This window comes from Notamacropus eugenii, chromosome 1 (genome assembly GCF_028372415.1).
Source record: "Notamacropus eugenii isolate mMacEug1 chromosome 1, mMacEug1.pri_v2, whole genome shotgun sequence".
In the NCBI taxonomy this organism is placed as follows: Eukaryota; Metazoa; Chordata; class Mammalia; order Diprotodontia; family Macropodidae; genus Notamacropus; species Notamacropus eugenii.
Genome location: NC_092872.1, coordinates 101,020,435 through 101,513,160, shown reverse-complemented (window position 1 = coordinate 101,513,160; position 492,726 = coordinate 101,020,435). Strand labels below are relative to the sequence as shown.

The 492,726-nt window shown below is 38.6% G+C and overlaps 3 protein-coding genes, 1 long non-coding RNA gene and 1 pseudogene across 6 annotated transcripts; 2 read left to right on the top strand and 3 right to left on the bottom strand.

Moving 5' to 3' along the window:
* Positions 1-39,971: 39,971 nt before the first annotated feature.
* LOC140505216 (forkhead box protein D4-like 1) lies at positions 39,972-41,383 on the bottom strand. The gene has a single exon (XM_072610991.1). The coding sequence runs from the start codon at positions 41,209-41,211 to the stop codon at positions 40,042-40,044; it is 1,170 nt and encodes a 389-aa protein (XP_072467092.1). The 5' UTR covers positions 41,212-41,383; the 3' UTR covers positions 39,972-40,041.
* A 5,173-nt stretch (positions 41,384-46,556) lies between these two features.
* LOC140505213 (putative COBW domain-containing protein 7) lies at positions 46,557-97,559 on the bottom strand. Its single transcript, XM_072610976.1, is given in 16 exon segments — positions 46,557-46,768; positions 46,771-46,823; positions 47,200-47,329; positions 48,538-48,603; positions 48,700-48,768; positions 54,367-54,418; positions 59,424-59,480; positions 63,637-63,681; positions 67,133-67,219; positions 68,617-68,663; positions 74,114-74,151; positions 82,266-82,325; positions 87,467-87,558; positions 88,680-88,776; positions 90,361-90,447; positions 97,279-97,559. Coding segments are annotated over 16 exon segments (1,212 nt in total). The 5' UTR covers positions 97,457-97,559; the 3' UTR covers positions 46,557-46,714.
* Positions 97,560-132,344: 34,785 nt separating this feature from the next.
* On the top strand, positions 132,345-447,845 carry DOCK8 (dedicator of cytokinesis 8). 3 transcript variants are annotated; one of them, XM_072610925.1, is made up of 48 exons: positions 132,345-132,663; positions 214,028-214,130; positions 236,292-236,467; positions 242,708-242,779; positions 272,758-272,881; positions 275,972-276,184; positions 278,661-278,746; positions 285,253-285,319; positions 286,285-286,434; positions 288,679-288,759; positions 290,368-290,527; positions 291,968-292,104; positions 293,560-293,653; positions 295,579-295,744; positions 337,031-337,148; positions 338,761-338,831; positions 340,128-340,266; positions 340,899-341,000; positions 342,808-342,903; positions 344,993-345,227; positions 348,293-348,457; positions 349,400-349,569; positions 354,018-354,113; positions 359,106-359,201; positions 367,203-367,352; positions 370,413-370,526; positions 374,682-374,837; positions 377,574-377,713; positions 380,309-380,478; positions 386,292-386,440; positions 391,442-391,624; positions 391,997-392,132; positions 393,757-393,844; positions 397,286-397,382; positions 400,505-400,639; positions 403,112-403,264; positions 404,738-404,896; positions 408,242-408,342; positions 411,546-411,738; positions 416,240-416,383; positions 418,310-418,441; positions 419,426-419,560; positions 422,527-422,616; positions 425,303-425,539; positions 427,795-427,938; positions 429,158-429,264; positions 445,487-445,657; positions 446,697-447,845. In XM_072610925.1, the coding sequence occupies exons 1-48, from the start codon at positions 132,611-132,613 to the stop codon at positions 446,755-446,757; spliced, it is 6,315 nt and encodes a 2,104-aa protein (XP_072467026.1). In that variant the 5' UTR covers positions 132,345-132,610; the 3' UTR covers positions 446,758-447,845. The 3 variants fall into 3 exon arrangements, with proteins under 3 accessions (XP_072467026.1, XP_072467035.1, XP_072467045.1); XM_072610934.1 differs by having other exon boundaries at positions 132,518-132,663; positions 214,028-214,097; XM_072610944.1 differs by lacking the exons at positions 132,345-132,663; positions 214,028-214,130 and adding an exon at positions 218,949-219,037.
* On the bottom strand, positions 321,259-327,224 carry LOC140505208 (uncharacterized). Its single transcript, XR_011967412.1, has 3 exons — positions 327,099-327,224; positions 326,276-326,369; positions 321,259-321,693 (listed from the first exon to the last, which is right to left on the bottom strand). It is a non-coding gene; the product is annotated as an uncharacterized lncRNA (long non-coding RNA).
* On the top strand, positions 328,321-329,677 carry LOC140505201 (ribonuclease P protein subunit p30 pseudogene; annotated as a pseudogene).
* Positions 447,846-492,726: the final 44,881 nt, after the last annotated feature.

The window sequence follows — 492,726 nt, the reverse complement described above, 5'->3', positions numbered from 1 at the left end:
ATAGGCGGAGTAAATTGCAAGAGGTGGCACTATACAGCCTAAGCCGTGTCCTCTGAATCCGCCTGTACTGTAATCCTTTTTTTTGGCAGCTACACCAAGGCAATTTTAAGTGTCTTCCCTTTCCACCTAATCATCTCGCTCTTCCTTATCTTCCATTTCCCTCTATCAGGGCCCACATCTAGGAAAGCAGTTTGTCAGCTGTCTTGTTTATGTGTTTAAAGCGTTAGGATCTCTAGCTGGACTTCGAACATTCTGGTTCAAAAGGGATGAATCTGACCTCGGTCTGCGGATTCTGGGGAGCTCCTGATTCCTCTGTTTCATCAAATCCTAAAAACAAAAATTACCTTTTTTTCCCCTAGAAAGTGAGCCCAGGAGTGGACAGACAGAAAAAAAATGGACAGATGAAAAAGATTAAACAATAAAATATGAAAGAAGGGAAGAGCAGAAAAAAATGCACAATTCATTTAACTTTATCTCTACTGTTTTTCTCCACTCCCATATTCTTTTTGCTTACTTAGGAAGTTCTTTATTGTTCACTTAGGATCATAACTCCAGAGCTGAGAAGGACTTCGTAGTCCACGCCTAGTCCTCATTTTATGAATGATGAAACCAAGACCCAAGAAGGTTAAGGGACTTGCCCAAATTCACATTAGATAAAAAGCATTATTGGTGAGATTTTAACCTAGGTATTCTTACTTCAGAGTCAGTCTTCTCTCCACCATAGCAGGCTATATCCTCACCTTTTACTTTCCCCTTTCTACAAACAGACACTTTCTCTCCTATCCCAAATGTTGTTCTCTACCTGAGAATTGGGCATTTACTTACTGAAGATTAAATATTAGGACTTTGCAAAGTGACATTTTCCTAAATACTCATCAGAGACCTACAAGCAAACAGCTTCAATTCTACAAAATATATAAAGTGCTTTCTTTGCCCAAAGCTAGGTCCTCTTGCCTGAGATAGAATTTAAAAATGGTCTAGAATTAAGTCCTTTGTACAGACCTTCTGCCTACTCACCTTTACTCATTTCATTTTCTTTGCTTGATATGTCTTCCCCACTATCCACAAATCTTCAGCCTTGATCAAAATGATGTGCTTATAAAATATTCTGAATGAGTGAACAACATCAGAGACCTGTGGGTGAGCAGTCAAGATAGGAAATCCAGTAGAAAAAGGAATTCTGATGTTCAGGAGGCCTCTTTCTCAGCAAAGTGAATTCAAAACTAACCTTTCCCAAGACCATGCCTGAACTAAGTTTATTCTCTACCAATAACCCCAAGGGCTCTGCAATAGTTGTGGTCTAGAGAGATAGCCACAAATTGTTAGAAATATTGCCATAGTCTTGTGTTCTAGATATTTCTACCAAAGATCTTTCACAGCATCAGACCTCTGGCCTCAAAGGGGCCATTGAGTGATAAAGGAAAGACAATAGTCACTAAAGGAAAGATGCTCCTGAGGAAAAGAAAGTGCAGTCGTGGGCCAAATCTGAGAGAGACTAAGTCTAGATTAATCTAGAACCAAGTCTAGATTAAGCATAGCCAAAAGTGACCAGAGAACTAAATCCAGAGCTGTGATTCAGGAAACTGGGTTTGTGGCAGTGGGTCTAAAGCCAGAGAAGTGAGTCCAGAGTGCACTGGAGTGAAAGAACCACCAAAGGAAGCTGTCTCCTAGTGGGGTAGGCTGATCATGGCTCCCACCTTACTCTGCTACACATGCCATTGGAACAGAGCAGTCACCTCTGGTAAAGGCTTTGATATTTTTTTTTGACTCTTCCTTTCCAGTTACCCATTACATTCACTCAGCTATCAAGTCCTGTCTACTCATCCTCTATGACTTTCTCAGGTATCTTATCTTCCTTCCATTTCCACAAATACCATAGTGGTTCAAGTCCTTTTTGTTTCATGAAAGGAAAATCATTGGATTTGGCATCAGGAAGATGCAAACTAAAATTCCACCTCAGACACTTCCTGTGTGAGTTTGAAAATGTTACTTGATTTCTTCCTCTATAAAATGAGGGTAATATTAGCACCTGTTGCACAGGGTTGTCATGGGAATCAAGTAGAGTAATATATGTAAAGCATTTTTCAAACTTTAAAGTGAAATACAAATATTGGCTTTATAATTATAATTTTGCTTGGTCGTGCCTGATTCTTCTTGATACCATTTGGGGTTTTCTTGACAGAGATACTGGAGTGGTTTGCCATTTCCTTCTCCAGCTCATTTGACAGATGAGGAAATTGAGGCAAACAGAGTGAAGTGACTTGCCCAAGGTCACACAACTAGCAAGAGACAAAATTTGAACTCAGGAAAATGAGTCTTCCTGAGTTCAAGTTGCATGTTCTATCCATTGTTCCACCTATCTGTCCCTATAATTATGATACTTTGACCATTAAAATAGCTTCCTAACTGGTTTCTCCTTCCCTCTGTTTTCACATACCTTTTTCTCTGTCTGTCTGTCTGTCTCTCTCACTCTCTCTCTTTCTCTCTCTCTCTCTCTCTCTCTCTCTCTCTCTCTCTCTCTGTCACACACACACACACACACACACACACACACACACACACACACCAATCTCTCCTGCCTCCAATCTATCCTATACCACCAGATCAATCTTTCTAGAATCCAATTCTGATTACATCACTCACCAACTCAGAAACTTTCAGTATTTTCCCATTACACAAGCCAAACTCCCTAGTCTAGCATTCAAGGCCCTTTACGCTACCTGTTCAGTCTTACTATTATTAACACATATATTCCAATTTCCAATCGGATTGGTCAACAAATAAGTTCTTATACAGGCCTTCTGCCTACTTGCCTTTACTCATTTCTTTCTCTTTGCTGATGCATCTACCCCAGTACCTATAAATCTTAAATGCCATGTCTTCTAGAAAGTCTTTGCAAATCGGCCCAAGGTGAAAACAATGTGTCCCCTGAATACCATTATCCCTAATGAATGAAGGTAGCTTTGAGTCATTTCAGTCATGCCTGACTCTTCGTGATCCCATTTGGGGTTTTCTTAGCAAAGATCCTGGAGTAGTTTGCTATTTCCTCCTCCACATCATTAGACAGATAAAGAAACTGAGACAAACAGTGTTAAGTGACTTGCCCAAGGTCACACAGTTAGTAAGTGTCTGAGACCAGGTTTGAACTAAGGTCTTCCTGACTTCAAGTCTGGCGCTCTAGCTGTGCCATCTAGCTGCCCATTTGTGTGTTATTATGGACAAAATAGATGTAAGGTGATTTATGAATAAAACACTAAAATCTGGAAAGATAAGGAAAAACTTCATGTAAGATGTAACTTTAAACTAAGCTTTGAAGGAAATTAGTGATTCCAAAAGTCAAACATAAAGCAAAGTACATTTCCAGGCAAGGAGAATATTCAATCCATAGAATAGAGATAGGAGATGGAATTCTAGTAAGAAGACCAGTTTGACTGGACTGTAATATCCATGAAAGAGGGCAATGTACGATAAAGTCAGTAAGGAATATTGTGGCCAGGTTGTGAAGGGCTTTAAACATCAATCAATCAGTCCACAAGCACATTTATGCATTACTGTTAAGTGCTGGCCATACTATGAAGGAGCAAAAATAGACCCTATCCTTAAGGAGTCAACATATATAAACCATAAAATGCAAAATAAATACAGAATAAATGGAAGAGACAATTTTGGAGGTGATAGCCAAAGCAACTCAGTTAAGAGTACCAGGAAAGAGCTCTTGGAGAAGGTGACTTTTGAGTTGAATCTTAACCAAAGTCAAAGACTATAAGAGCAGGAGGTTGGGAAGGAGATCATTTGAGCCATGGGGAACAACCAGTACAAAGGCCCAAGGATGGAAGATAGAGTCTCATGTGGGTGGAACAGGTAGACCATTATGGAGAGAACATAGTATGTGCCAAGCGGGTTTAGAATATAAGAAGATTGGACAGGAAAGAAGCTCCCAGGCAGTGAAAACTTTTTAAAGTCATAGAAATTGAAATTGGAACTTAAAAGTAACAATTACCTGTTGGATTGGGGGTAGACATGGGTAAGGTGTAGGGAGATGACATGGTCAGACCTATGGTTTATTAAAATTATTTTGGCAACTGAGTAGAAGATGGACTGGAACTGGACAGACATTTAAGACAAGCTATTGTAACAAGCCAGAGTATATCATCTCCTTCTGGTCCTCCCCTCATCATGCTTTCTCTTCTCAGATCATCATTTCCATCATCCTCCCCATTGGAAACTTAGACTCCTCCCTCTGAGTCACCTGGCTGTGACAGGTGAGCTTTCCACTTGTGCATCTTTCTGGGGTCCAGGACTTCAGGCCACTTCCAGAAAATTTCCTCACCATGCTCCTGAGCAGCAGCTACCCTCCTCCCTTCCCCTCCTGCTCTTCTGGCAATTTTTTATACTTTTCTGGAATTAGAATTTCAGCTCTCTCAGGGTAGGAACTATCTTGTTTGTTTGTATCTGTGTCTTCCAGAGTTTAGTACAGGGCCAAACACATAAGTGCATAATAATAAGTATTGTATCTTTCTATCAGATGAAAGATGATAAGGGACTTGAGTAGGATGAAGGAAGAGATAAGTGTAGCAAAAGAAATTAATAAATATAGCAAATAATGGGATTTGGTTCGAACTTAGAGACGTGTGATGCAGCTGAGATCAAGGTGACAATGCTAAGAGTATGCATACAGAGTTAAAGACAACATCAAAGTTTTATCAAAGGTAACTAGAAGGATGGTAGTGCCCTCAACAGAAATACCACAATTCAGAAGTGTGAGAGAAGTGTGTTCAATGTGTATCAAAGACAAAATTTGAACCCCAATTTTCCTGACTCAAAGCCCAGAGTACTCTTTATTATTCCATAAACTTTTCTATATATCTTTTTTGAGATCCTTGGGTCAGAGACTTTTATGATAGAATGGGCTTTTTTTTAAAACAAATGTTTGCTATCTTCTCTGTCCCACTGCCCCTTTAAATTTTTTTTAACTTTCACAAGAAATGTCAATAGTACAGCAAAACAAATTCCCTTTGGCCATGGACAAATATGCATGTTTCACTCTGGATTTTAAGTCTATCATCTCCTAGTGGGAGGTGGGTAGCATGATTCATCTTCAGTCCTCTGGACTTGTGGTTTAATATTGCATTTATAGATTTTCTAAGTTACTTTTCTCTGTTCTATTATCATCATGTAAATCATTTTCCATGCTGCTCATTTGACTGTTTCAAACCATAGAGATCTTCCCTGGGTGCAATTTGGAAAATTTTCTCAGAAAAAGTTGTTATAATTTGGGGTATTTTCTCACATGTCTTGACCCAATGTGGCCCACCCAGGAAACCTAGGAAATTTTTCTGTACCCAGCATGTTGAGACAGACTCCTTATCTACAATTACTGTCATAATGTTAAAAAAAAAAAAAATCTTTTGAAAGAAAAAAAAGCAGAAAATATTTTTTAATTTCAACATTTTTTTTGTTTTGAGTTCCAAATTCTCTCCCTCCCAACAACTCCTCCCCCTCCCATTGAGATGACAATATAATACCCATTATACATGTGAAATCATGCAGAACATATTTCCTTTTTAACCATGTTGCAAAAAAATAAATAAAGTGGAAAAAAATATGATTCCATCTGCACTCAGAGTTCATCAGTTCTCTCTCTGGAGGTGAATAGGAATTTTTATGATAAGTCTCAGAAATGTCTTGGATCATTATGTTGATCAGAATAGCTAAGTCATTCACAGTTGATCATTGCTACAATGTTGCTATCACTGTGTACACTGTTCTGGCTTTTCTTCCTTCACTTTGCATCAGTTCATATTTCTTCCCAGATTTTTTGAAACCATTCCCTTGCTTATTTTTAGAGCATAAGAGTATTCCAACACGATCATGTACCACATCTCGTTCAACCATTCCCCAAGTAATGGGCATCACCTCCATTTCTAACTCTTCGCCACCACAAAAAAGCTGCTATAAATATTTTTGTATATATAGGTCCTTTTTACATTTTCTTTTATTTCTTTGGGATGTAAATCTAGTAGCAGTGTTTCTAGGTCAAAGAGTATGCCCAGTTTTGTAGATCTTTGGGCATAATTCCAAATTTTCTCCAATGTGGTTGCATCAGTTCACAATTCCACCAACTGTGTATTAACATGACTATTTTCCACACCCCTTTCAGTATTTGTCATTTTTCTTTTCTATCATGTTAGCCAATCTAATAGGTAATAGGTGGTACCACAGAGTAGTTTTCATTTGCATTTCCCTAATGATTAAGAATTTAGAGAACTTTTCATATGACCATTGGTAGCTTCTGTTTCTTTTTCTGAAAATTGCCTGTTCATACTCTCTGACCATTTATCAATTGGAAAATAATTCTTATTTTTAAAAACTTGGCTCAAATCCCTACATAATTGAAAAATGAAAAAGAAGCTTGCTGTAAAATGTTTTCCCCCAGTTTCCTGGTTTCCTCATAATTTTGGCTGCATTGGTTTTGCTTGTGCAAATTTTTTTAATGTAATATAATCAAAACTATACATTTTACTTTCTATGATCCTATTTCTCATGTGGTCATTAAAAAAAAAACAACTCTTAAATGAATCTCTCCCCCTCCCTACCCCCACATACATCCCAATTGCAAACCCTCAGAGTCTAAAACATGAAAGCTCTTCTGACTAAATCTTTCTATGAGTTCCGCAAAGAGCTTTCATTAATGAGAAAGACTACAAGTATATTCATGTAATATATAATATATACTTGCATGTATGTACAGAATAAAAATAAGAAAATAGAAAGAGAAAAATCAAAAATTTAAAAAGAATAAAGAAGAGAAATATAAATAAATACAAAGTAGTTAAATACAAGGTAATTTGGGGGAAGGGCACTGGGAGGTGAAGGAATCAGGAAAGCCTTCATGTAGATAACAGCTCTCGAGAATCATTTTGAAGTAAGAGAAAGGACTGTGAGTAGGAGGAGGTAGCTCATTCCAGGCATAGGAAATAGTCAAAACAAAGACAAGAAGATAGAGTGAGGGAGAGTGACAGGTCATGTTCTAGAAACAAAAAGAATAGCGATTTGACTGTATCCTAGAATATGGGAAAAGAAGTAATTGTTGTGTTCGTCCTTTGTTGCTGAAGAAGACTATGCCATCAGAGAAATAATGACATGACTTTGCACTTGACTTTGTTTTGAGTGAGGGAGGGCTGTACAGGTCACCAGCCTTACTTCTCCTCCAGAGCCTTTTGAATTCAGTGACCAGATATTCATCAGGATGATTGGAGATGACCCAGGATGAGGCAGTTGGGGTTAAGTGACTTGCCCAAGGTCACACAGCTAGTGAGTGTCAAGTGTCTGAGGTGAGATTTGAACTCAGGTCCTCCTGACTCCTGCCCTGGTGCTCTATCCACTGCACCACCTACCTGCCCAGGAAGGGGAGTAATAAAGACAGGAAAGATAGGCTTTGATTAAGTTGTAAAAGGCTAAAAAACTAAACAGAGGAATTTGTTATCCTAAAAACAATAGGGAGCTACAGGAGTTTGTCAAGCAGGGGAGTGAAATGGTCAAATATGCCCTTAAGAACCTTCATTTTGGCTGCTCAGTGGAGCGTAGACTGGAATGAGAAGACACTTGAGTTGTTATCTGGTTCCCAGATCTACTGAGCTTTCACATGACCCTCTCATTTAGCAGCATAGTCAGCTTTCGTTAAAACAAAGTATGTATATGGGGGAACAGGGAGTAGTTGTTTAATTAATGAGAGAAAGGTTATAATTTTAATAATAAGAAATATCTAAGCGCACTTGTTTTATTGCTCAGTGCTGTCCAACTCTTTATGACTCCATCTCTGGGGTTTTCTTAACAAAGATATTAGAATGTTTTGCCATTTCCTTCTCCAGCTCATTATACAGGTGAGAAAACTGAGGCAAACAAGATCAAGTGACTTGTCCAGGGTCACATAGCTAGCAAATACCTGAGAGGAGATTTGAACTCAGGACTTCTGACTCCCACCTGGTGTGACAGCCACTGCACCATCTAGCTGCTTAAGCACAGCCTTCTACTACACTAAAACTCAGAAATGATGAAAATGAATATGGTAAGGAGGCTGGATTTGAATTCAAATCTTCACAACTCTAAATCCAGCACTCCTTCTTTAACCTGGTTCCCTCACCCATCTTTGAACTTCTCTACAAATCCCCCTTTTCAGCTTAGTTGAATTTAAGTACTTATTTTTTCACTTCATAATTTTCAAAGTTGATTGGGGGAGGAGGGCAGGAAGAGGAGTCCAGCCTATTGTGGCTCTGCCCCACTGTTCCCCCAGTTTCCTGGTTAAACACCTGGGTGGGATTATTCAAATTTCCCTAGGCTGTCAACAGTCTCTGCTGGTTACTAACACTGTGCCAAGCGGGAACTCTGGTTTTTAGTAGTTCTTTAGTCATGCATGACCTTAGACCGAAGTTTTCCCCTAAATCAGTTCAAGGGGAGAGGGGAATGAAGGGAAAATACCAACAATGACTAGATTTGGAATTCTGTTGTTTTGTACATAGTAAATATTCAATAAATATTTGTTTTATGAATTCCTCATGTGTGTCTATACTATTTCTAGGATTGTATTTTTTTTATATTAAATTACCCATCTATGAACTCCAGTTAAAACCTTAATCTATCCACCTATCCATCCATCCATCCATCCATCCATCCATCCATCCATCCATCATTCCTTCTATGTGGGATTTTCATCTTTAGGGGGGTTTTTCCTATTTATAATCTATACAATTCAGTGGAAAGAGTGCTGCATCTGAATCACAAGTCCAGGGTTTGAATCTTGGTTTTTCCACTTTCTATTTATATAGCCATGACATAGTGACTGTACCTGGATTCAGGAAGATCTGAATTCAAATCTCAACTCAGACACTAGCTGTATAACCCTGGACAAATCATTTAACCTCTCTGTGCCTCAGTTTCCTTATTTATAAAATGAAGGAGGTGTGCTTGATGACCTGTTAGAGGCTTTCTAGCTCTAAATCTATGATCCTATAAGTGACTTAATATCTTAGGTCTCAATTAAAATGAAGGGGTTGCTTGAGATCAGTTTCTTAAACTTTTCCACTCTCTACCCCTTCAGAGCTTCTTAAACTGTTTAGATGACTGTTTAAGTTAATTTCTCACTCTAAATGTATTGTTCACTTTCTTTTTGCCAGCAAATTTTGCTTTCCAGTACAAATTTTTTTAATATTTACTGCCTACCTTTAGAACCTTAGTTCAGTCACTTCCAAAATGGAAGTAATCCAAATATGACCACATACCTTCCTAGAAACTCATAGTAGTGAAAGAAGAAAACCAGAAAAATGGATTTTGGATAGTTCTGGATCTCTCATTGACTATGTGTGTAAACCTTAGGTAACTCTTTTCTCTCAGTGTCTAAAATTGGGTTTCTATGAAATGAAAAGGTTGGATAGATGACCCACCTCCCCAAATCCCTCCTAGAAATTCATCAATGCATCAAAGTCCCCTGGAGGCAGGATTGGAATTCAGAAGGTGTGACTTGGAATCTTAGTGCTGTTAGTTAATGTGTGTGACTTCAGGTCAATCACTCCTTATCTCTGGTCCTCAGTTTCCTCTTCTGTAAAATGAGAGGTTTAAACCACATGGTCTCTCCCAGTTTTGCCTTCAAGGTCCAGTACTTAGCAAGTATTTAGGCCGATGCTAAGCAAGCATCTAGGGTTTGTTTAAGTGTTTTCCAGGGTAGTATCACACAGTTTACATCCATGGGCTTCTGCCTATAAACTTTTCCTTCATTGAATTGAGGGCTTAAGGAGGAGGGGAGGCAAGGGCAGAAGAGTGAAACTTAAACCTTTCAGCAATGCATTCTTGAAACATTGGTCTCTGCCTGGCTGACTGTTAATCAGCATCAAGCCAGTTGGCATGATACAACCAACCAATTAAAGCCATCATTAGCTGGCCTAAAGCTAATAACTGGTTAGTGCTGGGTTAGTAATCAATGGAAAGCAGAGCGTATGCCTTCTACCTTCCTATTTTTTGCAGCCCATAGCTGTTTCTGTAGTTCCACGAGTACAAAATCCTGCAGACAGCCCTGAGGAGCTCTGAGGACTCTTCCAGCTCTAAAATTACATTTATTTTTCTATAAGGCACAAAGAGAAGTTAGTTCTGCCACGTTTCTTCCATCTAAGAACACATAATCATCATAGTAATTATCTATATTTCCATAATGTTTTAAGGCTTACTTTGTCCAAAAGGATAAAGAGGGATATGCCAAATTATCTTAACTAAGAAACAGTTTCAATGACCTGGAGATTGGAAGGAAAGTTTCTCCTAGGTGTCCCCACACTTTTAATAGGGTCCTAGCCAGTAAGCCCAATCTTTATAAGAACATATCCAGAATACCTCTTATACCATTTCCACATGGACTCAAATTTTTTTAATTTAATTAATTTATTTGTTTTCAGTTTTCAACAATCACTTCCATAAGTTTTAAATTTTCTCCTCCTCCCTCCCCGAGACAGCAAGCAATCTTATATGGGTTCTACACATACATTCTTATTAAACACATTTTCACATTAGTCATGTTGCACAAAAGAATTAAAACGAATGAGAGAAACCATGAGAAAAACCAAACCAAACCACAACACAACACAAGAGAAAACAGTTTGCTTCATTCTGTGTTCTGATTCCATAATACTTTCTCTAGATATGGATAGTATTTTGCCTCAAGAGATGGACTGAGATTTATCACCCTTTCTTTTTTAAAAAATTAAATTTATTTTTGTAAGTTCCAAACTATCTCTGCACTAGAGAAGGACACCATTTGACAACATGTTGCCCTTCTATGTGCTTGAGTTACATTAGGCAAGTTCATTAATCCCTTTGGGTCTCAGTATTCTCATCTGTAAAATGAAGGATTATATAGCCTCCGAGATCCTTTCTAAATCTAAGTCTACAAACTTATGATTCTTCTGCCTGGAACCCACAAGACTTTATTTGCTTCCATTAGACTCAAAATCCCTCCCACCCCATAATGATTTTTCTAAATCTCTGCAAACAGTAGTTTTTAACTAAATATGCTACTAAGATTATAAATTGAGAGCTAGAAGCAACTTTGGAAATAATCTATTCTGCTATTATCACTTCTCATTGTACAGAAGAGAAAACTGAGTCCCAGAGAAGTAAAGGAAGTCTTCTATAGTTACTTAAGAATGTGACAGATCTGGGATTCTAATCTGGAGCCAACCCCACCCCACCCATCAAATCCAGTCCTCTTTCCATTGTACCAACAATAGTTGCTGACTGACTGAAACAATGGGAAGGAATACCAGAAGTATAGGATGAGGGATACAGAAGCACATGACAAGATGTCAGAGGAGAGCCTTCTGGTTCTTTTTTGGAAAAAGTTCAAAGCCCTGCTGTTGGTAAAAGGTTATTTATACTCCTCAGCCTTCTCTTAGAATGCCACCTCCTCCATGAAGTCTTCATGAAATGAATGAAACAACAGGTTTCCAACAATATGTAACATCCCTTCCCTCTTCCCTCTAAATGTCTAATTGAACCTTGCTTTCACTAAAGGCAAAAACTCAATGAACTGAGTTATTTGTCTAGTTTGTGAATTTGTTTATCATTTGTTCACAAATCTAAAATCATAGAATGTTCAAGTTGGAAGGGAATTTGGATTATCTGGTCCCTCATGCTAAGTAGAACCAAGAGATACTATAATGGTTAGGGTACTGGAGTTGGATGATATCAATGCTCTATTATATTGAGGCTTCTAAATGTTCACTACAAGAGGTTCACCCAACACAATAGGCTTGTATTCTAGAAAACCTAGGTGCCAGTTCTGACTCTAGCCCAAATCAGTTATCAAATGTTGTCCATGGTACTTCCACATCTTCTCTTTCACCATCATACAACCACCACTTTAGACTTTCAGCGTCCCTCACTTAAAATTATCACAATGCTCTTCTAGTCTCTCTTTACAAGTCTCTCTCCATTCCAATTCATCCTCCTCAAATCTTCCAAAATAACTATCTAGCCTAAAACAAAGGCATGACCATGGTATGACTCTGCTCAAAGGCATTCAATGCCTCTAGGAGAAAAGAACAAACTCTTCAGCCTGACATTTAAAGCCGATCACAATCTGATTCCAATTCACTTTTCCAGATATTTCATATTACTCCTGTTCATGAGTGCTACACTCCAGCCAAACTGTCCTATTGAGCTTCTCAGACTCAAAATTCCATCTTCAGATTCCATGTATTCCCTCCTTAGACTAAGAACCCTCCACTTCCCTAAAAACTCAACTGATGTGTAATTTTTATAGGAAGTCTTTCCTGATTTTCCCAGTTGTTCATGCTCCATTCAATTACTGCATATTTACTTATCTGCATACATATAATATCCCCCAGTAAACTCCTTGAGAAGTTGGAATATTTCATTTTTGTTTTATGTAATCTCCAGATCCTACTATAGTTTCTTGCACATATGAAATATTGAATAAATGTTCCATGAATTTAACTAACAGTTCACTAGTTGTGATTTTGTTCCAGTTACTTAATGGCTATAAGAGGTTTCCTCATCTAAAAAGATCTAAAAAGAAAGTAATATCTATTCTACCTCATCAGGCTCTTAAGACTAAATAAGATGATGTATGTGAACTTATATACTAAAATGAACCTGTGATATCACCAAATCATTTCAATGAGACAGGTCACACTCCATCCATGTACAACTGTTCTCCATATTTTTCAAGAGTTGACTACAGGGAGTGTCCCTGACATACTGGTGGCTCTCCTGTCTTTCTCTTGACACCATGACATATTTTCATGACAATCTATAAAATAGATATGAGCCTATTTTATAAATTTTAAGGTGCCATAGAAATGTAAAGCATTGCTTATTTTACTAACAATGGTACATGTTATTCTTCAATTATTTTTCCACAAAATCCTACTCCAACATTTCATCATAGCATGGGAATGGCCATGTATGCTCCAAGTTATTCCGACAAATCACAGACCCTAGTTCCACCATGCTGGAAAAACTTTAAGTAAGTCAGCCAATTAATGAATAAATGTTTATCGAGTGCCTTCTAAGTGTCTGGTGTGGCAGACTGAATCTGCTTTCCAGGGACCAGCTTAGCTAACTGTGGAGAGCCATGCCTTCAGTAAACTGGCCATTGAACGATGTAACCCATGAAACAAAAAAATAAAAAATGGCCCCATTTTCCAGATGAGAACAAGGAAGTTGAGACAGATGGAATGACTTATACATTGTAAACTGGAAATTACACATTGTAGATAGTGGTAGAACTGGAAATTAATCTGAAAAGTCCAAGGTAATCTTCAGTAGCTCCCTGGTCCCTAGGGGATAAAATTCAAACTTCTTTGACAAGCAAACTTATTCCCTTTACGGAATCTGGTACCATTCCACCTTGCCAATCTTATGTCAGATAGTCAATATTCCATCCAAATTATATCCTCTGGATTACATCCTGCACTCTCCTACCTTTACCTTTTTCCATGCTGTTCCATAAGGCTGAAAACTCCTCCCTCCTCTTCTGTGGATGTGGAATTTCTCTCCATCCTCCTTTCAAGCTCACTCAAATAAAAGTCTCTAGGAAGAACTCTGTAGTCCTCAGAAATAATAATGACCTTTCTTCATTTGACTTTATCTACTATTTTTACTTTCTCTAATACTCTTACTGTGTATTACTTTTTTATTGCACTCTTTTGGGAATGTCAGGAGTGCAAAGATTGTCCCATGCATACATCTTTGCATAATGTACAAATACTTAGCACAGTGTTCTGCACACAGTAGGTACTACTTAACACAACAATAACTATTATACCATAGCAATAAATGTTTGTTTAATTAAATGAAATGCAATGAAAGGAATTGGGGTTCTGGAAGTAATGTACATATAAGTGGCTTTTACAAATATTCCTGATATCATCCCCTTTATATAAGGTTAGTCCAGGTATAAAGGTAATGCCTGCATTCCACTTAAAAATGAAACTAGCAAGTATAGCTCTATTTGTGTTTGGATTTAATTACCCATTTTGACTAGCACCTCTTTAGGTGCTAAAAAATTTCATTTATTTCCTGAGCAAGGTGATCACTTTCCATTTGTCTCCTTGAATTGATTTTTTTTCCAAGTTTCTAAAATCAACCTGGAGGCTCTTTTTCAACAGCTTTACTCACCAAATAGTCTGTTAATCCAAATTAACTTGATTTAGTTACCTCATCAATAGATAAGCCCTTCAGAGTGCTTGCATAACAACAATCACTAATCCTGTTCTCTTAATGCTTTGTGTCCCTCTGCAGAAGTAGGTTGTGCGCTGTGATTGTTGTGATTCTTTCCTTTTCCCTCTCTACTTTTCCCTGGCCCACTGACTCTGTACGGTTTTTCTGGAAAAGGAGTAATTTGTTGTTGTTTATAAATTTGTACTAGTTTGCATCTTCCTGCCAGAGTGTCTCTTTTTAACTAAAAAACAGAGAGAGGCAGTGGGGATGAAGATGAACATCAAGCTGTCCTCTGTATGTCTCAATTTTCTCATCTGTGAAATGGAATGATTAAAGTTTTGCTACCTACGTCCCTTGGTTATTGCATGGGTGGTATTCCATAAACAAAAAAATATTTTTATCTTTATTTATGACTGCATTTCTTGGACATGGCATTGAACTCAGAGCCTCAGTTTCCCCATCTATGAAATGGAATAATAGTTATAAGCATCTTACCTACTTCAGGAAGATCACAGATTTAGAACTGGAAGGGGAGTCAGAGGCCACCTAGCCCCATCCCCTCATTTTACAGATGAGGAAACTGAAGTCCAGGGAGGTTAAGTAACTTATCCAAGGTACCCACACAGGTTCCACATGGCAGATGTGGGATTTTAATCCAGATTCTTTGATTTTGTGGCTAATATAGTTCCCACTGCCGATTGCTTCAAGAATCAAATAATTATTTATATTATTAAATATCATTTATATCATCTTACAGTTAGGAAAAGCATTCTCCTCATAAACACCTTTGGCGTAAGTAATGCAAATGTCATTATCCCCATTTTACAGATAAGAAATCTGAAAACTAAAGTGAGTTGTCCAATATTATATGGCTATTAAATGTCACAACTGAGATTCAAACCCATCCATAACTTTCTAACTCAAATCCAATACTCTTTCTACCATACAGAGCTTATAATGCATTTAAAATGCTATGAAAAAACATATTCAGATATATGATATTACTATTCTCTTGCAAGAAAGTGGTTAAAAGTCACAATACTACTTCCTGGTGCAGAATTGCAAATGACGTACTTGGTGACTTGTTATAATTTACAAAAAACATTATCATGCATTTCTCCATTTTCTAACATTCCTTATCCTTTTTTTGTTATTAAAAATTAAAAGTGCTTTTGAATGTAGTTCTCTTTGAACCATGCTCTTGGAGGTGTCTTCATCATCATCATCATCATCATCATCATCATCATCATCATCATCATCATCATCATCATCATCATTAAGGCTATATGTCTCTGTCTCACTCCGGGAGATCCCAATCCCAATACTGATACACACAAAAGCTTTAACCTGCTCTGTTTTTCTCACTTGAGTGATTTAATTCCACCATCAGTTGTCTGGTGGCCCTCCACATTCAGGGGCTTACTATATATAACCTTGGACAAGCTATTTTACCCATCTAGGACACAGTTCCCTTCTCTATAAAATGAAAGAACTGGATCTCCAAGTTGGTGATCTCCTAGGTCCCATCTAGCTCTTAATCTATGATCCTATGACCTTTCACAAGCTCAGATGACTCATAAAGAGCAAAGATTTTTAAGATGGAGAGGCCCTTAGAAGCCATAGACTCCAACTCATCCATTTTATAGATTAAAAAAAAAAAAAAACCTGAAGTACACTTAAGTCACTTGCCCAGCTAGTAAGTATCTGAGGTAGGATTTGAATCCAGATTTTCCTGAGTTCTGGTCCAGCTCCCTAACTACCACTCCATGTTACCTCTAAAATGGGGGAAATGTTACTGGGTTTATAGGTCACAGGGTTTAAATTACTATGACTGCAAAGAAACATTTTGGTTCCAAGCATTAACATGTACAAATATTTTGGCTTCCTTGCTTTTTAATAAATAGGCTTTTAATGTAGAGAGTAAGCCAAGATATAATGCACCTTCCCTGCCCTCCCTCTGGGTTTCTTTGGAGAGAGGAAGAAGCCCACCAGTTAACAGCTCCTTCTGTGGAAACCCAACTCTCTGAGGGAGGGTGAACCAAAAGACACAGAGCCCTTATGCTCTTCCTCCTGGAACTGGTGCTCCACTTTTACTCTCCAAAAGTCCACACCCACTTTCTAATGACAAACATCCGAACCACCAAGAATTCTCCTTTGTAACATCACATTTGCTTCTCACTTGTTCTGTGCTATACACAATGTGCATTCACCATGAGAAGGTAGCAGCCCTGCCAAGAGAGCAAAATTCCGCCAAACTCTGAATTAGGGAGAGATTTCCCCATCATCCATCCCCCTGTGCCATCTGGAAGTCTTCCACTTCCTATTTACAAGTCCAATCCATCTCACTGAATTTTGAGATTCCAGAGTCTAATTCATTTCAGTAAAAAAAAAAAAAAAAAACCAAGACCAGAATAAATCAAGTGTGGTAACTCTAATCCACCAAAGGACCACAGAGCAAATCTGTTAGGCTTTCATCCTGTAAGAGATCACAAAATAGGCTTTGCAAGTAAGACCAGCCCAATAGCCGCCTTCAGCTGGTATTACATCAACTTAGCTGCCATTTTATCAACCATGTCATATGGGGCAGGCATAAGTATTTATTAAGCATTTGCTATGTGCCAGGCACTATCCTAAAAGCTAGAGATACAAAGCAAAAAGAAAAAAAAAAGGTGAGGGAGTGCGGGGGGGAGACATGACCAGAGTAAAACAGGTATGGTGACTAATCCACCAAAGGAACATGGCTAAAGTTGGGGGAGGGAAGGAGAGAGGGATCAGATACCCAAGCAGAAACATGGTGGCAAAAAACAGTCCAGAGGGGAATCAAATATGGCTAATCCATCCCCAAAATGGAGATCAGACAAGAAACTTACTAATAGAAAAAGGGATTTGACGTGCTAGAGGAATATTCCAGGATGAGAAAGCCTCAATCACTGAGGGAAGTTCCAGAGGGAAAAGGCAGCTGAATCGTTAGACAAAGCCGTCAGGGAAAGTCAGAAGCACAAATCATCCCTCCAGCAAATAAATTTACTTTTCAAATGCTAATATTTTTATTCTTTTTTTTTCCTTCAAGACCAAAACTGGGATTTCATTGGTAAAGGGAATTCCCAGTGAGGAAACCCCAGCTAACAATGTAGATCAGTACCTGTTCTGCAATTTATAGTGTGAGAGAAACACCAAGAGTTTAAATGCTCTGCTCTGCCTCACACAACCTATATTCATCAGAGGCAACACTCACTTGTCTTTCTTCTTTAGGTCTAGGCTGGCTCTCTAACAGTCATACCACAGTGCTTCTGATTTGCTCTTATGAGATAAAATTCTACAAAATAAATTCCTAGAAAGAAAAAGTTAGGGTAGGTGATCTCTATGTTCTATCATCCCATGAAAACACCTTATTGCACTTGGAAGGCCTGACACATTACGTGGCTCACTTGCCTACATTGCACTAATACCTAGCGGTATTGACTGGAGCCAGAGATGACCTGAGGGTGACATGGCAATCGCTCTGGTCCAGCACTTAGAGGGGCCCAGCTGCTGATGGATGAGCAGTGACTCAAGAAGGCAGCTGGTGGGAGAAGAGTTAGCTAGGCCAGCTGTCGATAAAAAAAGACCTGAAGTTCACATATGTACAATCAACACTCAGACCTACCCTTAGTTATTACAAAGGCAAAGCAGATAGGACTCCAACTCCTCCCCACTCAATCTTTCTGGGCCTTATTATCTATTAGATGAGCAGGTTGGACTATATTCCTTCAAGGTCCGTTTTTAGCTCATACAAATCTATGATCCTTCATATAAGCATATATATATGTATATGTATATAAATTAACATATAAGCATATAAGTTTACTTTGGCAACATATGTTCTTTTGCATCTTCTTTTCCATTCCAAGGTAGTTTTCATTTTTATAAAGTGATTTCACTTGTAAGGGGTCATCAGCCTTATAATCCTTGTCAGATATCTCTGAGTAGATAGGATTAATAGTTGCTCAGTCATCTCAGTCATGTCCGACTCTTTGTGACCCCATTTGAGCCCTTCTTGGCAGAGACACTAGAGTGATTTACCATTTCCATCTCCAGCTCATTTTACAAATGAGGTAACTGAGGCAAATAGGGTTAAGTCACTTGACCAGGTTCATGCAGCTAGTGCCTTGAGGCTAGATTTGAACTCACCAAAGTGAATGTCTTCCTGATGTCAGGCTTAGTTCTCTATCTTAGTTCTCTATCTCACTACCTAGCTGCCCTTCAAGATTAATAAGAGTTAAAATTCATATAGCATCAGAAGGCTTACAAAGTACTTTAGTCCTTCCAAAAGCCTATTAGGTGCTATTATTATCACAATTTTATAGGTCAATAAACTGAAGGTCAAAGCTGAGTGACTTGCCTAGGGTCTCATACCACATAAGTATCTAAGGCAGAGTTCCAACCCATATCTGTCCTGATCCAACATCCAACATCCTCTGTTACAACATATCACTCCTGCACACTAATGTACTGTTGGTGGAGCTGTGAACTGATAACCATTATGTAGAATAATATGGAATGTTCTTTCACATATATAATTATTTATTTATTTATAGCAGTTCTTTTCTGGTGGCAAAGAATTAAAAATTGAACAGATGCAAATCATTTGGAGAATGGCTGAATAACTTGTAATAAACTACTGTTGTGCTATAAGAAATGATGAGCTAGATGCTCTCAGAAAAACCTGGAGAGACTTACATAAACCGATGCAAAGTGAAATGAGTAGAACCAGCTATGCGTTGTACAGTGAGAGCAGTATTCTAAGATGATCAACTGTGAATGACTTAGCCATTCTCAGAAATACAATGATCCAAGACAGCTCTGAAGGACTCACAATGAAAAATGCTTTCCATCCCCAGAGAAAGAACTAATGGAGTTTGAATACAGATTGAAGCAGACTTTTTTCTACTCTATTTTTCTTGGGTTTTGGCCTATGTTTTCTTTTACAACCTGATTGACAAGGAATATGTTTTGTGTTACTGTACATATATAACTATATCAAATTGCTTATCTTCTGAATGAAGAGAATGGGGAGAGGTGGGAGAGAATTTGGAACTTCATTTTTAAAATGAATATTGAAAATTATTTTTACATGTAATGGGGGAAATAAAATAATAATTTTAAAAATGTTATTTCTCTCTGATAAAGAGCTAGTCTCAGCTCTGCATCCACTACTTTGAATAATTAGAAAATCATTTGATTTGCTGATGAGGGAAACTGAGTTCCCAGAGGAATTCATTGATTTATTCAAACTAGACTCCTTTCTCCTGATTCCTATCTATGCACTGTTTGTCCACCAGACCACATAATAGATTTAAAAATACTAGGGGAAAGGGCTGAGACAAGGCTATTTCTAAGTATCATTTTCATATTATAAGAAAAAGGGAGAATTTTGAAAGCTCATGTATTTTTGTCATATATAGCAGGATAATTTACAGGGCCAAGAACTGCAGAAAGGAGAGGGAAACATTTTCTAATTCTGTATAAATGATAAAGCCACATTTGTTACTTTGTAAGGTTTGAAACGCCTACAGATGTATAATATTACTCTTACTTTCCCACACACACTTTCCTTTGGTAACTTCATCTCTCTCCAAATTAACATTAGAAACCCCCAGTTGGAATAGTCTGCAGAAGCACAGCTGCTAATCATTCCTCAATCTATTGGCTTCTCGATTTGATTTCAGCAGACAGACATGACCTAATAGACACCATTGCTTAATCCATATTGCTTTATTTATTTATTAGAAATTTAACTGAAAATCTGAGCAAGGCAAGGTAGGTTGACATAGACCTTTGTACCACTTACAGTAAGAGAAGAGTAGGACATAAAAAAATGAAAGTAGTTATTTTTCTAATTAAAAGGCTTGGTTTCAAATAACACTAACTTAATCTTCCAAATGCCTCTTTATCTTTTTTAATTAATTATATTGGAAGTTAAATGAGTTGAAAATGTTCAAATAGTACCACCTAGTGTCAGAATGCAGAACTGCAAACTTAGTCTAGCTTGTCAGTTCTGAAAAGGGCCATGGTTACTTAAGGAGGGAATCTCAGAAATCTCAAATTTGACAGGGTCTCAGAGCTCAGCAGCTGCACTCTGTACCTGAACAAGAATCTCTTTTCTAACACTATCAACAAGTAGTCAGTCGTGGGTTTTGTTTGTTTTCTTGAAGACTTCCATTAAGGGAGAAACCATTACCTCCCAAGGTACTCCTTTCCATCTCTGGTTAGGTCTAATTATTAAACAGCTTTTGTATCAATCTACAGTCCCCTTCTCTACTCCTTGTTTGGCCCTCTGGGGTCAAGCAGAACATATATCTAATATTAAGAAACCACTGATGGACCAAGAGTCTGAGGTACCATATTCTGGGACTCGGCACAACAGCCCTGAGGGAGCTTACCTCTAATGAGACAGCACAGGCTCCCTATTTTTGCATTTGATGGTTAATTAATAATAATGAAGACAATAAATAACATGTATATAGTGCTTACGATATGTTAGCTACTGTACCAAGTGTTTTCTAATTATCTCATTTCAAAAAATATCTCACCTTCAAAATAATCCTGGGAAGTAGGTATTTTTATTATACTAACTTTACAGATGAGGGCTCAGAGGTAAATACAGATTAAATGACTTGCCAAGGGTCATACAGCTAGGAGGTGTCAGGTTTGATTTGAACACAGGTCTTCCTGACTTCAGATCCAGCACTCTATCCACTATGACATCTAGGCGTTCAAATAGGTCTCTCACTACAGTACACAGGGGGGTGATTTTTATTTATGACTCACATTAAGGGCCTCCCAAAAAAATAGGGAATAAAAATACTTAATGTATAATATGAATTCTGATATGAAACAAGTAATTTATTCCTATACATGAGCACACACATGCGTGCATACAGACACACACACACAAATTCTAAACATAGGACACAGTAGCTTACAACCGAACAGGAATCAGAAACATAATTTATGGTTCCTATTGATACTTGTGCCTTCCCTCTGCTAATTATCTTCAATTTACTCTCTAAATATTTTGTTTGTACAAAGTTGTTTCCATGTTGCCTCCCCCATTAGATTGTGAGTTCCTTACTGTGGCTGAAGGGCAACCAAACTATGTATATCTAGCAATACCAGTCTAGGTCTGTATTCCAAAGCGGTCATTAAAAAAGGGAAAGGGACCTACTGTATGCAAAAACATTTGTAGCAGCTCTTTTTATGGTGGCAAAGAATTGGAAATTGAGGGGATGCCCATCAATTGTGGAGGAGTTGAACAAGTTGTGGTGTATGAATGTCAAGGAATACCATTGCTCTATAAGAAATGATGAGCAGGCAGATTTCAGAAAAACCTGGAAAGACTTACATGAGCTGATGCTGAGTGAAGTGAGCAGAACCAGGAGAACATTATACACAACAACACCACCTTTTGTGATGATTACCTATAATAGACTTAGCTCTTCTCAGCAATACAATGAATGATCCAACACAATTCCAAAAGACTAGTGATAGAAAATGCTAATTACACACAAAGAAAGTACTTTGTAGTGTGAATACAGATCAAAACATACTATTTTCACTTTTTTTTGTTTCTTGTTTTGTCTTTCTCATGGTTTTTCCCTTTTGTTTTGATTCTTCTTTCACAACATGACTGATGTGGGCATGCACACCTAGGGGCAGCTAGGTGGTGCAGTGGATAGAGAGAGCACCAGTGCAGGAGTCAGGAGGACCTCAGACACTTGACACTCACTAGCTGTGTGACCTTGGGTAAGTCACTTAACCCCAATTGCCTCATCCTGGGTCATCTCCAGTCATCCTGATGAATATCTGGTCACTGGATTCAGATGGCTCTGGAGGAGAAGTGAGGCTGCTGACCTGCACAGCCCTCCCTCACTCAAAACAAAGTCAAGTGCGAGTCATGTCATCATTTCTCTGATGGCATGGTCTTCTTGGGCAATGAAGGACGAACACACAATGTGGAAATACGTTTAACGTAATTGTACATGTATAATCTATATCAGATTGCTTGCTGTCTTGGGGAGAAGGTAGAAAAAATTTGGGAAATGAATGCTGAAAACTATCTTTACATATAATTGAAAAAAATAAAATACTATCAGGAGAAAAATATTCTGAACTGAAAAAAAAAAAGATTGTGAGTTCTTTGACAGCAGGGACTGTCTTTTGCCTTTCTTTGTACTCCTATTGTTAAGTACAGGGCCTGGCACATAATAGGCAAGTAGAAAATACTTGTTTGCTAACACTTGATAGGAGGCTGCTTTTAAATTTCATTAGGGTATGAAATAAAAGTGCTATTTTTATGTCACCTCAGTGCTCATCAATGATGCCAGGGTTGGGGAATGGACAAGACCACCCCTTCCTCACCTGCCTCTTGGTATGCTACTTGAAATAACCTTGCATGATTGGATGCAAGGAAAATTGGAAAAAAGTAAGAATGAGGGGACAGACTGGTCTCTAATTGTACAGACACCAACTCATCAGCTTTTTGGGCTCTGGTGCCAATAAGGGGGCTCTTTATCATCTTAGCAATGAGTCACATGTGGCTAGAAGCAGACCCTATAAGCTTCCATGTGGCCACCTAGAACTAGAAATGGTGACTCTGAGCATGCTGTGGGACAGAAGGGAGGGATGGTATCCACTTTATCCAGTATATTATCTCTAATTTCCATCTTCTACATAGAAGTCCTTCAGAGACTTAATGAAAGCTAATATGTCTTCCCCACATCTTTTCTTCCCTAAGCTAAACATCAGTCCTCACATGTCAAGGTCTCTAGTCCTCTCACCACCCTGATGGCCATCCTCTGGATGCTCACTAGTTTATCAGTATCATTCCTAAAATTAAATCATTAATGTGTCATCTCATAAACTGATAACAAAAAAAATTATAAAATAAAGCCCAAATAAAGTCTAGGGAAGAACATTTACAACTGTTTTCTGCTGATTTTTTTAAATCATGATTAACATGAGTTATTTTCATCAAAGATCAATAGGGCCTGAAAAGCTGGCATAAACAAATTTGCCATATTTATCCATCTGTACATAAATCAAATATTTTCTCCTTTGCATCCAACTAAGATATTAGTCACTTAATACAGTCCAAACAAATCCGAACTCTCTCATGGAAGATAAGCTCTCTCAGGATCCAGCCATCTGGCTTTCAGGGTCCATGGCCACTGGATCACAAAGAGAAACAATTCCAAAGAAATTTCTCCTTAGAAACAACACTGGAAATCACCTGGATCCTTCTCTTCTTTAAAACAGTGAACTAAGTCTCCATGGACTTCCAGTCCTCCCTTCAAATTTGGCTCCTACTTGGCTTAAGCAACACAAGTCTCAGTTGTTCATTGCCAAATGACTGGACTCACTCATAGACTAGGGTAGAACGCCAAAGAAATTACTCCCAATGGCTCTATCTACAAAGACTGTCAAGTGGAGAGTTAAAGCAGTCATCTGCATAATTCCGGTACAATTAAAGAAAGAGTACTTTTGGGTTAAGGTTTTTGTTGGTGGTCGGTTTATTGGTTGGTTAGTTGTTGGAGATTTTTTTGTTTGCTGCAAGGAGAAGCTAAATTTTCCTGTTTGGTTGCCTATGCTGATCAAATTCACTAGGCAATAAGGTAAATTCTCCAGTTTACTTTTCCTGTATAGGTCCCAAGTGAAATGTTTGCAAAGGAATTTGAAACTCTAGAGGAATGAGGAGATGCAGAGACATAGAATGTTATAGGTGAAAGAGACATCAAAGGAACAAGGTGGTATGGTAGAAGGAGCACTAGTCTTTTAATCATATAATTTGAATTCAAATTCTGCCTCTGAGCTTACTTGTATGACCTTGGGTAGTTCATTTAATTTTCCTAGGCCTGTTTGCTCAGTTGTAAAATACTCTCTATACACTATTACTATGACTATTTGGAACATATGGGTAGGTTTAGGGGACATTATGCCTGAAAAAAAGGTTAAAGTGCTTATTTAAGACATAATTATTATCATAAATAACTATAAATAAATTATTATTATAAATAAAGATGCTTTTTTAAAGCAACTTTTAATGCAGTTTTCCTATGTTGGAATTGAGGGGGAGGGTAAGGGAGTGAAAGAATATAGATCTATAATTTGACAATCAACCATTTGACCATTTTTTTCTCCATTTTTAAATTCCTCTGATAAGTTTTTCTTTGTACTCAACTTTAACATTCACTGTGTACCTACTGTATGCAAAGTGCTGAGAATACAAAGATTAAAAAATTGTCCCTGCCCTCAAAAAACTTACATTTTTTGAGGAGATATTACAGGTACACAGCTAAGTAAATATGGGTCTTGTTCAAAATAAATACAAAGTGATTTGGGGCCAGAATACTAAAAAGGGAGTTACCTAGGAAAAAAGAAGAGGTAGCATTTTAACTTAAAGGAAAAAGCAATTTTAAGTAATGAACTCAAGGATCTCATCCATCAAGTCTACATGATTTCTTGCATCTTTGTACCTTTCTCACCTTTCATGGAACCTCCAACCTAGTTGAGGTCCTACTCACCTCTAATCTAATCTGGACTATTACATCAGCCTCTTGTTGGTGTATTTCTGGTCTCTCCAACTTTCATTCCATTTTCCCCACAGTTGAGAAATTGAGATTCCTAAAACATAGGTGTAACTGTTTTCCTCTCTTCCTCAAAAATGTTCAATGACTCCCTACTGTCTCTAGGATAAAATACAGAATTCTCAGCCTGATATGTAAGACTCTCCATAGACTGGCTTCTTGCTATCTATTTAGTTTTATTTGTGGAAATGGAATGGTTAATGACTTACTAACCACCTTGATTTGCTTGCTACCTTATCATCCAGAGGAGGCCAAGCTAACCTGGGAATCAGAATCAGCAATCAGGAGGCAGACTGAGCATCCCTTGAGCTTGACTTGCCAGAGACCCTTTGCAGTGTTCTCTTGCTGAACCTAGAACTCCCTCTGCTGTACCAGAGACCATAGAACTGACTTAAGCCAGTTCATACCACCTCTAACAGACACAAGTATCCTAGTTCTGAGACCTTAGGGACTTTTCACCCTGACCCTCTTCCTTGTTCCATGTACCCTGGGGTGCCTTGTGACTTCTGTGAAACAACCACTTCTCAAGGAAAATCAAACTCCAAATGGCAGCACCTGATTGGGTCACAACACATCCATTCCCACCCAGCTTTGAGGTCTTTATAGCCTAACAGCAAAGCAAGTTCAGTTCTGACTGCAGCTCCACATGCCTGCCACCAGCCTGAGAGAAATTAAACGTGCATACAACCAAATTCTGCTCATGTTTCTTAGACCAAACTCAGGAGTTGACATTTCATGCTACTCTACAGACAAAATATTTCAGTGAAACTGACCTTTCCCTGTACAGGCATACTATGGAGATATTGTAGATTCAGTTCCAGACCACTGAATATCTCAGTAAAACAAGTCATGTGAATTTTTTGGTTTACTAGTGCATATAAAAGTTATGTTTACTATACCGCAGTCTCTTAAGAGTGCAATCATGTTATGTCTAAAAAAAATGTACACACCTTAATTAAAAAATACTTTATTGCTAAAACTGATAACTATCATCTGAGTCTTCTGTGAGTCATAAATCAATATTGATGGCTGCTGACTGATCAGAACAGTGGCTGATGAAGGTTGCGGTGGCTGTAGCAACTTCTTAAATAAGATAATAATGAAGTTTGCCTCATTGATTGACTCTTCCTTTCACTTGAACACTTAGAGGCTACTGTGGGGTTATTAATTGATCTAATTTCAATATTGTTGCATCTCAAGGAACAGGGAGGCCCAAGGAGAGGGTGAGAGATCAGTGAAGCAGTCAGAACACAAAATACTTATCTATTAAGTTCACTGTCTTATATGGGCATCTTTCATGTTATCCTAAAAACAATCATGGCAGTAATATCAAAGATCACTGACCACAGATCACCATAACAGATATAATAATAATGAAAAAATTGAAATATTGCAAGAATTACCAAAATGTGACCAAGAGACACAATATGAGCACATGATGATGGAGAAATGGCACTAATAGACTTGCTCAATGCAGGGTTACCATAAATCTTTGATTTGTAAAAAATACAATTTCTGTGAATAAAATGAGGTATACCAATACAGGAGATTCCCCAATGCCTCCTACCATGTATTTATAAAGGTTGTTCCCCCTGTCTGCAATATGCTCCTACTCTTAGAATCTCTGGTTGCTTTTGACAGAAATATTGTTAATTTAAGGACAGAAATTAATAATACCAAATGCCACTCCAGTAAATGATCCTAGTAATGTCAGAATAATCTACTTGCATTCCTACTCTTAAGCTACTTACTCTTGATTAGGTTGAGCTGAGCCACAACCTAAGCTGTCTCTTACCGCCCCCCCCCCCAATTTTACCTTGTAAAGGAATCTAGCTTGAGCTAGATCTCAACTCCTGATGTCCTTGCCCCTTCCATTGGGATTCATGGCATGAAGGGCAAAACAGCCAGAATGAAGTAGTTTTCTTGCCCAGATTGCCAACGCCAGTGACGTCTCATGACCATGCCTTGCTAACTCATCTGTCTCCTCCCCCTCTCCCCCTAAAACTATAAAAATTTTTTAGTTGGAAAATTCACTGGATATCCCCCAGGGTGGCAGTTTTGCCACTCTTTTACCTCAATTAAAGACATTTTATTCCTCCACTCATGGCCTTGATTTATTTCAGGACTTGATATCTTGAAGACAACACAGCTTCTATCTTCTACACTCCAAAAAGGACCCTGTCTAATTCCCCTACTTGTTAGCACTTTCCTCCTCCTGAAATTGTGGTGTGTATACTTTATATTCAGCAGCTTCACTTTTTTGTTTTTTTCATGTTCTTTGGTTTTTTACAGTTTTGTTCTTAACTCAATAAAGTTTTGCCCAAATGAATTTAATTACTAGCCACATTTTAAAAGTATCTTCTAAAAGAACAGGGGGAAATTGAGAGTGGATTCAGAGAAATGAGTGTTAGTTCATCATTTGTGCTGGTCACTCTCTGGTGTTCACTGGAGCTGGAGATATCAGGAACCATTCTGGCTGTCTAAAATAGTAATTAACTCTACAGAATTAAAGTTTCATTTTCAAACTTCAAAGTCATTTTTGCATTTTCCAAGGAATGTTTTCCCATGGAATTCTGAAAGTAAAGCAGTTTCAAGAGACAATATGGTCCTGCAGAAAAAAGCATTAGTTTTGAGAATCAGAAGGACTGGGTTCTAGATTTGCCAATTATACTGGATGGAGGTACCATGAATTATCACTATTCTTATGAACTAGCACAATTACCTTACCCCTTAGGGTCATTTCATTTCTCAGCATGCCATTCTTCTCCTTGAAGGAGCTGGGTGGCACAATGGATAGTGCTAAGCCTGGAGTCTAGAAGTTGTTCAGTTGTGTCTGCTCAGACAATGATACTAGAGTGGTTTGCAATTTCCTTCTCATTTTACAGATGAGAAAACTGAAGCAAACTGGGTAAAATGACTTCCCCAAGGTTACATAGCTAGTAAGTGTCGGAGTTCAGATCTGAGGTCTTTGGGACACTGCACAACCTTGCTGTCCTAATTTCTCATAATTTCCTCATGCTTTTGGCCATCTGCTTTAACATCACAGTGTGTTAGTCCTAGAGTACAGTCTGGCTCATAATCATAATTTTATTACTTAGCTCCTAGTTCTCATATGTACTTTGTCAAAGAAAAGGACAGAGAGAGAAGGGAGGAGAGGGAAGGGGGAAGAAAGAGACAGAGGGAAAGGGAGAGATTCCACAGAGATAGACTGCAAGAGAAATCATTTTTTTTTTTAAATTAGGAGAATCCAGGTGGGGATGGAAGTTGAAAAACTGAAAAAGAAAAAAAAATACATCTCTTAATCTTGGTTTCCATAAAGTTTATGAAGCAAAAGCAAAGTACTCATCAAAATGATAAAATTATCTTTCATCAAGCAGTTTCCTGAGCATACCTTCTAAGTCACTTTGCAGATGTGTATAGCACTAATAAATTCTAAATCAGATTTTCTCCCAAAGGGAAAACTCCCACGAAACCTTAAGGAGAGAATTTGGCTCACATGATAATACTTCGTTAAAAACCTATAATTTCCATACATACAAGAAAAATAAACAGATTCCTCCTTTGGGCTTGCATCCATCAACATAAATTCAAAGATGTGGAACAAGATTTCCTAAATTCATCCCAATGAGGGATATAAGGGACCTGCAGAACATCAGAAAATTTAAAACCTCTGTGACAGTTTTCTTAGGTCTTGTGGTCTATGGGCTCAGCATTTCATATTTAGTTTTTCAAGAGTAAAAAAGGGAATGACACCTAGTTTTTGGAAGATTGAGTAAGTGAAGGTTCCAGAACACCCCTAGGTGTTCTAGGTACAAGGGCCAACCCAGAAAATTAAACCTCCATGGCCAAAGAAAGTTGGGTTAAATGTAGACTAAACATTGTTGACCATAAAAAAAACAACATAACAATAAATTGTAAATGCATTTTTTAAAAATCCCCAAAACTTTCTCAGAATCATACTAGTCAATCTAAGCAGGTCAGCTTGTCTCCCCCTTGTCACCAAGAGAATCCCACTCTGAACCTCAAAGACCACTAAAGGAAGAATCTGTCCCACTCACTACACAACACATTTCTGATTCACGGGGACGAGCATCCCAACCACAGGGAGATAGGGTAAGTTTTTACTTACATTCTAATTTGTAAACCATCATTCCTTAGGGATCTAGGGTTCAGTCTGTTCATGATGTAATTAATCATCTTTTCTTTTTCTTGCAATACATGAAAGAAATGAGCATTATTGTTTACTGGAAGGACAGGCAACCTGGTTCCTAGTTCCAACTCTTCCCTTAAATTGCTGTGTGAACTTGGGCAAATCACATGAACTTTTTAGACTTCAGTTTTCTCATCTGAAAAAATAGAAAGGACTGAACTAGACTAAATAAATGGTCTCTAAAGACCTTTATAATTTTCAAATAATATGATTATAGCTAATTGAGACACAAGTAGTTAGGTAGCACAGTAGAATCAGAAAGACCTCAGTTCTAATTCTGCCTCAGATGATTACTAACTGTGTGACCCTGGGCAAGTCACAACCTCTTTTTGCTTCATTTTTCTCAAACATAAAATGGGCAGTTGTGAGGGTCAAATGGGATAATATTTGTAAAATGCTGAGCTCAGGGCCTGGCGTATAGAAAGCATTATATAAATGTTAGTGACGATGATAATGTAGGAGTAGGAGGAGTGAGTCTGATAAAGGAAAGTGGGGCAGAGTTGAGATGAGAAGCTATGTAAGTGAAACAGTATCTGAAAGTGCAGACAGGCAACGAGCAATTATTATGCACCTACTATGTGCCGAGTACTGTGCAAAGAATTGAGAATACAAAGAAAGCAAAAAACATTTCTTAGTCTCAAGGAGTTACATTCGAATGGAGGAGAAAACGTAAAAAACCAGATGCAGCCACCATTTTGAAGCAGCTAGGTGATGCAGCAAATACAGTTGTTAGATCTAAAGTCAGAAAGACCTGAGTTCAAATCTAGCCTCAGACACTTAGTACCTGTGTGACTCTGGGCAAATCACTTAATACTGTTTGCCTCAGTTTCCTCATCTGTCAAATGAGCTGGAGAATAAAATGGCAAACCACTCCAGTATCTCTGCAAAGAAAACCCCAAATGGGGTCACAAAAGTTTCCAAATTTCCCTATTACCATCAAGGACACCACCATCCTCTTAATTACCCAGGATCACAAACCTTGGTGTTATCCTTATTTCCTTAAAAAAAAAAGCACTAGAAAACAGAGAATAGAATAAACAGATGTTCCTTTAATATAATAAATAAATAGTTATCTACATAAAAATAAAATCTCATTATATGTAATGAGGATAAACTGGAGACTTTTCCTATAAGATTAGGGGCAAAGCAAGGATGTCCATTTATTACCAATGCTATTTTATATAGTGCTAGAAATTCTAACCATAGCAACGAGAGGGGAAAGGGGGTTGAGGGAATATGTACAGGCAAAAAGGAAACAAAAGTATTGCTTTTTGCAGACAATATGGTGGAGAATCAATAGAGTTAACAATAAGTAACTGAAACAATAACTTCAGCAGAGCTGCTAGATATAAAATAAATCATCAGGACTTTGGTATATTACCAATAAAACTCATCAGGAAGTGATAAAAAGAAAATTCCATTTAAAATACCTATAGAATGTATAAAATATTTAGGAGTCTGCCTGCCATGACATATACATAACTGTATGAATACAAATCCAAAACACTTTATGGGAATAAAGACAAACCTAAATAACTGGAGAAATATTAATTATTCATGAGTTGGCCAAGTGAGTATAATAAAAATGACAAAACTACCTAACATATTTTATTTACTCAGTCAATACCAAACTAACAAAGAATCATCTTATAAAGCTAGGAAAAATAACTAAATTCTCCTTCAAGAACAAAGATTCAAGGATCTCAAGATAAGTGATGAAAAAAGTGGGAAGGAAGGTGACGTAGCAATAGCAGATTTCAAACTGTGCTACAAAGCAATAGTCACCAAAAAGATTTGGTATTGCTTAAGAATTAATATGAAGTATGACATCATAAACAAATTAGAAAAGCAAGAAAAAAATTGCCTTTAATATCTATGGACAAAGGAGCAGTTTATGACCAAAAAAGGGAGAGAGAGAATCACAGAAGGTAAAAGGGACTATTTTGGTTGTTTAAAATTTTAAAAGTTTTGCACAAATAAAAACAATGCAGCTAAAATTAGAAGGTAAAACAGGTAACTTGGAAAAATATTTGCAGCCAAGTTTGTCTGATAAGAATCTCATTTCCAAGATAAATAAGGAACTGATTCAAATGTATAAGACAAAGAGTCAATCCCCAATTGATAAATGGTCAAAGAATATAAACAAACAGTTCTCTATTTTTAATGTTTATCTATTAATTTTTGCAAGCATTTAGTATCTGTCTCTGTTGTGGCCTCTCCTAATTTAACTAGTAAAAGAAACATGCATACCCCCACAAAGCAAACTTTCGTAATGGCTATGTCTAAAAATGCATTAACATTCTATTGGACACAGCGGACCACACTAGAGCTTTCTTTATTGCATTCATTTTCATTTTCTTTTTTTCAAATTGAGTTATATAGTAGCTTTTAACTTTAATAATTTTATTTTAAATGCCACTTAGAAATGTTTGCTGTTATAACCCAAATATTACAGTTTAAAGGTTCACAATGACATTTTTATTATTAAATTCTATTTTTAATTTATGGAGTAAAACAAGCATTTCTGTAACAGTACAATAAAAAGATGATTGTACGTAAAGCTGCATCTACTATGCATAATTTGCTAATCCTTTCAAATGTACAAAATTATCATGTAAATTTCTTTTTTTTCTCCTTCCCTCTGCCCCCATCCTGGAGATGGTTACCATTAGACACAAATAGGTGTATATATGTAAAATTATTTTATACATACTTCTCCTTATCAGTTCTTTCCCTGGATACAGATAGTACCTTTCTTCATATGTCCTTTATGGTTAAATTATGGCTAATAATTATGGTTAATTATAAATATGGTATTTATAATAGTAAAAATAATTTATTCAAAGTTGTTCTTAAAACAATATTGTTGTTATTATATACAATCTTACCTTGGTTCTTCTCATTTCACTCTTCATTATTTCATTCAAGCCTTTACATGTTTTTCTAAAATCACTGAGCTCATCATTTCTCACAATCATACACAAGAACTTGTTCACTTATTCCTGGGGATCCCTGCAATTTCCAGTTCTTTGCCATTATAAAGAAATTTGCTATAAACATTTTAGAATATATAGGTTCTTTTCTATTTTCCCTAATTATCTTTAGAAATAGACTAAGAAGTGGTACTGCTGGATAAAAAGGTATAGGTACTTTGGGCATAATTACAAATTATTCTCCAAAACGGCTATGGCTGTTCACAATTTCATCAGCAATGAGTTTCACAGTTTTTCTACAACCCCTCCAACATTTGTGACTTTCTCCTTCTATCATTTTAGCCAGTCTGGTAGTTGTAAAATGATATCTCAAGGTTGTTTTAATTTGCATTTCTCTAATCACTAATGATTTAGAGCATTTTTATATGACTATAAATTGTTTTGATTTCTTCATCAGAAAACTGCCTGTTCACATCCTTTGACCATTTATCAATTGGGGAATGACTCATATTCTTATAGATTTGACAAAGTTATTTATATATTTTAGATATAAGACTTTTATTTGATAAAATACCTATAAAATTTTCCCTAATTTTCTGCTTTCCCTCTGATCTTGGTTACATTTAATTTGTATAAAAACTTTTTAATTGAACATATTCAAAATTATCCATTTTACATGTAACTTTGCTCTCTATCACTTTTATTCATAAATTGTTCACCTATCCATAAGTTTGATAAATATGTACATTCCATATTCTTCTGATTTTCTTGTAAAATCTCTCTTTATATCTAGATCATGAATCCATTTTGACCTTATTTTAGTAAACTTTTCCAATTCAGAAAAAAAATGGCAATTTAATTGGGATGGCATAGAATATATAAATTAGTTGGAAACCAATTCATAAACCCCTTGAAAAGTAGAATTAGGCAAATGGAAATGAATGATGTTATAAGACACCAAGGATATAATAAAACTAGAAAAAATAGAAGAATCTGAAACATCTCATTAGAAAAACAACTTACTTGGAGAACAGATCAAAAAGAGACAATATAAGAACTGTAAGACTACCTGAAAGTTATGATTTAAAAAAAAGAATCTGGATACAATACTACAAGAAATTATTAAGGAAAATTGCCCTGAAATTCTAGAACAAGAAGGTAAAATGGAAAGAGAAAGAATCCACCAATCACCATCTGAAAAAGATCCTAGGAAGAAAACTTACAGGAATGTCATAGCCAAGTTTCAAATTCCCAGGTTAAAGAGAAAATATGGTAAGCAATAAGGAAAAAAAAGCAATTTAAATACTGTGGAAAAACAATCAGGATTTCATAAGACCTACCAGCTTCTACATTAAAAGATCATAGGCCTTGAAACATTACATTTCAAAGAGCAAATGAGCTGGAGGTGCACCCAAGAATAACTTATCCAGCAAATGAGTATAATCCTGAATTTAAAAAAATGGATACTTGATGAACTAAAAGACTTTCAGATATTTATAACACTCGTTTTCAAATATATATCTTTTCCATACTTCTTCAGATAATTATCCCCTGAAATGAAGAATGAAAAAGAAATAGAAAAAAAGCACTTTATCAAAACTAATCAATGCATCACATATGTGTAATGTGCCACAACTATAGTCTCCCAATCCCCCAACTTCTACAAAGAAAGGAAGGAGAGGTTTTCATTTCTTCTTTGGGGCTGTCATTATAATCACATAAGCATTCAGTTTCTTTCTTTTAGTCTTATCTAGAATGTTGTAGCTACTGTATATATCCCCTATCCATAGTCAACTTTCTTCACCTTATATCAGTTCATATGCTAACAATAATAATGGCTAACATTTATATGGAACTTACTATGCGCCGGGCACTTTGCAATGATTATCTCATTTCATCTTCACAACGACCCTGGAAGACAGATGCTATTATTATCCCTATTTTACAGATGAGGAAACTGAGGCAAACAGACATGTAAGTGATTTGTCCCTGGATACGGCTATTAAGTGTCTGAGGCTAGATTTAAACTCAGGTCTTCCTGATTCCAGGTCTAACATTCCATCCACTGAACTACCTAGCTGCCCCTAGATATCATATAAGTTCATATAATACTATGTTTTTTTAGGCAACTTTATAACTATGTTAAAAAAATCCACATGCAAAGATAGCTGTTATACAAAATGGGCTAATATCCTTAGGTAGGAAAGAGCAGTTAGCAAATTCTTTACTTCAATATTTCAATGCATTTATGTTTTTATTTATGTGCATATCACAACTCAGCCATATCATATCCTTTAAAATGTTTGCCATTGTTCTTTCATCGATCCTCCATGGGAAACCTATTCAAGAGTCTGCAGAACTCCCTCTAGGACTCTGCACATCCTGTGGGTAAGAGTGGAGCACTCAGGATGTGCCTTATAAAAATAGCTGATATTGCTTAAGCATTTGGAGGCTTACAAATCATCTCCTTCACAAAAATCCTTTCATAGATGGTGCATGAATTTTTGTCTCTATTTTAAGATAAAACTGAGGATCAGAAATGTGGTTACCAGGATTCTAAGTGAGGTGCTCAAACCACTATACCATTCTCTGAGTTTACATACATATTTTATATATATTTATATTACATATATATAATATGTATGTATGTGTATGTATGTGTGTGTATATATAATATAATTTAATTGATGTCTTTTTTTACATCACTTTCATTTCTGAATGTATCTCTCTATTATCCCCTACCCTGGAAACTATCCCTTTGCCTGTGTGAATGGACTGAAGTGAGGTAAGGGGAAAGGGAAACATTTTAACAAAAATAGCAAAATATCAATAGGGTGAGACAGTATATGCAGTATTCTACACCCATAGACCTCCATCTCTACAAAGAAGTAAGAGAGGACAATTTTCTCACTTCCTTTTTAGAGACAAGCTTAGTCATTATAAATACAATTATAATTTTGTTTGTTCTTTTCATTTATATTTTTATAGTGAATATGGATAGTGTTTTCCTGATTATGCTTACTCTGTTCTGCATTAGTTCATATCTCTCTCTCTCTCTCTCCCAAATCCCAGACATTTCTCCTTTCTAATATTGCTCTCTGTCTCATCTGATTCCCTGATATCTCTCCCCCAATCTCTCCCCTCTCCCTCTCTCCCTGATTCCTTGATCATTCTCTCCTCCTCCCTCATAATCTCTTTCCCTGCTGTATCCATGCACATACTACACAGCAACTACTACTACTACTACTACCACTACTACTACTACTACTACTACTACTACTACTACTACTACTACACTAGGAACCAGTTAATGAATATAAATGTATATAAAGTAGTTGGTGAGTCACACTAGCTTTTATAAGAGGGGTCAGGAAAAACTTTATGCAAAAGATAATGTTTGAGTAGCATCTTCCTACCTTCAACCTACCTATCCACTCATCTATAGTGCTTTCTGCCCACTTAATTCTAAGTCTGTGATGTACTTGTGCTAGGTGTCTTTATTAGTTGGTCCATCAATATGCATTAAGAGTGGTTTTATGCCAACACAGAAGAAGGTTTGATAGGGAATAAATCCTCTAGTTCTGGAGAGTTTAGGGGCAATATAGTGTCCACCTACCTGAGTATAGTCTTTTCTGATGCCTTGTCCCAGATTCTAATGCCTTTCCTTCAAAATTACCCTCTATTTATAGAATCTTAGGACCATAACTCTAGATTTGGAAGTGAATTCAGAAGCCATCTAGTCTACTTGCTTCATTTCACAGGTGAGGAAACTGAGAACCAGTTTCTACTCTTAGTTCTGTCACTGACTAGCTAGTTGTATTGCCCTGAGGAACATTATGAACATCCTTTACAAAATCCTTAGCTACCTGGGACCAATCTGAGCTCTCTGATGGCAGAGGGGGAAAAATGTGCGTGTGTGTGTGTGTGTGTGTGTGTAGTGTGTATACATGTGTGCAATGTGTATACATGTGTGCAGTGTGTATACATGTGCATATATGTATATACACCTATATAAAGAGATTTATGATCAGAAAAGGAGATGGAGATCTTTCAAACAAAGGCTGGATGACCACTTGACCAGTATACTGTAGAGAGAATTCTTGTCTGAGAATGGGTTAGTACAAATTGGACTAGATGGACGCTGAAGGTGACTCTGACTCCGATTCTCTGGTAATCTTTTCCTCATATAGACCTCCCAGAGCTGGAAAGCTGAGGGGATAAGATAGCTTAATTTTACTTTGCTATCTACAGTAAGCTCCTTTCTCTTCTTGCCTTTCTCCTCTCCTCCCCTCTCCCCTCACCTCCCTTCACCTTCTCTCTTCACCTCCTGTCTCCTCTAGAAATGGGAGAGAACATTTGTCCAGAGGGAAAGGGAGTTCCCACACCTGAGCTGTGAGCTTCAGATAGGCATAAAGAATCTTTGAGGTACCAATACGGTAGAATACGGGGAGGGAAAGAAAGAGAAGAAAGGAATAGTCTAGAACTTCCTATAAGCTGGGTATCATAAACTTGACCCTTTCCTTCACACACCAGAGGTTCTGATTCTGTGCAGGAGGAGGAAAGATATGAAGGAGGGTCACAAAGAGATGCTTTTCTCTTGCCTGGGACTGATTTCTAGCTTCTTTCAGTAGCATCAAATCCCCATCTGGACACTTTGGTGACTGTTGGTAAACTATTATTAAATGTCCATCATAGACTTTAAAAACATGGAAGAGGACCAGGTCCCTGCTCTCTAAGTAGACTCTACCTTAACAGATAAACTCCAGTGACTCCCTTTTACCTGTGGGATAAAATGTAAACTGTCTTTCTAACTACATTATATATTACTGTACACCCAGCCCTCCATCCTGCAGTCCATGATTCAGCCAAACCAACCCATTTCCCCTCTCACTAGGGCTTTGTGCACTGGCTGGCCCTCACCTCTACAAGGTACTCACGACCTCCTTATCTCTTGCTCGTATCCTTCATGACTCAGTTCAAGCACCATCATCATCTACATGAACGAGCCCCTCAACTATGTATTTATTCTCTTTATGTTTATTCTGTATGTATTTATATAAGAACTTCTCTCTCCCATAAAATGCCAGCTCATTGAGAATAGGCTTTGTTTTATTATTTGCATTTGCATTCTCAGCATTTAGCAGAGTACCTGGTGCCTGGTATTCAATAAATGATTGTTGATGGACTGATTGGATTCTACATGCACATTCAAATTTTCAAGAAATTTTTGCCTAGGAAAAGACTGATTACAAAATGCTAAGAACAAAATTACAACTTGAAGTGAAGAAGAAAATCTTCAAAAACCACACTAGCTAAATATTTACAGAGGATTGTAACACTTTTCCTTCCCAACAACATTCACATTTCCCAGAGGACAATCTACAAAAGTAGGCCAAAGGTGGTGGTGGTTTGGGGGATGGGTGCATTATAAGTTCCTCAGCTAGGGTAATCACAAGTTTGGAATTTCTAGTTAAAGGCAGTAAAAGTCTTTGCATTTCAAAGGCCATTTGTTAGAGATTGGAAAATAGGTGAGGAAAGATCCGGGAGTAATACTTAATGAAAAGATCTGATATGTAGGGTGTGGGAAGAGGAGAAATCTTCTTTCTTAAGTCTTTCATTTGTCTAGAATAGGTCTATGAAATAAGAGGATCTTGAAGAGGAGTATTGGGTTCCCTTATGAAGTCCAAGATATTTTGAAAGCCTCAGATATAGTAATCCCTTTGCTGAACTCATTTGTGCATGTCATAAGAGGGAGAGATACAACTTTTAAGAAAAAAAATAAGATGAGGAGATGGAGTTTGAACAGAGTAGAGAAACTTTTGTAGGGTCAAACAAAGGAGTCATATTTTAAAGTCATATTTAGGCAAGGGAAAAGGTATGCGTGCAGAAAGGGGAGTTGGCTCTCTCCAGTCTATGCAGTTCCTGATAATTTGGGCTAGGGAAGACTGCAGAAAATTAGCAATTCTTATGCAAACTGAGGGAAGGGGAGGAAGAATAGAGAAGAGACAATCCTACCCCAGGAAAGTGAAATGATACTGAAACTTACCTAAAGATGGAAGTAGATTGATTTCACTGGTGCTTTTAGAAAGAGCTTTTCACAGCAGTATCATCTAGTGATAATTGTCCATTTAATTTTGAGATTCTAAGAAAGACTGGTTTTCTTTTGCAAAGTAGTATTTTTTCTTCTCCTGGAGAGCAAAATTCTTTGAGGAAGCGAGGCTACAGAATAATTTTATCACATTAGAATGACTTCTTGAAAAGCGGATGAATTGCTGTTATGCCAACATCTACTTGGAGAAGGGGACAGACAGACCTTGTCTCCAGGACAAACCTCTTCTAGAAAACTTTTCTCCTTGCCCTATAAACTGATACTCCATTCCTTTAAACGAAGTCCTTTTACATAGCAACCCATATAAAAAGGCACCGTATAGGAAAATCTCTCAAATCCTCTGCAACTTTCCATTCACCAAAAGAGGAACCAAAGATTTGCTTTTTTCCTACAAGGGAAACTGGGGTATTAGAAACCTATTGTGATGATAGAGATAATAGACATAATGCAGAAACTCTGTACTAAAGGGGCAGCACAAATTTTAAGGGGAACACAAAGAAACTGGTGATTGGCATGGAACTTATGATCTGAGCCTGGGTGTCTTCAGATGAGAATAGGCTTCCAAACATTCTAGGATTAAAAAAATGCTAAACTACAGAAAAATTCCAGTTACCGGAGTAAGCCTGTTGGGTTTTTTTTCATTTTAAATTAATCTCTTTTTCAGAAAGAAGGGAAACCGGGACTGGGAAAGATAGCCTGAAAGGTACTGATCTTAAAAAAAAAATTACAAATGTCTGCAGGGCGAGAGCAATTTGAATGATGTAGTCACTGTCCCCAGACTTTTTCTTAGAAAGTGGTCAGCGTTTGGGAGCTGATTTTTGAAAAGGATAAATTCATCCACCCCCTTCACTTTAAAATTTTAAAAAATGGATCTTGTAGACCAATAAAAGCCAGCTTCCAAAATCCAAATTAAGCCCAAATTGTAGCTTGCAAAAACAGAAACGAAAAAAGACCAAGGTCTTTGGAAAGAAATATTTTCAAATTTCCTTTAAACAGGCGTTAATAGCCTCATAAATAACATAAACTTCAAATGGTTATTTAAATAGACACCCTTTTAAATAGTAATGTTTGAATAGATACTTCAGATCGCAACCTGAATTGTCTGGAATCTCCAAACTATTTGCTAGAATGCATAAATACCTTAAATTCTCTTTTTTTAAATTTTCCAACCTGGAGTAGAATACTTAAGGGAAAGAACAGGGTTTTTATAAGGCAAGAAGCAATGAAAGACAGAAAAGAATAGAGCTGACACTTTATTAGATAATTTTATTAACTTAGCTTGTATGTATGATGTCGAAAACATTTTCACAAGAAATAAATACTCCTAAAATTCAAAAATTCTAGTTATATTACAGATGGGTGACAAATAGTCTCGTGATTCAAAGAGGGTTTGAAAGAAAAAAAACTCTTGTACTTGGAAAGTTTTGTTTTTTGAAGTTTTTCTTTCAATTCCAGGAAAAAAAACCATTAAGCAGCTTAGAAAAATGCAAAATAGATACCCCACATTTGGTCTTTGAGACCGAACCCGAAGGAGGAAAGCCGACCTAGCCAAGTCGCATTCCGTGCAACTGGCTCTTTACTGCAAGGTAGCCTAGAAAAACAACATTAGGTCATTTCGTTTGTAAACATTTGGCGGAAAGATTCGTGTATATATACATATACATACATATCTACCTATAAATAAAGAGGCGCTTTACTGCGAGGCTTAAAGGCTCACTAGGGAGCCGGGAAAGGAATCTTTACTAGGCAAGTAGGATTCTTGAAGCTGGCAGGACGCTGACCTCAGTAGGGGACCGGACTAAGTGACTCTAAGGGCGTTTTCCAGATTTCCTTCCACGATCCTGGAACAGGATGGAGGTGAACGGAGAAAGAGGCAAACTTCAAGCACCCTGTGAAGCTCTCGCCGTCGCGGGGCGGGAGGCGCGGGCGATAGGTGGCTCAGAAAGCCGGGGCGCCCGCCTGCCCGCCCGTGGGAGCCGCCAGCGAGGGCAGCCCGGTGCCCGCTCCGGGTGGGCACCCGAGTGGCGCAGTGACCAAGGGCCGGCCGAGGAGCGAGCTCTTGCCGGGGAAGCAGGCGATGGCGGTGTCCGACTGCTGCTGCAATAGCGTCCGGGCGGCCGCGGACGCTCGTAACCACGGGGAGGCGGCCACGGCCGGGGAGTGCCACAGGTGGCAGTGACCCCACGGGGCGGCTGGGGGCCCCGCCTCGCCTCCTCCCCGGGCTCCCTGCATGAGGCTGTCGATGCTGAACGAGGCGCCCTTGGCCCCGCCGCTGGGTTCCCGGGCCGCCGCGCCGGGCAGGGGGTGCGCGGTGCCCCCTTTCCTCGGCGGAGACGCGGGGGCCGGCAGCACGATGTAGCGCAGCGGGTGTGGCTGCAGAAGGGGGCCCGGGCGGAGCCTGGCAGGGACGGGCGCGACGGCCGGGCAGAGCAGGAGCCCCGCGGACCCCGGGGGGTGCAGGGCGGAGCACAGCGGGGCGCCGGGGCCCGGGCGCTTGAAGCGCTTTCTCCGGCGCAGGAAGCTGCCGTTGTCGAACATGTCCTGGGAGGCCGGGTCGAGGCTCCAGTAGTTGCCCTTGCCCGGGTGGCCCGGCTCCCGGGGGATCTTGACGAAGCAGTCGTTGAGCGAGAGGTTGTGGCGGATGCTGTTCTGCCAGGCGGGGAACTTGCGGCGGTAGTAGGGGAAGCGGCCGCTGATGAAGGCGCAGATGCCGCTCAGCGTGAGCCGCTTGTGCGGGCTCTGCAGGATGGCCATGGTGATTAGTGCGATGTACGAGTAGGGCGGCTTCGCCGGGGCCGGCGCCAGCGGCACAGCCCCTTCCCCGAGCTCGGCCGGGACGTCCTGGGCTGGGACGCAGCGCCCGCCGTCCGCGCTGTCCCTAGTCCCCGACGGGGCGCTGCTGCTACTGGGGCTGCTCTGCGGCGCCCCCCGCCGACAGGGCTGGGGATGCCTCAGATACCGCTCTCCCTCTTCCTCATCCTCCTCTCCCTCCTCGTCTTCCTCCTCTTCCTCGGGCAGGACATCCAGCGGCTCGACTTCTCCGTCTGAGCCCCGGGGGCTGCGTGGCGGCAGCTGGGAGAGGGGACACTCAGCCCTTTGCAGGTTCATGGAGGACTTGGCTCCGGGGTCTCCGCAGACGCAGGAACCGGCCCGGGGCTGATCTGCCACTGTGCTGGACCAGGGGTTTCGCCAAGCCTGTCTACTTGTCAAGCACTCCCTTTCTATCTTCCTCGACTGTCTGGGAAAGATGTAGATCTGTCTTTATTATAGCTGCCGGGGTTTGGACTGAGTCCCTTCCTCTCTCTTTGGTTCCCTCCCCTCCTTCTTTACCCCTCCCCCCTCCCCTCCCCCACCCCACCCTTCTTTTCTCTGATCTGTCCCATTCTGTCCTGCTGCAGTGCTGTAATCAACTCTAGGTGCAGGGGGGGAAAAAACAGTTCTTATTTCTATTACGTGGGGGGAGGGGAGGGGACCGAAAGGAGAAGCGTGGGCTTTGAGTTTGAGCTATAACTTATCTTTTTTAAAAGAGCAACCCAGTTCATGACAGACAAATTGTGTAGGCCTAGCGGTCTTTGCATATATTGGCTCTCTTGAGGGGTAGGGCAAATCCTGAGCCTGAAGCTGAAGCTTAAAGACTTTGGCCATGTAATGAGAAGACGGGACTCAATGGAAAACACCCTGATGTGGGGAAGACTGAAGGCAAAAGGAGAAGAGGAGGGCATAGGATGGAATAGACAGATAGTGTCATGGAAGCAATGACCATGAGCTCAAATAGACTTTAGGAGATGGAGGATAGAAGGGCCTGGCCTGTTATGGTCAAGAAGAAGTCAGGGATTCAGTTTAGTCAAGTTCTAATGGCGCTGGGATTTCCAGGAAGCATTAGAAGACCCAAGGTAAAACTGAATGTTATCTATTTTTTTTTTCACTTTACAGAATAACTGGAAGATGCGTAACCATAACTTGATGACAGTAAGAAGTAGCCCCAGGCTCTGATACAGTTTCCCTGGATGAAAACGTCCTGCCCCATGAAATTTACTAGCTATGTGAACTTGGGCTGTTCTGATCCTGCTTCTTCATCTGTAAAAATGGAAACAGTAATACACTCTCTACCCCACACAGGACTGATATGGGAGGGCTCACATTAGAGCTTACAGCATGATAGAAAGATGACTACACTGTATCAAAGAAAGAGATCCGGAATGACTGGAGGAAAGCAAACCACAGTCATTGGCTTTGGTTTCCTTCACACAGATTACCAAAGTGGGCTACATTGTCCCCTGGGGTGCTGGAATGATTGGGGAGGGGGTGTGCTCCTAGCTTTTGGTGCAACCTGGGGGGAGAGGGCCTTTGGAAACATAAGAAGAAAATTTCGTAAAACCGGTTCCTACAAATGTTTCATCTATTGTGTAACAGAGTTAAAGTTGTAAGTGATTACATGATTTTCCAAATAAACCCACAAAATGCAAGTTATTACTCATCAGTGATCAAGTCTACACACAGGTCTTAACAAGCAATTGTTGGTAGACAATATGTGCATGTGATGACTTACTTACAATATGATACTATAGGACCAAGTGACACAATATTTCATCATCAAAATTTCAATGCAGGGGGAAAACTCACAAATTTATAGTAAATTATTAAATTTAAGATGCATCATTTAAAAATATTTTATATTTCTTTGCAATGATAAAAATTGCAAAAAAAAAAATCATTGAAGGTTTAAAGAAAGTAGATTTCCAGGAGGGTGCTAATTTTTTTTAAAGGGGGCAGTAAGTCAAATAAGTTTAGGAACCTCTGGCTTAGAGGCAGAAAGGAGTCTAGTGGTTATTTTACCTGTAGCCAACACACTGAATTGCCCAAGAACGCAGAGCCCAGGTTTTCTGATGCCAAATCCAATACTCTTCTCACTAAATCAGAAATGTTTCATGTTAATCTCTCCCTGAAGTACTCCTTACCAAATATTCATCTTCAAAGTTGTCAAGACTCCGGTGCCAGAGATGGGGGAGGGGAGGGTGGAAAGGAGGCAGGACTCCCCTAAGAAAGCCAGGAAGAGTAGTCTGATAACTTGGGGGAAAGCAGAGATGGAGTCACCAAAGATAATTAAAGCTGGAGAAAAACAGGCTGCCTGGTAGATGTAGCATCCCTCACTCGTCAGCCTTGGAGACAGTAGCCAAGGATTTTCAAACTATCATTCCACCTGTTCGTCTCTGCCTAACCATGTGCAGCACCAGATCATTGGGTTGTCCTGTTAAAAATAAATATTCCTTCCCTCTCCCTGCATTGACTGCAGCTAAGTAGCTACAGAGCAGCCAAACTGGAGTCAAGATAGATAGGAATTGAAAATCTTGTCTCTTTTAGTTGTAGTTTTTGCTTTTTAAGCTTCAGTGACCTTTACCTTCTCCATGTTCCACCTGCCAATTTGTCCCTTAGTCTGGAAGAGGCTAAACGCTATTTTTCCAACCAGAAAAATCCAAAGTCAAACATATATTCCCCCTTTTCCTTCCTAAATATTCAACACACGATCACTGGAAAGAGCATTGGTTCAGTGAGTGAGAGGACCTGGCTACTACCCTAGCAAGTCACAACTCCTAGGACATGGTTTCCTTATCTGTAAAGTGAAAGTACTGGACAAGATGGTCTTTGAGGTCCCTGACAATTCTAGATGGATTTGCATCCCTGACCACTAGCAATTGATCAAGTGGGGAAGGCTACTGAGACTCTACACCATCTACCTGCACAGAAACCAATCTCAGGAGATCCCCACTCTTACTGCCTAGTTATTTTAACTACTTCCTTCATGATGGAGAAGGAAAGATATTCCTGACACCCAGACTTTAATGCTGAAAAGAAATTTCTGCATATAAAGTATGGCCAAAGGCGAGATTTTTTTTTCTCTTGCCTACAATAACTTACTTCAAAAACTAAATTATAAGAATGATTTCAGAAAAACTTGGAAAGACTTAAATGAATTGATGCAGAATAAAGTGAACGGAACCAGGCCATAACCATATACAGTAATAGCAATATTGTAATAATGATCCACTATGAAAGACTTAGCTACTCTGATCAATACAACAATCCAAGACAAATCCAAAAGACTATGGTGAAAAATGCTGTCCAATTCCCGAGAACTGATGAACTGAGTGCAAAGTGAAGTATAATTTTTTTACTTTATTTTTCTAGCTTTTAAAATTTTGCAATGTGGCTAATCTGGAAATATTATATGCATGATTTCATATGTATAATTGATATCATATTGTCCATCCTTCATTCTTGAAGAGGACCAATGCCATCACAAGGGTGATGTCTTGACTTTCTCACTTTTCTCCCGAGTCATCAAAGTCCAGTGGCAACAGGTGGAAGAAGAGAATTTGGAATTCGAAAAAATGTTTAAAATAATAAAATTTTAAAAGTTATATTTAAAAATGTATCCATGTGGCTAGATTTTTTTTCCAGGAAACCTAGGTATTCTAGTTAGCCTTTTGGGGTGTGGGGAGAAGGGAAAGGAGTTTTGTGACTTCTGTGACCTACTTCACAATTTGAGGTACTAAATGATGGACCAAGCGAGAAAGGATCCATTTATTGCTGTATGCTAAAACTGCCAACACAACTCATTTTGTGAGATTCCATAAAAAAATTTTGTATTATGTAGACTATTATAACCCCTTTCTGATTGCATATTGAGCAATAGTTTACTTTGAAATAGGTCATAACCCTTCGCAGTCTCTTAGCTGGCCTATTAAAAGTTCAGCTGTTATTTTTTCCTTTCCTTTGTCTTCTTTCAAGAAGTACTATACTTGATATAACAGTAACTTCATCCAAGATTACTCCTAACACTTCGTCTGGGCAAGCTATGACAAGATAGCTGCCTCCCACCTATTACAGAGTTCAGTCATTCTTGGGTTAAATTTGAAAACCTGAACAATACAAGCCTCTTTTGAAGAAAATAGCTCCCCTGTATTTGGAGCCACTGTGGGTGATCAATATGTAAAAATTCTGTGCTGCCAAGACTGTTCCTGATATCAGAAAGACATCACAATTCTAGCCATATGCACCCTGGACATTTAGCATCCCACAAAATTACAAAGACCAGAAAAGTAAAAATAAGATTTTATTGACAAGTAACATCAGAAGCTTAGGCTTTCTCTCCCTATAAGCAACAATCATCCAGCCTCAAATCACACCCTGAAGAAAAGTTCTGCCGAGGATCCACTGGTGCCTGTTCTCCATGGACATGGGAGATAATAATATATGAAAACATTACAGGCTTAAGAGGAAATTGAAAGGCAGTCATGATTCAGCACCCTTCTACATTATCTTGGGATCCAACTGGTTTACTTGAATAAATGACTGTGCTTTAGTGTGTTTTCACTTTTTAGTGGTAACATCACCTTCCCTTCCATTTAGAAAGGAATGTCATTGAACCTGTGATGACCAAATGCAGGAAATACTGCTATATTTTCAATTGGAATTCTTAAGTGATTTATAACATCAACACACCCTTAATTACTTTCACACTCTTCTTGTGGTCCTGGTCTTGATTTCTAATGTTTTTAGATATTTTTTGTGCTTCTGCAAACTTTTTTTTTCACTGTAAGAAGATGCCAGCTTTACTGAATTTCCAATTCATACTAGGCACACCATATTTAGTGCTCTGTTTGATTGAAGTATTTATTTTAAGTTTTTAAAAATTATTTTGAACTTAGAAACAAAATGAGAAAAAAAACTGCCATGTACACAGCAGAACATGAGAGGATTCAATATAAAACAATAAATTTCCATTTCAAGAAAACCTGTATAAAAACCTGTATAAACAAATACAGCAACTTGTTTTCAAAGCTGCCCACCTTTTCTTTGCTTTTGTTTTCTTTTGTTTGCTCCTGTGCACTTTTTACTTCACTTTCCTCCCTTCCCAATGAAATTTAATGCGAGGAATATATTTGAGTTACTTCCAAAATTTTATAACTTTGCAAGAAAGTGATCTTCATCTTTCCAACCTTTGACATTGCCTAGAACCCTGGATACTAGGAAATTGTAAAAAGTAACATCCATCAATGTCACCACTGCTATTTTAAAATAACATTATGGGAAGAACTTTGAATTTGGAATCAAAAAGCTTTAAACCGAATAATGACCAACACTAGGTAACCACGGGTAAGTCACATTAACTAAGCCTCAGTTAACTCATCTGCAAAATGCACCTAATGTACTACCTACTCTTACAGGGTTGTAGTTAGCCAATTTAATCTTCAAAGTCAATTCTGAAAGCCAGTTTTAGTGACACCTATCTGAAATAAACTTTGTTCCCAGCAGACTATAAGCTACAAGGAAGGGTCAGTTTTTTGTTTTTATATCCCAAGTGTCTTTTATATCAGTGTCTTTCACAAAGTAGGTACTGAAGAAATGCATGTTAAATTCAATGCATTTTCCAAGAAATACATAATACATGCTGAAAATTTTACAATATTTATTTAATGTATTACATAGAAGAAAAAAACTTAAAAGAAGATCTTAGAATTCATAACAGTGGCTATGAAATTGATTCACAAACAGAAAAAACTGATTCCCCTATTATATCATCCAGTCTTGATTACAAATGTTTTTAGTGCTAAGGTTGGGCTTGGTCTTCTTTGAAATGTAATGTCAACTGCTTTCTTGTTTCTCAGTCACTGTATCTATAAATAGGCGTTTAAGGATTTCCTTATCTAAATTTCTGCCTGTAAAGAAAACAAGATACAATATGATTACTTTCCCTTGTATTTATTTAAAAATATTTAGTCATATTAATTACAGACCACTTTAATACCTCGCGGTGGGCATACATATAAAAATAGAGGGTTTGGGTTAAGAGTCCTTTATATATCAGAAAGGAATCACTTTTCACCTTAATGAGGAGTTTGGATTTTTCAAGTCTAAAGATTCTATGAAGTTTTAAAAAACCCTGTCTCACATTTATGTTGAAAAAGATTTTCGCTCATAATCAAAACAAAATCACCAGCTAATTTCAGTTAAAAGCACTAGGTGCAAACTCTTACTTAAGGTATTCAGCTGAAAAATGATTCCCTTCTGCTGTACAGGCCACCAGTTACTTACCTATCAGCACCAGTCTATTGGTTCGCTCACTGTCATCCTTCCACCTCACCGGAGTCTCCTCCAGATCATACAGCTCATGGACTCCTTGGACGATCACTTGGTGTGGTTTGTCTTTGACAGACACCAGCCCCTGCTCATAAGGACAATTACAATCCCAAAAGCAAGCAAGCACATAAATACCAATGCCAGTGGCACAGTAATTCCCATTCTATTTCACGGTGACACTTCTTTGGATAGGAAATGCCACTACAGACAGTATAATCTATGAATGGTGATTCCCAGACTCAGAGTAATGAGGAGAATCAAATAAAGCTTCCGAAAACCTCCACTTTTCAGGTGGGTTCTGTTGTCTCCCGACCTCTGAAATCTCTTATTGATGCCGTATGTCACAAAACAGGGTCTCTGTTAGACTTTCACCTGCTTCTACTGATTATTCTTCCACTGCTAAGTTCCTTCTCTAGTTCACAGCTTCTATGGAGAAGTCTGAGCAATTATAGGATTTGGGTTTCAGGCAGTAAAAGTGATCCTGTTTTCACACAAAGACCCCGGACAAATTAATAACTTAAAGGATAATCACAAAATACAGATCAAGAATGCTACTATCTGTACAAAAATTCATCTTTGCATTGGTTTTTGAGAAAAGACTAGGACTATATCATCTGATATACAACTTGTAACAATTTGTTCAATATTATAAGCTTATGAGAATGAAATAAATTAAAAATTAATACTGGGAAAATCAACTTTTTTCCTGTACTATTTACCCAGCTAGTACCTGACTGATCTGTAAAGGATAATACCACTGTACCAAAACCCTCAAGCAGAGAAGCTTAATACCCACTCAACAAATATTTGTTGACTGAATAAACACAATTTTCCTCCTTTTCTCTAGGCCTCAGTAACCATACCTGCCAGATGTATCAAAAAGTTCAATAGAAGATAACTGCAACATAGTTCTTAATACTGACATTTTTGGTCATAAAAATATCTTGAAAAAATAAAACCCAAGGAAAACTTCAGAATCTTCCTCCTTCACTGACCTAAAGCAAGTACAAAGGGAAGGAACCTCACCACAGAAAAAGCTTATTAGCAAGACAAGAGTCTTAACATCTGCAAGTCTAGAGCATGGAATGATATTTGTTTGAGCTGTAGCACCAAAAAAGGAACTGTGCCAAGAAATCCTTTATACAGTGGTTGGAAAAGTCCCCCTTCCAGACCCAGAAGGAATAAGGCAAAAAGAAAAACAAGGTATGTGCCTTCCAACCATAAAGCTTTAAAAATAACTAAGAATGTGGCCACATATCAAAGTATAAAAGAGCATAATTTTGAATACTGAACCTTTAGTCGGATGACTTCCATTGTGCTATTTGCCTTATTTTTCACAGTCTTTTCCCACAGCAGATTCTGCACACAAAAACGTTTTTTAAGGAGAATGCTGGCAATAATAATAATGTAATTTATAGGAATTTTAAAAATAAGTATAAGAGAAACAGCTCTCACTTGAATAAATATATTTAGATTTTCTTCAGTTGTATTTCCTCGTACTTCAAATGTGACCGTAACAATACTCTGTAAACAGAGAGACATTTAATCATCATTTTTGATAAGAGTATCTTAAAAAAGCCACAATTACTAGGACAGAAGTAGGGTCCAGGGTAATTATGAGAAATGTAACCTTTTCCTCCATCCTTCCTACTATTATGCTTCTCCATCTATTTGTAGATTTCTTTCTCATCTTTGTCTCTACTTTTTCTTTTCTCTTCCATTGTCTCCCAACAGGTCTTTGGGGAGGTGGGCAACCACAGACTGTTATTATTAAAAGAGGTTGTTAATTCACTGTAATACTCAAGAATGAGCCAAAGCTGCCAACTTGATTGAGATTACACACACTTCTAAAGCAGGATGACTTGGTGATTGGTCTTCTGGCCATTAAATTTATTCTAATTCTGAAATTTTGTGATATAATCTACATATCTTGATGGTAGCTAGCCAACTGATAGTGGTTTGGAAGAAGACTGAAAGCAGACAGGTTGCTAATTAAGTGAACTTGCTTCATCTTTGTAAATGAAAGGCCATCTGTACATAGTAATGAACTGAATTTTCTTTTTTTGCGCCCTACAGTGAAAATTTAGAGATAAGTTTCTGTTAAAAGTTTCCTGAGATAACGATACTGATGACTAAGTTATTTTCCAGAGACCCACACGCTGACATGCTTCTTTAAGGAACTAAATGTTCCACCTTTTCTATGAAGTGCATTCAAGGTAAAAATTCAGGTGCTCATTTGCTACTATAATCAATATTTTCAAGATAAGTAACAGGTATGAATCAGGGCTGGGTACTAATAAATATGTTTGTTTTCTTCTAAGAAAAAAAGAAGAATGCTGAGCTGAAAATACCCCCAAACGTAGAAACCTTTAACGGGTATTGTAAGGTAAATCTTCTGAACCATCCTTTGGGAAACAGTGATGCACAAAAGAATAGGGAATGAAGAAAGTAAGTGACTCATTAAGAGCAATGAAATGCTTTTTAAACACTTCCATTTAGGAGGGTCGAAAACGAAAACTTTTCCATCTGGGAAAAAACCACTCTCTGAATAAAAATCATTTGCTTGATCTTAGGAAGCTAGGTTGCACAGCGGATAGACCACCAGGCCTGGAGTCAGGAAGACCTGAGTTCAAATCATAAGATGTTTACTGGCTGGCTGTGTGACCCTAGGCAATTAACTTAACCCAGTCTGCCTTAGTATTTCTCACCTGGAAATGGAAATGGCAAATCACTCCAGAAGGAAGTGACTGAACAAAAAAATTACAGCTGTTTCTTTCTGCTGAAAGTGTATTTTAATTGCAAAGTGTGAACAAAATTCCGTTGCTCGAACCCTGACCAGAACTTTGAATTTGGAATCAAAAAGCCTTAAACTGAATATTGACCAACACTAGGTAACCATAGGCAAGTCACATAAACTAAGCCTCATTTAACTCATCTACAAGAGTTGTCTTCAAAGTCAATTCTGAAAGCCAGCTTCAGTGACACCTATCTGAAATAAACTTTCTATAAGCTTCAAGGTAGGGTCAATTTTTTGTTGTTTTTATATCCCCAAGATTTATCAGTGTCTTTCACAAAGTAGGTAAATGCATGTTGAATTGAATGCATTTTCCAGGAAATACATAATACATGCTGAAAATTTTACAATATTTAATGTATTACATAGAAGAAAAAAACTTAAAAGAAGATCTCAGAATCCATAACAGTGGCTATGAAATTGATTCACGAACAGCAAAAAACTGATTCCCCCAGTATATCCTTCAGTCTTGATTACAAATGCTTCTAGTGCTAAGGTTAGGCTTGGTCTTCTTTGAAATGTAGTGCTTTCCTGTTTCTCAGTCACTGTACCTATAAATAGGCATTTAAATCTGATTTGAACAGATGTCTATGAGAACCCAATTCTAAATGGTCAAGACATAAGATAATATAAGACAAGCTCAGGCAAAACAGCAGGGCTGGAGATATATATATACATATATACGTGTATATATATATGTATATATATATACATATCCATAGAGAGAGAGAGAGAGAGATACACAACGGTCCACATAATACAAATGTTTCTTTTATGGAATCTCACAAAATGAGTTCTAGTGGCAATTTGAGTATACAGTGATAAATGGATCCTTTCTTACACAAAGACCTATTTCTTTGTAATCCATTTGTGATGCTGTCCTTCCTTTAACACAGGTATTTCGTTTTATTCAATCAGTCAATAAACATTTATTAAGTACTTCACATGTGCCAGGTACCCTTCGAAGTGCTAGACACACAAAGGCAAAAAAACAGTCCCTGCTCCAGCAAAGCACACTCCCATGGGAAGATAGCATGCAAATAACTATGTACAAACAAGCTATATACAGAATAAACTGAAAATAGCTGATAATGGGTGTCCTTTGAACGAGGCATGGCTAAACAAACTGTGGTACATGAATGTAATGGAATTATTGTTCTACAAGAGATGACAAGTAGCAGGAATTCAAGAGAAGCATGGGATGATTTACTGTGAAGTAAGAGGAAGCAAGAAAACAAGCTACACTATCGCTACACAACCAAGTAAATGGAAAGAACAAAACCCAAAAGTGAGCCAGGGAAGAGATGAGGAAATGCACTCTGGGTGAGGCCTGCGGGTGTGCATCAAGGCGCACATGCTAGTTCTCAGCTGACTGAAGCTGGACAGCTTTTTTTCAACTTTTCTTTTTTATTCTTTCTAACAATGAATGGTTCTTTGGAGGAGACAAGGGAAAGGCAAACAATCGGAAATGGCAATAAATATCAATAATTTTTTTTAAATTAGGGGACTCATGAAAGGTTTCCCTCAGGACATAGCACTAGAAGCTGAGAAGGAAGCTAAGTATATATAGTACAACTGAAATCACGCTTCCATTAATTTCCAATGGCTAATTAAGCAGGTCTCTTCTGAGTGATAGAAATCCAGCACACAGAACTCAGACAAAACAGCAACATTAAGGGTTAACGTTGCATTCACATGCTAAGGTTTTTCTCCCCCAAAGATTTCAGTCTGTATTTACATTTTGTTTGGGTGGGTAACAAAGTGCTTAAGCAGATAAGAAAGAAGCATTTTTTCCCTTAAAAAAGCAAAAGCTGGTGGGCCATAGAAATGAAGAGAAAAGCTTACTTAAGAGGGTGTGTGTATATTCACATTCTACACAACTATCCACCCTCCAGCAATTCTATTAACTATTAGGAAAACAAAAAAAAAGACTTAAATACAAAGCTAAATACCTAGAGGCAAAAATTATTTGACAGTTAATCACAAGTTAAAATGCAATTTAAGAATAAAATCCTAACCAGTTGTGAAGGCAATAAAAGTGCTTTTTAAAACAAATATTTTACCTTAAAAACATTCTAATTCATCTTTTGTTTGTATGTGCCTCCATTTCTAAATATATATAGATTTAAACAAGGGAGGTAATAATACATGAAAACATCACAGGCTTCAGAGGAAATTGAAAGGCCATCAAGATTCAGCACCCTTCCACGTTATCTTGGGATCCAACTGGTTTACTTGAATAAATGATTGTGGATAAAGTAATCAGGTTCAGCCCTTTGGTGTCATCCCGGCCTTTCCTAAGGCAGAAATCCTCGCCAGAGATCAACTGAGCCTCCACTTTGAAGTGACCTGACCCTGGTACAGTGATTCTTTCTTCAATGCTGCAGTAACATTCCATTACATTTGTGTACCACAATGTTTAACCATTACCCAAATAATCTACTTTGTTTCTAGTTCTTTACCACTAAAACACTAAAAAAAAAGTGCTGACTATGCTGTTCCCAGTGATTTCCTACTAGGTTTATGAAGAATTAAGCTAAAGGCAGTCTTCTGAATAAGTTACTTCTTAGCACAATGGCTGAGATCACAGAACAGTATTTCTTTTCCAGTCAGCTACTGACTGATATTTAAATGTCATCACCTTTTACCCACACAACTTCTTTCTACAATATATGTTTTCAAAGCATTAGGGCTATTTAGTCTACTTGAACGTGTCATTTGTTTCTTTGTCATTGAAAAGAGCACCAAAGAGTTTACAATTCTATAAAACATAGCAAAAGCTTGGTCACTACGAGATGCTATCGTTTCAACAATTTCTGCCTTCAAAGATGCTAAAACTTAGCCTGAAACTCATCAATAATAGGTGGAAAAAGTCTGACATAGACCTTTCAATAAGGAATGCCTTAAAACATAATAATGCTGTTGTTTTCTTTAAACTAGAGTACAGATGTAAATCTTGATGGCAGGAGTGAATCCATTTGTAGCAGCTTAAGACTGGACTTACTGGCACCGTGAAGAGTCACTAATATAACAACATTATTCTTTCAACTGAAAGAAATTTAAGAGCAAAAACTTAAGGCCGCTGACCAGGGGAGAGTCCTATTTCAGAATAAACCTTTCAAGCTACCCAGTACTCCACTATTCCAACCACACTGGCAGAAGAAACTATACATTCTGACGTCCACAGCGCAGGAAACGAGGAGCAGGGCTCCCCGAATCAGCTCTCCATTCTAGACGACCATGTGGAATGCTACCTTGTCCTCACAGTTCTTCCCCATCCAGCCTAGCTACGACTCTATCCTAAACTTACAGCTGATTTTCCCATAGTGGGGCTCCAAGAACAACTGAAGGCATTATCCAGATAAAAAAGCTAAAAACATCTTTCCCTGATACAAATATATTTCATGAGGTAACATTTGGGGATTCTATTTATCAAGATAATTGCCCCAATTTTCCAGTTTACTTTGCAGGCAATAGTACTCCCCTAAAAATTTCTATGTCTTTGATTTGATCTTTTCTTCCCCCTGAAGCCTATTTATTCACTTTATTGATGGGCAGTCATTCTGGAAAAAAACAAATGTAAAACCTGAGTTCCTCAAAAAAAGTTCCATATGACATAAAAGCAAGATAGTCTTACCACAGGGAGGCGATGTGGTATAAAGTGTGGTGGATTTGGAGTGAAGGACTCTGGGATTGCAATCTCACCCCTACCATTTTACTACTTCTATGACCCTGGACAACTTATATTCCCTCTCTGGGCCTCAGTTTCCTGAGACGGACTCTAAGATCACTTCCAGCTTTCTCTCTTACAAGTTCCCTAAAAGGGAGCAAATCAGAAAATTAGTTGCTATTATGTTCCCAGAACACAAAGGCAGAATGGGGGATCAAAAACTCAGCCATCCTCTTATCCATTCCAGACCCATCAGAGGGTGTTCTGTGCACCCAGAATATCCCAGAGCTCTCAGAAGTTTGTTTAGAAGAACCTGGAAGAAACCAGTGAATGCACACAGCTTCGTATCTGCTTTTTTCCCACCAGCTTCAGGTACTCGCTACAGGGGGCATTAGAATTTTACAAAAATTGACTCAAGGAAATAAAAATCTACTTCTCTACATGAAGAATGGAAGAGTTCAAGACAATTTTTATTTAAATGAATCACTATTAGAATAGAACTTTTTAAGTGGTTAGTCTGAGATGGTTTAAAAATTAACCTGTTGCGCACCAACTTGTAGCACAGCTCTCAAACATATTCTTACGTAGATTTTTTTTTTTTAGTGAAGTGAAACTACACTAGAACATATGTAATTTAAAATACATTTTTTCTTTTTACCTTATCAAGGTGAGGTTGTGTTGTCTGCACATGTTGTAGTTTTTTCTGAAAACTGAAAATATTTACACATTCAGAGACTAATAAATACTCTTACTCTTCTTAATTAACTATGTTTTTGAAGGAAAAAGCTAAATATAAAAGATTATCCAAATTCCAATTCAATTCAATATTCTATGTAAATACAACTCCTATCTGCAAAATGTTGCAAAATCCTTTCTCCACAAAAACCTCATAAGGTCAAGAGAAGTAATGAGACTTGTCTAGGGTCACACAGCAGGTAAATTACATCACAAAGATTTGCAGCCAGACCTTGTACCTCTAAGAGCCAGTATTCTTACTTTAAGCTGCCTCTCATACATATGAACAAAAATTGGCAACAAAAGTGGGAAAAAAGTTGGCATAAGAGGCATTTTGTGCCTCACTCAGAAATAACCTAAATACTAATTTATTTTTGTAAGATAGCTTCTGTTAGATATTTTATTCCTTCACTCTAAAATAAAATTTAATTTTAAAGGGATAAAAATCATATTTGAAATCGTTATGATCATAGAGGAAAATCAGGCACACAAACATTTGTTGCTGAAATTATGAATTTGAAGGGTTCACAAATATGTTGATAGCCACTGCTCAAATGTAGTGTTTAGTATTAACTGTAATTACTTTAATTCAGGCTTGCAAAAATATCTATCAATTCAGAAACACTTTCTACCCTGAAAAATTTAATTGACTTTCTCTGTATTTTCTAGATTTGAAGCATAATTACATGTAAATGGGGCATCAGAAACATGAAGTTTCTTCATCAGTTATTTCCTTACTTTTCAAAAATTTTAAGTTTAGCCAAATGTTCATAAAATTTTTCATTCATCAGGGCAAACGAGAGGCTTACATTGCTAACAATACATTATTCTGAACAATGAAAAATGATGTACATAACAACTACGGTACATATTCAGACACTAATGGGGGAGGGTAAATGTGACTTCAAAACAAAACATCTGCAAGGTTTTAAGAAGAACAGTAAGGGGTAAATGAGTAACAGTGGGTTTAGCAGAGAGGAAGGGGGCATATATGCATACATACGCTGAGAAACTTTGAGGTGAATGAGTCTCTATAGGGGTCATGTTAAGGAGGGTGTCCAATTAAATCCTTTTCAGCTGGCTAATTTATGAAAGGATTTCTTTTGTTTAGTAGCTACACACAAAGCAAATTTAATCAAGTCTCTCATCTACTCTATACAGTGGAACTACACTTGTTCAATAGGTAATTCTTTAAATAGTTGTCACCAGTGTGTTATATAAGACTAGATATACTGAAAACACCTTTGACAAATAAAAAGCCTTGTGTAAATGATGCACTTCTCTTGGATCTTCCAAGCTGAAAGGGCCTCTGGAATTCACTTTTTAGTCCAGCCTCTACCTGGTCAGATATCCCTGCTAAGTGGTCACCTAGCCTTCTGCTTCTCCTGAAGCAGTTCATCCTTCTTTATCTATCACAGCCCAGGAAAACTTCTTCCACCATGACTTTGTCTTCTAGGCCCTTAAATTACTAAGAAAGGAGAAGGGGACATACTCCTTGGTCCTTGAGACCCTACAAAACCACTAACCTGTTCTCATCATTCGATAATCTTTCCTCTTTAAAGTTTTCCACCAAGAGAAGACATCTTTCTCTTTCCAGTACAGAGGTCACTGTTCTAGCCGATTTTGTTATAAAGGAGAGGCTCATGATTGTTATGGGTAGGTATATTCAAATGATTATAGCAGAAAAACAAAAGGCATCAATGAAACTTATTTTTAAAAAACATGCTACTGAATCAAACCACTTCTGATCCAGGATATTCTAAGATATCCTCTGACCCTTCTAAATGGTACTGGTACCACACTCGTAGTTTTCTTCTCTACACTTTGTCATGATCCTCAATAACTTCTCTATTTACACTGACAATCCGTTTCATAAACTGGACTAATGATACCCCAAACTTTTAGCTCTGAAATTCCCCCCCAGACTGACCTTTCCTTACTCTGATTCCACACCATTACTTACTGATACTGCCCTTTATTTTATCGTGAAGTCCAGTTCCATGACTCCTTTCTGTTACTCATAATTCTACTCTCACTTGCCTTCTACCCAATCAGTCATTTAAGTGATGCACTTGTCTCCACACCTGAAAGCCTTTATATAGAAACTTTCCCCAACAAGCTAATTCACAATTCCAAGCAACCCCCAACATACGCAGCCTGAAGATATCCTGCACTGCTGGAGAAAGTCACAGAACTGTAATGTCTATTACAAATTTATTCTAACCTCACCTAGACCATTATTAATGTACAATATTCTTTTATTCATATCAAAAGACAATGTTCCCAATCTTTTCCCTTTTCACGCTCCTTCTCAGGTGACTGTGTTTTTATTTCCTATCCTGTAAAAAAACAAGGCCTACAAGAGCCCCCTATTATGTTAATGATTACATGATGGAATTAAAAGTTAGAGTGATGAAAAATAAAATTTCAGTAATAAGAAACTGAGAAAGAAAAAAAGACAAAGAAATTGGACCTATTTGGGGTAAACATTTTATTCTACAAAGAAATTTCCAGAATGAACATTTTATGATAGACATAACGTCAAATACAAATCACTTCTAAGTTCTAAACATAGATTAAGCTCATTTAACATCATAGACATGAGTTCAAATTCCTTTAAAAGCCTTTTTTAAAAAATTAAATCAATTTTTAAAAGTACCAATTCAAGGCTAGCCATGGGATCAGGAACTACCTTACATGCCTACACACTAAATATGGTAATATACAAATGAAGATTACCCATTCCCATGGTAATTTGTGTCAGAAATATCAAGGCCTGAGGTGGAAATAACATAGGAGGCCATAGGGAGGCATCAGTGGGTATGAGACAAGCTCAGAAAGCACACATGCTAACAGTGATAGCTAGCATTCATAGAGCACTCTAAGTTTTGCAAAGGGATCAGTCCCTGCAGGACACAAACCTGAAGCATCTGCATAAGAGAATGGTCATGCCCCACGAGGGGTAAAACTGCCCTAGCCCCCAGCTCCCCTGCTCAGAGCTTAGATAAGCTACACTTGTCATTCCTTCTCCAATCAGGCAGTCAGTAAACAGGTATTAAGTGTCTCCTAAGTGCCAGGATGTATTAAAAGAAGAACACTGTCCGTGGAGGAAGTGGTACTACATGGAATTCTGTGTTCAGTCCCAAATAACACTCTTTAGTGAGAACACAGACAAGCAGGAGTGGGTCCAAATGTGGATGAGGAAACTGAGAGCCAGGCCATACGAGTAACAGCTAAAGGGATGAAAGGGACACGGTGGAGAGGACAGAAGACTCGGGAGGGCTGCTGCTTTCAAGTGGATGAAGGACAGTAACATGGAAAGACCCCCAAGTAAAGAACAAAGAAGAGGTACAAACTATAGAGGAGCAACACTGTCCGCAGCAGGAATGGGCCCATCACTGGCTGTGTCAAGCAGAATGTCCATGACCACTTGTAAGGGACGCTGGAGGGAGGACTCCAATCAAGAACAGGCCCAGAGACTTTTACTTTTGAGGCCTCCTTCAACTCTTACATTCTGTGAATATCATGGATCTGAAATGGGCAGCAGTGGGAAAGGACAAAAAGGATGGAGGCAGAAGATTTCAAAAAACTTTCAAGTTTGTCCAGGACTGCTCTGTTCGCCTTCGATTACACCTGCTCTCCAGATCTAAGTCATGCCCTATGGTACTTTCTGGTATAACTGCAATGACTGGTAGCTGGGTGGTCACACAGCTAGCAGCTCTTTGAGGCAGGATTGGGTTGGGCCAGAACTGAGAAGACCCCAGTTCAAATCCTGCCTCAGAGAGCTACCAGCTGTGTGACCATGAGCAAGTCACTTAACCTCTGTTTGCCTCAGTTTCCTCACTTGTAAAAAGGGGCTAATGATAGCACCTACTTTCCAGGGTTGGGAGGATGAAACGAGGTAACAACTGTAAAGCACTTAATACAGTGCCTGGCACATAGTAAGTACTACATAAACGTTAGCTGTTATTATATTATTACTTTCTACTACATGGAAAGCAAACTAGCTTGTCTTCACAACTTCTCTGCATTAATTTAATTCATAACAGTTAAGGCTGCTGGGCCTCTCAAGCAAATAAAACTTTCCATTTTTCAGAAGGTGGAAAGGAAGGGGATAGTTCAAGAAACTCGGAAAATAAACTATGAACTGGTCAGCAGGTAAGGACAACATGGTTGAAAAAGGAAAATAATTTTTTAAAGTAAAAGTAAGAGGACAGAAGTGAGTGACACTCTCTAAATCTTTAGGTTCCACTTTAGGAAAATGACAAAAATGCCTTATAGGCAACCCCTAATTTAGGAACAATGGATTTATAACCCATTTCCTTATACAAAGCTGGTGAGTGAATCTGGAGTCCCTGAAACAAAACTGTCTTTTGTGCCCCAATTCAGAACACCTGGGAAGTGACTATCCTAGGGAGATAACTTCTCTTATGCAGGTGTAAAGAGAGCTACTGGTTAACAAATCGTTGATTCCCAGGAGTCTCTGTACCTGAATGGCAATGCTTGGAAATGATTTTATCTGGTATTAAGAGGAAAGAAATATACTTCAAGCATCCAAAGATGAAACTCAAAAGGTCTTTTCCCATGTACCTAATGTCATTAAATGGCATGTAAGTAGAAATGAAAATACTAACTAGTACTAGACCTCCTCATGAATTAATATAGGCTTCTGTAGACTGTCTTGGAAACCTAAACACCATTAAAAATACTGTTTCTATCCAGAAATGAATTCTGAGTTCCTAATGACAACTTCAAATAAACTTCTGAAACATCACCCATTCGCAAACTGTAGGCTATCTAGAATTGTTAGTGTGACAGAAACGATGGCAGCTTAAGGTGTAATAAGCTCCATTAAATACAGAATCAGAATCGGAAAAAGGACACTGCAGAAATAAAGAAAACGATTACTGAAATTAGCCCTTCAAAATCAGAATCCTGAATAAAAGCTAATTAAAAAACCCAGAGATAACCAGAAATTACCTGATTCCAGAGAGACCATCAAAAGAGTGTAAATCCAGTACATTAGAAAGATCAACTCTAAAAGAAATAAAAAGGAAAAAAATCAGAAACAGTACAACATACACCAGCATATCCTACCTCTAGACCATACCAATCAATTAATAAGCATTTATTAAGCACCTTCTATGGACTAGGCAGGCACTGAACTAGGTTCTGGGGCTGCAAAAACCAAAATCAAATTGTCCCTGGCTTCAAAGAGCTTACATTCTCTCAAGGGAGACAACATGTGTAGACCCAAATATATACCAAATAAATACAAGGCAACTGGTGGAAGGGGAAACAATGGCAGCTGGAAGAATCAGAAAAGGCTCCACATAAGAGGAGGTGTTTGAGCTAAGCTCTGAACAAAACCAGACATTCTAAATATCAGACACAAGGACTCCCATTCTGGACATGAAAGGTAGCCTTCACAAGGGCAAAGAGACGAAAGAAGAGTAAGCTGTGTGTGAGAAATAGCAAGGAGACTTTGGCTGAACCACCAAGTGAAGGAAGGGGAGTGACATATACTAAAAGTGGAGAGATAGGTAGGAGAGCAGACAAGGTGTGAAGGGTTTTAAATGCCTAATCCTAGAGGTAACAGAGAGCCACTGGTATTTACTGAGCAAGAGAGTGACACTATCAGGCACGAGCTTTAGCAGCTGTACAGAGGATGGTCTGGAGGAGTGGGAGGAGAGACTAGCAGGATGACCAATCAGGAAACTGCTGCTTGCTGCAACAGTCCAGAGGATGTGAACTAGGGGTAGCGGCCATGTGAGCCTCGAGAAGTGGGGCAGATATAAGAGATGAATCAACAAGGCTTGGCAAAGAAGCTCCACCAGCTATCTACTTGTAAGCTGTGGGCACAATCAAGATACTGTGGTGCATATTTTAAAAATGAAACAATGTCATAAAAATGTGGACAGTATGAGTTGAAAATGGAACAATTGTATTAATACATTATAATATCACTGGTAAGGAACAATGCATAAGCCACACATTTTAAAAGTGTTATAAAGAGCATAGTTTGGTTATTAAGGGTAAGTTGTAGGTCTTCATCAATTTCAATTTTTTATTATTCACAAGGCAATTTAAGAACTATTTTAACACTGTGAACAGGTGAAAATCAATTTCAAGACTTACAATGCCTGTGAAGAAGCTAACTCCTTGGAGTGCAAAATAAGATGGAATACACAGAATTTTGGGTGGCTGAGAGGGATGGAAAAGAGGATTTACAGGAAAAATTCTTTTGGAATTCTTCCTCACTCAACTCCAAATTATTTTCCCCTCCTAGTAAATGAGTGGTTAATATAAAAACCTGATACCAAGACGTGATATTAAATAATGTCACAGTTGTGACATTAACTTGTATTGTGACATTGTTTAGTGTGGCTGAAATACAAAAATTATCCATCTTTTAGGCTTAGTAGTTTTCTGGTCTTCCGGTTTTTTAAAATTACATGCTCTACAATCCTCTCTTTTTTTAAAATATAAGTGTTCAGGAATAGAAATTTTTCTTTAAGGGTTGCTCTGGTTGCATCCCATATATTCTGGCACACTGTTTCACTTGTTCAGTCATTTCAGTTGTGCCCAACTCTTCGTGACCCCATTTGGCATTTTCTTGGCAGAGAGACGACAGTAATGTGGTAAGGGTAATGAGAATGCAGGCTAGAATCAAACCAATATAATACACAGTGCCATTTATGTTTCTCCAGCTCACTCTACAGATGAGAGAACTGAGGCAAACAGGGTTAAGCAACTTGCCCAAGGTTACACAGCTAGTAAGTGTCTGAGGCCAGATTTGAACTCACAAAGATGAATCTCATTTACCATGAGTCTTCAATTTTAATGTCTCTAGGATTTAGTTCTGATCCATTCATTATTTAGACTATTCTGGTCTCTTTTAGAGGCTGCATCTTTCATTCATTATTTCAAAATTTTAATGATTATAATTTTTATTTCATCATGATCTCTAAAGGATATGCTTAGGATAATCTCAGTTTGAAGGGACCCCAGAGGTACTCCATTACAGGCCCTACTTGACCACAAGGCTCAAGGAAAGAACACTGGATTTGGAATCAAAGGAACTGGGGTCAAATTCCACCTCTGTCATACACTACTTTGTGACTGGGGAAATTAAGTATTTTGGGCCTCAGGACCTCATCTACAATCCCCTCTCCACTTTTCAGCTCCCATTTTTCTGTGTTGTTTCCCCCACTAGAATGTAAGCTTCTCTCTAGTGCTAGGGATTTAGAGTTTGAAAGGATCTTAGATATTATTGAGTCATCTACTCAGTGCCTGGAACAGAGTGCTTAATAAACTATTGGCTGATAAATGCCCAGATAACTGAGGTCCTTTCAGACTCTGAATCTCTTGTCTCAGGATTACCTAGTCCTCATCTGACAATCTCCAGTAAGAGGGAATACAAATACAAACAAAAAGAAAGACACTGCGATTCCCAAAGAGCTGAACCACACTTGGGCATGGGAGGTGTCGTGCTTTGATGACAGTTTTCATACTGATGAAATGAGATTATTGTAAATAATGCAAATGTAATTAAAATTCTAAATCAGGCTCTTGGGAGCCTAGAAAATGATAAGGAAGTTTCTCCCAAACAGACAAAACATCAAAACTTGTCTCTCAGATTAAATTTTTTTTAAAAACGTGAACTTAAAAGATTAAAAGCCTGCGTTGGCTTATTGCCAGCTGTTAGCTTTGTTTATTCTCAGGACTCTCATTTTGCTCATTCTCAGAAAACTTTAACAAAAGATTATGTTCACTTTAAAATACATTTTGCTCTCTGGTCGACTGTATTTACTGAAAGTGTAGAAGACTCAAAGCAATGCAGACACTCTATTTTGTTGAACACTAAACACTAGTTTAAAAGATACCTGCTTATCAAAGGATCATGGGATTTTAAGTTGGCTCCAGAAAGGATCACTGAGGCCACCGAGTTCTACCCCCAATGGACAAATGAGAAAACTTAGACCCATGGGAGTACAACAACTTGCCCGGGGGGTGGGGGGGTTGGGGGGGCGGGGAAGATGGGAATCTAGGTCTTTGGACTCCAGAATGAGGACTCTTTCCACTATCCCACAGTGCTGCTCCTCACAAAGGGATGGATTTGTGGTTCTTTTGGGGGCTTTTTTGTTTTTTTAAATGAACACTAAAAGTGATAAGGCAAGGAAATGTTAAAAACATCTCAAATGTTTAGGTCACTAGGATTTGTAGAATTGTCAGTATGCTGGAAGAAAAAAGAAAAATGTTCCTCACAAAAATGGGGAAGTTCACTATTAAAACTAAACAGACTCATGCAAAATGCCACAACACAAAGACTGGTGATCACTTCTGAATTCTTAAAATACCTACAGACTAACGAAAAGTTGCTATTTGATTTTATTTTGATTAACTGTCAATTTCCTGATACTTTTCACTATGTAAATTAAAAGACTACCTGAGATTAGGGCATCAAACTTTAATAGTATTGATTACTATACTTCAAGCTAACAGATTCAGAATTGCAAAATATATATTTTTAACCCAAGAACTTTCTTTTTTTTTTTTTAAGCAACTAAGAAACGTTAGGATTAAAGTAATTCATTCTATTACACATTAGAATTTAAATAAATTTGAAATTTAAAATGTACTTTTAGTACCTGGATTATGATAACCCATTAAAATTTCACACTTCTAGGATACAGAACTAATTTAACTCTGACTAAGACTTTTGATCTCACTCTTCATTAAAGAAAAATTTAATCTTACGTAACCAATCATAGCTTATAACTTTAGCTATAACACTGAAACAATGTGTGGCAATTCATTTTCCAAATGGATAATTTGCTTAAAAAGAGCCCCTAAAGAAGTATTTTTTTTTAGAAGAAAGTCATGGTTTCTACAAAATTTATAGAGCTAAAAAGAACCATCATTTTTGTCCAGATTATAGGAGACTCTCAAATATAAGTTGTACCCCCAAAATGAGATTTCTTTTAAAGGAAAATAGAAATATACAGGCATACACTGAAAAATAACTAATCATAGGCCACTCTATAGTTTGATATAAGCTAGGACTGGGGTAAGGATAATGTTGGCTAGAATCAGACCAATACAATAAATTACTTGCAGATGCTTCAATCATACTAAGAAATGATAATCAGTTTATTAGAATGCAATACAGGACTGGTAATAAAATAAATACCTTGATCTTTGGGTCTCTAAGATTTTTCCTAGTCCATTTATTGATCTGAAATAAACAAATAAAGAAATAAACAAAAAAACCAGAATGTCACACTTTCAAAATACAACGTAAAACCAAAAAGCAATGAATATTACTGCCGAAACAAAGACTAAATAAGCATAAATATGTACTCAGGATTGAAAAATAACAGCCGGAAACTTTACACACCCAATACTGAAATTATTTTTTTCCTGAAAAATGAAATATACTTATGCCCAGCTGATAAGAGTGATAAAACTTACCCTTCTTGGAAACATTTTTGGTCCACTGACAAAAGGATTCCCTAGAGTTTCTTCTCTGAACAGTCAGCAGCCTCATCATTTTCAAGCTATGCAAGGGCTTCCTGGAGAGCACAGCTCTACAGGTTTTCCTTTACAAAATCAACACCTGTAGAACATGGCTCTCTGAAAGGGTACAGAAGCTATGTTATCCACCATCTCTCAGAAAGCAACTTAAACTTCAGCATAGCCAGAAGTTATCCTGGGATAATGGCTACATGCCAATGTGACTTCTGTATGAGGATCTGTCCACTTAGGCATTACATGAGATGCTATTCTCTGCCTTTTCTTCAAATTTCCTCCCGTAGGCTTCACCTAATAACCTTCAATGACCCACATTTCTTCACTAAGATGATTCTTCTTTCTGTGATTATCTTAAGTTTCTTGTCCCTGACCCCTCCCCTATAAATCCTGACTGCAGCTCTCTGTGTCTGACCAATGAATGCTGTCTCTAACCCACCTCCTCAGACTTTATTCCCAAGCCCTTCAGTTTGGCCTGAAAACAGAGACTCAATCCTCAGTTCTACCATCCACATCCATTAAAAACTGGCTGTAATTTCTAACCTATGTGTCACTTTTACTACTGGGAGCCAAAAGGTTTTTGTTGAATTCACTGCATCCATGTTACATGTCACCTATCTCCTCACCATGCATTTTTGATGAAGATGATGAAGTCAGTCCTCCATTTTTCTTAGAACCACAGCCTTAGAGGTGAAAGGGACCTTGGAGATCATCTAATTCAAACCCCTCATTTTGTGGACGACACTGAGGCCCAACACGGTTGTGTTTTGTTTTCATATTTTAGTCTTTTGTAATCATCTCCGATTGTAAGATTACATGTCCTAGACAATGTCCATATAGTCCAATCTCTGCCTACAAATTAAGTATCCCACCTACAAAACTGTTTCTAACCACTTATAAAAATGTTTCTGTTTTTGCTTTCTTTGCCAGGCTACCTGAAGGCAACATTTCCCTGTAGCCTTTCAATTGTCTTTTAAGTTTTATTCAGCAGGATATTAATGTAAAGGGTTAATGAAAAGGAAAAATGGAAAGGATAAGAGACCCAAGTGATTTCTGAAATCCTTCCTCCCAAACTCCTATCTAGTATCCTTTAAGAGAAAGAAAAGAGAGAAGCAGAAAGCTGAATGATTAACAATGACATTACTACTCGGTGCTTGACAAACAAATCACAGGTTTCTTAGACAGTATGAATGGAGTACGGAGTATGTATGGAGAAGGTAGGTGTGAGTGGAAGCATTATTGGGCACCTCTCTCTTTTATGTTTTCTCAAAAACCTTACTGTTGGCCACTACTTTAAAATAAGACACTGAGAATGGGTTACTCAGATGTTCAGAGTTATAAGGGACATAATCAATTGTCTAAATGCACCACAGCATCTGCCAGACTCCTAGTCTCTGAGCCTAAGGCTCAGCAGCCACGGTAGCACAAGGAAAGTCTCTACACTAACAAACATTCTCTAGACTTCTTAGGACAGATAAGCACAATTTTTCAAAATGTAAATGACAAAAATATGGCTTCTAGTAAAAACAGCATCAAATGTGCAGAAAAAATTAAGTCCCTGTTCTCCACGAACATACATGTCAAAGAATCACTCATGTTTTAAAAGAGATCAGACACTGAGTTACTGAGTCTCCCTTGTTTAAACTGTTCCACTGATATTCCTCTCTATTTTTTAAACCAATACTAAATGGTTTGGATGTCTACTGCTTCATAACATAATCTGAGATCTAGAAATACTCTTCTCCCTTTATCCCTCTCTTTTTATTATTTCCCTTGATAATCTAGATTTGTTTCTCCAAATAAATTTAGACTCTATCGAGTTGTCTAAAGTATTTCCTTTATAGATTGATTGGCATAGCATTAAAACTGAAAATTAACTCTTTTATGTTGTCATTTTTATTATATCAGCATAGCCGAGCCATGAGCAGTGAATATTCCACCAGCTATTTAAGTTGTTTTTATTTCTTTAAGCAGCATTTTGTAATTCAGTCTAACTAACTGTGCGCCCTTTGTCCACTGCTCTGACTTTTACATCTTTCATGGAGTCTAAAATATAAAGCCTATGCATCTAGTAGGGCCAAACGTTATTTTTCTTGAGTAAAGTAGCCAAGTTTTAAGACCTCCAAAGGACAGAAGAGGCACAACTAAGATCATATAAAGACAGAAGGAAATACAGTCCCTCCTCTTGAGCAACTTAAATCTAACTAAGGAGAAAAGACAAACATGGTAAGTTAAACAACAACACAAAGCAGCACGAGAGGCCCTGGACAATGACACACAGCTTCTCCAGGCTATCGAGGACTGCAAGGACTCTGAAGGAGAGTGGTCAGGAAGAGATTCACAAAAAGAGTCTGGATTGGAGCTGGGGCCTCAAAAAATGAGGAGAGTGGAAAAAAGAGATAAGCAAGGGAAATGACAAAAGCTAAGGAGGAAAGTAAATCAGCCTGAGTGGAACAGAAGATTAGTGCTAGTTAGTGCTAAGGGAAGGGAAGACTAGGAAGGCGAGTCGAGGTTAGGCTGCCAGATGCCTTGAGTCCCAGGCAAAAGAGGGTCTTGATGATGCAGGGATAGTGAGGAGCCAGTGAAGTTTTATAATCTTACTCTTTATCTTAAGAATTAATCAATGACACTAGGAAAACTAAAAATATTTTTGTGTTTTCCCAAGACATGCATATTTAGATACAACACATAATACACAATACTCAATAATTCATGCCAACTTTGAAAATACAGTCTCACAGGTCATGACTTATGAATGTTTTGCTTAACTTTGACTCAACCAACAACGTTTTTTGATCAACATCAACTCATCCTAAGTAAACTCTGTAACAACATAAAATTCTTCTATAATATCTTACTTCCAATAATCCACTTGCTGACATAATTCCCAGGGAGCTAAAATTCGGGCTCAAAGGACCAGAGGTTGAATCCTGGCTCCATCACCTGTGCAACCTTGGCCAATCACTCAGCTCATTTGTATGGGAATTGGACTAGATGGTCTCCGTGGTTTCTTCTACTCCTCAATCTATGATTCTATGGATTGATCATTCTGCCTAAAGCTATGTTTGGAGGATGCAACCAATCCAGTTAACAACGTTAAGGGGCTTATATGTGTAACACATCTCAAACAGTGGGTGGTCAGCATGTAAGTCTTGTACCTGATCATCGTTCTTATTTTAATTAACTCCTCTTCTTCCACTAGGTCAGTTTTATTGATTATAACAATGTCTGCCAAAGCAACCTGCCTAAATTAAGAAAAAAGAGAAAACAAGAACTTCAAAACATGAAACACTTAAGTATGAGCAGTTTCTTCAAATCATCATCTGCAGTAAAAAAAAAAAATGTTATTACTCTACTAGACAATCTACCACTATTATCATTCTTTAGTCAAGGTGAGTCATATTCGTTAGTATAAACTCAAAATTTGATCACAACAAATATTTACTAAGTCCTTCATGTAGTCCGCTGACTGCAAGGCTTTGAAGGGAATACAAAGGTGAATAAGGCCATTTCTACCCTCAAGGAGCTCATGGTTCAGAAAAATAGTACATAAACACAATCTTCTTTATAGAGACGAACAGCATATTCTCAACTCATTCTCATCACTGTTGGCATATTATCAGTTAAAAATAATTTTAACAGTTCTGGACCAAGAAAAGGGAAAATCTGTCCAAAAAAACCAAACAGTGGACCAACGTATTAGTGATCCAATATACTGATCGAGAAGGAACTATGGAGTCTGAATGCAGAGCAAATCATACTCTTTTCACTTTTTTGTTTTTTCTTTCTTGTGGTTTTTCCTTTTTGCTCTGATTCTTCTTTCACAACATGACTAACGTGGAAATATGTTTAACATAAATGTACATATATAGCCTATATGAGATTACTTGCTTTCTTGGGGAGGGAGGAGAGGAAAGGGAGGAAAAAATTGGAACTCAAAATCTTATCAAAGTGAAAGCTGAAAACTATCTTCACGTGGAATCAGAAAAAATAAAAAACTAGCTAAGGGGGGGGGGAACCTTTGTTGGCTCCCTATGACCATTAGGATAAAATAAACTTCTGTCTTTTAAGCCTGCAGCCTTCTTTTTCACCTTAATTTCACACTATTCACCTTTATGTACTCTACATCTAAGTCCAAGTGGACCATTAGCTGTTGCCTGAACTCTTTCCAACAAGCATTCAAACAAGACTTCCTCATCCCTCAAATACCAGCTTCTTCATTTCCACCTTCCAGGTTCCTTTTCTTCAAGTCAAAGCTCGGGTATCATCTCCTCCACGAAACTTTCCCTGATTCTCTTCCCCCTGAACCCCCACTAATGTGTTCTCCAATTTCAATTAATCCTAGAGCACTTTGCTCCTTTACCCTTCACATTCCCTAATTTGTATTTTACTTGTCCCAGAAGCACGGCAAGCTCCTATAGAGTAGGAAATGTTTCATTTTGTTTGTCTCCCTAAGGCCTAGTATAATGCCTTTACCTAAAAAATGTATTAGTTTGAACAGAAAATAATTAGAACTGATGCTTTTGTTGACACTTGCTATTCCAGTGTGATTCTGTTCTCTTTTAAGGAATTCTTTTAAATTTAACTACCAACCAATCTTAGCATCTTTTTAAGTTATGGATATAGCTACTTCAGTGAGTACCTCATTGCTTCATTGATCAGGCCATCTCCTTTTTCTTCGGTTAAATGCTAAGAAAAAAAGGGACAACATTTAAGATTGTCAGTCACAACATGAAAAAAATTATATTTAAATGTCAATATAAGACATTTTATTTTCGATTCCTTTATTATCCTGAAAATGTCTGTTAAGAAACACATTTTTACACTATCAAACCTTCTTTCCTCCAAGTTCATTAACTTTTCTTGCTAATTTTCCCAGTCCAAAGTATTTTTGTTTCCCATATAACCTAAAATTTCTTATCCAGTATTAATAATGTTCCATATGTATAAAAGTAATAGACTTGACTTTGGGGTTAGTCTTTTTTTTTTTTTAATGTAGAACTTAGTCTCATTTTTTAAAGAGAGGAGAGTTATCCTTGAATTAAAAAATAAACTATAAAACATTTGATATGTCAGTCACACTAGATCTTGTAAAATTATTTATACCTTAAATATCCCTAAAATGTTTGATCTGTCTTAGGGGATTCCAGTACATTTCATAGCCCAAGGCCTATGTGGACAGCTAGGTGGTGAAATGGATAGGCTGCCTGGTCTGGAGTCAGAAAGACTCATCTGAGTTCAGATCTGGCCTCAGACACTTTACCAGCTGTGGGACCCTGAGCAAGACAACTTAACCTTGTTTGCCTCAGTTTCCTCATCTGTAAAATGAGCTGGAAAAGGAAATGGTAAACCACTCCAGTATCGTTGCCAAGAAAATTCCAAATGAGGACATAAAGAATAAGACATGACTGAAACAACTGAATAACAAAAACAAAATATCTAACTCATCTCATGTTTTATGAGAGGGAGAAACAGGTGTTAGGAAAGGGTACACTCAGGAGTGTGCAGACAAACGTTTAACAACCTGCTCTTCAGTTTAATCTGCATTATTAATATTTTCTTAAGTCCAGATAATCAATAAAACAATAAATCATCTTAATTTTTAGCTTCTGCTTCAGCACACCACTGAACATATACTTTCGTTGATCCAAATTCACATGTTAAAATCATGCAACCTGTATTAGAGCCTAAAAACTATCTGGAACTTGTAAGAAACATTATCTCTTACTGAAGTATCTCTTATTGCAATACACAAGGACTGGATCAAGGATATAATTCCAGTAAAGAGGTTTCAGCAGGAGGTACTCATTAAAACCTGTTTCCTCATCTGTAAGAGTGGAACTAGATGACTTCAGTGTTCCTCCCAATGCTATGATGGTATACCCCTCTTGGGAGGACTATTTTGACAATATGATGACTCCCTTTTGCCCCTGTGGGCCATCATGTCTTCAGAAGGCATGTAGGCATTTGCCCAGGAGATTATGCAATAACATTCGTTTCTCCAGGAAGAAGACTGAGTTTTACCTCTCACCTGTCTTCTTATGACTAAAGTCACAAATGCCACGAACCTTGTTAAAAATTCAGTTTTCACTCTCCTTCCCTTCTCTTGAAAGCACCCAGATATGAACTGATATTACAGGAATCTGATTGACCAGACTGAATTTTAGGGATACTTTAATTGTGCTTTTTTTTACTCAGTGGTATAATAAGAGTGAATGAATAAATTAAAATGAAAGAACTCTTACTTCCACAGAACTGAAGATCTGAGATTCATGGGGAAATATATTTTAGGTTAGTTTGACACATTTTTGTATAGTAATAAAATTAATATTCTAGCTTACTGACTTGGGATAAGTAAGGAATTGTTTTCCCCAAAGCCTGTCAAATTTTCTGCTGACTTCAGGGTATCTTTCTGTGGGGAACAAACACCACAAGTGCCATTCTATTGGAGTGGTTTTGAGTAATTCCTGTTGCCTCTCTAGGCCTCTGTTTCCTCACCTATAAGATGAGGGGGTTGGAGTAGATGACCTAGAAGGTCTTTTCCAGCCGGGAGTCTATGTTACTATCAAAAGTAAAGATAAACTGATCTCTGTACTGGAAGCCAAATGAACATAGTTTTAATATAATCGAATGTGCTATTAGGTGAACGTAAGAAACTTTTTAATATACCAAAAAAAAAATCCATGTTTTTAAAATGGTATTTTCTTGTAATTACTGACAACTTGAGCTATTCCAAACGGCAATCCCATTTTATCAAATATTAAAATGCCCAGTTTTTTCTTTCTTGTGGTTTTTCCTTTTTGCTCTGATTCTTCTTTCACAACATGACTAACGTGGAAATATGTTTAACATAAATGTACATATATAGCCTATATGAGATTACTTGCTTTCTTGGGGAGGGAGGACAGGAAAGGGATGTACATGTACAGCTAAACCAACACATCATGCAGGAATGTGTGAAAAATTTTATATGATAAACATATTCACATATACCTATTGATATAACAGAAAAATATACTTTAATTTTTTATTCTGCCGCATCTTTATGTAAAATACCTGCAAAATGCTGTTTTCCTTGAAGTTTTATGCTTTTCAAAATTTGATACTGCTGACTTGTCTGTATATTTATGGCAGAATTTTTCTTAGTTTGTGAATCAATAAGAGCGATTATTTCAGTACAAAACAAATTATAAAGTGGTATCTTTTGCTTTGTGAATTATTATATAGAAACTGAGTTAACAAGATGGCACATAGTTCTGCCACAAAGTTATGAGAGCAATAGTATTCTGAAAACACTAACTGATCAAGAGTAAAGAAACAAGGCCAGCTTAGAAAATAATACATTCTATTTGTGGTATAGGCAGAGGGAAAAGCAAAATGGTGAGATTCACAGCTATACAGGTAATCCCTTTTTTTCTACTCTGCTTTACATGTGGAAATGCTCAGCTCTGAATAAAAATAAATTTTTAAAAAAAGAATGTAACTGGAGACTTCAGTTGGTGACCATCAACCAAGGAATAAGTGAACAAGCGATGGCATATAAATGTGATAGAATACTATTGTGCTGTAAAAATGATGACAAGGATAGTTTTAGAGAAACCTGGGAAGACTTGTATGAATTGATGCAGAATCAGAACAATTTCTTAATAACAATACTGTAAAAAAAAACCAAACTGAAAAATTTAGGAATTTTGATCAAGGAAATGACTCATGATGAAGCATGCCACCTGCTTCCCAATCAGAAGGGAGGCCTCTGGGTGCAGACTGAGACATGCTTTGGGATATGGTCAGTGTGGAAATTTGTTTTGCTTGACTATACCTGTCTACAAGAGTTTTATTTTTCTTTGTTCCTCAATAAGGAGGTAGAAGAGAAGGTGGAAGAGAGAGGGAAGACAGATTTTTGTTTATTCAAAAAAATTAATTTTAAAAAAAGAATGCAAACTCCTGAAGATAGGGGCAACTAGTTTCACATCTGTCTTTGTAAACCCTGATCTTAGTGTAGTGCTTTGCACACAGTAAGCGATTGACAATTTTTTCATTTAAAAAAAAGATTGCTTAACAAATGCTTTTTCATTATAGAAATATTAACTATCCTATAAGAGCCTGAAATCATCCTCTAAGTTCTCTTGTCCCTAACATTTTACAGAAGAGAAGAAACCAGAAGAGTCTTGTCTTAAGTCTTAAAAGTATAAATCAAGAGCTCTAAAAAATACCTTCAAGCAAGTAAAATTTATTAAGGATGCTTCGTACGGCAAAAGCAGTGAACGTAGGCAGAACTGCAGTTACCAAGGAAATAGCGTAAAATAACCTTTTTTTCCCACAACCCTCACCCAAATTTCTCTGAAAATATGGGACATACTTATGTCCACTTTACGTAAAACAAAACCAAAATTGGAAACTGTGCCCAATTTGAATTGCACAGCAACAGGACTCCATTTCTAAATGGACACAACAGAACAATGTTGGCATTCTTTAAGTTGATAAAAAGAAAATTCTACTTACACTGACAATATTAAAGAACATCTTTTGCGAACTACTAGAAGATTTATTTTCAAAAGATTTCTCACCAATATGTAGAAGATCTGATGTTTGCCAAGGGTTAAAAAAAAGGAGAGAAAGCTATTTCTTATACAAAGTGATCCATTATTCCATATGGAGAAGGTACCACATTCAATTCAGTCTATCATCTCATTTTAACAAAAGGCAAAAAAAAAAACACTGTGGCCACTAAAATAGGAAAGACTACAATGGTGCCTTCAACACTGTCAGGAAGGCTACGAGGTCAACGGTAAAAATCTACCCCAGCCTAAAATTGATAGGTTAATAGCAGAGCTATGGAAACAAATCAACTCTCAAACATGTCAGCATAAAAAAAAGAAACTTTTTCTAATAGGTTGGCTATTTATCTAATACTACTTGGGGTTTTTTTAAATCCCTATTGTATAAAATTCGTTTATTTTCCTGCCTTTTTCTAATCCAAACTGTTTTCTGAGACTGAACTGTTTCAACAGCTTGTGCAATAACAGGAGAACTAAAAAGAAACCTGTCCCTTGACCTTTTCTCTAGAACTCTCCCCTTACTGATTCCATTGCATTAAACCTTGTCAGATTTGTAGAAGTGAAAAGAACAACGTCAGTGGCCTGGGTGGCAGGTCCTGAGAGTGGAGAGCTGTCATTTTAAGTTGTCCATGCCTTTGCCCATGATTAAAAAATGAATATTTCAGATCACCGGGTGACAATCCCATTAGAGTGATAGCCCATGATATCAATTACGACTTCAGTTTCAATTTGGCTGCCTGGCCACACGGTACCATTTCTCTGCTATCCTGGTGATGGGCCAGATCTGTGAAGCGTGACACCCTTAAATTGCTGCCTATTATCCTGGTGTCATTACTGGTAGAGCCTCAGAATTCTTTGAATTACAAGTAGGTGCTGAGGTCAAGCTCTGCAACTAGAGGAATTGGACAAGTTAGCAAATTCTTTCTACAAAGCAAAAGTTATTTACCTGGCATGCAACTTAGGAAATCCAAAGTTTCTATTATCCTGACAGTATGTTAGTTTTGCACAGCTATATTAATTTAATAATTTAAGAGTTTTCATTGAGGTGGCAAAGATGTTAAATATTTACTGTATTTACATGATTCAAAACTTGACCCTGAAAGTTGGCCTACCAATATAACCCATTTGCTCCTTTTCCTTGCCAAGATGCAGATCCAAATCAGAACAGTTTTGAGGCATATTTACACACTAAACAATTTTGAAGCATACATAGTTAATGGTAATACGGCACATTTCTACTAAATACAAAAGATGAATAATAAATATCCTTATAACACAATCTTACAGGGAAATGATGTTTTCCCTAGAAGTTTCCAAATCAATACACTCCAACCTTATGATAAAAGTAAGTATGCTTATAGCATACACTGCACCTGCACATTTCACTGCTTTTGCATATCCCATAAAGTTTTCATTATGGTATATTCTTCAATAGATGGAATTTTTCTGAACATTATCATAGAAATTCAGATCTGTTCTCTGTTCTTAAGTCACCTGGAAGCAAAATGAATGATTTAGAAATCAAGTCCACTTCAGGTTATTCAACAAATTATGGTATTCTGGTCTGCTTTTTCATCTCACCTTTAATCCATATTTTGAATCCACAACAGATACAATTCCTACAAAAAAGGAAAAATACATTTCAAGTTACTACCTTAAAAAAATGTTATGTAAAATGACTTAACTGGCTAGCTCAATTTGAAGTTGAAAACAAAAGCCAACCCCCATTTCTCAGGTTAGAATTTCCCACAAATGCTAAGATCTGTGATTTCATTCATGCGGGGAGCTCCTCCTTCACCAGTTTGCACTGCCGATCAGCAACTAGCAAAACAACTCAAGTCTGCGTCAGCTTTGAGCGAGGGGACAAGTAACATCAGAGGCCAGACCTGCATCCACATCTCAGCTCTTCTAACATCTAAGACTGGCCCCATTTCTACTCCATGCAGATACTCAACAGTACAACTGAACAGAAGTGTTTTCACTCTCTGGCTAATTTCACCACATAATTTATTTCCATTTATTATTTCACATGAGTAAAGGTGATAGTATTAAGCTATAACATTCTAAAGAATTAAACCTTTCAATAAAAAATTCACTTTTCTCAAAATGAAAAGCAAAGCCCTTAGTGCCTACTATAATCTCTTGCTTAGTAGATATGAGCCATACTTTCTCCCAAGACATATTTTTGAAAATTCTAATTTTTCTGGATTACCAAAATCTTTAGGCTATATGATGAAAACATCTATGTCTCAAACCAAACATTTCACTTCAATATGTATGTTTAACAAACATTAAGTAATACATTAATAACAAATGGAATTAAAACATTCCAAGTAAAAAGCAGCAGAAAGAAGCTAAACTGCACCATGTCACATGCGTCTTGACAAATAGAGTGAGTGGTGAAAGACTTCAAGGACTTGACTATTTTTTCCTCCACAAGACATTTTAAAACAGAGGTTCTTAAATTTTTGTATCACGGACAACTTGGACAGCCTAGTGATGCCTAGATAGCCCTTCTCAGTGTTTTTAAGTGCATAAAAAAATACAAAGGCTTGCCAAAGAAACCAACCATACTACTATATGTTTACCAAAAGATTTTCAAAAATAAATCCACAGACCCTAGGTTAAGACGCTCTAGTTTAAAGCAGGAATAAATTACAACCAACTCCTAATTTAGCCAGGCTAATGGAGAAAAACAGCGCTGTTGACAATATCCAAATCCACTGATTTTACCCTGGAATGTACAAGACTTTCCTATGGCAGACCACCCTTGACTGTGTTTGGTTTAGGCATAGTAGCAAGGACTACACATGTGATTTTTTTTGGTGTAGGTAACTCCCCCAGAGGACAACTTTCTATGCAGCTCAGAACCTTCTCCATAACTTAGAGCTTGAAACAACTGCCTAGAACACAGGTGATCTGTGTGTGCCCTGCACCCTGGGTCACACAGCCAGGAAGACGCAGAGATAGGCTACAAACGTAGGTCTTCCTGACCATGGTTGGGTCTCTCTCTAATGTATGAGCATAGGAAAACCAGTATAAAAAGCCAACAGACTATCATCAATGACATGCAAGTAAGAAGTATTTTTAAATGATATTACTGAAGAGTGAATAAATAAATACATCAGAAAAAAAAACATGATCTAATATATTACATGTTCTTGAGCCCAACATAATTTCCCTTAAAAAAATCATAGGACTCAGAAATGGAAGGGTCAGTTTACAAGTTATTAATCTACACCCTTTACTATGCAGACCAGGAAACTGAAGCTTAGGCAGGCAAGTAACCTGGTCAATGCCAGACAGGAACAAAGCTAAGTTTCAAATAAAGGTCTCCAATGACTCCAAATTCAGTGATCTTTTCATTATGTCACATTATTTTTCTACCAGGAGGAGTTAACAGGCTGCAAAAAAAGATAGTCTCTTCCAAAAAAAAGTATACCAAAAAAAAATATATATATATATATATATACATGCAGAGTAATGAAAATTTACCCAAAAATGAAATGAAAAAATAAGACATCTAAAATTTTTTACAAGTATCACAGAAAATCTGAAACTGTTTGACATTGATAAACAACATTAGACATCCAGAAAGATATTCTAGAATAGTTAAGTGACACATTTAAATTACTCAAGTAAAAATAATAGTGGCAAAAAAAAAATCACAAAAGGAAATTTTCAAAAAGTTGTGGAAATTCTTAAAAAAATGACAGGAAGAACTGAAGCTACAGTTTGAAGATATTTAACATTAAGAGAAAATAAGGAAAATGGACCAAAATGGAAAATAATTCAGAAAATTTATTTCAATCTAACAAACATTTATTAAGTGCCTATTATTTTACAGGCACTGTACTATGTGCTGGGACAGATAAAAAGACAAAAATTAAGTAGTCCATGACGTTGGGAGGCTTACACATGTAAACAGATATAAAATAGTCTGGAAGGCAGAAAGCACCAACAATTACAGGGATGTATTTGTTTGATCCCACGAACAAACCTGTGAGGTAGGTGCCATTAATGCTCTCATTCTACAGATAAGAAAGATGAGGAAAAGATGTAAAATGGATAATTTTAATTACATTAAATTGAAAAGGTTTTGTACAAATAAAATCAAGGTAGCCAAGATTAGAAGGAAAGCAGAAAACTGGGGAAAAAAAGTTTTACAGTTTCTTGACTAAAGGTCTTATATTTCAAATATATAGAGAACTTTGTCAAATTTATAAGAATGCAAGTCATTCCCCAATTGATAAATGATCAAAAGATATGAGCTTGGCAGTTTTTTGATGAAGATATCAAAATTATATATAGTCATATGAAAAAAATACTCCAAATCATTATTGATTAGAGAAATGCAAATTAAAACAACTTTGAGATATCATTTCACACCTATCAAACGACAAATATTGGAGGGGATGTGGAAAAATTCAGACACTAATACACTGCTGGTAGAACTGTAAACTGATCTAACCATTTTGGAGAGTAATCTTGAAATATGCCTAAAAAGTTATAAAACTGTGACCCAGCAATACCCACTATTAGATGTTTCCCAAGGTGATAAGGGAAAAGGAAAACAACCTAAATGTTCTAAAATATTTACAGCAGCTCTCTTTATGGTGGCAAAGAACTGGAAATGGAAGGGATGCCCATGAATTGGGGAATGGCTAAACAAATTGTGGTATATGATTGTGATGGAATACTGCTGTGCTATAAGAAATGGTGAGCAGGCTGGTTTTAGAAAAACATGGAAAAACTTGCATGAATATATGAAAAGTGAAATAAGTAGAATCAAGACCACACTGTATTCAGTAATAGAAATACTGATCAAATAATAAATGGATGACTAAGCTACTCTTAGTATTACAAATACTCAAGTCAACTACAAAGGATCTATGAAGAAAGATGGTATCCACCTCCAGAGAAAACAGTGATAAAGAGAAAGATGCATACTATGATCTTATATACATACATACATACGTGTGTGTATGTGTGTGTATGGGGGTGTGTGTGTGTGAGAAATGGTGGCCTTCTCTAGTGCAGAGTGGAGAAGAAAGAAAGGTGACAGTTCAGAACTTAAATGTAACTCAAAAAGAAAAAAAATTAAAGTATGTACTATATGTAGTAGTCCTGAGACCAAAATGTTTGAGAACCACTGTCACAGAATATGCATGAAAATTAATCACATGCCACCTAGAGCACAAAGAAGATACAGGCAAGTTTAGAAATGCAGAAATATTATACACTAGGCATTTCTGGGTCATAATACAATAAAGTTAATAGCAAAATAACCATACTAAAAAGTGTAAGTCCCTAAAGAAATGATAATAACTGGTATTTATGTATCACTTTTAATGTCTGAATAGTGTTAAATACATTATCTGATAGGAAACTCAGAGTGATTCAACAATGTCCAGGCTAAAGAAGAAATTATAAAAGCAAGAGTTTATGTCTAGAATAATGAGAACAAAGTTACACAGAATGGCACAGTAGATAATGCTGACCTTAGGCTGCAGAAGATCTGGGTTCTAGTCCTGCCTCTGACACCTACCAGCTGTGTGGTCCCAGGAAAATCACTTCACATCTCAATGTACCAGGCAAGTGTCTAATTTTTAACTGTCTACATTTTAAATGTAGACCAAATGAAGATTTGCACTGGTAAAGAGAGTTTTCTGCACCAATGAAATTTCAGGTTCAGGAAAAAATATTAAGGTCTATGGAATGCAACCAAAGTAGTACCAAGACATACATTGATAAAGCTGACTTTCTATTGAATGAGAAATGGAAACTTATCAAAGCAAGTTTTTAAAAAACCTAGAAAAGAACAAAAGAGATTCACTAAACTAAAAACGAGAAAACAATCTAACTGATCAATAAAAACAAGTCATTTCGAAGGATGAAAGAAACTGATAAATTAGTAAATCTAATTAAAAGAAAATTAAATAACCAAAATGAGAAAAGGTTACTTATTGCTAATATATTTGAGAATATTTTTAAAATGACGTTATTTACAAAAATGTAATGTGCCAAAATTAACAAACCAATAGGGAAAAAACCCAAATAAGCCAATTTCAGAAAGAATCAGGGAAAACATTAAAGACTTGTTCTACAAAAAAAAAAAAATCAGTATCAGTTAAATTTCTTTAGAACCAAAAATTCCTATGCTATTTCTAAGTAAAGAACGTCACTATCCTATTTCCCTGTCTAATGAAACAAAGGTTTAGTCTCTAATCCAAACAAAAATTAGATCCAAAAAGGCTTTAATGAACTGACGCGAAAATATTAAATAAAATGCTTGGAAAAAAGTGGGCAATTATAGGTATGGAATATTGCCATAAGATGTCAGACTTTTTTTGAGGTTTTGGCTAATTCTGTTCAACCTTTTCCCCTCTCTTTTGTTATAAGAGAGGGCTTTCTGGGAGAGTGAGAGGAATATACTGGGAAATGGAAGCGATATGAAAACAGAATATTTCAATAACAATTTCTTTTCAAAATAAACCTCTGCAAACAAAACATAGCACATAGCAATCTGTCAAGGAAATTAGCTATCTGGATTTTCAAAATCCAAATTAGAATTGGCATAAAAAGGTTTAATGGCAATCAATATAATAAACCACACCAGCAGAAAATAAAAACAAGATTATATCACTAAATGCAGAAAAAGATTTCAATACAATAACCTTTGTTTGTGTAAAAACAAGAGCACATTTCCTTTACATGATAGAAATTACACATTTAAAACCCAAGCTAATATCATCTACAAGGGGAAAAGAACTAGAGGAGGTTCCTCTTATAAACAGGTATAATCATAATGCAGGACTGTTCCCTCTTGCCATTACAAGAAATGTCACCCCATATCAATAACGGATGAAAAAGATATTAAGGGAATAAGCAATGTCAATGAAGGAGTTAAATTATCTCTGCACGCCTATATATGGTAATTAGGAAATTCACAACAATGAACAACATGCTGATATTATAAAAGATTTTGGGCAATGTAGTTTTATCTCTTGATAAGACCACAAAAATCATCTTTATTTCTGTATACAAGTCAACAAAAACAAAGAGAAAACTGACAGAAGGATTTCATATTAATTCAATTTACAATAAAGGTAAAATATACTAAATATTAGGGTGTTACTCCATCAAGAATACAGATCTGTATATATATAACCAATTTCAAAATTATTTTGACAGAAATTGGAGAAGGATGTGGTAAAACTGTCAATAGCCCCTAATTCATAAAAATGATGCAAAATTAATTAAAATGCCAATAAAAGCTACTTCCAAGATTTTTGACAAAAATCATAAAATTCACATACCGAAAATGACAGAAGAAAATCAATAAGTACTATGAATTAAAGGGGAAGAAGAATTTGTCCTACCATATTTCAAAATTTAATATATACTATGAAGTATATTATGAGGTACTGTGTAGTAACTGTTTAACTGATTTTCCTTTCTAAGAGTGATCTATATAGGATATTTTCTCTTTGTTTTGTTAATTTTTGTACCTTTCAATTTTTGTCAATCATTCATTTTAAAATCTGAAAAAAATTCTCAAATTTGTTAACAGAGTTGGACATAACTTTTTTTAGTTGTGTTCATCTTTTCTCATTTTTAATTTTAGTTATGTCAACTCTCTATCTTCTTTTGATTAATTTTCAGAACTACTCTCTTTTTGAGGTACCTTATTACCAATTTTGTCAGTTTTTAAAGAAAGATTTTGGTTTTATCCATTCAATTCTGCTCATCTCTAATCTCACTTTGTGTGTGTGTGTACAGATGTACGTATGCACGCATGTATGTAATTTTATATAAGCCAGGGTGGTTTCTCCCTTTAAGAGAGCACGTAAGTAACAATTCCTTAGAACTTGATTAATCAAGCCCAGCCTACACGGAGTCAGGTTCTGGAAGCTTTAGGGAGACTCCACTGCTCTGTAGGACGTGATGACATCTTTATGACCAAACATCCCCAGTTGCTAAGGAGAATACAGAAAAAGAAGGGAATAGCATTTTATTTAAATTTAAACAGATACTGGGTCCTTTTTAGTCTTCTTAGCAGTAAAGGTATTTCCACTGCATTTTAGGGTTCTTAAAGACTCTGCATTATAATCCTGAATGGCTTTTTGCTCCAGTTGTGGGGAGGAGAGAAATGTTTATCAAATGTAAGAGATTATTCAATATAGAACAGATAGATCTGAAAAAATAAAAGGATTGTGCAGAACAAGCTCTCTCTTTAAAAAAAAAATGAAAGAAATAGATTGGGAAAAATTATTTGTAGTAAATGTTATTTGGTACCAAAAATGTTTAAGATCCTCAAGGCAGGTAATATGAGCTTCTAAAAATAAATGATTATAGAGGATCCTTTCTTTGAAGAAGAGGAGGCCAAGACACTGCATGATGGGGAGAGAATCTGGGCCAAAGGTAAGACAAGACTGATGGATGGCAGGTGGAAAGCAAGCACAGGTGGATCCCTGTGGCAAAATGAAGGGCAGATATGGACAAGAGTTGCCCAGGATGAGGTGGTAGAGAGAAGCTGAGATCTACAACACTGGAGGAGCTCCTAAACTGATGGGATCACAGATTCATTTGAAAATTTAGGTATAGAAAAGTGTCAAGCTGGTGAAATGACATGAACAAGCACAGAAATAAAAATTATAGAAATAAAAATTGCTAATAAACACGGGAAATGTTGATCAGATTCCCTAATAATCAGAAAAAATTCAAATAAAATAACGTAAGATACTACGCAACACACACCCAACTGGAAATATATACTTATAAGTACATATATATAAAATATATGCATAAATATACGTATAAATTTAATGTTGGTCAGACAATTTTTAGTAGTTGATTAACATTTATTGCATTGTTGATGGGACTGTTAACTTACTGGTACAATTTCTTAGGAAGGTAATTTGACACTATAAAGTAGGTTATAAAATTAACCGTATTCCTTTAACCCAAAGATTTCAGTGCTGAGACTAGAGCCTAAACAAATAAAAATGTGAAAAAGGATCTATCTGTACAAAGTTTTCTTAACTCCTTTAGGTTTTATAGCAAAAAAACCCCAAACAAACACAAACCAAAACCAATAATGTATCCTATGACTAAGGAAGGGCTGGATAAATTGTGGCATGTTCACATAATGGAATAGTAAGGTGCCACAAGAGCTGACAGGTCAACAAGCATTTACCAAGTTTGTACTATGTGCCAGCAACAACGCTAAGCACCAGGGATAACAAGAAAGGCAAAAAACAATTCTTGCTCTCGAGGGAATAAACATGAAAGGGACGCAAATGCAATCAGTAGAAGAGAAAGAATGATCTTCAACTACATCAAAAACAAAAGCAGCAACCTTAACTGGACAGATGTATTTGGAAAAGAGTAACTGTCTTTTGGCAAAGGATTGTAGGCTATACTTGCTATTTTTTCCTATTTCATTAAAATTAAAAATAATTTAGATTTTTGGGATTTTAGTTGGAGATTCACTCTCCAGTTCTACTCAATTAATATTTGTTTTGAATATTAAGCAGATAATTTTAAAAATATATCATAGGTTTTTTGAGGGCAGTGACCCTTATTCAATTTTATATCTCAGACAAGCACACAATAAGAACTCAACTAATGCTTACAAAATTGAATTGGAAAAGCAAATAAAATTTTACTTTGGAAAAAAAAGTACCAAAAGATTGTAGTTCTAACAAGAGGGCATATTTTGTGTACTTACCATCAAGGTAAATGTCACTCCCTAACTCAGCATCAACCCAAAACATGGAAGCAACAGCACCTATAATTGACACAATACAATAATATTAATGAAAACAATGAAAAATCTTTGCAAACCCTAAGTACACAAGATTATAATATAATTTCCTTCAAAGGTTACTCAAATAAGATCTCTTACATTGGGCCTGTCCTCATCCCTTCAGTTGCTAACACGTTCCATCCCTTCCTGTTGAAATCACTTTGTATTTACAACATACTTATACAAGTAGATGCTATGCTTCTCTATATAACACAAACTCCTTAAGAGAATGGATTATCACTTTTGTCTCTGGAGACAAAAAGTCTAGCAGAGTGCCCAGTACATATAAATGTGTTTGGCAAACCTTTTTTTAACTCAGAGACAATGTTTCTCATTGTCCTTCAATAGAAAAGAAAAAAGACAACAAGAAGTCACCTTTGGTTTTCCCAGCTCCTTATAAGAACTAAACTGATCAAAATAACTGTATTTTCATTAATATGACTACATTTCCTTTCCATTCCTTCCTATTCCACCCTCTAAAAAAAGATCCACAAAAACAAAATTTCCATACAAAATTCGCCCACGGATATTATTAAGCAACTTCAATAATAGTTACATGTATATGTCTTATTCTCTATCCTATAGAAAGGCAAGGGGCTTGTACTTCTCATGATGATCCCTTCGCAGCCTGGGAAATAAAGTCCTCAAATCTGCTTGCTATTTTTAAAAAGGAAAAAGAACAAGAAAACAAACCAGAAGATGGACATCTAATAGTTATTTATAATATGCAGTAGAGGTATAAAATGTGGGTCTAGGGATAATTGCTTATATATTTCTGAGTAAGAAATAATAACTCGCTTTGACAAGATTCGATGATTCAGTGTGTATCAACGCCATGATAAAAAGAGAGAAAACACTGACAGAAAGCAAGGTATTTTATTTTTCAGAGCATCACAGCCCCAGTCAGTGACAGCGCTGTCTAAAAGAATGAAGCACAGGGAAGAGAACAACGCTAACTGAGCTCATTCCAAAGTCTGAAGCTGTCCACCTGCACTGACAAGCTGCGGGCCCCCAAGCATCACTCTGTGTCAACACGGAGATACCTGTCAGCTGTTTACAGTGATTACTCATGCAAGATATAGCAAGGGCTACAAGAGCTAATGGCTTCCTGATATCTATTGATTTTTTCCCAAAAAGCTTAATAGTTTTCCAATTTGTTTGAAATAGGATTTGTGAGTAACAGGGGCCGAATCAATGTCGTTTCTTTTCAAGAAAATTACTTCACCATGACAATTATTTAGCTTTTAACAGGAGAGTGTCAATCCCTAAATGGGAAACAACAGAATTGCCAATAAGAATTTTACTCACTTTCTTGATCAAAAGTGTGTTTTTAATTAACAAGAGGAAAAAATATATTTACTTTAGAATGGTATCACTCTTAATTTAATTTCCTTCTACTACTGTTGATTTTTTCCTCCACAAAGTAAAATATATCAAATCACATGTGAATCATGACATACAATTTGTATTAGGATGAATAAGAAATCATTGATTGTTCCTAGACACAGTTACTTGACGGTACAGTATAGGGAAATGATTGTTCAACCTAGAAGTTAGGAACCATAGTCTTGAATCACCCTTGCTAGCTGCGGGACCACTGGAAAGTCACTTTAACATGTCTATGCCCCCCATTTTCTTAATGTAAAACACAGATAATAATCTTTTATTATTTACTTCAAATGTTTTTTGTGAGAATAAAAGGCTTGATTAAGCCTCAAGCTGTGAAGACAGTGCAACAAATGGTTACCACACCAGACTTTGGATTCAAAAGGATCTGGGTTTGAGATCTACCTCAGACGCCAGCTGGAAAAACCTCTTTCAGCTTCACTTTATGTGTGAAATGGGGATAACTGTAGCATTTGCTTCATAGGGTTGTTGTGAGGATGAAATGAGATTGTATTTGAAGCCCTCTCCCTGCAAAACTTAAAGTGCTATATGTCAGTGACAATTATCAGTATTATGACATCAGCCTAGCGATGACTAAAGATGTAAGCATCATTGTTAGAAGTGTGTATTTAATCCTGACATGTTATTAGCACCTTCATTAAATGGTATAAAAAAAGTTACCTTGGAAAAATGTAGACAGATCTATGAACTATAATGGGGGACTGGACATGTGAAGTTTGACAGTTCACAGAGCTCTTTAACAGGGACTGTTAAAGCCTGAGCCTCACAACCCTGTAAACACTGTCAGTGAAGGCAAACTTTAGGTTTGGTTCTTTTAATAGATGAAGAAACAGTGGCTCAGAGAAATTAAGAGACTTGCTCAAGGTCCCTTGCCTCGGCAGAGCCAAGACGATGCAGATGATCAGATTCTATGTCTATGTGAAAACATTTTTGTACTCATAACTTCTACATCTTGACTGCAGTCCTACTCTGATCATGGGATGAGGAGACTGGGTCTTCAACGGGTTCTCAGTAGAATGTGGGTCTTGGTCAATGTTATCAATCTGTTAAGGCCCAGGTACAGCACCCATGAAAAATCCCACCTGATTCCTCCAAAGCTCAATCTAGCTAAGCTTGTTGGAGAGGCATAAGACTGGCCACAGCAACAAGTATACTGCCTAATAAGGTACAGAGAGGTTGCAATAGGCTTCCAAGGAGGAATCTACACCATGGAAAGCACGGTTCTTTTAAAAAGTACTAAAGTAACTTATAAGAAATGAATAGTATTAAATAAGTTAGCATTCAAAATAGTATTTGAAGGCTTGCAAAGCGTTTTACAAATATTCCCCATTATTCTCACAACAATCCTGGAAGGCAATCCCCATTATTCTCACAACAATCCTGGAAGGCGGGTGCTATTATTATCCCCATTTTACAGATGAAGAAAATGAGGCAGGCATAAGTTAAGTGACTTGTTCAGTGCCACAGAGTTAAGTATCTGAGGCTGGATTTGAACTCAGGTCTTCCTGACTCCTGGTCCAGACCTCCTATCCACTGTACCACCTACCTACATGTTTGAAATCTCCATTTTATATAACCTTTGAGAGCAGAAGAAAGTAATCATTATATAGCTAGTAAGTGCTATATCAATGTTATTATTCTTAAGATTTTAAAAATGAATTTACACTACAAAACATGCTGTCCTTTTAATTAGGTATAATTATGATATATAATTATATTATTTATATATAGTTATAATTAGTTATAATCAATGTCAGCATACTTTTCTCCATTCAGTTCTGATTTTTTTGGCATCAAAAACTAATTTAAATAGGTCAAGCTCAGTTTGTTTTACTTACATGCTATATATTTTTCTAAGTTTTACTCTTTATTGTATCTGTCCTAATTTTGATCTGAGCCAGGAAGTCGGTAGTCTAACTATACCGAGTTGATTTTGAAAATGACTCTCACTTCAGTGACAAATCACTTCCTGCAATTAAAAAATAATCAAATTCATTTTTTGTGAAGTTATTTGGTGCTTATTGTGTCCAATACTTCCCAAAACTCTTCTTGAAGGTACTTATGGATCTTGGGCTAAAGACTTCTACATGGTTTTCAACCCATTGGCCTCTCTCCTTCCTGCCTCCAGAACATATTTCTGCTGTCCTCCCCTCTGCCCACTTTTATAATGAAATCAATGAACACCAAAATATAGGCTGCCTGAATTTGGACATTCTAAGGCCTTCTCTATCTTTCTATCTGTTGCAATAGAGGGTGACCACAATCATCACCTTGGCAGCCTTTGCGAGTACTTCTAAGCATTCCAAGATGAGATGAACAAATATTCCATGAAATATTTCTTGCTCCCTTTGGATTCATGAGAGAACCAATCCTGCCATCTCTAGTATTTGTATTTCCAAAGATAACCTGGGAGGCACCCTTACATTTAATTTAAACTTCCTTTTTGTCCTCCAGCTTCATTTATAAGAATATCAAAATTGATAGTACTGAAGGAACTGAATTTAACATCCACTCACTGGTCATTTGGCAGACGTTTGGAGTACCAACCATGAAACTCTTGACATAATGCGATGTTTTTCAGTTATCAATAAATCAATTCCATTTGAGCTCTCTTTCAAAAACATCCTCTTTTTTCATTAGTGTGATCCATTATACAAATGATCTTTTGAATAAATGGTACTCTATGTTGATCATGCAAATCAGTCTATAGGCCTATGAGCCTAAGTGAAATTAGGCTAGACTTAAAAAGAAATAATGTTAGTACTAACACTAACAAATTTTGGAAACTATGCACAAGCACACTCCAATGAAGAAAAAAAAGTTAGCCCTAATTAAACGTTACTTCACTTAACATTCTACTTACAAGTTGATACAAGCCTGAATTGTTTAAACCTAAATAGTTACTTAAAAATCTATTTTAGAAGCTAAAATTACATGTTTATTTGTGATATCCATTAGGAAATTAGGCCACAATTTATCATTTTCTTGTTGTTCTTTGTGGAATTCTCACGACAATATTCTTATTCTCATTCCCTCTTCCTCTCTCTCTTTCCTTCTTCCTGCTGCTTTTGGTTCATTAAAGCATTCAGGTTTTATTATACCACAATCACTTCCCAGTAATGCCCCCTTAAGAACAAAAAAGTTAAACAAAACCAACCAACTACGAATGAAAGAATAACACTGTATACCCCAAATTTACCACCTTTTAACCAAAAGGTGCAAAATATGTCCCAACATGAACAATCCAGACCACTATAGATCATTAGCACAATAATTTCACAGATTATTTTTATGTCCCTAAGGCAGATGAAGAACAGGAGCTGCTGGAACTACAACCCGAAATATCTGAGTTATCTTTTAAAGACCATCAAAAAAAAAGTTGGGAAAAAACCAGACTAAGCAGACATGAGATCTACACATTTGAAAAGCAAACAGATCCCACCATCCACACTGCAATACTGCCCATCTCAAAGATCTCAACAAAAATTTACATTCTAAAGATAATTAACAACTATTAAAGAATTTTTTAATTAACATACACCTGTCAAAGGAGATTATGAGATGAGATGATGTGTTGCTATTTTTACATCAAATCCAAGTAAGAAAATCAAGAGCAGCCTTCAAATCTCTTTAAGTTAATCCTCGGCTCCACACCTGTTTTCACACAGTGTGAACGCACACTGTTCAAACCGATGATTGAGGACAACATTTCTTACCAGGATCTGCCAAGCCAGTTGTTTCTAACAGTATGTAGTCAAATTTTCCTTTCTTCTGCATCAAATTCTCAATAGCCTTCAGGCCATTGTCCCTGTACAAAACCAAAACATAACAAATGGGTCAGTAGTAGCTTGCAATTTTAAAACTTACCATTCTAAATGTGCTTTACATTTTTAGAAATTAAAAATCAAACTTTCCATAGGCCCAAAGAATTAATTTACCCACAAAACTCCTGTGAAAATGTCATGTATTTGACAATATCAATAAAATGATACATTAAAGAAATGTTCTCAGGAGTCTAAAGAAATTAAGAACCCAATGTCAAGTTTTTTCTTAAAATAGTAAATAGAACTCATTTGCTTGGCTAATATATATTTTTGGTACTATGATACCATAATATATCAGAGTATTCATGGAATTAAGTACTAACAGGTATATAGCGTTTTCTACTATACTAAATTTACAATTTTGTAACTTGCCAAGAGACTTTCAGTAAATATCAAGCTATTTTATTCAGAATAATGGTCACGAACTTTAACATCAACTCCTTTATCCTCATAAATATACTAAGAATAAAAAAATGCATACCTAAAAAAAAGAGAATTGGTTAATCAGAGAAAGTTTAACAACACTACCAATAAAAGGTTACATCATACATGAGAACTCTGACTTAAAAAGCAACACTGAGTAAATCTCTCATTACGCCACAGAAGTTTACCATCGGTGTTGTACTTATCTCCTGACACCACTGTCAGTGTTACAACTGGTACAAAATAGTGTTTCCACTTTTTCTTTTTTTTAATCTATTACTATAATTTCTCATAGTTTCAAAATGACAAGTTCTATTTCTCATTCTGAGAAGATTAAAAAAATAATAACAAGCCTGGAGTAAAAGACAACTGATGTTTTACTATTTGACTTTTATTACACCTGCAACCATTATGGTTAGTTACCCGAAAAGATTATAAATTTAATCAAATGTTAATTTAAAGTATCATAAATCTATCATATACTCAAAAAACCCAAGCACTAAACTACTAGCAAAAACAAATAAGCATAAAAACAAGTAATAAGTGAGTACTTAAAATGACTTCTTAGAAAACTACTTTAGCCAGTATTATAAGACAATGTACTAAAGCTAAAATGAAATAGAAATTAACTCAAACAACCCAAAGCTGACAACGGAAGTAAAGTAACACAAATGTTCCTCACTTTACTGAGCAGCAGAGGCAGCCATTTCGAAGCTCCAACCATTCTTCAAACAGCTCCCCACCTTGGCTGACAGCTAAAGATTTCTCCAATGCACTTCCTGTGACACAAAGCAACAATGCATTCTTTAAACTGATATCAGCCAAATAAAAATGGAAGATTAAAAATCGACTCCCCCAAAAATCAGATTTCTAAGTGTTTTATTGTTGATCTAGTTGTGCCCAGTTGCTATTAATACTGATTATATTGCAAAATAAATTAAGTTTTTACTTCATTAAAACTGAAGCACACATCAAATAAAACGAATTTTTCCAAAATATTAGGAAATATCATTGGAACCACAATTAGTTTGATGGCTCAGATTTCTTGATAACTCCTAAATTTTTCTTGATTTAATTATTTTTTAAAACAAGGAAATAAAAACTAAAACACTTCAGACTACTACATACAAATGAAAAATCTTTAATAAAATACTTAAACTTTTGGTCAAAGTTTTTAGAAAGGGGGATATCTAAACCTATGCTCATCCCAAAGGTCAGAATATTTAATATAGCAGTACGCATTAAAAAAACATTGTTCACATCTTCCTCTTTAAGTTAAGGACCCACTTTCTTCCCATTCTTTGAGTTTAAAGTAACTATCTTAAAGCTATTACCTGTTGTCTGTGATGAAAATGTGTTTCCTCTTTCTGGAATAGAAAATTTGGGCTTGATATCTATTCTCGCCAAAGCTCCTAAGGAACATGCCTATCTGGTTTTATACTTCCCATTCTGCCCATGTACCCAGCATGGCGTAGTATACAGAAAGTTAGCTTTAGAATTACAAGACCCAGATTCAGGTCCTTCTGAACTTCTCAATGCCACCAGCAACTGTCTATGACTAAGTGAGCAGAGTAGGCATGGATCTCACTTGGTTTGGTCCATCTCCCCAAAATCCTTTCTTCAAATCATTGTTTCTAAAACTAGGTACCCAAGAAGGCCCAAGCTTGCAAAAAAAAAAAATCAAGTTAATTGGCTAGGGCATAGCCCTCCAACCTTCAAATGAAACCTCACTTTAAAAATCCCATTCCTACAACTGCCAAGCAATAAGCCCCCACCAAACAACACATTGGGTTCCTCTGTGATCCTTAAGTGACAGTCAATGTAAAATCACTTTTCATTTCATTTTTCCCCTAATAAAAATACAAAAATAGAACTAGAAATAGGTTTCATATTTGGTACAGCATCTAGTTTACTATTAATGACCAACACTTGAAACTTTAGATTGCTGATAAAAAGGTCTTAGAAAAGGATTTTTAGGGTTCCTAGTGTGGGCCAGAGGTAAACATTCAGCCACTCTCTATATGTAACAGTAAGGGTTATGCTCAGAGTACAATGGCTACAAAACTTAAGATAAGTATATTTCTAGTCCTTTAAAACTGTAGAATAGCCAAAAATGCATTTCTGGTATTTAATGTGAAAATCAAATTTCAGTGTTTGGCTTCAACCTTTACTGTGTCACAAAATCACCCACACGTGTACTGCACAGTCATTTATTTAAACTTTTCAAATTTACCCTCATCTGAAGTTACATTATTTCTTATGCCTTTAATTTTATATATGAGTTATTAATTTTTTTAAACCACTGGGACAAACTCATCTCTGTCCTGGATTCCTCTGCTATCAGTTTTGATAGCTTTACTTACCTTCCCCAAACTCATTTAAAATAACTGCTATTCTTTTGTTATGCTGTTCCGTTAGAATGTAGTTGAGGAGAGTTGTCTTTCCAGCACCTGGAAAAGTTTCAGTATCACAAACTCCATTTTTCATTTTTTTTCCATCCTCACTTCCAACCCCCACTAATAAAAAAGAAAAAAAAATCCAAATACCCCAAACTGAAAATCAATATCCTCAGAATGTTTCATATCATTTTAGCACCCTCAGTGCTCTTAAGAACTTCATTCATACCAATCAAAACAACTCTGAGGTACCACATCAGATTGGCAAACATGACAGAACAGGAAGATGATAAATGTTGGAGAGGATGTGGGAGAGTTGGAATATTCATTGTTGGTGGGGCTGTGAGCTGATCCAACCACTCTGGAGAGAAATTTGGAACTATGCCCAAAGAAAATGTGAATACCCTTTGACCCAGCAATACCACTTCTAGCACCGTATCCCAAAGAGATCATAAAAATGGAAAGGGTCTCACATGTACAAATATATTTATAGCAGCTCTCTTTGTGGTAGCCAAGAATTGGAAATTGAGGGAATGCCTGATAATTGGGGAATGGCTGAATAAATTGTGGTATATAAATGTAATGGAATACTATTGTGCCATAAGAAATGAAGAACAGGAAGACTTCAGACAGACCTGGAAAGACTTATATGAACTAGTGCTGAGTGAAAGGAGCAGAACCAGGAGAACTTTGTACATAGCAACAACCAGTGTGAGAGGAATTTTTCTGGTAGCCTTAGTCCTTCACAGCAATGCAAGGACCTAAAACATTTCCAAAGGACTCTTGAGGTAAAATGCCATCCACATCTAGAGAAAGAATTGGAATTGGAATGCAGAATGAAGCAGAATATTTTCTCTTGAGTTATGTTTTGTTTTGTTTGGGTTTTTCATGGTTTCTCCTATTCATTTTAATTCTTCTATGCAGCATGACTAATGTGAAAAAATATTTACTAAGAATGTATGTGTAGAACCTATATAAGATTACATGCCGTCTCAGGGAGGGAAAGGGGAGAGAGAGAAAATCTAAGACTGATGGAAGTGAATGTAGAAAACTGAAAACAAATAATTAAAAAAAAAAAAGAGCTTCATTCATTTGGCTCAAATACTATGCCTTGAATTTTTAAAGTGTCTCACTTCATAGGAAAAACTGGAGGAAAGTGGTCAAAATGCTTTTGGTCTGCCAAAAAAGCTAATGAATTCTACCAACGGGATGGACTTCTGTGCTCCACTGAAACTCTATCTCAAAAGTGAGACAGAATACAATGAAAATAAGAGACCAATACAGGAATATATAAACAAACCTATGGAACTGAGCATTCGATGTAAGAGTGAAAACTATTTGAAAAAGTATTTCTCTCTTGGGATCCTGAATGCAAATAGTACTAAAGCATCTCCTGTTGTGCTGGCTTATAAAATGTAATACTCTGACAGTATTATATAACTTCTCAAGACTGAAAATTGCTTATCTCCACTCTATAATTTGAAGCTAAAGATTCACTATTTCACATCTAACATTTGGTTTCACTTTAAAATGCAAAACATGTAGTAACAAACTGATACAGGACGGCAGGAGTGCTATTTCTGCTACTCTAAAGCTATGTTTTTACTAAATGCCTAGAAATTCTGTCGGGACTACAGAAAGTATTAATACCGTCTAAGTTAGGAAAACACTACTCATGAAAAATAAAGTCTTGCTGTATGATCTTTATCCAGCAGGTGGCAGATACACCTCATTTGTTACTAGGTAGAAGAAGCCGGGTAAATACAAAGTTGTGATCCATGAGGCTTCCAAATAACTCCCAACGTAACTGTGCTTGTCAAAAAAAGTTGTCAAGTTCCACATGATTGCTCATGTACAGCCTATCTCAAATAGCATGCCATCTTGGGCAGGGGGGGGATGGGACAGCAGGGGAAAAATTTTAGAACTCAATTCTATAAAAGTAAATATTGAAAACTAAAAATAAATAAAAGCTTTATATAAGTTTTCAAATTTTTAAATATTCACATAGGTGGTGGTGCTTAGAATAACAATTACTCTAGAAATAACACCTTAAAACCATTCCTGTAAAAATGCCTTAAAAAGTTTTATGGACCTAAGGAAAAGAAAAAGGCCTCAATTTTCACCTAGATATACTTTGACATCTTATTTTCCAGGCAGATCACTGAGAGTGCAACTGTATGTGCACAGGTTACAGACAGCTACCCTATTAATAAAATATTTAGTTTGAAACTTAAAAACTCTGCTTCGTGGGTCAGATAAGAACTTGATTAAGAATAGTTTCAACAGGAGCTTAGTGACACAATGGAAAGCTGGAGTCAGGAAGACCTGGGTCCAAATCAGGGTTTGTCACCCTGGGCAAGTCGCTTACTCGATTTGCCTCAGTTTCCTCAACTGTAAAATGAGGATAAAACACCTACTCTCACAGGGCCTAGTACATAATAAGCACCTTATAAATACATTTTTCATAAATTTGTAACATTATTCCTTATACGTTCATTCTCTTCCTCTTTTGCAGTTTTATGCAACAAGTCAAGAAACACCAACATTTTGAAACAGTTAAAACTCAGGTAACCCAAGGGCAGTGCAAAGACACACAGTAGGTAAAAGGAGTCTACAGGTATAGCTGCGACCAGCTATGTCTCATAGAGGACACGGGACGTGGGCCAGAGAGGAGGATAGCAAGTGCTACAACAGTCCCCTTGAAATATTAAAGTAGTCTGTGTAGCCTCTATGTAGGAAAGATACAGGACAGCACAGGATGAGAAGGGAAAAGGAGTTTTCATCTGCACCTGGGTTCAAATTCTGGCTCTGCCCTTGCGTATCTTTATGACCTTGGGCAAGTCATTTAACTTCTCTGGGACTCTGAGCAGACACAGATCATACTAAAACAAATGAGGCCATGAATTTCAAAGAAAAATAGTAGAGGACAAAACAGAGAATGAAACATTAACGAACAGAAAGGCAGAGTTGCACATAGAGTGCTGGACTTAGAGTCAGGGAAAACTGAGTTTGAAAGCACTCATAGATTCTGTGTGACCCTGGCTAAGTCACTAAACCTGTCTGCCTCAGGTTCTTCCTCTGTAAAATGGGATTACAGCATCTACCTTCCAGGGAACTGTGAGAACAAAATCAGATGTCTGTAAAGAGCGTTACAAACCTTAAAGCATTATATAGAAGCTAGCTTATTTTTTTTTTTTTAAATCAGCTTCACCTCAATTCTTCCCTAGTTCATCCTCTGATACACTATGGCCCTTCCTACAAATAAGTAATTTTTACCAACAAACAAGTACTCATTTGTGTGAAATGAACTTGATTGCTTTTAATTTTCACACATTACTAGTTCGACAAAGGACAAAATGTTAAATTTCCAAAGTACCAATACCACCTTACATCCAAGAACAGTCCACTGACAAACCTCAACTAAACAAGTTTGGGGCCTATTTTAAGTGAGGCCCCCTGAAATTCTGCTTCTTCATGTTATAATAAAATGGATCATTAACTTTTCACCCAATAAACATTCTTTACTTTTAGACTGTCTTCCACAGAAAACTGGAAGACCTTCTTTAAAATTAAAGTTCACCTCAATATTTTTGTCATAATCTTCATTTTTGCAGTCAATCCCTCACCAAGCATTAATCAAGCACTTATTATGTACCAGGGATTGTGCTACGTGCTGGCGATACAAATATGAGAAAAAAGACATTTCCTTGGCTCCAAGGAGGTTACATCCTAACGGTTCAAAACAACATAAAAAGGGGAGCTGGGAGCGGTGTAAAGTCTGAAGAAAGAGGGATGACTGCTCAGCACCCCTCCTCAGCCTGGAGATTGGGGTCACCTCCTGAGAAAGGTATCACCAAAGGGACAAAAAGGGCCCCGAACCTGAGGAGAGGGGTCATGGAAGTGAAGAGAATGAGAGATGCCTGCTCAGTCGGTCCTCAAAACAGAGATTCCCCAAAGAACAGGACGCTGGGTGAGTCACTTATTGAGTGCCTACTATGTCCTAAGGGCAGTCCCTGTTCTGGAGCGTTCACTGTCTAACTGGGGGACAACTGCCAAACCACTACATTATATACAGGATAAACTGGAGATAACCACCAGAGGGTAGGCACTAGCCCTAAAGGGGACCAGGAGAGGCTTTTTGTAGAAGGTAGGATTCTTGCTGGAACTTGAAAGAAGCCAGGAGACAGAGATAAGTAGGGAGAACGTTGCAGGCATCGAGGATAGACTGAAAATGCCCCAAGTTGGAAGGTGGAGGGTCTTCTTCAAGGAACAGTAGTAAGGAGGCCAGTGTCACTGGATCAAAGAGTACATGAAGAGGGAGGGTGTAGGGTCTAAGATGATTGGAAAGGTTTCAGGAGGGACTTAGCGGGGTAACAAGGGCAGGTCATGAAGAATTCAGAATGCCAAACAGGATTTTACATTTGATCTTGGAGGTAACTGGGAATCACTGGGACTTATCAAGGGGGTGACACAGTCAGATTTGTACTTTTAGAAAGATCTTTATGACAACTGAACGGAGAATGGCCTAGAGTAGGGAGAGACAAGGGAGGCAGACCCATCATAGGCTACTAGAACAATGCAGGCGTTAGGCAACAAAGTCCTGCACCAGGGTGGTGGCCACATCAGAGGAAAGAGGGCCCCTGCACACTAGAGATGTTACAAGGGTAAACAACAAGTTGGGTATAAGGGGGCAGGGGCGTGAGAGAACGAGGAGACAGGGATTACATTTAGGTTGCCAACCTAGACAACTGCAAGGACAGTAGTACCAGATACAGTAATAAGGAAGCTAAGAAGGGAGGGTTTGGCAGGAAAGATGCTAAGTCCAGTTGTGTTTGAGATGTCTGTAGGACAACCAGTTCAAGACGCCTAACTGGCATTTGGAGCTGGGAGACTGGAGGTCAGCAGAGCGAGGGTGAATAAGTAGATTTGAGAATCACCAGACTAGAGATAACTGAATCCTTGGGAGCTAATGAAATAACCAAGCACAACAGTGTAAAACAGAGGTCAGCAAACTGCCAATTTTTGTCGGCCTCCAACTTAAGAATAGTTCTTCATGTTTTACTGTATTTAAAAATGTAAAAAAAAAAAAAAGCATTCTTTGGATTTGGTCCTCAGCCACAGTTTGCAGATCCCAGATACGTTAGAAGACGGTCCAAGACAGAGCCCTGAGGGGCGCTTCTGGTTATCAGGTATGACCTGGATAAAGATCCAGCCAAGAACCAAGGAGAAGTCTTAGAAAATCACAGTCACAAAACTCTAGAGATGAGTATCAAAGGGAAGCGGCTGACTGAGAGTGCCAAAGGTCATAAAGAAGTTTAGATGGAGGAGAACTGAGGAAAGGCCATTAGATTTGGAAATAAAGAGACCATTAGTAAATTGGGAGACAGGAGTTTCAGTTCAATAAGGTGGGAAGCCAGAGTTAAGAGAGGGTGGAAAGGTAGCGGAGGTGACTGCTGTAGATGGCCTTCTCAAACCTAGTCACAGAAGGGATAAGGTCCTGGAGGATGATAATAATAGTAGCTAACATTCAGTTAGCGCTTTATGGTTTGCAAAAGCCCTTTGCAATTAACTCATTTGTTCTCACAACAATCCTATGAGGCAGGTGTCTATTATTCTCATTTTACAAAGGAAGCAGAGAGCAGTTAAGTCACTTGCCCAAGTTCACAAATCTAGGGAGAGCGGGGATGTTTGGATCCAATGAGGGTTTTTTGAGAACGAGGGAAACATGGACATGTTTGCACGCATTAGATAGGGAGAGACTGAAGATAAATGAGCAGGGGTGACAGAGAGGACAATCTGCTGTAGAAAAGGGGATGGAATCGGATCATTTGTGCACATAAAGGGACTCGCCTTGGCAGGGAGAAGGGCCACCTCACTACATGAAACAGGAGATATCAGCCAGAAGGTATCTGAATGACATGAGATGAGGAGAGACTCTCTGAGGGTCAGACGTACAAGACACTTTTAAAGGCCATCCAGCCAAAACCCCTTATTTTACAGAGAAAGAGTACCTAGACTCAAACCCTGGTCGTGATACAAAATCTAGCCACCTTTACACAAACCCAGCACAGAGGACGGATTGTTGGACATGGTGGCTGACAAACTGAAGCTCCAGCCCAGCCTTTGATACAAGTTAAGTGAGCTCCAACAAGTCACCTCGAAATGCGGATAAGAACAGCTTGAGTATACTTCACTGGGTTCCTGTTGAGACTGCGTGAGAATTCTGGCAAGGCATTTTGCCCCTATTTTAAAGGTAATTATTATCTTTTGAGATTTAATAAGAATGTCTGAAAGGCATTTTACATAATGCCACTATATAAACGTGAGTTATCTTTTTAAAGATATCTGTAACACAGATGCTACAATTTAACAGCTGGAAGAGATTTTAGAGGTCAAGCTCTTTGGGTCCGTACATATGTATGTGTGCGTATGTGCATATATGTATGTACATGTGTGTTGTGTACACATGCACATATGTATGCACGTGTTGTGTGTACATGCGTGTGTGTGTACATGTATATGTGTATATACATATGGGGGAAGCCAGTCTTTGAACTTGGATAAGGGAGAAAAATGCCGTCTTTATTTCCCACCAATCTCGGAGATTCGGCATCCTCCCAAGCGCAGCCTTCCACACGCACCCACGGTGCACCACTCCGACCACCTGAGGCGCAGGGCGGCCAGGCTCCCCGACTTCCGGCCTAACGCGCGCCCCCCTCCTCCGTTTCTCCCCCTCCCTGCCCCCTCCCCCCACACCTGGGGAGGCGGCGGAGGGCCCTTCCAGGGAGGGCCAAGGCCCGAGCTCCTCGCGGTCCTGGTTAGCACTAACATGATTATGCTCGTCCTTATGTAACGTGCGCCTGCGCGGGAGTTCCGCTTCATTACCTAGATACCCGGTGATAATCGTGACCGGGATCTTAGCATGGGGGTCAGGCTTCCCCTCCTCCTCCTCCGGCGGCGGCGGCCGCCCCGCGATGGGGACCAGCTGCGGGCAGTGCTCCTCCTCCTCCTCCTCCTCCTCCTCGTCTTCCTCCCCCCCCAGGGGGTCACTCGCTCGCAGCATCACTGCACGGCAGGGGGGCGGACGGTGCCAGCCACCGTCCAGAGCGAGGAGCTGGACTTCACGCGCAGGCCCCGCCCCTGACGCCTCTACGTGGGGACGACATGAAGTCACGCAGTCACGTCGTTCCTACTCCCAGACCCAAGCGGAAGTGCGCTACTGCTCCCAGCGGCCCCTCCTCTCCTGGCCCTCTGATGGCCACGCCCTCAAAGGGAACGCGAGGCTCCAAGAGTGGCCACGCCCTCAAAGGGAACGCCAGTCTCCAAGCGTGGCCACGCCCTCAAAGGAACACGAGGCTCCCAGCGTGGCCACGCCCCTTCCTCCTCTAATCCTATATAAGACCCTGGCGGAAGCGGGAGGCCGGTAGTGAGTTGGTGGAGGGGCCGAGAGTGCCTAGGTTTTACCTTGCGGGGGCGGTACCGCTGGTAACTGTAACAGCTGCGAGGGGGAGGCCGGGCCAGGCTGGGCGCAGGGCCAAGGGAGCTGGAGCTGGAGCTGGGGCGGTGCGTGGGTGGACTGACCTAATTATTACTGCCAAACATTTTGAAGCCAGAACAGGCGCTTTTTTAAAACAGAAAAGTGAGTGACCTATTTTAAAATCCTTCAAACGTTGCAAACCCCAGGAGGCAGATCTGGATGTCTCAGGACAGTGTGTTGGAAAGAAAACTGGACTAGAAAGGAAAGGAAACAAGCGTTTATTACATTTCTAATCATGTCAAGCTAAACCCTTTACAAATAGTTTGATCTAAACAACCCTGAAAATTGTTATTAGAGTATATAGTATATAATACGTATGTAGATTATATATATTCTACATTATTATTCGCGATTTATAATTGGGGAAACTGAGGCAATCAATGACTTGCTCAGAGTCACGTAGCCAGCTGGGGGCTGAGGCTGCGTTTGTTTTCAGGTCTTCCTAATGCCAGCTGTGCCACCGGTTGTTCAGAAGCATGGACTCTTCCTGACTCCAGCTGCCCCCAAAGTGATGCCAAGCTGTCCAGTCTCGCATTATTCTTTTCAGTCATGGCTGATTCTGTGACTCCTTTGGGGATTTTTTTGGGTAGAGATGCTGGAGTGGTTTACCATTTCAGTCTCCAGCTCATTTTACAGAGGAGGAAATTGAGACAAACAGGTTAAGTGACTTGCAGAGGGTCACTAGTAAGTGTTGGTGGCCACATTTGAACTCAAGAAGACATGTCTGCCATAAGTTCCACCAGCTGGTCCAGAAATCAGGAGACTGAGTTCTATTTTTAATAAACTCCAGTAGCTCTCTTCTCCCTCTAGGATCATACTATAAAATCTGTTTGGATTTCAAAGCTCTTAATTTACCTCTTCCTACCGTTTCCAAGCTTGTTCCACCTTACTTCCCTCTTCTGTAGTATCCAATGACACCCTCTCCCTACTCCAACTCTGTCAGTCTCTTGGCTTCTTTCAGTTCTCAGCTAAAATTCCATCTTCTACAAGAAGTCTTTCCTGATCTTCCTTATTGCTAGTAACTTCCCTCTGGATCATCTCGAATTTATTCGTTTTATATACATTGTTTGTATACAGTTGCATATTGTCTCCCCATTAGACTCTAAATTTCTTGAAAGCAGAAACTGTTTTTGTATTCTGTGTATCTCTATTGATTTGCACAGTGCCTGGCACATAGTAGGCACTTAATAAAGGTTTATTAATTTGACTTCTAGGCAGTATGATGTAGTGGTTTAAAAAAAAACCAAACATTGCAAACCTTCTGAAGCATGTCATTTTGTCTCCTAAGACCATTTCTTGGCCAGTGTACTGGAGAGAGATATTAGACAAAGAATCAGGAGAGGGAGGCAGCATAGTGGTGGTTTGATTAGAGTGCTAAATTCATAATCAGGAAAACCTGGGTTCTGAATGGGACTGAACCCATTCCAGTTCAGCCACTTTATTACCCATATGAGAGTTAACCTATCATTGGCTTCTCCAAAACATTTTGTTGTTGTTCAGTCATGTCTGACTCTGTGATCCTGTGGACCATATTGCCCATGGGATTTTCTTGGCAACGAGACTAGAGTGGTTTACTATTTTCTTCTCCAGTGGATTCAGGCAAACAGAGGTTAAGTGACTTAACCAGGGTCACACAACTAGTAAGTGTCACATTTGAACTCAGGGATTCCTGACTCCAGACACAGTCCTCTATCCACTAAGCCACCTAGCTGCCTCCTGAGACATTCTGAGATAACATTCATAGGACTCGAATGGTGAAAATTTCTCAATACACCATAATTTAGGGTTAACATTCTTCTTTATCTAATGTAACAATAGTCACTTAATCTTTTCTGGAAAACCCTTGGAGAATCGTTCTAAAATCACTCAAAAACCTCATTTACCACTCCCTTCAAGAGTTGGAATTTCTCTCTGTCCCTGTCTGTCTGTCTCTCTTTCATCCCTCCCCACACCCACCCCACCCCTCTTCCTTTAAATCACTTCTGGGACTAGCAAAAGAAGGCACCATTAGATAAATCGTTATTCTAATTCCTTCAGTTGGAATCAAGTAAAATCAATCATTTGCCTTACTTAGTCCTTGTCTGGTTACCGCCATGTTCTTCACTGGCCAAACATCTAGGGCAGGGCAACCATACTAGAAAGTAGGCTGCAGGAGTCATGGAAAAGAATAGCCCTTAGAAATGAGCATTCCGTTGACCTGACACAGGATATATGAGAAAGCAGTAGGGTTGAACAAACTTTATACTACAATTCATAAATTCACACTCCATTTCATACGTACAGCCTGGTCCTCCCTATAACTACAGGCTATACTGGACTAGCTAAGCAAGGAAGAAGTCACTTATATAGTTAGCCTAGCTCCTACTATTCTAATGGACAAGAAATCATTATCAGAATCTAGCTAAAAATGAGATTTCCCAGAAGAAAATCACCAGCCCAAAAGTTTGATCTCTAGTAAAAACAAGCCCTGTATTGAGTAAGTAAATTAAATGTATCAGTCAACACTTCCCTCCTACATTTTATTGCTGCAGTATTTGTAATATTCAAACATTCAATTTGACTAATGGGGGAATTCTACCCATGATTTTATCTCTCCCCATCCCCCACTCACCCATTTGATTTTGTAGGATTTGTTTTTGAAAGGATCTATTGGGTTTTTCTTTGACTCCAGGAGAATGATAAAAGCTCTGTTTCACTACCCAACTGTTCTGTAAAGCAATTTGGAATTATGCTAAGAAACTGACAAAAATGTCTTTGCCCTTTGACCTAGATATACTGCTACTATGCATATACTCCAGCAAGGTAGAAGACGGAAGGACCCCATGTACACACATACATGCACAAATTAACAGCAGAATATTTTTATGGTAGTAATGACTCAGGAAATGGCTAAACAAATTATACCTGAATGTAATTAAGTAATGTTGTGTCCTAAGAAATGATGAATATCCCCATGAGTTTATCTATGGTTTTTTCCTGTATATATATATATCTTGTTTGTATAGATGTTTTCATGTCACCTTTCATAGTTGACTGTGATCTCCTTAAGGGCAGGGACTAGTTTTTTTTTTTAATTATTATTACTTTTTACCTGTTTTTGCATTCCCTATACTTAGTACAGTGCCTAAGAGCTTCATCAGAGCTTGTTGACTTAATGAGAAAAATTCAGAGAAGCATGAGAAGACTTATATGAATTACTGTAAAGTAAAATAATTCATACACATATAAACATCTACAGCTAAATGGACAGAACAAGATGACAAAACGGACACCGGATAATCAAAATAACCCAACATGTCCTTGAGGAAGAGCTGAAGAGATGCTCCCTTCCCTTCTGTGAAGATGTAGGATGTCATGATGTTATGGAATACTGCATATACTATGAGACTTAACTGATATTGTAGCTAGTTTTTCTGAACTTCTTTATCTTTTCTTTCTTTTTTTAAATTCTTTTTACAAGGGACAGCTTATTGCATAGGGAAGGGGAGGAAGGATATTTCTGGAAATGAAGGTTTAGTGAAATAAAAGAGATAAGTAAAAATGAAAAACATCTTCACTGTGGCCTGGTTAAGCTGTTCAGCAAGTGACCACTGATAGGATTCCTGTCCTTGACACTCAATCTATCTGAAGCCCACTACATTTCCTGAGAATGGCAAGCCGTAATCCAGGAGAGCTAAACTGGAATTTTTCAGCTAAGGATGCCTACTGAGAGAAACATGAGAGTCTTAACCTGAAAGCACATCCTTTTCCTACATGAGCAGGAGTTAGACCTCCAAATACTTGGAGGGTAGTTCATGTCTTATTTTCCTGTCAGTTCATTTTTGTAGTATTGATGAGTTAGTACTATGGGAGTAATATGAGCTCATTATACCTGACACTTTTTATTCCAATTTTTTGTATGGTGATAATTGCTTTGGGAATTTGAAGGTGAATCCAATCATCAGTTTCAGTTTTTCAAGCCCTTTCAAGCCCTTTCAAGCCCCAGTTCCCCCATCATTGCTTCACTTTTTTCCCTATACTAGTCAAGATAGTCTTCACTACAAAAAATGTAAGTACTTAAAACACAAAAAAAGTACAATTTTAAGTATTGCACAAATCATTATACAGCTAAAAAAAAAGTAATTTAATTGTTTTCTCCCTCCTCAATTTGTGAAATATCCTGTAAAGGACAGAGTCAGTGGACAACAGTAAGACTACAATAGGGGAAGGAAACCTCTGGGTTTCACAATGAGCTCAGTTCCTCTTATCTAGTTATGGTGAAAAACAAAATGAGTGATATAGTTGTACATTTATTTGGCAATTTCCATCAAGTGCATTTAATAGATGAAGCTATGGTAGGCAGCAACCACCCACTGGTTGCTAGCCTACACACTTTTATAGAGCTATAGTATCAGTGTTCAAACATAAAATGTGATCTTCTCTTAATTTATACTGCAATAAGGAAGTGAAGAAATAGCCTTGCCCCAGAAAACAGTAGGTGGCTGGAATAAATCTTCCCAGTTTCTTTGGAGATAGTTTAACTCCTTTGACCCGGATTCAGGATCCTTCACCCAGAAAAGTAGAGATTGCTGGACAGAAACAGCTACCTGAACCATGATATCATGGAGGAGTACAGCCTTTGATGTCAAACGCTTATCTGACTTACTCATGATTGAAGTATTCAAAGGCAGCTGGAGTTTGCTCTCCTTGGATTTGGAGTTTCTGGCTTCCTTTGTCTAATAGTATAAAGCCACTTGGTTCCTAGAATCTGTGGGCCATGAGGGTCAGGTTCTCATTGTCTAGATGAAGTTATTCTGCAACGAGCAGTGACCAGTACAGTTTAACGTCCTTGAGCTAAAGATTGGAGTCCCATAGATGACTGTGAAGTGGGTGTGCACATCTGATTATATCCTCTATGAGTATGTCCACATCATCCATATGTTATTCAATAAAGCATGTAGTTAGCTTAAGGGGGAATGGGGCTTTGTTCCTTGATATTCCAAACTTATCAAGGACTACTTAGGTCTTACTTGGTTGTACTATAGCACAACCTCCTATGTTCCTTGACTGGACACAATTTTCTAATTTTTCTTTTGTACACAGGGAACATCAAAATTTCTCCCCAGTGTTCCTTGTACCATAGTTTGCTCCTTCTGCCAAATATCCTCTAAGTCCTTGTTCCAAAGGGCACCCTAAATTTCCCCCAAAGGATCTTTTTCATTTCGAGGGATCATGTTGTAGAAATAGCACTGGACTAATTTTTAGAAGACTTGAAATCTCTTCTCAGCCCCTCTGCTAACTAGCTATGTGACACTGAAGTTATGAACCACTCTGCTCTTCAATGTTATCATCTATTAAGCAAGGGTTTTGAATTAGTCTCTGTGATCCTTTCCAGCATCACCAATCTATGACTAAGTTATTGAATTTCAGAGAGTTAGAGCTGGAATTAAGAATTTTTGTGATTGGGATAAGTGGTGGTGAGGGGAGGATTTCCCTGGATAGGTAGAGAAGAACTGGACACAGGAATGCTGTTGACAGCTTCTTTTAAATATTGGTGTCCTACCCTACTTACCACTCTGCATGGGCAAAAAAGAACAAAGTCCACAGACTTAGTGGTGTTGCTACTTCTTTAAAATGTGATATCAGCCACATAGGGAATCGAGCAAGACTGTGGCTCAACAGAAACCCACTTGAACCTCTTAAAAAAAATTTCCAACAGACAATGGACCACATACAAAAGACAGTACATTTTATTTAAGTAGATAAAAGTGAAATGTATAATTTATGTGTGTACACTAAACAATATTGAGATGAAACTTAGAAATCATTTTCCTTTTCACCCCCATTGTTAAAGGAAGCTTAAATTTTTCTACTACAAATTTTGTTTGATATTTTGATCTTACTATAACTTTAATTATCATTTAAATATAATTTTAAATCTGTTGTTCTGTTGGAAACCTATTCATAAATGTTAATTATTAAAATGTACCATCCAAGTAAAACCCAGCATGTCCATTCTATTTTCCCTTTCCCTGCTGTCCCTGATAATTTCCCAAAAGGGTGTGTCCAGATTAAATTGAAATACTCTAGTAATCAAAGACATGACAGTAGTCACAAAGTCTACTAGTAGGTAGCATCTAGACTTGTCTTTCACATAGTTACTTTTTACTTACCAACCTGACCAGACTGAGCAACAATTTAAGCCAGTTCAGAAATAAAATGTTTGAGACAGAAGGTTATAAAAATTTTAAATCATGGAAAATTAATTTTTTCATATTCATCATGTGTTTCAATGCCTCTTATAGGTTCAGGCAACAGAACTGAGTTTAAAGGTCAATATTTCAGAATTCTCTCATATTTCAATTCATCCTTAGTTCAACTTTAGTTCAATTGTCTGCCTCCATAACATTCAGTATTCCTTTTCCTGCCCAGGACCTTTAAGCTAGGTCCCTACACACACACATACCACCTTCCTCTTTTTCAATCAGGAAGCTTTCCCAGTGTATGCTCTTCAGCTCACTTGTCACCTCAAGACATTTTAATAATTATTGCCTTTTAAAAAAAATTGTTCTCATGAATCTAATCACCAACAAAATTTTAAGGTATAAAGAAAAGGATAGAGGACTGTTTAATACACTGAACTTCTGTTATATAGTGGAGTATTTTAAAGAAATAGAGAAAAAAATATATATATATAGTAATAACAAAATTGCTCCATTTGTGTCTCCTTTTATATTTTTTGTCTGCACATTTAAGAAATGTTTTATAGATTTCTTTTTTTATATCTCTCACTATCCATTAATCTACCTCTTCCCAACACCCAGAGTAGAAGTCCTTCCTTGTAACAAATATATAAATATATGCACATGTATGTATGTATGTATATGTGTAAATACAGATAGATCTACTTCTATATGTATTTATTTTGCTTGACTATATAGTCAAGCAAAACAAATGAGTTCATTGGGCCATGTCTCAGAATGCATATATGATTCTCTACCTGTAATCTGTCAGCTCTATGCTAAGGAGTATGTTTCATCATCTGTCTTTTGAAACCTTGGTTGCTTGCTGCTTTTGTCAAGAGTTCCAAAGTCTTTAAAAGTTATTTCCTCTTATGTTACTGTGGTCGTTCCATAAGTTGTTCTAGCTATGCTCACTTAACTCTGCAAAAGTTCATATAACTATGCATTTTTCTGAATTAGTCATATTCATAATTCCTTATAGCATGATAAAATTCCACTACACTTCTAAAGCATAATTTACTCAGCCATCCTCCAGTTGAAGTGGATGCCTATTTTGTTTCCAGTTTCATGCTGCAATAAAGATTCATGTGTATGTGTGTATACATACATACATATGTGCATAGGTGTCTGTGTGTCCTTTCCCTTTGTTCTTGACCTCCTTGGAATGTATGTCTAGTAGTAATACCAATAGGTCCAAGGGTATATGGAATTCAGTGACCTTTTGGTTAGTTCCAAATTGTTTTCTGGAATAGTTGTACAGCAATGCCCTAGAGTGCCTTTTCTCCCACTATCTCTCCAACGATTTCTGTTTTCCTCCTTTGTCATCTTTGCCAACATAATGGGTGTGAAGTGGAACCTCAGAGTTGGTTTAATTTGTATTTTTCTTATTATTAATGATTTGACAAATTACTGCAAAAGGTTGTTGATAGCTTGTATTTTATTCATTTAAGAACTGACTGTTCATAACTTTTGACCACCAATCCGTTGGGAATGGCTCTTATGCCTATATATTTGTATCAATTCATTATATATTTTGGATACTATGTCTATAGACAATTGTAGCAAAGAAAGCTGTGTTTGGTGAACGTATGCGGCTGTCTTGGGGAAATCCCAAACTTTCAACTATATTGCTCCTTTGTTGTCATATAATTTTCACCCCTTCTGACTATAGCTATGGAGTTTTGTGTCCTAAATAGATTCTCTGCTAAATTTCTAGCTGACCACAATAGCACTGGTGATACTGTGTCTGCGGACTGTTGTCAGTCCATACTTTGCTCAGTATGCATAGTTGTTGAATTTCTCAGGGATTATCCACTTCAAAGCCAGGAACTCCAGTATATGAATGTAACAGGTCTCACTGTCAGTTACCCAGTCCCCTCTGCCAGCATATGCAGCATCACTCTCTTGGCATAAGATTGCTTCCAAGCCTTCCAAGCTGGCATCTGTGTGGAGTACAAAAGGCTGATTTGGATCTGTGTAGTCTAGCGCAAGAGCATGTGTGAGGCAGCTGACCAAGTCTTTGAATGTTCGTTCACAGCTGCCTGTCCACTAGTCTCAAGATAATCTGTTTCTTGTCCTTTTGATAGCAAGCCTCTTCAGTCTCAAACTGATGTCATTGGTAATAACTACATAGTTCTTTAAAAAAAAATTATGAAGATAACCACCAAATCCTAGGAAAATCCTGAGATCTCAAAGGTTCTTTAGCGTTGGCCAAGTCAGGAGCACTTACTTCTTTATGGTCTAAGTAGGTACTCACGCCTTATTGCACTATATTCTTTGCAGTGTTACCCGATATTATTGAAAGATGCTACACAAAACCTTCCCTTGTCAATCAAAAACCTTGAACCATATTCCCTGCCAACACTTTCATCAATCTTCTCTAAAGTTCTTCCAAAGTCTTCCCAAGAAGTGATGTCATCAAGAGACATCAGCACTTTAAGGTAGTTCATTTTTCCTACTACTTTCTTTGCAGGTCTTTGAAAAGTAGCAGGTCGCTCAAATATCTTACTTATGGCATGTGCTTAAACTGGTAAAATCTGTGTGGGCATATGAAAGCAGTCTTCTCATCTTCCTCTGCCACAGAATTCTAACATAACAGCCACTGCTCAAGTCCAATACAGCAAACTGCTGGTAGCCTACCAGACAAGCCAGAACTTCTTTACCTCTTGGTTGTATTGGTCCACTTTGATTCTTTTGTTAAAAGTCTTATAGACTACCCACTAAAGTACCTTTACACTCTTCTTTGTTACCACAGCTATTGGTGAGTGATACATGGGAGTTATTGGCCTCTGATGAAACCAGTAACCAACAGGCTGTTGGGATGGCCTCTGTGACTAAACATCACAAACAAAAGAGAAGAAGATAAGGCTTTGCAAAATAGTGAATGACTAAGGGGAAGTATTATTTCCCTCCAGTCTCATGGACAAAAATGAAAGACCAAGGCCAGCTATTATCTATAGAAAAAAGAATCTCTTCCCTTCACCAATGATCAATGAGTACAAGCAGAGTCACCTAAGTAAGGAATCAATGCCTAAGCTAGTCTTCTTAGTGGCACCCTACAGCATCTTGGAGAAAGAGACAAGAGACCACAGTGCCCTGTGTTCCTGAGTCCTCCCTAATGACAGAACATTTGCCCTTTGGAAGATTTTGTTACAAATAGAACACCTAGTTCTCCATGGGAGTGACAAGGAGGAGCAGCTCATTTTAGGGGTTTGGGGGTGGCTGTTTTGTGGGTTTGAAGGAAACACCTATGTGCATTGATGTATTTGTTTTTATTCCTTTATAATATTATTATTAAAGAACTATACAAAGTTATGCCTTGGTAAGTGACCTATGTTGAAATCATCTGGGAAAGAACAAGAAATAGACACAATATACAGGATGGGCATTATAAGCTGTGATATGATTGGACTCTCATGAGATGAGTTGTTGGTTTGTTTGTTTTTTTAACCAGACCTGATATTTCATCAGTGCAGGAAGCTCCCAGTGAGAAACTTCTCTCAGCCAGTATGTGTCCGAGACAGTCAGTCAGTAAGCATACTTATTTAGCTTGTAGCCTTTTCAAATTGAAGAACTTAGCATCAGTATGGTAGCTGAGCTTAATGCCATGTTCATTCACATTGAAAGCATTTGACAACATGGCTGAAAACATCATGCTAAAAAGCATGGGAGCAAGCACACAACCTTGTTTCACTCCATTCGTGACTGGGAAGGAATGAGAGCATTGCCCACTATCCAGAACCTGGGTAAACATGACATCATTAAATTGACGTTCAATACTGATGAATTTCTCTGGCCAACCAAATTTTGACATAATTTTCCATAAGCCCTCACAACTAACAGTGTAAAAGACCTTAGTCAGATCTACAAATGCTGTGTACAATTTCTGTTCTGCTCCTGGCATTTCTCCTGGAGTTGTCAGGCAGCAAACACCATATTGACTATTCTTCAGCCCTTTCTGAAGTCACACTGGCTCTCAGGTAAATGACCATTTTCCAGGTGAAGGATTGTCCTATTAAGGAGGCTTCTAGCAATAATCTTGCCAGCAATGACTAAGAGAGAGACCTCCCCTGTGATTGTCGCAGGGCAGTCTATTTCCATTACCTTTATAGAGATGGACAGAGGAAGCATTCATGATTTTCTGTTCGCAGATAATTGTGCACTCAATGTAGCATCTGAAGCTGAGATGCAACAAAATATGGATCAATTCTCTGCTGCCTGTGTTAATTTGGGCCTAATAATTAACTGCCTGTGCTAACTTGGACCTAATAATTAACACCAAGAAAACACAGGAGCTCCATCAGCCACCACCACACCATCCTTATATGGAACCATTGGTTACAACAAATGGAGAAGTTTTGAAGGCTGTGGATAAGTTCACTCACCTTGGTAGTGTACTTTCCAAGGATGTACACATTGACAATGAAGTTGATGCGCACATTGCCAGAGTTAGCTCAGTGTTTGTAAGGCTCCGAAGAAAAGTATGGGAGGGAAGAGGTTCTGACTGCCAAACTGAAGGTCTCCAGAGCCATTGTGCTGACCTCATTGTTGTATGCCTGTGAAGCATGAACAGTCTACCAGTGCCATGCCAGGAAACTGAATCATTTCCATTTGAACTGTCTTAGGAAGATTCTGAAGATTGCTCGGCAGGATAAGGTATGAGACACTGAGGTCCTTGTTTGAGCTGAACTGCCAAGCATTCAAACTATGCTTCAGAGAGTGCAATTCCAATGGGCTGGCCACGTTGTTCAAATGCAAAATGTATGCTTGCCAAAACAAGCTATTTTATGGAGAACTTGCTTGGGGCAAGTGATCAGAAGAAGCAATACAGGGACACTCTCCAGGTCTCTCTCAAGAACTTTGGATTTGACTGTGCAACATGGGAGACACTGGCACAGGACCTCTCAGCATGGTGTGCCCACATCAGAAAGGGTACTGTGCTCTATGAGCAAAGCAGAATTAAAACAGCACAAAGGAAAGGTAGGATGTGCAAATTTGGAGTATCCACCCCAAATGTTCACATGGACTATCTGTGCTCAATTTGTGGTAGAGCATTCTGAGCTTATATTGGTCTGATCCGTCACAGTTAGATTCACTGAAACTTGGCTTTATCATGATGATGTCATTTTGGTCCTCTTCAAAAACGAAGGACAACAACCAACCAATTAAATATTTACTATGTGGCAGGCACTATGCTAAGTGCTGAAGATACAAAGAAAGGCACAATCTCTTTTATCAAGGAGCTCACATTCTAATGGAACAGACAAAGCGAACTATGTACAAATAAAATATATGTGTGTGTATGTATATATACATATATATGTGTATATGTATGTATGTGTGTATATATATGATAAATTGGAGGTAAGCTCAGATGGAAGGCACCACATGAAAGGGGGCCAGGAAAGGTTTCTTTCAAAAAAGAAAAGGAGGAATTTCAGCAGACACTTAGAGGAAGCCAAGAAAGGAGAGATAAGGGGGGGGGGGGGCAGCATTCTGATCACAGGGGACAGTCAGTAAAAATATTTGGATTGAAGAATGGAGTGTCTTCTGCTAAGAACAGAAAGGAGACCTGTGTCACTGGGCCATAGAATACTAGAAGGAATGTAAGTTGTAAGACCAGAACAGTAGGAAGGGATCAGGTCTTCCTGATTCCAAAGTCAGTTTCTTTCTCCGATGCCCTGCTAACTATAAAGATGAGTGTCCCCTTAAAAGGACACAGGTATGGGAAGAGAGTTAGAGACATTGGTGATTATCCTTGCACTTGTAGTGTGTTGAACAGCTGGAGATGAGTATTTAGACCACAGCCTGATAATTGAATTGGTCCAGGCTTTACTCCACAACATCCTCTAGCTGTGTACCATGCACTGATTTTCCAAAGTGCTTTTTTGAGAAGTAGGTAGAGAATTCTGATCATCACAGAATTTCAAAATTAAAAGGCCATTTAGTCTAACTCATACCCGAGCAGAAATACTCTTTGTAACAGCCTTAACAAGAAGCCATAAAGCTTTCACTTGAAAACCTCCAGGGAGGTCAAATAAACTACCTCTCAAGGCTCTCTGTATTTACTTTTGGGTAGCTCCAATTGTTAGGAAGGTTCTCCTTCAATCAAACAGGAATCTTTGCCGCTGCCACCCGGTACTGCCCCAAATTCTGTCCTGTGAGGCTAAGCAGAACAAACCCTACCTTTCTTCCGCAGGACAGCACTTCATACGCTTGCAAACAGCTCTCATATCCTGACTAGTACTTCTACAGGCTAACCATACCGAGTTCCTTTGGCTCCATATGAGATCTTCTCACCATCTCTGTAATATCTTGGTTGGCTTGCTTTACGTGTTGCCTGAAAATCCATAGTGAGATCTTCCTCCCTTTAGTTTAAGACACTATTTATACATTCATTCATCCAATATATATTTATTAAAATACAAATATTCATGGGAAAACTCTTCAAGCCATTATCTATTCTTTATAACATAACAGTAGTAATAATACCCACTGATACTTATAACCCTTTTTATACATAATCTCATTTGAGCTTGAGGACAACCCTTTGAGGTAGGCAGTATGGGCGTTATTTTCTCTATTTTGACTAACCCATTGTCGCAAGATTAGTAAGTGACAGATGTAGGATTGAGTTGACTTCAACTCCAGGACTCTAACCACTTACAGCACCTTTGTACGTTTACAGAACTTGAGAGTGGGAACTGAGAGTAAATTAGCGTCATGACAAAGGGTGACTGACGGTACTGGGGACTGCATGTTGTTCTCTTTGCAATTTTACTTAGGAATAGCCTTGTCCTGAGTTAATTCCTCCAGGCCTGCCTAATTTTCCAGATGTCTTCTTTTCCTCCTGAATGTATCTGAGCAACCAGAAGCTCATTTGCTTTGATTGTTAGATTATCAACCTCCCAGCACACTGTAAATTTTTACAGATTTGCCTAGTGGGGAAAAAATTAGTAAATTCTTCTTTGTTTTCCTGGATTCAGAAACTCTGAATTAGTCTCAGGTTCACTACTGAAATGTAATTGGGTTATTGTTGGGTTTTTTCCTTTTTCCTCTGTTTGGTTTTAGTCTTCTATGAGAGCTTTCTACTGTTCTATTTTTTCCCCTGTATTTGCAAACCAGAAAGGATTTAAGGCTATTACATGTCAAGAGCAGAATTTTAAAGATTTGAGAGGTATGGGAGCATGTGGAGAAGGGGCACAGATTTACAAAGCTACTCTTTGCTTCAGCTAAAATGACCCTGCCAGTGAGTTTTGTGTTGTTTCACCTCCATTGTGCCCTCTCCTTGAAATGTGTTCCTTCCTCCTCTCTGTTGAGATACTATCCATCCTTTAAGAGCTCAATTCAAATGGCATGGAACTTCCTCTTTCCACCCACATTCCCCAAACATAATGACCTTTCTCTTCTTAATCCTTCCCCTTTCCTGGCTTCACATAGAACTTTGTATTATAATTCTCTAAAGAATTATTATAAATGCTTATGTCTTATCCCCTACTGGGACTATAAACTCCATAAAGGCACTGACATTGTCCTTCAGCACTTACCACAATTGAATGATTGGATGAAAGAATACCAACTAATAATAAATATGAACAAGTTTCTAAAATAGATACTGGACTTAATTATGGAATATACTCCCCCAAAAGAATTCTCCTATATGCATTATATCCTCAGATAAAAATGTTATATTTTGAACCTGTATGTACATTTTTGTGATTTCATCATTGTAGAGGACTATCAGTATGGAAGCTCCTTCCTGTAAGCAGAGCAGCTGCTCCTCTGTAATTTATAGTTTTAGTGTTTCTAAGAATTACGGAGAGGATGAGTTACTTGTCAATGGTCATACCAGCTAGTATGTGCTAAAGGCAGGAAATGGTCTTCCTGTTGCTTCCTGTTCCCCTTGCCCACTAGCCAGTATACCAAAGCACATCTTGTTAAATAAAGTCTATATGTTTCCGTTTAAAATAGTTGGAAATTCCATTTTTTAAAACCTAGGTTACACATACTTGTTAAACTGAATCAGAGAATGTGGTGCAATAAATATCCAGAGCAAACATTTTATGCCAAAAGGATTAGAGAAAAATAAGGCTGTAAAGACAGGTTGGAATGAGATTGTGAAAACCCTTAAGGTTTGTATCTTATTCCATGCATAATAAAGAGCCAAAGAAAGTTTTTGAGGAGGGGAAGTGACATGAGATACAGCAGCACCAGTACCCTGGGAATAAGGTTATATGGTGAGAATTCTTAAGTCTTTTCCTCTAAGAATCAGGAAAGTCTCTTTACCTTTGTTTAAAACTTCCATTTTGTGTTTATAAATCATTTTAACCAGAGGCATTTACTAATAGTTGAGTGGAGGTAACTGAGGGGAAGACATCCCAGGAAAAGAGAAAAGACAGAGAGAGGAAGAGAGAATGTAAGAGACAGAAAGATATAAAGAGACAGATAGAGGGAGAGAAAGGGGAAGGAGGGAGACAGGGAGAGACAGGGAGAAGAGACAGAGATTTAAACAGGTGTCTTCCAGAGCAGTGTCTCTAGGCAGGACCTCCAAGCTAGAATGATAGATCCCTTTTATTACAGTTTCCCAGAGTAGAGAATGAGTGCTTGTACCAAGAAACCCATTTAATCACTGAGTCGGTAGTAAGTTGGAGGAGAAATAGGAGTAACTTTACAATTCTGCTCACCATTGCTACAGAAACTTGTGAATGTGTGTACATTGTCTGTTATCAAAATTATACATATACAAAATGTTTCCACAAAGTTTCTCTGGAGATGTGGTTCCTCCCCTGTACTAAAATCCTCCTCTGATGACTCATTGTACCATAGAGGCGACTGAGTTATCAAAGTCTCTGCTATGAGAGTTCAAACTCTGACTGGAAAGCTTTTATAGGATTCAGTCCTAGAAGAGACCTCAGAGATCAACTTATGCAAACCTATCACATTGAAAGTGAAGAAAATGAAACTGAAAGAGACTAAGTGATTTATACATACACACTGGTAACAGATAGTAGTCAGAATTTGAACTTTGGTCTTCTGACCCTCGATCCAATGGTCTTTCATTTACGACATTGCCTTCCCTAAGAACAAGATTTTTACCCTAAATATTTCTTGCAATCAAATCAACAAATTTATCAACATAATATTAGATTGTATAAATGTTTTGAGAAATAGACTACATATAGATATCTCACTATATAGACCAAGATGTGTGTGTGTGTGTGTGTGTATGTGTGTGTGTATACACCTATCAATCTATATACATACATTGTATCTGTCATCAGGAGACTAGGCAAGCTAAGCTTAGGAGACTTATCAAGAAAGAGTTACTCACTAGGTAATTTTTTTTTTGGCCTTAGCAACTCATGAATGAAGTTGTAATCTGCACTGGAAAAGAATCCACATGGATGAAATCATGGCTCTTTTGAAATACTTAAGTGTAAGACATATCTCTTGTAGTTAAAAAAAAAAATCCGTAATTCTGTTGGGAGATATTTAAAGAAGAGGTTTTTAAGATAGAATGTAAAATGGGCAGAGGAAGATCACAGATTATCCCATAGAGACCCTAACCACTCACCATGTTTGTAATGTGGTCTAGATAATGACTGGTCATTTACACCCATTTACATGGGATCTGAACTCCCATCATGTGTGTTAAGATTAGCAGTTATACCTATCAATGGCACCGGGAGCAATTAATTGGAGGGAGGAGGAAGTGATACCTTGAAATACCAACCTCTTCAGGGATATAGAGATCCTAGCCCACCCAAGGCCACTGTGGAAGACTTTGGGCACTAAGGAAGAGAAAGACAGAGCAGAGAAGGCTTCAGTGGAATTTACTTAAGGTGCAGCCAAAGGAGGAGATGAATTGTTCTTTCTTGTATCTTCCTGTTTTAACTTATTGCTCTCCAAGCTCTAAACTCTGTTGCTTCTATATTAATGATGCATTTCAAGTGCTGCTGATGCCTTCTAATGTTGATACCCTGGTTTAGTGAGAGACCTACTTATAACCTGTAGATTAGAATCAGATTGGCAGGACTGTGAAAGTTATATCCTTTCTAGTTTCCTTCTGAACCTCTGACACTAAGTCCAGAATATCTCTGATCTGCTGCTTACCTAGTGATGGCTTAGGGTTTGACATCTGAAATACTTTAGCATTTAAAGGAACTGTGATTTTGTCTATGGCTATTCTATGGAGAATGAAGATCACATCTCTTCAGTTCAGTAGGTTGTCTTCAAGAGCTACTATGACCAAAAAAGGAACCATTCTGAGGATAACCTTGTAATGAACTTCTCTGCATTTAGCTAGGCTGGTCTTTGGTGACAGACATTTCATCACCATGCATATATGCAAAACCTTTCCAGGTTGGGTAGGACCTGTTAGAGCTTATAGGCCTACTGGCATAGCCTGTGAAAACCAGGATAACTCCTCCCCTCACCCCCATGAGCTGGAGAAGGAAATGGCAAACCACACCAGTATCTTTACCAAGAAATGGGGTAAGGAAGAGTCAGACATAACTGAAACAATTGAAAAACAACTACAAATACTGAAAATTTTCTAGCCATAAGAAAAGAAGCTATTTAAGGATCCTAAACTTATCATGTGTTTCCCTTTACAAAAGGTCCCCAGACCCTGCTATCTTTGGTATTCTCCTTCCTTTCCTTCCCCCTCTCCCATTTTTCCTTCACACATCCAACCCCCACATCCTTAAGGTTCGTATCTTATCGAGCATTTTTTCAAGGTCTTTTTTTTTTTTTTTTAATCAGCCACAAGGTCAGAAAGATGCTTCGAGTCCTTTGAAGTGGACAGGAAATCTTGCCAGGGTGTGAGCTGATAAGAGCTTAAGGTGTTAGTGGTTTGGTTATGTTTTTCTTCCATTTTTGTGATTAACTGTTAAAGACTCAGAAGAATGTATTCCTATGGGTAGAATTTAAGGGGTAAGTAAATAGCTGGGAGGAGGGAAGGAGAGATAGGCACCAGTGCTCAGTCTTCTCTTAAGGCTAGTCCTACTTCCTACCCCACATATTTAAAAGATCATAGAAATTTACAAATTACAGAAATCACCATTTTTAACTGAGAGAATTCAATATATCTATTACTTTCTTTAATCAAGAAAAATTTACTAATCACTACTATGTACTAGGCATATACAAAATATGACAATCCCTACTCTCAAAGTTTTTTTAAATTTATTTACTTATTTTTAGTTTTCAACATTCGTTTCCACAAGATTTTAAGTTGCAAATTTTCTCCCCATCTCTCCCCTTCCCCACCCCAAGACACCATGCATTCTGATTCCCCCTTACCCCAATCTGCCCTCCCTTCTATCACACCCCTCCTTTCCCTTATTCCCATCTTCTCTCTTTTCCTATAGGGCAAGATAGATTTCTATACCCTATTACCTTATATTTCTTATTTCTCAGTTGCATGCAAAAACAATTCTCAACATTTGTTCCTAAAACTTTGAATTCCAACTTCTTTCTCTTCCTCCCACCCCACCCATCCCCACTGAGAAGGCAAACAATTCAACATAGGCTATATATGTGTAGTTATGCAAAAGACTTCCCTAATAGTCATGTTATCAAAGACTAACTTTATTTCCCTCCATCCTATCCTGCACCCCATTTTTTCTATTGTCTCTTTTGACCTTGTCCCTCCCCAAAAGTGTTTACTTCTAATTACTCCCTCCTCCCATTTGCTCTCCCTTCTATCATCTTCCCCACACCCTACTTATCCCCTTCTCCCCTACTTTCCTGTAGTGTAAGATAGATTTTCATACCAAATTGAGTGTGCATATTTTTCTCTCCTTAAGCCAAATGTGATGTGAGTAAGCTTCACTTTTTCCTTTTCACCTCTCCCCTTTTCCTTTTCATTGAAAAAGTTTTTTCTTGCCTCTTTTATGAGACATAATTTACCCCATTTCATTTCTCCCTTTCTCTTCCCAATATATTCCTCTCTCACGCCTTAATTTTTTTTTAGATATCATCCCTTCCTATTTAACTCACCCTGTGCCCTCTGTCTATACATATATAATCTCTCCAACTACCCAAATACTGAGAAAAATCTCAAGAGTTACAAATATTATCTTTCCATGTAGGAATATAAACAGTTCAACTAAACTAACAGTTTAATATAAGTCCCTTATGATTTCTCTTTCCTGTTCACCTTTTCATGCTTCTCTTGATTCTTGTGTTTGAAAGTCAAACTTTCTATTCAGCTCTGATCTTTTCATCAAAAAAGCTTGAAAGTCCTCTATTTCATTGAATGGCAATTTTTTTCCCCTGAAATATTATACTCAGTTTTTCTGGGTAGATGATTCTTGGTTTTAATCCTTTGGCTTCTGAAATACCATATTCCAAGCCCTTTGATCCTTTAATGTGGAAGCTGCTAGATCTTGTATTATCCGGATTGTATTTCCACAATTGTTTCTTTCTGGCTGTTTGCAATATTGTCTTCTTGATCTGAGAACTCTGGAATCTGACTACAATATTCCTAGGAGTTTCACTTTTTGGATCTCTTTCAGGAGGTGATTGGTGGATCCTTTCAATATTTATTTTACCCTCTGGTTCTAGAATATCAGGGCAGTTTTCCTTGATAATTTCATGAAAGATGATGTCTAGGCTCTTTTTTTCATCATGGCTTTCAGGTAGTCCCATAATTTTTAAATTGTCTCTCCTGGATCTATTTTCCAGATCAGTTGTTTTTCCAATGAGATATTCCATATTGTCTTCAATTTTTTTGTTCTTTTGGTTTTGTTTTGTAATTTCTTGGTTTCTCATAAAGTCATTAGCTTCTATCTGCTCCATTCTAATTTTTAAAGAATTATTTTCTTAAGTGAACCTTTGAACCTCCTTTTCCATTTGACTAATTCTCCTTTTTAAAGCATTTTTCTCCTCATTGGCTTTTTGGATCTCTTTTGTCATTTGGATTAGTCTATTTTAAAAGGTATTATTTTCTTCAGCATTTTTTTGGGTTTCCTTTAGCAAGCTGTTGACTTGTTTTGCATGATTTTCTTGCATTATTCTCATTTCTCTTCCCAATTTTTCCTCCACCTCTCTTATTTGATTTTCAAAATCTTTTTTGAGCTCTTCCATGGCCTGAGAATATTGCATATTTATTTTAGAGGTTTTGGATGCAAAGCCTTGACTTTGGTGTCTTTCTCTGATGGTATCCTTTGTTCTTCCTCATCAGAAAGGGGGGGAGGAAAATACCTGTTCACCAAGAAACTAACCTTCTACAGTTTTATTTTTTCCCCTTTTTTGGGCATTTTCCCAGCCTGTTACTCAACTTTTGAGTCCTTTGTCATGTGGAGGATATACTCTAGGGACCTGTAAGTTCTCAGTTCCTCCAAGGTGGCACAATCAAGGGAGAGGAGTTTATTCCTCTCCTGGCCTGCACACTAGTCTGGGAGCAACCACAAGCTTTTCTGCCCAGGATCTGTGAGTAGAATTCCCTTTCCACAACTGCCTCCAGCTCTACTATGCCAGTGCTCCTCCTCACCCCAGGGCTGTCAATCAGGACTGAGATCCAGATTGGCTGCTGGATTCCCCCAGGGGCTTTAGGTTGAGGGCTCCTAAAATGGATACTGCTGCCTCAGGAACCACTGCCACCCTGGGGCCAGGGCCAGACCACGTTCCCATCTCACCCAGGTGAAAGAGCTTTCTTACTGACTTTTGAAGCTGTCTTTGGCATTTGTGGGTTGAGAAATCTGGGAACTGCAGCTGCTGCCCTTGATTCTGTGCCCTGAAGCCTGCTCCAGTCCTATCCCTTCCATGCCATGTGACCAAGGCTAGGCTGCACTGTCCTCTGAGCCTGGTGTGATAGACTTTTCCTGTCGGCCTTCCAGGCTGTCTTGGGCTAGAAATCTCTTACACTCTGTTGTTTTGTGGCTTCTGCTGCTCTAGAATTTGTTTAGAGTCCTTTTTTACAGGTATTTTATGGGCTTTGGGAGGAGAGCTGGAGTAGGTCTGTCTTTCTACTCTGCCATCTTGACTCTGCCTCCCAAGTTTTTAAAAAACATTTCTCTTGTTTTATTAACTAGGTGTGAGGGACTTTACCAGTACCTCCTCTAGAAGGTAAGGGCATGCCCATTAATATCAAATTGAGATGTCTGAGAACATCTCTGATGGGTCTCTGGGTCTCCAGATTCATAGACAAATTCAGCACATCTCTGAGGATGGGTGAGTTAGTCTTAGCTTTGGCGAAAATTTGATTGATGCAGGCTATTGTGGACTGGAGCCAATCCTTTGTACTTAATGTAAAATAGGGGACAGTCAGATCTAGAGTCAGGAAGAGGGGGATTGAGCAACTTCCTATTTAGTCTATCAGTAGGGCTATAAGACTAAATCACTCCACGAGTATGTTTTAATCCAGGGAAAACAGAATTCTTCACATTTATTCATAGTCCCAAACAGTGACCATCTAGCATTTTTGATTTGATCAGTCTCTGCTAATCATTCTCTACATGAATTGAAAAAAATTCTAATTTGTTATATGGTTTTTATTGTTTAGTTGTTTCAGTTTGTCCAAGTCTTTGTGACCCCTTTTGGGGTTTTCTTGGCAAACATACTAGCTTGGTTTGCCATTTCCTTCTCCACTCATTTTACTGATGAGGAACAGCAAACAGGGATAAGTGACTTGCCCACCTAGTAAACATCTGAGGCCAGATTTGAACTTAGGAAGATGACTTCAGACACTGCATTCTGTCCACTGCACCACTTAGCTGCTACTGATCATGTGGTAGCCCTGCTTATTAGAATGACCTTAAAGCGCTGACAAAGATTTCCTTTTCAAAACATCCTACCCCAGTGCCTTATAACCTGAAAAATGATCCTGGCTTCCCAAAGGCTATGTCAGTAGAGATTAAACTCTCATTTATTATATTAGCAAAAACCTATATTTGTTCTTTGAAGACAAGTCTGACTGATATATATAGAGTTCTATCAATTCCATTTAAGTCAATTCAGCAAACATTAAATTAATGTTTAAATTAAATTAAAGCATCTTCTATGTGCAAAGTCTTTTCTTTCCTAGTGAAAAGGTTGGCCATGATGAATCACAGGGTTAGAGATTGGACTCATAACTTCATGAGGTAGGGAACTTCCAAATGAGGCCAATTCTTCTACCTTCTGGAGCCCTTCTATCACTTGAAGGTCAGACTAGATATATTGGTCTAGGAGTCATTTGCATAGAGATGGTAGTTAAAAACATGGAAACTGATAATATCACCAAGGGAGAAAATATCCAAATAGAACAGGAATTCCCTGTCAAGGTCTGTAAATGTCTCTGTTTATAGATGAAATTGTACTAATGGTATAAAGCTGTGAAACACTATGGAGACAATTCACGACCACACAAAAGAGATTAGCTTAGCTATCCATCCATACTGGAAAAACAAACTGGATGAATATGTATGGTTAAGATTATGAAATATTTATGCATTGCCCATTGAGTTTGCCCATCTGTGTCTATATTTTGTGTAGTTTTGACAGATAAACAATAAGTTTAAGCAAGTGTACAACAAAAGGAGATTGGGATGGATCACACTTGGAAAATTCCACCATACTTTCAGTGACCCCAAACTGCTTACTGGTGTAAAAGCCCATCTTTTTAACACCAATATTCTCCTGATGATAGCTGCAAATTATGGAACAGAAGAAAAGTTATAAGTGACCCAAAGGGCAGTGGAAAGACTCATGGTAAGTCACTGCATCTGCTGCTCTGTCTGGTTTCAACTCTGTGGGTCATGATGCCCTTCCCAGAATAAGCTCATCACTTCCAAACTCACCACCATAATCCTAACTCAAGGCTTGATTGACACTGCCTCCCTCAGTTCCCTCTACACTCTGGAGGGCTGGAGGGCAGAGTAGCAAACTTCTCCCAACACCTTCCTGTACAGAGGGAAGAAACTGGACTTTTAGCTCCTTCTACATTACACCTGCTGCTCTGCCTAGTTTCAATTCTACAGAACAAGTTGCCCCTGCCCTGAGTATGTGGCACATAGTAGGCACTTAATAGATGTTTACTGGCTTGGATTGGTATAAATATACTGCAGAATATTGATAATTAATACTTGCTTATAAGAATTAGCATAAAACATCATTAAAGATGAATATGATTGGAAAAAAACATGGGCCAGTCATGTAGGGAGTAACTTTATCAATCTTCATTCTCTTCATCTTTATAGACTTCAAGCAAAACATGCAATACTGCAGAGTAAGAATTTTAAAATAAGACTGCCTGCTCTGGGAATGACTTATTATGTTATCAAGGATAAAGTACTTTACCTTTTCTTTCTGTCCTCACTTGTGAAGCAAGAATGATGATACCTACAGTTATTGGTTGTAGAACTGTGTCTTCTGGATTTTGCACTTTATGAATGATGTAACACCCAGAAAATGTCCAAAGAAATACAACTAAAATGGCCAAGAAGATAAGAAAGCATCTGAGAGAGGATAAATAATAAAATTAGAACTCTTCAACATGTTATCATAAAGGCTGATACATGTATATTCATAGTGGCTTTATTTGTAATAGTGAAAAAACTGGAAACAGCCTTTATGTCCAGTGAATGGCCTAATGCATTGTGGTATACTGAAACTATAAAATATTGCTATAAAATGAAAATAATAAAGATAAGGAAAACAAAGAAACATGGAAAGGCTTAAAGTGATGCAGTTGGAGAGAGAGCAAAATCTTCATGATATGCACATTGGCCATGACTACAAAATTTTTAAAAATTTAATTTAATTTTTTGAGTACCATTTTAAGTTCCAAGCTATCTCCCTCCTTCCCTCCCTACTAGGGAAGGCCACTATTTGAGATACACATGCACACGCACACACACACACACACACACACACACACACACACACATTAAAACCATACTCTGCGTACTTCTATTTATCAGTTCTTTCTCTAGAGATGGATATCTTCCTTCATATATGTGTATGTACATGTATCATATATAACATACATATATATAATATAATCATACTATGCATATTTCACTGTATCAGATCTTTCTCTGGAGATGGATAGCATTTCCTTTTTTGGTCCTTTGTAGCTGATTTCACTATAATACTCAGAATAGCTTCATCCTTCACAATTATTATTTGAATAATATCGCTGCTAGTCTATCCAATGTTCTCTTGGTTCTATGACTATAAAAATAAAGAGCACTGAAATCTGATAACATCCTCAGGATAAAAAGATTGGAAGGGGATATAGAAGCAAATAAGCTAGTTTCTTTATTGTTTTGCTAAAAACTTATATAGATAACTTTTTAAAATAGTTTGTAGTTCCTAAGTTTGTACATGATTTAATTTTTAATTGCATTTGTTCCTTTGAAGTTTTAATAGTTTTAAAGTTTTTTAAGTTTTAAAAATAGCTATTTTTTGAAGAAAAAAGGAAATATGAAGCCTGATAGGAAATTATATGATAAATGGCAAGGGCAGCAAATTTCAAGGGTCAAGGTGATTTTTGGAGGTGGAAAAGGGACTGACAAAAATACTGAAGTTTCTAAAATAATAAACTTACTAAACTTTGAATAAAACTTGTTGAACTTGTGCCAAATGAATTCCATTCAATAAGCTCTTATTAAGCAACTACCTCATGCAAAGAGGTAAGCAGAAGATGGGTTAGTAACAAAGAATTTTGACAGTCATATGATTATGGATTTAAAGTTGGAAGTGATCTTTGACATCCTCTCATCCAATGATGTCAAACTCAAATGGAAATGGGGGCCATTAAACCATAAACATAAGGATCCCTATGGGTCACATATTGACTTAGAAAACCACGTTAACATTATATTCTTTTGCATCTTTATTTATTTTGTTAAATATTTCCCAATTACATTTTAATTTGATTGGGGGCAACACTGCAATTGCTATCCATATGTCTGACACCTCTAGTCTAGTCCAACTTCTTCATTTTACTGTTGTGGAAACTGAGGTCCAGAGAAGTTAAATGGTGAACACAGATAGTAAAAAGCAGAGCTTAAATTTGAACCTGGAATTTCTGACTCCACCTTCTCTCCATTTTCAAGAAGCTTTCCATCTAGCTGAGGACATAAAACATGTTTGATGATGCAGATGTTGCTGATAATAATAATAACTTATATGAATGTAGTGTTTTAAAGATTATAAAACACTTTCCCCATAACCAGACTATAAGTTATATAGTACAAGTATTAATGCATTTTAAAGATGTGGGAAATGAGTCTCAGGGAAGTTGAGATTTGCTCTTGGTCACACAGTAGGTCACCAAGCTGTACTAAAACTCAGATCACCAGTTCCTAACATCATAGCAGGCTGGAAAGACAGTGTCATAAGAGAGCGTGCTGAACTTACAATCAGGAGACCTGGGTTAGAATACTCACATTTCTTTCTCTAAGCCTCATTTTTTTTCACCTATAAAATGAATATAATAATCATTGCATAAAGTACCATATGAACAAAACACTATAAATATGAATTATTGGATCATTCCAAGTCATTAAACCTATGTGAATAGGAGACTAGTTTGTGCAGTTGACATAAATAAGGAAGTTGCCTAGGGGTAGCTTGTTTTGGGGAAGATGATGAATGAGCTTTTTGTTTTGAATATTTCAAATTTGAAGTGACAGCAGAACATTCAAGTGGAAATATCCTGTAGACATTAGAGTTTTTTCTTTTTCTTTTTTTTAATGAATAAGTATTCATTTCCCCTCCATACTTCCTAGTTCTTCCCCTCCCCAACTGAAAAAGAAGAAAAAAACAAAGCCCTGGTAGCAAATCAACATGCAATATTCACACTGACCGTATCCAAAACATGTATGTTCTGATTCTTCATCTTGAGTCCATCAACTCTCTGTCTGTAAGTGAGGAGCAGCATCAGTCCTCTGGAACTGTGGTGTTCATTTCATTGATCAGGGCTCTTAAGTCTTTCAAAATTGGGCTAGAAAATCAGACCATTGGAGAGTAAGGACTGGAGATCAGGACTGCTGGCAGTATGGATTTGAAGATGATTCAGTTTAGGTTTCAGGTCTTTGAGAGGTTGTTTTTTTAAGAGAGAAGAGCTACTGTTGAAGATTGAGCCTTAGGGAATATTTGTAGTTAGTGAGAGGCAAGAAGAGGGACCTTGAAGTAAAGAGAGAAGGAGAGATGGGACAATCAAAATACTACATTTAGTGTCTCAGAAGCCAAGGATCTTGACTTGGAAGTTCAAGGGGAAACAGGTAATAAGTAGCAGACCTGGGATTCAGATCCACAAGGTCTGACTTCAAATCTATCATGCTTACTACTGTACCACACACTCTCTTCCTTTCCTTAAGGAATTTTCAACCTATTTGGAGAGGTGAGATATGTTTTTTCTAGGAGGAAAAGCTCATTAATGTCAGATGCTGAAGGGAGATCAAGGAGAATGGTTATTGGAAAAAAGCCATTGGATCTGACAGAGGGGAGACCCTTGGTAATCTTCTAGAGTAGTGCTTCTTGAACTTTTTCTACTCAGGGCCCCTTTTCACAAGAGAAATTTTTACGCAACCTTGGGTACATAGCTACATAAAATCGGTATACAAATCAATCGTTTACTTATAATAAATCACAAAGAAATTTATTTTAAAACAATTCTTTAGTATACCTATGTTTCTATCATTTATTAAAGATGAAAGAAAATTTGCATATTAATGAAATGATGTGCTTATTTATTTTTACATAAGGAATTAAATATTGGCAGAATATTTGATAGTGTAGGACGCGGAGCACCTTCAATGGTTTTCAGAGTTGATTGATATTTTGATTTTATAATCATCAATGCTGAGAATACTGCTTTGCATAAATACAAAAGTACAAAATGACAAGAATTGTGTTTAGGGCCTTTGCAAAAATTGATGGAAATTCTGTACTAATCCCAAGCCAAAATTCTTTTAATGATTTTTTAGGAAACTCAAGTTTTAAACCTGTGTCTCTTGATAACTTGGCAAATTCTTCTTGAACTTTTAATGGTAGATGACTGACTTTTTTATTTCAGTTGAGTATGGTTTATGAACCCAACTTAGTTTTTTAGAATCAAAATTTGAAGTGAAGTAACTGTTTCTCTAGCCACTTCAGATGATCAATTATAACTCATAATTAAATCTTTGGGAAGGTTATTTCAGTTATAAAATCATCTGTAGCTGTAAACATTTCTGAAGAACCATTTTCCACCCTATTCTTTCATATGTTAACTTTTTAAGTAAAACTTTCAATTTTATCTTTTAACATAAATATATTACAATTTTTCTTTGAGGTGACATGTTTAAATCGTTGAATTTTTCAACAATATTTGACAGATAATACAGTTTTGGAAGCTGTAAGTCATTGTGAAGAAAATTAACAAAATCAGATTTCTGCTCAGGCAAAAATATAACATCTTCATCTTTCAGTTTCAAGGATTTGTTTAAACTTTGCCCTCTTGAGAGCCACATGATTCAACATATTTTCTTTTTCTTGTCAATTTAGGTATACTACAATCTGGTAGCAAAAACTCTGCCTTGTTATCATCAGTTTTTTTTTACTCTTCTGTCTAAATTTAGTCATTTATCCATAACAAAAAAACAAATTTTTGTCCTAAAATACAAGTAGACATTGCTAATAATTTCTCAAATAAATACTAGCTTTAATTTAATGAAATTATATTTATTTGTACTTAATTAAAAAATGTATGTTTATACTTATATACACATACAGTAGTGATGATGGAGAAATATTATTAAAGGGCTTTTGTCTTGCTGCAATTAAACACTGAAGTTTCTGTATAACAGTAATTTTTAAAATCAAACATTCTAACACAATACAATCCAAAGATATACTAATTTAATGCATGCTGAGGAATGACAGTAGGAAAAATTATTTTTATTTTCAGTAATTAAACTATTACGTTTCTGTAAGAACTGGAAACTTTGTATGTACAGTAAAAACACTGCACTTCATAGCATACAATAGTCTTGAATCTGAGCAAAGTTGTTTCTGGCAGCGTTTGTTGCCATTGTGTACATGATGGCATGTGCAGTGCAAAGTGCGCATGTTGTGTGTTCAGAAACAAGGCTATGATAAAGTCACACGATGCAACATGGGCAAGTGCTGCTAGAAATACCTTGGATTCATACACATTTGATTTTGAATTAATTTTTGATCATTGCACATTCAGAAACTTTTCATATTGCTAAATTTTTCATGACCCCCACATTCAGTTAAACAACCCCATATGGGATTTCAACCCACACTTTAAGAAGCATTATTAGAATGTGATTCCTGTGAAGACAAACTAAAATGCAGAAAGATAAGGGTTTCCAGCACTCTTCTGAGAAGTTTGTTAGTGAAAGAAAGGATAGAAATAGGATGGTAGATAGGATAATAATGAAATGAAGCAAAGATTTTTTGGATTGTTTTCCCAAGATAGGAAGATGTAAACATTTAACTATAAGAGATAGTATAGGATGAAAATAGGTCAAGATTAATTATATAAATTAATGGATTAACTTAATTAAAATAAATGACTTACTTAAGTGAATGGATTAAATGTATTCATTAATATTTTTAATCTATGATTAGTTATTAAACAAAGTTAGGGATGTTTGACTCAGCACAGTGCCTGGCACATAGTAAATACTTTTTCATTCATTTGAAAGTGGACATAATGGAATATAATAATGTCCTCCCTGATGTGGTACTACCGGAAACAAAATATTTTATTGGATAGGCGGTCAAACCTACAGTCTCTTCCTTATTTTCCTACCAAAATGCAAACAAACTCAACTACTGCCTTGATTGTAAAGCACTTTAAAATATAAATCACATTAGTAAATGACCACAGTAATCTAGTATTTGATTAATGCAAAGACTCAAGCTTTTAGGACAAGAACTATTTCACAAATCTTGCTGGGAAAACTGCAAAACAGATTGGAAAAAATTAGGTATAGGTCAGCATGTCACACTGGATGTCAAGACAAGGTCAAAATGAATAAATGATTTAGACATAAAAGGTGATACCATAAACAAATACCTGTCAGATCTATGGATAAGGGAAGAATTTACGACCAAAAAAAGAGACAGAGAGCATTATGGTATATAAAGTATATATAATTTTGGTTATAGTAAATTTAAAAGATTTTACATAAACAAAAATCAATGCAACCAAAATTAGAAGGAAAGCAGAAAACTGGGGGGGGGGGGGGTGGCGAGGTTGCAACAAATTTCTCTGAGAAAGTCCTTATTTCTCAAATACATAGAAAACAGTCAAGTCCATAAGAATACAAGTCATTCCCCAATTGATAAATGGTCAAAGGATATGAATAGACAGTTTTCAAAAGAATAAATCAAAGCTATCTATAGTCATATGAAAAAATGCTCTAAATCACTATTGATTAGAGAAATAAAAATTAAAACAACTCTGAACTATGACCCCACACCTGTCAGACTAGTTCATATGACAGAAAAGGAAAATGACAAATGCTGGAGGGGATGTGGGAAAATTGGGACATTAATGCACTACTGGTGCATCCAACCATTCTGGAGAGTAATTCGGAACTATGCCCAAATGACTATAAAACTGTGCATATCTTTTGACACAGCAATGCCACTACTAGGTCTGTATCCTGAAGAGATTAAAGTAAAAGATCAATTTGTACAGAAAGATTTATAGCTCTTTTTTCTTGTGGTAGCAAAGAATTTGAAACTGAGGGAATGACTATCAATTGGGGAATGACTGAACAAGTTGTGGTATATGATTATGCTAGAATACTATTGTGCTATAAGAAATGATGTGCAGAATGCTTTTAGAAAAACCTGGAAAGAGTTGTATGAACTGATGCAAAGTGAAGTGAGCAGAACCAGGAGAACATTGTACACAGTAACAGCAATATCATAAGGATGATCAGTTGTGAATGACATCTATTCTCAGGATTAGAATGATCCAAGATAATTCTAAAGGACTTAATGAAAAATGCTCTCCACTTCCAGGGAAAGAACTGATGGAGTATGAATACAGATCAAAGCACACTTTTAAAAACGTAATTATTCTTATTTTTTTTATCTATGTTTTCCTTTGCAATATGGCTAATTTGGAATTATGTTTTACACATGTACAATCAACATGTAATTATTTGCTGCCTTAGGGAAGCAGGGGGAGGAAGAAAGGTGAGAATTTGGAAGTCAAACTTTTTTTTAAAATGAAAGTTAAAAATTGTTTTTACATGTAATTTGAAAAAAAAATAGACTGTCAGAAAATATAATATAAAATCAATCAATAGGCATTTATGAAGCCCCTATTATGTGCTAGGCTGTGTTCTAGGTGCTGGGGATACAAGTATCAAAAAATAAAACAATCCCTACCCTCAAGGAGCTTACATTCTAGTGGGAAAATAGCAAGTAAATATATAAGTATATGCAACATAAATATAAAGTGAACAATACAGATACAAAGAAGTTAAACACAAGGTAATTTGGAAGAAAGGGCAGTAGCAGCTAGGAAGATAGAGAAAGGCCTCAGAGAATGTGGGGAGTGAGGGCATTCCAGGCATGCTATCAATATACAAGTTATTTTCAAATTTGTGTGTGGAAAAGAGAGAAGTAGAAGGGATTAAGAAGACTTGGCAAGAATACAGAAAAGCAAGGAAGGTTCAGAAAAAGAAAACAAAACATCTATTTCTGCTCCACTGAACTACACTGAAAGCTTTAGACTGTGAAACACAACAAAATGTGTCAAGTCCTCAAAGAGATGGTAGTACCAGATCATTTTACTTGTCTCCTGAGGAAGGTGTTTGTAAGCTAAGAAGCAACAGGTAGAACCAAACAAGAAAAGATTGTAGCATAAAAGATGTCATCAAAAATCTTTAAAATGTTTGATCAATGATGATCAATTTTAGATCAAAGAAATATATTGTTGAATAAAATGGGCTGGTCATGTAAGAACAAGAGATAACACAGTCCATTGTGTTACTCTGGTATCCTCAAAATGTCAAGGGAATTTTGAAAAGGTTCCATATTGTTGGGTGGATTGCAAAATTGAAGGGTTATCTGTGACATTGCAAGTACATTGGAGTATTGAAATGTCAAAAGAAATCTCAAAAGTTCACTTGTAGAATTCTCTGATATGATTTATAGATTTTTGAGTTTTTAATTAAAAGAATTTTTACTATGAACTTAGCAAACTTCAACTCTGAACTTATATATAGTGTTTTAAAAAATTGTGTATTAAATTTAACATTATGGTGAAGGGTGATAGATTGAGATGTACAATGAGACATATATTTTCAGACGTCATCAGTGTATAGATTTGTGTTGCATGAGCATAGTTATTTGTTACAATCAAGGACTTTTATTGGGTAGCAAAATTGGAGGGAGTGAGAGGGTAATGATAGTAATACTAAATAAAAAAGGAAGAAACTAAAGGAAAGAGTATCAATAAATCATTTTTAAAAAACACAGAAGAGAGTAGAATAAACTTTAGAAAGGACATAGACAAGTGGGACAATGTTGGAACACCAAAAAAAAAAACAAAAAAAACCCAAAAAACCCCAAACTGTAAGCTATAAGTGAAGTCACAGTTTTGTGATACCTTTTTTTTTCTGTTCTTTGTATAAGGAAATGTTCATGTATGCTTGTTGATTTGTATGATCTGTCAAGTTCATAATAGCAAAAAGGAAATATTTTTTAAATGTTGCACGATATTTTTAAGAAAACTTCTCAGCTTATAGTGATCCCTTTATAAACTTCCTTTTGCTCTCCTCTGTATGTTTTTTTAAAAAGTTGTTGCTTTTCTTTTGACTCACAATGATTATCTAAAAGTTTTTCCACATGTATACAACTGTCCCCACCCATTCCCAACCCTCATCTACTAGACATTCTCCCTTATAACAAATAAGTATAGTTTAAACAAAATTAATGCAAGGCATCTCGGTGATGCAGTAAATAGAGTGCCAGGCCTGGAGTTAGGAAGATTCATCTTCCCGAGTTCAAGTCTGGCCTCACACATGTAGTAGCTGTGTGACTTTGGACAAGTCACTTAACATTATTTGCCTCAGTTCTTAATCTGTAAAATGAGCCAGAGAAGGAAATGACAAACCACACCAGTATCTTTGTCAAAATAATCCCAACTGGGGTCATGAAGAGTCAGGTATGACTGAACAACAAACAGAACAGTTCTGCAATTGGCCATGGCTGAAATGTACGTTTCTTTCAAGAAGTGAACATGTATCATCTTCAGTCATATGAAGTAATTGTTGGATATTTCATTTATCAATGTTCTTAAGTCATTCAGTCATTTTCCTTAGCATTATTTTAGCCATTAAGAGCAGCTAGATGGTGCAGTAGATAGAGCACCAGTACAAGAGTCAGGAGGATCTGAGTTCCAATCTCACCTCAGACACTTGACACTCACTACCTGTGTGACCTTGGGCAAGTCACTTAACCCCAATTGCCTCATCCAGGATCATCTCCACTCATCCTGATGAATATCTGGTCACTGGATTCAGATGACTCTGGAGGAGAAGGGAGGCTGGTGACCTGCACAGCCCTCCCTCACTCAGAACAAAGTCAAGTGCAAGTCATGTCATTATTTCTCTGATGGCATGGTCTTCTTCGGCAACAAAGGACGAACGCACACATTTTAGCTACTGAATAAATCGTTCTCCTGTTTCTGCTTACTTCATTTTGCAACAGGTCAAACAAGTCTTCCCAGTTTTCTCTGAATCTATTCTTTTCATCACTCTGTATGAAATGATATTCCATATTCCATTTTCCCCAGTTGTTTCCCAATTGACTGGCACTTCCTTACTTTCTAGTTCCTTATTAAATCAAACAGTATTGCTGTAAATATTTGTTAGACTTGGCTCCTTTCCTTTTGTCCTTCATCTGTTTAGGGTAAATGCCTAGTAGTACGTAGTAAAATCACTCTGTTAAAGGATAGGTACAGTAGAGTGACATTTGAGGAATAGTTTCAAATTGCTTTCCTTAATGGATGAACCAATTCATAGTTCCTCCAGTAGTACGTTAGGGTGCCTGCATTCCCACAACTCTTCCAACAACTACTATTTTTATTTTCTGTTATTCTGATCACTCTGAGGTAGAACCACAGAGTTGTTTTAATGTACAATTATCTGATTATTAATTATTTGGAGTTTTTATCTACAACCATTGAGAGCCTATGGTTCTTCTTTTGAAACTGCCTGCTTAAACCCTTTGACCATTTATCTATTGGAGGATATATATTTTAAATATATAAGCATACTGACAAATATTTATCATTATGATGAAAATATATTACATAATATTTATCATTATATTTTATGTTATTAGAGAAATAGTTTATATTCCTTATATATTTTGTATTGTATATTATATTATAATTGTTTATATTTTATATTGTACATTTATATTTTGTTATACAATATCTTATCATTAGAATAATATACACAAATATGTATCTGCACATATTTATATAGAGATAAAAATATATGTGTAAATACGTATATTTCTATACATACATCATATGTGTATGTATATGTTTTAGATTATTTCCTAGTCCAAAAAACTTACAGGCAGCCCTTCATTTAACCATGATCTGAAGAAGAGCCCATGAATGAATCATAATCTTTAATATCTTGCTAACTTTGCTCTCCAGAAAGTGTAAGGAGACTTCTCTGAGTAAATTGTCCCAAATTTTGATGTGTTTTCCCCTTTTATCTCTTTTTGCCATCTATGTAATTTTATACCTGTGGACTTTGTTATAATGAATGCTTGAGTGCCTTTGATCTTTAAAAAAAAAAAAAAGTCATCCAACCAGCTCTGAAGAATTACTTTGAGCTACAGAAAACAGGCAAAAATTATGAAAGAGATTGGTAAGAGGCAGAAGACCCTCAAGTATTTTATTCTTGTGATGCAAATTATGCAAAATACTTTAGGCAAAACTTTGCTCTGTTTAAGCAGCAAGAAAATTATAAACTGGGAGAGAAGGCTGCCATACTGTTTTTAAAAATTTGAAGTATATAGTATTCATAGTTGAGATTTTCATTTACTTTCATGCTTTGCAAAACACTTTGCCTATATTATCTCATTTGACCCCTCTGACAATTCTATGAGGTAGGTACTACTGGTACTCCCATCTTACAGGCAAGGAACTTGAGGCACAGAGAAGCTAAATCACTTCTCCAGTCTCATAGCTGAGGTGGAATCCAAACTTGGGTCTTCCAGACTCCAGGGCCAGCTGTCTCTCTAGTGGACTTTGTCAAGTAAGAAGGAAAAGAGTAATAATCTGAATCTGAGTTTTAACTAGTTACAGCTAAAGCAGAAAATGGACAATAAAATACAATGTATTCCCAAACCACACCTTCTTGATTATGGTGTGTGATATTTACTTAAAGAAAAGCATTTACCTTAAGGCTGATTGCCCCAGTTTCCTCATTTCTAGGATAGATTTAACTTTACATCCATGTTTAATCTACTTTAAGTAGTCTAGTATCTTCTCTACAAAAGATGTTGAAGGGAAACAAAGATACAGACAGAGAAGGGATAGAGATAAGATTAGATGAGGAGTGGAGAGGAGAAAGGGATGAAAGAAAGGATGAGACTGGGAAAGAAATGAGAGAGAGAGAGAGAGAGAGAGAGAGAGAGAGAGAGAGAGAGAGAGAGAGAGAGAGAGAGAGACAGAGAGAGACAGAGAGACAGAGAGACAGAGAGAGACAGAGAGAGACAGAGACAGAGACAGAGACAGAGAGAGACAGAGAGAAGAGAGGCAGGCAGGCAGAGAGGCTTATGCGCTCTGTCCTGGCTTACACAATAGGCTAGTCACAGATCTGACGGCAAAGGCGTAAAGGCTCGGTACATTGGCCAAGGTTCGCGACATAGTTTTGCCTGAGGAACCATAGAGTGCAAAGTTTTCCAAACAGCACCAAGTAGTCACCCCATCAGTGACAATGGGAGAGACTGACTCTCTAGGTTGGGTTCTGGCTGCCGTCTATTTAAAGGGAGGAAATGGGAAGGAAGAGAGACCATTAGAAAAGAGCTACATTTACAGCTAATAATCCCGATGCTGTTACTAGTGCACCCACGGAGGAGAGTTACTGTTTCTGTTACTGGTCTGGGAAGTCCCAGGGAGAGAGAGGGAAGGAGCGTGTGTGTGTGTGCATACGTGTGTGTATGAGGGTGTGCATGTGTGTGCGTTCTCCTCAAGCCCTGCAGAAGTGAAAACTCCAAGGGTTTTCTGGGCTCAGGTTTCCGTGCAAGAGGAAGGTGACAGACAGACCGGGGTGAGCTGGCAGCCAGCCGCAGCTGGAGGGCTGGGCCCTCCCCCTGGGTGATTTCAGTGAAGGTGAAAATGCGGAAGTTTCCACCCAGAATTGACAGATGAGGCTCACTTCTCCCTCAGCATGCCCGGCTGCCGCTGCTCCCTTGCTCTGCCCAGCCCAGGACCCTAGAAACCACGCAGGAGAGAGCACCCGGCATGGCCACGCTGCCCACCGCCGAGCGCAGGGCGTTCGCCCTCAAGATCAACAGGTAAGGCGATCCCGGCGGACTCGCAGACAAAGTTTGTGCGGGGCAGTTGGAGGGGGAGCGTCAGTGCTGAAGCTGGGGTGACGAGATAGACCCAAGCACCAGGCAGCCCACTGAGTCCGGAGCGAGGGGCGACCCTTTGGAGAGCCTGGATGACTGATCGCCCGTCCTGCGTGCGTGCGTGTGCAAGTGTGTGTGTGTGCGTGCGTGCGTGTGCAAGTGTGTGTGTGCGTGTGTCTGTGTGTGTGCGTGTGTCTGTGTGGTGTGTGTGTGTGTGAGTGTGTGTGTGGTGTGTGTGGTGTGTGTGGTGTGTGTGTGGTGTGTGTGTGTTTGTGTGTGTGTGTGGTGTGTGTGCGTGCGTGTGTGTGTGTGTGTGGTGTGTGTGTGTTTGTGTGTGTGTGTGGTGTGTGTGCGTGCGTGTGTGTGTGTGTGTGTGCGTGTGTCTGTGTGTGTGCGTGTGTGGTGTGTGTGTGTGAGTGTGTGTGTGGTGTGTGTGCGTGCGTGTGTGTGGTGTGTGTGGTGTCTGTGTGTGCGTGTGTGTGTGTGGTGTGTGTGTGTGTGGTGTATTCATTAAAAGAATCCCCTGCTGGGATTCATTTTAAAGCGGTGCTTTCAGCGTCTTCTCCCGGAGCTGCGCACCGCTGGCTTCTGTTGCTGTGAGACATTTCCCTCCGCGGCGGCTCCGAGCCTAAAAGTCTCCCTCTCCCATCCCCATTCCTGCCCTCCTGGTGTCATTCAGTTCCGAGCTTTTCCTTCTCCCGCGCTGTCGGGCTGTTCTCTTAAAGTCCGTCTCCACTCGTCCCGCACCAACCTCTGTCCTGCCCCCTCTTGGCAGAACCCAGCCCGGTTTAACAGAGAAGACACATCTTTCACCTAGCAGTTTGAGTCCGGTTGGTGTTTGGGCAGTGACAGACGGGCCCTGGGACTTGTGAAAGAAAAGTCATATCTGGTTCGGGGAGGGGTGAGGGTGGGGTCCTTCAGAAACTACAGTTTCAGAGGTTGGCTGTAAGGAAAAGGTACAGACAGACAGAGACAGAGAGACAGACAGACAGAGAGAGAGAGAGAGAGAGACAGAGAGAGACAGAGAGAGACAGAGAGAGACAGAGAAACATTTCAAGAAGTGGGAGGATTGGAGGCGACTGCCCATCCCTTCTGATTTTGCCATTTCAAAAAATAGCCTGACTCCTGCTGCCACTGCTATTTTTATACCCTTTTCAAGAGAAGCTATGAAGTGGAAAAAGTGATTTTAAAAAAATTCTACATTTAAATAAACAAAAAGGGTTGGCAAGTATCTAAGGGCATTTTAAAAACCGTTTATGTAGCCTGAGCAGTGCAGCAAAGTCCACTTGGGACGTGGTTCCTATCCCTAGGGTTTATAATCTTTTTTTTCCTGACCCGTGACTTCATAGGTGCAGGGAACTTCTGGGCTGGAAACTGCTCCCAGCTACATAGCATGGCAACTAGTCTGTAACATATATTTTTTTAAATAATATTTTCTAAAAATTTATATTCTTAAAGAGCTGTATACGACATTGGACCGTGATGTAACTTTTCTTGTTACTCAGGTGGCAGAGGTAGGGTCTGGACCCAGGTCTTCCTGACTCTAAAGCCAACGTGCTTCCTATCCATTAGACCAGTACTACCTTTGATACAGTACAAATAAAGAGAGACCAAACATAAGCACATTTTTACCTTTGGCACTTGGCCTGCAGTTCCTCCACTGAAAATTGTTGCCTGTTGGGAGGTTGAGGGGTTGGAACCTTCTGTCTTATCTTGCCACTGATGAATCAAAACACTGACTTTTTTTTTCAGATGCCCAATCTTATCAAAATCCAAAACTATTCTTGAAAAATCAATTTATTATCTAATTCCTTTTTCCAAGGGCCAAATATGTCCTCTAAATGCTCTTCAGCTTTGAAACTATGATCCTTTGAATTTTTTGAAGTTTCTTTTCAGCTGAGTGTATAAAAGAGTAATTAGACAGATAAAATAAATCCCCCCTCCAGGACCCCCCACCCCTATCCCAGCTTGTACTAAGGAAAGTACCATTTGGCCAGAAGGGCAACATTTGTTACTACTGCTCAGGACAAGCAATTAGAAGTCCTAGGCTGATCTTGCAGAGTTTATATTCAGCTTTGTTACTAGCATAGTTACTGGCTATCAAAGTTTGAACAAGCCATTTCACACATGTAGCATTATTTTCCCATCTACAAAAGGAATCTGATGATTAATACAGACTAAAATGCTTCTTGAGACTATAATTAGTGTCAAATAGGTGCTCAAAGCATGAAGTCTTTCAATTATATTTTCAATTATCTGTCTCCTGAGTGTGTGGAATCTTTTCCTGAGTAACGTCCTTGCCCAGGGCAAAGAATCGCAGTAGATTAGATGAATTGCCATGGGCAATGGAAGCCACTGCCTTTCATTCTTGTGAATATTTAAAGGCACCAAAAGATGGTGGCATCAGAGGTTTAAAGGGAATTCGAAGCTTGTATGGGAAGCCAGAGAACTAATCTAGTCTTGAGGCCCCAGACTGACCATGGGGGTGAGGTCAAAGCTGAGAGTAGGATTACTTACAAGGCCGAGTTTTCAGGCAGAGACTGAAGGCCACCGGGGATATCTTGGAGCTCTACAAACATAGAGTGGATGGAGGACACATCCTTGGACTGTGGTTGTACTGACAGATTTCATTCCAATCATGGCCTTCCAAACATTTATTAAAATAGAATTCTCAACATTGACTAAATAGCTTCTCCCTCAATTTAAAATATAAAGGCTAATCTGCTATTCAGATACTGATGATCCTATATTATGTATTTAATACTGTTATACTAATGTATTATTCTAATTCTATTATACCAATATCATATTAGTATAATAATATAGAATATTACATAACATTTTATATTAATTTTCCCTTTTCAATCTATTTATGAATGGGACAAAAGAGGTTTGATAGTGATTGTTACTTAAGGAAATAGAATGATGAGATCAGTTGGCTGATGTTGGTTCAAGCTTTGTACACGTTTAACATAGGAAGAAAATGTCACAGTCATTCATAGCCATAGATTTAGAGCTGAAAGGGACTTAGAATCCATGGAGTCTAATCCCTTCATTTGACAATATGAGGAAACTGAGGCATAGCAAGGTTAAGGGCCATACAAATAATAAGTGTCATAGACATCTGAACCCAGGATTTCCTGCATTCAATCCACTGCCGATTTATTCTTGTTTATTTATTACATCACAGTAGTTACATATCTGTCCTCTGAACCAGGAAGACCTGCATATAGTCCCAGGCTGCCTGACACAGAAATCTCTCACTAGCCAATTCTTTAAGATTAAATTGGGGGGAAAGTGCTGATCTGCCTTAGTAAAAGGAATTTCTTCTTCACTCAGAGCTCTCCACACTGATAAAATCACAAGTCTGTTGAAAAAAAGTGTAGAATGTAGTCCTGCCTGGTTTTTTTGTGTGTATTGAAATTAGTCTCCTGTTTAAACAAATTAAGGAGATGGTGAGAAGCAGTACAGTGCAGTGGATAAAGTGGATAAATTAGATCAAGAAGACATAGGTTTGAGTCCTGCCTACCTTTGACATATCCTAGCTGTGTTACCATAGGCAAGTCACATAACCCCTCAATGCCCCCAGACAGTTCTCTGATGCTATATGTCACAGTTTTTCATGGGTGGATGGTATCTCCACACCAGGAATTTCATGAATCTGCTCCAAACCCCGCACTCCACACCCCGAGAAAAGATAGCCACTTAAGTGCTATACTCAGTGAGAATGTTTTTCTTACATGTATACAGCAATTTCTTGGCTTAAATTTAAGTTAGAAAGGATGGATACTGCTGAAGCAAGTTCTTCAATACTTTGACAGATATTTTTTCTTGTTTCTTCATCCACCTGTCAGAAATTAAAGATTGCTACAAAATGTAATACTGGAGGCAGCTAGGTGGCTTAGTGGGTAGAGCCCTGGGCCTAGAGACAGGAAGACCTGAGTTCAAATCTGGCCTCAGACACTTACTGTCTGTGTGACCCTGGCCAAGTCACTTAACCCAATTTACCTCAGTTTCTTCATCTGTAAAATGAGCTGGAAAAGGAAATGGCAAACTACTCCAGTATCATTGCCAAGAAAACCCCAAGGACAGTATTGGCATGCTATGATCCATGGGGTCATGAAGAGTTAGACATGACTGAATGACTCAATAACAAAATGTTCATCCCATTCAACAATTTCACAGATATTTCAAGAGCATACTGAGTTTATACTATTGTGCTATGCCTTAGATAGTAATAATAATGATAGCTAACATTTATCTGGGCAGCTAGGTGGTACAGTGCTGGACCTGGAGTCAGAAAGACTCATCTTCCTGAGTTCAAATCTGGTCTGACACTTATTAGCTGTGGGACCCTGGGCAAGTCACTTAAGCATGTTGGCCTCAGTTTCTTCATCTGTAGAATGAGCCAGAGAAGGAAATGAAAAACCACTCCAGTATCTTTGCCAAAGGATCAGGAAGAGTTGGACATGACTGAAAAGCAACTCAACAACAGTTATACTGTGCTTACTATGAACCAGGGACTGTTTTAAGTACTTTACACTTATTATCTCATTTGATTCTTACAACAATCCCAAGAGGTAGGTACTATTATTATCACCATTTTATAAATGAGGAATCAGAGGCACACAGAGGTTAAGTGACTTGCCCAGGGTCACACAGCTAAATAAGTGTGGGAGGTTAAATTTGAGCTCAGGTCTTCCTGATTTCAGACTCAGGGCTCTTTCCACTATGCCATCTAGCTGCCTAGATGAGACACAGTCCTTGCTCTCATGGTGTCTTAGAAAAAACATATTGGATGAGGATTTCCAAAATGCTTCATTTGATAAAGAGAAATGCAGGAATACACAAGAGATCTGAGACTTTATCAGTTTGAGGAACTAATGTATATCATAATCTGTCTGTGCCTGAGTAGATAACTGTTTAGGAAGTTGTTTGAGACACATAAGAGTTAAGAGCCTAGTCCAGAATCAAGCCCCATTCTTGATTCCATGCCAAGTATTCTATCCTCTACCTCAGACAGAATAATAGGATCTTAGCTCTGGAGCAAGATTCCATCTAATACCTCTTCCTTATTGTAATATAAGGAAATCAAGTCTCACCTAAGCAAGGTTAAATGACTTGCCCAAGATCACACAGCGAGTAAGTCAGAGGTAGATTTTGATCCCACAGCCTTTAACTCCAGAGCCTGTGTTCTTTATATTTCACCTCACTATCTATGTTTTCTCCTGATAACAAAAAATAATGATAGAAGGGAGTACAGACTGGAGGGAAGGGGTGGATGGGATGCATGCTCTCCTGGAATGGGAGAGTGAAGAGAGATAGGGAGAAAATTTTGAATTCAAATTCCTGTAGAAGTGAATGTTGAGAACTGAAAAATAAATAAATTATATATTTAAAAAAATAGTGAACTCATAGTATCTTAGATTTACTGCTATAAAAGAATTTAGAGGTCATCTAAGGACTACTCTTTAATTTTACAGATAAGGAAATTGAGGTCCAGAAAGACTGAGTGAATTGTCCAAACTCTAGATGCCAGAGGCAGGATTTGAACCCGGGTTCTCCAAATCCAACTTCAACATACTTTCTACTGTACACCTTGAGATGAAAAATACAGTAAAGCTAGAGAAATACATTGTCCATGATGCATACTCTTCCTCCCATCCACTCCTGGAGGAAAAAGCAGATTTTCCAAAACTGGAAGAATTTTTCACTTTGCTGATCATTCATAGAGTGGTTCCTCACAAACATATTCTTAGGCTTGGCCAGCCTGTTGTGGTGATGAGGCTTATCAGGAACTAGGAAGAGGGGAGACAGGCGATGCATACCTATGGTAGTATTTTCATACCAAATCTAAACTTATGTTAGACAACAGCAAGCATGCGTCAAGTAAGTACTATATAACAAGACATTGTGTCAGATGCTGGGGATGTAGAATATATGTGTGTGTGTGTGTGTGTGTGTGTGTGTGTGTGTGTGTGTGTACATACACATATACATCTATAATGTATGTATATATACACATATATAATCTATTCAATGACCTGATACAGAAATGAAAAATTATCTGTCCTCAAAGAGTTTATCATTTAATGAGCCAGCAAATATATAAATAAACATGATAGAAGGTAGAGTATGAAATACAAAGGGAAGGTCCAGAGAAAATTATAGTTATTAGAAAATTGAAGAAAGGGGACATTACTTTCAGCTTGGGGGGTGGAAGTGGGATTAGATAAGTTTTTATGGAGGAAGTGACTCCTAAACTGTGCCTCAGAAGAGAAGGATTTCAATAGATAGAGAGAGGGGAAAGAATATTTTACAATTGTGAGTGATGGACTGCACAAGTGCACACAGACACTAGAAGATACAGGACAAAATCAGAAAATAATTACTAGCCTAATTGGGTTGGAACATGAAATAAGTGGGTGCATGAAGAGAAGTAATATAAAATAAAATTGGAGCCAAATGATGGATAAATAATAGACTAAGAAGCTCGTGTCTTAGAAAATAGGGAGCCACTGAATGTTTTTGAACAGGGGAATGACATGATGAGACCTGTATGTTAAGAAGATTACATTGGCAATGGTGTGAAGGGTGGATTCGAGATGGGGTAAGATTGGAAGTGAAGAGACCAATTAGACTTTTTCCAATAATCTAGATAGGAGTTAATGAGGTGTCTTAACTAGGTGGTGGAGATGTCAGTGTGAAGAATGGAAGTGAAGGTAAGGATACAGCCAGAGTAGAATTCAATAGGATTTTGTACCTAACTGGATGTGAGACATGATGAGGAGAGATTAAAAAATAACTAAGACTTTTAGCTTTGGGGAATAGGAACAGGACATAAATAAGGAAGTTGGGAAGAAAGGTAAGTTTTGGTAAAAAGGTGATGAGATCACTTTTGGACATGTTGAGTCTGAGTTGTAAACTGAAGATCCCAGTAAGGATCTGAAGACATGTCTCAAGTCAGGTAGGCCAAAATGTACCAGGCATTAGGGCAAGCTTGGAATACAGGAGTGGGTTATCTCCTTTTTGGGTTTAGAGGGAAGAATCCAAATTGAAATACAAGCAAACATAAACGGGAAGTCCAAACTGAGTTAGTATCAGTTTTTTTTTTAAGAGGTGGTCAATCAGTCAACAAGCATGTAAGTGCTTAATATGTGCAAGCCCTATGTAAAGTGCTAGGAATTCAACTAATGAGAAAAAAGTACCTGCTCTTAAGGAGGATACGTTCTAATGGTCAATAGTGTCAAATGCTGCAGAAAGATCAAGACCGAACATGACTGAGAAAAATCCTTTGACAATGAATCGGTCAATGGTAATCATGGAGAGGAGCAATTTGAGGATAGTGATGAAGACCAAAGATATGTCAGGGTGTTGAGGGTTAGTGAAGAAATGGAGTCAGCAAGTAGAAGCCACTCATCCAAGAAGTTTACCAAGAAAGAAATATGGGATGATTGTATAAGAAAGTAGGAGGAATTATAAAGTCACAGTTCTAGACCTGGAGTGGACTGCAAACATCAACCAACTAGCTCAAGTCTTTATTTAACAAATGAGGAATCTGAAACCAAGGTTATATATGTATATATATATGTGTGTGTGTGTGTGTGTGTGTATGTATATATATATATATATATATATATATATATATATATATATATATATATATATATATATATATATATATATATATATACATACACACACATATCAGAGGTGGCATTTATATTGAAGTCCTATGACTATAGTTAGTGCTCATTCTACTATGCCATGATCTGAGAATGTTTGTAGACAAATGGGAAATATCTATTAGAAATGGAACCACTGAAGGAGAGAAAGAAAGAAAGGAAGTGATCGATGGATCAAGGGCCCACAAGACAGGAGGGCATGGAATCAAGGACACAAATAGAGGAGAAAGCTTGGACGAGAAGAACTATGTCATTCTTATTGACTTAAGTAAAGAAGATTGAATTTCAGTGACCTGCTGAGACGCAGGTGGAGCTGGGAGCCTGAGACAGGAGAAGGTTTGGAACAGGTACTAGGAAGATTATGTGAAGTTAATAAGAGATTAATTTTTAAAAGTATGATCCAGTGGTAGGGACCCTGTTGAGTGTAGATGGTGTGAATTTTATGTGCTAGAACCCACCATATTGTAAGGATTTGTTTTTCTCTCTATCACTACATGAGTTTTTCCCAGTCCTCCTTAAGCTTGATGCCTTCTCTCTCCAGTTACCCCAAATTCAGGTGATGGCTGTTGTTCAGTTGTTTCAGTCTTGTATAACCCTTCATGACCCCATTTAGGGTTTCCTTGACAAAGATACTGGAGTAGTTTGCCATTTCCTTCTCCAGCTCATTTGACAGATAAGGAAACTGAGGCAAACAAGGTGAAATGACTTGCCCAGGATCACACAGCTAGTAGGTGTCTGAGGCCAGATTTTAATTCAGGAAAATGAATCTTTCTGACTTCAGACCTGGAGCTCTATCCTATGCTGCTAGCTAGAGAGGGAGAAAGAGATACATGCAACATGTATCTGTATAGAAATGCAACATTTAAAGGGGGGTGGGGATGGGGAATTAATCTTGTAAAAGTGATACCATTGCTAGAACTTTAGAGTCGGAAGGGACCTTAGAGATTATTTGGTCCAACCCTCTCCCTTTATAGATTTGGAAACTACAGTCCGGAGAGGGGAAAGAACTTTCCCAAGGTCACATAATTAGTTCTTTTGTTAACCCACATCCCCCTGTGCTCAAAAAGAGAGAACAGAGCTAAATTAATCTGTATCTATTAGTAACTGAGGGGCAGTTATTTTATTTTATTTTTGTCTACACTTGAGATTTCATTGGCATAGGCAGGGAGTTCTCACTGAAGGAAACTTCTTGCAATGCCCATCTGCAGCTCTTCTGTAATTTACAGTCTTGGAGTGCTGACAAGGTCACTGAGCAGTCAAGTGATTGGCCAGGATCGCACAGTGATAAGGGTATATCAGAGATGGGAACCCCAGTCTTCCTCACTGTAAGGCTAACTTTCTATCCACATGCTGTATGCTATCTGTCAGAGGGTTTCATAACCTGGGACCATATTATACACATATATATATAAACTATGTATATAGATATATATGTGTGTGTGTACATATATATATGTGTGTGTGTACATATATCTATCTATCTATCTATCTATCTATCTATCTATCTATATATATATATATATATATATATATATATATATATATATATATATATATATATCCAACCATAGTTTATTCTGAGCTAAATGTCATCCTTGACATTTTTTCCTATTTTTGTATGGGTTTAGTTTTTGTTCTGGGGAGGCAATAAGGGGTTGGGTGACTTGCCCAGGGTCACATAGCTAGTAAGTGTCTGAAACTGGATTTGAACTGAGGTACTTCTGACTCCAGAGCTAGGTTGCTCTATCCACTGCACCACCCATCCCCATTCTTCTTAGGGCCCTATCTCTGATTTTTTATTCCTATTCCATTATCTGCCCTTGTAATAGAAGCCGATCATCAAGTTCTCTGTGTATCCATGTCAGTCTCTTTAGACATCACCCCCTTTTGGTGATGTCTATATCCTTGTGAAAATAATTTCTGTTTGTATCATTAAAATTTCATTTTTGAAAACTTCTCATCTCTCTTGGATGGTAGAATTTCAGGAGGTGAAATTCTACCTATTTGTTCACTGAACTATTTGAAATCTGTAATCCCAAAATCTAGGGTATGAATCAGACTATCCCTTTCTCCATCAATATTTTTTTATCATTATTTTAAGAAGTAGTTGTCACTTCCTTTTAAAGTTTCCATCACTTCTACTTCACCAACCAGTTCTTCCTTTTTGCTCAGAATCATGTCCAGAATAGCAGTTCCCCTTATTTTGCTTCCTCCCCCTTTGGAAGAATGACATTAACATGGAGCAGAGTGAAGAAGTGAATGGTTAAAGCAGATAGCCATAGAGTTGTAGTCTTCTACCATTACTATATCATGCCTCCGTGATAGGTCTGTAGTCTATTTCCAAAATTCTTCATGTAATTCCTCCTTTTGTCTAATTGTTTTGTATCATGCTCCCATCACACGTACCCACACTGATGAAACCACTGATCTTTCAAAATATCAAGACATGTACTTTTAGGGAAAAAATTTAAAAGATGGCTATGTTGGGTCAGTATATTTAGTCAGAGGAGCTAGAATATTTAAAACCTAGTGATCAAATTGTGAGTGACAGATAACCCACCAGGAGAACTCCAAAGAGCAAAGAAGAAAGAGAAAATGGGCTGGCTGAGTGGAGAGAGGGAGGGGGTAACAAACAGATAGAGAATTCTACTGGGAACCTCCTGATGTCAGGAGAAAGTGAGAAAAACCTTCAGCATGCTAGGTGGACTTCCTGTGGCAAATTTTTGTGAAGTCACACACCAGGCTCCCTTAGGAGGGGCAGGCATGGACGGGTTTTGATTGGCACCTTTGTAGAGAACTCCTAAATTGATGAGTCCATAGATCTATTTGAAAACTTGAGTTAATTGACCAGAAATTTGTGGAGTTTTATTTTGTTTTCTTTTTTTGCCTTTCTTTGTATACTCCCACTTGCCACAGTGCCTGGCATACAGTGCACACTTAATAAATGCTGGTTGACTGACTGAATGGTATTTTGCTTTGCTTGACGTATCTAAAGTAACATAATATAAGGGCACTTTGGAAATAGTACTAGGTTTGGGGTCAGAGATACTGGGTTTGAGCCCAAAACCTCACTCTGTCACTTACTATCTATGTGTCTGTAGGCAATTGTCTTAATCTCTTCAAGTTTTTACTTTCATCATCTGTAAAATGAGGAGGTAGAATGATGAGATGAGCTCTTTGACCCTTCTGGCTCCAATTCCTACGATAGTAGATCTTTTAGATAAAGTGCTTTGTAGAAAGGCGATTAAAATTCCTTATTAATCACAAAATGAAATTACCTGTTATGCAACTAGTTATGCTCATTTTTATCCAGATAAAAGATTTGAGTATCTACTTTTTTTTCTTTTTCCCTTTGTGATCACCCTTTATGACATAGCCAAAACATTAATACCACCTTTTCCAAGGAGCTCAGAATGCCCCATTAGCCCTTCCAGTATTCTTAAGATACAAAGAACAGATATCATTGTTTTCTCTTCTATAGGGAGATCAGAAAATGAAATGATTTATTCAGTAAGTTCCAAGTTAGTGACAAAGCTATAATCTGAATCTGAGATGATAGAGCCTGCTGTGCTATAATAACCTTCACCTCACTCTTTCTCTTTGTAATAACTCACATTTCTGTAGCCCTTTACAACTTATGAAGCACTTTCTTTACAACAACCCTTTAAGGCAGTTAGTACAAGCATCATTAGTATTGTCGTGTTACAGATGAAGAAACTGAGCATCTGAGTTTTATTGATCACAGATTATAGATTTAGAGCTTAGAAGCCACAGAATCCAATCCTTTCATTTTACAGGTTGGGAAACTAAAGGATAGATAGGTTAAGTGATCTGCCCAGAATTAAATAGCTGCTAAGTATCTGAGGTAGGATCTGAACCCATCTGTCTTCCTGATTCTAAGTCCAGCGCCACATCTATTAGGCCATGCTGTCTCTCTCTCAAGTTAACCTGCACATGATCACAAAGCTAGCAAGGGTATCAGGCAGAATTCAAACTCCAGGTCTCCTAATTCCAAGTCCAACACACTATCCACTATATCATGTTGCCTCTTAAGATGAAAATTTGGTCCTTTCAGTGTTTAAACAAAAGTTCAATAAATCAGAAGAGGATACTTCCTTAGTATTATGCAGTGTTTGAAGACAGGAAAATAATGTCTTTCCCCTGTCTCCCACACTAAATTGGAACCGTCCCCAAATGTAGTTGCCCACTCCCATGTTTCACCAGGTGCTTGGCGAGTCATGCCTTGGTATTCCCCCTAAAGCACAGAAGTAGCTCAAAAAATCTTAACAAAGTAGCGCTGCTACCTTTTGGCTTCTCTCTCAGAACAGCACTGAAAAGTATTCTGAAGACAAAACATTCCATAGATGTTAGTGCCAAAAAGGGAGAGAGAAAAGTATCCTCTAGGCTACCAGCCACAAAGCCTCCATTCTCTCCTAAAGCTGTGATTCAGGAGATTATGGAGTTGAAAGAGTCTTTTATTTCCATATCCCCTTCCCAGTGCATGATAAGGAAACATGTAAGAGGTGTAACTATTGTTAGCCATGGCTCAGTGCCCCCAAGTCCTGAGCTCACAAGGATCAGGTCTAATCTTGGAGGCCAACCCACAAATATCACTCACTTTTTGATAAAGAGACTACTATTTTCTTTATATTTCCTCATCTAGAGTTTACTCTACAAAATGTCCAACATAGCTTATGTCTAGGTCTTCATAGTTATAAACATCAGAGTCCCCAAATCCTGTACAAGCACTCGAGATATACCTATATATAGATATATACATATATCTTCCCACCTCCCCAAAGCATTCATACTGTTTGAATATCTCACTGCAATAGGGGAATGAAAAAGATCCAGGTTGCTTGTTCCTCTACTTTGTGTTTTCATCCCTGGAGGGTGATCATTTTGGTATTTAGGGGGTCATATATGCAATCCCTTTCTGTCTCCAAGAATCACCCTTCTCTGAAGAGTCCCTTGTTCTCCACAGGTTATATACCTAAGTCCTTAAACTTGGGGTTATCCACAAGGCTAGTGCTATCCATGAAATCCCCTGCTTCCTCTTTTGAGGAGGCTGGGGTTCAGGAATGACATTGCCTAATAGTTTCTTCTTCAGATGTCATGAGCCATCACGTATGTACCTCAGCTATGAGGTAGCTATTAATGTTTTAAGTAAGGTGCATAGGGAAGGATCTCCCATAGTCTATTGCCCCTAGGATATTTCTGGAAAAAAGACAGAAGGGGAAAGGTCCCAAAAAGTGAAAAGTCTAGAAAACAGTCTATTTTCTCCCTTTTGTCATCCAATACAAAAGAATAATGCCTCTCATAAGAGTCCATACTCCCAAGAGGTGAACCAACTAATTCATTTCAGGCACTGAGATTAAAACTTTCTCGACAAAGTGCCAGTGGGCATATCTGTATTCTTCAGAGAGAGATGCTTTGCACTTAACAAAGTTTTGCCCCATGTAAGCTCATCAAATTGATAAGGAAATTCCCTTGATAACCCCCTACACTGTAATCTGTACACCATTTAACCTATGTACCAGAGCTCATACATCTAAATGAGTTTGTCCATTTAAATAAATTATCCCAATGCTGCCTCCTCTGTTCAAAAATATTTCTGGCACTTGCTTTCAGAACTTACAGCACACCTTCATTAGTAGCATATCATAGTTTGTTGCAATTGGATTTGATTTTGTGACTGTGAGGGTAAGAAATAGCTTTATTGGTTAGACATTGTATGTGTGTATACATGTTTTAGGTCATGGAAATGTAACTCAAAACCAAGTTAAGTGAGCAAGATGTATGACTGAGGTGAATAATACTATTTTTGGTCAAAACGAAAAATGACTATAAAGTAATGGAACTTTTTCCTGGTCTCTTTTGTTGACTTCTAATTCTCCTCTCATCCCTTAAGCACAGGTATCAGCAAAGATTCATCCTTGGTCCTCTTCCCTTTTTATACTCCCTTATCTGCATTGACTTCAATTTTTCATTACCATGCCAATGACTGCCTGACACATATTTTTACCCTTCTACTTCATCCCAAGACTCTTTCTATATTTCTAGCTGCTTGCTAAGTATGTACATTTATGTCCCGTTAACACCTAAAACCCAATATGTCCAAATCTGAATTCATCTCCTTGTCTCTCTCAAAACTAACCCTATCTCTGACTTCTATTGATAGTATAAGATATGGCAAGGAAATTTTATACATACACATACACACACATATACATATATGCATAATATGCATGTGTGTATGTATGTTTACATATATATTTAAAATGTATTTATTTTAAAAAATATTACCTTCATTTTGCTAATTATTTCTCCTCTTCCTCCTCCCAGAGAGTCATTTCTTATCATGAAAAATAAAGAGAAAAAAGGGAGGAAACCCACATTCATCATATAGCCCTATGTTAGAATGTATTTGTCCTTCATTGCCGAAGAAGACCATGCCATCAGAGAAATAATGATATGACTTGCACTTGACTTTGTTTTTGAGTGAAGGAGGGCTGTGCCTCAATTCTCCTCCAGAGCCATCTGAATCCAGTGACCAGATATTCATCAGGATGACTGGAGATGAGCCAGGATGAGGCACTTGGGGTTAAGTGACTTGCCCAAGGTCACACAGCTAGTGAATGTCAAGTGTCTGAGGTGAGATCTGAACTCAGGTCCTCCTGACTCCTGCCCTGGTGCTCTATCCACTGCACCACCTCGCTGCCCCCAATGTTAGAATCTCATGCTATATTAACCATAGATACTTGTCACTTTCCTTGAATTTGAGTGGTCACTGAGCTCATGCTCTGTGTAGGTTTTCAGGTTTGTTCAAAGAGAATTCTAGGAGATAAATTCTTGGAGGAGAAGGAGAAAGTCATTCCTGTGTGAGAGCATGTCCTCCCTCTTAAGAACATATGGGGAAAGGCTTGCACTTAGATTTGTTCTCTCGTAGCTTTTTCCTTCAGAGAGATGGTGCCAACTAGTGTGGTATGGCTGGTGCCAATGGTGAGGGTGGTGAAGTGCTGTAGGGTCAAACAGACCTGGTTTGGGGAAGCTGCTTCCTCAGAAGTATTTTTCATGACCCTGAAATCCTATGCCAGTCTAAGTGGCTGTAGTAATTGTACACCAGGGACATATGTACACATGTACACACACATGGCATCACCATCATCACCATATCACCACCAACGTCTCAAAAGGAAAGTTGTTGTAGTTAGAAGTTTATCCTTGGCTGCAAAATTTCTAATGAACTATGATGGCCAATATTCCCTACTCTTCTTCCCTATGTGTTTTCTGGTTATCCCTTCTTTGACACTGGATAGTCTCTTCTAGATAAAAGAATTCAGCATGCTTACCCTTTTGGACTGATAGAAGTGGGAAGTAAAGGAATCTAGAACCAAGGCAGAGGATGTATTTAGTTCCTGTTCCCTCAGTGGAAAGTGTGGGAACATTGTGCTCTCTCCTGGAACTTTTGAACCTGTGGAGCTAACTGCCACTGGTTTCTAAGACATCGCAGGATGACAAATAAGAAAAATAAATAATAAAGCCAAAAGTGATCCAAAAAGAGAATCTTTATTCTCTAAACATCATAAATTTAAGCTAGTCCAAAAGCCAAGGATTAAAAGGGAATAGACTAGAGGAATTGCCTCAGGGTGGGTTCTCTGGGTTATTCAACCAATTTACATATTAAAAAAGAGCTATATGATTGTTGTTTCTCAATGGTACCAACTTGTTTTAGGGTCAATGAGTAAACAAAGAGAGAAAACCTTGGGTTTGTGTGATCAAAAAGAAATATCCTAAAGAAAAAGAAAATAGGATCCTATTGTTCTAAGCAAAACACTTTTGGGGCACTAAGTCCTTGATATCTTCTGTCCCTCCCTTCCTTCTTTCCTTCCTTGTTACTTTTCTTTAAAATAGAATGGGGGTGGGGGGAAAAGTTCACATTTATAGCCCTGAATGTTAATGGTATAAACTTATCCATAAAACAGAAGAGGAAGGCAGAATGCATTAGAACTGAAAACAATTCACTATATAAGCATATGCCTGAATGAACACACACACACACACACACACACATTTAAGATCAAGGATTCAAATATTGTTAAAATGATGGGTGGAGCAGAATTTATTATTCTTCAGCTGAATTCTGAAATGTGGAAGTAGTAGTCATGATTTAAGACAAGGTAACAATAAAAATAGATACTCTTACGAAGATCAGTAGGGAAACTGTTATATTGAAAGTCAACAAAAATGATGGAATAATATTAATGCTATACAAATATATACTGAATACCATAGCGTCTAAGTTATTAAAGGAAAAGTTAATTGAATGCAAAAGACCAAGCTAATAAAACAATAATTGTAAATACCTTCAATGTTCCTCTCTCAAAACCTCAAAGAATTTAAGGGAAATGGCCATCGAAAAGATCAAGGTAAAGATTCTTTAAAATTGGGTCTGAACAAGTCACAGATATAAACAGGTTCAAGGAAGGTTCCCATTGAAAATGGTAGGAGCTTAAAATTCCTACTGGCATTGAGGTGGGGGCTTAGGAAGAGGGGGTCATCATCTTACCATCTACTCTATGCATAACATTGAACTTAGCATTATACAAGTGAAGGAGGATACAGAAGGGGTATGCAATGAAGCCTCCACCCCCAAAAAGTCGACTTTCTTGTTAGGGAGACTAAATTTAAAAAAACTAGAAACACAAGCAAAAACTGTTACATATATAAGGACTGTGAAGACTCAGGAGAAGTATGACCTTTGAATTTCTAGAAGGTGAGATGAGCTGGGTCTTTAAGGATGGGTCACTTCTTGAACAGAAGTTGTATTGGGAGAAGTATGCACAACAACGTGAAGAAAGTCATGAGCCTGGGGTTTGGGGTAAGCCATGAGAAAACCAGCTGAGTTAAAGCAGAGGTTTCACATAGGGTAGTTGTGGAAGGCTGAAATAAAAAGAGAGATGGAAGGAAGACTGCAAAGAAAACTAAACACCAAGTTGAGGAGACTAGACTTTGTTTTATATGAAAATTTCTTAATAGTAGAATAGTAAATATAATTGATAAACAACAATGATGCATTAAGTGACGGGAGAGATTGGATTAGGATGATGGTTACAGGCATATAAACTCAAGAATGGATTCTAGAGACAATGTCTCTTGGTGACTAATTTGTCATAGACCATAGATCTAGACTGTTAGATCTAGATAAATACCATAGGTCTAGACCATAGATCATAGACAGTTACCTAGTCCAACTTTCTCATTTTACAGGTAAAGAAATTAAGGTTCAGCATAGATATCTTTAAAAAGGCAAAGATGACTATGAAATTTCAAATCAGGAGTAAACTGGAAGAATAATAGTGCCACAGACACAAATAGGAAAGTTGCTTTTGGGGGGAAATGATGAATCTGGTTCTAGGCATATTGAATCTGAATATGTCCAAATGAAAATGTCCGAGATTTGAAAGCATGGACGTAGAACTATACTGAAAGGTAAAGACTACAGATACAAGTTATGGAATTATCTAAATGCAGGTGATAACTGAAGTTATTAAATGGATGGCTCTTTTTTTAAACAGAAAGAAATGTGGAAATAAGAGCAGGCGAATGAGTCACAGGGAATGCCTGGAGTTAGGGAGTACAGAAGAAAACATCAAAGGAAATAGTAAAAGATGATGTAGAGAGATGAGTGAAAGTCATATAAATGTCAGAAGCAAATGGAAGATGTATTTTCAAGGACAAGGTGCTTCAGTACCAAAGAGAATGACGTTGGAGAAAAGATCAGTTGATTTGGTAAGAAGGACATCCTTTGAGAAACCAAGTTCTGTAGAGTGAGGGAGTGAAGAAGGAAGGTAGATTGCTGGGAGTTATGAGGAAAGTGAATGGTTCCGCACTCTGGCAATGACAGGAGAAGAAAAAAATAGTAAAATGACTAGGAAGGAAATGAAATTCCTGTTGTTTTTATACAGACACAGGACTTGGTACAAAGAATGATAGAACACCAGTAAGAAAGTCCTTGGGGCATCCAAACTGTCATTAAATACAAGAGCTCAAGTATATCTTGATAAAGTTATCCAGATTTTAGATAACAAAAGTACAAACTTTCAGGCATTTGGATTTAAAGTTTTAAATTTTTTCTTTGCATTATTCCTAATAGTTATCTGAAAATTCCATTTATTTTATTCCCAAGAAATCTCAAATTCATTGTCATGTCTGATTTCTTTTAAAAGTTTATGAGTCTTTGTATGATAGTTCATCTAAGTCCACCTTCATCTTTCTGAAGCATATAATAAGTATGATGGAAAATATATGAGAAATGAAATACATTAATTTCATATTTCTGAATGTTGAAGTGAACATTCTCAGAAAGCTTTATCATCATTTTTTGTGTTTTCATAGCACCTTCACAGTGCCTTTCTCAGAGTTGGAGCTCAATAAGTATTTCTTGAATGAATAAATTAATATGAATGGGAAGATTTAATATAATATGATAATTCCTAAGAGCATAACATTGCAGGCATACTTTATAAGACTATTATCCTCCCATCAGAAAAGTCCATATAAATAAAATACTGTTATAAAATCTTTTTCTAATCATTCCTTTTTCAAATTAAGTTTGTTTTGGATCATAACATCATAAATTTAGTGCCATAAAAGACCTTAGAACCTATTGACATCTTGTTTTTACATTAACTCTATTTCCCAATGTATTTCTCTCTCTTCTCTTCCCGAAGAATTATTCTTTGTAATAAAGAACAAAAAAGGGGGAGGGGTAATTTAGCAAAACTAATCAATATGTCAAAAGAAGTTTGACATGTGCAATATTCCACATCCACAGTCCCCTACCTCTTCAGAGAGAAGTCACAGCACATGAAATGTGTCCTCTCCTATCTCCTTTTTGGTATCAAGCTTGGTCATTATAATTTCACAGTATTCACTTTTAATCAATCTTTTCTTTTAGCTTTTTCCTCCCTCTGTAATCACTGCTTGAAGTTGACCCTTTAATTTACTTTTTTTTATTAGATCAGATCTGTGATTTCATTAGTGTGGGGCAACTCTCAATGTAGAAATTGCCTCCAGTGGTGCAGATCAGCAGATCATTTCATGAGGAACACTCAGAAATTAAAGGACTTGCTTATAATCATACTAGTATGTGTCACGGTCAGGAACAGAACTAGGAGGCTCTAAGAAACCAAGCTCTTTATTCACTACCTCCTATGTGTTAGTAATTAAGAAAAGGAGATATATTAATTATTAATTAAGCACCAGTTGTCTGGCACTTGACTTTGTCATGAATCTCTGTTTTGCTTTTGGAATAGATATGTCGTTGTGAAACCCATTTTACAGAAAGAAAAATGGAGGACAAATTTAGTTATAGAAGTGAGTCATCACTAGCTATTTTTCATACTATAAAAGACAACCATTAGTTTGGAATGGTTATATACTATATCACCTAACAGTGAGGGATTATTCTTAACAGCCGTCATGGTGTAGATTGGCATGGTGTATCAGCAAGAGCAATGGATTTGGAGTCAAAAGACCTCAGTTCAAATTCCAACTATGGTACTTCCCACCTTTGTGATGTCAGGCATGTCGACTACTTTGGATCTCAGTTTCTTCATTTATAACATATGGCCATTATACCAGATGTTCTGCATGGTCCCAGTTTTAATTTCTGTGATGCTTTTATAGTCCCAAGGTTATATTTCTAGAGATAAGATGTCACTATGGTACTCTACAGATGGAACTATTTTTTGAGAGAGTCAAAGAAAATGGCAGCTAAGTGCCTTATTCAAAGGAGCAGGCTTGGGGTTCTGAAAAGAAAATCCAGTCAGTGCCTGCAGGCTCTTTATCATGCATTGCCATTATATCAGCTTAGATACACTCAAAGCTTCCCTTGTCAAATGCAAGGTTTAGACATAAGAGGAGAAAAAAAAGCCTAAAGGAATGAGTGAGTCTAAGAAAATGGCAAGAAGAAAGAGGGAAAGAGAGAAATAAAGTGGGTTATAAGCTGAGGAATAGGAAAGTACCATCAATCACTGTTCACTCAAGGGACATAAGTACCATGGGATGTCTCCCTCTCGGGATCATATGTAGGAATTTAGCAGTTAGGAAGCACCAGAAACAGTTATGAGGCACATACACATGTCAGTAATGAGTTAATAGGAGAGAAATGAGGGAGGAGGGATTTCTACCTGAGTGTTCCCAAATGATGGCAGATCTGCTAGAAGTAACTGCTAGCCACTCTAGACAAGTCAGAGAATGTTGTGACCTAAGAAGCTTGCAGGTCTTGACATGAAAGATGAGCTGTGGCAAAGTAAAGTGACCTTTTTTTATAGACCTGGTGGTGTTTGTTGCTAGCATAGAAATACAGCCTTTGGGATGTCAAGCTTCCAGGAAAGGAATCTGTAAGAATGGAGATTCCATGCTGCAGTATGTCACTGTAAGAGAAATAACTTTGAAACTGAAGTGTGGCAAAATAGAGATGAAACACCTGGACTTCTTGGAAAATTCCTACTGTCATGACAGGTGGGGTTGGTTAATGATATCAAAGACTGACTTTGAAAATTAATGCAGATTTTGTAATAGGAGAGTATTGGGGGAGGTTGTGAAACTGATCGCTTACCAAATTGGTAAGGTGCCAAATTGCAACTACTTTTCTCCTGTGAGAATAACCATTTTATAAGAAGTAACTTCATGAGAAGATTTTAGAAGAAACCCAAGTGTTAAGTGATGCAAAAAGAATTCTGGAAAATTAATTTAGGATCAACACTATTTTTGACCAAGAGCAAGTTATATCTGATCTTTGAGAAAGAAAAATTCTAATATTTCCTGTCTTGCATGAAGAATATTGGAACAGTTAGCTAATTTCTAATAGAGGATTATGCTGATAAGAAACTCAGCATACTTATTTATGTAGTTTATTTTTGGTATGTTAGCTATCATATTTGGCAAGTAGAATTTGACCATTTAATCGTTTAAATAATCTGCAAAGTTTGATCCTTGAGAATTCATGATAAGGGTAATAGGTAGTGTCTGAAGGAATAAAAGACTCCCCAAAGCCAAATTTTCCCCCAAGAGTTTTCAATTAAAGCCAGTCCTAGACTAAATCGTGAAGTCAGCATCATTTGTTTTGTGCGATGCTTCATCACATTTCCACCCCAACTCCTACTCTCTCTGGATGATCCCCCACATTATGTTAATTCACTGAGACCTCAGATGGTCTTCCCCCAGGTAATATCAAATGTTCTGGAACATTCCATGGACCTTTCCCCTTGCCCAAACCCAATCGAATTTACCTGTTCCATATGCTTTTTTCATTCTCTGTGGCTTCTGTCTTTACCAGCTAACCTGATACTCTACTTCAGAGTTGGCAAACTCCAAGGGAAACTCCTGTGGTCAGAACCAGATTGTAATTGGGAAATGTTTTACAAAATAAATAAAAATGTAACACAACAAAGATGATGTTAATTTGTGGGTTTCTAAGTCAGTATGTGGCCTACAAAGATCAGTTTCCATTTGAATTCGATACCACTACATTAATTGCACCAAGATTTTTATGAATCATCCAAGGTAGCATGTTAACATTTTTAAAAGTCTCATTTTTGTTATTATCTTTTGTTTTCTAAGCACTTTATTTCCAAATGTATCCCTTTCCTCTTCCCTCCCCAGCAAACTATGGTTTGTAAAAAATAATAATAAAAAAAGAAAGAAAAACCCAATCAGCACTACAATCATCACTGACATATTTATGTGTGTTCATCCTTTGTTGCCAAAGAGGACCATGCCATTGGAGAAATAATGACATAACTTACACTTGACTTTGTTTTGAGTGAGGGAGGGCTGTGCAGGTCACAAGCCTCACTTCTTCTCCAGAGCCATCTGAATCCAGTGACCAGATATTCATCAGGATGACTGGGGCAATTGGGGTTAAGTGACTTGCCCAAGGTCACACAGCTAGTGAATGTCAAGCGTCTGAGGTGAGATTTGAACTCAAGTTCTTCCGACTCCTGCAATAGTGCTCTATCCACTGCACCACCTTTCTGCCCCTCTCATATATTTACTCAGTCAGTCAATAATCATTTATTTAGAACTTATTATATGTCAGGTTCTGTGCATAACACTGTCATAGATATTATCTTAGTTGATCTTCACAACAACCCTGTGAGGTAGGTATTGCTAGGATGTCCATTTTATAGTTAAAGAAGCTGAGGAGAAGAGTTAAGTAACTTGACCAGGGTCACACAGCTAACAAGTGTCTAAGGCTGGATTTGATTTCAGGTCTTAGTAACTTCTAGTCCAAGGTTCTATCCACTGTGCCATGTTAGCTTGCTTACCATGTTCAAAGCATTGTGCTATGCGCTGACATTTTCCTAATTGGCATTTTAACAGAGGTCTTCTATAGGAGTAGTGCTTCAACCCAAGGAAGGGATCTCAATGTTGGAATTTCCATATGCGTTACTGGATGAGTAATAGAGATAGTTACAGGTAGAACTTTTAGTGTTTCTGAAATCATAATAGACGTGATTATAGAGACATACTCCCACCAGTCAGAGAGCTGCAATTAGATGGTTCAAATATAGTAACTTCTGAAGAGCAACCTAATCTAGTGGAGAGTTAAATCTGCAGCCAAAGGATTTAGATTCAATCTCAGCCCTTTTTTAAAATCAATTTTTTTGGATATGTTTGATTCTTATATCACTTAAATTTTCCCTTGTATTGCTTGCCTTCTTCCCTCCCAAGGAACCATCCCATATGACAAAGATTTTTTTTTTAAAGAAACAAAGGAAAATGGGAAAAAAAATCAGTCAACAAAACTGATCAACATATTGAAAAAAATCTGCAAATCTAGGACTTCCCACCTCTGCAAAAGGGATCCACATCTTCTTTGGGGCCCATGCTTGTCTTTGTAGTTTTGCAATATCCATTTTTGATTGTTTTATGGTGATTTTTCTTTCCATTTGCATTATTATAGTCATGTATATTTGCTGTCTGGTCACTTAATCTCTTTAACTTCCTAGAATTTCTTCTTTCACAAAATGAGGGAGTTGAGCTAGATGATCACTAGGTTCCTTCTGACTCTAAATTTATGATCCTATGAAAAGAGTTTAGACAATATCACCATTTAAGCCCAAAACAACAGGTAGAAGAGTTCTGTGATGACTGAGATCAAAGTCAGCTACACCAGCCCAGCAAGGCTGGAAGACAAACAAGGGGTCACACAGGCAAAAGGAATCAGAGTTCAGGATCAAAAAGCAGCGTTTTCTGAGTACTGGTGGGCATTATTTTTCACTCAGATTAAAGTACTACTTTAGTAGATGCCACAGCCTTTTAGATTTGGTTGGTACCATATTGCTTTCCTTGGCAGTTGGGTGATGCAGTGGCTAGAGCACCTGGCCTGGAATCAGGAAAACTCACCTTCATGAGTTCAAATCTAGCCTTGGACACTTCTGAGCTGTATGACCTTGGACAAATCACTTAACCCTGTTTACTTCAGTTTCCACATTTATAAAATGAGTTGGGGAAGGAAATGGCAAATCACTCAAGTATCTTTGCCAAGAAAAACCCAAATGGGGTCACAAAAAGTCTGAAATGACTAAACAACAAAATATCTCTTTCCATGAGCCACAGTGGTACTATACTAGCTCCCTCATGGAGATAAAAGACTTAATTCCTGAAAGGGAGTTATTAGGAATGTAGTAGAGGAGAAACAAGGGTCCAAATTAAGGCTCAGAGTCTCCCCAATTGCAGATTGACTGACTATATGCCTCATTTATCAGGATATCATTTATATATCAGTTTTAAGGACCCAGAGCACAATTAGAAAAATAAGGAAAAGATCTCTGAGCAGTCAAAATACATTTCACAATAGTCATGTTCTAAAGCTTATCTATTTCCTTATGAGTCTTAATCTCATTTGTTGACTGCTCTTAATTTATACAGTTGTAACAAGCATGGCTATCTGGCTTCGTAGTCCACAGTAGATTACTCTAGCCAATCAGAGGTTCGATTCAGTTAAAGAAATTTTATTAAGCACCTTCATGTGCCAGGTCTGAGAATGCAGATAAGAAAAAGAGACCATTCCTTCCCTCAAGGAGCTTATAACCTTATGAGGAAAGAAAACGCTAGAAAGGAAGCTGAAAGGAGGGGGAAGGCCACCAGGATATACCTAAGGCATGATGGTTCATAGAGTCAAAACCAAGCAGAGATGCTGACTTGGAGGATTACCTGAAAGATTCAGATCCCAGCCCTTTATAAAGGAAGGCTTTGAGATCATCGTGTTAATGAGACTTCAGATGATCTGCTCATCCTAGGTAAGGCATGATGTTCACTACTCATGAAAAATAGGGAGTTTGGTGAAGAGGACCTGGTAGGGCAGGTACATTAAACACAACCGAATCAACAAGAATCTGTTGAGTGTTTATTATGTGTTAGGCATTGTGCTAAACTCTGGAGATACAGAGAAAGGCAAAAGACAGTTCCTGTTCTCAAGGAACTTACAGTCTAATGGGGAGTCAATGTGCAAAGGATATACAAGATCAATGTATCTAGACAGGACTGTGCACAAATAAGCAATAGACAGGATAAATTGGTGATGATCAAAAGATGGAAAACACTAGCATGAACGTGGATCAGCAGAAAGAAATGGCGTTTGAAAATTGGACAATGAAGAGACTGAAAAAATAATAAAAAGTATGCACAAAAACTCAAAATACATTACCTTCTAGAGCCACTTAGTGTCAGAATAAAATCGTTTCATAAATTTTAGAACACCCCAATATTTGTGTTCCTTGTAGAATAACAGTTGATGCTCATGAGGAACCTGAGTCATCAAAAGAAGTCTAAGTTATGTTCATTTTGTGCTGTTTAAAAAGGCAGGGGGAGGAGAGATTTCATTTTCAAAAGATTTCTCTTCCAAATCATTAAAATAAAAAATGGTTTACTGCTTCAAGGGATGTTTCAATTACCTGGAAAATTATACAGACTATTTTATCCGCAAGTAATGTTGGATAAATGAGGCATCACTATGGCTTTTATTAAAAAGTTGATGAAATAATACAACTTTGCATTATGTCATTCTATAGCTGACAGAGCATGGGTGAGTGGCTAGAAAGCTAGCCTCAAGGTCAGAAAGTCCTGAGTTGAAGTCTTACCTCTGACACGTACAGGCTCTGGGACCATGGACAAGCCCTTTGATCTTTGCAATTCTTTAAGGCTATAGAGTTCACGATCTGTATTGGTATAGTAGGGGATTTCTTCAAGGGAGAGTTCCCTGTAGTTTTTATTTAGTCATTTCAATTGTGTCTCACTCTTTGCCACCTCTTTTGGAGTTTTCTTGGCAAAGATACTGGAGTGGTTTGACATTTCCTTCTCTAGCTCATTTTACAGATGAGGAAACTGAGGCCAACAGAGTTAAGTCACTTGCCCAAGAACACATAGCTAGGAAGTGTTTGAAGGTAGATTGGAACTCAGGTTTTATTGATTCCAGGTCTGGCACTCTATCCACTGTGACATCTGGCAGCCCAATGGAATCAGAGGTCCAGATAAAAAACTATATAAGTAAGGCATGACTAAATACAAGTAAGTAATCTGTGGCCCAGATGCCCTTTTCTCAGTTTGCATAGCATGGATTAAATCTTGGGAGTGTATCTCGAAAATCTCTCTTTTTGGCTTATGTCCCTATCCAGAGTTTCCACAGGGAACATCAAAATTTGGCTAGTGTCCACATCCCTACAAAAAAGAAACTGGTCCCAGATGAGCTCTCAGGCTAACAATATATGCCAAGTACATGACAGGTCTTCATTAGTCAAGAAATGCAACATATAAAAGATAAATCCAAGTCAAGTCAAAACAACTCTCCTCTCTAAAATGAACCCCATCCTCCCAGTCACTGAGGCTCACAATCTAGGTGTCATCTTCACCCTCTCCTCTCTTTCTCACATCTCCCCTATACAATTGGCTGCAAATCGATGTTTTTTCTAGCTACATTTCTCATATGAGGCCCCTTCTCTCTTCTGACACTGCCACCACCTTGGTGCAGGCCCTCATTGCCTCACCAATAGATGAGTGCGATAGTCTACTGGCGGGTCTCCTTGCCTCAGGTTTCTTCCTATTCCAGTCCATCCCCTACTCAGCGATCAAGTCAATCATCTTAAAGCATAGGTGTGACCATATCATTCCTCCTCCCCCTTCACTGCAATAAACTTCAGGGGCTCCCTACTGCCTGCAGAATCAAACATAAAATCATCTATTTGGCTTTTAGAGCTCTTCATAACCTGCCCCCTCCTTACCTTTCCAGTTTTCTTCCACCTCACTCCCCTCTAGGGACTCTATTATCCAGTGACATTGGCTTCTTTGCTGCTTATCCCATGACACACCATCTCCTACCAGCATTTTCCACTGGCTGTCCCCCAAGCCAAGAACTCACTCTTGGATGTCCTCACCTCCACCTTCTGGCTTCCCTGGCTTCCTTCAAGTCTCATCTTCTGCAAGGAATCTTTCCCAATCTTCCTTTAACTTTAGTCCCCTCCCTCTGGGACCACTCCCAATTTTCCTTTATGTATACCTTGTTTCTACATAGAGTTTTCATGTTGTTAGACGGAGATCCTTGAAAACAGGGGCTGGTGCATTTAGCACAGCATATAGTTGGTGCTTAATAAATGCTAGCCAACTGACTGAATTAAGTAATAATGTGATCCTCTAGGTTTACAGAAGTCTCCTGTCACTGAGGCTTCTCTGGAAGAGGAAAGAACTGGACTGGCCGGAGAGTCAGACCCCCTCTTCTGGATCTACACAGCCCAAAAAACTCACAATAGTAATGGAGATCCCCTCTACATTATGTTTCTGTTCCTTGATCAATTAATTAGCATTATTAAATACCACTATGCTAAGTGCTGGGGATAAAAAGAAAAAAAAACCAAAAATAGCCTTCCAGGAACTCACATCCTAAATCTGGGGATGGAAAGAAGAGAAGAAAGACAGTATGAAGCAGCTAATGACGTGGTGGATAGAGAGCACTGGGTCTAGACTCAGGAAGACCCGAGTTCAAATCCATCCTAAGACATTTGTCAGCTGTATGACCCTGAGCAAGTCACTTAACCTCTCTGTCTCAGTTCCCTCATCTATGAATTGAAAATAATAATAATACCTATCCCTCAGAGTAGCTTTGAGGATCAAATGAGGTATTTGTAAAAGTTTCAAAGTCTGGATTAAAGTAGGCTTTATTATATTATTATTATTATATATGTTATATTAATATATAATACATATGATATTATATTATATAATTGCTTATTCCCTTTTTAGTTATGGTTTCTGCTCACTCTAGGGAATTAGTACTATCCAATGTCTGACACCTTGTTTATCAATTCCTTCCCCTTCCTCCAGAAGGTTTGGTCCAGGAGTTTTTCCTATTCTGTTGCTGCCTTCAAGTGCTGCCATTTCTGCCTTCCAAAGATTCCCTGGGAAGGGCTATTTGAATATTCAGGTTTATCTCTTCATCAGGGTCCAAAATCTATGCATCTGTCTCTGAGTACTGGTTTTTGTTCACCCTTCAAATCTGTATCTGCTGCTTTTTAAAGGCTAAGTCCAGTGGTACATCAGGCATGGCTCAATTATCCCCAACTGGTATGACTCAATCAATCATGTCCAAAAGCCTTGATTCCATCAGTCATCCTCAGTGTAGTATCAATGGACCATCACACACTCAATGCAAAAGTTCTCTTCAGGATGTAACGAAAATTCAGAATATGGTATCAGCATTATTCATACCTTGGGTAACTAGATATCTTTAAAGTCAGAACAAAAGCCTCATTCTTTCCTCTTTTTAAGTTGACTACCTCCTTATGATCATACCCTCTATAAGTAAATTTGGATGAAGTGGAAAAGATCATAGAATAATAGGTTTAGAACTAGAATAGACCTTAAAAGCGGTTTAATCCAATCTCTCCATTTTACACATGAAGAAACTAAGGCAAAGAGAAGTTTAATACTTGTTCAAGGTTATGCAGGTAGTAAGTTGGATAGCCAGGAATCAATCAAGATCTCATTCCAAACCCAGTGTTTTTTCCATCACTTTATGCCACCACTAGATATTAATTATAGCAATGAAAAATCAGTAGCTGATTTCCACTTATTTAAAAGTACAAAGCATAGCATCAAATGGCAAATTTGAAAGGAAAACAATTTGAGGAAGGAAGAAGTTATGTTTTAGATTTTTCCTCTCAATTTATTTTTTATCTTAAAAATAATTGAAATGCAGAATTGCGTACCAAAATATGGAAGAAGGTAATTATAGTATTATTGAAAATTTGCAGGTTTCCAGTGTGGTTTGCTTGGGAAAACTGTGAAATATTAGAGCTGTTGATGAGGGGAAATGTATATTCACATGAATAGTAACCGTTGTGATAGTTTAGGAGATTGTCAAGTAATGCCTATCTTTTAAAAGGAAATCTAAAGATGTGTGAATTGCAAACCAACCCTCTGCCCTTTAGGGGGATGTAACTGAAAATCTAATTAAAGAAAAACTGAAGCAACGCTCAACTCAGCTTTCATAGTTGTCTTGAAAGGAAAATATGCCTCAGAAAATGTTATAAAGTTATAGTAATAGTTCACATTTATTTGGGAATTTAAGGCTCATAAACCAACTTTGATCACATGACCTTGTGGAGGTATACAAGTGACTGTTTTCCCCATTTTACAGATGAGAAAACCAAGACTCAGAGGAATGTAGGGAATATCCCAGGGTCACACACAGTTAGAAAATGTCAGAGCTCAGATCTTATCCTACGCTATTTGACTTGAAGTCTACCACCTCTCTTACACTACTACAAAGACAAATTTAATTTGGAAAAATGCAATTTATTTTATTTCCTTTTGTATGTCTAAGACAATTTTTTTAAATGAACCTATATTAAAATACTGTAGTCATATTTAGAATCTGCACATGTCTTCACCTATGAGTTAACAATAGCATTCTCAGGTATTCCTAGTTGTCTGAATGTCCATAATAAAAGAATAACAAAAGTAGATTTTAATGAAAAAGAGTTTACAATTATGTCAGATCAAAAAGAAAGAAACATTAATGTATTGTCATGTATAATTTCTTTAGATACTTATGTCTAATATTTAATTTATCTCTATTTTTTCTCTGTTTGGAATTAGTCATTGGCTATGAATAATGGAAGACAGGATTTTTCTCAAGTAAGAAGTCAGTCTTTAGAAATTATAATGTTAGATGACTAAGGTGAAAATATATTTAATAGAAATGTATGTGTAGAACCCATATAAAACTGTATGCTGTATCAGGGAGGGAGTGGGGAGGAAGGGAGGAAGGAGGGGAGGGAGGGGAAAAAATCTAAGCTATACGGAAGTGATTGTAAAACACTGAAAACAAATATAATAATAATAATAAAGAAATTTTAATGTTAGGTATCAGTATATAGTGTTTTATTGCTGAAAAATCACTCTGCGTTTACATCATTTTAGAAGTTACTGTAGCATACATCTATGAGAACTCAAAAGAGCAAAATACTAATAAAAGTCTCAAAGAAAAAAGACAATGACATTGTGCCGTATCAACCCTGACATCTAATACCCCATCTACCCTTAGTTAAGATCATTGTTTAACTGGTAAAGGAATATCCTTTTTTTTTTTTTGCTTTCAGTTGTTCCTGTTTTATTTCATGTACTTATCAGTTTCACCAATCAGATTTCAGTTACTTGATAGCAGAAGCTGTCTTCAACTTCTCCCCTTCTGTCATGGTCTCTACCACATTTCAGGACATACAGTAGAAGTTTAGTAAAGCCTTACTGAATGAACAAATAAATGAAAGGCTAGATGCAATCACCAACTGCAAAGACTGAACCTTCCCTTCAGTATCTCCATCTGTAAATTGAGAAGTTGGATTATAGAGATCTTTAAGTGCCTTGCAGCCCTCCCTCACTCAAAAAAAAAAAAAAAAAGCCAAGTGCAAGTCAAGTCATTAGTTCTCTGATTTCATGGTCTTCTTCAGTAAACGAAGGACGGACACACTGCTACCTATCATTCTGTGGCCTAAGGTCTACTTGGCATGGTATGAGTGGATAAAGTGAAAAAAAAAAAAGATGTCTCTCAAGCCCCTCATTAACTTAGTAGATAACCTTAACACATGCCTTTCTTTCTTTTTAAAGGTTTATTATTTATTTATTTGGTTACATTCTGAGTTCCAAACTATCTCTCTCTCTCTCTCTCTCCCAACACTGCATTAGAGGAGAACATTTGATATAGGTATATATGTGGGACCATACAATACATCCTTCCATACATCAGTTCTTTCTCTGAAGGTAGATAGCATCTTCCTTCATAGGTCCTTTGTAGTTGACAGGAACGATCATATTACTCAGAATAGCTTAGTCATTCACTCTTTGAACAATATTGCTGTTACAGTATAGAACATTTTCTTCATTCTGCTCATTTTGCTCATTATTTCATGCAAGTCTTTCTATGTTTTTTCTTACAGCACTGTAGTATCCATCACAATCATATATCACAACTTGTTTAGCCATTCTTCAACTCATGGGCATCCCCTCAAGTTCTAGTTCTTTGCCACCACAAAGAGAGCTGCTAGAAATATTTTAGAACATCTAGATTCTTTTCCTTTTTCCCCTAATCATCTTAGGAAACAGATCAAATAGTGGAATTCTTGGTTCTAATAGTATATACAGTTTTATAACTCTATGGGCACAATTCCAGATTACTCTCTATAATGGTCGGGTTGGTTTACAATTCCACTGATATTTTATTATTGTTCCAATTTTTTCCACATCCCCTCCAACATTTATGATTTTCCTCTTCTATTATTTTAGCTATTCTGATTGCTGTAAGATGATAACTCAGAGTTATTTAAATCTCCATTTCTCAATCAATTATGATTTAGAAAATTTTTCATATGACTCCATGTAGGTTTGATTTCTTTTTCCAAAAAACTGCCTGTTCATATCCTTTGACCATTTATCAGTTGGGGAATGATTTATATTCTTATAAATTTGACTCAGTTATCTATATATTTGAGATATAAGACTTTTGTCCACGAAATTAGCTCTAAAATTTTTCCCCAATTTTTTTGCTTTCCTTCTTATCTTGGCTACATTGGTTTTATTTGTACAAAACATTTTTAATTTAATGTATTCAAAATTATCCATTTTACATCCCACAATACTCTCATTTATTCATAAATTCTTCTCTTTTTCATAAATCTGATAGGTCATATATTCCATGCTTCCCTAATTTACTTAAAATATTTCCCTTTATGTTGAGGTCATGTATCCATTTTGACCTTATCTTGGTAAATGATGTCAGATATTGGTTTATACCTAGTTTCTAGTTTTCCCTACAATTTTTTTTTTTTTTACAAAATAGTGAGTTCTTATCCCCAAAGCTTAGATCTTTGTGTTTATCAGGCACAAGGTTACTGTAGTTATTTACTACTGTGTATCGTATATCTACACTATTCCACTGATCCACCATTCTGTTCCTTAGTCAGCAACAGATAGTTTTGTTAATAATTGCTTTATAATACAGTTTAAGATCTGAAATTGCTATAACTACTTTTACTTTTTTATTAATTCTTTTCATATTCTTGAATTTTTTTCTTCCAAATGAATTCTGTTATTTTTTCAAGTGCAATAAAATAACTTTTTGATGGCACTGAATGTAAATTCATTCAAGTAGAATTGTCATTTTTATTGTATTGACTCAGCCCACCCATGAACAATGAATATTTCTCCAGTTATTTAAATCTGATTTTATTTGTATTAAGTGTCTTATAATTATGTTCATATAGTTCTTGGCTTTGTCTTGGCAGCCATTCTTCCAAGTATTTTATATTGTCTATGGTTATTTTAAATGAAATATCTCTTACTATCTCTTCTTGCAGAGTTTTGTTGGTGATATATAGAAATGATGATGATTTATATGGGTTTATTTTATATCTTGCTGTTTTGCTGAAATTATTGTTTCAACTAATTTTTTACTTTACTTTTTTAGGATTTTCCAAGTATACTATAATATAGTCTCCAAAAAGAGATAGTTTTATTTCCTTATTACCTATTCTGATTCCTTCAATTTTTTTCTTCTCTTATTGTTATTGCTAGCATTTCTAGTATAATAATGAATATTGTACTAGATAATGGGCATCCCTGCTTTATGCCTGATCTTTGGGAAGCCTTCTAGCTTATGCCCATTACTGATAATTCTTTCTGATGGTTTTAGGTAGGTACTTCTTACCATTTTAAGGAAAAATTCATTTATACCTGTGCTTTTAAGTGCTTTTAATAGAAATCAGGGTGGTATTTTGTCAAAAGTTTTTTTTGCACTTATGAATATTAATCATGTGATTTTTTGTTGGTTTTGTTATTGATACAACCAACTGTGTCCATAGTTTTCCTGAATACCTGGCATAAATTCCACTTGATTAAATACATAATTTTTGTAATATTTTGCTGTCGTCTTCTAACTAGTATTTTATTTGGAATTTTTGCATCCATATTCACTAGTAAAATTGGTCTATAATTTTCTTTCTCTGTTGTTACTTTTCCCGGCATAGGTATCAGAATTATATTTGTTTCATAAAAGGGGTTTGATAGGACTTCTTATTTGCCTATTATTCCAAATAATTTATTTAATATTGGAAGCTAGAAGCTGGAACTGAGACCCTGCTCCACTCCTCATTCTAGGCTACACAACTGTAGCTTGCTTCTAAATTTGCTCCTCTAGGTAGGAAGCCTAGGGCCTGTAATCACACCTCACTCTGGAATGCAACCTCTAAGCACAGGTTCCTTCCTGAATCTATGACCCAGAACTCAATAGTGAGCAACAGATCTAGCAGGTGGCGCCTGTTCCTGCACCTACGAAAGTTTAGACTCCCTCTGGGCTGTACTCTGGTATCTCTTTTTGCTCTGGTGCATAGACTCTCTCTGTGCTGGAATGCTTTGTACAGCACACTTCTGGCCACCTCCCATCCTCAATGTCTACATACATCTCTCTGTAGATCGAGACTGGAAAAATGAGTTATTGTGATAGAGGAAGAATGCTTATTGTACTTCCTGTTACTCACCCATCTTCTTTCTACCACATGCTTTGTTTAGAACCCTCAGTTTTGTGTGCTTCAGGATATATCTTATTATTCCCTTTATGAACCCAAGAAAGTCTATTTGACCTTATGCACTAGCACCAAAGCAGTCATGGTGAGCACAGCCCGTAGTACATTCATTTACCTATCGTTATTGAGTATGGATTTATATAGGACAGTTAAGAATGAATATTCATTTAATTGATTCATGGTACTTCAGTATCTATTTACTTGAGGGGTGGAATTTTTTCTAGTTTTATCAAGATCCCATGGTACATAAATATCTTGGCTCAATAAAATGCCTATTGAGTGAAGGACATTGTGTCCAATATCAACAGGCTCTTATACTTTCCTTTATAATGAACTCAAAATGTTAAAAAAAATTTAAAACATACCACAGAACATCCTGTCATATTTATGGAACTATTATTTCATTAGTGTGTAAAGTATTATGTGCAAAAATCTGACTATTCCTTTCTCACATCAGTTGGTAGGTATTAAAATTTTCATGACTGCTGTTTAAAATAATAATAAGGCGCACATCTGCCCCCTGCCCTCCACATTTTTGGTATTGTGTTCTCTTTCAACTATCTTGGGAATCAGTTCCTCAGCACCCTCAAAACCACAGCATTTCCAGTGCAGACTTTCTGGATGTATACTTGGTCCAGACAAGCTACTCTTCCATTTATGCCATTTTTACTTCTACATGTAGCGAATCTGGGACTATATCCCAGATGTTAGATGAATCTATGATGTTAGATGACAAATGTAGTAACACTGCTCTTAGTGGTGTCATGATCTGAGAAGGATTTCAATGGGTATGCCATCATAGGAGTATGAGTTGCCTTCACTATGCACATTCCCTGGACATGTTTGTTCATTGTATAGATGCATCATCATGATGTTCCCCTGCTGTTCCTAGAATAAACCTCTCCTACTGGTAGCGTGGTAAACTGTGGATATTATAGTCCTTTATGTGAGTGGAAGGAATTACCTGTCCATATATTTTGCTATGATATTTTGTTAAATTTTTTTTTAGTAAACAAATATGTCCTTTTGTTGACTGGTATAAGTAACTCCTCCCTGGGGGCTTGCGAGCTATGATTTTGAGTGGATGCTCACTGGTACCACTCCTCAAACCTGGAAGAACTTTCTAGGGACCTATATATCAGGGGAGGAGAGACTCGGTGGCCACATGATATCAGTTTTTGCTTGCCACATCCAGCACTTTCTGACTATCTTCTCAAAGTAAATGTTTGTGAAATACTGGTAGATAGGCGCTGGGCTGCAAGAAGACTCAAGATCAAATCTAGTCTCAGGTACTTCCTAGCTCTATTACTTTGGGAATGTCACCTTCTATTTGACTCAGTTTTCTCATCTGTAAATTGGGGATAATAACAACAACCTATCTATTCATAGATAATAATTATAAAGTGCTTAACACAATGCTGGGCACATAGTAAGTACATAAATATTAGTTATTATTGCTATAAGACTTCTGAGTAGTCTACAAGTTTTTTATTTCTTTTGTTTCCTGTTCCTGAGGAATGTTTTCCATTATATTTTTTGCTATATTTGCATCAAAATCACTAAGCATATATTGATTTTATTGGTGGGGGGAGGAAAGGTCATATCAAATTACCATAGAATTTTTCCTACCTCTTCATCAGCAACAGATGTTGGCACCTCACTGGCAATATTTTCACGGTAGACTTTTGCAAATGACTGTCAAGACTATAGGTTGACCAATTCTCCAGGGAAGCAGAATTTCTCATTGCATTTGGATCCATGATAAAACTAAGATTTACAACCTTTTCAAGGATAACTCAGGTCAGAGGCGATAGTTATTGTGCAGCACCAGCTGTTCAAACTCTCTTAAAGGAATGCTTTCTCCAATTAGAGTTATCCTTTCAAAAATCCTTACACTTGTGGTCAAGATTTACTGGAGCTGTTTACTTGTGTTTTGTTTCTTATTATTCTTAAGCAGAGACTTGAGACCCCTCCCTATAATAGAACCGGAAATATCTTCCCCTTTCTTTAATGAGAACACTTAAAAGGAAAATGAGGCAAAGCCTTCATATTGACACTTTGTGTATACTACTGGGAGAATCTACTGTAAAAAAGCACTAAACATTTAGAAATGCAGGCTAAGGTTTTTAGGTATCTGCTTCATTTTAGAATGAAATGAAGAGTGGGGCCACTGACCCCCAAAAGGACTTTCTTGTTTAAATCACTTTTCATCATGGTCTCATCATAGAATCTGCTGAAATAGTTGGGTTTTTTTCCATTTCTGTACTACTTTTAGATGTGCCACAGACAGGGTCAGAAAGATTAACTTTCAAGTGAGGGGTGGACCATATCCACTGTAAATATAGCTAGAGGAAGTTATATAGGCATCTAAAAATCTTATGGTGGTATCTTTTCATCAGTGCCTATAATATGAAAGTTTTTTAATATCTTTCCATCAAGTAGGCTGACTATATTTTCATGGTGTTAGCTGTTAGATAGAAAATATACTAGTGATTCTAGTCTGATTTCCATGGTATCAAAACTAAACATCATTTTACATCACAAAATTAGTGAATTTGGACAAGACATTCACCTACACCCTCTCATTAATGCCTAGCTTACAGTCAACCAAAGAGAATTCTTCCCAGACATGTAACATGATTTTCAATTGACAACAGTTGTGTTTAGGAGAGCAGATAAGTGAAGTTTCATTTTAAAAATTTCACTCTAATTTGATTCAGTCCAGTCAAGTGGAAAGAACACTGTGTTTTGAACTAGAAGTTCTAGGCTCACTCTGTCTGTATTGCTCATCACTGGGGAGAAGGGGCTTAATTTTAAAGCATTTGCTACAAAGCATGTGCCTCTCCCACTTCACTTCTGAATCTGACGTAAGAAATGGACAGAATCATGTGCTTGTTATTAGGATCTGACATCTTGGCTGCAGGGTCAGTCCACTGCTGGGGTGGGCGGGTTGCTTCTTGGGGCTGTGCTTGAAGACCAGGCTTGGCTGTCTGTAAATTTTTGGCATGAACTCTCATCACTACAAATCACAGGGCCTGAAACAACAGGGCTATGTGCTTATGCTTTTACGTTGACCCAAGTAAAAGGAGTAGGCCACTGCTACTACCTTCAGTAACAGTAGGGTCATGCTGGCTTCAGGAGAGCGGACCGCTGCAGCTCAATCGCTTTGCTGCGGACAAGGGAAGGAAAATAATGAGTCAAGTAGTCACTTTAGGAGTCTTATGAAGCTAAACAGATCCTTAAGTATTGAAGTCAATAATCCTTCTAATAAGCCCACCATCCTTTATTATTTTACCTTGCTATGGATGGGATTTTCTATTCCCATGTTCCAGGGCCTTAGTGATGGACATAATTTTAAGCACGTTGAAACAATTTTAAAAAGAAGGAAAGTGTGTCATATAAAAGGATGCTTTAATAAACCATATACCTGAAGTAAAATGCACTCTCCTCCTCCTCTCCTTAATTATTTTCTGATGGTTTGCATTAGAGAGTCAATAAAGAGGTGTGAGTTTCATTCCATGCTCTATCACAGCAATAGTTTAGGACTAGTCACTTGTAAGTCAGCATTTTATCTTCTGGTAATTGTGGGGTGATGCAGTGGATAGAAAGTGGGGACAGCCTAGATTCAAGTCATGCCTCTGACCCATGCTGGCTGTGTGACCCTGAATGAGTCACTTAATCTCTCAGTGTCTCAGACAATCCTCCATATTATTTAACATAAATTATTAAATTAATTCCATATTATTTAAATGAACTCTCTGTAGTATTTAATATGAATTATTTAATAATAGACACATTATTTATGTGTGATAGGACAATTCTATATCTGTATTAGTAGAGGAAGTATCTGAACTGAGAGTTTGTTACACCAGCGAAATCATGAATCTGGACCAAAATAATAGGATGAAATGTTTTATTTTAGACCTGGCAAACGATCTAAGAAATAAGACTTTGTCTGTACAGTATTTTATCCTTCCTGCATTTTCACACATACAACAAGTATTTGTTCAGCCTCTACTTTGTATACAGCCATGCTCTTGCTTCCCAATCAGTAGGTTAGACCACATAACCAAATAACAACTGAAGAATAAGGAAACTTGTGAAAAGTACTTCGAAAGGCTCTAAGTTTGGAGTGGAGTCAATTTTTTTGGAGACAGCTGGAGTTAAGTGACTTGCCCAGGTAGTAATTTTCTGAGGTCAGATTTGAACTCAGGATCCTCCTGAATCTAGGGCCAGTGCTCTCTCCACTGCAGCATCTCACTGCCCCTTAGGATCTTTAAGAATGGCACAGCCAGAACTTCAACATGAATGTTCTGAGCCTAGGTCTATGCTCAGACCATCCGTGGAATACTGTACAAATCAAGTCACCATTCTGGGCCTTCATTTGCTCATCTTTCAAATGAGTGAGTCCAGGGGAGGCTTTTGTATAGCCAGCAAGCTAAGAATTCTTTTTACATTTTGAAATAAATCTTTATGATATTTTAAAATGTAAAATCTATTTTTAACTGGCAGGGCCATACAGAAACAAGCAACAGTCTACAAAGAAAAACAAACAAAGAATTGTATGTAGTATTTCTGCCATGTACTGTTTTAAATAAATAATTCACAAATCACTTAATAGTTTTAATATCTCAGTGGTTGTCTATATTTTTCTGAACTTTTTTCTTCTCTCTTCTGCTTATTTTAAATGATTCATTGATGCTTTTTTCCTCCCCCACCTTTTTAATATCATTACCACAACCTCCTCATCCCCACTACATCATCCCACCAAAAAAAAAAAAAAAAGCTTTTCCTTTTAACAAATTTATTTATGCAAAACAAATCCCCACGCTGACTGTGTCTGAAAATGTCTGCCTCATTCTGTATTCTTATGCACTTGACCTCTGGAGTAAATATCTATCATTGTATTTATTCCATGTTGAGTTGCCTTTTTTGTTTTTCCTGGGTTAGACTAGAATCTAGACTTGATCTCTAAGCTCCATCTTATTAACTTTGAAAACATACACCATCATTTATGAAACTGGGCAGCCCTCACCTATTATACATCTTTCCTACCTATATTTTTCCATAGAACCACAAATGGGCTTTGGGCTCCAGCTTAGGGTATGAGAAATTATTTTGATAACTTGTTTTATTGATAATTGGTGTGTTTTTCTTTACGTTATTGTATTCATTGCTTGTCCTGTTTCTCCTTACTTTGCTCTGCAACAATCCGTACAAGTCTTCTGCTGCTTCTCTGCACCTGTCCTTTCCACCATTTCTCATGATACAAAATATTTCATTATATTCACTTAACATGATTATTCAACCACTCCCCAAAGAGGAGCACTTACTTTGTTTCCACTTTTTTGCTTCCATAAAAAAGTGCTGAATTGATGTGCTGGTATAAATAAGACTTTTCCTTTGGTTTTTGATTTCCTTGGGACCTTATGCTCAGAATGATTTTGTAATGATATAATGTGAGATATCCTGACTGGTCCTTACAGAGATATTTGTGGCAAGGGGAATTTCTTGGGAACATAGTTAAAACACACACCCAGAGGAAGTATCTTCCCCTATGACCATAAAGGAATCCAGGAGATCTTAAAATTCCAAGCTCTGTAAATATTTAGACCAAATAAAGTGGAAAACTGGGATAATTACTCAAATATTCCAGGCAAACCAAAACCCAAGACGGGCATCATCGGTATTTTCAGTGCTGATCACTCCATGTTTGACAAAGGCCAGAGAACCAGAAGAACCAGAAACACAGGAGGCCATAAAAGGGTTGTTTGGACTCCCTTGTAGAGGGCAAGCCAAAAGAATATTAGAATGTTTAAATGATACCAATAAAATTTTTTTCTGAGTGACTGAACAGTTGAATTCAAATGCTGTGGGCATCTTGTTTACAGGTGTTTCAATTTGTTCGCAGGTATTTAGATAAGCTCTTCACCAGTTTTGTAAAAATTGGAATTTAACAAAATTGAATTTTGAAACATATAGGACAGATTTTCTTCTTAAAGGAAAAGTGTATAGAATCACTGAAATGACCCTAAGGATGTTATATGACATCCTGAATATTTAAAAGTATTAATGCCCCTGTGTCTTTTCCTTCTGTAGTATGATGAAATATACCAGTCACAATATTTGTATTATTTACTTCACAGGATTATCATGAGGATCAAATATGATAATAAACATAAGTCACTGTATAAAATAGTCGGTAAATGTCAGAGGAAGACTCAAACCCAGGTTTCTAAGACCTAGTATTCACTATTCCATTTTACTGTCCCATAACCTCAAATGTCTCCAGCTTAAATAGAATGATATTTTTAATGGATAAATAAAACTGTATTCATAACTAATATGGAAGAGAGATGTACATTCTCTTATTCTTCACGTTTGTTTTCTTTAATCTCACTTTTATCCAGGTGGGTAAAACAGATTATAAGTGGTTCTTTCACTTCTCTGCACTGCTTTCACATTTCATGAATTAATCAAATATGACAAGTTAATTGAGCGCTTAGAATTTACTAGGGCTCACCATTCTTTTAACCGGTAGGGTGTTTTTCGCTAAGGAAAAAAAAAATCCCTGCTGTCAAATTCATTTGTCATTTAAAATCTATTCAAAACTAGATGTATGCCAGAGAGGTTTTGGTTTTAAAAGTACTATGATTTCTGGAGAAACAAGAGTCTCCACTGTGTTTTGTTGTCGGTATTGTAGTTGACAAATGAGACTAAAATTTTCCCATTACACTCTATTTTCTCAATGAATGACATATTTAAAAAGAACTTTATTGGTCATAGATCACCCCTCTCAGGACCATTGCAAAAACTCTGTCCCCTTTCTCCTCCGCCTCTTAGAATTCCTAACTTAAAAAAAAATGTTTAATTAATTTATTTGTTTTCAGTTTTCAACAATCACTTCCATAAATTTCAAATATTTTCCCCTCCCTTCCCACCCTCTTTCTCCCTGAAATGGCATGCAATTTAATATGGGTTTTACACATACATTTTCACATTAGTCATGTTACATAGACAAAATTCCTAACTTTTTTCAAGGATCATCTGAAGTGTTACCTCCCACATGAGGCCTATCCATATTTCCAGTTCCACCCTCCCAGTCCCAACCCTACCAACAATTATTTTATATTTACTTTGTATTAATTTGCCTGTGTTCATGTTGTTCTTCCCACGCCCATTTCCAATAGAAGGTAAGGTCCTTGAGGGCATGGATTGTTTCAGATTTGGTCTTACTAATCCACTGTGCCCATCTAGCACAATCTCCACCACACAGTAGGTGCTTATACAATAAATATATGAATGAATAGATCTTAGACTCAAAAGGATCTTGAGAAATTATTTGGTTCAGTCCTCTCAGGAAGGCAAAGTATTATACCTATTTTATAGATGAAGGAGCTGGAGTTGACATTTGCCCAATAACACAATATGTGAGGGTGCTGAGGAAGTACTAGAATCCAGGTATCCCCTTTCCCAATGTGGCTTATTCCACTGCTTCTCTAATGCCACCTGTTGCCATAGTTAGGGTACAAATGCCTTCTAAAAGCTCTTACCTGTCTGGAATGTTCTCCTTCACAGCCATTGTCTAAGACCTTCTTTTCCCATGCATACATCCTTGGATTCAAGTCACTCCTTGGATGACCCAATCAGGAATACCTTTCTTCCTTTCATAATTTCACAGGCACCTACCTAGAAGTTTTGTTACTGTTCAGTCATTCCAGTTGTGCCTGATTCTCCATGACTCCTTTTGGGGTTTTCTTGGTAAAGATATTGGAGTGGTTTGTCATTTCCTTCTCCAGCTCATTTTACAGATGAGGAAACTGAGGCAGACAGGGTTACACAGCTAGTAAGTGTCTGAGGCTGGATTTGACCTCACCAAGAAGAGTCTTCCTGGTGTTCCATCCACTGCACCACCTAGAAGTCTTTAGAGAAACCATTGTTACCTTCTGTTTTACACAACGGAAATCATATTCTTTCTCATAGTCCTGTCTCCCCAGGGATGGGCTGTCAGGGAACAAAATTTTTAATGGTGATGGAAACCTTAGAGACCATCCAGTCCAGTGATCACCAGCCTGTTGTCTGTCTTTAAAGTTGGCTGATGATGGGCCAGCAAAGTCCTCCTGTGACTTGACATGGCTTGATTTGATGGTGTTTTCTTGGAACAAGGCGGAAAGAACTGACTCTAAGGCAGAGAGGAAATTCTCACAACTGTAGTACAACCATATCCAATTAGGGGTTTTCTTTCTTTCCTCTGTAAACTTTCAGAAACATTCTTTAGTGGCCAGAACTGTTGGGAGTGAGAGTGGGGCAAACCTTTCTCTCTGAAGCTAGGGTGGTGATTGACCCCAGCTTGGAAACTGAGGCAGCATGTACTGTTCTGGTTGTTATTGTTCAGTCTTTTATTAGGCATGTCAGACTCTTCATGATCCCATTTGGAATTTTCTGGGCAGAGATACTAGAGTGGTTTGCCATTTCCTTCTTCAACTCATTTTACAGATGAGGAAATTGAGGCAAAGAGGGTTAAGTGACTTGCCCAGGATCACACAGCTAGTAAGTGTCTGAAGACAGGTCTGAACTCAGGTCTTCCTGACTCCAGGCCCTGGTGCTTTATCCACTGTGCCACCTAGCTGCCCCATGAATTGCTTAACTTGACCCAATGGGACTCAGTCTGGTTTAGCCCTGCAAATGAGAAGAGATTAGAAGGGGACAGAAGTTAAATGACTTGCCCAAGGTCACACAGATAGTAAGTATCAGAGAGATAGATGGAAATATTATGTTTGACCACCACTTAATTTAAAATACAGAGTTGGAAAAGAAAGTACCGTACAAACTTTCTACTTAACTGTATTATGTACAACAACAAAAGCTTATTATGACCAAAATAGATAATTTAGCATGTGGTACCTGTAGTGAATGCTGCAACCTGTAATGCTCTTATATCCTGGGGGAGACCTTCTGGAGGGGGGCGGTATCTAAAGATCATAATTCAAATCCTGTCCCTGCAGCTTCTGATGTTTTTCACCTAGGACAAGTCACTCAGTCTCTCTAGATTTCAGTCTTTTCATCTATAAAGTGAAGGGGAAGGAGAAGGGTGTACTGAATGAGCTCTGAGGTCCGTTCCAGTTTTAAACCTATGACCTTATTTTATATCTTTCTAAGGACACGATACTACTACTTTTCATCCTAGCATTGACTTTTTTTTTTTGCTTTGAGGCTAATATATGAAACTTGTCTCACCAATACTATGAATGGAACCTTTTTGAATAGGGGAGCCTACCTTTAAATGTTCTCTTCTTATTTACAGTCCAAGACTCTTGCTGACGAGTCTTCACTGGATTCTGCACACAAGCGTGTGTCTTTAGAAAGATCTGGGATTCAAGATTTAAGGGCAGAGAAAAAGACTGTTGGTTTATGACACAACTGAGAGGAAACTGCCTGTGCTGCTGTATTTAGCTGACTGAGAGGGTTAATTGACTTCTTTATGAAATTCCTTTGACATTCCTCAGGGAAAATCCTTCGCTATGAACCAAACACCCAAGAAAGACGGTTTTAGCCTTTGCAATTCTGACATTAGCAACACACAATTGTAATACTTACAATTACGAGAAAGAATTCAAAATGATTTAGTTATAGTAGAGATAATCTATTATAACATTTTTTTTCTTCTTTGTGATGCTTTGGGCATTTCTTAGGTTTCTGTATTTGCTTAATAGGACCAGCAAGTCTTGTTTCTTGTGCCACTGTGCTCTCTCCCTCAATCATTCATAATTTTGGACTAGGAAGAGTAACTTAGAGTCATCTATCCCAATCTCCCCATTTTACAGATGAGGAAAACTGAGGCCAGGAGAAGTTGAGGCCTATCCAAGGTCACGCAAGCAGTAAGTGATAAAGCATGTTTTAAGGCCTCCTTGGTCTCTTAACCCCTAAGCCAGCATATGCCACAATGCCCTGAATGTAGGGCTCTGCTGTAAGTAGCTCCTACCGTGCAATAAACCCAAGAAAAATGACAGAAGCAAGAGCAGGTCCCTGCCCTTAGACTTCTTGGCTTCGAGTCATTTCCTCTGGGTTGTTTCTGTATCTGAACTTGTCTTGCTGTGTGGATCCACTTTCTGACTCCCCGGTTTCCTCCATTTCTGATCCTTCTGGGACTTGTCAGCTGCCCTTTTCTTCTGTGTCTGGAAGTTGGCACTCTGCAGTATTGCTACCAGCTCCCATGCTCTGTTTAACACAGTTTGATTGTTGTTGGCGTTTTTTTTTAACCTGGGAACTTCCTTGCATTTACCTCTATTCAATATCATTGTTTTAAATTTCCCAGATTTGTTTTCATGTTTTCCACTCAGCTAAGACATGTACTTCATTTGTAAGGAATCACCTAGGGGGAAAATTTCTGTGCCTAAACAGACACGTGATTGCCAAACCCAGCCTTTTGTGTTTGGGAGTTGTTCCATGGTGGTATGTTAACACTGAACTTTAAGATGCAAGACAATTTTTTCCTTTTTTTTGGCCAGATTTGCATTTCATTGGAATGTGGAAACTTCTCCAATGCTCTAGGCAGATCCCATTCTTCTATGAGATCTAGGTAGGTCCTAGATCTCCCAATCCTAGAGAGTTGTCTGAGGGGCAGGGAAATGTTAAATGAATTACCGGTGATCACATAGCTTGTGTCAGTCCGGACTTGAACCAAGGTTCTTTGTACTCCACGGCTGTCCCTCTTTTTATGGCTCCAAGCACCTTGTCTTATCAAGAGAAAATCATGATTACCTTTCCAAAAAATCCACTGCGGTTGCCCTGGTGTTTCTTAAATTGCAAGTGTGAGTTCTGAATTGCTTTTGTAAGACATTACAGGATTACAAACTATTTAGTGCATTTTAAGGATTAATGGTATTGGAGCTTGGTTCAAAGTCTCAGGAACAGGCCAAAACCCGTTCTTTTCTGTAATCAGAGTTAAAGTTTAATTTCTGTACCTTTTTTTCTTTTAACAAAAATCTTGGCAGTGCTGAGCGTGAAAGAAATATAAGAGATTTAACTCATTCAGCTACCTATAGTTAGCTTCTCTTGTAAAAAGGTTCCTGCCTCCCTGCACCCAAGCTCCTCGGCATGTGTTCCTTTTTTTTTTTATACAATGGTATCAACCACCCTCTCTAGTAACGGTGTAGAAACGATCCATGAAAATAGTTGAGACCAAGAGTTCTTTGTGTCATGAATCCCATTAGCAGTCTGGTAAAGAAATGACACTGATGTTGGGAAAGACTGAAGGCAAAAGGAAGGGGGGTGGCAGAGGAGGAGATGGGCAGATAGTGTCATGGAAACAAGGAACATGAACTTGGACAGACTTCAAGAGATGGTGAAGGATGGAAGGGTCTGGTGGGCTATGGTCCATGGGGTCACAAAGAGTCGGACACAGCTGAATGACTACACAGCAACAAAAAGTCAATGGACCCTAAGAGATGCAGTGGAGAATTGGGAAGACCCAAGCAATCTGACCTCAGACAGGTACTAACAGCATGACCTTGAACAAGTCACTTAACTTCTGTTTGCCTCAGTTTTCTCCTATATAAAATGAAGATAATAGCACCTACCTTCCAAGGTTGTTGTAAGGATTCAACAACAACTCTGTAAAGTGCTTAGCATAGTGTCTGGCATACAGTAGGCATTTTATAAATGTTCATTTCCTTTTTAAATGCATAAAATAAAATACATAGGATTATAAAGGCAATATCTACCTATCTTTTTTCTTTCTATCTCTCTTTATCTGTCTATCTGTCTATCTATCTGTCCATTCGTCCATCCATCCATCCATCCATCCATCCATCCATCCATCCATCCATCCATCCATCCATCTATCTATCTATCTATCTATCTATCTATCTATCTGTCTATCTACCTATTTATCTATAAATTTATGGATCCCAGTTTAAGGACCCATGGTATAGACTCTGATGTAGTTAGATGGACAACTTATAGAATTTGTAAATCTGTAAATCAGTAGATAGATAGTTGGATAGAGCATTTACTAAGTGTATGCCAGTACTGTGGTGTTAAGTGCAGGAAATACAACAAGGAAACAAGATGGTTTCTACACATAGGGAGCTTATATTTTAATAGGGAAGACAAACATAAAAGGTATCTGGAAAGGGCAGGGAGGAGAGAAAGGAGAAGGGTACTGAGGGTAGGGAAAGAGAGAGGTTATAGTGGTGGGACAGAAAAGAGAATGAGATGGAAATGAAATGAGCAGCCTGACTAGGGAGCCTCAAGGTATTGTGATCCCAGCTGGGACTCACAAATCAGCAAGCCCCCATGGATGGACAATGAGTTGGATCAAGAAGTTCTTGATGTCATATTTCCCCCTACCTAAGACATATCCTCCATTTGAATCACCTGAGGGCAATATGGATATGCCTAAACAGGCACATGCCAGTTAAATAGGAGTAGAAGAGCAGGTTGGATTGCTTTTCAGTTATCCAAAACTTCTACCTGAAACAAAGGTCCCTCTTTTTAATGCCGACATTTTTTCCCGGGGTTGTTATGGGGTGGTGTCATGGAACACTACTGATCATAGAACAGTTATGTTCTCTAAAGTACTGATAATGAGTTTCACTTGGAGGGCAATGGAGAGATGTATGGTGAGGATGAGTAGGCAGCAACACGTTAAGAACAAGGATGATGTCATCAAAGAAATGTATGACAGAAAAAGCACATGAGTTGGTCAGGAGGGTAGAGGGATAGATGAGCAATGGGTAGCCCATGTGATCTGCTGTTATCCTCTTCATGGCTAAAGCAAGAAAAAAAAAGCCAACCACACGTTGAGCAGCCCCCAGTGTCAAATGCATGGTAAGAGTCATATAGGATGTGCAAGTATAGATGGGCCATGATCTACCTTGGAGAAAATACACCTATGAGGCTGCAGATCCATCTGAATACCTGTGTGTTTGGAGATATCATGCCTCTTTTAATGCAATTTTTTTTCATTCTTTTAACCTTTTCTGAGTTACTAATGTGAATATTTGTTTTAACACTGATAACAGTATGGTAGCCCCAGTATAGTAAACTGGAGTTAGTATTAGCTTAGAACATGGCATAGAATTAAGGTACCTTACAATGGCAGAAATTTAGAAAAATTTCTTTTTTCTTCATCTGCAAAAGCTCACTCAAAGGACATGCAAGAATTAGCTCTTTTTCCTTTAAAAATCCCATACATACGTCAGCTGGCAAGGGTGGAATTCTGTAATCCAGGGAATATTTTACTACAAATTTCACAATGTCTTAAAATTCACTTAAAGATTTCTCAAATGACCTAGTGGAGCCGCTTAACTGACTGACACATTATCTCCAAATAGAAAATGTTTCTTTTCAATTTAGTGTTCACATTTAAGCCAAGTATGAGAATGCGTTCACAGTGCTTCTCAGATAATAAGAGTAATGGCTAACATTTAGATGGCACTCTCAGACTTGCATAAGGCTGTACAGATATGATTTCATTTTATATTCACAATAACCCTGTGAGGTAGGTGCTGTCATTATCCCTATTTTACAGATGAGGAAACTGAAGCTACATGATTTGTCTGGGGTCAAACTTCTTGTAAGCATCTGAGACAGAATTTAAACTGAAGTCTTTCTGACCCCGACTCTACCACTCTGTTCACTACGCTACCTAAAAATTGACTTCTTTATATGATACATCTGATAGAATCCTTTAATTTGGAACCATCAAAATTCCCCAAACTTTAAATTAATAATAACTTATATTTGGCACTGTGGATAGCGTGCCAGGCCTAGAGTCAGGAAGACTCATTTTCCTGAATTCAAATTTAGACTCAGCTACTTATTAGCTGTGTGACCCTTGACAAGTCACTTAACCCTGTTTGCCTCATTTTCCTCATCTGTAAAATGAGCTAGAGAAAGAAATAGCAAACCACTTCAGGATCTTTGCCAAGAAAATCCCAAATAAGGTCACAAAGAGTCATGACAGACATGACAAAAATGACTGAACAGCAATCAGAATATAGTGCTTACTATGGGCTAGGCACTACTCTAAGTGCTTTATGTACATTATCCCATTTGATCCTCACCATAACCCTGAGAAGTTGGTGCTACTTATATCTCCATTTTACAAATGAGGAAAATGAGGCAACCAAAATTTAAGTGATTTGCCCAAGGTCATAGCAAACAGACACACAATTTAGGCTAGCATTTGTATCTGGGCTTTAAGTTCAAATCCCACTCTATTAGAATTAGATGAAACAAAGGAAAGATGACTGGATTTAGAATCAGAAGATATAAATCTAAGCTTTGCAAACAGCTGTTCAGCACAAAGGATAGAGCCCTCAGAGTGGAGTCAGGAAGACGAGTTCAAATCCAACCTCAGATTCCTCCTAGCTCTATGACCCTGGAAGCTATATAAACGATAGCTATTACTATTATTTCAGAGTTTGGGAAATGGTTGATGATTCAAAATGATGTCATGGTGGCTCACAAAACAAAGTTGAGCTCAAGTGTTTGCTTTAAATTCCTTTCATTGAAGACAATAATTTAATGTTCTATTTTGAGAAGAACTAGAAATACAGATACCCTAGGCAAAGGTAGCATATTGACTTAAATTCATTTCATTAAGGAATAAATAACTGATAGAACATCTTTGGCAGAAAGCAACAGCATTGTAGTGATAGGCACAAAAAGGAGAAAGGGAGGCTGGAGGAGAGTAACAGCTCACTTCAGAGCTTTGCTTAACATATATATATGTACGTATGTGTATGTATATATACATCTATGTAGTGTATATGTATGTATATATACATAGGTGTATATATACATATATATACATAGGCGCATATATATATATGTATGTATGTATAAAATGTGACAGGTACTCTAGGACCAAGCAAGCCATTCCCATTGGAATTGGCAGGACTATGTGATTATAGAAGAGTTCTGCTAATGTGTATCCATATGGTATCCTATAAAGATATCAAAAGAAGGAAAGATACATAGAGTGTCAAATTTTTCTTAACAGATTTTTATTGATATCTTTTGTTTTTACATCTCCCAGATTTCTCCCTGGGTCCTTCCTTCCTCCTTCCTTCTCCCAAAGAGTTATCTCTTATAAAACATTTTTTTTAAAAGGAAGAAGTGGGAATTTTTTTTTTTTAACAAAGTCAATCAACTCATCAAAAAACAAAATCTAATGTTAGATACAGTGTCCCTACACCCTGGATCCCTTACATCTGCAAAGAAATGGAAGAGGTGTGTTCTCCTATCTCTTCTTTGGAACTAAGCTTGTTCTTCAAACTTTTGCAAGCTCCTGTTGTTTTATGGATGTTGTCCTTTCCATTTGTGATGCTGCAGACCTTTTCATCAGTTCAGAGGAGCATCAGATGAATAAATGTTGGTTGAATTAAATTGAATCAAAAGAGAGATGGAAAAAGAGAAATACTGAAGGAGAGAGGTGGTAGAAGAGATGTAGGGGGATGTGGGTCTGTGGGTCATGCACATGCACAGTCACTTTGTAAGGGTATGTTGCATCCTACAAACCACAAGCATTCATGCTTTGGGTTTTTGTGATACTGCTCTCTTCTAGACCTTCTACCTCTCTGGCTTATCCTTTTCAATTTTCTGAGATGATCTGGTGGATGTGTTGCTCGAATGCAAAACGTACGCTTGCCAAAGACTGTTTTATGGAGAACTCACACAGAGCAAGTGTTCTCATGGTGGTCAGAAGAAGTGATACAAGGACACTCTCAAGATCTCTCTTAAGAATTTTGGAATTGATCGTGTGACATGGCCCAAGACACTGGCACAGGACCGCTCAGCTTGTCATGCCCACATTAGAGAAGGTGCTGTGTTCTATGAGCAAAGCAGAATTGAAACAGCTCAAAAGAAACTCAGGATGCGCAGATTTAGAGTGTGCACCCACATGTTCACACATACTATTTTTACCCCACCTGTGGTAGAGCATCCTGAGTTTGTATTGGTCTGATCAGCCATAGTCATACACCTTGAAGCTTGACTCTAGCACAGTGATGTTATTTTGGTCCTTTCTGAGAACAGAGGATGACAACCAACCAAGTGTGGGGATTCCTTTAAGCTATGAAGTGGATTAGAAAGCCACTGATGTCCCTTCCAGTTATCCAGTTCTGTGATTCTGGTATCCCTTTCCTGGATTATCACTCATGTCTGAGTGTATCTCTAACAATGAGAGTAACCTAGGTCTCTGACCTGACTTCTCTTCTTTTCTCCTCAGTCTTTACATTTGTACTTTACCATCTCATCATTCCTGTGGGATCAGTTTTCAGGTCTTTACAGATCAATCTCAGATCTGTATATGTAGCCCTCATCTTTCTCCTGGGCTCCAGTCTCACATCCCTAACCACTTGCAAGATGTCTCTACTTGGACATATATATCACAGGCAATTCATACTCAATATGCCCAAAAAATGTAATGGAAACCCATCTTTCTTTCTAATTTTTCTATTTCTTTTGGGGTCTTTATTATCCTATTATCCTATCAGTCCCCTAGATTCACTATCAGTGATGCCGCACATTCCCATAATACTGATGGGCAGTCACCCCACATCCCTCATTTGGGTGTAGTAGTGCTGATATGACTAAAGGGAGGTGAATGTAGGTAACAGGATATTTAAGGGGTGAGGCAAGAGGTAGCAATAATATTGTTGGTGCTTCACTGCAAGGAAGAAACACACTCATATAAGGACACAGTCAAAACTTTAGTGTCCCTTTTCTTATTTCGACTCAGAAAACTGGGGCTACCACCTGCAAGTTCACATTTTCCCAACTCTTGGAGCTTACTAGACCAACCAATTGAGTAGGTTGTTTGCAAAAATAGTTCCAATAGTTCCAAACTCCCTTGAGTCATTTTGTTGTGGATCACTTGTTTTAGTTGTATCAGAGTCTTCATGACCCCTTTTGGGGTTTTTTTTGGCAGAGATCCTGGAGTGGTTCGCCATTTCCTCATTTTATAGATGAGGAACTGAGGGCAAACAGGGCTAAGTGAATCTCCCAGGGTCACACAGCTAGTAAGTGTCTGAGGCCAGAGTAGAATTTATAAAGATCAGTCTTCCTTACTTCCGGTCTGGAACGCTATCCAGTGTGCAGCTTGGTGGCTGCCCCCTCCTTGAGTATAATTTCATGTAAATGATCTCATTTGATCATTACAGATATTCTAAGATGTAATCAGAGTAAATGATGACACTGCTCATTTGCATACAAGGAGACTTGTATGAGAAAGAATGGTGAAGTCACATGGTTAATAGTCGGCGCTGACCCTGAGATTAGATCTCAGGTGTCCTTGCTTTTCTAATAATATTCTTTCCCCTATAATAGCAGCTGCCATATTCAACATGAAGCCATAAATTGTGTTTAGGCCTTTGACTTGTAATTCTTTGCAAAGTTCCCTATAGACGGACAGACTCCTTTGTTCTATGTCATTCCTTCTTTGCCTGGCTAAGGTATTTTAAACAATTGACTTAAATATATTTGGCAACATACTCACTTTGAGGAACATTATTTTCACTTGAACATAAATTGTCCATTGTATTTCGTGGTGTTTTTTTTTCCTCCCATTTATTTTGGAATGCACTTCATAAACTATAGCTTAGTGGATGTTTCTAAATGAAAGGGAAGTATTAATGCAGTAGATTACACAATCAGGACCCCCCAGAACAGGCTTTAACAACCTAATAAAATGATGCTTGGAAAAGAGAAATGTAAAGGCCAAAAAGCAGCTGTATAGATTAAAAATTAAAAATATTAACTGGACAGATATAGAATGGAAAGGATGGCTAAAGAATAGTTATTGGGGAGAAGATCTAACTGTTTTAGTGGACCATGAGATCAACTTAAGTCAATGACATGCTGCAGTCATAAAAGCAAACATAGTCTTGGGCCACAAGTCAGAGCAGTAAAATGTCCAGAACAAGGAAGGTGATGACCTTCTTTTGTCTGGGTGTTCTCTTCAGTTCTGGGTCCATATTTTGGGCAGGATGTTAAGAAGATGAAAAACTCCTGGAGGAAGGCAATCTGGAAGGTGAGAGGACTAGAGACCAAGCCAGATGAAGATTGACTGAAGGAAATGGATATGGTTAGTTTAAAAAAGGAAAATGGTAGATTGATAGATGGGGAACATGGCAGATTAATGGATCGGGAATATGGTGGCTATCTTTAAGTATTTGGAGGGTTGTGAAAGAGAGATTAGACTTGTTTTGTTGAAGATACAGAACTAGAAACCACAGGAGAAAGTTGCAGAGAGGGAGATTTCAGGATAGAAATGTGGAAAACCTTCCTAACAATTTTGTGGTTGTTCAATCATTTCAGTCATGTTTGACTCTTCATGACCCCATTTGGGGTTTTCTTGGCAAAGATACTGGAATGGTTTGCTGTATCCTCTCTAGCTCATTTTACAGATGAGGAAACTGAGGTAAATAGAGTTAAGTGACTTGCCTAGTGACTATTAGCCACAATGTCTGAGATCAGATTTGAACTCACCAAGGTGAGTCTTCTGGGCTCCAGGTCCAGCACTCTATGTACTGTACCACTTAATTGACCCTCCTAACAATTAAAACTATCTAAAAGTGACATGGGTGACCTTAGTAGAGAGTAGAGAGCAGCTTCTGCCTTCCCTGTCAGAATTTAGAAGCCTTCAAGCAGAAGCTCTTTGACCACTTTGGGGGGATGTTAGGTGATGCAGTGGATTTAGAGCACCATTCCGGAAATCAGAACAGACCTCAGTTCAAATCCAGCCTCAGCCACTTACTAGCTGTCTGACCTAGAGCAAATCAGTTAATCTGTTTGCCTCAATATTCCCATATGTAGAATGGGGATAATAATAACACCTACCTCCCAGGAATATTGTGAGTGAGATAATTACAAAGGACTTCGCACAGTGCCTGGCACAGAGTAAGTGCTATATAAATGTTAAAACTATTTTTATTTTCTCTAACTATTGTTTGGGCTGGATGGTCTCTGAGCTCCCTCCCAACTCTGAGATTCTTTTATTTCATGAGGTAGGCTTTATTCTTGCACTCTCAGAATCTGATGACGTGTGAACTTTTATCATGGATCTTTCTAGTATCGTACTTTACACTACTCTGTCCTATCCATCAGGAGTCCGGTGAAACCCTTCCCCCATCTTCCCTGCCTGTTTCCAGGCAAACAACCTTTCCTATTTCCTGAGTTTCCTTCCTTCAGGGGCCCTGACTACCAGAGTATGAGTGGTAACTAATAGAGGTTGTTCATTGGGCTAAGTAGCTGGAAGAAATGACGCTTTCCTCATTTAATATTTTTCCTTTAGCTTATTGGAATTAAGAAAAATTCTCTTTAAAGGAAAACAGGGTAATTTTTCTTTTTTCTTAACACAAATCTAAAACATTCACATTGACATTTTAAGATTTCAATTATAAAAATAAACTATTAATTTTATTTTAGAACCCAACAAGAATCACATTAACTGCTAAAATAAAGCCAGATTTAGAAAATACAAATGAGTCCTATTTGGATAGATAGCCACAAAGTATAAAAGAAAAAATAAGGGATTTAAGAGAACCTGACTATCATTAGATGAAATAAATATCCACTGATATCAAGATTAGAATGTAAAATAACTTTCTCTAGGTGACCATCCGGATTTTATGGAAGAGCATTTTGAGGTAATTTTCAAGGATTCTTTAAAGAATTCAATCTATACCCAGCTCCAAGTTGTTTGTCTCCTCTTCATGCTTTAAATAAAATCATATTTGAATCTAAGCCTCTCTGGCATTTTCCTTCTATTTCTGGACCTTGGAAGTGCTTGAGGAGGGTTGTTTTCTCCTACCTTCAACCCTACCCTTTTGACCATAAGTAGTTATTTACCCCTCTCCTGTTCTTGTGGTAAGTAGACTTAAGCTCCTGGGACAGGGCCAGGGGAGGGGAGGGAACTGCTTATTCGGTTCCCAAAAGCCTAGTTATGTAAGAGAAAAAAACGTCTTTACCCAGGAGGGAAAGTACTCAGGCTAACTGCTAAAAGTGTGGTTTAATGGGTAGGACTCCTGGACTTGGAGTCAGGAAAACCTTTGGTCAAACCCTGCCCTTGATATTTACTAACTGTGTGACCCTCTGGGCAAATCACTTAACCTTTCTGAGCCTCGGTTTCCTCATTTGTAAAATGAGGGTGTTGGACTAGATGGCATTAGGCTGATTTTCAGCTCTAAATCTATGATCGGAGGTGTGTATGTGAACAATTCAAGTTATGGTTGCCTCCTCCTCCACCTCCTTCTGTTCCCCTTTTTCCTCTTTCTTCTTTATTTTGGCACTGTAGCAGGCCTTTGGGGGAAAAGTATATTTGGTGAATGTATTCTGGCAATGGCTAAAATCGTAGCATATGATGGTTAGGATGGGGAGGACTGCTGTCCTGTTGATTGAGAGTAGAATTTCTTTTTTTCCAATAAATCTTTGTTGATAACTTTTTTTTTTGTTGTTTTTAACATCACCTAAATTTCCCCCATATCTCCCTACTGCCATCCCTTATAGCTTTTTTTTTCTTTTTTCTTTTTTACTTTAATGTTGAAGTCTGATATTCACCGGCCCTACCTAGCATCTTTTATGCTCTGGACAAAAAAAAAAAGTTATAACCTTTTCTAGCTGAAACAGAACATAGAGGAAGCAGTACATTGACACTGTTTTTTCTTCCTGGCTCTCTAATTTAGGATTTCACTTCTATACTTGGCACCACCAGAAATATCTATTTAACTTCTAAAAGTGCTCTTTAATTTCTTCCTTAAATCACAGAAGTTCTATTTACCCACCCCACACTCACATCCATCAAGTGTTCAATCAACAGTCAGTCAGCCAACAGGTATTTACCAGCCATCTACACAGTGGGGAGTTAACACTTAAGTTGGACAGAGGTTAGAAGTTTTGGAGTCATTTACTATTTTGTTTTTTTCTAAGCTGTTCAAATAAAGGCACCTTTAGGTTTAGGTAGAAGTGAAATGCTGTATGCTGATAGAAAAATGAGTCTCGTTTAAGAAAAAATATATATTTTACCTATACGTTAAATATTCAGACAATAAAGTAACTTTTTTTTTTAAAGAAAGGATTGCTTCTAAAGTAAAATGTGCTTTTGAATTAACCAGTTTCTAAATCCAGGGCACTGTCTATAAATCTGTTGGTAAGAGTCTCAAAGATCAAGAATTTGGCCCCAAACTCCCTGTGTGACTTTGCATGAGTCTTTTGATCTGAACTTCAGTTTCCTCATCTGTAAAGTGAGAGAATTGGACTAAATGACCTCTAAGGCCTCTTCCAGCTCTTCATCTGTGATTCTATGGAAACCCACAGGAAAAAATACTGTTCTACTCATGCCTCAAGGTAGACTTGAAAGCAGCCTGGAAAGTGTCCTGGATTTGGGTCAAAAAATCTGGATTCAAATCTGGCTCCATCATTCAGTAGGAGGTGATTCCTCCTCTCTGGGCCTGCGTTTTCTCATCCATAAAACCTTAACTAAATGATCTCTAAGGTCTCTCTTTTAAAAGGCCCTCCTTGACACGATATCATTCAGCAGGAGTCAGGAAAAGTCTCTGATCTCAGTCTCTCAAGTTATGTTCTTGGTGGAGAATGTGGATCCAGAGAATGAATAATAATTTCCTCAATCCCTATGACAAATTTTTTGGCTGCCGTGTACCTTCATGAGCTGTCTATACTTAGGTGCTTCTGAAACAGGATTCGTAATCATTACAACTATTAAAATCTAGCCAATCCATTAATATAAGCAATGCTGTCAGTTTTGAGCAAAAGCATATTTTCCTTTTCTGGTCTGTCTCCTTTTATATTCTCAATTATACTTCTTTCTCCTTTCTCCTGTCTTAAGGAAAGTATCTGACATTTATTTCCATTAGATTGTAAGTTCCTTTTGCCTTTTTTAAAAATATATTTTTTATTTCTTCCCCAGTTACTCGTAAAAATAATTTTAACATTCATTTTTTAAAAAAATTTTACTTCTGAATTTTCTCTCTCCCTCCTTCACCTCCCCTCTCCCTGGGACAGTAAGCAATTTGTTCAATTAATATTAGTCATGTTGTGAAAGAAGACACAGACCCTCCTTGTGCCTCTTTTTGTATCCCCAGAGCTTAACGCATTGCCTAGCACATAGTGGGCACTTAATAAAAGCTACTGGGTAAGAGCAGAAAGGTGTAAGGTGAAAGATACCTGGAAAGGGTGGGGATAGATTATATAAAGTGCTTTGAATGCCAAATCAAGGATTTTATATTTGATCATAGAGGTGTTGAGTTGGGGGTAGTGGTGATGTGGTCAGACTTACACCTTAGGAAGATCACTTTGGCAGCTGAACAGACCGAGTAGCTAGAGACTTGAGGCAGGGAGACCAGTCTAAAAGCTATTTCAATAGTGGAGGCCTGAGGAATTAAGGCCCTCCAGGGTAGAGCCAGTATCAGAAAGGGTCTTTTAGGAAAAATGTTATGAAGGCAAAGTTGACAGACCTTGGCAATAGATTGGATACTGAGGATGGGGACAGTAAGAAAAAATGAGAAGTAGAGGATGACACCTAGGTTGTAAACCTGGGTGACTAAGAATCCCTTCAACAGTTATAGGGTAGTTAGGAAAAAGAGATGGTTTGGAGGGAAAGATAATGAATTTGGCTTTTAACATGTTGAATTTAAGGTATCTATGGGACACCCAGTTAGAGACGTCTTGCTGTTCTGTTTGTCCTTTGTTTTCGAAGAAGACTATGACATCAGAGGAATGAAGATGTGACTTGCACTTGACTTTGTTTTGAGTGAGAGAGGGCTGTGCAGGTCACCAGCCTCACTTTCTCCTCCTCCTGAGATGTCTAATAAGCAGTTGGAGATGTGTAACTAGAAATCAACAGAGAGATTAGAGCTGAATAAGTCAATTTGAGAATTATAAACATAAAGATGGTAATTAAATTCTTGGGAGCTGATGAGATCACGGAGTGAAATAGTATAGAGAAGAGAAGAGGGTCCAGGATAGAACCTTGTGGGACACCCATAGTTAGCAAGAGTGACCTGGATGAAGGATTGGTCAGATAGGTAGGAAGAGGACCAGGAGAGAAGAGTATCACAAAACCTAGGGAGAAAAAAAAATGCCTAGGAGAAGAGGGGGACCGACAGCGTCAACAATGGCAGAGAGATCAACAAGAATGTGAGAAAAGACCAATTCGGCAATTAAGTGACTTTAGTAACACTGGAGTAGGAGAAATGTTGAAGAGCTGGGAGACAGATTTCTCAGGTTTGTTTTTTGTTGTTGTTGGGTTTTTTGGGGGGCGGGGGAGGAGAAGATAAAGAGACAGAGATAGAGAAACAGACTATATTCTATATTGTAAAATAATTCTTTCCCAGTCAGGGTGACTGGGAAACAGAACAATCCACCTTTCCTCTCCATTCATTTCAATGGTGTTTTTAAGAGACTATAGTCATGAAGCAATTCTTTGAAAATCAGTTTATCTGGTCAGCCCCTTGTCTTCAGCACCATATTTTCTCCATTATGCTAGCCCTTTACGTACACTCCCTTCTGCAAGTGATCAGGAAATGGACCACCCACCCCCACCCAGATCTCTTAAGAAAACTTAATTTTTAACATGAATACATACATACATACATACATACAATAACATTTATACATATATGTATAAAGTAGAAGGAGATTTGGGAGAATTTTGTCTCTTAGCAACTCAGCAGTTCTCAGAAATGGCTAGATTTTGTTGGTTTTCAGTGTTCCTCAGAAATGTTAGCAGTTTTTACTTAAGGCAGCATGCTACAGTACAAGGAGAAGTATCCTTGGGCCAGGAACGGCTGCATTCAAGTCTTACCTCTGACATATACTTGGCTTCTTACATGAGCCTGGTTCAAGTCACCTTATCTCTCGGTTCTCTAGTTAATCTCCAAGATTGTAAACTGCAAAGAAGATGCCCACCCACATTGGTACAGAGAGTTTTCCTGCCTGAGAGTTCTCTCTCTCTCCCAATGAAATCACAGGTCCAGACCATGTGCTATACTTCTGTTCAGTTAATGTGAGTTATATTCCATAGAGAGAAATCGAGTCAAAGTCCTCCAATAACTCTCCCCTTCCTGACTCAAAGAGCTGGTGTTTGAGACAAGATTTTTGCCTCAATGCATTTTCTCCATTTTAAGTAAAGCCCTTGCCATAACTCAATCCTCACAATTTCCTAGGAACAAATATTCTAATAACTCTGTCGTCTTGAGTAACTGTTTAGTGTGCAGAAAGTATGTTCTCCTTTTATTAGGAAGTGATTTAAGAGTGTGGTGGTGCATATAGTGCACTGAACTGACCAATGCTTTAATAAGGAAAGAGCTAAAAGGACTTATTTTTAAATCTAGTTGAAATTTTAATGAGAATACGCTATTATGATCTTATGGAAGTAAGTGTGCAGAAATTAGACAGAGACTTTTCTACAAAAGCATAGAAGAACACATTATCTGTAGAAGTCCTAAAGAATCTGTGCTTGTTTTATTTCTTAAGTTCAGAATTTAAAAAAAAAAGAATATGGTGCCTTCTATGAAGGTCTGGCAAATATTTTTAAAGAAAATTAATTATGTTCTTTCTTCTGTGAGAAAGAAAAAAAGACTATCTTCCCAGCTCTATCTTAGTGACAGATCTATGATCTTATCACAATTCATCCATTCCTTCTTATGCTAGTAGATTGCTTCCAAAGTCTTCCCTTCAATTTTCCACCTAGAAGTGTGTGCTTGAGCCAGCTCAGACTGGCTTATGAAAAACAATTGTTAAATTTTCAGCCTGAGCATTTATACCTAGGAAACTGGCAAACTCTGCTTTGGCGGCCCTTTTGTTTTATTTTTAAATGGATGCTTTAAACAAATGTCAATTTTTAACAAATGTTTAACAAATTTAACAAATGTTTAACAAATTTTTAACAAATGTTAAATGTTAATGTTAAATAGCCAAAATGGCAAAAGTCATTTGGGGAATGGTGATTGGGGAGATTAGGAAGCCTTGTTACACTGATGAATCTCAAGTGGAATATGGATAAAAGCAAGAGAGGAGCAGGCAGTAGGGTTGGAAGGGAGAAAGCAAGACATCTCAACTTGGATGTTACCATAGAACCTCACTTTTGAGCTGCCCAACATTCCCATGTGAATTTATCTTTCCTGTAAAACTTGTCCTCCTCTCTATTTTCCTGCTCCTGAGAATGATGCCCCAATCCTTCCAGTCAACCTCACTTGAAACCTCAAAATAATCCTTGACTTTTCTTTCTCCATCATCCTCTAACTTCAATCAGTGTCTGCACCCTTCCATTTCTATCTGAGCAATACCTCTCATCAATCTCCCTCTTTTCCACTCATACTTCCATCATTATGGTTCATCCCTTTATCCCCTCTTCCCTGGAATATTAGCCTTCTCAACAGCCATCATGCCTCCTATATCTCCCTTCTCCAATCTTGTACATCTGCCAAATGCACAGTGCTGACTATCTCATTCCCCTTGTCAAAAACCTTCTTTGTCTCTTTTTGCCTCTAGCATCAATCAATCCATCAACAAACATTTATTAAGGAACTACTCTGTGCCAGGTACTATGCTAAGTGCTGGAGAAACAAAGACAAAAATGAAAATTGTTTTTATCCTCAAGGAACTTACCAGCTAATTAAAAGGAAAGAACACCTTAATCTGGCATGTCAGAGCTTCCTCGATCTGGTTTCCATTTACCTTTGTAGTTCTATTTCACTTTACTCCTTTTATTGTAATAGAAGAGTTCTGGCCTATGCTCCAGCAACATCAGTTGGGTACAAAGGCATGCATTTTTACCAGAAATGTCCATTTCCCATATACGAAGTATTCCAGGCAAAGTAGACTGATTACTCACTGTTTTGGATCTCAGCCTGCTATCTCTTGTCTCTGTCCATTTGAGCAGGTCATCCCTCCTGTGACTGGAATATGCTTCCTCTTCATCTCTACCTGCTTCAATCCTTTCCTTCCTTCAAGGTCTAATGGAAGTGCTGCTTCTTCCATAAAGCCTTTTTGATTTCCTTCTTCTCTCCCATCACACCCTCAGCCAAGTTCAAAATGATCTTTCCTATCACGAATTCCTAGGATATTTTGTCTGAACTTTTCTCCTTTGCCCCTATCGTATTCTGCCTTGCATCATAATTAACATACCCCATTTCTTTCCCTGTTGATTGTAAGTTCCATGAAGGCAAGAAACATGTCGTTTATCACCTTTGTGCCCCAGCTGCCAAGTGTACAGTAAGATTGTCAGAAATAAATGCTTATAGAATTGAGTTGGACTGACATGAGAAGATGCCCAGATGGCAGGAAGATAACTGTGATTGACGACAACACCTCAGTGTCATTGTCAGGCACAAGTGATTACCCCTAAGAGTGTTCAAGGGCAAACAAAAACTTTCTCATTTAGCTGCCTTAGTAAACACCACAATTTAGCAAAGCTAAGCCCTCGAACAGGAGGGAGCCCAAAGAGCCCCATTTCATCTTACAGTAAAAGGCATTTATGCTTCATGGTTCAATTCACCTTGGGCACCAGAGGCCAATAGCCTCACCTGGCTCTCAGGGGAACAACACGGCACTAACTCACACAAACATGGAGTTTATTTACTGCCCTCCTCTGAAGATTTGAAAACTAATAACCCCATTATATAGCATTCTAGGAAAACATAATGTGAGGCCTCAAAATTGTTCAACTAAAAAAGCGAGCTGTGCTTTCAGCTACCAAACCCTCTGGATTTTCTAGGTCAGTCTAATTTCAAGAAAAAAGAAAAGTACTTTTAGCAAGGCCTTGCAAAAGGACTAGTCTTTGTCAGACCATATGTCTCAATTTTTGGTCTGAAAAAAATGAGTGGCATAACTTTATAAGTGACCAGGTAACTTGCAAAATTCCAGTATTGTAATTGGAAGCTTCTGGATCTGGCAACCTCAGAAAATGAGAGCATGGGTTAGATGGACCGTTTAAAAAATTGTTATTTTCAATGAACAACCATTTATTTTTCTCTTTCTCCCATTTCTCTCCTGAACACAAAAAAAGAAAAGAAAAGCAAAACCATTGTAACAAGTATGCATATTCAAGAAAAACAAATTCCCATATTAGCCATGTGCTTCATTCCATGTATTTTGTCCATCACCTCTCTTTAAGAGATGGGTAACATTCTTTATCATTAATCTTCTGGAACTATGATTGATTAAGTGTTTCCTAGTTATCTCAGACTGTCATTTTAAGACTCTGTGTGACGTCAGGAGTCCCCCAGCAGTTTGGGTAGACTAAATATAGTGACTTCATGGAACACAGACAAGAGTCAAAAAGCATGAGCAGGCATGGATGGGTTGTTCTCTGCATCCTCAGAGAGAACACCTCCATTGATGAGATGACAAATAAATTGGCATTTTAGAGTACTGGAATAAATTAAGAAATAGAACAACAGGCAATGAAAATGGTTGTTAAATGGTGTTTTTATCTTTCCCTCTCTTTCTCGACAGGATTCTAATTCACTAAGAAAGTTATTTAGATTCAGGCTCCATTCACTGTTACATAGTACTCCCACAGCCCTTCCTAATAGTTGGGAAGTTCTTACTTAAGTCTATACTAAATCCAGCCTGCTATTAATTAATTTCATGAATTTCAAAGGTTTATATGCTTTTCCCCATTTTCTATAAAATCTAGAGTGGTCTTTTATCCCACCACCAGCTTGAAAAATATGCAAACAAGATGACTGGATATACATTGGAGATATAACTTGTGGTCGCAGGCAAAAAACAAACAAACTAGCTAACACATCAATTAAACTAACCACTAAACCCAAATTATACTTGTCCTGAAAGAGGGACTGGCTGAGAAAATGTGGGTAAATTCAGCCATCATTCTACTAGAAAAATAACTCCAAGGAACTTTGTTATTATTATCAGACAGCATATTGCATTTATTTAAAATAAATGGATTTTTAGAAGTTCTCATTTAAAAAAATACTCACCTACTCTAAAGGAACATAGCCCGGCAAAAACAAAATTCACTTGTCACAATGCCTGTTAATGCTGCATAGAGCTCTTTAAAAGCATTGTCATGGTTTGTTGTGTGTTTGAGATAATGTACAGAAAGTTTTCTACTTTCCTGATTTCGTTCAGGATTCAGCTGAAGAGTTGCTTTCTCTAACAGATCTTTCCTTGTCTCATCACAGCTGTTAATGACTTTCTCTAAGGCCACTTTGTGGTCTGCTTTGTGTGTATCCTATATATACCCATATGTGTGTGTGTTCATCCTTCATTGCCGAAGAAGACCATGCCATCAGAGAAACAATGACATGACTTGCACTTGACTTTGTTTTGAGTGAGGGAGGGCTGTGCAGGTCACCAGCCTCACTTCTCCTCCAGAGCCATCTGAATCCAGTGACCAGATATTCATCAGGATGACTGGAGATGACCCAGGATGAGGCAATTGGGGTTAAGTGACTTGCCCAAGGTCACACAGCTAGTGAGTGTCAAGTGTCTGAGGTGAGATTTGAACTCAGGTCCTCCTGACTCCTGCACTGGTGCTCTATCCACTGCACCACCTAGCTGCCCCATATACCTATATATGTACATGTTGTCTCCCCCTTGGAGTGTGACTTGAGGGTAGGAACTATTTTACTTTTAAGTGCTTGTTAATTGACTGACTAAGCGATCACAAATTATAAAACATTAGATAAATATCCACCATCATTATAATAAAGAAAGAAACAGGAAGATAATGTAGTTTTGTAGATGAGACTTAAGTCTGAATTCCTGACAAATATAAGGACATTTATGTTCCAGTTCTTTCATCATTACTTTGAAAATTCACTTTAGTACCTGAATTACTTGGCCTGATTTGGCTATACTTCTAAAATTCACCAGACAGTGGCTCAGATCTTACTGGAAGAGATGCTACTATAGACTTACATGAGACAATTTGTCCAATAGGATTGGGGGTTAGCTAGTTAGCTGCCTCCTGCTTAAGGAAAGGGAAAACCACTCTCAGGATAACAACCCTTAGAGGTTGATATCTGGTCTCCACTTGAAGATTTCCAATGATAAAAATCCACTACCTGCCAAGCCAACCTATTAAGTTTTTCTGGATAGCTCTGATAGTTAGAAGTTTTTCTTTATGTTGAGCTGAAATCTTCCCCTGTAATGTCCACCATTTGCTCCTAGTTCTAGCAAAATACATTAAAGGACCATTATATGGAAGAATGATTTTGACTTCTTGAAAAGTCTTGAAGACAGTTATCCCGTCGCCATTAAGTCTTTTCGCCCATCTAACTACAGCCTCACCCTGTCAAGGGAGGCACCATGACGTAGCTGATGGAGGTTGGCCTTAGAGTCAAGAAAGAGCAAGGTTCTTCCCAGCCTTGTCTCTGACACATACTAGCCTGCTGATTGTGAACAAAAGTTGCTTTAACCTGTCTGTGCTCAAGCATCTCTCTCTTATTTTTAATGAATATTTTATTTTCTCCCAGTTACATGTAAAATCAGTTTTAACATTCTTTTAAAAAAATTTTGAGTTCCAAATTCTGTCTCTTCCTCCTCTTCTCCTCATTGAGAAGGCAAGAAATTTGACATAAAGTATATGTGTGCAGTCACACAAAACACTTCCATGTAAATCCAGGCATCTAAGATTATAAATTATAGAAAAATTGTCAATCTGCACTGCTGGGGGGGAACATTTCCACAATAGGAAAGCCCTCACTCCAATGCAGTTGGAGGACTAGACCAAGCCAAACTACAACAAAATACTTTCCTCTTTCCTACATCCAATTCTTGTACACACAACATCCCATCATCCTGATTGCCCTATACTTTAAATCTGAAGACCAGTTATCAACCATGAAATAGACAAGAATGAGCATGACATGATCAGGATTGTCAGTAACCAGCAAGACTGAAAAGGAAGTTGTAGTTGGACAATCGTGGGGATTAAGGTGGGGCCATATTGTAAGGGACCTGAAAGCCAAACAGAAAAATTCAGACTTTAAGCTATCAGAAATGGAGAACTACTGAAAGGTTTTTATCTGTTTATCTGTCTGTCTGTCTGTCCGTCTGTCTATTTATTTTTTAATCAGGTGAGTAGTGTTTAATCCTGGACAGGTAGGTGGTACAGTGAATACAGTGCTAGGCCTGAAATCAGGAAGACTCTTCTTCCTGAGTTCAAATCTAGCTTCAAACACTTCCTAGCTAGGTGACCTTGGCCAAGTTATTTAACCCTATTGGCCTCAGTTTCCTTATCTGTAAAATGAACTGGAGAAGGAAATGACAAACCACTGTAGATTTTTGCCAAGAAAACCCCAGATGGGGCCACAGAGAGTCAGACATGACTGAAAAACCTGAACAACAACTACAGCAAAAGGTTTAATCTTTATTAACTTTCTAAATCTTTGTTTCTTTTAATGATATTCTTTTTGCAAAATTTCATTTTTTATTATTAAAATATAAATAAAATATAAAAATAAAAATTTTTCATTATTAAAATAAGTGAAGATTCTTTATCACTCCAATGTCAGCTCTGTATCCATGCCATAATCGTCTCTCTTATAAAAATATTGTATATACATATAGGAAGATCAACTCACTGTCCCTAAACCAAAGCCCTACTTCATTATCTCATCCTGAAATGGAGGTAAACCCTGAGTGCAGGTAAAGCCCAAGTTCTCACTGGTCAGACTCAGTTGAAAAGACATGAGTGATGGGATGGCCATCCAGGGACTAGCCTGACTATGGTTAGAGGTTCATTAGCACAATGAATCTACCAGATGATTAATTTTGGGGCCGTCGCAACACATGAAGAAGTCATGGACAAATTGCTATCTGCCCTTTTGGGAGGGATTTCCATACTAATGAAATCATTCTTCTTTTAAATATTAAAAAAGGGGCAGCTAGGTGGTGCAATGGATAGAGCACCAGTGCAGGAGTCAGGAGGACCTGAGTTCAAATCTCACCTTAGACACTTGACACTCACTAGCTGTGTGACCTTGGGCAAGCCACTTAACCCCAATTGTCTCATCCTGGGTCATCTCCAGTCATCCTGATGGATATCTGGTCACTGGATTCAGATGGCTCTGGAGGAGAAGTGAGGCTGATGACCTACACAGTCCTCCCTCACTCAAAACAAAGTCAAGTGCAAGTCATGTCATCATTTCTCTGATGGCATGGTCTTCTTTGGCAACAAAGGATGAACACACACACAAATATTAAAAAGCTGAGTTCATGCTGTTGGTAGGGAGAAACCAGGCAAATAGAATCTTAGGGTCCTTTAAGTTGGTCTAATCCTACCTGATTTCTGTCTGTAATATTCCGTCCATGATTGGAGTTACAATATTTTACCTACTTTCAAAATCATTCCAGACAATTTTCTATTATAATACTCCCAATCAAATGCTTGAGTCCTTGAAGAATGAGCAAGTTTTTTCTTCCAATATAATTCAATAAAAATATTGTGAATTTCATCAACAAACATATTTCCACATACAAAGTAGAACAAGGGAGACAATTACATTAGAAATTGCTTACTTCTGTTATGTAGAGCTTTTAAAATATAATGTATTTCAAATTTAATACTGGAGTACCAAGACTGTCAGCTTGTCTGTTTTCTTCTGAATGTTTGCTCTTTTCTATTTATTTCTGAATGATCCATTGAGGCTTTTTTCTTTCTTTTTCAAAATCACTATCATTACTTCTCTGATACCTCTTTATAAATCCCACCCATAATGAAAGCCCTGTCTTATAAATAATATATATTATCAGTCAAAACAAATTCACCAGTTGGCTGAGTCTGAAAATGAGGGTCTTATTCTGTACCCCTAGGCTACTACCTTTCTGTCAAGACTGGTCATTGCCTTGATCAGATTCTTAAGTATTTAAAAGTTGTATTCATTTATGGTGTAGTCATTGCAGAAATTGTTCCAGTTCTGCTCACTTCACTCTGCATCAGTTCATACAATTCCTTCAAGGTTTCTCAGAATCTGAATAGATAAATTCTTTAGAAAAACAGATTTCATAGGGTCAATACTGTAGCCTGCTCAGTCACTCCTAAAACAATGCACAAACATATGCAGGGTTATTTGTTCCATCTTTGCAAGAAGGAGCATTAGCTTCTATATATGAAGCTTTCTTAGGAAATGTGCTGAAATAAAAGTCATGGACTCAAAGCTGAATGGGACCTAGTCCAATTTCATTTCACAGATGAAGAAAGGGAAAGTAGCTAAAGTTGTGAATGGGAGTGAATCATGGGGAAGATGAATCTAGAGAGTCCTAAAGAGGTGAATAGGACAGTGGACCTGGTGTCAGGAAGACCAGCATCCAGCCTCAGGTAGTTATTTAGTTGGGTGACTTTGGGTAAGTCATTTAACCCCTCTGCGCCTTAGTTTCCTCATTTGTAAAATAAGGATTATAAAAGCACCGACCTTCCAGAGTTATTTTGAAGATCAAAAGATATAATACTTGTAAAATACTTTACAAACTTTAACATGCTACATAAATGCTATTGTTATTTTTATTATGTTTCAGAGATATTTTTAATACATGTCATCTGACTCCAAATCCAGTACTCTTTCAAATGTACCATGCTGCCTCCCATCACATGCTTCATTCAAAAGGTCTAGAAACATGAGAGCAATCTGGAATTATGCCCAAAAGAGTTATGGAACTGTATATACTCTTTGACGCAGCAATACTGCTATTAGGTCTATTTCCCAAAGAGATCAGGAAAAAATAAAAATAACTTATATGTTCTAATTTATAGCAGCTCTCTTTGTGGTAGCAAAAAACTAGAAATGGAGGTGGTAGCCATCAATTTGGGAATGGATAAACAAGTTGTGGTATGTGATCGTGATGGAATACTACTTTGCTGTAAGAAATGATGAGCTGGTTGATTTTAGAAAAACATGGAAAGACTTGCAAGAAATAATGAAGAATGAAATGAACAGAACCAGGAGAATATTGTATACAGTAACTAACATTTTCTGAAGAACAACTGAATCACTAAGTTATTCTGAGCATTATAAATACTCAAATCAACCACAAAGGACATATGAAGAAAAACTGCATCCCCAGAAAGAACTGATAAATAGAAGTATGCATGGTATAGCTTGTGTGTGTGTGTGTATATAGCGTGTATATGTGTATATATAGTATATGTACTATATATAGTGTATATCGTATATGTATATGTGTGTATTTCTATAGGCATATATTGTGTTCATCCTTTGTTTTTGAAGAAGACCATGACATCAGATATATGATGACATGACTTGCAATTGACTTTGATTTGAGAGAGGAAGGGCTGTGCAGGGTCACCAACCTCACTTTCTCCTCCTGAGCCATCTGGGTCCAGTGACCAGATATTCATCAGGATGACTGGAGATGGCCCAGGATGCACTGGGAGACCTTGGCCTTTTTAGCCTAACGCCTTTTCAGGTGCTCACGTAGAGGGAGGTAACGCCCATTGAGTGAATAGGTCTCTTTAAGAAGTAGTCGGGGAATGGCCCTTTTAATGAACAAAAGAAAAAAAATAACTTGATCAACCTAGGAGGGAACAGAAACTGTTACTATTGATAATCACATGAATGTATATACATATACATACATATATGTGTGTGTATATACGTTATATACACACACATATATACATATATACATACACACACACATATATAAAATCTGTGTCAAATAGTGACCTTCTCTAGTTCAGGATGGGGAGGAAGGAAGGGTGACAGCTCAGAATTTAAGAGGCAACAAAAAAATAAATTTAATTTAAAAGTTCTAGAAACTAATTCCTAGTTATTAGAAATGTTCAATGGAATGAAATGTCCAAATGAAAATGATTGAAATTGTGCATTAAATATTATTCTGTAGTCCAACCCATAAGGCTACCTTAGTGAATTTGAAAATTATCACTGTATCAGAGTCGCCTGTGAAAGACATCATACCATGTCAATGACACTGAACTGCACTGTGCATTAATCTTTCCTCATACTTCATTGTAGCTAATTGAAAAGGGTTCCCAGTGACAAAACAAACAACTTCCCTTGGGTGGGGTTATAGAGCAGATGTTGTGCCATCTCTTCACAGATTCACAGTCCCTTGGGTATTAACTTCACCATTGCTTAGAAATATTGCAAAGGCATCCCTATGTGATCACTAAAGAGCATTGAAAGTTCAATAAAAAAGCAAAAGAAAGTACCGTCTGGAGAAGAACTACTGAATGTAGGAGTTTCTGCATTTTACATCAGACCTTGTGACTGTGGGCAAGTCACTTAACTCAGTTTCTTTATCTCTAAAATGGACGGAGTCATAGCATGTATCATCCAAGTTGCTGTGAAGATTAAATGAGCTGCTGAATGCAAGTCCTCTTGAAACCCTTAAAGACTATATACATGTTAGCTATTATTCTCATTGTAAAATTTACCTTATAATTGTCTGTCTTTACCCATAGATTCATGAGCAAATAGCAATTCAGGATATATAAGAGCTCTCAAGCCCAGTTATATCACAGCACATTCTTTTCCTCTCTTTCCCCTTCTCCTTCTTCTCCTTATTGTCATTATTATTATATCCACCATATACTAATCTAATTTCACCAAATGATTCAGGAGCAAGGAGCAAGTCCTAATATACGAGAGCCCTAATTCCCAGTTACATCATCACTGTTATTACTAAATTCACCATATAATTATCCAACTTTATCCACAGATTTATGAGCAAATAGCAAGTCATGATATAGAAGAGCCCTGAGCCCTAGTTACATCATGGTATTGCTTTATACAGTGTCTAGCAATAGGGGTGGAAGTTCTCAGCTTGTTGCAATATCCTGAGTTTCCTCACTTCCCTTTGCCTATTTTTGCCCTGGGACTGAAGGGGTCTTTTAACTGTAGTATAAAAAGGAGAGCTCATGCTTTTGAGTATAAGATTAGGATTAGGAGACATACCTTCTACTTGCCCTCCAACATATGATTTATCAAATTCATAAAAATGTCATAAGCCAAAAACCATTGGGGTTTCAATTCAACAAATATTTATAAAATGCCTGCTATGTGTAAAGCAAGAAGTAGGGTGGTTTAGGAGATGGCAGGCTGGCCTTGGAGCCAGGAAGGGCTGTGTTAAGTGCTACCTCTGAAACATGGTAGCCAGAGAACCTTGAACAAGTCACTTTCCTGTTCAGTGCCTTAGGCAACTGCTTAAGACTGTAAATTACGTTTGAATGCCAATCTGCACCCTTGAGGGGAGTTTTCAAAATAGAAGTTCCTCCCCTTCCCCATGAAACCACAGCATCCATGATCCCCTGGGGGGGAAAAAGGTAGAAGGTATTATTTTATAAAGTGCCAGGATTAAAAAACAAAACAAAACTGCAATCTTTGCCCTCGAGGAGTTTATAATCCACATTTCTATAAAATTTTACAGTTGGAAGGCTGAAACATTTGAATAGCCTAAAACGTATTCTTCATAATTCTGAGAAAGTAAAGTAAAATTTTAGGATCAAAGTCAAGTAAAAAATAAAAGGCCTTCTGGATTCTTCTCTAACGAAGAAGCGTATGAGCACCATTATTTTTTTTTTAATAAAGTGCTAATTGCTCTCTGTAGTCCTTTTTGCACATGTTGAATCAAAGATTTCTAAAAAGTCATACATTTATGATCCTTCTGTGGATGAGTGGAGTAGGAAAACATTCTTGAAAAGTTATAAAATCCTTAAAAATGGTGACAAGGCAGCATCATTGGGCAATGTACAATATAGTTTTACAAAGGCATACATACTGGTTTTCATTTTATAAACAGAACTTGCTACAGAAATGTGATTTGTAGTTCATGGAATTTTTAGAGTATACTGTTAAAACGTTTGCCAAGATTTCTGGCTATCCAAAAGTCCAAGTGATATTTTTTAAGAAAGGGCCAAGTCACCTTTATACTATCAACTTGGATAATGGCTTCTTCTTCAAACAAGTACTTGGCGATTTTGTGCTTACCTTGCTTGTTTTTATTCATTTTGTGATAAACTCACATTTTTTCAGAGATCCTGGTTTTCTACATTTAATAAATAAAAACTCTAATTACTTTTTTTTCTTAGAGGCAATCTGGGGTAAATGACTTGCCCCAGGGTTACACAGCTAATAAGTGTCTGAAGTCCTAATGACTTTTTAAAATAATCTGACCCCACCCTTATATCCCACAAGGTATTCAGTTAATAATGAAACCTTACCATTCTTCTGATAGAAATTATTATTTGTAATAGATGGAGTGTTGGGTCAGGAAGACCATGGTTTAATTTCTGCCTCTAATGTTTACTGTGTCTATTACCCTGGGTATATCATTCATCTTATCTCTACGACAGAGGTTCCTCATCATTTTTTTGTGTCCAGGATCCCTTTGGCAGTCTGGTGAAGCCCACAGACCTCTCCCCAGAACAATATTTTTAAATCATTGAAGAGAATGCTAAATTTCAATTAGAAATTAATAAAAATTAAAATTTAATTTTCTCCTTTATCCAAATTCATGCGTCTTTTGAAATCTATGTCTTTGGACCCCAGGTTAATAATCCCTACTTTGGAACATATTAAGTCACAGATGGGTTTCAATTTGCCTAGTGGAGGGACTTTCCCATGTTTGTTTATACACATTATGTGTTCCAACTATTACTCTTAGGAATCATATACTTTATGCTATATTTGCAAACTGCTTTATTACAAATTAAAGTAATGCTTATAACTCTCCTCTTCTTCCTCATTTTGTTATTTCAAATACACCAGACAAGAAAATCTAAAAACTCCCCCAAATCTTTGAGATACTTCTAGACAAGTTTGTTCCCTGGAACTCTCCTTCCTCTATCTCCCTTCAAGATCATTTTAGAAAGGATCCCTCCTTCATAATTATGGAGGAAACTCCAAGGTAACTTCTCAATGTTGTTGTGTTCTAAATGTAGCATTCACAAAGTCAGCCCCTGTATGTTGTCACTGTCGTCTCTTCTGCATTCGGGAAATCTTGATTTCAGTATCAGAGAATTTTAGAGGTGTAGAAGACTGCAGAAGTCCAATCCCAACTCTGCTATTTACTGGCTGTGTCCTTGGGCAAGTCACTTAGCAACTGCTCTGGGTCTTGGAAGGGCTTGGACTCTGAGGTCCTTTCTGACTTTAAATCCAATATGATCCTAAAATCTTTTGACCTATTTCCCTTATTTTATAGTTTAAGAAAATGAGGTCCTGAGAAGATACTTGATTTCCAAGGTCACATAGCTAGCTAATTAGTAACAGAGCTGGGTCTAGAAGTCAAAGTTTCTAATTATCATTTCAGTGACTTTTATACCTCGTTTTGTTACACCTGTGCGGTAGAGAAACATTGTTTTTTAAATTCTTTATTTGTAGTCTTTTTTTGGTTTTTCCACTTAATAGTATTTTATTTTTTCCAAATACATGTAAAAATATTTTTCATCATTCACTTTTATAAGATTTTGTGTTCCATATTTTTTTCTCCCTTCCCCTTTCCTCCTCCCCAAGATGGCAAGCCATCTGATATAGGTTATACATGTACAATCATATCAAACATATTTCCACATTAGTCATGTTGTGAAAGAAGAATCAGATCAAAAGGGAAAAACCATGAGAAAGAAAAAAAATAAACAGTAAAAGTAATATGCTTCAATCTGCATTCAGTCTCATATTTCTTTCTCTGGATAGGGATATCATTTTCTATCATGAGTCTTTTGGAATTGTCTAAGATCCTTGTATTGCTGAGAAAAGCTAAGTCTATCAAAGTTGACCATCACACAATGTTGCTGTTACTGTGTACAGTGTTCTCTGGGTTCTGCTCATTTCACTCAGCATCAGTTCATATACATCTTTCCAGGTTTTTCTGAAGTCTACCTGCTCAACATTTCTTATAGCACAGTAGTTAGTATTCTATTACATTCATATACCACAACTTGTTCAACCATTCCCCAGCTGGTGGGCATCCCCCCTCAATTTCCAATTCTTGACTACCACAAAAAGAGTTGCTTTAAATATTTTGTACATGCAGGTCCTTTTCCCTTTTTTAGATGGAGAAACATTATTGTCCAGGCATTAGAGTGGTGGAACTAGGATCTAGAAAACCTCTTGTCAGAGTTTTATAGAGTCCTGACTTACAGGTAGCTTTAGAGATTTAGTGGCTCTCTAGTACACTCCCCCTTCATTTTTCATATGAGGAAACTGAGACCAAAAGATGTACCCAAAGTCACACAGAGAAAAAGTGGCACACTGAGATTTGAATCCCTACCTTGACTCTACAACCAATGCTACCATACCATGGTTCTCACAATTATTCTATATAAAATGGAAATAATAGATATAGCTTCATAACTCTCTTAAAGTAATATTTTTTTGGAAAATAAAGAAGATGATGTTTACAAAGTACTTTGAGCTCCTTCCTAGACTCTATTAAAGATCAAAGAAAATTATTAGGATCCAAATCTAGCATCATGAAAAATATCTCATGAGACATGTGTAATCTGGGCTTGAAGCCAAATGCTTGGTACAAAGCAAATCCATACTATGCGTGGGACTTGACAGCAGGCCAAATAACCATTTTGGAATTGCTATGCTTTTGTATTTGTGTAGGCAGTTTTCCCATTTCAAGGTAGACAGGGCAGAGATGAAGAGGGCAGATGCAGACAGTCCGTCTCTCTGTTCGCTTTGGGTCTGAAGTCTCATTGCCAATGATAATAGCTGGTGTTTACACAAGTTCTTTCCCCCACTTACTAGGTTTGCTCCACTTTTCATTGAACTGTTTCATTTGTACACACCTTTCTGAAGAAACAACAATAATGGAAAAGGTCCCATTGAACAGGACAACAGTCTGGACTGCTCTCTTTGGCTTCTTGTCATTCAAAAGGGTAGCGAGCAACATGTATTTAGTGGCTGAACCCAAGCAGCAGAAAGATTGCCAAAGTTGAAGCAGGTGGTATAAAAACAGGTCAGACTGGTAGTTTGAATGACTTTCAGTGTTGTCCCCAGCTCTGGAAATCTATGTTTTAATCGATTGCGGTTTGGATGCCTGATTTATTTTTCTTTGTGTTAGGCTATTTTGCCAAACGTTGTTAGAAAAGAAGGTAAATTAAGCAGTTTTTAACTTCAGAAATCCGTGGCTTTTCTTAATGTTTGTCCTTCCTCAACTGTTGCAGGTTATGATTCCCTTCTACTCCAGAGTAGATGATTTCAGGGATTGTTGTAGCAAATTCCACTCCCCTGACTCATTGCGCTGGTGGTCCTACCTCTGATGATCTGCACTCAGAGTGGTCCTTAGATTGACAGTACAGGATTGATTACATTACAACCTTCCCAATAAACTTCAGCTTGGTCATAGACAGCAGGAGTTAATCGGGTCCCTTAATCTCTATAGGATTCCCAATAGGATCACAAATTCTGTTTGGTATTTAAAGTCTTTCACAACCCCACTCAATCCTGCCTTTCCTCCTAATTACCCCTTAGTCCCTTTCTTATACACTATAATCTAGTCAAATAGACCATTTTACTGTTCCTCATACAAAACACCCCATCTCCTTTGTCCATGCCTTTGTATTGTCCGGTCCTTATGCCTAAAATTACTTCCTTCCTCATCTTTGCCTCTCTGAATCCCTGTTTTTCTTAAAGTCTCTGATCCAACACCAAATTCTTTTTTTTTTTTTTTTGGCAAGGAAATTGGGATTAAGTGACTTGCCCAGGGTCACACAACTAGTCAGTGTCAAGTGTCTGAGGCCAGTTTGACTCTAGATCCTCCTGACTCCAGGGCTGGTGCTCTGTCCATTGCCTCACCTAGCTGCCCTATCAACAACAAATTTTAAATGAAAACTTTCTACCTGCTGGTGCCTTTCCCCAAATGTGTCAATTTTGTACATATACTTATGCACATTTACATTTTGTATTAAATGTACATATACATTTAATAAGTTAAACATAAGCCATAGTAACTTATAAACTGCACTAAGACTTTGGGGACAGTCAATATATGCCCATGGTTTCTCCCGACTAAATTGTAAACTTTTTAAGGACCTCTCATAGCCCCTGGCACTTGATTAACACTTGTTGGTTAATTGATTTGCCAGACATATAAGCCAATGACAAGTTTTTATGGCTTAAGTAGAACCTCCCACAGGGCTTGGCTCAAGGTCTCCCCCACTGGTCAGTGAGGCACTGGATGAGAACTTTAGTGAAGTCTTTTTTACCACCTTATAAATACATAAAGTAAATACTAATTGATGGTTAGGGAGAACCAAAAGGTAGGAAGGTTCTGATTTCTTGTTGAAAGGACATTTCTCTGTGGCCTTGGCCCTGGACAATAGATTTTTTTCCAAAAATGAACCCAACAGCTCATCCTTCAGCCTATTCTTTGACTCCATTATAACACCACATCCTTTCCAGGAAGGTCTCATATGTCCTCTCAAAAAACCTCAATCCGGCAAGGAGATTTTTTTTCCAAAAGATTGTATAAAACACAAAATGTAAGTGTTGCTCAAGAGCTCTTGGAGCCTAGACAAGTCAGTCCCACCAGGGGAAAATGTTAGCTTGATCATAGACAACAGGAGTCAGTCAGGTCTTTTGTCCTCTACTGAGTCCCTTAAGCTCTATAGGTTATAACCACCCATAAAAGCAAGTGATATTCAATTTCATTTTTGGTTTGGGGTTTTTGCAGCATTTTAGACAAACCATAATATTGATCAGGGAGAATTGGGCTTTGCCCTTTCAATCAGTGGTCTCATTTGGTTGATTTTCTTGTTGTTAGTGGCCACTTCCTAGAAAAAACATAGTCTACAGGGAACTGGCAAAGAAGTCAGGAGAGGTCAGTCATTTTTGGAATTAGCTATATTTAGAATTTATAACCCAGATTGGGAGAATAATAATCTTTGGCATCTGCTTTAGCATTTGATTTTTTCTCTGTTTATTAATATATATTTTTATATCACTCTCATTCCCCAATATACCCTTCTGCTACCTCCATGAGGGAGTCATCCATTATAACAAAGGATAAAAACAAAAGAGGTAAAAAAAAAAAAAAAAAAAAAAAAGGCAGTTCAGCAAAACTAACCCACACATCAGCTGAGTCTGTCAGTTTACATTCCTAGTTCTCCACCTCTACAAAGAAAGGGAGGCTAAGATTCATTCTCCTATGTTGTCTTCTGGATCAGACTTGGTCATTATATTAATACAACTCTCAGTTTTTGTTTTTATTTGTTCTTTCCATTTACATTACTATAACCATTATGTGTGTTCTTTTCTTCGTTCTATTTAGTTGGTATGTGCATACATATTTCTCTGTATTCTTTGTATGTATCATTTCTTCTTTTAAAATAAAATTTTATTGATTCTTTTGTTTTTTCACATTGTTTTAATTTCCCCCTGTATTATGTATCTATTTTGAGCTTATTGTGGAATATAGTGTAAAATGTTGGTCTAAACCTAATTTCTGCCAGATTACTTTCCAATTTTCCCAGCAGTTCTTATCAAATCAAGAATTCTTCATCAAGTTATTGATGCACTATTCACTTATTAAAAATTTATTTATTTAATTTTTTTTATGGACTAAAACAAATATTTCCATAGTAGTATAATTAAAAAGATGATTGCACGCAAAACTGCAAATCTATTATGTACAACTTGTTATTCCTTTTAAATATATAATAAAGTTACCATGTAAATTACTTTTTTCTTTTTTTCCTTTTTTTCTTCCTCCCCTCTCCTCCTAGAGATGGGCACCATTAGATACAAATATATATATATATAATATATATACATATATATGTAAAATTATTCTGTACATACTTCTAACTATCAGTTCTTTCTCTGGATCCAAATAGCATCTTCCTTCATATGTTCTTTGCAGCTAATTTAGGTATTTATAACAAGTCAAAATGACATTCACTCAAAGTTGTTCTTAAAACAATATTGCTGTTACTGTATACAATATTCTCTTGATTCTGCTTATTTCGTTCTTCATACACTTTTAAAATTACTTTCATATATCATATCTTCTTGGATCCTCACAAAAACTCTGTAAGGTTAGGAAAGACAAACATTATTAAAATCATCGCATAGAAACAAGAAAGGTTGTGAGAACTGTTTAAGGCCACAAAGCTTGTTAATGGAGGAATCTATACTTGAACCATTTTAAAATGGAAATGAATAGGAAAAAATAGGTTTTATATATAAGATTTCACTTTTCACACAGAATATAGAAATGATTATTTTTCCAGGTTTTATTTTTCCTTATAAGAAAGTCAGTTGAATTCCACAACACTTTTATTAAGAGCCTTGTATATAGTAAAAGTAGACTATGTTAGATACAAGGTATGCAAAGATGAAAACAATTCTTACTCTTGAGAAACTTAGATTCTGCTGGCTGGGTGGTTAGCCAGTGGCCACATAACTGGTTAGTTACTATTGTCTTTTGGTCAGATACTTGTTTAGGTATGTATATGATATATATGTATTATGTATGTATACATGTATTGTGTATATACACATATAAATGCATGATGAGTATATATGTAGCTAGGTGGTACAGTAGATAGAGCACTGGACCTGGAATGAAAAAGACTTGAGCTAAAATCTGGCCTCAGACTCTTACTAGCTGTGTGACCTTGGCAAGTCACTTAAGCCTGTTTGCCTCAGTTTCCTCATCTGTAAAAAATGAGCTAGAGAAGAAAATGGCAAACCACTCCAGTATCTTGCCCAGAAAACCCAAATGGGCTCACAGACATGACTGAACAACGATTGTGTGTATATATGTGTGTGTATGTCCGTAGACAGATAGATAGATGATAGATAGATAGATAAACAGATGGTTAGATAGATAGCTAATAGGCAAATTGAATAGATAGTTGATAGATAGATAGATAGATAGATAGATAGATAGATAGATAGATAGATAGATAGATCGCAGAATGCTGACCACATGATAATGGCAGAGGAGGAGGGTTGGCCATAGAAATACATGATGACCATTTTCTAAGGTATGGTAGTGGTGTTGTGATTTATCTAGATGGAGGTAGACAGATAGTCTCTCACTTTTAGTGCTAAAATCTTAGAAATCGGGAAGGACTTGACTAATTACTTATATAATTCAACCCCCTCCTTGTGACATGACTTCCTCTACAATATCCCAATGTGTGCCCATCAAGTTTCTGTCCTTTAAACTATGAGTAGGGATGGGGAACCTGCAGCCTTGAGGTCACAGGTGGGCCTCTAAGTCCTCAAGTATGGTCCTTTGATTGATTCAGAGGGCCACACTTAAGGGCCTAGAGACCCACCTATAGCCTCAAGGCTGCAGGTTCCTCACCCCTGAACTATGAGTGTCTACTTTGGATAAGCAGCTTGGAACTTCCCTCCTTTTATTCCATACATGAAAAATTCTTCCTTCCCTTCTTTCCTACTTTCCTAGAAGAAATTCTCTCCTCTCCTTTGGATCTAGCAACTACAAAGCCTGAGCTGGTCTCTCTGTCTTTCTGTCCTTCTCATCTTGGCCCAGGAGAGGGGAGGGGGATTGTTGTAAATGAGAGATCTCAAAGTTTATGTCACCAAACTCTCTCCTTTCACAGGCACAAGATAGGCATTGGCATGGAGAATGGGGAGGGAGGAGGGAGGAGATACCTATCTGGCTATTTTTCTCACCAGCCCATACCCCTTTGCTCTACTTTTTTTCTCTCTACTCCTGTTGGTCTTACAGGTGGAGGTGACAGGAAAGCGGGGAGGCTGAAGAATGAAAATGTCCTTTCCTCTGTCCTTTCCTCAGACCTCATCTGACTCTTCAATGGATAGGGCTCCACTTGGCTTGGCCTGTAGCTGAGGCAGCCACAGGGAGATTAGGAGAGTGGTAGTTGGAGGAGGGTGTCAAGGAGAGAAAAGAGGAGCAGAGAAAAAGAGGATGGTCAAGGGATAATCCATTCTGTCACCTCCCTGGAAACCTCAAGAAGGCTTCTCTAGGACCAGTCACCAGTGCTGGTCGTGAGGACAGGGGAGAGGGGAGAGAAGAGGAGAATCAAGATGGGCCAGGAGAAGAGCATCAACCTTGTGCCTTGGAAATATATCATGATGTAGAACTCACTGATTCTTACCCCTTACTTATCCCTTCCCCCACCACATAAATCTGCTCCCTTTCCCCCTTCATTAAAACTCTTATTCACCCTTGGCCTTTACTCTCTTTCTTATCTGTAAGCCCTGTTAAAAATATGGAGTAGGAACAGAGGGATGAGGAAAGAGATACATTCCTGCTACATTCCACGTTGGAATTCTAAATACCTGAACATGCCTTTCCTGTATTAACTGTCATAGCTTGGGCTATGTCAGTACCAGAATGCATCAGGCAGGGGATGGTGAGGACCTAGAGGTCAAACAGACTTGATGAGTTGGAGCAGGTGATCAGAGACAGATCTGTAGATCAGCAAATAGTTCCAGGTAGGTAGGCAGTAGGTGACTGGTGGCAATCTTGACAGGGGGAGGCGGGGTGGGGCCAGAGAGAGTGGAGGCCTCAAGAGAATCTTGCAGCATCAAGCAGGAGTCAGGGAAGTCTGGAAGTAGTAACCCGGCCCCAAAAACTGACAGGAAGAACTTCATTCCCTAGGCCAGGGACTGGGGTAGGAGCTAAGGTAGAGATTGAACACATGCCAGACAGAAAACCAAGGCAAGGACTCAGGTACCTGGGAAAAGGGAGTGAGAACAAATTTTTATTTAAGTCAGATTTGGTAAGCCAGATTAAAAAACAAAAGTTGAATTGCTAATCTGATTTGATAGTGAACTGTAGGTCAGGGCCGAGACTCCTTGTCTTACTCCTGTCTAGTAGGATTGGAATTGTCTCAGTGTCTGAGGTAGGTGGAAATCCCACCTTCTACAGAAGGAAGAGGCTTTTCCCAGTTGGCCCAACTGCTGGTAGCTTCTCTGGTTTTTCTTTTATTCACTGTTTGCATCTCATGTGTTTTCCCTATTAAAATATATGCTCCCTGAAGTCAGGGACTTTTTAGCTATACTGTGTATCCCTAGTGCTTAGTGCTGCCTTGTACACAGTAAGCACTTAATAAATGATTGTGAATAACTGATGGACTCTGGAAACATGGTAAGAGGATGATTAGTCTCCATAGGAATCCTCGTAGTCTCTTTTAGGTACTTTGCCTGACAGTGACAGATTAATCTCTGACTAGTCTCCCTAAGAGTGAATATCCTACAGTCTTATCTTTCCAGGTTTTTCTGAAATCTGTCTGTTCAGCATTTTTTATGGAACCATTGTATTCCATTACATTCATACCCCACAACTTGTTTAGTCATTCCCCAATGGATGGGCATCCCCTCAATTTCCAATTTTTTTGCCACTACAAAAAGAGCTGCTCTAAATAATTTTATACATGTGAGTCCTTTTCCCTTTTTTATGATTTTTTTTGGGGATACAAAACTAATAGTGGCATTACTAGATCAAAGAGTATGCACAGTTTTATAACACTTTGGGCATAGTCTCAAATTGCTCTCCAGAATGGTTGGATCAGTTCACCACTCCACTAACAATACGTTAGTGTTCCAATTTCTTTTTTCCAATATCTTTTCTCGCATTTATCATTTTCCTGTTTTGTCGTGTTAGGCAATCTGATAGGTGTGATGTGGTACCTCAGAGTTGTTTTGATTTGCATTTTTCTAATTAATGATTTAGAGCATTTTTTCATATGACTATAGATAGCTCTAATTTCTTCCTCTGAAAACAGCTTGTTCATCTCCTTTGACCATTTATCAGTTGAGGAATGACTTGTATTCTTATAAATTTGATTCAGTTCTCTATATATTTTAGAAATGAGGCCCTTATCAGAAATCCTGGCAGGAAAAATTGTTTCCCAGGTTTCTGCTTTCCTTCTTGGTTGCATTAGCTTTATTTGTGTAAAACCTTTTTAATTTAATGTAATCAGAATTATCCATTTTGCCTTTCATAATGTTCTCTATCTCTTATTTGGTCATAAATTCTTCATTCTCCATAGATCTGACAGGTAAACTATTCCTTATTCTCCTAATGTGCTTATAGTATCGCCCTTTATGTCTAAATTGTGTACCCATTTTGACCTAATTTTGGTGTATGGTGTAAGATGTTGGTCTTTTCCTAGTTTCTGGCATTCTATTTTCTAGTTTTCTCAGAAGTTTTTATCAAATAGTGAATTCTTTTCCCAGAAGCTAGAGTCTTTGAGTTTCTCAAATGGTAGATTATTATGGTCATTGACAACTTAGTCTTATGTAATGAACCTATTCCCCCGATTCACCTCTCTATGATTGCTGCTTTATAATACAGTGTTAGATCTGGTGTGGGTAGGCCACCTTCCCTTGCATTTCTTTTCATTAATTCCTTTGATATTCTGGACCTTTTGTTCTTCCAGATGAATTTTGTTATTATTTTTTTCTAACTCTGAGTAGTTTGATTTGTATAGCACTGAGTAAGTAAATTAATTTAGGCAGAATTGTCATTTTTATTATATTAGCTTGGCCTACTCATGAGTAACTGATATTTTCCAATTATTTAGATCTAACAGTCTTCTCTAGAAGGCTCAGAGAAATAGAGAAGGATCTGAAGACCCCAGTGGCTTGGATCCTGGGCCCCTTCCACTTAGCACTGTTGACCTTTATTTAGGGTAGGGTAGGAAGGTTGATTAAAGGGACCCTGACTTGACTTAATCTAGCATCTGTTTCCAGGCTTAGAGCCCACCAGTTAGGTGGGGCAGTGGATAGAGCCCTGCACATGGAGTTCAAATGCAGCCTCAAAATTTAAGCTGCTAGGTGACCCTAGACAAGTCACTTCACTTTACTTCACAGCTATAAAATGGGGATAGTAATAGAACCTACACTGAAGGGCAGTTGTAAGAGTCAAATAAAATAATAATTATAAAACACTAAGCACAGCACCTAGCACATAGTAGGTATAATAGAAATGCTAGCTATGATGATAGTGGTGTTAGAATTAAATGACCCAATGGAAAGATGACTGGATTTAGAGTCGGAAGACCTGTGTGTTCACACAGTCCCAGCTGTGTGACCCTGGGTGAGTCATTTTCCTTCTTTTTGCCTCAGTTTGCTCAAATGAGGATAAGTATAGTTCCTATCTACCAAGGCTACTGTGAGGATCAAATGAGATATTTGTAAAGTGCTTAGCATACTGCCTGGGACATAGTAGGCACTATATAAATGCTCACTCCCTTCACTTTTCTCTCCCCCCCTACCTTACTCTATCCATCACCCTAGGCAAGTCATTTAAATTCCCTAGGCCTCAGTTTCTCCATCAGAAAAATGAAGTCCTGGAACTCAATGGCTTCTGAAGTCTCTTCTGGGCAATAGTGTACTGGTAAATGTTTAGTAACTAGCTCTCCAAAAAAAAGAAAAAGAAAAAAGAGGGCTGTATACACTGCATTATTAACATTTTCTCCATCACTTTCTTAAATCTAGACAATCAACAAAACAATAAATCCAGCTGTGATTTGTTGATTTTGATGGTTTGTGAGGTATAAATGCTCACCCTGAAAATCGAACAGTTAATCTTCTTGAGGCAGTTTGAGCTGGATCCAGTACACCCCTGCTTCCAGATCTAGAGCTAGGATCTTCCTGGGAAATGAATATTGCTGTTATAACTTTTAAAATCTATTCACCTAGGCAGCTAGGTGGGACAGTGCACAGGGTGCTGGACTTGTGTGTTTGTCCTTCATTCTCAAAGAGGACCATAACATCAGGGAGATGATGACATGACTTGGAATTTGATTTGAATGAGAGAGGGTTGTGCAAGGTCACCAGTCTCACTTTCACCTCCTGAGCCATCTGGGACTGGTGGCCAGATATTCAGCAGGATGACTGGAGGTGGCCCAGCTAGACTGGGATCCAAATTCTACATTAGACACTAATTGTGTGACCCTGAGCAAATTACTTAACAGCTTTCTGCCTGTTTCCTTATCTGTACAATGGGCATCATAAGAGCACCTACCTTCTGGGGCTGTTATGAGGATCAAAAGAGATAGTGTTATGTGTGTGAAGCTGTTTGCAAACATTAAAGTGCCATATAAATACTAGCTGTTGTTATTTATTATTAGTATTATTAATGATCATCCCACAGCTAAGGTACAGATTCTTTTTTTAATATATAATTTATTTATTTTCAGTTCTCAACATTCACTTCCCCAAGAATTTGAATTCAAAATTTTAAGGTACAGATTCTTTAAAGCATTTGAAACAATGTGCAGGAAGACTTAGAATCAAACCTAAGTTTGAACCCCAAATTCGACATTTACTAATGATAGGACCATGTGTAAGACTATTTCCTCATCTATGAAATGGGTATTAGAGTTTCCATAGGACTTACCTCTCAAAGCTCTTGTGAGGCTCAGATGAAATCACTGTAAAGAGTTACGTGAATGTCAGCTGCTGTTACGATGATGATTGTGATTGCCCATCCATGGGCTTATTTTTGAAAACAATGGTTTGATTAATATTCTCTTATTTTTCATCAAAGGTACTCATCAGCTGAAATAAGAAAGCAATTTACTCTCCCGCCAAACCTTGGGCAGTCCTATCACCGAAGTGTAAGCATTTCTGGCTTCCCCTCTCTTCAACTAGTAAGTAGAAATTCTGTTTCTTTAGAAAATGATCAACTGCTTAGTTTCAGGCAGTTCCTGATTTATGACCAGCCCACACCTTCGAATGACTGCTTGCAACCTCACCTGGCTGCTACTGCTGGAGCCTTCCTGCTGGGGCCAACCTGTTCTTTCTTCTAAGGGACTTCAGTATACATATTCATATGCCCTCAAACACGCTAGGGCAACTAGGTGGTGCAGTGGATAGAGTGCCAGGTCTGGAGTCAGAAAGACTTCTTCATGAGTTTATATCTGGTCTCAGATTCTTGCTAGCTATATGATTCCAGGCAAGTCACTTAACCCTGTTTGTCTCAGTTTCCACATCTGTAAAACCAACTAGAAAAAGAAATGGCAAACTGCTCCAATATCTTTGCCAAGAAAACCCCAAATGAGGTCAAGAAAAGTCAGAAATGAGTGAACAACAACAAACACGTTGACCTCACATTTCTTCAATTTGCTCATTTCCCATAACTTGCTCCTCCACCCCATCTCAGTCCCACACAAAGAGGGTCATATCCTTAAAATTGCCCCAAATGCACCACTTCCATGTTCATGAACTCTGAAATTCCGTTATCTGATCACAATCTATTGTCATTTCCCCTTTCCCTCTGCTTTGTGATCCCAACCCTTCTTCATCCTCACTGATATGTACAATCCTTTGACCTTTCAGTTCTTTTCCAGGCTATTACCTCTGCCCTGGCTCTTCCCTTTTCTATTTTGACCCCTTGGTGAATTAGTTCACCATTGGGGCATTTAACTCAAGAGAAGAGGACAGTGTAGACACTGTTCCCTGGCCCTTCAGTCTTGGATCACTCCCACCATTCATTGCCTTGCTCCTATGCCATTTTGTCTCCTGTTTTACCCATCTCTAACTTTGTATCTTTCCAAGGTATGTTTTATTGGAGTGATTTGTCACATTTTCAGTAAGTTGATTTAATTTTACAATTTTCTTTTTAATGAAATGGGTGGTACTGAAAAGTGTATGCAGGCAGAACTAACGTTTCTCCCAGAAAACTGATCACTTTTTCAGCATGCTTGCCTACATTTTCTTTTGTATTTTCCCTCTCTGTTTCTGAACTATAAGTTTTAATGGGAGCATCAGAAAGGAGCGAAAGTCTTTTCTCATAAACCAAAGCATCTTTAAACCCTATGCTGCTTAATGAAGCTGAAGAATCACAATACTGTTGATTGGTCCGCTACAAATTTATGTTACACAACCTCAACTGGGCCCTCTCTGTTGCAAAGCAATCCTTTTCCACCTCACTAATTGACTCACTATCCTACTCACCATAGCAGCTCTTTCAAATCATTTCCTCCCTTCCCAGATCTCCCAAAGCTCTCCATCTTCTACCCTCTCAGCTGATAACTTTGCCTCATATATTATTGATAAAAATTGAAGCTATTTGCCAATAGCTCCCTTTTCTCTCCTCATTTCACATCCCTTCAAATGCCTCCCACCACTCTCTCCTCCCCGACCTCTATCTCACATGAAGAGGTGACTTTTTTCCCTACCAAGGCAAACTCCTCTACATGTACAAGTGATCCCATTCCATCCTGTCTCCTCTACCACCCTCTCACTTATCTTCAATCTTTTTGTCTACTGGCTGCCTCTCTACTGCCTACAAGCATGCTCTTGTGTTCCCTATCCTCCAAAAAACTCTCACTTGATCCATCCATCCCTGTTAACTATTGTCCCATATCTCTTCTCCTTTTTGTGGCTAAGATTCTTGAAAATACCTTCTATAATCAATGACTGTTTCCTTCCCTCCTGCTCTTAATTTTCTACAGTCTAGTTTCCAACTTCATTATTCAACTGAAATGCAATGATTTCTTAAATGCTAAATGTAATGTCCTTTTCTTCAGTCCTCATCTGTCTTTACCTTCCTGCACCCAAACATGTCAATCATTCTCTTCTCCTTGATACCCTCTTTTCTCTTTTTTGTGACCCTTATCTATCCTGATTCTCCTCCAATCTGCTTCCCTTCTTAGTCTCATTTACTAGATATTCATCTAGGACTAGGTCATAAAGATAGATAACCTCCAGGATTCTGTTCTGGAATCTCTTTTCCTCTTCCTCTATGCTATTTTGCTTCTTTTTTGAGGCATTTGGGGTTAAGTGATTTGACCAGATTCACATAGTCAATGAGTGTCTGAAGCTGGATTTGAACTAAGGTCCTCTTTATTCTAGGGCTGGTGCTCTATCCACTACACCACCTAACTGCCCTTATACTATTCTACTTAATAATTTCATCAACTCCCATAAATTCAGCTATCATCTCTATCTATTTATTCAGCCCTAACTTCTCTTTTAACTTTCAGATTTCTTGTTAAATATCTCAAACCACAATTTAAACTCATGTACAAAACTGAACTCATTATATTTCCCCTAAACCCTCCCCCACCTTCTGAACTTCTCTTTTGCTGATGTTTCTCAGATCTATCTCTCCTGCCACAATCTCTTTACCGACCTCCAGTCTTGCTTCTGCAGCTGCCTCTCAGACATCTCTAACTGGATCTCCAGTAGACATCTTGAGCTCAGTATATTGAAAATAGAACCCATTTTATTTCCCCTCAAATCCTCTCCCTCTCTTCCCATCCCTTTTCCTGTAGAGTACAAAACCATGCTCCCAGTCACTCAGACCCACAACCTAGGAGTCATCCTGGATTCCTCACTCTCTCTCACCACTCCCTACAACATCCCCCATATCCAAGCTGTTGCCAAGACCTGCTTGTGAATTGCGCCTTTATAACATCTCTTAAATACACTTGCATTTCTCTGGTACTGCCCTCATCACCTTATGACTGGACTATTATAGTGGCCTGTTGGTGAGTCTGCCTACCTCAAGTCTCTTCCCACTCCAAACCATCCTCCATTCAGCCACTAAAGTGTCTTCCTAAAGTATAGCTCCAACCATGGCACCCCCTTCCCCACACCCCCTACTCAATAAATGCCAGTATTGCAAATTGTAAATGCTCTATTGCCTCCAGGACCAAATACAAAATACTGTTTCCTAACTTAGCTCCCTCCTGTCTTTCCAGTCTTCTTACACCTTATTCTCCCCACATACTCTTTAATCCAGGGACACCAACTTCCTGGCTGCTTCACAAACAAAACACTCCATCTCTCCACTCTAACTGCCCCTCATGCCTCAAATGTTCCCCCTCCTCAACTCTGATCACTGATCTCAGTCCCAGTTATGTTCCCACCTCCTACAAGAAACCTTTCCTAACCCCTCTTCATTCCAGTGCTTTCCCTTTTTAAATTAGTTCCTATTTATCTTGTGTACAGCTTGCTTTGTATCTATTTATTTGCATGCTGTCTCCTTCATTCAGCTATAAACTGCTGGAGAACAGGGACTGTCATTTGCCTTTCTTTGTGTCCCAGGGCTTAACACAGTGGCTCGCACAGAGTAGGTGCATAATAAATGCTTATTGAGTGACCATCTTCATCTCCACTGCCCAAGTGTCTGATACTGGAGGGCCCTGACCCTTCCCAACCCCAGTCTCATGCAACCGTCATACTAATTCAAAGGATCTTCACAGAATGTTAGTATCACAGAACTTGAGGGCTGGAATGGACCTCAGTTATTTAATCCCCTATACAAAAGGAATCCTCACTCTAACACAGGAGAGAAGTAGTTATCCAACCTCTCTATGAAGACCTCCAAAGAAGGGGAACCCCCCACCTCTAGCAGAAGACTATTTGTACTTTTGGACAGCTCTTTATGTTAAGTTTGTCCTTATACTAAAGCTCTGGAGAGAAACAAAACAAGTCTCTTTCAGAAGCAAAATCTTGGGTTGTACCAGCTAGGTGCCTTAAACCCAAATCACTCTGGCTCTCATTGACTGGTCAACAATAGGTCCTAGTCCAAGTCCCATTTGGTCGTTGTTTGGACCCTGATGGTTCAAAGTGAATGTAAATAACAAGTGTTTATGTTTTGACCAGAAACCCTGAAGGGTCTTCTCCTCCCAGATTGATTTTTTTTTTTTTAACTAGGTATTAGAGGCCATTCTCTGCCTCATTTCTTACCTAGTCTTAATCACTGAATGGGCATTGCCTCAGTCAGGCTGAGACCTGGGAAAGACCTTAGCTTAAAAAGGTCAAGGTCTCCCACTACATCCAGGGCTATCTCCAATTGTCCTGATCTATATCTGGCCACTGGACCCAGATAGCTCTGGAGGAGAAAGTGAGGCTGGTGACTTTGCACAGCCCTCCCTCACTTAAATCCAATTCTCTTGCAAGTCATGGCATCACCTTCCTGATGTCATGGGTCTCTTCAAGAATGAAGAACAAACAACAACAAACTGGGCAGCTAGGTGGTCCAGTGGATAGAGTGCTGAGCCTGGAATCAGGAAGATCTAAGTTCAGATGTAGCCTCAAACGTTTATCAGCTAGGTGACCCTGGACAAGTCACTTAACCTCTTTCTGCCCTCAGTTTGCTCAATTATAAAACAAAGATAATAATAGCACCTGCCTTTCAGGGTTGTTGTAAGGATCAAATAACAAAAAAAAAGTCAATTATTAATCAAATCAATAAACTGTATAAATGTAATTAACAAGTGTCAAGGACATACAGAATGTGTAAGTCTTCTAGAGATGAGGTAAAGACCCTGTACTAGTATTTAGCATTAGAAGCGAGCGCTCATTCGCTTCCTTTGTGACTGAGCCATCAGTTTAGTCACTTCCTCATCTGAAGTGCTGTGGCACTTGTTTGTCCCCTGTGGTTATCCTCAGAAGGTTAGGTTCTTTCCTTTTTTTTTCTCCACTTGTTACGTTGAACCGGCTTCTGCTCTTAGTTTTGTAACCTTAAGTTAAATTCTATTTCCTGTGGACGCCATCTTACCTCCTGTCACAATTTACCCGTCCCTTAACTGTGTATCTTTACAAGGTATGTTTTATTGGAGTGATTTGTTGCTATTTCAGTAAGGTGATTTAATTTTACCGTTGTCTCTTTAATGAAAAGGGTGGAACTGAAAAATGTGTATAGGCAGGAGGACTGACTGCTCTCTTAAAAAATCGATCACTTGGGCAGCATGCTAGCCTGTATTGGTTACTAACCCCACACCCCACAGTCCCATTTCCAAATTATAGATTGTAACGAGAGCAGAGAAATTACTAAGGGTCTTTTCTCCTAAACCAAAGCATCTTTTAGCCAAGGTAAAACATCCATGCTTTTAGATCAAATTTGGGAGTGAGTTGTATTCAATTTGGATCTATTCAGATTAATTAATTTTTGATATGTGATGCAATTTGAATGCAAAACATATTCTGTAAAGATAAAGAATTAGTTTTATATATGTATCTATATATAGATATGTATGTTAAATGTTGATTAGGCTCATTCTTCCTGCAGATTTAAGCCTGCAGCTGTATGTTCTGTGGTGGCAGTTAAGGTTCTAATACCATATGACCAACACTAGAGGCCAAAGGACTCTAAAAACATTTTGCCCACATCCTTGTAGTATAAGCGGAGCCAAGTTTTACTAAGATGAAGAGTACATTACATCTCCCTTTTTACAGACTAATTTACTTTTGTACAAAGGTACTTTCTGTTGCATTTTAAGATGCAGATTCCTTAAAGGCAAGGGATGCTTCATTTTGGTCTGAATGAAAAGAAAAAGATGATTAAATGTTTACTGTGTACCAAACACTATGCTAAGTGATGGGGATAAGAAGATTTTAAAAAGACAATCTATGCTCTCAAGGAACTTGTATCATAACAAAAGAAGATAACACAAATAGGGGAGAGGTGACCAAGGAAGGGACTTTTGTTTTTGAAAGAAGAAGGGGTACCGTGACTGGTGGTGAGGAAGGTAGTGAGCTGGCCTAGGAAGAGGGATGGATGGAATGTGAAGCATCAATCAATCAATAAACATTTTTGAAGCACCTACCATATGCTAGGCACAGTGCTAAGAGCCAGAGATACATGAGGAGACAAAAAAAACAGTCCATACCCTCAAGGAACTGACAATTTCAGGGAATCCCATGGAAACTTGGCTCTGTATCCCCACATAATAGGCACTACTTGTTTCATTGAATTTTGTTCATATCAGGAGAGATATATATGTTTATTTAATTTGCTAAATATAAAAAGCATAGTTTTTTTTAGGGACTCCTAAATCATCATTCTGACATTTATGTTTGGAAGAGAACACACCTTTTCCCACCCAAGCAAATTGAGATAGTGCTTAATTTTCTTACAAAAAATGTATTAGCAGCTGCAAAAAGACTGAAGAAAATTTGAGATCTCCAGAGGGTCTTAATTTCCTTATGTATTTTTTTTTTTTTTTGCAGTGGAACGGTGCTTGCGTTATTGCCTCCACTCTCTCTGTTTATTCAAGATTAGAGCAGGGCATATTTCTCCATCCTTGACTTTTATTAGAGCACTTTTGCACAATGACCACCATGATGACTTTTCCCCTCATCCTAGCTGCAGCTTTGAGAGTATGATGTTCTTACTCCATTACCTAGCTAAGGAACAGCAAAATGGATAGCTGTCCAGAGGCCAGATCTTTGCTCTCCTCTCTCTTTTTTTTTTTTTTTTTATTTAGCTTTTAACATTCATTTTCACAAAATTTTGGGTTACAAATTTTTCCCCTTTTCTCCCCTCCCCCCCCAAACGCCAAGCATTCTAATTGCCCCTATGACCAATCTGCTCTCTCTTCTATCATCCCTCTCTGCCCTTGTCTCTGTCTTCTCTTTTGTCCTGTAGGGCCAGATAGCTTTCTATACCCCTTTACCTGTATTTCTTATTTCCTAGTGGTAAGAACATTACAGTTGATCCTAACACTTTGAGTTCCAACTTCTTTAGCTCCCTCCCTCTCCACCCCTTCCCTTTGGAAGGCAAGCAATTCAATATAGGCCAAATCTGTGTAGTTTTGCAAATGACTTCCATAATAGTTGTGTTGTATAGGACTAACTATATTTCCCTCCATCCTATCCTGTCCCCCATTACTTCTATTCTCTTTTGATCCTATCCCTCCCCATGAGTGTTGACCTCAAATTGCACTCTCCTCCCCATGCCCTCCCTTCTATCATCCCCCCCCACTCTGCTTATCCCCTTATCCTCCACTTTCCTGTATTGTAAGATAGGTTTTCATACCAAAATGAGTAGGCATTTTATTCTTTCCTTTAGTGGAATGTGATGAGAGTAGACTTCATGTTTTTCTCTCACCTCCCCTCTTTATCCCTCCACTAATGAGTCTTTTGCTTGCCTCTTTTATGAGAGATAATTTGCCCCATTCAATTCTCCCTTTCTCCTCCCAATATCTTTCTCTCTCACTGCTTGATTTCATTTTTTTTTTAAGATATGATCCCATCCTCTTCAATTCACTCTGTGCACTCTGTCTCTATGTGTGTGTGCGTGTGTGCATGTGTGTGTGTGTAATCCCACCCAGTACCCAGATACTGAAATGTTTCAAGAGTTACAAATATTGTCTTTCCATGTAGGAATGTAAACAGTTCAGCTTTAGTAAGTCCCTTATGACTTCTCTTTGCTGTTCACCTTTTCATGGTTCTCTTCATTCTTGTGTTTGGAAGTCAAATTTTCTTTTCAGCTCTGGTCTTTTCATCAAGAATGCTTGAAAATCCTCTATTTCATTGAAAGACCAATTTTTCCCCTGAAGTATTATACTCAGTTTTGCTGGGTAGGTGATTCTTGGTTTTAGTCCTAGTTCCTTTGACTTCTGGAATATCCTATTCCATGCCCTTCGATCCCTTAATGTAGAAGCTGCTAGATCTTGTGTTATCCTGATTGTATTTCCACAATACTTGAATTGTTTCTTTCTAGCTGCTTGCAATATTTTCTCTTTCACCTGGGAGTTCTGGAATTTGGCCACAATGTTCCTAGGAGTTTCTCTTTTTGGATCTCTTTCAGGCGGTGTTCTGTGGATTCCTTGAATATTTATTTTGCCCTCTGGTTCTAGAATCTCAGGGCAGTTTTCCTTGATAATTTCATGAAAGATGATGTCTAGGCTCTTTTTCTGATCATGGCTTTCAGGTAGGCCCATAATTTTTAAATTGTCTCTCCTGGCTCTATTTTCCAGGTCAGTTGTTTTTCCAATGAGATATTTCACATTATCTTCCATTTTTTCATTCTTTTGGTTTTGTTTTGTGATTTCTTGGTTTCTCATAAAGTCCTTAGCCTCCATCTGTTCCATTCTAATTTTGAAAGAACTATTTTCTTCAGTGAGCTTTTGAATCTCCTTTTCCATTTGGCTAATTCTGCTTTTGAAAGCATTCTTCTCCTCATTGGCTTTTTGAACCTCTTTTGCCAATTGAGTTAGGCTAGTTTTCAAGGTGTTATTTTCTTCAACATTTTTTTGGGTCTCCTGTAGCAGGGAGCTGATCTGCTGTTCATGCTTTGACTTCATGTCTCTCATTTCTCTTCCCAGCTTTTCCTCCACCTCTCTAACTTGATTTTCAAAATTCTTTTTGAGCTCTTCCATGGCCTGTGCCCATTGAGTGGGCTGGGACACAGAAGCCTTGATTTCTGTGTCTTTGCCTGATGGTAAGCATTGTTCTTCCTCATCAGAAAGGAAGGGAGGAAATGCCTGTTCACCAAGAAAGTAACCTTCTATAGTCTTATTTCTTTTCCCTTTTCTGGGCATTTTCCCAGCCAGTGACTTGACCTCTGAATATTTTCCTCACACCCACCTCACCTCCTGATCCTCCCAGCCAGTGTTTGGGGTCTGAGATTCAAATGCTGCTTCCAGCCTCAGGGCTTTGGGCGGGGGCAGGGCTGCTATTCAGTGTGAGATTAAATTCAGATGCTCAGGTGAGGGCAGGGCTGCCTCTCAGGCTCAGTTCCCTCAGGGAGTTTATGCACAGACCTTCAACAATGGATCCAGGCTCCTGCCTGCTTGGGGAGCCCTGGTCTGCCGCTGCCCCTCAGCTTCTGTCTCCCGAGGGGGCCCGAGCCATGGGGGCACCCCACTCCCCCCTCGACCCGCCAAAGGGACTCTCTCACAGACCCCCGTCACCTGTGGGTGGAGGTACTTGTGCGGCCGCTGGAGATCCCGTCCCTGAAGCCCGCTCGGATCTGTTCCTCTCGGTGCCGCGGCCACGGCAGGGCTGTACTCAGCTCCCAGTCCCGGCGCCCAGTCCGCAGCACGAAGGACCTTTTACGAGAGGTTTGCAGGTCTCTCCGGAACAGAAATCTCCCTCGCTCCAATGTTCTGTGGCCTCTGGGTGCAGAATTCGCCGTGAGTTACTTCTTTGTAGTTGTTCTATGGGTTGTGGGTTCGGAGCTATGTGTATGTGCGTCTTTCTACTACGCCATCTTGGCTCCGCCCCTCTCCTCTCTTTTTTTAAACTAGTATAGTTTTCTTGTCAGTCAAGTCACTACAAAGATAACTTCTTTCTGTGTGGGGAATCTTCTAGAATTCAGGTCCTTCCAGCACAAAGGGTCAATCAAACTGGTTATCTCATTTTTTTTTACAAGTGCTTCTAACCTATATAAAAGAAACAAGGGAACAGACAATTCTTAATTGTTCTTTGCAACCTTGGAACCATTGGGAAATAGAACCAAGGGGATCTTGACTTTAATTCAACGACCTCCCATGTACTTTCTATTTTGAAAAAGACATGAGTATCCAAATTCTTTGATGATGAGTCCTTTGCTTGGGACTGAATTAATGAGGATCTTGGGATTTAGATTTGGGTTTGGAAGATAACTCAGGGACCATCTGGTCTAGTGGCTCCCAGTCTTCTTGAATATGAGGTCTCCTTTTTAACATTAAAAAAATCTCACAGACCACTTCTCCATTTTTACTCTTCATTGATTGAGAAAATACATAATGGCAGAAATTTACAGTGTATGATGATTTTAGATGAATTTGTGTTTTATTCATGTCACCAGCATATACATGCATTGAAAAATACCAATAAATCTATGCCTGTGACATTTTTTATTCTATTTACAGGTGGCATGTTTAATTATTTACATTACTGAGTCAACTAATGAGATTAGTGCCTTGGCAATAATCCCTCAATTGAAAGGGCTCTGTAGTCTATACATGGAGAATGCCTGAGTTCATTGATTCAATCCCCTCCATTTACAGGTGAGGAAACTGAGACCCAGAGAGGTTAAGTAATTATTTTCAAGGTCAAAGTAGCAGAGGTTAGAAATCAGGTCCTCTGAGTAGTAATCTAGTGTTCTTTAAAAAATAAAAGTTGTATTGATGATTCTTTTCCATCACTGTCACTTTCCAGTGACACACCTCGCCTTCTCTGCTCCTCAACACCACCCTCCTTTGTAACAAACAAGTATGGCTTAGTCAAACATGCTTATACATCAGCCACATCTTGTAGTGTATTCCTTGTTTCCCTATCATAAGCCACCGTTTCTGTACAAGAGTAGGGAGTTAGGTTTCACCATGAGGTCTCTGGAACCAAGCTTCATTATTCTATCATTCAGAGTTCCCATGTCTTTTGGTATTGTTTTCTTTTTATTATTGTGGTCACCGTATAAACTTTTCTCTTGGTTCTGCTTACTTCCCTTTTCATGATTATACGGGTCTTCCTGGGTTTCTCTGAGTTCTTCAGATTCATCAAAATTCCTTGTTTTGGCTCTTATGATGACCTCTGTCCCTAGTTTGTTTAAGAATTCTTCCTCCAGGGGCATCTAAGGTTGCACAGTGGATAGCACCAGATCTGGAGTGAGGAAAACTCATCTTCCTGAGTTCAAATGTGGCCTGAGACACTTCCTAATTGTGTGACCCAAATATGGTCTCAGATACTTCCTAGCTGTGTGACCCTGGGCAAATCACTTAACCCAGTTTGCTTCAGTTTCATCATCTGTAAAATGAGTGTGGAAAGAAAATGGCAAACCACTCAAGTACCTTTGCCAAGAAAACCCCACAAGGGGTCACAAAGAGTGGGACGCAACAGAAAAGGACTGAATAACATGCTTTAGGAGTATCTATTTGGCAGCTGTGTGGAGAATGGATTGAAGACAGGAAAGACTTGAATATTTCTTTAATTATTTGTCTTCTATTTCTGTAAAGAGTATTTGGCAGTTGTTTTTGTATGAGGCCTTAGTTAATTCCTAGATAGTTTAGACATTTTATAAAAATTATATTTCTCTTTCCTAGGTAGAAAAAAAAGCTTTTGTTAGTAGTATATAGAAAGGCTGGTAATATGTGTGGGCATGTAAATTCTATTTGCTAGCAAAATGAGGAGTAAAGGATGTTCTGTAATCAGTTTGACAAGATTTCATTTAAAATTTTTGAATTGATACCCATTAATGATATTGGTTTATAGTTCTTCTGTGTTTTATTCCTTTGGTATTAGGACTATATCTCATTAAAGAGCCTGGTGTGGTACTTTCTTTTTCAGTATTTCAGAAAAGTTTACATAATATTGGTATAATTATTGTTTAAAAGTTTGATAGAATTCTGGGGTGTCATTTCATCAGGACCAGAGTTTTTTCATTTGGCAGCTCTTTTATGAGTAGTTCTATTTCTTTTTCTGAGATTGGATTATTTAAGATCTCTATCTGATATTCTGTTAGTTTGGGTATTTTATATGTTTTTTTAAGGTTTTCCTTTGTTTCCTTTGTATTCTTACTACTGGTTAAGTCCTTAATAGAATTTTTGTACTTTCTCATCCCCTGCAACAGATGTTAACGTAAAGCTACAATATCTCCACCATTGTCACTTATAGTTATATTAATCCTAAGGCAACATGAACAAATCTCACAGAATAACTTCTAAAAAAATTACCTTTAGGTACATGATAAAACTAACACCTTCTCTCCAAGAAGGTTTTCTGACTCATCTTTCCATTTGCTATAACTTCCTCATGTCTTCTCATCTCATTTATAGTGACCATGTCAATATTGACATAGTTCAGTTTCCCTAGCAACTGGCCTAGGTGGTTTCCAGATTTTTAGCCTCCTTGTGGCTTCATATCAGTTAAATTTCTCTATGACATTTTAGTCTGTGATACTGTCTTTGAGCTCTTTGGGAATTGAGTAAGGAGTACAAAGAATTAAAGAACGTTTATAATTGGTCTCCAAACTGTGTGGTGCTTAGTATCATCTGGCCCCTGTTGTTACCATTTTTCTACCTTCACTGCAGAAATAGAAGATGACTGCTTAAAATTGAGTGTGTTTGTATTTTTCTTTATTGGATGGACTCTTATATAACCCCAAATTACTTCACTTGGTGACCCACCTACTGGTGATGAGCCTCTATCAACTTGGCTAGGCTGGTCCTCAGGCATTAAGCACCATCCTTTATGAGACCCCTACTTGAAATCTTTCCAAATGGGTAGAAACTACCATAATTTGCACTCCGTTAGTATAGCATTTGGAAATCCATAGTTCTTTCCACCTCATGAAGAGGCATCAGAATAGGACTTTTGTGTATTCTTAAGGAGCTCCTGAGCTTGTCTTTTTGAGTTACCTTATTTCCCAAAAATACTGAACCTAGCGTATACAAGAGGTACCAATACATGTCAAGGACAAAGTTCCCCTCACCCCAGCTGACATAATGTGTTGTTTGTACCCTCAGTGGCTAGACTCCCTGTGTGTCCTTGGAAGTCAAACAGGCACCAGTCAATCTTCACTAGACTGAGAAATGGCTTGTGCATCTAGATGACCAGATGCTCCTATCTTCATGGTCTAGCAGTTCCCAAGGGAAAAAGAAAATGGCTTCTATTATTACCTTGCTCCTCCTCCTGGGAAGGATTTGGTCCTTCTTCTCCTCCCATGTCATTCCCATTTAGGAGGAGATATCTGTTTCCTCCTCCTCCCTTTGTTGTACTGTCATAAATGTACAAGCTTCTGTTTCAATGGCGAATTCTTGGCACTTACATAGGGTTCCACATGCATGCCCATTTCTCTTAGAATAAATCCAGTTCCAATGCATGTCTCATGGACCTGAGATATCATTTTTGGTTAACCATATATACGTAATATTTTTGTAATTTCATAATTTTAATGACATTTTGTTTTTCTCTTAAATTGTTTCTCTTACAGTAATGATAGGATATACTAATTCATCCATATTCTTTCATCTGAGACCTTTTGTGATAACATGGTGCATTATGAGTTGAGGGCAGGAAATAATATTGTATAATGAGTTTGAGCAACTAGGTGGCATAGTGGATAGAGGACCAGACCTGAAGTCAGAAAGACCCATCTTCCTGAATTCAAATCCAGCCTCAGGCACTTACTAGCAGTGTGACCCTGGGGAAACCATTTAACCCTGTTTGCCTCAGTTTCCTCATCTGCAAAATGAGTTGGAAAAGGAAATAGGAAACCACTCCAGTGTCTTTGCCAAGAATACCTTAAATGGGCCATAAAGAGTCAGACAATACTGAAACAACTGAACGAGAACAAAATGACCACAGTACTTACAAAGCAAGAGCCCTGAATTCTACTCGTGTTCCTCTCAGACCTTTGCTATAACTAGCTGTGTGACCTTGGGCAAGTCCCTTAACCTCTTCTAGGCTTTATTTAGTTGCTTATCTCTAAATCAGGGCTAATACTTTCCCTACCTAAAATCAGATTATTTATTGAAGCATTTTCCAGCTCTAAGATTTGTAACTAATAAGAAAAACTTAAATTAATATAGTGTTTTAAAGTTTAAAGAAGTGCATTTTTTTCATTTAATTTTATCCTCGAACAACACCATGAAATAAGTGTAACACATAGTATTATTCCCATTTCACTAATGAGAAATTTGAAGAGGAGAGAGATGATGGAACTTGCTGGTCATGTAGCTGAGCACATGGCAGAATCAGGACTTGAACCTCAAATTATAGATTCACAGAGTGTGGAGGGATCTCCAAAAAGCCTTTGCCTGAAGACTAATAGGAGGAACCCACTGCCTGTTGAGGTCACCCATTCTACTGTTGAACAGTTCTCATCATTAGGAAGAGTTATCTCACATCTAGTCTGAATCGGCCTCTTGGCGGCTTGTACCCATCACATTCTACTTCTGTGCTTTTGGACCAGAGAACAAGGCTGATCATTTAATCACATGGCAGTCCTTTGAATGCTGAAAGACTATTTGCTTTCTAAGTCTTCTTGTGCCCAGGCTAAAACCTTCCCTGATCCCCATCAACTGATCCATTGGTGGAATGATCTCAAGACCGTTTACCATCCTGGTGCTCCCTCTTAGATGCTCGCCAGTTTGTCATTGTCCTCCCTAAAATGTTTTACCCAAAACTAACCATGATATTCCAGCTGAAGTCTGACCAAGGTAGAGTGCAATGATACTTGCTTTCCTTCTCTTGGAAGCTATGACTTTTCAGTGAAACTAACTGGACCACATAGGCAAGAAATCTCATGTCTTTGGTCCAGCAGCACAGTACTCTAGCCAAGGGAACTAATAGGCCCCTAGACTATGGAGTAATGCTAGTTATTTATCTTCATAGGTGCTCTCCTAGTCAAAATGACATTATCAACTACTAAAAACATTCTGAAATAATTAAAGGTGAAAAAGGGCAAACGCAATACTATAGGACAGCAGAGGTTAGAATCTATGCCCTGAAGTAGTAAGATGGATTGGATATATACTGATATGGAATAACCATTATATATTTTACATACAGCAAAATGTGTAATAATTATAATCTACATTTCCTAGAGCAGAGGTCCTTAGCCTTTTTTGTGCCTTGGATCCCCTTGACAGTCTAGTGAAGCCTGTTTTCAGACTTTGCTTCAGAATGCTGAAACAAGTGCGTAAAATAAAGTACATAAGATTATAAAGAAAAATCATTTATCTTAAATACAGTCACCAAGATATTAAAAATACAACTTCACAAATTCCCTATCCACCCATAAAACTCCTTGGTAGGGAGAAAGTCCATGCACCCCTAGTGAAGAAAGCCTGTGTGTTCGTCTTTTGTTTCTGAAGAAGACCATGCCCTCAGAGACTTGATGACATGACTTGCACTTGACTTTGTTTTTGAGTGAGGGAGGGCTGTGCAGGTCACCAGCCTCACTTCTCCTCCAGAGTCATCTGAATCCAGTCACCAGATATTCATTAGGATGACCGGAGATGACCCAGGATGAGGCAATTGGGGTTAAGTGACTTGCCCAAGGTCACACAGCTAGTGGGTGTCAAGTGTCTGAGGTGGGATTTGAACTCAGGTCCTCCTGACTGCTGCACTGGTGCTCTATCTACTGCACCAACTAGCTGCCCACAGTGAAGAAAGCCTATTCTAGAGATGAAAGGGTCTAAAGTTTGTGATCATTGAAGGTCTTTGAAACAAAATGGAAGGAATGGCTCCTGGAATAAAACTAACTGATCATGATGAAAGTATATCAAATGACATATACTAGAATTTCACTAAAAACTGCAGCCATAAGACGTATAGTTTTCGTGTAATACTTATCACAAATATTTTGTCTTTCACTTTGAAAAGCTTCCTTTAGTGCTGTTTATTTGGGTTCCTTGAGCAATAAAAAGTGTGTCCTTTGCCATACAGGACAATTTAAGTGATGAATGAGTTGATAAATGTGATCTGGCTCTGAATCAGTTGCTCTTTGAATATTTACCTTTCAAAGAAGAGTGGATTTTTATTGACCCAACAGGCAGTGACAGGCTAGAAAATGAAGGTCTAAATCAATACATGGGTTTCCTACCAATTTGTTAATGGGGAAAAGGAGCAAGGAGACGCGGATCTCATGAGTACACAACAGCCCTTTCCTTGTTGTTACTATTTGCTGGTGTTGCTATAGGGGCAGCTAGGTGGTACAATGGATGGAGTGCCAGGCCTGGAGTCAGGAAGACTCATTTTCTTGAGTTCACATTCAGTCTCAGACACTTGCTATCTGTGTGAAGTTGGCAAGTCACTTAATCCTGATTACCTCTAAAAAAAAAAATCTAATCCTCTTTCCTAACCTCCTCTCAATTCTAGTACCTTCTTCTGTTAATTATTTTCTGCTTATACTGTATGTAATTCCTCTGTACATATGTGTTTGCTCCCCCTCATTAGATTGTGAGTTCCTTGAGAACAGGAATTTCTTGTACTTTTTTGTATCCTCTTAGTACAAAATCTGGTACACAGTAGGCACTTAATAAATGTTCACTGAATGAGTGAAAAAAAATGTCTCTTCTCCCAAGCTCTTGTGCCCATGCCCATGCCCCACCCCCTTCCCACGCGTTGGTGAATCATCATTTTCTTAAGCAAATGCTCTAGGTTTAAATCCTGAGGGCTTCAAGGGTTATAGAGGTTTGCATCAAGACTTACCCAAATCCTACCAATACCTCTATGAACTTAATTATACCGTGGGGAAGATCAAGAACCCTGATATCTGGCCCCTCTTCTGTTCATGTGTATGGGGATCAACTCTATGACCTTGAACAAAAGGCACCTACAACAGAACAGAAAAGGATATCGGCAGGTGAAGAGCTAGAGAGTTGACAGGTGTTGCTTGGTTGCTTTTTTACGGTGGAGGAAATGAGTGACTCCACCCTTCCTCTGCTAAACTGGCAACAAGCAGCTGGCTGTACGTGTCTCAGTTTCTTCCTTAGTAAAAGGAGAGGTTTGTACTGGGGATGTCAAATCAGGGCAGATATAGAACCAGAAAGGTCCTCACAGGTCAAATCCATGCCCATCCCATTTTAGGGATGCGGAAACAGATCCAGAAAGATTGTGACTTGCTGAAGGTCATATAGGTAGGAAGAAATGGAACCAGAATTTTAATCCATAGCACTTTCTACCACCTCTATCCTCCATCCTTTTGTCCAAAGGAATATGAACTCTAGGCTCTGAGAGGTAAGATTTTACTTTATCTTGCCTCAAACTAGGTCTTCATGTCATTTCCTGGACAATACTGAACCATGCCACCCATACCCTGGTCATCCTACCCATTTCCTCAAGTATTAGATCCTAGACTCTGCCCCTGGGACTCAGATGGGTGAACTTTTACCATATCTTTCCTGGAACCAGTTGCCATATCATTTCCTCCCTGTTTCCAAACCCTGCCCCATCTCTTTTCTAGTTCCTCTTTATATATATTTTGTCTTCCCCCTCCTTAAGGGCAAAGAGTGTCTTTTTTGCTTGTACTTGTGTCTCCAGCAGTACCTGGCACACAGTAAGCACTTAATAAATCTTTTTGTCATTCATTCATATGTAATCTGATTATTGAGTCTTTATAAAAAGAAACAAAGATCCTAACGCAATGAATCATTATGTTATGGAATCACTTTAGGTTTTCAAATAGTAAAGACTATTATCAGTGGAGCTCAACCCTTGACAGGTCCTACGCTACCAGAAAGGCCTCCATTATGTGCCAGATAGTCTGTTTCCCTAAGATCAATGTAGGTAGTCAACCAACCAATCAACCAACATTTATTAAGCTCTTACTCTATGCTCAGCACTGTTCTAAGCACTAGGCAAACAAGCATTTAAGGAGTTTCCATTCTAAGTAGGGACACGCACACACACACACACACACACACACACACACACACACACTCTCTCTCACATGGTAGTGTTGAGTGGAAGCGGAGAGAGGAACAGGGTAGTAGCAGCTGCTGAGGAAAAAACTTGAGGATCAGACCAAGAGACTGAGTCTTTTTCATACTACAGCAAGCTGCTTTGTAGTTGGCCCTACACATGTGGGCCCTTCATCACAGGAAACATTTTCTCATAGTTTTCCAAATGTTTTACGTATAGGTTTTTGTGAAGTGACTTGAAAACAATCTCACCATTTTTCTTCGATACTTCCACAGTATTGGATATAGAGTAAGCTTTAATTAAAACATATTGAATTGAATTTTATTATCAACATCAAAAAGGTCCTAACTGAATATCATGCTATTATACTGTAGGAATTGATTCAGACAGCCAGACTTTCTGCCCTGTAAAAGTTTATTATCCAAAACTAACTGGACTGTACCTGGTTCTGATAGGAGAACTTGTGTATAATAAATTATAAGACAGAAAAGAGCTCAAGATTTGCTCAGGTTATTTTTTCTGTACTCAACAAACATTCATTAAAGGCCTGTTACGTGCAGAGCTCTGTGTTAGGTACTTGGGGAGATAAAAAGAACAATGTTGGGCTACAGGGAATTTGATTGTCAAGATAATAACAGTCATTTTACTTCTGTCCTCTCACAAATGAGGTTACCACCACAAAAACAAAAAATAGCTCAAAGGTAATTGAAAATGGGCAGTTTTCAGCCTCCTTTCAGTGCTGACGCATTCTATCATTCCTAAAAAAAATTTTAGCTAAATGCATCTGTGTGGTGATTAATACATGCATGGTACAGGAATAATATATACTTCAGATGAGAAAATAATTCATAAATATTTTATTTCTGTGCTTATCTTCATAATAACCTCATTTCTGGTAGGATTTTTTTTCTAGTTTAGCTGAGATTTTAAAGACTTAGGCTATCAAAGAAACTTTGTCACTTATTTTATGGATTACCATTTGTTTAAAGGGCATTGTGTGTGTGTGTGTGTGTGTGTGTGCGCGCGCGTGCACAACTGCCTCACGGTAAAATTTTTTATTAAAATTAGGGCCCTGTATTATTGAGGGGGCTGATATTTCCCTTCCTTGTTATCAGTTGTTGGAATTTAAATTATGCTCATAATGATAAGAATTTGGTGGCCTGACTTAATGTCTGGTTCTCTAACAATGTGCTGATGAACACACGTTTACATTTGGAATTAAACATATCCTTCATTATTAGTTTCATTCAAGGATGATTCAGTTATTAAGGAATTGTTTGGGGAAATTGTTATTGTTATAGACCTTCACTCGATAGCTACATAGTATTGTTTATTAGTATAAATTTTGTGTCAGAGTTCCCTCCTAACATGGATAAAAATCCTGGGTGCATTTTGCATCACTTGGCTAGCTCATTGTCCCCCCCCAAGGGGAACATAGGAACTTCAGTATCTGCAGTCTCTGAAAGGTACCTACCAGCTACCCTTAAAAGGTCCTTAAGCTAGCAAGACATCGAAACATAGAACCATTTTATTTACACAGTAAAGAACACAGAAGACACATGGAATCCAGCTGAGAGAGAGACAGAGTGAGAGTGACAGAGACAGAGACAGAAACAGAGAAAGCCAAGGTTTTCTCCTCCACCTCATTCTGCATCTCACTGCCCTTTCACCATCACCCCTCCTCTTATTGGTGTTGGACGGTTTTTCTTCTCTGTTCCTTTACTGACGTTGCTGCCGTCAGTGCTTCGTCACTGCTATTCAGATTTCTCCCAGCAACGTTGTTTATTGCCTTCTCTCCTCCTCCCAGATTTTGGGTGTCTGGATCGTGAAGCTGTTACAGTCCATGCTCCGCTGACATGGTAGCATTATAGTTCTTTACCAACTCTTAGACATTAAGTGCCTTTGGACATTTTGGGGTATTTTACATGCAGGTTCTGCTGTCCCCCCCTCCTGACACAGGGTGACAAGTGCCTGTCAGAATACCTTCTCAAATAGACCTAATTTCCATATAGACTCAATTTATGCAGCCTCTTACCCCAGGCAACCCTCCCCACTGATTCTGAGGAATTTGGAGAGGCATTCCCTCTTTCTGTCCATTTGTCTTTTCCTTCTCTTGTCTCCCTCTAGGACAGCTGGTCCAGGTAATGTGAATTACCCTAGGCTCTTTAATATAGATAGATCTTTAAAATGAAGAAGGAAAGAGCAGAGCTGGCCCAACATAGGCTCCCTTGACTTAAAGAGAGAGGGACAATCTTCTTGCTACATCTTGCGTGTAGTATTAGTGCATAAAATAACATCCAAATTTCAGGAGATCATGATTCACTAGGTATTTAATGATAGAATCATGGTCAATTAGGTGTTCAGTGGACATCCTTTGGAGATGATAACAGTAATACCTTATGTTTTATAAAATATTTGACCATACAGGCATTACATTTTCCTTTTTTGGTTCAAGAATGACTGTTTATGGGGGCACATGTGGCCAAATAAACCATCATATGACCAGCTGGCCCTTTCTCTCTAGTTAAAAGTATAATCTGGCCTTTCAGTTACTGCTTACATTGGATGGGTCTCTCCCTGTCTGTGGCTTTCACTCTGTCCTTGTCAGCCTGATACTTTTGCTTAAACCAAAGGAATTACACATGCCCCTTTAGTTTAAACCAGTGCCTGATCTCCACTGTTGTCATTTACCCAATGCTATCTTATTTCAAGTTACACATAGGTATAATCTAGAAAGGTTTCACCTGTCCTCTGCTCACTTTTGATTGACACACTTTATATGATCTTTAGTGTCTTGGGCTCATCCAGTCTCAGCCAAGACAGCTGAGATCCAAGGAGCAGAATTTTGATTTTCTGCTTTTGACTGGCCTCCAGACCATTATGGTTAGTGACTTTGGCTAGCATCCTTACTGTTTTAGGATGGTTAGGTACGTTTTAAGGATAGCAAGAGACCATATGACCAATGGCCATCAAAGGCTTAAGATTCATCATATAAGTGAATCTTTTATTTTTCTAAAGAGTTACCACAGCACTGGCCCTGGAGTCAGAAGGACAAGAGTTCAAATCCAGCCTTAGACATTTGACACTTACTAGTTATGTGACCCTAGACAAGTCACTTGACCCTGATTGCCTCAAATAATTAATGAGAGAGAGAAAGAGAGAGAGAGAGAGAGAGAGAGAGAGAGAGAGAGAGAGAGAGAGAGAGAGAGAGAGGAAGGAAGGAAGGAAGGAAGGAAGGAAGGAAGGAAGGAAGGAAGAGTTCCTCCACATTTCCCTGCCTCATGGTATCTGGAAAAAAGCTGTTACATAAGTGGAGAAAGTCCTGGATTTAGAGCCAAAGACCAAGCGTTTGAATCCTGATTTTTCCACACACAACCCAGGTTACCTTGGCCAAGTAATCTGATTTCTCTAGGCCTCATTTTCCTCACCTTTGAGAAGGATGGCATTAGGTCATAGATTTAGAACTGAAAGGTACTTTACAGGCCATCTAATGCAGCCTCCTCATATGATTACTGAGCTAGGGTTCAGAAGGCTAATGTGATTTGTCCAGCTACTAAAGGTCAGGGATGGGATTTGAGTCTAGGTCCAACTCACTGTCCACAAATCCATGCTGCCTCTAAGCTGATCTCTAAATTCAGATTTGTGAGCCTATGATCCTAGTGTGAAACCTAACTATGTTTTTACATAGTCAATGTGAAATGGAGAACAGAAGTCAAAAGGAAACATTTTTGCCTAAAACATACAGGCTGAATAGGCTTGCATTTGCCCCAGTTTCCTTTGTGTGAGTAAACATGACTTTAGTTAGAACTTGGTAGGAGATGTTTGGGGTTGGAGGTTTAGCTGTGCATTGGTCTGTGTAGGGAGCTCCCAGTGTGGAATCCCTCCTTAAAGCACTTTGGCAACTTCTCTGCATCTCAAGATCTTAGGGAGCTGCCCAGGGCACAGTTACCTGGTTAGTATGCGGCAGTGGCTATGCTTGAACCACCCAGGTCTTCCTGATTCCAAGGCTAGCCCCCTGTCCACTATTCCATGGTACCTCTTGCTGGAGGAATTATAAAAATCATTTTTAAAATCATAAAAATTCCAGAGTCTCGTGATCTTCTCATTCTTAGCCTCATGTTTTCTCATTGGGATGCAACTAAGTTCAGAAAAATTCTACCTTGGGGTATTTTTAATGAGTCATCCTGCTATGACTTGACTCCAGATCATTTTTCTTTTCTATTTCCATATCACTGCTTTTGGTTTTGATGACCTCTTTGTTATGTAATTTTTTAAAGGGCAGCATAAAGGGAAATTGAAGCACTTTTTTGAGTAGCAGTAATAGCTGCACATTTGTATCACATTTACTGTGTACCAGATACTGTGCAAAATGTTTTACAAATATTATCTCATCTGATTCTTATGACAACACTGGAAAGTTGTCACCTCCATTTTGCAAACAAGGAAACTGAGGCAAACACTGGTTAAGTGACTTGCCCAGAGTCACTTCATACACAGAGTGTATGAAGCTGAATTTAAACTTAGGTCTTCCTGACTCCAGGTCCAGTGCACTATCCACTGCACCACCTGGCTGCCCCTTTAAGGAATATTACATGAAAATTCAGTATCCTATTAAAGGATACTTTGGCATCTTTACCTTAAAAATCACCATTGCAGGAATTTCCAAATACTTAATAAGGCGTGTTTTGTTTTTTTTTTCCTTTTTCTTCTTCCTACCACTCCAGCCTCAGTTTTATGACCCAGTGGAGCCGGCAGATTTTGAAGGACTTCTAATGACACAGTTGAACAGCCTTGATGCAGAACTCATCCAAGAGCTTGGCGACTTCACAGAGGATGACCTGGAGGTCGTCTTTACGCCAAAAGAATGCCGGACTGTGCAGGCTTCTCTGCCAGAGGAAGGGTAAGTCCTTTCCTTGCCCCTCGTTACTGCGTATAGAGGTTCCTTGAGGCGCTGTAGGAGCTAAGTCTGACGTGCTTCTCTTTTTAAGTTCATGAAATGACCCAGGGCCAATAAGACATAGATGACATATGTCAAGATGTAGCTTGATCATATGGGTTTAGAATTGTAAAAGTGATCATTTAAAGATAATATGTGAAGAAAAGGACCCAATACAGAGATAAGGGATATGAAGGAAATTATCATTTATACAACACCTACTATGGGCCAAGCACAGCGCTAAGCACTTTTTACAAATGCTATCTCCTTTGATCCTCACAACAACCCTGTGAGGTGAGGGCTTTTATTATTACCCATTTAACAGCTGAAGAAACTGAGGCAGGCAGAGGTTAAGTGATCTGTCCAGGGTCATGCAACTAGTAAGTGTCTAAGGCTGGATTTGAACTCAGGCTTTCCTCTATCTACTCTACCACCTAGCTGCCTGTAGGAAGGAAGGAAGGAAGGAAGGAAGGAAGGAAGGAAGGAAGGAAGGAAGGAAGGAAGGAAGGAAAGAAGGAAGGAAGGAAGGAAGGAAGGAAAGAAGTAAGGAAGGAAGGAAGAAGGAAAGAAATAAAGAGAAGGGGAAGAAAAGAAGAAGGATACATGGAAGGAAAGACAAAATCACCTACTAAATGTGTCACTTTAGAAATAGAATCTTTGTTTGGCTTTCATCTTTTAATAAAAAAATTTTTTTAGAAGAAAGGAAGAGAGAAAAAGAGAGAGAAAGAAGAAAAAAGAGCGAATAAGTATTAAATTGTGCCCTCTGGGGCCCAGCCAGGCAAGTCTGATCCCTCATCTATTCTGATCAATGATAAAGCTAACGAACTATAAACAAAAGCACCTGAAAATGGTGCAGTTACAATAATAGTAATAATTCCCTGTATTTTTTCTAACTCTTATTTTTATAAAGCTGTAAAACTTTTTACATATTTACATATTTTGTCTAACAATCTCAAGTGAGGTAGATTATTTCCATTTTATAGTCGAGAAACAAAAATAGAAACCTGAGAAACGAGTTAAGTGATCAAGCCACACGGCACTTTAGGGCAGAGAGCCAGGACTAGAACACGGGTCCTTGGACTCCAGGTCATCACAGAGCGTCTCCTGAGCTCTGTTTGCATGTTACCCACTGCCTTTCAGACATCTCAGAGTAGCTGTAAGTGCCTGAAACTCGACATGTCCAGAACAGAAACTCAGGATCTTTTCTCCCAGCCTCTTCTCCTCCCAACTCTCCCCTTACTACGGAGGACATCACCATGCTCACAGTTTTCCAGATCTGCCACATTGGTCATCCTTGGCTCCTCGCACTCAATCACCCCACACGACCTGTCTGTTGCCAAGTTTTGTTTCCACCTTTCCAGTGTCTCTCCTCTATGTCTCCTCTCCACTTAAACAGCCATCACCCCTATTCAGGTCTTCATCACATTATGCTTAGACTGTTGTAATATTCTTCTAATGACTTCAAGATTCTCCTCATTTCAGTACTTCTACTCAGCGGCCAAAGTGACTTTTCTGAAGTGTAGGTCTGTTCACACCCACTCCCCTACTCAAAACCTCCAGTGGCTCCCCAGGATCAAATATAAAATTCTCTATTTTAACCTGGACCCTTCCTACCTTTATAATTTTACAATTTACCCCCTTATTCAGGGTAGCTAGGTGGTGCAGCGGATAGAGCTGAGACTTGGAGTTGGAAAGACCCAAGTTCAAATTCAAACTCAGAAACTCATTAGCTGTGTGATCCTGGGCAAATCACTAAACCTTGTTTGCCTCAGTTTCCTCATTTGTAAAATGAGCTAGAGAAGGAAATGGCAAATCGCTTCATTATCTTTGCTAAGAGAACTCCAAAAAGAGGTCACAAAGAGTTGGACATGACTGAAAAATGATTAAACAGCAGTTTTATTCAGTATCCTGTCGCTTGCATAGAATACTGTCCCTTGTTTTCCTGACTTCTTTTACGACTTTCAGATGGAAGTTCCACCTTCTTCAGAAAACCTTTCCCAATCCCTTCCGGTTGCTAGTACTTTCCTTTCTGGGCTATTTTCCACTTAATGTAGTTTGTTATATACCTAATTATTTACATCTAGTAACTGTCTGATAATATATGCAGTATTCTTCATCCATAGCCCCTCACCTCTATTCCGAAAGGAAGAAACAGTGTTTGATGATCTGTCCCCTGAGCCTAAGATAGTTGTTACAATTAATCAGAGTTCAACTGCCTTTGAGGGTTGTTTTTCATCACATTATTAAAGTCATTGTGCATATTTTTCACTTGGCTTTGCTTAGTTCATAATTCTTGTAGGTCTTCTCCTTCTCTGAATTCCTCATGCTGGTCATTCCCTTTGGCACAGTAATATTGCATTATATTCCCATACCACAATTTGTTCAGTAGCTCCTCAATTAGACTTCCCATTTGGTTTCCAATTTTTTGATCCCGCAAGAAGTTCTGCTATGAATATTTTGGTATACATGGGCCTTTTCTTCCTGTCAAATAATGGAATTGGTGGGTGAAATGGTATGAACATTTGAGTGACTTTTCTCACAAAATTCCAAATTATTTTATGGGATGGTTGGACTCATTCATAGCTCCACCAACAGTATATTACTTGGTCTGCCTTTCTGCAGCCCCTCCCACATCAACTCTCCCATCTTTTATCATCTGTGCTGATTTGGAGTGTTTGAGATGAACTCTCAAGAGTTCTTTTAATTTTCATTTCTTTGATTGTTAGTGATTTATGATTAGTGACTTATTTATATGGTTATTGATTGTTTGCAAGTCTTTTAAAATTTATTTAAATCAATTTTAAATTTAAATAATTTATTAAAATTATAAATGTTATTTATAAAATAAATTTTAAATTTAGATAATTTATTAAAATTATAAATTTTATTCATAAAATAAATTTTAAATTTAGATAATTTATTAAAATTATGAATTTTATTTATAAAATAAATCTTAAATTTAAGTAATTTATTAAAATTATAAATTTTACTTATAAAATAATTTTTAAATTTAAATTAAATTATTTAAAATTATTAAATTTATTTCAATGTAAATAAATATTAAATTTATTCATTTCCTTTCTGTTGTGATTTAGTCATTTCCATTGTGTCCTACTCTTTGTGACCCCTTGTGGGATTTTCTTGGCAAAGATACTGGAATGGTTTGCCATCCTCCTCCAGCTCTCTCTACAGGGTTAAGTGACTTGCCCAGAGTCACACAGCTAAGAAGTTTTGAATTCAAGAAGATGAGTCAGTCTCCCTGACTACAAGCGCAGCACTCTAACCACTGTTCCACCTAACTGCCCCTTTAATCACATGGAAATGGATCTTAAATATTGTATATCCTGAAGGTTTTAGAGCAGTTTTAAGTATCAAAAACTTCAAAAATGCAAATGCCACAAACTTACAAAAACAGTTTGAAAGCTTAATTATTTTAATTTTTCATATTCATTTCATTCTCTGAATTTGAATAATAAATTTAAATTTTTAATTCTCATGAAATGGGTTTCCCCCAACCCCCACCCTGTCATCGATGCATCGTTGCTGTTTAGTCATTTTTCAGTCATATTCAACTCTTCATGACTCCATTTGGGGTTTTCTTGGTAGAGACATTGGAGTGGTTTGCCATTTTCTTCTCCAGCTTATTTTACTGATGAGGAAACAGGCAAAGAGGGTTAGGTGACTTGTCCAGGGTCATACAGCTAGTAAGTGTGAGACTGGATTTCAACTCAGGAAGGATGCTTCCTGACCCCAGACCCAACACTCTATCACTGTGCCACCTACTGCATGAATGGTGCATGCACCAGTTTCTGAATGACACTTCGTCAGAGTTGCTTGACCACTTCAGTCACTTAATGTATCTCCATTATATATTTTTTTTTTGGTGGGGTTACATCAAAACTGTCCTGTATGTATTAAAACCTTATTCTTTAGATAATCTTAAGGCCAGGATTACATGTGAAATCCTTTCAGTTCCTGAGCAGCAACTGATGAAAGTTTTTACAAAGTTCAAAAATGAACTAGAATAATGGAGAACCCAAGATGGTGGTTATGTTGAATTTTAATAAGAAATCTATCAATAATAATTAACTTTTCAAACGTTGTTTTTGAAAGTTGATAGCACTTACATCTCTGAAGTTATTAAAACTTAAAGCTGAACTAAAACTTTTGGAACACCCAGTTCTCACGTTGCTTCTTTATGTATCATGTTATCCTACTTTGATTTGGTGCAGCCTACATTTTACCAGTGAAATAAAGGCTCTTATCTTCTTCATATCAGAGGAAGGTGTATTTCAACTTTCCCACTCCTCTCACCTCCCACCAAAAACACTCAGATTTGAGATTGAGAAACACAACTTCTTACCTAATATTGATAGAATCCGAATACTTGCCCCGGATTTTACTCAATTACGTCTTGATAGGGTTGGCAGATACTTAGTATCGTTATTTGTTCCGTCATCTTTTTCTCTCCGTTATCAAAATTGTCATTCACACTAATGGGTTTAATTTGTAGTAAACTTGATCTAATTTTGTGTTTTAAGTATCTTATTAGAGACAACATTGAGTAGCACCCTAGGCAACTAAACTTGTTCAGTAACTATGTTTAAATTAGCTTCAATGTATAAAATATGGTGACAGTTAAATCCCTCCCTCCCAGTCCCCATTAGGGTTCTTTGTCCATTCATACTCCTTTACTTTTTCGTCATATGATAGTGATTAGTGTGCATCTATTCTTATAGTTTTGTTTTTAAAAAAGGTTCCTTTATTTCCTAAAGGTCTTGCCAAAGTACTTTCACTCCTCATATTTGCTGGTCTTAATCTTTCGTCAAAGAATTCCGTTACCTTATTGTCCCATAATTTACGTAGCTTTTGCTCCATTGTTGGACACTTAGGTTGTTTCCAGCATTTCGGTTTGGGTTTGTTTTTCTGATTATACACGATGCTGCCTTGAAAATCTTTGAACCCAGAGTTCCCTTTTCAGTTGTTTCAGAAAACCCTCCCAGACTGTATTCTAAACAATGGAATTTTGGGGTCAAAGAGTTTGATTTAAAAAAAAAAAAAGATCTTATACTGCCAGATTGCTTGACATACTTTTTTTTTTTTGACATATTTCTTTAGATATTCTCTGTTCTATTTTGGAAATTTCCTGAGGAGCAGCCAGATTGTGGTCCACAGCATCTGCTTTACCCCATTGTCAATCCGTTTATTGAGCTATGAATTTAATGTGGGTGGTTGCTATTATTTTCACCCATGGTAGGGAATCATTTACTTTTTTATTTCTTTTGGATAAAGGTTTATAGTTAATTTTCCTCAAAAGGAATTAATGGGATGAAAAGCATGCTTGAAAATGTCTTCAAATTAATTCAGATGCTGTTTATATAGCACAGGATATTTTATGAAATTTTAGAGAGGCAATTCATTTTTTTTAGTATCAGTGTTTGGAACATCATATTAGCTATCCCCCTGAATTTATAACTATCACCCTTTCTGATAATTTTTTTAAAAGTGCCCTACTTTTCAGTCCCTGCCAAACAATCTGCTGTGTGAAAATGCCCCACTGCACCTTGTGTTTAGGGCTATTTTTTCTCCAATCACGCTCCTATTATTAGATATTTTGTTACAAGGAAAATTAATGACTTTAATTACCAAAGGTGTCAGAACCCTGAAGTATTTGGAGTATGTTTCTCATGATAAGTCCTTAAGCAGTTCTGTCATGACCAACCAAATTTAATAGTCTCCAAACAAATGAAATGCTTGCCAGCTCCTTAAAGAATGAGATGATTATATTTCTTCGCAACTTTTTAAAGAAAGCAAAACTTGTATATCCTAACAAGTGTTGGTACAGTTTAAAAGGTTTCCAACTCAGTCATTACCAAAAAAAAAAGGGGGGGGTTATTATGGCTTAATTTTTTTCATAATTGGTCACAGTTTCTTTCCTCTGTCTTGCACCAGAATGTCTACAGGAATGAGTATAGTTAGTATAGGCATTACCATTAATGGCATTCCCCAAAGAATGTAGTAAGTTTGTTATCTCATTAAGTTTCCTTCTGCATTCCCTCCAAAATGGTCCACATCTGGTGAAATGAATTTGGGGGAAAACTCTGAGTTGGGTGACATTGTGTTTGTGGAATCATCTTATCCTCAGGCCTTGCAACATTTCTTCCAAGTAATGACATGCTTTAATTTCATTTTCCATTTCCTCAGGGTTGAACTGGATCCTCATGTCAGGGACTGTGTTCAGACATATATTCGGGAGTGGCTAATCGTGAACAGAAAGTAAGTTGCATCTTTATGTACGAAGGGTAGAGTCTGTGTTTTGTTTTATTTTGAAGAATTTCGACGGGCTCTTCCAAGCTACCACAGTAAAAGCATGAATGGAAAATGAAATTAACCTTTTTTGGCAAATGTGGCTCTTGGTTTCCTTCATATGCTTTTGTTGTTTAAGATGCCTGTTGTCCCAAATTAATAGATAGATACCATTTAAACAACAGTAATGCTTAAATGTTACATTTGGTTTGCAATCTTACAGTCCAGAGATCTTTGTCATCGTAGCAATTCTATTCAATAAGTTAAATATGTACTTTATCCAGAAGACAGTGGGGGAGAGGGGTGGAAAAAACAAATCTTCCTAAACCCATATAAGCTAAAGCACTGGATTTGTATTATAGCTTTTGGTGTAGTGTAAGCAGCGGCACTGTTTTTAGTAAGTGAGAGATGTGTGACTTTTAAGAATGCCAAAAAAAAAAAAAAAGGACCAAGCCTCAGATATCTGCCCATCTTCGATGATACTGTTTCTGGAAAACTAGACCCAAGTTCAAATCCAGCCTTAGACACTTACTAGCTATGTGACTCTAGGCAAGTCACTTCACCCTGTTTGCCTCAGTTTTCTCGTCTGTAAAATGAACTGGAGAAGGAAATGGCAAACCACTCCAGTATCTTTGCCGAGAAAATCCTAAATGGGCTCACAAAGAGTTAACTGAACTTACTGTGGAAAACTTGCATGGTACCCATTAAAATTACTGTTTGAAGCTGGAAATTTAAGATGAATTTAAGGAAATCTAAGTTCAGTGTCAGAAGTTCTTTATTTGCTCCTTCTCAAGGGATATTTTACAAAATTGTAGAAAGGCAATTTATTTTTTTTTAGTATCAGTGTTTGGAACATCATATTATCTATTCCCCTGAATTTATAACTATCATCTTTCTGATAATTAAAAAAAACCAAAGTGCTCTGCTTTTCAGTCACTGCGAAACAATATGTCATGTGAAAATGTCCCATTGTGCCTTGTGTTTTGTCACGCTCCCAATATTAGACCTTTTGTTACAAAGAAAATTAATGACTTTAATTATCAAATGTGTCAGAATCCTGAAGCATTTGAAGGGTATTTCTCATGATAAGGCCTTAAACAGCTTTGACATGACCAGTCAGTAGTCTCCAAAGCTTGCCAACTTTTCAAAGAATGAGATGACTATATTTCTTCACAACTTTGACCCTGATCCTATGACCCTGACTGCTTAAAGAGGAAAAGTAAAAAGGCAAGGTTTTTCTGTTGTCCATCAATTATCATAATCTTTCTTCCTGTTGAGCTCCAAGAATTGGTAGCTTGTCCTTCTCCATAGCCACTCAGAACGTTTTTAAAGACTCTTCCTCTTTCTGGATACCACTGGAGGTCGGGGGAGTCATTGCTTTCCATCACTGATTTTCCCTACCATAGCCACTCTAGAATTTAAATTCTAAAATTAAGAAAAACAGGAAATCATTTATAACCTTGTCACCAGTGACTGGAGCCCTGGTCTGATAGGGCAGAGAGAAGAATCGTGTAGTTGGAAAGAGCACTGACTTTGGGGTTGGAGAATTTGGTTTCATAGCCTGCTTCTGATACTATGTATGTGACTCTGGGCACATCACTTATCTCTCTGGGCCTCAGTTTCCTCAACTATAAAATATAAAATGAAAGAATTGAACTAGATCAATGCTTCTTAAAGTTTTTCCATTAGCAACCCCTTTTCACCCAAGAAATTTTTACACGATCCCAGGTATATAAGTGGATAAAATAGGTATACAAATCAAACATTTACTTATCATTAAATCATAAAGAAATTTATTTTAAAACAATTCTTTAGTATGCATGTAATTTTACCATTTATCAAAGACCTTAAATTTTAGCCAAGGTGTTTCTGAGAGCATTTGTTGGCGTTGCGTGGCATGATAGCATGAGCAGAGCAAAGTGCGCATGTTGTGTGTTCAGAACCAAGGCTACAGGGAAGTTGTGCAATGCAACATGGGAAAACCCTACCAGAAGTGCCTTGGATTTATTATGCATTTGATTTTCAATTAATTTCTGGTTGTTGCTTGTTCAGAAACCTTTTACTGTGGCCAAATTTTTGGCAGCCCCCACATTTAGTTACATATCGTGACCCAAGGCTGAAGAAGTGCTGAACTAGATAGTATCAGAGGTCTGTTCTCATACTAGATCTGGGATCCTATGACCTTGGAGTTCTCAAGCATAATTTTTTGCCTTCCATTGCTTATTTTGTAGTTAGCCCCAATTCCCATTAAGATAGTCATATCTGGGAACCTAACAATCCAGCTCCTCCCTAAGAGAATAAAATTGCTTTCCTATAAATATTCAAGCAGCGATTAGTCTGGAGTATATGTTAATCTGGGGTGAGGGTAAGTGCCATGTTGAAGGCAACCTTTCTAGGATTTGGTAGCTCTACCACTGACTTATTACATTCTCATGGAATGTAAACTCTTTAAAGCTAGAGATGTCTAATTTTTATCTTTGTATGGCTCTTGATAAATAATTACTGTTTGATTACATGAAGTCATTTAAGTTCCCTTAAGTTTTCTCATCTATTAAATTGCCTAGTGACTTACACACTAACAAAATTGTTCTGACAATCATATGAGACCATGTATGTGAAATTGTCTTGAAAAGCATAAAATGCTAGACAAATAGAAGAGAGGATTATTAATAAAGTGTTATAAAATGACCCACTTAGATTCTCTCCCTTCCTGTTGACCAAGTCTATAATGAAGAGTTAAATGGTTAGAGAGCCTTTTCTGGGCAACTAGGTAGCATAGTAAGTAGAGTGCTGGCTAAAGTCAGGAAGATTCATCTTCCTGAGTTCAAATGCAGCCTCAGACTTTTTCTAGCCATGTGATCCAAGGCAAGCCATTTACTCCTGTTTCCCTCAGTTTCCTCATTTGTAAAATGAGCTGGAGAAGCAAATGGCAAGCCATTCCAGGATCTTTGCCAAGAAAACCTCACAAGGGGTCACAAAGAGTTGGACGTAAGCCTCATGGACCCCAATAAGACTACTCATAGACATGAGTAGTCCTTAAGTAAGTCTTAGTCGTAATACCTACGTCTGGTCTAAGATTTGTCTGTCTTTTCTGTCACTGCATATTTTTCAGTAGGTTTATGGCCTGGCAAAGAGGAAAGAGTCCTAGACTTGGACTCTGTAGACTCCTGTTCATTCAATCGAATTGACAAGTTAGTTATTCTCTTAATATTAGATTTCTAGAGGGTGTCAAATCATTCTTGCCATCTCTATGTCCTGGAAATAAAACCCACTAAAGTGTGCACAAATAAAACACAAAAAAGCACATAAATTTACCTGAAATAAATCTCAACAGAGATTTATGGAGTTAGGTACTATTTGTCCCTAACTTGCAGATGAGCCCATAGAGGTATATCTGCAGGGGTTTGAACAAGATATGTAAAATTAGAACAGAGGATATAAAAAGAGCTCCTTTTCTGCTTGATGACACAAATTGACTTCCTGGATGAATTCAACTGATTGAAACCATTGAGTTATGATCTGTTTCCCCCTCATTCTCCACCTGTCCCTTTGTGTCCGTGACATAACTTGAAATCCACCACTCCTCCCTTCCCCACTCCCCCATTCTAATCATTATCTTGACTTTCCCGTTTTCTAGTTTGTTAAGAGGTAGGAAGGTCAAAAAATAATATTTAAATCCCAGTTGGCTGACTGAATGGGTGAACTTTACTCTAAATAGATGTTCTGCAAACACTGGCTATAAGTATTATAAGTATTAACTTATAAGTTATTAGTGGTACTTATATGTCTTAACAATTTAGGCTTTATGGTACAGTATTCCTAAACATTTTAGGTGAGGGAAGATGTAAAAAGACCTCCAGTGGTAGATTAAAATCAACTGCTCCTCATATTCCTCTCCTCTTTAATTAGGGGAGTGTCTTCCATTTTCCTCATCCATATAGGATCACAGGATTTTAGAGTAGAAAGGATTTTAGTGGCCATTTAGCCCTCCCTCTTAAACCGAGAAGCTGAGGTCCTTGGCAGAGATTTGCTTAAAGTGACTTAGTTGATAAATGACTAAGTTGAAATTTAAACACAGGTCTTCTTTTGATCCCAAATCCAAGGCTCTGTTCAATGATTTAAACCAGTGGGTTACCAGGTATTGTCAATGAACTTTAGTACTCCAATTTCAGTAGGGTTAGAGAATACCTTAGCAGACCAAGTAGAACATTTTCTTGCTACCCTCTTTTCTCAGCAATCCAATAACTAACTAGGTGATGCAGTGGATAGAGCCCTGGCCTTGGAATCAGAAAGATTCATTTTTCTGGATTCAAATCTGGTGTCAGAGACTTAGCTCTGTGACCCTAGACAAGTAATTTAACCCTGTTTGCCTCCATTCCTCATCTGTAAAAATGAACTGGAAAAGAAAGTGGCGAACTACTCTAGTATCTTTGCCAAGAAAACCCCCAGTGGAGTTGCAAAGATCAGACGTGACTGAAAAGACTTAATAATGCTCTCAAACTTTAATTAAATTGGTAAAAATAAATAAATGAAAATTGCATGCAGACATTTCTCTTATTTAAAAATATGAAATAATTCTGGGTCACTTGAGTTGTTTCTGTGTATATCATTAGATATACATGTAACATATCAGAACAGCTTTCAATGGGCTTTTTAAATTCTGCACCAAAGGGTCCATAAATGTCATTGTTAATGTTCATCATGCTGCAAATGTGTTGACAAATAAATACAATTAAATAACTTTTTATGTCTGTTGCATGGAGTGATGTGCCTTACACTGAGAGGGACTTGTCTCTTTTTCATCACACTTCCCTTGAAAACCATGCATGCTAATCAGTAACAATCACAGAGACTTTTATTTATCTGTGTAACATGGAGTGTCATGTGTGAATGTTTCCCAGGGAGGTCAGAATAGGTAGCATCTCATGGAGACTTTGGTTCCTGCCAGGAGGGGAGCCTAGACACCCTGCTCTCATCAGAGAGAAGGGGTACCAGGCTAGAATTATATCTATCTACTCCCTTAAATATTACTAGTAGTCTAGGGAAAGCAATTTTAAAGTTGAAGCAAAACTCTTGATTTCTACTTCTTAGTGGAGAAAGGGGACCCCAGTCATGCTTTATATTGAAGGCTTTATATATCGAATGCTGGCTGGCTCCACAATAAACACACATAGCAAGAAGTAAAGAAGCCCCTTTATCCAAGTTGCTAGAAAAACAGAAATCAGAAAAAGTATGCATAGAAGAACATATACTAGAAAAAAAATATTGAATGAGTGATCCCCTTAGGAGTGAAATCACTTAGCTCAACCAAGAGAAAGAGTCCCAGATCTCATTCAAAAAGGAAATTCCCTGAAGTCTCTAATGTAACAAGCTGTGGATAGAGACAGGATAGAAGTTCTCTGTGTCAGTTTAACTCCCTTTAGTGACCTGAGGAAAGGTTGGAACTGTGCATCTTCCCTCCCATAATTGGAAGCCAGAAGAACCTGAAAAGACTAGATTTCTCTTCTCTCCCACTTTCTCCAGCTCCACCCTGCCCCTCATGTAGGTGCGGAGCTTTGATACCCACTAGTAAGGGGAAAAAAAATATATATATATATAGAGAGAGAGAGAGAGAGCTTTGATATCCACCAGTGAGGAAAATATATATAGCAATCCCTACTGTATTTATGAATGAAGATTTTGGAAACCATTTCTATCCGAATTTACTCATCCTCAAGAGTCCATTACTGAAGACTGCAAATGAAAGCTAAGGCCTATTAGCTACCCTTTAAGGCAGGGGTGGGGAACCTGCTGCTGTAAGGTCACATGTGGTCTTCTAGATCCTTAAGTGTGGCCTTTTGACTGAATCCAAATTTTGTTCTGTAAAAAATTTAGATTCAGTCAAAAGGCCACACTTACAGATCTAGAAGGCCACACGTGGCCTCAAGGCCACAGGTTCCTCACCCCTGCTATAAGGTGATTCTGCAAATCTATGAATTTTTGATTTGCACAAATAATAGGATTGTATTCCCTCTTAGGAGAGAGTAGGTTTTGGGGTGGAAGGAAGAGGTCTGTATGTCTGTCCTTTTGCCTACTTTTGCTTCTACTAGCACCAGCTCTGCTCCTTGGTCTCCTCCCTGGGATCTGTACTTTGACATTCTCTTGGAAAGGATACATACTAACAGAATACAAGTACACACATGCCTTAATGCTCTTGTGCCAAAGGAGTGTGCTCTCTAGCTTGAAGGAGGGATTTATCTATGATATAATACTTCCTTCAAAATAAAGCTCAAGTCCCAATTCTTTTAGGAAGCATCTGCTCCTCATCTTACCCTCCTCTCTGGCATCCGCCACACCTTGAACTCCCATAGCCTGTACTAGTACTTAGCATATGCCTCCTTGTCATTTCTGTATGTACATACCTTACCTTGTAAGTTAGAGTATGAATTTCTGTAGCTGTACCACTCTTAGATTGAAGAAAGCAGGGCCCCTGCCCCAGGTCTACCTCAGGGTCCCACCTCCTCCCACACATACTTTGGAGGACCCTGCTCATTATAGGCACAAAAATTATTAAGATAAAAATGAAATGTTCAGAATAAAACAAGATAGTTATGAATAACCCCCACATAACCAAGATAATTTTACCTTTTTGATAAAAGGTATAATATTACATGGCATAGAGGAATTTTGAATGTACCTAAATTAAATTAGCCAATTGTTTTGGACTATATGGTAAGAAAGTGGTGAAAGTATGGCTGCTGGGAAACTGCTTGCGTTAAAGTGGCTGATCCAGGAACAGATATCCTCTCCTGGCTCCTTTAGGAGACGGGATCAGCTGGTTGGGTGAGTCGATGCACTTTGAACAGGTGTTCTGTAATGCTTGTAAGCATTCGCAGTTTTGGCTTCATGGCATTCTTTTAATTTATAGTTGAGGGAAGGTCATAAAAACACTTCTAGTGATAGATTAAAATCAAATGTCCCTCATCTTCTTCCTTGATTAGGAGAGAATCCTCCATCTTCCTAATCCATCCAGGATCCCATTTCATTTTTAACTTGCTGTAATAGCCTTTCACAGGATTGTTGTGTCAGAGCTATCGGGACTTTGGGTATGATATTATCTCATATATAACAATGATGGTAGATGCTAGAATTGGTTAGCTACAGTGCTGACAGTGAGTCCATGGCAAACTAAGCTCCAATTTGGGACAGACAAAGCAGCCCGCAGTTGCTCTGCCAAACTGTGGGCCTGGAACAAAGCCCTCAGTTCTGTTCTAGCTAGTAACATTCATACACCAAACTGAGCCAGGTCTGTAGGATAACAGTATTAATTCTATTAATTCTGTGATTCTATTCGTTTATTTGGTTCCCAGGTGAGGGAATTCCCACCATCGCTTTCTCTGCAACTTATAGTCTTAGAGTTGACTAGAGAGCACTGTGAGGCCAGATGGTTTGCCAGAGTCACACAGCCCATATGCGTCAGAAGTGATGCCACAGTGTCTCTGTTGATGTCCAATCTCACATCTCCACATGCCTTCCAGACCTCTTATACTGGATGTGTTGTAGACACAGTAAATTCACTATGTCCTAAACAGAACTCATTATTTTTCCCACTGAATCCTCCCCCTCTTACTCCTTTACCTATCACTGTAGAGTTCCTCAGGCTGGCGACTTAGGGGTCATCCTGGATTCCCCACTATCTCTCTCACACATACACACACCACCACCCCCATATTCAAGCTGTTGCCAAGGCCTATTGATTTCACCTTTGCAACATCTCTCAAATACACCACCTTCTGTTACTTGGCCACTACTCTAGGGCAAGCCCTCATTACCTCACCACATCTGGATTATTGCAATAACCTGGTGGTGGGTCTGCCTTTCTCAAGTTTCTTCCCACTCCAATCTATCCTCCATTTTGCCCTAAAACACAGGTCTGATCATGTCACACACACACCCTCCACCCCCTCACTCAAACTTCAGTGTCTCCTGTTGCCTCCAGGATCAAATACAAAATGCTCTGTTTAGTTTTCAAAGCTTTTCATAACCTCACTGTCTCCTACCTTTCCAGTCTTCTTACTTCTTACTCCCCACCAGAACTCTATGAACCAATGACACTGGCCTTCTGGCAGTTCCACAAACAAGGTACTTCCCTCTTTCTGCTCTGGGCATGTTCTGTGGCTGAAACACTTTGCCTCTTCCTCTCAGACAACTGACCTCCCAGGCTTCCTTTAAATCCCAGCTGAAACCCTACCTTCTGCAGGAAGCCTTCTGCAGCCCCTCCGTTCCTGGGCTTTCCTTCTTTTAATTATTTCCTCCTTATCCTGAATATAGCTTGCTTTGTATGCATTTCTTTGCACATTGACTCATCCATTAAATTATAAATTCCCTATCTTTGCTTCTTTTTGTATTCCCAACACTTAGCATTGTGCCTGGCACGTAGAAAGCAAGTAGAAGCTTTACAAATGTTAGCTACTAGGTCAGACTTGATCCTGTGTCCTCCTGTTTTGAGGCTGGCTCTCTGTCCACTATGCCATGCAGCCTCTCATCATTTTTTTTAAAAAAAAGTAATATAAGGAATAGATAAAAACTACAGCACTTTACTACAGACTATGACAATTTACTACCTAGCAAGACACAACTTGGTGATGAGAATTATACATCAGAAACTTGATATCTTTCATGGACTGAAAGAAAACATACACAGAGCTCAAAAGATCCTGGAGAAGAGTCCTACCAAATGTTGTTTACAGGAAATATATCTGAAGCAGAGAGATGCATATGGAGTAAAGGTAAAGGGCTAGAGCAGAATTTATTATGCTTCACCTAAAGCAAAGAAAGCCAGGATAGCAATCATGATCTCAGACAAAGGAAAAGCAAAAATAGATCTAACCAAAAAATAAGGAAGGAAACTATATCTTGCTGAAAGTATCATAGACAATGAAGTGTACCAAATGGTGGTCATTGCCTCACTCAGAGTGAGAACCTGAAAAGACCTTAGCTTGAAAGGGCCAAGGTCTCCCACTGCATCCTGAGTCATCTCCAGTTGTTCTGATCAATATCTGTCTACTGGACCCATATGGCTCTGGAAGAGAGAGGCTGGTGACTTTGCCCAGCCCTCCCTCATTCAAATCAAAGTCAATTGCCAGTCATGTCATCATCTCCCTGATGTCATGGTCCTCTTTGAGAACAAAGGACAAACCACACAAACAACAATCACACAAATGGTCAGCATCTAAATTTTTGAAAGACAAGTTAAATGAGTTACAGGAGGAAATAAATAGATAATAAAACTATACTAGTGGGGGACCTCAATTTTCCCCTCTCAGAACTAGATAAATCTAACCAAAAAATAAGTAAGAAAGTTAAGGAAGTAAATAAAATTCTGGAAAAGTTACATATGATATATCTCAGGAGAAAATTAAATGGGAATAGAAAGGAACATAGCTTTTCTCAGCAGTACATAGCATCCACACAAAAACTGACCATGTATTAGGACATAAAAACCTTACAACCAAATGCAAAAAGGCAGAAATAGTGAATGAATCCTTTTTTAGATAATAATGCAATAAAAACAACATTCAGTAATGGAAAGAGATTAAAATTTCATTGGAAATTAAATAATCTAATCCTAAAAAATTAATTGGGTCAAAGAATCAATCATGGAAACATTAATTCCATTAAAGAAAATGACAACAATGAGACAACATACCAAAATTTATGGGATGCAGCCAAAGTGAGACTTAGGGGAAAATTTGTATCTCTAATTGCTTATGTCAGTAAAATAGAGAAAAAAACAGATCAATGAATTAGGCATGCAACTAAAAAAATAGAAAAAGAAAAATTAAAAATCCCCAATTAAACACCAAATTGGAAATCTTGAAAATCAAAGGAGAGATGGATAAAATTGAAAGTAAGAAAACCACTGAACTAATAAATAAAACTAGAAGCTGGTTTTATGAAAAGACAAATAAAATAAACCATTGGTTAATTTGACTTTAGAAAAGAAAGAAGAAGCTCAAATTACTAGTATCAAAAAGGGGTGAATTCACCACTAATTAAGAAGAAATTAAGACAATTGTTAACAGCTATTTTGCCCATTCATATGCCAATAAATTTGATAATCTAAATGAAATGGATGAATAGCTACAAAAAATATAAATTAGTCAGATTAGCAGAAGAAAAAATAAAATACATAAATAACCCAATCTTAGAAAAAGAAATTGAACAAACTATTAAAGAACTTCCTAAGAAAAAATCTCCAGAACCAGATGAATTCACAAGTGAATTCTACCAAACATTTAAAAAACAATTAATCCCCATACTATATAAACTATTTGAAAAAAATAAGTGAAGAATAGTCCTACTAAATTTCTTTTACAACACAAATATGGTGCTGATACCCAAACCAGGAAGAGCCAAAACAGAAGAAAATTATAGACCAATTTCCCTAATGAATATTGATAGAAAATTTTAAATAAAATGCTACAAAGAGATTACAGCCATATCTCACAAAGATCATACACTATGACTAGGTGGAATTTGTACCAGGATTGATTCAATATTAGGAAAGCTAAAATTTTCCTCAATATAATTGACCATTTCAATAACAAAACCAACAGATATCATATGATTATCTCAATAGATGCAGAAAAAGCCTTTAACAAAATACAGTACCCATTCCATTGACAAAAAAAAAACAAAACCAAAACACTAGAGAGCATAGGAATAAATAGGGTTTACCTTAAGATAATAAATAATATTTATTAAAACCATCAGCAAGCATTTTCTCTAATGGGGAGTAGCCAGAAACCTTCCCAATACAATTAGGAGTGAAGCAAGAATGCTTATTATCACTTCTATTATTTAATATCATACTGGAAATGTTAGCTTTAGGAATAAGAGAAGAAAAATAAATTAAAGGAAGTAGAATAGGCACTGAGGAGCCAAAACTATCACTCTTTGCAGATTATATAATGTTATGCTTAGAAAATCCTAGAGAATCAACTAAAAAAACTATTTAAAATTACTAATAATTTTATCAAAGTTCCAGGATACAAAATGAACTCACATAAATCATCAGCATTTCTATATATTATGAACAAAGTCCTGAGGCAAGAGATAGAAAAAGAAATTCCAATTAAAATTACTGTAGACAATATAAAATACTTGTGAGTCTACCTGACAAGACAAACCCAGAAACTATATGAACACAACTATAAAACACTTTCACACAAAGTCAAATCTAAACAACAGGAAAATATTAATTGCTCATGGGTAGGCTGAGCCAATATAGTAAAAATGATAGTTCTAAATTAATCTATTTATTCAATGACATGCCAATTAAACTATCAAAAATTATTTTATATAGCTAGAAAAATATTAACAAAACAAAATCTCAAAGATATCAAGGGACCCAATGGAAAAAATGTGAAAGTAGGTGGTCTAAGCATACCAGATCTCAAACCATATTACAAAGTAGTAATTATCAAAATAATTTGGTGCTAGCTAAGAAACAGAGGGGTAGATCAGTGGAACAGATTAGGTATAAATTACATTATAGTAAACAACTGTAGTAATTTAGCATATGATAAATCCAAAAATCCAAGTTTTTGGAACAAAAACTCATTTGACAAAAACTGGAAAACAGAATGGCAGAAACTAGGTGTAGACCAATATCTCACATCATATACCAAGGTAAGGTCAAGATGGGTACATGATTTACTCATAAAGGATGATACCATAAGCAAAGGAAAAGAACATGGAGTAGTTTGTCTGTCAGATTTATGGATAAAGGAAGAATTTAGGACCAAAGAAGATATAGAGAGCATTACAAAATGTAAAATAGATCATTTTGATTACAGAAAATTAAAAAGGTTTTGCACAACCAAAACCAATGCAACCAAAGTTATAAAGAAACAGGAAATATTTGCAATAAGTATCTCTGATAAAGGCCCCTTTTCTCAAATATGCAGAGAACTAAGTGAAATTTATAAAAATGCAAGTCATTTCCCAATTGATAAAATGGTCAAAGGACGTGAACGGGCAGTTTTTAGACAAAGAAGCCAACGCTGTCTTTAGTCATATGAAAAAATAGTCTAAATTACTATTGATTAGAGAAATGCAAATTAAAACAACACCTATCAGATTGGAAAATATAACAAAATAGTAAAATCCTCCATGTTGGAGAGGATGTGGGAAAATTGGGATACTAATGTTGGTGGAGTTGTGACCTGTTCCAACCATTTTGGAGAGCAATTTGGCACTATGCCCCAAGAACTATAAAACTTCATACCCTTTGATCCAGCAATACCACTGGTAGGTCTATATCCTAAATATGTTCCCAAAAGGGGGAAAGGACCTATTTATACAAAAATATTTTCAGCAGCTCATTTCATGGTGGCTAAGAATCAGAAATTGAAGGGATGTCCATCAATTGGAGAATGGCTAAACTAACTGTGATATATGATTGTAATGGAATATTATTGTGCTATGAGAAATGATAAACAGGATGATTTCAGAAAAACCTGGAAAGACTGACATGAGTTGAAGTGAACACTCTACACATTAATACCTATATTGTTCAATGACAAATTGTAAATAACTTAGCTATTCTCAACAATGCAATGATCAAAGACAATCCCAAAGGACTAAAGATGAAGCATACTATCTGCCTCCAGAGAAAAAACTGATAATGTTTGAATACAGACAGAAGCATGCAATTTTTCACTTCCTTTCATTTTTTTCTTTTGAGCCTTCTTGTACAAAATGTACTTGTACAATTATGTAAAGCATGTATCTGACTGCTTACCATCTCGGGGAGTGAGGGAGGATTTGGAACTCGAAACTTTGAATAAAAATGTTAAAAAAAAAAAAAACGATCCTGGAGAGCTCAACCAATAAACTGCACTGGGTAAGAGTATCATCACAGAATAAATTGCTGCTCAAAAGTGCCTAGAAATAAAATTAATCCATAAAAACTTAAGAACAACATTTTTCTCATAGAAGTCACCTTGTCAAATACTCCTAACCCCCAAGCCAATGGCAGCTAGATGGTGTAGTGGATAAAGAGTTGCACCTGGAGTCAGGAAGACCTGAGTTCAAATTTAGCCTCAGACACTAGCTGGGCAAGTCACATGGTTCAGTTTCCTCATTTGTCAAATGAACTGGATTAGGAAGTGGCAAACCACTCCAGTATCTTAGCCAAGAAAATCCTAAATAGAGTTGCAAAGAGTCAGACACAACTGAACCAACTGAACGACATCAGTGAAGCTCCATGGAATGAATCTTTATTTAAATATAGAGACTTAGTAGAGGAGATCAAATTCATACAGAAACGGGATGATAAGCACTTTGTCCTTCCCGTTTTGTCTGCTCCTGGAGTTGTAGCAAAGGTGCTTTCCGTGAGTCCACAAGGGATGAGCTGAAATGTTGGTACTGTTATTTAGTTATGAAAAGGAGCTATTTTACCTACCGCTTCAATAGCAGATTAGAAATCAGTCAACACAAATTTATTAAATGTTTACTATGCTCCAGTCACTGTTCTAATCACTCAGACAAAAAGCGTTTATTAAATGCCTGCTATGTGCCAAATCCTGTTTTAAGCAGAAGGCAAAGAAAGACATAAATAGGCTCCTGCCCTCAAGGAGCAGGGGGCTTCCTAACACGAAGACTGTGTGCAGGTAACTAGAGACATAAAAGATATATTCAGAAGAGACAGCTATTTTTTGTAGATGTTGGAACTTGAACTGAATTTTAAAGAAAACCAGGGAAACAAAGACAGAGGGAGGAGAGAGAACATTCCTAGGCATAGAGGACAGTCAAGTGCCAGGGCAGAGAGATGGGATTTGGGGTGCTGTTTGAGGAACAGCAAAGAGCCCTGTACAGCTGTGTCATAAAGTATCTGGAGGGGAGTAACATGAAAAAAAACCTGGAAGGGTAGGAAGGGGCCAGATTTTAAAAAGCTTTAGGCAGAAGAATTTTTTTTTTGATCCAGTAGGTAAAGGAGAGCTTTTTGGGTTTGAGTGACATTGGCAGTTAAGTAGAGAGTGGAAAAGGAGAGACTCAAGAAACCAAACAGATGTTTGTCACAATGGTCCAGATGAAAAGTGATGAAGAGCTGAACCATGGCTGTGATTATGCAAATGAAAAGGAGATATACAAAATGATGTTGTAAAGGTAGAAATAACACAACTTGCCAATGGATTATATACATGATAAGCAGGAGGGAGTGTGTGAAGAGTTAAGGATGATAAGAAGGTTGTGAGCCTGGGAGGATTTTGGTGTCCTTGACAACATGGAAGAGAGAAGGGGTTTGGGGAAAAGATAAGAAATTCTATTTCGGACATGTTGAACATGAGTCACCTCTGGGGAGCATCCATTTCAAGTTGTCCAAGAGGCACTGGGGGATAGTGACTATAGTTCATGAAAGAGACTAGGACTAAATCTAAAAATCAAGAATCATCAGCATAGAGAGATCATTGAACCTATGGGAGCTATTGTTCAAACGCCTACAAGACTATTTTACAGAGAACTCGTAAGGCAAGCACTCACATGGAGGAAAGAAGAAGGGATACAAAGATGCTCCCAAGGTCTCCATGAAGAACTTTGGAATTGATCGCATGATATGGGATACATTGACAAAGGACTGCCCAGCATGGTGTATTTGCATCAAAGAAGGCATTGTGCTCTATGAGTGAAGAAAAGTTGCAGTAGGTCAAAAAAAAAATAATATGACGTGAAAATTTAGAGACATCTTCATTCCAAATGTTAATATGGATTATTCGTGCCTCACCTGTGGAAGAGCATTCCAAGTTTATGTTGGTCTGATGAACCACAGTTGGACACACTATACCTTGACTCCAATGTAGTGATGTCATCTTGGTCCTCTTTGAGAACAAAGGACCACAATCAACCACCAACCAATGGGAGCTGATGAGATCACCAATTGAAATAGTATTGAGGCCAGCAATTGGGGAATGGCTGAACAAGTTGTGGTATATGAATGTAATGAATGTAATTGTGCCATAAGAAATGATGAACAGGCAGACTTTCGAAAATCCTGGAAAGACTTATATGAACTGAGGCTGAGTGAAGTGAGCAGAGCCAGGAAGCATTGTTCATAGGAACAGCCACAGTGCAAGATGACTGATTTTGATAGACTTAGCCCTTCTCAGAAATGCAAGGACCTAAAACAATTCCAAAGCACTCATAATGGAAAATGCCATCCACATCCAGAGAAAGAACTATGGAGTGGAAATGCAGAGGGAAGCAGACTGTTTTCTTTTTTGTTTTGTTTGTTTCTCATGGGTTCTCCCATTCATTACACCTCTTCTATGCAACATGACCAATGTGAAAATGTATTTAATAGGAATGTATATGTAGAGCCCATATTGGATTGCATGCTGTCGTGGGAAAAGAGGGAGAGGGAGGGAGAGAAAATTTTAAATTTATGGAAATGAATGTTGAAAATTTATTAATAATTATTAATAAATTGGGGGGAGGGGAGAAATAGTATTGAGGGAGAAATGAGTTCAACACAAAACCTTTGGAACAACCTCTGGCTAGCGAGCATGACCTAGGTAAAAAACCAGAAAAGAATGAGAAAAATAGCAGCCAGATAGAAGAAGGACCAGGAAATAGCAGTGTCACAAAATCCTGGAGAGGAGAAAGCATCCAAGAGGAAGTGATCTGCAGTGAGAGGTCAGAAAGAATATGGAATGAGAAAGAGTCATCAGATTTGGACATTTAAAAGGTGCCTGTTAACTGTGGAGAGAACAAGCTGAATGGTGAGGTCAGAAGATTGATATTTATGGGTTTAGAAGAGTGAGAGGAGAGGAAAAGGAGGGAGCTGGGTGGCACAACGATCCATTTGGGGTTTTCTTGTCAAAGATATTGGAGTGCTTTGCCATTTCCTTCTCCAGCTCATTTTACAGATGAAGAAACTGGATTAAATGACTTGCCCAGGATCACACAGACAATAAATGTCTGAGGCCAGATTTGAACTCAGGTCTTCCTGACTCCAGGTCCAATGCTCTACCCACTACACCACCGAGCTGCCCCGTGCCTAATGGAAAGCCTGGTATGGACTCAGTAAGGTTTAAATTCAGACCTTGCCTTAGACATTAACTAGCCATTTAGTCCTAGGAAAGAAACATCCCTTCCCTCACTCACTTTTTTCATCTGTAAAATTGGGAATTATAACGTTATCATCTTTATTCGGGCTGTTGTGAGCCTCAAATCAACTAATACGTATAAAAGCTTTCAGCAAACTTTAAAGTGCTATGTAAAGGTTAGCCACAATAGTTTTTCTTAGGATTGTTTCTAAACGGACTCTTTAAGAGATTGGAACAATAATTTTTCTTTAATAACACCAACAATGGTAAACAATGTTTATTTTTTTTTTTTCAGTTTCCAAAATCTGTTATTTCACACATATGCACACACACACACACAAATACACACACACAAAGACACACACACAAAGACACACACACAATAGTCTACAGAATTTCATCAATAGAAGCCCCAGGACGAAGGCCACTAAGATGAGAATGAGATAAAAATAATCATTGACCTTCATATGGTGCTTCAAGGTTTGCAAAAAGAATACTATACTTTATCCCACTTGAGCCAAGTAATAAAACCTTCCTGTGAGGTAGGTTTTATTATTATTTCCATTTTACAAATGAAGAAACTAAGTCAGAGAGGTTAAGTGACTTGCCTGTGATCCCATAGCTAAGCATTGAAAGCAGAATTAAGTCTTTAAGCCCATCATTCTATCCATTGCAAAAGGAAGCTGATGCACACCACAGCATGGTGACCTGGGTGACCTGGCACCTTAGCATAGACTCCACTGGTCCTCCAGTATGGAAAGTGGTTAGATGGCCCTTCCCTAATGAACCATTTAAATTTAAATTAGATCCACAACCTCAAGAAAAGATGAACACCATGTTCGATAGGGCAGAGGATTTCTTCTCATCAGATGCTCTAGGGAAAGTTTGATTGCACAGACATGTGAACGGAACGTTCATGGAATAAAGCCAAAGCAAAAAATATTCTGAAGACTTCAAAAGAATTCAGAAGAGAATTGATGGTACCCTTAGGTGTATCCAGGGATGCTAGCCCAAGAATATATTTACTTCCACAGGGAATTTGGCACACTTAAGGAAGAGGACAGGTCATAAATTGTGCGACCCTGATAGTTCATACTCTTGGAATCCATTTTGTCCTCAGAGCATGTTATTACCCAACATCAGAGAGCCACAAACTGATTGATGACTTACCATACTTAACAGCTTATTAATATAATTCCTTGATATTATTAAGGAGCAGTCCTTTATTTTTTGCCTTTGCTATCTGAAAAAATGAGTTCAGATCACGCTTAGAAGGAGAGAGGTATATTAGCCTAAGGCTCCTGTGATTTTTATAATAAATTTGCCCTTCAATTCCACAAACATTTATTAAGCACCTACTATGTGCCCATGCTAAGCCCTATAGATCAAATGATGATGATCATACTATTACATTTTTGGAAGGCACCTTAGAGTCAACCCCCAAATTTTACAGGTGAGGAAACTGAGGCCCAGAGATATTAAGTGATGTACAAGGTCACACATGTAGTAAATGGTGGAGGTGGAATTTGTCCTCTGGTACCTTTTCATCACACCACACTATACTCCCTCTCTACTATAAGGAGATGGAAAGGAGTGACCAAAGGTATGAAAGTGGAAACCCACATTATGCGCTTGAAGGATTCAAAGACAAAGACAAAGCCATGGCTAAACTCAAGGAGCTGACGTTCTATTGGGGGGAAACAACATGGTCACAGAAAATTATATTATACATATATATATATATATATATATATATATATATATATATATATATACACATATGTGTGTGTATATACATACACATATATAAGGCAATTTCTAGGGAAGAGAGGGCTCATGTCCAACATGAAGGGCAGTTCCACTACTTTTTAAATCCAATGAGTAATGTAGGGGTAAAGGGAGGTTTATTAGAATCATAGGACTGGGCAGGAGGTGACTTTATAGACCATCTAGTCCAACCCTCTAATTTTATAGATGAGGGAACTGAGGCTGTCCAGAGAGGTAGTGACTTACCCAAGGTCACACAGGTAGCCCTGGTGAGAGGCAGGATTTGAACCCACTTTCTCTGAATCCAAAGTCAGGACTCTTTCCCTCTATATCACGAGAAGGAGGGAAAGAAGGGATCTTAATATGCAAAGACAGAACTGCACAGAAACACAAAATGTCTGGTATCTTTTTTGGATGGTATATTTTTATGCTTGAAATGTTTATTTAACTTAGATTGAAAATCCCCTGGGCAAAGACTACACTTTTTTTAATGTCTTGTACAGCCTTAAGTTTGCTATCCATGCTACATAAATAATAGTAATCACTTCAGCATGAATTTTGAAAATGAGGACAGGAACCATTGTTCTAATGACCTGTACTATGGAGTAATTGCCAGCTTACCCCTTCATCCCCTTTACTTCATTTTTAATTGTTTTATTACAGATGAATTTTAGATGACATCTTTTAGGTGACATAAAAATATTTTAAATATAGTTATTTCCTTTGCTGTTTTCCACAAATGGATCAAAAAGTGATTAACTTCACGATGCACTTGGTGACTTAGTAGAAGGTTGAGTTCTTAAGTAATTATATGTGTTCACATACTACTTATTCTTGGTGTATTATCTCCAGTGACTATGAAACATTTCATTATGGGCACCATCATAAAATCCCCTCAACTTTCTGTCTTTCATCCTGGGTGATTAAGGCAATTCTAAAACAAGGTCATACTCAAGGAGAGCTGCGATGCCAAGGAATGTGGTATCATCTGTTTTATTACTCCATATTTTACTCCCAGTGAACTGGTAAACAATTAAAATTCAAACACATCACTGCATATAATTCAGTTACTCCCAAAATGTCATAAAAAATGTGTCTCCCTGATCAATAATTGCTTATTATGATATATGGTTGTTGTGCTGGCTGTCGAGGTGCTTGGCTATTTGCTTCCTAAAAGTTGGGGAAAATAAACTGAGAAAATCAATCAGTGGCACCAGAAAGAAATCTTACAGCCTCAGAATTCCAGGGGTCTCAGCAACAGTTATTTAGTGTACTAAAGGAATCCTTGCTACAACATACCCAACGAGTGGAGATCCAGATTCTGCCCGAAGGAACTTCCAGGCAGCCCATCATACCTTGAGCAGCTCTAATTGTTAGGTTTTTCCTAATATTAAGTCTATAATTATCTTTTTTGCAACTTCCACCCATTGCTTCTGGTTCTACCATTTGGGGCCAAATAGAATACATCCAATCCTTCTTCTGCCTGGCTTCAAATACTTGAAGTTAGTTATCATGTCTCCTCTGCATCTTCTCTTATTTAGGTTAAACATCCCCAGTTTTTTCAAACAGTCCTTATAGGACATGGACCCAAGCCTCTTCAACATACTGGTTGTCCTTCCCTTGTCACTTTAGCTTATTAATGTCCTTCTTAAACCTTGACACCCAAAACTGATTACTATTATTTATGTAGCATGGATAGCATACTTAATGCTGCTTGTTGCTTTTGTGTTTGTCTTTTGTTCTCGGAGGACCATGACATTAAGATGATGACATGACTTGCAATTGACTTTGACTTGAGGGAGGGAAGGCTGTGCAAGGTCACCAGCCTCACTTTCTCCTCCTGAGCCATCTGGGTCCAGTGGCCACATATTTATCAGGATGACTGGAAATGGCCCAGAATGCTGCATAAGGCATTAAAAGAAAGTATAGTCTTTGCCCAGGGGACTTAGCCTGTTGGATGCGGTCATAAAGTTGGCATTTCAAAGTAGGATATCTAACCTAAACTCTGATTTTTTTTTTAATTTTTTTATTTTTTGCAGAGGACCCAAGTCAAATGGCCATAGTGGAAGGGGAGGGAGTTCTTGATTGGTTAAAAGGAAATGATGAAATGAGACAAGCTGAGGTGGGGCAGGGGTAGGTGGGAGGAACTCACTGAAACTGTCATACTATTAAAAAGAATAACATACCCTCAAGGGGAATGCTGGGGTGGAAAAGTCAGAAGGTTTAAGTAAGAGTCACTTCCCTTTCCTCATAAGTTAACTAAGTTCCTCTTCCAAAAACAATGTGGTTTAGATAAAATCAGGATGTTGGGGGACTTCTATATCTGTGCCATAAGAGGTCTTCATCCCAAAGGATATGTATTTTTTAAAAATTGAGTAAGTTTGATAAGCATTTATTATCTGTTACCCCCCCAATTTAACAATGAAAAATTAAGTCCTCATAACGAATATGCAAAGTCCAGCAAAATAAATCCCCACCTCAGCTGTGATCTAAATTGCATGTTTCATTCTGCATTTTTTGCCCATTGCCTCTCTACCAGTGTTATATTTATGTGTTATATATGTTGTATTTCATCCTCAGTCATCTTGATTTATCTTTGTATTGATCCAAATTCTCAAATCTTTCCTCTATAATGTTGTCATTATATAAATTGTTCTGGTTTTGCTCACTTCACTATCAGTTCATAGAATTTGGTCTAATTTCCTCTGAAACTATTTTGTCATTTCTTCCGGCATAGTTTTTAGCTAATCCCCAGTAGGAAATCATCCCCTCAGTTTCCAATTTGGGGATACTATGAAAAGAACTACTATGAATATTTTTGTATATACAGGACCTTTTCCTCTTTCTTCAGTCTGTTTGGGATATAAAAGCCAAGTAGTATATATTGCTCAAAAAACATACACAGTATATTAATATTTTGGACATAGGCCAGAATGGCTAGACCCATTCACAGCTCCACCAATAATATATTATTGTGCTCACTTTCCTGCAGACTCTCCAACACTGTTCATTTTCCTCTTTTAGCTGATGGATTTGAAGAATTGTCACCCAATGTAGAAAAGTGTGTAGTTCAAAAGAAGGGAGAATATAGTTGACTTTGTGGAAACCAAGAAGTCATGCTCATTTTATGAGAATTGTGGTTTTTTTTCATTACATAATTTACTTACTTCCTCTTCATTTTCTCTGCTAGACTGGTAATAAATAGAACCTTGACACTGTGGTTTCAGTTGGCATGAGTGCTAGGCAAGAATAGTGGGTCTCACCCTTTGATTGCCAATGGAGCTAGGCTACGGTAACTAATCTTCTGAGCTGGTGCTTTGAGATAACTGTATTTGGGATCTTCCTGAGTGACTCATTTTCTTCATACTAACAATCCCGTGTCCTTCAACCTTTATTCACTTGTGGGAGGGAGTTTTGTTAATTGTTAGAATTATTCTACCCAAGGATCCAGGAACCAAATACAAAACCAAAAAATACCAGAAATGAAACAATGTCAAGCTTGGTTTCAGACCATTAGTCATAAAGTGTTTATTCAACAAACATTTCTTAAAGTTTACTATGGGTAAGATCATGTGGTAGGCCCCAGACAGTTATACAGCAGAGGCCCTGCTCCAAAGGAGCTTACAATTAAATAGGAGAAAAGACAAATGAGATGTGTCCCCCAAATCTCTAATGATTAGAATCTTGGATCAGATGTAATGAGGTGAAATATTATAGGGGTATGTGTAAGTGTAGATGCAGAGCAGCAGTTACACAAGTAGAGGATAGGGAAGGCGTGATTAGATAATAGTTCATGGTGTTAGTGACCTATCAGGTCAACAAGAGTCCATCAACAATGTGTCATGGCGGCCAGAATGAAGAGAAGGAAGGCGATAACTCTGCCGTACTCTGTTCTGATCAGACCACCTCTAGGTGATGGTGTTGGGTTCTGGCCACCACCCTTTGGGAGGGATATTGATGGACTAGAAACAGTATGGAAGAGAGGACTGGACATCATGGTATACAAGGGTTAGTTGAAGGAACTGAGAATATTTAACTTGGAAAAGAAGAGATTTTAAGGGGACTTGATAGCTCTCTTAGTGTTTTCAATGGGCTGCAGTGATTATCCTGAGGATGTTCTGTTGTCATGTCCTGCTCCAGCTCATTTTAGAGATGAGGAAACTGAGGCAAACAGGAGTAAGTGACTTGTCCAGGGTCACATAACTAGTAAATGTCTGAGGCTCGATTTGAGCTAGCTTCTTGCTGATTCCGGGTCCAGCACTCTACCCACTGCACCACGTAGTAGTTACTCTGCTGACCCCAGATGATGGAAGAACTGAGAGCAATGTGTTCTTAACTAAGAGGCAGAGAGATGGAGATTTCAGCTCAAAGTGAAGGGAAAAAAGCTTCCTGGCAGCAGTGATAATAATAGCCAACATGTACTTAGTTATTGTGAGGTTGCAAGGCAATATATGTATATGTGTGTGTATGTGTGTTCACATATACACACGTATTTGGTTTTTGTTGTTTGCCAGTTTTTTTGGAGGTGATTGAGGTTTAATGATTTGCCTAAGGTCACACAGCTGGTAAATTCTGAGGTTGGATTTGAACTCAGGTCCTCCTGACTCCAGGACTGATGCTTATGTACTGCACTGCCTGGCTGCCCTCAACTTTTTTAGTTGTGTCTGACTCTTCATGACCCCATTTGGGGTTTCTTGGCAAAGAGCCTGGAGTGGTGGGCCATTTCCTTCTCCAGCTCATTTTACAGATGAGGAAACTGCGGTAAACAGGGTTAAGTGACTTGCCCAGGGTCATACAGCCAGTAAGTATCTGAGACTGGATTTGAATTCATGAAGATGATTTTTTTTCTAATTCCAAACCCAGTGCTCTATCCACTGTTCCACCTAGCTGATGTGTGAGTATACACACATATAGATGTGTGTGTATATGCCTATGTATATATGTGTGTATATGCCTATGTATATAGATAGATAGATAGATAAATATAGATATATACACATACTCTCACACATACAAATACATATAAAATCTCATTTGATTTCACAACTATCCCATAAGGTAGGTGAACCTGACAGAGGTTAAGTGACTTTCTGAGGGTCACTAAGAGCCTACGGGCAAGCCTCTCCTTATTCTAAATCCAGTGCTCTACCAACTAAGCTGCCTCATGTGGCCTTAAGTGGGTTCCTCATCAAGTAGAAGCTGACTGGCTGTTTGCAGAGAATGTGGTAGGAGAAATTTCTGTTCAGCTAACCCTCTGAGGGCATTCCTCCATCTCTGTGATGCTGCTCAGCAGCAGCCAAAGCATCTTCAGGGGGTCAAGAGCTATATGGGAGGACCCTTGACGATAGTTCCTCAGAATAGTGTCTCAACATGCCCTAAGAGGAGTCAACTTTCTGAAACATGTTCTTAATGCTTTTTTATGCCTGTAGACATTCTGAATTAAGCACACTTTATGAGAGAAAAAAAAGACACAGCTCTAAACTCTAAGCTTCACACAGAGTCCTTAACTAGGCTATTTCCTGATTTTTATTTTTATTCAAGATGACTCCCTTTTGAAAAGGCATGTGATACCACAAGTTACTCAATTGTCATCTCAGGGTATGGGGCTCTGAGACAAACAATGAGTGAATTCTAAGCTGGAGAAGAGGCTTCTTATTCATTATTTACTATGGAGTGCTAGGTCCAAGTGGGTTGAGTGCTGAACCCAGAGTCAGGAGACCCTGAAATCAAATCCTACTTGCTCGCTGGGTAATGCAAAGCAAGTCCCTTTCCTTGATCAACCTCATGGGGATAAACATGGGGATAATAATAGCTCCTATCCCCAAAGGGCTATTATGATGGTCAAATAAAATAACACCTAAAGTGCTTAATTGACCTTAATTTGTTTTTCAGTTGTGTCTGACTCTTTGTGACCCCTTTTGCGATTTTCACGGCAAAGATACTGGAGTGGTTTGCCATTTCTTTCTCCAGTTTCATTTTACAGATAAGGAAACTGAGGTAAACAGAGCTAAGTGACTTGCCCAGGGTCACACAGCTAGTGACCCTGTCAGAGGTCAGATTTGAACTCAGGAAGATTCATCTCTATCGACTGAGGTACCCCGCTGTCCCTGTAAACCTTAAAATTCTCTATTAATGCTGGATATCATCATTAATATGTCTTAGACATTACATGGTAATTCTTTACTTGCTGTATTTTCTCTCAAAGAAGAGTGTTTTCTTTCCAGTCAGATAACTGCAAATTAACTTTGTGATTTGGGGTCTGTATAATGTCTAAAGCACAGGTCCAGATGCACATTTCTCACAGCTTGATTTCTGTTGCAGCCTTGCTTTCTTTTTTTCTCAAGTTGTTAGATTATATCTGGGGTTTTCTGGGGGGTTTTTCTCTTCAACTTTTATACTCTTCCTTCAGCCTCAAGGACAACCTAACAACACAGAAAAACAAAACTCCGTGTTGTCTAAACAATATTGACCAAAGGTAACTTTTAGGAAGCTAGCTAGAGTTTGAGGAAATTGTATATTGAGGTCATACCCTGAAAACCTACCTTTAGGTTTTTGTCCCTCCACCAGCACCATGCCTCGACCCCAGACCCCTCACACGAATAAGTGAAAATCACATTCTGCTCAACTTGAGTAAGTGGCACTAAGGAAGTGAAGCCAGAAATTCTCTTATCACAGTATATCCATGTTATAGAACTTAGGAACCTAGATGTGGGGCTGAAAGAGACCTTAAAGACCATCTACTCCAGACATTCTCCCCCCCTACTCCCCCCCCCCCCCATCTTACAGATGAGGAAACAGAGGCCCAGAGAGAGGTTAAATGATTCTCCCATTGCCACGCAGGTAGTATCAGAAGTGGTCTTTCACACTAGATCGTATGACTTCCGAATCTGCTATCTTAGGGGTGAAAGGGAGGTATGAAGGGGGAAGGGCTTGCTAGAAGTAAGTGTCAAAACAAGAATTTGAATTCAGGTTATTTCCTGACACACTTCACTTTCCAGCATACCACACTATTCTTTTAAGTGCTATTATTGTGCTTAGCACAATGTCTTGTACTCCATAGGACCTCAATAAATGTCGATTGTTTTATTTGAATTAGTATGGTACTGTACATTTTAGATACATTACTGATTAAGTGGTGACTGGCTTTGTTCTGTTTTGTTGGTGGGAAAAACTAGAAACCTAATTGCCATTTATAAAGTGTTGCAAGTGCCCCAATGACAAGCCATTAACTTCCATAAATTGGAATATCCATCATATCACATAAATAAGGGAGTACATTTGGTATTGACACGCCTGTTGTCATTGAGGATAGTTTCAAGCCAATAGCTTTTCAAGTGAATCTAAAGGGCACAGAAGCGATCTACAGACAATCCCCAGCTTATGAATGATTTGGATTTCAAAAATTGATAAGTCAACTGCCTGGAAGCTGGAAAGTATTTGCCCTATAGAAAGAATTATTTGTTATTTTATAATGTATTAGTAATTATAATATAATAATATTATTATATATTAATACATTATTATTCTAATTTTAAATATAATATTATAAGATTCTCTGGTCAGCTCATAAATGCCTATTTAACCCACAATGTGGCTGAACTAGTACTAGTGAATATGAACTTGAGTCTGGGAAGCAAAGGGCAACTTGGTTCAGGAAGGGGACCGAAGAGGGTGAGAGTTTCCTTCTCCTTTCTAGGACACAGGTCCAGCCTGAGGCAAAATTTTGAAATTGGCAAAATTTCTCCTTGGCCCCCTGCCACCTCCCTTTCTGCATTCTTCACCAGTTCCTTTAGTGTTCTTCCCAAGCCCCAGGCGGTCAATGACACCATGCTACCCTAATCCTGTTCCCTTGGCGCACCTCAAACTGGCTCGCCCAACTCTTCAACAAAGGGCTACTAGAAGAAAATTATCACCCTTCCTTTTGCCCCTATCTCCTTTTCCTTCAGGGCAACTGATCTCATCCTGACTAGAAGGAAAGCAACCCACAGAACTAATTCACATTAAAATATTAATGACTTAGGGCTTCAATAAATGTTTGTTTTAAAAGCCCCAAAACACTCGGGAAATATTTGCATTGTTAAAAGAGGATCCTTCTTGGTCCAAACTGGAATTCCTGGCTAGCTAGGAAAGTGAAAAGATTCAAACAGTAAGGGAAAAGTTATTTTTGGGCCTTGGGCTCACCTACCAATGGGCACACTAGCCTTGCCCTGCATGGGAGATTGCCTCAGGGTTCAATTTTCCTAGATTGTTCCTGCCTTTTTTCCCCCCTCTTTCATTCTTCTATAAAGCTACACATTCTCTAAAGGGGTAGGTTATCTCCTTCTCCCTGGACTTTGACCCCTAAGAGTTTCTGTGACAGCTAAGACTTTGAGGAGAGGTGGGGAGAGGTAGTCTTAAAAACTGAGAAGCACTTTAGACTGAGGGAGTCTACAAAGCATTACAAAAGAAGAATTAGGTGGAAAAACAGCACAAGTTATGTCATCAGAGAGATTTATGACCGAGTTTAGTCACAAAGTGAGATGAATGGGTGAACAATGGACCCCATTGGTATGTCCCATGGGTATCTATGCAACATCAGGAGAACCAGGGGCTGGATGGATGCCCTGCAGAGCATTAAAGGAAGTTGAAAATGACTATCTGTATTGAGGTTGAACTGAATCATGAAATTTCTTTAATTAAATGCTCAGATATTTGGAGATTTATAGAAGTGTATCTAAGATTAGATGGACTCTGAAGTCCCAACTCAGAAAATCTGTATTTGTGACATGCAGTGTTTGCCTTAAACCAAAAAAAAAAAAAAAGAATAGTTAATCAGTATGTCTTTTGTTGAGGTATTCAAAATATCTAAACCAACCTGGCCCTTGTTTTTATAAAAATATATCAGAACTCATACTTCCAGATGAATGCAGTATTTAAAATCTTTACCTTCGGAGATTATACATTTATTCTAACGATATTCCAAATAGTTGGACTACTCTTCTTTTGGTACCACCTTCAAAGTCTTGCATACTGTTTTTTCAAGAAGTCCTTTCTAGTGGCAAACATTCATCCTTAAGGATAAAATTGACCTTTAGAAATGGTCAAAAGGGCAAGTCTGGTGAATAAGATGAAAGATGATGGCTAAAGGTGAGGTGATGAAACTCAAGGAGAGTGATTTTGCTTTAGGTTTAGGTGCCAGCCCCCAAATTTAATAGCAGGGATTTGAATACTTAGATACTTCAGTGGGTCTGTGATATCATCTCTAGGGGCACTCATTCCACCAGTGCAGATCGGAACTTGTCCATCCCTAGTAACTGTAAGCCATATTCCTAATCCTCTACAGGGTGTCCACTCACTATTCTCAAAGGCCTAGTTCTCTTGACATTGCATGGATTCCAAGACAGAACACCAGTGGAGTCCTTTGGTTTACTTTCACCTTATAACTGGTTCTTTTTTTTTTATCTTGGTCATAAATCTCTCTGATACTGCTGCTTTTGCCTTATAATTCTTCATTTGTACTGTGTTACAGCCTGCTTATGCCTACCCGTGTGTGTCTCCATTGTCCTTTAAGTGAGCCATAACTTTGATTTTCAGTTTTTAAGGAAAGGGGGAAGGAGGAGAAGGAGGTATAGAATGGAGAATGATTATGTTACCATGGGATATTAATTCTCCATTCAAGGTTGGGAACCAAATTAGAGTCTAGAGAAGAGTTCTGAAGGATCCTTCTGGCAAGATCCCAAGAAACCAAACACTTTTGGCCAATGTATATCAATCAATCAGCAAACAAACATTTATTAGGTGTAATGAAGTGGAGAGAAAGCTGACCCGGAAGCTGGGAAAACTTGGGTCCAGGTCCTAGGTCTGATACACACTGAATACATGACCCTGGGCAAATCACTTATCTCTCCAAGCTCTAGACAACTCTTGAAGACTCCTTTAGAGAAGGTGCCAACCTGCTTTGACAGAGGAAGCTTTCTCACCAGGGACTCATGCTTTGCCAAATGACTGGTTTTCCTATGTAGTTAATAACCTAACTTAGTCCTTTCAAAAGAGAGATTCAAACAATGCCCTAAAGAATTTTTAAATGCTGCTTTATTTTGTTTTTTTAACGTCATATCGTATGCCACCCCTCCAATATAATTTTCTTCGTAACAAAGAAATAGAGCTTAAATAAAACAAACCAGCATAATAATAGCATGTGAGACCTTCCAGGGTTGTGTGAGAATTCAGTGAGATGATTTTGCAAAGTCCTTAGCTCAGTTCCTGGCACATAGTAGGTGCTATTAGCTATTATTATTATATCTAATATATAAATATAATCTATCCAATAATATTTTAAGGAATGGCAAAATCATGGGACTAAGTATGTAACTTTTCGTCATTATTTCTTTAGCAGTACTCCTTTGGATGAGCACTATCCCACTATAAGTTTTTTTTTAAATTTCAATACTGTACAGTCATTTCAGAATGTGCCTCCTTCTGAGAATGTCCTGCCCTGTTCCATATCCTTCTGAATGGAAGAATGATACAGCATGAAATGCTTCCTACATGATAGACACCACACTAAGCACTGGATGATACAACTACAAGAAAGCAAGATAGTCTCTGCCTTTAGGCAGCTGATAAGGGAGGACAGCACATAGGAAAAAAGCAGAAAAAAAGGAAAGTAGAGGGTTTTGAACTATGGCATGGTTTGGAAATGGCAAAGAAGTGATGTGGAGGCCTGGTTTGGGGCGAGATGAGGCAGAAGCTCACCTATCAGAGACCAGAGCCGTTCCACACTTCATCCAAGTTTCCCTTGGGGTAAAGTATTACTCCTAATGATGATGTAAGTCATTAATACTGATTATTGGCAGTTAATAAAGACTAGTAGTACAGTGCAATGGAAAGAATGCTAGATTTGGAGTGAGCAGTGAGCCTGAGTTCTAATTCTGCATCTTATAACTCATGTGACTTTCCCCTTCTCTTTGTTTTCCCATCTGTAAAATAAAGAGATTGGGCTGGATGTGCTCTAATTTCCCTTGCAGTTCTAAATCTGGGATCATGTTTCATTGCATCACATTTGCTGCCTCATAAGCCCCCCCTACTTCACATCTTACCACTATTATACTCCAATGATTTCTAATCATGAAGTCAAACATGGAAGAGAAAACACTCACCCAGGCGCTCATCTTTAGTTATTGTTCAGTCATGTCTAACTCTTTGTGACCTCATTTGGGGTTTTCTTGACAAAGATGGTGTGCCATTTCCTTCTCCAGCTCATTTTACAGATGAAGAAACTGGCAAGAAGGGTTAAGTGACTTGCCCAGGGTCACACAGTTAGGAAGTGTCTGAGGTTGGATTTGAAGTCAGGTCTTCCTGGCTGGAAGCCTAATGCTCTATCTACTGAGCCACCCAGCTGCCTGGCTCATCCTTAGGCTGCTCATCAAAACAGTTTCTGAGAACCCCTTGCAGCCTCACAGAAAGGACCACTGATATTCCGTAACTTCCATACAAGCTTATTTTTATTGCCCTTAGCTGTTCACAACTTAATTTCTATGTTTTTCTCTCGCCAGATACAGTATAAGATATCTTATTTTCAATGCTTTCTCTGGTTAAATATATTTTAAAATAGAACATTACTCAACTTAGTGGAATGTGGATGTAGGAAATTAATGAAGGTCATTTTAGTAGATTAAAAACCATTCATTCCTATTTTTTAACCAAAGCACCCTTTTCTCCTCCTCTTGAGTGCAATGAATTTTTATAGAGATAAGATGTTTGTCTCTATTTTTATCTTCAAAAAGTTTTTATTTACAGCTTTTACACATTGTTAGATATATTCTGGCCATTTATACAAGGGTCATCATTGAACTATGACTTAGAGTCAAATGCTCCATAGCTGAGATCACAGTACCTCTGAAGCAGCTTTTTCCCAGTCAGTTCCTGGTTTAATAATAAGCCAGCCAGGAGGCAAATGTGTTCCTAATTACAGCAGGGCCTTGTACTAGGTCTAGTGCATAACTGCTTGTGATGAATTACAGTAGGCTTCTATTCTAGCTTATTTTTAGTTTTTTTCAAATGATTTTATTTATTCATCCATCTCTCTGTATCTCTCTTTGTCTCTTTCAGGAATCAAGGAAGTTCAGATACGTGTGGCTTCAAAAAAACTGGATCCCGCAGGGATTTCCACAAGACACTTCAGAAACAGACTTTCGAATCAGAAACTTTGGATTGTAATGAGTCAAGTTCTCAGGTATTTCCTACCATCAGAGATGTTCAATCTGAGGCATGCCATCTATATTTTATTCTGCTTGGAAATAGTTTCATCTACATTACATTCATTGCTGGAAATAAGATAACAATCAGATCTTCTGTATGACAGTTATTTCCATGTCCTGTCAAAGGGCCCCGAATAATAGTGATTTACAGCAAATTCCCTATAATGAATAACTCTGTGTTGGACTCTGACTTTCACTCCTTCACATTTTACCCTTTTACTCTTGACCCTGGGAGTTCTAAGGTCAATGGAATTATTTTGAATTTCTGTGTTTGCTCTGAGAAAATTTGTTGAGGGAAATAGAAGGTATCAGCTCAAACTTCCTTGGACTGCTTTTTAGAGAATCCATTTATATTCTTCTCCAAGCCCTTCTAATGTTCAATAAAGCTAACAAAACTCTTGTTGATTGAACTTTTAGTGTTTGTTACAGCAGTATGTTGATTTTAGATCAAATTTATGATGCAATTAAATTTTATTTTTATATACAACATATAGACTTCATAGAAAATATGTAGCATATAGCACATTAAAAAAGTATGTCTCTAGTATATAGTACAGTCTGGGTCCCAGGCCAGCACTTCCTTATGGTCCTGACTCTCTAACAGCAAATGGGATAGCAGTGATCCCAAAGAACCTGGCTCTGGGTTTCACATAATATCATGAACTTCACATTAAAAGGCAGTCTATGAAAGTCCTCTGTTGACACAATTCACCTACCTGGGACGGTTCACTGTGAATACAGTGAATACAGCTATGAATACAGATCTTATCCGAACCCCAACCTTGCTGTCTTTTCAGACTTCAATCTGGCTTGTCAACATGGCACTTTGACAACCTATATTGCTCCCTTCCTGTGTTCTCCCTTAGATTTCTAATTTTAGTGAGGAGTCTTGATTCCTTTCTCAACCAGCATGTCTTCCTGGCCCTGACTGATCTTTATCCCAACCTTGACTTGGATATCCCAGCATCCACTCAACTCAGCTGACCAAGTGGCTGCCCAGCCCTACTCTCAGCTCAAGCCCCAGACTTCCTGGTGGAGTCTCCCCTACCCATTACTAACACCTCTCCACACTCACCAGAAACATTTATTAGGGGCCAGCACTATATTGAGTGCTGGAAATACTTTTACAAAGATAAAGAAAATCCCTACCTTCAAGATTATATTCTTGTGAAAGAAAGATAACACATAAAAGGAAGCTGAAAAATTGGGGGTTTGAAGGGGAGAAGAGGATGGTGGACAAATAGTCCAGGAAGTTTTGGACTGGGCTGGTTTTGGAGTCAAATTCAACAATTTAGGACAAGAACTCACACTGGGCCCCCTTGTATAATTCATATACGCAAGGTCTTTATGACCATGTTATGGTATTTGGAACATAATTTTTAAAAATGTGAAGTCACATCAGTGGTAAATAATTGTTGTACCTTTATTTTTATCACATTGTTGGTCACCTGTATGATTTACTTGCCATTAAATCAAATTTGAAAGTTAACATTGTTCCTATGGGAGACACAGCCGATTTGTAGTGTTCTGTTTTATCATATAATTTCCAAGACTTCATTGCAGTGCAAAGTGAAAACTGTCTGTATAGCAAGTATTTGGGGTTGTTTTTTCTTTCTCTGTTACCTCTCTATGATACAGCCATTTATTGTAACAAAAATATCTTTGGAGATTGTTCCCTTTTGGTTTTTAGCTTTGAATATTTGGCCTAAGGCTCTAAACATTAAGGCCTGCGTTTGATGGAGCATGAAAGAGAAATGTGGCACAACATAGACTTAACCATTTAATAAGTATTTATTAAGAGATATTGAGCATGCAGAAGCAGAAAACAAGCCATCCCTAACTTCAAGGACTTCACATTCTATTTGGGAAAAACAAAATCTATGCAGAATAAAGTAAATGCAAAATAGAGTGTGTGGGGGGAGTTGTCCATAGATCGCTCTTTAAGAATCATGGACCCAGAGATAACAAGAGAATCTGTGGAACTTCTTTAGTGGGCAAATAATATGGTCACATCAGTGTTTGAGGAATATCAGTTTGGTAGCGGGGCAGTGGATGGATTAGAAAGGGGAGAGACTTGAAGCAGGTGACCAACTGGAAAATTATTGCAAAAAATAGTCCAGGTAAGAAATGATGAGGGCCTGGAGTAGAACCATGGTCACGTGTATAGAGAGAAGGAAATGAATATGAAAGAAATTCAGTCTAGACACAGACTCAACAAGACTGGACAACAGATTGGATATGAGGACTAAGGGAGAATGGGGAGTTGAGGTCAGTTCCATGCTTGTGAACCTGCTAGGATTATTTCATGCTCACCAATTAAAGTTAATTGAAAAAAGGAATCAGTTACATGGGCCTATTAACTCCTTGAAAGCTTTTCCTGCAAATCCCAACCAATATAGATCTATCCTTGTCTTGTGAGTCACCAGGGATTTCCTTTTAGGAAGAAGCTGAAATGATGAGATGAACAAGCCTGGGAAAATAATGCCAGTCCAGATTCCTGGACTGCCCTAACACTGTTCATTTGACCACAGCTGCTTCCCCATGTCACTTCCTTCCTTGCTCAAAAAAACTTCAAGGGCTCCACACAGCTTAACAAATAAAATATAAAATGCTTACTCTGGCATTCAAGGCTGTCTGACCAGTCTGGTTCTGGCCAACTTTTTGAGCCTTATCAAACACTACTGTTTTAACTAACGTAGGGTTCAGGGAGAGTGGAGCAACCAGTTTGTCTGGAAAGTTCTGGCCCAAATTTCATTAGCACCAAGATGTTTTAGTCCCAAATTGGAGCAGTTTTAGGGTAAGAGGTAGAATCATAGATTTAAAACCAGAAAGGACTTTTAGAGGTCTTAGATCTAGAGTTGGAAGGGATCTGGAAAGTCATCTTGTCCCTTCCCTTCATTTTATAAATGAGGAAACTGAGGGCCAAGTGACCTTCACTTGCTCAAAGTCACTGACTTTCAAGCTCAGTACTATGTGGTCTTCTGGAGGCATAAGGATAAACAGGGTGAGGCCATTTACCTCCAGCTACCTCTTTGCACTGACAAGTATATTTTTTTCTCTTTCAGGCAGGCCCTCAAACCTTAAAAGTGCTTTGTGATGTGACTGGAAGAAGTACTCTGACTTCCTGTGACTTTGACCTTCGGAGTCTGCAGCCTGACCAGAGGCTAGACGGTCTCCTGCAGCAAGTCAGTGCAGAGGACTTTGAGAGACAAAATGAGGAAGCTCGAAGGACCAACAGGCAGGCCGAGCTCTTTGCCTTGTACCCGTCTGTGGATGAGGTGGGTAGGATGACACCTCCTAAGACCTCCCAAGTGCCTAACAAGCTATTTTCTATTTATTTTTTCCCTATGAAAAGTCCCATGCAATAAGTCCACCCCATCTGGTCAGGCCCACAAAGTCCCGCTGAATAGAAACCCTTGTAAGTCCTAAGCAGCACCCTGGGTCCGTCACAAGGTCTAACTCTCACCTTCACACCCTTCCTCTGCCCATGATGGTGGAAGTGTCAGAGGCATGAAATGTGGAGGAGAGAGACAACGCAGGAAGGAGGAGAAGGACCAGGGAACTAGTTAATGCTTAAATGAACTGGATCATCAGCCCCTGAATAATTAAGAATTGGCTATATAGGAAAACCGCATTAATTTAAATTTAAGAGCAAACACTGGGATGGATTCACAAAAAGCAAACTTAATAGTTGCTTTTTAATGGAATTATCAAGAAAGCTCAAAATCTGTTGTCTTTTACTCTTCCATCTTCATCAATTCAGACAGTTATAAATTTCTGTTGATTCTACCTACCTGCCAAACTCTTACATCTATCTACCCCTGTCTTTCTGCTCTAATGGCAATCCCCTGACTTTGACCTCTTATTATCTCTCCATTAGACTTTTATAAAAGCCTCCTTTTTTGGTGCCCTGCCTCCCCTCCCTCATCTCTCTCTCCAATACATCCTCTGATGGCTCTCAAAGCTATCTGAGACTCAGAAATCTCAAACAATTGAAGAGTTAGGAGTCAACTTAGATAGACATCAGCTCCTTCCATCTTCTCATTTTTACAAATGAGGAAACAGATCCAGACAGGTGATCATTCGCCCAAAGTAACAATTAATCACAGAACTGAGACTAGAGTGCCAGGCTCCTGACTCTCTGCCTAGTACTTGGTTCATTTTACCCCAGCTGCTTTCCCATGTTTTTTCCTTGTTCAAAAGACCCCAAACAAATCATCAACAACAAACCCCAAACCTCCACATAGGAGCCCCACATACTTAACAAGTAAAATGTAAAATATTGCCCTAGCATTCAAGGCTCTCTACAGTCTGTCTCCAACCAACTTTTTCATCCTTATCAGGTACTTCTCAGCTTTAAGGAATGTATGTTCTAGTCAGATAGATTTTTTTTCCTATCCTCTCCCACTGTAGTAATATTTTCACATTTATGTATATACATTTATAATAATACACATTTGTGTAGTAACATTAAACCAAGTCCTTTCTATGTATTATATCACTTGAGCCTGATAATAACCCTGTGAGTTAGATACTACACGTATTATGATCCCATTTTATTGATAAAGAAACTGAGGCTCTAATTTCAACACTGTCCAATATGCCAGGCTTCCTCAAAGCTTATATACCCCACACTTAGAATGGTTTCCTCACAATTCAGTTCAATAATTGTCTAGTTATTCGTAAAGCATCCATAAAGATTGTTTTCACCTTTATATCCCTGGCCTAGAGCTTCACTTGCTGATATTTCTCTGAGGTCTAACTTGCATATTATTTTATGTGATAACAAAGATTATATGTAATAATAGGCACCTGATAAATATTTGTCAAATTGAATTGTGTAATACTCAATTCTACAAGACTTCGTTAAGCACCTTCTATGGACAGGACCTACTATGTGCTGGACTTTGAAAGATGAAAACATAAGAGTCCTGCCCTCAAGCAGCATATATTCTACTGGGGAGGGGGGGAGGAGGCAGTATATGCAGAGATAAGATATGCAAAAGATATGCAAATTAAATATAAAGTCCTTTCAAGATGGGAGAAACTAACAACTGGGAGAACTGGGACCTGAGCTAAGCTTTGAAGGGAACTAGGGATTCTAAGAGGCAGAGTTGAGGAAGGGATAGCATGCCAGTTGATTATTTAATTATCTTATCCCAGAATATGAAAGGAATCTATGTGTTCATTTCTTTACAGACCTTGTACTTTCAATTCTCTGTTGTCCATTTTAATAGACCACTTTTATATCCCCCAAATGCAACCTCCAAAGCAGACTCAGTTTCAAGGGTAAGACTGTGAAGCCTTAAACAAGCTATGCCTGTGTAGTCCTGCCATGTCTGTAGTCAGCGTGTTTATCAATGGAGCAGTCAATGGGAGAAACAGACTGAATGAACTATTATAACCCAAACAGGCAAACAATGGGTATGAGATTTTGCAATGCCATCTGGTGGGGATGTTACCAAGATATCTTCATGGTCTCATTTCCTTCCTTCCTCCTTCTGTCTCTTTCTTCAAAGTGTGGATTACTGGAGTGAGAAATGGTTTGCCTTAACTGTTGATTTTGCTCTGTGGGAGGGAAAGATGCGCTCTTTTTTTTTCTTTTGTAAATAAGAGAATTCTGTTCTGACTCCAAGGGCAATTAATTCCAGCGATGGTTGGCAGTCACCTCCAGTGTGCTCAGTTTGGTGGCATGGAGGATAGCAGAAGCACGAGTGTTTGCTAATGTTTTCATTGTGTTGTGGTTCATAATAGGAGGATGCTGTGGAAATTCGGCCACGGCCCGAATGTCCAAAGGAACACCTGGGCAACAGGATTTTGGTCAAGCTGCAGACTCTGAAGTAAGTGGGGGGTTCTATCCTGGACACAGAGATGAGGTTTATTTAGCCGTTAAATAGGAATCTTTGCTCTTTATCACAGAGATGAAATTAGGCACTGGCCTTCTGATGGTATAGAGGAGGAAGGAGAAGTGATTAAGAAATGTTATTTCCTGGAATGAGGGGAGGCAGGAAATAATACTTTCTGTCCTTGGAATGTTATTCAGCTTTTCAAAAGTTATTCCCTTGATACAGCTGATCTACACCATCCAATCGTTAGTAGCTCTCTGGTGTGGGCAGGATTAGTTATTCTTTTTATAGAGATGAGGAATCAGCCTTGAGAGGTTAAAGGACATGCCCTAGGTCACCCAGCTACTAAGTGGAAAAAGTTGGGCTGCAGAGCCCTGAACTGGGAGCTCGTCTTGTCCCTAGCTAACTGAATCTCAGATTCCTCCTCTGCAGTGATTGAACTACTATAAGATGGTCTTTCCAGCTTTAAAAAATTTGATAGTCTTATGAATTCTTGATCACTTTTTGTTGTATTTTTAATCATAAAACCTATATTTATTGTAGGCCAAAATTCTCCTTTGGTTAGAAATGTTGGTGTATTGGATAGAGCATTAAGCTTATACTCAGGAAGATCTGAGTTCAAATCCTGCCTCAGATACTTACTATCTGTGTAACCCTGGGTAAAGTCACTTAACCTCTGTCAACCTCTGTCTAGGTCGGTAGTGGGGAACCTACAGCCTTGAGGCTTCCTGTGGTCTGAGTCCAAATTTTACAGAATAAATCCTTTCATTAAGGGGACTTGTTCTGTGAAGTTTGGATTAAGTCAAAGGGCCGCAGCTGAGGACCTAGAGGGCCACGTGTGAACTCAAGGCCTCAGGTTCCCCACCCCTGCTCTAGATGGTGCAGTGAAAAAGAATGTCTGTCTTGGAGTAAGGAGGACCTGAGTTCAAATGCAGCCTCAAATACTTACTAGCTGTGTGACCCTGCGTTGCCTCAGTTTCCTCAACTGTAAAAGGAGCTGGAGAAGGACATGGTGAACCACTCCAGTATCTTTGCCAAAAAAAAAAACACACAAAAAACCGATCGAGTCACAAAAAGTCAGACACAACTAATCTACTGAACAACAAAAAATGAAGATAACAACGACACCTACTTCACTGCGTTGCTGTGATGATCAAATGAGATGACGTAGAAAGAGCTCTGCAAACCTTCAAATGCTACACAAACATCGGTTATTATTATGACACCAGTGAAACCTAATTGGATGTGGTGAATGGTGAACGGAAGACCCGGATCCAGACCTTGCCTCTAATCCAGACCCGTTGTGTGACTCTGGGCAAGTCCCTTAACCTATCAATCCTCCAAGCAATTCTCTAAGGCTATAAGCTACAGATGAGTTCCCAACCTGTGTCTTTGGAGAGAGTTTCCATGTGGGGAATTTCTTCTGTCAGTGAAATCACAGGTCAGAATCCTGCGCACTCCCCCCAGCACACACACACACACACACACACACACACACACACACACACACACACACACACACACACACACTTAGACAGCACTTTAATATTGGCAAAACATTCTATATAAAGTGTGTAATCTGATTCTTTTAAGAAGAGGTAAATGTTCCAGGCATTATAATCATCAGTTTATAGATGAAGAAACTGAGATTGTAAAGGATTAAGTGATCTGCCCCGGTCCATAAGCAGCTAAGCTAGGATACAAACCCAAGTCTTTATCTGTGAACCACAGGGCCTCAAGCTTCAGGCTTCACTTACAGATTTATGCACACATTCTTAAAAGGTGCTGTGAGCTCCAAGTTTGGGTTTGGGTTTGGGTTTTTTTTTTACATACTGCAATGAATGGCTGCATAAAATGCAAAATCCTGTGTGCAGTAAAGGAAAGATTCCTCAGATAGCAATTCCCATGTGGTAAGGACTCAGGACATAGCCACTTTCATACTCTGACAGTACATGGTCTAAGACTCTTGGAGAGCTCTTGAGTTTGGTGCTAGCCCTTTGGAGGGATAAGTGATATTGTGTGTGGTGTGTATATGTGCGTGTGCGTGCATATATGTGTATGCATACATATGTGTATATATGTGGTATATATGTATGTATATGTGTATATTGTGTGTATAGGGGTGTCTGTGTGTGTGTATGACATGCAAAGAGTACTTTTAAGTCAGATTCTCATTTCAATTCACAACCCTGCCCTTATCTAATTGGGTAAGTGTAGACAAGTAATTTAATCAGTTTCTGTTTCAGATCTTTAATCTCTGATAAAAGGAGATCACTTCACCTGTACTGCTTACCTTACAGGGTTATAGTGAGGACCAAATGAGATAATGTATGTAAATGCACTTTGTGAACTAGAAAGCACCATACCAAGATAAGGTATTATTATTGTGAAACCCCTCAACACCCTGCTCCCCATCCATTCCACAGACAGTAGACCCTATCTATAAAATTATGGGCTTTGGGGGATACACACACACACACACACACACACACACAGGAATGCTCATCACATCCCATAGCAGTGAGGAGTCTACCATCTGTTTTTATAATGGCTGACATTTACAGAAGATAAATGAAAAAGGAACCCTGTGGTCTTCAGAGAGCTGGCCCCAAACTGAGTGTTGGAGGATCCTTGCAGCAGGAAGGGCTTACGTGCTGTGTTTTTAAGGGGTCTCCTCTACTGCCAAACACATCCCACGGGGTCACTTTGCTCAACATTCTCCAACTCTCCAGTCGCTTCAATCAGGCCTTCCTTGTGAGCCCCATCCAAATGGACAGATGGTCAACTGTGCTCACAGATGGGAAAACACAAGGCTTGTCAAGAGGGACAGGGCCATAACTAAGGTGAGGTCTCTGTGGCTTTTCCCCAAGACAAATGTAGAGGGTGCTGACAGCACTTAGATTTCCTTCAGTGTAGAAACAACTGAGCCTAGAACCTCCTTTTTGCAGTTAGTCATGACCCTGTTTGGGGTTTTCTTGGTAAAGAGACTGGAGTGGTTTGCCATTTCCTTCTCCAGCTCATTTTATAGATAAGAAAACTGAGGCAAACAGGGTTAGGAGACTTGCCTAGGGTCATATAGCTCATAAGAATCTGAGGCCAGATTTGAACTCAGGAAAATTATCTTCCTGATTCCAAGCCCAGCGTCCTATCCATTGTGCCACCTCACTAACCCAATAATGCCTGTTATATGCCAGACCCTGTGTTTTAGCGCCAAGGAAACAGAAAAAGTAAAAGCAGTCCCAGCTCTCAAGGAGCTTATGTTCTAATGGAGGAACCCACCATGGACCCAAATGGATACATACAAGATTCATGCCCAGCAGAAGGAAAATAACCTTATAGGGAAAGGCAGTATGGGAGATGGGAGAGCTGGGGCTGGCCTACATAAGAGCAAGTTTGAGCACTGAAGGAAACCTGTGAATCTAAGATGTAGAGGTGACAGCAATTTATAAGTGTGATTTATAGGGACTTTCTTATAGTACTTAAGAAAGAAAACTTCAGTGACAGCTGGATTATGTTTGCCAAATATACTTGATCTGTGGAGGTATTTTAAAAGGGTGAGTTTACCAGTCCACAGAAGAAGAAACTGTGTCAACCAGGACATAATTTATATCAAACAATTTTTAAAGACTAAAATATTTAGACAAAGTGCAAAAACTTTTTTAACTTCAGTGTTTCTCTATTGCATGTCCTCATCAAAATGCAAACTTTCCTACTGGCATTGCCTGTGTATCAGTCTACAGATTATAACTCCTTGCGTGTTAGGAAATATTAAAAAGCTGGGCAAAAAGGACAGTGAGGCTGCTGGTGTTTTTACTTAAATAATTTTTTTCCCTTTGCTTCCTATAAGCCTACTCAACATCTGCTCATGATGTGGTAAGACACTAGGTAACCTTATGTTAAAAAAAATAATTAAGGCAACAAGGAAAGGTTTGGATCTAGATATAAATTAATACATTTTCTGTAAAGTAGAAGGTATCTTTTAGTCTAGATTCAAGGGAGAAAAGTTCTGTAATTTAAAAGGTGGTAATACCAAATACAAAGAAAGTTCCAGGTATGCATTTTCTCTACTTTATAGAGTTTCTTGAAACATGAGTACTGCTGAGAAGTAATGTGAAAAGCTAAATATAATGTAATAAGATTTAGACTCACAGGCCAACAAGAATGAATAAAAACTGAGGTCAGATTTAAACTCAAGAAGATGAGTCTTCTTGATTCTAAGGCCAAGCTCTCAAGAATACGTTCTAGTGGAGGAACACCTGCTCACCCCACACACTTCCCCACCCCCTCAACCTCCCCTCTAAGCCATCATGTGCACAAATACTTTACAAGGGACTACAAGAAATAGCTGGAAGGTCTGTCCCTGGAGGAAACTTACATTAATGTTCTCTTACCATTTGATGTTACCTTGTACATGGAGCTCCATGAACCACTAGAAAACTTCCTTCAGATTCAAGGCATTCTGTAAATCACAACCAGAGATCTGGAGACCCCACTGATGTGTTCTCTTATTAAGTGCCTATTTTGTGCCAGGAGAGAACTGGAAAGACCTCAGGTGTTATCAAAGATGTACCCATCACTTACCTAGTGACATTATCACTATTCCAAACGCTAGAGTTTTTTGTACGGAGACCTTAGGGTGTCCCAGCCCAGCCCTGTGCACTAGTCAGTCTTTCCAGGGACATGTACCCCACAGGGAAAGGCACAGACACATAGTGGGTAGGAAGCACCCAGAAATAATGACCTCAAGGCTCTTCTCAGACAGTGAGTTTCTTATGGGTGCACCAAAATCATACATGCATAAATGTTTGCTCTTATGATTAATCCTAGGAGTCAGCTAGATGGCTCAATGGATAGAGCATTGGACCTGGAGTCAGGCAGATGTGAGTTCAAATTTGGCCTCAGACACTAGCTGTGTAACCCTGGACAAGTCACTTAACCCTGTTTGCCTCAGTTTCCTCACCTGTAAAATAAGCTGGAAAAGGACATGGCAAACCACTCCAGTATTGTTGCCAAAAAACAGGACCAAACCCAAATGGGGTCACAAAGAGTCAAAAACAACTGAAAAACAACAAAATGACTAACCCAGGTCCTCTGATCCCAAATGCAGCATTCCTTGCCCTGTGCTAGCCCTCACCATCTCTCTTGTCTTTGTATCATGGTATTTGGTGGGCTCTGTAAGGGCCAGGATTATGTATTATCTCTTCCCTTGCCTAACAGAGTGCTTAATAATTTTTAAAAATTAGATTGTACTGAAAGGCTGATATAAAATGACAGCATTTTTTCATACATTTCTCTGTTAAACAAGACTGGTCGCACAGAAAAGATGAAGAAGTACCTTCCACCAATTTTTCAGTAAAGAGGTGAGGGACTATGGGTGTAGAACACTATATATGCTGAATTACAACCATGGTGTCAATTAGTTTTACATAGTTGCTTTTCTGTCTTACACAGAAAGGCTCATTTGTAATTGAAAGGAATGTCTAGAAATGATGGTAAAGTACTAAGAAAAGGCATCAGTATCTAATTTTTGGAAAAGAAAAGGTAACCAGTAAGAATTCTGTGAATTGATACAGCACCCATGAAATTACGGCTGTGCTGATGGAGAGCAATTTGAAACCTTGATCAAAGAGCTATAAAAATGTGCATTCCTTTTGACCCAGCAATATCGCTTCTAGGGCTGTATCCCCAAGAGATCATAAAAGTGGGAAAGGACCCACATGTACAAAAATATTTATAGCAGCTCTCTTTGAGGTGGCCAAGAACTGGAAATTGAGGAAATGCCCATCAACTGAGGAATGGCTGAGCAAGTTGTGGTGTATGCATGTAACGGAATACTGTTGTGCTATAAGAAATGATGAGCAAGAGGACTTCAGAAAAACCTGGATAGACTTAAATAAACTGATGCTGAGTGAAAGGAGCAGAACCAGGAGAACATTATACTCAGTAACAGCCACAGTGTGCGAGGACTGTTTTATAGACTTAGCCCTTCACAGCAATGCAAGGACCTAAAACATTTCCAAAGGTCTCATGATGCAAAATGCCGTCTACATCCAGAGAAAGAGCTATGGAATCAGAAGGCAGAATGAAGCAGACTGTTTTCTCTTTTGTTATGTTTGGTTTTGTTTAGTTTTTCTCATGCTTTCTCCCATTCGTTTGAATTCTTCTATGCAATATGACTCATGTGAAAATGTGTTTAATAAGAATGTATGTGTAGAGCCCATATGATTTGCATGCTGTCTTGGGGAGGGAAAGGGGAGAAAATTTAAAACTTATGGAAGTGATTGTTGAAAATTGAAAATAAATAAATTTGGAGGAGAAAAGAAAAAGAAAAAATTAGGGCTAAGCCCCAGACCTCCCTCAACAATCCATAGTAAGATTCCTACTTATAAGGTTAAAACTACCTTTGTATATTTCCAACCTCTTTTTGTATTTTGATACTGCTGCATCTCAAGATTACCTAAGAGACTAACATTTTGAGCCTCCCTGTCTTTTTCTAACAGGTTTGAGATAGAAATAGAGCCCTTATTTGCCAGCATTGCCCTCTATGATGTGAAAGAAAGGAAAAAGGTGAGTTTGACAAGATGAAAGGACAGAATGCTCTTCATCCATAGAACAAGTATATCTTTTATTTAATCTTTGAGCCTGGTTTTCCAATCATCCTATTCTGTTCATTAAAACTCCATGTAGATTCATACGGTAAGAAGTTCTGGAGAGACCTACCCCTTGTGAAGGGGCAAATTGGGAACGCTCTTCAATTTGTTTGCTTTACACAACCTCTAAGGACATAGCCTTCCATGAGAGGTGGGGCTCTCCATGCCTGCCAGCTCTCGGGCCATGCAAATAGACAAAAGCTGTTTGAATTCCTTTGTGACCACCGAGAATATGGAAGCAATTTGTATCTCCATTTGCACCGTGTTGTGGGATGGACTCATTATGTGGTGGCAGACATCTTACCTAGCAAAGGTCTAGGCTGACCACAGGGTAAATGAAATACCATGTCCAAAGCTCCATTAAAAGAACTTTCTGTCCAAAGATTTCTCCATGAGTATTTTAGCTTGTAGTTCTTTAACTTTTAAGGGGTAAATTGGGGCTGGGGAGGAGGCATGCGCAAAAATGCCAGTGTAGTAAACACCAGCCAAGTTTTTTGTTTTTTCTTGTCCATGAACACCCTTCAGTTCAAGAACTGGGCAACTCTTAGATGAAGATAGATAATTATACTTGATAAGACCATGGAGGTTTTGGTATGTGAAGTTCTAGAAGCAACTTTCTTCCAGAAATCAAACCACATCTTGTTTTAAACTAGAGTTCCAAGGAACATGCTGCAAAGGCTCCCCAGTGTTTCTGGGGTGTGATGCAAAGCATGAGTCAAATTTTCCCCAGCAGTCACTCCTCATAAAACACTACCTGGGCTCTCTTTGGGGTTTTGAGTTGTCATGTATATTCTGAGGTGTTTGTGACTCATCGGTTCCATGAAATAAGAGCAGATAATCACTTTGGATGGTTTATCTTTCTTCTTTACTGCTGGTACATAGATTTCAGAAAATTTCCACTGTGACCTGAATTCTGACCAATTCAAAGGATTCTTACGGGCTCACACACCCTCTGTTGACTCCTCTAGTCAAGCCAGAGCTGCAATATTCTCAGTCACCTACCCATCTTCAGATATCTACCTTGTCATTAAGGTATGTGGAACCAGAAGGACTTTCATTTTTTGTCCTGATAGTTTGCCTATATTGTTTGGGGAAGGGGTTGAGAATATGCCTACCTGTCTTTGGGGAGAACCACTTATATGCTTCATTTTCGTAATTTCCAAATCAAGCTGCGTACTCATCTGAAAATTTTCATCTTTTCCTTCCTGAAGTAACTGACTCTTTCTAGATCCGTCATCTTTGGGTTTCTCCAAAATAGGTAACCATGCCTTGGAAAGCTCACTAGATTTTGCAGGTAGTTTTAGATTTTTATAAATACTTGCAACAGAATAAGTCCATGTTATAATTTCTAGGTCTTCTCACTTCTAGGAGTAGCCTTTGATCTATAAAATCCTACCTGAACCCCTTTCACTCTCAAAAGAAACCCTTGAAACCTTTGAGTTCTGAAACCCTCCCTGAAAAATCCAGTCCTCTTCTATCCCTAAATGTTCTTTTACTCACATCTTAGAGGCTGTGACCATCTGCAGTCAGGGCTGAAATGTGAATATAAAGTAGTTAGAAAAGAACCTAGCGATGAATGGGGTCCGGAAACCAAATCAAAACCAAACAAAAACAAAGAATCCCAAGCAGAACAATATTTAGAAGTCAGAAAATATCATCTGTGAACACTGTTTTTTTCTACACAAGACCCTATTAATTTGCCTAATTTTTCTCCTCTTTGGCAGTTAGGTGGCAGAGTGGATAGAACACTGAGCCTGGAGTCTGGAAGACTTGAGTTCAGATGTGGCTCAAACACTTTCTTCCTAGCTATGTGACCCTGGGCAGCTTACTTAACTTTTGTTTGCCTCACTTTTCTCCAAATGTAAAGTGGAGATCATAATAATAGCACCTACCTCCCAGAATCATTGCAAGAATCGAATGAGATCGTATCTGTAATGCACTTATCACAGTGCTTGGCACATAGTAGGAACTTAATAAATGCTGATTCCCGTTCTTCATGGAATCAGCAGAATTGAAATAAATGATCCAGAAACTTTGCTGCTGTAGAGATGTAGCCCAAGTGTTGACCTTTGAATAATTTTTCTGAGATTATAAGGTGATGACTTGCTTAAAGGGAGTTCTTTTAAGGTTGTAGAAAGTGTAAAATCCCTTTAGAGTGATCTCCATGTCCTCCACGGGCATCTCTTCATCTCTCCTAACCGCAGTTTCTTCATCTATAAAAGGGGATAATAACACTTACCTTGCCTGTTTTGCTTTTATAAATTGCAAGGTGTTATAGAATCGTGAACTATTTTTGTTCTTGCCAGGGATTCACAGACCCATAGGTTTGGAGGCAAAAGGGATCTTCACTATATTTAGTCCAACCCCTTCATCTTATAGATGAGGACTCAGAAGCTCAGAGAGGGTGTGACCTGCTAACAGTCACCCAGCTAGTGGAGTGATAGAGCTGGGAGAAGACCACAAGTCTTCTGACTCTGAGTCTGGAGGGCTCTCCACTACGTGACTGAATCTGCCAAATATTAGAAGTCACACATCATCTACTGTTTGTTGATCATTAAATAAGTACTTTCCCAGTGGTCAACAAAGGTCATGTTAGAAATGGGTACTTAGAGAACTTTCAACAAATTAAAGAATGAAGTGGAATTGTTTAATTTTGTCTCATTTTGATAGAATCATCAATTCGTATTTTTAAATCCCTACAAATAGTCATACCTTTTGAATTTAACTGTCTGCCCTAGCACATTATTTTTCAAGGAATTTGTAATCTAAGCAAACAAAAGCCAAAGAGATTAAATAGCTTTCTCTCTCTTTTATTAGATTTCAGATTTTTTTCAACATATTTATTTCAGGGGGATTTAAAATTTTTTTGAAGTTGTCTTCAAGTGAGTTTGTCAAATCCAGCTTGACAAATCCTTTTGTCCTCTTCAGCCTTGAACTAGATCAAAATGATGCCAGATTCCCTAGGATAACACAGCTGACTTTCTAGCATTCACCTAATTATTTCAGATTAGAAGCTATGCTAGCCCCTTGCTTGCAAATTTCCTTCCCAAGGCCCATTTAAATCAATAATAGTCACCCTAATAGGGGCTATAAGAGAGACAATTACAGATAATTTATTATCTTCATTTAGTCATCTTGCACATGGTTTAGTCTCTGAGCTTACTTTAAGAGAGAGCACATCTCCTTTTTTTTTAATTGTAGGGATCATAAAGCAAATTAGTTTGGAGCTTCCTATATGTCTCATGTGCTTTGTTTTAATATTACGTTTGTTGGTAGATTGAAAAAGTTCTCCAGCAGGGAGAGATTGGCGACTGTGCAGAGCCCTACATGGTTATCAAAGAAAGTGATGGCGGAAAGGTATGCTATTTTGAGTACCATTAAATGCAGATTTCTTAGAATGGATGGATATTTTGAGATTAATTCTGTAAAGCAGCTAATGGAGAATAGTTTTAATGTGTCCTGAGATAAAGCTTAAACAGTAGCAGTTAAATAAAGGGAGAAGCTCAATTTCTTTATATAAATGTAAAGGAGGGAAAATGCAATTCACACTTGATTTTCCAAAAATGGAAAGGACTCATCTAGATCAACTAAATTGTTTGAAGATATTGGCTATTTTTCATTGTTTGCTTGTTTTATTCCTATTGCCCAGCAGTGTATGTTTTACCTACAGTTGGCTCTTAATGAATGCCTTGGTGGATCCATTTTGGATAATAAAACTATATGAATGGTCTAGCTGGGTCAGGACCACTGCCTTGCTCTTAGCAAAATTTCCTTACTGCTCATTGACTGCTGCATGTCTAGTGTGGTGGCCACAAAAGTGACAAGAGACCCCACCACAATGAACAGAACCCCAGTTCCACAGCCCTTCTCTTGACAGCATGTGTGTGGGCTGAATGCATTAGCACATCAAACCTAAAATTGCTCTAAAGGACAGACTCATGCCACAAATATTAGGACTCCTTTTGTATCATTATTTAAACACCAAGTGCACATTTTCTTAAGTAAACATGAAAATAGCTAACTTTTTTTAACAAGATTTATGTATTTAGCATGTTGCAACAGACTCGTTATTGAATGATAATTATTAAGTACATTAAATCAACATCCAATGTTCATTAAATCAGTTATGCATTTATTTAAAATTCCTGTTTTTCATCCTATGTATGGAAGGACCCCCTTAGAAACTGTTGTGCTTTAAATGGGATGACTGTATTAGGTATCTATTAGGTGATGCCTAGAGGAAAGTTTGGGGAAACTAGCTGACTGTGAGGGCTTTGTGGTTAACTGTGTGAATTGTTTAAGGTATTGCCATTACTGACTACCAAAGTGACTGCCACTGTGGGTAGTTATAAGATCACAGATTTAGAGATAAAAGAAGAGGAAACTAAAACAGAGACCTGCTCGATGACCTGCTCAAGGTTACCTGTTAATAAATATCTGAGGTAGGATCTGAACCCAAGTCTATCTGACTGGTGTAGCCAGATGGTGAAGTGCATAGAGCACCGACCCTGGAGTTCATATCTGGCCTCAGATGCTTATTAGTTGCGTGACCCTGAGCAAGTTACTTAACTCTGTTGGCCTCAGTTTCCTCATCTGTAAAATGACCTGGAGAAGGAAATGGAAAACCACTCCAGTATCTTTGTCAAGGAAACTCCAAATGGAGTCACAGAGTCAAACATGACTGAAATGACCCAATGAAAACAACTATTGGAGCTTGTAAATCCAATGCCTTATCCACTACAGGATGCTGCTTCTCACCTACCTTTCTAAAAGCCGTCTCCAGTTTTGTTTCCTCATCTTCCCTACATTCCCATACTCCCCTGGGGTATCAATTTTGCTTGTTTTCTAGCCTCACATAGTAGTCTAGTTTGGAGTTTGCAGATATCATTATCTCTGTGATACATGAGATAATGCCATGGCGTTCACACTGCCTTGTTTCTGTGCACATGGTCTTCTCTTCTTTAGAGTAAAGAAAAGATTGAAAAGTTGAAAATTCAAGCTGAGTCCTTCTGCCAGCGCTTGGGAAAATACCGGATGCCTTTTGCCTGGGCTCCCATAAGTTTATCAAGTTTCTTCAGTGTTTCTACCCTTGATAGAGAAATAGCTGATATGGAAACCATGGTTGGTAAGGATTTCAAGTATGATGAGAGAGCTCATATTTCCCTTATGTATGCCACCTGTAAGGTAAACTTGAGTTGCTTGGGTAGGGGCACTGAAAGGAAGGGGACTTGGAGGAAGGGAACCAGAATGGACAAAAGTAATTGCTGCATTACATGCCCTTCCCAGAGTCAAATCCAAGAAATAACTTAGAAGACTATTTGCCATTATATTTGTGGGATTGAAATAAATGTATTGAATTTTTATAGTGACCTTTTCATTTAGGTTATATTCTTCCTAAAGGTTTATTAACTTTAAAACTACACACTTACTGTTTGACCCTGGGTGAATCATTTAACCCTGAATGCCTCCAAAAAAAAAACCTTTAAAACCACAGCTTTTAATCACCCTCAAAGAAAAGTCCTGAAAAATAAGAGTATGAAATAGACCCCTATGCTCTATGAAATAATAGAAATGTCATTAGACATTCCTATGACTGAAAAGACATAGGTTAAAGAAAGTCTACCCATCAGAGAAAGCAGTAAAATGTCAAACTCTATTACCATATCCCAATTAAGAGAAATAAATTTATCTTTTGTTCAGATGCCATGGAAAAAGTGGATTGGTGGTAAGAATATTCAACAGTAGTAGGGTGTAGCTTGTCCCCTCTCTCCCCTCCTTGTCCTATTACCTCATCATCAGTCTCTAGATTATTAACTTCTTGAGCAGGACGAGTAACGAATTCTTCAGGAGAGCTATTAAACTTCCAAGAATCATATCTCTGTGACTTATAATGATTCTCCCGAGATTCTCATAGTTTCCGTGAAAAGTTCCTGTCTTTCTTTTTCATGTACCCATCAACCCAAACTTCACATTCTTTTTTTTCTTTTTTCTCTCATTTTGTTTGCCTTTGTCTTATTCCTTCTTTTTGTTTCATTTTATTGATGTCTTTTGGAGCTTTTTATTTGTACCACAGTCACATCCCAGTATAATCCTCATTAAATCCTCCCTTGTAACAAAGAAATGTACAATCAGCAAGCCAACCAAGAAATCGGCCACATCTGAGGGTTCATGCAACATTCTCTTCCCATCATCCTCTTGTCTCTTTCATCTATCTTTCATTCATTCTTTGTCTTCCTTCTTTTCCCTTTTCTTGTCTTTCTTTCAGTATAGTTATCATCTTGTTCTTCTGAAATATGTTTAATTGGTTAATATGGTTCACTTTTTTGGACCCCAATATACATTCCACCATATTTAAAAGTCAATTTTAATTCAATCAATGTAGTTTGATTTTTAATTGCAAATAGAATTGAGAGAAGAATTCATATAAGAAATAAAATCCTTCCTTGGATGAAAATCCACCTTCAATGCCAATTCCAGAATATAGACAACTAGATTAATAGGTCTTTTTAAAACAGTTTACTGAAATGAAAAAAAGAAAATTAAAATGATAGGATTTTTGTTCTAGGGAAAAGTTCTGTGGGGGAGAGGAGAACACTGTCCCAATCTAGAAGACTTTCTGAGAAAAGCTTAAGCTTAGAAGACAGCTATATTGGCTCCAGCTTCAAAGCAACCACCATGACTGTAAACAGTTTTTTCAAACAGGTACTTTGTACATTTCTTTTACTTTGGGATTTCTAAAGCATTAAGACAGCCGCCACCATGCTGGTGTCTGCTAAAAGCAAAGCGAAACAAAAACTAAGAAAGAAGGATATTACCTTTCACATACATGGGGAAACAAGTATGTTCTTATAATACTCACAGATTAGAGATAGACAAGACCTTAGAAGATTCCCTAGTCCCATTGAACTGAATTCCATTAACTGAGTGGATTAATATTGGCAGTGATCTAGGTCCTTTACAAGGCACTGCTCTTATTCATTTTGTCATCTAGGTAATATTAATTTTAAGGGTTTACTAGGAACAGTAAAGTCACAAAGAAGACAAATATGATTTAGTTTTGTTTACAAGAGAACTGCTATATTCCAGATAGTATTTATGAAGTGCAGGGGTGGCGAGGTGATGTAGTAGGCAGAGTGCCAGATCTGGAGTCAGGATAACTCATCTTTCTGAATTAAAATTAGACCTCAGACACTTACTAGCTGTGTGGTCCTGGGAAAGTCACTTGACACTCTTTGCTTCAGTTTCCTCATCTATAAAATGAGCTGGAGAAGGAAATGGCAAACTACTCCAATATCCTTGCCAAGGAAACCTCAAAAAATGTGGCCATGAGGATTCAGGTATAACTGAAGCAACCAACAATGTTTAAGAAGAACATAGACATACTAGAAAGCTTCTAATGGAAGTCAATTAGGATGCTGAAATTTGGAAGCTGTAGTAAATGCATCAGGAACTAGAGGAGACAGCATAGCATGCATGGTCCAATGGGCACTGGATCTAGAATCAAGAAATCTGGATTCAAATCCAAAATTTTCCTCTTATTACTTGTGTGATCTTGGGCAAGTCACTTTCTGGACCACAATTCTTCATCTATAAGATAAGAAGATTGGACAAAATGACCTGTAGGGCCAATTCTAGTTCTCCTGGGATGATGGGAGAATGTTTAGTCTGGAGAAGAAAAGATCGAGGTAAGGCAGGATAGTTGATGGCCATCTTCAAATATTTGAAGGACTCTTAGGTAGAAGAGAAAACAGATTTATTCTAGGATGACCTAGAGGCAGAACTAGCAGCGATGGGTAAAAATGATAGGAAAACAGTTTGTGGCTTGATGCAAAAGCAAGTCTTCTAATAGAATTGCCTAACAATGGGAGGGACTGTATCAAGATGTAATTAGTCCTTTGCCAATGACGTTATTCAAGGAGAATCTGGTGACCACTTATCAAGGATGGAAAGAAGGGAGCTTGGGTACAAGCCTAGACTAAATGACCCTTAAGGTTCTTTCTAACTCTAAATACTATGAGTTTGTGGCTTCTAAAAGACATTTTGAACAATACTCAAGGATTAAAAAGATGTTCAGATTTTGACCCAACCCAAAGAATTGAATGTTAACATATGACTTCTGTTACACTAATACACTAATAATGACTTTCCTCCTATTAGGAAGGTGACCGTCTAAGTGATGAAGACTTACTCAAATTTTTAGCTGATTACAAAAGATCTTCATCATTACAGAGAAGAGTGAAGTCAATACCAGGTAGGGGTCACATGCCTTTGCTCTTTGCAGCATCACCAAACCCACTGAGTCCTGAATATAATCATTTGAATCGTATATGGATTCATATTATTAACAATGTCTTTTGAATGAATGAAATAATCATATTGATATATTTTTATTAAGCAAGTTATGAATCTTGGACTTGTGGAAAGAAGATAATTAAACTAAAAATAATTAAACTAAAAATCCATTGCTGTTCTTCTTCTTTAGAATGGTCCTTTTGCACGATTAAATGATTGTAATGCTTCCAATAAATAGCATGAAAAAAGCTAGTAAAGGAACTGATTACCACCAACTCTAAAGTACTGGACACGACATTTAACCACCTTGAAGCTGAGTTTCCTTATCAATAAAATGGGTGCTGTATTTGGCCTCAGGGCTCAGGTTAGAGCAAGGATCCAGGTTTGAGGATTTGCAGAAAATTGGTACTCGGGAAGCTGTTATATAAGTGTGAGTTTTATTACTGTGTGACACAAGAAGCAGTCAAAAACAAAAGTCACAAACACACACACACACACACACACATACACCCTATATAACAACATGGACAGAAAGAGAGTCATCCATACAAGGCCAGGTTCCCTCATGTGAGGGAAATATGTTCAGTGACAAGGTTTCAATGGGAGCACATGCTCAGAGTGGAATCCGATAAAGTAAGTCTTAGTAAACCTTAAAGACTGGTTTGGTTGGGAGAGGCAATCAGCACCAGACAGAGGAATGTCATTCTTGATCAGATCCAGATGTCATGGAGAAATTCCCCAGGGTAACCTATCAGTACCAGATTCAGGTATAGGAGTTTCCTGAGTAGAAACCAAAATTGGGTGAGTTGATTCCATGAGTTGGCACAGTGCTGCTGCATTCAGCTGGGCACCTCATGCAATCACATACTGACATTGTTACACGTTCGTACAGGGAAGCTGGGTGACTCAGTGGATATAGTGCTGGGTCTAGTTCAAATCCAGCCTCAGACACTTACAAGCTATATAACCCTGGGCAAGTCATTTAACCTTGTTTGCTTCATTTTCCTCACCTATAAAATGAGCTGGAGAAGGAAATGGCAAATCACTCCAGTATCTTTGCCAAGAAAACCCCAAATGGGCTCATGAAGAGTGAGACACAACTGAAAACAACTGAACAACAACGCATTTGCACAAGATCAGAATAAGTCTGGGCAGTGGAATAGTATAGGCTGTCTGTTATTGCTTACATGTTTATGGTCATTAGGCTCATTTAGTTTAAGTGACTCCATGTTGGAGTCCTAGCACTTATAACTACATCAAATACCATATTTAAAAATCACAGGTATCACAATAGGGAGCATGACCTGCCCAGCCTACTTCACAGAACTGTTGTGAAGAGTTTAGTGAATTATGTATCCCTATACCAAAAAGGTTGTCATTATTGTTGTTAATTATAGTAATAATATTGTGATCAAAAAAGGCTTTATTGCTTCCTATAGCAGTTTCTGAATCCCAAAGATAGAGATTACATAGTAATAAAGACAAATTGCTGAGAGACCGTAGAGTCACCATTTGGATTTCTGCTTTCTAAATGACTTATTAATTTCCCACATTAATTTACCGCCTTGGGCAGGATCAAAATTTCTGGAAAGGTAAATGAACTCTGCTTAGTGGAAAGAATACTGGATTTGGAGACAAAGGATCAGAGTTCAAATAATAGCTCTTCTACTTAACTATGTGACATTGGTCAAATTCTCTAAGCCTGGATTTCTTCCTTATAAAATGAAGGGGTTGGAATAGTTGATCACTAAGACCCTTCCCAACTCTAAATCTAAGTCCTAAAATGCTAATTGGCAAACAACAACAAAAATTTGACCGATACCATTTGTTTCCACTTACCCATGCATTTTATTTCAAAAAATTGTTTTTCTTTTTTTGCTGAAGGTTTACTTAGGCTAGAAATTTCACCAGTGCCAGAGGTACTAAACTGCTGCTGTCTGACTCCTGAGCTTTTACCTGTGAAACCGTTTCCTGAAAATCGGACCCGCCCACATAAAGAGATTCTGGAATTCCCAATTAAAGAAGTGTACGTCCCTCATACTGTCTACAGGTAAGAAAAATAAGAGTTCTTTTTAAGACCAACAAAGTTCTTATGCAGACAACTGGAGATGGTGCTTTGGATTTTTCACATAGACACTGTAAATTTTTAGTGGAGACCTCCTTGGTCCTCCAACCTTCACTCTGCTTGAACAAATATATCCATCTTTAGTATCTTTGCTTAGACAAATTTTAGATACTCTAAGAGGGAGGAATAAAAACTTCTGTTGGGTTTTTTTGGAGGGGAAGGAATGGGGGTAAGGGGAGGGTGGAAGTTTTCTTCACAGTCCAAGGCACTGGAAGTTTTTCCTTTGATACTTGTTTGAAATTATGCATGTATCCATCAGTGTAGGTCCTCCTTCTACTAACACAGATCTTAAACCTTCCATGCCTTAGTAGACAGTCTTTGTGAGTTGTTGCAAGAGGCTGAGGCTGAAAAAAATCTATCACCTGGTGGCCAACCTTTGGATTTTGTGTGTGAAGTTAGAGGACCTGAGTCCACACTTTGACTCAGACACTGCCCATGTGACCCTGAAACAATTCATTCCACTCTCTCTTGGCCTCAATTTCCTCATCTATAAAACTGGAAGTAATACTTTGATGGAAACTGTGATGTAATTCTGATAATATGACAAATTTAGGCATGGGGACAGACTGAGCAGAAGCAGAAATGAGGGAATGTACAAGGAGGGTTTAAGGGACAACAGGTAGTCTATTTTGGGTAGAATGTAGGTGTGTAGAGGGAAGTGAGATAAAGCTGGAATTGTAGGATAATGTCTGATTCAGGAAGCTCTTGAATGCCAGGCAATGAGTAAGTCAATCAATAAGCATTTATGAAACCCTTACTATGTGCTAGACTCTGTGCTGAACATCAGGGATTGAAAGAAATGTAAATAATCCCTGCCCTCAAGCAGTTTACATTCCAATAATTTGTGTGTGTGTGTGTGTGTGCATGTGTGTGTGTGTACTGAAAAGATAAAAGTGACCTTAGAAGGGGAATGCACAAGCACTTAGGGGAACTGGGATAGTCCTCTTGCAAAAGACATTTGAACTTTATGTATGTCATAAAGTTGTTGTGAAGAAAGTCATTTTTTAAAGTTTTTATTTGTTTTTACTTAGCCAACATTTGTCTTCTTACCCTCTCTTCCTTCTACCCCCAATTTGAGAAAACAAGAAAAATACAATCCATTACAAAAATATACAGTCAATCAAAACAAATTTCCACATTGGCCATATCCAAAAAAAATTGTCGCATTTTGCATTCTGTGTCCTCCATCTCTATTAGGAGAGGAGTAGCATGCTTCGTCATTAATGCTCTGGGATCTTGCTTGGTCATTATGCTGATAAGAGTTCAACACGATAATATTCTGTCACGCTTACATGACTTAACTTGTTCATCCATTCCCCAGTTTAAAGGCACCCCCTCAGATTCCCAACCTTTGCCATTTCAAACAGTTTTTTTACATCCTTAGAATTTGTTTTGCTTCTATAGCACTTCCCTTTATTCCCCCTCCCCTTTCTCTCCTATTTCCCTGCTGAGTGAAATGTGTTCTGTACTCAACTCTATGTGTGTATATGTGTCTTCCTTCATTTGACCAGTTCAGATGAGTGAGTAGCAGCCATTACATTCCACCCTTCCCCACTCTTTGTTTGTATGGATTTCAACTTGTCCACCCTCACTATGTGAGATAATTTTCCACTGCTCCCCACCCCAACCCTTGGGCTTTATGCTTAAGCTGTATTGATGGTTAACATTTTGGAGTCATCCTCTTCTTTTGAACTTATATCCCCAGTCTACCATAACAGCTCATTACAGTGAGGTTGGTGTTTTGTTTGCCTGAACTTCCAGACTACTTGACTCTGGCCTTGATGTTATAGTTGGGCTCTTTGGTACTTCTGAAGGAAAGGTTTGGGCCCATCCTGTTTTCTTGGGATACTGAGTGTTGTGTTACTCTAAGATTTGGAGGACAGGTTAGGGACCTGCAAGCTTTCAGTGCTCCCAAAGGAATCTGATCTGGTGCAAAGTCTGATCACTACCTTGTCCTGGCGGCCTGATCTCTGCCAAGTCTGGCCTGGGTTTGAATGTGACAAAAAGTAGTTTGCTGCAGGGGAGGGAGGGAGGAAGTGGGGGGAGAAGCTCTGTTGATTCAGAGAGGCAGAACTGCAGACTTCCTGAAGAAAGTACCGTGTAAATTGGTGACACTGTAATATTAATGTAAGTAGCAATTCTACTGATAACGATTAACCAGGCTGGTCATACTCAAAGCTTCTTCATCTTGGTATGACTGGATACAGCTTGTATTCTACTGACAGAGCTCTTGAGAACTCAGAATCATTGCCACCTCCTAATGGGGGGGGGGGGAGGAAGCTGATGGAGGCAGAGCATTCTGGAGAAAATAGAGAACAGTAACATGGTGTAGTAGCAAAAGTGCAGCAGCAGCTAGCATTTATACATGCCTTTAAGGTTTGCAAAGTACTTCACACATACTATCTCATTTTATACCCACAACAACCTTAGGAGGCAGGTGCTATTATTGTCCTCATTTAACAAATAAGGAAACTGAGGCAGGCAGAAGTTAAGTGATTTGCCCAGGATCACGAAGCCAAGTAAGTGTTTAAGGGCAGATTTGAACTCAGCTATTCCTAACTCCAGGTCCAGAACACTATCTCGTGAAAGACATAACTGTCTGCTAGGAAGATCACTGTTTTTAGAGGCAGAAGACCCTAAGTTCAAATCCTCATTCTCTAACTCATTCTGTAACAGTAGGACCTAAGAGTGTGTATGTTATATGCATTTTGCATGTGTGTATATGTATACATATATGTATATGTGCATATACACTATACTCTCTTACATACATACACACATATGTGTTGGACTGGTGAACTGAATCCAACCTCCTCACTTTACTGCTAAAAAAAAAACAAATACCCTGAGAAATTAAAGAACTTCATGGGCTCATTCTTGTTATTGTTGTTCAGTTGTCATTGCATGACCCCATTTAGGGATTTCTTGGCAAAGATATTGGAGTGGTTTGCCATTTCTTTTTCCAGCTCACTTTACAGATGAGGAAACTGAGGCAAACAGGGCTAAATGATTTGCCCAGGGTCACGCAGCTAGTAAGAATCATGAATTTATAGAGTTAGAAGGGACTTTGGAGTCTCTCATCTAACTTCTCCAACATCTTGAAAGTTAAGAGAAATATAGCCTGTCTTTCACAAAAAAAGGACTATTTTCTCTTGGGGACTGGTTCTTAGCAGCATCACTGTTCCCTCTTTTCTTCACTTAAGACGTTGTTCCCTCTCTGAATCCACTGGACAAGGGAGCTCTCTGGCCAGGATCTCTATCCCTTAGGTAACATTTAAATAAATTCTGAAGGAACAGAATACTGACACCCTCCACCTCCTACAGTGGCTTGAAGGAAAGTAGTTATTTCCTCTAGAAGTCATCTTGTCCCACCGCTTATTTTACAGATGGGGAAACTGAGGCTGAGAGGTTTAGTGATTTGCCAATCCATAGTCAAGCAGATATTATCTCAGAGGTAGGATTTGAGCTCAGGTCCTGTTACTACAAATTCAATGATCTTTCTACCCTGGCATGTACTTTTGCTCAAGGTTGCATAGGTAGTAAGTAGTACAGCTAAGATTTGAAATCAGGTCCTGTAGATTCCAAGTCCATCGATTTTTCCCCTGGCTCCACACTGGTGACTGAAGCTAACTTTGTTTCTGTTTGCAAAATATCACCCTGTACTTGAACCCATACTTGTGGCATTGGAGTAGATTTGCACAAAATGAATTTTGTGGCTCTCCCATTTGCTTCAGCATTTCATTACCCACATAAGGCGTTTATTGCTCCGTCTACTCCTTTGCAATGAACATTATCCCTTAATTATATCACAGCTATTCTCAGAGTACATTAGTGAGAACCGAATGATCCCCAAATGTAGGAGTGCCAAGGAGGACAAGTCTGAACAGAGCACTTTTTGCTCACTTGGTAATGTAAGGTCAAGAGCTGCAGATATCAGGTGGATGCACTGTGTTCTCCAGGACTCTACCAGCCCCCAGATTTGTATATTTGGGAAAAGTGGCAAAGCAAGTAGAAACTTGAGATTTTGATATCTGTCACAAATTGAATGGGAATGTGAGGTTAGGGTGGTCTCCTTGGTAGAGCAAATAGCCTATCCCCTAGAATGTTTGGCTTGAGCCCCCAAACCCATGCATCCTGGGGAAGAAGGGGACCACAGAGAGGGTACATGGTGGTCCTAGCAGATGGACACCACAGTGTAAAACTATTGAAGATGCTGAGAGAGTGGATGGGAAGTATAACTTTTAGATGGAAGCTACCTTGGTGCTCAAGGGCAAATCCCTGGTCACCCTGCCCTAGTAGGGTGGCTCTGAGAACAATCTTCTCTTTGGTTTGACTGTATTGCCTTCTCCCCCAGCTCTAAGTCTCTGATATTATATAGAGGAAAGAAAGCTATAGTGGACTAGGTTCTTTTGTTAAGTTTTTAGTCATATTAACTTATATTTTATGTACTTTAAGGTTATAAAAATGCATTACATACACCATTTCATTTGGTTCTCCCAGCTATTTCATGGGGTAGATACAATAGATATTCTCATACTGATTTTACAGATTTGGAAGCTAAGGCTGAGGAGCTAGTGACTAGTAGGCACGCACAGTAGGTGTCAGATTGGATTTGAACCCAGTCTCCTTACTCCAAGTTCAGCCTTCTTTCCACTACACTATATTGTCACTAAGTGTTCTGAAGCTACTTGACTAAATATTCTTCCCAGTAGATGACATAAACAGGGACACATATATGACAAAAAAAAAAAAAGGATATAAGTTGGAAGCAGACTGAGAAATAACACCTTCCAAATGCTTCACCAACCCATAGGAAATATCCAAAGGGCCAGAGGAAGGTCTATAATGGTAGACCTTCTACGGAAGATCTGGGAAAAGATATGGAAGAGAATCCCACAAAAAAGGAGAAGTTGAGGAAAAATTATCACCCACATTGATGTCGGTCAACTAGCATTTATTAAGCTCTTACTGTATGCCAGGTAGAGACTAAGGGTACAAAGAAAGAAAGGCAAAAGACCATCCCTACTCTCAAACAACTCACAGTCTAATGAGGGAGGCCATATGCAAACAACTATATACAAGCAAGATACAGACAGGATAAACTGAGAGTAGTCTCAGAAAGACCCATCTTCAGAATTCAAATCTGACCTCCAACACTTACTAGCTATGTGACCTTGGGCAAGTCACTTAACACTGTTTGCCTCAGTTTCTTTGTCTATAGACTGAGCTGGAGAAGGAAATAGCAAACCACTCAAGTATCTTTGCCAAGAAAACCTCAGATGGGGTCACGAAGAGTCAGACACGACTGAAACAATTCAATAAGAACAAAAGTCTCAGAGGGAAGGCACTATGATTAAGGACTGGGGAAGACTTCTTGCACTGAAACTTGAAAAAGCCAGGGAAAGCAGGAGAAGATGAGGAGGGAGAGTAGAATATTCAGGATATGAGGGGACAGCCAGTGAAAATGCTCCAAGTCAGAAAATAGAGTGTCTTGTTTAAGGAGCAACAAGGAAGCCAGCTTTATTAGGTCAAGGAGGATGTGGAGGAGAATAAGGTATAAAAAGACTAGGACAGTGGGAAAGAACAAGATTATGAAGGAATTTAAAAGCCAGATGGAGGCTTTTCTATTTGATAATGAAGCAAAATGGAGCCACTGGAGTTGAACGAAAAGAGAGTGACATGGTCAGGACTACACTTTAGGAAGATTGACTTGATAGTTGAGTCAAGGATGAACTGGAGTGGGAAGAGACTTGAGTCAAGGAGAACAATCAGCAGACCACTGCAATAGTGCAGATATGAGGCTGAGAGGGTCTACACCAGGTCTTGGCAGTATCAGAGGAGGGAAGGAGGCACATATAAGAGATGTTCAAGATAAAAATGACAAGACTTGGCAACTGATCAGATATTGGTTTGGGGTCTAAGAGAGTGAAGGTTGAGGATGACATCTAAATTGTGAGCCTGGGTGACTAGGATGATGTTGGTGGCATTAATAGGAGTGGGGAAGAGAGGAAGGTTTTGGGGAGAACATAATTAGTTCAGTTTTAGACTTGTTGAACTTAAGATGTCTAGTAGACTTTCAGTTCAAGATGTTAAATAGGCAGTGGGAAATGGAAGATCTAGAGATCAGAGAGAAGTTAGGACTGTACGAAAATCTGAGAATCATTAGCATAGAGATGATAGTTGAATCCCTGGAAGCTGATGAGATCACAAAGTGAAAAAGTTTGCAGGAAGAAAATGACCCAGGACAGAGCTCTGAGGACATCGATGGGCTGGTAAATGTTGAACAACTGCAATGGAGGTTGGGGAGGAGCGTGCCCAAGACACACTGAAGTTCAATCACCATTACTAACATTTTCTCCATTCATTTAAGTCTAAACAATCAACAAAACAATAAACCAAGCTCTGATTTGTAGCATTTCCAAAATATAAATGCTCATACTGAAAATTTAATAATTGACTCCAACTGGTTCAGACTGGCTTCAGCATACCCTATTGTGGTAAATCTGCTATTACAAAAAACTGAGGCACAGAAGTCTGAGCATAATCTATCTATTGATAAGGCTAGCAATTACCAATAACAGAGGTCAATGATCCCTCAGTGATCAAATATTCTCCCAGAGTGGTCTTTTATACTGTCTGGTTACATAAGTTCATTACATTTTAGTTGTGTCTGACTCTTCATGACCCCAATTTGGGTTTTTTTGGTAATGATACTGGAATGCTTTGCCATTTCCTTCTCCAGCTCATTTGACAGATGAGGAAACTGAGGCAAACAAGGTTAAATGATTTACCCAGAGTCACAGAGCTGATAAGTGTCTGAGACCAGATTTGAACTCAGGAAAATGAATCTTTCTGACTCCATACCCAATGTTCTGTCTGCTACCCAACCTAACCACCCAAGTTCAAAGTGCTACTTCTCCCTATTTGCTTTTATACAGAGGTCAAAGACCCTGTTTGATTTAATCCAAAGGAATTGAATTCTGATTGTGGAATTTCCATCATCATCACAAATATAGCCCCTGCCCTGCGTTAGTCCCACCATCTGTCTACTCCATAAATTCAATTCTGAATACCGGTGTATCCTCCTTTGAGCAAACCTAACACATGAAAACCAAGATGAACAAGCCACTTACATTGTTTTAGAAAATAATTATTTATTTTATAGAGTTCACCATAGAATTCCTTAAAAGGGTTGACCCTTCTGTATTTAACTAAGTTTACAAAAATATGAATGACATTTGTTACACAAAGATACATGCATATGTATACATGTACTGACAAAGTCAAATGGGCTTTTAAATCCTTTGTGTTTCTGGTGTAACAGCCCCTTCATTAGTCTTTAATAAACTGCAGAGCTCCCCTGTTGAAGGACTGCTAGTGAGTCATCTTGACCATAGCTAATGCATCTGGTTCCTGAGCTTAGATAATCTTCATTAGTTACCCTTCTGGGATTCTATAACCAGAGGTACTTGGAATCTAACTCTTCTGGAATTTGAGAGAATTGGGGCATCAGTGACAGATGCAGTCTTTTGGCTGGGTAGTTATCCTTGAGAGGACTGGATCTAGGTAAAATTGCCAAGTAGTCAAAGTCTGTTCCCATCACTTTTCCACCTCTATCTTCCACCCCAACGAGACTGTTTTTGTTCCTTATCTCTCTGTCCCATTCTCTCTCCTACCCTAATCCATTCCCAACCCATTCTGGTACCCTGACCTCTATCTAAACCTGCTCTCACCAATAGGAAAGGATCTGCTATCAAAATCATTTAGGCTTCCCTCTGACTTTTAAGTCAATATGTTCCTTTTCCCAGGGTTATTTGAATTTTTTAAGTCTTAACCAGGATTCTAGAATGACAGACTTTGTTTCCTCTGGTTCCAGTGGCTCCTGTCCCTCCCCCATTAAATACATTCCTAGCCCTCCTGAAGATATTTGAGTAGTCCCGGGGAACTTTTCAAAACACTGACAGTCACACCATCAGCCTGAAGAGTAATATTTATTCCAAAGGAAACAACTAGGTCCCAGAGTGAGAGGGAAAGAAAAGGGGGGCACCAGGAACTCTAACTACAAATGTTGCCATCCTCTTCCTCCTTCCCTCCCTCCCACTTGCTGGTTATAGGGTGAGATAACAGGCCGAAAGGCAGCGCTCAAGGCTTCAACCCTTTTTTAGATTGGAGGAGGGAACTGAGGAGAGCACAGACACCTCACTCTAAAGAATAATTTGTAAACAAAATAAGCATTTAGTAAGCACCAATGATACAAAGGCAAAAGCACAACCCTTTCTGCCTTCAAGAAGAGTACCTTCATTGCATTTAGTTTGCTATATACAAAGAAATTGTGAGAGGAAAGCTATAGGGGAGAAGGGATCAGTTAAGGGGGAATCACTGTATAGAAGGTGATCCTTGAACTGAGCACTGAAGGAATCAGGTCTAAGAGATGAAGACGAGAAAGGAGGGCATTCCAAGCATTAGAGACAGTCAGTGCAAGACTGGTAATGGAATGTCAAGTGTGAGGAATTGTAAAAATGCTCATTTGGCTGAACCATAGTGTGCATAAAATCTTGGGGGCCTAGGGGGTAGAATAAAGGAATCCCTAAAGCAAAGGCTTTTTTAAAGAAAGAAGTAGGAAAGAGAAGAGCACTCCAGACTCAAAGAGGAAATTCATTTAGACCCAGAAGAACATGAAAATCTGAGGATGGTGTGTCTTTGCTCCATGACACAGGCTGAGTCAATCTGGTTGTTTCTTTCCATAGGTTTAAGTAACTTGTATTTACTCTCTCAAGAACCCCATTGTTCAAAGCATGCTTTGGCTCATTTCCCATGTGGTAGTTTCATTTTATATGCAGCGCACTAAAAGTGGTAATGAAGATTCCAGCTGCTTTACTGTTGAGGGAGAACAAGAGCCTCATCGTTTGTAGGCAGTCTCAATGCAACCTTCAAAGACAATTTTATCCTTCTGTTGATGGGAGCATGCATGGAGATCACAGGAGCTAATATTATAATGAGGTTGTAAAGCAGGTTGCCATCCCTTAAACTGGTTATTACATTAAGGAAAGCCACATAAAATGCATTTTCATCTCTCATCCAAAGCCCATGGAGCCTCTGAGGTCTTGTTTATCTAATTATCAAACTCACTTGCAGAGGACCAGGCTTGCTGGGAATAGGCATAACAGCTGAAACATGACTTCTTTGATGGATAATTAGCTACTTCCAGGCCTCCTACTCCGTCAATGCTCTTGGACTCTCAGTCGTCTTCAAGCTGGCCTAGTATCTGGCCTGGTAGTAAGTGACCTCCCCAGGCTGTGGCTATATCCCAGCAACCACTGTTTAACCCATGCCCTACAGAGGCATGCAGGATATGAACATTAGACTGGATTGCTCTGGGAATCATTCTGTGTGAGTAATGACAGCTCAGTAAGCGTGTGAATTGACAAATGAAAATAAACCAGAAGACCCTGTGGTGGACCCAAACTGTTGGAGAAGAATCCAATGGGAAAATTCAAAGTAATTTTTTTAATGAAAATTTATTCTGTACAAGGCTTCTCCAGAATTAACCAGCCTAGAGATTTGGGTAATTGCATTAAGTCTCAGTTTTGGTTTTGTTTACAGAGTGAATTATCCCAAGATGTAGAGCAGGAGTTACCAACTTAGGGAGAGTGAACTTGGTTTGTGGTGGGGTTTTTTAATATTTTGATAATTGAATTTCTTTTTTTCAAAACTTTCATATCTATTTTTGACAATACTTGATCTCTAGGATTGACTCAAGTCAGTCAGCAAGCATTCATTAAGCACCTACTACGTGCTACTCACTGTGCTAAGCACTGGGGATACAAAGAAAGGCCAAAACAACTCCTTCCCTGAAGACCAGGACCTCACATTCCCATAAGGAAGACAACATGTAGATAACTAGATAAATATAAGATTTATACATAGTAGAAGGAAAGTAATTTTAGAGGAGAAGGTACTTGTAGCTTGGAAAGACTGGAAAAGGTCTGCTGAAGAAGGCAGGTTTTGAGCTGAGGTTTGAATGAAGTCTAAGAAAACCAATGCAACAAATATTCTGGAGCTGTTTTCCCAATCCTGATTTGCCCTAGCATTCTAGGTCCCCAACTGCTATATCTCCCTTCAAAGTATAGAACAGGGGTGGGGAACTTGTGACCTAGAGGTCGCATGCAGCCCTTTGACTGAATCCAAACGTCACACAACAAATCCTTTTATAGAGTCTGAGGACTTGGGGATAGTTTTCTAATTCTATAACTCATGAGCCCCCACAAGTATGCTTCCCCTATCATTATCAATTGTTCTAGTCAGCCAAACTTAAATTAGCTGTTAAGTAGAGATATTTGCTAGAGCACTGTAGTAAGAAAAGTTGGTACAAACCTTGAAAAGTTTGAATCATGCTCTCCCACTAGTACCTATCAACTCCAGAGGAAAATAATAAAAATAACCTGTAAATATATAGTACTTTAAGGTTTACAGAGCACTTTACAAATATTGTCTCAATTTATCCTCACAATACCTTTTGGAGATAGGTCTTATTATTATTCTCCCCATTTTATATTTGAGGAAATTGAGACAAATGGAGGTTCAGTAATTTGTGCAGTGTCACATAGCTAATATGTGTCTGAGGCTGAGTTTGAACTTAAGTCATTCTGACTTGAAGTTTAGCACTCTATCTACTGAGCTACCTAGGATGATGATGATGATGATGGTGATGGTGGTGGTGATGGTAGTGATGATGATGATGGTAGTGGTGGTGATGGTGGTGATGGTGGTGGTGGTGGTGGTGGTGGTGGTGGTGATGGTGGTGGTGGGGGGGGGTGATGATGATGATGATGAAGAAGAATGAAGAACAGGGGATTATAATGATGTTTTAAACTTAGAGAGCATATGCACAGAAGGGTAACTCCCAACTCCAGGAAGTCCATTTGCTAGAGTCTTCAAGATATTCCCAGTAGGTATGGTGTAGCTTTTTTTCTGCTGAGCTCTTTATAAGTCCTTGAATTTCTCTTTGCTTATTGTGTTCAGTTTTTCCTCAGCTACTAATGCAGACACTGCCACCATCCTCTGATGTCCTACATATGCTGTTAGTATGTCAGTGAAAACTTTAAATACTCTGATCCTCTGAAAGTCACTAGATCTTTCTCTAGTCAGGATTGGTGGAGGATGGGACTGAGGTGCTTGCCTCCCCACTAAACCCCCAAGCAATTCCTTCTCAGGAACTTGAGTGTAAGCTTCTATGACCAGGCTACTAGACACTCAGATTTTTTATTTTAAATGAGCTCACCAGTTGTATACAAACCCCACTAGGAATGACCAAATCTCTCAATCTGAATAGATTTCCTGTCCCACCTAGTTGAAATTTCATTGATTGGTTGAATCAACCAAAGTACCCAGGCCTTATTCACATTTAATGCATACAGAAGGGGATGTGTATAAGAGATGTTGCAAAGATAGAAATGAAAAAATTTGGCATGATATGGGGGGAGTGAGAATGAATAGTTGAGATGACACCAACATTGGGAACCTCGGTGAGTGGAAAGATTGTGGTGCCCTCAACAGCAATAAGGAATATTTGATGAGGGGGAATATTTTGGGGAAAGATAATGAATTCTGTTTTGAACATATTGAGATGCCTATGGGACATCCCATTCAAGATGTCCAAAAGGCAGTTTGTCATGTGGGATTATAGTTCAGGAGAAAGGCCAAGGTTGAATATATAGATCTAGGAAATCTGTATCTTCTGCCTCAGGTATTCCTCATGCCAAGACCAGTGCTCTATGTACTGCTCTACCTAGCAGCTAGGTGGTGCAGTGAATAGAGCACCAGTGCAGGCGTCAGGAGGAACTGAGTTCAAATCTCACCTCAGACACTTGACACTCACTAGCTGTGTGACCTTGGGCAGGTCATTTAACCCCAACTGCCTCATCCTGGGTCATCTCCAGTCATCCTGATGAATATCTGGTCACTGGATTCAGATGGCTCTGGAGGAGAAGTGAGGCTGGTGACCTGCACAGCCCTCCATTACTCAAAACAAAGTCAAGTCCAAGTCATGTCATCATTTCTCTGATGGCATGGTCTTCTTCAGCAACAGGACAAACACACATACACATCTTCTGCCGAGAGATGACAATTAAATTGGTGGGAACTAATCAGATCACCAAGTTAGATAGCACACAGCAAGTGTTCTTGGCCTTTTTTGTGTTATGGATCCCTTTGGCAGTCTGATGAAGCCTATGAAGCCCATCTCTGAATGATACTTTTAAAGGCATAAAATATATTGAATTACAAAGGAAATCAGTTGGTTTTAAATATAATTATAAAACTATTTTAAGACAACTTCACTGACCCCAAGTTAAGAACCTCTGGTATATGGAGAGTGAAAAAAAGAAGGCCCAGGACAGAGCCACAAGGCACTCCTCTGGTTAGAGATGCCTGAGGTCACAACTATTAAGTGACTCACTCTGGCATATGAACCCAGGTCTTCCTAATTCCAAATGTGATACTCTCTCCACTTCACCCTTCTGCTTCTGGGCAAGTGAAAACATCTTTTTGAAGCTCCATTTCCTTGAGATTTAGATGAGTTAATGCATATAAAGTGCTGTAAAACTTTAAAGCACTTCATAAAATGTCAGCTATTTGTTCCTATAGATTACAATTGCTTCCTGTGTACAAAGTGCACAGGATTTTATGACTTAAAATCAGAAAATTACGTCATGGTAGTGTGCCAATATAATACTTAAGTTTGTTTCTTACAGAAGTGTAAGTAATTCTCACCATATGTTATACTGGACACTGTTATACCGTGTATAACACTATGTATAAATGGTAATGTTTAAATGTGTAAAGTGGTGAATATTAGCCTTCATTTCGCTTAATCCTTCTACTTTGCATTTCTGTGCTATGGGTGATTACTTTGAAATAGCAGAGTTAAAGAACCAGCAGAGGAGACTGAGAAGCAGTCAGTCAGACAGAAGAACTAAGAGAAATTAGTGCCATAAAAACCTAGGGAAGGGAGAGTATCTGCATCAACATTTTGAAATGATATAGACAGGTCAAGAAGGATGAGGGCTGAGAAAAGAGATCATCGGTAACTTTGACGAGAGCAATTTCTGTGGAATGATTAGTTGTGAAATTAACGATGTCATAAGTTTTTAACTGGTATTTTTGCTTAATTATTTTTCTTTGTTACAAGGAAGGGTTTGGTCCAGAGAGAGAGAGGGAAGTCGAGAAATATCTAATGTAAAGACAAAAGGAAATCAATAATTTTTTTTGAAGATGATAAAAATATTATTTGAACTACACGTAAACATTTTTTTAAATTTTTACAAAGTCCACCACTGTCTTTTCTGATTTCATAAGAAGTTTATTCAATGTAAGTCAATTGAGACAGCAAAATCGTACAAGTCTAAAAAAGTGCTTTCGTGGGCAAATGCTTGATTAATTTGCCAGGTGGCAAAATGTGGCAGTCAAAAAGAACACTGGCTTAGACAGTAAATTCACTTGTAAAATCTTATGGAGAGGAATGGTAGAAGAGCAACATCGTCTTGTAAAACAATTGGAAATAGAGGAGGGAAAAATCAGTTTAAAGAATCCTTGGGGGGACCCGGAAAGGAACGTTTTGGGAGAGACCCAACTGAACAAAGTAATCCCAAGGGCATCTGGGGATGAAACTGGAAGGCAACAAACCGGTGAAAGATGAAGCAGATCTGCAAAGATTTTGTAACAAATTCTTTTTAGTATCAAGGATGGTGGAGCCACTATATTTGGATTCTCATATCGCAGTTCTAAATATGCATATACATGGTGTGGAAATGGTAGTGAAGGAAACAAAGATAGGGAAATCAGCTAGAACAGACTCTTTATATACAGAGGAGGGCTGTGCTGGAGGCAACATGATTTTGAGATCAGTAAGAAATCAATTCTCAAGGTATCTAAAGGAGGGGAGGATATTACAGGAACAAGCCTTATTTCCAACAAAAAAAATGACGAAGAAAATATGAATAGCTACCGACTCCATGCCTAATTTCCATCCACAGAAAAATTTTATGAGGATTATCTACTCATGCAATAAAGGCATCCTTAATAAGCATTTAAGAAGAGAATGATTTGTAAGGAATATTATATAATAGACCACATTTTTACTGTCATATATGATTGAAAGATGCAAAAAATGCAACGTTGCACTATACTGATCAGGTTTTTTAAGCTATGAAAAAGCACGTGATTTAGGGTTAGGGTTATATAAAAGAAAAACACTGCCTTGAAGCCTTTCCTCCAGCAAAATTATCCCTTCACAGACTCAGTTTCCTCATATATAAAATTAGGATAATAATGCCTGTGGTACCTATCTGATAGGGTGCTTATGAGGTTCAAATAAAAGAATGTACATAGAGCCATTCACATATTTTAAAGTGCTGTATTATCGAGGTTGTTGAGTCATTTCAGCATGGTATAGAGAGCTGACCTTAGAGTCTAGAGGATCTGACCCTGACCAAATCATTTAACTTCTCAGCATCTCCAGGCAACTCTCTAAGACTAATAGTTTGCCAAGCAGAGGACAGTTTACGCTGGTAGGGGGAAAGTCTTCAGGAGTTCCTTATACCAATGAAATCTCTTGCTATGAAAACCCCAAATGGGATCACAAAGAGTCAGATATGACTGAAAAATAACTAAACCACAAATATGTATATATAATATCTGTCTGGGCTAGAAGATAAGCTGAACACTACACAGTACAGTAAAATTGACAAGGAATGTTAAAGATTGATTAACTTCCCAAGAACACTTAAGGCCTCCAATGGGAAAGCAAAGTGGAAAATTTGGACTAGTTCAGGTTCTAAATTTACTTTTATTTTTAACTAACCAAGAGGATACAATCTATTTGGTGGAGGAGTCACATACCCTGAATTCAGAGATTTTAAATTCTTTGCATCATTTTGCCAATGGATGCATTGTGTTTTATCCTTGGTTCTCTAAGACCATGAAGTCAAGATGATGACATGACTTGCAGTTGACTTTGATTTGAGTGAGGGAGGGCTGTGCAGGTCACCAACCTCACTTTCTTCTCTTGAGCCATCTGATATTCATCAGGATGACTGGAGATGGGCCAGGATGCATTGGGAGACCCTGGCCCTTTCAGGCCAAGGTATTATCACAATCTTACTTTGACTGAGATACATCCATTCAATGAAGAGTCTTCTTTAAAAGAAAACTCAAAGGATGGCCCCTTTAATAAAAAAAAAAATCAAACTGGGAGGGGAAGACCCTCAGGGTTCCTGGGTAAAGAGAAAAAATTACTATTTAGTTATTACATCCACTCTGTGCTAGGTGGGGACTTGTGGAAAGAGTGTTGGATTTGGGGTTCAGGGGACCCAAGTTCAAATCCTAGTTCTGGCACATGCTATCTATTTGACCTAGGGCAAAGTCACCTTGGATATAGTGGAAAGTCTCCTAGCTTCAAATTACCCATCTATAAAAGGAGGAAACTGGATGAGGTGGTCTCCGATTTCTTTTCCAGCTCTAAATCCACACCCTGGTGAATGATGAATTATTATGAAGAATAATAAAGCTAGGAATATAATCCAACTTTTCTAATGTTTGGCACAAATGAGCAGAGTACTTGGCTAGCATTCTACCCCTCAGATTTCCTGAGGTTAGACCCAAAAATAGAGAAATTCAGGAGTTAACAAAGCTCCTAGAGCAGTGGCAGTAGCAGCTTATTCTGCAGTTATATGAATATATGGTTTAGCCACTTGAGGGCAGAATTTGTTCAATTTTTGGATTTACATAGGCCCACACCCAGAGTGTTCCTGGTTGCTAAAAGACTTCTAGTACTGTCATCTGTCCTCAGAAAAGAAAGGACTAAGGAAAATTGGAGAGGGGGGAGAAGTTTTCTGTAACATTTAGAGAACTTTATGACTTTGCCAAAACCCCCCTGCCCCCAACATTTAATAATGAATGAGATTTATTAGAGGTGGTCCCCAAGAAAAAGAACTGAGAAATATGCTGTGATGGCAAGGTGAAAAAATTTCATTCATAATTTTCTTTTATCTTTATTTTCTAAAAATAATCGATTACTGTCACAGTGATATGGGGGGAAGAGAACTGAATTTGTAGTCGAGATCAAGGTTTAAACCCTTACTATTACATATTAGCTATGTAACACTGGGCAAGTCATTTTGGGTAAAATAGAAAGAGAGTAGCTCTGAAATTGGGAGTGCCCTGAGTTCTAATTCTGCCTCTAATACTCACTCCCTTTGTGATCTTGAGCAGGTTACCTAAGTGACTAAAGTTGTATGAGCAGTAAACTGATGTCCTAAAAATGCTGTCCTTTAGAAAAATGTCTATGGTAGCTGTATATAGGATGTGTAGTGGGGAAAAAGAACAGCATTGCCCCCCACCCCCACCCCACAAGCACATCCCATGGTGTGCTGACCTGTGCCCTGACCACTTCTGGACAAACATGTGCTCAGGGCAGAGTCATTCCTTTGAGAGACTACTAGAGCATACCCCTTCCTGTTTCCAGAGCTAATCAATCCTTCCTGACATAGCCTCTCCCTCCCCCCAGCAGTGGGAGGAATGAGGAAGACCAGGGGTTTGCTTGACATTGCAAAGTGACAAGTCCTACAGGTGGATTAAAGCAGGGATTCTTATCCTAGAGTCTGTGAACTGATGTTTTAACATTTTGATAACAATTTTTGATCAGTGTTTTCCTTTGTGTTTTATGCACTTAAGAACATTATTCTGAGAAAGGCTCCTTAGACTTCACTGTGACCTAAAAAAGGTTAAGAACCTCTGAGTTAGAGAGATTAATTAGAAGCAGGAAAATCTGTTCTGGTATTACAAGTGAGAATAAATGAAGACCTGAGCTAGAGTGGACAGGAATTAGAAGGAAAAAGAGGGAAATCAACACAGTATTGATGGATCAGATGTTGGAAGAGGAAGATGTTAAAAAGCAATCTGGGATTTTGAGCCTAGGTAATGCAATCAAATGGGCAGTTAGGTGGCACAGTGAACAGAGCCTAGTCCTAGTGTTAGGAGGACCCAAGTTCTAATCTGACCTCGGACATACTTAGTAGCTGTGTGACCCTGGGAAAGTCATTTAACCCAGTTTGCCTTAGTTCTTCTTCTGTAAAATGAGCTGAACAAGGAAATGGCAAACAACTTGAGTTGGCAAGAAAACCCCAAATGGCGTCATGAAGAGCCAGACACCACTGAAAAACAATTTAACAACAATGCATTCAAATAAGTATAAGGAAATCAGGAAGAGTAGGTTTAGAAGGTGAAGATAATGAGTTTGCTTTTGGACATATTAAACTTTTGGTGTTGTATTTGAGGAAGCGGACAAGATGTCTCAGAAGTCATTTGGATTGGAGATAATGGGAATGGCTCTCATAGACTTTCTATAGCTAATTGGAGCCATGAGAGTGGATAACATTCAAAAAGAGGGACTCGAGAGCAGGAGTTCTTAAGTTTGGTTTTGGTTGGTTTCTTTAATGTCATTGACCCCTTTGGCAGCCTGGTGAAGCCCATAGACCCCTTGTGAGAATAATGTTTTTGAATGCATAAAATAAAAAGTATGGAATTATGAAGGAAACTGATTCTATTGAAGCATAGTTACCAAAACATTTTTTAAAACAAATTCAGAGATTCCAAGTTAAGAACCCCTTCAGTTTAGAGAAAGAATAAGGAAGTCCTAGTCTTGGGAGAACTCAGCTCAGGAGCCCATCTACTAATGACATGTTAAGGCATTTTAGGTTCTATCTTTAGCCAATAGGAAATTTCAAAACATTTATTTTTCAATAGAAATACAGTTTTTATATCAAAATATGCTGAAAACCCCTGAGCATTAACAATAATGGTTGACATATGTATACACACATACTTATGTACATGGATACATACATACATAATCCCCATTTGACAGATGAGAAAATTAAAGATGAGATGACAGTAAAGTACCTGACCAAAGTCACACATCTAACAAATAGCAGAATCAGAATTCAAAGCCAGGTCTCCTGACTCCCAAATCCACTACATCCCACAGATAAAGTTTCATTAGTGCCTTGTTTGAGTCAGAGAGGGGGTGAGAATATTTTTCCTTTCCAAGTTCAGAGAATAGTCTAGAAGCTTTTCCAAAATACTCTCAATCCTTTCTCATTTAGGAAGCAGATATTTTTCTTAATCCTATTAAGAGATTTCCATTTCATTTGCCTTCCTGTGGAGATTAACACTCTTAAGCATCACATGGACAAACTTGCCCTATATTCCATGTCTGATTTTTTATAAAGGAAGGAGAACTTAACAAACTCCGTAGCCTTAGGCTGTATTTTTCACCCTCATCTCTGACTCCTCCATTAGCACAGACTTTAATTAATTTGCCTTTGCAGACCAAGGATCTTGGAATCATTTTTTTTAATTGTTTGAAGTTTTTCTTTTTTTTCTTCTTTTTTTCTCTCACATCTCTCTTTCTACAGTGACCCTGCCTCATTTTCATGGCAAGATCTTGACTTTCTCTTGACCCTGCCTTTCCAGAAATCTTTTGTATTCTTGCAACATGTCTCATTGTGATGTTTAACCTTCCCATATCCTGACCCCTTTGCTGTCATTAGTTTCATTTAACATTTTGTGGAGCCAGATTTTCCCAGGATGTAAACTCACCAAGAATCAGTGTTGCAACTTCTGATCACTTGGTTTTTTCCTAGGAATGAACTAGCTACTCTGTACTAAAGAAAGTTTGAAAATGAGGAAGAAGATACAAGCTGTCTTTGAGCAGCCTCTCACTTGTGTCTCTAATGAATAACTAGCACTTTACTAAAGAAATTCATCCTTTCTAGATTCTCCTGTAGCTTTATCATTAGTGCTATGCAGAACTGTAATTAATGCAAGGTGAGCAAGATTTTATCATGAGTCAGCATCCCTGACTCCTGAATCTCCACTGGCTCATACCCTGCAATCAACCCCTCAACTTTACCCCACCTTCCAAAATACTGTTGTTTTCCTGTCTTTCTAGTAGGGCTACAACCACTTGGGTGCAAGGGTCAGACTGTGTCCTCTTGGTGACTTCACCTCCAGTCTAACTGCCCTGGTCTCTGCTACCTCCAACTACCTCCTCTTCCAGCCAAATTGTTTTTGCTGTAGGTGAGTTCTGAGGCTGTGTTGTCACCAGGCATCCCTTGAACAGGCAAAAAAATCCCACAAATTACCAGAAGCTGTGAAGTCCTAGCTCAAATCACACTCTAGACCCCCACCTTCATCTGGATTGGGTTTTTAAGATTCCTTAAGTCAATAATTTAGGTGCCCATAGTTAAGTAATTTTATAATCTCTGAATGGCTTTTTATATCATTCTTTCATTATCCTCTTTCAGGTTAAGCTAAATCAGTAATCTTTCATTAAGTACCTGCTATCTGCCAGACATTGGGGCTAAGTATGTGACATACAAGGAAAGGCAAAACCAGTCCCTAACCTGAAGGAGTTTACAATCAAATAGTGTAAAATTATATTCTGATGCTTAGGAGCCTAACGCTCTGTTAGCTCACAGGTATAACAATATTTAATTAATTTAATTGAGATGAATTGGAAATGGAACTCCTGAAAAGCAAGAAGCAGGAAGCTTATTTTTAAAGCCACCTAATCAAAGGTTCATCTTGCACATGAGGTCATGGGGATGCAGATACTCTACTACAGGTGACAGGTGACAATGGGTGCCTTTTCATAAAGAAGTGACTTGTTGTGACCAGTTCTGTGAACCTCCCATATTATATCTAATGATGTCGGTTGCCTATTTCACATGTGCAGAATTTCCTCAGTCTTTGAGAGCCCCAGAAGACTTGGCTCTACCCTTTTTCTACCTCTTTTTAAGCTTTTACCTAATTGAAGACATCATAGGTGGGTCAGCACAGCCAAGCGGTTCCCAAGCACTTTTTTTACGGTTGATGGTTTGATGAAGGAGGATGAGGAGAAGGTGTGGCAAAATGAGAAAGGGTGATGGAGAGAGAAAGGAGCAAGGCTCAAGATAAATTGCTATCTGTAACAAGTCATTGATACATTACAAGTCTCAGTGTTCTGCAGCTGCAGGCTCTCTAAATAGATACATCCATAAGTAGTAAGAGAACTGGGGAGAGGGGAGATATAGAACTTAGGGCAGACCATGCCTTGAAGGTCATAGGATCGTAGATATAGAGCTGGGCGAAATAGTAGAGAACATCAAGTCCAAACCCCTCCTCATTTTACAATCAGGAAGCTGAGGCACAGAGAGGTTAGGCAACTTACCCAAGATCACGTAACTAGTATCAGAGGCAGGATCTGAACGCTGGTCTTTCTGATCTCAATTTCAACACTCTCTCCCCCATGCCACCTAATTACCCTCATAGGATCATAGACAAAGCTATATGGAAATGTGGGGATTGCCTCATCCAACCCCACAATTTTATAAACGAGGAAACTGAGGAACAGAGAGGCTAAATGACTTTGCCCCAGCTCACACACGTAAGTGACAGGACAGGGATCTGAAATCCAGTTCTTTTTCCATTGTACCGTGCTGGCTCCTAGAGCACATAGTTTGGGAACAATTAATGTGTTATTATTAATGCTGAGCTCAATAGGGGCAGCTAGTGTGTGTGTGTGTGTGTGTGTGTGTGTGTGTGTGTGTGTGTGTGTGTGTGTGTGTGTGTAGTGGAAAATAATTAAAAAGAAGAAACACCTTCTAGCTCCCTCCCTTCAATTCTCCTGTTGGATTAAGGAGAGGGAGGACAAAAAGGAGTGAGGGACAATGACAATTCACCCAACCCTCCCCTCTGGCCACCGTGTGATCATGATCACATGGCATCTAAAGCTCATGCCCTCCTAAGATGGATTGTAGGGTGGAGAAACCACTGTTCTGTGTGTCTGAGACTTCATTTCCCAGAAATTCATACAACTTGGCTCAGAAAACTTCTCTGTGGCCACAGAAATCTAGAGCCAAAAACCTGTTTTTATATTTTTGTTATTTTATGACAAAATTGAGGTGGGAATTATTTGTTTTGAAATATAATGCCTTGTGATTTTTTTAAAATAATAAAGCAAATGAGATATTCATAAACCTTCCTTGAAAATAGCCAGAGGGATAGGCTGAGCAGTTATATGCCCCTCAGAAGAGACTGGTAATAGTAAGAGAGACTATCCTTTCTTGTGGAGAATTTTTCTGTTCTGTTCTATTGTCCTCCAGATAGACAGGGACTTGTGTTATTTCTCTTGGGGGGGAGGGAGGAGAATGTCAGATGCTAGATGAAACCAACAATAAGACTAGGCAATTTCAGGCAAGGAATGCTCAAAACCACCAGAGACCAGAAGGAAAGGCTGCTTTCCAATGTAGTTTCCTGCTCAACCTCCCACTTGGTTGGCATGGTTACTAGGCAGCAACAAGTTTCTTTGCTATGTACAGACAAAATCAGCTCAACCCTCGGTTGACCTTCAAGATATTTAAGTCTGCAGGGATTTTTTTAAGCCTACCTCAGCAAAGAAAAAAACATAGGATTTAAAATGTTTGTGGTTGGATGTTGGCATGGCTTCCTCCTGTACTGCCCGACTTGAGCATCATGTGCCAATTTCTTAATAGGTTTATGAAAAGATCTGGCACACATACCCCATGTGGCCTAAACAGTGAATAGTTTGAGAAAATATGGGGGAGACAACCCTTCAGGTTCTTTCAAGGTAGGATCATAGATTTAGAGCTGGAAAAGACCCTTCAAAACCAACACCCTTATTTTAAAGATGAGGAAACTGAGACACCGAGAATTTTTAGTAACTTTTCCAGGGCCACACAGCTCTGAACCCAGGTCTTCACAACTCCAAGTGCGCTATACTATGCTGCCTAATCTTTAAAGGCTTCTGGGAAACAATGCTAGGCTGTTTGATATCACTAGCATGCAGGGCAAACCTTTTGGCATAGCTTGGGGCCTTCTAAGACCCTCTAGCAAAATAAGGGGCTCTCATTTAAACTAGAGCAAGGATGAAGGAGATTGAATGGCCTTGGGTATCTGTTTTAAATGGTGAACAGTTTCAAAAACGTTGTGGGCTCAGCACAGTTTGAGGAAACTCCCAGGGATTCTGATGCATTCTAGGTATATCTCAAGGATTTTATAGAATATTTGGCTTAGAAAGAAACTAAGTAGCCATTTAGTGTTATATATGTGTGTGTGTGTGTGTATAAGAGTGTGTGTATGTGTGTGTGTGTGTATGAGTGTGTGTATCTATATATATTCTCTACAACATCTTCAAGAAGAGTTTGCCCAGCCTGTCCTTCAAGACCTCTAATGATTTGGGGGTTGGAGGAGAGAAGGGGAGGGGAAGCCCTATAGTTCCCAAGGCAAACTATTCTTCTTTGGGACAACTCTAATTATAAGGAAGCTATTTTTTAGGAAATACTTTTAATTTCTAGGATTAGTTCTGACTCAGAAACACCCACCTCTAGGCATTTTCCAGTCCAAACTAGGTTCATTCATCCAGACTCATACCTCCTGGGAGTTACTTTCATATAACCACTTTATTTCCAATTCTTAGTTATTATAAAGTAACTTGCCATAAATACTTTGGAGTATGTGGGGACTATTTTCTTATCAATGACTTCCTGGGATATACACTCAGTAATGGAGTCTCAAAGGGTGTGAATATTTTAGTCACTTTATTTGCACAGTTTCAAGTTGATTTACAAAATGGCTGTACTATTTCATGGTTTCATCCACAATGCATTAGTGTTCCTATCTTTTCATAGACTCTCCAACGTTGAAGGTTGCCATTTTGTGTCATTTTTCCCATTTGCAGTTTGTAAGGTGAAATCTGTTGTTCTGATTTACTCTTGTTTTATTATTAATGATTTGGAGCATTTTTTCATGTGGTTGTGAACACTTTGCAGTTCTTTTCTGAGAACTTTTGGTTTTTAACCTTTGACTATTTATCTATTAGGGAATGGCTATTGATTTTGTAAATATTTACTAATTACTTGTATATCTAGGATCCCAAACCCTTATCAGAGAAATTTGATACAAAGATATTTTTCCCATTCAACCACTTCCCTTCTTATCTTAGATGCAATAATGTTGGTCTGTGAAGAAGCTTTTCAGTTTCAAGTAACCAAAGTTATCTATTTTATCCTTCGTAATTGCCTCTATCTCTTGTTTGGTTAAGAATAGATCTCCTCCCCATAGCTATGAGAAAGAGATGATCTGTTTCACGTCTAATTTTTTAAAAACAATATAATTTTAATATTAAGGTCAAATATCCATTTAAAATGTCTTGTGTGGTGTGTGGTATAGAATGCTAGTCTAATTTCTGCCAGACTAGTTTCCAGTTTTCCCAACCCAATTTTTATCAGAGAGTTTTTCCCTAAGTAATTTATGTTTTCCCCTTTATCAAACATTGGGTTATTGAGTTCTGTTTTTTTTTCTGAATCTCCTTTGTCCAATCTATTCCATTATCTACTTCTATTTTTACCAGTACCGGATAGCTTTGATGGCTGCTACTTTATAATACAGTTGAAGGACTGGAAGTGCTATTCTGTCTTCATCTTTGCTTCTTTTTCTCACTCCCCTTGATATTCTAGTTCTGTTGTTTTTCCAAATTAATTTTGTTATTATTTTGTCAAGTTCCATAAAGTATCTCCTTGGTAATTGGATGGTTATAGCATTAAAAGTGTGATTTCTATTTGGAGAGATTTGAAAGGTTGTGGGGATCAGAGAAATGATTAGTCCTCTGTCTTGTTGCTAATATGACCTGGAATAATTTAATACTTGTTTTTTTAAAGAAATATTTACATGCAATTTTTATTTAATTTTTTTACCAATTTAATAAAAGTTTGAGGGATGTCTTCTATAGCTATTGGATTGCTGAGAAAAGAGGGTAGCATGGAAATGTTCAACTTGGCCTGATGAGGCATTCTCTAAATTTATTAAAATTAGAATACTAAAGTTCTTTAACAGTGTCTCCTGATCCATTGATTTTTAATAATTGAACAAATATGCCTTTTAAAAAATTTCTAGACTTTACAAAAAGGAAAAATACCGTACTTAGAATGGACTCTTGACTGTTTGTTTGTTGTATCAAATACAGGAATCCTTATGGGCAAGACCATCCCTAATAAAAATTAGAAAGTAGAAGTTTGTCTCCACCTGCCCTTCATCATCTTCTCTCTCTCACCTGCTGGTTCTCCTCTTCCCCAACCACCCAGAGCTTTGCTGTTTAAAGGAAACTTCCCCTGGGACATCCAACCCAACCCAGGGCTACGTTCTTATATGTAGTGTCCTCTGCTTCATAATTCGCCCATTCTCCTCTATTCTCTCATCAAACTTTTTGGAAATCTGTCTTTCAACAGTGCCCATGAATCTCAGCTAATTGCTAGGAAGAAAGAAGCTTTAAAAAAAATTCACACTGAACTGTGAGTGACTAGTAGTCTCCTTACTGTCTTCTGGAGGTATTCATATTTTAAGTCAGGATATTTGTCAATTTCTTTAAAATGAGTGAATCTTTTCATTAATGGAATTGCTCACAGTACCTCATTTTGGATCTGATCTGATTTAATTGTTTCAGAGAATACCCAGTGGAAAAAGTCCTACAAAAGCAAAGTTATACCTGCTCTGCAATTGATAGTTGCCTGAAAATATAGGAGAGATGTCTAGAGATGTCTTTAAATTACACTAGGCAACAAAAATACTAGTCTTCTAATATCCTAGCCCTTCCCACAGGAATCCACTGAATGGGAAACGGATAAAACTATTCCCCTCTCCCCACTAATGATGTCTTTAAACTTAAAATAAATTGACTTTTCTTCAAACAGCTAAGTGGATTTTAAAGAAATCTCCTTCCTAAAACCGAGCAATTTTTGCCCCTCTCTTGAGGTTCAGCAACATTCAGTGGGCAGAAAGATTTTTTTCTGAGATCAGACTTTCAGCAAAACCTACACCTACCTCATAGCAAGGTCATCAGGATTGAGGTGGTTAATGAGCTCAGCATTGGAGTGTCTACGATGAAAGATACTCAATAAATGTTACGTAGGGGATTGTTATTTAATGAGCGCATGTTTAGAAAGTGCAGATGAGGGATTCAAAAGATAGAAATTATTATCACTGATAGTAGTATTATATAAAGTCACACAAGATGACATTTAAATTGTAGTTCATCATCTGAGAAGTCAAACAAATAGAGATTTTTGTCCTCGCCCTCAAAAACATGATTTTTGAAAGTTGCTGTTTTTGTTCTAAATAATTTCAGTTTCAGGAAGTTTTTTGTTTTGCTTTGTTTTTGAGCAGTATTTGGGGAAAATATTGGGTTGTTAAAGTGCCATTAAAATGTATTCTCATAGTATTTAGTCTTTAAATGCTCTGGAATTTTGTAAATAGTAGGTTTCATCACTGTCCAGAACACAAGGAGTACATTTTTGCAAAAATATTTCAGTGCATTGAGCAGACAGTTTTTTCTTTTTTTTATTAATTTATTTGTTTTCAGTTTTCTTCAATCACTTCCTTAAATCTTAGATTTTATCCCCCTTCTTCCTCCCTCCCCAAGATGACATGCAATCTTATATGGGTTCTACACATACAGTCTTACTAAATACATTTTCACCTTAGTCATGTTGCATGGAAGAATTAAAATGAATGGGAGAAACCATGAGAAAATACAAAACACAAGAGAAAATAGTGTGCTTCACTCAGAGCAAATGTTTTTTGAAAGACAGAAATTGCTGCTTCCATCAGGCACCATTGCTTCATTAAAATCTTCTCAAACTACGTAGAGTAGGACAATGCACAAAGATCTCTATCTTTCCTCTCTCTCCCCAAATTTCAGACATGTTCTTCTCATCTTTACTGTTCCTTGGGTGTGTAGAGAGTCTGCTTTTTGGTTTTGCCTAGAGTGTAGAAGACAATGTAAAAAAAATTATTACACAATGAAATGGCATATGATACTGGAATCAGAAACAACACTAGAAAGCGGTTGAACACAAATTAAATGCAGGACCGACTTTGGTCCAGGAGAAGAGATGAAGAAGCACATTGATTCCTCACAGTAGAGAGCTGGGTGGCTACAGGCGCAGGATGTTTTATACAGTGTCAGAGGATATCAGCTTTCTCTCAGTTTGCCTTAACTATTTTCCTTTGTTAAAATGGGTGCTGACTCTTTGTGGTGGCCAAAACCTGGAAATCAAGGGGATGCCCATCAATTAGGGAATGGCTGGATAAATTATGGTACATGAATGTAATGGAGTACTATTGTGCCATAAGAAAGGATGAACAGGAGGACTTCAGAGAGGCCTGGAAGGACTTATATGAACTGATGCTGAGCAAAAAGAGCAGAACCAGGAGAGCTTTGTGCACAGCAACGACCACAGTGTGAGAGAGTTTTATCTGATAGACTTGGAACTTCATTGCAATGTAAGGACTTAAAAAAAAATTCCCAGTGGTCTTCTAAGGCAAAATGCTTTCCACATCCAGAGAAAGATCTATGGAATTCAATCCTAGAATGTAGCAGATCATTTTTTTGTGTGTGTTATGTTTTGGTTTGTTAGATGATTTCTCCCACTCATTTTAATTCTTCAACACAGCATGACTATAGTGAAAATGTATTTAATAGGAATGTATGTGTAGAACCTATACAAACTTGTATGCTGTCTTGGGGGAGAGCCAGGGGAGGGAGGGAAAATAATAATCTGTTATATGGTAGTGATTGTAGAATACTGAAAATAAATAAAATTAATTTTAAAAAATAAAAATAAAAAAATAAAACGGATGCTGAGCCATATATTGAAAAATTTCTATGGAGTAAAAAGACCCAATATTTGAATTTCATTTTATTTTTTAAAAAAATTTAATTTATAGGAAAAAGCATTTCCATAACACAGTATAATAAAAAAAATTGCACATGAAATTGTAAATCTACTATGCACAACCTGCTATTTCTTTCAAATATACAACAAAATTATCATGTAGATTTCCTTTTTTTTCCTCCATCTCCCTCCCAGAAATGGCTACCATTAGGCACAAATATAGATATGTAAAATTATTTTATACATACTTCTACTCAGGTCTTTCTCTGAATATTTTTTTTAAAAAATAAATATTTATATGTGTCTCCCAAGCATGTTTTCACTTTAAACTGAAACAGGGTTCCCAAGTACTAGGGGAAGGGAAAGGATGGAAATAAGCTCTGATATAGTCCCTGCTACACAGCAGGAACTGTGCTATGTGCTTTCACAAATAAAATCATTTGATCCTCATAACAGCTCTGGGAATAGGTGCTAATATGACGCACCTTTTACAATTGAGGACTATGAGGCAAACAGAGGTTAAGTGACTTGCTGAGGGTCACCCTGCTAGTAAGTGTCTAAGGCTGGATTCAAACTCAGGGCTTCCTGACTCCAAGCCCTCCTGGGTAAAATCATAGGATTCCCAAGTCCATTTCACCTTGGTTTTGACTTCTTAGTGGACTGGAAGTGAATTATCAGCCAATGCTCATCTATGTTACGTAAAATTTTGGAAGTGGACGGTATATTGTAATAAGGCAGAAAATCATCCTATGGAACAGTGCTGTTCCAGTTTTGCCCCTACCTTGCCATGTGACTTTGAACTCTTCAGTTCAATTTAATTCAACAAAAATATATTAACATCCTACTACAGGCTTTAAGTGTTAGAGCAGCACTTAGATTGTTTTTCTAAACAAAAGGAAAACAATCTCTGCCCTTAATGAGCTTACTTTCTACTAGAAGGGATATATTATGTACAAAAATAAGTATCATATTAAAAAACGCATTACCAGCTGAGGTTTGGGGGCATGGAGAAGGTGGTCGCAGAGGTGTACAGCCTCAACAGCAATATATCCTTGAGGTCTTCAAATAAAACAAGACTTACAGCTCAAAATGTTAAAATTATAATATAGGAGAAAGTCTATTTTTATCCTCTTGAAAAGTGTGCCAAGTAGAAAAAAAATCCTATCTGTTGGGCTAGACTTCTGTATCTTTGCTCCTGTTGTGCCCTTATCCATCTCTCTATCCAAAATCCTTCAAGGAATGAGTTGAGACCCACTTCTTTGTATCACTTGACCTGCCCAGAGAGATATTTACCTATATTGATTAAACTGAATTGAAGGAAGACAAGAAGTCTGGAAGGTGGATGTGCGAAGGCAGTGCATTCTAGGCAGGGAGGTGGGATACGGACTACGAAGTTTGGGCAATGACTCATGGTCCCATTTGTTTGAAATACAGAATTTGTAAAGGAAATTATATGAAACAGGACTAGATTGGTAACTATTAAATAGGAGCCAGATTGGGGAGGGCCTTAAATACCAGGTGAAGGAGTTAGTATTTCATGGACAAAGTCCAACAAGTGTCTAAGTCCCCTTGCAGCCCTAGTGTGTTTTGTTATTATCTATGAAGCAGTGCATTCAGGTTTGCTTTAACTTGGAGTTAAAGATGTCATATCATAAATGATCAATTTTCCTTCACTTGTTGTTGGTTTTGGTAGCATAAAAACCAATGACCAAAGATTACAAGATGGATTGGATGCCCCTGAAGTCCCTTAGCTACCCTAAAAGCCTAAGATTTAAAAAAAAATATGATTAAGCTCCACCAACCCTTTTCAGTAATTTTTAAATTAGAGCATCTCATTGACTTAGTTGATCTTGCTGAATTTTCACATCTGCAAAACTCTTGTTTATCCTCCCACTTTGTGTTTGTAAGAGGGACTGAAGAGAAAAGTAAACGGTGGCTTTGAAACAGCCAAAATAGTTAGAGTTAGCCTATGATTATGTGAAAAAAACTGATAGATTTCCATAAATAGGATTCCTCTAATTTCAAGATTACTGGCGCCATGAAGGAGTTCCATTGTATTTAATCAATAACACAATTATTTTAGTCTAAGGCCAAACAGAAACATATCCCCAAAGTCTATAAATAAAGCATTCATAGTTCAAGATATAAGAATTACAGTATAAGGGAAAGCCCATTTTCATGCTCTTGAAAGTTGTGCTAAGTAAAGAAATTCCTTTCTAGCAGATCTCTTTATCTCTACTCCTGTTATGTCCCTTTCCTCATCTCCCCATCTGTCCATCCAAAATCTAACTATCCTTTAAGACATGGGTCAGGATGTATCTCTTTCTCATTTGTTCTACTCAGAGAGTTATTTGTCTACCATTTTATTAAATTTTCCAGAAGAAGAGATTCCATCATCACCTACTTGTGTAATATCTTCCAGTGTCTCACAACTCCACAGTAAGGTCTCAAGAGAAAGAAAATTCAGTTAAAAACCTGGAGCACAAGCGGATTATCCTCAAGGATAAATCCTCAAGGAAAATAATAAAATTAAAAGGGAAGATGAGTACCAAGACATCCAAGAGATTACAGACCTCTCTAAATAAATATTGCAAGAGAAAGAAAATGGAACCAATACCTGATGAAACGCAGAACCCTGTGGATTCCCAAGAGAACATGGAAGCAGGGCAGCAGGATATTCCAAAATGGTTCAAAAGAGAAACCAGAACATTGAAAGGATTTAAGGGGTAGCAAATGACAGAACTGGCTTAGTCAAAAGAAATAATTAGCAGAATAGGAAATCTTGAATCCACAATGGCAAATCTCCCAAATAAGCAAAAGAGAGAACAACAGATTTGAAATATAAATATATTGAAGTGAAAAATAGTCTACAAGAAAAGCGTAGGGCAACAAGTTAAAAGAACACATGATGTCTATATATACAATTCACATTGATCTCAAAGACATGAAATAGAGACAACTTAAGGATCCTAGTCTTCCAAAAGAATATGGCAAGACAAAAAACCTAAAGGCCATAATACAAGAAATAATTCAAGAAAATTACCCAGAACTTCTGACTACAGAAAACAAGACATCAATAGAATCTGTGGCATCTCCAGAAAAAAAAAATAGTTGTAGGGGAGGATCAGCCTATGCTTCAAATTCAAGATACATAGTACTTAAATTTAGCAAGTCTGAACCACAACTTCATTACTTGTAACAATCTTGACTGATGTGAAAGTATGGAGGGTTCACTCATACCTCTCCAATTCCACCAGTGTACTGTCTCAAAACAACAAACAACAAATTCTACAAATAGCCAAGAAAAAGACTTTCAAATATAAAGGAAAAATTCAAATAACATAAGACTATACTGCACCTACAACACAGGAATAGAACACTGCACTCCAAAAAGCCAAGGCAATCAAGATATAGTCCAAAATCACATGCCCTGCAAATCTGAACCTGATGATCAATGGAAAAAAAAAGATGGATATTCAGTGAAAGAGAAGCATTAGAAGCATTCGTGAAAAAATGAATATCATAAAGGTGACTTAGATGGCTTTGTGATGGGATAATATCTGTTTAAAGAAGCAATATTCTGTAATGGATAGAGAGTCAAGAAGACCTACATTCAAATCTTGCCTTTCTGGTTTACTGATTGTGCAGCCATGAGCAAATTACTTACCTTCTCAGGGTTCGTTTCAACTCTCCCAAGACTCTCAAGTTGTAGGACAGGTACAGACCTGCTTTAGTTAGGTAGAGTTACTGCATCATGTTTTCTAAAATGAAAGCACAGGTTCTTGTTAAAACAACAACAACAAATCTCTCACTCAAATAGATACTTAACGGATACTCCATATAATTTAACCATTATATGAAGTACTGAAAATTAATTTACTCTCTACCTATAATTCTTTTCTGAACAGAATCATTCTAGAAGTATCTGTATGGGGTCTTTTTCACAACCTGTTAAGATTATGTTGATTATAGCTTTTGAAATATTAGCATGCTTACCATACTGAGAGGAAGCACAGGCTTGGAGACAAAAAGACCTGAGTTCCTACCTTTGAAACATACTGGTTGAATGACACTGGGCAGATTACAACGATAAGATGCAGGACAGTTGTTGATCTACATCGATAGACAATGTTTGCATCTTAGGAGCTTCCCATACTGATGAAATCACAAAACCCCCAAAATTTCTTACCATAATGTTAGTCACATTCATCAATGTACTGCCTTATAGAACAAGGCTCTTCAATCTTTTGCTCTAGCAATGCTAGGTTCTTGTCAAAGCTTTTTCTATATTTCATTCCTTGGACATTCTTGAGCTTAGCAAGTAACTGATAAAGATCTCTATCTCCCCTTTCAAGTTGCCTGGCTCTCTGCTTTAGGCAAATCCTCAGCCTCTCCTGTCGGCTGACTTGTTTCAACAGCTCAGCCAAAGAGTGGTCAAAAGCATCCAGCTGTTGAAACATGTGGCAGATTTGCTGTTTGCTTTGCCTTACCTGCTTCCTAAACACAGTGCCAAACTGCAGCAACCTTTGTGGCAGTCCATCCATTTCCTCTTAGGGATAAGAGAATTGGGAGTGTTTTTTCTCTTGCATGCTTGTGATTCAGCAGTTTTCTGTTGTGCTGCATAAAGAACAGGTCAAACACCAAATCAGTTGTTTTTGCATTGTCACTTTCAAAGGCAACTCAATCCCCATTTGGTTGTTTCCAACTTTCTTTTTAAGGAAGCTTCCCATTGGACCACTAAGTCTATGAGGAAGTCATGGAATAGGAAAGAGGAAGGTGGGTTTCATTACTACTTTGGATTTAGCGTTTGTAAATGCCACAGGTTAACCCCTGGCTTCCTGGAGCTGCTCTAGTGGTGCTATTAAATTAAAAAACCAAAAAGTTGGGAGAGTTGTTGCTTAATCAGTGGAAGGAATTTGGTATTCCTCCAAAATTTGTAATCTAGTAAAATCATCTAAAGTGGCTCTGGAAGGGGGAAAAAAGAGTATTTGATGAAGGGCAGATGTTATATATTGTGATGTGCATGGCTAAAGATTTTAGCACATTTAGCACATTTTCACTAATATTTGTTGTTGTTGAGTCATTTCAGTCATATCTGATTCTTTATGACCCCATTTGAGGTTTTCTTGGCAAAGATACTACAGTGAGTTTCCATTTCCTTTTCTAGCTCATTTTATAGATGAGGAAACTGAGGCAAACAAAGTTAAGTGATATGCCTAGGGTCATACAGCTAGTAACTGTCTGAGGAAAGATTTGAACTCAGGTCCTCCCAACTCCAGGACTGGTACTCTATCCACTGTGCCACATAACTGCCCATCATCAATATTTAGGGAAGGATACCTAATGACATAAACTCCTACACTTAACTGGTATGTATTCAAGAAGAATTCGTAATAACAACTTCCCCATAATAAATGAACATTTTGGTAGAATCATAGCCTCTACAAGAAGCCCCTTGATCTCTTCACTGGGTCATGATCTCCACCTTATCCTGTCCCAACCCTCCAACCACATACCTCATAGAACTTTATTTATATCAACCATACCCACTCAGCATATTCTATTTTACATTATAGGAATCTATAATACTTTGAGGTATGGTGGAAAGAGCATTGGACTTGGAGCCAGATGAGACCTGGATTTGAATCCCGTCCCTGATAGTTAATAGTTTTGTTGCCCTAAGCAGGTTGCTTAACCTCTCTGAGACCTAGTTGCCTCATCTTTAAAGTGGGTATAGCAATTCCCGTTTTGCCTACTTTTTAGGATTGTTGTTTAAGAAAAGCATTTTGAGGTCACATGATGCCGGCATGGCGGTGTTTGCGGATTTGAACCTGAGGAAAGGTTCTGACACAAAAGCGCTTAAGGGGCTTCTGGAGAACGCCGCTCACCTTGGGTTTTCTACTGTTGCCATTAATCATGTTGTGGACTTTAAGGAAAAGAAGCAGGAAATTGACAAACCAATAGTTCCTTCAGAGCTCTTTTCATCTTTGCCTATTGTACAGGGGAAATCAAAACCAATTAAAATTTTAAGCAGATTGACACTTATAGTATCAGATCCATCTCACTGCAATGTTCTGAGAGCAACATCTTCCCGTGTCAAGCTGTATGACATTGTTGCAGTTTTTCCTAAGACAGAAAAACTTTTCCATGTTGCTTGCACAAGTTTAGATGTGGATTTGGTATGCATAACAGTAACAGAGAAATTGCCCTTTTACTTCAGAAGACCTCCCATTAATGTGGCAATTGAACGAGGTATCAGCTTTGAGATTACTTATTCTCCTGCTATCAGGGACTCCACGATGAGGAGATATATCATTTCCAATGCACTCAGTCTGATGCAGATCTGCAAAGGGAAGAACGTAATCGTGTCTAGTGGTGCAGAAAGGCCTTTAGAAATCAGAGGACCATACGATGTGGCAAACTTAGGCCTGTTGTTTGGGCTCTCTGAAAGTGATGCCAAGGCAGCAGTATCCACAAATTGCAGGGCAACACTTCTTCATGGAGAAACCAGAAAGACTGTTTTTGGTATTATTTATACAACAAAGAAACCAAGAACAACTGAAGAGGATGACAGTGTCCCAGCCTGCAAAAAAGCCAAGTGTGAGGACTGACTGAAAGAGGGGCCTTGATTTTCACGGATCCCATCCTTCTCTTTTCATTGACTGTCACTAACAATCATGAAGAAAATACTTTACCAGGCTCCCTGCTTGAATTTTATGTTGGAATCAATCATTTTATAAACCTTTTTATGTCCCAGTCAAGGAAAAAGGAAACAGACCAGTAAACCACCAGTAATAACCTTAGCATCAATTAATTTAGATAAGCTTTGTTTAAGTGAAAAAGAGAGGAATATTTTGTCTCTACTTGCAATTAAGACATCGTGGAGAACATAGTTGACAAAATGTTTTAATTCATTGTAGTTTCACTTTATCTCTATCTCTCATTCTTTAAATATTTTATTACCTTTTTGTACAACTGTATCAGTAATTTATTTTTTCCACATTACTACTCAAGATAAATAGTATGTTTAGGGGCATATTAAAATTTGCCCTGAGTAAAACTTTTGTAATACTAATTTCGAGAAGAACTTGTCCTTTATTTATTGGGGGTGGGGGGAGAGTTTTTTGTTTTAAGATTTTGTTGTGGAAGAAAAATATATTGATGTATTTTGTTTTGATACAGTAGATACTTCCTAACAAATGTTCAAATGAATCCCTTTACAAAGTGTGTTCCCTCCATGGCCAAGAAGCCAGATTTACTGTTAACGAAAAAGAGATATGTCTTTTAACTTTGTAGTACCACCATTGACCATTGTATTTTACCACAATTTGTTGTTTCTCATTGATTTAATTTTTATTGGAGAAATTGTGTGCATTGTATTACCTCTGCCTTCTTTGCTCAGCATGACTTCTTAAGTCTTTCCATGTTAAAAAAAAAAAAAGAAAAGCATTTTGAGGTTTCTTTAATTAATGGGAGTTACCATATAATAGAGTAACAGACTATAAGCTTCATGAGGACAAGAATCATGTCTCATTTAAATTTTGTAGGCTAACACAGTCTGTTTGTTGTTAAATTGATTCAACAAATATGATTCAGCCAGAAGGAAAAATCCATATGGTGAAAATGATCCTGCCCAGGGAAAATCAGAGAAGGAAAAATGGATGCTATTTTTATTTATGCCTGTTTAAACTGTGCTACTGTCTTTCTCATTGTTATGAACTCTCCTCTCAACCCTTTATGTATCCTGCCTTTATCCTGTTATCCGGAGCACTAATTTCTACCTGTCAAAGACTCCTATGATCACTTTCCACCCTCATTGACATTGCATTGAGAGACAGCATGGGGTAGTGCTAGACTTAAAGTTGATAAGACAGAGTTCATACCCTGCCTCTGATACCAACTGGAACCAACTGGAACCTATTTTCCTTCTTTGAACTTCTCTGCATCACTGTTTCCTTATCTGTGAACAGGTATAATAATGCTGCTAAAAACTATTACCCTGGATTATGTGAGGCTCAAGTGAGAAAATGTTTGTAAGTCACTATATAAATGTTCATTATTATTATTAGAACCAACAACCCCAACTCCGCACTGTCATCAGCCATCTCTACTTCCATCCATGTTCATCCTAATTCACTCTTAAGCCATAGTGAATCCATACATGTATGTCTGTCTTAGTTATATTCCCAGATTGGCTCAGCTCAATCTCAAAATAAGAATTGGGAGATACCAAGGAGCTAGGGAAAACTGTAGCTCCTATTTTGGACTTTTGTTCCTCATTCATTTACCTGGGTGAACTTTTGTGCCCCATTGTTTTGGAAGATCATTGGCCACACAAACCCATTCATGTGAAATTGATTCATTACCTTCACATTGAGTCTGTTTTCTTCTAACCTTCTCATATGTTCCCTACCCCACATCCTTTTTTACTGTTTTTTTTAACAATTGAACACTGACTAATATCCTGAAAAAAAACAACAACAGTAAAGCATGGGAGAGAAGGAGCAGATGGAAAGATAAGCAAAGCAGGGACCAAGAACCAGAAATAGAAGGAGGTATGTGAAAAGGAGACTCACTAGTCACTGTCGTGCCAGGATAACACATTACCCTGCGAGAGAGGGGACTATAAACCATAGGAATTAGAAACCTCAGGACTTCACTATGTTCCCAACACTGCCACCTATTCATATCATGGCCTTGGGGAAGGATCATGCTACAGGAATGCCGATGACCTTCTATTTCCTTACTCATAAGTTTATCCTCTGAAAATATGTCATTTACCTGTTATATGTTCTATGCTCTGAGTATGCAAACGCAAAGTCTTAAAGCCAAGAATTTCTGCATGCTTGTTGCTTAAGCCTTGTTAACATTTTATACAGAGTTCTGTATTCTGTATTTTATGCAGAGATCTAGCAGAAATCAGGCTTTCAATGACTATTCAGAGTATATTATATTTTTTAAAAAGTTATCAGTTTCAAAAGTGGAATGTTTAAAGCAGGGGTTTTTTTACCTTTTTTTTCTTTGTCTCATGAACCCTTTTTGGCTATCTGATAAAGCCTATGGATCCCTCCTCAGAATAATGTTTTTAAATGCATAAAATAAAATGCATGGAAGTACAAAGGAAAACGATTAAAATATATAGAATTACAAGGGGGAAAGGAAGGAGAAAGTAATAAATACTTAGGTGGTGCCTACTGTATGACAGGCACTCTGCTAAGTACATTTGACAAATAGCTCATTTGATCTTCAAAACAACCCTGTGAGGTAGTTTGTTATTATGTTATTATCCCCATTTTACAGTTGGGAAAACTGAGGCAAACAGAAGTCAAGTGACTTGCCCAAGGTCACACAGCTAATACATGTCTGAGAGAGGATTCAAACTCAGGTCTTCCCAACTCCATGCCCAGTGTTCTATCCATTGTGCCACAAGCTGCCCAGGGAAATCAATAATATTGAAATGTAGTTATTGTGATTTTTTTAAAGTTCTAGGACCCTAGGTTAAGAACTCCTGATTTAAGGGAAGCATGATTTTACATGCAATAATTAAGTTTCTGTTGGAATTTTAAATTGTGCCAAGGACACAGCCAAGGGCCTTAATTTCATTACATAGGGACCTCCCTCTGAGGAAATTCCTCCATCTAATACTAGTGATAGCCTTTTAAAGTTACCTAGAACAGTGAGTGGTTAAATAACCTGCTCAAAGTCACACAACCAGTGCCTGTCTGTCAGAAACAGGCATGCGATTGTTCAGTTGTGTCTGACTGTTAGTGACTCCACTTTGGTGTTCTTGACAAAGATTCGGGAGTGGTTTGCCATTTCCTTTTCCAGCTCATTTTACAGATGAGGAAACTGAGGCAAACAGGGTAAAGTGACTAGCCCAGGGTCTTGCAGTTAGTAAATGTCTGAGGCTGGATTTGAATGTAGGTCTTCCTCACTCCAGGTTCAACTTTCTATCCACTACACCACCTGAGGTTGAGGTTGTTAACCATTGTCCAAGAGGACAAGATTACATCACTATGTTAGAGTCGATTGAAGTGTGTTTGACTGTGGCTGATCAGACCAATACTGGCTCAGAATGCTCTTCCACACGTCAGGCACAAATTATCCATGTGAACATTTGGGGTGGATTCTCTAAATTTGCACGTCTCACATTTCTTTTGAGCTACTTCCATTCTGCTTTGCACATAGAGCACAGCACTTCCTCTGATAGCTTCCCAGAAGATTTACCTACTGAAGTTGTGTATTTTAGGGGCAAGATTCTAATTCACTTACCTAACAGAAAGGTAAGGTTTTTCCATCTCTTTACACAGTGGGGTGGAAAGAACCCTGTCTTTGTTGTTATCAGAGAACCTTGAGTCCAGTCCTACCTCAGCGCTTTACTTGCAACCTTGGGTCTCAGTTTCCTCATCAATAAAAATGTGTTTAGTACTAAATGACTTCTGTCGTCCCTTATAGCTCTAGAGCTATGATCCTGTTTGACCCTAATAAGAATCCTGTGAAGTAGGCAAGGAAGATATTATTATTATCATCCCCATTTTACAGAAAAGGAAATTTCACTTCCAAAAAATTGAGCAAAGTCCCATGGCCATCAGGTGACAGAGTGTAGGCTTAAACTCATTCTGTCTCCTAGTTGACCGTTCTTTCCATTCTTCCTCCTTCCCTTTTGGAATTATTGCCTTCTCTTAGTAGTAAAACAACGTCAAATTCTTTCAAAAACATGGGCTTTGGGACCAAGTGACTTCTTGCTAAAATGCACAACTTAGCCAAGCAAGCTGATCCCGTGATACTGAATCTAGCACTTAATTTTTTCTTTTGGTGAATATTAGAAGAAGGAAATTTTTAAAAATCCATTTGTACCTGTCATGTTTGGAGAACATCTCTAGACTATGTTGTATTTTTTTTAAGCCATGAATTTTCTTCTAAACTATCTAGATTTGGTTGGGTGCCACAATACTGAAAGACTAGAGCATTAACAAAGGCCTCCAGTGGCTTCATCTCTCCCATCTTTAGCCAGGATAGTTTTTCTAAAGTCGGAATGATTTACAATATAGCTCAAAATTATCAGCAGGGTAATGTAATCCACTTTTACTTCCTATCTAGGGGAATAATAAACACAGCATTGTGACATTCAGTGCAATGTTTATCTTTGCACTCAAACAGATTGAGCCACCCATGAAGAACGCAGTGAGATAGAATAATATATACTAACTTGGAAAGTTAAGCCAAAATAGTGTAACAACATTCCAGAGGACCAAGGAAGTAAGTTACCCACTTCCTCACAGAGAGGATGGGCTTAGGGTGTAGAAGGAGACATATGTTTTCAGATCTGGCCAATGTGGGCATTTATTTTGTTTGACTGCACATTTTTATGACATGAGACTGATTTTTCTTTCTTTTTCAATGGGGAGGGGGCAAGAATAGGGTTGTGTTGCCCCCCACCAAAAAAAATAAACAAACAAAAAAGAGTCATCAAATAATTTTTTTAATACATATAAGATGACAGAAGGAATCACAAAGAAGGAAGATAACTTTGAAAATCACAGGTTTCATCCATTATTTACTTAGAACAACAAACTGTGCATAAAAGAGATTCATGGTGTCATGTATAATTATTGTTTCCTGTTCTAGTTTTTGTGTAGAAATGCTTGTTTTATTTAGTATAAAAGTACAACGTATGCTTTGTACATGTACTTTTATGTCAATAAACCTGATAGCAACTAGTGCGACCCTTACCTTTTGCACTTTTAAGCCTTTCCCCTTAGCCCTGAGTTAGTGTGGCCAAGCCTCCTCCCTAGCCCTTCCACAGGTTAGAGTGGTGGTGACTCTTAGGTCTTCTAAGTGTATTTTTTTTAAATTTGGCTTTCTCTTATAAACCAAAGATGAGTTTTGGAGTCCTCTCAGTGCTTACATGCTCTTAGACGAGTGGCTATTCCCAAAAGACAGAAATGCATCTCTGATTGGCTAACAATTAATGAGAAAATTAATACTATAATGAAAGGTAAATCTATTCTGATGAGGGTCTGGGGGAGAGACTTTGATGTTGTCACTTTGACTTCCCTCTACCCAGATCATCACCCCCAGCCTCTGGCAATGTAGACAAAGGGGATCTGTCCCCTTACCCAAGCCTGTCTGAGTAGAGCACAATGGTTCAGAACTCACCTAGGTTATATTCTCTTTGTAAGCTTTTCTAGTTGGGCGGGATAAAAATTCTACCTAGAGGAGAGGGTCTAGGGGGGCTACATTTTTGAGCAAAGGTCAGTAATGTCCTTCAAAGACTGACTGTGTAACCTACAGGGATTTATTTCTGAATGAAGAAACAGAAACAAATCTTAATCTCAATTAATACTTGGTTATTAACATGAGACAAATAAACATTTCTCTCATCCCTGTCCTCACTTGCCTGTATTCTCTTGCCTGTGGCCTTAGTCATTCCCAGGTTGTGGTTGTGTTTTGTTGTTGTTTTGTTGTTGTGTTTGTCCTTTATTTTTGAAGGGGACCCAACCAGTTGGGAAACTCAGCCCCTCCTCCTCTTCTCTCTCCCTCTCCTCCTCTTCACCAAAGGAAGGTAAATTTTGATGGGCAGAAGCTGCCTGGTTAACTTGGGGTTTACTGGCTAGATTTCTTTCTTTCCTTCTTCCTTCCTTCCTTCCTTTCTTTCTCTCTTTCTTTCATCTTTCACACAACCTTAAACCCAGTTCACTCTGAAACTCATAGATTGAACCAACAATAGATCCCTGCCCAAGCTCCACTTAATGTCTGTATTTTGACCCTCCTGGCTTAGAGTCAAAGATAACTGTTTCTCCCTGGAACAGCAACCATGACTTGATTTTTTTTCTTTTTTTCTAATTAAAGGGGCCATCCCTTGACTCATATTTTAAACTGATTGGGTGTTACTTTGCTCAAAGTGACTACCTGAAAAGGCATTAGCCTAAAAGGCCAAGGTCCCTCACTGCATCCTGGGTCATCTCCAATCATCCTGATGAATATCTGGTCACTGGATCCAGATGACTCTGGAGGAGAAATGAGGCTGGTGACCTGCATAGCCCTCCCTCACTCAAATCAGAGTCAAATGCAAGTCACGTCATCATCTTGATGTCATGGTCCTCTTAGAGAACCAAGGACAAACACAATAGCAACGACAAATCACCCACAGGTTTGTCTTTCAACCCTGAAAGAGAGAGTGCTAATAACTGGGGAAATCAGCAGAGTCCTCCTATAGAAGGAGGCATCTGATCTGGGCTCTGGAGGAAGCTAACAATTCTGTGAGACAGAGGTGAGACCATATCTTGAATATACCCATAGTATTATCACCCATATCTTGACTATATCACCTGGTGGTGTGCATCCTGGGTCATCTCCAGTCACCCTGATGAATATCTGGTCACTGGATCCAGATGACTCTAGAGGAGAAGTGAGGCTGGTGACCTGCACAGCCCTCCTTCACTCAAAACAGAGTCAAGTGCAAGTCGTGTCATCATTTCCCTGATGGCATGGTCTTCTCCAGCAATGAAGGACAAACACAATATCACCTGGTACATTCCTGAGACAGGAAGTGGAATATCATGTGTGGAGAACAATTTAACTGGAATGAGGAATAAAGGGGAATCATATGGAATAAAACAGGAAAAGTGGATGAGAGTCAGACCCCAGATGACTTTAAATGTAAGACTGAGAACATTCTATGATGTAAGATTTTTCTCCCCAGCAAAAGTTTATAACAAGTAGAGTCCTGATTTTTCTCCAGTTTGTTTGCTGCAAAATGGATAAAGCTGAAGAAAATTTTATTTTATTTAGATAAAATTTTTTATTGATGCCTTTTGTCTCCACATCACAGTAATTTTCCACTTCAACCTCCAGATGGTGAACCCTCATTTGAGACAATTAAAAGCAATTAAGCAAAAGTATACAATGTGAAACCAGATCTGACAAGGTATACAATATTCTGCTCCACCTCTTTGCCTAAAGAGAGGAATTATATTCTTTCCCAATAGAATATAAGCTGTTTGAGAGCAGGGATGACTTCTTTCTTGGTGTTGATGTCTCCAGTGCCAAGCACTGGTACATAGTAGGTACTTAATAAACATTTGTTGATTAATGAGTGTTTCATTACTTTCTTCTCCAGAACCTTCACTGGTTTCTCCATTAATTAGGCTTTTAACTTGCTCTTAGTGATCCATTCATTCACATCGTTGTAACCACTGCATATTTTCTTATTTCGCTTATTTCACTATGACAATTCATACAAAGAGAATGCTCCATTTTGACTTCTTTCTCCTACAAAAAGAAGTCATACATATAAAGACCAGCCCTTTTGCAAGGATTGTTCCTTCTTTGGATTTAATCTTCTACTAAATCTCAAATTTTACCATCAAATCTCAGGCACTTCTCCCTCATTTATTTCTTCTTTTTTTTTCTTTTCCAGAAATCTTCTCTATGTCTACCCACAGAGGCTAAACTTTGCTAACAAAGTGGCATCTGCAAGGAACATTACAATTAAGATCCAATTTATGAGCGGAGAAGATGCTAACAGCGCTATGCCGGTAATGTGGAAAAGAAATTTTCCACTACATAAGCAAGAGTAGGCAAAAAGCAAAACAACATACACACACACAAAAGAAACCCTTGTGAATTTGAATTGTAAATAGAGAACCCCAGAAACCACTGTGTCCCAGTGATATACACAGTGGCCAGCTTAGTGTCATTCTCTGGAGGAACCTGAAGTACCAAAGTGGCAATCTCTTGCCCAACTTGAACTAGTATGACTCATTCAGCCTTCAGTGTACAGATAACGGATAGAAAAATTTTCCCATGATCAGCAGAAAATAAATATTGCATTCCTCACACAAGAGTCAAAGGGCACTGTTTGGTTTATCACCTATCTCCAGAGCTGCTTTCTAAAGAAGGCATGGTATCCATTGACCAAAGGTCTCATCTACTAGTCAACGTGGCTCACTTGGACTGGACCTTTGATTTCATTGGTTCAGGAAGGTCCACATAAGGAAACTCCACCTGTCTACCAATGTTTCTGTTCTCCAATTTAAAGTTAAAGAGAATTACCTGGGATACCAAGACATTAAATGACTTGCCCTGGGTCATCTAGCCATTACATGTGAGACCCAGGCCTTAAAACCAGGTTGTACTGACTTTGAAGCCTACTGTATCCCTTATAGGAGGACAGGGGCTGCAATGTACAAGAGCCCTGCACATGACATCAGACAAACCCAAGTTCAAATGTAGCCTCAGACACTAATAAGTGCATATGTGATCCTTCCTAAATTTCCTCATCTCTATAACAGGAATACTAATAATAGCTGGTCCCATCAAGCTGCTAAGGCTTTAGGTTTCTCAGCAGCAAACCACATCTCATCTGAAGACCAATCTAGCTAAGTTCAGAAAGGCTCCTGACTAGATTAGAATGATGAATATGGGGGGCTAGAACTCACACATGCCATCTGCCAAAGGGTAAAATTATTTCGATCTGCATCAGTTAGAGTTACCCACACCTATGAAATGACAGATTTTTGATGGATTAGAGTTGAAGAAGTAATTGTAAATAGATAAAGCACAGATCTCAGAGGGACCTGGAGTGCCCAAGAATTTGCTCACATGAAGTGTCTCAGCACCCTGTGGCTGTCATTATTTTCCAAGAACCCATCAGACTGGATTAAGCTACTCCTTGAGTTCATTTATTCCAGTTCTCCAAATAGTAATAAACCATCATCCAGTCCTGAATATCTCCTGCCTCTCATTGTACTCAAAGGAAAGGTAGGACTTTCCCAGCAACTTCTTGTAGGGGCCACTGGTAGAGAAGGAGATACAGTAATTGGGAGGTTTGGGATAATCAGGAACGAAGCAAGTTTCAACTTCTTGCTTTCCCTGGGAAATGACCTGCTCCTTCCTCAGATGAATGGCTTGGGAAAGAAAGGTCCAAGATTGGGGTTCCATCCTGAAGTCAGAGAATAAAATAAGTACCAGATTGCAAGCAGAGGATTAATATCTACAGGTCAGGAGTTGACCTAGGGGTAGAACTCAGAACTCTTCATTCTCAGTTTAGTATATCAGAGCTCTCTAGTTGGGATTAAGATGTTTTGATAGTATTTCATATACACAGATGTAACTTATCTTTGGGTTTTTCTATTTGGTGGGGAACAGGTCATCTTTGGAAAGTCTAATGGCCCTGAATTTCTGCAAGAAGTCTACACTGCTATCACATACCACAACAAGTAAGTACTTAAAAAAAATGTGATATCAACATGTTTCATCATGTTTTACTCTCTTTCTGTGCCTTCCAACTATTTTCTTTTTATGTAACTTTCATTTTACCTTTTTTTAAATGAACAAATATTTATTATTTCTCCCATTCCTCTTCTCCCCCCGACCAAGCTGAAAAACAAAGAAAACCAAAACACATCACGAATACCATAGCATAGTCAAGCAAAACAAATTCCTGCATTGGCTACGTCCAAAAGCATGTCTCATTCTACATCTTGAGCACTCTCCTCTTTGTTAGGAGGGCAGCATGCTTCATCATTGGTCCTCTGGAATTACAGTTGGTCATTGCATTGACCAGAGTCCTTAAGTCTTCTAAAAGTTATTTGTCTTTAACATGTCATTATTGTGTAAATAGTTCTCCTGGTTTTGCTCTCTTTCCTATTCATCACTTCATGCCAAATCTCTTCAGCTTTTTCTAAAAACATCCCTTTCATCATTCCTTATGGCAGAATAGTATTCCATTATATTCATATACCCATACTTTGTTCAATCTCCCCCCACAATTGATAGGTTAACTCCTCAATTTCCAGTTCTTTGCCACTACAGAAAAAAGCTGTTATAAATATTTTTGTTCATATGGGTCCTTTTTCTCTCTCCTTGATCTCTTTTGAGTATCTTTCAAACATTTTCATGATTTTGAAGCAAAGACAGAAGTAGGCCCACACTCCCAAATCCTTTACTTGTTTCTCTAGTTAAAAACCATATGCATTTTAAAACATGTGGTCAGAAAAGTCGTCAGGACGTAATCTTTAATAAGAGCTCCTGCTCAGAGTCCCATAACAGTTTTCCAATTGTATTATTCCTACTTCACAGGTGGAAAACATATTTGCTCCCAGTACTAAGGCAAAGATCACATGGGAGACCCCTTTCTAATTATATGTTTTCAGTTTATTATTATTTCTGCAGTAGCTTTTAGCTTGTGATCCCTGTTTTTGAGTAAATGGAAGTTAGCCAAAGACCTAAGATCTCCCTCAAGGCTTTCCCAGGGTAGAACAGAATTTTATAAAAATCAATCAATCAGCTATAAACATTTATTAAGTGCCTTCTATGTGCCAGGCACTATGCTGAGTGGTGGGTTGCAAAAAGAAGTCAAAGACAGTCCCTGCCTCAAAGAGTTTGCAATCTAATGGGAAAAAAATGAAAGGGAAAAAACAAGGACAGAATGGGGGTGGGGGTATATTTGAAGTTATAGTCTGTAGTAAGGATAATTTTCATTCATGCCTCATTCTTTGTGCTTTTCCAAACAGGTCTCCTGACTTTTATGAAGAAGTAAAAATTAAACTACCTGCTAGGCTCACAGTCAGTCACCACCTTCTCTTCACATTCTACCATATCAGCTGTCATCAGAAGCAAGGCACCTCAATAGAAAGTCTCCTGGGATATTCGGTGAGTTGGTTTCATGCCCAATGATTCATATTTCACTTTCCTTGGGTCTTCTGAATCCCTGGAGAGATAAACAACTAAACCCTAGTAAAATGTGCTAGGTCCTATTATAGCCAAGGGCAGATATCATAGGATGATCTTGACTTGGCAAATGACGGATTCTTAGAAATGGAAAGGGTGGACAGATAAGAGATATTGGAAGGATGATAATTTACCCCAATATCATTGCCCAGCCCCCCCCTTTCCATATTGTAAGAGAGATGTGCCATGCAAGACTATTTTTTTTTAACTAAGCAAAATTATGGCATTTTTTTAGACACATAAAAACTATTAAGAAGTAAAATAAACGCTGATATTGTCATGGTAAAATATTTGCCAATAATGGAAAAATACAATTTCTTTGGTCCTGAATACAAAAAGAAAAGGGCAGCATTCCAGAGAACCATCGACAGTGCTGTCCCTGGAGTTATCAAAGGTTTTAAGATGCAAAGAACTTGGCAGAAATTACTGTCTAGAAGAGTGCTGGTCAATATCTAATCATCGCTCAGTTGCATTTGATTATGATGAGCTAGATGAATTGTCAGAATGAGGAACCATAATAAATAACTATTTATCCCTTACATCATCTGTTTCAGTGGTTGCCGATTCTCTTTAATGAACGCCTTCAAACTGGACCTTACTGTCTTCCTGTTGCTTTGGAAAAACTGCCCCCCAACTACTCAATGCACTCCCCAGAGGTAATCAACAAGCTTCCTCCCACCCGCTCTATATATTTCTTGTAGGTACCAGGCTATTTTCATGTGGTCTTCCCCCATCCAAAAGTTATTTGAATCCCCAGTCCTTAGTACAGTGCCAAGCATTGTAAATGCTGGTTGACTGACTGACTGAATTCAATCTATTTCTTTCAAACAGAGGTCAATGACAATATGAACAGACACCAAGAGGGGGCCACATGATAAAAGCAAAAAGTCCAAGAGATTTGGAATCAAAAGACATGGGTTTGAATTCAGCCCTGATATCTTTGTGACCCCAAGAAAATCACTTAATCTCTTTAAACCTCAGATTTTTCATCTGTAAAACAAGAGGTTGGACTAATTGAAGTTGAAGGTCCCTTCTAGTGCTAACATTTTATGAAGTTTGGTTTTTTTTTAATTTTCAAATTTAATTTCAAATTTTTTTAATATTAAAATTAATTTTAATTTTCAGAATAAACCCTTAAGCTCTTCATGGTTTCCAAAACACTAAGAATAGTATGTTCTATCACAACTCTCCTGGGTACCCAGGGAAGTTGTCAGAGGGTTCCCTAGGCAAGTTCCATATATTTTTCCCTCTCTAGTTAACTTCCCGTTGTCCTGATGGAATTATTGAAAAGAGAAATATCATCCAAAGGAAGGGGAGAGGTTGTTATTCTCCAAAGACTAGACAGACAGACAGGTAGATGAGATATATAATAAGATTTATATGCACATATATCTTATTTGTACCTTAGTTGCTTAAATGTTGTCTCCCCTGGGAGCTCCTTGAGAAAGGCAGCTGGTGGCACAGTCGATAAATCACTTGTCCTAGAGTCAGGAAGATCTGAGTTCAAATCCAGTCTGAGATACTTACTAGCTCTGTGACCCTGGACAAGTCACTAAACTTCTGTTTCCCTCAGTTTCTCCAACTGTAAAATGGGAATAATAGCAGTGCCTACTTCCCATGGTGGTTGTAAAGATCAAATGAGTTACTATTTGTAAAGCACTATGCACAGTGCCTGATATGGTTTGTTTGGGGTTTGTTTTTTTGAGTCATTTTTCAGTCATCTCTGACTTTTTGTGACCCCATTTGGTGTTTTCTTGGCAAAGATACTAGAGTGGTTTGCCATTTCCTTCTCCTGCTCATTCGACAGATGAGGAAACTGAGGTAAAAAAGGTTAAGTGACTTGCCCAGGGCCACACAGCTAGTAAGTATATGACACTGAATTTGAATTCATGAAGAGGGGTCTTCCTAACTCCAGGTGCTCTATCCACTGCACCACCTTGCTGCCCCTACATACCTTACCTGGTATGTAGGAGGAGCTTAATCAATATTCATTCTCTTCCCTCCCTTATTGGAAGAATGATCATTTATCCCAATCTCACTGCACAGCCCTCCCTCTCCATGTTATAATAGAGAGGTGCCATGTGCCATCTTTTAACTAAGGAAAAACAATGGCATTTTGGGACACGTATTAAAAAGTACAATAAATCTTGATATTGTCATGGTAAAATATTTGTGAGTAATAGAAAAATACAATTTCTTTGGTCCTGGATACAGAGAGAGGGGGCAACATTCCTGACACCCATCAACAATGCCATCCCTGGAGCTATCAAGGGACTTAAAATGGAAAGAACTTGGCAGAAATAGCTTCTATTGCTGTACTTGAATTTAGGTGGTGTTGTTATTGTTCTTTGAAGTCAGTTATTCAAGCAAACTCTTACTTTTGTAACTCTTTATATTGCTGCTGCTTAATCTAAAAGGAGAATTGAGGTATTGATTTCCCTTCTGGTTTTTCCCTTCTCACAGAAGGTTCCTCCACAGAACCCTCCCATCAAATGGGCTGAGGGACATAAGGGAGTATTCAACATTGAAGTCCAGGCTGTTTCTTCTGTCCACACCCAGGTAAGTTGGGGCATGGCAGATATGAAGGTCAGACTCAATCAATTCATTGATGAGAGTAAAAAAAGTTACGATGCTAGAGTAGAAAATGACAAGTGGAAATTCTGGTTGTTTCATCTGTACTATTGTTATGTCAATGAGTCGATTCCTCCATATGGGTGGTCCCTTTGCCAATATAAATAATAACTAATAAGTCTGTTACTTAGCAGGTAAGATTTGGAGAGCTGCTTGAGGTTCAGGGAGGATAAAGGACTTGACCATGGTCATACAGCTTTGTGACAGCAGTGAGAGGGTGAACTCAGGTCTCCCTGAGTCCAACTCTGACCCTCCAGAGCTCTACTTGCTGTGGGGCAACTTGGTTGTTTTAGATACACATCAAAATTAGCCAATTAAACTTCTTTTTGAAGCATTCATAAAGTTGTTGAAGTTTCATCTGTTTTTTAAAGTCCTTACAAGTATCAAATGTCCGAATTGAATCCCATATGTCAAGGCTAAGAAACTTTGCAGAGAAATCATATTAACCAATTGTCCTCTCCACCCTGGTACTTAAAGTATATGACTACTTCACCTAGGAAATTGAGAGCATCTCACATGAACTCCCTCACCTGCACAGCTCTCATTTTTCAAACATTCTCATTATTATCCCTTCTGCTCTGTCCTGCTTCCCTTATTTATGGAAAAAAGAGCTATCCTTATGGATTAATGAAGATTAGTCTATTTCTTTGATCTCAGTCCTTTCTGGGTCCTCAAAGATGTCCATCTCATCTCCCTGATGCATCTTTAAACTTTCCTCTCTACTAATGGCCTTTCCTTAAGCCTAAAAACATACTTAGGTTTCCCAGACCTAAGAACAAACCAAAAGGGGCAGCTAGGTGGCCCAGTGGATAGAAAACCAGCCCTCCAGGTGGGAACACCAGATTTTGAACTTGGCCCCAAACACTTACTAGCTGTGTGATCCTGGGCAAGTCATTTAACCCCACTACCTCTGAAAAACAAATACAGAAATCTTCCCTTGATCCTTTTATCTCATCAAGCTACCGCCCTTTCTCTCGAAAACAAAGCTCATCAGTAAAATATAAACTCCTTGAGGGTCTCATGTTTTTTCTTTGAATTCCTAGTGCCTGGAATATAGTAAGCACTTAATAAATGTTTCCGGATGATTGATTGAAAATGGCACTGCTCACAAATTCTCAGCCTATTGCTTCCTGCACATAGTTGGAGCTCCTATGCCTACAATATGGCGCCACCTTTCTGGCTTTATCTCATACTACTTCCTCTGCATACTCTGTTCTAGCTAAACTGGAGTATTTTCATTGTACTCTCATCCCTTAATGTTCTCTCCTTTCCTTTGCGTATTAAATACCTATCAAGACTTTAAACCTCAAGTGAAGCACCAACCTCTCCAGGAAGTCTTCACTGATCCCTTCCAGCTGGACCTTTCCTCTCAGAACTCACATAGCAATGTGCTTTATATCTGATATCTTTATTCTGTCTTGGTTCCTCCTTGATTACAAGTTCCTTGAGGGCAGGAACCACATCCTATCCCAACCCCACATTTTCCCCAGAATCTATATGACCCGTCTTCATCCAGCAGGTCCTTAAATCATATTTGTTATAATTTACGTATTAAGCATTTATTCCAGATGTAGGGAGCTTTCTCTTACCCATGGATTTTCTGATATATTTCTTGGTTTTACCATGTTAGATCCCTGTCCATAACTCACCAGCTCACCAATTGCTTCTTACCCAGGATGCCTATTCAGCAATCCTCCTTCTTTAATAACGAGCTTGCCCACAATGTTGGCATCTGCTTAGAGAACATATTGGGGGCTACATTCCAAGTTTTCATTCAATTAACACTTATTGATTAGCATGTATGCAGTTATACTAAGTAATAAGTCATACCTTTAGATCTAGGTATCTCAAGATTTTTGCTACTGTACTTCTCCTCTTTTCTTCCTCCAAAGTACATTTTAATTATTTTTTATTTGTCTCCAGTTCACTGCTTAGTCTATTGATCTGCGCCACTTCCCAGGGAACAGGCAATCACACGTGACTCCCCCCCCCCCCCTTTTTTTTTTTGCCTCTATAGGACAACCACCTGGAGAAGTTTTTTACTCTGTGTCATTCGCTGGAAAGCCAAGTCACCTTTCCCATCAGAGTGCTGGACCAAAAGGTCACAGAAGCTAACCTGGAGCATGAGCTGAAAATGAGCATCATCTGTCTGAACTCCTCCCGCTTGGAGCCCCTTGTGTTGTTTCTGCACCAAATTTTGGATAAGCTTTTTCAGCTGTCCATACAGCCCATGGTCATTGCGGGTCAGACAGGTACTTTGGGGCTAGCACCAAGACCTGGGGAGAGAATGCTGGGACCAGAAAGGAAGTGGGAGAGGGGGGGTTAACAGCCTAAATGCCCTGGTGGAATTTCTAAAATTTCTAAAAATTATGAGACTGAGAATGGATGAGACATAGGAGCTGCCTCTTCCCAGGCAAATTTTCTCCCCTTTTGCTGTCCTTGCTAAAAAGAGAAGTCAGTGATAGTAATTCTAGTCAGAGGGCTACGAGTATAAGCATGTGAAAGGTGTTGGGAATATGTTCTGAATCGACTTTCACTGAGAGTAGGGGAAAAAAATTTTAATTAAAAACACATGAGATTAGAGACTGAGAAGTGTCTGACTTGAGAATGGTTGTCGTGAGTGATCGTTCATAAATGGCCTGAGAGAGAAAGTATAGTGAGAATAAAGTGTCCCGGGAAAGCTATGGCTGTGTTATTAGCATCTTTAGAGTAGGGACTGTTTCTTCCTTAAGTCACTTGGAGGGACTAGGAGGGGCAGCTAGGTAGCACAGTACATAGGGTTCCCCAGCTTGGATTCAGGAAGATTCATCTTCCTGAGTTCAAATATGGCCTCAGGCACTCACTAGCTTAACCCTGTTTGCCTCAGTTTCCTCATCTGTAAAATGAGCTGGGGAAGGAAATGGCAAGCCACTTCAATCTCCTTGCCAAGAAAACCCTAAATGGGGTCCTGAAGAGTCAGACACCACTGAAAAGACTCAACAACAACAAATGCCTTGGGCAGCACTTAAGCACAAAGGACCTGCTTTATCAGTGTTAGATGATTCATTGGTTACCAATTTCCCCTCCCAATTCTCTCCTTCAGTGGCTTTCATAGAGTCTTAGATTTAAAGCTCAAAGAGGACCTCATAGGTCATCTATTCCATTGTCCTCATCTCACAGATGCAGAAACTGAGACCTAAAGAGTTGTTAAGACTGCTTCTCCATATAGCTTGTCATGTGTTGCAAGACTCTTGTTTCTAACATGAAACAAGTTTTTATTTTGTGAACAGGGAAGCAAGTAGAATGCGGATGTGTCCCATGTTTGTTTGTTGTTGGAGGGACTGGGCTTCTACTCAGAAACTGATCAGTGTGGAGCACCTGGTCCCACTGGAACTTTTTTTTTTGCTGCATTAATATCATATGACACTCACTGTCTATATTTTCTTAGTTGCCACAACTATATATTGTCATGTATTATTATTTAAATTGTGAGTGCCTTGTCTTCCCATCGAGAAGGGATACTGTCTTCTGTTTCTTCCTATCCCCCCTCAGCACCTACACTGTGCGTGGCTTGATATTTATTGTGATGGTTCAGTCGTTTCTGTCTTGTCTAATTCTGCATGACCCCATTAGGTGTTTTCTTGGCAGAGATACTGGAGTGGTTTGACATTTTCTTCTCCAGTTTATTTTGCAGGTGAGGAAACTGAGGCAAACAGGGTGAAGTGACTTGCCCAGGGTCACACAGCCATTGAATGTCTGAGGCCAGATTTGAAGTCATAAAGATGAGTGACTCCAGGCCCACTGCCATGCCTAACTGTCCCATGGCATGTGATTAACTCCCAATAAATACTTTTGAGTTGCTAATTCTTTCTCCTTTCTACATCTGAAGCAAAAGCTTAATCAGGATGTCAGAGCTCTTACCAAGATATCAGCTATTACCACTTAACAAGCATTTATGAAGTATTTACTATGGATTAGGTGGTATATAAAATGTTGGGGTTAAGAAGAAAAACAAAAACAGGTCCCTGCCCTCAAGAAGCTTGCATTTAAACGAGGGACAGAACCTATAAGTAACTAGTTACATATAAGATATATACAGAGTAGATGGAAAGCAGCCTGAGAGGAGCAGACATTTGGGAGGCTTAGAAAATGCCTCTGCAGAAGGTGGGATTTGGCCTTTGACCTCTCCCCTACAGGGATCAGAAGGCTGCTTGGTCTAACCAAGTCCTGATGCTGTAGAACATCAATCTGTGTCCTTGAATAATCACAATTTCTGTTGATTTAGCCATTGCCTAGAAGTGTTCTCGTCCCTATGAGTGTATAGAAGAGGAGATGCTAGAGAAGCTTAACAATAATTCAGATTTATGGGTGAGAAAATGTATATGAGGAATGGAGATCCACACGAGATGTCATATAATTAAGTGGTAAACTGTGTAGTGCAGACTGAAGACTGGAGGCATTTAGAGAAGGGAAGGCATTCATTGTGGGCTGTGGTAGGGAAGGCTTTTCTGAAAGTGAACGCTAATGATCTCCCCCTTGTGAACACTGAAGAGGACCAGGTAGGGTCTAGATAAATGGAAAGGGGATGGATAAGTCATTCCAGGTGTGGAAAGAAGGCCCACTGTGTGTGTGTATGTGCCAGGGTGAAGGGGAAGACGGATCGAAGCTGTATATTGGAGCCACGTAGTCTGAAATAAGATTGAGTGAGAAGGCTGTGATGAGAGGATAGAAAGGTCTGAATTCCAGGGAAAAGAATTTATCCTTGACAAAATAAGGAACCATCAGAGGCAGAGCAGCAGAGAGAGAGAGCGATATGCCTCAAGCAGGTTTTAACAATGATAACTCATCTATGTCGTACTTTAAGACTGTTACAAAGCGCTTTCTTCATAACAATCTTGTGAGGTAGGTAGTGAAAATATTATCATCCCTATTTTGTGAATGAGGAAACTACCGTTTATTTTATAAATTAGGAAAGAAGGGTTCGAACATGGCCACACAGCTAGTAATTCACACCCAAGTCTCATGATTCCGTATCTAGAATTCTTTTTCATTCCATAACTTTTTTATCTCTTTATTATCTAGTAAGGATGGATGGGCTGGATAGCAGAGGGAACTACTGGGAATCTTTTATCTGCACTTTCTTCAAGCTCTAAGTGTTAGGGGACTAAACCCACTAAAGGTTATCAGAAACTTCTCCAGCCTCCAGCAAAGACGTTGGCATAGACTGGCCTCCTTTGATTGGGGGTTTGGGTTCATAGTCATTGATCCAGAGTATGTCCTGAGTCTTAATTCCTTTCAGATCGTGGATGCTGAAATTTTCTTTCTCTTTGTCCATCAGCCAATTTTTCCCAGTTTGCCTTTGAATCTGTGGTTTCGATAGCAAACAGTCTTCACAACAGCAAGGACTTGAGCAAAGACCAGCATGGGCGGAACTGCCTTTTGGCCTCCTATGTATACTATGTTTTCCGCCTTCCTGACGTTCAGAGAGAAGTGTCGAAAGCAGGTAATGCTGAGCAGAATCTGTCAGAAGTGGCCCTCTTCTGCTTGTCCATTGTTTTTGGCTTACGGTCTCCTGTCTTCTTTGCCTCCTCCACTTTCTCCTCCAATACTGATGCTGCGATTCATTTAAGGACAGTGTTGAATAATTAGTTCCCTACAGGACCTACTCATGGCAAGGCATCCGAAGTGCTATAATGATAGTAATAATAGTATCTGGGATACGTATATAGTTTTGGGGAAGGACGTTATCGTTTTGGGGAGCTCAGACCTATGATTTTTATCAATATGAATTTTTATCTAGTGTTGTTTGATTGATGTGGACAACTCCCAGAAATTTCTTAGTGGGAAATTCCTCCCACTGAGGCAGGTCAGTGATGCATCTGTAAATTATAATCTTAGAGAAACTATGAGAGACGATGAGAGCAAGTTGTCTATGTTGCAGAGAGTCTTTCCTGGAGACAGGACTCAGCTCCAGCTCTACCTGATTCCAAGGGTCCTTCTCTGTCCATTATACTGCACTGCCCCATATAAAAGAAATATCTTTTGACCTGGGGCTATGGTTTCATTGGAATGAGATCCTGGAGAGGAGACTTCATCTCTCAAGGCAGATCAGCATCTCTGGCCTGTCACTCATACTCAAGAGAGTTACCTGGGACACACAAAGGTTATTTTCTCTGGCTGTCCCCCATTTCTGGAATATCCTCCCTCATTTCTGCTGACTGACTTCCTCTAAGTCCCCACTAAAACCTCATCTTCCATAGGAAGCCTTTCCCAAACCATCTCAGTTCTAGTGCCTTCCCTTTGCTAATTATTCCCTATTTGTCTTGTATTATGTGTTTGTACTCACTTGACAAGGGATGGTCCTTGCTAGCAGAAGCTCAGTAAGTTATTTTGCCTTTTTTTTCTCTCTCTACCCTTCTTAATATGTCTGACGGATGGGGTGAAGCCACTGGTTCTAGTCACCCAGATCCTCGCTATCACACGTACGGACGAACATCCGCAGCTGCTGTGAGCTCCAAACTGCTGCAGGCCCGGGTGATGAGCAGCAGTAATCCAGACATTGCCGCACTGCACACTTCTCCAGATGAAGAAGTTAAGAATATCATGTCTTCAAAGGTACAGAGAGAATAAGGAAGTTTGGCCATAAATTATTGTAATTTTCATGGATGACCCTTATCTTTATTTTAGTCATGTGCATCCAAAATGGAACTCACTATCTTTCGCCCTAACCCTCCTACCTCCCTTTTTACCATAGACAGCAATAGCATCCTTCCAGTCCCTCAGACTGGGGTCATCCTAGGTTCTCACTATCTCTCAGAACCCATATGCAAGCTGTTCCCAAGGTCTATCAGCCTCACCTTTGCAGCATCTGTTGAGCATACCCCCTTCTCTGGGATACTGCCACCTCCCTAGAGCAAGCCCTCATCATCTCACTGCAGTGGCCTGTTGTTAGGTCTGCCTGCCTCAACTCTCCTCTCATCCACCCCAATCCATCTTCCATTCATCCCCTCAACAAACTCCAGTGGCTCCCTATCACTTCCAGGACTAAATACAAAATGCTGATTGGTATTCAAAAGCCCTTTGTAACCTAGTCCCCTCCTACCTTTTCAGTCTTACTCCTACCTTACTCCCCAGGGCAGCTATGTGGTGCAGTGGAGAGAGCACCATTGCAGGAGTCAGGAGGACCTGAGTTCAAATCTCCCCTCAGACACTTGACACTCACTAGCTGTGTGACCTTGGGCAAGTCACTTAACCCCAATTGCCTCATCCTGGGTCATCTCCAGTCATCCTGATGAATATCTGGTCACTGGATTCAGATGGTTCTGGAGGAGAAGTGAGGCTGGTGGCCTGCACAGCTCTCCCTCACTCAAAACAAAATCAAGTGCGGGTCGTGTCATCATTTCTCTGATGGTATGGTCTTCTTCAACAACGAAGGACAAACACACACACACACACACACACACACACACACACACCTTACTCCCCACCACCTGCTCCAGTGACACTGGCCTCCTGACTACTCCATGAATAGACGAGCTATCTCTCTGCTTTGAGCTTTTCCTCAGGCTGTCCGCCCATGCCTGGAATGTTCTCCCTTCTCAACGCTGCCTACTGACTTCCCTGGTTTCTTGTAGATCCCAACTAAAGCCCCACCTTCTCCCAGAAGCCTTCCCCAAAACTTCTTTATTCCAGTGCCTTCACTCTGTTAATTATCTCCTATTTGCTCTGTCTATAATGTGCTCTGTACATATGTGTTTGCATGGTGACTCCCCCACTAAATGGTAAATGCTTTGAAGTCAGGGACTGTCTCTCACCTCTTTTTGTATCTCTAGCATTTAGAACAGTGCCTGGCATATAGTAGGCTCTTCATAAATGGATTGACTGATATCCCCCAACCCCAGTTTGAACCCTTCCTTGTAACAAAGAAAAAATGATGAAAAAAAACCCAAACCATCTCTCTACAGTGATTGTGTCTGACAGTTGTATGCAGTATTTTGCCTCCATGGCCCTTACCTTTGTGCCCCAAAAGGCCCGCTCTGCTTCATACTCTGGGACCAGTGTGGGTTATTCCAGTTGCCCAGAGCTTGCTTTTTCCTTTAGTGTTCTTGTCATTTACACCCCGTTGTCATCCTATAGGTTGTTCTCCCGGTTCTTCTTTTAAGTGGTCATAATTCATGGAAATCTGTCTTGTCATGTTTCTCTGAATTCCTCATATTTTCTTAAACTTTTAAGAAATGAAAAAAATCTTTTTTTTTTTAAGTCTCCTCTAATGATAGGAAGCTGCAATGGAGAACTGTCAGGAGTTTTTTACCTCTTCCCCTTCTACTTCCCCACTCATTGTCATGGCGAGATGATTTAAAGCAACAGTGCATTAAGCCCAGTATTGCCTCTGCTGCTTTCTTTTGAAAGTTCAAGGCTGCATTTTTTTTAATGCTGTATACAAGTTCTGGTCTAACAAGGGTAAAGTACGGTTGGATGCCCACCTCCTTATTCCTGGAGTCTTTACATCTCTTAAAGGAGACCAAGATTATATTAGCAGCTTTTTAAAAATTAATCATATCACATTGTTTACTCATATTGAGCTTGAAGTACACGAATCCCTCCCCCTGCCGCTCCCCCATCTTTTTCAGATCAACTTCTGGCCATGATCCTCCCATCTTGCATTTGTGAAGTCAATTTTTCCAACCTCAGTGTAAATCTTGACGGTTTCCTTATTGATTTTCTTCCTATTAGGTCAAACTTATAAACGCCGCCAACCATCAAGATATTTTGGGGATTCACTGTTTAGCTAGCTCTCCCTCTCAGTTCTGGGTCAATTCCAAATTTAATAAACATGCCCTCCCCACCTTTATTCAAATTATTGATAAGCAGTTCTCAGCAGCATAGACCAAGGAAAATAATAAGAGGAAATAATCAACTCAGCTCCTGAGGGGTTTGCTTGTCTGCCAGACTGAAGATAATTCAAAGACTATTTCTTCATGTGACTGTCCTGAAAAGTGAAAAGAATACCATTCTTTAAAAAAGAATAAGCATAACTGTGAAACATTTTTTCCATCATCTGCTTTTTATATTCGTGGCTTAACAACCAGGAATTAATTAACCTGCATAGCATCCTGAAGAAGGAAGAACAGCCAATTTTCTGTCAAAGACAAAAGCTAAACCCAGGTCATCCTGACTCCCAGGCTGACTTTTTATTCACCAGGTCACACTGCCTGTCATGATCTCCTTGGAATTTTTACTGTCATCCAATGACCTATTTAATGACGTTAATGAAAGCAAAAACTGTATAGATGATAGCCATGGGTTTCTACTTATCCTTTAGCTTTAGGAGGTAAAGTACATTAAAGAAAACACATGCTTCTACCTTGGGATTACCCAGGTGGCACTTTAGGCACATGTCTAGAATGTGCCAAGGTTATCTGGAAAGCAAGCACAAGCCAAATTAGCTTCCATTCATGGAATCTCTCCTTTAGATCACTGGATTGAAACTGGGCTTAATTACTGCTATACTCTATGTCCATCACCCCACTCCCCAGCCTTGTAGCTCTAGCCTTCTGGTCATGACCAAATGCAATACATGTTGACAATAGATGTTTTCCATAGTATTCGTAATAACCAGTAAGTCTAAAATCAATATCATTCTCATGAGTTAAAGGCCCAGAATCAACACTAGGGATTTTTATTCTTTGTTGGAGTCATGGCTCCCTTTGGCAGAATAATATTTTCAAATGCACAAAATGAAATTTTAGGATTTTAGGATTGCAAAAGAAATTATATTGAAATGCAACTGTCAAAATATTTTAAAGAACATTAGTGGGAATGAAGCAGACCATTTTCTTTTGTATTTTGTTTTGTTTTATGATTTCTCCCATTCATTTTAATTCTTCTATGCAACATGACTAAGGTGAAAATGTATTTAATAGGAATGCATGTGTAGAACCTATATAAAATTGTATGCCATCTCAGGGAGGAAGTGGGGAGGGAAGGGAAAAAAGTCTCAGATATATGGGAGTGATTATAGAACACTGAAAACAAATAAAATAATTTAATATAAAAAAGTTTACTTTTAATAACCTTTTAATATTTGAGACTCTTGCTCTCATATTATTTAACAAAATATGTTTTTTCTAAGATAATAATAATAGCATTTAATATAGTACCTTAACATTTGCCTCATTTTTCTCAGCTGTAAATTGGGGATGTGATAGCACCTACCTGTTGTAAGGATCAAATGTGATATTTGTAAGGCACTTTGTAGACCTTAATGTGCTTTATAAATACTATCATCGTCATTTTCAGCATCCGCATCATCATTATTATTTCATTGGTATGGAGAACTTCCATCACCTTCCTCTACCATTAGTGTACATTAGCAATTGCTGGGCCATTTCTAATCCTAGAGAATTGCTTGGGGGCGTTATCAAATTAGGGTACTCGTGTAACACTCCCACTTTAAAGCCTCCCCCATCCCCCTTCTCACCTACCGAACCCCTGACAATATTTTCTTCCTCGAATTTTTCTGGAACACTTTAACTCCTTTGCTCCTATCATGTCCTATCTGTATAATTTTACATACTACCTTTATACTCCTTCTGTATGTGTCCTCTCTCCCTTCGTTAACTATATATTTTTTCATTACAAATAAAAGAAAGGCATCCCAAGTTTTACTGCCTGGGGTCATAATTCACCACTGAACTTACCTTCCCTTCAGAAGTAGACTCTCATGATGTCAACTGAGGCATCACTTAGTTTAGCAAACTAAACAGTACCTAAGTAGGCCACAGAGGGGCAGTAGCTCAACATAGTTTCATTAGTCACTCTGGATACCTAAATTCATGGACTTATAAAATTGTAATGCTGTCAGAGACTTTAAAGATGATGTAGTCCAACTTTCTCATTCTAGAACAAACTTTAAAAATAAATTCTGAGGTTTTTTGTGTTTGTTTTTGGTTGGTTGGTTTTTTCTTGGTTTTTTCCTTTTTTTTTTAGTTCAATGGCTCATTTTCTTAAAAGATGGTATATATATATATATATATGACTTAACTCTTGTTTATGTATCATAGGCTGCCGATCGTGTCTGCAATCGGATGTCTTACTACAGCCAAGGGAACAATGACACGCCAAGTTCCACTACAGTCCCAAGACCAGCCAGCAAGAAGGTAATCAGTCCTATGATGACAGTGACAGGAAGAAGAGAGCAAAGCCAAACTGTAGGGAGTGCTACAACTCTCTGCATCTGTCTCTGTCTTCTCTCTCCTCTTTTTCTCTCTCTATATATATTTATCTCCTTTTCTTTCTCCCTCTCTTTTTTCTCTCCCCTGTCTCTTTCTCTCTCCTCATCTCTCCTCTTCTCTCTATCTCTGTCTCTGTCTGTCTCTCTTACACACACACACACACACACACACACACACACACACACACACACACTTCTTTACTCCTTTCTCCTATCTGCAAATCACCAATATGATGACAGAATGGTAGAGAGAAAAGACTACTGCATTTGGAGTCAGAGTGTGTACCTGAATCCTAGGATCTGTGTGACTTCAAAAAACTCACCTCACCTCTCGAGGCTTCAATTTCCTTGTCTGTAAAATGGGGGAGACTGGACAGGTTCACTTCTCAGGTTCCTTCCAGAAATCTCACTATGATCCTATAACCAGGCTTCTCTTTCCAGGTAGTCAACTCAGACCCTCTCACTAAAAAACACAGTACACAATAATTGTGTATTTGGTATAGCAAAAAGGGTGGGGCAGATCGAGCCAGTGTAATTTTGGACCTCAATTTCCTTTTCTATAAAATGTAAAATGGATTGTACATTATCTAAGTTTCTTTCCAGTTCAAAATCTCAACTTCTAGTCTGATAGGGAAGATCACTTTCTTTTCAGCCTCCAATTATGTTTACCAGCCTCTCTCATTCTAGCTAATAGCATAGACATGGTCATGGCCTACTGTAATCTGAAGGATGTCAAAAAGCCTACCTGTCCAAAAGTTCTTCCCCTGTCAAAATATCAGGAATTCCTGCCACTAGAATCAGTTTGAGGCTAAGACATTTTTTCCACAAGGCCCCTGACAAAATGCAGCTAGGTTACGTAGGAAGGAACACACATGAGGCTATTTGCTATTTAGCAAGACTCTTATCAGATTACCAATTAAATCTAAGAAGCATTTATTAAGCATCTGCTGTGTGCAAGACTCTAGGCTAGGCAATGGGAATAAAATGACAAAACAAGAAGGAGGCGCTACCCTCAGGGAGCTTACATGCTAGTGGAGAGATAGAAAGGAAATAGACGTCTATCAAGCGTTAGGCATTGTCCTAAGCACTGTCTATTTTTTTCATTTGATCCTCTCAGCCTAGGAGGTAAGTGCTATTAATATCCCCATTTTGTAATTAAGAAAACTGAGGTTAACAGAGGTTAAATGACATACCCAGAGTCACTTCCAGCTAGTAAGAATCTGTGGCCATATTTTAACTCAAGCCTTCCTGACTCTAGAGCTCTCTCCCATTGGGCCATCCAGCTGCCTGTCTGCATATAACATGTCAACAGATAGGTATATATCCACTCTCATTTGAGGAGGGAAAGAACCCTAACCCCTAAATGAGTTAGGAAAGGCTTGCCATGGCGACAGGACCTAAGCTATGAAAGAAGAAATCTAGGGGTTCTAGAAGGCAGAAGGGAGGAGGTAGCGTATTCCAATCAACATTTATTAAGCAGAAAGGGTTAGCCTGGGTAAAAATATGGAAAAGAAAGCTGAAATGTCATATATGAAGAACAACATAAAAGCCATCACAGAGAGTGAGTGAGTGTGTTTGTCCTTCATTGCCAAAGAAGACCATGCCATCAGAGAAATGATGACATGACTAGCACTTGACTTTGTTTTGAGTGAGGGAGGGCTGTGCAGGTCAGCAGCCTCACTTCTTCTCCAGAGCCATCTGAATCCAGCGAGCAGATATTCATCAGGATGACTGGAGATGACCCAGGATGAGGCAACTGGGGTTAAGTGACTTGCCCAATGTCACACAGTTAGTGAGTGTCAAGGGTCTGAGGTGAGATTTGAACTCAGGTTCTAAGTGAAGCAATGAATCACAGGGCTGGAAGATGAGAATGATAATTTTCTTAAAGTATGAGGTCAGTTTGACTTTCGGAAGAATGTGGAGGACAGTCATGTGCCATGACCCTAGAAAAGTAGGCTGCAGCCAGACTAGGAAGGGCCCTAAATGCCAAGTTGGGAATCTTATATTTTGTCCCAGAGGCACCAGCAAGATTTCTGAGCTGGGGGATGGATGATTTGGTCAAAACCGTTCTTTAGAAAGGCCTTTTAGGCAACAACATCAGGGATGCGTAGGAAAAGATAGAGACGAGCAGTTGGGAGTTCAATTTGGAGACTCCTACAATAGTCCTGTCAAGAGGTAATAATGGCTTGAATTTAAATGTTGACCATGTACATAGAGAAAAAGGGATAGACATGAGGAATTTTTTATCTAGAGAGAGAAATGACAAGATTTAGCAACTGGTAGTGGAATGCAACTAGAATAAGTCAGTTTTGTTGGGATGAGAAAGAAGTTCGGAACATGAGACACTGGCCAAGGGCAGGACAGAGAATGTGAAACAAAATGTAGATGACATATCATCAACTCCCCTCAAGAAGTAATGCAGCATAATGGGTAAAACCCTGACCTGAGAGCCCAGAGGCCTAAGTACTAGTCACCCCCAGTCAGCTGGGTAACCTTTGTCAAATCCCTTAACCTTTCTGACCTCAGTTTCCTCATCTGTAAAATGAAAGGGTTGGATTTTTTTTGGTTGGGTTTTTTTAAGTTCACAGACCTCAGGTTAAAATAAACCTAATTAGCTGGTTTCTGAGATCTCTTCTTGCTCCAGCATGCTATGACTCTGTGACCCAGATTTGTCACAGCCCCTATGAAATAGTAAAGTTGCATTTGGGGTTTTTGTTGCCTCACAGTTGTCTGCATCCTGACTTCTTTCAGACAAGGTCTGATTTCTTTTAAGTTCAGAGCCATGCATACTTCTATCACTGCAGTTTACTAGGATGGAATGATTTGGAAGGGAAAAAGCCAAACGAGCTGAAATTTAAATCACTCAGACCTAGACTTTGTACTTAGTGATCCATCGTTACACGTGAAGCCTCCTGGGATGAGCTTTCCCTTCGTGTGCCCTTTTCTTCTACTAATAACTTAGCCAATAGCTCTGTGCTCCTCTGCTATTGTAGATAACCCCTGAAGTAACGACACGGAATCATGTGTGCCTGTACACAAAATAAAGGGCTTTAAGAAACTGCTTATCCTTCTCTAATCTCTTCTCCCCATCACAATCTAGCAGCTGACCTGACCTATTTTTCAGCAATTATATTTAAAGCTGAAGGCCTTGTCTCCTTGTATGACTGACACTGTTTTAGGCTTTGGTGATAATGGAGTGCCTTCTTTCTCCTAAACAACTCTTTGCCAGAGTAAGGTGGAAAGATCCCAAGTTATATTTAAATCTTATTATTTTTAAAGTACAGTTAACTCCTTTTTTATCTAAGATAAGGAGGGTGAGGGGCTGGAGGGTAAGTGAGATAGCTCAGTCAAATTAAATCCACAGACAATCCTTAAGTCTCATTTTGGCCTATAGTCTTGAAAATCTCCCCAGACCCATAACTAGCATGAGGTGAGTTGGTCTTTGCTCCAGGGAAATTACATGGTTTTGGGTGCACTTGTTTCATCACAACCACCACCTTTGAACTCCACTAGCCCAAGCTGTCATATCGTGCAGCTGCCACCCTCAGTATTCATGGCCCCCACATTCCACCCAAGCTGCTGCAGGGACAGAGACTAGAGTGTCCCCTCTCCTAATTCAGCTAAGCAGTCCTACCTACCTATTGTCTCAGTTGCTTTTGCATTGGGGGGAAAAAAATTCGAGTTATAACTGCATTTCCTCACAAGACTTTGTTTTGGAAAAGCCACCAATAAGTAGCCAAATTGAATGATACACATTTGAGGTCTTGCCCCTTCCCTTTTCCCCTGCTACAGTTGATAATAATCAATAAACACTTAATCAATAAACATTTATTAAATGCCTATTGTTTGCCAGGCACTGTGCAAAACCCTGATGATACAAATACAACAAAGATAGTTTCTGCCTTCAAGGAGCCTATACTCTAATGGGGGAAGTCAATACACAAAAAAGAAAGCTGAACAGAGGTGGAGAAAACTGAAAATGATTGCTGGCAGAGAAATCAAGGGAACCTAAAATGAGTGTGGCTGGGTGGGAAATGAGATATCTGAGCTATTGAGTAAAGAGGTGGCCCAAAACAAGGAGAAATAATATGACAGGAAATCTTGGAAGGCTTCAAACCAAAGTTTCCAAGTCTTAGAAGTCTTCCAGGATCCTGATAGTGACTCCAAGGTTATGGATTCAAGGTGATACCCTCATGTCTTTCATCCAGAAGTACAATTTACATGTAGAACAGATCACATTATCCACATGGGTCCTTTCCTTTGGGTCATTTTAGAATCACAGGATTATAGAATTTTAGAAAGGACCTTAGAGATCATCTAGTCCAGGAGTCCTCAACCTTTGAGTGTGTATCATGGCAGTCTGGTGAAGCCCTTCAGAATAATGTTTTTTAAATGCATAAATTATATTGAAATAGTTATCAGGTTTTTTTAAAATAAGTTCATGCACTTATTGGGTTAAGACTCCCTGATCTAGTCTAACCTTCTCATTTTACAGAGGAGTAGACTGAGGTCCATAGAGATGAAATTATTTGTTCAAAGTTATATAGCCAAGTAATGGTAGAAATGGGACAAAAACTCAGGTATCCTGACACATAGAATCAAAGACTGAGATATAGAAGAGACCTTTGTGTAGTCTTCATTTTATGGATGAAGAAACTGAGGCGCTGGTGGATGTGCCTGAAGGCAGACACTCGGGTAATATGTAAGTAACTTTCAAGATTTGAACCCAAATTCTCTGACTTCTAATCCAGGGCTCTTTCTAGTGCCCCTCCTCCCCCAGCACTCTGTGGAAGGAGAGAGCATTCACTGAATGGCTTCGGATCCCAAACTAAGCTCCCCAGAGACTATTGAGGTTGGCCAAAGAGGCATGTGGGGCATGGTTACATTTCTCATCTCCCCTTCCTGCTTTTGGGTTCAGCACTTCCATGAAGAACTGGCGCTGCAGATGGTGGTCAGCACTGGCATGATGAGAGAATCGGTCTTCAAATATGCCTGGTTCTTCTTTGAACTCCTGGTAAGATGAGTATTTATTTATCTTTATTATTATTATCATTATTAGAGTGTGAAACAATTCAAGGGAAATCTTATGTGTTTTGAGTAGAAATTATCCTATTGTTTGTTCATGTAGTGTTTATCCATTTTTTTCCCTTAAGAATAATAATAGCTATTCTGTGTGATGGCCAAGAACTGGGAATTGAGGGGACATCCATCAACTGGGGAATGACTGAACAAGTTGTGGTATATGAATGTAATGGAATACTATTGTGCTATTGAATACTATTGAACAGGCAGACTTCAGAAAAACCTGGAAAGACTTATATGAACTGATGCTGAGTGAAGTGAGCAGAACCAGGAGAATGTTATACACAGTAACAGCCACAGTGTGCGAGGACTGTTTTTGATAGACTTAACCCTTCTCAGTAATGCAAGGACCTAAAATATTTCCAAAGGACTCATGATGCAAAATGCCATCAGCATCCAGACAAAGAACTAAGGAGTCAGAACGCAGAATGAAGCAGACTGTTTTCTCTTTTGTTATGTTATGTTTGGTTTGGTTTTTCTCATGGCTTCTCCTATTAGTTTTAATTCTTCTATGCATCATAACTAATATGAAAATGTATTTAATAAGAATGTATGTATAGAGACCGTGTAAGATTGCATGCTGTCTTGGGGAGGGAGGAGGAAAGGAGAGAGAGGGAAAAGATTTAAAACTTATGGAAATAATTGTTGAAAATTAAAAACAAATAGATTAATAAATTTGAAAAAAAAAACAGAAGGAACATCGAAAAAACCACAAAAACAAAACAAAAAATGAAAAAAGAAGAATAGTTAATATTTATATAGCATTTTAAGGTTTCCAAAGCACTTGACATACATGATTTCATTTGAGCTTCACAGCAGTCCTGTGTGGTAAGTGTTATGGTTTTTCCCCATCTAACAGATGAGGATACTGAACCTCTCTCAGAGGTTAAGTGACTTGTCCAGGGTCACAAGAGCTAGTAAGTATCTGAGGCAGGATTCAGGCTCAAGTCCTCCTGACTTCAGGTCCGCCGTATGCATCAAGAAGACTCTATGAAGAAAGAACTAGTCCAGAATTGGAATGTATTGCTAAAACATGTCATTCCTTTATTTTTTAATGTTTATTTGACATTTATTTATTCAACTTGAATGCCTTGCAGTTATATCCAACTCTTTGACCCCATTTGGGTTTTTCTTGGCAAAGATACTGGAATAGTTTGCCATTTCCTTCTCCAGCTCATTTTACAAATGAGGAAACTGAGACAAACAGGGTTAGGTGACTTGCCCAAGGTCACAGAGCTATTGAGTATCTGAGACCAGATTTGAACTTAGGTCTTCCTGACTTCTGGCCCATCATTCTATTCACAGAGCCCCCTAGCTGCCCTGCTTGAATGCCTACTGTGTGCATAATGGTATACTAAGGAATTAAGGGGGCTATGAAAGACATGGCCTCTTGCCATCCAAGAGCTTAAGTGGGGAAGGAAAAAACAAAGATGCAACGTGAAACAGTTAAATGATTCAGATAATGTGCTTGTAGTAAGTAGTTCATAGAATCCCAGAACATATTGATGGCAAAAAGAAGTGCTTCCTGCTCAAACAGGGATGGGTAGGTTGCAGAACAACTAAACTGCATCTCCTTATATACAGGACACTGGGCAGTTGATGGTCTCATTTCTGTGACACCCCATTGTACCCCCACACCCTCTATGTTTCTCCTCTGACCCTTGACCCTACCAATGTGGGTTTAGAAGCAAATCTTCCCACCACCTGAGTGGCCTTGAGCAAGTCTTCTTACTTCTCTGAGTCTCAGTTTCCTTATGAGTAAAATGAGTGGGTTGAATCAGATGGCTTCTAAGGCCATCCTCCCAGCTCTAAATCTATGATCCTAGAGTAAGGGTTCTTAACTTTTTTGGTGTCATGGGCCCACTGGCCATCTAGCGATGACCGTGCTCCCCTTCTCAGGAGCATGGTTTAAAATAATCCTCCTAGGAAATGCTAAATTTCAGTAAGATATAGTTGTGAAAATAAATGTAATTTTTTTCCCACCCAAGTTCATGGGCCCCCTGAATCTCTACACTGGCTGATACCAAATTAAGAAACCATGGACCTAGAGTACGTCATAGAGTCTCTAGGGGGACTCAAGAACCTCCATGTGGAGAAAGTGTTAAACTTGGAGTAGGAAGTGGGAGTGGAAAGGAAAGGAAAAAACATTTATCTGGTGCCTATGATGAGCAGCTACGTGGCACAGTGGTTGAATGCCCAGCCTGGAGTCAGAAAGACCTGAGTTCACATCCAGTCTCAGATATTTAACTAGATGTGTGACCCTGGGCAAGCCACTTTAACCCTGTTTGCCTCAGTTTCCTCATCTGTAAAATGAGCTGCTGAACCACTCCAGTATCTTTGCTGAGAAAACCCCAAATGGGGTTGTGGAGAATTGGACATGACTGAAACAATTCAATAACAAATTCACTTTACAAATATAATATTTGTATTTGATCATTTGTTTTGAATATCACTTGATCCTAGCACCTTTTTGAGGTAGGTGCTAATATAATCCCCATTTTATATGAGGAAACTGAAGAGGACAAAGGTTAAGTGACTTGCTGAGAAAGAAAAAAAATAAGAAGATTCAGCTTGGAATTCCACCTCAGACAGTTAGCTCTGTGATCCTCAGCAAATCACTTGGCCTCTCTGGGCCTCAGTTTTCTCATCTACAAAATGGGGATAATAGTAACCTCCCTCACAAGACTGTTGTGAAGGTCAAATGAAGGCATCGATACAGGTGGAAGGTCAAGTAAGAAAGTGCATGTGAAGAGCTCTACAGAGGCCAGCTATTAAGTCCAATGGAACCAATGGGAGGAGAGCTTGGTCCAGGGTTCAAGAATCAAATGTTGGATACCAAGTATTTGTTGAAGCCCAGCTATGGTGTAGCCAAGCCCTATTGACCTTTATTTTCATCTGGAAACTCTGATGGCTTTCTGCTATCCTCCTCATCTCCCATAGCAATAGTTCATACTCCTAATGCAGTAAATATGTCTCTTTTATAATGTTATTGGCTTCCATGGAAGTACTCGAGAGTAGGAATTGTTGTGTTCTTTGTATTTCTGTCAGCTTCTGCTCTTCATCCCCACCCCAGCCTGCCATAGCACTTGGCACAGAGTAGGAAGCTAATAAATTTGATCAATTGATTGACTGGGTCATCTTACACTGATGTAAGTCATCTTACATTTGCAAAAAATCCATATAGATATAAGTAACGGAATTGTCCCTCCATCCACCACCCTCCCCCAGATTATGTTCTCTGGCGTCTGGTTTTGCCCCTTTAAAGTCTGCCCTGAGCTCATCCACCTAAATAATGACTTTCTCTCCTTGTATGAGTTACTCCAGTTTTGTTGAGATTCACACAATCTCCCTTTAAATCTTTCAGTCTGTCTTTCAAATTGCCATCTCAGTTCTGTGTGGAAGGAAGTACCTAACCAGATAGTGATTGACAGATAGTTCTGTTGGAAAAGCACTAAAAGTCCCAAACCCAACTTGGTGCTTTTTCCCCACTTGGGATTACCCTGGGTAGTTGCTGTTAGGAGCAGATGATGGGTAACCACTTTATATCCTGAGCAGATTGCAATGGTGGTTTGTGCTAATGTAGGCCATCAGAGTATAAATTCGCTGAAAGTAGCTATTGTTTCATTCTTTGTACTAGCACCTCCAGCACCTAGTTTAGTGTCTGGCACATCATAAGTGTTTTTGAATTTATGGATTCATTGATTAATGACTGGAGCGGGTGGGGTAGGTTATTGCTGCTAGGATGGATCTCTGGAACTGGAAAAAGTGTTCATCCGTGTCAGTATTTTTATCTATACTATGCTAGTGAGATAGAAACTCTCCATAGCACCCAAATCTTCAAGGGGAATTTGAGTCCAAAGCAAAGTAATCTTATCCTGTAGTTTCCAAATTGAACTCCTAGGACTTTGTAGGATTAAGGGAAGAAAGCAAAAGCTAAATATAAATTTTTGTTGTTATTGAGTCATATTAGTCATGTCTGACTCTCTGTGACCCCATTTGGGGTTTTCTTGGCAAAGATACTGGACTGGCTTGCCATTTCCTTCTCCAGCTCATTTTATATTTAGAGAAGGAGGAAGGGAGGGAGAAAGGGAAGAAGGAAGGAAGGAGGGAGGGAGGGAGAAAGGGAAAAAAGAAGGAAGGAGGGAGGGAGGGAGGATGAAACCCTGCAAAGAGAAGTTTAGCTTGGGCAGGGCCCATGTAAACTCACCAGGCCATTCACTTCTCTCCTTTGAAAGAAATGAAACAGAACGGTCCCCAACCCTAGCCAACAACTTGGATTGACTTAATGCTCTGCTTTAGCCTTTGTGCTCAAGTGTTAATGAACAATTACCTTGGCATTAGAGACCAACACAATCCTTAGGCAATTCTCACACTTACTAATGAGTAAAATCCCTTTGGTTCTAATCTAGACACAGCTGAACCAAACCTCAGAGGCTCAGAAGTAAATGATTTGCCTGGGATAGAGCTGATCTTGAAACAGGTCACTGGATTCCACCCCAGCTCCCAGGTGGCCAAAACTGGGAAATAATGCCCTTTCCACTCCCCCAAAACACTGTCCAAGAATTTGTGGATAGTCCCCCTGGTTGTCTGCGTTGGGAAGAGTGAGGGTGTCTAGCAACTGAGGTTCAAAAGTTTGGAGTGAGGCCAGGAATCAGAAGTGCAGCATTGTGAGAATTGTTTGGCTGTGCAGTGGCCAGACACAGCTGGCAGAAGCCAAGCACAACAATGTCCTTTAAAAAGCTCTGTGTTTGATAGGGCAGCCAGGCTCCTGTAAGGGAACATTGTGTTAAAATTGAGCTGGCCCAGGAAAAGGAGACATTGTCTTCTTAGGTCCCTTCTAGGTCATTTTTGCAGGAAAAAGTGATGATCTCTGCAGAAAGCGGGACTCTCTGGTCATGATTCTGACTGAGTTCATTATTCCCAACCCCAGTTCAATAATCCCACAGAACGGTTATATGAGACTATGCAGGATGAATATATTGTGTTGTCTTTTTGGTCTTTTTAAAAGGAAGCATTTGGATTGAAAGACCTTAGAATTCTTCATTTGGAGCCACAGATTTTTGTAATGTGTCCACCCTCTTGGAACTCTTTCCATGTTGCTCTCTGCAATAGTGTCAAATATAAAAAACCGAGTACACTTCTCTCCCCCTTTTCTCCCTCTCCTTTCCCTTCCCTTCTTTATTTCTCTCTCCTCTCCTTTCTCCTTTCCCTTCTCTCCCTTTTCTCTGTCCTCTTCCCCTACCTGCCACCTCCTTTTCTGTCTCTGTCCCTATATATCTGTCTCCTTTCCTCCCTTTTCTCCTCCCTCCTACTTCCTCCACACTCCTGCCTCCCTTCTTTTGTTTGTCTTGGGTTTATGCATAAGAGGTCTCCCACGTAGTATCTTATAATAAACTTTCCCACACACCTTTCATTGCCCCTTCCTCCTCCTCCAGCCTTGACTTAGAGGGCCACCACCCAGCATATGTGGGTGGCTCACTTTCCAGGGTCATTTCTTAACAGGTCGACTCTGCCTGCCAACCAACCTGTAGTCATTCAGGGTGATGATTTCATAGCATAGGTGTCTGGGCATGAAGAACTACCTAAAACCACCAACTCCTTTCCCATCAGCCTTATTGGGCTAAACTTACCCCAGTCCTCATCAAAATGTCTTGAAATCACATTGTCACCTAGAGAAAAACCATACATAGCTATGGATGCTAAGAAGGCAGAGTGATTTTCATAAAGAATTACTTAATTTATGGCACTTCCCACACAGACTAAATGGTACAGGATATCCCTAATATATAAGCTGGCTATGATTTAAAAGTTAATTTGTAAGTTGGATGTTTAGAACCTGACATGAATCTTCCCATAGAAATAATGTTATAGATGGTGATTACATTCCCAAGGCAATCCACAAAAGTTTATTGCTGAAATAGGATATACTTACAATGAAAAAGTATAGGAGTAGAAACAGTAATGTTACAAATGTATAGCACTAAGTCTTTAGGAAAATGTGTTTTGCATTAAAATGTGAAACTCAGGATACTGGAAGTACATATTGCTCCTGTCACAGCCCCAGTGAATAAGAAGGGATTACCAACTTCCCTTCCTTCCTGCCATCTTGTCTGTGCCAAGAAATAAAAGCTCATGGACATTTCCTTTATGTAAAATTTTAAAGCTTGTGGATGAGCAAAATCAATGAAGTTATCATTAAAAGGGAAGCAGTTAACTGGGGGAAAAATCTCAGCAGCAAAATTCTCTGAGTAAGGTCAGATATATAAGACATAAAGAACTGATACAAATAGATAAGAACAAGAGCCATTCCCCAATGGATAAGTGGCCAATAGAGAAGACCATGAAGTTCTCAAATGCCAGCTATCAACAAACGTAAAAAAATGCTCCAGATCACTAATAATAACAGAAAAGCAAATTAAAATGATTCTGAGGTTATACTTCACACATACCAGATTAGTAAAGATAACAAAAGAGGAAATGGCAATTGTTGAAGATGCTATGGGAGCACAGTCAGTCAGTAAGCATTTATGAAGTTCCTGCTGTGTGCCAAGCATCATGCTAACCAATGGGAATACAAAGAAAGTCATCAAAGTTTATAGAGCTCACATTCTAAGGGACAGACACTAATGAACTTTCAGTGGAGCTGAAAAGTAGTCCAACCATTTTGCAAAGCATTTTGGAACTATAGCCCTTCAATCACTAAACTATACATCCTTGATGTCCTAGTGACACCACTTATTAGGTATAAGTAATGAGTACCACCAGTACCCCCAAGGAAATAAAAGGCAGAAGGAAATGACCCTTCCATACAAAACTATTTATAGGAGCTCTTTCTGTTTTAGCAGAGAATCAGAAACAAAGTGGTTTGTCCATCAGTTGGGGAATAGCTATACAAAATGTGGCATGTGTTTGTCATGGAATATTATTGCACCTTAAGAAAAGATGAATACGATAGAATCCCAGAAATGTGGGAAAATTTGGATGAACTGATATGGAGTAAAATAAATAGTAATAGGAGAACAATTTATACACCATACTTACCACAATATCACAAAAGATAAGCCCATTGAAAGACTGTAGGGTTTTGATCAAAGCAGTGACTATTCATGACTTTATAAGACTGATGATGAAACATGGCAAAGAGGTGATGGACTTGGGGTGCAAAATGAGACACACATTGTCAGAGATGGCCAGCGTGGTGATTTGTTTTGCCCTGCTATATTTATTTGTTACAAAGGAGGGCTTCTATTTGGCCAGGAGGTCAGGGTTGGGGGTTGGGTTCCAATGGGGAGGGGGAAGAGAAGTTGTACAATAATTGGATAGTTAGGGAATTTCTAGATGCAAAATTTCCCTCTGTAAATGCAATATGGCACCTTCTCTGAAACCTATAGTCATAAAGAGTTGTCAAGAAAAGTTACATGAGATCTCCAATTAAAACAGAAGAAAAGAAGTTCAGACAGGAAAATAAGTAGGTTGTTTTTGTTACTACCTTGTAAAATTTAATAAACACTTTTAAAAAATTAACTGTCTTTTATATATGGAAATGTTTACATTTGTTGATGATGGCCAAATTTATCATAAAAAAGAAATGTTTTCCTACCATTATGATGGAAAGAATATATGTTCACCATATCCAGGGTAGCACAATGAGCCCCAGCAAACTAACTAGAAGAAGCGACTCCCCTGCCCTGGTGTTCTAGCAGAAAGAAGAGAATCCTCTCAGCATGAAATATGTTCAGATGTAAGGAATCTTTGTTTATTCAGTCATGTTCTAGCTGTGGACTTCCCCGTATATGTGAAGTCCTAGAGAACAAAGTGGGGAAAGGAAAGAGAATTGACTGTTAGAGGCAGCTCATCTTTTCACGTTTTATATACTGTGGAAGCAGGCTGCCAATTTCTCTGCCAACTCTTTTTTCTTCTTCTTCTTCTAAAGGTGAAGAGCATGGCCCAGTATGTGCATAACATGGATAAACGGGATAATTTTCGGAGAACTCGTTTTTCAGATCGCTTCAAAGATGACATCACAACTATTGTTAATGTGGTCACCTCTGAGATTGCGGCCCTCCTTCTGAAGCCTCAAAAGGTGAAACTCAGGCCAAAGTGTAGATTACACATTGGTCCCTACTAAGAACTGGTCCAGGGCCAAGTGCTTTAGACAGCTGCTTCCCCTTGGTTATCTCTCTGGGCAAGAAGTTATATCTCCATTTTGCAAGGGAGAAAACTGACGTACAGAGAAAGTGAATGATTTACTCCGCATCACACAGCAAGTTATTAGTGTCATTAACAAAAATAGTAATCCATGGTATTTATAAAACACTTTAAGGTTTCAAAAGTGCTTTATATACATCCCTACCTTTGAGCCTCATAACTCAGCTAGCTGTGCTTTCATCTCCATTTTACATATTAGGAAACTGAGTCTCCCAGAGATTAAGAGACTTGCCTAGGGTCATACAACTAGTTAGCATCTGAGGTTCTTCCCAGTTCAAATCAAGTTCTTCTGTCTCCAATGAATCATTTACCCAAGGTCACACAGCAAATTGATACTAATAATAGATGACATTTGTATGATACTTTAAGGTTTGCAAAATGCTTTAATTATCTCACTTGAGCCTCACAATTAGCCTATTATGTAGGAGCTTTTATTATCCATATTTTACAGGCTTAAAAGTGATGAATCCCTTAGAGGTTAAGTGATTTGATTAGGCTCTTATATAGTTACAAGCATCTGATGTTGGATCCAGACCCAGTTCTTCCTGATTCCAAGTCCAGCATGCTCATAGCTAAGTTGGCTATCCCTTTGAAGAAGGAGCTAGCCCAGACTTAAAATGCATTAAATTAGGAAAACATAACATTCCTTTACTTATTCAAGAATATGAGTGCCTACTCTGAGCATACCATTATAACAAGTCACATATAGGAGGACGTAAGAGAAGACCTGGTCCCTGCCATCCAAGATCCCCGAGAACTAGAGATGGAAATCATAGGCTTTGAGTTTCCTGTCCATTTCCTCGGCCATTCGGCAAAAGACAAATGAGGCAACCATACAAGGTTTAGATCTGGAAGGAACATTTGGGACAATCTAATCCAACTCCCTCGTTTTACAGACCCAAAGAGGTCGTAACTGACCTGAAGTCAGCCAGGAAGTGGGTAATAAGTAGTGAAGTTCTGATCATCTCCAGGTCTTCCTGTAGATACATTTATAGCCTGGTTACGAAGTCCTTCAGCTGACTGGCTAGTTGGCCCTGTTGGAATGGCAAACTGGCACATCATGGTGAAGGAAAATATCTTGAAGTGATCCTTTTGCCAAGATCCTAGGGAACGGATTTATCTTCATAATTATAAAGGTTGCTGTTCATTGTTTGTTCTCAAAGAGGATCATTGACACCAGGAAGGTGATGTCCTGACTTGCAAGTGAATTGGATTTAAGCGAGGCAGAGCTGTGCAAAGTCATCAGCCTCACCCTCTCCTCCACAGACACTGGGGTCCAGTGGCAAGACATAAGTCTTGACATAAGTCAAGGTGACTGGCAATGGCCCCTGACTATAAAGGACACAAATATAAAAAACAGGAATAGCTGACAAGTCAAGAACAGGAGAGGCAGGAGACCATAAAATTTCCTCCAACCTGACTTCACATAAACATTGGTAATTTGTATTACCCTGAATTTCTCTTTGGCTTAGAGTGTCACCAAATAGAAAAAAAACAATCCTGAATTGTAAGGAATAATGTAGGTCCTAGAGAAATTAGAAGGAAATACAACACTCTCCACTAAGTCGAAAGGCAGGAACTACAAATGTGAAATGAAGCATGTAGTGCACGCTGTCAAACATGATGGTTAAGTTAGCTGGCCCTGCCATTTTGTTGTTGTCACATGGAAGGATTCACTTGAGAGGGGTGGGAGGTGGCAGGTTAATGAGAAATAACTTTGATGTAAAAGCCAAAGTCAACAATAATTCTCTTATATATGTATATATATATATTATATATATATATATATATATATATATATATAGAGAGAGAGAGAGAGAGAGAGAGAGAGAGAGAGAGAGAGAGAGAGAGAGAGAGAGAGAGATTCATAAAATTTTTGAGAAGTTGCATAGCATAATAGGTTCAGGCCTTGCCTCTGACATGTACTGACTGTGTGACCTTTGGAAAGTCTCTTAACTTCTTAATATCCCACATGATTCCTTAAAACTATGAGTTGTAGAACAGTTGCTAATCTACTTTGGTTAAGGGAATTTCCTTACCCAGACTTCCTTACATCAAAGGTACTGCAGGACACAGAAACATCACCCTCATCTTCATCATCATCTAAAATAATATTTACAGTGGGCACTGTTATTTCTTACCTTTCTTTATATCCCTAGCACTCACAGTGCCTGCAGAGGGAAGTGGCACAGTAGATAGAGTATTGGTCTGGAGTCAGAAAAATGAGTTCAAATCTGGCCTAAGACACTCACTAGCTGTGTGACCCTGGGCAAGTCACTTCACCCTGTTTACCTCAGTTTTCTCCTCTGTAGAATGGGCTAGTGAAGGAAATGGCAAACCACTCCAGTATCTTTGCCAAGAAAACCCCAAATGGAATCACAAAGATTTGAGCATGATTGAACTAATTGATATTCTGAGATCCCATCTCAGTTTTTGCCACATAGATTTTCCAATGATCATTCCTATAAATTAAGAATCAAAATACTTCAATGTCTAGTATTAAAATTTGTTTGCCTCAATTTAGTTTTGTATCATCAAGTTTCTTAATTTCTGGGGTGTTGCTCTCTAGCTTATTTTGTCATGAAGTCCCTACCCATCTTGAGCTATAAACTATGCATACTTTCTTTTCAAAATAACTCATGTCACATTTTGTTACACTGAAGTACTGACATTTTCCTCACCCTTTCTTCTGAGAAGATCCAGTTTTTTGACAATAATTTCACCCTAATTTTCACAGCATCTCAAATAGAGCTGCTCTAGTCACTCTAATTGGAAAAATTGGTGACGAGGAAGATCCAACAGTTTGCTAAAAAGGCATCCAGAGAACCTAAAACAGAACTAAGATGAGATCCAAACTTTCCTTTTTCCCCAACAAATGACCTATCCATTTTACTGCTACTTAAATCAGAATGATTGTCATTTCCCTCTTTTACAGGAAAGTGATCAAGCAGAAAAAATCAACATCAGCCTGGCTTTTTTCCTCTATGACCTTCTTTCCCTAATGGATCGGGGCTTTGTGTTTAACCTAATCAAACACTATTGTAATCAGGTGAGCATGACTTTGGATGAGGACCACATACAGTACACTACCAGGGTCCAAGAAATAGTTGCAGTGCATGTAACAATGTAATAATTAATTGGGGTGGGGGAACTCCTGGCTGAGTCCCAGGCATCCCCAAATGAGGCACTGACCCCTAGATATTTAGGAATTGGTTGCTTTTTGGTAGTAGAACACAATAGACATTAAGTGAAGCAAGGTCTGGATTTTTAACATGTCAGTCATTGCTGTTGTTTCTCATGCTACATGGATGCTTCTTTGATGCAAGGAGCTCATAAGCCCTTACTGATGAAACAGTGGTCAACAAGATGTCACCAAGTTAAAATTCAGTCATTTTAATTAAGAAGTAGCCTTCCCTTTTCAACTGGTCATGCAACAAAAATTTCACAAAAATAGTCTTTGAACAGTTCTGGAGGATTCAAAGTGCAAGGAACTAAATAATTCAGGTTTAAAATCTTTCTTTCCCATTCAGTCATGAGTAGTTCATGTTATAAGCCCTTTAAAAAAAAGATGCAAAATTGTCTTCACAAAGGCTGTCACAAACCGTATAGAAGAATTCTTCTTAGGCTTACACATGTGCAAAGAATTTCCTGTCTTCTACAGCCTCCAGAATTCCACCAAAGGGATTCCAGAGTATGTAGGGAGGTGTGGGAGAGAAATGACCCTCTGTGTTTTCTCTGATACTTCCCTTTTTTTGACATTTGGAATCACAGGTTGTAGCTTTCATTTCAAATTTAAGCTATATCCTTATTGAGAAAGATATTTTGGTCTGATGCGAGAATATATTGGAATGCTATTTTAGGCCCAAAGTTGGCTTCTTGTCACAGTGTATGTGGGGGGAGTGGAGGCAGGGAGGTTATGTATCCATTTTAATATAATAATAGACATCTGTATATCAATTTAAGATTTGCAAATCGCTTCATAAAACATTATTTCATCTTATTGGGGTAATCCTAGGATAACTATTCTACTCTCCTCAGAAAACTGAACAACTGAGAGACATTAAATGATTGGCCCAAGGTCACAGAATTTCAGGATTGGAAAGGACCTCTACAGCCATCTAGAGCAACCCATACCCATCCTCAAAACTGGACAGCTAGTCAACCAGTCTTTCAATATGGTGGAGCCCACTATGTCCCAAGACTGCCTATTCCTTCTTAGTTCTTCCCCCGAGGCCAAGCAGAACAAATCTAATCTTTCTTCCATAGGACAGTCTTCAAAGTTCCCTTCTTCAGGCTAAGTATCCTTAATCCTTTCACAAAGCTAATTAAGAAGAAGAGTTGAGATAGAAACCTAGGTCTTCTTCCTTTGAACTCACTGATCTTTTCACGACACTATACTTTTCCCCCTCTGCAAAATAGTGAAGAAAGTAAATTCATGGAGGCTGATCTATCTGCTTCCTTTAAGTTCTGAATCTCTTGATCCTAGACCAAGGGTAGATCATTGATGGCACTGGAGCCAGAGAGGGAAATTAAGGCTATGTGCCTCTTTTCTTCTTTCTCCTGCCTTTCATCTCTTTTTTCCCAAATTGTTTTCTTTTTCTACTTTAGTTTTCTTTGATTTTCTTCTCTTGTCTTTCTTTTCTTCAGAGACAGAAGCAATGAGAGTCTAGAAGGCTGTATCTTCATCCTTACTCTCACATTAGTTACTTGCAGGACCTTTAACACATCATTTAACCTCTCTCATCCTTCATTTCTTCTTCTTTGATATGAGAAGGTTGCATTGGATGGTTCCTGAGGTGGAGGAGCCAAAGGAGACCTTATCAGATCCAGACCAAACCCACACATGACTAACTCCCTCATTTTAATTTTTTCTTCAGCATTTTTTGGGTCTCCTTTATCAAGCTTTTTATAATTTTCTTGCATCGCTCTCATTTCTCTTCCCAATTTTTCTTCCACCTCTCTTACTTGATTTTTAATGTCCTTTTGGAGCTCTTCCATGGCCTGAGACCATTACCTATTCATTTTGGAAGCCTCTGATGGTAAGCATTGTACTTCCTCACCCAAAAGGATGGAAGAAAATACCTGTTCACCAAAAAAGTAACCTTCAATAGTCCTATTTTTTTCCCTTTTTTGGGGCATTTTCCCAACCAGTTACTTGGCTTTTGAGTCCTTTCTCAAGGTGGGGGTGTACTCTGTAAGTTCTCAGTTCCTCCAAGGTGGTTCAATCAAGGGAGAGGAGTTTACTCCTCTCCTGCACTCTGGTCTGGGAGTTACCAAAGCTTTTTCCACCCAGGATCTGCAAGTAGAATTCCCTTTCTAGAGCCTCCACCAGCTCTACCACACAAGTCAGCACTCTTCCTCATCCCAGGGCCTCCACTCAAGGCTGATACCCAGAGCAATGGCTCAGTTTCCCCAGAGGCTTTAGGCAGAGGGCTCCAACAAAGAACTCTGCTGCTGCCACTGCTGCTGCCTCCACTGCCTGGGGCTGGGGCTGGGGGGGACCCTGCTCCCTTCTCATCCAGATGAAAAAGCTTTTTCACTGACCTTTGAAGCTTTCTTTGGGATCTGAGGGACCCCTGCTGCTGCTGGGGATTCTGCCCCTGAGGTCTGTTCTGGTCCTGTTCCTGCCTGTGCCGCACAACCAGAATTGGGCTGGGCTCCATGGGCTGTGCTGTGCTCCACATCCTGTGTGATAGACCTTTCCTGTCAGCCTTCCAGGCTACCTCAGGCTGGAAATCTCTTTCACCTTGTCATTCTGTGGCTTCTGCTGCTCTAGAATTTGTTTAGAGTCATTTTTTACAGGTATTTTATGGGCTGTTCAGGAAGAGATAGAGTGTGTGAGTCTTTCTACTCTGGCATCTTGGCTCTGTGCCCCGCCCCCTCCATTTTACAATTAAGGCCTAGGGAAATGAAAAGACTTACCTAAGGTCATTCAGGTAGTAGTAGAATCAGAATTTGAACTCAGATCCTCCAACTTCAAATCCAGTGATTTTTCCATGGCACCATGCTACCTGAGGTCCCTCCTAGGATTGTTATTCTGTGCTTCTATAACAGAGACCTACCACTAGTGCTCAAAAACAATCCTTGACTTTATTGTTGGCATACAAGTTTAGCCTGACCCTCAGTTACCCTTTTTGTAAATTGAGGACATTGGACTCAAGGACTTCTAAGGTCCCTTCCAGCTCTGGTCAGGCAATGTTTGCACAAAAGTGAGAGAATAGAAGGAGGAGGAAGTTTCTTTTAAAAAAGAAATAAAAAAAAGAATAAAGGGGAAAAAATTGGAGGACTTTTGGGGAAAAATCCACCCTCAGATCCCATGAAAACGATCGGCACTTTGTGACTAGGTTACTATATGAATGTAGAACAGGGTTCAGTAATCTCTCCATTCATATAGTAACCCTATCATAGTACACAGGGCTAGTGGCCACTAACTTCAGATGTACTAGGAACAGTGGGAGAGTAGAGCAGGTGGTTTCCTTTGGACTTGTGTGAGCTTTCTGTTTGCTTTTAAAGTATGTTTGGTTTTCAAGGGGTCTGAAGGATGGGTTTCCCCAAAAAGCCTTACCAATTTTTATTTTATTCTTTTTTAAATGAAACTTACATCTTCTACTTTTGTGCAAACTATTTGGCATTTTTCATAGAAAACATTTTTCTAAACCCTTTGATTTTGCCATCCAGTGAGCCTGTTTCTGAATTTACCAATGGGGCCTTTAAGTAGGAACTCTAAAAGAATCATTTCAGCATTAAAGTGATCAAGTCATATTACCCAGTACTTTTGTGTGGCCCAGTGTGGGGTCAACTCCTTCCATTTAGTTTCTCAGACACAGTGGAGTTTTTGCAAAAAGAAAAATAATTATATTATGTTACAGCAGAAACATATCTCATGATTATTTTCTAGTCACGTTTGCCGTGCCCTCACAGTTTACTTGGGGTAGGGTGAGGGGCAGGGGCAGGGGGTTGTGAAAGAGATCCTCATTTTGGAATAATGTCAAGCTGAAATTATCAAAAGAACAGTTAATGGGTAGAAACATATTGGGCTTCCTTGCCCTACACAACTCGCCCACCCTCTGTTGAACCACTTCATTAATGTTTATGAAATTGGTTGTTTTGATTTGGGGAGGAAGAACAGTTTTCATGATATTCAAACTAAGCTCCATTCCCCCAGTAACAAACAACTTTGTCCTCTCTTCGCTTTTCCTTCCAGTTGTCCGCCAAGCTCAATAACCTCCCAACTCTGATCTCCATGAGGCTGGAGTTCCTGAGAATCCTCTGCAGCCATGAACATTACCTCAACCTGAACCTCTTCTTCATGGCCCCAGACGCTGCTCCAGCATCTCCCAACCCCTCCATCTCTTCCCAGGTAACCAACTCATGGAGAAGAATTATTTCTGTACTTTATTCCTCATTTTTCATATGTTTAATTTATTGTATTGCGAGCTCAGAAATGTTCATATGATGGATTCATGCCTTGCATGGCTCACAGATCCCTGCCAGCCATCACGTGCTTTAGGAAACTCTCTCCTTCAATGAAGTTACAGAAACTAATTTAAGGCCAAGGTTCATCACTTACCCTGTCTACCCTAATTTCCAGTTTTCTTCCTGACTTCCTTTATTTTTCCCCAACAGCTCAGCTTGTCCAAGTCCCTTGAAAGTTTATCCTGGGCAGGAGGTGCTGGGACAGAATAAGCTAGAGGGTCAGATTAGAGAATGGGGGAAAAGAGAGAAAAGAAGAAGGAAAGGAACATCAATTAAACATTTTCAAATACACTGAAGAAGGAAGGATGACATTCAGAAAAGAATACAAATAGGGCAGTTTTGTTCCTACGTTGTTAAATTGCAATGTACGCTTAAAAACAAGTGAAGTAACAAGTTCACGGTTTCATTTACAATCCTTTTTTGTTTGTTCTTTGTATAATGAAATGTTTATAGTTGTTGATGAGTTTAGGAAAGGGTGAAAAAGTATAATATCAAATCAATAGGAAAGACAATGATATTTAAATATGAGCCCTTAAGTCTTCTAAGTAGACTGAAACCACTCCATCATGCTGTTTGCTATAAATTTTTAGAGTACTCTAAGATTTGCAAATCATTTTATAAAAATTTCCTCCTTTGGGTCCTTAAAGCAATACTATGAGGTCGATATCATTAGGAACCCTGTTGTACCAAGAAATTGTCACTTAAGTGTTAAGTGATTTATCCAGGATAACACAGTTATTGAGTGTCTGGGGCAGGATTTAACCCAGGTCTTTTTGACTCCAAGTCCAATTCTCTGTCCATTCTGCCTCTAACTACCTAGGCCTATCTTGGACTTCATTCAAGGAAATTTAATTAAAAGAGCTCCAAAAGTTCTTCTTTTGAAATGATGTAACCCAATCCCATTGCACGTTATTATATCTCTATCACACTCTACCACAGAAATTAACTAGATGAATGGAAATAAGGCTTGAATGAAGTGGGCAAATTTGGAGGATTGGTTGGTTGATTGGCTCTGTTTATTGGGTAAAGATCTTTGGAAACGGACAAAGGATATAGCCCTAGACAGAAGCAAGGATTTACCTACATCAAGGTCAGGTGCTGCCCAAAGGTTATGGCTGTTAACACAAAGATGGAATTGAGTCTTAGTTTTAAAAGATAAAAATTTACAACCATTCAAGCCAAGTCCTATAATCTAGAATTGGATCGATTGAAATGAATCTTATTTTTAATCAGAAATACCAAATATATTTTTCACTCTGACTTATGCCCAGATAAGATCTTGTGCCTCATGAGTGACTGAGTTTGGGAGGGCATTGCCAGTGGCTATTGTCTCAAGTGCGCACGCACGTACACATACACACACACACGTACATGCACACACACACACACACACTGCTTCCATATACATACACACACACACACACATATACTGCTTCCACACACACACACACACACACATACGCATGCACACATACACGCGCACACACACACACACACACACACACACACACACACACACACACTGCTTCCACTAAGCCAGTGTAACTGTTTTGTGTCATCCTCATCCCTCCTCCAGCAGCTCACTCTTATCAAGATATTAAATGAGATATATGCTTGGAAAAATATGCAAAAATTTCCCATGCTTGAGTAAATTTAGCAATTCTCTTATCTGAGCATATCTTGCTCCAGTATACTGAAATTCAGACTATACTCAGTCACATTCAGAGCTTGGATTTTGGACTCCAGGGGTCCTTAAATTTTTGTGTATTATGGACCCTTTGCAGTAGTCTTGTGAAGCCTATGGGCCCCTTCTCAGAATCATGTTTTTAAGTGCATTTTAAAAAATATATTTATATATGTATATGTGTATCTGTATATCTAGATCTATATAAAAATAAATCCTCATTTAATCATAGCCTTGGGGGAGGGTGTGTGAAAAAAGGACAAAGTAAAAATTACATAACAGAGAGCAAAGGAAAAGTTACAAAGAAGCAAAGAAAAGCTGGACAGCTCTCAACACAATGTATAGTATTTATCGTGCAGGCTCTCTTGAAATGAAAATTTGTCATTACATATTTTGAATCCTCTCATATTCTGCTGTGCACACGACATGCTTTTTTTTCTTTTTTTACTTTGTATTAAGTTCCAGTATTTAAGTTTCTGATACTTTTTTCTTCTCTATATTCTGTATTTGTATTCTGGTGTTTGAGTCGAAAATAAATTTTTTTAAAACATAAATAAAATGAAAAAGTGCATAGGATTAAAGGGGAAGCCAATTACACTGAAATATAATATATCTTTTTTAAAAAAAATGTTCCTGGATTAACCATATTTAGAACCCCTGGCAGAGAATATAGTGACCTTTTCTTATGAATGTTAGGATTATTTTAGATCATTATTCGTGTAAAAGTTAATGCCATTGCAAAGACAGAAGCAGTCACAACTTCTTTCCCAACTAGTAACCTCCCAGATTCCATCCTCCTTTGAATGTTTGATTTCAGGTTTGCTTTTACTTTTCACTCTTTCTTTTCAGCAGCCCCTGAGTCTTACTTTATCCATCCTTTCCAGCTGTTTGGCTTTTCTCATGCCACTCACCAAAATGTCTCCTGCATTTCTATAGAATTCCAGCTCTTGTTCCAGTTTCCAAGACCAGAAGATCGCCAGTATGTTTGACCTGTCACCTGACTACCGCCAGCAGCACTTCCTGACAGGACTGCTCTTCACTGAATTGGCTGCTGCACTTGATGCTGAGGGAGAAGGGTATGTGTCTGATTTTTTTTCCTGAAGAAAGAAAAAGAGGCATTTGGATTAAGTGTGTGTGTGTGTGTGTGTGTGTGTGTGTGTGTGTGTGTGTGTGTGTGTGTACGCATGGGGGGGATGGAGGGAGTGGGATGGCCTAGTGTCGCATTCATCAGATTAAACTCTCTGTCCCAATATTTAATTTTTTTAAAAACTTAACCTCTGATTTCATTGATACAGGGAACTCTCAGGGAGGAAACTCCCATCCCCATGCAGATCATCACTTTCTCTACACCTTAGCATCTCAGAGAGCATCTAAAACCAGTAACTTCAGATTCCTTTCTCAGCCCTAACCAAATGCTTTCCTCTTATCTCAGCAGAAATCATTACCTGATGGTATGCGTTCTGAACTTTTTTTATGTTAAGGAACACTAGACTGATGAAACCTACAAATCCCATCTCAGGATGATAGTTGGTTGTTGGGTTTGTTTGTTTTTTTTATGCCTAAAATAAAATATATGATTACAGAGAATACCAATATTGAAATAGTTATCAAAAAATACTTTTTTAAAACAACAAATTCACAAATCCCAACAAAAGAATTCTTGCTTTGTGTATAACTAAACTTGCCCTAGATGTTCAGATTTTCCTAATTACTGTAATGACAAGAAACTTAGAAACATTTGAGGCAAAGAGAAATTTCATTTGCAAATTCTTGCCCTTTTGAGGTAGCCCAACTTGCACGTAAATCTCCTTTATGACAACACTTCTGTAGATTAGATCATCTTTAATGTTTACATTCACAGCAGTTTCCATTTTCCCTCTGGTCAGATGGTACCTGTGGAGAGAGGAGCTCAGATATCTGTTTCTATTTCAAAAAGATTACTGACCCCTGTAAAATTGTTACGGTTTTTATAACCAGAAACATAGTAGAGCAACATGAGAGGTCACTTTGTCGTAATGTATAATATGGTGGTTACATCCTTCAAATAAACACATACTCTACCTTTGCTTACCCCTGGAGAGGAATTAATTAAAAGTGTTCCTCCTTAGCAAAGCAATAATCCTTGATGGCTGGATTTGCTACATAGCTTCCTTGGAAGTCATTGAAGGAACTGTGGCTATGTCATAAGACAAAATATTAGTAAAATTTTGTTTTTTCAGATTGTTTTAGTGTATAACTAACTTTTCCTTTATCTTTTTCTTCTGCGTTTTTCCTTTTCTTTTTCTCCTTTCTTTTCTTCTTTTCCCCTAAATTCTCCCCCAGTAATATTAAGTAGTCTTGAACCAAGACCTATCCATCATACTGAAAGCATTCTTCAGAATCAGCTCCATCCTTGAATTGCTGGCTTAAATTTCCTGTGCCTTCCCCCATACCTCCCTTTTCTGCAGGGGGCACTGATTTCCAAGCCCATTCATTGTACAGTAAATTTGGGGTACATCTGTAGTATAGAAGTACATGGAGAAATTTTCAGGAACTTTTGGGACATGTAGTCTAATGTCTTTTTTCTTTCTGAAATCTTGCTCAGTAACCAGAACAGATCGCTTTGCCACTAGCCACTAGAAAGGTGACCACAGTGCGTACAGCTTTTGATATTTAGTTTCCATTACTATCTTGGTGCTACAAAGTAATCCACCAATAAATTTGTTAACTGTCTACCATGTGCCAGCTATGTCTTTTGAAAATTTGATTTATAATAAAAATAGCCAAGAAACGGCTAACTAGGTGGTATATTGGATAGAGCACTGAGCCTGGAGTCAGGAAAACTCCTTTTGATGAGTTCAAATCTGGCCTCATACATTTACTACCTGAGTGACCCTGGACAAATGACTTAACCCTGTTTGCCTCAGTTTCCTCATCTCTAAAATGATCTGGAAGAGAAAATTGCAAGTATCTTTCCCAAGAAAATCCTAAATGGGGTCACAGAGTCAGACGCAACTGAAACAATAGCTCACCATAAAGTCTCTCAAAGTTTGCAGAATGCCTTACCTACATTTTCTGATCTGATCCTCCTAACAACCCTGTGTGATAGATGCCATTATTATCCCCTTTTTACAAATAAAGAAATATGACTCGATTTGCCCAATGTTACCCATCTAGTAAGTGTCTGAGATAGAATTCAAACTCAGGTTGCCCTGACTCCAAGTCTAGTATACTGTGATTTGCCCAGAAATGTTAAATGATTTAAAAAGGTCATATGTGTATGTGTGTGTATATGTATGTATATGTATATGTGTGTGTGTGTATATATACATATATATGTATGTATGTATGTATATATATACACACATATATATATATATATGCCTAATAAGTGTCTGAGGCAGGATTCAAACCCGGGTTGTCTAGACAGCTCAGTACGTCGTGATTCTCTCAGAGATGTGAAATGACTTGGCCAGAGTCACACACCTAGTAGGTATCTGAGATGGAGTTTGAGCCCAGTTCTTCCTGCCTCTAAGTTCAGGACTCTGTCCACTCTCCTATTCTCTTTGTTTTAAACCTACTTGTTTTTGCTTTTACAAAAGGATTAAAGCCACAGATTTCTTTGCTTTCTTGCATGCTTTGATATTTGGGGCATCTCCTCCACTGACTTTTTACATCTCTCTTGCCAACAGAATCAATAAGGTACAGAGGAAAGCCATCAGTGCCATCCATGGTCTACTGAGCTCTCATGACCTGGACCCCCGCTGCTCCAAACCCGAGGTCAAGGTCAAAGTGGCTGCCCTTTATCTCCCTCTGGTGGGCATTATCATGGATGCTTTGCCACAGCTCTATGACTTTACAGGTAAAGAGGTCTTCTTTTTCCTTATTTGGCCCTCGAGGGCCCCCACTCTGACTAATTAACAACACATGGTGTGGCTGAGGTTAGTGTAATTAATTCAAATGCTGATTTCATTTACCTTGAATTGTTGTTCTCCAGACCACAAATAAGAGCTTCTCATATTTGCTTCCTAAGTGTATAAATGTGAGAGACAGCTTTTTTATTGACCTGGTCATTTCGTCTGTGGGAAAATGTTGTGCTTTCCCTGAAAATATGAGTGTATTTTCCGTGAAAACAAAGAAATTCCATTTAGGACACAGATTCGCAAATTCATAATCAAGATGCAGTGGAAAAAGTACTAGGTTTGACAATGGAGGACCCGGATTCAAATCCTCATCCTGCTACTGAATACCTATGAGATTTTGACCAAGTCTCTTAATCTCTATGGGGCTCAGTTTCCTCATCTGTAAACAGGAGGAGACTGGACTAAATGATGTTTGAGTTCTAATCCATGCCTCCAAGAGCCAAATTCTCCCTCCATGTGAGTAGATCAACAAGGTCCACTTGAAATGAAAACGGAGCTCAGTCCTAGGAAATGCACTGGACTAAGTTATCCAACCTGGTTTCTGATGCCACCCCTACCACCAACAGACCAGGGAGGATGACCTAGGGCAAAGCACTTTTCCTGTCTAGGTCTCAGTTTCTTCATCTGTCAAATGAATGGGCAAGAAGTAAAGAGGATCATTTCATTAAAAGACCAAAAATCATTCCAAGGAGTACCCATTACTATTAGATAAGAGATAGGAACTAGATCTGTAGTATCAATGGAAAAGAGAACTCATAAATGAAAAAAACCCTCCCTAAAAATAAAGGCCAGTACCTTCTCTGCAATGTAGAGAGTTACAATGTGGCTAGAGTAGAGATGTCAGACATGGAGCCAGAGGTCCAATGTGGCCCAACACTCCCTAGCTTCTGGATCCCGATTAAAATGTAATTGGGAAATGTTTAACAAAGTAAGTAAAAAAAATACAATAAAACAGATAGTGTCATAGTTTAAAACTAAGTCAATGTGAAGCCAACAGGGATCCTTATGTGCCGTTTAGCACATTTGAGTTTGATACGAAGAGCCTAGAACATTGGGAGTCAGTTGTCCAAGGTCACGATGCCCATATGTGTCAAAGGCAAGATTAGAATCCAGTTTTTCCTGGTTCCAAGGCCAACTCTCTGTCTACTATGGGACACTGTCTCTCATACCGTTAGAGATGATAAAAGTATGTGTGATATTCAATCCAATTCAGCAATGTTAAGAGCCTTACTTCTCTATGTAAGGTTCTAACTAAGAACTGGGTTTATTTACACTGATTAAAAACAATAGCCTACCAATACCAGAACTGGCAGACAAGATAGGGGAACAGTTGGTCGTCCACCTTGGAGCAGGAAATGCTATAAGAAGAAAGAGATTGGGAAGGTAGACTGGGGCCAGAATGTGAAGGCCATCGATGCCAGCCTAAAGACTTTGTATTTTGTCTGATAGGCAATGGGGAGCCACTGTCAGGAATCTAAGTTGCTTCCCCAATTTGAGTTTATTTAGATGGTTGCAAAGAGGTTCCAACAAAGGTCACAGGTCACAAGTGGCCTTCAGGGTGCAACTTCCTTCTCTCAAGACTAGACAATGTCTAAGGCTTTTCCTTCTAGGGCCTAAAATTCTATAATCCTTTGTGTCTAAATATACTTTGAACATTCTTGTCTCTTTTCATCTGGAGACTTGGAAGCAAAGGACCTCCTCTCCCCTAGATCCATAAACCCCACAAGTCGGGAAAAAGTGCATGATAGTAGCACACATTCATGTTATTCTTCAAGGCTGGTGAAACACTTGGCATATATTATCTCATCTGACTCTTTACAACAACTCTGTGAGGTTGGTATTTATACAATCCCCATTTTATGGATAAGGAAACTGAGACCCAGAGAGATTAAGTCACTTGCCCAAGGTCACACAATCAGCACTTATCTGAGATAGGATTTGAATGCAAGACCCTGACAAAAACAGGGCAGAGAGGGGAGGTATTTTAGAAAAAGCAGCTATATTTTTCCTATTTTGAAAGGTGAATGAATTGTAATTTATTTTATTTTTAATTTGTGGAATAAAACAAACATTTCCATAACATAGTATAATAAAAAAAGATGACCGCACATGAAACTGCAAATGTATTACATACAATTTGCTATTCCTTTTAAATATATAATAAACTGATCATGTACATTTCTTTTTCCTTCCCTTCACCCACTCTAGAGATGGCTACCATTAGATATAAGTGTATGTATACGTGTGTGTGTGTGTGTGTGTGTGTATAAAATCATTCTATACATACTTCTATTTATCAGTTCTTTTTCTGGATTCAGATATTATCTTCCTTCATATGCCATTTGTATAGTCAATTTGGGCATTTATAATAGTCAAAATTACTTATTCACTCAAAGTTGTTCTTAAAACAATATTGCTGTTAAAAATTAAATTTTAAATTTAAAAAAAAAGAAAAGTGACTGGTTGCAGTTACTCCACAGGGATTCTCCATCTTTCCCTTTTACCCAAAGACAAAGCTATAGATTCCCATGGCATTCTGTTAGCTAGTGGGAGGCCCCTAGGGTGCTAGAGAGTGTCTGTTTGCATACAGATAGGAGAAAAGAATACAGAAATTCTTGGAGTCAATATTACAAAACCCCCTCAGGGTCTTTCTTTCTCCCTCCATGCAGTTATGTTTAATTTAATTGCTTTGGAATTTTAAGTTCCTTCTTTATAGGCCTGAAAAATAAACTGAACTTGGCTTTAGCTTAAAACTCATACAAAGCATAAAACAAAAGCAGACATTCCCAGGGAAATAATTGTATCACTTCTGAACAATTACTGCAGAGCCCTTAGCTGAGCTATGATTTGTTAATTCATTATTGTCAGGACTTGAGTAGCCTCTCTTCCCATCAGAGTGAATAGTCTTGACTTTTATCTATCTTGTGACTGGACTTTGATGGTGGGAGGAGGGAGTGAGGCTGACAACTGTCCAAGTATGCCTCACTTGAGTCCAATTCACTTGAAAGTTAAGACATCACCCTTGCGATGTCATTGGTCCTCTTAGAGAGGGATGGATAAACAACCAGTCAACCAAACAATTACTCCTCCACTCCAATAAATTCCTAAGGGGGAAAAATGTGACCCAAAAGACTGAGATGGTCTGTCAGACCATAAAGGTAAGGAAGTTGCAAAAATATATCTGACATTATGGAGGATCGGTGAGCTACGGAATGAGTAATGAATCTGTTCTCTAACCGTGTCTGGCTTTTGACAGTCAAGTTGGAAAGAGTGTTGTGTTTATAAGTTACAGAGTCTATATGCAGACCATTTTTAGTCTTACAGAGTCTTACATTCAGGCCATTTCTAGAGGCCTTGGCTGATTTATAGGTAAATGTGTACAACGTTCCATTCAGGAAGCTCTCCAGATTCTTTGACTGTAACTCAGTTGTCCCCAAAATGGAGTACATTCCCTTAAAACACATTACTCCCAAATTTTATGTATAACTGTTTGTTTCCTCAGGTGATTCACAAGGGAAAGAATTTTTGAAGATGTGATCTTTGAGCCTTTTAAATCAGCTGTGTCATGTGAGGAAGTCTAAGTGCTCCTCAAGCATAAATTAAACTATGTAGTCATAATATGGCTGTTAAAATGAAAAATTGTAATGACTTATCTGTAAATGAGTAGTATTCTAGACAGGAAGTCAGGAAGACCTGAGTTCTGATCAATCTCTTATGCTAATTATTCCTATGAACCTGGCTAACTTACATCTGTTTCCTCATCTGTAAAATGAAGGTGCCTGACTAGATGACCTCAGAGGTCCCTTCCATGTCTAGAATTATAATCCTATGTTAAATCGTTTACATTTGATGTATCTCAGACAGTCAGTAGGACTTATCTACTAAGTCAAAAGTGAATTGCTCTTTCCCATGCCAGGAGTTCCCTATACTGCTTATACTGCTTGCATGTAGATAGGAGAAAAAAATGTAGAAGTCCCTGGAGCCAACATTACAGAGTCCCATACAAGTTACCTTCCCTTATGTCCCATAGAGTTATGTTTAACTTAGTCCCTTTAAAATTTTAATTTCTTTCTTTTTAGGACTTAAAAAGTGGGCCGGCTCACCTTTAGCTTGAAACTTATTTTGTGACCATCTTGGCAAAGATACCAAAGTGGTTTGCCATTTCTTTCTTCAGCTCATTTTATAGATGAGGAAACTGAGGCAAATAGGGTTCAGTGACATTCCTGGGATCACTCAGCTAGTAAGTGTCTAAGGGGGATTTGAACTCAGGAAGATGAGTCCTCCTGACTTCAGGCAGGGGAACTCTATCCACTGTGCCACCTAGTTGTCCCCAGTTTATTGTTATTAAGGAATATTGATTCGAAGTGATACAATTATTTTCTTGGCAATGTCTGCCTTTTGTTTTATGCTTTGCATGAGTTTCAAGGGACAGGTAGGTGGCCCAGTGGATAGAGTGCCAGACCTGGCACTCCCAAGACAGAATCTTCCAGGAAGATTCATCTTCCTGAGTTCAGGTTTAGCCTCAGACATTTACTAGCTATGTGACCCCAAGCAAGACACTTAACCCTGTTTGCCTCAGTTTCCTCATCTGTTAAATGAGTTGGACAAGGAAATGGCAAACCACTCCAGTATCTTTGCCATGAAAACTCCAAGTGGGGTCACAGAGAGTGAGACACAACTTAAAATGACTTACAACAACAACCAATAAATTCATGAAGGGGAAAAAATATGATCCTAAAGATTGAGAGGTTCTTTTAATTTCCTTGTCTCTAAAATGATAGAGTTGGACTAGAGGGCCCTTTCAATCTAAGTCTATAATCCATGATCTTTACCTTTGAGGATAGCTGCTTCTGATTCTGCTACCCTGTCTTTCATAATTGAAGATCTTATCCAGGATATATTTCTTAAGCTTGATTGATTTTTTAAAAGATGAATGTTCTCAAAAGTTTTCCAATAGTGCTTTATTATTCTTTATAATAATGTTCCATTTTCATGTTAGCAGCCAAAAAATATTTCTTGTAGTCTTATTTTTGTGAAAAATTGAAGGTTGAAATGGATAAAGCTTTGACAACTCTATGAAAACCTGACTTCTCTATGGGTCAATCACCTGTGAAGATTTAAAAATTGCTTATATAAATGACCTGTTGTGTGTGTGCATGTGTAGTAAAAATAATGTCAATCATGTTTTAAACGAAGGCCAGCTTCTGAAATGATCACCCCCTTTCTGTATGTGCCTAGATTCTGACATCTGCAATAAACTGAAGGTCATTTCAGAACTTCTGAAAATTTAGAAGAAATTCTTCATAAATCTGTACCTGAATGTCTTAATCCTCTTTGGACAACACTAGTTTTCCTTCCACCATTTTGGAGATTTTTGTGGTTGGTTCTTTATCTCCAGAAATCCCATAAGGCATGGCTAAGCTAAGTATGTTAGATTTGGAAACAGTTAAAAAAAACTTTTATGAAGGTCATTTTTCACATTTTCAAAAATTACCTTCTATCTTTGTCCTTTTTTGATTGTTTTTATCTCCTTTTTTTAATTTGATTGTCTCTTCTTATGGATGGCAGTGGATTAAAGCAATGATACAAGTGTCAACTAAAATTATTCCACAGATTCTACTGATGCAAAGGCAACAAAATCAAGCCCATGGAATTTGGTTTTTATGGAAGTAAATTTTGTGCAACAGACTTAGGAAAATATTGACTTTAGTTTATTAATAGTTAATTTGACTAACAATATTTTAAAATGCAGTTTCAGATGTTCGTGGTGGGAAAGGTCGTTCAAATAACCCAGATGAAGAACAAGAAGGTGGAAGTCCAATTAACCAAAGTGTAGCCCTAGCCATCGCAGGAAATAATTTCAACCTCATGAAGACGTCTGGGGCACCTCTATCTTCCTTGGTATACAATCTCATGAATTTCACTAGCTTGCTCTTCATGTATATTCATTGTTTTCTTTTATAGTATACATGGTATTCTCCCATATGTGTAACAAAGGAAAAATTACAGTTGATAGAGTTCTAATCTTGGAGTTGCGAAGACTTGAGTTCAAATCCCACATCCAACATTTACTAGCTTTATGACCTTAGGCAAATCCCTTAATCTTAGACCTATTAAATTACAGACAAGTGATGATCCAAGATGGTAAAGAAAAATTCCTGTTCCAGGAATTCTTCCACACTTGTAGAATGATAGTTCCTTCATGTCTTCCCCTAGGTGACCAATAAAGATTTCAATTCTCTTGCTCTGTGCTAGAGGCAAAAATTAATCATTGGGAGTCTAGACTGCTGGGACAAATCACCTAGATAAGGCAAATAGTAAGGTCAGAGAATCTGAAATTAACCAAGTTAACAATAACAGCAAAGAATCAAAAAATTAGTTGAAGATCAAGCAGTTCCTTGGGAGTGAAAAGGTTCGAAGTACTATGTAACCTATCTTCTTTCTGGTCGCTTGCAATCAAGAATCAGCCTGGGAAAATACCCAAGGGACCCAGTTCCTGGCGGTTGTAGAACCAAATGCAATTTAACTTCTTTTGTGCTGACTCATCAAAGCTGCAGACTCTAGGATGCATGTTTAATTTTTTTTTTTTTTTTGCTTCTACTTGAGAAGTTTAAAAGTCTAAAGCTTATTGTTTGCTTTGTTTTATTGCTGCCTCTTGTTTTTATATCATATTCTTTCTCAGATGTGGTCCTCCATGTTTTCCCAACCTAGCGAACCATACCTTGTCACAATTTTTGTTAAAAAATAGAAAACAGCACAAGAAAACCAAATAACATAGCAATAGCTTCTGACAATCCATATTCCACCCACACTGTCCTCACCACTATCACCACCTTTGCAATAAAGGAAAGGAATGCATTTTCTTACTCTTCTCCAGGGTCAAACTTGCAATAGTGCAGTATTTAGTCTTGGGTTTTTCTTATTCTTTCCACATATGTATATTCATATACCTCCATTGGTTCTGCATCAGTCCAGTATAAGTTTTCCCATTTAGAAAACCTAAAGTTTAGGTATTTATATTGACTTAGATGAAACATAATACTATTTTATATTTACATTTTCATCTTGGCAGTAAAATCTTAAAAAAATGAAGTTATGCCCAGGCAATTGAATCACCAATGAAAATCTTGGAGAACAGATTATGAATCATACCTCCTTCCTCATGGCAGAAAGGTGGGGGACTACTAAAGCAGAATATTGTATACATTGTCATATGGACTCACTGCAGTGGATGTCTTTGCTTAATTGATTTTAAAGAAAAGTGACAAAGGAGGATGAACCCAGAGGTGGGGTTTGAAATGACTGTAATAAAAAGAAAAAGGCATGTGTAAAATGTATTTTTATTTTTTTACATTTTTTATTCATTTTGAACTTAAGTACAAAAAAAAACACAAAAAAGAATGTAAAATGTATTTTTAAAACACAAAGGAAAAGCAGTTGTAGAAATGTCTTATGTTCCATAACTCCCAAACCATCATTTCCAACATATTTAGAGACAGTAGCACTGTTTTATCTTTACATCCCCCTAAGGTATGACCATGATACCATATTGAGAAGAGTACAACCTCATGTTGTGTAATTAAGTAACAAAAAGCAGTTCTCTGTGCTAGGTACCATGGAGTTTCTTTGCCTAAAAAAAATATTCTTTAAGCCATATAAGCAGGCACCAAACTTTCAACTGGCGCAAGTGAATTCTTCACCACACCACAGATTCAGTATATTGCCAGTCAGTTTGCATCACTTATTGTAATGCAATCAGATGACTAAGAAGATTGTGAAATAAAGGTAAAAGTTAAAGTATCTGATGCCTGACATCAACTTAATTTTCCCCTTTGGAACTGAGAAGAAGGCTAGCTTTTTTAAAAAATAAATATTTATTTTTAGTTTTCAACATTCACTTCCATAAGTTTTAAATTTTTTTCTCCTCTCTTCTCACTCCCTCCCCAAGATGACATGCAATATGACTCTACACATACATTCCTATTAAACACATTTTTGTATTAGTCTTGTTGCATAGAAAAATTATAATGAATGAGAGAGAACATGGGAAAGAAAAAACCAAAGCAAAAAAAGGAAATTATATGCTTCGCTCTGCATTCCAGCTTCATAGTTCTTCCTCTGGACGTGCATGGCATTTTCCATCATGAGTCCTTTAGAATTGTTTTAGGTCCTTGCATTTCTGAGCAGGGCGAAGTCTATCAAAGTCATTCCTCACACACTGTGGCTGTATCTGTGAACAATGTTCTCCTGGTTCTGTTCCCTTCACTCAGCATCAGTTCATATAAGTCTTTCCAGGATTTTCTAAAGTCTGTCTATTATTCATCATTTCTCATAGCACAATGGTATTCCATTATATTCATATACCACAACTTGTTCAGCCATTTTCCAATTGATGGCCATCCCTTTAATTTCCAGTTCTTTGTCACCACAAAAAGAGCTACTATAAATATTTTTGTGCATATGAGTCCTTTTCCCATTTGTATGATATCTTTGGGATATAGACCTAGAAGTGATATTGCTGGGTCAAAGGGTATGCATATTTTTGTAGCCCTTTGGGCATACTTCCAAATTGCTCTCCAGAATGGTTGGATCAGCTCTACCAACAATGAATTAGTGTTCCAACTCTCCCATATCTTCTCCAACATTTATCATCTTCCTGTTTTGTCCTGTTATAGGTAGTTTTGATTTCTTTGCCTGAAAACTGCCTGTTCCATATCCTTTGACCATTTATCAGTTGGAGAATGTCTTGTATTCTTGTAAATTTGACTAAGTTCTCTATGTATTTTAGAAATGGGACCTTTATCACAGACACTAGTTGGAAAAATTCTTTGCCAGTTTTCTGCTTCCCTTAGTTGCATTGGTTTTATTTATGCAAAAACTTTTCAATTTAATGTAATCAGAATTACCCATTTTGCATTTCATAATGTTCTCTATCTCTTTTTTGGTCATAAATTCCTGCAATCTCCATAAATCTAAACAGATAAATTATTCCTTGCTCCCCTAATTTGTTTATAATATCAGCCTTTATACCTAAATTGTGTACCCATTTGGACTTTGTTTTGGTATATGGTGTCAGATTTTGGTCTATGCCAAGTTTCAGCCATACTACTTTCCAATTTTCCCAGGAGTTTTTGTGAAATAGTGAGTTCTTATCCCACAAACTAGGATCTTTGAGTTTATCAAACAGTAGGTTGATATAATCATTGACTATGTCTTGTATAACTAACCTATTCCACTAATCTACCCTTCTGTTTCTTAGTCAGTACCAAGTAGTTTTGATGATTGCTGCTTTATAATACAATTAAAGGTCTGATAGGGCTAGGCCACCTTCCCAAGTATTTCTTTTCATTAATTCCCTTAACATTTTGGGGCTTTTGTTCTTCCAGGTGAATTTTGATTATTTTTTCTAGCTCTATAAATTAATTTTCTGGTAGTTTGATTGGTATGGCACTGAATAAGTAATTTAGGTAGACTTGTCATTTTTATTATATTAGTTTGGCCTACCCACAAGCAACTGATGTTCATCCAATTATTTAGATCTGACTTTATTTCTGTGAAAAGTGTTTTGTAATTGTGTTCATGTAGTTGCTGGGTTTGTTTTGGCAGGTAGACTCCCAAATATTTTATAATATCTACAGTAACTTTAAATGGAGTTTCTCTTTCTAACTCTTGCTTATGAGCTTTGTTTGAAATTCTGATGATTTATGTGAGTTTATTTTATATCTTGAAACTTTGCTGAAGTTGTTTTTTATTTCAAGTAGTTTTTTACTTGATTTTCTAAAATTCTCTAAGTATATCATCATATCATCTGCAAAGAGTGATAACTTAATTTCTTCTTTGCCTATTCTAATTCCTTAAATTTCTTTTTCTTTTTCTATTGCTAAAGCTAACATTTCTAGTGCCATATTGAACAACATTGGTGATAATGGACATCCTCGTTTCACCCGCAATCTTATTGGAAATGCTTCTAGCTTCTCCCCATTGCATATAGTGCTAGCTGAAGGTTTTAGGTAGATGTTACTTATTTTAAGTAAGGCTTCATTTATTCCTATGCTCTCTAGTGTTTTTAACAGGAATAGGCGTTGTATTTTGTTAAAAGCTTTTTCTGCATCTGTTGAGATAATCATATGGTTTCTATTAGATTTGCTGCTGATATGATCAATTACGTTGATAGTTTTCCTAATATTGAACCAAGAGGGCTAGCTTTTTAACCTTCTGGATGCTTAGGGCATGACAGCTTTCTCGGGCACCCAGCCCTACATTCTTCCCTGCATTCAAATCTGATGGGAGAGAGCATCCCTAAGTATCTACAATAGTCTGCAACTACATGCACCAAAGTGGAGGAGGTGGGATAAAGAGCCTCATCAATTATCAAGAGAAAGTAGAAATGGAGTGGCATACAAGCACCAGGAAGCACACATAGTCTGTAAGCCAAAGAGCTGCCCTTTTGATCCCAAGACTAATATAGTTTTTATCCACAGGCTCACAGAATTAAAACTGGAAGGGCCCACAGCGACCACTTAGTTCAGCTTCCATAATTTTCCAGAAAGGAACTTGAGATCAAAAAAGTTGCCTAAGGTCACATACATAGGGCACAATAACTGTGGAATTTGAAGCCAGGTCCTTTGACTCAAAATCCAATCATCTTTCAACCATCCCTTACTAGATCTAATCCTGCCTCAGGGAAGTCCCCTTTCATGAACTGTGTGACTCAGGATCCTTTACTTAACTACATAAGATTTGAATAGGAACATCTAAGAAATAGATATCAGATCAGGGAATGAATAAGAATTCTGACATTCTGAAAGCTTAGCATTTCTTAATCATAACATTTCTGTTTCTCACTCTTTATCCACCATCTGGATGCCTCAAAAATAAAACAAACCAAAAACCACATTCCAGCCCTACAAGCAATATAATGTGCTGAATTCTGATACCACCCGCAATCTCATGATCTGTTTTCTCTGGATCATGAAAAATGCAGACCAGACCCTCATTCGGAAGTGGATTGCAGACCTACCATCAATGCAACTGAATAGGATTTTAGATCTACTTTTCATCTGTGTGTCATGTTTTGAGTACAAGGTAATTGCAATAACTCAGTTTTCTCCAAATTTCAGTCCAGTTTGGGGCGGGTTGTATTTTGCAGGGAGTGGCAGGCAGTGAGGGAGGCCAAAATAGAAGGCATCTCTACTATTTCTGTACCTTTTGCATATTTATGTATTCAAATCCATTTATTCTTCCTTTCATTAATATTACAATGCCCTAGAAAAGGAGAGGAAGATATCTCTACATTCCATACTTACATGATGAATAAAAAAATTCCAAAGAATTTCTCATCCCTGCTGATTTTGCCCGCATAATTCCACTAGCTGAAATTTTAATATTGTTCCAAGGACTAGCACATACAAATAATAATTATCAAAATTATTCTCCCCCACCCTCAATCTTGCTCAGGGAAAACAAAATTCTGACAAAGTCAGTACTCAAGTCCTCCAAAAGTCAAGAGATGTGAAGGCCCGGCTAGAAGAGGCATTATTGAGAGGAGAAGGTGCCAGAGGGGAAATGATGCGACGCTGCAAGATCCCAGCAGGTGAGTTTTTAATTGTCTCATTCTGATTTTGTGGGAAGGAATATTCTGTCAATAAGATTTCAACTTTAAGTTTCTTAGAGGATGATGATGCCCATGCCTTGCAAAAGCAAGGTTTGTGATTTTTCCATGAGTTTAACTATCCACCAGGCAGTCCACAAGCATTTATTAAGTACCTACCATGATCCTTTGTGAATCAATTGGCAGCTAGGGAGATGTTTCTGAATGACATCTGGCATCAAGCTGAATTTAACAGGAGTAAAAGGGCCAATCCCTAGAATATGGGTCTTAGGGTAAAGAGCAGTCACAATGATAATGATAATTAGTAACATTTATATAGCACCTGTTGTGTACCAGGAACTGTAATAAGCACTTAACAATTATTATCATATTTGAATTAATTTGATAAGGAAGGAGAGGAATAGCCATACCAGCCAGGAGCAATTCTAGGAGGGTCTGACTGGACCCTGGGTTTATTCTGAGCATGCCATTAGGCATTAATTATTAATTAATTAAATAATTTGTTAATTCATTTTATTGATTTATTAATTAATAACAATAATAGCATTTGTATAGCACTTTAAGGTTTGAAAAGCACTCTACAAATAGTATCTCGTTTGATCTCATAACAACCCTGAGAGCTAGGTGTTATTCCTATCCTCATTTACCAGATGATTCAATGACATAATGTTTATTAAAAGTGCTTAATACAGTGCCTGGCACATAGAAAACACTTATTCCTTTCCCTTCTCCCCTACTGTGTCCATATATCACGTAATTCTAGTAGCTGAAACCTTCATGCTGCTCTAAGGATTAGCACGTGCAGATAAAGATGATCAAATTGATTCTCCTTCTCCCTCCCCCAGTCTTGCTCAGAGAAAACAGAGTTCTGACCCAAATCAGTATCTAAGTCCTGCAAAAGTCAAGAAATGAAAGCCTGGCTGGAAGAGGCATTATTACTGAGAGGCAAAGGCGCCAAAATGATACACGGATTTCACAGATAACAAAACCGAGGTAGAGATAGAGTGAGTTGCCCAGGGTTACACAGCTAGCAAGCGTCTGAGGTCATATTCTGTCCCAAAGACCATCCAAGAAAGTTACCTTGTCATTTCTGGAGTAAATTTTCCAGGGAACCCAAGCATACTGCCCCCAAGCTATGGTAACTTGTATCCTTGTAGCCCTACTCTGTGCTGTCCTGCTCAACAGTGGGCAGGGGATTGCAGTGAGCTCAGATTCCCTGCACAGTGATGGGAAGCCCTCCCTTTCCCTGCAGGTCAACTAGTGTTCCACATATAGGTCCAAAAGTTTCACTGGAAGCCCCCTGATTGAGAGCTACAGAAATGGAATCGGAGAATCTGAGCCTTCAGAGTACAGTCGCGAGGCAGGGGAACTACCTCTTCCGCCACAGCATTCCCCCCCGCCAGGTCAGGGAACATACCAGCCACTAGGGAGCTCGGCCAGGCGCCTGGTGGGCCTTGTTGCCAACCTTTCCATGGCACATCATGTTCTCTAGTCATCAGCAGAAGGTCGAGCTAAGCTGCCTCAATAAGGCTTGTTACAGAAACCCCAGCTATCTTGGAGAGTTTCATTCTAATCAAATTCCAATCATGTGTTTTTTAATTCCTAGGGAATGACCGTTTTCCAGGACTAAACGAAAACCTGAGATGGAGGAAAGAGCAGACACATTGGCGACAGGCTAACGAAAAGCTAGATAAGTAAGTCACTCATCAACCTTGTGATACTTTTACCAAAAGTCCAAAGCATTTTTCCCAGGGTACTTAGGTTACCAAAACAGCTGTATCCCTCAGAGGCAAAGAGAACGAAACATTATTATCTGTGTAGATGCAGTCCATCCAGTGACCTGGAGTGATCAAAAACATTGAACAAGTACTAAAATTCCATGAGCTCTCTGGACTGTGGCGTATTTAAAGAAAATGAACGCTTGCATATTTCAGATGACATTGCAAAGGTGATAATGTACAGAAGAAATATTTCTCCGTGGTAAAGGCAGTTGATAAGTTCACAAAGAAAGCAAGAGAGAACACAAGCCACATGCCCATGTCTGCACAATTTCAAACCAAACATATTTCAGGGGTTGTTAATAGGTCTGTGTCTGCCTTGTAACTCAGACAAAAATGAGAGGAATTTTAGTGTTTGAAACAGCAGCGAATCTCCTTTTGCTAATGGATGTGCCATTTCCATTTTACAGGACCATAGAATGAAATCTGGAAGGGAACATAGGGGCAGCTAGGTGGCACTGGGCCTGGGGTAAAGAAGACTCATCTTCATGAATTCAAATCCAGCATCAGACATTTACTAACTGTGTGACCCTGGGCAAGTCACTTAACCCTGTTTGCCTCAGTTTCCTTATCTATATAATGAGCTGGGATTGCTATTTTGAATCCTCTCTTACCTTCTGCTGTGCAGCATGTGGCAATATTTTTTTTCTTTTCCTACTTTATATTTAAGTCTGTAATATATCTCATTTTCTTTTCTTATTGTGTATTTAAGTTTTAGTATTTAAATTTAAAATTAACTAATTTTAAAAAATGAGCTAGGGAAGGAAATGGTTCTAGTATTTCTGCCAAGAAAGTCCAAAATGGGGTCATGAAGAATCTGACATGACTGAACAACTGAACAGATTAGTATCATAGGTCATGTTGAAGGCATGCTCTGCTTCTTTAGTATAAAATTTGCTGTGGTATTGGTCTACCTTTTATAATATTAAAGTTTTCAAGAAGTTTTTTACCCTTTTCCTGCCTAATATTTTTCAAAATTCTTTGCAAACTACTGAATTTAAGGGAACTATGCATTCTCGTTTAGGTTAAGAACCATTAGTGTATTTTACAATAAGTGCTTTAGAAAAATCTTAGATGTTTAGATTGCCAATACTCCAGATCACTCCAGATCACTGTTGGCCTGAGCTGAAGTTTGGGAAGACCTTCTTCCCAGGCTTGCTCTGTAAGACCCTTTTCATGGTCTAATCTTCCTGAGCTAGACTTCAAAATACTAATCACCAGCACATTTGATGTGTTGTCTTGAAGTAGCAGCTACTAATTTTCTGAAGAGGACTCTGACATTTTCTAAAAAGAGATGTCAGCAAAAAAATGGTGACTATACAACGGAACCGAGTTATTAGGAACATTTTTTAAAAAGCACTCTTGGAAAGGAGCCTCAAGCTCAAGCTCTTTCTTTCTTTCTTTTCTTTGCAAATCACTTCCAAAATGTGCTTTTCATAGAGCTGTGCAATCTAAGTCAGAAATAGAGACCCTGAAAACTTCTTAAAAAAAAAGACTGGGACATCCTTCAGAGGTCTTCATGCTAAAATGAATCATTCAATCAATAAAAATGCTGCTTTCAGCTTTCACTAACCCTTCAAAAATGCCGTCATGTTAGGAGTAAAGCAGAGGATTAGGGGACCTCAGCTCCAATCATGAGATTTACTTGAACAAACTGGGTGACCATTGGCCAATTCATAGCTTTGTGGCGAGTTCCTGGTTGTTCTTTTCCTAGTTTGTTCCTAGTTGACACTCCCTCATTTTCCAGATGAGAAAACCGAGGCTCAGGTAGATTAAGTGCTTTGTCCACTGGGGTTGTAAGTTGTAGAGCTGAAATTTGAGTCCAGATTACAGAGGTTTAGAACTACACATGTTTAGAACTACAGGGGACCTCCGTAGTCATCTAGTCAACTCATTTTCCTACATAAAGAAACAAAGGCCCAAGGAAATGAAGCGGCTTGCCTAAGTCACATAGGCGATAAGGAGTAGGACCTCTGAGAGCACGTTCTGCGTTTTCTACTACACGACACTAGTCTTTTTGAGTGGTCTCCTCTGTAAAATGGGAATTACAATATTTATACTACTTACTTCACAGGGTATAAATAAACAAGCTTTATGCATCCTCAAGCTCTGTTTCCTTGAGAATGTATATTACTACTACTGCTATTAACTCATAATAATAATACAAACAGAGGTCAGACTGAGAATCAAGACCTGGATTGGGGAAAGGACAGAGCCAGTATGGTTTTTAATAAATACAGAAAATAATTACTTCAGAGATTTGTTCTGTAGAAAATAACTGAAAACCTTGCCCTCCACCCTTCTTCTCCCTCCATCATCCCAGCGTTAGAGATGGTGAACTTCAAGAACATCTATAGAGAATTCCTAATCGAGAGAATTGGGCGCTCTCCCTCTCTCTCTCCCTCCCTCTCTCTCCCTCTCTTTGTCTCCCTCTCTCCCTCTCCCTCTCCCTCTCTCCCTCTCTCTCTCTCTCTCTCTCTCTCTCTCTCTCTCTCTCTCTCTCTCCCTCCCTCCCTCCCTCCCTCCCTCTCTCTCTCTCTCTGTCTCTCTCACTTCTCCAAACTGCTTGTACTTTATGGTAATTCATTCTTCCTGGTTTTCACACAGACTTACCAACAATGACTGCAAAACTACAAAAGCTATTCTGAGACCCTAAGAGTTCCCAAACACACAGCAGCTGGTGTGCCATGGATGTCAGAGTACCAGCTTCCCTGGGCCTTGTCCTCAGATGAAAAGGTTTTACAGAAAAGTCAGTGATGAGACAAAGAGCCAGGGCTTGGCGGAGCAAACTTGGGGTTGTCTTTTGAAAGTCTAAATGACTAGCTTTACCTTGACCCAATTCAGAAGGAATCTCAGCTTCCTCACTCAGTGGCATCATTGTTTGCCAGACTCAGATCACACCCAACCTGACTCTCTCTGGCCTGTATCATGGGCTCCACCTTGCCCAGATCTAGAGATTACTGTCAGTACCCGAAACTCCAAAGTGTCCCTGAGGGATGGTTTGAGCAATCTGATTGGCCAACCTGAGTGACTCTCATTCTGCACAGGTCTCTTCCTGTTTAAAAACCAATGGCTCTTTTTTAGTTGACTTATAATTATAATAATGACTTCAGGACTTTAGCTAGAGAATCAGACACCAGTTAAATTAACGACCAAGAAAAAAAAACCCAACGACTTCTTCTAAAAGCAAGTCCTAATCCCAGAAGGAGCCCTGTGTGCACACACTGCTTACTTCCCTAAGTCACTCACTCTCTTGTTTTCCCTGAGGCTTTACTTGGGCGCTAGGGTGCAGATCGTAATCTTTCGAATACAGCCAGACTGGATGTGTGCTTAATGTGACCTCTTTTTGTCCTTTAGAACAAAGGCAGAGCTAGACCAAGAAGCTTTGATTAACGGCAACTTGGCCACCGAAGCAAATTTAATCATCCTAGATATGCAGGAAAATATTATCCAGGTGAGAAAATCAATGGCAAACTATGTTACATATGGATGTTTTTTTACCAGGATCTTTAAAAAGGGCTTCCATTACAGCATTTTAAGGGAGAAGAAACAAAGGTGGACCGTGGGTTCCTCCTTTTTTTGTTTGTTTGCTAGAGAAACCAGTCTTTTCTGTCCTTCATTTCACAGTAGAGTTCGCTTTCCCAGTCTGAGAGGTACTGAACCTTTCCCCCAGCCCGTATAATTCTCCTTGAGATCCATACAGAGAAGTGGATTTGTAAAAGACAGTAGTCTAGTCTACAGTCCTTAAGGGTAATTATGTGGAAGTGTTGGACAGTTTGTTCTCATAGTTGGGCCCATAAAATAAATACCTAGCCACCACAGTGAGCTTTGCGGTACTTTAACTTTCTAACTTCATCTTCCAGTTGAGGATGTAAGAAAAGCTTTCGATAGAACATAAAATCATGGGGTACCCAGTTGGCCTAAACAGAAACACAGATGTTGTAGTACAATAGAAAGTGCTGGGACCAGAATACTATGGTTTGGATCCTGGTTCTGCAGCGTACTACCTGTAAGCTCAGGCAAGTCTCTTAGTGTTTCTTCATCTGTAAGATATACCGTCTGACAGAGAGTTGTTGGACTCAGAGTGACTACTGAGACGTGCTGTTTTGGACATGGCCAATGCGGGGATGTGTTTTCCATGACTTCATGTGTTCGTAACAGGAATTTTGTTTTTCGTTTGTTCTCCATGGGAAGTTGGAGAGGGAAATCCTTTACATCCTTCTTTACATTCTTCTGAGGAAAAGAAGGTGGATGTTTGTTGATTGGAAAAAGAAAAAGGAAATTTTAATTAAAAAATTTTAAATAAAAAAAAAAACAAATAAAGAGGAATTTGTACTGGATGATCTCTAACATCTTTCCAGTCCTAGAGTTATAAAGCTAGAGAGAATAGAAGCTCCTTGAGGACAAGGACTGGATTTGGGGGGGGGTTGTCCTTGTATCCCTAGTGCCTAGCGTAGTGCCTGATGCATAGATGCTAAATAAATGATTTTGATTCTGATCCTATGATGTTGTCATAAGGAAACTCCTGATTAACAGCAATATACATAGAGCTAGAAGGAATATCATTGAAATATAATGCAATCCCCATAATCCAAGCTTTGGAATTGTCTAAAATGATCATGCTTATAACACAAGAACTGTCTGTGCCATCCTCTGTCTCACAGAGCTGCCATGAAGCTGCATTTAAGATCATAGATTCAGAGCTGGAAGGAATCTTAGAGGTCTCCTCATCCAAAACCCCCATCTGACAGATGAGGAAACTGAGAGGTAGAGAGATGAACCTGCTTAAGTCACTGACAGAACAGGGCAGTTACCCCCACATGCAGCAGTCTTTTCTCCACACCTTGAGGCCTATGGAACTTTACTATTCACATCACAGATGGCACAGTGAGTGAACAGAGCTTTGGACCTAGAGTCAGGAAGACTTGTGTTCCAATCCAGCCTCAGACACTTTGTTATCTGTGTGACCCTGGGCAAGTCACTTCCCTTATGTTTGCCTCAGTTTTTTCATCTCTAAAAATTGGGGATAATAATAGCACCTACCACCCAGGATTGTTCTGGGGATCAAATGAGATAATAATTGCACAGTGCCTATAGTAGTATATAGTACTATAAGTATATAGTAAGTGCTATATAGATGCTATGGGCAACTAGGTGGGGCAGTGTATAGGATGCTTGGCCTCAAGTCAGGAAAACTTATCTTTGTGAATTCGGATCTGGCTTTGGATACTTACTAGTTGTGTGACCCTGAACAAGTCACCTAATCCTGTTTGCCTCAGTTTCCTCATCTGTAAAATGAACTGGAGAAGGAAATGGCAAACCACTGTCCTAACTCTATGAAGAAAATCCCAAGTGGGGTCACAGAGAATTGGACACAACTGAAACAACTGAAAAACAATAAAAATATGAATGTTAGCTATTATTACTATCTTGACTGTCCAATATGTTCTATGTTCCATCCACTGGATAATTAAGATTCTCTGAAGAAGCATTGTTACCATCCAAGCAGCCACTGATATCCTCAGGGTCCCACAGAAATTGGAGTGGTACCTGATTCAGGAGTCAGGAAACTTAGGGCTGAGCTGTGACCCTACAAGAGAAATTAACCCCTCTGGGTTTCAGTTTCTTCATCTGTGAAATGGGAATAATTATCCCGGCACTGCCTCCTTCACAGAGTTGTTGTAAAAAGAGAGTATGATGGGTCAGTTATAAAACGTGCTATAAGGATATAATGTTTATCAGTTAGGACACATCGAGAGACTGTGACCTTTAGATGGAGGTGGGGCAAGGTGCTATCAGGGTAGGGTACAGCTACTTTGCAAAGTCTTACTTGAGAACCCAGGATGAAATTTATATCATCAATTAATTGGAGAGTTGAGGAACTGGGGATCTGGTGCTCAATCCGCTGACAACATCCTTAAGGGGACATTTCAGACCTCGTAGGGTACAATATAAAGTAGGCCAGTCTTCGAATATGGGAGGTAGAACTGGTAGCTTTTGATGTGTTCGGAGTCTGTGAGGCCCAGCTGTCTTTCAGCACAATGGCAAAGGGCTTAATTTAAATCCACAGAGGTAGCTGTGAGTTCAAGTTCTACTCTGCTACTCTTTGTATGACTTTGAGCAAGTCACTTCTATGAAATTTATCTTTAATGTGGGACTCATTGCCTAAACCCTAACCTGTAGAATGGGACTCATTGCCTGAATCCTAACCTGTAGAATGGGACTCATTGCCTAAATCCTAATCTGTAAAATGGGACTCATTGCCTAAATCCTAACCTGTAGAATGGGACTCATTGCCTAAACCCTAACCTGTAGAATGGGACTCATTGCCTAAACCCTAATCTGTAGAATGGGACTCATTGCCTAAATCCTAATCTGTAGAATGGGACTCATTGCCTAAATCCTAACCTGTAGAATGGGACTTATTGCCTAAACCCTAATCTGTAGAATGGGACTCTTTCCCTACTTCACAAGGTAGTAGTGAAGAGAAAAATGAGACAATAGCTAGGAAGCACTTTCTGCACGTCTGCATCAGGACAGGTTCTTCATACCGGGTTCTTCATTCTGCGCACACAGGCCAGCTCTGCACTGGACTGCAAAGACAGCCTTCTGGGAGGAGTGCTGAGGGTCCTCGTGAACTCCCTGAGCTGTGACCAGAGCACCACCTACCTGACTCACTGCTTCGCCACACTCCGAGCTCTCATTGCCAAGGTAAACTTGGGTCCTGCCCTTTGTTTTCTTTCTCTTAATTAGTTTCTCTGGCCTGCGATTTCCCCGTCTTCCCTGTGGGTCAGATTCCTACAGGGGGGATGAATCAATGGAATATAAAGGAGCACACAGAGAAACGTCTGTGTCTGTGTTCATGGTGAATTCCTTATCAGGGCGGAGGAAGCCTAATAGCTCCATTTAAAATCTGGAATAGTCTCAAGAAGTCAAGAATGGCTGGTGATCTTAGAACTGGACTTTGGCATGTGGGCAAAGACCAAATGACAGGCCTTTTGGTTGAGATGAAGCTTTGTTTGCCATATATCTTTTTCCTAAAAGTTGTTGTTGTTCAGTTATTTTGGTCATGCCCAACTCTTTGTGACCCCATTTAGGTTTTCTTAGCAAAGATAGTGGAGTGGTTTACCATGTCCTTCTCCAGATCATTTTACAGATGAGGAAACTGAGGCAAAGAGGGATAAGTGACTTGCCCAGGGTCATACAGCTGGTAAGTGGCTGAAGAGCTACATTTGAACTCAGGTCTTCCTGACTCCAGGCTCAAAACTATTCACTTTGAATATTTGCAAAAGTATTCAGGAAAATAGGGCAGCTAGGTGCAGTGGATAGAACAGTGGACCTGGAATCAAGAAGACCTGACTTCAAATCCAACCTCAGACACTTACTGCCTGTGTGACCTTGGACATGTCACTTACCCCTCTTTGCCTCAGTTTCCTCATCTGTAAGATGATTTGGAGAAGGACATGGCAAACCACTCCAATATCTTTGCCAAGAAAACCCCATGACTTGTATTGGCATGCTATGGTCCACTTCTCATGAAGAGTCAGACATGACTGACTGACTGAAAAACAACAAAGCTGAATCTAACTCCCTAGGTTTATCACTGTTTGTTCCTGTGTCACTGCATAGTGTGTATGGAAACAACACAGATCACAAACCCAGACCAACCCAAACTCTTGCAAACACCTCAGATACCATAAAGAATGACACAAGGTACCAGGTGTGGTGGTACATACCTGTGATCCCAGCCCCTGAAAGGTTGAGGCAGGCAGATCTCTTGAGCTCAGATGTTCTGTGTTGCAATGGACCAAGCCAATCAGGCATACCAACTAAGCTTGGCATCAATATGGTGAGCCTCCAGGACCAGGAGTCTACCAGACTACCAATGAAGGGGGCTAACTGGCCCAGGTTGGAAACAGAGCAGGTCAGCGCTCCTATGGCAATCAGCAGTGGTATCAGTCTTATGAGAAGCCCTTGTCCTTCTAACTTGGGAGAGAAGGGAAGACCCAGTCTAAAAAAAAAGGAATAATGGAGTAATATAAGGAGAGAAAACCCAAGGATACTCATTACCTGCACTACCGAATACCATACCATACTTTCCCTCCTATTTGGGACTCTCTTCCTTCACTCTTTCTATTTACTCATCAATACTCTATCACCACTACCCTTTCTCACCACCAAGTCTGGTCTCAGCCTACAGTCAAACCACTCCTACACCAACAGCCTTCCTGTTCTCTGGCACCTCTAACTGCCAGGGCAATCAACTACACCCCAAATCACTTGATCCCACAGTGGTAAGAGTAGTGAAGAAAATTATTGCAAGCTTCCTACATGGCAGCTCTTGAGTCCACATGCAGTATCCCAGTTCTCTGGGCAACATATATTACTTGTCATTAAATCCTGCAAATGCTAATGCTCTGAAATGTCCTAAGGTTTCAGAAATCAATTTATCATAGCCCCAGGAACATAAGTACAGGCTGCTTACTGCACATTTGCATAAGACTACACCATTATCTTAAAACTGTTGCTTGTTTCCCCCAGGCTGATTGGACTGTCACTACTCTTAAGGTTGGTAGAGGCATTTGGGGGCCCCACTCCCCCAGTTCTGGAAGTAAAGGAATATGGTAGCCAAGAATTTTCAATGGGCCTTGGAAGATAGGGGGGTGAGGTGGGAAATGCCTTCTCACTGGTGAGTTTCTGGCAGATGCAATCTGGCTCATGAGTTGGCTTAGTAAGGCAACCTTCACTGAAGTTGTGCAATTCATAATTAAACCTTAAGTACACCCCATTGCTCAAATCCATCTTCTGAGTCGTGTCTCATTATCGTGTGAAGCAATAGATTACCTGCTCCAATGGTTTTTCTTTTCCAAGTCAACATCTGCATATTTCAGCAGGCCCTTCCACCAAGAAGAGTGGTGTGTGTGTGTGTGTGTGTGTGTGTGTGTGTGTGTGTGTGTGTGTGTCTATGTGTGTCTATGTGTCTGAGTCTGTATCTGAGTCTGTGTGTGTCTATCTATGTGTGTATGTGTATATGTGTTTTGTGTCTGTGTGTATGGTGGAGTGTGTCTTTGTGTGTTGTAGGATGGATATGTGTCTGTCTGTCTGTGTCTGTCTCTGTGTGTGTGTCTGAGTGTGTTGGAAATCATGGGAGTGGGGTGTAATGGTCTCTACTGTCTCTCCTAGTTTGGAGACCTGCTTTTTGAGGAGGAAGTGGAGCAGTGTGCCGACCTGTGCCAGCGGGTTTTACACCATTGCAGCAGCAGCATCCACATCACCCGGAGTCAAGCCTGTGCAACCCTCTACCTGCTCATGAGATTTAGCTTTGGTGCCACTAGTGTAAGAGACCTCAGGCCAAGCGAGCATGAGGTTGGGGGGAGGGAGGTCCTGCAGAGTGGGCGTAGGGGGCCACTCAGTCTTTGCCCTGCTGAGACTTAGAGCTGGAATTCATTCATCAAGGGTAAAATGAGGCAGATGTTTGCAGCGTTGAAAGTGAACTCTGTCTGTAACTGTGAGAATCAGAAATGTTTGTGCCTATTACCTGATATGAGCTGAGCTTAATATTTGCCAGAAGGAAAACAGCAAGGTTCTCAAGGGCATGTTAGTTTACCTTCCAAAGTAGTTCATTTTGCTAAGGAATGCATTCATGCATTCAAATTGCAATTAATATCTCCCATCAGTGAAGGAAAAGAATGAATGTACTTTTCCACAGAGAGCATGAAGAATATGGACCAGTTACGCATCTCTTCTGAATTATCCTTGGTCATTATGAGACAGATTTACAGCAGTAGACTGACACTCTTGAAAGAGATACACATGCACTAGTTTTTCTTTCCCCTCCCCCACCCCAAGTCCAACTTGACCACAGAACAGTAACACTTGGCACACTGATTTTGTTCCATTTGGTGTGCATCTCTTTGGAATGTTTCTTGTATAGGAGGTGGTATGAAAGCATAATTTATGTTAAATGAGAAAATAAGTGGTCCTGGAAAGGAACAGAAAAAGTCTTCAGAAGACATGAGGATACCTATCAATCAGCCTATCAACAAACATTTATTAAGAACCTACCGTGTACCAAGCGCACTGCTGGGTGCTGGGGATATACATTAAAAAGTAAGCTAGCCCTGACCTGAAGGAGGAGCTCTGAGAATATTTGGGCATGTGACCCAAGTGACCAGGACACTCTAAATATGCCTTCTCAGAGGAGCCATAGGGAAATAAGCAAGTTCCAAACATCATGGTCATGGAAATACAATCCTCCCCTTCTCTGTACATTTACACAAAAGAAAAGCTATCCAATCATCAAAGGCTTGATCCTGTGCCCTAGCTTCATAGAAACTTGTCTGAGCTACTGCTTCTAACCATAGCATTTTAGAACTTGGAAGGACTTGTAGAAGGATAATCATAAGATCATAGAAGTAAAGATGGAGGGACACTTTAGAGGTCATCTAAACTAGTCTTCTCATTCTCCTCTCCCTCATTATAATATAAGTTTTAGAGTAAGGAAAGCATTTTTCAGATAAGAAAAGTGAGGTTATATAAGCAAACGAGGGCAAAGCTGGAACTGGAATCCAATCTGAGGTGTGACTTTAAATTAAAAGGAAAATTGACAAAGGCACAGGCTGTAATATCTATCTCAATCTTAGCATAAGTTTAGGGTTTTTTACAGTATTCAATTCTTTAAAAAGGAAAAATATTAAGATAAGATTGAAAATTGACAAATGTGAAGTTTTTTAGCTAGTAAAAAAGATGCTATGACTAATACTTACTCTACCTAATAACCTATTCTCTGATTTTTTCTTTCCGGTAAAGAATTTTGCAAGAGTGAAAATGCAAGTGACAATGTCCCTGGCTTCCTTGGTTGGTAAAGCATCTGATTTTAATGAGGAATACTTGAGAAAATCCTTAAGAACCATCTTGGCATATGCAGAGGAGGATACAGCTATGCAGACAACGCCTTTTCCTGCCCAGGTTAGGATCAAGAGTTCAATGGATTATAGATGTAAAGCTTCAAAGGACCTCCAAGGCCCTCTTGTGCAGCCCCATCATTTTATAAATAAGGAACTAGGATCAAAGAAGGTTAAATGACTCTGCCCCAAATCACAGAGATAGTTATCATCAAGGAAGGGATTTGAATCTAAATACACTGACGTCAGAATTATATGGAACTGAAATTAAATGTACATCCATGGGCTAAGTTTCCAAATAGTCAAGTAATCTCAGGATTCCATTTTGACTATGTCATGGTCATTCATCAACTCATAAAAATCTCAACCACATTTTGATAATTCTACAACTGTTCACCATATGGTCAGCACTGTGGGGCATACAGAAAAAGTGCTTGCCATGGCACCTGCCCTCAGGATGTTGGAGAGACAACAGTTCTTTATAAGGAACAACTGGAGGACACTACAAAAATGCTAATTAAGTGCCCAAATGTACACTCTGCATTATAAATACTGTTGAATTTCAGAGAAAGAAGTGATGAGTGAGGGCTATGGAAATCAGAGAAAGCTCCATCGAGGTAGGAGGAGAGATGGGTAGAATTTGGATAGGAAGAGAAGATTTAGGAATTCTCTCAATAGTGAAGACAATACATAATAGGAAAGATGGTAATGAATCTGATGTTTCAGGGGAAGTGAGGGCATTGGTCTGATCAAAAGAGAGGGTATGTGGTTGAAACATAACAAAGAGATGTAATAAGGATGGCCAGGTAAGCTGGAACCACATTATAGAGAGTTCATTAAAAAAAAGTGCTAGGTAATATTAGAAAGCAGGCAATATATCCATGTACCCTCCCCCAATTCTTTAATAAACTTTTTCTTATTAATACAAAAGACATGAATATTTAAAATTACAAAGAACAGAAAAGGGAGTTCATTGTAAACTAAAATTCTGCTACACATGGTTTGATAGTAGCAAACGTATCCTGCTTGCGTGTCCCCTTCTGATCTTTCCTTCACTCTCTTTTGTGTATTTTTCAAATGTTCTCTTGACATCTTTTTTTTCTTTTCATTTTTTGCATCACTAGAACTACTCACCCACTCACTCTCCCACAAATGTCTCCCCTTGCTTCAAAATAAAAGCCCTCCGTTGTAAGGTCTCCCAGTGTCTTTTCATTGGCCCTCCCTCCTCTCAGGGCCCAGCGCTTTATACTGCCTTATAGTGCCCTACCTGGGGCACCACACTATTATAGGCTGCAACAACCTCTCTTCCTGCATTTTCCTTACCCCTGAACAAATCTTTTCTATCCCATTCCTTCACAGTCATACTTCATTCAAACAAAGGAGATTAATATATTCTGATTAAGGTGTTAATGGGGGCTAATATATCACATTCCAGATAACCAATTCATATTTTAAATTATACCTTCAAAAAGTTCCTCAGAATCTCTTTGGAGTAATTAGTGGTTGAAATTTCAAGCAACCTATTTGAGCTCAGAGCCAGTAGACTTTTCACTGGGCCTCAAATGGCCCCATAAATTAGGTGGCTTATTCCGTACCTAAGACTCCTCTTAGAGGAGTCTTTTCTGACTAGTGCCATGGTCAGTTAGTTGATAAGAATTTATTGAGAGCCTACTATGTGCCAGGCACTGGTGATGTAAAAAGAGACTGAAGACAACCCTTGCCCTCAAGGAGCTCATAGTCTAATAGAGACAAGCAAACAAATATGTAAAAGCAAGCTCTGTGTGTATGTGTATAGGAAATAATTGAGAGAGGGAAGGCACAAGAATTAAGAGGAGTTGAGAAAGGCTTCCTTCCTTATAAAAGGTAGGATTTTAGTTGAGACTTAGAGGAAGCCAGTAGACCATGGACTCCTATAACTTCTCTTAGACTATTTTGCTGGGCCTTCATGAATGAACTTAAGAGTCATTGGAAGCCCTAGATAAATGAATATATCTGGGACGTTGCTTGGAAGACCATAACATTCACAGCCCTATCCAGTGCTGGCTCTTGATCATAATTAGGTCTCATTTAGCAGTGTGCCTGAAACGGTGCACTATGGAAATTTCACTCATCGCATGCCATGACCAAGCCGATTCCTTTTGATGTGGTACCTTTTATAGGGCAGTTTATTTTTCAACATTCAGTAACCATGTATTGAGTGCCTTCTATGTCTGTAACACCGTACATAGATGCAAAGAGACATACAAAGGTAACTTAGATACGGTCTCTACACTTAAGAACTTTAACTTAAATACAATCTCTGCACTTAAGAACTTTACAGACTTTCAGGGAATATGATATCTGTGGGAATGTGTAATGGTTATATAATATTAATGCAGCCTAGAATATGAAAGGCACAGAATAGTATGTAAAATATGAGAAAGAAAAGATGATTTCCAACGGGAGAGGGAATCATAATCATTCACTTACACTGCATATAAAGTCTACAAAGCACTTTCTTCACAATCCTATGGGGTGGATAGTACAAGTATCATTAGCCCCATTTTACAAATAAGGAAGCTAAAGCTTGGTGACTTGTTAACAAATTAAGTAACTTGCCCATAGACATAGAGCCAATGGATGTCATACCATGATTCAGTCCCAGGTCCCTCCTAACTCAAAGATCCTACTACTACAGTCCTTTCTTGAAGGAGTTCAATAGAGAACATAGTGCAGGAGGTAAGGAGAAGGAGGAAGAGAAGGAATAAGGGGAAGAGATAGAGGAGGAGAAGAGGGAGAGAAAAAATGAGGAGAAGGGAAGGAGGGAGAGGGAGGAGGGGAAAAGAGAATTTTAAATACAGGGAATGATGCAAACAGAATCCAGGAGGCTCCTTGGGCCATTGTCTTAACAAGACCCAAGGACAGCTTGTTAAATTTGTTGAATGACGTAGGAGAGAGTGAACTTATTCTGCTTTGTTTTGTTTTTCTCTTTAATGATCACCAGTAATTAATGGTAGGTAGAAGATCTAACAAGCAATCACTTGTTAGCGTCTTAAAGTTCCTTTATGGACAGTAAGCTTCATCAGCATTTTATTTTCCAAGTCAGATTCTTTCTTTAATGAATGCTCTACTTCTCTCCTTCCCAAGAGTCTAGTTTCTATGTCACTGCAATAAAACTTAAGCCAACCTAATGCTAGCAATCGTGGAATGTCTGTCCCTCACAAAGTCCATAAGTACACAGGCTGCTGCCTCAGGCTTCAAGTTGATTTCTCAGAACTTGGGCAGGGATTGGGTGGCCTCGAGTGTGGCCCTTTGACCTAAAGGGGGCCACATGTGGCCTCGAGGCTGTGGGTTCCCCACCCCTAGTGGGGCTTCAATGTGAATTCTGAGAACTGTTGTGACTTCTGTTACCATGTTGGTCCCACCGCAGGTGGAAGAACTTCTGTGCAATCTCAACAGCATTTTGTCGGACACGGTGAAAATGAGAGAGTTTCAGGAAGATCCAGAGATGCTGATGGATCTCATGTATAGGTAAAACACCTGAGTCAACTGAAGAAGGGACACTGGGTGCCTGGGATTTAGAGGATCACAGGAGTGCATATTTTAAGTTGGAAAGGATCATTGTAAAGGCCAAAATATGACCCAATCCCTTGATTTTATAGATGAGAAAACCACGACCCATTTTAAGAGGTTAAGTGACTTGGTCAGAGTCACATAGTTAATTAGTATGTGACGGAGACTTCACACTTAAGGTTTTCTTGAAATCAAGTCCAGTGTTCTATGTGCTGTCTCACTAATAAATTACACGGCACATTTTTCTCTGCATCATATTGTCATACATGGGCAAACTGGGGGAAAAAAATGAAGAAAAATTTCAATAACAAGAAATGAAAGGTTTAATTTATAGGTGCACTCTACTTTTAAAAGGCCCCACTTATAAAATTCTAACTTTGCAAAGGAAGAAAGATTGGCATTGTGGCAAAAGAGCCAGCCTTGGAGTCCCTTAGACCTGGGAATTCCATTCCTGCTTCTGACACTACTGACTGTGTAACCCCAGGCAAATCTAAGGCTATAGGTTGCAAAGCAGAAGTTAATTCACTTTGGTAAAGGGAGTTTCCTGAATAGTAGTTCTCTGTACCAAAAAAAGCCACACAATAAACAACAAAACAGTAAATGAAAGTGACTTTCTTTTACAAAATCAAATTAGCCACATGGTTTAATTCTATAAATAAACTTCCCTAGTAGCCAGTATGATTCCAATTTTTTAAAAACTAAATTTTCATCTAGCCTTTGAGAATACTTATCTAATGAAGAATAGTCTACCTAAACTATAACAGCGTCTTTCTTATATTCCATGATGTGTTAAAGAGAGATCATGTATCATCTTTCATATTAGTTATTTGATATATTCTATCCCACATTCAGAAAACACTTAATAGGAACCTGCTAGCATCTCAGGATTGTAGATTTAGATCTGGAAGAGACCTTAGAATCTTATCGGTTCAGCCCTAACATTTTTTAGATGAAAAAGCTGAGGCCTAGAAAGGTGGAGGTAACATACCTAGGTCACACAGGTTGTGAATAGCAGAGATGAAATCTGAATCTGGGATGCCATATGCAATGTATAATGCCGGTACCTCTTTAACATCTATCTTAGAAGGTAACCCAGGACACTGAGAGTTAATGTTACCATGGTCACTGTGTGACCAATGACCAGTGAAATGAAGTGAAAAGTTAACCTTGTCTTTATCAGCATTGTTTACCAAGGCTTTTAAGTTTCTTGATAAAATCACAGGTCTAGACAAAAATAAAAATTTTTGAGGTACAAAGCATGGTGCTTGGTACTAGGAGAGATATAAAGATAAGCAGGATGTAATACATAACTGAAAGAAGCATATGATCTAATAAGATTAATAAGGAAAGGGATAGGGATTGGATCAGTGATCACATTGACACAAAGACCTCCAGCATTAAAAAGTCCCTCTGTTGATGCAGGTCTGAGATTTTTCTGCAATTTATAATCTTAAAGAGTTGCCTAGAGCACTGGGAAGTTAGGCCCAGGGTCATGAAACCAAGTGTATGTTAGAGGTAAAACTTACCAAGCCTTCCTGACTCCAGGGTTGGTTTCCTATCCTTTAAGTGATACTGTCTCCCACATAAATAGAATATATTCATGTGGCTGACAGGTAAATGTGATACAGAATATTAGAATATTTTAAGGTCATAGATGGAATACAAAATACTTGGATCAAAGCAAGGAGGAATATTTCAAGTTGGGGGATCAGGAAAGACTTCATGGGTGAAGTAGTGTTTGAACTAGGTCTTTTTTTTTAAAATTTAATTAATTTCTTTGTTTTCAGTTTTCAACAATCACTTCCATAAGTTTCAAATTTTCTCCCCCTCCCTCTCCCCTCCTTTCCCAAGATGGCGTGCAATCTTATATGGGTTTTACACATACATTCTTATTAAAAACATTTTCACGTTAGTGAAGGGCCATCTCCAGTCATCCTGATCTATATCTTGCCTCTGGACCCAGATGGCTCCAGAGGAGAAGGCGAGGGTGGTGACCTTGCCCAACCCTCCCTCACTTAAATCCAATCCACTTGCAAGTCTTTTAGTATCAGCATCCTGATATCATGGTCCTCCTTTAAGAACAAAGGACAGACAACAAAAAAGCAGTATACCTACAGACCAAGATGGGATGGTGATAGGGTAGGGTATTCCAGTCACAGGGAAGTAAGACAGGGCAGTGGGAAAGCACAGAATGTGTCACTGTCCTTCAATTTGCCAAGGATGGAATGTACATAAAAGTGACTTCATGGAGAAACTAGAAGAGGTCACAATTTAGTTGAGAGGCTATGAAGAGCTATGGAGGATTTTTAAGTAGTGAAATGACATGTTTCAAACCTGTGCAATGGGAAAATTAACCTGGAAGCCATTTGGAGTTGGATTAAGAGTTTGGAGAGACTTGAGGTGGGAAGATCTCTTAAGAGGTGACAGCAAGAAGAAAGATGACAGGAGATTTTGTAAGATGTTACAGAGATCAAATTGGCAAGGCATCGCTTTGATCCAATCACATACAGAAACGATAATTTTATAGTAGATATCACATTTTTCTATGTTTAGAACTTCATTAGGCAGCCTTTGTACATGGGAGAGCACACTATGGTCTAGGGCACTGGTATCAAATTCAAATAAAAAGGAGTGGGTGCCACTAAATCATGCATAAAGATCCCTGTGAGCCACATATTGATTTAGTTTTAAAATATAATATTATTTCTGTTTTATCATATTTTTATTTATTTTGTTAGCTATTTCCTAATTACATTTTAATCTGGTTTGGGCCACACTGCCCATGTATGCCATGCTGCGAGATGCATGTTTGACACCTCTGCCCTAGCAAGTATTCTTGCCACAAAGCCAGGGTCAAAATAAGTGTGTCAATGTATTTGTCTTCTGCTTATTGAAGAGATGGGCAAGGAAGGAGGGAATAGAAACCTCATCTCAGTAAGGACTTTTCTCCAATCTGTTTTTTTCGAGTTGCCATTTCTTAGAGTGTAATGTACACACACACACACACACACACACTCATACACATGTGTAAGTTAGCTGGAATGCTGGCTGGATTCATTTGGAAAACTCTTGGCTAAGAAAAACGAACAGTGTATATGGAAAGAACTGGAAATGTCCATCTTATTACTGTCAAAACCATTTTCCCCCTAATCTGTCTTCAGAATTGCCAAAGGATATCAGACATCTCCTGATCTGAGACTGACCTGGCTTCAGAACATGGCTGAGAAACATTCCAAGAGGAAGTGCTACACAGAGGCAGCTATGTGCCTGGTGCATGCAGCAGCCTTGGTGGCTGAGTACCTGAGCATGCTGGAGGACCACTGCTACCTGCCAGTAGGAAGTGTGAGCTTCCAGGTACGGATCTCATCTGCCTCTTAGTATGGTACACTTTGGTTGTGTCTTCCACAGCTTCACCCTTCTGACCCTCCCTTGGGGGTCCCAATCATTTACAGATGGGAAATGGAACCTATGTTTTCCTGAATGCATTGCTTTCCTTTCCTTTCCTTTTCTATGTAATTGTAAACATATAGTCAACTTCTTCACTTCTTAGTCCATAAAGATTTGTAGGTGTTGGCATTCTCCACCTGGGGAATCCCTTTTTGTGCATCAGCAGACAGTATTTACAGGTTGCTATGACCACCTGGTGGCCAGCTCTTTGGCATTAGGCCTCTCCAGATTGGTTTTGTTGTTCCATCTTTTTCAGCCATGTCAGACTCTTTATGACCCCTTTTTTAGGGTTTTTTTGACAAAGATACTGGAGTGGTTTACTCTTTCCATCTCCAACTCAATTTACAGATGAAGAAACCAAGGCAAACAGAGTTAAGTGACTTGCCCAGGGTCACACAGCTAGAACGTATCTAAGGCTGGGTTTGAACTCAAGTCTTCCTGACTCTGTCCACTATGGCTGTTCCTTAAAGAACATACATCCACCCTGGTGCTCGGATCGACTTCAAGGTTTAAAGCTTGCTTAATGGGATTCCTCGAGTACAGGATCACCTCTAAATGACACGACTTCAAAGGGAAAACTACTCATGAATCCTACCTGAGATACTTAGTCACTGTGCAACTCTCACGCAAGCTGCTTAACTGCTCCGTGCCTCGGTTTCCTTATCTGTAAAATAGGAAGCACCTGCTTCACAGGGTAGTTAGGAGGATCAAATGAGATGATATATCTTTTTGAAAATCTTAACGCACTATATATATGTTAACAATTGTTAAAGCATAGAATAACCCATCTGTGAGTTAAAGGGATGTCTACCCCAAACGTGTGAAGACTTCCCCTGGCAGAATGGAAAGATGAAAACAATTTGTTCCAATGGTCATGAAGATGGCTGTGGAAGCAGGCACTGTGGGGCGCTTAGAGCTTAATCAGATGGGAAAGATGCCAAGATCATCTACAGCATACCAGACCATCACCAGTCCTCTTGACTTTTGGCATGCCACTGGCCTTTGATAACTGTGGAAGGGAGAAGTGAGGTTGATAACTTTCCACAGCTCTGCCCCACTTAAATCCAATTCACACGCAAGTCAAGACATCACCCCATGATGTCATCAGTCCTCTTCAAAACGAAGGACGAACAACAGTATAGAATTTGTTATCCTTACCCTTACAAAAGTATTTTCCAAACTTCAGAGAAATATTTTCCTGTATGCCCTTTCTTTTAGCTTCCCTTCCCCCCTCCACTTGCCCTCAGATGCAATTTAAGCTAAACTGATCTGAGAAGGAAAAAAAAAAAAACAACTGAAGATAGAACCAAGCCCTCTTTCTAATTGGACACAAGAAATATTTAGAGATCTGAAGAGTGGTTTCTATACCCTACTAGCAGTCAGCTACTGTCAGCCACGCCTGAAAGTTGGGGCAGGCCAGGAACCACAGCTCCTTCAAGGTGAGGCATGCCCTGTTGTTGCTGAGTGTTTAATAGAATCGGGGAGAAACAAACCCTATTTTATATGCACTCTGTCTTAGAAGAGTCTTTAGAGTGTAATCTCCCTGAAACCATGAATAGCATGATTACAGTAACTCCTTTGTATATCATGTATCTCTCTTTGGTCAATATTCTCTGAGTCGTTTATTATTCTTATATTCTTATTTTCTTGTACCAGCTCTTTTTTCTTCCAGAGTTCTTTGTATCCTGGGTTGTTCTCCACCAGGTTTCACAAGCCTGTGTTTATCCCTACCTCACTATTAAGGAGCCAGAAAGATCAGATTTGTCTAATGTTACAGGTTACTGACGCTAATTGACCCAAATGGTTTCAGAACTCAGCTACTAATTTCACTAATTTTGGTAGCAAGTATGTCCCCACTTATTCTTCTTTAGATTTTCACCTTTGATACCTGAAATTTCTCAGAAATGTATATTTTTAATTAGATCATTTAACTCCCCTCCCGCCAAAATTGGCAAAATGCATGAAATTTTCACATCAGTTTTTAAATCAGATAAAGTATACAATCGCAGAACTGATTTAGATGTATTCTCTTCTACGTTGTCCTGTTTTCTCTAAAAAGGCAATCTGAGTGATGAGACCATGGAGAAGCACTTTAAACAAGATAACTTGCAATTCCCAGAAAATCATCAGTGAATTCCATCCTTAAAACTAAATTCTATCTTTCTTGTGTTAGATTTTAGTCAATTCTGAGGTTCCTGTTTCTTCCACTTCTTTGTCACCACTTACCCAGATTCTCAGCATTCCGTGTAAATATTAATTAACCTCATACATCTGGCCTATAAGTCACATATTAATTGTTCCAGTTTATGGTTTGCTTACAAGTAGATAAGCCAGGGTGATTTTAAAAAAAAAAAAAAAGCTCTCTTTATGCAAGGTTTACAAAGCACTTTCCTCCTAGCAACCATGTGAAGCAGGATAGTACAAGTCTTAGCATTCCCATTTTACAGATGAGGAAGCTGAAGGTTAGGGAGTTAGAGTGCTGAGTCTCTAGGCTGAATCTTCTAATTCCAAGTTCGGTCCTCTTCCCATTCCTCTGGCCCACCTCTCAGAGTCAGATTTTGTATTTCCAATCTATTCCCCTCTACTTCTTAGAAACACGTGGATACTAGCTCCTAGATCCCCTATGTCCTAAAAAAGGCAAAGAAATGTAGCCCTAGTTGATCATCCTGTTTGACTATTTCATATCCCAGGCTCCCAATACTTCTCTGAAATAACTTCATCTCAGATTGATATTTGTGATCTCATTCTTTTTTCCACTCCAAGAAAATATAGTTGTGACTTTCTTATGCATTCTATTTCAATCTTATTCTGTTCCAATAGAATAAGTTATCGGCCAAGGAAAATGAATTATAGTTAAATAAAATCTGCAGAGGAAAAAGGAGTTCAAAGCCATCAAATTCCACAAAGCTGAGCTTTGTGGAATTCTGGGCCTCAGGGTGCAGTATCTACTTCACAAATGTGGGCCTGGAGGTATTCTTTCATACCATTTCTGCTCCTTCCAACTTTCCCAGGCCAGGAGAATGCTCCTAGAATGTCTTTTCTCTGGTCATAGCCCTAGGCTGTGTAACTCTGTCTTCTCTTTTCAGGCTTCTATGGCCAAGGAAGTGAGACATGAAAACAGACCCTTTCTCTGGGCCACTACATTCTCCCCACATCATGCTCTTAAAGATTCTGTTGCCTCCGATTCTGAGATACCACCAGAGAAAAACTCTGAAAGGACTTAACAGAAAGAAAGAAAGAAAAGTCACAATTGGGTTAAAGACAGCTTTGAGAGTTTCTAAGAATCTCCTGAGAACCCCTAAACCACAGTGTGGTTTAAGGATAAATGTATGAAAAGAAATAATCGGTAAACATTTGTTAAGTGCCTACTACATATCAGGCATTGCGCTAAGCCCTGGGGATACAAAAAGTGGCAAAAAACAAACAAACCACTCTGCTCTCAACGAGCAAGTAAACAGAACTGTATGGAACTAATATGTAATTAGTACCACAACACTCCTTCCTCGTTATTACTACCAAGCAATATCACAGATATTCAACCAGAAATCAGGGGAAAGGTGGCAATATAGAGTGTCCCAAAAGTCTTAGTGCAGTTTTGAAACAGCTTAAAACTACACAGACTTTTTGCATACTCTATATCTTAGAATAGTAATGATAATAATAACAATAGTTAGGATTTATATGAAGCTTTAAGGTTTGCAAAATGTGTCATCTCATTAGATTCTCACAGCCATCCTGTGGGTAGGTGCTACGATCACCCCCATTTTAAAGATGAGAGCAGTTAAGTCTGAGTCAAGATTCAAACCTGGTTCTTCCTGACTCCAAGCCCAGCCCTCTAGCCACTGTACCACCCAGGTCCTTGCCCCACATCAGAAGGAAAGTCAACCAAGGCTTCGTGGGGTCTTGGATCACCGCCTTGTTAATTCCCCTGGGTGTTTAACTATTACAGGTTGTAAGCCCACCTCTGTGCCCCTTCCAGTTCATTTAGTACAACTCATTGGCTAGTGGGTTTAGACAAAAAGAGATGGCAGACTTCATCTAGCCTCAAACACTTCCTTTTTCTGCTGAGAGAGAAGTGATCACCATCTCCTGGCTTCCTCTGCTTTCTTCGAGTCTTAGCTAAAATCTTACATCCTGCAAGAAATCTTTCCTAGTTCCCCTTTACGCTAGATCGTCTCCCCTGTGATTATCTCTGATTTATCCTGTCTGTATCCGTTTAGTACACAGTCCTTGACATGTTCTCTCCCCCATTAACATTGTGAACTCCTTAAAAGCAGAGACTGTTTTTTGACCTATCCCCAGTATTTAGCACAGTGCCCAGCACATAGTAGGCACTTAATAAATTCCTCTTGACTTGATTTGACTTGTTTCAACTGGCCCCTCAGGTTTATTTTATGCTTTGTTTCAGAATATCTCTTCCAACGTCCTGGAGGAATCTGCAGTCTCTGATGACATCCTGTCCCCTGATGAGGATGGCGTGTGTTCTGGGAGATATTTCACAGAGAGCGGCCTGGTTGGGCTGTTGGAACAAGCTGCTGAACTTTTTAGCACAGTGAGTGACATCAAGAAGAACCCCAAAGGGTGCCTTAATGTTGAGAATCTAAAGACATTGTTCTCATTTGAGGGAAATATGACTTCTTGATAATAAGCTCAGAGGTACCTACTCACCATAAATTCCAAAGGCTAAGGTGAGGGGTATCCAGGGACTGGCAAAGGGGTTTGTAAATTCCATTGAACTCTGCATTCTTTCTGCAAGGGATTAGAAATCCTTTCTTCCTTATAACACTACATCATGTTAGCTATACGGAAGTCTCACTATGTGGTTTCCTTTTTATAGGGAAAAGTCAAGTGACTTGCCAGAGTTGCACAATGAATTAATACAACCATATTAGCTTTCATTCCTTCCTAGTCAGTCCAAAAAAAAGGTTAGGGACAAGTCATTAAAACATCTAGGAAGGAAAAGGGAGTTAGTACAGTAGGCCTCTCTTCTAACATAAAGGTCCTCCCTAGACTGTATATAGATGCACTTCCAAATAGGACCTCCAAGCACCCTGTTCATCTGCTGGACCTTCAGTGTACCTAATAGGTGGGCAAACCAATTTTTGTTATTTGAATCCAAGGCAAAGGAAAAGTATCGAAACACTACCACAGATTGTTCCCTTATCTATCATCTGTCCCCAAAAAGCTCCCTCAATGATTGACCAATGACCATTTTTTAAGGCTTCACTAAACTTAGCAGACCATATTATATCCCAGGGCAGATAAAGGACACAATGGAAATAGTGCCAGTCCTAAAGTCAGGAAGACTCATCTTCCTGAGTTCAAATCTGGTCTCAGACACTTACTAGCTGTATGACCCTGAGTGATTCACTTAACTCTGTTTGCCTCAGTTTCCTCCACTGTAAAATGAGCCGGAGAAGGAAATGGCAAAACAATCCAGCGTCTCTGTCAAGAAAACCCAGAGAGGGTCATGAAGAGTCAGACAGAACTGAAAACTAAACTACAACAACAATTTATTTCCCTAAGTTTCTTCTTTTTACCTAATTTGTTTTCTGTTTCCTCCTTAAAAACTAAAACTTTTTCCTTTTTAGCAGTCTTAATGTCTCCCCTTTTCTTTTCATCTCCTTTCCTCACCATCTTCCTTCAGAATTAAAACTTTCTCTAAAGGATACCTCACTTCCAACCAGAAGAACTGGTGGATTCTCCAGAGATTTCTGGGCCTCATTACCTAAAAACTGATGCCCTCTCTCATTATTACTTTACAGGAGCCTAGATGTTTTCTGACTCCCACTAATTATCATTAATGGGTAGAATATATAACACTAAGAGGTTCGTAGAATTATGGACAAAGCTGGAAGGGAGCTTACAGTCTCTTTAGCCTGACTCCTCTCTTTTTACTCATGAAGAATGGTGGCCTTGAGTAATGACGGCCCAAGTCATACCAGAAAATAAATAGTAAGGCAAAATTCTAGCCCAGGGCCTCCTATACCAAATCCAACATGCTTTTCACTGAACCAGTCTGCCTCTACTTATTTAGATGGCTCTAATTCCTAGGAGAGATGGAGGGAATGGACCAGTGGGTATAAAAAGAGGACCCCAGAGACAAGAAGGCTTGGGTTTAAGCGGCACTTCTAATGCATCCTGGCTGCCAACCCTGAACAATTCATTTCCCTGTTCAGTGCCTTGGGAAATTCTCTAAGAATATAAGCTTCACATAGAGTTACCTCTCCTTACTGGTAGAATTTCTTCACCAAGAATTTCCCAATACCAGCGAAACAACAGGTGTGAACAAAAAAAAAATCCTTAGGAATATAAAATAAGTACTAGTCAGAGAATAGACTTAGGCATCATCTTCAACACTGCGAAGTGATAAGCTTGCCAATAGCAAACCACCATCTTTGGGATACATTGTTTGACAATGATCTTCTAAAAGGTCCTATTCTATTTAATGTTCTGTTTTGTTTTTCATTTTAATAAGGGAGGGTTGTATGAAACTGTCAATGAAGTCTACAAGCTGGTCATCCCCATCCTGGAAGCTCACCGGGACTTCAGGAAACTGACCTCAACTCATGACAAACTGCAGAAGGCTTTTGATAACATTATTACCAAGGTACCTAGGACAGATCCCTTTGTAACGCATCCTGTGACCTTAGTCACAGATGCTGAAGTGGTTGGTCGTCTGTGTCCCCATCCCCTGGATCTTTCCCTCCCTTCTTTTTCCAGGAAGTTCTCCTTCATGCGGTATCCCATAATTTGTTACATGGCTAGCAATGAATGAACAAAAATCAGGTAGCAAGAGTGTGAAAGGAGGAGAAGTGAGTTAATTAGAGCCCAATGCAATATACAATTCATTGTTCAAAGAAAATCTGAAAATTGCTTATGTGATTTGGATATTAGCACCTTATGAGAGACCTTAGGGATCAGAAAGAAGAGTGACGGTACTCAAAGACGCTCAAGGAATTAGTAGTAGAACTGAGACTGTAATTAAGAGCAAGAACTATAACTAGTCTGGGACAACCCATTCTTTGCCCCAGAGGGCCAATTTAAGGGGACGTAATGAGGTACACTCCCTCCCTGGGGAGTTGTACCTGCTCTCTGAGAATGCAATGCTTTCTCCCCTCAGCTGCATCAACCACTGTTCCTTTTCCCCACCCTCTAGTTTTATGTCCCTCCCATACTTCTTCAATGTGAACCCACTTCAGTGTTACCATGCTTAGGGTCCAATCTCAATGCCCCCTCCCCCACCTCAATAGCAAAAACCATGTTCTACAATGCTCCATCCCAGAATGACACCATCCTCAGTTAAACAATCCTCTGCACTGGCTACTGCCATCTCCCCATCCCTGTCCCTACAATATTGAATTTGCCCCAAGCTCAGGAATTCTTAGTTGCAATTCTAACCAAGAGCATCTATTTCTTTTATGTTGTTTCCAAAGCTCCTTTTATAAGCATCAAAACTTGTATGTATTCAGTTTTTGTTTTTATGGATATCTTCTTGATAGTAATCATGGCCATCGTAATTTAATTAACACTACTCTTCTTTATTTGAGAGAAGTCAAAGTGTAAATATGGAGTCTTGCCTTGTATTTTCCAGGGTCACAAGCGAATGTTTGGAACCTACTTCCGCGTTGGTTTCTATGGCTCCAAATTCGGAGATTTGGATGAGCAGGAATTTGTTTACAAAGAGCCTGCAATTACTAAGCTTCCAGAAATTTCACACAGACTAGAGGTAAGAAGTGTGGCTTTCTGTGCTTGGCATCTAAAACTTTCCTGATTGGGGGGAGGAGAGGAGGAAATGTAGTTAAAGCACATCCTTCTAGGTAGCTTAAAAAAAACCCACCACCACTGGCCTTGGGCTTGGCTTCACTGGCATAGAAACCACTCCATACTGCCCATCTGGAAATCACACTGACAGCTGGTGGTGGGAAAAGGTTTGGAATGGCCCCTTCCTCCACCTCTCCCCACAAGTCCAGTGTCTGGTTGTCAGAATGTCTAAAGGCAGAGATTGTACTTCACTTGTGTGGGTCCCCTTCCCAAGGTACTTATGATTACAGGGATATTTTTGGCACGCTTTCCCAAATTCAGCAGGGCAATCCTTAGTTTCAAGGGGCTTATCCAAGGCTAAATCAGTGAATTGTACCTGGAAATATGTGTGGCTTGCAGAAACTACACTCTCTGCTTTGTGACTCTAGGTAATGAACCCTAGTTCTGATATAGTGACTCCAGGGTTGTCGTCAGATAACAAGCACATAATCCGTCACCGCGATTGTACTTGAAGCCTTTCCAGCTTGGTGGGACCTGCCAGAGTTAGTACTCTCCTGGCATAGCCTTGGAGAACTTGAGATTGCCGCTGCATCAGGATAAGGCATTGAAGGAAGATTGTAATGGAGAAAGTCACAGAGAAATATTTTTTTTTCTTAGTCTAAACTTTTATTTTATTGATATAGGGAACTCCAACTTTGGGAATTCACTTTATTGATACAGATCAGAAGTGACTCTGTCATTTGCAGACAGTTTTGAAATTTAAATGTTGAATTCATCATATGCTTAAAAAGAAAAGCAAGATGTACATAATAGAGATTTGCAGGTTTATTTTTCTATTCTGTTTTGAATATGGAAATGCTTATTTATTTGGTGTATATTAAGCACAGAAGAAAATGAAATTTAGAAAATAAAAAATATATATATATCCTAGAGTGTTACCTAGGGAACTGAGAAGTTATGTGACTTGACCAGGGTCACACAGCCAGACTGTGTCAGCAGCAGCACTCATCTTCCTATAGAAGTCCCTCTTAATTCTAAAACCTTTCCTTGGTTGATTTTCTCTCATTTATTCTGTTTGTACCAAGTTACTTGAATGTTGTCTTCTCCATTAGATTGTGAACTCCTCAAGGGTAGGGATCATCTTTTGTCTCTCTTTATATCCCTAGTGCTTAGCACGGTGCCTGGCACATAGTAAGCGCATAGTGAATGCTTATTGACTTACTGACTTACCTGAACCTATTCCGAGTCTTCTTGACTCCAAGGCCATAATAATAATAAGCTGATAATTACATCTCCAATTTCTATAGCACTTTGCAATTTATAAAGTGCTTTCCTCACACCAGGTGATTAGGTTGTCTATGTATTATTATACCCATTTTACAGATGAGGAAACTGAATCTCAGAGAAGCAGATTAAGGGGCCAGGATCACACAGGTTGAAATCTCACCTCTGACACTTCAGAGCTGCACTAAAAAGAATAAGCATAGAACACAATTCAAAGAAAACATAATCTAGAGGACATGTCGAAATGATGATAATCCTGAGAACTAAAAAAATGATGACAGAACACAGCCCTGTAAAAACTGAAGCACACTCCGGTTACTCTTCACTTAAGGTCCTCTGAACATGTCATGATGGCTAGCAGAGGCGTTGCTATACATAGTGTATGCATTGCCTTATAATAAATACCTTGAATTTATTTAGCACCCTTCTTTTAAGATTCTATGGTTGTCTCCCTGAGACTTACATTATCCCTTTCAGGAAAATTGACAAGAAGTTATTACTTGCCTGCTTGTGCATAAGTAAACTGTCTTCTTGTTGTTCAGGGATTTCAGTTGCATCTGATTCTCTGTGACCCCCTTTGGGGTTTCCTTGGCAAAGATATTGGAGTGGTTTGCCATTTTCTTCTCTGGCTCATTTTACAGATGAGGAAACTGAGGCAAACAGGGTTAAGTGACTTGCCCAGGGTCACACAGCTAGTAAGTGTCTGAGGCCAGATTTGAACTCATGAAGATAAGTCTTCCTGACTCCAAACCCAGTACCATGTCCACTGCACAATCTAGCTGCCAAACTGCCTCTTGAAGAGATTAAGTGATTTGTTTAAAGCCATACAGTTAATTGGTGAAAGTGCTAGATCTCCTTACTGCTGGGTTTGTCCTGTTTCTACCACTGGAACTCAGAGATGTTCTACTGAATTCCTCCCCATTTTCTAAAGCCCAGCTAAAGGACCCCTCTATGCAAGCTGTCTCTAATCTCTTTACCATCAAGGCCTTTCCTCCCTGCACCTCACATAGAACTTTGTTTTGTAACTTGCTAATTAATGCATTTATCATATGTCATTGCGTGTTATAATGGCATATATACGTGTACCTATTATAGCTGTGTATAAGAATGTCTCACACCTTTCTAGATCGTAAGCTCCATGAAGGCAGCCACTATGTCTTGCCTAAATATCTCAACTTCCTTGAAGTTTCACCTAGCACGGAGCAAGTATTTGATAAGTGTTTGCTGTATCACACTGTGTGAATGGAACTGACGTTTGAATACTTCTGGCTACCGTTTGCCACATTAGGAAAAGACTGGTGGTCTCTGAGTTTATATAGTATGAATCAATGAGGCTGAATTCAGTAGCAACACTCCCTGTGGGTATTCAGTAATTATTAAATAAATCATTTTAGAGACATAATGCCTATAATAGGAATGTGTTTTATCATCTGGAAGGACAGGACTTTTCTTTATTTTGGGTTGTGGAGACTCTGAACCCGAAATTTGCTCATTAGCTCCTATGTTATCCCTTTACTAAATGTTCAAGTGCCCACAAGGTAAGCCCTATACTTCTTCCAGTCTTGCCCTGTATTTCCAAACCAGAGAGAGTGGCAGGGGAGGATTTTGTCAAAACAACTTTTTAAGAATTATTTCTTTTTTTCCTAGGCATTTTATGGTCAATGCTTTGGTGCAAACTTTGTGGAAGTAATTAAAGATTCCATTCCTGTGGACAAAACCAAGTTGGATCCTCAAAAGGTAGGGATGGACTTATACAACAGGGTCACCCTTGGGACCCTTCCTTTCTGGCAGCTAGCATGTGACCCTTTGAAACTTTTAAATGCATCCTACGTGTCTTAGCTATTGCCTGGTACCCAGGAGGAGAAATCTGCTTAGGCCTTAAAAATCATACTCCAGGAACATTTACATTCAGTACTAATGTAAAGTTCTGACTAACAACTTATCAGGCAGCTTTCGTTCACTGTTACCATATGCAGGATGGCTGTGATGCTAGACAAAGAGGGAAGGATTGGAAAAGGCTCTTAGGCTGATAAAATGTGCAGCCTCAAGCTACGCGTCTTTGTTTTTGAAATCTCTTTTGTGAAGACTGATTCAGGTAGTGAAAAATCTTCTCTCTCTCTTTCTTCTTCTCCGTATTTCCTTATGATTTCATCCCCACATCCGCAGCAAAATAGATACCTGTTGACTGGAACCTTAAAGAAGATATATAGCACTTACCATGTTTGATATCCATCAATAAGTTTGAGAATAAATGGTCCCTCATGCAATGTGCCAACTAAAATGAAAAAGAACTCTTGACATGATTGTTAAGGTAAAAAGAATAAGGGTGGCTTTTTTTCCCCAAGAAGTTAGCACTTTGTAACGAGGGACAATGTAATGTTTCTGCAAAGTAGGAGAGCTTTGGATTAGAAATTAAGATCTGTTCCTAGATTTTTATGTCACAGAAGTTAGAATTGAATACAATAAAATACAACACAATGCAACACAATAATTGCAATACAACACACTGAAACATACAAAATATAATGTAACAATACAATTCAACACAATGCAATAAAATCTGACAGTATAATACAATGCCACAAATACACTGTAATATAATACAGTCCCCCACAACACAGTACTATGGGACACAATGCAATACAATGTCACAAAATACAGTACAACACAATATGGTACAATACAATATTCAATCCTTCTTTTCCTTCCAGAACCACCTTCTCCCTGAAACCTTTCTTGATTCCCCGTAATTGTAAGTGCCCTCCCTCCCCTGACTACATTGCATTTAACTATCTTGTACTTATTGGCATTTATTTTCTTTGCATTTTAGCCTGTATTCTTGAATATATCATTGTTGTCTCCCCCATTAGAATAGAAGATGCTTTCAAACTGGATTTCATTCTCTCTACGTATGTGCTCAGAATCTAGCACAATGCCAGGCATACAGTAGGCACTTACATTCTTGATTGGCATCTTATACTTTTTGCCTGGCCACCACAGCCACACACTGATACCAGTGCCTTTGGTCAACAGCCATTCTGGAAAATAGTGTTTCTCTCCTTTGAATAACATCAAGATATAAGTGTTCATAAAATAAGACACAGCGTAAGTTATGATTGGCAGGAAGAAAAGGGGCTAGACTTAATAGCCTGATGAGCTATTCACAAACCTGGGGGGGCGGGTCTGTCTGTCTGTCTGTCTCTCTCTCTCTCTCTATCTCTATCTCTATCTTTCCATCTCTATGTATAGGCCATTCTAGATTGTATATACTGTCAGACTCAATTACTGCTTTTTCTTTCTTTTTTACTCTTTGTTACAAGGAATGACTTTTGGGGATGGGAGGAGGTAGAAGAATATTAAGCAGCTTTAGACTTGGAGTCAAGGAGACTTGGATTCAGATCCCAACTTAAATACTTACCAGATGTATGGCCCCAAGCAAGTGACTTACATTGCCCAAACTTCAGTTTCCTCATCTGTAAAGTTAGGGGATTGGGCTCAGTGACCTATAAAGTAGTTTCCAGCTCAAATTCTGTGGCCCTATGCTATGATATTTGGAAATGCACATGATATAAAATAAAAGAAATGCATGTGACGAGATGAAGGGAATTTTTTTTAACTTTGCCATTACTTCAATAATTGTTCCCAATAGCCTGAAATATGAATTTAAAAACAAAGCAATGACCCACCAGCCTGAGCTGCACAATTTACCATCCTGATTTTTCTAGTCCTTGACTAACATCGTGTTACTACTGTTCAGTCATTCAGTCATGTCTGACTCTTTGTGATGCCATCTGAGGTTTTCTTGGCAAAGATCTTCTCCAGCTCATTTTACAGATGAGGAAACTGGGGCAAACAAGTTAAGTGACTTGTTCAGGGTCACACAGCTAGCAAGTGTCTGAGGCAAGATTTGAGCTCAGGTGTTCCTGACTCCAGACCCACCTCTCCATCCACCGCACCACCTACCTACCCTATGATGATGAACATCATGGTGACCCTGTATCTGGTAACAATGAACCCAAGTTTTCTGAAGAGTTGTTCTACTAATGCCATCAGTCAATTTTAAAAATAAAAGCATTAGTAGAACATTTAGTAGGAGCTTATTTTAAAATTTAAAACATATTGAGTTTCTAATTTTCCCATGGAATAATTTTAAGGTCTAAATTTTATTTTAAATTCCTTTGGTGAAAATTTCAAAAAGAAAAATAGTTCTGAATAAGAAAACTTTGACTTTGGTATGAGAAGGGATCCTGGAGAGGAGCTGAATTCCTTCTTGATGCCATCAATGCTGCAGCCTCAGTGAAGTCAAAGAGATCCTGTTGTTTGATGTGTCCCAGCATGCCTGTTCCCTTCCTTCGTCATGATATGTTTCTGTGGTTGGAAAATGAGGCTCATTTCCTCCCTCCTTTTCCCTCCCTTCCCTTAGGCCTACATACAAATCACTTTTGTGGAGCCATATTTTGATGAGTATGAGATGAAAGACAGGGTAACCTACTTTGAGAAGAACTTCAACCTCCGAAGATTCATGTACACAACCCCCTTTACACTGGAGGGACGGCCCCGGGGTGAGCTAAATGAGCAATACAGGAGGAACACCATCCTGACCACCATGCATGCCTTCCCCTACATCAAGACCAGAATCAGAGTCATCCAAAAGGAAGAGGTAATGTCCCTGGAAATGACTACAATTTGGGGAAATGAAGCCATTGAAATCTTGGAAATGGACTTCTGCAGGAGGGACTGTCCCCAAAGAGGGATCCAAATTGGAGTTTGGTCTCTCCAGACCAAAAGGCAATGAAAATAGAAAGAAGGGAGCTTTTACCAATTCCTACCTGGAAACACTTTTATTTTCAAAGTAGAGTGAGTGTCCAGATTTGGTCAGACAGCTGCTCTCTGCTCCCTATGTTATGCAAATTCCTGTAGGTGATTCTGAAATTAGTCTTGTAGTTTATTAGCAATAGCAAACCTATATTGGGCAGTGGCTTATAGTCCATATTGATATTTTTAATTGCTGTGTAATATTTGATAGAGGGAGTTTCCTTATCCAGAAATTCTATACCAATGAAATAACGAGTCTCATCCTGATCCTGGTGTAACAGGTATCAAACAGTAAGACCACTGTAGGCTGGGACAAATGATGAAGACCTCTGATTCTAGACCAGACTCTCTTGTCACTCTGGCCTTCCCTTCTAACACTAAAACCACAACTTTACAAAGAGGAGGGTATATCAACAAGGAGTCCAGCATACACAGGAGGGCCTGCTGTACAGGTTCTTAGATCTGCTTTTCTAAAAGGAAAGCAACTCTTGAGAAGTCAGCAATCTACTTTAATCGAGCACATGTATCATTCATTTAGTTCAGGGGAAAAAGTCAGCACTGAAATGCTGACCAACAGACAGGGCTTCCAACTGTCTGACCATAAGCAATACATACATAGTTACCAGAGAGAGAACACCAACATCTGGGTTTTCAAAGCCAAGGGGGTTCCTTAGCAGCTGCCCAGAGTCTCATCTGGCCAAACAAACATTTCCAATGATAAGCCCCAAAGTAAAACCTCACCTTGGAGTATTTATACACTTTTCAGAGCTGGAGGGCAGGACCCTCTGACCCAGTGCCTCATTAGAAATTAACAAAAGGTATTGAGACCTATTAATGGGCAGGGAAGATCTTTAACTTTCCCTCCCACCCACCATTAACTTTGCATTAGTATTACAGAGGGTTATACTAAACCATGACAGGTAAACCACTAAGACTCTATTGACTAGAAACTGACCTGCAAGTAGGGTTGGAAGAACCACTTTCTACAATACCAAAAAAGGCTATGAGATGCCAGAGACCTGGTAATAATAAACAGAACTGACATTCACATAGAATGAGTTTTTGTTGTATCACCTCTTATGATCCTCACAACAACCCTTAGTTCTCCCAGTTGCAAATGGAATAATGTGCCCCCATAATGGAAATGGAACTGGAATAGAAATAAGATTCACCTGAAATGATCTTTCCTCAGTCAGATTGTCTTGAAACTCTTCTAACCATTTCTTCTTTGCCCTGTGCTCATGAATCTAATCATTTTATTGGTCCCCCATGTCTAATTCTAATACTAAGAATCTTCATGGAGAGCCAGCCTCAGAGCCAAGAAGACTTGGGTTCAAATCCCACTCTGACATACCTTGACTGTGTAAACCAGGGGAAGTCATTTAATTTTTCAGTGCTCTAATTTAAGTAGTTGATAAGGTACAGGAAACCTGCATTGGTAGAGAGAGTTTCCTCATTTGGGTGCTCCCTGTACCAATGAAATAAGAGGTCTAATCCCTATGCCTATAGTATATGCCATATTGGCAAGGCATAGTGGCCTTTGGAGCCATGAAGATTGAGGTTCAAGCTCTGCCTCTGATACCTCTAAACTAGATTAAATTAGATTATATTCATCCCTTCCACATTGTGCCTTTCCCCATCACAGTTTTGATACATCACAGGGCAGCATAAGAAATTAAATGGGAATTGAGGGGGAGTTTTATGGAAAGTGCAGACAATACACAACAGCCAGCAGACACAGAAAAAGTTTAGAAACTCATAAATGTGTAAAATATATGTATAGTACTATAAACACTCCATAAAAGAAAAAGAAAAAATTCAGACATCTTCTCTGGTAGGAAGAAAATTTAACACACATTTTCCAGATTTTGATGGGAGGGGCCCTCACCCCTAACCCTAGCAAAAGATAACTGTAGATTAGATTAGATTAACCCTCCAAAACTCCAGGTTGCCGAGGAGATGATGACCTGAACTGGTAGAAAGAATTTCCTTAACCAAGAGTTCCCTTATCAGTGAAATCATGGGTCTCATCCTCACCCCTGTCCCCATCTCTGTTAGGACCAGACAGTGACTTCCTCCCACTTTTGTTTATTCTTTCAGTTTGTGTTGACCCCCATCGAGGTAGCTATTGAAGACATGAAGAAGAAGACCCTAGAACTGGCCGTGGCTGTCAACCAGGAGCCACCAGATGCCAAGATGCTTCAGATGGTGTTACAAGGCTCTGTGGGAGCCACTGTGAATCAGGTAAAAGAGCCATTGGGATGAAAGGAAGAGCAGTCTCACTTTCTCCCTTAAACTGTAGACCTATCCTCTTTGTCTTATCTATGTGGCCCAAAGCACTCAGAAAAATGTTAAACTTAAGTCAACATTTGCAGAGTTCAGACGAACCCAAGGAAGTTTCTGCTACCCTTTTTGCCTCTGTTTTCATGTAACCATCCAACACACTCAAAAAAAAAAAAAAATAACCCAAAAGATGAGTTGGCTGGGTAAACAGAAAACTGCCTCTGTAACTCTTAACAATATTGACTTAAAGATGGAATCGACCTTAGCGGTCATCTGGTCCAACACTTCATTTAGCATATGAAGATACTGTTTGAGAGGGTAAGTGACTTGCCCTGAGGTCACCCAGTAAATATCTGGAGCAAGAGTTGCACCAAGGTCTTCTTGTCTCCAATATGATGGTCTTATCCACTACTCTATGCTACAGGATATGGGATCCAGACTAGATCTGACCCAGAATATGCCCAGTTGGGAAACTTTCTTAGAGATCAGTCATTTGTTTGTTTACGGAGACTGACTTTCACCTGTAGAGAGACAAGAGAGAGAAGGGTGAACGCCTCTTTTAGCTGAAATTCCAGGATTCCTGCTACTATATATGCCCACCCTTCGATCTACATTCAAGATGGAACCATAACTGGAAATTCTTTTGGCTTTGGTGAGGGGAAGGGCAGTAGAAATAAGAGTCCAACTATAGGTGCTGTCATACTGGGGGTGGGTGTAGGTCCTGGGAGAAGGGCCTCATGGCTCTGAGACCCTATGGGTCACAGAATCATAGTTCTAGAGGTGGTAGGGACCTCAGAAGTCATCTAGTCCAACCTCTTTATTTTACAGATGAGAATACTTGGATTGGGAAAACTAAGTGATTTGCCCCAGGTCACACTGGTAATTGTCAGAGATAAGATTTGAACCCAGGGCTTCTGACTCCAGAGTGCTTTATTGCTTTTTATCTCCTCCCCTCCCTCTGACTGGCTCCTAAGCCAGGCAAGACCAGGGATTGAATGTGCAGAGGGATCAGTGGAAGTACTCCTCATTGTGTTTTCAATGCCACTAAAATCACAGATCTGGATAAAAAAATTGATCACTCTGTGAATCCAAATGTTGCAGCAAATAAATCCATTTTTTTAAATGTTGAGGAAATGTATTTTCTTTTAAGTGAAACCATGTATTTTGTTGTTTCTGTTAGGGACCACTAGAGGTAGCCCAAGTGTTCTTGGCTGAAATTCCAGCTGACCCAAAACTTTACCGGCATCACAACAAGTTACGATTATGTTTTAAAGAATTCATAATGCGGTAAGTAAGAGGGGACGTGGCTGGGGATTCGGTACCTCAAAACTAATCAAAGTGATGACAGGACTCCTAGAATTCTGTGTGGATGCGTTAACATTTCAGAACTTGTTGGTATTAAAGCTGCTATGGCAGCTCTGTGACCCTGGACAGGTCATTTACCTTCCTTGGGTCTCAGTTTCCTCCGTGCCTTAAGTCCACTCCAGCACATCCACCACTTAGATGCCAAATTGATCTTGTCAAAGCCCAGATCTAACCATATCATCCCCCACCATGATAAACTCCAGTGACTCCTTATCACCTCCATGATCAAATACAACATTGTCAGTATGACCTTAAAACCTTTCATAATCTGACCCCCTCCTCTCCTTGTTATACTTGACTCACCCCTATCTACTCTGCAATCCAGTGATACTGGTTTCCTTGCTGTTCCTAAAACAAAACTCTCCATCTCCCTACTCTGTACATTTTCACTGGATGCCTCCCTGCCTGGAATGATCTCCCCCCTCATTTCTACTTCCTGGCTTCCTTCCAGTCCCAGCTAAAAGTCCATCTTCTACAAGTCTTTCCTTGTCCCTTAAAAAGGGATGTTCCACATGAAAATATGTTTAATAGGAATGTATGTGTAGAGCTTACAGAAGATTACATGCTATTTTGGGGAGAGAGGGAGGAGGGGGAGAAAATTTAAAACCTATGGAAGTGAATGTTGAAAACTGAAAACAAATAAATTAATAAATTTGGGGCGAAAATAGAACATTCTAGTGCTTTTCCTCTGTTGATTATTTCCAAATTCATTCTGCATATATCTTGTTGGTAAATAATTGTTTGCTTATTATCTCCCATTAGACCGTGAGTTTTTTGAGACGTGGAACTCTCCCTTTCATTTCTTTGTATGCCCCACTCTTAGGACAGCATTTGACACATAGTGGGCACTTGTAATAGTATGAGGCAATAGTAGGCGTTTAATTAATGCTTGTTGGTTATAAAATGAGGGGGTTGAATTGAGCTGTCCTCTGAGGACCCTTCAAACTCTAAACCTTAATGATCTTATGACTCACAAGTCTCAAATTTGTGGGCTTGGACCTTTTCTCTGTTTACACTCTTTCCCTAGACACTCTCTTCTGCTGGCTTGAGTCATCACATCTATGTGGCTGTTCATCTTCAAGCCAAGTCGCCCCTCTGAACTCCTCTCTTCCATTTCCAATTACCTTCTACAAATTTCCACAGAGACGTCCTCCCAGTACTTTCACTCCAACATGTCCAAAATTGGAATCATCTTCCTCATCAAGACACGTTTGTCCTCATCATTTCCCTGCTTCCATTCATGACACCACCATCTTCAGAGTCATCTTTCACTATTCCCTGTTGTCAAATCCCATCTCATAATTTCAGTCATCATTGTCATTATTGCCTTCCCCGTCTGCTCCCTTTCTCCCCACTCACACTGTCCCCTACATTAGATTTTCTAGAATCTTTCATGTGACTCTTATAATGGCCTCCTAACCAGTTTCTATGTTCTTCTTTCTCCCATCTGTCTTTTCTGCTACTGCCAAAGTCATTTTCCTAACGCACACCCTTGATCATGCCCAAAATCTTTCCGTGGCTCCTCATTACCTAGTGAATAGTAGACTTTTTAGATTGGCATTCAAGGATCCTCAAAATTTCATTCTAATTTACCTTTCCAGTCTCATTTCATACTCTTCTTTATTCACTAAAGCCCCACTGGACCATTCACTGACTGGGGCCCAGTTTCATCCTACCTTCTCTATATCCACACGTTGGCATGCCAAGTTCCATACCCCTAGAAGGACTCTTCCTACATGCTTGCTTGTTGAAATCCTTTTCCTCCTACAAAGCTTAATTCATGTACATCATGAAATCTTCCTTCCCTATTTCTCACACCCTAACTAGAAGTGACTCTTCCCTCTTTGAATCTTGTCCTTTCATAGTCTACATTATCTTATAGTTAGTTGTGTCCATGGCAACCAAATCTTCCCTCTTTTCCAAAAGTAAGAGGTTGTGTCAATTTTCCTTTTTCTAGCTTTGATGCACAGGACAGAACCCTAAACTTAGGGGGCATTTGATTGAACTGAATTGAATTGGTGCTCCAAGATGGGGCCCCAAGGACAAAAAAATGTGAATAAAGTCAGAAATAGACAGTAATGAAATTATTTTCTGTTTTTCTCATTTGCCAAGTAAAACTTTATTTAAAATGTCTCCTAGTGGAACAGAACTGCAAAGCTGTAACACTGTCACCAGCAAATATTTCTTGAGACTACCCCGTACAAATAAATCATTGAGTGAGGCTTTAAGGATCACAAGAATTGCGGGCTAGCTGAGGAGATAGCCAATGTATGTAAAAGAATAAAATAGCTGCTGGGATAACCTGTGATTTAGGACAAATGACATCTGCAGGCAGTAATGGCCAAAGCAGTTCAGAGAGAGGGAAGGTCACTTGGGGATGGGGGCAGTTAGAAGGAGGAGGTAGATTTGGGCTGACCCGAAGAGATCATGTAACTTTCCCAGGCAGAGACTAAGTTGCCTGGAACCATGTAGAGAAGTATGAGAGAAAGTTTGGAGAGATAGCAATGTAGTAAATAGACCTGGAACTGTTATTTACAATGACAGTTTTCAACTCTGGTGTTTACCCTGCTTAGAGTTAACCTTGATTCTGTCTACCAGATGCAAAATCTGAAAGTCCCGTGTTCCAAGGCTGTGAGATCACACCAAGGCCTCTACCCATCGTCATAGCTGACGTGCATGCAGCATTTCTAAATCTCATTCCCCTTTGATCTGCATAGCCTTCTGAGACAAGCAGAGAGATGATTATTCCCAATTTATATAGGAAGGACTCAAGTCTAAGAGCAATTAAGAGGCTTGTGCTGGGATTACATAGCTAATAAACTGAAGGAGGAGGATTCAGACCCAAGTCTTCTGACTCTAGTCCTGTACTATTACTGTCCCTACTGGATTTGTGGTTAGGAGCATAGCAAAAGTAATTTTCCCCAGGCTTCCAAGAGCATTTTCCTTCAATAAAGATGTCAGTACCAGGATTGTCATGACAGTTACCTCCCTGAATGTAGAGGCTCAAAATCTAGCTTACCATTATAAGAGGTTATCTTTTACCTGGTTCCTGTTATACCTGCCTTCCAGTCATAATTATAGTAATTCACATGGAAAAGTAGGCCTGCATATTCCTTCACCTAATTCTGACTGAGCTATGATGCTGTATATAGCTGATTTTTGCCACTGGGGTTTATTATGCCACCATGATGCTGGGGTTGCCTAGTAACCTGCCCTTCATATTTTCTTTCCCCAAGGGCATCACTGTTCTTTCTTTTCATCTGCCTGTTGTTTCTTTTTCTTTCTACCAGTCCTCCCTCCAGAAAGAAAACTTACATTTAATCAACCCCACCAGCCAGTCCACAGAACTGTTTTCCCTGATTCTAGGAAAAGGAATCTCATTATGTATTATTTTATTGCCAATGTGTTTCATCTGTGCCTGATATCGGGTTGTTTGTCTTCCTCCAAGGACCAGCGTAGGGCACTTTGGAAAAGCTTGTCACTAAAAGTTTAACCCCCAGTTATTCCATGGGTTTGACCACAGCAATTCTCAAAGAGAGTTTACCTTTGGGTAAAGGAGTTGTGGTGACCTACATTGGTGGAAGGAGATGTCATCACTCAAGTATTTAAAGTGTATTCAGGATGACTTTCTATCTAAATATGTTCATAAAGGTCAGTTTTAAGTAAAGAAGAGGCTAGATTTGGTGAATCATGTTCAAGTTAGTGGCTTTTAATGAATGGTGTTGTCAGATTTGCCCTTTTCTTGGACAAGTTTAAAAATTTACACGTAGATATATCCCTCGTTGGTGTATCATGTGATGTATGTAGTAAGAGAGGGTTGGCTTTGAAGTTGGTAAGAACTACATGCAATTCCTGAGACTCTGGCTGAGAAAGTTAACTGTTCAGTGTCCCAGCCAGTTCTCTGAACTGATGAGCTAAGAACGAGTTGCAAATCTGTACCAGTGAAGGGAGTTACCATACCAGGAGTTCTTTGCTGAAATCACATATAGGTCTTAGACCTTCCCCCCCCCCCCAAAAAAAAGAGGTCTTTTTCTTCCATACAACTTTCTTTTTAGAATTTTTTATATTGTGAACTTCCCATTTATTGAAAAATACTTAAATATGTGAAAAACAAAGGATTGTATATGAATTTGTGAACATCTGTTAGGTACAATTTGCTTTGAAAAAAGTTTGTTAAATTTAGCAAACAAAATTGCCACATTTACTTGAGTACTTAGTTTTGTTTTCTGCATATGCATTCTATTTAAATACTTTATTGGTTGCCTTTTCTTTTTTTGTTTTAGTATTTCTTTCACTACCCACTAACTCACATTCTCAGATCCCTCTCCTCACTATATTAGAAGACCTCCCTTATAATAAATATATTTAAGGAAAAAAAAAGGAATATATCGGCCATACCTGAAAATGAAAGATTCATTCTGCATCTCTTTACTGAAAGGCAAAAGGCATATGTTATCATTGGGTTGTTTGTTTTTTTTTTTTTTAAGTCATGGTGGATCACTGTGTTTATCAGTTCTGAGGTCTTTTTTTTTTTTTCATTTTTCAAATGTCTTTCAGTGTTGTTTTCCTGCTTTTTATTTACATTTTTGTGATCATCATGTAAGTTGTTTTCCTGGTTCTGCTCATTTCACTTTTCGTTAGTTCACACCAGTCTTCCCAGGTTTCTTTAAATTCTTCATAGTTATTATTCCTCATAGTGTAATCATTTATACAATGCAATGTTAGTCCTTCTCCAATTGATGGACACTTACTTTGTTTCAAGCTGTTTGTTACATCAACAAAAAAATGCATCAATACAAACGTTTTTCCCTATTTTTCATCTCCTTAGTATATGCCTGGAAGTGATATGGCTAAGTTAACGGGTTCCATTCCACTTTCCAGTTGGATAAATTCATGAAAGCAAAAGACACTATAATCATATAGCTTTCAGATTTTCCAAGCAAAAAAAGTTACCTTCTACAGAGACTGTGCTAACAAACACAGATGTTAATAGCATCATAGATTTAGAGCTTGAAAAAACCTTAAAAATAATCTAGTCCAACCTTCTCCAGTTTTTTTGTTGTTCTTTTTTTAAAAAATAGATTTTATTGATAGTTTTTGTTTTTTTATCACCTCCTGTATCCTTTCCCATGCCTCCTCTCAGAAACTCATCCTTTATAACCAAAATAAATAAAGGAAGTAAAAAAAAATCAGCAAAATTAATCAATAATTTGACTTTCCATGCATTTTATCAATCTCTGCACAGGAGCAGGGGAGGTATCTTTTCATATCTCTTCTTTGGGACTAAACTTGGTCATGATTTTGTAACATTGTAACATAATAGCAAGCATTTTATGGTGGTTATTCTTTCCATTTACATTGTTTAGTCATTGTGTAAGTTGTTTTCTTGGCTTTGCTTACTTCACTTTGCATCAGTTCTTAGGATTCTTCCTACGCTTCACCATGTTCTTCTTTTCTTACAACAGAGTAATATACCATTACATTCACATACCACAGTTGTTTAGTTATTTTGGGAAATGCCCCCAATCAATGGGCATTTACTTTGTTCCCAATTTTTTTCCCCTACAAAAAGTGTTGCTACAAACATTTGATTGAATATAAGATCTTTTTTTTTTTTTTTTGCCCTCTTGAATATGGCTAGCAGTAGACTCTCTGGGTCAAAGGATATGTACAGTCATTTTAAATACTTTATTTGCATAATTCCAATTGGTTTCCAGAATGGTTATATCAATTCACAGTTCCACCAACAATGCATTAGTGTGCCTTTTTTTACACAGCTTCTCCAACATTGACTATTTCCATCTTTTGACATCTTCATTCCCTTCATTTTACAGATGAGGAAACTAATACCCCATAGACATTCAGTCATGTCCCACTTTGGGTACCATACTGTCTGTGGGGTTTTCTTGGCAAAAATATTAGAGTGGTTTGTCATATCCTTCTCCAGTAGATTAAGGCAACAGGGTCACACAGCCAGTAAGTGTCTAAGACTGAATTTTAACTCAGGTCTTTCTGACTCCAGGCCTGGTACTCTCTCCACTAAGCCACATAGCCGCCTAAGATTACACAATTACTAAGAGTCTTAGACCAGATTTGAATCTGTTCTTTCTGACTTCCAAATCCAGAGCCATGTTCATTAGAATATACCGCAATTAAATGCTTAAGATCATGCAGGTAATAAGTAGAAAAGCTGGGACTTGAACCCAGGTCTTTGGACTCCAAATCCAGTGCTTTTCTCACTTAGCCCCATGTAGTCTTCTATATGATTATGAAATTCAAATGCAAGTACTGGCTTTTGATGACAGAAATGTGCAGTGGAAATGTGAGGATAGCAATCTGGCCCATGCCATAGGAATCCTACGAAAGGGAAGAAGTCCTTCCAGGTGGGCAGTGTGAAGGAAGTTGTGAACTCAAAATCCCTGGCACCAGGTTCTGCCACTTTTGCCAAGCTGCTACCTGTATCCTCTACCACTGTTTCCTGAGATAAGTGAAACACGTCTAACTTTTCAGATGCCAAGATGGAATGGAAACAGCGTTCTTTCTTTCTCCTTCTCCTCCAATTAGCCCCAGACTGTTAGATAATTGTAATAAGAGAAGCCAGTTACATTTACACTGAAATAGAAAGTTTCTTTTTTAAAATATATATTTACTCAAAATTTATATTTATTGTTGCTTTTTTTATACAACAGTCCTTTTTTAAGTGTGTGTTTGTCCTTCATTGCCAAAGAAAACCATGCTGTCAGAGAAATAATGACATGACTTGCACTGACTTTGTTTTGAGTCAGGGAGGGCTGATATCTCAACACAACCACGGCTGCTATTAAGCCCTTCCTTGTCAAGTAAAACCAAATGCCATTTACAATATATGCAGCAGTCCCTACAAGGAATCCCTCTTCTCTCTGTTAATAATGATGAATATATTTATATAGCCCCTACTGTGTGCTATTTGCTGTTTTCCTATTGTTTCAGTCATGTCTGACTCTTTGTAACCCCAAAAGGGGTTTTCTTGGAAGAGGACTGGAGTGGTTTGCATTTCCTTCTCCAGCTTATATTAAAGTTGAAGAAACTGAGGCAAACAGAGGGTCAGTGACTTGTCCCAGGGTCACACAGCTAGCAAGTGTCTAAGGCCATATTTTGAACTAAGTTCTTCCTGACTCTAGGTCCAGCACTCTATCCATTGCACCATCCAGCTAACAGTAGGAAAACATGATTCAGCATCTGTTGAAAGGGAAGCTTTAACAGTAAGCATCAGAACAGCAGACACAGGAATATCTATTGAATTTTTCATATTTTTTTTTCAGTCATGTCTGGCTCATGATCCCATTTGGGGTTTTCTTGGCAAAAATATTGGAGTGGTTTGCATTTCCTTCTCCAGTTCATTTTACAAATGAGGAAAATAGGGTTAAGTGACTTGCCCAGGGTCACATAGATAGTAAGTATCTGAGATCAGATTTGAACTCAGGAAGATGAGTCTTCCTGACTCCAGGCCCTGCTCTCTATCTTATCACAAGTAAGGTAGTGTGATACAACAGGAAGAGAACTGGCAAGTCAACCAGGATTCACATTCTACTTTTGAAAAAGTTTCCTCATCTGTAAAGTAAAGAGATTGAATTTGATGGCCCTTTTGAAGGGGCCTCTGAGGTCTCTTCCAGCTATGTAGATCTATGATCATAGAATCTTTTGAATTTTAGGCTCAGACAATTTATGAAGTGGAGGTAGTGTGGCACAGTCTCTCTGAAGTCAGAGGATCAGAGTTTAAATCCTGCCTACAACCCTGCTTGTTTGACCTTGAATGATTCACTGAACTTCCATGGTCCTCAGTTTCCTCGTCTGTAAAATAAGGATGTTGGCTTAGATGGCATCTGGGGGCCCTGTAGGTTCCTGAGGCCTAAATCTTTGAGCCAATGAACCTCAGATGTCCCTTTCACCTCCATAGCTATGATTCTACGTTCTATAAACTGAGCAGGTTAGATTAGATACCCTCTCTAGTGCTGCAAGATGGTGTAGTCGAGAGAGATGACCATGGATTGAGTCAGGAAGATCTGAGTTGGAATCCTGCCTCAGAGGCTTGACTAGCTGTGTGATCTTGAGTCGCTTCACTGCTCTCCACCCATTTATCCACCTGTAAAGTGGAGGTGATCACAGCATCGTAATTGATCATTTCAAGGATCAAATAACATACATATTTTTTTTGGCACATCTTAAAGCACTATATAGAGGTTGGCTATTACCATAATAAGTAGCTCACTTCCAGCTCTAAATCTATGATCTTAGGATATCAGAAGCTCAGAAGTGAAGCACTGGTGTTTTCCCTAACTGGAGTCAGGGCCAGTCAAGGGGAAGGAGTAAGAATTTTCTTACAGTAATCCAAAGAAATGTGTGGTATTTATATTAAAAACAACTGGAGAGAGCAGGTCTGCATGGCTTATAGTAAATTCAGGCCTCTCTGACCCTTAAACGTAAGGGGCATGCATGGTTCAGGGGCACCTCATCCAAGTGAAGTACGACCTCTGTTGTGGTGCCAAGATCACTGAGACCTATAACAGACAAAGCCAAGCCAAGCCAAGCAGAGAACATGAGAGCAACCAAGGGAATCTTTCAAACCCTTTACTGGGGCTCTTACCAACCCTCTTTCCCTTACCTCAAGGACTTAAAACAATGAGCATGATTTATAACTGTTCAGTCGTTTTTCAGTACTGTCCAACTCTTTGTGACCCTGTTTGGGATTTTCTTGGCAGAGATACTAGAATGGTTTGCTATATCGTTCTCCAGTTCATTTTATAGATGAGGAAACTGAGGCAAACAGGGTTAAGTAACTTTCCCACAATCGTTTGGTGGGTTGTTGTCCTTCATTCTTGAAGGGGACCAAAATGTCATCACTATGTTAGAGTCAAGTTACATTGTGTCCAGCTGTGGCTCCTCAGACCAATATGAGCTTGGAATTCTCTAAGAAGTGTCTGAGGCTGAATTTGAACTCAATGAGCTTCCTGACTCCAAGTCACCACTTCATTCACCACACCACCCAGCTGCCCCTAAGCCTGGTCATCTCTGACTATAGTTTGATTCTGCCTTCCTTCCCCTCTCATCTGTTCACCCTTTCTGATTTCCTGCGTATACAGGGATAAACATTCGTGCTGTTTAGGGGAAAGAGTGCCATGTTCAGAGTCAGAAAACCTCAGTTCAAATCTCTTTTCTCATACTTCCCACCTAAGTGAGCTTGAGCAAGGTGCTCAAAGCCCTTAAGTCTGAGTTGCATCTGAAAAATGAGGGGGTTTTGATTGAAGGTCTCTAAAGAGTCCTCCAGCTCTCAGCTATGCTCCTGCTATCATCTCTCAAGGAGAAATCCAATTCCATCCAGTTAGAGGGGAGGGGATTAAATGGGATAGGAACAGAAAAAAATCATCTCTAAGACCAACTCTAAAGAATTTTATGACATCACAGATTCCCTTAAACTTGAGAGATCTATGATTCTGTGAATCCCATGAAGATTATCCCTAACTCAAACCTTGAAATGCTAGCACCTTAAGGGTAAACAAAGTGTTGTATGTGTACTGTCTTCAACATTTCTCACAATAGACCTGTTAGGATGCTATAACTGTCCTCATTTTGCAGATGAGGAAACTGAGGCTTAGAAAGGTTAAATGATTACCCAAGGTCGCATAGCTAGTGAGTCTCTGAGACAGGATTCAAATTCAGGTCTTTCTGACTCCAAGTCCAGAGCTGTACCTGATGATAATCAGATAATAGTCATTATAATAATAACCTGGATGTGTATGGCATTTTAGGATTTACAGAATGCTTTCCTCACCTTGACTCCATAAGTATTTTAAATTCCATTTTACAGATAAGGAAGATGAGGCTAGAGCACCATGTGTCTCCATGGTTAGATAACTAGTGTCAGATCAAAACGGAAACTGAGGCCAACTGATTCTAAATCAAGTGTCTTTGGGACCACACGTGCTATGTGACAATGGTATTGTGAAAGAATATCCCTCTTTTCTATTTCTGTTGTGTATCATAAGCCCTGACAAAAAGCCATGTCAGGCTTCCTAGTACACTATGTGAAATGCCAGGATCTCTCCCCGAGAGTTTTCAGAGCAGACATGTTCCAGTGCCTGGTCTCAACCTCACCCTGCAGCCCTTTCCCCTGCCATGTCAAAGGAATATTCCTATGAAGGAATGAACATGCCCAAATATGCTTTGAGGATTCCATGCCCCTGACCACAGACACTGGGGAAAGCATGCCATTGTTCTGTATTAGCAAAGATTCTCCTGAAGAGCAAGAGAGAAAAGAAAAAATATGCCAATAAAAATGTGCCCTGGACACTTTCTTCTCCACCCTATCTAACAACTTTAGAGATTTAAATCTCAGTAGCGTGCATTTCTGGCTCCCTCTCGTAACAGAACAATACAGTATTCGTGGATTTCATCACTATCAAGGATACTTAAAACACATTTCCTTGAAAACAGGAGGGTGGTTTGTGTCATATGCCTTACTTCTCAATAACTGAAAATGGTATGAAATAAAGATGAGCTTTAAAATGCTGACTTTAGTTGGGTACAAGCTCATCCCCAAAAGTAAAGAAGGCTCAGAAGTTGTTGTCAAGGATGTGCTATCACTACCCTTTGGTGATAGCATCCTCACACCCCAAACCCCTCGCTCTCTGTGCCAAGGACCTTTGGCAGTTTGCACACAGATCTGGCACATCAGACCTTCCCAGGTACACACGAGATGGAGGGACACAGGAGAGACCACTTGGGAGCCCCAGTCCTGCAGAACTGTATACTACACTGCTGCCAAGATGTCTCCCCTGAGTTTTTCTCCCTCAGTTTTCCCAAGGCTTTGCAGCATAAGCCTCCATCTATTTAATACACCAGCCCAGAAGTCTGGTTTCTCCCTGCTTTCATCTGTTGCCTGCAGGCATTTGGAGTAACCAAAAATGACTCAAATAAGAAAAATTTGAAAATGAGCACCAGCTGCTGAGTGGAATTTGAACTTAAGGAAGGGAAATTTGACAAAGACATGATATGCAAAATCCAAGGCTGCAACTCACTACCAAATGGGCTAAGAGGGGTCATACCTGGAGCCTAGAAAGAAATGCAGAATATTTCCAAGAGTCAGGCTGAAGACTGAGCCAGCAGGTATCTAGAAGGGCCCTCAACAGTGAGAAAGAATATAGCTCAGTATACGTATGTAGGCAATATACACACACACACACATATATATACACATAATATGTATGTATGTATATATACACGTACTTGTGTATATACATATATATGCAGCTACGAAGCACAGTGGATAGAGCACTAGCCCTGGAGTCAGAAGGACCTGAGTTCAAATCCAGCTTCCAACACTTACCAGTTGTGTGACCCTGAGCTAGTCACTTATCCCTGTTTGCCTCAATTTCCTCATTCATAAAATGAACTGGAGAAGGAAATGGCAACCCACTCCAGTATCTTTGCCAGGAAAACCCCAAATGGGTTCACAATGAGTTGACAACAAATACAAATACATATACATATATATATACACACACACATACATATATACATATACACATATATATGCATACATGAAATGAACCCTCTGTAGTTCATAAATTGAGATGTCACATTTTAAAAAATAAGTATTCTTTTGGTATTTTTTAAAAAGACTGAGCCGGAAAATTTAGAGATAAAACAAAGAAAGAGCTGTAATGCCTGATCATTACTTTAACACTTACCTGTCTGGCTAACTAAAGAGACTACCTAACCTTCTTATCTACAGTTTGTCTTGTAGACACAGTATGGTACAGTAGATAGAGAGATGGCTTTGGAGCCACAAAGCCCTAGGTCTAAACCCTGTCTCTGACATATTAGTTCTAAAATTAAAAACTGGAAAGAAAGTGCTTACTTGCATTGGTATAAAGTTCTCCTTGGAACCCCATACTCCCAATGTAATTACAAGTCTAGTCCCTATAGAGTTTGTAACCCATTAGAACTTTTGGCATGATGTACAAAATACTAGACTGGGAATCAGGATATCTGGGTTCTATATTTGTTTGTGTCACTAAACACCTGTAACTAAGTGACCATTTTTCTGGCACTCAGTTTTCCTATATATAAAACAAAGACACTGAATTAGATGATCTTAAAGGTCCCTTCCAAAGAACTCCTTGAAGACAGAACCTATATCTGACCTTTCTTTGGATCCCCAGTGCTTACCACAGTGCCTAGGACTTAATAAGTGCTGGTTTGACTGTTTTCAAATGTTATTAACATCTTCTCTTTGCTGTTGCTGTTGTTTCAGTTGTGTCCAACTTTTTGTGTCTCCATTTGGGGTTCTCTTGGCAAAGATGCTGGAGTGGTTTGGCATTTTCTTTTCCAGCTCATTTTACAGATGAGGGAACTGAGGCAAATAGGGTTAAGTGACTTGCCCAGGCTCACATAGCTAGTAAGTATCTGAAGCCAGATTTCAGCTCACAAAGATGAATCTTGCCAATTCCAGACATGACACTCTATCCAGGGTGCCACCTAGTTGCCCAATACTTTCTGTTATTATATCATTTTGATTTCTAAATTATCCCTTTCCTACCCAGCAAGCTATCCCTCATAAAAAAGAATAAAATAAAAGAGGGGAAAAAGCATCCCACAAAACCAACCAAGTCTGCTATAGACCCCCATCTCTGTAAGCAAGGCTGGGAGATATATTTTCCCACCTCTTCCTCAAGACCATAGCTCTGGTGTTCTTGTGAACTCTCTCCAACTTGCTGAAGACATGCCAGGATAAAGCAACTGTCAAAGTGGGACACTAGAGAAACATCAAGAAGGCTGCTATCCCTAGGTCACCATCTTTGAAGGAGAAACTCTTTCCCTTAGATGGTAGCAGTGGTGACATAAGGAAACTTCCCATTAGGTACTCTCTGCCTTAACTCATCACACCTTCTCTTCTTTTTCTTCTTTCCAAGTTCAGTTTTCATGGGAATAGGAGAAAAAAATTATGAGCATCATTGCTGCAAGAAAATGCTTGTCTTCTGAGTTGGGTTCCTCATTGTATCACCTGCCACTTCTGTCACTGTGTCTGTCTAACCTCATCTATAAAATAGGAACAGCGATCCTTCTCTGACCTGCCTCACAGTATATATTGTCCCAAAACACACACACAGCATACAACACACACTACACACACTACACACACACACACACACACACACACACACACACACACACACACACACTGACTATGTCAGTAAAGAGAAGGAACCAATGGAAGACTGGGCATCCAGTTAAGAGCAAATAGATATAGTGAAGGCCAATAGACTTTGGAAGGAATGTTCTGTACCAAGTATTCTTCCCATACTACCCTAATAAATACCCATTTCTAAAAGCCAATCAAAGTCTAGTTAACTGATTTTAAGGGAAAGCGCACCAGTGGGGGCTCATGAGCTGCAGTGCTACAAAACCATAGCTCCTCAGTGTCACCGATAAAATCCTAAAGGGAAAAGCAATAAGCTGTCCTCTGGAGCCCCAAGTCACCAATGCAAGTGAGAATTTAGGAAATAGCTTTAGCGGGGGTGCTACACAAAAATAATATTAAGGCAGAATATAAATTATTTTTAAGAGGATCATTAATACAGAGGAACGTAGATTTAGAAATGGAAGGAAACTTAGAAGCCATGAAATCCAACCCTTCTGCTCACAGATGATGAACTGAGGGTCAGAAAGATCAGATGACTTGCCCAGAGTCACACAGCTAGTAACTGTCTATGGCAGGATTTGAACCCAGACCTTCTCTTGACTCCAAATAGAGGACAGTATCCACTATTCCATACTATGTCTCACATTCACCGTGACAAAACTCCAGCTAGCTTCATCATCACTCTTTCCCCACTAAAGACACCACAACGCACAGTCAACTTTGCTAAAGGTTACCTTATAAAAAGTACCACATTATCATTGACCTTGATCCACATTGCCCCAACCCCGTGTGTATGTAATTTGCTTCAGTTACACTTCTAGTGCTTGTAGTTAATATGACAATTTCATACGGGGAATTTGGTCATTACCATCAAACAAAAAGCAATAAAAATGGACCATACCTTGCCTTCCCACCCCATCTCCCAAACCTTTGATATATAACCTTAGGTACCCTGTAACTTCACTTCAATCAAATGTAAAATTTAAAAGATAGGCAAGAATCCAGCTCAGTCAGTCCTGAAATGATGGATTAGTTAAAAGGAACACTTACTAACTCTGTGGTTCATTGGCTTAGTCACGAGACCAACATCACCATGTGCTTTCTCTGCTAGAGACCAGTTAGCTTAGCTGTGTTCTGCAGCCACAAACTTCAGTAGCAGCGGTATGGAAAATGTGGGCTGCTGACCCCATGGGGACCAAAGAGAGAATGTGTATGATTACGTGGCTCAGCATAAATCCATCATCATGAATGGAAAAATAACTCAAAATGTAATTTTGTCTTCTACCCTTTGTAACTTCTACTTCCTCACTTTAGTCCAGCCCCTCCAGCGAGCCACAGATCACCACTGATCTCTTAATTGCCTCATCAGGTTCTTTTTCTTAATTCTCATCCTCCTTGACCTTTGTGTAGCATTTGACACCATTAGCTGACACCAATTTGATCCTCTCTTTTCCTCAGGCTCCCATGACACCACTCTCTTGTTTCTCCCCACACTCAGGTCCTCCCTGACCCCTGACCTGTGGATGTCCCTTGAGAAAGGGTCTGCCCTTGGATCTTCTCATATTCCTCTGCACAGGCAGCCTCTTTGGCTATCATTTCTATGCATGCAATTTCTACGTTTTTATTAGAAGCTTTGCCTTTTTCCCCCCTTTGCCTCCTCCCATTCTAATCTTTTAATGACCTGTTGGATAGGTCCACTAAAATGTCCTGTCATACACTTCAAACTCAATGGGTCTCTAAAAGCTGTTTGCTCATCCCAGCTTTCCTATGTTATCAAATATTTATTAGATCAACTACTAGGTGAGACCTAAGGATATATGAAATTAAAATGGCAACATATCCCTTACCTTCAGTCAAGAAGTTTCCATTCCACTGGGTACTAACTCTCTGCTATGGAGAAAGTGAGGCTGGTGACCTTGCACAGGCCTCCCTCACTGAAAACAAAGTCAAGTGCAAGTCATGTCACCATTTTTCTAATGTCAGAGTCTTCTTTGAAAGGGAAAAATGAACACAACCTGTGAGGAGACTGAGCTGCCTGAGTGAGGACCCAGCTAGCTGGGTAACTCAGCTCATCCTCCCCCTTCCTTCTCCTCTCTAAAGGAAGGTAAATTTGGATGGCCAGACGCTGCCCAATTAACTTGGGGTTTACTGGCTAGATGTCTTTATTTCTTTTTCTTTTTTTCTCTTTCTTCCTCTTTCTTACTTTCTTCTCCCTTTTTTTTCCTTCTTTCTCTTTCCCAAAACCTAACTGTTGCTTTTTCCCTCCCAGCTTGATTTAGCTATATTCCCTGACTACTTCTTAAAGAGGCCTATTCACTGAATGAGTGTTACCTCACTTTAAGTGAGTTCCTGAAAAGGCCTTAGCCTAAAAGGCCAAGGTCTCCCTTTGCATCCTGGGCCATCTCCAGTCATCCTGATGAATATCTGGTGACTAGATTCAGATGGCTCTGGAGGAGAAGTGAGGCTGGTGATCTGCAAAGCCCTCCCTCACTCAAAACAAAGTCAAGTGCAAGTCATGTCATCATTTCTCTGGTGGCATAGTCTTCTTCGGCAATGAAGGACGAACACAACAACATGCAAGCTTGAAACCTCCAAGGCACCTTTGACTCTTGACTTCATTCCCCATATTCAGTCAAGTGCCACCTCCTGTGGGTGTCAAATTCATAACCCATGATCAGAGGATAATAGATTTAAATCTTGAAGTGACCTCAGAGGCACCTCTCTCATTTTATAGATAAGAAAACTGAGGAAATCTCCTCCACTCTGTTGTTCTCCACTTCTGCTGTTCCAAAATTTGTTGAGAGTCCCTCTCTGAAGGTATTTTATGGGCTGTGGGGAGGACCCTGCGTAAGTGTGTCTTTGTAGTCCGCCATCTTGTGCCTTTTTTTCCTGGATTGCCAGGCACTTTTCCACCATGAAATGACCACATGTCTCCTGATCCATTTGGCTGTTTTCTGTGCTCAGGTGTGGCGAGGCAGTGGAGAAAAACAAGCGTCTCATTACTTCAGACCAGAGAGAGTATCAGCAGGAGCTTAAGAAGAACTACAACAAACTAAAAGAAAACCTCAGGCCCATGATCGAGCGGAAGATCCCTGAGCTTTACAAGCCAATATTCAAAATTCAAAGTGAGAAAAGGTAACAGAGAGACACAAGGTATAAAAATGGTACCTTTATGCATGCGTAACATTCCATCCAAGATGGCCTACTTGCTAGCCTTTACATGTGAGATTCCATCTCCTACCTCCGTCCCTTTAGCCAGGCTGTGCCTCGTGCTTGGAATGCATTTCCCCTTCAGCATCACCTTTCAGAACCCCTTAGAGTCCTACAAGGATCAGGCCAAGTGCTGCTAATTATGGGGAGCCTTTTTTGTTAGCTTTAATTACTATTTTCTCCTATCTTAAATTATCATAAATAAAGTAAGAGCTCATTGGGATGGATTAAAGGGAAATATCTATAACTCTCTATTAATAATTATTAATATCTACATTATCATGTAATGTGTAATTATTTTATTAATATTATTTGTTATACAATTAATATTAATAACTATTTTAAAAACAAAAGGTAAAAAAAGAACTTCGAAGAAAGCAAATTTTTTTCAAGGATCACATGTATGGATTTATCCACATCCATACTGTTCTCAAGTAGACCGTGAAAGGATGACCTTTCATTTTATCTTTCTAACACCAGCACATAACAGTGTCTTACACACAGTAGGGACTTAATAAATATTTGTCAGATTGGATTTGGGGGATAGAAGGAAACTCTCCCTCCCATCCTTGGGATGGCATTAATTCCCCTTTCTAAGTGGCCTAAACCTGAAAGAGTGTTATAAGCACTATGAAATCACAAAAATAATATAATAGGAACCTACAGGATGGTAAGTTAGGACAATGGGATGCACTCTGCATGGACCCTCACTGTGTTCTTCTCTTTGACCCCTCTGGTGGGCGCCCTTTGATGCTGGCCTCCAGCCCATGGCCTTCCAGAGGCCTGTCTGTGTTTTTCTGGCACAGCACGAAGTTAGGACAGTCTGCCACGCTTACTCATGGACTTCTCCATGATTAATATGCTTCCCTTTCTGGTGGGTGATTTGTGCTTCCTCCCCCTTTTCTTTCAAAGACTGATGGATCTTTCACACCTCACTTTTTTTTTTGTCTCTTCTGAATTTCAGGAACTCTTTCCACAGATCTAGTTTCAGGAAATGTGAGACCCAGTTGTCACAAGGCTCCTAAGTGAAAGCTGCCTTCACCCGTACAGACTGAAGCCTGGGAGGCCAGGAGGAAAACACTCCAATACTTTGTTTAAAAAAAAAAAAAAGAACATTCTCCACTGCAGCAGCACAGCCCACACATATCCCCTGGCAGGCAGCCCTCAGAGTGCTGAGAGACCAAATGTACAACACCCAAGGGAGAAGTGGAAATTCTACCACATCTGTCCTGATCTGATTTTGGTGGGTGGGGGACAACGTGGGAGCTAAAGGACACAGAGGACGTGCTTAGGCTCCTTGTGTATTTATTGAACCATGTTTTTCATAGGATTGTACAAAACAAGGCATTTGAAAAAAAACCCATCATTTCCTGCTGAACGGCCAATCACTGTTTACCCAGAGGGACAACTTCCTCTGGCTTCCCTCTGGGTTTGGTTGGATAACTCTAAATCACCTGAGGCAAGATGGAATGTAGCTGGCATTCCTGTTTAGAGTGATTTCACTTCTCTCTCTATGGAGTGGGGTGGAGGGAACTCTTTCTGTAGATAAACAGACACAAAACTAATCTCTCATTTGAAGTCTGAAAGTCCCAAGGGTCAGTCATTTGGTGATAAACTACTTATTTATGAAATTTGTCCAGAGGTTAACTGTGGATTCATGTAGTTGCACAGTTTCATTTTAATTGTTATGATGTTAAGTTAAATTAACATTATATTATTTAGAGAAATGCATTCTGAGCACTGATTTATAGGACATATACGGTACTCAGCAGCACACTTGAGAAATGGGTGCCCACAGGCAGACTTTCACTCAAAGCGGTTTACCCTGGATGCCTTTTCCTTTTTTATTTTCTCTTTGGGACCACATTTTATGTTCTCCTCTAACCCCCAGTTTAGGAAACTATTCCCTGTCACACGGTAGATGTACATCTATGCTATAAAGACTGCAGCTCTCAGTTCTACTGGCTTCTGACAGCATTTTTTTTTAGGTGAATGAGAACAAAGTTATGATATAAAATTTAAATTATATATTTTTGTCTTGAACTGTTATCATAAATGTAAGTGTTCTTGATATTTTTTATTTTAAAATACAACTTTGATTTTCACTGCACAAGTGGTATTTTGTCATCTTTTCAATTTTCTAATTACTCAAAGTATTCAGAAAATAGTATAGAAATAGATGTGTGGCTTTTCTCCTAGCAAACAGGAGAGCTCCTGGTCTGCATTACCCAAATGTGCTTTCTTCTTGCTCACAGTTTTTTGCAAACCTGTCATAGTGGATGGAGTTACAAAGACTTGAGTTCTAATTCTGCCTATGACACGTACAGTCTGTGTGACCCTAACAGATTACTGAACCTCTCAGGGCCTTAAATTGTAATTAAGACTACAGTCCTGCTGTAATGCACCATTTGTGTTCCCAGAAATCATTTTGCTATGTAAAATCATCCAATAAAAACCACAAACTTCTTGTGAAAATGGAGCTGGAGGCACAAAACTTTTAGCTGTAGGCATTTATTTTCATGGCACTGTCTTCGATGGTCTACAATGTGGATTCCTTCCTTTATGGCTCTTGCTTGGGAGAGATCATATCTTCTCTCATTTCTCTCAAAACATTTATTATTTCAAGCTTCTCCTCAACATCTAAATTGCGTGCGCTGTTTGGCATTTTTTAAATCAGGATGCTTTAAGATGTTTGGGATATTGAACTTTTTATATAGAAAAGGGAGGAAATAGAAAAAATAGAAAACAATTTATAAATAATTTTATTTCAAAAACAAAAAAAACCACAACATTGTAGTAATACATGTAGTGAACAGGGGTAGCTGGTAGGTATTTCCAGTGTGTGCATGTGTGACTTTTGTGTGTTCCTGAATGGCTCTGTCCAGTCAGGTACAGTTTTCTGTATTCATTCATGTAGCATTTCTCATCTGTGAGACCATATATAAGCAAACATGAAATTCTCATTGTGCTCGAGTTCTTCCTTAATATATCAATCATTTTGGAACAAGTTTGGTTTTTCAAAACAAATGTTAAGGCAAAATTGACTGTGTAAACTGAAAAATAATGACTGACAGAAGGAGTTCCTTCCAGAGGCATTTTCTTTACCAGTGGAGTTACAGTTTAGGATAAAAACAAATGACCTCATGGAGGCCTTTCAGTGTACGTATTCTAGAGGGCTGTTTATTTATACTGTATGTAAGTATAGACACACCATAGATATCTGCAATCAGATGTGTGGATATATATGTAGAGATCTTTTCATCTATACATACATCCATACATTTAGTGATTGGAATGAGTGCATTCAGAATTTGGAATCTTTAGAATCAGTTCCCTGGGAATGGGAATATGACTTCAGATGTTCAACCTGTACCTCAAGTATGAATCCTTACTCTAACCTCCCTGACCACCAACTTGACATCCCTCCTGGACCCATCCAGAATCTCCCACTCTTGTCCTTATCATAATTATTTGCATTTTTACATTCTCCATCACTATTTTCTTCATATACCCATAAAGACAACTCATCTTAAAAGATATCCCATTTAGAAACCCATTGGTAAGTGGTTTCTGAGATTGCACTCCTACTTCCAAATAGAGGGGCTCCTGAGTGGATTTTCCATCCTACTGAGATGACCATGTTCCCAGCAGCTGCCAGTCTTGCCCTAATCTATCTGCACCACACTGCCTGGGGCTTTTTTGGTTGGTTTGTTTCTGCACCCAGTCTAGAATAAATTCCTGGGGAATCACGAAAGGGAACAGAGTGTATGAGGGTACTCAATATATAATATGGATATTAGGCACGACAGCTTTTTATTTCCTTCAAACCAGAAAAGGTATGACTTAAAGAACATATGGAAACCCATGAAAAACATATAGAAGCATAAAACACTCAACCATTACTCTCAGTATATCTCTCAAAAAAAGTGCATATCTTTGTGTCTGCTGAACAGACATTTTCCATTCATCCCAGACCCCACCACTGTCTTAGTAACTCACAGCACATATCATGGAGGTTCAGATTTGGCCAGCCATGGCATTGCCTTAAACTTTCAACTGTAGGTCAGTTTCTGTTTGTGGTCCTCTTTCTCATCCGAGGAACACTGTTAAGGAAAATTAGTTAGCTGGAATCCAGCTCTTAAATTCTGGAACTCTCAAATTTAAATTGCCCCTCCAGATTTGGAAATGTCCATTTCCTAGGTTCTCTAGTTACTGACCTGCGTTCGGAAAAGGAAACAGAAAAGCAGAGAGTCAGCCCAGACCTGAGAAGTCCAAGAAACCCCAGTTTCAAGATCACCTGGGCAAGCACATGTCTCTCACTGCCATGTACTTTTCTTGTAAGTCACCAGTGATAGGGGGTAGGGGTGGGGGAAGGGAGAAATCCTCTCCCCCACCTTTCCTGTAGTCTAGCTTGGAAATTTAAGCAAAAGAAAGTTCCAAACAAGGTCCCAAAAGGGTCATTTCACAAATTCCTCTTATAGACCAGAGAGAAGAGTGGCTCCTCCAGTGCGGGTCCATCCTCCTGTGTTTCAGTCAACTAATCGCGGGGTACCTTAATCACTACAGAGCAATTATTGGAGATCAGAGTGTCCCCCTATCAAAATAGCTAGACTGAATGTCCCAAAGGGGCCCAGGACACGTCCCGCTCTGTGGCAGAGGCTCTCTTCTAACAAATGCCCATACTTTGTAACCTTAGTAAGTTGATCCCAGGGGAGGAAGGTGACTAAGACTGATCAGAGATTCTCCTGATCCACAACCCCATTCTATTATGTAAGGAGCCAGCTATTACAGTGAATGGAGCACTGGACCGGGAGGTAGAAAGACTTGAGGTCAAATCCAGCCTATGGCCTCAGACACTACCTGTGTGACTCTGGGGAAGTCACTTAATCCTGTTTGCCTCAGTTTCCTCATCTATAAAATGGGGATGATAATAAAAGCACCCAACTCAGTGTTGATATGAGGATCAAATGTGCTTTACAAACCTTTAAAGTGCTAGATAAATGCGAGTTATTATTATTTGTGGTTTAGTTGATTAATCACATCTAATTCTTTATGATCCTATCTGAGGTTTTTTTGGCAAAGATACTGGAGTAGTTTGCCATTTCCTTCTGCAGCTCCTTTTACAGATGAGGAAACTGAGGCAAACAGGGTTAAGTGACTTGCCCAGGGTCACACAGCTAGTATGTGTCTTCCTGACTACAGAGCCAGTTCTCTATCTCCTATGCCACCTAGTTGCTCCTATTATTATTATAATTCTTTTGTCCTGATTTTATAAAGTTGAACTTACTATCTAAAAAGTTCTCGAGTTACATTGTCACTAAAATATCTTTTTTTTTCCACAAAATAAAGGAAAACATTTTAAAACCTATTCAGAAATGCTCTTTTGTTAGAAATAGCTAACATTGAACCCCAATGATCCAGAGTAAAGTGAGTTGCTTTGTAAGTACATTTACAGTAGCAGCCAGCTCGTCCCGGGAGGAAAATTTGCCAGCTCACTTCCCTTAGGCAAAATCAAGCAGCCATCCGAAAGGAATGACTTTCACTCACTGTAGACTTTACCCAGATTTGGACTATGATGAAGAATGAAAAGCTTTAGTCTCCAGTCCGGTCCTTATCCTTTCGGCCATCCTCGTCCCTATCCTCATTCCCTTTCAGACGAGTCTGAATCAGCTCACTTACAGGACCCAAACTGGAGTTGGCCTATAATTTTTCAGTCTTGGAAATGTAACCTGATTAAAAATGAAAAGCCTTGTCTTTCTCTTGTAGCGCAATGCAGCACTGTCTAGAAGTATCTGGATAACCAACTACATTTCATAACTCTGAAGTAACTGACATGGACAATACAACTCAATGGAACATTGTCTTGTTTTCAGCAGCATTGTTTTGGAGCAAGCAAGCACCATTTGGTCAGTTACCTGTGCTTTCCCCATATCGACCGGCAGTCCAGATTGGCTGCTAGTGTGGAAACCATAAAGGAAGATTTTTGAGAACCAGTCCTTATGCTTACTAGTTGTGTGACCCTGAGCAAATCACCTGAAAAGTGAGGAAAATAAAGTATAAACTGCCTCACAGGGTTGTTGTGAGGAAGGCATCTTGCAAAGCCCTGTAAGAAATGAGTTATTATTTTTCACTGTTCTGAAACATTGGAAATCAGGAGCATTTGGCATCAGGAAGTCTTTGTCCGTTTTGTTTGAGGTTGGGGTTTTTTTGTTGTTATTTTTGGTCTAGACTGATGATTTCATCAGTGCAAGGAACTCTCAGTGAGGAAACTCTTTCCAGAAATACAGATCATAAATTGTTCTGTAACTTGGAGAAGACAGCATGGTATGGGGAAAGCACAGACTTTAAAGTCAGAAAGCCTGGGTTCAAATTCTGCTTCTGACCTTTACCTATATAATTTTGGACAAGTCAGTTAATTTCCTCAGTCCTCAGTTTCCCCATCTGTTAAAATGAGAGGGTTAAAAGAGATGGTTTCTGAAATCTGAAATCTATGATCCTATAATTGGAATCTCATAGAGCTGCCAGGGGCACTGAGAAATTAAGTGACTTTTCCAAGGTCACCCTGCCAGTATCTACCACGGGAGGCTTTGAACATAAGTTTTCCTGATTCTGTGGCCAGCTCTTTATCCACTCTACTTCACTACCTCTTATCATTAGATTTTAATGGGAGTCAATGGGAAAATTATTTTTTTCCATGTAATGTTTCTTCTGTGCAATGATCAAATACACTGAAGAAAGTGGGGATTGATAAACAGTACCAGGCCAAGAGAAGGTTTCTCAGTTATCTTGTGACCCCAAAAGATGTCCTAGGGTGTTCCACAGAAGCACACGTCCTGCTTCATTTGAAGGTCACTAGAGCAAAACCCAGACAACTTCAGCAAACTGAAGGCTATTATCAAGGTGTGGAAAAGTTCCAAGATTGTAAGCTATACTCAAGAGTCTAATCAGAAAAAGATAGACACTGCCTGAGCCTACAGAGCGTGGTTTTTTCAAGAAACCCTCATCTTAGCAAATCTTTCATCAAACTGAAAGCTTTGTTCACATCCCAGAAAGACTTTAAAAATTTTAACCTTAAAGTACAACCAAAGTGTTCACCATATTCATCTGAGCGTGGAATCAGCACAATTAACACACATTTATTAAGAACTTATTATGTGTCAGCTCTAGCCCAGGAAACAGAAGATCTGAGTTCTAGTTCTGGGTTCTGAGGCAGCTAGATAGCACAGTGGATAGAATACCAGGAAGTCAGGTAGACCATCCTCAGATACTTACTAGCTGTGTGACCCTAGTAAATCAATTAACCCTGTTTGCCTCAGTCTCCTCATCTGTAAAATAAGCTGGAGAAGGAAATGTCAAACCCTTTCAGTATCTTTCCCAAGAAAACACCAAATGGAGTCATAAAGAATCAGACACAAATAAAACAACTGAACAACATTGTGACCTGTGATAAGTCACTGAAATTTCCTGGGTTTCAGTTTCCTCATATGTAAAATCAAGGTATTAAACCAGATAACCTCTTAAAGCATCCTTCTGCCTCAACAAGCCATATGAACAAAAAATAGAGGGGGAGGGCAGAGGAAGCAGGCCTTCATTAAAACAGAAACTCTTCTATGGAAAAAAAAAGCAGGGAATTGGGAGCTTGTGGTCCTGGATTACTCAATCATAGGACCAGCTCTTTAATTCCCTTCAAGGTTCCGCTGAGATGCCACTCTCTACATAAAGTCATCCCAACCCTCCCCAGATTACCTTGTATCTGTTTTGTATAAACGTTGCCTCTGCCTTTATTCCCGTAAACTGTATTGAGGGCAGAAATTATTTCACTTTTGTCCTTGTGTCTCCAGAACCTAGCAGAGTACTTAGCACATAATTGGCATTTAAGAAATGCTTGTTGATTAATGGAATTCATAGTGTGGTCTTCAATAGATCTCTTAGCCTCTATGGGACTCAGTTTCCTTAGCTGTAAAATAAGAAATTGAAATAAATGGTCTCCAAAGTCCCTTTTTAGCTCTGCCATTCCCAGAACTCATTTTCCAATACCAGGGGTGGTCTCCAATTAGGTCAAATAATATGTTATAAATTGTTACTCCTCTGAAAAAGACAAGGAAAATGGATTTTTACTTTCCTGAAGTTCAAAGAAGCATTTGCCAGGTAGCCCTTTGGAAAAAGGAAAGGAAAAAAATGGAGTAAAATTCAAACCAATCAAGTGTCCCAGATCTAGGAAGGTCAGCAGACCCTCGTTCCACATATTGACTATTGGCCAAAAGACTGAAATCAGGCTAAGGGAACTGGGCAAGCCAGGTAACTGGCTTGATGGGAGGGACGTTCTTGATCTGTTTGGTTTGGGATAAACAACCCATTGGTGTTGTTTGATAAGAGTCAAAGGGTGAAAGCCCCAAAGCAGAAGGTGAAAAGTGGATCCTACAGGAAAGATCACACACCAATCACCTTCCTTCACCTTTATTTAGCTGTTATTGTCTCCTGCAGAACCTGTTTCTAGCTCATTCCTCTTGAAGGCAAATCTGTGGATTCCTACAGCCCACGTGCACCTCAAGGAGCCTGTCAGGGCTCCCTGAGGGTGTGTCTCTTGGTATTAAAGCACACAACCTTCCCAGTTGAAACAAAGCCACAGGGTGGCAATTTTCCCAGTTAATGATATGGAAGAGAGAACTTGGCAGCCATGACAGGCTTGCCATAATTAAATTGAGTTTGCTTGCTTCAGTAGTTGGGGAGTTTGCCTGCAGTCTGGAGCTCAGTACTACTGATCCAACTTGGTAGCACAGACTTTTGATATCTCTGTATAGATATTAAGTAGTGGGTTATGAAATGGTTTCAGAGAAGATTCCCTTACAATGGGGCCCAGCCATTGACTAATATGTACTGTGAACTGAGAGGAACTAGGTGCCCTTTCAATTCACCTGGAATGTTCTAAATTATAGTTTTAATTATAGCAGTTAGGGCTGGAAGGGATCTTAGCTATCATATATCCCAACCCCATCTCACAGAGAGGTAAACAGAGGCCCAGTGATTTGCCCAGACACAAGTAGCAAGAAGCCAAGCTAAACTCGAACCCTAGCCCTTTGACTCAAAAGCCTGTACTCCCTCCTCTTAAGTAGGGGAATCTTAAGTATTAGGGATAGAGAGAAAATCACTTCAACTAGGTCAAACCTATTATGGATGGCTTAAAATCTTATCAGTGGATAAATGATTGGGAAAATGAAAAGTACATCTTCATTTTTGACCCATTTCCAGATTTTTTGTTTACATTATAGGTAAATGAATCGCAGTTCATAGATTTCCCTTTGGGGCATCAAATGGAAAAAATGGTGGAGCTGGTTTTAATCATGTACCCATTGATAACAAGAAACATCATATCTTGGGAAGCCAGATCATCTTACCTTATAGTACTTGAGATAAGCGTAGGCAAACCAATCACCAGAAAGATATTTCTAGCCTCTGCACCAATATCCATTGCAGAGGAAATTCTGGAGAAATGGACAAAACTCTTCTTGCTGTGGCCCAGGGCCTGTTTCAGATATGGTGCCACACCCCACTCCACCACTAACCCAGATTAAAGGATGTTTGGGGCCAGTACCTACTAAATACTGTGGCTTATGAGTCTCCATGAAGAGTTCTCTTTTTATCACACCAACCAGAAAACATTTGTTCAAAGCAAAAGACGCTTAATTAAGCAGCACAGCAAGAGAAGTCACAAGGGAATTCCATCTCATCCTCACAGCAGCATACTTTGCTGGAAGCTTCCACATCGCTGTGGGAATATATGTGGCCAGGGAGTATATATACAAAGGAGGCCCCCAGGGAGGAAGCACAAGCATGGGGGAGCCCACGTGAAGAAAAAGTGCAAAAAAAATCGTATGACCAGAATGACACATATCATATAGACAACACATATGACCCAGGGGCAAGGCAACTCACTTTCCTGCATCTTCACGTAAGCCTTTCTCTGCCTCTGATACAACGGATTGCTTCCCCCAGAGCTGCCAATGACATGTGCTAGTCTAGCAGGCTATAAGCTGCTTTCTGCACAGCTTCAAACTGCCAGGGTCCTCTCCGGCTATTTTCTCCCTATTGTACTGCCACCTGCTAGTGCCTCTGATGAGCTCATCCAGGAGTCTCGTGAGGTTCAAAGGAGAGAATGGGTGTAAATCACTCTGCAGGACTTAGAGGTCTATATAAATGTCAACTATTATTGCTGCTGCCGCCGCTGTTTTTGTGAGCCTATAGTCAGCTCGAGTTCTGGGGTTGACTTCGTTCATTCCTAGATCAATTCAAGGGCTTGCTAGTAAATATTTAACAAGGTGGGGGGAGTGTCTAGATATGTTCTAAATTTTAATCTGTACTACTTTTGTTGATCAGTCATTTCAGTCGTGTCTGATTCTTCATGACTTCGTTGGAATTTTCTTGGCAAAGATATTGGAGTGGTTTTCCATTTCCTTCGCCAATTCATTTTACAGATGAGCAAACTGAGGCAAACAGTGTTAAGTGACTTGACCAGGGTCACATAGCTAATATCTGAGGCCAGATTTGAACTCAGATCTTCCAGACTTCCAAGCCAGGCTTTATCCACTAGCTGCCTAATTTGTATTGTTAACACTTTGTTAGACAATATAATTAGATATGATTATAATAATATATTATTTATTTATATTATTAACATAATATAAGATGATAATATAAATATAATAATATTAAACAATATTACATTTTGTTTAGACAATTGATGAAGCAATAAATCAAACCCTGATTTGTCTCTGATTTCTGAGATGTAAATGCTCCCACTGAAAACTTAACATTCAGTTATTAATTGGTTAGAACTGTCTTCACTACACCGTTGAGCTTGTCCCTGGTAGGACTCCAATCCTGTCATTTGCTTACTCACCACTGAGTTAGATGGGGCAACTAGGTGGTGAAGTGGATAGAGCACCAGTGCAGGAGTCAGGAGGACCTGAGTTCAAATCTCACCTCAGACACTTGACACTTACTAGCTGTGTGACCTTGGGCAAGTCACTTAACCCCAGTTGCCTCATCCTGGGTCTCCAGTCATCCTGATGCATATCTGGTCACTGGATTCAAATGGCTCTGGAGAAGAAGTGAGGCTGGTGACCTGCACACTCCTCCTTCACTCTAAACAAAGTCAAGTGCAAGTCATGTCATCATTTCTCTAATGGCATGGTCTTATTCGGCAACAAAGGATGAACACTCACACATTGAGTTACATGAAGGAAAGAGTATTAGCTCTTTTGTGATTCAGACCTATATCAATCAAGTTGGCCAGCCAAAAAAGTTCCTAGGCATTATCTGCTTTTTTCCGTCTTAGCTGCCACTCTTTGAATTCAATCTGTTCTCTGTTAAGCTAAGAAAAGAATTTTTAATTCTCATACAATTTACCCCAGGTGTAATATGGTTACTGATCTTTGTTTTGTTTTTTCTATTAGCAACAAAATTTCTATTCTTCCTATGACACCAAATCAATATGCATAATGAAACTGTTTATATCCTAAGAAAGGTGAGACCAGGTGAGAAAAGCAAAAAGTATACTGGAAAACAAAGTTTAAAGTGAGCAAAAATGGGGAGACCATTCAAAATCTTCACACCTATATATTAGGAATATTTTCTTCAAGGACAGAATGACACTATGGGTACATGTCTTGTAAACAGTCAGATTCCTTCACTGTCAGTACATTTTGCTTAACTGTTTTCCTTTATTACAAAGAAGAGTTCTATGAGGATTTTTATTAATGACTGTTTTAAACGTTATTCATTTTCTAATATACATTCCTCTCCCCCTGCCCCTACCCCAACACACACACACACACACACACACACACACACACACACACACACACACACACGTTGAACTTTTTTTTTATAACCAAGAAAAACAGTTGAACAAAAACAACGGACCAAGTGGCTTTGTGTTATAACAAATGCAACACTTACTCTCATAGACCCCCATGTCTCTACTGGGGAAAGAAATGTGTTTCATTTGTACACCAGCAATAAGGCTAGACATTATAATCAGTCTGAATTTGGCTCCCTCCTTGTGTTGTTGTGGCTATATAGTTAGAGTCAATATACATACATATGTATGTGTGTGTACACAACATGTATGTACACATGCACATACATATACACGTACACATATACATCTATATCTATGTATTATTCTTTTGTTCTATATACTTTGACCTGGATTGTCATGCCGGATGTGGAATCAGGAAGGCTGAGATCAAACACTGCCTCAGACATTTATTAACTATGTCACCCTGTCCATTAAACTTTTTTGCCTCAGTTTCTTCATCTGTAAAATGGGTAGGGTGGGAGAAAAAGAATAGATGAACCTACCTTCCAGGGTTGTTATGAGGGTCAAAAGAAAGAATATTTGCAAAGCACTTTGCAAACCTTAGAAGCTTATGTAACTTGTTAGTACGTCTCCCCATTGTTTTTCTGGTCTTCATATTCATAGTTGGTGCAACAGTATTTCATTTCTCTTCATCTTCTCCTTTCTCTGGAAGAGCATTAAAAAATGCTAGACATTGCAAGCACCAGGCAGCATCACACACACCAAAATGGACTATATCTTAATAGAAAGGAAATGGCTGGTTACTTATATGGGAGCTCTTTTAGAATCAGCTGTTTTGGATACAATCAAATGGGAAAAGCAATGGTAAAAATTAACCCTTAATTAGAAAGATGAAAATGAAGTCATATGAAGTCATGTTCAATGTCTACAGCTCCAACTTAAACTATTTAAACAACGAAAAATGGGTAACAGACATAAGTAAAGGCATTAATCTGGATTATTATCATGTTTCAGAAAAGTTTAACCAAAGTCACCATAACGGAAAAGCTCAGAACCACAAGCACTGGGTCTCTTTCTCAAGCAAGGAGATATGACCACCAAAAGGAACATGGGTTCAAAAATACAATCTTATTTGCAAATTATTTCAGAGGCCAATGACATAAAAGAATATGCAGCATCATTTTACAAAACCATATAAATAATGAAAGGAAGAACAAGATTGAAGAAAGCTTGGCATGAGATGTAGCCAAGCCGGATCATTCTGAGAACATCTATAGATTAAAAAGGAAGACAATCAAGTATTTAGGGGAAATGGAATATTTGTCAGCTTTTCTAAAGCAATCCAGTGGAATCACCATGCTTGGACTCTACTACCTCAATCCATAATGTATTATTGTATGAGGATGTGGAATGGCAATTAAGAAGATGAAGGAAGGAAAAAGAGCTGAAACTAATTGAATACATATAGAAGAAATCTGCTAGAAAAGACGTGCTTTTAAGAACATTTAGGTATGAATTTTCAAGACATCTCAAAATGGATCATTATTTTGTTATTCCAAAACAGTGGAAATGATTACTGATAGCACTCAAATACTCAACAGGATCTGCTATCTCTTCAGTGTGAATGTTCTCTTTAGTGATGCAGATAGCAACTCAAACATGTCCCCTCCAGTAATTCCACAATTCATCCACATAACCCATCCAGTGTGACCTTTGTCCATGTCTCCTCATTTCTCTGGGGGAACCACTCAAGGTACTGGGGTTCTTTCTCACTTTTTCCTAATATCTCAAGAATGAGAGTGGAGCATTTGGTCTGTCCACTGGTTATACCTTGCTTTTACCATGTGACTAGCCCATCTTCTTAAATTGTTCCTTTGATCACAGACTTTGCTTCAGTTCCCCATAGTCCCTTTATTTGTTGTGTGTTGCAGCCTACTCAAACATCACACACTTCTCCACTGCCCTCCAGGGCTTCGTAAACTTTTTCCATTCAGAAACCCTCTGTGGCTTCTTACATTGTGGGTCACAACCCCGTATGGGGTCATCACTCACAGTGAAGAAATACTTATTTCTACTTACTTGGAAACTGTACTATTCCATCACTTATCAGTCACATATTGATCCTGAAAATATATAATATTTCTAGGAGAAGTCTGGGGTCATCAAAGAACCTTTGCAAGTTCCTGAAAGCAACCCAGCTCATTCTTCTCATGTTTAGTCATGGGGCCAACTCACAGTCCAATTGTACCATCTGTCTCTAAGACATATACACTGATGGATGAATTTTATAGATTGTGGATCTAACTTCATGTCACAATCTAGACAACATGCATTCTTTATCCATGAGGTTTTTCCTGTGTGGAAAACTAATTTGAATAGTGATGGATCTCCTCTTGGAGATTCTATATTGTTCCTTAATATAACTAGAATAACTTCATAACTTTGGGCAGCAGTATCTAAAGGACATCACCATCCAAACTGAGTTGTTTCTTAAACTTCCAAATCACCTTTTCCCCAAAATAATAGAAAAAGATCACTGAAACAATCAAGAAAAAAAGATAATTAAGATATCAGCAACAGCCAACCTATGTGCCTTTTGCAGCTCTAGAAAATCTTTCTGAGACTTATCTAAGCATAACATCAAGGGTATTGATGAAAATATGAAAAGAGGTGAGTGACTTTTGTGGGTGATTTTCTACCTCAGACTGCTTATTTCTGTTTATTTATTTTTTATCCTGAATTTAAACATCAAATGAGATGGTAATTTCTATAAGCAAATCAAAAGAGATAAAAAGATTACAACTATAGCTACAAATCTGTGCCAGATACAACTTGGTTTTCCTTCCAAGTATATGACAATTTCAGCGTTACTTTCAAAAGTGTCTTGTTCTTCCTATTCTCTTTTGTGTGTTTTTAAAAATTGTTTCAGTGGCACACTCTTCTCATTTTGATAACCCCATCACTATCCCTCCCCTCACAAACTCCACCCCAACTGCTTTCCCAAATAAATAAAAGAAAAACAAATCTTCTATCCAATATCCATAGCCAACAGAACAAATCCCTGTATCAGCAATGTCCAAAAAAGTATCGCTCCTCACTATGAGGAGGGGAATAATATGTTTCAACATTAGTCCTGTGGAAATGTGCTTGATTATAGCATTAATTGTAGTCCTTAAGTTTTTCTTAGTTGTTTTCTTTGCAGCGTTGTGGTTATTGTATAACCTGTTCTCCTGTTTCTGCTTACTTTCCTGTTTCAGTTCATATAATTCATCTCAGGTTTGTCCAAAACCTCCATTCTCCCTAGCTGTTTTTGTCAATAGTGAGTTCTTACCCCCCTAGTTGAGGTGTAGGGAATATGATCTCCTTGTACTTATTATTTGTGGATTCGGTAGAAAAAATACACACTTAAAGGCTCTCTCCTATACACAGGCAAGACCATGTAAGGGTCTGTGATAAAGGCAACTTTAGTCATAACTGTAGTTACTGGTCATCAATATCAAGTGAGACACAAAACAAAGAGATCCAGTCCCACAAAGGTGTTTTGGGGGGTGGGGTTTATTTGTTTGTTTTTATCAGCATCATGGTACATGCATGAAGTCCAAGCAGAAGAGATTCCCTATAAATAGTGAGGCAACTAAGTGACTCAGTTGATAGATCACTGGACCTGGAGGCAGGAAGATCTGAGATCAAATCCAGCTTTGTGACTCTGGGCAAGTCATTTAGCTCTGTTTGCCTCAATCCACTGGAGGAGGATATGGTAAACTGCTCTAGTACCTGCCAAGAAAACCCCATGAATTGTATTGGCTGTTATGTATGGCAGTATATGGTCCACAGGGTTACAAAGAGTTGGACAAATAGTGAGGTTCACCCAATGATCCTAGTTGCATATGACATTATGCTAATTGCGTGGAAACCCAGAACACTAAAGGGCTGCCCCATTTTTTTAAAATTATTATTTTTATTGCCAGAGTCTAGCATAAAACCTGCATATGGAAGTTGCAGAATAAATTCTTGTTGATTGATTGATTGACAACCACTCTAATGAGATTGGCCTAACAATTCACACAGGAAAAACCAAGTGGATAAAAGAACATATAGGTCTCAAATGATGACAAGCAATTGGTTGTTCAGTAATGCATCACTACGTATATTTTCTGTCAACACTACAAATGACCACTTAGCAAGGGCTCAAACTAAACTGGAGGAAGAGATTGTGTTGAAGTGTATTTGGGCAATCTTACTGAGCTTTCAATAATACTAGGTGGCTCCAAGCCAAAAAAGCCCATCTTTTTAACATCAGTATTCTCCTATTACACCAAATGGGTACAAATTAAGACCATAACCGTAGAAGAAGTGAAATCACCCTTTTGGTGCTGATAGATTCCTGTTTGACCTGATCAAGAAAGAGGCCCTATGCCAGGTGTGGGGAACTGCATGAGGCCACAAGTGGCCTTGAGGCAGCAGGTTCCCCACCCCTGCCCTGTGCCACAGCTCCCCAGGACCCCTAAGCCCACCTTGTATGTGTTACCATAATCAAGGAGTCAGGAAAGTTGAGCTTGTGAGACGAGGAAGGCTGCAGGTACTGCCAATAACCATGAGGGCATTAATCTTACAGCTAGAGCCCATCTCCGCCCACTCCCCACATAGGGAACACATAAAGCTGAAAGAGCCTAGGCACGTGGACCAATGTTCCTAAAGTATGCTTTACTCTCTGTCTTAGAGTTGAATACCTTGGTAGGAAGAACATTAAGTTGTTTATAGTAGAGTAGTAAAGGTCTAGGGAATCCAGGTCCCTGTTTAGGAAACTGAGGATCCCCAGTGGGTAGTGTTAAGTCCCATTGATGCTATTGAGTAAAAAGGCAAAACTGGAATGTTACTACTTTTTTAAAAATCCAAATACTAGATATGTTTAATTTAGAAGAAAACTGTCTAAGGAGAGAAATAAATGCAGTGGGAATTCATTGACCAACTTAGAGGTTTGACATAAATTTCATATGTGTGTGTGTGCCTTTATGTGAACTACATATTATAATATATCCTTTCTCCATGCATCCTAGACAGCAAAACTTTCTGAACAAATAATAAAAGAGTGGAAAGGGACAAAGTCCAGCAAAACCAACCAATACAACAAAGAAAAAAGGACTAACATTATTTGAAGTATTAACCATAATTCCCTACCTCTCCAAAGAAAAAGGGGAATGCCTTATCTCTCTTTTTTGGATTCTAGTTCAGTCATCAAATCTTCCTTCTTAAAAAAAAATGTCTGATGGATGAATGGGTCCTGTAAGAACAAGTCATCATCTCCTGCTCTCTCCCACTCCCCTATGTAATGTTGCTACTCAGACATAATCTTATACTGACCTCTCCTCTTTGAATCTGCTGCCAAAGAGTTTCCCACTTTCTACCTCTTCCCTCTGATTTTGGTACTTAAACAATTTTGACTCATTCCAGCATGATTTCAGAATTATACTCTTAGAACTCAACTTGGACATGACCTCATTTCTCCAAAAGGGTAACAATTTCTATGATCTCCTTTTCTGACCTTAATTACCAAATGTCAGCTCATCAGGTATTAGAAAGCCAGCAAACATTCCCATCAGAAAACAAGTCAGACATGCCTTACAGAGGTTAAAACTATGCCAGTGAAGACCTGAGTTCAAATCCAGCCTCAGATACTAGACAAATCACTTAAACTGTCTCCCTCAGTTTCCTCATATGGATATAATAACACCTACCTTCTAGGATTGTTGTAAGGATCGAATAAGGTATTGTTTGTAAAACATTTAGCACAGTGCCTGGCACATTATTGTTATTGTTGCACAACTTGGTCTGGCAAAGATACTGGAGTAGTTTGCCATTTCAGTGGATTAAAGCAAACTGAAGTTAAATGACTTGCCCAGGGTCACATAGCTAAATAAGTGTGTAAGGCCAAATTTGAACTCAGCTTTTCCTGACTCCAGGCTCTATGCTCTATCCACTGAGCCACCTAGCTATCTCTTGCCTGACATGTAGTATGTGCTTAATAAATACTTTTTCCCTCTCCTCTCCACATGCAAGCTGACTGGACACTGAGAAAATATTAATTATGGATAGTAGTAATTTTTTCACTGATGCCTTCCTTTTCTGATCCCTAATTCTGGTATAGAGGTGACCCCAGTTTCTCAGACTATTGAACCACAAGCTCTGACAGGTTTTCCAAGAATGAACAAGCATCAAACACTGACCTTGGGATGGAATACTTCTGTTATCTGAGAACCAGCCTGGATAAATTTGGAGACACTGATCAGCAAGGCTGCCACCAGGTAATGAATTTTTTGTTGGGGGGAGGAAAATCCCAAAGAATGTCTACTAAGGCCTAGAGGGGGGTTGTAATTTGTCCTGGGAAAGGGAAGATCCCCCTCCTCCAAACTATAAAATTTCATCTCATTGTTGTAGTAATGATTTATTAAACACTCAGGTGGTCTGTCAGGTACTCAGGACAACTCAGGTGGTCTTGGGTAGGTTAATCATTTTTTTAATCTAAGAATTCAAATGAATTTAGAAATTTTCCCCTCATCAAGTTATAACAGGTCTGCACTACACTCAGTCAAAATTGGAAATGAACACCTTGACAGAGTCCCTTTAAGACAGAGAGAGACCCAGGAACTGCATTCCATCTGGTGAATAATTGCTGGATTTGCATTCCTGTGCATTCAGGCACACATTGAACACTACACAACATGAAGCTGTGGAAAAAAGTCTGGGCTTTGGGAGAGAGTTGAGATGAGATTGCTTGGATCACCAGGTCAGGACCTTCCTGCACAGAGACAAGAAAGCTACCAAAAGTTTCCCATAATTTCAAATTGAGTGGGAGACAAGCATATAACTATTTTTAAAAAGCTTTTCTATAAAGGAATGAAAAAGCATTTTTAAAGCATTTGTGATTCACAAAATACTATGCTCAGTAAGTACTAGAGTTAACAAATAGAATAGTCTGATATTCTGCCCTGAAAAAGCTAACATTCTAAAAAGTATGGCTACTTACCCTGAAAAATTATAAGATTCTAAGTCTGCCTCTGTGAGCTCCCTCTCACACAATCAGACTCAGCCTTTGAAGGGACTCTAGACACTTCTAGTCCAACTGAGGGTCCTTGAGGCCTGGGTCCATGTCTTCTATCAACTTGGAATCTTTTACCATTTCTTGCACATTTTTGGGTACATAGAAACAGCTAGGTGAGGTGGTAGATGGAACTTTGGGCTTGGAGTCAGAAAGACTTCAGCTCAAATCCAGCCTCAGCATTTATTAGCTGTGTGACACTGGGCAAGCCATTTAACCTCTGTCTGCCTCGGGTTCCTCATCTGTCATATGGGGATAATAATAGCATCTACTTCACCTGACCCAGGATGCCCTCTACTACATCTCTAAGAGGTGGTCATTTAGTTTCTATCTCAAGAATCTCCAGTGACATGAAACTATCTTCCAAAACAGCCTAATTCCCAATAACAATATTTAGGAAGTTTTCCTTGATGTTAAGGTAAAACCAGCTTCCCTGTAACTGGTCCTCCACAGCTGCTAGTTGGAACTTCTGAGTCTAAACAGAAAAAAATTAAATTCTTCTTCTATGTTTCACATTCATAATGTAGTTCTGGTGTAGGTGGCTGTCTACTTCATCAATATATGAGACTGTCCCTGCCTGTGTGGGCCTATGAGTCACTTGGAGTGACTATATATAGTTCAACCACAAAGCAGAATTCCATTCTAAAATTACAACCTTAATGGAACTCTAACTAGAAATTGTGGTGCCCAGGGCAAACCGCATGAAACATACTGTGGGCAAACAGTCTGAAACATGCCTGGGGCAAGCAGCGTCAAATATCCAGGTAGCATAGAAAGCCCTCAAATCAGCTCTATCATTTGTGATCATAATGAATGAAGTAATTAAGACAAATTTAATTAAGTAGGAGGGAGAACTCTTAGTTACTACCTTCTGAAGTGCAAGTGTTAAAATTTTGTCCCTTCTAAACTTCAGTGCCCTGGGTGAAACTCCAATAGCCCTGTCCTAGTTGTGACTCTGTACCATGATATGGCTCTAAGAAACAAGGCAGGTATAGTTCAATAAGGGGTCATATAAAGTACATGCTTATACTGCTTGAGGACAGAAAAGGCTTTCTGGCTTTAGAAAGCTGCTGAATGTATCCTTAAAACTAATTCAATCATACAAATCAATATGCATTTATTCAAGAAAGACAATAAGCATTTATTAAGCACCTACTATGTTCCTGGCATTGTACTAAGAACTGTCAATATTCTCTCATTTAATCCTCAAAAGAACTCTGTGAAGTAGACGCTATTATTATCCCCATAAGACAGATGAGGAACCTGAGGCAGACAGAGGTTAAATGACTTGCCCAGGGTCACACAGCTAATAAATGTCTGAGGTTGGATTTGAGCTGAAGTCTTTTTGACTCCAAGCCCAGAGTTCCGTCTACCACCCTGCCTCGCTGCCTCTATGTACCCAAATATGTGCTAAAAATGGTAAAAGATTCAAAGTTGATAAAAGACATGGACCCTCAAGCACCCTAATACGTGAAAATAAGATGATAGAGTAGGAATTACAGTCAAAGTTCAAAAAGACCCAATAAGCAAGAACATTGAACTGATTTTATTACTGTAAGATAAAGCTGAAAAAGGATAAATGTAAACTCTTACACTTGATTTTTAAAAATTAACTTCACAGACATATGATAGTGATAATTTGTCTAAAATCTGTCAGTTCTATACAAACCATTGGTATAATATTGCAGTCAAAAAATCTCCAACTTATTTTACATATGAGGAAACTGAGGCTAAGAGGGTTAAGTGATTTGAACTGAGGTCTTCCTGACTCCAGGTCTGGTACTCTATCCACTTTGCGACCTAGCTGCTAGTACATAGTAGGGGTTTAATAAATGTTATTAATTGATTGATTAATGCTTAGTCTAAAAAAGAAAAGACTAAAGGAGATGTGAGAGGCAAACGTAAATATATGAATAATTGTCAAAGAGAACCAGGATCAATGAATGGCAGTTGAAAAAGAGGCAAATTTGCAATTGATTTTTTAAAAAGCAGAACAATTAGAGGTGTCCAAAAGTAGAACCGTCTGCTTTTGGAGGTGGTGAGCTTCCCATCTTCAAGCAAATTCTGGAAGTATGAATTGAACTATAGAGCTACTGAGTTCATTTTGAAATTAGGAAAACTAGGTGGCATAGTGTTGGGCCTGGACTTCAGGAAGTTTTATCTTCCTAAGTTCAAATCCAGCCTCAGACCCTTACTAGCTGTGTGACCCTGGGCAAGTCACTCAACCCTGTTGACCTCAGTTTCCTCATCTGTAAAGTGACCTGGAGAAGGAAATGGCAAACCATTCCCACATCTTTGCCAAGAAAACCCCAAATGGGGTCACAAAGACATGAATGAACAAAAGGAATTTGTGAAAAAAGCAAAACAGTTGAAATTCACAGCATGACTTCATAGTCCAATAATTTTTAAATGATCTCTCCTGGATCTATTTTCCAAGCCAGTTGTTTTTCCATGAGATATTTCACATTGTCTTCTTTTTTTTCATTCTTTTGGTTTTGTTTTACTGTTTTTTGATTTCTCATGAAGTCCTTGGCTTCTATTTGCTCCATTCTAATTTTTAAGGAATTATTTTCTTTCATGAGCTTTTGGACCTCCTTTTCCATTTGTCCAGTTTCACTTTTTAAGGCATTCTTTTCATCATTGGCTTTTTTGGCCTCTTTTACCATTTGGGTTCATCTATTTTTTTAAGGTTTTTTTCCATGTATTTTTGGGTACCCTTTAACAAGCAGTTGACTCATTTTTCACTCTCATTTCTCTTCCCAATTTTCCTCTACTTTTCTTACTTGATTTTTAAAATCCTTTTTGAGCTCTTCCATGGCCTGCAACCAATTCATATTTTTCTTGTAGGCTTTGGATGTAGAAACTTTGACTTTGTTGTCTTCTGAGTGTGTGTTTTGATCTTCCTTGTCACCAGAGTAACTTTCTAGAGTCAGAGTTTTTTTCTGTTGTTTGCTCATTTTCCTAGTCTATTACTTGACTTTTAACTCTTGTTAAAGTAGGATTCTGCTTCCAGGGTGGAGGGTTTCAGGGGTTTTGTGCAGCTATTTTTGGAAATACTTCTATTGATGTTTGAACTGAATCTTAAAGGGAAAGAGGCATTCAGTGAACAAGGATATGGCAAGATTCCATTCCAAGGATATAGGACACGAAGCATTTATTATGAGTTTAATGTGTGCCAGATACTATGCTAAGCTCTGGGGATACAAATGCAAGCAAAAAATACAATCCCTTTCCTCAAGAGGCTTATGTTCTATTGGAAAGGAGCAAAGAAGGTACTTAGTAAGAAGATATATTTTAAAGTCCGGAAAGTCTGTAATGGGGCTACAAAGAGACAGATAGTGAAAGAGATGGAGTCAGAGGTGTGCCGGAGCCAGCTCTAACCAAATAAATTCAGAATTGGGAGCAGGAGCAGAGGTTGGCAGTTATCTTCCCTGGTAGTGTGGACAGAGGCTTTAGATCTGAATTCCCATAAATCTCATTCTGAAGAGTGTACCTATATGAAAAAAGAAAACAAGCAAAGTGAATTTAAAAATAATATGGCATAGTGGAACCAGGGGTGTGCTGGAGCCAGCTCTAAGCAACTTGCAAGAGCTGATTGTTAAATTTATACCTCCCAAATCAACAAATGAACCAAAGCTTGATTTATTGTTTTATTGTTGTCTAGACTCTAGATTTAAGAAAGTGAAGGAAAAAATGTTACTAATATTTAATAAATGTAAAAGTGCATCATGTTTAAAATCAATGAGTGGTGAGAGCTCATTGTTAGTCATTTATCAGCACATCCCTGAATGGAACCATATTAGACCAGGAATCAGGAAATCTGGGTTCTGCTTCCAACTCTGCCACTAACTGACTTCACGATCTTTGACAAATCACCTCACCTCTCTGGACCTCATCCTCTCCCCCCGTGAAATGAGAGGGTTATATTAGATCAAGAGTTCTTAAGCCATTCTGTGTGTCCTAGACTCATTTGACATTGGTGAAGTCTAGGGACCACTTCTCAGAATTTTTTAAAAGCTCATCATTGAAGGAAATATTAAATTTCTATTAGAGGTTAGTTTAATATATACATACAGATGTGTATATTATACACACACACACACACACACACACATACACACATATACACACACATACACATATATCAGTGGGGGCCAAATTAAGAACTTCATGACCTCTGTGATTCTAGCACTAATATTGTGAATCTATATTTTATATATGATATATATTGTTATACATATAATATAGATTACATATAATTATAAATATATTATGAATAATATAAATAGATATATTATTACTTTATGATATATAAACATACACAATATATTTATTTCAGAAATGCCAACTTTTTAAAAACCAATTTTATACTTCACCATTCTAGGACACCATTGTTAGACTGAAGATATGCAATATTAAGCACTTTATAAGTAAAGTTGATGAAAAATGAAAATTCACCGTACTTATCTTCACACACTTGAGTATGTGTCTAGACTCAAGATTTTACCACTCATTTAGTAAAGCAGTCTTTCCTTACACATTAGAAACTCAGTAAAAATAGAACAGTAAAAAAAACAGTAAACAGTAAAACGGTTCAGACTAGAGTCATTATCTCTTTCATTCCACAGTCACGAGGAGTGAGACTCCACTTTAATAAGATAATGGGAAGTGAGATAAAGGCAGCCAAGTGACTAAAGAGAAAACTTGTTCCTAGTCTGAGCTCTTCAGAGTACCAGGCTGACGGTTTATTGAGAGGACAGAGAAGTGACATAACAAACCTCTGCCTTCTCTGTCTTTTGTTAAAGGAGGCCTCATAGTGTCCCAAGAAGAGCATTGGATGTGGTGTAAAAATCCTAAATTAAAACGCTGACTCTGCCGCTTACTACTCATGTGACCTTGGCCAAATAGTTGGACCCATCTTCCCTCATCTGTGTAATGAGGGGATTACACTTGCTGACTTCTGTCAGTTGTATATCTAGGACCTCATGGTCCCATGATCTTAAGATCCCAAAGGTCCCCTCCAGCTCTAAATCTCATTATGCTCTAAATGCTGAGCACAGTCCTGTGAACCCACATGGGGGGTGATTATAATGGACACTGGAAGAACTAATGATGTGTTTGAGACTATATAAAGTCATTGGATAAGGTCGATGTAAAACACCTTCATCTATTGTTTAGGAATGCCCAGTCTGGATTTTTCAGGGATTTATTATCATGTTTATGATTTTAGGCTACTCACTGATTATTAATCTTAGCACCAAACAAATAGTTATAGTGAATGGTAAGCCTGTCCTGGAGTCAGAAAGAACTGAATTGAAATCCTGGTTCTGACATATATCAGCTGTGTGACCCAGGCAAGTTATTTAATCTCTCATGACCTCCCAGACAACTCTTAAGACTTTCAGTTACAGAATGATGGTCAATTTGCTTTGGTATGGGGAGTTTTCCTGCTGAAAATTCCCAAGAGTAGTAAAATCCTAGATCCTAAACAAGGACAAACCAAAAGGAAAAAAAAGCAGAGAAAAGCTGGATATGTCAAGAAAAAAGCTCTATAAGGTGATGGGTCTCTCAATGGCCAAAGCCCAACTGGTCACACTAAGGCAAGCCCAAAGGCTTCTCATGAAATTGAAGCGGCTTTGGTTATCTGGTGCTATTTTTCACTGGGAACTCACTGACCCACTCAGATTTTTAAAACAGTATGAGTGGAAGATGAAAGTAAAGTCAGGTAACTGAATGAATGCAAAAGAGAAGAATGGTCCTGTAAAAATAGTCAGAAACCCTAATGATCAGAAATTTATGACTAGAAATCTGATGCTACACACACACACATATGCACAGAGTTGTTGTTTTTTTTTAAGTCATATTGGAAGTAAGAAAAAAATTAAGGAAATAAAGATGTTAGGAATGTTGAGTAGAGTGAATGGGAAATGATACCTAAGGATACCCAGAAGAAGAAGACTTACAGACTTATTCAACTCCTATTTTGCTTCCCTTTTAGGAAGAATTATATTTGGATCAGAAAGGGTAGAACAAAAAAATTTTAAGAGAGGTAAGTTGAGAAGTGATAGGAAAGCCCCTAGCTTCCCCTGGTGACTCCAAGTCACAGATCCTAGCCAAATGTTATCTTCCACTTCTCAAAGATGTGATTGCTGAGGTCTATTTGAGATTTCTGTAAGATCGTGGAGACTGGAGCTGAAGAAGGTAAATTTTCTCTACTTTTCAAAGGATGAATGGTAGAGTCCACAAAGTAAAGAAGGGTGATTTTTGCCTTAATTTCGGAAGAAAATCTCATATTAAAGGGATAGTTTGTGATCCTTTAGAAAAGGAAGTTGTAATCACAGAGATCCGGTGTAACTTTTAAGAACAGGTCATTCTAATTCCAAAAGAATCATGCTGGAAAAGGCTATCTACATGCAGAGAAAGAGCTGTGGAGTCTGAATGCAGATCAAAGCAGACTATTTTCATTTTTTTGTTGTTTTTTCTTTCTTGCAGTTTTTCCCTTTTGCTGTGATTCTTTTTTTTTTTTACAACATAACTAATGTGAAGATATGATTGATATGATTGTACATCTATAACCTCTATTTGATTGTTTGTTTTCTTGGGGAGGGGAGGGAGAGGAGAAGAAAGGGAGGGGGAAAAATTTGCAATTTAAAATCTTATAAAAGTGAATATTGAAAACTATCTTGACATGTAATTGGAAAAAAATGCAATTAATTGGAGTGGGGGGAAGGACAGGTCATTCCAGACTAACCCATTTTTTTTTTACCTCTAGCACCTAGTATAATATACTTAGATTTTAACAAAGCATTTGACAGGGTTTCTCATACTATCCTTGTAGATATGGTGGAGAAATGTGGGCTAGAAGGATGTTACAGTTAGATAACTGGTTAGATAATTGGATGAAGACTAGTCATTAACAGGTCAAAATCAACTTGGAGGGAAGTCTATGATGGAATGCTCCTGCGATCTGTCTTTGGTCCTATGCTGTTAACATTTTTATCAATGACTTGTATGAAGACAAATATGGAAAGCTTATCAGATTTGTTGTTGTTGTATTTGTCCTTGGTTCTCAAAGAGGACCATGACATTAAGATGATGACATGACTTGCAATTGACTTTGATTTGAGTGAGAGAGGGCTGTGCAAGGTTACCAGCCTCACTTTCTCCTCCTGAGCCATCTGGGTCCAGTGGCCTGATATTCATCAGGACAGCTGGAGATGGCCCAGGATGCAATGTGAGACCCTGGTCCTTTCAGGCTGAGTGAGATACACCCATTCAATGACTAGGCTTCTTTAAGTAGTTGCTCAAAGGATGGTCACTTTAACAACAACAACAAAAAAATCAAACTGGGAGGAGAAGATCCTCAGGTTCCTGGATAAAAGAGAAACTATTACTATTTAGTATTTAATATTTAAACAAATGACACAAAGCCAAAAGGGATGACGTATATGCAGGATGACAGGATTCAAAAAAAGACAGCAATAGGTTAGAATGATGAACTAAACCGGATAAGATTATATATATATATATATATATATATATATATATATATATATATATATATATATATATATGTATATTTGGTCTGGATCTATATAATTTCTTTGTTATGACTCCCTATATGGAAATTTCCTCCATTGATCCAGATCAAAACTCCTTTATAATTTTTAGGCTTAGCACCTGCCTGGGGGATTTCAAAAGAAAGTGACTTCCCCATGGTTCTACAGTATGTTTCAGATGCCACACTTGAACTCATATCTTCCTATGTGTAAGGCTGTTCCTCCATCTATTACACTATTACTGCCTCTCATGCTAAAATGTCTTAGGGATAAATGTCAAGGTTTCAAGAGGATTCAGAAAATTAATTCACATTTATAGGATGAAAAGCCAATTGGTCATTTGAAAAAGATGTGAGGGGTTTTAGTTTGAGTTTTGGGGCAAATTCAAAATGAGTTAACAAAAGGACGTAGTAATAAAAAAAAAAAAAACACCTATTATCCTAGGCTGCTCTAAGAGGGATAGTGTCCAGAAGGGGAGAGATGTAATCCCATTTTACTCCCCTTTAGTCAGAGACCATCTCAAGTATGGTGTTATGAGGATCACATTTTAGGAATGACATTGGCAGGCAAGCTAGAGAAAATCCATCAGAAGGCAATCAGGATAGGGAGCAAACTGACTCTTATGCCATATGAGAATTAATGGAAATTACGGAGATGTTTGATTGGAAGGGGGAAAACATGGGGGTGGGGTGGGGAGGAAACATGAAATAGCATGTCTCAAATGTCTGAAGGGTTATCCATCATGGTCCAGAAGGACTAGATTTGTTATGTTTGACCTTAGGACACAGAACTAGGAGAAAGAACAAGAAAGCTTTAGAATAGTAGATTTAGGCTTGGTGTACACTCACTCTTCCAGCCATCCCCAACTCTTCACTGGTAGTTTTGTTTACCAAGAAGTTGCTACTCTTTCTCCCTTCCACATTCTAGGGCACCATGAGGTGTTAGTAGGTGGTTTTCTCTATAACTATAGCTCAAGAGTCCCTACCAGTGTGCTTCCCCTACTGATTACCAGTTGATACCAAGTAATCAGTCAGACTTGTCTAGGGGACACACTCCTCCAAAAGTACATACAAAGCCCTGGGGAAAGTGGCCACAAGCTTAAAGAACTCATGTGGCAAAGGGGTATCACAGCTTCTGAAAGTTTTTTTTCCCTTTGTGAGACCCTCATAAAATTCCTCTTTAAGCAGAACGTCATTTTCTGCTGAATTCCTCACAGTGTGTCTAGTTTGTCCTTGGCTGCAGTCCAGACACTGTCGATTCACTGTCCTGGGGATGTCCCTAGGACACTGAAGAGAAATCCAAGTCTAATCTTTTCAAGTTCACAGGGCTTTCCTATGTAAGGGGCAGGGTAGGATGGGAATTAGAGACAAAAGTTCTTCTCCTTTACCTTGATTCCTTGTTGGGGGCTTTGCTGGAAATATTCTCTCTCCAGGGTACCAGATATTTGAAAGTCCATATTCCAGACTAGTCTACTGTTTTTATATACAACCCCCTCCAGTCCCAACAGGGCATGACTGAGTCTCTTCATCCAATCCCAGTATACTTCCTGTGCTATTTGATTGACTGATTAAGGTTGAATAAGAAATCTGACTCTCTATAATTATTGAGTTAGGGGTTGAAGAAAACCTTTGTAACGTTTCATGTTGTTCAAAAATAAGCAGTGACTTCAGCTTCATTGAAGGCCAAGCAGAGTTTAAATGACCATTTGCAAGTGATGTCACAGAAGACATTCCACACCAGCCAATGAATCGAAGGAGATGTTCTTTGAGGTTACATCGGATTCTGAGATTCTATGATTCCACATCTATCAAGTCATCTCTTTCCTCCATTAATGAAGGGTTTGTATTAGATCTGGTGGTTGCCCTCATTGATGCCTTTTTGTGGTACTGCAACTATTCATCTTTTATTTCAAGTCACTAATACAGTCCCTTCACCCAGAAGAAGAGGGGACATATTTTTGTTATCATTCAGTTGTTTCAGCAATGTCCAACTCTTTGTGACCTCATTTGGAGTTTTCTTGGCAAAGACACTAGAGTGGTTTACCATTTCCTTCTCCAGTTCATTTCACAAATGAGGAAACTGAGGTAAAGAAGGTTAAGTGACTTGCCCAGGGTCACACAGCTAGGAAGTCTCTGAGGCCAGATTTGATCTCACAAAGTGCTCTATCCACTAGGCAACAACCTAGCTGCCTAAGAGGAATCCAGTACCTGGCTATTTTTCTCCACTGACAGAGACAGTGCCCTAGTTCAGGCTCTTTACACCTTTTATCTGGATTGTTGCAATAGTCTCCCAAATGTTTTCCCAGCCTTAAGTTTCTTCCCTCCACTCTAATCCATCCCCCACATAAGTGCCAAAGTAATATTTCTAAAACATACATCCAGCTATGTCCTTTGTGTGCTCAATAAACTCCAATGGCTTCCTATAACCTCTAAGGCCAAACACAAACTCCACTGTTTGGCGTTTAAAACTCTATAATCAGTCTCCAGTCTATCTTTTTATACTTCTTATACATTAGTTTCCCACACCTTTTCATTCATCCTTCATTTCCTCACACTTACATTCCCCCTCTGGTATCCATGCCTTGACACTGGCTCTCCTCTGTGCCTGGAATGTAGTTCTTCCTCCTAGAATCCCTCATTTTCATCAAGGTTTGACTCAGATGCTAACCTTCTGCATGAGGGCCTTTCTGATCGCCCTCAGTTACTAGTGCCTCCCCCAAGATTACCTTGTATTTATTGCATGTGTATATGTATGCATGCAAATACATGCATATGTGTACATTGTATGGGCAGCATGTGTGTGCACATACATGTACATGTGTTGCAACCATGGATATATCTACATACATTATGTACTATATATGCATAAGTATGTATGTATGTTATATATATCCACACATATCAGACAGATAGATAGATAGATAGATATGTGTATATGTGTGTATCTCTTCCTATTGTTTCCTCTGAGATAACAGAGTACTTGAAGACAAGCAAAATTATTTATTTTTTGGCTTTGTATCTCTAATGTCTAATCTATTAAAATTCTGAAGAAAAAATAAGTATGATCCCATGGTCAAAGACTCTAAAGGGGAATACATTTTAAAAGAAACAGCTCTAACATATATCTTCATATTAGTTATAAATAATGCCAATGGGGAATAAAATAATAAAATACCTCAAGAAAACAATATGGCTTCACAGTGAACTCAATGATTTCAGATTTATAAAAGAACATGTATGTAAAAAGAGAGAAAATAGATGTAATACATTCTTTAGAAATACTATCTGAGGGGCGGAGCCAAGATGGCGTAGTAGAAAGACGCACATACACATAGCTCCGAACCCACAACCCATAGAACAACTACAAAGAAGTAACTCACGGCGAATTCTGCACCCAGAGGCCACAGAACATTGGAGCGAGGGAGATTTCTGTTCCGGAGAGACCTGCAAACCTCTCGTAAAAGGTCCTTCGTGCTGCGGACTGGGCGCCGGGACTGGGAGCTGAGTACAGCCCTGCCGTGGCCGCGGCACCAAGAGGAACAGATCCGAGCGGGCTTCAGGGACGGGATCTCCAGCGGCCGCACAAGTACCTCCAACCACAGGTGACGGGGGTCTGTGAGAGAGTCCCTTTGGTGGGTCGAGGGGGGAGTGGGGTGCCCCCATGGCTCGGGCCCCCTCGGGAGACAGAAGCTGAGGGGCAGCTGCAGACCAGGGCTCTCCAAGCAGGCAGGAGCCTGGATCCATTGTTGAAGGTCTGTGCATAAACTCCCTGAGGGAACTGAGCCTGAGAGGCAGCCCTGCCCTTACCTGAGCATCTGAATTTAATCTCACACTGAATAGCAGCCCTGCCCCCCGCCCAAAGCCCTGAGGCTGGAAGCAGCATTTGAATCTCAGACCCCAAACACTGGCTGGGAGGATCAGGAGGTGAGGTGGGTGTGAGGAAAATATTCAGAGGTCAAGTCACTGGCTGGGAAAATGCCCAGAAAAGGGAAAAGAAATAAGACTATAGAAGGTTACTTTCTTGGTGAACAGGCATTTCCTCCCTTCCTTTCTGATGAGGAAGAGCAATGCTTACCATCAGGCAAAGACACAGAAATCAAGGCTTCTGTGTCCCAGCCCACTCAATGGGCACAGGCCATGGAAGAGCTCAAAAAGAATTTTGAAAATCAAGTTAGAGAGGTGGAGGAAAAGCTGGGAAGAGAAATGAGAGACATGAAGTCAAAGCATGAACAGCAAATCAGCTCCCTGCTAAAGGAGACCCAAAAAAATGTTGAAGAAAATAACACCTTGAAAACTAGCCTAACTCAATTGGCAAAAGAGGTTCAAAAAGCCAATGAGGAGAAGAATGCTTTCAAAAGCAGAATTAGCCAAATGGAAAAGGAGATTCAAAAGCTCACTGAAGAAAATAGTTCTTTCAAAATTAGAATGGAACAGATGGAGGCTAATGACTTTATGAGAAACCAAGAAATCACAAAACAAAACCAAAAGAATGAAAAAATGGAAGATAATGTGAAATATCTCATTGGAAAAACAACTGACCTGGAAAATAGAGCCAGGAGAGACAATTTAAAAATTGTGGGCCTACCTGAAAGCCATGATCAGAAAAAGAGCCTAGACATCATCTTTCATGAAATTATCAATGAAAACTGCCCTGAGATTCTAGAACCAGAGGGCAAAATAAATATTCAAGGAATCCACAGAACACCGCCTGAAAGAGATCCAAAAAGAGAAACTCCTAGGAACATTGTGGCCAAATTCCAGAACTCCCAGGTGAAAGAGAAAATATTGCAAGCAGCTAGAAAGAAACAATTCAAGTATTGTGGAAATACAATCAGGATAACACAAGATCTAGCAGCTTCTACATTAAGGGATCGAAGGGCATGGAATAGGATATTCCAGAAGTCAAAGGAACTAGGACTAAAACCAAGAATCACCTACCCAGCAAAACTGAGTATAATACTTCAGGGGAAAAATTGGTCTTTCAATGAAATAGAGGATTTTCAAGCATTCTTGATGAAAAGACCAGAGCTGAAAAGAAAATTTGACTTCCAAACACAAGAATGAAGAGAACCATGAAAAGGTGAACAGCAAAGAGAAGTCATAAGGGACTTACTAAAGTTGAACTGTTTACATTCCTACATGGAAAGACAATATTTGTAACTCTTGAAACATTTCAGTATCTGGGTACTGGGTGGGATTACACACACACACATGCACACACGCACACACACATAGAGACAGAGTGCATAGAGTGAATTGAAGAGGATGGGATCATATCTTAAAAAAAAATGAAATCAAGCAGTGAGAGAGAAAGATATTGGGAGGAGAAAGGGAGAATTGAATGGGGCAAATTATCTCTCATAAAAGAGGCAAGCAAAAGACTCATTAGTGGAGGGATAAAGAGGGGAGGTGAGAGAAAAACATGAAGTCTACTCTCATCACATTCCACTAAAGGAAAGAATAAAATGCCTACTCATTTTGGTATGAAAACCTATCTTACAATACAGGAAAGTGGAGGATAAGGGGATAAGCAGAGTGGGGGGGGATGATAGAAGGGAGGGCATGGGGAGGAGAGTGCAATTTGAGGTCAACACTCATGGGGAGGGATAGGATCAAAAGAGAATAGAAGTAATGGGGGACAGGATAGGATGGAGGGAAATATAGTTAGTCCTATACAACACAACTATTATGGAAGTCATTTGCAAAACTACACAGATTTGGCCTATATTGAATTGCTTGCCTTCCAAAGGGAAGGGGTGGAGAGGGAGGGAGCTAAAGAAGTTGGAACTCAAAGTGTTAGGATCAGCTGTAATGTTCTTACCACTAGGAAATAAGAAATACAGGTAAAGGGGTATAGAAAGCTATCTGGCCCTACAGGACAAAAGAGAAGACAGAGACAAGGGCAGAGAGGGATGATAGAAGAGAGAGCAGATTGGTCATAGGGGCAATTAGAATGCTTGGCGTTTGGGGGGGGAGGGGAGAAAAGGGGAAAAATTTGAAACCCAAAATTTTGTGAAAATGAATGTTAAAAGCTAAATAAAAAAAAAAAAAAAAAAGAAATACTATCTGAACCACCCCGTGCTGTCAGGTCACAGTCTCAGGGCTTACCTGCCATATCTCCTCTGATAGTAGAAGGATAACCTTGAGGGATTTAGGGCAAGGGTGTGCTGGAGCCAGCTTAAACCTGTTCTCTTGTTAAATTTTCTTTGTGACCATTTGCACCTCAGAAATTGGCAAATGTTACAAATCAAGGTTAGATATGTTGTTTTTTGTTGATTGTCTAGACTGAGAAAGTGATGGAGAAAATGTTAGTAATGTAGATTAAACTTTAAGGTGGGTTCTGTGTACTTTTTTTTGAGAGCCAGTGATAACTCATATTTTCACTTTTTTTTAATATGCCTGCCTTCCTATAACCCCTCCAACACTTAATAAAACCTCAGCGTTGTATTGCCCTGATTTTTAATAAGGGGGAAAGATAGGTTCTGTTCATTATAGTTCAGCTGGATTTCAATCCGTGACAAAATTGTAAAATTGTTATTAAGAAATGCTTCACAACTACTTAGAAAAGCAATAATCGCTAAGTGCCAATAAAAGTAAATCTAGTCAAATTATTTTTACTTTCCTCTTTGAAAGGATTATCATACTAAGCATCAGAGGAATGCTGTAGACATCATGCCTTGATTTCAGTAAAGTATTAGAAGTAGGTAGGTGGTGTAATAGATAGAACATTAGACCTAGAATCAGAAAGACTTGAGTTCAAATTTTGTCTCAGACTCTTATTAGCTGTAGAACCCAGTGCAAGTCACTTAACTTTTCTTGTCCTACAGTTTCCTCAATAGTAAAATATGAATAATATTTTTACCTCCCACAGTTGTGAGGATCAAATAAGATATTTGTAAAGTGTTTAGCACAATGCCTGACAGATAATAAGCAGCATATAAATTCTGGCTATTACTACTACTACTATCACTCCTCCTACTACTACTACCAGTACTCCTACTACCACCGCCACTACCATTACTACTACCACCACTACTATTACATTTGACCAAGCTTCTCAGCATATCCTTATGGACATTCTGGAGAATTTCTTGGGCTTAATAGTAACCCAGTTAGATGGTAGACCCAAAGAGTGTTGTTTTATGGATTAATATAACCTAGTGGCATGGGACTCCGCACTCAGCTTTGTTTTGTTAAGCATTTTTATCAGTGAACTGGAACCATGTTTTGGCAGTCTGATGAAGCTTAAGGCTGCCTTATCAGAACAATGTTTTTAAATGCATAAATACGTAAGATTATGAAGAAAACTAATTATGTTGAAATAAAAATGTAACTGCCCTCCCAACAAGGGTTCCCACCTCCTGAATTCTGTCCCATCCATCCACTCCCAAATTAAGAACCCTTCCCTATTGCCCAGGAAGCCCCATGGCAGCTTGTTGAAATGAGAATTCCAATTATCCAAATTGGGAATTGTCTGGAACAGGAATCTGATAAGCTGGGTTCTTATCTTAATTCTAGGGTAAATTGTAGTATAATCTTGAGTAAACCATTTAAATTCTCTGTGATTCTCTTTGCCAAGAAAACGCCAAACAGATCACAGAGAGTTGGACATGCCTGAAATGACTCAACAGCAACCGTGCCTCAGTTATTTCTTTTATAAAATGGAGGGCTTCAATCAGATTATCTCTAAAGTAACTTTCACCACTAAATCCTACAATTCTGAGTGAGGTCCAGAAGTTTACTGAGCACAGGCTGGGATCAGGATAAATGCAGGGTCCTCGTAGGACACTGGGGGGACAGAATAGCATTAGAAGAAGGTGTAAGGAAACAGAAAGCTCCAACACTCTAGGAACCAAGGAGTTGAGGAAGGACCTGGTCACAAAACTGTAAAATCAGGTGAAGTTTGTCTTCAGCTTTATTCTTCTCTGCCTAACTCCTTTTGGTGTAACATCCTTTCTGGTGTTCCTCCCATTTTTCCTTAACTCAAGCATCCCATCATCCTTGCATTTTGGCTAAGTAAGTTTCCTTAAGATCCCTCTCTTATTCAACCTCTGTCTCATCCTGAGGAGGCCCACAGTGTCAAGCAGCTAATCTGATCAACTAATCCCTGCTGATCTGTTAAAGGAAAGAGCTGCCAGGTAACCTGAATGCAATTTTAACTGGAGGCTTCTAGAAAAAAATGGTCCTGCCTTTCTCTAACCCATTAGTGGGAATTGCGAGGCAGGGAGAAAGAGGACTAAGGAGCCCATTGTGGTAGACTGGTAGGGGATAATTTCAGAGCAAAAGTATCTCCTGGAATCCATACACTGAGCCATCCCTTTCTGGAAAGATTTTTTGGACCTTTCGCCTAGACTCTGTGCTGTCCTTTTGCCTAAAAAAGGAAAAAGAAAAAAGAAAAACAAACCAAAGGGTCTATTTTTCAAAAGCTAAAAAAAGACCTTAGCCCATTTCTCTGCTCCTACTTTTATATGTGGGCAATGTTTTCTTATTATCTCACTTTTTTGATATCAAGAAATTGAGCAGAGTTCTCAGAAAAGCAAAAGCAATGAATGGAAATAGTGAATGGAAAAAGTAATGGAACAGGCTTCAGATCACCTTTCCTGCTTACTATTTGTGTGATCTTAGATAAGTCACTTAACCACAAAATAAGGGGTTTAGACTAGATCACCTCTGAGATCCCTTGGTACCTGAGATCTAAAATTCTTGGCAAGGGCTTTGCTTAGAAAGGATGTCTTATCCACTCCCATTTTATTTTATTTTTTAAAAATAATACCTTTTTAAGGAGAAATTGTGTCTCAGGAAAGTGATGTCTTGGCTAGTAAGGGAGAATTACTATCCCATGCTAAACTTTTCTTTTCTTTTTTTATCAGAACTTTTGTTATTCCGGTGACAACCTAATTGAATGCCATGGTATGTGAGGGAGGGACCTTGTCTAAACTCCAAAATGTTTAATCCCATCACGTCCAGGGAACTGCCAAATACCTGGAAGGAGAGTTAACAAATGTTAATTGATTATAATAATAAAGAAGTCAAATGACCAGTAGACTGTGTAGTTGACAGAAAACCCTCAGCTGCCGTGCTAGCTTTTACTTTCCTTCCTCGTTGGCCTCCCCCCAAAAAAGCTAGGTAAACCAGTCCTCCTTCCTTTCCTCCTTTGACGGGGTCAAATTGTTAGAAAGACATAAACAGTGTCTCAATTCTGTTCTGTGACCTTCAGGCAAATCCCAGACTCAACTGCCATACTAAAATGTCAGCAACAAGAATAGGAAAGGATTAAAGTCTAATTCTTTAAAGGTTAAAAGACTTATTATTAAATTAACTATTAAAAGATTATTATTACTAAAGGCTAAAAGTCTACACGTAGAAGACATAATATGTCAATAAGATAGATAATCTAAAGATATATATATCTGTGTATATATGTATACTCATACACACAGAAGATTATTTAAGAAACAGCTTTTATAATTATCCCACAAACTTTATTTTGAAGCAATCTATAGGATACATTGATATATTCAATTAATAATATACTTAAATCATTAATAATATATCATTAACATTAATATTTCATTAATATTTCAAATATAAAATATAAACGATACAATTAAACTAATATATTGCATAATAATTAATATTATTAATAATTTAAATATTAATTTAATATATCAATATATCCTACAAATTGCTTCAAAATGAAGGCAGTGGAATAATTACTGACGTAAAATACTGACTTCATTTCAAAGTAATCTGCAGAATGTATTTTTATATATTGTAATATCTATTTTTATATAAGAATATAATGTTTACATATATTAGGAATATATGGATGAGTGTGTGCATGTTTGTGTGTGTGTGGAGAGACAAAGGTAGAGAGAGAAAGGCAGACAGAGGTTGGTTGTTTTTTTATAGATTAGTTCAAAATGAAGTCAGTGTCTTAGGTCAGGAAACCTTTAGCAAAAACAATGAAGAGCTAGAATCAGGGGAGACCTAGTTTCATTCATACTCCTGACACTCACTAGTTATATCAATCAACAAGGACTTATTAAGTGCTTCCTATGTGCCAGGCACTGTGCTAAGCAATAGGGATACCTAAAGAATGAGACAATTCCTCCTCACAATGACTCTACTTTGTACCTCTTTCTGTACATTTGTAAAATGGGGATAATAATACCTAGGATGCATACTTAACACAGGTTAATGGAGACAGAACTAGCCAGGAAGACTTGAGTTCAAGTGTCACCTCTGTCACATAACTGGCTCCATGAGTCTGAGCACATAACCACCTTTCTGTGGGCCCAGGCAGTTGTCTAAGAATATAATCACAGGCCCAGTGCATGAACTTAAAACTGAACAATGCACCTAGAAGATCTTGATAAACCACAAATGCTCTAGCTTGGTGGAAGGGTAAAGGAGAAATCCTGCTTACACTAATTCAGTGCCAAAGGTCAATGCTTAGTCAGCCAAAAGAAGGAGAGAGAGAGAGAGGGGTGAGGCTGGGTCTTACTAGTTACTGTTGAGTTTATTTCCCAGTTACTCCATTTTAATTCTTAAAATTATTATTTTTATTCTGAACTTAAACAGTTTGAATAAAATGGGTCATAATACTTATAATAGTTGAAAGGTAGCAGGGCCACGTGGGTAGTGAACTGACCAGGAAAACCTGGGTTTAAGTCCTACTTCCTTTTTCTTTCTTTTTAAAATTTTACTATTTATTTATTTTTAGGCATTTTTTTTCTCTTTAATTTTGAGTTCCAAATTCTCTCCCTTCTCCACTCCCCCCCCGAGAAGGCAAGCAATATGATATTAATTATACATCTGAAATCACACAAAACATATTTCCATATTAGCCGTATTTCCAAAAAAAAGTGAGAAAAATAAAAAAATGAGAAAATTATACTTAAATTTGTACTTAGGGTTCTCTCTTTGGAGGTGGGTAGCATATTTTCATCATGAATCCTTGGGAATTGTCTTGAATCATTGTGCTGATCATACAATAAATGTGCATTTTTCCCCTGAAAGATTAGGCTCAGTTTTTCTAGGTAGGTAATTCTTGTTTGTAATCCTAGCCCCTTTATCTTTTGGAATATCATATTCCAAGACTTTCATTCCTTTAACATGGACGCTACTAAATCTTGTGTGATACTGACTGCGGCTCCATGATATCTGAATTATTTATTTATTTCTGGCTGCTTGAAATATTTTCTCTTTGATCTGAGCTCTGGAATCTGGTTGTAATGCTCCTGAGAGTTTTCTTTTCTCTTTCAGGAGATGATCAGTGAACTATTTCAATTTATATTTTACCCTCTGGATCTAAGATATAGGGGTAGTTTTCCTTCATAATTTCTTGAAATATGATGTCATGCTGATCATGGCTTTCAGGTAGTCTAATAATTCTTAAGTCATCTCTCCTCAATTTATTTTCCAGGTTAGTTGCTATTCTTGTTGCTTGATGAGATATTTCACATTTTCTTCTATTTTTTCATTATTTTGACTTTGTTTATTGTTTCTTGATGTCTCATTGAGTTATTAGCTACCACTTGCTCAATTCTAATTTTTAAGTTATTGTTTTCTTTGGTGAGATTTTGTAGCTTTTCTTCTATTTAGGCAATTCTGCTTTTTAATGAGTTATTTTCTTTAGTGAATTCCTCTGACTCTTTTACCATTAGGCCAATTCTATTTTTTAAGGTATTATTTTCTTCAGTATTTTTGGTGAGTTGGTTTTTTTTTTTTTTACTAAACTATTAATTCTCTTTTCATAATTTTCTTGCATCATTCTCATTTCTTTTCCTAATTGTTCCTCTGCCACTCTTATGTCTTTCTTTAAGTCTTTCAGGAATTCTTGTTGGCCTTGGGTCCAATTAGCATTTTTCTTTGAGGCTTTTTCTGTAGGTGCTTTCATATTATTGTCTTCTCAGTCTGTGTCTTGATCCTCCAAGTCACCATAGCTGATATTTTTTATGGTCATGTTCTTTTTTGTTGTTTGCTCATTCTCCAGTCTATTGGCTGACTTTTACCTGTTTTGTTAAAGTTGTGCTCTATTTACCTGCAGGTGGGGAAGAACTGTCCCAAGCTTCAGTCTTCTTTATGCTGCTTCTTTCAGAGCTAGTTCTGGGAGTTTTTAAGTTTTCAGTGATTCCAATATACTGTGATCCTGGGAGAGATGTGGTTATTGTTCTCCTGATGTTTCCCCAGATAGTCACCTGCATCCTCAAGTGCTAGCATCTTCTTTGTCTTGCAACTGTGACCAGGAACCCTGCTCCCTTGTGACTGACCCTCAGTGCTCCTCTCCACCCTGGAAATGAGACTCAGAAGTGGGTATGGGAAATAGAGTTGCTAATCAGTGCCAGCTCTATCCAGGGCCAGCAAAACCAGGGGGAGCAAAGGGGACCCTTTAATCTCTTTCAAAGCAGTTATCTTACCCCCTTAACTGTCTCTGGGCTGAGAGCTCCTGAAGTTGCTGCAGTAGCTGCTATTATGGCCACCTCATGTGTAGGCTCCAGACAGGTTTTCACCCCAGTGTCACAAATTTCTCTTGCTGACCTCTCAAGTTTTCTTAGACTGGAAAAATCTCACCCTGACCTCTTCTGGCTATGCCACTCCAAATTTTATTTGCGGCATTATTATAAAGTTGTTTGGAGGAGAATGTTCAGAGAGTTCAACTGAGTTGCCTCTAATCCACCCCAACTCTGCTCTGCCCCAACTCTCAATTCTTCTTCTGACACATATGTGCTGTGTGACCCTGGGCAATTCACTTAATCTCTATCTGCCTCATTTTCCTCAACTGTAAAATGGGGGATAATAACAGCACCTACCTAACAGGGCTGTTTTGAGGATAAAATGAGAAAATATTTGTAAAGCACTTAGTACAGTGCCTAGGAAATAGTAGGCACTTACTACATGCTTATTCCCTTTCCTTCCCCTATACTTTACTTTGCATACTCTTTCTTTGTATAATAGCATGTCCCATTCACTAGATTGTAAACTCTATGTAGGTAAGAACTATGTCACATTAAGCTCTTTGAAACCTAGTTTCCTGAATCCCACCCTCCTCCCTTTTTATACCTTATACTCTCCTCTTCCCCCATGAGAACTCTGATCCAATGACAACGTCTTCCTTGGCATTTCTAGGACAAGATACTCTCTCTGTATCACTGGCTGTCCCTGGTGCCTGGAATGCTCTCCCTAACTCATTTCCTGTTCTTGGCTTCCAAATCCTGGCTAAAATCACCCTTCCTAAAATTCTCCTTAGCCTTTTCTAATCCTTCCCAATTCTAATGTCTTTCCTCTGTTGATTATGTATTAACTATTATTATTCTGTGTATCCTGTATATTGCTTGCTTATACATGGCTGTTTGCATGCTATCTCCCCCCTTAGACTGTGAGCTCTACCTTTTTCCATATTTATTTCATATTTTCATATTTGTATTCCAAGCATTAAGCACAGTGCATGGCACATAGGTACTCCATAAACATTTATTGGTTATAATGCCAAATTGCTTCCCAAAATGTTTGTACTAATTCACAGCGACATCAGCAATGCGTTAGGGTACTTATCTTTCCACCATCCCTCAAAAATGGACTGCTCCCCATCTTTTGTCATCTTTGCCAGTTTTGAGGTGCATCCTCAGGATTGTTTTGACTTGCATTTCTCTTATGATTAGTAAATTGGAACATTGTTTTATATGTCTGTTAAAATAACTAGATCCTGATTAGTGTGAATAACGAGTTCCCTGAAGTGGTCACATTATTTGAATTTGTGCTGCTTATTGACGTTGGGCTAAAACTAGTGACCATATTTTACAAAATTATAACTTCGAATAGTGATCATTCAAACACACATGAGTACTTCAAAGGATTCATTATTCATACTAACTGGGACTTAGCCACGAAGCTCCTATTTCTTCTCTTGAGAACTATTTATTCATATACTTTGACCACTTACCTATTGAGGAATGGTTTTTTATATTACAAATTTCTATTATGGTCAGTTGTTTGAGTCATGTCTGACTCTTCTGACTTCACTTGAAGTTTTCTTGGCAAAGACACAGGAGTGGTTTGCTATATCTTTCTCCAGTTCATTTTACAAATGAGGAACTGAGGTAAACAGACTTAAGTGACTTGTCCAGGATCACACAGACAGTAAGTATCTGAGGCCAGATTTGAATTTAGGAAGATGACTTTCTGATTTCAGGCCCAGCACTCTATCTACTGTACTACCTAGTGGCCCAAATTTCTGTTAGTTGTTATTATATATTGAATGCTAAAGTCTTACCTGAGAAATGATACAAAGATTTTTTTTCTAAGTTGACTACTTCCCTTCTTATTCTAGGTGCATTAATTTTGTTTGTGCAAAACCTTTTTAATTTCATGTCGTCAAAATGATCTGTTTTGTCTTTTGTTATTAGCTCTATCAAACAGGCTTCATATAACCTGGAATACTTAGAGTAACATTTTGTTGTGTGGTAGCAAAGAATTGGAAACAGAGAACACTTCCATTGATTAGGGCATAGCTGAACAAATCATAGTACATGAGTGTAATGGAAGGTTAACAAGCTGTAAGAAATAACAAATCTAATGAATACAGAGAAGCATGGAAAGGATTACAGGAAGTAATATAGAATGGTGTAAGCAAAGTCAAGAACACTATACACACAGTAACTATAACAATGTACATGGAAAGAATAATCATTAAACAATTGAAAATGGATGTTGGAAAACTACAAAGAACAAATTTGGCCCCAAAGAAGAAAACTGAAAATATATTATTCTCCAGTGCTTTGTAGAAGTGGGGGAGGTATTCACAAATGTAGAACATATATAATTATCAGATTTTAAAACGTAGGATCAGGCTTTCTGGTTTTTTTTTCTCTTTCCCTTTTTATTTAAAAATTTTTTTTGTTGTTATAAAAGAAGGTTCTTTGAGAGAGGGTAGGGGAGGATACTGGGTAAAATCCAGGCATGAAAACAACAATAAAATCTTTTTTTAAAAAAGAAAAACTTCTCAATTTGCCTTGGTAAAATTCGCAAAATTACCTTCAATGCACAATTCAAGGCAACACCAGGAAAAGTTGAAACAAATGCTGACCTATCAAACATTATCTCTGTGTCTAGAAGAAAGGACAATAATGAGCACATCATCCAGGAATAAATAAAGGAAGTCTTTCATTTCATTCATTGTGAGACCTGTTATTTGTGTGAGCTTGTCTGATCTCAAAAGTAAATATTTGCTCAGACTTTCTTGTGCATTATAAGACAGGTATATATAGAAAAGATTACATACTTGACGATGGGGAGGAGAGGGTGGACCCTCTATCACTGCCTGGTTTATTTGTCTATTGAATAAATATTTTTTCCTAGTGTTTTTGTTGTTTCAGAGAATTTTAAATGAAAATTCTTCCCATAACTGACATTTTTTTCCTGGTATGTGGGTAAAATAGACTTGAATAAATTTGTTTTACCCTTTTTAAAAAAAAATAATTTCTTCTAATTCAGTTGTACTTTTGTTAAGGGCCTATAACTAACCGTTCTGGACCAGAGGAGCACAGATGCTGTTTTTAGGAAGCTAGGGGGCATAATGTATAGAGTGGGGAGCCCGGAGTCAGGAAGATCTGAGACCAGATATGACCTCAGACACGTACTAGCATGTGACCTTGTGCAAGTTACTTAAGTTCTGTTTGCCTCAGTTTCCCCAACTATAAAATGGGGATCACAGCAGCACCTCCCTGCCCCAACCCCCAGGGTTATTATGCAGGTAAAATGAGATAATACTTATAAAACATTTAGCACAGAGAGTGACACATAGTAGTCATTATACAAATGCTTATTCTCTTCTCCTTTACAGAATTCATATGTAAGATGTGTGCTGCCCATGTAGGTTATGTATAAACTGCACATGAGTTGTCTGTTAAAATGCATAGCAGACACTCAAATTATGGATGGGCATGGATATACACCATCTGAGATTTTAATCACCTCGGAGAAGATGAGAAGAGCCAGGAAATAGGTGAGAGGAGAGGCAGACAACCCCAGAACACCACCAGATTGGGGACTCTTTCCCTCAGTCTTGGCAAGAATAGTGAGACTAGAATTGTATCTGTCTGTCTGCCTAAATATTGCTGGTCTATAATTTAATAGAAATAAAAAGGAATCTGCTTAGTCCAATGTGGCCAAAGGATCTTCATCAGTTAACCAACGTTTACATATATGAACTATAGTTAATTTCATTGTCAAAGGTAAATTTTAAACAAAAGAAAGTAAGTTCTATGGGAGGGCTAATAACTAAGACTATAAGACTTTAAAGTTTGCAAAACCCCTTTTATATGATACAACAATTCCATTAGATAGGTCCCATTATTATCTCCATTTTACAGATGAGGAAACTGAGGCTTGAGAAATTAAATGACTTGCCCAGGATCACACAGTTGAGTAAATCTTAAGTAATGCAAGATTTGAATGCAAGTGTTCCTAGAACTAATTCTAGAGATCTTCCCATTGCATCATCTAATTGCCTGTATCTTTAACTGGGTTATTTTGAACAATAATAAAAAGCACCAAAACAAGCCAGTCTTTTAGTGCTATTATTATTATTATGATTATGATTTTAATTTCTAGTTCTGATGCTACAACAGATTTACTCTTTACTGCTAGGTACAGTGACTGCTCTAGCATTTCCTCAACTGCAAAGTGTAGATAAAGGATCATACATTTTTTTTTTTTGATGCATAAGTAAAGAGTAAAAATCTTGCTATGTAAAGGGATAATTTTTAATTATTTTTATGATTAAGGATAGCATAGAGTAGGTCCCTGAGAGACCACCTTTGACAGAGTAGTTTGAATGTTGGGGTTGGAATCAGGATAACGGGTTCCATTCTCATTTATGATCTGGTGTCATGGAGGGAGGTCCCACCGTTGCAGTCCTGCATGCTGATGAAATCACAGGTTCTCTGAATATTTCTTTTAATATTCTTTGAATTCTTTCTTTCTCTGCTCTCAAAGGGCTTATTAGACAACACGGTGGAGGCCAGAGCTAAAACTCCTAGAGGCAAATGTACAAATTGTGCACAACGGTATTAAGTAGTTAAGTTGGTCATTCACTTTATGTTTTTCATGGAAAGCAGTGATGAGAGAGGAAGCTAGGCAAATGGGTGCAGGCTCTTGAAATACCAATAAAGGCAATTCCCTAGATTGCCCAAGCGGTAGGTGTCAGATTCTGGAATGTTTACAAATGCTAAAAAACAACTGGTAAACATTAATTCAATAGTTTCAATTGTGCTATGCCTAGTACTAAGCCCTGGCGAATATAAAAAGTGTAAGGTCTCCGTTCTGAAGTAGTTTACATTCCAGTGGCAGAGATAATAGGTAAATATATAAGTATATACAAGATAGATACAAAGTAGATACAAATGAATCTTGTGAGGGAGAGTCCCTGGGGATGGGGGTGGGGCAGAGGAAGGGAGGATAGGGAAAGACCTCTGGTAGAAAGTGGCTTTTAAATTTCAGACTCACTGCAACTTTGGAAGTAACCTCTGCCCCTACAGCTTCTCCATCTGATTAGATGGCTCCTCTCAGAACCTCCATTTAACAAGAGTACCCAAGCCAACCATCTCTTCATTACTCACCAGGCTGCACTCTCAGGGTTCACCTTTGTGCTCACTCCATTTCAATTTCCTTTTATATATTATCTTCCACCATTAAACAATGGGGTAATGCCCTCCTTTAAGGCATTCAAGGGACTGCCAGTTTTGCTTGATTTTGCACAGTGGCAAGCAGAGCACACTGTAAGGGCTTAACAAATCTTTGGTGATTGATGTCTGAGTGTAATTTCACAATATGTGAAATGTGCTCATCCTATAGTCAAGTTACTCAAGGAAGCAGCTTGTATTCCCATAAGAAGGACCAGAAATACTGATGCCTCTACTTGATCAGTGGGATATATATTCTTGAGAGATGACTGAGTTTTCATATACTTTTTTCTTCACTTTTATGAATAAAAACAATTACTGATTATCAACTTAAAGTTTACAAAGTACCCTAGTTATATTTCTGATTAAAGCTTCACAGCCATCCTATGAGGCAGGTACTGTAGGTTTTATCTCTCTGTTGCAGATGCAGAAACTGATGCAAGTGACTTACCCAGGGTCTTACAGCTAGCTTGAGAAGAAGGATTTCAAATGGGGTCTTCGTGACTCCACGTCCATTAAACATCATGTTGAATACGTGATCCTATGTAGCTAAATAAGGCTCATGGAAGTGTGTGCATACTATGTTTGCCTTTGTGGGGATAGAGGTTGATGTTAGGGAAGTCAAAGTCAAAAGGTCACATGATTAATGTTTCTCTGAAAAACAGAGTGGATGACACCAGTAATTACTGTAGTGGGAAGACATGCTCTGTGGCTAATGTGTCAGCTGTCTGCACATAATCCCTCTACCCCAGCTTTTAGTAGATTGCTCTACACCTTTTGAAGGCTCAATGAATGTTTAATGATGATAGCGAGATTAAAATGATGAATACACTGTCTCAAATTTCCTGGAGTAGGGTAAAGTCTTTCAGCAACAGATAGTAAAGCTTATTCATGAGGCAGCCTGGTTTTAAAGAACCTATTAAAGGTGGACTTTAAAAAATCAACTCAAGATATATGGATTAAAATAACATTTAACCTTCACAGAAAAAAATCAAAAAATTTGCAGAGACTGGGCATTAAAAAAAAAAAAGACACACATATACACACCGTGGGGAAGAACTGAGATACAGAGGCTCAACCTCTTTTGGTGATGTGGAGCTATCTGAATTGTCTTTATTTCATTATATAACTTATCAATAAAAGCAGGCTCCATCTGTTAGCCATTACTGATCTCCAGTGATCCGCCTTCAATGTGTTGCTACATTGATGGACTTATAATAAACTTTTTCATTCTCAAAAATAAAAACAAAAACCAAGACACAGCATAAAAATGTTTTTTTGTTTTGTTTTGTCTTGTTTTGCTTTTGTTACTTTTGGAGGTAGTCAGTGTTAAGTGTCTTGCCCAGGTTGTCTTACACAGCTTGTAAGTGTATGAGTCTGAATTTGAACTCAGGTCCCCGTGACTCGCGGGCTAGTGCTCTATCCACTTTGCCACTTAGCTGCCCCAGATTTTTTTTTTTTTTTTTGCTTTTGGATTGAGGTGATTTTTCAAAAATTCTACTTATTTTTTAATGCAGATGTGGAGAGGCATAGAAGTACAGTGGATAGAAGGTGAGCTTCGGAAAGTCCTAGATCTATCCACTACGTCACCTATCTTCCCCCTTCTCTCACGCCATATTGATCATTCTGTAAACTGTGTTTCTATTACAATGCTAGCCTGTAATACAACACTTAGCATTTAATTATTCTCTACTAGTTTCTTGTAGGAGGGCAGATAAAGGAGGGAAAGGGAAGAAACATTTATATGATGTCTACTATATGCCAATCGCTCTTGTTAAGCTCTAAAAAAAATGTCATTTGATCCTCACACACAACCCCGGGAGGTAAGTATTGTTATTATCTCCACTTTACAGTTGAGGAAACTGAGGCCAACAGTGGTTGAGTTACTTGTCCAGTATCTGCCACCTATCCTAAGCTAGACCTGAGCTTAAGTTCTCCTGGCTTGGAAGCCCACTAGATATTCTAAGCCAGGCAGCCTCACATCATATTATAATGCAGAAAACCTACGAAGCACTCCATATTACAAGTTTTACACGTTATTTGTTTATCTTCATAAAAACCCAGCAAGCCAGATAATGCAAATGTTATTCCTCCGTTTTACCGAGAAGCAACCTGAAACTCAGGTTAGGTGACTTGCCGGAGGTCGCAGAGGTGCTTCAAGTTCTGGGTTTAATGGCAGACCTTGGTTTGAACCTGGCTGCGCTATGTGGTCTTGGGTAGGTCACTCGACCAGAGCTTGAATGTGCTTCTCTGTAAAAAGGGGGTAATAAAGTGTACCCCACTGAAGTAGCTTGCAAGGTGGTAGTAAAGATAAACTGAGATCCTGTGAAGCTCCTTACTCCGTACTGATGGTGGAGTCCATTCCCGGTTACGCGGAAGGGTGCGAGGGGGCAGTAACCATCTGGTCAGCAGCGGACAGGGCACAGCCCCAGTCTCTGGACCCTGACTCTTCCACTTCGTTGATGTAGAAGGCAAGTTTCCACTTTGTGAACTTTTGGGGAGAGGATGGGGGGGGGGGGCAGTGGGAAAAATCAAGCAGCAAGTACAGTGGGGGGAAACAGGTCACAGGAAAGTTTGGAGACCAAGGGGCGAGTAAGGTGGGGATAACTGAGCCAAGCTGAACTCACACTGGAGATATATATAGTCCGACTTCCACCCAAGGAGCGGTGCAGGCTGCAGCCATTCTTTTCAGTTCTTTCCTCGGAGAAACGGCCGGGGGACTGGGAGAAGAGGAGGAGGAGGAGGGGGAGGGGAGCAGGGGGAGGGGGAGGAGGGGGGAGGAGGAGGAGGGGGAGGAGGTGTGGGGTAAGGTTAGCAGGGTGGCATGGTGGAGCC

Bases quoted from the DNA above. Each gene is read 5' to 3' on its own strand.
- DOCK8 (XM_072610925.1), top strand. From the start codon at position 132,611: ATGGCCACGCTGCCCACCGCCGAGCGCAGGGCGTTCGCCCTCAAGATC. The intron at 272,882-275,971 runs GTATTTCCTACC...TTTCTCTTTCAG, and splicing joins GTAATGAGTCAAGTTCTCAG to GCAGGCCCTCAAACCTTAAA. The intron at 408,343-411,545 runs GTAAAACACCTG...ATCTGTCTTCAG, and splicing joins CTGATGGATCTCATGTATAG to AATTGCCAAAGGATATCAGA.
- LOC140505216 (XM_072610991.1), bottom strand. From the start codon at position 41,211: ATGAACCTGCAAAGGGCTGAGTGTCCCCTCTCCCAGCTGCCGCCACGC.